We start from the raw sequence: 460,832 nt of genomic DNA on the forward strand, positions 1-460,832 counted from the left end.
ATATACACCTGTGGGCCCACCTGAGAATCTAACCATTTATACTACTGCCTCTATGGGAAAATGTTTGCAGGTTTCAAACAACCCAATCACAGTCCCCTGAACTCAACCACCAAGTAGGGTTGAACTGTTTTACGTAGTAGATGCCACTGAAAGAGACACACCTTTACTTCAAAGCAAAGGAAACAGATTTCAGAATCAATGTTTTCTTTACTGTACCTCACCTTTTGGCAGACCAGTGTACCAAGGGCACACCTCAGTGATTAAAATAGTTAAATGCCATATATAGCAGGAAGGCATGTGTTTCGATTTGGACCAACTCACTTCCCAGGCCACAAGCTATACTGGACATCTGAAGGACTTTATGTAGGCCTGCCGAGTAAGGGAGGAAGGAACCAGAAACTGAGAACCGTCATGGTTAATCTTGTCATTTGCTCACACCATTTGAATGTACTCTTTTTTTTTTAATGTTTATTTATATATATTTTTTTAATTTTTTTTTAACGTTTATTTATTTTTGAGACAGAGAGAGACAAAGCATGAACGGGGGAGGGTCAGAGAGAGGGAGACACAGAATCCAAAACAGGCTCCAGGCTCTGAGCTGTCAGCACAGACAGCTCGAACTCACAGACAGCGAGATCATGACGTGAGCTGAAGTCGGCCGCCCAACAGACTGAGCCACCCAGGTGCCCCTGTTTATTTATATTTTTGAGAGAGAGAGACAGAGTGCAAGCAGGGGAGGGGCAGAGAGAGAGGGAGACACAGAATCCAAAGCAGGCTCCAGGCTCTGAGCTGTCAGCACAGAGCCCGTCGCGGGGCTCGAACTCACGAGCGGTGAGATCATGACCTGAGCCGAAATCAGACGCTTAACTAACTGAGCCACCCTGGCCCTTGCTTACACCATTTGAAAGCATCCGGTTTCCTAGTAGAACAGTATTTAGAAGCTTCTTAAAATAAACATAAAAGGGATTTACCCTTTCAAAGACTTTTCTCAAAAGTTAGTCTCGTTAGTTTTAAACATGTCCAGAATCCAACACCTTCTCCCCGCTAGAAATACACCCTGCCTACAAATGATGCCTAAAGAACAGCTCATTCAAATACTCCCTATCTCACTTACTCACCCATTCAGATGTATCAGAAAAACACAGTTGGTGTGGCTCCACATTCCGGTTATTAATGCCCCCTTCCCAATTTCTGATCAGGAAGGTACCCAGGATGAAGTGAAGAAGGAAAGGATTTAAGTGTAATTCAAGGTCCCTTAAGGGACCTTACTCCTTCTGAACGCCCACAGAAATTTTTTCTTATAATGCAGTTATTCTTGAGTTTGCCTTCCCACATCCTCACCAGGTTCCCTGTGGCTGGTGGTCTCCACGTGTAGGTCGGGGCACATTGTGGGGTCTGAACCGTGAAGCTAAGTAAGCATAACCCAGAGAACTCAAGCAGGCTATTCATATGCACATGCACGCGGCGGGGTGCGAGTCCACGGGTGACCACACAGGGCCCGTGCAGTCGCCAGTGTGCCCTGTATTCCCAACGTGCCAGTAAATACAAGCATACTGTAAGCATTTAAAAGTTCTGCTCAGCAACGCGGTCAAGGTTTATAACCCTGGACTGCTTTTTCTTAGTATTTTTAAGGGCATTTTACTCCAGTATCATTAACATATGCATAATTTCCTAGCAATTTCATGATTTCAAAACTGTTACACAAGAAAAGGAAATAATTTTGAACCTGTTTACTGCACACAGAGGAAGCGTGCCTCCTAAGTTCCTTATATGAATTTCCACCTACAACCAGATACATTGCTCTGACAATTGCATTGACTCTCTTAAGGGGAAAAAAAATTTTTTTTTAAGTGAAGCGGGTCTCCGGTTAGAGCTGCTCCGCTTAAAAAACCTAAAGCAAACGGTAACACGCGTCTGTCTCGAGACTGCACGGAAACTCCAGTGTCCCAAGGGCGTCCGCGGCTGCAGCGGTGGGGGAGCAGTAGGCACACCCCCAGGCGCGCCGGGCACCCCAGCGACAGCCGAGCGCCGCGACCGCTGGCCTCCCGGGTCCCGAGTGGGCGGCGGCGAGGCGATGCGCCCTCACCTCCCCGCTCGGCCGCCGCCGGCTAGACACACTTCCTGTGCCTATCACTACCCGCATCAGACCGCAGCCGAGGGGAGGCTGGTGACATCACCCAGCTCCCGAGGCTTCTCCAAAGCAGTCCCGAGGCCAGCGAGGCACCCCGACGAGGACGCAGAGCTCCGATTCCTCCGGGTGCCCGTTGCGGGCACGGCTGCCTGGGCCGCGGACGGCGACACCGCCTGCCTCCCCACCCCCCTCGCGAAAGTGTGGTCGCCCGGTCCCCGGTCCCTGCGCGCGCGGCACGAACCGCCCAGGTGCAGTCGCGCAGCGGCAGCCGCTCACCTTCTCCTGGGTCCAGTCTGCGGCGCCTCGGCTGACCCCCCGGGCAGCCAGGGGCAGGGCAGCCGCCAGCAGCAGCAGGTGGAGGGTGCCCACGGCGCGCCGGTCCCCGCCGCCTGCCATCTCCGAGGCTGTCTAGGCGCCGGCTCCCTGGGCCACCGGCGGTCACGAGCCCGGGAACGCGCGTCCTTCGCCGTCCCCCTTCTCCACCCTTGGGTCGACTGCGCCCGCCTCCCCATCGCCTCCCTGCCGCCTCCCCACTGCGCGGCGCAGGCCGGAGACGCAGCTCTCCTCCCCCCACCCCCAACCCCCGACCTTAGCACCCCGGGGGATGGGCTGTCCTGGGAGGCGAAACCTTCCGAAACAAGGGAAGGGAGCCGGCCACTTCCTTGTCTTGGAGAGGAAGGAAGAAAGGAAGAGACAGGGAAGAGGCGTTTTTATGATCTCCAGTCCCATAACTGGGAATAGAAAGGGGAGGGACAGTTCATCACACCCTATGAGGTTATGGAGTGTTTTCCCACAGCTCTGCAGGAAGGGATGGACAGGGAATCCACATTTACTGTACCAGGCACTGTCCTAGGTGCCTGGCTCTTCCCATGTCCCCTTATGTGATCTTCATAACCAACGAGGTAGGTATTAACCCCACTTTACAGATGAGAAAACCGAGACTCAAACCATGTACAAAGCCTGAACTAGAACCCTCAAAGTATTTCCTTTACAATAGCCCATTATATCTTTTGTCTTTTCTCACAGGTAGTTGCCTTGCCTTATAGGAAACAGATCATCATACTCACAAACTGAGTATGGTTGAGTGAATCTCCATAATAAATGAGATCGAAAATGTTCACAGTGGCTCTTTACATAGTCATCTTCCCCAGTGCATGCTCCCAAAAGGAATACCTAAATATAATTGTATTTACTTTGTAATATCAGAGATCACTGTTATCAAGATAATCTTAGGGAAAAGAAAAACAAAATAATATTTCAATTTTGTCTGTAGGTATGTAGTCTATGTTGTCAGGACAATTATGTCACCATTCTCTTTTTCCACAGTGAGGATCAGGGTGTAACCTGCCTGAGTCATCTCCCAGTAACCTATAGATCCCAGAAAAATCAGGACAAGGACACTGAAATAGATATATTTCCCAGAAATCAAAGGTCTGAAGGTAAAGGAGGCAGTCAGAAGACTCACCTGCTCTGTCTCCTAAACTCTTTTCTTTTTTTAATGTTTATTAATTTTTTTAGAGAGAGAGAGAGAGCGAGCGGGGAAGGGGCAGAGAGAGAGGTAGACACAGAATCCGAAACAGGCTCCAGACTCTGAGCTCTCAGCACAGAGCCCCACACGGGGCTCCAACCCAAAGCCAGGAACCATGAGATCATGACCTGAGCCCAGGTCAGACGCTTACCCTACTGAGCCACTCAGGCGCCCCCCTGTCTCCTAAACTCGTGAGTTCAAAATGCCTGGGAATCCACTGTTCTGCCCTCATCTGGAGCTGTAGGAGAAGACAGGATGGTACCTACTTTCCTGTTTGTGTTTAAAATTACTAATCCTCTTCAGGTCTGAGACTTCTAAGTGAGCGTCGAAATCTTTAGGCTTAAAATTAAATACCTTCTTTATTATGTTCAGGGACAGTGCTTCCAATAATCAGACCACTTCATAACTTTCTGTTAGTCTAATGTTCAGAACAAAACCACTGTCACATTTCCCAACATGTTTCCTCACTTGCTGCTTAGGCCAGCCTTGAAATCATGGATTTCCTGAGTGGTCGGGGAAGAAACCACCTAACTGTTTTTCTTACTCTGTTACCTTTTTATCTTTCCACAGTATGATTCCTGTACAAAAGGGGAAGTAGACATAGCAAACTGATAGGAAACAAAGTGTTAAAGTCACGCTCAGCGTAAGCAATTTAAAGTGAAAAACAAGTGAACCCTTGAGTTAAACGTTAACACATAATTTTATGATGATTTTCCATCCCCAAGCGTTCTCCAGTTTTCTTCAATTTTGCTTATATTTTAGTCAGTAGATGCTGGTGTAGTTTGGGATCTGCTGGAAGCTGACCCTGAGACAGAGTTTAGCATTCAGGATGTGCCCTTGGGACAAACCCCTGAGGCAGGGAGAAGGAGAGATAGGACTGGGCACGAGGGAAAAGTTAGCAGAGAAGGGGGTCCCCGCTCCACAGCCTCAGCCAACCCCACGGGGAGCCCTGGAGCTGAAAGCCGGGTCTGAGCGGTGAGCCAAACGTCTAGGGCTTTCTCCCCCCACCTCAGTGGAGTGACTTCCTGAAATCAGCTCTCTGCTGCCAAAGGAGCTGACAGCTAGAGGCCGTCTGCCAACAGCACTCCCAACAGCTGGAGCAGAGTCCTTCCCTGAAGGGGCATCCGAGCAGTGCCTCTCTGTATCCACCACAGATGCAGCCATGTGATGTATCTCGTACCAATAAGTGAAGCTGATTTTAGCAAACCGTTTCTTACACATGTAGGCTTTTCTGACAACTCTCCAGAAGACTGCAAGCCTCTATCTGTGTATTCCTACCTTCGTTATTCGTATCTTTTCTTGTGCCTTAGACACTAACTGTAAAGGGACTTTACATAAAGACACTAAATATAAAGGGACTCCTTCGCTTTTCCTTCACTCATTCTTCTTTTCTCCCTTCTTTCATTCTAGAAACTGTCAGAAATCTCTCGTACCTACTATATGTTTCCCTGTTGCAGCCTTTCCTTTCTTCACACTCTTCCTATGGAAGAAAGCCTGTGACTATTATATCCAATAAAACCATTTCAGGCCCTGTTTTTCGTCATGGAAAATAATCAGTTGCGTACGCAGTGATAGTACTAATCACAAGTGGGATGGTTATCATCTTTATTATAGTCTAGATTCTGTACTGTGATTTGAACATATTAAGGTACCAACTGCTATAAAAGATCATATCTGTGCAGTTGCCATGGTAGGATTTTCATATTGCTATAGTCCCATCATTGGACTAATGCAGCCATAACCACAAAGTTTTGTTAAAGCAAGAGTTCTTGGGTGCCTGGGTGGCTCAGTCTTAGGTTAAGCGTCCGACTCTTGGTTTCAGCTCAGGTCATGATCTCACCGTTTTGTGAGTTCGAGCCCCACATTGGGCCTTGTGCTGGCAGTGTGGAGCCGGCTTGAGATTCTCTCTCCTCTGTCTGCCCCTCCCCTGCTTGTGCTGTCTCTGTCTCTCTCAAATAAATAAACGTAAAAACATATATTTTTAAAAAATAAAAATAAATAGTTCTCAAAATGTGATTCATGGACCCCTAGGGATTCTCCAAGACCCTTTGAATATCTGCATGATTGAATCAATATTTGTAATAATACTAAAGCAAAATTAGTCTATTTTATTATATTAACTCTACACTGATGATGCAAAACTGCTGGTAGCTTAGCATTTATCAAGAGAGGACACAAAACTGTACTATTAAAAACAACTGTTTACTTAGAAGTATTATTCACTGCTGCACAATAAAAAAAAAAAAAAAGGAAAAGGAAAAGAACAGACAAAAGAAAGCAAAAGAGCCAATCTCACTTAAGAATATCACAATGAAGGGGCACGTGGGTGGCTCAGTAGGTTAAGCATCCAACTTCAGCTCAGGTCATCATCTCACAATTCACAAGTTCGAGCCCCAAGTGGGCTCTGTGCTGACAGCTCAGAGGCTGGAGCTGCTTCGGATTCTGTCTCCCTTTCTCTGCCCCTCCCCCACTCAAGCTGTGTGTGTGTTTGTGTGTGTGTGTGTGTGTGTGCGCGCTCGCGCGCGTGAGTGTCTCAAAAATATTTATTTTTTTTTTAACCTTTTTATTTATTTTTGAGACAGAGAGAGACACAGCATGAACAGGGAAGGGGCAGAGAGAGAGGGAGACACAGAATCGGAAGCAGGCTCCAGGCTCTGAGCCATCAGCCCAGAGCCCGACGCGGGGCTCGAACTCGCAGATCGCGAGATCGTGACCTGAGCTGAAGTCGACGCTTAACCGACTGAGCCACCCAGGCGCCCCTGAGTGTCTCAAAAATAAATTAACATTAAAAAAATAAAAAATAAAAAGAATATCACAGTGAAGCCATACAAATTGTGGTTATTATGAAATCTCAACCCTTGAGTACCGGTCATTTTTTTAAACAGCTTTATTGAGATATAATTAAAATACATTAAATTATACAAACTTAAAGTACATAATCTGATGAGTTTTAACATAAGTTTACACCATGAAACAATCACCATCATCAAGAAAATGAAAATATCCATCTTTTACCCATTGGTTATTTAAATTGTGTTATTTAGTTTCCAAATACTTGAGGATTTCCCCGATATCTTTTTGTTATTGATTTCAAACTTAATTCCATCATGGTCAGGGAACAGACTTGATATGGATGAATCTTTTAACATGTTTTGAGAATTGTTTTATAGCCCAGAATATGATCCGTCTTGGCAAATGTTCCTTCTGCACATGAAAAGAATGTGTATTCTGCTGTTATTGGGTAGAATGTTCTATAAACATCAACTAGATAAGGCAGTTGATAATGTTCTCTGAATCTTCCAATTAATAACTGGTTTTCTTCTACTTGTTCTATTGATTACTGAGGGGCTGCAGCTTAAATCTCTGAGTATAATTGTTGATTTGCCTATTTCTTTTAGTTCTATTAATTTTTATATCATGTATTTCTAAGCTTTCTTATTGAGTGCATACATATTTAGGATTGCAGTGTCCTTTTGACAAATTGAACCCTTTATCATCATGGGATGACCCTTTTTATACTTGGTAATATTCTTTGCTCTGAAATCTACTTTTTTCCTAATATTAATGTAGCCACTCCAACTTTCTTTTGATTAGTGTTAGCATGGTATATCTTTCCCCATCCTTTTTACTTTTAAACTATTTCTCTTATTTACATATAAAGTGGGTTTCTTGTAGGCAGCATATAGTAAGCGAGGTCTCACCTTTTTTAGCCAATTGGACAATCTCTGGCTTTTAAATGGGGTATTTAGATTGTGTATATTTAATGTGATTATCGATATGGTCAAATTTCAATGTACCACTATATTATTTTTTCATTTGTTCCATCTGTTCTTTGTTCATCTTTTACCACTTTTTCTGTTTATCTTGACTAACTTATTTTTTATTATTTCATTTATCTCCTTTGTTAGCTTGTCAGCATAACTTTTTAGTGGTTGTTTTGGATTCATAATATATATCTTTAACGTATTACTGTCTACCATCAAGAATTATTATATCACATAATGTACAGTATGAGAATCTTAAAATAGCATACCTCTATTTCCCTTCTTAGTCTTTGTGCTCTTGTTGTCAGATATTTTACTTCTAAATATTAACCTCACGATACACTGCAATTATCTTTGCATTAAACAATTACCTTTCAAAGAAATTGTTAAAATGAGGTTTTTAAAAGTGCTTTTCATTGACCCACATATTTGCCATTTCTGATACTCTTCCTTCCTCTGTGTAGATACATATATCCATCTGGTATCATTTCCCTTCTGCCTAAAGGATGTCCTTGAACATTTCTTGTACTGCAGTTATAGTGGCAATTTTTGTATGCTGAAAAAAAAAATTTATTTTGCCTTCATTTTTGAAAGACATTTTCACTGAGTGTAGAATATTATGGTGACTTTTTCTTTTCTTTCAGTACTTTTAAGACATTGCTTCAATGTCTTCTTGCTTGCTTTGTTTCCGATGAGAAACCGTCATCCTAATCTTTGTTTTTCTGTATGTAATGTGCATCAGTCTGCCTTAAGATTTCCCCTTCATCACAAGTTTTAAGCAATTTGATTATGATATTCTTTAGTGGAATTTGTGTTCTCATGCTTGGGGTTCACAGACTTTCTTGGATCAGTGGGTTTTAAGTTTTCCTCAAATTTGGAAAATGTTTACTATTGTTTCTTCAAGTACTTTTATCTGCCTCCTCCATTGGGGACTCCAATTATACACATATTAAATTGTTTCAAGTTTTCCCACAGTTCACCAGTGATCTGACAATTTTTTTGTCTGGTTCATTTGTATATATAGTTTCTATTTCTATATCTTCAAGTCCACTTCTTTTTTTTTTTTTTTCAGTGCTTAACCTGTTATTAGTTATCCCAGACATTGCTGTTTTCCTTCTCTGGAGGTTTGATTTAGATTTTCTTTATACCATCCATGCCTCTCCTTAATGTGTTCAACCTTTCCTCTACCTTCTTGAACATATAGAACATAGTTATATTAAGACAACCGGTTTTAATATCCTTATCTGCTAATTTATCATCTGTGTCATTTCTGTGTCTGTTTCTATTGATTGATTTTTTTTTTTTAATGTTTATTTATTTTTGAGACAGAGAGAGACAGAGCATGAATGGGGGAGGGTCAGAGAGAGAGGGAGACACAGAATCTGAAACAGCCTCCAGGCTCTGAGCCATCAGCCCAGAGCCCAATGCGGGGCTCGAACTCACGGACCGTGAGATCATGACCTGAGCCGAAGTCAGATGCTTAACCGACTGAGCCACCCAGGAGCCCCACTATTGATTGATTTTTGTCTTCATTATGGGTTGTATGTTGCTACTTCTTTGCATGCTTGGTAATTTTTTATTAGATATCAGATGCTGTGAATTTTACCTTTTTTGGCGCTGAGCATATTTGTTTTCCTTTAAATAATCTTGGTATATGAAACACAGTCGAGTTGGAAATAGTTTGATCCTTTGGAGGCTTGCTCTTAAATTTTGTTAGGCTGGAGCAGAGCAGCTCATAATCCAGGTATAATTTGGCCCCCAGCTGAAACAATACTCTCTGGGCATTTACTTTTGCCCCTTGTATGTTGGGGTTTTTCCACTTTGACTGGTGGAAACATAAAATATTCCTGACCCCATCTGTGTCCTGGGGCTTATTTTGCCTGCTCCTTTTTGTTAGCTCTTTCCTCCACCTTGAGTAGTTTCCTCACCTGCAGTTGCTGCCCTGTACTCAGGTGAAGACTTATGGAGAAACCTTAAATGATCTCTGAAGTACTCTCTCTCTCTCCTCCACTCTGTACTGCAAATTCTAGCCACTTTCCCATGTTCTCAACCCCGGTTATTTCATCTCACAGAGACCACTTGGTTCTGTTGGGATTCCTCCTACCGACACTGCATCCTGGAAGCTCCTTAAGGTGGAAAGTGGGGAAAGCGCCCAGCTCATTTCACTTCCTTTCCTTCTGCCATCACTCTTCTGTGATATTTGCTTCCCAACATTGGAACAACGTTGTTTGATTTTTGTTTTTTTCAAGATGGGGTGATAAATCAAGTCTCTTTTACTCCACTTTGACTGGAAGCATAAGTTCAGAGTATGAATATTTTTCTGTTCTACATGACAAAACGGGAGGTGCAAATAAAGTACTCCTACCGCATACTGAAGGACAATTGTTGTCTCAAGGAGAAGCACTTGTACAATTGCTTGAGATGCATAGTGAACTATCTGCTTTTTCAGAAAATTCTACTTTTTCTGGTAGAATGTTAAGTTACTAATAACCTATGATTATTTAGATTTGGATATTTGGCAGACATTTGTTTAAAAATGAATAAAGTATAGGGGCACCTAGGTGGCTCAGTCAGTTGAGCATCCAACTTTGGCTTAGGTCATGATCTCATGGTTCGTGGGTTTGTGTCAGGCTCTGTGCTGACAGCTCAGAGCCTGGAGCCTGCTTCAGTTCTGTATCTCCTCTCTCCCTGGCCCTCCCCCTCTCGCTCCCTCTCTCTCTCTCTCTCTCAAAAATAAACATTTTTAAAAAATGAATAAAGTGTGCTTATGCCTTCAAGGAAACTAACTGGCAGTTTTTATCACCAATGAAAAAACTAGATCTTCCAAATAAACACTCGAATTTTGGAAAACTTGTATATGTTCCCATAAGCCTGACAGTTTCCTTATATGTGACAACTTTTCTGACCAAGTCAGTTATTTTAACAAATGTAATTTTTAAATAATACATAATTAAATTTCAACATTTGGAATATCTGTATAACTTAGTGAACCAATATTTTCCAAATGCTCAGTGCCTAATCACAGAGAGAAGATCGATTCAAAGTATAAGAGTGACTAACAGATTTTATTTATTTTAGAGTTGCTTTTACACCTTTATTCTTCATTTCAAATATAAAAATGTTAGAAATAGCATACAGTGCTCAGAATATTATATGTGTTAGAAGGATATTTTAACCTTAAATCAGTCTTACTTAACTAAGATAATCAAGATCAACAGATTTTAATGTAATGAAGTAAAAAATGTTTATTTATATGGTCTTAGATTCCACTTTGTGACTAACTTTTACAACATCACCTTCTATCATATTTTGATTGAATAACAAAGATTACCCATAATTATCTAAAGAAGCTATTACAATACTTCTTTCTTTTCCGACTACATGTCAGCATGAGGCCAAATTTTCTTCATATCCTTCAACCAAAATAACGTATTACAGCAGATTGAATGCATAAATAAATCCAGTTATTTTCTAATAGGTCAGACATTCAAGAAAATTGTTAAATATTCAAGAATGTCCATTTTTTCACAAAATTATTTTTGTTTTTAAAAACAGCAAGTTTTCCATAAAAAATGTGTTACTTAACATTCAGTGTTTTTGTTATTTTTTTTATTTTTATTTAAAAAAATTTTTTTTTAACGTTTATTCATTTTTTTGAGAGACAGAGAGAGACAAAGTATGAGCAGGGAAGGGGTAGAGAGAGAGGGAGACACAGAATCTGAAGCAGGCTCCAGGCTCTGAGCTGTCAGCAGAGAGCCCGACACGGGGCTCGAACTCACAAACTGTGAAATCATGACCTGAGCCGAAGTCGGACGCTCAACCGACTGAGCCACCCAGGCGCCCCTCGTTATTTTTAAATAACTCATGATTAAATATTTATAAAATGCCTGTTTTAATTTTCAATACAAGAGCTATTGATAGGCATAATTCACACAAGCAAAAGTTATTTTTGGTCTTCAATAATTGTTACTAAGGCACAGGAGTCCTGAGACCAAAATATTTGGGAGCTGCTGTATTTAAGCTATTTCACCTGGGAAAGATAATACATTAAGCCAATGGTTTAATGGTTTTAACTTGAGCTACATAGTGAAATCATGTAGAAAGCTTTTTTTTTTTTTTTTTTAAATAATGCTTGAGTGCCACCCCCTGAAGGTTTTGATATGATTAGTCTGGTGTGTGGCCTGGGCATCAGGTCTCTTCAAAACTTCCCAAATGATTCTAGCAGGCTAAGAACCATTGCAGTAATCCCATGCTCCGAGAAATACATTACCAAAAATCATATAATCAGATTAATGATAACATTAATCATCATGTTGTGAAAGCTCTGAGGGAAATGGTAGTGAAAAGAAAAAAAAAAGAACTTGGTAAAATGGGACAATCCTAGACAAATTATGAAGTAGACAAGTTTATAATTTTTTTTTTAAATTATTTTAGAGAGAGAGAAGGCACGAGTATGGGAGAGGGGCAAAGAGAATCTTAAAGAGGCTCCACACTCAGCACGGAGGAGCCCAATGCGGGGCTCCATCCCACAACTCTAGGATCATGACCTGAGCCGAAATCAAGAGTCAGATGTCAACCTACTGAGTCACCCACGTGCTCCTGAAGTAGACAAGTTTGGATCCAAACCTCCCACCCTTCCCCTCACTTTTTGCCCGTGCACAAGCCTCGCGCTAAAACACCTTGCCCTTTTTTCCTTGAATAGCCACAGCGACTATAAAGACGCCCACGTTATATTCCTGCCCAAATCTGCCCACCACAGCTTTTAATAATGGAATGAAAAATTAGAATGTTTGCTTCCTCAGTACAGAGTCAGACCTTTGCTGTTCCTCAGAAATCTCAGGAATCCAGATTTCCTGTAAATCTTCCCAGCTCCCTTCACCTTATCAGAGGTCAAGTCAAGGTGGCAATAAAAGTTAGGAAAAAAAATCCCCTTTCCTCTGGTTTTCTGGCCCTCTCTCTTCCCAGCCGTTTAGAATAACAACTCACTCTCCTCTCAAAGAAGGGGAGGAGAACATTCCCCTTGACCCCTGATTCCTTTCACTGACACCCATCTTGCTCCCAAACAAAATTCCTCTTACTCCTTTTTTAATTTTATCCTGCTTTTTTAAATCAATTTTTCTCTGCAAGCTCTAAAAACCAAAAGCCTTTAAGATCCAAAGAAATGAATTTCCAGTAAGGAATTTTAATCTCCTCACAGAGATGAGGGCAGAGAGAATCAAAAGATGAAAAACCAAAAAAAAAGTTCATCTCTTTACTGCTCACAGAATAGACAGCTCTGATCTGCACGCCCAAATTGACTGTGGTTTCAATTAACCGATTGTTATGAAGAGTATGTGTTCATATAGTGTATGTTTGCGTATCCATTAATTTTTTTTCTTTTTTTGCAGTTTAAGAATTAAGTAGGTGACGAGGCACCAATTTCTCGAGAATATTAATGCTACTATGTGAATGACAAAAAGCTGTTAGTGCACAAACTTATTTGCATCCAAAATTACTAGCTAAATTTTTTGATGCAAGTTAAAACTATGATCAAAGGTGTTAGGCATGTCAATGATATATTTTTAAAGATCCTCTAATTCTATATATGAGTATGATGAAAACCATTATTATTATCCTTGTTGTGAATGATAAGAAAATAAAAGCACAAGGAGGTCAAGTAACCTGCCCCCGGTGCATACAAAGCCAACTCAACTGTAGGTAGTGTACTTTTGCTGTAGTCCATAGGCTTTTCCAGTTTCAAAGGAGAAAATTTAAGTAGTTATAAAATCTAGTTTTTAATATGCTAAGGTAAGCTTGTCCTGAATGTAAACCCAGACACCTTTGAAATTATTTTATTTCCAAGTGTTAAGCAGAGTACTCATTTTGTATTGCTTTCTCTCCTTTCATCAGATGTCTAATACCATACCTATTAATTAGAAGGGGAAATGCTAATTTTTTTCTAAAAAAAAAAAATGAAATACTACAATGTAAGTTAATACACTCTAAACCCAGGCACCCCTGAAGTAGACAAGTTTAGACCCAACCTCCCACCCTTCCCCTCACTTTTTGCCCGTGCACAAGCCTCACGCTAAAACACCTTGCCCTTTGTTCCTTGAATAGCCACAGAGACTACAGACGCCCACATTATGTCCCTGCCCGAATCCATCCACCCCAGCTTTTAATGATGGAACGAAAAATTAGAATGTTTGCTTCCGCGGTACAGAGTCAGACCTTTGCAAAGACTAAAGCACTGGTTATCTTTTCCTTTGGGGTCATTTATGGATTTTCTAAGGTTTTATATTCAATTTATTTATGTTCTAATGATAGGAAATTGTGAGAATTCTCTACTGATGAAGCTACACTGTCTGTAATCAGAGTTAATTGTAAGAGCACTTCTTTCAGTTTTGTAATCCGGCAGCGGTATTAATTGGGGCTGTTAATTAAGCCCTTCAAAAGAACAACAATTCCAAGAGTAATTTTCAAGTCAGAAACAAACAAACAAACAAAGAAAAATTGTTTTTCAGATTCAGGTTAGGCCCAGCGGCGTCAAATAAAGTAGGAAGAAAGGCTCTAAAATCTCTTTTTGCAGGATTCAAAAATAAAATGTTAAGAAAGCAAGTAAATATGATACAAATATACAGAAACTGGCAACAGTCATTAAACAAAAGAGTCAAGTGGACAATGCCACCATAGCTATTAATAATAATGATAGAAAGTTGCAACACGATACCATAACCCAAATTCTGCCTTAAACCACATATGTTCCTAATATATCTTCATTTTTGCTTAAATTTAGGATGAATTCATTGTTTTATTTACATGTCTGAAGACATTAGCAAAGTATTTCAAGTGTTTTAATAATTTTAAAACAGCATGGACTGTGGTCATAAAAAAATCCTTTCAACCCTACGATTTACATATACAACATTGTTCAGACCATAATAAATTAGATGAGCTAATCCACCTTCAATTTTAATGTTTGAAAACGCATTTCAAGAGAGCGGCCATTGGCACGAGGCCAAGAGTATACCTGACTTTCCCTTTAAAAGAAGCTTAAATTACGGAGCATACAGTTTTAGTAAGACTAATCCCCTTCTGTCACTCGCCAAACCTTGATTTTTTGTGTGTGTGGTTCTCACTGGGTGAAGTCCCATGCCTATTATGGGGAACGCTAACGTTTGAATTCAGAGATCTGTGAGAAAGTAGAAGAGATTGAATAATTGCCTTTCATAATACATGTGTTTAGTCTTTCAAGAAAATCGTTCCAACAGTCTAGGGTTGAATCTGTCTTACAAATTAGGAACAAGCAAAGTTGTAACTTTGGAAAGCAGGCTGGGAGGAAATTTTGCAAGCAAAGGAAGTGACCAGAGAAGAAGGGTGCATCATCATTTCACTCTGAAGTAAGATGGTCTTCTTTCAACTCTCCTCTTACATTAGAGAAAAGGAACACCAATGAGAAAACAAGCTAGTGGCTGAGACAGGAACTACATGACATTCAGGCCATGCTGTACGCATAGGATACGGTAAAAATTATTACAGGGTTTTTAGAGACGAAAGATATAAAGGAAACATGGGATGGTGGCTAGGTAATAGCTTATTCCATGCATCTCTGTGTGACAGTGTTTCACATATTCACCTTTATTATATTCTGCAGCTAGTTATATAATACTATTATTTTACAGTACACACATATCTTTAGCATATGCTTTACATGTGTAGAAGGCTTGATAACATAATCCTTACAAAAACAGGGACCTGGATGCATACTAAATTCTCACTAATTCTCAGTAAAATATTGAATGTCTGAAAACAAATACCTTATGATTATTCAGAGTGGTACCTTCTAAAACATATGAGGAAATATTTGACTTGTCATAGTGCCTAAAAACACAGCCCAACCAATCACAACAGGCAATGACCTACCTTCTTTAATTATTGCCCTCTTTCCTTTAGCTTCCATTTTTTATGTAATGAACACCATTAGTTCCCAAATGCCGGTCCCATGTTAACACTTGTCCATGACTCTCCTTAATGAGAAAATTAAGAAAAATGTTTTGTCAATAAGGTAACTGTATTTAATAGTTATTATTACATTCTTCCTTCATATTTGATGCTAAATATTTTTAAATTAATGCAACAGTTGGTGTAAGTTCCTGAGTTAGTTTTGCTCTGTTATTGTTGTTGTTTTTAACTGTGGCAAAATATACATAACATAAAATTTGCTGTCCTCACCAATTTTAAGAGTGCAGTTTAGCATTAAGTACATTCACACTGTTGTGCAACCATCACCACTATCTATCTCCAGAACTCTTGTCATCTGGCAGAACTGAATCTCTGAATCCGTTAAATAATAATTCTCCATTCGCTCCTCCCTCCAGTCCTTGGCAACCACTATTCCATTTTCCTGTCTCTATGAATTTGACTACTCTAGGTACCTCACATAAGTGGGTATTTATATTTTTGTGACTGGCTTCTTTCACTTAGTATGATGTCCTCAAGGTTCATCCATGTTGTAGCACGTGTTAGACTTCCCTTCTGTTTCGAGATCGAATAATATTCCATTACATATAACCACATTTTGCTTTTCCATTCATCTGTCATTGGTTATTCAGGTTGCTTATGCTGCTATGAACATGGGTGTACAAATATCTCTTCAAGACTTTCATTTCTTTTGTATGTATACCCAGAAGCGGAGTTGCTGGGTCATATGGTAACTCTATTTTTAATTTTTTGAGAAACTGCTATACTGTTTTCCGTAGCAGCTGCACCATTTTGTATTTCCGTCAACAGCACCTGAGGGTTCCAGTTTCTCCACATCCTTGTCAACATTTGTTATTTTCTGTTTTTTGACAGTAGCCATCCTGATGGGTGTGATGTAGTATCTCATTATGATTTCGATTTGCGTTTCCCTAATAATTAGTGATATTGCAATCTTGCCTTATTTTAATGTTCTTAGTTGGTAAAACAAGAAGTTGGCAACTCGGCAAGGCTCTCCAGTTTTTCTTGTAAATGTCTTGGTCCTTGAAATCTGAACATCTGAGAGCCATCAGTGTCCTCTCTGTCTTCTCATCTTCCATTTACCTCCTCAATTCATTACAGTACGGCTTTGGCCCCAATCTTCTCCTGCCACCTCTGTCCTCAGAGTCAACACATGATGAACTTATCATTGCCAAATAGAATGGATCTTCTTCAGTCCTATTATAATTGGTGAAAAGCATAGAACTCTGGAGTCAAACCTTAGGATCCTGTCTCCTTCAACATAGTAGGACCCCAATAAATGTAATTTCCACTCCTGGTCTTCCTGCAGGATAATTTCATCCCTTCCCATAGTTTCATTCTCCATCCTATGCACTGACTCCCAAATCTCAGGGGAGTACTAAAAGTGGGCAAAGCATACTGCAAAGAAGATAGGGATGAGTTATGTGGTCCCTGCTTTTCAGCAGCTTACAGGTGTTTGTTTGTTTGCTGAGAGACAGAAAGAGAGAAAGAGAGAGAGAGCGCACACAAGCAGGGGAGGGGCACAGGGAGAAGGAGAGAGAGAATCTCAAGCAGGTTCCAAGCCCAGTGCAGAGCCCGATGCTGGCCTTGAAATCACAACCCTGAGATCATGACCTGAGCTGAAATCAAGAGTCAGATATGGGACACCTAGGTGGCTTAGTCGGCTGAGCGTCTGACTTCAGCTCAGGTCATGATCTCACGGTTCGTGGGTTCGAGCCCCATGTCGGGCTCTGTGCTGACAGCTCAGAGCCTGGAGCCTGTTTCAGATTCTGTATCTCCCTCTCTCTGCCCCTTCCCCACTCATGCCCTGTCTCTCTCTGTCCCAAAAATAAATAAACATTGTTTAAAAAAAAAAGTCAGATGCTTAACCAACTGAGCCACCCAGGCACCCCAGGATCTTACAGTTTAGTGAGAGAGTTGTGTGATAAAATGTCACAGGTGCTATGGAAGCAGCACGTCTGGACCACAAGGAAAGGCATGGTGATTCCCAGTCTGTCTGAATCAGATAGGAAAGACCTCATAGAAGGAGCTGGAACTGAAATAAGTTTCCAAGTGGAAACGGGGGAGACAAGTATCACATTAGCAAAAATACAGTGGGAAACTGTCAGTAGTTCACCACTGCTTGAGGTGGTAGGTATGTCAGGAATTGGGGGTAAAGCAGGAAGAGGCACATTAGGCACCATGCTAAAATGTTTGCATAATGAAGGCATTGGTTAGCTCCTGAAGGACTTTAGCCACAAGGAATCATATTCTGCATTTTAGAACTATTACTCTGGTGGCAGAGTGGAGAGTGGGCTAAAGAAAAGATTCAATCAAGGGGGGAAATGTTTTAGAAATCTCTTAGATGGCTAGTGAATCAGGTGAAAGCTAATGGAGGCCTGAGTTAAGACAGTCATAGTGAAAAAGGAGAAGAAGAATACAACACTAGAAATAGGACGGTCTGAAATTGACAGGACTTGGTCGCTAATTGGGTTTGAGAACAAGGAAAAAGAAGTCTAGGCTAACCAAGAAGTTTCTGTCTTAGATGACTAAATAGATGGTAGTACTGTGAACTAAGATTGGAAATATAGGAAGAAGAAAAGGTTTTGAGGAAAAGGTGAGTTTAGTTAGGCACACTTTGAATTTGTGATCTTTCTATGGAACATTGAGGTGGTTATATAAAGGGATCAAGGCTATGGATAAAGATTTGTAAGTCTGTGATTGAAGCCATGTGAGGCGAATACAGCAGGTGTCCTGCCAATATCCACCCCGCCCCCACCATTCCCCCACCTGTCCACTTAAGGGCTTCCAACTGCAAGCACCTGTGACTCCATTGGGAGCCTCCTGGGAGGTCCAGCCACCTCTGGGGGTCATGGGCAGTGACTGCTAATGGATATGGAGTTTCTTTTGGGGGTGATGAAAATATTCTGAAATTAGATAGTGGCAATATTGCATACCTTTGTGAGTTAACTCAGAACCACTTTAAAAAGGTGAACTTTTATAGTTTGTGAATTATATCTCAATTTTTAAATGACTGTGTGAGGACTGGTCCTATGGCTCAGCCTAACAAAACTATTTGGTCCACAACTGTGCGCCATGTTTCATACCTCTGTGCCTTTGCTCACTGTTGCTTCCACTTGGAATTTTCTTTTTTTTCCCTCATTTCCCTCCCCCATATTTTCCAATTCTACTCCTTCAAAGCTCAGCTAAAATCCTCTTTGTCCATATGTTTAGCCTTCCCAGGTCAGACATATGTCTTGTACTTCTTTGCCACCTTCTAACCTTTTATTTTGCTTCCTATTTCTTTTTTACTCTTTTCTCTGTACGATAGATTTGACATACCTTATTAATAAAGGTTAGTCCCCCAAGATCAGTAACTGTTTCACCTATAGGTCCTGTCTAATGCCTTGCACATGGCAGCCTCTCAAAAAATGTTTATTGAATAGAGGCACCTGGGTGGCTCAGTCGGTTGAGCGACCGACTTCGGCTCAGGTCATGATCTCACGGTCTGTGGGTTATAGCCCTGCGTGGGGCTCTGTGCTGACAGCTCCGAGCCTGGAGCCTGCTTTGGATTCTGTGTCTCCCTCTCTCTCTGCCCCTGCGCTGCTCTCTCTCTCTCTCAAAAATAAATGTTAAAAAAATGTTTATTGAATCAATATATCAAGGACTGTAAAGTCTTTTTTTTTATTTAAAAAAATTTTTTTTAACGTTTATTTATTTTTGAGACAGAGAGAGACAGAGCATGAACACGGTAGGGTCAGAGAGAGGGAGACACAGAATCTGAAACAGGCTCCAGGCTCTGAGCTGTCAGCACAGAGCCCAATGCTGGGCTCGAACTCACAGACCACGAAATCATGACCTGAGCCAAAGTCGGCTGCTTAACCGACTGAGCCACCCGGGCACCCCAAGGACTGTAAAGTCTTAAGGGGGAGCTAGGAAAAAAGGCATGTAAGTCAAATTAACCTCAACTAGACTTCAGCTGCACACTTCATCATCATTTAAGGAACTATGAGTTTAAAGTCTAGGGTTATATAGTCAGAATTCTTTCTGGAGGTATCTGAGATTGTGAAATTTGAGATATATGATCAGAGTACAAATTATAGTAAAATGTTCATCTCAGTAGAGTCTGATTAACTTTATTAAAAACAAAACCAGGGGGCCTGAGTGGCCCAGTCAGTTAAGCATCCGACTTGGGCTTGGGTCATGATCTCCTGGTTCGTGAGTTCAAACCCCACATCAGGCTCTCTGCCTTCAGCACAGAACCTGCTTAAAATTGTCTGTCTCCCCCTCTCTCTGCCCCACCCCTGTTCTTTCTCTTTCTCTCTCAAAATAAATAAGCTTAAATAAATAAATAAATAAATAAATAAATAAATAAATAAATAAAACCAACAAACAAAACCATGTAGTGATTTTATCCTGGACAGGACACCTGAAGCTATTAGTGGAGAAAGTGATGGTTTCTGGTCAACTGAGCACCAGTGCAGTAGGATATTCCCTTGATGAAGTGAAAAGGACTTTACTCCATGGTCACAGGGATTCCTGTGTCATTTAAACTCTTCGCTATTATTTTAAATTTCCCTTCACAGACTCAAGCTTATTAACTTTTCCCCTCTGTGCTTCCAGGAGGAGCTGTGGCACTCTGAAAAGCTCCACCTCTTAAATGTAATAGCTAACATTTATTGAGCATTCACTGTGTGAATTCTTAAAAGCGTCTTCCATTTGTTATGTCATTTAGGTCTTGCACAGCTCATGGGATAAGGACCGTTATCATCCAAGTTAACTGAGGCTGAGAAGGAAGCTCACTGATGTTGGCATGCCCATGACCGCAAAGCTGTTCAGTGGCAGAACCGTGATGCGTACCTGGGCAGACTACCTCCGATGCTCATTGCATGTGTGGTACACTCAAGGCATCTCTTCATTCTCACGACCCCATGGTGTACATAATTATCTCCCCTCATTTCACAGGTAAGAACACCAATTCTTAGTGAGATTGAGCGGCATGCACCCGTGACATGGCAGGGACTAGGTTGGATTCTGTCTTCTAAGTCCCATCCCAACCCTCTTCTAACTGGCTCTTTAGGGCTGGTGCGGTTTCCAGACTGTGAGTGAGGGAGCCCACTTGTCTAATTCCTTTGCTCTGACCAGTGTTGGTACAAGAGTTAATTTTAATACTGGCTCCTTATCCAGGTCTGTAGCACTTGTGTTCTCTTTCTCAGTTGACTTTCAAGATATATTATGGCCAGTTTACAGTATTTCAAAAGCAAGGTTTATAGTGAATATTTAATTAAAATGAAATCCAAAGGCACATTTATGCATTATTTTGTCCTTGGAGAAACGTATTTTACAACCACAAAGATAAACAGGAATTACTGGGGATGAGCAAGGTAATTGGTTTTTGATTACAAATTACCTGACTATTAAATTTTAGGGACACCATATGAAATCCTGGGTGGAGTATATGCAGTAGCTTCTCCTTATAGTTACTTGGTTTTTCTAATCCTCCTTTTAGTTGGACAATCCTTTCCGCGATTCTTTGCTTATATACTATGTTCTACATATATTTGTAGATATAAACATGAATATATTTGCAGTTTATTTCTACAAATATATGTAGAACATAGTATGTAATCAAACAGTAAATTATATAAAGTTAAATATAAGTGCATATAAAGAAAAGGGAGGTGTTATGTGTAATATACAGAAAAAGTGATATAAAAATGGATGAATGTGACTGGCCCGGAGCTGATGTTCAATAAATGATAAATATTGCTCGCCTTTATATCCATGATCTTCTACAAGTTCAGTAGGGGGAAAGACACATTCCTATGAAGGGGGAATCCAGGTAGATCTGATATATACTCAGTTAAAGAAATTGTAGTTTCTGTCAAGCAAAAAATTGCAGCTACAAAGATAGTCTTATGCTAGAATGCATTGTTGAAAGATTCATCTAAAGTGGAGGAGACAATTTAGTTTTTAAAAAGAGAAGCAGAACAGTGGAAATGAAATGAATACTCTCTCTCTCTCTCTCTCACACACACACACACACACACACACACACACACACACCCTTAAATCTCTATATAATACCAGGTTGATTCGTTTAGAAAAGTTACTTCTAGGAAGAGTAACTTCTGTCCCTTTAAGGACCACGAGAGAACATGGAAGTCACTAGTGACATGGGAATGGCTGTAAACTGCTCCAATGAGGTCCTGGGAATCTTGCTGAGAGAGAGTATTTGGGGCTGGACTAAAACGTCTGTTGGGAAGTGGAAGGAAGAAAAAGGCAAAGTTAGGTAAGAGTGTTCTTTAAAAAGAATGTAAACTTGAGTGGAGTTACTTTCAATTTTAAAATAAAACAAGAGCAGAAAATAAGACTAAATATAAAATATTAGATCGAATTAGGTAGATACTACTGGATATGGGATATGGGACATTTAGCAGCTTCCAATTCCTGAGAATGTTTCAGAAAGGCCTTTTCTAAAAAACAGCTTCAGAGTACATTAGAATTATACACAAGCTTACTTGTCCCATCTTTAATATAATTTTTTTTTAATTCCCATTTCTTAAGTTTAAATACCGGGACATCCATTAAGATTGACAATTTAGTGTAAAAAGAAAGGACCCACTTAACTTTCTTTTCTTTCTATTCTCAAAAGCTGCTTGGGAGCGTCGCCTGAGGATGGATGGATTGTTGACAGTAGCCTATCTAGCTTGTTACAAGATATTTTACTTAAGTATTTTTGAGACAAAATCTTGAGAGAAGGAGAACTAGGTCGTTTCTGGGACAACTGTCGGCTGCTCAGGGTTTTCTCTCACATTAAAGTTGTAATTTACCACATAGTGTATTTTCCCTCTAGATCCTCATCCCGACACCCACCCCTCCCTCTGCCCCTCCCCAGGCATTGTCACTCTCTTTCCCCTGGGGGTGGAAGCCGAGGTTTGTGATGCTTGACTGCACTTCACTTTGATGGTAGGGGACCCCGTGGAGTTCCATGATGGACAGAGAGGAAACACAAAACACATGGAAAGTAGCCACTTCGATTTACTCTGTTTAGATGGAGGGCTCTTGATGTTTCTGCCTCCGGGGCGGGATGTCCGGGGCCCCGGCGCCAGGCGGCCACCTGGAAGGCAGGCCCGAGGGAGGGAAAGGCGGGGAGCAGGGAGAAGAGCTCTCAGGGGGGTAGCTGTTCTCTGCTGTGGACCTCTTGCAAGCCTCCCGCCCAACTTGCCACCTCTTGGTTCCTTGCCCCCGTCGCCTCCGTCAGAGCGGACGACAAAAGAGCAAGAGGCAATGATGGGTATCAAGCGCCGTGTGTAACTGGTTCAAATACCCGGTGGCGCCCCGCTGCCGCGCGCCCACGGAGACACAGGGATCCCCGAGCGCGCAGGGCCAGCCCGAAAGGACCCAGCGCTCGCGCTGCCCCTGCACCGCGCGCAGGCATAGCGTGACTGACATCCCCGCGCGGAAACTACAGCTCCCGGCAGGCCCCGCGCCGGCCGCGCGCCCCCGCCCCGCACGCCCCCGCCCCCCGCCCCCGGGCCTCAGGACGGGACAGGGAGGAGGGCGGGAGGGAGAGGGAGGAAGGGGCGCCAGCGGCGGGCGGGATCGTGCGAGGCGCGTGAAGCCTCGCTGGCGCCTCGTCCGGGACCCAGACGCTGGCGGCCGTGGAGTTTCTCACGACCGGCGGAGCTCTCCGTCTGTAAGTCGTCGCCTCGGGGAGCGCGGATCAGACACCGAAAAAGTTAGCGCCGCGGCGGCCGCCGCTTTGTTCTCGCGGCCCGTCGGGTGAGGCGGCGGCGGCCCCTCCCCCACCCGCACGCGGCGGCGGCGGGACTCCGGGCCCCGCGCGGGGCTGGGCGGCGACCGCCCGGGGCCAGGCGGGAAGTTGGCGGAGCGCTGGGCGGGAGGCGCGGGCGGGGGTGGGGGTGGGGGCGCCGCGGCGGGCCGGGGGCGCCGGCGCGGCCGCCAGATGGGGCCAAGTTCCGGCGTGGGCGCGGAGGCCAACTTGGGTCCGCGCTCCGCGGGCGACCACCGCGCGTGCGGCCGCCTCGGGAGCGGTCTGTTTCGGGGTCCCTCCAGCTGGCTCCCGACGCCGGACCCGCGACAGTCAAGCTGCCGAATTTGGGATGAGCCTTTTTTTCTTTTTCATTTCATCACTTCGAGTTGCAGCCGTCTCAGAGCGGGGAGTAAATGGTGCTTAGAGCATGGGAGCCCCCACCCCAGTTTCCTGACTGTGCTTAGTTTTGCAAGTTGCAGCCTTGCTCGGAGTTGTTCTTAACCCCGGGAGGTTTTTCTTGAGATGAAACGCTGAGGAGTGCGACTGTTTCTTTGAGCAGCAACCATAACCGCGTACTACTCGATTGCCTGTTGGATATTTTATTTGAAGTCATCGCAGGCAGAAGCATAGGCCTTGCCGACTGCAGGCACGAATATAAATTCCAGGGACAGGCGTAAAACCTGCAGACTTTTCCATACACAGATTGATGGCTTGGACATAACTGTCTCTTCGACCACACCCATCCCCACAGGAAATAAGATATCGGTGTCATCTTTGATTAGGAAGAATAAGTTCCACCCTGAACTACAATTTTGTACTACCCAGCCTTCATAAGCTGTAGCCGCAAATGAAACAAAAAGTTTTCGAATGCCTTAATCTGTACCCTAGAAAATGCTATATTGTGTTACTCTTACAACTGCTTCTACTTAGTACTTAACGCTGCAGTTCTTTCCTACGTTTTTAGCGACTATGATTTTGCTTAGATCAAGCTTACTTACTTACCAACTTCTCATGCCTTGAAGGCTGGGAATACCCCTGGATTTGCTGCCGAAGACGTCCATATAAAGTACCCCGATCTAGGTCTAGACTAGTTTAATTTTATCAAGGAACCTTTTCTTCCTCCCCTGTTAGGATCTGAATTGAGAGCAAGCATGAAATTCAGCTAAAAAAGAAGTTACAAGTTTTAGTAAAAGTATTTTAAACATGTCACTTAAAGCCTTCACCTTACGTTTTGCTTTTTAGCAGTTAATATACATGTGGTAGACCTGATCAGATGAGTTTGGAGTATTTGACAAGCCAGTTTCCATACAATAATTTGGTGGCTAGCATTTCACTTTTTAGGATGATTCACATTCAAGATATCTGGAGTAGTTTTTTAAGCATCTCAGATAGTAGTGAGTCTTTTAGATATACAAATTTTATAAGCTTTCAGTGTCATCAGACGACCCCTTTAAAAGAGAAATTTCTCTTGTGGGTTGTTTTTAATTTAACACTGGCATATGCAAAAAAAAAAAGGCTTTAATAAATCAAGTTTTGGGACAGTAAATTTAAAAAATTAAATTAGAATTGAAAAAACCTCATAGAGAAAAAACGAACTGATCATTTAAATGCACTTTTAAGGGACATTTTCTCATTTAAAAAAAGACATTTTAAAAGTGATGAAAATATTACCATATTGAAGTGAATTGCTCATTTTTAAAAGAAATTACTCTTACAGGCCTGGATATATGAGGAAATTATTTGCTAGTACAGATTTTAACTTGATTTAATAATCGTTCTTATGGTTCACAATTTTCTGTTAGTACTTTGAGTCTCTGATTATGTAATTTAAATTGAACTTGTATGTGCCCTCTTTGGAGCAGTTGTCCTGTTCGTCAAAAAATTTGAGATGATACACTTAGGAAATGTTTTTGTTTTAATTTCATTGCAGAAAAGTTTTCTCCACTTGTGTGGTTAGTTTACAGTGACATTGTGTGAGAAATTGCTCATTGGCTGTTAGCCAGTCAGATTTCTCAGATACCACTGGGGCGAAGAGAGGCGATGAAGGCCCATCAAGCCCAGCATAGATTCCTACAGCACTGCCAGATTGGCAGTCTGTAATCTTATTACCGGATAAACTTTTCAGTGGCTGAGCAGAGAGCAGACATAGTATGCTCTGTGTCCTCTCTCTGAGAGTAGAAGGACTGAGATTCAAATGTCACTGATCCAGATAAACAGAATTTTAGCAGCAACAATTTAGTTGAATGCTGATCTCTTAGGAAAAGTATTATATTAACCTAAGGTAATAGTTTTTGAAATTGTATTTGCTGCAAACTGTGATTTTAAAAAACCGAAAAGTTATTTGACTTTAATGCGATATACAGTATAAACGCAACACTAGGATTATTAAGCCAGATCAAGCCTGTTATTAAAGCAAAATGACCTCAGGACACTGGTCAGTATTGCACTGAAAAAGGGCACATGCTTTTTTACGTGCTAAAAGAATACGTCTACATATTAGCAGGAGGGACAAAAAAAATAGCATTCCTAGCACACAAAACTAAATTGAACAAGGACAACCCATTACTAGTAGGAGTCATGGTAAATATTACGCTGTTCTGAATAAGAAAAGCATTTTACCTCATCACTTTAGCCCTGGTTACAAAAAGGACACTGGCTACACTAAATAATGAGCTTCCTTTTGAAGTACTGTATGTAAGAATTGGATTTGTTTTGTCTTCCTGGAATCCTCCCTTCTCTGCTTCCCTGACTCCTACTTATCCTTTAGGTCTTAGCTTAAGCACTACTTCCTTAAAGTCACCTTGCCTGAGACCCCAGTTAAAATTAGGTCCTTTTGGTATACTCGGTCATTTCACTTTCCATAATTTGTAGTTCCCTTGCTGTTTATGTGAATGGTGTTTGTTTAATGTGTGTGCCCCACATCACACTGTAAGCTCCAGAAAGAACAGTAGCCATATCTGTATTGGTTACTGCTATATAAGCGCAGCGACTGTAGTAACAGTCTGGCAAATAATAGGCACTCAGTAAATATTTGTTGAATGAAAATGCTGTTGTTAGAGCTTGTAATTAGAGGCTTTGCCAAGATATGAGATATGTACGTTCAGGGGGGAGGTAAGGGAGTGGGAGAGAAAGGTAGATCAACTTGTGATGTTACTATGAAGTCCTAGGCCTTTGTTTTACCTTGTCTGTAGTAATATGGCAGGTTGGGCTCACGATTCCTTTCATATTTCATCTTTTGATTCCATTCCGCAGTGGTGATGGATCCTGTAAGCTCATTTGAATGGGATATGCGACAAATTAACTCCCCCCAAAGAATATTTGAGATGTTCCAAGTAAACGTATTAGAAATGCTTGCCAATCCATAGCTGTTAGAAGTAAAGATATCTAATTGATACATAGCTTATAAATTAGTAATTGTCTTTTGTCTCCGTTTTCTAATTGAAACGTAAAGACAAAGTAAATTACACTTCTTGGATTTTTTTGATGTTTAGTGTTAATATTTTGAATCCTACGTCTTGCATCTTACAGAGAAAATCAGGGTTCCATAAAATAAAAGGAGAGAGAAAACAGTTGGGATGAATGGGCAGAAGCTTAAAGACAGCTCACTTAGTTTCTTCTATTTGTTTTCATGCTGAAACTGTAAAAAATATTTTTATACAAAACTATAACATTTATATAGTTTATTAAGTTATCAATAGTTCTGATAAATTGGTTGATTGTATTACTAGACAGTTATAATAAAATGGAAATTTAGTGGGAAGACATCCATTGAAAATAAATTATTATTGAACACAGCAGTATCTTGTATTTTGAAGTATTTGACCTGAATACAGTATTATTGGTAGATATTTTGCTACCTTTTTCATGACAGTTGTTCAGCTTTTGAAACTACTTGTAAGTGACTGACTACTTCAGGAGAAAACCTGGTGGGTAGTTAGGCTGTTGGAGGTGGAATGCAACAGAAAGAACACGGGCTTTGGAGTCTGGCAAACTTTTGTTTGAATCCCAGTTCTATCTCACATTAGCTGTGTAGTTGTGAGCAAGCAACTATAAACTTTGGTTCCTTTTCAGTAAAACAGAGTGGAACAAATCTAGAGTGGTCTTGAGAATGTAATGAAGTATCATATATCAATTGCTGCGGTTAGCATAAAGTAGGACCTTCCTTCTTAATTTCCTCATGGAATCACTGTAAAAATCGTTAAAACTTACTGAGCACTGAACTGTAAGCCGGGTACTGTTGAAAGTACTTTACATGCAGTAGCTCCGTGCTCTTGACCTCCTGTGAGGTAAGCAAGTAGTGCGGTTATCTTCATTTTACTTCTCTGCAGTGATACTGAATAAAGCCGATTATTCTCTTAACACCTTTTCAAATGTTTGAACACCATTATTCTGTTTGGCTTTGTTAAGCATGTATTTGTCCCATGACATTGTTTTCACCTTTATCTAGATGCATGCTGTTACTACTATTTTTTAATCAATATGGCTCTTAAAAATGTGGACTGTAGAAATGAATACAGTGGTAAGGTAGGCTGACTGGCAACAGAGTTTACAGGTTGGTGCTGATGTGTTCTCAGTGTCCTGGGGGGTTAGATTTGCATTAGTTCTTTTAGTTACAGATTAGCAGCTCTCGTTAAACTCTTAGGTGGCTGACTCCCCTTCTGAATACCTTCTAAATCAGCACTTCTCCATTTCTTCTCCATTAACTTTTTGAAACCAAATGTAAAGCTTTACACTCACTGTTGTTACATTTCACTTTAATTTTAGTTTATTTCTCCCGGATCGTACACTCTGAGGATTTTATAAGCATGTTTTCTGTGTCTTTATCTTATGAATAATCAAAAACAATATAGGGCCGAGGACAGAGTTCTGAGGCACTCCCCTAAAGACTTCTTTCATCTAGGCTGATCTAGAGTAGTGAATTTACCCAACTACACTAACATCCAACTCACACTCAAACAACATATTTGCAAAAATAGTGTGAAAAACCATCTTGAATACTGTTTTGGCCAGAATACACTTTTTTCTCCCTGGCTTTGCTAATTGTGTGATCTTGGGCAAGTACTTTGATTTCTAAGCGTGTTTTTTCCACTATACAATGGGTTGTTGCAGAGGATTAAATGAGGTAATGCATATAAAGTGCTTAGACAGTGTCTGGCAGATAGTTGGAGCTCAATGACTATAAGTTATTATTTTTTTCCCTTGCATCTGAGAAGTCTAGTAATCCTTCTTTTCCAAGATGTAAATGCAGTTGATTTGGCATTATTTGTTCTGTTTTAATTCATGCTGACATCTAGTGATTATTATATTCTTTTCTAAATATTCAGAAACCATTTCCTTTCATAATCTATTCTCAGATTTGACTAAAAATTAAGTTTACATGTCTGTGATTTCTGAAATCTACTTCCCTACTCCTCCAGCTCCAAAATTCGAAGCAACCCTGACCCATCTCCAGGCCCTGATTATTTTTTTCTGAGCTCTTTCTCTAAGATTTTAGGAGTCAGCTTTGTGATTACACTTGCTAATTGCTTTTGCAGTGTGGAATGAATTGCATCTGGAACCCAAGACTTACTACATAAAGTTGTTTTAGTCTCTCTCATTCACCAGACTGGGGTTTCGGTTCTCATTGCCCTTCTACAACTTTAGTTTAAAAACTGAGAGAAGATCAGCAAAATACAAGTTGAGCAATTCTGCCTTCTGTACGTGCTCAACCTTAACAACATCCTCTCTGAGCAGTGATTCTCTCAGTTCCTTGTTCTCTTTGAAAAATAATATGTTATTTTATGGAGATAGCACTTAGTAAGAAAGTATGAAACTTGGGTCCTGATTCCCACTCTGCCTCTTAATTACCTGCGTGATGCTGGGCACGTTGCTTTATCTGCTTGTGCTTCTATTTTCTCATCTGCAAAAGTCATATTTGTCTCCAAAGAGGTGTGCACGAGGTAAAGTATGTAAAGCATTTATGAGATGTTAAGTGCTGTACTGTATAAGGTGGGTTAATATTTATTTGAATGTAGCTATAAAAGCTTTTGTTATCTTTAAGTAATTTTTTCTAAGCCTTAGTTTTCCCTGAGCTTTCTAATTCCTGATACTACATCTGTATGTTTTTGCTCTTCTGTTGTGTTCATCCTGATTTATTTAGCCCCATTAACTGCTGTCCGGAGAGTCATTCTGCAAGCACATTGGATGCTTCACTCTTTTTCATCATTGGAATTGTTTACAGTTATATATGGAAAATTTAGAAAGATTTCTTGTGAGCCATTTCACTTAGGCCATGGGGGTCACGCCTTTTGTTTTGTTTTTGAAATGCCCTGTTGTAAACTGTGATACATACATAACTGAGTCTAGTGCTGTCTCTCTTTTTACTTACAGAAACCCTTTATGATAAGGTCACTTTCTCCTATGTTCCTGTCTTAAGTATGTTGTTCACATTATAACTGTGCATAGTATGTCCCCTTCTGCTTTCTTGGCCTTATGGAAGAAATCTGTCAAAAAGCAAGTCAGCAATCATATTTTGGTAGAATTAGACTTTTAATATAAAAAAGAATACTCTTAACATGTCTTTATTAGGACAGTGTTCTACTTTGGTATGGCTGAGTGGTACGTGCTTTACTTCTATGACGATATCAGTTTTAACCTTTTTTTAGTCCCTTCTGTTTTTCTCTGTTTTTGTCTTAATTCAGTTGTGTATTGTGGAATAAAAGTGTTTGATCTTCAGATTTTGGGTGTTAGTGAGGGGTGCCATGGGCTTGGTGGTGGTGGTGGTAGTGGTGAGCAGAAGGCTCTCCCTAAAATTATATCTACAGTAAAAAAAAAAGAAAAAGAAAAAAGACTCTGATAACTAGACCTCCAGAACAACTACCTGTTAGGATTTATTGGTGAATTGTAAACATGCAACCAAAACTTCTCATTTAAAAAAATTAAAGGGATTCTTGGCATTCGGAAAATAATGTCAAATGAGTATAAAATATTAAGAGTGTTTTTAAAATTCCTTCCAGGCTGACTACATTTCAGAAAACATCAACTCTTCTCAGCGGACCAATTCTTCAAGTGAAATATACCTGTAGTGTTTTAAAAAGCTTTGTGCTTCATCATGGAAAAATTTACCCCCCCCAAAAATGAAAATGAAGACATTTGAGAAGGTGATTTAAGGTGTGGATATTTGAGAAAGTATCCCATCAAATCATTGAACCTAACGATAAGGATTAAATAGATTAATCCTAAACACTTCTCTTTTAAACCAGGAGGATTTCATCTTAACAGAAAAACAACTTTTATTCAATATGTATTTTCTGAAATTAAAAGAGAGAGACAAAAGTAGACTTAAAAGAAAATAGATGAAGATGGTTAGTAAATAAGCAGTGTCAACTCTTTTCTGATGAGGATAATTCAGTGATGTTAAATCCTTTCCAAATCCCTGGTTGTGGTCCTGAAGACAAGACTGTTTTTTGATGGGACATCTGATACTAGGGGAAGTGGGACCTTCTGTGTATTCAGCTCACAGTTGTAGAAGATGCAGTCATTGGCATGAGTGGCTTAAAAGAGGAAATACAGCAGTTTTCAATTAAATCCAAAAGTACAGTCATTTTTTTACTCCTGTGATTGTAAAAGCCTCTTCATAACCACTGAAAAAGAATTGACAACTATTTTAAAAGATTAAAGAAAGGCAGATGTCTGCAAACAATTCCCCTCCATCAGCCCAGAAGTCTGTATTACCTGCAACTCTTCCTGCTGTGCTTCCCACTCCTTCTCCGTGTTCAAGTCCTAAAACAGGACTCTCTGCCCGGCTCTCTAATGGAAGCTTCAGTGCACCATCACTCACCAACTCCAGAGGCTCAGAGCATACAATTTCATTTCTGCTGCAAATTGGCCTTACACGGGAGAGTGTTACCATTGAAGCCCAGGAACTATCTTTATCTGCTGTCAAGGATCTTGTGTGCTCCATTGTTTATCAAAAGGTACTGTGCATACTATTTATGTCCATACTTTTTCTAATTAACGTTGTTCCTAATGCTTTTCTATAAATTATACATGCAACAATGAGTTAACACGTGAGTCAATTGATTATGTCTTAATTTTGATCATTTTGGGAAAAGTGCTAATAGGCTAGAAGCCTAAGGTCTGAAATTTCAGGTCCTAACAACTGGAGCCTATATCCTAACTTTAAAATACTGCCTATTCAATTTTCCTTTTTAAGAGCATGAAAATCCATATAGAATCAAGAGGACTTAAGAAATCTCCTTTGTTTTTAGAGAAAACAGGAGTTAGAGGGTGCAAGCCATCCAGATGGCTTCCCTAAAGGATAAGACCCAGCTGTGGCTGAGTCCCAGGTGCATACGTGTTCTTCCTAGGTGTGCTGTATTCCGCCCTCTTTTTTATACTCTCTTCTTTCCCTTTTGGTCTTAATTTCACCTAAACTGCCATCTGATATGAGAAGACCACTCTCTCTTGCTTAAAAAATAGGTAAATGAGTTTTGAATATATGACAATACATAAAAATTGGAAATTGAGGGTAGTTTTTGTTTCCTCTCTACCTGTCTCCTGTCCTGTCCTGTACTATACCAATTTTGTTTTTGAGAGAGAGAGAGCGCGCGCACAAGCAAGCATGAGAGTGCTAATGGGAGAAGAGCGGAAGCAGAGGGAGAAGGAGAGAGAGAACCTCAATTAGGCTCCATGCCCAGATCCAAGCCCGACACAGGGCTGGATCTCACAAGTGTGAGATCGTGATCTCAGCTGAAACCAAGAGTCAGACGCTTAACCAACTGAGCCACCCAGGCACCCCTATACTATACTATTTTTTAAGGAACCTTAGCTAAATGTCTTTAATAATCTTGATTTGGTGGATAAGCAGGGACGTTCTCTATTTTATCATGAAACTGTATATTTACATAGTGTGAATCGGGTACATTTTATTTTTGATGGACTGAGCATATGGTTCAAACAAATTAGTATATTTTTTATTTTAAAAATCATTGCACAAGATTAATATATTTGGATTCATGCTCTTTATCTTCCTGTTTTTGTTTTAATTTCTTTAAAAATTAAAAAAAAATTTTAATGTTTATTTTTGAGAGAGACAAAGCACAAATGGGGGAGGAGCAGAGAGAGAGAGAGAGCAAGCCGGACATGGGCTTGAACTCACAAACCATGAGATCATGACCTGAGCTGAAGTCGGATGCTTAACTGACTGAGCCACCTGGGTGCCCCCCAAAGTATTTTTTTAATGTTTATTTATTTTGAGAGAGAGAGAGAGAGAGAGAGAGAGACCAAGCATGAGTGGGGGAGGGGCAGACAGAGAGGGAGACACAGAGTGTGAAGCAGGCTCCAGGCTCTGAGCTGTCAGCACAGAGCCTGATGCGGGGCTCAAACCCACGAACCTGAGCCAGGATCATGACCTGAGCTGAAGTTGGACGCTCAACCAATGGAGCCACCCAGGCACCCGCCCCTGTTTTTCTTTTAATTTCTTATCTTTTTTTGTTATTATCTTCTGATGTAGATGCATTTAATAGTCTAAAACATGTGATGTGGTTTGTAAAAATAATCTGTGCCTGTGTGTCAACAATAACTTGTCTGTTGAAATGTGGCCTAAAGATTCACTTTCCTTTTGTAGATCTGTAGAACCGTCTGCGTGCCTTTAAGTATTTTTGCTTTTATTTTCCCTTTCATTAAATGTTATAGAGGTTTTTCACAAATATTTTTGCGAAAAGGTTTTTAATGTAAAGGTAAGCTTTTAACTTAACTATAGTTTGTAACTTTAATGTTTCTTTTTTATTTGAGTGCATAGAAATTCTCAAAAATGTTTGTTTATTTTGTGAAAGAGTGTGCCAACAGGGGAGGGGGAGAGAGAGAGAGGGAGAAAGAAAGAAAGAGAACCCCACACAGGCTCCACACTCAGTGCAGAGTCTGACACAGGGCTCCATCACACAACCCTGGGATCATGACCCAAGTCGAAATTAAGAGTTGAACACTTAACCAACTGAGCCACCCAGGCACCCCAAACCTATAGAAATTTATAACCAATGTTTTGGCAGAGTCTGTATTTATTGTTTTCAATCTTCTAAAATTTCACTTTGTTCTTACATTTATACAGAGGCATGCTGATTTCCTACAGGATTATTTTAGAATTCATGTTACTTCATCTTTAATATAGATGTGAGAAGTGGGTCAGATGGGTTAAACTCTTAGAAAACTTGATTAAAAATCATAATCCATGAAAAATTACAGTGATACCAAGGAAATAAACAGGATAGAGCCGAAGGAAAAAAAAGATAACTTAGGGTGAACTTTATATAGAATTATTGATTCTAGAAATATCATAGTGAACTGAATTTGAATCAGTATTATAGTGATATGGGGATGTATCTGGCAAAAATATGTAGCATATATAGGGCATAAACATACTACACATTTCTAAGAGTTTTGAGCTTGAAACTAGGTCAGCTGTATTGCTTATTTACTGTTTAACTTTGCACAAGTGATTTGACTTCTCGGGATTACAATTTCCAGATCTATCAATGACTGAGTTGGGATGATTTCTAGTGTGTAATTACAGTGGTGAGATTATGAAACATTTAATCAAAATTGGGTCTTCACTGCTAGAGACAGTTTAAGGAAAAAGGAGTTTCAGGGGATGACCTACTCCAGATCCTAACCAGAGAAAAATCTTAAGGCAACTAGCTCAGATTCTGAGATTTTATAGAGACATCTCATGGATCCCTAACTCATTTGGAGGATGGAAAAATCACGTCAGAAGTTCTTTTGTTTTTTCCTTCCCTTTTGGGTACTTGCTCATTAGTCATCCATTTTCATTACCTACATCTCTACAGCTCCAGGTTAGCTGCCAGGGCTCTGAGGGTCACATACCTGCTTTTCTTATATCTATTCTTAGTAAATGCATTTACCTGAACCTTTTAAAAGATGGGGTACTGGTTAAATTTTAGGTTGGGAAGATTAACCATATATCCCTTCTCTCAAAAAGCTTACAGTCTACTGAAGGAAACAGAGTAAAACATGAAAAGTAGAAAGTGAGGTTAAGGTAGAGAGTGCTCTTCTCAGGTTAATAAAGGATGTGGAAGACTTCATACAGAAAGTAGCATTTTATTTGACATTTAAAGAATGAGCAAGATTTCAATAATATAGGAGGTGAGGAATAGATTCCAGGTAAAAGAATTAAGATGATTGAAGATACAGAAGGGGACAAGAGGAAGATTATAATAACATTTACTGAGTGCCTATTCTATGTTGGGAGCTTTACACACATTTTCTAGTTAATCCTCACAATAGTTTGTGGTGCATCTCAAATTTTAATGTATATGCCAGTTATCTAGTGATTCTTCTAAAATGTAGCTTTTGAATCAGTAGGTTTGGGGTGGGTCTAAGCATTTGTAATATGGTCTTAGGGGAGGTTGATGCTCCTTCTCCAAGGACCTCACTGAGTGGGAAGAGTGTGGGTGATATAATTGCTGTTGAATAAAGGAGGAACTGAATTTCAGAGACATTTAATTACTTGCTGAAAGTTGGAATTCAAACACAGGTCTTTTTTAAACTCCAAAACCTGTATACTCTTTTCAGTGCACCACACTGCCTTCTTCATGCAAAGGAAATTTTTGCACTTGATTCCTGTAAGAGCAGAGATTTAACTAAGGTCTGCGTGCAGCAAAGCAACATGATCAGATTTGTGTTTGGGAAAGCTTAAATGTGTAACTCAGTGTGACATAAAATAAGGAGATCAGGTAAGAAGCCACTGTAATGAATATCTGAACTGAGATGGTTGGGAAGTGAATATATTTGAAGAGCGTTGGGCAAGTAGTGTTGGTAAAACTTGACAGCCTATTGAAGAAGACGGGAGCGCGGGTGGCTGGATGGGTGGTGATGCTGGTAACCAAGTTAGAAAATTCAGAAAGAAAAGTAAGGTTTTTACTGGGGGGAGAGAATTCTCTCTCTGGGGGGAGAGAATAGGACTGATTTTTATCAAACTTTAATAAGATAGAGTTCCCATGTTCTAGAAATTTTTAAGGATTTGGGCCCTAGTGTTCTGCTGTGACTCTTGAAATAGAATCATGATTCCTTGAGAAGAACCTTCCCAACTTTCTTTCTGTAGAGAAACCAACAAGGCAGAAAAGTGATGAAAAGAGCTCTTACTTTGAAGGACCAGAGGAAAGGTCTCTAAAAGTTAGTGAAATAAGCCTGGAGGGCAATCCTCCTTTTGAATTAGTAGAGGAGGACTGCCTGAGATATGATTTCATGTTAATGATATTTTAGATTTTTTAAAATATTTTTAATCTAGTCATAATACCAAATGTGTATTCCATCTATTTTAAATTTTTGCCATCCAGTGTTAACAGTATATTAGTAATAATCGACCTCAGATATAAGGAATAGGAATTTGACCTTAGGTACAAGAATGGAGTTTATTAATTTGTAAGGCTTTTTAAAGTACCCCTGCAGTGATCCAAAGTGTAGTTTGTGGGATTCCATAAAAGTTTTTGCAGCTATTAAAAAAGGAAACATTTTGTGTGGACATGGTTGGGGGAGGGAGAGATCTGCAAAGTATATAGGACATACAGATAACATAATAAGTGTAGAACAGGGCATGCTGTGCTATCATTTTGTACTACATACACTTACACATACATATGTACATGTATATATGATCGCTTGATTGCTTTTTGATTACCTTGGAAGGAGAGAGAGATTTCTTCCAGGAGGGGACTGGTGACTGGGAAACAAGAGTGAAAGGGAGATTTACTTTTCATTGTATACCCTTGTGTACCTTTTAGATTTTGTGTCTTCTGCATGTATTCCATATTCAGAAATAATATTTCAATATTTTTTTCAAATAACAGCACAGTGATCTAAACGGAATGACCATTACATTTTTAAATTAATTTATTGGCTAAGATTGGATTTTATATTGCTTTATTTTCTAGTACCTCTCAGGCATTAAATAGAAGTATGCCATACATGTAGTTTTTTTCCCTTTAATAGCTATTTTAATAAGGTGTTTACTTTTTTAAAAATCAGACGTAATATATATAATTTACCTGTAATAAAATCCATTGATATTCACGAGTTTGGGGAGTTTTAACAATTGTAGGAAGTTTGTGCAACTATCACCCATTCAAGATACAGAGCATCTTCATTACCCCCTAAGTTCCCTCTTGCACTTTTGCAGTCTCCTTTCCTCGTCCTGGTCCTGGGCTACCGCTGCACTACACTCTGTTACTATAGTTTGACTTTTTCTAGATTTTCATATAAATGAAGTCATATAGTGTGTAGTCTATTGTTCTGCTGTCTTTCACATACTTTGTTTTTAATTCATCCATGCTGTTACGTATGGTAGTTCTTTTTTGTTGCTGAGTACTGTTCCATTGTGTGCATATACCATAATTTGTTTATTCATCAGTTGATTGATACTAGAGTTGTTTCCAATTTGGGGGAATTTTGAATAAAGTTGCTGTTAACATTCTCATACAAATCTTGATTGTAGATATGTGTTTTCATTTCCTTGGGGTAAATATTCGGGTGTATAATGGCCATATCCTTGCCAGCACTTGGTATTTCCAGTCTTTTTAATTGAACCATTCTGGTTGATGTGTAATGCTATCTCCTTGTGACTTTGATTTGCATTTCCCTAATGACTAACGAGATTGGTTATCTGTGCATGGGTTTATTCACTTATTTTCTTTGGTTAAATTCCATACAGATTGTTTATGTTATTGAAGTATAAAAGTTTTTTAACATCTTAGATACAAGTTCTTTTTTTTTTTTTTTAAATTTTTTTAACGTTTATTTTTGAGACAGAGAAAGACAGAGCATGAACAGGGGAGGGGCAGAGAGAGAGGGAGACACAGAATCTGAAACGGGCTCCAGGCTCTGAGCTGTCAGCACAGAGCCCGACGCGGGGCTCGAACTCACGGACCGCGAGATCATGACCTGAGCCGAAGTCGGACACTTAACCGACTGAGCCACCCAGGCGCCCCTACAAGTTCTTATCAGATATGAAATGCAGATATTTTCTTCCAGTCTGTGGCAGCTTTTCATTTTTTTCTCTCTCTTTTTAATCTAAGTAATAGTGTAAATAATCATCATTTTAAAGGCTTCAGTTATATTGATGCATAGTAGTTTACAACCAGTTTCTTATTTTAGTCGTTTATGTTGCTTCTCATTTTTTCCAGTTTTATGGAGATATAATTGATATATTTGTATTAGTTTTTTAAAAATGTTTATTTATTTATTTTGAGAGAGAGAATGTGAGCATGAGCAGGGGAGGAGCGGAGAGAGAGAGAGAGAGAGAGAGAGAGAGAGAGAGAGACAGACAGTCCTAAGCAAGCTATGCACTGTCATTGCTGAGCCCAAGATGGGGCTCAGTCTCATGAACCATGAGATCATGACCTGAGCTGCAATCAAGAGTTGGACGCTTAACCTACCAAGCCACCCAGGCATCCCTAAATTTGGATTAGTTTAAGGTATACAACATAATGATTTGATATATGTATATTTTGCAAAATGATGACCACAATAAACTTAGATAACATACATCACCTTCCATAGTTAAATTTTTTTCTTGTGATGAGAATTTCTAAGGTCTGTTCTCTTAGCAGCTTTTAAGTATACAATAAAGAATGGTTAACTATAGGGGCGCCTGGGTGACTCAGTCGGTTGAGTGTCCGACTTCAGCTCAGGTCACGATCTTATGATCCATGAGTTCGAGCCCCGCGTCGGGCTTTGTGCTGACAGCTTGGAGCCTGGAGCCTGCTTTGGATTCTGTGTCTCCTCTGCACCTCCCCTGCTCACACTCTGTCTCCCTCTTAAAAATAAATAACCATTCTTTTTTTTTTTTTTAATTAAAAAAAAAAATGTTTAACTGTAGTCACCGTGCTGTACATTACATTGCCAGAACTTATTTATCTTATAACTGGAAGTTTGTACCCTTTGACCACCTTCACTCATTTTCCCCAACTCCTGTCCTCTGCCTCTGGTAACCACCAATCTGCTCTCTGTTTCTGTGAGTTAAGTTATATGAGACTCCATATAGGTGAGATCACATGGTAGTTGTCTTTCTCTGCTTGACTTATTTCATTTAGCATAAAGTCCTCAAGGTCCATCCATGCTGTGGCAAATGGTAGGATTTCTTTATTTTATGGCTGAATAATATTCCATTGTATATATACCACAACTTCTTCATTCATTCATCCATGGATGGACATTTAGGTTGTTTCCATGTCTTAGCTATTATAATGATGCATTGACATGGAGTGCAGATTATTAAAGGTAGTGTTTTAATTTTCTTCAGATATATGCCCAGAAATGGAGTTGGTGTGTCATATGGTAGTTCTATTTTTAATTTTTCAAGGAATGTCCATACTGTTTTCCATAGTGGCTGCACAAATTTAGATTCCCACCAGCAGTGCACAGGGGTTCCCTTTTCTCCACATTCTTACCAACACTTGTTATCTCTTGTTGATGATAGCCATAAAGTGATATCTCCTTGTGGTTTGAATTTGCATTTTCCTGATGGTTAGTGATAATGAGGACCTTTTCATGTACCTGTTGGCCACTTGTATGTCTTCTTTGGGAGAATGTCTATTCAGTTCTTCTGACCATTTTTAAATTGGATTGTTTGTTCTTGTTGTTTTGCCATTGAGTTATATGAGTTCTTTATATATTTTGGGTATTAAACCCTTATCAGATATATGATTTGCAAATACTTTTTCCCCCTTCTGTAGGTTGCCTTTTCATTTGGTCAATGTTTTCCTTTGCTGAGAAGAAGGTTTTTAATTTGATGTAGCCCTTGTTTATTTTTGCTTTGGTTGCCTTTGCTTTTGGTGTCAAATCTAAAAATCATTGCCAAGAATGATGTCAAGGAGCTTATCCCCTATTTTTTCTTCTAGGAGTTTTATGGTTTCAGGTCCATTTTGAGTTGATTTTTGTGTATGGTGTAAAATAGGGGTTCAGTTTCATTCTTTTGCATGTGGCTGTCCCAGTTCTACCAGCACTATTTGTTTAATTATTTAGATCGCACAAGTGTGGAAGAGGGCAGAGGGAGAGAAAGAGAATTTTAAGCGGGCTCCATGGTGGTCTAACATGGTCTGTCCTAGAGAATGTTCCATGTTTGCTTGAGAAGAATATGTATTCTGCTGCTTTTAGATGGAATGTTCTGTAAATGCCTGTTAAGTGTCTGATCTAATGTGTAGTTTAACTCCAATGTTCCCTTTTGATTTTTTGTCTGGATGATCTGTCCATTGTTGAAAGTGGGGTATTAAAGTCCCTGGTTATTATTGCATAGCTGTCTATTTCTTCTTTTGGGTCTATTAATATTAACTTTATAGATTTTATGTATTTAGGTGCCTCTATGTTTGGTGCATAAATATTTACAAATATTATATCCACTTGAAGGATTGACTGCTTTATCATTATATAATGATCGTTGTCTCTTTACAGTCTTTGGCTTAAAGTCTATTTTGTCTGATCTAAATTAGTTTGTATACTTTTCATTATAATACACTATATATGCTCTTTTCATTCTCTTAGTATCATCTGGAGAACCAAAATTTCTAATTTTGATGAAGTACAATTAATTTTTTCCTTTGTAGATAGTGTTTTTGTTTCACGTCTAACACGTATTTGCCTAAATGAAGATAACAGATTTTTTTGTCCCATGTTTTCTTCGGGAAGTTTCATAGTTTTAGCTTTTCCTTTATGTTTATGATATGTATGTTAGTTCTTGGGGCTACCACAGCTTCATGACTTAACAGAAATTTTTCTGACAGTTCTTGAGGCTGGCTGTCTATAATTAAGGTATCAGTAGGGTTTGTTCCTTCTGAGGGCTACAAGAATCTGTTTCATGCCTCTCTTTCAGCTTCTAACGGTCTCAGGCATTCTTTGGTTTGTAGATGGTATTCTCGTGTCTTCATATTGTTTTCCTTCTATAAATATTTGTGTTTATAAATTTCACCTTTTTATAAGGACACAGTCATATGGGATTAGGGCTCAGCTTAATGACCTCATCCTAACTTGATCATCTGTGTATAAAAACCCTATTTCCAAAGATTACATTCCCAGGTACTGGGGGTTAGGACTTTGCATCTTTTGGAGGAACACTGTTTAACTCATTACAATCCATTTCAAAACAAAAATTTGTATATGGTGTGAAATAAAGGTTGAGCTTCATTTCTTTGCATCAGACATCAAATTTTTCCAGGACCATTTGTCGAAAAGACTGTTCTTCCCTCATTGAATTACTTTAGTACCTTTATCGTAAATCAGTTGACCACATATGTTTTGGTCTATTTCTGAACATTGTTTTGCTTTATTGACCTACATGTGTACCCTTAAACTAATTTCACATTGTCTTGAATTCAGTTTTATAAAGACATGAAATCAGGTGCATTAAGTCCTCCAACTTTGTTCTTTTTCAAAATGATTTTTACCAATCTGTATCCTTTGCATTTCCATTATAATAAAATCAGCTTGACAATTTCTACCAAAAATGTCTATTGCAATTATGTACATCATTTGTTGTCTGTGTTTCATATTTTTGATACAATTATAAATGGGGTTCTAAAAAATCTCTTTTTCATTTTATTATATAGAAACACTATGATTTTTGTACAATGTTATTGTGTCCTGCAACCTTGCTAAACTCATTTATCACTTCTAGTAACTTCAAAAAATTCTGTACAGTTCTGTACATAGATGATCTTGTCTTTTGTAAATAAAGATAGTTATATGCCTTGTCTGCTAATATTTCTTTTTCTTGTTTTGTAATGGAGGCTAAGCCTGTATTGTACTATATTGCATAGAAGTGATAAGAATGGACATTTGTACCTTGTTATCAGTCTTAAAAGGAAAAGCATTTGGTCTTTCACCATTAAATTTGATGTAATTTTTTAGATGTTCTTCATCAAGTTGAGGAAATTCCTGTCTGTACATAGTAGACTGAGATTTACTATCTTGAATGATTGTAAATTATATACTTTTTCTGTGTCTATGTGTTTTTATCTTTTAGTCTGTTAATATGATGAAGTATGTTGGCTTATACTTTTTTTTCCATTCCTTTATTATTTATTTTTATTTTTTTATTTTTATTTATTTTTTTAACTTTTTTATTAAAAAAAATTTTTTTTAATGTTTATTTATTTTTGACAGAGAGAGAGACAGAGCATGAGTAGGGGAGGGGCAGAGAGAGAGAGGGAGACACAGAATTGGAAGCAGACCTCAGGCCCTGAGCTTGTCAGCACAGAGCCCAATGTGGGGCTCGAACCCACAGACTGTGAGATCATGACCTGGGCCGAAGTTGGACGGTCAACTGACTGAGCCACCCAAGCGCCCCAACTTTATTTTTTATTTTTTAAAATTTACGTCCAAATTAGTATATAGTGAAGCAATGATTTCAGTAGATTCCTTAGTGCTCCTTACCCATTTAGCCCATCCCCCCTCCCACAACCCTTCCAGTAACCCTGTTTGTTCTCCATATTTATGAGTCTCTTTTATTTTGTCCCCCTCCTTGTTTTTATATTATTTTTGTTTCCCTTCCCTTATGTTCATTGGTTTTGTCTCTTTAAGTCCTCATATGAGTGAAGTCATATGATTTTTATCTTTCTCTGATTGACTAATTTCACTTAGCATAATACCCTCCAGTTCCATCCACGTAGTTGTAAATGGCAAGAGTTCATTCTTTTTGATTGCCGAGTAATACTCCATGGTATATATATACCACATTTTCTTTATCCATTCATCCATCGATGGGCATTTGGGCTCTTTCCATACTTTGGCTATTGTTGATAGTGCTACTATAAACATGGGGGTGCTGGTGTCCCTTTGCAACAGCACATCTGTGTCCCTTGGATATATGCCTAGTAGTGCAATTGCTGGGTTGTAGGATAGTTCTATTTTTAGTTTTTTGAGAAACCTCCTTACTGTTTTCCAGAGTGGCTGCACCAGCTTGCATTCTCACCAATAATGCAGAAGAGATCCTCTTTCTCTGCATCCTTGCCAACATCTGTTGTTGCCTGAGTTGTTAATGTTAGCCATTCTGACAGGTGTAAGGTGGTATCTCATTGTGGTTTTGATTTGTATTTCCCAGATGATGAGTGATGTTGAGCATTTTTTTCATGTGTTGGTTGGCCACCTGGATGTCTTCTTTGGAGAAGTGTCTATTCATGTCTTTTGCCCATTTCTTCACTGGATTATTTGATTTTTGGGTGTTGAATTTGATAAGTTCTTTGTAGATTTTGGATACTAACCCTTTATTTGATATGTCATTTGCAAATATCTTCTTCCATTCTGTTGGTTGCCTTTCAGTTTTGGTGATTGTTTCCTTCGCTGTGCAGAAGCTTTTTATTTTGATGAGGTCCCAATAGTTCATTTTTGCTTTTGTTTCCCTTCCCTCAGGAGATGTGTTTAGTGAGAAATTGTTGCGGGCAAGATCAAAGAGGTTTTTGCCTGCTTTCTCCTCAAGGATTTTGATGGCTTCCTGTCTTACATTGAGGTCTTTCATCCACTTTGAGTTTATTTTTGTGTATAGTGTAAGAAAGTGGTCCAGGTTCATGTTTCTGCATGTTGCTGTCCAGTTTTCCCAACACCACTTGCTGAAGAGACGGTCTTTATTCCATTGGATATTCTTTCCTGTTTTGTCAAAGATTAGTTGCCCATACGTTTGTGGGTCCATTTCTGGGTTCTCTGTTCTATTCCATTGATCTGAGTGTCTATTCTTGTGCCAGTACCATACTGTCTTGATGATTACAGCTTTGTAGTATAGCTTGAAGTCTGGGATTGTGATGCTTCCTGCTTTGGTTTTCTTTTTCAAGATTGCTTTGGCTATTCGGGGTCTTTTCTGGTTCCATACACATTTTAGGATTATTTGTTCTAGCTCTGTGAAGAATGCTGGTGTTACTTTGATAGGGATCGTGTTGACTATGTAGGTTGCTTTGGGTAGTATTGACATTTTAACAATATTTGTTCTTCCTATCCAGGAGCATGGACTCTTTTTCCATTTCTTTGTGTCTTCTTCAATTTCTTTCATCAGCTTTCTATAGTTTTCAGTGTATAGATTTTTCACTTCTTTGGTTAGATTTATTCCTAGGTATTTTATGGTTTTTGGTGTGGCTTATACTTTAAATGTTACCACCCTTGCATTCCTGGGCATCATATATTCCTTTTTATGCTTTCCTTGGTTCAATATATCTCTGTTTTCTTAATATTTTTCTAAGATAATGGGAAATGTATTGGCCTATATTTTTTCCTTCTATTATCTTTGTGTGGTTTTGGCATCAAGGTAATGTTGGCCTCGCAAAATGAGTTTGGAGGTATTTTCTTCCTGTCTTCTGAATAAATTTGTATAAAATTGATATTATTTCTTCCTTAAATATTTGATAGAATTCACCAATGAAGCCCACTGTGCCTGGAATTTTTTTATGAGAACATTTTTAAATCGCTTTCTATTTCTTTAATGAACATAGAGCTGTTCAGGTTATTTATTTCTTTGTGAGTGCAGTTTTTATTTTGTGTCTTTAAAGGAAAATTTTCATTTCATCTAAGTTGGCAAATCTATTGCCAAAAATCGTGCTTTATGTTGTTTTATTATCCTTTAAAGTGATTATTGTCTGTTTTCTATTTTTTTAATTTTCTTTTTTTCTATCTTCTTTATGCATAACTTTATTTTTTCAGTTTCTTAAGGTAGAACATCGGATCATTGATTTGAGTCTTGTCTTTTCTGATATGTGTCTAGCGCTGTAAGTTTTCCTCTAATCACTACTTAAGCTGTATGCCACAAACTTTGATATGTTGTATTTTCATCTACATTTTGTTTAAATTATTTCCTAATTACTTTTGTGATTTCATCTGCAGTCCAAGGATTGTTTAATTTGGAAACATTTGAAAGTTTTCCAGATATTTTTCTGTTATATTGATTTCTAGTTTTATTTCAATTTTGGTCCAAGAATATACTTTAATTTCAATCTGTTTAATTTGAGGGTTTTGTTTTTTTTTTCATAGTGTAAGATTCTGTCTTACACTACATTCTGAATGTTACATATGCAAATTTTTTTTTTTTAAGTTTTTTTTTTTTTTAACGTTTTATTTATTTTTGGGACAGAGAGAGACAGAGCATGAATGGGGGAGGGGCAGAGAGAGAGGGAGACACAGAATCGGAAGCAGGCTCCAGGCTCCGAGCCATCAGCCCAGAGCCCGACGTGGGGCTTGAACTCAGGGACCGCGAGATCGTGACCTGAGCCGAAGTCGGACGCTTAACCGACTGAGCCACACAGGCACCCCAGTTTTTTTTTTTTTTTAAGTGGAGTTTTCTATAAAAGTTAGGTTAAGTTGGTTGATAGTGTTTTCTGTATCTTTATGGATTTCTTTTTATTTGTTCTATTATTTATTGAAAAAGGAGTATTGAAATCTTTGTAATTTTAGATTTGCCTATTAGTCCTTTCAGTTTCAATTAATTTTTGTTTTATTTTTGAAACTATTATTTACAGACACATTTAGGATTTTTACAGCCTTTGATATATTGATTTATTTTTCAGTGTAACTTTTCTTCTTTATTTTTGGTAATGTACTTTGTTCTGAAGTCATCTTTGTGTGATATTAATATAACCATTCCTACTTTTTCTAAAAAATTGTTTGCATTGTGGTATGTTTTTACCACATTTATGTTTTTGCTTATAACCTCTCATATGTGAAGTGGGGTTTTTTTTTGTAGACTACATATGCTTGGGTCATTCTTTTTGAATTCACTGTGACAACTCTGCTTTTTAAAGGTTTAGACCATTTATATTTAATATGATGTTTAGTATAGATGCATTTAAACATACTGTTTTCTGTTTGTCCCTTCTGGTCTTGGGTCATTTTCTCTCTTCTTTGGAATTGAGTATTTTCTGTAATCCCTTTTTATCTCTACTATACCCTTCAAAAAGTTTTTTCAGCAATTGCTCTAGTGCCAGGGTCAGTAGACTACATCTGTGGGCCAAATCTGACCTACCTCCTCTTTTTGTGAATAGAGTTTTATTGGGACATAGCAGGTTCATTCATTTGTATCTTGCCTGTGGCTGCCTGTATGCTACAGTAGCAAAATTAAGTAGCTATGACGGAGACCATGTGGTATACCAAGCCTAAAATATTAGTATCTGCTTTCTACAGAAAATTTTTGCCAACGCTTCCTCTAGTTTATGTGCATCTGTAACTCATCAGAGATGTCTTCAAACAGTATCGTACTACTCTGTGTATGATGTAATATATACCTTAGAATAGTATATTTCTATTTTCTTTCTGTTGTCACTTGTACTACTGTTGTCATACATTTTATTTCTGTAGACAGTTGATTCTCATTATTTGTGATAGTTATGTTCTATAAAATGACCTCAAACATTGAATTAGTGAATGCTGAACAACTGCTCCTAGGGGAAATACAGGGTTAGATTCCTGTGAGCATCTCGTCAGAAAACTTTTGTTAACTAGTAAATACGTAACCTTGTTTTATGCATGTACTTAAAAGACGTTTAAAGACACCGTACTTAATATATATTGTTGATGCATTGATATTGCTCTCATGGCCAACAGTACTGTAACTCATGCCTGAATGAAGCTTATCTAACACATGTATTTTCTCCATAAGGCATATCATAGGCTACTTGCTCTTAGGAACATTGAATAGCACTTCAGCATGATGCTTGGGGGTCATTTTAAATAGAAAAGTCACCATTGAAACCCCCAAATTCAGAACACATGACACTAAATAAATAGCCCATGAAAAGGACATGCGTTTTTGTACTATGATAGTTGAGACAAGAAGTCAGAGCATCACTTTGTTTGACTTCAGTTGGGAACGTGCACAGTGACAGATTTTTTTGTCTTCTGTCCGTGTCTGCAAATGACTACAAAAGCACAAAATATTGATTTTTGGTTACAAATAAATTTTAGCAAGTTCATAGATACAGAATCTGTGAATGATGAGGATCAACTGTTGCCACAGATCCCACAACACATTGTTATTCTTGCTTTTAACAGTAAACTATGTTTTAAAAAAATTAAAAGCGAGAAAAATGACCTTTTATCACATATTTAGCATTTGTATTACTTTGTGTTAGATCCAAAGTGTATGCAATATCTTCTTTTCTCTGCTTCATTTACAGTTTTTCTCTTCTTGGTTTTCAGCAATTTGAATATGATATGCCTTGTGGTTTTCTGTTTTTGTTGCTGGGGTTGTTGAAGGTTATAGTTTCCTCAACTTGGGAGACTTTTTGTATTCATTAAAGCTTCCTTGAGTCTTTTCCTGTGTCCCATTTTTACTACCCTTACAAATTTTCCTGAACATGTTCTTGTTTGCTTTCCTCCTTACGTTCTTTCTAATACAGGCTTTCACTTGAAATACACAGTGTAATGGAAAAGCTGTATTTGAATTACTTCTGGGTTGTGCCATGACCACATCTGAATGAATGCATTATTTTAAAACATTTTTCATTCCCAGCCTACTGTTGGAAATAGATTGAAGAGGTGTGAACCAAGCTCCTTGTTAAAGTTTTCCACGATTCAGTAATTTTTGGTAAGATAGTAAATTGTTGTAACCAGTTTACTTATCTTGATTCATTCAATCAAATGAACAAGCTCTAATACGTGTACTTTGATAAATGTACTTTATTTCAACGTGTGTGCCTATTTTTTTAACCTATAAAATCTTATATACTATCTACTTTTAAAACCCCCCACAAGATATTTTGATTACTCTGACAGTGAGCATTTTCTGATAACCAGCTTTTTAAATTTTTAATTAGGAGCAAAATTTTCAAGCTTTGTTTTGTCATATGTGTATGCAAAAGTGGCTACACTTCTAAAAATCTTTTGTCACAGGCCACATGTTGTGAAAGATCAAGATTCTTAAAATGTTTACAAACTCCATGTATGTGGTTTCAAGGTTTTGTGCAACTTTGTAACAGTGATTTTCAATTCTGGCTGCCCCTGAGAACAACCAGGAAACTTAACAGACCCTTTCCCAGACCAGTTGAGTCAGGCTGTCTGGGCATGGAGAGTCTAACAGCTCTGTCTGTGGTTCTAAGAAGTATCCAGAGTTGAGAACCTCAAGTATAATGAAAATCAATAAACTTAAAGCATGGAGAGTCTAACAGCTCTGTCTGTGGTTCTAAGAAGTATCCAGAGTTGAGAACCTCAAGTATAATGAAAATCAATAAACTTAAAGGGCCAGATAAGTAAATAATCTGAAGATTTTTTTCCAAATACTTAAATTGTATATTTTGTTATGAGTTTACCATTATATAAAATAAAATTATATATTTGTTGAATCTTGCATGCAAATTCAAAAATTCAGTGAGGTCTGCATCTGATTATAGGTTAATATGATAGTTGAAAATTTTAGATAGAAGAATAAGTACTAGTGATTTTGTTTCTTTTACTTGGCAGTTTGCAGAGAGCTAAATAGTGTAGTACAGTGACCCCTTACCTAGGTGCCGTTATCTGTTATGGCTTCATGCAATTGAACAAATATTTGTGGTGCACTTACTCTGTTCAGTCACTGTGCTAGAGAGACTGTGGAGTTACCAAGATGAAAGATAAATTTCCTGCCCCAGCGATTTATGCTTTGGAAAAAGAGAAGTTGAGTGAATGTAAAATTACTTTAGATCATGGTAAGACCTGAGGTAAAAGTACAAAATGGTAAATGACTCAAGGAAGAACTACCATCTCATTCAGGAGTTATGAAAACTTGTTTTAACCTTACTTTTTGCTTGTATTATCACCAACTATAGCCCTTCGCCTGGGGAAATAAACCTTAGCAGCTGGTACAATACCCTGCTACTACTTTGATAGCTTGTGGCATGGATAAAGCAAGATGCCTTTAACATCCTCAGTAGTCAGAAACCTGTGTATTTATGTACATGTGGACCTTTTTTTTTTTTCATGGTTAAATGAATAAATCTGTATGATTGTGCTTCCTTGTGCTCTAAATTTTAGGTGAGTTAGACCTAATTATTTAAGAAATTCATGGTGATTTCTGTTCTGTTCGTGGTAATCCCTTTACAATCCCCCCCATCATTTTTCTTATAGTACATTAAACCATCAGTTGCCTTTTATGGAGATTATGAGAATAGTAAAACATAACATTTTTTGTATATCCATTTAATTACCGTGTGCTATGCTCTTTACTCCTGGACAACTTATGTTTAAAGTTTTGTTGTATTGATTGTGATTGTTCTTTTACTTGAATGTAAAAATCGTAAGCTCTGTAAGGTCAGACATTGTGTCCACAATAGATGTTCAACAAATGTTTTTTGGTTGAATAAACAAAATAAATTCATATGAAACAGTATAGTATGGTTGTTAAAAAAAAATACGAGCTTCAAGGGGCACCTGGGTGGCTCAGTCGGTTAAGCGTCCAGCGTCGGCTCAGGTCATGATCTCGCAGTTCGTGAGATTGAGCCCTGCGTCAGGCTGACAGCTCGGAGCCTGGAGCCCGCTTCGGATTCTGTGTCTCCCTCTGTCTCTGCTCTTCCCCCGCTAACCCTCTGTCTCTCTCTCAAAAAATAAACTTCTTTTTAATAGGAGCTTTGGGGTCAAATTTGGGTTTTATCTCTACCACTTACTAGTTGTGTAACCTTGGTTTCTTATCTAAAAAATGAGGTTTAAAAGTGCTCATTTCATGGCTTTGTGTGTGTGTATGTATACCAAATGGTACATTTATAAAACACTTAGCCCCGCACCTAGCATAGCAATTTCATTGTTAGTTCGTCAATAATATTATTAATCTGATCTTAGTGGTTTCTAAAGTGAAAAAACTTTAGTCACACATACTTTGGGAACGCTTTTCTGTGAGTTTATTGGAAATTAGTAGTGGTCCAGAAATGAGTGAAAACTACTAGTAGTTGAGTTTATGTTTTGCTTTTGTGCTTTACAGAATATACACGTGTCATAAACTGTTTTCTGCTGTGTAGATGGCAACTGAGTTTTTCTTAATCTGTATAGGTAAATTATTCACAATTTTCTGTTCACTCTGCAAATGCTCCTTTTAAAGGTACAGAAAATTGGAGGTTAATGGTATATCAGTTCTGTGGTTTATTTAATCACCTATTCTTGGGCTGTTAGTGTCTATTTCACGTGCATTCTTTAGCTCCTGAAAACCTGTGTTTTTGTCTTAGAATATTGTACTATATTCCTCAGGGGATGAAGTAGTTCTGTGATTCTTTAGATTAATGGTGATTACAGATGTGACTTCAGAATAATAATTGTGAGTTCAACTGATTTAACTAGTTAATTACTATTATTGAGCAGTGAGTAAACATGCCTGTCGGTGTTTCTATACCCTTAGACTGTTGTATCTAATATAATGGAATTAGGATATTCCTGTACAGTATGCACATTCTCAAGAATTAAACTGGCAGAAGGAGCCTATAGAGCTACTTTAAAGGCATAGGGATAGTTAATTGAAACTTTTGATATCAAAAGAAGGACATGTGGGGTGGTTCAGTCAGTTAAGCATCCGACTTCAGCTCAGGTCATGATCTCATGTTTCGGTTTGTGAGTTTGAACCCTGTGGTGGGCTTTGTGCTGACAGCTTGGAGCCTGGAGACTTGCTTCCGATTCTGTGTCTCCTTCTCTCTCTGCCCCTCCCCCACTCACATGCTCTCTCTGTCTCTCAAAAATGAATAAATGTTAAAAAAAATTAAAGAAAAAAGAAGGACATGGAAACTAACCAAGAATACTATCTCCATTAGGGAAAAAAAAAATGATCAAAATATTTATTGATAACTGTCTTAAGAATGGATGAAGCCAAATGTAAATAAAATTTAAAAATTTTGTGAAATAGTTAATAAAAGACTTTGTGAAATAAATGTATACTCATATTCCTGAAAAAGGAAGACTAATCATATATAATTTCTACTTCCCGAATTAAATTAAATTTTCCATTCAAGATTTTATTGGGATTCTTTTTACCATGACAGTATTTTTCTAAACTTTATTTAGGATAAAAAGTAATTGAAAGCATTAAGTTAAAAGTCTGAAAAAGAAGAGAAAGAGAGAAAAAAAAAGCTACAGTAATGGAAACTATATACTACTTAAACAGTAACAGAACCACAGTACTTTATGTGGTTAAGGAAATGAGGAATAAAGGAGAATCATTTTTCAGAAATGGAGTTTAGAAGAGATGCCTGGTTGGCTCAGTCAGTTAAGCATCCAACTATTGATTTTGGCTTAGGTCATGATCTCATGGTTGTGAGACTGAGCTCCTTGTCAGACTCCTTGTTGGGCTGGGTTCTGTGCTGGGCATAGAGAGCCTGCTTAAGATTCTCTCTTCCTCTCTCAGATCCCCTCCCCTGCTCATGCTTGCATGCACTTTCTCTCTCTCTCAAAAAAAGTGTTTAGAAAACAAGTTAAGCAGTGAAAGGGGCATTAACATAGACCTGGCACTTAATATCTGGTACCAGGATAAATTTCAGAGGAATTAAAGGTTAAGTATGAGATTCAAATAAAAGGAAAATTAGAATAAAATGGAATTGAATATTCATCATACTTACAGATATCTCACTTTCAGATCAGGAAAAGGAAACACAAGGAAAAAGAACCATTTATGCATCAGGCTCTGTGCTGACAGCTCAGAGCCTGGAGCCTGCTTCGGATTCTGTGTCTCCCTCTCTCTCTGCCCCGCCCCTGCTCACACTCTGTCTCTCTCTGTCTCAAAAATAAATAAAAACATTTAAAAAAAAAATTTGTTTTAAAGAACCGTTTATAGATTTGAGTTGAAAATTAAAATATTTACATATGTTAAAACAATATAAACAAAAATAAGATTGGGTAAATACTACACAAGTATTCTATAGGTTAATATCTTTATTCTGCAAAGAGTTCATGTATTGGCAAGAAAAACACTGATCTCTAAATATTTAGTCAAATGATATAAAAATAAACTTCACAAAAATTTTAAATTAGTAAACAGGCATGCGGGGAAATGTTCAAAATGTAGTAATAAATACAGGTTAGTTATGTTGTTCAATCGGGAAAAATGAAATTGGTATTTCCAATATAGATGAGGGTGTGGTAAAACTTCATAGAAATAGAGAACAATCAGTGATTTCAGGCTTATAATTAGAAATGGGATTGAATTGTAACTAACACAGATAATACATATACACCAAAGTTTTTTTTTGTTTGTTTGTTTCCAAGAAAATATCTAACAGATCATTTATAGTTGAACTTTGCTTAAAACTTGGATGTGACCGAAAGTGGTCACTCTTTGAATTCAGTCCAATTTCATGACACATCCAGAGGGTGGAGTGGGTGGAGTTTCTTTTGTTGTTGTTGTTGTCTTTAACATAAGCCAAAAATTCAGCTTCCTTTCCTTGAAGATTTGAAATGCGTCCAACATTTGTATTACATTGAGATTGGTTCTGTTTTATTCACCTTTCTGTCCCCGCAAATGCCTTAGTCTCAGTAGACATTTTTTAAAGGACACATTGTACTTTTACTGCTGAAAACAATACTGTAGATAATCTATAGTGGTAGTTCCCTCTAGTGATGAAATGACTTCTAGAAAGAAATAAGCAGATAAGCACCAATATTCTTTTCTGATCCATTTCGTGTATCAGTTCCTTAGTTGTGTCCAATCTGCTCTGACTAGTTTAGATTTTCAGATATTTAGTTCAAAGAACTCTTTCTTCCTGGGATTGTGCAAAAGGCCAGCTTCTTGAAATACTTGAAATTCTCAAAGTTATTCACTCTGAGGACATCAGTGAACTTTTTCCTTTTTCCTTGTAAGAATGTAGATTAGCATGATTTAAATAGCAGATATTATAGCTCCAATATCTAATTTTAATGTATAAGATTAAATTAAACCAGTGATTTTGATCCCTGACAACCTTTAGCAATGTCTGGAGACTTTTTTTGGTTGTCACTAATGGGGAGAGAGGGAGTGCTACTGGCATCTGAAGGGTAGAGGGCAGGGATGTTACTCTGATGTACCAGGAAGCCCCCCACAGCAGAGAATCATCTGGCCCCAACTGCTAGTAGTGCTGAAGTTGAAAAACCCTGAGTTAAACTATGTAGAAATAGAATTTCTGAGCTTTGGAGAAATAAAAAAAACTTCTGTTACTATTGTAGGGTCACATTAGGGGTGCCTGGGTAGCACAGCCTGTTGAGCCTAGGACTTCAGCTCAGGTCATGATCTCACGGTTCCTGTATTTGAGCCCCGAATCAGGCTCTCTGCTATCAGCACTGAGCCTACTTCAGATCCTCTGTCCCCCTCTCTCTCTGCCCCTCCCCCACTCACACACTCTCTCAAAAATAAATAAACATTAAAAAAATTGAATAAGTTGTGAATATGAATATCTTGATGTGAATTGTAGCTTGAGAGCTTTCAGGTAGGATTTCTAGTTTGGCTTGGGTGTGTTTAAGTATAGTATACAGTTTCTGTTGTGAGCATGGAAATAATTATACAATGTAAATCTTAATTTTTATTGAAATCTAGTTGACATGCAATTTATATTAGTTTTAGGAATGAACATAAATTTTTAGACTTACACATTAGATTCGTCTATCTACATAGGAGCTTATAAAGCAGACTTAGCAACAGACAGTATCTCTGCCCTCTAGGAGTTTATCCACTGAAGAGAATTCTTAAACTGGTGAAACTCAGAGGGCTAGTGAGAGTGGCTATCAGGAGAACTGAGAAGGCAGACAGATCTGACCAGGAGGTAGAGTTGGGGTTGAGCCAAGCAGAAACCGGACCTCTGCTAGGAGGTCACTATCAAAGAATCAAATTACAATGAATGAGCAAATCAAAACGGAGGGAACAGGTCAAAAGCTTTGCCCATCTTACAGTGATTGTGCATGGATTCTCAATGTCAAAATTACATTAGTGTTTAAACCTGTACTGTTATTTTTTGTTATTGGCATATGTTTAAAAAAATAATCCAAGAAAGAGGTAGCACTGTTCTAAAGCCAAAGAGACAGACTCAGTTGGAGATTTTGAATTCTTTCACTTTCTTGCTTTATGATTATAGACTCTTTTCAGGTCACTTACTTCAGATTTTTGTGTGTGTGTGTGTGTGTGTGTGTGTGTGTGTGTGTGTGTGTGTGTGTGTGTTTTATTTTGGGGGAGGGAACGGCAGAGAGAAAGGGAGAGAGAGAACCTTAAGCAGGCTTCACACTGTCAGCACAGAGCCCAACACGGGGCTCGATCCTATGAACTGTGAGATCTTGATCTGAGCTGAAATCAAGAGTTAAACACTTAACCAACTGAGCCACCCAGGTGCCCCTTCAGATCTTGATCTGCAAAATTGGGATCATGATTCCTTCCTTCATTAAAAAGTTATGGTGATAAATGTAAAGCCCTTAATTCAGTGTCTGGCATATAATTAGTACCCTCAAAACAGTAATACTCAGTTTTAAAATTTCTCTAATCTGGGAAGATCATCGATACTGTAGTGTTCTTAAATTTTTAGTAAATACCAAAACATGTATAGCATTCTTTCAATACACTGACATTGCTTTACTTATGCTTTTTGATTTTAGTATTTAGCATATGACAAACTATAAAAAATAGAGATTAAGTGTTTATTAGAGGACTGGGATTACTCATTTTAGGAGTTTTGAGGAAATTAAATGAGATAGCCTGTGTTGAGTGCTTTACATGATGCCTGGTGCATAGTAACTACTCTCAGTGAGTGTTAGTTCCCCACCTTCTTGATTTCATATTGCCAAGAAGCTTAGAAAATAGCACTGTGATGCTACTGCTATTGTGTTAATTTGTTGAATGAATAGATGTAATAGGAGTAGGAAAGGAAATTGGCCAACAGCAATTCGTTTTAAGCTGTGATGGTGTTTACTGAAATTGAAATGAATCTTACTAGAGCAGACTCTGCTTTTAGCTGATTTAAAACATTTGTTTTTAGTTTTGACCATTTACATGACACTAGACCTAAAGAGTCTTTGGTTATGTATCCTAGTTTAGGAGTGATTTTGGTCTACTCGCCAACTGAATACATTGTTTCTGCAGACATAGATTAGGTATAATTTTCAGGTCCTGCCAAAGTAGAGCGAAAACCCCAGCTGTATCTTTTGTTTTCTGGAAACCAGTTGTCATTATGTGTTGGGTTTTTTTTTTTTCCTGCTCTATTCTTTCTACTACAGCTGTGTTGCAGTGGCTAGGTGACATCTAGCCTGCATTTTTGTCTTGGCAAAATAGTGCCAGGCAACCATTACTAATCTGGAGGCTCAAACCGGAAGAAAGATTTTTTTTTTTTTAATTCTTCTGGATACTCAGGTTAAGATGTTGGATAGACTAGAAAGTTCCAGGAAGTTTGAATGAAAGATAATCAGAACTAATAGCAAAACAAGGAAAAAAGGTAATGGAAAAAGATCACTCTGGTTTGTGTCAAAGAGAAATGGTGTTAAATGAAGCAGCTCCTCTACTGTGTCATATCCAGAAAATCCTGGGTTGGAGATTAATAATGAAAGTGAAGAATAAGTTCAGAGTACGGGCACCTGGGTGGCTCAGTCGGTTAAGCGTCTGACTTGTGCTCAGGTCATGATCTTGGGGTTTGTGAGTTCGAGCCCTGTGTTGGTCACTGTGTTGACAGCTCAGAGCCTGGAGCCTGCTTCAGATTCTGTTTCCTTCTCTCTCTGCTTCTCCCCGCTGGAGCGCACTCTCTCTCTCTTAAAAACAAATACACATTAAAAAAAAATTTTTTTAAGAATAAATTCAGAGTAAACATTGAATAATTTTCTCATTGACTCATCTAGACCCTAGTGCCTACTATCTGTATATAAAAATAATCATTGGGAGCCCCTGGGTGGCTCAGTCAATTAAGTGTCCTACTCTTGATCTCGGCTCAGGTCATGATGTCAGGGTTTGTGAGTTCAAGCCCCGCATTGGGCTCTGTGCTGACAGTGCAGAGCCTGCTTGGGATTCTCCCTCCCTTTCTCTCTGCCCCTTCGCTGCTTGTACTCTCTATCTCAAAAATAAATAAATAAACAAAATACATGAATAAAAGAAATAGTCTTTGAAATTCTTCTCTTCAACTACATACTTTCCCTAAAAATGATGTTAAATAGTATATTTGTTTCTGGGAATTATATTAGTGTGAAACTCGTTACCTTTGCTCTGTAATCAACAGTTGTTTTTTGTTTTTGTTTTTGTTTTTTCCCAGTAAGTTAAATACCAAGTTCTAGGTACTGGATGTCCAGTAGGGAGCATGAAAAGAGAATGCCCTTGCCCTTGTGGAGCTTATTTACTATGACCTGGTTTATTACTAGACTTTCTATGATTTACTTGACATCAGATTTAAAAATTACCTTAGTATTCAGCTTCTCAAATTAAGTGAATACAGATAAACCTGTGGCACTGAGAATGTTCTATATCTTGAGCTGGGTGGTAGTTACGTGTGTGTGTGTGTGTGTGTGTGTGTGTGTGTGTGTAGCTATCTATTTTAATTAAGATTATTGCATTTTACTCATTATGTTTCGATGTAAACTGTTTTTATTAAAATTAGATGTCCATTGAAACACTCCAGTGGTTTCCCTTTGCACCTAGAAAATCCCATAGTCCTTTAAAAAGGTGTACAGTAATAATTTTTTGTTCAGATAATGTTAAATTCTGAAGCTTGTTAACGTGTAAAAATTGTATTTGACCAAGTAGAATTAAAAACTTATAAACTTCTACCTCATCTAACATTTTACTGATAGAATTTTATGACATGACATGAATTTTATGACATGAACTTTAAACTGTTCACATTAAATATCTCTCAAGTTATAGTATTGCTTGAAGGAGTTTTATTTGCAAGTATTGGGAACTTTTAATTACAAACAAATTAATACTATCAAAAGTAGCTTCCATAAAATGGCTATCGAAAGATAAGATCTGTTTTTTATTATTGAAGTTGTCTTTACTGCAAAAGTAAAGATGTACAGAATGTGAAGTGGGCAAAGAGAGCAGTGCATAAGGAGTGAGAATTTCACTTACAATGAAATTCCATTACTCTCCCATATGGACTGGGAAAAGACTTCATTTGGCACAATCTGTAGAAAGCAAGTGTAGAAATGCCTGGGGCAATTTGGAATGAAGTCAAATTAAAGGCCTATTTTGCGCTACCTTGCTAGCTCTTTTGCTGTTTCTTTCATTTCCTCTTTTCTTCTCTTAATCAAGGCTGAGGTAGGCTAGGGAAGGAAATATGGGCATGTCTAGTTTTCAGAACTTTGTTAACTTCCTTCCACATTTTCCAGTCTCTCAATATTCTTGACCCCTTTGTTGCCCAGAGCAGGGTTTCTCAGTTTCAGCACTATCAACATTTTGGGATGGATAATTCTTTGTTCTCTGAAGTGTCCTGTGCCTCAGAGGATGTTTAGCCACACCCCTGGTTTCTACCCCCTTGATGCCAGTACATCACATTGTAACAACCCAAGTGTCTCAAGACATCACCACATACTTTCTGGGGGAAAAAACTGCCCTGATTGAGAACCTTAGTTTAGGATATTCAATAGCCCTTGACAGTAACTGACAGTTACTAAGCGTGTTACCACCTCTGCTCCTCTTCTAATCTTGTTCCCTATTGCAGATTGCTTTCTTCCCTATGAAAGTAGAATGCTTAGAAAGCATTATACCATTTTATTAGCTAAGACTTGCATTCTGGATGATAAAGAGAAAGCCCAGTGAAAACAGTGGATTCATAAATATAATCAAGAACTGATTTTCATTAGTTTGCTAGAATATTTCTTCCTCTTAAAATTATACAACTTTGAAAGGGAAAAAAAGTTCTCTTTTGTTCTTTATTCTGCTGGAGTCTGGCTTAGGTAAACACGCTGTTGCTTTGGTAAAACTCCCTTTTTCTGTATAGGATGTTTTATTGCATCAGATCATTTGAGAAATTCAACATATATACTGTTAAATAAACAGGGTGTTTTTTGTGTGTGTGTTCGATATGTTGTCCAGGACTTATTAAGTATCTCCCACATAATGAGATGCATTTTGAAGAATGGTTGGATTTGGAGTTTTAAAGATCTGTCAATCCATTAGAAATGGGCAAAGAATATGAATAACCAGTGTAGAGAAAAGGAAATACAGATGTCCCTTAAACATGTAAAAAATGTTCAACTTCTTGGGGCACCTGAGTAGCTCAGTCATTTAAGCACCTGACTTCAGCTCAGGTTGTGATCTCATGGTTCCATGAGTTCCGACCCTGCGTCAAGGCCCCACATCAACAGTGGGAAGCTCTCTGTGTCTCCTAAGAGTGAAGAGCCTGCTTCAGATCCTATGTCTTCTTCTCTCTCTGCCCCCTCTTGCTCGTGTGCATGCACTCTCTCTCAAAAATAAGCAAACATTTAAAATGTTCAACTTCTCATGATTAAAACTATACTGAAATACCATGTTTTACCTAATATTAACAGATTTGCTAAGGATTAAATTGTGTCTCTCCACCCCAACCCCCTACATCCATATGTTGAAACCCTAACCTTCACCTAGTGTGACTTTGGAGATAGGACTTTTAGGAAGTAATTAAAGTTAAATGAAGTCATAGGGTTGTAGTTCGATAGGATTGGTGGCTTTATAAGAAGAGGAAGAGAGAAAGAGGTTTGTCTCTCTCTCTCCCCATGTGCATTTTGGAAGGAGAGCTCATCTGAGCACTTAGCGAAGAAAGCTGCTGTCTACAAGTCAGGAAGAGGCCTCTCACTAGAACTTGACCATGCTAGTACCCTGGTCTCAGGACTCTAGCTCCCAGCAATTTGAGAAAATAAGTTTGTGTTGTTTAAGCTACTCAGTCTATATTTTGTTATGCGGCCTAAGCTAATACAACACTATAAACTAGAATGTGGAAAAAACAAGCACTCAGTTTATTACTTATGGAAATATAACTTGGTATGACCTCTTTAAAGAGAATTTTGGCAATATCTAAAAATGTCAAATGTGGATGTTCTTAGACCTAGCAAATCTACTTTTAGGAAGTAGTCCTAATCATATACTCAAAAAGTAGAAAAAGGTAAGTATGTAAGATTATATATTGGGTGTTGTTTGTAATAAAGGATTTGAGGGACACCTGGGTGGCTGTCGGTTAAACCTCTGACTCTTGATTTTAGCTCAGGTCATGATCTCACAGTTGGTGGTTTTGAGCCTCACATTGGGCTCCACTCTGAGTGTGTAGCCTACTTGGGATTCTTTCTCCCCCTAGCTCTCTGCCCCTCCCCTGCTCGTGTGTGCACATGCACCCACACACACTCTCTCTCAAAATAAATAAACTTAAAAAAAAGATTTGAAACAGTAGCTAAGATTTATAGAGTGCCCAAAATGGATCAGGAGTTCTAACTTTTTATGTGTATTCATTCATTAATTCTGATGACAGCCTTATGAAGTGGGTACTATTTTACAGATAGAGAAACTGAGGTTAAGTAAGTTAGCCACAGTTAAATAGTAAGTGAAATGATCAGGATTTGAACTCAGGAGTTTGGGCTTAGTTTTATTCCTTGATCCATATCCCATCAGTGGGAAACTGGTAAAATAAAACTATGCAATTGTAAAAATAAATTAAAAAATAGAATAGAATAGGAAAGAAAGGAAGAAAGGAGAGAAAGAAGGAAAGAAAAAGGGAAGAGGGATGGCTGGGTGGCTCAGTTGGTTAAGTGTCCAACTTTGGCTCATGTCATGATTTAGTGGTTCGTGAGCTGGAGCCCCACATTGGGCCCTCTGCTGTCAGTGCAGAGCCTGCTTTGGATCCTCTGCCTCCCTCTTTCTTTCTGCCCCTCTCCTACATGCGTGCCATGCACTCTCTCTCAAAAATAAATTTAAAAAAGAATAAGAACATTTTATGCATAAAATATCTTCAGAAGGATGCTAGGGGAAACTGGCAACAGTGTTGACTATGGCAGGGATAACTGGACAACTCAGGCATAGATTTTGCACTCTACTCTTCTGTACTGTAAAAATTTTGAACCATGTGAAAAAATTGCCTATTAAAAAATAAATAAAATTCTATTTTTAAAGAGTGTATATTGTATCCCAAAGTATTAGTAAATATCTGTGAGGCCGTGTGTGTGTGTGTGTGTGTTTAAAAATGATTAGATGAATAAATAAATGGGGAAAATAGATAAATCTCACATGTAGAAGAACTCCCAATAATTTATATAGATACTCTGCCTTCAAGGAGAAGGAATGTAACCTTCCATTCCTTAAGGGTGGACTGCACACGGCGACTTCCTTCCAAAGAGCACAGTATTAGGGGTTCAGAGGAAACAGCTTTTCAGTGAAGAAACTTGACAAATACTACCTTAGCCAGATAATCAAGGTCTACATCAGTAGCAATAAATCATGTTGGTAGTAGGTACACTTGATATGATGTGAGGAGAATGGCACTTTACCTTTGTGGTCTTTTTCCCCAAAACTCATAATTCCATTTTAATTATGAGAAAAACGTCAGATATATTCTAATGGTGGCATCCTCACACAATACAGCAAAGTTTGAGAAAGCATTGTCACAGCCAAAAGTGGCCTAAGAAGACATCACAGTGAAAGATAATGTGGTATCCTTTGTAGGATCCTGGGACGTAAAAAGGAAATTGAGTAAAAACTCAGGAAACTTGAATAAAGTATGGACTTTAGTTAATGAGAATGTATCAATATTAGTTCATTAAGTTGTAATTAATGTACCATACTAATATAAGATGTTGATAACAGGGGAAACTAGGTGTGGGGTATATGAGATCTCTATGTATTATCCCAGTTTTTCTGTAACTAAAACTGTTCTTAAAAACAAAATCTGTTTTTTAAAAAGAGTATACATAACAAATGTATTGAATAATGTAAAAGTAAACTTGAAATTCAGATGTCCATGACTCATTCCACAGAACTTAACCATAAACTTGGGAAGGGAGCCTTAGCATATTTCATTTTAAGGTCCACTGGTGATTCTAGTGTATGGTTAGAATTGAGACATGGCTTAAGAATTTACTCTTGCTTGAAAATCTTATTTCTGGGGATGCCTGGGTGGCTCAGTTGGTTAAGCCTCTGACTCTTGATTTTGGTTCATGATCTCACGGTGGGATTGAGCCCCATGTTGGGCTGTGCACTGACAGCTTGGAGCCTGATTCTCTCTCTCCCTCTCTCTGCACTGCCCCTGCTCACTCATTCACACACACACACACACACACGCACACACACACTCTCTCTCTCTCTCTCTCTCTGTCTCTCTCTCTAAAAATAAACATTTAAAAAAATCTTATTTCTGAATTTTTAAAAATGATGAATAGTCAATACCTGTACATTCAAATCATTTGGTTTTGGGGTTCTTATGGGGGCATTTTCTCAGTATAATCTTTTTTAGATCTTTTAAACTGTGTGCTCATGGTTTATTTCCCTGTTTCTTCTTTTTAGATGTTTATCTTTAGTGTACACATGCCTTAAGACTTCAAAATGTTTTTAAAGCTTGGGTACATTGTTTCTCTGATGGTCAGTATTTAATATTCTCTTGCTTTTTTTCAGGCCCTACTTTCTGTTACTTCATTTTGTGCTGACTCTTCACTTTCAGATGATTCCTAAATATTCCACGAAACACACCTATAAGTCATAATTGGTGAATAGCAGAAATCTATTTTTTACAAGCTGTTTAATACACTTTCCTCTCTTGCAACTCTGTAATTTCTCAAACATATAGATGAAGAAAGTATGTAAACATTTGCTAGTCCAGAAAATTACTTCATTCTTTATCATTGAGGGCTTTCCAACCTGGTACACAAATGCTTATTTCAAGTAAATATTCTTAATACTCCCTATCATTTTTTTTATTTGCTCTTCAGTTTCTTAATGCCAGTATGGATTCACTAGGTCATGTGTTTATCAAGATTATTTTATACACATTTTTTTTTCTCAGCCACACATTTTTAAACGTTTTTCTTCTGTCATTAATGTGTTTATTTAGCTCTTTAGTTATTGGGACTTCTGGGCTGGTCAAAACAATGCTAATGATCCCTGTAATTTGCCAAAGATAGATTTTAGAAGTGTTCTTTCTTGTCTTGCTTTCCGTCTTACTGAATAGTCCAGACCCTGATGCCTCTTTCCTGACCCATGGCTTCAGCCTTCTTTAGGAGCTTGCTCTGGTCTCATCCTGTTTAAAATCCTTTTAAGATACAGATTTTATCATGTCACTGCCTTGTTCTGGTATTCTTTCTCTCTCCTCCCCACCCCCTAACGTATGGGATATGAGCCCCTAGTATTTACCGATCATGGTACTATTTTATAACATCAAGTAATTTAATTTTAACAAGAATCCTATAAAGCCAGTACCCTTTTTATTCCAAATTTATAGACAAGAAGCTGAGCATAGGGAGGTTAAGTAGCTTATCTAAGGTTCTATAGTTAGTAGGTGGCAAAGCCTGAACCCCATTCTGTTGACTCCCAAGTTTCTTTAAGTATAGCCCCCTTGGAGCTCCTGTGTGCATTTTTGCCCTCTTTCTGCACAGCCGTCCCCTCATTCTTCAGTCATAGGGGTCCACTTACTTTGTCCCATTTACCTTGTATTTTCTCAGCTATGACCCTTGTACTTTCACTTTCACTTTCTGCCCATAGAAACCCTGCTTTTCTTTTTATGATTCTCTTCAAATATCACTGTTAAAGTGACATTCCACCTTCCCAGTTAAAGTTTTTTTATTCCCTCTTCTAGAATTTTTTTCATTTTTCATTTTCGACATTTCCATTATCAGGTTATATATTTGTTTTATTTCCATCTTCCTACTAGATTGTAAGTTTCTGGGAGGGGAGGGGCTGTCTTACCTTTAGAAACCATGGGGCCAATGCCTTGCACATAGAGGACATGCAGAAATGTGAATTTTTAAAAGGAATTTTATTCATACAAATATTTTGTTAGATATTTTATAAGGATAGAAAGTGGAATCTTTTTTGTTAATACTTAAGAATTGTTGCAACTAATTTATGGAGATTTTCTAATTTGATGATACTTCATAAAATTTTAATTTCAAGTTTTAATATTAAATAAAACTCCATTTTTGATTCTGTACTTTTCTTTTAAGTTTGTTTATTTTGAGAAGGGGAGTGGGGAACAGAGGATCCAAAGTGGGCTCTGTGCTGACAGCAGAGAGCCTGATGCGGGGCTTGATCCCACCAACCGTGAGATCATGACCTGAGCTGAAGTTGGGCACTCAACAAACTGAGCCACCCAGGCACCCCTACTTTTATATTTTCAGTTGAAAATTATGTACTGTTAGGTATATGTTTAAAGCATATTATAAAGTTTTGGAAGTATTATTGGTAACTCAGATAATTGAAAGGAGAACTAATATAAAGATTCTGAATATTTCTGTACTTTTTCATTATTTACTCAGGTTTAAAAAAATTCAAATCAACTCAAATTTCTAATTAAGTCATTATTTTCAATTTTTTTAATTTAATATTTTCCAATAAAATTTAGACCTTTTTAGAGAAATATACAAGAATTTTTAATGGGAAAATTAAATTCAGAAGATAAGGAGAAGGTATCTCCACCTAAAACACATGCCTAAGATCCTAGACTCACGCTAGAAATGAACTACATATTTGACTTTGCTTTTTCCAGTGGGCAAAGTAAACATGATTAGTTACATGATCAAATTGTTCATATTCTAAAACCAACCAGATAAGTGTCTTTTATGAGTCCTCACAAAGAAGGGCTACCATATGAAGTAGGTCCGTATCCTCAGCAACATCCCTGCAATAGATACATTTATGGTTTAGTATGACATACATATCAGACCATTCAGTGCAGGCCAGTGACATACCATATAGTCCATCAAAGGATACTCTATGAGGAGCCAAAATAAGTCAATGAGAGTATACAATCCTGAGATAAACTAAAGAAATTTGAAATACTTTGAGCAGCATTTCCCAAGACACTGATATTTTAGAAGATGGTCTTGATTTTGATTTAGAAATTAAACAGTTATTTTGTGAGGCAAAGACAAGTTTCCCTTACATAACTTTATTAACTATAAAAACTTTTAGAGCTCATACCTTCATATTTTTAGTCCTTGGTATGCCAGTCCCCAAAGTGTCAGCTCTGTAGTCACAAACTGTAGAAGCCTTGAAATAATATACATAGGGTATATACGAACAGATCTGCAAGTCTCCTGCTCTGGCCAAAGGTTTTTTAAGAGGAAAGTATTAGGTAAATGCTGGAGGCTGTAGGTGCATTTGTCAAAAATGTTGGAATTGATACTCTTGTGACTATAGTTTGGGAATTGCTAACCTTCTACCAGCACTATTCAGTAGAGTTTCCTGTGATGGTGAAAGTGTTCTATATCTGCACATTCCAAAATGGTAGCCAAGCCAGTAGCCAAGGTGGTGATTGAGCACATGTAATGTAGCTAGAGTGACTGAGGAACTGAACTTTTAATTTTGTTTAATTTTAATTAAAATAACTGCATGTGGCTAGTAGCTAGAGAGGAAGCTCGGTTCTAGAGGACAGGAAAGAATGCTGATCTCTCAGGCTGTGTGAGATAGAGTAGCAGCTAAGTTCAAGATTATATTCTTCATCAATAACTGAATAAAGAAATCTTGTGTTTTTAAGAGACATGAGCTTTTACTAAAGATAATGATTATATTTAAGTTTGCTGTTTTGTTTTTGAGCTTGACAATTAACCAAGGATGCTTGAGTCCATGGTTGATCTTTTAGATATTAATACAATTGTTTTCAGACCGTGTTAGGCTAAAAACTACACTTAAAATTATTTCATAAGATTGAGACATTTACTTATAAAACTGGAAACCTGTGGGTATACTGATATAAGACTGTTTTCTTGTAGTTTCCAGAGTGTGGATTCTTTGGCATGTATGACAAAATTCTTCTCTTTCGCCATGACATGAATTCAGAAAATATTTTGCAGCTGATTACCTCAGCAGATGAAATACATGAAGGAGACCTAGTAGAAGTTGTTCTTTCAGGTAAGTAGCTTCTTTTATTTTGTTGCCTTTTTTTTTTTCCCAACAAGCATTATTTTTTGTGCTAAATGCTGTGTTCTGTTATAGTCTTTATACTATAGTTGCTTAACTTCTTTCATCTATTGTAATGGCTACCAGGTGATTTTTACTTTCGGGAAGGTTATATCACAGATGACACAGTAGGAAAATAAGCCCTGAATTGTTTATTTGAGTGTTACTAAGCTAAGGGAATTATCATTTGAACTGGCAGAAGAATATATACTCTTTGAAATAAATTGAAATAAAACAATTATACTAAAATTCAGTTTGCTTATCCCCATTTCTATGAAGAGCATGGAAGAGAATTGAGGCTCAAAAAAGAAAATCAGGAAAAAAGGAGAAGTAATGAAGATGTGGAAGAGAAAACTGCAGTGCTGATCATTCTCATGATTTAAATAATGCTCCTTCCCTATGTGTTCTCAGTGGACATTTTCTTACCTCCCTCCTTCCCCCCCCCCCCACCCGTTCTTGCCACCTGTTGTTCCTTAGCTCCTTCTGTTTCTGATCTCATCCAATGGCAGGTGGGCAGGATTTAGTGAGGAATGTAAAGGAACAGCAGCTAGTAGGCCTGCAGAATTTCTTGTTTGACAGGAAAGGAGGGAGGGGGAGAGAGAAGGGTGTGAGAGGAAGGAAGAGAAGGAAAAGGAAAGCCAGCCAAGAGTTCAGAGTCCTGCCACCAATTTTTCCTCTTTTCAGACTCATCTTTGTCACCTGTTCTTGAGATCCTCTCTCCCCTCACCTTTCCTTATTAGTCCTCGATCCTTCCCATTTGATAGCTGCTGTTTTTTAGAGTCTCTTTTTCTTAACTACCAGGACTATGGAGAACAGACTCTGGAAAGAGCTTATACTGAGATCCTGTTAGAACTCAGAGTGTTTACCATTGAGGTTAAGTTCCACAGTTTTATGGGTTTTTTTGTTTGTTTGTTTTTTGTTTGTTTGTTTTTACTTTAGTGTTCTATTTCCCAGTGTGTTATAAGTTAAACAGTTTTAGACCTAACAACTATTTGTGATCTTGTCACTATGAGAATATTCTTTTGGAGATTGAAATATCTACCCACAGACCTCCTTTTGGAGCTCAAATTATTTGGACCTGAGGAACTTCCTAAAATAGTTTGAAACCCACAATAGTAAATGCCGAGAATAGTTTATGATGAATGAAACTTACAAAGAAAGAAAGATTCCACATGCTTTGACATAAATGAGTATGGTCAACATTCTTAATATTATTGTAATTGCAGATATACGTTTTATTTTGGTACTTGTCTTTTTTAAAAGCTTTGGCCACAGTAGAAGACTTCCAGATTCGTCCACATACTCTCTATGTACATTCTTACAAAGCTCCTACTTTTTGTGATTATTGTGGTGAAATGCTCTGGGGATTGGTACGTCAAGGACTGAAATGTGAAGGTATGTGTTCTGAGTTTTGGTGTCTTTTGAAAGGGGATTTTGCATTTGCATTCTCTAATCGTTAATGAAAGAATAAGATCATTGGTTAGTGACTAGGTAGTAACCAGTGTTTAGAACTGGACAGATCTAGTTTTTCTGCATTAGAATTGCTAAGGGGTAGGAGGCAGGTGCACATTTCTGATTAGTCTTCTGAGTACTCTAAGGTGGAGGGTCAATAAAGTTTTTCTGCAGAGGGCCAGAGAGCAAATTTTTAAGTATTATTGGTTAATAGTCTCTGTCACAGCTACTTAAATCTGCTTTGGGCCAGGGAAGCTATAAACAAGATGTAGAGAAATGAACAACATGCTGTGTTTTAATAAAATTAATTATGAACACTGAAATTTGGATTTCATACAATTTTTACATATCATGGGAGGAATTTGGTACACAGTCTACAGTTTGCTGAAGTGCTTTAAGCTAATTGTTCTCAAACTTTACCATGTATCAGAATCACCTTGAGGACTTGTTAAACATACTTTGCTAGGACCTACCCCCAGAATTTCTGATTCAGTCGGTCTGGGGTGGAGCCCAATAATTTACACTGAATTTTTTGGCTTCTGCTTAGTTTGTCATTCAGGTTCTTAATTAGGATAACTATTGCTGCCAGAGAAAGTAAATTAAATAAAAGAAGCGTCTATTTTTTATGTAACATACTTACGTATTTAAGTTTCTTTAATCTATTTTTTTACCTTTTAAAATATATTTAGGCTGTGGATTAAATTATCATAAACGATGTGCCTTCAAGATTCCAAATAACTGTAGTGGAGTAAGAAAGAGACGTCTATCAAATGTATCTCTGCCAGGACCTGGCCTCTCGGTTCCAAGACTCCTACAGACTGAATATGTACCCCTTCCCACAGAGGAGGTATGTATTTTAAGGCAATAAGAGGGCATTTTAGTACTTGTTCCTTATGTTTCTACGAGGTATATGACATCATCCTAGGACATAAATTATACACTAAAGACTACAAACATTCCTACACTTAAGAAAATTAAAATATATTACTGGAGACAGAGGTTACCAGTAGTAATGAGTTGCGTATTATCTTCTTTGGGACCACATTATCACTTGGACCACTGTGTTAACCTCCTAACCAGTATCCTGGTTCCCATACTTCACCTCATCTTTTACACTACAGTCAGATCATCTTATTTCACTAGAGCTTAATACACAACTCTGATTATATCACTCCCCACTAGGAAACCTTTATATATTCTCTTTCCAACAATCTGTTCTATTTAGCATTCCCTGAACACCCGATTGTTCCCTCTACCTTTGCTCTTATTGGTGTCCCTCCTCCATGCTTTTTTCAGACCTAGCTCAACAGCTGCCTTTCCTGAATTTTCCTCTTACCCAGAAGTTATTTTATTGGTCGAATGCCAAACCACTTTTCAGACCTGTCTAATGGTGTGTATATCATTCTACCTTAATATCATGGTGTCCTCAAGGAATTCATGATCTGTTTAGAGAAGACAATGCCCATGGTCTTTTGTGTGCCCTACCATGCCCAGCACAATATGTTATACTCTGTATATGTTATACTCACTGAATATGTTATATTCAGTGATGTAAGAATGAGTGAATGAATGAACCCAGTGATTATCACAATATTCCAGTGAGATATTTTAGTAGATCTGTACATAATGAGATAGTTGAGACTTATAATGGTTAAGTAGTAACTTGACTCAAGTCACCGAGCAAATTCGTAAGCAACATTAGAATTAAATCCAGATTTAATTATTTTTAGATCAGGGATTTTTCCTAATATATTGTACCCGTGAAGAGTAAAATAGTAGATCAAGAGAGAAAGAAATAACTTCCTTGTTCTTTTGATAGTACTTAAAGTGACCTCCATCCATAGATTGCAATCTTATCATTTAGTTGTTTCTGTAACCCCTTTGGTCTTCCATAAATTAATGGCAGAACCAAGCCTTTGGGCTATTGGCTTGATATCCTGGTCACAAGATTTTGCTATACTGAGGCACCTTAGAATAAAAGCTTCTGAAGTTCTTTCACAAAAATCCCATATTTCCCTGTTGCTTAGCACTAATGTGAGATGTTTAACTTAGAAAAAAAGAGTGCTGTGGCATAAGAACTGAGAGCAAAGAGTTATTAGAAACATATACAAGAGCTTGGGAAAAGACTGGTGATTGAAAAGTGAGTGTATTTTATACATGAACTACACAGGAAACTTAGGTCGCAATGGGGTCTGTAGGATAGAGGCGTGTTGTTTTAAGAGCCCCACAACTGATGCTGGGATGCCAGCTCCCCCTAGATGAGGAGTACTAGATTAGGAAATAGGCAGGACAGAGCAGATGAATCAGGTTAAATTTAATTCATTAGTTTCTGTTTTATCCTGAAGATGAAAATTCCTTGGGGAAGTGTATGAAGTAGAGTGACATGTTTGAATTGGTTAGATCGTGCAGAGGATTGTAGAATGAGTAGAAATTGTAGAGTGGAATGTGTGAAAAAAGGCTGCTTCTATCAGTCCACGCATGCAGTCTCAAAAAGGAAAAAGGTACAGTAAGAGAAGAGCTCATGGAGGAAAATGAGAGGGAAGTGTGGGAAAAGAGGACACACTAAAGGAATATAGGACATACCAATGAGGAGATGAGTGCAGCCTTGAATCTGAACGAAGGTTAGAGAAGAGCTGACTCCAAATGGCTGCCCGGTGAGAGCCTCCTAAGTTCCACGTGCCAGGCTTCATGATGAATGCTTTACTCGTCTTTTCTCATGTAATCCTCACCACAGTCCTGGAAGGCATAGCAGCTCTCATCCTGATTTCTTAGATAAGATGTGAGGAAGAAAAGTTTCTGAGTAGTCAAGATACTAAACTTCACTGACCACTGAGATAAGCTGGAAAAAAGGCCAGGCGGGGATAGAAACTTCTGAATCTGACTCTGGGGTTGTCATTGTTTACATGTAAGAAGGCAGTTTCTGTTGCAGTGTCTGAAGTCATTGTAAGGGAAGTGAGTAAAGAGACAGAGGAGCAGAAGCTAGTCTTTGGGACTAGAAGATGGTCACTGAATTTGGTTACAACAGGACCACTAAGACTAGAGAGACCAGACTTGAATGATGGCTCTTTGGAGATGAGAAGGAGGAATATTCCTTGCAGTACATTTGGGCAGAGGCCTGAGGGGCCAGGACAGGACAGAATCAAGGTAGAAACTGTTGGAACTAAGCGTATGCATAAAAGTGGAGGCATTTTTTTACTGAATAATATTCCAAAGTCAAATATGTATAATTAGGGAATTTCCCCCCTTTGAATGCTTTTATTGCTTTTATTATTACATCTGATTGAGAGTTGGCAACATGTTATAAAGTTTTTGTAGGCAAATGTTCACTTTAGACATTAGTTGAAACCCATGCCATGGAACTAATCGGATTACTTTTAGAGAATTTCTGGCTTCTCATTAATAAAGAAGTAAGAATTTTAGTAGTTTGTAAAGAGGGGCCATTAAATCAAGGTAAGAGAAGAACTTTCACTCTAGTTACTCTAGTCTTAGTGGTCCCATTTTCACCAAATGTTCCACAGGTAATTTTACCAGTATCCTCCTTCCTCCAAATTCTGGTTCAGTCTTCCATACCTTTCCTGCCTTCCTCACTCAAGAGAATGGGAAACCATGGTCCCTGATGAGATTGTAGCCTATGCTCAGGTGTGTTTGAGATGGGAAAAAGATGGGACTGGACTTTCATGGAGAAGACCTGGGGCTAAGGGCATCTGCCTAGGTGGCAGGGGGTGCGGGCAGTTAAGCGTCCAACTCTTGATTTTGTTTACATCATGATCTCACAGTCATAAGATCAAGTCCCGTGTCAGGCTCCATGCAGTGCATGGACCCTACTTGAAATTCATTCTTTCTCTCTCTCTCTCTCTCTGTCTCCCTATCATGTACATGTTCTCTCTCTCTCAAAAAAAAAAAAAACAAAAAAAAAAAACCCCAAAAAACCCACAGACAGAAGACCTAGGGCTAAATCTTGATTATAATGCTTGCACTTAAGTAATATTAATCCCTTTGAGCCTATTTTTTCATATTTAAGTAACTTTGTACTAAACATGAAAAATTAGGTGGCTGCTGTAGCCCAGTCTCCTGAGTAGCTCCTTGCACACATGCTTTGTACCATGTCCCTAATACCCAGTCCCAGGAGGGCCTGACCAAAGGCAGTCAGTCACTAGCTGGCCACTGGCATATGAAGGGATTTGTTATGACAGTTCTTCCTTACAGGGGTGTCCTACATATTTGATGATGGCTGGCAAAATCGATCTTCTTCCATCTTGTGTGCTTTAAACTTGAGACAAACCGAAAGTGGTAGAGGCAGGAGCAAGAGGAGCAGAGTGTTGAATCACCACTAGAATAGGGAGCCAGGGGTGAACAAAAGCCTACAACATCTGTTTCTCGTTCCCGCTGGCTTCCATTACTAGCTTTGCAGGATCGCTGCGGTGCTCAGTACCCAGCGTCACGGTGGAAGAAAAGGGCCAGGCTAGAGCGGGAGATCCTGAGAGCTGAAGCAAGTTTGGTTTGGGTTTTAACATTGTTTTTGTAACTTTTCTTAAATTAAACTGCTTCCTAATATGCTTTGGGACATTTGTGGCTACATAGCAGGGAAAAACTATCCATCAGAGACCATTTTTGTGTTCTTTTTATAATGTTCTTCTCCATTTGAATGTCCTTTTCTGTTTCTTCTTAACCTTCTTCCTGCTTTCTTCCAGTCTTTTTTTTTCTTCCTCCCTTCATTTATTTCATACAGTTCTCTAATATATTTCATACATTATACATACATGAAATATTTATTTCATACAGTTTCTTCTGGCTTCTTTTGCTTTTATGGGTTGACTCAACTTCTCTGAGTTAGATATTACAAGTTATGGAAGGCACATGAAAGGCCTCAGGACTTCAGTTCTGGCAGTGAAGATACAAGCAGCTACAACAAAATCTATAATATGTCTAGATGATAGGTGTTTTGTGCTTGAGAATGTGGACTATACTGTATTCATTTTTGTTTCTGCAATACACAGCAGAGGGTCTGGTCTGTAGTATAATAATCAGTGAATGCTGAATGAATGGGATGAGCCATATTGAACTGGCCTATAATTTAACTTGATTATTTTCTTTGTACATATAGAAAGTATCATAGTTAGAAAAATCTAGTTATCTCTCAGGTTACACAAAAATTTTTAATCAACATCTTTAATTTTCCTCTTTGCTCCTCTGGGGGAGTAAAGCCCAAATAACTAGAAAATACTTAAAATATCAAGGGACTTCCTAAAACATCAGTACTGAGGGGTAAAGTTGTTTTAGCTAATTTTGTATCTGCCATTTTTTATGTCATCATCATTAGACTTAAGTTTTGTTGTTTTTTTTTTTAATTTTTTTTTTTTAACGTTTATTTTTGAGACAGAGAGAGACAGAGCATGAACAGGGAGGGGCAGAGAGAGAGGGAGACACAGAATCCGAAATAGGCTCCAGGCTTTGAGCTGTCAGCACAGAGCCCGACGCGGGGCTCGAACTCACGGACTGTGAGATCATGACCTGAGCCGAAGTCGGACACTTAACCGACCAAGCCACCCAGGCGCCCCTAGACTTAAGTTTTTAACAAACATATTTTAGTATTTGTAAAAATACATTTGAAAAACCAAGACTTATTTCAAAATATTTTTAGATATCATGTTCAGTAATTCAACATGAACAACAATAAACTTTCTGAATTTATTATTATTCAGAAAGGTTCGTGATTATGATTCGTTTCTTGGTAAGGTTTTTCAAGGGATTTAAACATGTCATAAATTCATTTTAAGGCTTTTGTTTTTTATTTGTAAAACGCTATATATGTCTGGCAAATAGTTCATCAATGAATATACGTATGTGAGGATGAAAAATTTTTTTTTTTTTTTATAAATAATAGCAAAAAAATCTGCACTGTTCACATTCAAATGATGGTAAGTTAAGCTTCCAGAGGAAACTGCTGAGATGCACATTTTTAGATTTTTGGCTTTAGTGTTCAAAATAAATGACTTTGATCTCAAGTCCTGCTCTTAATACTTTGTTTTTAATATACTTAATACTTATGGAAATTACTTATGTTTTAGTCACATGTTCACCAAGAACCAAGTAAGAGAATTCCTTCTTGGAGTGGTCGCCCAATCTGGATGGAAAAGATGGTAATGTGCAGAGTAAAAGTTCCACACACATTTGCTGTTCACTCTTACACCCGCCCCACAATATGTCAGTACTGCAAGCGGTTACTGAAAGGCCTCTTTCGCCAAGGAATGCAGTGTAAAGGTAGGATTGGATGTTCTTCTGAAATAAAATTCATAGGTTTTTGTTAGGAAATTTGTTTCAAAATATTTATATTTCAGAAGCATAGGCAAAGAAATTGGGTTCATAGTTGTTAATTTAAAAAAAGAAAAAAATGCATGCATGCACACACATTCATATTTATCAACAACTATTGCTCTCTGTAGTATATGTACTATGTACCAGGACCTACAATACAGAAAAGCTAGAATTTGGATCTGTAAGGTATGGCTGCTCTACACCTATCCGTATGGGGCAGTTAGTAAGCAGGTGAGCAGATATTTGAGCTTAAGTCTTTCTGATTCCAGAGCCAAATGCTACCCAAAATATAAAATAATGCTTTCCTCTTTCCCTTAAACATTCACACACACACACACACACACACACACACACACACACACACACACATATTACAAGAGTTTTCTTGTTTTTATTTATAATTATGTAGCTAGGAAAGCTGTACCAAAACTGTTATTCCAGAGACTAATCATACTGAAATAGGAAGAATATAAGTAGAAGCCACTGGAAATGTGATAGGGATTATCCATATTCGGGTACTAACCCAAAACACTATCATCGTATTCTAAAAACATCTCTCATTGAACCAGGCTTTTAATAGAATAATGGAATATTTTTTCCTACAGTTGTGTTATTTTTTATGTTTTTAAAGATGATTTTAACTTTTGTTTCATATCTCCTTCACAACACTCCTGAACAATATAGTGAAAACCAAAACAGTTTAAAATGTGTTATTAATTATTGAGCCAGGATGGGGTGTAAGTAGCCTGTCTATAATTTTATGTACTTATTTTTATGTGATTATTTTAATGGTTCTTGGTAACATACTTTTTATATAATAGAAGTGATGTGGAATTGAATTCTCTAGTTTTATATAAATAAAACATTAGAATTGAGGTCTTTGCAACAATAAATCCTATTTACAATACAGAATAAAATAATTGTACATAAATTTGACTTAAGTATATGAGAAAACTTTTCTTGGCAGTATATGGCAACATGGGAGAACATCAGATAGAGGACAGGTTGTGCGTTTGTTGCCAGGTAGTTAATAACTATCAGGCAGGCATAATTAAATGTTGAAATTTTATTTCAACAGCTTACTTTTAAATATGAGTTAATATATAAATTAATACTTTAAAATATCAACACTAAAGTATATTGGCAAGCAGCCACTAAGGAATGTTTTGGGAAAGAACATCAATAACAGATGTACAAATTCTAGCCAACAGATAATCTTAGAAAAGGTTGTAGGTAGTGCTGCTCTGCTGAACAGAACAGAAACATTCTAAAACCATATGCAGAGCAGTACGATAGTTTGTAGAGGACCTAACATAAATATGTAGATTGATGAATTTTGAAATAAAACCAGTTAACTCTGCTACTGGGTTATTGATTTAATTTCTTAGCTCTAAAAAAATAATGTTTCATGCTTGTATTGGTTCAGAAATATATATGTATTTCTGTATAACTAAGCTATTTTAATTATCAGTCAGAAACATTCACTTATTTCAGTGACTTTTGTTTTTTTAGTTTTTTTAATATTTATTTATTTTTGAGAGAGACGGAGTGTGAGCAGAGAGTACTTATTTTTATGTGATTATTTTAACGGTTTAACGGGGCAGAGAGAGAGGGAGACACAGAATCCGAAGCAGTTTCCAGGCTCTGAGCTGTCCACACAGAGCCCAATGTGGAACTCGAACTCATGAACCTGAGCCAAAGTCAAACTCTTAACTGACTAACCACCCAGGCACCCCAGTGATTTCTATATTTTTAAGATATGAATTAGGATATTAAAAAGTAAAACAGTCATTTTCATTCACTTGTCAAGCTAAGAAAGAAAACAGTAATTTAGTTAAAACAGTTACACTGGATCATTTGAGAAGATACACAGTTCCAAGAGTAGCTACTCATTCAATCACCTGTTTTTTTGTTTAAAAAAATTTTTTTTAAGTTTATTTATTTATTTTGAGAGAGAGAGAGAGCGGGGAAGGGGCAGAGAGAGAGAATCCCAAGCAGGCTCCATACTGCCAGTGCAAAGCCCAATGTAGGGGCTTGAACCCACAAACTGTGAGATCATGACCTGAGCTGAAGTTGGACACTTAACTGACTGAGCCACTCATGTGCCTCATCACCTGCTTATTTTCTACTTTGTAATATTAAAACTTCAAGACAGCTTGAAAGCATACATAAAATATAAGAAAATATGAACAAGTTAATAAGAACATGAGTAAGAGTACAGAGAAATAAAAATGTCTGCCATTAGAACCTACCTACTTGCTGCCGACAGGCCACAAATTTGGCTCTACATTTTCAAAGCGAAAATGGAAATCTTGTTGTTGTTACGGTTTGCATACCTCATGAGATAAAAAGCAAATCAATTAAGATAAATGGAAGATGTTAATATTAATATCATATATGAATTTTTCTAGGGCCTTTCATTTAAAAAGACAGTGTTATTTAATACAAGTTGGGTCACCCACCAAATTGTTAATCATGGGGCTTTTTCTTATAATAACCTTTACCTTATGCCATTGGTGTGATACCCAGAACTTTCTTGAATCACAAGGGCTACAAAATCATTCTAAGTCAGGACTTGAAATTATTTTCTTCCCGATATTGCTGGAAGATGGAATTCCAAGGTGGAAGGGCGTAGTAGACAGTAGTAATAGCAGAGGGTCTCAATTTTGGTATCACCTAAAAAACACTTTTAAAACACATTTCTCAGCCCCACTCCCAGAGCTGCTGACATAATAGGTTTGGAGTAGCGCCCAGAAATTTGCATTTCTAACAAGTTCTTTGTAATGCTGATTATGCTGGTCTGGGAACCAGAGTTTGAGAACCACTGAGTTACTTGTAGTATTGAATAGCTTGTACCTGACATTCATCTGCAGTGCTATCAACTCGGATGTTCTTGCAGGCTGAAGAGAACTATATATAAAGGTGGGAGACGTTGTGCATGAGAAGCTCATGCCTTCCCTTACAAGGCTGTATAGGAAAGCCCTTACTAATTCCTAATGAAAGCTTGTAGAATCTCAGTCTCTCTTCTGCATATGCACCAGGTCCTAATAATTAGGAACTGAAAGTAAGTGCTTGACATATATTGGAAAGTAGTCAGCCTGAGAAACTGTCAAGGGGAACATGGAAAGATGAGTATGAGTTAATGGAGCTGCCAGCAACATTTTGGCAATTACAGATAAAGAAACTGAGCCCTAGAAGAATTGGGGAAGATGGCAGCAAAGTAGGAGGAACCTAGGTTCGCTCATCCCACAGATACAACTAGATAATTATCAAAGCATCCTAAATGTCCCAGAAATCTACCTGAAGACTGGCAGAACAAACTCTACAACTAAAGGTAGAAAAGAAGCCACAATGAAGAAGGATGGAAGTGTGGGATGTGGTTTAGGGAAGAAATGGATCTTGGCTGCTGTGGAAGACAGGGAGCCATGGTCATGAGAAGGATGAGAGAGAATGCACAAGGGAATGCACAAGGAGAATGTTTCCTCATCCATTGGCTTGGAAAGCAAGAGGGGCTGAATTACTTGAGTTCTGGCAGTCAGCAGAGATTAAAGCCTGAAGTTTTAAGCATCAGCGGACTGGAATCTGGGAGTCTAGAGGTATTGGGGCTGCCTTCAGAGACAAGACAGGCAAACAACCTAGGGGCAGACAGTGTGGAAGCAACAATCTGAAGAATGCCTGGGGCACACAGTGAGGAGATTATTTGCTCTTCTTGGAGCATGCCCCTGAGAAGCAGAGTTCACAAAGAGCCCTTTCTGGGAACAAAGGAGCTGGTGCCATTTTTTTCTCCTGCCAATTAGTGGTCATAGATCAGTGGAATAGAATGGAAAACCCTGAAATGAACCCACAACTGTATGATCAGTTAATCTTGGACAAAGTAGGAAAGAATATCCAGTGGGAAAAAGACAATCTTTTTAACAAATGGTGTTGGGAAAACTGGACAGCAACATGCAAAAGAATGAAACTGGACCACTCTCTTTTACCATACACAAAAATAAACTGAAAGTGGATTAAAGACCTAAGTGTGAGAACTGAAATCATAAAAGTCCTTGAAGAAAGCACAGCAATAATTTCTTTGATATGAGCCATAGCAACTTTTTTCTAGATAGGTCTCCTGACCCAAGGGAAACAGAAGCAAAAATAAACTGTTGGGACCACATCAAAATAAAAAGCTGCTGCACAGCAAAGGAAACAATCATCAAAACTAAAAGGCAGCAATCTATGGAATGGGAGAAGATATTTAAAAATGACCTATCCCATAAAGGGTCAGTACCCAAGATACATAAAAAACTTATACAACTTAACAGCCAAAAAATGAGTAAGCCAATTAGAAATGGGCAGAAGACATGAATAGACATTTTTCCAAAGAAGACATACAGATGGCCAATAGGCACATGAAAAGATGCTCAACATCACTTATCATCGGGGAAACACAAATCAAAACTACAGTGATATATCACCTCACACCTGTCGGAATGGCTAAAATCAACAACACAAGAAACAAGTTTTCGTGAGGATGTGGTGAAAGGGGTACCCTTTTGCACTTTTGGTGGGAATACAAACTGGTACAGCCTCTCTGGAGAACAGTATGGAAATACCTCAGAAAGTTAAAAATAGGGGCACCTGGGTGGCTCAGTTGGTTAAGCGTCCAACTTTTGATTTCAGCTCAGGTCATGATCCTACAAACTGAGATTGAGTCCCATGTTGGGCTCTGTGCTGACGGTGTTGGAGTTTGCTTGGGATTCTCTCTCTTCCTCTCTCTGCCCCTTTCCCACTCATGCTCTCTTTCTCTCTCAAAAATAAATAGACTTAAAAAAAACAAAGTTAAAAATAGAACTACCCTATGATCCAGCAATCCCACCAGAAGTATTTACCCACAGAATACGAAAGCACTAATTCAGAGAGGTAACATGTACTCTTATGTTTATAATAGCGTTGTCTACAATAGCTAAATTATGGAAACAGCCATTATCAACAGATTGATGAATGGATAAAGAAGATGCGGCATACATATACAGTGGAACATTAATCAGCCATAAGAAAGAATGAAATCTTGCCACTTGGTAGATGGGGCTAGAGAGAATTATGCTAAGCAAAATAAGTCAGAGAAAGACAAATACCATATGATTTCACTCATATGTGGAATTTAAAAAACAAAACAAACGAGCAAAGGGGAAAAATAGAAACAAACCAAGAAACAGACTCTTAGCTATAGAGTTAAACATCTTAACTGATGGTTACCAGAGGGGAGGTTGGTAGGGGAAGTGTTAGAAAGGTTATAGGGATTAAGGAGTGCATTGTGATGAGCACTGGGTGATGTATGGAAGTGTTGAATCACTATATTACATACCTGAAACTAATATTACATCATGTTAACTAGCTGGAATTTACATTAAAACTTAAAACAAATAAATTAAAAAAAAAGAAATGGAACCCTGAGGAGTTGAATACCTGTTAAGAGGTGGCATCAGAATTTGAAACCAGACCTTTATTCCAAGACCTGAGTTCTTAGTAAAGGAAAACTTTAAAAAGTCTCTAAGCATATCTGATACTGCCTGACTTTTTACATACATTAATAAACCAAATATTTTATTTCAGATTGTAAATTCAACTGCCATAAACGCTGTGCATCAAAAGTACCAAGAGACTGTCTTGGAGAAGTCACTTTCAATGGAGGTAAAATTCTTTTTCTTAATTTGCCTAAACGATCAGAAAAGGTCACAGTTCTTTTGTGTATTATCTTTGTATAAGGCTATATTTGCATGTTTTATTTTGTTTACTTTGTTTCTTAAACTTTGGCTTTTTAAATTTAATAATCAAGGAAAATACAGATAATCAGTAAAAGTACACTTACTGTATTGTATTGTATCTTATTTTATTTATGGCTTCCCATTTTTCCTATAGCCACCTACCATTTGTAGTCTAATGTTGCCAGTGGTGTTGCATATTTTCTTCCATCCTTAGACATAAAATACTTCTTTTTACACCCTGCTGTTGTCCCTAGAGGTGTTCATAGTTCTAATACTTACTGACTGCTTCTGTGTGCCAGGCACAGTTCTATACTCTTTACATACATTGATATTTAAACCTAAGAACAGCCCTTTGAGTTAAGTATTTACAGATGAGTAAACTTGGGCACAAAGACATTGAATAACTTGCCCAAGAAATATAGCCAACAGTTTATAGAGTTGGGATTTGAACCCATATGATCTGGCTTCTTAGTCCATAGTCATTAGAACACATTGTGCTGCCTCACTGTCTCTTTCTCCATCAAATAATCATTTGCTAAACATATTCCCTCATATGCCTTTTTCTTTTCTTTTTTCAAGATTATATATTAATTATGTTTTTGGAGGGAAGGAATAATGATTCCAAGCATAATTTTTTTTTATTGTTTGCCTGTAATATATATATATTTTTCAATATATGAAGTTTATTGTCAAATTGGTTTCCATACAACACCAGTGCTCATCCCAAAAGGTGCCCTCCTCAATACCCATCATCCAAGCATAATTTTTATTTAGCATTTACAGGACTGGTAAAAATTAAATGTAAGTAGTTCTGTAGGATGAAAAGTATAAGGAATGGAAATTGAATTTCTTAAGATTTTAATGTTTTCTTTTATGGCATTTTTTTTTTTTAAGTTTATTTATTTTGAGAGAGACAGTGCGAGGCGGGGTGCAGAGAGAGAGGGAGATAGAGAATCACAACCTGGCTCTACGCTGTCAGTGCAGAGCCCAACTTTGGGCTCAAACTCACAAACTATGAGATTATGACTTGAGCCAAAACCAAGAGTCGGTTGCTCAACTGACTGGGCCACGCAGGCGCCCCTGTGGCATGTTTTTTATGGTTGCTATTTAACACCATTGACAGATCGTGATTGGTTTTCTCATTTGGGTTACTCTGAATTAATGCAGCTTTGCTATAGACTAAAGTTTCCTCCAGATTTATGGTTCATGTATTTTTGTACTTTACTGCTGTTTGACAGATGGATATGAAATACTATTTATATTGGTTTTAATGTATACTAAGTAGTTTGAACATCTTTCAAATGGTTACTGGTTCTTAAGGGTTTTTTTTTCCCCTATAAATTATCTGTTCACATGTTTTGTCCATTTTTCTGTTTATTTGTTATTGATTTGTAGGGAGTTGTTGATAATTCTACCTAATAGTTCTTTGTCAGTTATACTTGATGTAAATACCTTCTCTGAGTTCTGGATTATCATTTTTTTAAGCAGTGTTATTGAGAAACTTTGCATACTTGGCACATTTAGTTTATTCACAAAGTTAGGCATGTATCAGTGCAGTCCAGTGTTAGGACATTTTTCATTACCCTGAAAAGAAACTCCATACACATTAGCAGTCACTCGTCGCTCTTCCCCACTAGGCCATGGCAACCACTAATCAACTTTCTACTGCTGTGGGTTTGTCTATTCTAAACTTTGCATACAGATGAAATCATAATATGTAGTCTTTTGTGACTGGTTTCTTGGACCTAGCTTAATGTTTTCAGGGCTCCTCCATGTTGTAACATGTATCGGTACTCGTTCTGCTTTGTTGATGAATAGCATTCCTCTGCATGAAGATACCACGTTTTATGTATCTGTTCACCAGCCAGTTGATGGACATTTGAGCTGTATCCACTTTGGGGCTATTACGAATAATGCTGCTATGAACATTTTGAGTACAATTTCTGTGGACATATGTTTTCATTTCACTTGGGTAGATACCTAGTTGTGGAATTGTTGAGTCATGTGGTAACTCCGTGTTTTAAAATTTTGAGGACTGCCAAACTGTTTTCCAAAGCAGCTGCACTATTTTACACTCACTTTACCAGCAGTGTATGAGGATTCTAGTTTTTCTGAAAGGTCACCACCGCTTGTTATTATCTGTCATTTGGATTGTTGCCATCCTACTGAGTATGAAGTAATACTTCCTTGTGTTTTTGATTTGCATTCGTGGATGGCTAATTGATATGCACATCTTTTCACATACCTGTTGGTCATTTTTACATCTGCTTTGGGAAATATCTATTACTCTGGTCCTTTGCCCATTCAACTGGTTATTTATTTTTTTATTATCGAGTCTTAAGAGTTCTTTAAACATTTGAGATACAAGTCCCTTATTTGATATATGATATGTAAATACTTTTTTCCCTTCTGTTGGACAGACTTTTTGCTTTTTTGAGGTATCATTTGAAGCACAAAAGTTTTTAATTATAATCAAGTCCACTTTAATTTTTCTTCTGTAACTTACATTTTTGGTATTTTGTCTGGAAGGCTTTGCATAACCCAAGGTCACAAAGATTTACTCCTGTGTTTTCTTCTAAGAGTTTCATAGATTAACTCTTACATTTAGATCTGTGATCCACTTTAAGTTAATTTTTGTATTTGGTTTACAAAAGAGGTCGAGTTTCACCTTTTTGCATGTAGATAATCCAGTTCTACCAGCACCATTTTTGGAACAGACTATTTATCTTTCCCCAACAAATTGCCCTGGACCAGTTAACCCAACATACAATAGTGGTGGCTAATTTTTTGCTTTGCTTCTAGTATATTTTGTCATACAGAAATTTAAGTTCTAATTATTAAAAAATTTTTTTTAAATGTTTTTATTTATTTTTGAGAGAGAGACAGAGCAAGCGGAGTAGGAGCAGAGAGAGAGAGGGAGACACAGAATCTGAAGCAAGCTCCAGGCTCTGAGCTGTCAGCACAGAGCCTGATGCGGGGCTCGAACTCACGAGTCGTGAGATCATGACCTGAGCCAAAGTCAGACACTCAACTGACTGAGCCGCCCAGGCGCCCCTAAGTTCTGTTTAAGCAAATTAATTAATTGTCTGCCTTAGGGTGTGTGCATTTTATATCTTCCTTAATTAAATACCTCTTTATCCATAAAGATATTTTCCTATTTTCATTAAGAGTTTTAAAACCTTTTTTTTTTTTCACATTTAATATACTTTTTCTATTTACATGTATTGCTCTCCCATTAATTTGAAACTCTGAATTCATTTAAAACTTTGCCAGAACCTTCCAGTCTGGGAACAGATACAGATATACCAATGGATATTGACAGTAGTGACATGAACAGTGATGGTAGCCGGGGCTTGGATGACATTGAAGAACCATCTCCTCCAGAAGATAAAATGTTCTTCTTGGATCCGTCTGATCTTGATGTGGAAAGAGATGAGGAAGCTGTGAAAACCATCAGGTAATGCACGTGTGTGTATTGCAAGCTACTTCCAAATGCAGGATTAGTCCAGGTGCTTCATTAAGAAAGAAAAAGCCACATTTCTTTCAATGGAACCTAGAATGTAATTTACAATCCAGTTAAAGTATTGCTAATTCCTTTACATGCACCACAGTATTTCTGAAATAAATTATACACTCTTGCCATCTACTCAAGATGGGAAAGTATGAGAATCCTTGTTAAAGAGAAAAATGCTTTATTTAAATGTAGTCTAGATATTATATCTGGCTGTGGAACAGCCACCACAAGGTGCCGGAATTAAACTATCAATTAAAGCAACCAGCTTCTTCATTTAGGCAAATTATCAGATGTTAGAAACACCAGTGAGAATATATACCTGCCGAATGTTGCACAGAGATGATGGTGACAAATTTGGGGGCAGTTTTCATTTTACCACAATTAGACTGTTAGCACTTTGTAAAATGCTATTGGATTATAAAACTTATAAATATCCCCTTATGTTTGTAGAAATTCAGTTTTTTGTGTATACAGCTTTGTAGGATACACTACTTTGTAATAAAATGTGAATATTTTGGCAGGTTTTGTTCTTCACTGGCAACAAAGAAGTATTTAGAGAAAATGGATCATTTATCAGTCTCACATAACTGAGTGGTCATTTATTCATTTTGGCTTGTCATTAGATTACAGCTATTATCATTATCATTATGAACTAAAACTTACTGTTTACCCAGTTTGGAGACTGTGAAGAGAACTTAGCTAGCTTCCTAATCATGAATATTTCATAATTTAAGAGAAAATATTTAACTGAGATTCAAATTGAAAAACCATATATTTTTCACACATATCCCATCAAATTGTTCTTTTACTTCCAGCTGTGCTGTTTCTGACCCACGTTTCAATATTACCTGATTTGACGCAGTACTTTATTTTTTCTTAATTGGTAGCTATAAATCATTTTATTAGTATCTATTAGAAATACTTCTTGTTAACAACATGAAAAATGGAATTTGGCATTTGAACCATGTGATTTTGTGAATAGGTATACTTGCTTTTTACCTTGTTACGAATTTACTAATTAATCATGCTGCTTAGGGCAAAAGAAGCTTTCTCAACAGCAGTCCCAAATGAGACCCTCTTCCAGGCTCCAGATCTTCCAGTTGGGGAAGATTCTTTCTGCTCTGTTCATTGTTTTGTGTTGGGACCTTCCAAAAAATATTGATGACACATAATGAGGACTTTCAGGATTGTCTTAGTCTTTTATAAATCAACTGTGTATCATCATGAAAGGATTAAGTTCTTTTTCTTAACCTATTTCTGTAAGATATTTTGAAAAAATTTAGCTCAGTTATCTTTAAAAAGGCCAGTGAGCTTACAGTATTCATAGGATTTTTTAAAAATTCAAATTATCAATATTTTATCATAAATGTTAAATGTTTTGTAGTCCGTCAACAAGCAGTAATATTCCGCTGATGAGGGTTGTACAGTCCATCAAGCACACAAAGAGGAAGAGCAGCACGATGGTGAAGGAAGGGTGGATGGTCCATTACACCAGCAGGGACACCCTGGTCAGTAGTCACAGATATTTTAATATGGTAGTGAAAGTTTGTTACGTACTTTATTTTGTGCATTTTTAAAATCAAAATGAGGATGTAATATGTATTAAGACATAGTATATTGGAACTGTAGTTACATTTGTAAAGAGTTCTTAAAAGGCAGAACATTGAAATATCTTTACAAACCAGTAGAGCAGTAGAGATTCAGAAGAGGTCTGGGGATATAACATCAAATACAAAATCCATGAAAGAAATAATAAGAGGGACTTCATTATAATTATAAACTCCTGCTCTGCAAAAGACAGTATCAAGAGAATAAGACAACCACTGGCTAGGAGGAAGTATTTACAAAAGAGACATCTGATGAAAGACTTCTCTAAAATATACAAAGAACGCTTAAAACTCAACAGTAAGAAAACAAACAACCCAATTAAAAAATGAGTCAAAGACCTTAACATATACCTCACCAAAGAAGATCTGTACAGATGGCAAACAGGCATATGATGAAGATGTTCCACATCATATGTTGTCAGGGAGATGCAAATTAAAACAACAGTGAGATACCACTACACGCTTATTGGAATGACCAAAATCTGGAACACTGTCGACACCAAACGCTGGCAAGGATGTAGGGCAACACAAACTTTCATTCATTGCTGATGGGGATGCAGTGGTGTAGATACTTTGGAAGACTGGTGGTTTCTTACAAATTATGGGCTTTGTGATTATGATGTGTCAGTGTAGGTTCATCAGTTGTAATGAATGTACCACTCAGAAGGATGTAGGTCACAGGAATGCTCTGCATGTGTGGGCACAGGGGATATATGAGAAATCTTCTGTACCTTCCCTTTAATTAGGCTATGAACTTAAAATGGCCAAAATCTTCATTTTACAAAATTATTTTAAGAAACATGAAAAAAAAAAGCCACGTGTCAAAAAAAGCAAAGACAAATGACAAACTGAAAAAAGTATTCTGAAGTCATGTTCTAGACAAGGATTCATTTCATGATGTGTAAAGGATACCAACAAATTGATTCAAAAAAAATACAAACAAAGAATGGGCAAATATTATCTACAGAGTTCACAGGCAGGAAAATATAAATGACTTTTAAAGATGAGCGCTTGATCTCATATTTAATAAAAAAGTACAATTTAAAATTTCACTGAATTACCTTTTTTTTATCAGTATAGCAAAGATCAAAAAGTTTAGTGACATACTAGATTCACTAGACTTTAGTGAAGGTTTGAGTAAATAGGTACTCATGTTGCCGATAAAACTATAAATTGGATCAAATCATATGTAGGATAATTAATACTGTCAAGGAGAATTACATGTGTACATATCTTTTGACCTGGCAAGCCAATAGGTAAATTAGAAATGTAGCCTACAGATGAATTACATATCAGTGCATGTATACCACACGTGTATTTGCATGTGCTCACATAAAGTTCTCTAAAAGGATTCCCAGAAACCTACTACCGTTGCTTACGTGGGGTAGGGTGGACTCGAGTATGCTTATGACTACGTATCCTTTTTCTGTTCGCAGAATTTTGACCCCCGTGAATTTTAAACCTATTCAGACATACAAACTTATGAGTAGAAATGAAAGGAAAAGGAAAGAAAGGCACAGGTACTTTGGAAGAATCGTTATTTTTATACCTAACAGTTGTATGCCCTTTATTTTATAGAGAAAGAGGCATTATTGGAGACTGGACAGCAAATGTCTCACATTATTTCAAAATGAATCTGGATCAAAGTATTATAAGGTAAAGATTCCACATTTAAAAAAATAACATACATTAAAATATCGTATGTTTTCCAGATAAAGTAATATTTGTTAGTTATTATATTGGCATATACTGTGTATTATGACTCTGCCTAATATCGCTTATAAGTCACTCTCGAGTTCCTTGTTGAAACAGTTTTCCCCCACCCTCCATTTCACCCCCCACAGCAGCCCTGCTACCAAAGGATGTTTTTTGTTGTGTGTTCCTTTGGTCTTGGCCTGCCTGTCAGGTTGCTGCTGATTTCCTTCTGGACACCATGATTTAGATTGGGCTGTTCGTGATCATTGCCTGTCCAGAAGAGGCCGGTGTGGTATCCATGTTCTCCCTGCTCCATTTGATCTTAGGCCCCGATTCCCACATGCTGCTGCTTCGCTTTTGTATAGTCTTCTTTGCCTGGCTTGTTCCACACTTGGCCATGTCACAGACCGACACCAAACAAAATTGTAAGTGGAGCGATTGTATCCTTAAGAGAGAGATCAGAAACTGATGACTTTGAGCTGGTTGGGTTCTTTTAAATAGGGGTTTTTTTTGTTTTTGTTTTTTTTGCCTCAGGGAGTAGACTACACATACAGAGTTGTTACAGTTGTGGGCAGAACCAGAATGGAGTGTGTGAACAACCTGTGCTAGCGTTCTCCTTTTGCTGTTGTTTTTGCTTTGTTTTCCTTTGAGGGCTGCATCTTGCAGACAGCAGCTGGCAGAGAAGTAATTGTTGAGTTGATTTAATGACAGTTGGAAAGGGACAAGTGTTGGATACGGTGGCGGTTAACTCTCCCCAGTCCTCTCCTTCCTTGCATTCTAACAACCTGCTATAGGCTGGAACACTGGGTTAGTACGCTCCAGGCTCTGCCTTTGGCAGATCACTGATGGCAGACACTACTGTAAAACTTGACTGCGTGCTCCGTGTACCACATACTTGTGTTCATCTTAGTGCATTCGCTAGAAATGTGTGTCTTTGATCGTTTAGCGTATTTGAAAATAAAAACAAAGATGTATTTATATTTTTTAATGCTTAATTTTTTACTGCAGGAAATTCCACTTTCAGAAATTCTCCGCATATCTTCGCCACAAGATTTCACAAACATTTCACAAGGCAGCAACCCACACTGTTTTGAAATCATCACTGACACTATGGTATACTTTGTTGGGGAGAACAATGGGGACAGTTCCCACAATCCTGTTCTTGCTGCCACTGGAATTGGAGTCGATGTAGCACAGAGCTGGGAAAAAGCAATTCGCCAAGCTCTCATGCCTGTTACCCCTCAAGCAAGTGTTTGCACTTCTCCGGGGCAAGGGAAAGATCACAGTAAGCAATAAGCTTGTTGATGGCTTTTTTCCCCCCTTTGGTTCTTAAGCGTTTTGTGGGTGTGGTTGTGTTTATGTATTTCTAACGCTCATTTTAAGCTTCATCGTTAGTAACCAATACTGCGGGTTAATTCCTTTATACAATTCACGTTGGTTATAGTGTATACATACAACCCCCAGAGCTAGATTCCAGAGTCAGTCTCCCTCTCCAGGCTGTGCCAACCTATTAGGTGATCTTAGGCAAAACTTCACCTCTCTGTGATAGTACCTACTTTGTGGGGTTGTCAGCATTCGAGGAAAGAGAACCAGTAAGGAATAGAACAGTCTTTAGTTTCCATGAACTCTCAGTGGATTAAAGTAAATTGCTAGTATTAGTATTTTGCTTCATGGTGGGATATAAACAGGTGATCAAGAATTACGGTTCACGTCATACTTGTGAAATCTATGAAGCCAGAAATGCTGTTTTTCTTTTAACTGAATTAAGACATTCAGAAATACTAAAAAAAATTGTTGAAACACATGTTCTTTGCACCAACAAAACTTATAAAATAAAAGCTAAATTTTGTAAAGGATCAAATGAAAGCCATAATATAATGTCACTTTTACGCCATTGGTATTATGTTATTTCTGGGGAAACACCATTTATTAGATATATTTAAATTGAAATAGGTATCAACCAGTTCCTACATGTACTTTATTTCTGTTCAACTGTATTATTTTGTGCACCTATTCTTGGCATTATGTTACACTCTGAGCTAGAGTATGAAAGAAACACAGAAATTAAGGGAGATAGGACACACATACATAAGAAAGTGTTACGTAGCAGCATAAAGCAGTAGTGCGCAAAAACGAGTAATGCATTACTTGGAGGATGCGGATATGGATAGAAGGAGTAAGCAGAGACTTCATGATTTGGATCTTGACCTTGGATCCCAAGTAGGTTAGGATAGGAAAAGCTAAAAGAGAAGGGTAGAGAGCTAGTGTTATTCTAGTTAAGGAGACAGGTGTGATCAATGGGATGAAGATAATGACCATGACCATGTTTGGTGTTTAATATTGATTCTAAGAGGATGAATTAATGGATATCTACAGTGCTGCTAAAGTTTTGGGGGATTTTAGACAGAACTCTGATAACCTAACTAAAGCCATGGACCTATTCCCCCAGAAAATAATACAGGAGCATACATACAAATTTTATGTATAACTGGATGTGGGAACCTCCTCTAGCCCATCATCCATGGACCTCCTCCCTCGGGTTGAGAATCTCGAAAAGCGGAAGGGTTGCGTGAGAGTGCTAGAGAATGACGCGCAGTCGTGCCGCTTACTGTCTGTGTGACCTTGGTCTCTACAGTCTCTCATCTAAAGTGTGAATCATAATAAATGCATACAATGCACAGTTCCTGATGCACTGGTAATACTGTTATTGTTGTTGCTGCTGCTTTTTGTGGTGTAAAGTTCTGGGAAGCAATGGAAATTAAAACTGGGTGGAGCTGGACAGTGGAGGCCTTTGAAACAATCTGCGTTGACACTAGGAAACCGGAACAATTGGAAAGCACAGTGTTAGATACTTCTGTATCGTTGATGCTGTGCCTTTTTTTGTTTCATTGATATTTAATGTTTTAATTATTTAAAATATTTTAAGATTGATTTAATATTTTTAAATGCAGGCTTTGACAGTCATTTTTTGATGCATAGTTTTTGATGCATAGTTTGCTTACATTTTGTTAATTTTTGTATTTGGGATTGTAAAGGAAATTTCATATTGTCTTTGAGTTGTCTCCAAGATTCTAGATGTTTGAGACCTAACCTCTTACTCACTTCCCATGCTGCCCTTTTCTCTTGTCAGTTACTTCTGTTGTGTACCAAAATAATACAAACATTTGAATTTTACAGCATTATGGAATATAAGATGAAGAAGTCCTTCCTATACACTTGTAACGCCCCCCCCTTATTCCTGATCCTATACCTCCTCCTTCAGAAGACCATTATGAACAATTTGGTGTATATTTCTTGCTTTGGGGAGAAGGGAAGCTTATGCTATCTGTGCTGTATTGTTATATTTTATTTTTGTAGAAAAGTGTGGTCATACTCTGTGTTCTTTTTGGAACTGGCTTTTATCCACTATTTAATATATATCAGATATATTTCAATGCTAGTATATGTAGATTTGTCTAATTTTTAATTTTAATTATTTTTTAATTTTTAAAAAAGTTTTTGTAATGTTTGTTTTTGAGAGAGAGACAGAGACAGAGCATGATGGGAGGGGGCAGAAAGAGAGGGAGACAGAATCTGAAGCAGGCTGTCAGCCCAGAGCCTGACACAGGGCTTGAACTCATGAACCACGAGATCATGACCTGAGCCAAAGTCAGACATTTAACCGACTGAAGCACCCAGGCACCCCAAATTTTCTTATTACTAAAGTAATGCATGCTTTTTATGTTTTAGAAAATGAAGGCAGTATAGAAGTGTATAAAGAGCAGGCTTTGTTCCCCAACCCTACTTCTCTCACTCATCGGAAGTATCATTTTCTTCATTAAATGCTGCTACTACCTTACAACTTGCCTTTCTAACTTAATATGCTGTGGATAGCATTCTAACTCAGTATTATAGCTGTACACCATTAAATGTTTAGATAGGATTTCTTTGTGTGGATGTTTCATGTTTTGTTTAACCAGTTTCCTGTTACTGGGTTAGTATTGTGTGTGTGGATAAATTTTTTTAAGGAACATAATTAGCCAATTTTTAATTCAGCCAGTTTATAAAACTTAATGTACTGTGGGCACTTGCATGTCAGCAGATGTTAATATTATTAAGTCCTATAACAATTTTGTTCTTTGCTCATACATCGTTCTTCTGTTTTACAGAAGATTTATCTACTAGTATCTCTGTATCTAACTGTCAGATCCAGGAAAATGTGGTAAGTAAAAATTGAAAATTATAGCTAAGATATGCAAATTGGATAATTAAAATAGGTAAATGAAGATGTGAAAATCAGTGCAAGAGATAAAAAACAAACTCTTAAACACAGCAAACTGGTGGTTGCCAGAGAGGAAGTGAATGGGGGGGTGGGGAAATAGAGGGGATTAAGAATGCATTTATCCTGATGAGCACTGAGAAACATATAGAACTGTTGAAACTAACACTGTATGCTAATTATACTTGAATTAAAAAGAAAAATATGGGGCGCCTGGGTGGCTCAGTCGGTTAAGCATCCAACTTCGGCTCGGGCCATGATCTCGCGGTTTGTGGGTTCGAGCCCCACGTTGGGCTCTGTGCTGGCAGCTGGAGCCGGGAGCCTGCTTTGGATTCTGTGTCTCCCTGTGTCTTGGCCCCTCCCCCGTTCATGCTCTGTCTCTCTCTGTCTCTCAATAATAAATAAACGTTAAAGAAAATTCAAAAAAATAATTCTTAGGCCAAAGTATTGACCAGTTGGCCTAAAGACACCAGGCAGGCTAGACTTCAGGGCTGATAACTTCTTTAAGGAATTCTGCCTTATGAAGGAAAGTGTGGCAGATTTTTTTAACTGTGAAAATAAAGTTAACTTTTTCATAAGTGTTAGTAGACTATTACATAGTGACAGACTAGTTCAAAGAGAAGGGAGAGACCACTTCTTGCTGGGTCAGCAGAGAAAGCTTCCTACAAGAAGTGAATCCTGAGTTGTGCCCAAGTGGATGGAAAGGGATTTTGACTCAAGGGCTGAGAGGGTGAGGGCAGGGAATACTACTTCATACAAGACAGGGACCAGGATGGCACATAGAGAGAAGCAGGACATACAGGACTTGTAAGGAATAGTGAATAGGTTCAGTTTGGCTGGTATATATATGTAGGTATGTGCTGAGGATTGTAACAGGGGTCAGCAAACTTTTTTTTTTTTTTTAAACATTTATTTATTTTTGAGACAGAGAGCATGAACAGGGGAGGGTCAGAGAAAGAGGGAGACACAGAATCTGAAACAGGCTCCAGGCTCTGAGCTGTCAGCACAGAGCCCGACGCGGGGCTCGAACCCACAGACCGCGAGATAGTGACCTGAGGCGAAGTCGGACGCTTAACCGACTGAGCCACCCAGGCGCCCCAGCAAACTTTCTATAAAGGGATAGATAGTAAATATCTTAGGCTTTGTGGACCACACCCAATTACTTGATTCTGCCATGGTAGTGAGAAAGCAGCCTTAGTACAGAAAGGAATGAGCATGGCTGCGTTCCAATAAACCTGCATTTATGGACCCTTGATTTTGAACTTTATGTCACTTTCATGTGTCGAAAGATACCATTATTTTCTCTTTTTAAAAAAATGTAAAATCTGTTCTTTGATCAGGAGTCTGTACAAAAAGACCCAGCAGACCTACCAACTAGTTTGCCAACCATGGATTAGAAAGAAAAAAGGCTAGAAAAAGAAGTCATAAAATATTTCGTTGACTATATATAAATTTCTCTGATAAAAATCTCTCACCATCTTCCACCTGGGGCATCCAGCTGTTCTAGCTCTTAGCATATAAATGTTGCCTATTCTAGGATTGCGGTGAAGACACGTTATCCGTTGGCGCTATGGGAAATAGAGGGTCTCAAGGAGATGTAATCTGTGTATGTATCTCTTGTGGTAGTGGCAGGTACGAGAGATACCAGATTCTCGGGGAGGGAAGGAGGAGTAACAAGAACGTGAGGTCACTAACTTTGAAGGAGCTTGAGGGACATGCACATTCATAGCTGAAAGGGGGAAAGGTTTAGAGCTGATCTTTGTGAAAAAACCTTTTCTGGCAGCTATTATTTGAATAGCACATGTCCCCTCATCTAATTTGATTAGAACCAAAATTTGGTTGGTTAAACAAAAAGTTGATTAAAGTTAGGAAGCATATAAAAATGATTCTTACAAACCTTAAAATTTTCATGGTAACTTAAAACATACCTATGCACATTCATTTGCTGTTGTCAGAGGACTGAGATTCTTATGGGTCTGCTAAGCAGACTTGCACTTTGTCTTTCTTGTGTCAGTCACATCTATAATGCAGTTCCAATGCTAACCACCCAGATTTCGTGCAGACTTCACAGACTAAGGGTACAGTTCCCAAAAGGCTGCCCGCACTTGAGACACCAGCCACAAGTGCAGGGGTCTCCAGGTCACCCGTACTTCTGACCAACTGGCTACAAATCCAAAGGATTCCCACGAACCCACACTGAGGTTCAATAATTCACTAGAATGACTCTGAGAGCGCAGGAAAACTCTGGACTTCTGATTACAGCTTAAGTATAAAAATCGGGACCAGGCAACTAAAGACACCTAGGGTGCGGTTTGGGAGGGTTCTGAATGTAGAGCTTCTGCGTTCTCTTGCTGAAGTCCGGGTATGCAACCCTTCCAGCACATAGATGTGTCACCAGCCCCGAGCGTTACCTGGATTGTGGTGTCCAAAGGTTTTTTTTGAGTTTCATTAAGTATGATTGACTGAATCGTTGGCTACATGATTGAACTCAATCTCCTGCCCCCTCGTGTCCTCCCCTGAGTTTGGACTGTTCAAAGCCCCAACCCTCTAATCACGTGGTTAGTCTTTCCAGTGATATTTCCTCATCCTAAGTCATCTTGTTAGCTTAACACAGGTGTGATCCAAAGGGCTCATGTATTACATGAATGAGATATTCCTGTGACTTGGGAAATTCCCAGGATTTAAGAGTCTTTCTCTGAGAAACCAGGGAAAGAGGCCAAATTCTTATTATACAACACCCATAATATCTATAATTTCCTATTTTTGTTTCTTTAAAGTAGAGCCAGGGATACTTGTGAAATATTCTGAGAACAGAATCCGCACTCCCCCAATCTGGAGTTTGTAAAACTCCTTAGTTTTCATAGAAATCTTGTGTGTTTCATTGACTTATCAAATATATTTATATTTAATTTTGTGTAATCTATAACAAGTACATTTGGCAAAATGGTTTGGGGAATAAATTCAGTTTTAAGAGCTACTCATTGGGATACCGGCCACAAGCATTTTGTTAGGCTGTGGTAGACATCAGTCAATATATGCTTTTCAGAGGGAATGGAGAGTGTAGGTTATTCTGGTGAGTTAGTAAAAGAAAAGGTGTTAGGATAGCCTCTAATGTAGTACTTATTTGACCCTGATATGGCCTGAATTCCTTATCTTTTTAATAGATTTTTCTGCTTCCCAAATACATCATAAGGCCCTTAACCAGGTCTCTTCCACAAATTAGCTACCTTTTGCAGAGCCCTGTGTACAGTTAGGGTTCAATAAATGTTGATGATAATCATAAAATCATAGGCATTTTTTAAATTAGGAGGAACCTAGGGATGTAGACCAATACTTTTTTTTACAGATGAGAAAATGTCCCAGGGGAGTCAACAATTTAAGATTATCTAATTAAAACAAATTAGGAAATCAGATTTATGGAATTAGTGATTTTTATATGCTAAGCACTGGACTTGACACTTTGTAGATATCTTTATTTAATTTGCTTAAAAATCCAGTGAAATAGGTGTTACTATATTCCCTTTACCAATTGAGAAAATTGAGGCCTATGTGATTCTATTTGAGTTACTACCGTGAGACAGGCACTGGCTGGGAATGTAAGAGCCACAGAGATCGAGCCCCTGAGTTCATGCAGACTGGCACAGACTCCAAACAAAAGGGAGACCGGGATCGAAGAGCTGTGGAGAGGACCGGGGATTGCCCTCCCAAGAATATTCCGACAGCAGCAACCACCACCAAGAGAGAGCGAGGCAGGGGAGAAGATTGGGGAGTGGGTCTCACTGACAGACTTTCTCACACATACGCTGTCACCAGCCTTTCAAAGTTAGCCTAATTTCGATAATATGAACCTTGTGAGTTTTTCTCTCAAATCAAAGATAGCAAATTTCTTTGATGGTGAAATAAGTAAAATACTGTTCTTAATTTTTTATGTTAATTTACTGTTTATAGATGATTACTTAATAAATGCATGATTTCTTTTATTCAAGGCATTTCCCCCCCAAAGATCTTGCTGAATATATTATACTTGCATATTAAGAGTCATAGTATTAAAACTGGGCTTTTCTAGGACATGGGAAGTCTATATTCATAAAATGTTTGCTATGAAAATTAGCTGCCTCATAAAAATAAAAATGTGTTTAAGTGTTAGAATGAAGAGTTAGAGATGCTGACCATGTTTCATAGGGCAAATAATGCTGCTTACTCCTTCCCAAATAGGACATTAGTACTGTTTACCAGATCTTTGCCGATGAGGTGCTTGGTTCAGGCCAGTTTGGCATCGTCTATGGAGGTGAGTGACTGCAGCCTGCTGCATATTATACGTACTCCAGAAAATTGTGAAATTTGAAAACCTCTGCTAGCTGTTACGTCTTGTCACAATTTTGTCCAGTGGCTTGTTTCTGCAGGGTTGACTTGCATTCTTTCAGCTAAGCCCTTTTCACTGTAACTGAGTATTCATTCTTCATTTCAACCGCAGACTTTACAAAGTAACAAAGAATCAGGAAATTAGTTCCACAGTAGTCTTACTTTATCTCTTGTAGCATAAAGATGTTTGTGAGGGAAAAATCAATGGCTCAGAGGTTTGTTGGGCGGCGTGTGAGCTTGTTTATTGGAGGTTATGCCCTACTGGATGTCCAACACAAATGGCCCCGTTCATCTGCTGTTGGCATGAATGTTATATCACGTCTGAGGACCTGAGATCTCACTGTGACTTATGATATCGGCAGAGTCATTTAAGCTCACCGTGCCTTTGTATCTTCATCTGTTGAATGGAGTTAATAAACCTTTACCTGCATAGTTCACAGGGTTGTTAATTAAACCTAATTGTACATAAAAGTACTTTTATGAGCTATGATCCGAGGTATAGAAGGAAGGTAATGTTAAATCCTAGTCCTCACTTGCTGGCACTGTTTAAGTAGTCTCCTCCTCGGCCTTTCTGCCTCCAGGCTTGCTCTCAAGTGTGGTTAAATAACTTTGTGCTGACTCAGTGAACCTAGTAAAATTAATTCATTGATACAGTGTTTCTATCTTGACAGTCTCTGAAGACTAAGAGTAGTTAACTAATAAGGTAGATTATTTTTCAGCACCCAAGTTCATTCAAATTTCCTGCTGTTTTGAGTAATGAAGCTGTCATTAGGGACAGCTACTATTAAGGGAAAACAATTTACTTCTTAAAATTAAAGGTGAGTGAAGGAGAACAAAATCAGCCAAAGAAAAGAAATATAAGAGTAAATACATATCAGTTTTGGTCTGTGGACAACTTCCTGATAAAGCTTTTATGTTGTAGATGAGCTGACAGTTTGCTGCTTCTTACTTTTCTATACTTTTTTTTTTTTTTTTTTTAAATAGGAAAACACAGAAAGACTGGAAGGGATGTGGCTATTAAAGTAATTGATAAGATGAGATTCCCCACAAAACAGGAAAGTCAACTCCGTAATGAAGTGGCTATTTTACAGGTAAAGAACAAAAAACCAAGTTGCTTTGTATTGGTTTTAATTTTGATTTATGAGTTTTTAAATACAGGTCTGTTTACTGTGCTGATAAGAATAAGGCTTGTTTTCTGTTTTGTTTTCATATTATGCCCTTTTGGCTTAGTGAGAGGTTGGTGGACATCTGCATTAAATCCTTAAGCCTTTTTTTTTTATTTTTTTTTTTTAAAGGAAAAATTAAGTTACAGTAACCTAGGAGTTACAAGAACTGCCGTTATGGTAGTAGGTTTGTTTAGAACACATTTTCATAAGTAAAATCTTAACAACAAAACTCTTAATTCGTCTCTCCAGAAGCTCAAAACACTTGATAGTTCTGTATCACCACATTTGATTAGGAGATCAGTGCTATACCCGTTCAGTTCTCACAGATGATCTGCTTGATGATTATAGCAATTGCTATAAAAAAAAAAAAAAAAGTCTGCTTAAAAATTGTGGACTTTTTAACAGTAGCATTTGCTATTTTATTAATTCACAACTCCAAAGATTTAATTTTATAATGGTTTAGTCCATTAAGGTGTATTTTTAAAGATATACTGACAATGACTTAACTCCCATAAAATAAATTACTGTCTTCTTATTTTCATGTAATATTTTTACCTCTTTTGGGGGTCATCTAGAAGACTAAAATGTAGCTTTATCTTTATTTTTATGAATATCCTAAATCATTTATAATATGCAAATATCTATTTACTGTGTAGCTTTTGCATAATATTTAAGAAATCATGGTGATACAATAGTTAATGCTGTCAGAGCCCCCATTTGCTTGTGGGTGAAGTTCAAGAAGATAGTCTACTGAACTTAGGCTTCCTTGAAGAAGCAGGTAAGAAATGTATAAACAAAGGATTAATTTTACATGTATTACATTATCAATTACTAGCAGTAATGTTTGCCTCACTTCTTTTTCAGAGGCGTGATAATCAAAAGATTATGATCAACAAGCTACCTGTGGTCCTTTCAAGTTGCTTCCTCCTATTAAAACTACCTTCATACAGAATATTAATAGCATTCAGACTATATTAGGATATGGTTAGAAATCTTTTTCACATCTAATTTTGGAATCTTGCTCATTGTCCAACTAGTATGCAAAAAAAAAAAAAAAAAAACCATTAAGGATATATATTTTTTAAGGTTTTTTTTTTTTAATGTTTATTTACTTTTGAGAGAGACAGAGACAGAGCGTGAGCAGGGGAGGGGCACAGAGCGAGGGAGACCCAGAATCTGAAGCAGGCTTCAGGCTCTGAGCTGTCAGCACAGAGCCTGACGTGGGACTTGAACTCACGGACAGTGAGATCATGACCTGAGTTGGACACCCAACTGACTGAGCCACCCAGGTGCTCCAAGGATATATTCTTAAGACTTGATTCATCCTTGTCGCTTTGATCACGAACACATCTTTGAATTAAACACTGAAGCTTTTTTTCGCCATGTTATGAACTGTGGCTCATAATAGCTAAATTTCGGGGTTTCCAGGTAATGCACAGTGCAAAAGCTGTATTCTGTCCTTCTGGGTTTTTTCATTGATATTGCCCTATGGGGAATACAGTTAAGTGATTATAGTATGTCTCCAAATATACTATTTTCATCTTAAATTTAATACCATATTCTTTGTTATAGATTCTGTTCAAATCGTATGTCGTGAATGGCTTACTTTGTGCCAGAAACTAAACTTAATTAACATCACCCAGCAGGAAGAAGACAGGTTCAGAGTGTGAATCTAAGTCTGTCTCCACACCACATGCTCTTTCTTCTCTGCCACATTGGATCTCCTGTGTGTGTGTGTGTGTGTGTGCGTGTGTGTGTGTGTGTGTGTGTGTGTGTAAAATTGTGACTTCAGTTTCTTTGCAGTGTGTAAGTTCAGCGAATGTTGAGTGTGAGGACCAGCTTTAGGCTACTTTATATTTGAATTACAGTTCTCTTAGAACAATGTGAATATGGTAAATACATTTTTTTAAAGCAGACTTCTTTCAGAGAGTAACTCATTTGCTGAAATTCATTCCACAAGATTTGGTTGTATGAGCATTTCAGCGAGACCCTTCCACACGGGTCACGAGGCACTTACTGTACTCGGTCACTCGCTCCACCCTTTGGTTCCCGCCTCCCCTGGCAGCCCGGTCATCCTTACTTTCCAGTCACGGCCCCTGATTCTTCTTGTATGTAGTCCTCCTTAAACAAATCTAAAGGTCTGGGTGAACGCAGCCTGGTAGTTGATCCTGGTACTGTAAGTCCCCTGCAGCTCCACTGACAGCCGTAGTTTTTCTTCCCCATGTCCTCATCTTTTTTTCTTTTTTATGAATTTTTTTTAATGTTTTTATTTATTTTTGGGACAGAGACAGCATGAGCAGGGGAGGGGGCAGAGAGAGAGGGAGACACAGAATCTGAAGCAGGCTCCAGGCTCTGAGCTGTAAGCACAGAGCCCAACGTGGGGCTCAAACTCACAGACTGTGAGATCGTGACCTGAGCTGAAGTTGGACACTTAACCGACTGAGCCGCCCAGGCGCCCACCGTGTCCTCATCTTTATAAAGAGAGGATGGGGTGAAGACCAGGCATATTATTGAGACCATACTTTTGGCCTTTCCAATGGCAGAGAGAGACAATTATAGAATCATTGACTTAGGAGTGACCTTACAGTTTACCCAGGAACATCCAGCCTCTCTCTTGAGTGCCTGGTGATAAGCTCTGTATTTCTATCAATTTAATAGAAATGAGAACGTGACATTTTTGGACATCTGCACATATTCTATTCAGCTAAATCAAAATCTCTTTAAAAAGGTTCCATCATAGACACCACACTCAACACATTGAGTCTCTTTTCCAGATGGTGACCACACTGTCTTTCTGTTCCTCAAACTTGCCAGATATGGTCCTGCCTCAAGGACTTTGCTTAAGCTATTCCCTGTGCCTAGAATGCTGGCACGCCCCATATCTGCATGGCATATTCCTTTATCTCCTTCAAGACTTTGCCCAGATGTTATTTCCTCGTGAGGCCCTTGCATTCCGTTCAGCATTATCCACCCATCTACCCCCAGCGCCCCTTCCTCTTCTTTCCATAGCATTTACCACCTTCACACTGGGTCATTTACTAGTTTATTACCTAGTGTCTACCCAACCTTGCTAGAATTAATAAGCTCAGTGAGATGAGACATATTTGTCAATTTTGTGTACTCATGAATCCAGACTACCAGCATAGTCCTGGCACATAGCAAATACTCATTTAATATTTATTGAATAAATGTGTTTATGTGGGGAATTAACCCATAACACATTGTTAAAATTTTGAATGGAAGCGTGGAATGGTTTCACTTGTATAGTTCCTTAAGGTAATGTGTTACTTTGTAGATGGGTACAAGTGGTTATGCAGAGAAAAGGTCCATACCTACGTAAACTGTTAACACGGCCACATCTGGGGAGCGTGTTGTGGGGCAGGAAGGAAACGGAGGATTTTTACCTTTGTTTCATGGGGATAAGGTAATATAAAATGTCTTTTGCCCCTGCCTGAAGAGGGTAGGTATAGAGTAGTAATGGGGGAAAATGTGTGGCACTCTCACGGCTACTGTGTTAATGGGAAAATGTCATCAGAAACTTCAGAGAGAAATTTCTGGTTATACGCTGTGGTATAAATTCAGCATTTCCCCCACCTCTTCTTGGAAATTACCCAAAAGCTACAAGAAAAATGATAAACAGAAATGTATACTGTGTCTTTAATAAAAATAGAAGAGAGTTCAGACCTACAAAATAGGTAGGAGTTTTCCAGAAACACTGCAGGGGGAGCCAGGGGTGCGTGCAGGAAGAGGGGCCGCAGTCAGAGCAGGTTTTGCTGGCTCTTTCTGACCTCTCCAGTCGTGATATCCTCTCCAGGTCCCTCCTCAAATAGAAGGCCAAGGGGGTCATGATCTGGTAAGATTTAATTCAAGGGAAAACAGTAAGTGAACTGAAGAAGGGCACTTTGACAGTGGAAGAATGCAGATCACAGCAGATTAACAGTGGCAAGATTTATAAAAGGAAACTAGAGCCAGGGAGGAACTGGCAAGCACTTAGTGGTCCTGGCAGATGAAGTAGCCAAAACTAACAACGTAGAAGGCCTAAACAGTAGAAGCTAATCTAACCACTTGATACTGACATCTGTGTCCCAAAAACAGGGAACAAAGAATACCTCATTAATTCAAAAAAGCCATAGGATAGTGTTCTTTGATCCTAATGCAATAAAACTAGAAATAAATTACAAAATCAGAAAACAAAAAGCTCCCACCTCCTGAATTTTTTTTTCTTAAGTAGGCTCCACGGCCTGCGCAAAGCCCAGTGTGGGCCCGAACTCCCAACCCTGAGGTGATGACCTGAGCTGAGATCAAGAGTCAGCCGCTCAACTGACTGAGCCACCCAGGTGCCCTCTGAAACAAATTTTTTAATATCTTAATTCTTAAAGAGCAAAGTCAAGATGTCAGAGTATTTAGACAATAATCATGAAAATACTGTATATCAGCTTTTAGACTATTGCTCAGAAAAAAAAAAAACTATAAGCTCAAGTATTTACACAAGAAAGAATGAAAATAAATGAATTAAGAATCCAACTTGAGAAGTTAGAGAATGACGGGGGCCTGGCTGGCTCAAGTGGGAGAGTGTGCGACTGACTCTTGATCTCGGGGTCGTGAGTTGAAGCCCCACATTGGGTGTAGAGATTACTTTAAAAAAAAAAAAAAGTTAAAGAATGAACAATAAACTTAAGGAAAGCCAAAAATAAGAAATATGACCACAAATACTGAAAAAAATGTAAACGCATTTTGAGATTTTAAGATGCTGCCGTGACCAACTTGATCAGATAAATTTGAAAACCTGGAGAAAATGATTCTCTATGAAAGTATAACTTCCCAAAACAGACTCCAGAGGAAATAGGACATCTAAACAAATAGAAGTTAAGAGACAATAATGTTACAGCGTACTTCTGGTTTTGTATGTGTATACATATGGCTTTACAGGAGAGTGGGAGACAGACAACTACAGCATGGGGACAGCCAGCCACACTACCAACCCTTAAGTTGATCAGAGTTGTGATATTCTGTCTTCCCCTTGCTTACCGCTATTATCACACGCATTTCACTTTTGTTTATTTATAAAGCTGTGACGCTTTATATTTTGCTACTTGGAATACCACCTCATTAAGCTGTTTTAAACTGATTAGTCAACAGTATTTATTTCGTGCTTGCTAGTCATTTTTTAAAACACCAACCATGATTCAGACATTGACCTAAAATGACTAAGACAGAGTCTCTGCTCCCAGGGAACTTCCTAGGCTACAGAGTAAGATACACATGACATAGTAGCATGGGGTAAGTATTGCTACATGGATAGACGGTGTTTGCTGGAAACTACTGCAGTCGTCCCAAAGAGAGGTGACGTGAGCTGAAATTAAAGCAGTTACAGTGGGAATTGAGAGATGGCGGCAGGTTCAAAAAACATAGAGATGGCACTCAGCCTCACATAAGCCAAAAAGAAGTTTGCCCTCTTGGCATAATTAGGTACCCATAATAAGGAAAACAGCGTAAGAAAAATAGATTTCTATAAATAAAGAATAAAAGTGAAATCACTTGGACCAATAGAGCATATTTAAAATTGAATAGGGCGAATGAAGCCATGTTATTGAAGATGTGAAAATACAAGCCGAGGAATAGATTTATGTCCAGAATAAAAAGCCATTGAATGTTTTTGAGCATGACTGACTTCTCAAATTTACTTTTGAGGAAAGTTTTTTGGGTTTTTGGCTTTTTTTTTAAACCGGTAAGATAGATTGCTTTTTTTTATTAGCAGAAACCGTATCACATTCAACTTTCTATTTCACTAGCCCTGGTAACGTAGTGGTGCTCAAGAAACCTGAGGGGATGGAGGTAGAGATGCTGAGCCCGAAAGAGGGAAGACCAAATCGAGGCGTGATTGAAGATCCGGGCTTAGACAAAAAACTACCTTAAAAACAGAACCATTTCTTGAGCAGAGATACAGCCCCAAAGAGCCACAGCTCTGCGTAATTGACCATAAAGTTTGATTGGCAGTTGGTGCCTACTCGTGGACAACATAAACGTAGAGTAGAGGCAGAAGACAAAAGATGAGAAGGCAAAGGAGTAGTAATGGACAAGGGCAATTATGTAATCAGTTAGGAGGACCTTCCTTCCCCTCAGGGCATCCACTCTCCACTCTCCACCACAGATCTTGGCAAATCAGAATCTGTGATGCTGTTTGTTTGCTTTTAGTGCCTGTTGCCCTGAGCTGGTTTTCTTCCCATACCATGTGTTGCATACAGTTAATCGTAGCACATTGCTAGATATTTGCATAGTAAAACCATTTCTCTACTTAAGTCGGTCATATAAACATCCTGCAACTCTTCAGAATTTGCACCATCCTGGGATTGTAAACCTGGAATGCATGTTTGAAACTCCGGAACGAGTTTTTGTAGTAATGGAAAAGCTGCATGGCGATATGTTGGAAATGATTCTGTCCAGTGAGAAAAGTCGACTTCCAGAACGAATTACTAAATTCATGGTGACACAGGTATTTTAACTCTTTTTTGAAACGAGAATACTTTAAAATGAAGAGAATTAAATAGCAGTGCTTTTTACATAAAGGGATATGGTGGGAATTATTAACCGTGGAGAACAAGTGACTAACACTTCGGTTAAATCTTGACGAACTGTGGTGGACTTCTCCAATTATGCCATTCGAGAGGTCAGGTGGGGGTGAACTATGATTTTTTCCAGGCACTGAAAAAACTGTTTTCTTCAATAACAGATCCTTGTTGCCTTGAGGAATCTACATTTTAAAAATATTGTGCACTGTGATTTAAAGCCAGAAAATGTGCTGCTCGCATCAGCAGAGCCATTTCCTCAGGTGAGATACTCTCCGGAACCTTGAGCGTCTGACGTTACAAAGCACCCGTATAATGAAAGGCGGTGGTGTCGGTTCGGATACATAAACATATTGACAGAAGTAATTAGCCTGTAACTGCCAGTGAGGATTAATCCTTGAATAATTTGAACTCAGAACTTACTCATATTGTTTATTTTCATGAAGACTTTTTAGACTTCAGCAGACCTTAAGGAGTATCTTTTTTGCATGTAGACTGTTTGCAGGTCACTTCTTCTCGTGGGCAGGGAATGAAGTTAGGAGAGGCCACCTTGGTTGGTGCCTGGTGCTCAGGACAAACTCCCCATAAAATGAGGCAGAGGGGTGACCCTACGTTGGGGGGCATAGATTTTGAGGCAGGCAGCCAGCTCCTCTTCCTCTTTAGGGTACTTTATTTCAAACATTTTCACCAAAACCTATGTCAGAATTACCTTTCCCATCACTGCCATCACTCACATGCGTATCCCCTTTGTGTGTGTGTGTCCTGTGTGTGATGCACTGATTGTCTTACTTGGTGAAATTTCATTTCACTGAAGAGTGTTGACCTTGATCCAAAATCATTTAATAACCTACAAAATGGTTCATAAACCCAAAGTTTGAAATATTTTCCTGTGGAATATGTGTTGGCAGTGCCCATAACTATCAGCTAGACTCTCTCCTTCAAACTATTGTTTATGTAGATTTGAAACACGCACAATTAGTTGGCTACACTAAGGACAAGTAGCTGTTTCACTTGAGTCAAATACAACTCAGATCGTCTTTCAAAGAAAAAGACGTATTTTTAAAAATTACTCAACTCTTTTAAGGAGGTAATCCTATTCTTTTACAATGCCTCTGTGCTTAAAAGTGATTCCCTATCATTGTGAGGCCAAAAAAGGTTCCCTGATAGTTGGCGTGATGTTTTAAATAAAGTGCTTCCATACGTCATTACCTCATTTGATCTTCAGAATAGTTTGGGCAAAGGACGCACACCCCTACAGTGAGGCTAAAACTCCGTCCCTCTTACCTCTGTTAGGAACAAAGGGAAAATCACATCATTTACTTGATGTGCCTTTTTGCCTAAGTGCTAGCCATGGCCACACTTTATTCAGTTGCCAAACTGCCAAGGCAACTTTTCTTTATCAAGATGTTAGCTGAAATTCGACATCTAACAACAGAAGAGTTCATATGTCTTCGTGGTCGATAATCCTATTCTTCCAATACTCAAAGGGAATCACATTCAATAATGGCACGGAACAGTTACCATAAAAATGTGCGTGAGGGTCCATGTCCTAGAAAGCCAGCAGCATTTGAATACACCTTCATCATACACTCTCCAGGCAATGTTGGTACCGTTGGTTTGTAGAGGCCAAATCTCTTTTTTCTCAATGTATCATAATGCTTGTTGAGAAGACAGTTTATGAGGCAGGGCATTTCCTCCGGAAAGTACTTGGCATTTGCTTGTTCGGCATGGATGCATCATTAATCACCAAAATCTGAACATCACTGGAAGATGGGCAGCAGAAGTGCTCTGAGCTCTGCCAAGCTCATCACACTTCCAGAACTTTCTTCCCAAAAGGACATTGTAGTAACCGTGACTACCTTCAGACAGAACTTTTTTCAAATCTAAACATCTCACTAGTAATAATTTATTCCACAGTCACAGGAAACACCTTTGCTCCTCTTTCAAGCAGGCTCGTAGTTCTTTACTACACTCAAGTTATTTGCCAATTGACAGTATCCTTGGGAATATAGGTTCTAGGATTAAACAAAATAAAGGGTAAGTTTTAAAATATCAACTTATTTTTCATTCAGCAAACATTTACTGAGGGCCTTTATGTTTTCAGGCGCTGTGAAGTCACTGAGGATTTAAAAATGAAACCTATAATTCCTTTTCACAGAAAATTATCTCCTTTAAAGTCAGATGCTGAAAGATCAACACCCTCCATTTCATCAAAAAACTTTGTGACCAGGGGCGCCTGGGTGGCTCAGTCGGTTAAGCAGCCGACTTTGGCTCGGGTCATGATCTCACCGTTTGTGAGTTCGAGCCCCGCATCCGGCTCTGTGCTGACAGCTCAGAGCCTGGAGCCTGCTTGGCATTCTGTGTCTCCCCCTCTCTTTACCCTTCCCCTGCTCATGCTCTGTGTCTGTCTCCCAATAGTAAATAAATGTTAAAAACAGACGAACAAAACTTTGTGACCACTTACAGCACCCAGCTGGTGTTTGACATTGTGGAATCTAAAACTTCAAAGTGGTTTTTTGAAATAGGCACTAGGGAAGTTTGTCATACCATGTTGGCAGAAGATCACAGGATCATAAATGTATCTGCCTTTTGGGAAAAGCATATTTTACAATTTCCCTATCGACAATCATTTGACATTTGTGATCTGTACAGTTGGCAAGTGTGTTGAAATGATACGTATCGGGGAGCTTGGGTGGCTCAGTTGGTTAAGGGTCCAACTCTTGATTTTGGCTCAGGTTATGAGCTCACTGTTTGTGGGATCGAGCCCCACCTAGGGCTCTGCACTGACAGCGCAGAGCCTGCTTGGGATTCTCTCCCTCTCTCTGCCCTCCCCTGCTTGCTCGCTCTCTCTCAAAATAAAAAAACGTAACTTTTAAAAATGAAATGATACAGTATCATTTAGGGACAAGCATAATAGATTGACACATAGATAATAACACAAAACTAACATTTTTTTAATTTGCAGGTGAAGCTATGTGACTTTGGTTTTGCACGCATCATTGGTGAAAAGTCATTCAGGAGGTCTGTGGTGGGGACTCCAGCATACTTAGCCCCTGAAGTGCTCAGGAGCAAAGGTTACAACCGTTCTCTAGATATGTGGTCAGTGGGAGTTATCGTCTATGTGAGCCTCAGTGGCACATTTCCTTTTAATGAAGATGAAGATATAAATGACCAAATCCAAAATGCTGCGTTTATGTACCCACCAAATCCGTGGAGAGAAATTTCTGGTGAAGGTAAAAAAAAAAAAAAAAAAAAAAAAAAAAAATTATAGCTCTGTGCCCTTTAGTCTAAAAATCTTTGTGATCCCAAATCAGCCTATTTCTTCTGACTTCTCTTTTTAATTTCTCATACTCCTCTTCCAAATTCAACCAGTTACCAGTTCGTGAGCACTCTTCCTCCTGACGGTCTTGTCTCTAACTTCCTTAAAGTTCCCACGCCTAGCACTAACCCAGGACCCAATTTCCTCCCTTTGAAACTACTAAAATACCTAGGGTTCTACCCGTTAGACTCTTTGACGGTGCTTCCCAGTCACCACTGCTGCCAGATCGGTCTTCAGGAAACCCTCCTTCCATCTTAACTGTGCCCTTACATCTTGGCCTCCCTTTAACCACATTGCATCTGTAGGTCTCTCAGAGATAGCCCAAGTTCACCTTCTGCCCTCCCCTCCACTGTTCCCGATCTAAAACCTAGCTGCTGACTCTTCTCAGCTGCTTTCTGCATTTTGCTTAGACCTTTCCTGCCTTCAGTCCCTCCTCACTATTGAAATCCTTCCAGTCCTTCAGGGACCCCTTAGCCTGTGGCTCATCTGTGAAGTCTTCCCGGAGCCCCTCCTCTGAACTGTGTAAGATCTACTTAGGCTACTAGGAGGAGATATTCTCCCTGAAGTATTCTTTCTTTTCATAATTACTTATTTTCAGAGACCTGTATTTCAGGTTCTTTATACATACAATGAATGATATAGACATTCTTCAATTTTCAGCTCCCCTGTGGACCAATCCTAGGAGGCATGGTAACATTTGTTTTCCCTGCCTGGTGAAGGTTTTTGAGCTTGCGGGCCCTGGTTCTGTACCCATCAAGAATGCCCTGGTTGGGTCTCTGTAGTTTACGGACACTGACAGGAAAGGCACACACTTCTTTGACAGCCCCGTACTGAATAGAACCCTACTGGGGAATGCCCCCACCTGGATTTAGCCAGCCTTTGGAACACGGGCCTTTTTTGTTTTCCAAAAGTACCAGACCTAATCTTGGGGATTTGACAGTCCATTAAACTGGGAAGGTTTGAGGAACAACATGTAAAGGCAGTAGCAGGCTTTCTTTGTAATGAATACCTAATTGAAGAATATAGGAGGGTCTGGGTGTTCCAGAATCCTCTTAGAGTTCCTGGGGCAGTGTGGTCTGTAGACTTCAGACTAATCAATTGGTGAGCGTACTAAAGCAAAAACCTGTGGCTAGATCTCAGAGATTCCAGTTCACCAGTTGGAATGACACCCAGGAATGCATTTTAATGAACACCCCAAATGACTCTGATGCACATGGTGGACAACCATTTAAGGAACAATGGATAAAAGTTTGAAGTACTGAACCCAGGGAAGTTCATACTTAAATACTGTGGTGTGTGGAAGAGAAACAGAACTGGTATAATGGGACTCTTCCCCTTGGTTCAGCCCTGGGTCCAGGCCTTAGTGTCGGTATTTCACGCGTATCGCCATACAGGTGGAAGTCAGTATGTAGCTACATGGTGGTTTTGGTTTTGTGGTATTCCGTTTCTTCAAATAAGTGGGCAAAATAAGTATGCCAAGATCTCCCCACTCACACCAAAACACCATGAACATATTTGTATAAAACCTGTTAAGTATGCACTTTTGATGAGAAGTGATCGTGCAAGTCCGGCCACATCTGTAGAGGCAAGGCAGTGGCTTTGGCTCCCTTGCAGACCAAGCCGGGGACTAGAGAACGGTGTCACTGGAGGACAGCAACAACACGTCAGTCTGTAATCAGTTTTTTAATTCATTTGGAAATAATACTAACACTTACGTGCTAAGTAAGCACCGTCCTAAGCCCTTTATGTGTGTTATTTCATCTTCTCAATAACCTCATGTTACAGAAGAGGAAAGTGACCCTCTGGCACACGCAGTAAGTCTACGCTGTTAACCTGTACTCGACACCGCCTCTGTAACAAAACAGGCACACTTCATAAAATAGGTGCTCTAAGTTCAGTGAACGTTTACAGGCCACTAACGTGTCAGCGGGAAGGCCATGTTCTTGAGAAAAGTCGCCCACCCTGTATTTCTGTGGCTTGAATGCCTTCCAGGCAGAGTCACGGTATGTGTGGGTGCCCCATACACCCAGTTCACCGGTTGGATTTTCTCTCCTCTTAGCAATTGACTTGATAAACAACCTCCTTCAAGTGAAGATGAGAAAGCGCTACAGTGTGGACAAATCTCTCAGCCATCCCTGGCTGCAGGTAAAAAAACAAATCTCTCTCTGGTGATCCCCATTGGAGCCATTCATTGTAATGTGTCTCACCTAATCAAACTACTCTAAGATCAACAGATTCTACACGTTTTAGAATATTGTAAGTGTTCTTCAGTGATTACTTTGTACTATGGCTGAATCTCTGGAAGGTTTGCTGTATACCATTCACATGCAGAACTGATAGGCAGTTCAACTCCCATAAACTGAAAGCAATGATTTAGCCTTTATATAGGGCCTTTTATGCTTCATTTCCCCTTTCTGTAAAATAAGCATGTTATTTTGTCAAATAGATTTTGCTTTTAAGATGCCCACTTAAAAGATTCATATTTGCATTAATGACAGATGAAATGCCATTTAAAATGTTTGGCTCAGGGGTGCCTGGGTGGCTCAGTCAGTTGAGCATCCGACTTCGGCTCAGGTCATGATCTTGCAGTCTGTGAGTTCAAGCCCCACGTCGGGTTCTGTGCTGACAGCTCAGAGCCTGGAGCCTGCTTCGGATTCTGTGTCTCCCTCTCTCTCTCTGCCCCTCCCCCACTCATGCTCTGTCTCTCTCTCTGTCAAAAATAAATAAACATTTAAAAAAATAAAGTAAAAATGTTTGTCTTAATTCCCCCAAAAGCTATTGCATAGATTTCTTAAAAGGAACCCCCGAGCTTCAGAGTAAAGAGAAGCTTTAGAACTACTCTAAAGGGGACTGGGGTGGAGGTTGGCAGGTAGAATTAACTTCACAACAAATGCACAGTTGCAGTGATTATTAAATTATCCTGATAGTAGATTCTAAGTACTTTCCCCTATTTTGAGGAGTAAGGTGGGGCATAAGGTCAGAATTTAGAACAGAATGTTTTAGTGATTATTATTAGCCATCTCAGAAGCCTCAGGCAGTTTTTAGTTTTAGAAACTAGTTACTTCCTTCATTAGAGACTCTAAATTTGAAAAAGTATCTTAACATTGCTAATTTAAAATATTACGAATGGAACTTACTGTATAGCAAGTACTGATAGTAGAGACTGTCAATTTTGCAGCTATGGGGTTAGGAAAAAAAAGTTCAACGTATTTTATTTCTTTTATAGTTTATAATTCCATTTTTTTCTAGGACTATCAGACTTGGCTTGACCTTAGAGAATTTGAAACTCGCATTGGTGAACGTTACATTACGCACGAAAGTGACGATGCCCGCTGGGAAATACATGCATACACCCACAATCTTGTGTACCCAAAGCACTTCATTATGGCTCCCAATCCAGATGATATGGAAGAAGATCCTTAGTTGTCAATGAGCTAACGTCAGTAAGGAAGGATTTCACGTTATGGACTGATACTTTGCCGCACAACTGTTGTTCTTTGTAGGTTATCTGCAAGGATGCGAAGATACGGGGAAATGTGATAAGGAATCCGTGACACCAATACTGTAGTTCATCGTGAGAAGGTACAAGAGGGGAAACTGAGTAATAAGAACACATAACGGAACCAAGATGAAGCTTTTCATAAATTTTTATAGCATAAGCAATGACTGGTTTTTATATTTTTTTCCTAATCCTTCACTTTAATACTATAGTGGCATTTAATTTATCTTCCCTTTCCTGTTACATTATTTTTTAAAAAGGAGAAAAAGGCAGGCTTAGAGTCCAGCCATTGTATAGCTTGACCAAATCACACAAGAGTTTTAAAGTTGATTACTAAATAGGTTTGCATTTAAAGAGAGAACTGAGGAAGGGCTCCCAGCATGCGATTTCCTGTGAGAACTCTAAATATTTGACCACAGAGGCATTGAGGGGGTTTTCCTGCATGCCTAGAAGAGGAGCTCTAGACTCTTGTACCTTTTTCTTTTTCTTTAGGTCAGTCGACTCCAAAACAGTGATCCCTAACATTTTGGAGTTGAAATTCTTAACGTGCTCTCTACAAGATAGAAATTAAGTTGTCACCTTTTGTGAGTATATTGGAAGGCCCTCTAAGATAATTTTGGGGTCAAATGATACTACAAACCTGGGGGGAGAACCCACTGGTCTAAGTGCGGAGGTAGTAAGTATGTCTTTTCGGAGCCCAGCCCCCCTGTTGCGTACTCGAACTCCCATGTCTGTGACCCACAGCTCTGTGACACCGTGGTTGGTTTCTGACATTCAGTAGGTTTAGGTGCGAACTTTCATTACACAGTTTATCTTTACACGGAGTTGAGTAATTTGAGGAAGAAAATTACTAAAAGTAAGGCCAGTGCAGGATCAGTTAATGCTGCAGGAAACAGCAAAGAGCGTATCCAGTTTTTCTTCCCTTAGCTTATTGGAAGGTTTTACAGATATCCAGAATGTCTGTAAATCAATCATCTCAAGCAGTTTGGGACAGTGGGTGGGGTAGAGCATGAAACACTTATTCTTTCATCTGTTCTGCTGATCACGTAGCCCTGCCCTTATAAATTGGGGCGGGGGGGGGGGTTGTTTTGTTTTTTTACATTTCAGCACTGGCAACCAGCTAACGAAATGTTTTTCTACTCAGATACAATGTTTAAGAGGTTAGATTTTTCCATAGCTTTTAACAAGTTACTAATAGTTCCCCCCACCCCCGCAAAAAAGTTTAAGATCTAGCACCACCCACTTATTAAAAAACTAGCGGCTTTTTGTTTTTTCACTCCTCAGTAATCACTGTAAGTTTTTTTCCTACAAAAAGAGCAACAAAAGATTGGGAGTCAGAAAATCCAGTCTTTTACGTCTTGGCTCCAATCTGCCTAAGCCTCAAGTTCCTCATCAGTCTAAAAAACGAAGATTGTAACCCTTGCCTCTATTTTCCTCACAGTGTTGTGATGATCAGATATATAAGAACATACCCATATTCAATAAACTAAAAACCATAAAAGCGTTAACTATCACTGCCCACTGAATTTGAGGTGGCAAAGGAAAAGAATGTCCCTGTATACAGTGTAAGAGAGGGTCTTAAGAGATCCCTGAAGCTACTCCCGTATCTAGGACTGAAATTACTGTGGAGATCGTAGCAAACGTGGTTCCCATGCTTTCGACTCTGCATGTCTTTCGTTCCCCTCCTGACAGCCACGAGGGGGAGTACGTTACGGACTCCATCTCACAGATGAGGAAACTGAGGCACAGGAAAATTAAGGACCTAGATGCTGGAGGTCACAGTTGGTATGTGGATTTGAACTCAGGCAGTGTGGCTCTAGTCCCTTTCCTCCCTCCTAACCAGGTTGCTGCACTGCCTCCCATAAACCTCTCCAGGAAACATTCCAGTGTCTCCTGGTATTTTCTTCTCCTACAGGAGTTTAAAAAATTAATCCAAATTAATTTCACAAAACCTTTTAGAACTATAATTTCCCTGTGGGAAAGGATGGCTTCCCAAATGTGTCCAAACTGACTCTGTTTATCTCAATGTGCTAAAATGGAGTAGTTCTAAGTCACTAGGCACCCTGTTGTGGTTTTACTACAGAAGGTGAAAATTAACTGGAATGGTTTGCTCTACTTATGTAATCAAACTACAAGCCATGAAATTAATTGCACTCTTTGTGTCTGTGTTGTTGAATGCCTAAGAAGTTTTCTTAAAAAATTTGTAAAGGCACTGTCAGATAATTTGGAGTAATTTACTCCAGATACTGTATAACCTGCATAACCTTTTTGTCTTGAAGTTGTTTTTGTATAAGAAATAATTGTTAGAAACATTTGGTGATGTACAAAGTAGTCTATAATGACACTGTTCAGTACATTTTTATATTTTTTGTTACATCCCACTTTTGTAAATATCCTCAAAGAAACCTGATAATAAAATGTATTTCCATATCACCATACTTTTCTATGTGAAAACCTGAGCTTATCTCTAGTAGAGGTATCCAAAGAAAATTTTATTAGATTGTGTTGTTTTCCCAGGCCTTGGTAAAAGAACTATTTTGGAAATAGTATTTGTAAATGGAACTAATGCTATATTTAAAACACTGATTTTTTTTTTTTTAACTACCTAAAATAAAAAACTCATTATTTCAATTTATATGAAATCTGAGGTAATTATCTGGAGGTCTCATTTCTTGGAATGAAAGTTTAGAGTAATTACAACTACAGATTTTTCGGGAACTCTCATCAAATATTCAACTACTGCCACTGCTAGAAGACTTACCATTCAAAGTAAATGTTCTAAGTTTTAAGATACAAGGCATTGCCTGATTCTTCCCATTAAATGTAAAACTACTAGATAATTGAGAGGGGCCAATATGAGGCATTTTCACCTTCCAAATTCTCCCAACCAAGTTTTTGAGAAAAGAAAATGCGGGGGAAAAAAAAAATAAGGGTGGCTATGAATGGCCCAAGGCTGGGCAGCACGTGAAAAATAAGTCCTCTCCATCTTCATTTTAAGAGTGAAATTCAGGGGCGCCTGGGTGGCGCAGTCAGTTAAGCGTCCGACTTCAGCCAGGTCACGATCTCGCGGTCCGTGAGTTCGAGCCCCGCGTCAGGCTCTGGGCTGATGGCTCCGAGCCTGGAGCCTGTTTCCGATTCTGTGTCTCCCTCTCTCTCTGCCCCTCCCCCGTTCATGCTCTGTCTCTCTCTGTCCCAAAAATAAATAAAAAAACGTTGAAAAAAAAAAAAACAAAAACAAGTTGGCTTGAGATTATAAAAAAAAAAAAAAAAGAGTGAGATTCAGAATGTTAGTCCTGTTCTGAGGGAAGCCAGAGAAGCAATAAAAAACCAAGAGTTGATCACTCCGCCAGCAAACTTCGAATACAGTTAAGCTGTACGTTCAAAACATGGCTGGTATTCTTTTCCTTTAATCTCATAGGGTAAAAAATTTTAAATACCACAAAGGAGAATGAATTTCTACCCCTCAAACCCACTTCCATGTTGGGTTTTTTGTTTTTGTTTTGAGTGAGCGAGCACGTGTGCACATACAGCAGAGGAGGGGCAGGGGGATGGAGAGAAACTTAAGCAGGCACCATTCTCGGCGCAGAGCCTGACGTTGAGTTCTGGCTCACCACCGTGCGAGCACGACTTGAGCCAAAATCAAGAGCCAGAGAGGCTACGTTGGAATATTTAATAGTAATTACTGGCATCCTTTCCTCACTTTTTATATATAAGTAACTATCACAGAAAACCACCAGTCTGCATTATTAATTTCTATGAAATTAAGCATTTCTTTAAATGCAGCTTTCCCCCAACAAAAACGGAATCATAACTATAAAACATTTTTACTTGACTACATTTTTCATTTACTACCTTCTTAGAGGTAAGGACATACTCTACCTCTTTTTTTAAAAATACTTTATGGATAGTTCTATTTAACCCATCCCCTGTGAAAGGCCACTTAGATTTCCAGTTTTTATTAAACCAATCAGCGTTCATGTTTACTTTTTAAAATAAAAATACAGCAACTAGCCTTATTAATTAAAGGATATTCATTTCAAGGTGCCTGAGTGGCTCAGTTGGTTAAGTGTCCAACTCTTGATACAGCTCAGATCACGATCTCACAGTTGTGGGATCGAGCCCTGCATCAGGCTCTGTCTGCACTGATGGCATGAAGGCCGCTTGGGATCCTGTCTCTCCGCCCCTCCCCAGTATGTTCACATGTACGCTCTCTTCCACAAAATAAACTTTAAAAAAATTAAGGATACTCTGTTTCATGGTAACTTGTTTCATTAAGCTGAAAGCACACAATTGTGCCAAAAGCCACACACAACCTTAAAAGATCAATGTTTAGTTGTACTGTATATAAAATGGGCTATTTTTATTGGCTGTGAGACATAAAATACTGCGATATGGATTTTACCTGTGATATATGTGAATGGGTTCCCTTTATTTTGCTTTCTTAGGCAGACTTAGGGGTAAAACGTCCACACTGAGATATCACCTCCAGGCAAGTTCACCAAACCCAGCCACAGGTGACGGAGAAGGTTTTGACTGACATGCATTCATCGGATGGCTTCCACCATGAAGTCTCTGATGAGGTAGCAAGGCAAAAAAGTGAAATCTTTCTCCCATCTTCTTAGGATTCATCAACATATCATACCCCTGAAGTAACTGCTGCCTGGATGGCTCATCTGATTTGTCTGCAAGAACCTGAAAGGAAAAACTTCTTAGAAGAAATAACCAGAAGAATTCCTAGTTACATGCAGCAACACTCATGACTGTTAGCCACTCAGTAAAGCACTACTTAAGATGGGATTTCTGATCACCTGCCTCAAGAGTCATGGGGTGCTCACTAAAAGCCTAGGTTGCTGGGGCGCCGGGGTGGCTCAGTCGGTTAAGCGTCCAACTTTCGATTTTGGCTCAGGTCATGAGATTGAGTCCCGTGTCAGACTCTACACTGAGCATGGAGCCTAGGATTTTCTCTTCCTCTCCCTCTACTCTCTCATAATAAAATAAAAAATAAAAATTACTGGGGGGGCGGGGGGAACGTAGGTTGCCAAGACCCAAACCTGTGGATTTGTAGGTTTAGCAAATATTCCCAGGTGGTTTGATCTACCGATAAACACAGTCAAGTTTTCTTAACAAACACGAACACCATTTCGAAGTCTTAAATCTACCTCACACAGAGACGCAGGAACTTACAAGGCTCCCCCGCCACAACAGGCGATCTGGTTCCACCATGCCCTACGATAGCAATACCAAGCATCTGGCTAACAATAGGAGCACTGAGGCCAGACGTACTTATTATTTTAAAGGTTTTTTGAAATACTACAAAATTTTTTGTTTCAAGTTTTTATTTGAATCCCAGTTAGTTAACACATAGTGTAACATTAGAAATACTACAAAATTGAAATATTTAAGATGGTGAAATAAATCATTACCTTCAGCCGGACATCAATGCCCATGTTTTTTAAAAACGTCTGTTGTTTTATTGGACCCAGAGAAGCTACTTTTCCCTCTGCCATTCTGCGCAAATAACTGAAGTCCACATCAGCTGTTAGGTCTGCAGTTCCCGGGGCGATAAGGACATCATGAAGCTTATGGCCACAAAATCCCTTGAAAATAATTTTAAAATGATGAATTTTTGTCCTTTTGTGGTTATCAAGATTAAGGAAATGCTATCATTTTAGTACATTTTACATAACAGCTGTTAAAAAAAAACGTAGCCTGAATCAGTGGTTTCCAAACTCTTAAAACAGCACCCTTTCTTCAAATGACATGCTATGTGGAAAACCCAATATAAAGTGCTGCCTGGAGTGCCTGAAGATGCTGCCCACAGTGATGGAATAGAGAAGGACAATTATAATACTATAAATGAATATTCATGACAAAATAATGTGATATTACAATGCTAGCCACTGTAGAAGCCAAAGATAAAGATCTTCAATGAGTTTCAAACCTAAAAACTTAATAGAGCACGCCCATTAACTTTTGAGAAGTCATCTTGCTGAATTATACGTACTCTGAAGGTGTCTGTCTTAGTCCCATCATGACCATAATCGGCAATCAGCGCAGCCCCTCCAGTCAGCGCAATGCGTTGAGAAAGTTCCTGAATAATTACACCAGCTTCAGGACACACTTCCACGTGATCCCTCGTTTCATCACTCTGGTAAAGGAACAGCTGCATCAAAATGCATCACTGAAAAGAACGGTTTCCTTAGGGTTTTTCTATAATGAGCATTTCTTGGTTACAATACACTCCTTCTCAATACGCATTATGTTGTCCACACTCAACTTTCCACATGACGTCCTCTTTATTATATGGAACTCCCTAGTGCTTTGATGCCGTCCACTAAGTTTACAAAGATATTTTAATTTTAATCCCTCTTATAAAAAGGCATATGCCTCCCAAACCCCTAGATGGCTGGTTCATTATAGTTTTATTTATGGTGATATTATGCTCGTAATTCATATAAATATATTCCCCTGGGCTGAATGCATGGGAAAGGAATTTTTGTCTGCCTAGAATAGTGCCTGGCAAATAACATGCTCTAAAATTTGTGCTGAAAGAACAAATGATATAAATCCAGTATAACAAGATAGACCCTAGCAAGTATGTTTTGATACCTTCTTTTAGGGCAAAAGATACTCCAATGATATGCCCTCTGTCTAGAAACCTCAGCTCATGACCTTGTACCTGAGGCCGCAATTTCCCAAGATATTCAACTATTTACTAAGGGTCCTTAATAAGTGCCTAATAGTCTAGATGATTCTTTTGATGTTTATTTATTTTAGTGCCCATTAGTCTAAAAAGTGAAATGACAGTATTAGAACTTGTCAACTTGACTAGTATATATGACATTACACTAACTCCTGAGAAAATGGGAAAAAGCGTTGGTCTTTATTATGAAAACCTGTATTAACTTTTGCTCCTTCGTAATATACTCTTAAAAATGAAGTTTTGGGGTGCCTGGGTGGCTCGGTCAGGCCCACGTCATGATCCTGCACTTCTTGGGTTTGAGCCCCACGTTGGGCTCTGTGCTGACAGCTCAGAGCCTGGAGCCTGCTTCAGATTCTGTGTCTCCCTCTCCCTCTGCCTCTGCCCCTCCCCTGCTTGTACTCTGTCTCCCAAAAATAAATAAATATTAAAAAAAAAAAAAAATGAAGTACTGACCTGCCCTGATCTTGCCTCTAATGGCACAGAGCTAACAGGTATGGAGTCACACACACTTAGCAATTGAGTCTCTGCTCTTCGTACTGCTTACTAGAAACAAGTTACTTCAACTTGGAGTGCTTCCTCATCATGTACACACAAGGCTTATTGTGAGGCTTAAATCAAACAATAAAGCACTTAGCCCTCAGCTTTATTATTATTTTTTTAATGTTTATTTTTGAGAGAGAGAGAGAGAGAGCACGTGCCCACGCACGAGTCGGGGAGGGGCAGAGAGAGAGGGAGACACAGAATCGGAAGCAGGCTCCAGGCTCTGAGCTGTCAGCACAGAACCCAACGCGGGGCTTGAACTCATGAAGTGCAAGATCATGACCTGAACTGAAGTTGGACACTTGACCAACTGAGCCACCCAGGTGCCCCATCCCCCAGCTTTATAAAATACATTACTGTGGTTGAACTGTAGCCCCATGAGATTAGCCACTTCAGGCATAAACTGACACCTCGGGGTGCTGTGGTGACATACCTACCATCTTCGACCACTCTTCAAGATGGCAGATTCTGTCACCATTTGCCCCATTCAGATGAGAGGGAAAGTCATCGCTCCCTCTCTCGTGAGTACCACTCACTCAAGTCAAGAACTGAAAACAATTGTATCTCCCAGGAGCAGGGGGTTAGCTCTTGGTAGCTATGAATTTGCTTCTCACTCAGGTAAAAGTGGGCAGCTAGAATATGGAAAAACAGAAATGCCCCCAAGCACTCAGGTTGCTATTTGAATTTAATTATGCTCTGGAAAAAAAAAAAAAAACAACTTAATTGATAGGTTCATGTTTAAAAGCTCCTGTGATTTTGAAACAAGTAACTTCTGAGGAAAAAGTACTTAGTTATGGCCCAAAAAGTAGACCTTTTTACAACATGCAATCCAAAACCTAAACATTCCTCACAAGTATAGGGTTTTTTGAACCCTAAACACAAGAATGGCTCTTGTGATTACTCCTCGAGGGCAAAAGCAGCAGCAGCACATGAACCATTTTGGAAGTGTAGAATGAAGCTTACATAATCGTCTGAGAATTAAATGAGAAAATACAGAGTCACATATACAAAGTACTCATTAAACAGTTGTTGCATTACTGTACCGTCAGGTAGGCAATACTATCACCGCGTGGTAGGGAAGTGAGTGAAGGGAGAAGGTGAAGAACTTGCAGAGTAAGCGCTTACTAACTTCCCTGTTACGTTAAGGTCACGCACCCAAGAAAGGATTTTACCCCAGGCTCCTGACTCCTTACCTCTGCACTTCCCACTCATAAAATGCACCGCATATGTTATGAGCAAATCTCTCCTGGCCCCTGTAAAACAGTAACTCAGAAAACAAGACTATGAAGATTCGCTTGGTATTCCTACTTGTATGAAGACTTCCGCTGGGGTGACACAAGGCGCCAAAACAAACCGCAGTTTATCAGAAGCTTGGGGATCAACATCGATGAATACTTCTCGCCATCCTTGCGGAGTTTTCTAAACACAAAATAACACATAAAAACTAATTCTTACAAGTTTTTTCCTCAAAACCGCCTCCCAAAAATAACTATTAATTTTCTCCTGCCATATACAAGATAGATGACTAACATTTACAAAGGATTTTACCACTTAAAATCACTTGAAGGCATTATTTCAATTCCTTCAAACAGTAAGACGGACAGATGAAAACTACTAGTATTGGTTAGATAAGTGATGGAGCTGAAGACAAACTAGGCAGCATGGAAAGTGCCCCCTAACATGGAAAACAGACTCTGAAGGACTAATCAAAAGCTTTTGCTAACAAATCAACGCATGCTCTTAGCCTTAAAAATTACCAGGACACATACATTACCACCAAATCTTAAGTCTGCTCACTTCAGTTTCAATGAGGAAAAATTTTAATCTTTGGATATCAAAACTATTGGCTAAAATGTAATCCTTCCTTGCAATAAAGCCATTTACCATGTTATATTCTCACATATCTTTGTCCTTGGAAAAATAAGCTTTTTTATTGAAATTCAAATTAGTTAACATACGGTGTAATCTTGACTTCAGGAGTAGATTCCAGTGATTCATCTCTTACCTATGACACCCAGTGCTCATCCCAAAAGGTGCCCTCCTTACTGCCCATCCCCGATTTAACCCATCCCCCCCACCTCCCCTCCAGCAACCCTCCATTTGTTCTCTGTGTTTAAGAGTCTCTTATGGGAAATAAACATTCTTAATAGTTATCCGAAGACAATTAAGATTCTACTTAACCTTTTACTTTTGCTTTTCAATTATTTATATTCATCAGAATTCCAAACAGAGTTAACTTTAACAGTAATCAAATACCATTCACGTTTATTCTTCCAACATAAGGTCCTTTGTTATTCAATTATAAATATGACTTTATCCCGTCAATACCTGAAACTTATGCACAGGAAGAACATCGAAAAATTCATGCGCAAGATAAAAGCTGTACCCTATTTAAAAACAGAAGGAAAAAATAGTTTCAGCATTAAGGCAATATCTAATCGTTCTTTTGAACAGCAACAAAAGAAAGCGCCTAGCGGATCGAGCAGGAACCTGAGGTGGCTTCCACAACCATCGCTACCAGAGAATCATCCACCTCAGGCACTGCTTTGCCTACTCGGAGAACACGCTCAAGAACAATTACTACCGTCCTCATTTTCCACATATCCGGACCCGACGGCCAAAACATCCCAATTATAAATTTAACCCTTTATTCATCACAGGGCATGAAAGAAATTAGAACCCAAATTTGTTAGCTAAAAGAGGCTTTGGACTTCCTAAAATCATCTGAGACAGCTGAGCCCAGGACTCGCCGAGGTGGCTTGCCAAGGTCAGAACACCACTTTAGGTGGGAGCAGAGGTCCATCAACATAGTGGATGGTCCCTGCCGAGTGCAGGAATTTTCCCACCTCTCTGAAGGTAAGCAAGGATGTTCAAAAGATGAGACAGTTAAACTCAAACCACCTAACTCTGCTTCCATCAGTCCCCACCGCCTTGGACTGCTTCAGCGTCAGTGCTATCTTAGGGGTCAGGAAAAACTTAAAGGTACAATAGGGATCTATCTACATTTTTGTGTAAAACCATATGAAAGGCATTTCTCCTTATTGTTAGGCATGTTATTTTTTTAATACAATGCTACTTTCTAGAAACAAATTTGCTATTCCCTATGAGTAAGGGTCCTGGTGGCATCACGTCAACGTACTATAGTGCTCTACACGTTTGTGGTCGCCTATCATCGCTGGGATGGGTGGTAATCAAAATTAGCTCATCACGCAGTGTAAACTAATTACCTTTTGGAACATCTTGCAGATGTCGGTACCAGGAAATTGGAATCCCAGATTTAGTAACACCTTTCATATATGCGGGGGATCCAGGATTTCGCTCTAGAGGGACCTTCTCTTCAGTCAGTGTTAATGCTTGAATCTCACTCAGTTTTTCGCTCACCTCTACCAGATGTATTGAAATGTCACAGTTTTTCAGCACAGATCCCAGCTGACTGAACACCTAAATACAAAAAGAAAGAAAAAAATGGCAAAATACAATGTGTTGAGTAGATTTTAGGTTTTCTAACCATTTCCCTTAACACTTTGCTCATGTCACAGAAGTAAAATTTGGTTTCAGAGGAACTTCACACAAGCCACTCTCCAGCAGTCCGTGAGATTCATAAGCTATCAGTTATTACAGTCTACGTGAAAGACGAACAATGCACAATTTGGTTTCCTAATGAGAAAAATTAGAATTAAGACTAACAAACATTAAAGATTTAGCATCCAGTAAATAATCAGACTAGGGAGTCTAAAGAGAACAAAAACATGAAATGTATATATCCCCCTGATTTTATGAAGCTGCTATGTCTATGAAATAATCTCATCTTTGAGATGTTTCAACTGTGTTCTCAGGAAATCAAATTCGAAGGGCACTAAAAACTTGACAGTTTAACTTCGCAGTTCTTTCAATTTTTAATTTTTTTTAGCCACACACATTTATAACTGTTGTAAACATGAACAAAAAAGGAGTACACTGATATTTTATCAATATCTCAATGCTAAAAATTCAATGCCAAGGCATAAAGTACACCAATAGTATTTTTCATTTGAATGTAATTTTCACTGCTGATTTGCCTCCTATTTTTGAGATCTGAATAAGCAGGTATAGGCTAATAATAAGACAATTTTTCCAAATTTCGTTTGGAAATGAAACTACAAATGGAAAACTTCCCAAGAGAAAAATCCTTCAGAAATTATGATCAAAAAATGAAAACAAGTCTGTAATTATGTCTTTGTCCATTTTCTTAACATTCTTTTAAATTCTTTAGCTTTTTAAAGTTCTTAGGACTTGATCTAAAGAAGCATCCTGTATGCATTTTAAGAGCTGTGGGCTTGATTTTTATTGTACCTGAAACAAGACAATATTATTTGAGAACCTTATTAAGCATTTTGTATTCAAATGACTTTGCCAATTTAAAGCGATAAAATAGAACACTGGAAACCTAAAACAGTGGTTCATTTCTTTTACCCCCAAATATGATATAATCAGGATTATCTGTCAGATGTTATACGTTTTTTAAAATCCTTTGATTCCAAATTTCAAGCAAAAATCATACTGCATCAAGACATTCAAATGTATACTGAATATGTGTTTTTGTTTTTAAAAGCCTAATGGATTCCAAAACAGTGTAACTACAAAAGTTTAACACACACAATTACTTACCATGTACTATAAACAATATTCCTCCTCTTTAGTGTTTTTACAAAACATTAGGTAGAGTGCTAGAAACAACAATACATGGAAAGATACCGCATCTTTGGTTAAAGTGGCACGACCCTTCCCTTCGAAAACGTGTCCTCCCTCACCCTCAGATGCCACCACCATCATTTCCTGCTTTTTCTTTATAAATGTTCCTAATTGCATTTGTATCACCAAACACAAATTGTTGAATGTTGACATTTGGGGATTTTATATAGATACAATCATATGATCCGGATTCTTTTACAAATTGTTATTTTCACTCACAAGACACTGAGGTCCATCTGAGTGTTGTGCATTCTGCTGTGATTTCATGCAGTTTCACAACCCTTGATGTTCCACTGTATGTCTGACTGTACCACAATTTATTGATCTATTTTCCCATTGATAGGCATCTGGGTTGTTTCCATTTTTTTTGCTCTTCTAAACAATGCTGCTGTCTTCTTGACCATGTTTCCTGGTACACATCTGCACTAGCTCCTGTAGGGCACACGTCTAGCAGTACAAGTGCTGCTGGCTCATACAGTATAAGTTACTGTGACGTTAGCAGACGATGCCCACTAAGCACATCTCAAAGTGCTTACCCCAAATTACACTCTTACAAACAGTGTCTGCGAGTCCCCATTGCTCCCCATCTCTCCATCTTCAACAACCCTTGGTGATGCCAAATGTGCTAATCTTGGACACGGTGGTATCTCACTCTGATTTAACTTTCATTTCCTTGACTACCAATCAGTCTGAACATCTTTTTGTTTTTACTGCCCGTGAGGACTTCCTCTTTCATGAAAGGCCTGTTCACATCTTTAGCCTGACTTTTCTATTGAGTTATCTGTCACCTTCTTAATGATTGAAAGGAATTCTTCATGTATGCTAACTACCAGTTCTTTATGTGTTGCAAATAACTCCTCCCAGTTTGCAGCTTGTCTTATCACTCTCTTTATGTGTCTTTTGAAAATTTTTTTTAATGCTTGTTTATTTTTGAGAGAGAACCAGAGCATGAGCGGGCGAGGGGCAGACAAAGAGGGCTCCAGGCTCTGAGCTGTCAACACAGAACCTGACGCGGGGCTGGAACTCACAGAGCATGAGATCATGACCTGAGCTGAAGTCGGACGCTAAACCAACTGAGCCACCCAGGCGCCCCTACAGTGTCTTTGAAGAATAAAAAATTCCTAATTTCTTTAAAGAACAATAATTTCTTAAATTTAATGTAGTGGAAATTATCCCTCTATTCATCTTTACCTTTATGGCTTCTACCCTTTATATAATTCACAAATTCTTTTCCCACCTAGAAGACAAATAGATTCTCCCATGATGTCTTCTAAAGGTTTTAAACTTTTCCCTTTCACATTCTCCCCTACCCTCACTTTTTAGATTACAAACAGACAACAATAAGTAATGATTCATTATATCATTCTGACATTGTATTTTAGCGGAGAAAGAGGAGGTAAGGAGGGAGGACCGAAAGCCACTGAAGTCAATGAAGTTTGCAAACAAATCAAAAGAACAAAGGTTCAGGCAAGTACACGAGACTCTGAAGACGTTCCTTTTATTACTTACCCTCAAAATATCTCCCGAGAGGGTACCCCTGCCTGGGCCCAGTTCCACCAGTTGGAAAGCTGCATTTTTTCCAGTGGCCATCCATTCACTAATGAACCATATGCCTAGCAGCTGCGACAAGGAAAAAAAAAACTATACTGAAATATTATAGCATAAAAGTATATAAAACTCCAAGGAAATATGCCAGAAAGCAAAATATTTGCCAACGACCACATGTCATTTACTATGTACATATATGTATGCACACCCAGAAGCCTCATGGAGGCGGCATTACAAAAGACACCACTTAGGAAGCCTAGTAACAGAGCACCATTAAAAGGCAGCCCCACTGTAAGAGGTCCCCTGACACAAGGAAGAGGCTAGCACTTCCAGAAAGGTGCTGCTGTTGGGACAGCAGACAGACATATGAAATAAGATGATGCCATTTCTTTACATTCATATGACTGATACGATTACATGGCTTTTTAGGCACAATTACCATTTTTAATACCTGGATTCCACTTCCTTTTGTGTACTACTTCTATTTCTAAATTCATCGGGGGTTTTTATGTGGAAATCAATGAACTGGAACTCCTGAAGAGAATTGAAAATTTGTGAGGGGGGTTTCCACTGGAACTACGGTACAACCACAGCAGGGTGGGGCCTGAGAGCACATCTCGCCCCACGAACTCCTCAGGGTTTTGCAACTTTTCTCCCTTCACTTTTCTCTCTCTCTTTTCTCTATTATTCTGTATTCCTCCAGCATACAAATGATTAAAAATTAAAACTTTTGATGAATCACAAAAGCAAAGGTGTAAAACACTACTTATTACAGAAGAATACAACAACCTGATCTGCTCTCAAGTGTTTGTGATACTAGCTTTTTTAATTAATGTTTGTTTTGAGAGAGAGAGAGAGAGAGAGAGAGGCGTGCAAAGACAGAGGGACAGAGAATCCCAAGCAGGCTTTTTTTGCACCTTTAGCACACAGCCCAACACAGGGCTCGAGCTCATGAACTGTTAGATCATAACCTGAGCCAAAATCAAGAGTCAGACACTCAACCAACTGAGCCACCTAGGCGCCCAGATATTAGCTTCTTTCATAGTTGAAATTGACGATTACCTCCCCAAAGATCTGACTTATTTCCGGTGAAGTAATGAAATCTCCTTTTTCTCCTAGCATGTCACGATACACGTAATATCCCTGAGTAAAAAGAGAAAGTGGAGAAAACGGATTAACTTTCAAGTAAGTTTTGTAAAACACGCCTCCAGAATCTTACATAACGTATACAATAACATAATCATTTGGTAAGAAAGTTCCGTCTTCTAAATAAACATGATAAGCACAGTGACTTGATTTAAACTTTACACAGCACCAATCACATTGCAGAACTATACTATCCCAACATGACCCCTCCTTGACCATCAAGGCAGAAGCCAGCCACACAAGGGATATCCCTGGAGCATCTGGTTCTGGTGACCAGGGGAGACCGCACATAAGGTACCACAAGACCTGTTTTACACAAGGCCACTACTTTCAAGACCAAAAGATGTAGCTGGTTTAACAAATACATATATACAAACACAGAAAGTGAAACAAAATGAGGGGACAGAGGACTATGTCCCAAATGAAAGAACAAGGCAAAATCACAGAAAAAACAGCTAAATGAAACTCAGATAAGCAATAACCCTAATAATAAAGAGTTCAAAGTAATGGCCATAAAGAAACTCAGCAGGCTTAAGAGTGAATGAATGCAGTGAGAACTTCAAAAGAAGATAGAAAATATTCAAAAAGAACCAGTCAGAGCTGAAGAATATAATAACTAAAATGAAAAATATCCTAGAGGGACTCAACAGCAGATTAGAGGATGCAGGACAGATTAGTAATCCAAAAGGGTAATGAAAAGCAAACAAACTGAAGACCAAAAAGAAAAAGAATTTAGGGGTGCCTGGGTGGTTCAGTTGGTTGAGCATCCAACTTAGGTTCAGGTCATGATCTCACAGCTCGTAGGTTTGAGCCCCACATCGGGCTCTGTGCTGACAGCTCAGAGTCTGAAGCCTGTTTAGATTCTGTGTCTCCCTCTCTCTCTCTTTCTGCCCCTCCCCTGCTCGTGCTCTGTCTCTCTCTCTTTCAAAATAAATAAACCTTTAAAAAAAAATTTTAAAAATGAGAGTAAGTTAAAGGAATTCTGCAACATCTTCAGGCATAATAGCATTCACATTATTAGGAATCCCAGAAGGATGAGAGAGAGAGGTTGGCGAAAATCTTATTTCAAGAAATAATAGTTGAAAACTTCCCTAATCTGAGGAAGAAAGCAGACATCCAGGAAGCACACAGAACACCTAACAAGACAAACCAGGGAGGTACACAACAAGACACATAATAATTAAAACCGCATAAAGTAATGATAAAGACAGTCTTTTCTTTCTTCATTTTTTTAAAATCTTTATTTTTGAGAGAGAGAGAGACAGAGTGAGAGCAGGGGAGGAACAGAGAGAGAGGGAGGTGCAGAATTCGGAGCAGGCTCCAGGCTCCAAGCTGTCAGCACAGAGCCCAATGTGGGGCTTGAACCCATGAACCATGAGATCATGACCTAAGCTGAAGTCAGACACTTAACCGACTGAGCTACCCAGGTGCCCCGATAGAGACAGTCTTCAAAGCAGCAAGAGGGGCCCCTGGGTGACTCAGTCAGTTAACCATTCGACTTTGGCTCAGGTCACGATCTTGCATTTCATGACTTTGAGCCCTGTATTGGGCTCTGTGCTGACACTTCAGAGCCTGAAGTCTGCTTTGGATTCTGTGTCTCCCTCTCTCTGCTCCTACCCAGCTCATTCTCTCTTAAAACTAAACAAACATTTAAAAAAAAATTTTTTTTTTAAAGAAGCAAGAGAAAACTGTAACATACAAGGGAAACCTCATAAGGCTATGAGCTGATTTTTCAGCAGAAACTTTACAGGGAACAAAGGAGTGCTATATTAAAAGCACTGAAAAGAAAAGACCTACAACCAAGAATACTCTACCATGCAAGATTAAAATTCAGAATAGAAGGAGAGACAAAGAATTTCCAAAACAAGATAAAGGAGATCATCATTACCAAACCGGCCTGACAAGAAATGTTAAAGAGAGGGGAGGAGCCAAGATGGCGGAAGTGCATGGAAGCTTTTTGCGTGTCCCGTGTCCACGAAATACAGCCAGACCAACACTAAACCATTCTACACACCTAGAAAACTGATTGGATTAACACAACAATCTGCACAGCCTGAACCACAGAATTCAGCAGGCACACGGTGTGGAGAGCTGAACTTGGGAAGCGAGAAGCCGCGAAAGGTAGGGAACCACTTTTGCGGGTGGAGAGAGGACGGAGACCGGGGGCGGGGGGGGGGGGGGGGGGGGAGATACGGGAAAAGTATCTAAAAGCAGCTAGAGGAAAAAGTGAAAAATTGGAAACAGCCGCAGGGACTAAATTAAAAAGGGAGAAAGGAGAGGGTTTAAATTCCATTAAGACTGTAAACAAGGGGAGCACAAAGGCTGCAACTCAGCCGCTCAATACCTGGCGGTGCTCTGGTGGGAAGGACCCCGGGAACAGAGTGGGGTCCAGGAGGTTCTCGGGCCACACAGGGAAAAGTGGTTCCACTGATGAAAGGACATTTGGTAGAGACTGTTGAAGCCACCTGGTCCCAGTAGACCCCAGAAGGCAGCCACATTCGCTGGTGCTGGGGCAAGGCCATTGAGAGTGAAGCCTGGTGCCAGATGTGTGTTGTGATTTTCCATAATCCCTGAAATGCTGCTGCTACACTGTCTTGCGACCATGTTCTGGGACGGGCTTGCACCTGGCTGCAGCCTCAGGACATCGGCAGCAGCAGGGTACAGCAGGCATTCCTGGGTGCAGATGACGTTCGGCCATTGCTCATTCGGCTATTGCTTGGTGAGACCATCCCGCAGAGGGGCAGAATGGGTCAAAGCCACAGTCCTTCAGAAGTAAGGGGCCAGGGAAAACAGCTGCATCTGAGACAAAACTTGGGAGAGAGGTACTGCCTAGGGCCTGATCATGGAGAGTGAAAAAGCGGGGAGTGGACAAGAGCTGAAGACAGAGGATGGGTGTGCAATTGCTGATCCGGGAGAACAGACTGGGTAGCTGGGAGGCACCATTTTCTCCACTCCCGCGCATGCGCATATGCACCTGCAAGTGCCGCAACAATCCACCCCAGTATGCTAGCAGCGCCATCTAGTGGAGAGCAGAGCTGTTACACTGAGCCCCACCCAACTGGGCCAACCTTGCTCTTCAAGAACACAAGTCTCACCACCGGCTTAATTTATGGACTATAAAGAGCTACATAGACTGACTTCTAGGGGAAAATGAAACAATTTCAGTCCTATTTCAATCTGTTAGCAGGTTCATCTATTCAATTTTCTTTCTTTTTCTTTTTCTCTTTTACAATTCTTTTTCTTGAATACAGAAAGAGAAAAAACTCATTTTTATTTTCAATTCTTATTAAAAATATCTTTCTTTAATTTTTATTACTATATTTTTTACTTTTGTGTAAATTTTTTCAAATTCTATTTTACTTCCGTCATTTTAGTCTACTTCAGTGTATTCATACAATCTTTCAAATTTTTATACAATCTTTTTTCTTTCTTTTTCTCTTTTCCATTTCTTTTCTTTTTCTTGAATGCAGAAAAACTTCATTTTTACTTTCAATTTCTATTAAAAATTTTCTTATTTAATTTTCATTACTATATTTTTGGCTTTTATGTAAATTTTTTCAAATTCTATTTTACTTCCACCATTTTATTTTAGTCTACTACAGTGTATTCACTTTTTCAAATTTTCAAACGATTTTTATTTTTTCTTTTTCATTTCTTTTTTCTTAAATACAGAAAATGAAAAAAATTCATATTTATTTTTAACTTTTATTAAAAATATTTTAATTTTTTTTCCTATATTCTTGATTTTTGTGCATATTATTTCAAATTCTATTTTACCCCCATCATCTCATTTTAGTCTACTTCAGTGTATTCATTTTTTCAAATTCTCAAACGATTTCCACCCCCCCCCCCTTTTTTTTCTCTAATCTGTCAAACCACTTTCAACACCCAGACCAAAACACACCTAGGATCTAGCATCATCTATTTGATTTGTGTGTATGTGTGTGTTTTTAATGTTTAACTTCAATATTTTTTTAATTTTAATTTTTTTAATTTCAATTTTTCTACCTCATTAATTCCTTTTCTCCCTTCAAAATGACAAAACAAAGGAATTCACCCCAAAAGAAAGAGCACGAAGAAACACCAGCCAGGGATTCAACCAACACAGATACAAGCAAGATGTCTGAACCAGAATTTAGAATCATGATAATAAGAATACTAGCTGGAGTCGAAAATAGATTAGAATCCCTTTCTGCAGAGATAAATGAAGTAAAAAAATAGCCAGAATGAAATTAAAAATGCTTTAACTGAGCCGCAATCATGGATAGATGCAGCGGCGGCAAGGATGGACAAGGCAGAACAGAGAATCAGCAATATAGAGGTCAAACTTATAGAGAATAACGAAGCAGAAAAAAAGAGGGAGATTAAGGCAAAAGAGCATGATTTAAGAATTAGAGAAATCAGTGACTCATTAAAAAGGAACAACATCAGAATCATAGGGGTCCCAGAAAAGGAAGAGAGAGAAACAGGGGTAGAAGTGTTATGTGAGCAAATAATAGTGCAAAACTTTCCTAACCTGGGGAAAGACACAGACATCAAAATCCAGGAAGCACAGAGGACTCCCATTAGATTCAACAAAAACTGGCCATCAATAAGGCATATATATCATAGTCAAATTCACAAAATACTCAGGGAAGGAGAGAATCATGAAAGCAGCAAGGGAAAAAAAGTCCCTAACATACAAGGGAAGACAGATCAGGTTTGCAGCAGACCTATTCACAGAAACTTGGCAGGCCAGAAAGGAGTGGCGGGATATATTCAGTGTGCTGAATCAGAAAAATATGCAGCCAAGAATTCTTTATCCAGCAAGGCTGTCATTCAGAATAGAAAGAGAGATAAAAAGTTTCCCAGACAAACAAAAATTAAAGGAGTTTGTGACCATTAAACTAGCCCTGCAAGAAATTTTAAGGGGGACTTTCTGAGGAGAGAAAAGACGAAAAAAAAAAAAAAAAAAAAAAATATATATATACACACACACACACACACACACACACATACACATACACACACCAAAAACAACAAAAGATTAGAAAGGACCACAGAACACCACCAGAAACTCCAACTCTACAAGCATCAAAATGGCAATAAATTCATATCTTTCAGTACTCACTCTAAATGTAATGGACTCAATGCTCCAATCAAAATACATAGGGTAACAGAATGGATAAGAAAACAAGACCCATCTATATGCTGTTTACAAGAGACCCACTTTAGACCTAAAGACACCTACAGATTGAAAATAAGGGGATGGAGAACCATCTACAATGCTAATGGTCAACAAAAGAAAGCTGGAGTAGCCATACTTATATCAGACAAGCTAAACTTTAAAATAAAGACTGTATCAAGAGATGCAGAAGGGCATTATATCATAATCAAGGGGTCTACAGAGCAAGAAGACCTAACAATTGTAAACAGTTATCTGCCAAATGTGGAAGCACCCAAATATGTAAATCAATTAATCACAGACATAAAGAAACTCATTGATAGTAATACCATAATAGTAGGAGACTTCAGCACCCCACTCACAACATTGGACAGATCACCTAATCAAAAAATCAACAAGGAGGGGTGCCTGGGTGGCTCAGTCGGTTGAGCGTCTGACTTCAGCTCAGGTCATGATCTCGCAGTTCATGAGTTTGAGCCCCGCATCGGACTCTGTGCTGACAGCTCAGAGCCTGGAGCCTGCTTCGGATTCTGTGTCTCCCTCTCTCTGCCCCTTCCCCACTCATGCTCTGTCTCTGTCTCCCAAAAATGAATAAATGTTAAAAAAAATTTTTTTTAAAAATCATCAAGGAAACAATGGCTTTGAATGACACATTGGACCAGATGGACTTAACAGATATATTCCGAACATTTCATCCTAAACCAGTAGAATATACATTCTTCTCCAGTGTACATGGAATGTTCTCCAGAATAGACCATATACTGGGACACAAATCAGCCCTAAGTACAAAAAGATCGAGATCATACCGTGCATATTTTCAGACCACAATGCTATGAAACTCAAAATCAACCACAAGAAAAAATTTGGAAAGGTAACAAATACTTGGAGACTGAAGAACATCCTACTAAAGAATGAATGGGCTAACTAAGCAGTTAAAGAGGAAATTAAAAAGTATATGGAAGTCAATGAAAATGATAGCACCACAACCCAAAACCTCTGGGATGCAGCAAAGGCGGTCATAAGAGGAAAGTATATAGCAATCCAGGCCTTCCTAAAGAAGGAAGAAAGATCTTAGATACACAACCTAACCTTATGCCTTAAGGAGCTGGAAAAAGAACAGCAAATAAAACCCCAAACCAGCAGAAGACAAGAAATAATAAAAATTAGAGCCAAAATTAATGCTATCGAAACCAAAAAAACAGTAGAACAGATCGATGAAACCAGAACTAACAAAATTTGATTAACAAAATTCTTTGAAAGAATTAACAAAATTGATAAGCCACTAGCCAGTCTGATCAAGAAGAAAAAGGACCCAAATAAATAAAATCAAGAATGAAAGAGGAGAGATCACAATCAACACAACAGAAATAAAAACAATAATAAGAGAATATTATGAGCAATTATATGCCAATCAAATGGGTAATCTGGAAGAAATGGACAAATTCCTAGAAACATATACACTACCAAAACTGAAACAGGAAGAAATAGAAAATTTGAACAGACCCTTAACCAGTAAGGAAATCGAATTAGTAATCAAAAATCTGTCTAAAAACAAGAGTCCAGGGCCAGATGGCTTTCCAGGGGAATTCTACCAAGCATTTAAGGAAGAGTTAACACCTATTCTCTTGAAGCTTTTCCAAAAAATAGAAATGGAAGGAAAACTTCCAAACTCTTCCTATGATGCCAGCATTACCTTGATTCCAAAACCAGACAGAGACCCCACTAAAAAGGAGAACTATAGACCAATTTCCCTGATGAATATGGATGCAAAAATCCTCAACAAGATATTAGCCAACCGGATCCAACAATACGTTAAAAAAATTATTCACTACAACCAAGTGGGATTTATACCTGGGACGCAGAGCTGGTTCAATATCCACAAAACAACATGATTCATCACATCAATAAAAGAAAGGATAAGAACCTTTCAATAGATGCAGAGAAAGCACTTGACAAAACACAGCATCTTTTCTTGATAAAAACCCTCAAGAAAGTAGGGATAGAAGGATCATACCTCAAGATCATAAAAGCCATATATGAACGACCCAATGCTAATATCATCCTCAATGGGGAAAAACTGAGAGCTTTCCCCCCAAGGTCAGGAACAAAACAGGGATATCCACTCTCACCGGTGTTGTTCAACACAGTATTGGAAGTCTTAGCCTCTGCAATCAGACAACACAAAGAAATAAAAGGCATCCAGATCAGCCAGGAAGAGGTCAAACTTTCACTCTTTGCAGATGGCATCATAGTCTATATGGAAAACCCAAAAGATTCCACCAGAAAACTGCTAGAACTGATTCATGAATTCAGCAAAGTTGCAAGATATAAAATCAATGCACAGAAATCAGTTGCATTCCTATACACCAACAATGAAGCAACAGAAAATCAAGGAATCGATCCCATTTACAGTTGCACAAAAAAACCACAAAATACCTAGGAATAAATCTCACCAAAGAGGTGAAAACTATAGAAAGCTTATGAAAGAAATTGAAGAACACACAAAGAAATGTAAAAAGATTCCATGCTCCTGGATAGGAAGAACAAATATTGTTAAAATGTCGATACTATGCAAAGCAATCTACATATTCAATGCAATCCCTATCAAAACAACACCAGCATTCTTCACAGAGCTAGGGCAAACAATCCTAACATTTGTATGGAACCAGAAAAGACCCCGAGTAGCCAAAGCAATCTTGAAAAGAAAACCAAAGCAGGAGGCATCACAATCCCAGACTTCAAGCTATACTACAAAACTGTAATCATCAAGACAGTATGGTACTGGCACAAGAACAGACACTCAGATCAATGGAACAGAATAGAGAACCCAGACATGGACCCACAAACGTATGGGCAATTAATCTTTGACAAAGCAGGAAAGAATATCCAATGGAATAAAGACAGTCTCTCCAGCAAGTGGTGCTGGGAAAACTGGACAGTGACATGCAGAAGGATGAACATGGACCACTTTCTTACACCATACACAAAAATAAACTCAAAGTGGATGAAAGACCTCAATGTAAGACAGGAAGCCATCAAAATCCTCGAGGAGAAAGCAGGCAAAAACCTCTTTAATCTTGGCCGTAGCAACTTCTTACTCAACACGTCTCCAGAGGCAAGGGAAACAAAAGCAAAAGTGAACTACTGGGACCTCATTAAAATAAAAAGCTTCTGCACAGCAAAGGAAACAATCACCAAAACTGAAAGGCAACCGACAGAATGGGAGAAGATATTTGCAAATGACATATCAGATAAAGGGTTAGTATCCAAAATCTACAAAGAACTTATCAAACTCAACACCCAAGAAACAAGTAAGTCAGTGAAGAAATGGGCAAAAGACATGAATAGAAGCTTCTCCAAGGAAGACATCCAGATGGCCAACCGACACATGAAAAAATGCTCCACATCACTCATCATCAGGGAAATATAAATCAAAACCACAATGAGATACCACATTACACCTGTCAGAATGGCTAACATTAACAACTCAGGCAACAACAGATGTTGGCGAGGATGTGGAGAAAGAGGATCTCTTTTGCATTGTTGGTGGCAATGCAAGCTGGTGCAGCCACTCTGGAAAACAGTATGGAGGTTCCTCAAAAAAACTAAAAACAGAACTACCCATGACCCAGCAATTGCACTACTAGGCATTTATCCACGGGATACAGGTGTGCTGTTTCAAAGGGACACATGCAACCTCATGTTTATAGCAGCACTATCAATAGCCAAAGTATGGAAAGAGCCCAAATGTCCATCAAAGGATGAATGGATAAAGAAGATGTGGTAAAAAAAAAAAAAAAAAAAAAAAAAAAAATGTGGTATATGTATTCAATGGAGTATTACTTGGCAATCAAAAGAATGAAATCTTGCCATTTACAACTACATGGATGGAACTGGAGGGTACTATGCTAAGTGAAATTAGTCAGAGAAAGACAAAAATCATAGGACCTCACTCACATAAGGAATTTAAGAGACAAAACAGATGAACATAAGGGAAGGGAAACAAAAATAATTTAAAATAGGGAGGGGGACAAAACAGAAGAGACTCATAAATATGGAGAACAAATTGAGGGTTGCTGGAGGGGTTGTGGGAGGGGGGATGGGCTAAATGGGTAAGGGGCACTAAGGAATCTACTGAAATCATTGTTTCACTATATGCTAACTAGTTTGGATGTAAATTTTAAAAAACAAAAAATTAAATTAAAAAAAAAAGAAAGTAAATCCTAGGAGTTCTCATTACAAGAAAAAAATTTTTCTCCCTTTTTGTTTCCTTTCTTCTTAATGTATCTACATAAGGTGGATATTAACTGAATTCACTGTGGTAATGTCACAACGTGCAAATCAAGCCATCATGCTGTACCCCTTAAGCTTATACAGTGACGTACATCAATTATTTCTCAGTAAAAATGGGGGGGAAAAAAGAAGCTAATGCAAATGGTGTAATTTTTATTCCCATCCAAGGTCACAGCCCCCTGTTTCTATTCAAGGATCCCTAGGTTAAGAAACTCTACTTTCAAATGGTAGCTACATTTGTGGTGAGCATAGTATAAGGTACAGTCATCGAAATCACCATGTTGTACACCTGAAACTACTGTGACATTGTATCAACTATGCTCCAATTAAAAAAAAAGGTTTAACAAATTTTAAATAAAAATTAAGGCTGATTTAAAAAAAAAAAAAAGCCTCTACTCTAAATTCAAAGAGTTTCCTTAAGGCTTAATCCAGGGTAACCTTCGGTTCTCTAAATATATTATTTCAGATTCCTTGGATTTTAACACCATCCATACGCTGGTGAACAAATTAATATATGCATATCCAATCTTTCTCAAGAACTCTAGACCCTTACAGCCAGCTGCTCACTTGCTGTCTCCGCCTGGATGTCATCACCAATATGCATCAAATGCACCTCCTGATGTTCTCCCCTTGCACTAACACAAAAGTCTAAATTCCAGGAAAGCCTTGAATGAACTGGCTCCTCCCTCAAACTCATCTACTTTCCTCACCATTACCTGCCACCCCCAGTCACCACCCACCAGCCATACTGGTGCCTTTTTTTTTCTCTGTGAATGCCAAGACATTGGCCAGCTCCAAAACTTTGTACTTCCCCTTCCTCCATCGGGGACTCACTCCCAGTTCTTTGCCAGGCTGGCCCATCTCAACCATCTGGCCTTTCCTGGCCACCTACCTACCAAGGGAACTTTTACAACCCCTACTCCCACTGCACCACTTATTTTCAACCCCACCAACCTGTTGAGGTTTTTTTTTTTTCTTCTTTTCCTTGCCTTCAGAAGCACTTGCAACAATTTATAATTATCTTGTTTCCTTATTTATAGATCATTTCCTCACTAGAACATAAGTGCCATGTTCCACTGTCCACTGCAGTATTCCCAGTGCCTAAGATAGTGCCTGGCCCTTTTGGAGCCTGAATCAATGATGAATGAACCCTCACTCTAACACACAGAATGTTTGTTCTAAAGTTTCTCCCTATGTGAACTGTTGGTATGTGGTAGCACTGAGTACAGGTATGAAAGGATCCCTGCCTTCACCACATCCAACAGCAATAGGCCAAACAAACCCCAGAAGTCCAGATTTCGTATTTCGATCCACCAACAGGTAAAACATTCTAAACCAAAAGGACCCCAGCTTTCACCAAGTGGCTTTGTTGAGCAGAGAAGGAAATCCAGGACAGAGAGCAGGGGTAGTGCTTAATCCTTGAAGCGTAAAGACCTAGACCTTCCATTCCCAAAAAGGAAACCCAGAATATGCTTCCAATGCCTGCTAATGCCATCCCAACACAGACAATACTCCAGGACTAAATTCGTAATTCCAGATGCCTATTGTAGATTTCCACTTAAGTCCCGTCTGCACTTCAGGTTCATATATTGGATTGAATTCTGTCCTTTCTCTCCCTCTTAAAGAGGCTACTGCTCTTTCTCCTTCTACATTCCCTTCTCCCAGAGAAATGATACCACCAGCTACCATCAATCAGCCCAGGTAGGAAAGACGTCCTCATTTCCTAAATTCAGTGGGTTACACTGCCTCCTGAACAGCTTTGGAATTCGTTCTCCCTTCTTTATGGCACTGCCACTGACTTGTTCCATCCCTAACCACCTGACACTAATTCTCCATCTCCAGGTCTGTGGGAGTGGCTCTTCCCCTGCAGAAGGCACCACCGCTGCCTGGACTTGGGGCTTCCCTGTGCACACCCCTCCTAGCTCACACCTCAAGGCCGCTAGAGCAGGGCCTGGTCCTCGGGCTCCCCGACTGGTACCTTGGCGGGGTTGGTCAAGACCTCCTTCATGTACTCAGCCACAGTGATGGGGCCAGTTGCTTTGATTTTGTACACAAGATGCCGCAGCATTGGTGTCACCTGGTTTTCTGCCGGCTCTCTCCCGGAACTGAAGTATTTCCCTCTCCAAAAACAGGGAATGACTGCGAAAAACAGTTAAACGGGACCATGAAAAAAATCTTAGTTTCTCTGCAAGTGCAAGCAGCCTGAGTGCTTCCGAAGCAGCTGCGTTAACTCTTAACCTCGCACGAAGCAAGCCCACCAGGCGCCGGCAGGAACGCACAGTGCCCGCGACCAGCCATTTGGGGTCTGAGGCTGGACTCGTCTGCACCTCAAAACCCCCAAGAGGCGTCCTGCACCCCAGGAGCGCCCAACTGAGGAAAGCACCCCAGACAGTCTCTACCGCAACCGGGGCTCCGGCGAGGCGAACGCTTACCCGCGCGAGCCGCGGAGCACAGCGGCCCCACGCCTACCCTTGCAAGGACTCTCATGCCGAACTTCGCAGGCTGCAGCGCGCAGTCCCAGGGTGTGGAGTAAAGCCATTTCCGGGAGAGGGCCCGCCCCTGAAGGAAGTACGTCACTCAGGCAAACGAAAGGAGGCTCTGGGCTGTTTGCGCGTGCAATGCTGGTAATGGCGGCCGCCAGGAAGCCTTTGGAGTTCCATGCCAAGCGGCCCTGGGGCGGAGAGGAGGCAGTAGAAGATCCGGACGAGGACAGCGAAGAGGATAACGATGAAGCCGAAAATGGGTTCTCTCTGGAGGAAGTGTTACGGCTTGGAGGCACCAAGGTAATGGCCTCGGACTCAGACAAGGGGACAGAGGCGCCCGGGGTGGTCTCGCAAGTGATCCGGCGAGTGGCGTGGGAGGGTGTCCTGAACCCCGATTCCAGCTTCGAAACTGTGTTGTGCCCTTCCTGTACTTCTTTTCCACTGCTCTCTACGAGAGAAGAGTGCTTTAGAATTGAACGTGTTTACGCTGTGGCCTTTCTTAGGATGTAGGTCACTCATTTTCACTGAGTGAAACTCCTCACGGAGTACATGCACGTGTTTACTGTGCGCTCTAGAAGCCTTCTGCGCTCTTGGAATTTACACCCTAATTAAGGAAAAGAAACAGTAACCAACTTTTGAATGCATAGAACGTCGGATGCTGAGTAGTGCCACGGAGAAAAAGAAAACCAGAAAAGAAAATCAGAAAAGGGTAAAGAGTGGGAAGGGCGTAACAGTTTCACATGAGGTGATCGGGAACTCATCACGGAGATGTTTAGGCATAAAACTAGGAAAGAAAGGAGTGAGCCATGCTGCTCTCTCAACAACAAAAATGTCAAGTGTAGCTGAGGCCCAGTGAGGTAAGGAGAGAGTGTAAGAAATGAAGTAAAAGAGGTAAGAATGTAGGCCTGTCTCTGGGTTTGATGGAAAACCTTAAAAGGTTTGGAGCAAATACCTGGCAGAATTTAGCTTATGTTTTTAGTAGATGTTTGAGACTATAGCTTGGGGAGGGGGAGACATGGGGGCAGGAGAAATGCAATTTACAGGGGCAGATTGACAATTTTCCCTGTACTTGGGTTGTATTTAATTTTTGAATATATAATATTTCCGATGTTACAAAAAGGTTCTCTTAAAAAGGAGGAGTACACGGTAAAAAGTCGTCTTTCCCACTTTTATGTCCAGCCATGCAATTTCCTTTCCATTATTTTTATGTGTCTTGGATATCTTCCAAGCAAACACACAACACAGGTTCTTTTTTACACAAAAGATACCATATTGTATAATATTTTGTGTGTCTTTTTTTTCTTGCTGTCTTGAAGATTTTTCCCTATCAGTATATGCAGTTGTGTCACTGGTTTTATTGGTTTTATGCCTGCATAAATCGTTGTTTAATCTGTCTAACCAGCCATTTATTGTGGGTTGTCAACTTTTTGCTATCTTAAATAATGCTTCAGTGAATACCTTGAAAATAAATCCTTTCCCACATTGTAAGTGTTATGTATAACCTAAATTGATAGAAATGGAACTGCTGGATCGAAGGAAGTGTGTCTTGTATTTTGATTTGAAGGTAGCAAATTGCCCTCTATAGAGGTTGTGCTAGTTTGCATTTCCATCAACCATGTAGGAAAATGCCTGTTCCTCACACTCTCCCCAGCACCAGCTGTCATAATTTTATCTTTGCTCATCTGACACATTAGAAAATCGTGGTGGTTTTAAATCCTATTTTTCTTTTAATGTTTTATTCATTTTGGGGAGAGAGTGCACACAAGCAGGGTAGAGGCAGAGAGGGAGACAGGATCTGAAGCAGGCTGTGTGCTGACAGTACAGATTCATTTGACGTGGGGCTCGAATCCATGAACCGTGAAACCATGACCTGAGCCAAAGCCAGATACCCAACAAACTGAGCCACCCAGGCGCCCCATAATTTGGATTTTTCTTAATGTCAGTGAGGTTGAGCATCCTTTCATATTTTGAAAAAAATACATTTTTCTCTGTGAACCATTTGTTTATATCCTTTGCAAATCTTTCTTTTTGGTTGTCACTTCCTTAATTGACACGTAGGAACTTTTGTATTAAATATTAAGCCCAATTACTTTGATGTCAGTTGCCATTACTTTTTTCCCCATATTTGTGTTTTGACTTTTGCATGTTTTCTATGAATGACAATCATACCCATCTTTGCCTTTAAAGGCCTGCAGTTTACGTCAGATTTGGAAAGATTTTCTCTACTCTGAAATTATTTGAATTACAGTGTGCATCCTCCTATTTATGGTTTTATTTTTCACATAAATCTTTAATTCATCAAGTATTTATTTGGTTGTGGGGTGGGAGCCCAGGCAATACCATGGTAATTGAATTTAATTGCTTTTGAAGATACAGATTTCAAATTAACTTTTGAAACTTACCTAAACTGTTGGATTTGTAATTTAAACTTTCTTATGTTTTAATGCAGCAAGATTACCTTATGCTGGCTACCTTGGATGAAAATGAGGAAGTGGTGGATGGAGGCAAAAAAGGAGCAATTGATGACCTTCAGCAAGGTGAATTAGAAGCATTTATTCAAAATCTTAGTTTGGCCAAGTATGCAAAAGCTTTCTTAGTTGAAGAAGATGAACCAGCTAAAAAAGAAAATGCAAGCGAATCTAAAGTAGATAAAAAAAAGCAAAACGCAGCAGAAAGTGAAAGGACATCACTCGGTAAGGTGAAGAATAAGAAGAGGCCAGAACAGCATTCTGGTGAGAACAACAGTGCCACACCAAAAGTTAAGAAAGATAAACAACAGGACGTCTTTGAATTTTGTGAGAGACAGACATTGTTGCTCAAGCCTGGAGGCAAATGGTATGATCTAGAATACAGCAACGAGTATTCTTTGGAACCCCAGCCTCGGGATGTTGTGTCTCAGTACAAAACCTTAGCTCAGAAATTGTATGAGCATGAAATCAACTTATTCAAAAATAAGACAAATAATCAAAAGGGAGCTGCTTCTACCTGGATGAAGGCAATTGTGTCATCAGGGACGCTAGGTGACAGGATGGCAGCCATGATTCTTCTTATTCAGGATGATGCTATTCACACACTGCAGTTTGTAGAAACTCTTGTGAGCCTTGTTAAAAAGAAGGGTAGCAAACAGCAGTGCCTCATGGCTTTGGATACTTTCAAAGAGTTACTGATTACAGACCTTTTGCCAGACAGTCGGAAACTACGGATTTTCAGCCAGCATCCTTTCAACAAACTGGAACAGTTGTCCAGTGGCAATAAGGACTCAAGAGATAGAAGGCTGATATTATGGTATTTTGAACACCAGCTGAAACATTTAGTGGCTGAATTTGTGCAGGTCTTAGAAACTTTAAGTCATGATTCATTAGTGGCCACTAAAACTCGAGCCCTTGTGGTAGCTCATGAACTTCTTTGCAACAAACCAGAGGAAGAAAAGGCTCTTCTTGTGCAGGTGGTAAATAAACTGGGAGATCCTCAGAACAGAATAGCCACAAAAGCCTCCCATCTGTTAGAGACCTTGCTTTCTAAACATCCAAATATGAAAGGAGTTGTATGTGGCGAAGTAGAAAGACTGCTCTTTCGCTCAAATATCAGCTCCAAAGCACAATATTATGCAATTTGCTTTTTAAATCAAATGGTCCTTTCCCATGAAGAAAGTGAATTAGCTAATAAATTAATTACTCTTTATTTTTGTTTTTTTCGGACTTGTATCAAGAAAAAAGATATTGAATCAAAAATGCTTAGTGCCCTTTTAACAGGAGTAAATAGAGCATACCCTTATGCCCAGACTGGTGATGACAAAGTGAGGGAGCAGGTTGACACGCTCTTTAAAGTGCTACATGTTGTGAATTTTAATACCAGCGTCCAGGCTTTAATGTTGCTTTTTCAAGTAATGAATTCTCAGCAGACAATATCAGATCGATATTATGCAGCATTATATAGGTAAGTACATACCATTAATGACATGATTTAGTAATAACGTGATTTAATATACAGCACCTGTGCCCCACTTTGGGGAAAAAGACTTAGAAAACTTGATTTTAGGCCACCCTCCTCAGCAACTTGCTAATCACCGACTTTGAGTAAGTCACTTAATCTTTGTTTCCTTCTTGGAAAACTTAAATGTTTTGCATACATTACTTTTTGTTTTAAGAAGTTGTTAAAATTCATAAGAATACCCTCCCCAAAGAAAGCATCCATATCCTACCACCTAATATTTCATCTTTAACATTTTGCTATATTTGTTTTAAATCTTTCAAATATTAAAAACTTAGAACTGCTGGGGCACCTGAGTAGCTCAGTCCGTTAAGTATCCTGCTCTTGGTTTGGCTCAGGTCATGATCTTGTGGTTCATTGAGATCAAGCCCCATGTCAGGCTCTGTGCTGACAGCGAGGAACCTGCTTGGGATTCTCTCTGCCCCTCCCCAGTTCACATGCATACCCTCTCTGTCTCAAAAATAAACTTTAAAAAGTAAAGGAAATTTAAAAAATTAGAACTGCAGTTAAAATTTCCCGCCACTCCCATCCTCAGCCCTATATTTCTTCCCCCTGCCCTTCACACAGCCATTTAGTAATTCATTCAACAGGAATTTTTTTTTTTTGAGTGCCATCTATATGCTGGACACATAATGTTATAAGTGCTCCAGCTATAGCACTGAACAAAATTCCTACTCCTAGAGGTGCTTACGTTTATAATGGGGAAGACAGATGCTACATAAGAAAGTCTGTTAGGAAAAAAAAAAAAGAGAAAGTCTCTTAGGAAGGGTTAGGGTTGCATTTTGGGAATTTTTTAGTTATTAGAATTAAGATTTTGTTTACTGAATTTTGCAGTTGTCCTGACACCTATTGAGGGGTGGTATTTTGAACAGTGTATAAACAAACACTTTGGAACTGTTCAAGTATACCAACAAGCTATATGTTCCTTTTTTTTTTTTTTTTTTCTTTTTAGAGAAAAAGCGTGAGTGGGGGAGCAAGGCAGAGAGAAGGAGAGACAGAAACTTAAGGAGGCTCCACACCCAGCAGGGAGCCTGACGCATGGCTCAGTCCTGGGACCCTGGGATTAGGACCTGAGCTGAAATCAAGAGTCGGACACTTAACCGACTGAGCCATCCAGGCACCCCTATGTTCCTTTCTAATTCATTTTACTAATTTTACATACATGTATTTTATAAGAAATACAATGTGCTAATTAGTATTTTGAACTTAAGACCCAGTGCCTGGCTTTGAGTCCCAGCCATTAGTTTTCTGTATAACTTTGGACAAATTACTTAATCCTCTTTAAAACCCTGTTGGTAAACATGATTGATCCCATTTTACTGTGGCCCAGTTTGTCTGTAAAATGGAAAGGAGTGCCCCTATCCTGTAGGATTAATTGTTCTAAAACTTCCCAAGGTTACATAGCTAAAAAATGACAGAACTGGGGCTTTATTGAGTCCATGTATATGTTAACCCATGTAATCTTCACATGTATGTTAAGTGTTTAATAATGCCTCATATACAATAAGTGCTCTGCAAGTGTTGGTTGCTATTGTTATTAGTGTTACTCACATGAATTTCTTCCTCTTTAACACCTCTCCAGTCTGTGAGGTACAGTGATTTGTGCAAAATCACACAGACATGACAAGGCCAATTGAGATGGCAAATCCTGGTCTGCGAGCTCTGGGAATTCATAATGTTGCATGGTATTGACTGCATTGGTAAACTAAAGAAAATCTAAGAGTCCTTTCCATAACTCCTAAGAGTCTACAATTTTTTTAAGTAATAAAAACTTCTTTACTTTGGAAAGAGTTCCAGGACTGAAAATGTAGAGGTTTCAGGGTCCTAGGGGTTTTTTTTGTAACTTTTGATGGTCACAAGAACCTTTTGGACAACGTTTAGAGTCTATTGGAAACATATTTTTCTAATATCCATTTACTATCTGTTTAACACAACAGTCTAATATCTGAGGAGTACATTCTTAAATTCTTTAAATTATTGCTTGCCAGGAGCTCTCACAGATGGATCTCCTCAAAGGGCATCTAAGCCTTCTTATAGTATTTTATTTAAGCAGAATTCCCTATAAACAAAAATTCCCTAATATTATTTGAAGGATAAAGGAAACAGATGATTTCGTTTACAAAAATACGATTTATCAAAAACTTGCAGAGCATGTTCTCTGCCAAATGGTGGGGACACACCCATCTAAACTCTCAAGTGTTTTAAAAAATGAGTCATAAAACAGATGGAAATACTGAAAATTTTAAATATGAAGAGAGAAAATTGAGTATCAAAGATTAGATAATATAGGAGATCTCAGAATATCACCAGAATTACAGAACTGACAAATGGGGAAAACTGGGTATGCAGAGCAATATGAAAATGTTTCACAAGATCAGATATTTCCATTTCTAGTATTAACGGGAAAAAGTTAATAGAAGTGCTTAGAATAAGAAGTAATACTGCACATGAGCATATACCAAGGATTGTGTTAATTCTGGATATCCTAATGTCTGGAGGACAAGAACAGTTGAAGCATCTCTAGGATTCAGCAACTAGGATAAAGAGAGAATTATAAAAGTATCATGTTCGGTTTTCTACTCTACATGTATGTTTTTCATTAGAAATATGTCGAGGCTGCCTCTGGTCCGCAGGTAGGAGGTAGTACTACAAGGATAGGAAGAGCCCTGGTCTAGTCTACTGCTTTCATAAGTCAGTTTTCATTATTTGGTTTTGGATTAGCCTTTCATGTACAGTTTTGTATCTATATAAAAATTAGGCTGTTATCCTAGAGAATGGAGAAACACTTGGAAAAGAAACCCACAAAAAGTCTTTCTCCTGTGACAACTCCCGCACCCCCCCCCCCCCGACACCCCCAAGATCATCATTCTTTCTGTTTTGGTCATTGACTTCCATTTTACCAGAAATGGTCTCTTGTTGTAAAATAAACAGGAAGGTTATCCCTAACTAAGATGAGGTTAGCAGCTGCCTCTGCTGCTGGTTGTGGAGGTATTTTATGAATAAATATTTGATCTTGTTTTTGTTTTATAGGAAGATGTTGGATCCAGGGTTGATGTTGTGTTCTAAGCAAGCCATGTTTCTTAATCTTGTCTACAAGTCTCTGAAAGCGGACATCGTGTTGCGCAGGGTCAAGGCTTTTGTGAAGAGGTTACTCCAAGTTACTTGCGAACAGATGCCACCATTCATATGTGGAGCTTTATATCTTGTGTCGGAGATCCTTAAAGCAAAACCAGGTTTAAGAAGCCAACTAGATGATCATCCGGTATATTTCACAACTGCTTTTTAAATCGAGTGGGTTCTGAAATATATTGGTATTTTCTTCTTTGCTTCAATAACTTAGTTCTCTGGAGCATGAACAAGTGTGAGTCCTGGATTTGGACAGACCTAGATTTTAATCCCAGGTGTACAGTTTACTAGGTGGGCATGTTGCTTGATCCTTTACTCATAATAAACTGTACTAAACTAAAATTATGTGAGGTGGTTATAGATAGTTACAGAGCTAGTAGATCTCTTAAACCTGTTTCCTTGGTTGTGAAATAGACATATCAGCACCTACTTCATAGGGTTATTTATAACACGTCAGAAATTTGAGGGTTGAATGTTTTCATGTAAAAAAAAACAAAAAAAAAAATCCCCAAAGTCTTCAGGGAATTGAAAACTTAATTCCTTTTACATTTAGGAAAAAGAACATGGAATCCTCTCATTATCAATTTGATTGATGGAACTTTCATGTTTCACCATTATTGCAATAAGTAGATCTTCTTCAGAACTCCCTCACTTAACTAAATACAGACTTTCAGCTGATTAATGTACATTTATTAAAACATTGTTTTAGGAGTCTGATGAAGAGAAATTTATTGACATAGGAGATGATGAAGACACAGAACAATTCACTGATGCAGATAAAGAAACAGATATAGTAAAAAAAGCTGAGACAGAAGAAACTGTGTCTGACGGTCCTGTGGGGACAAAAAAATCAGAGTCTGCTTCTTGGGTGCACTTTGATAATTTGAAAGGTGAGTTTCTTAATCTTCAAATTTTTCTCTTGAACTTTTAAACCAGGGAATTGGATTCCCCTTTGATCTTAATAGAAATTAATAGTATACCATTTTAGAAGACCTCAGTATTTCTTTTTTTAAAGTAGAGCTTTTATAACCAGATATATTCAGGAACTTAGAACTAAATTTTTAATATAGTGAATCACTGATACGTTTATTAATAATAGTATAGATAATAGCACATTTTAAAGTAATTTAGATCTTAAAAATTAAAGCAAATACCTTTTGGAAATGCCGCCTCTTCATTTGAGGCTCTAAAAGAAAAGCACACTAACCTTGGAGATTAAGAAATGGGCCAGATCCATTTCTTCAAACTTGTCGTGGGACTCTTAGTCAAATTATTTCATCTCCCCAGACTTCAGTTTGCCTGTGAAATGTAAAAGAGAAGTATGATAGCAAGCAGGAAAGTTTTTAAAAGAATCCATCAGAAAGATGATGAGCATGTACATTGTGAAGTAGAGACATTGTGATGTGTTCTGAAAGTTCTCTTACATTTTTGATCCTGAGTTTCTGCAAGCATGAAGATAATGTAAAACTTGTTCAGAGTGAGAATTATTTTTGCACATAATTTAATAACAAATATTCAGTGCTCTTAAAGTTCTGAAAGAATTTAGACGTATTTCATCGTCAGGTTATTTGCCATTTTAACACTAATGACCTAATTGACCCAGATTTGGGTACCTTTTGCTGCCTGGTTTATTCAGTTTGCTGTTTCAAGGTAGCAAATGCTATTTTGGGTACCATAACTAATTCTCGTTGGGGCTTAGAATTTTTAATCTAGGTAGATACCTGGCTAACTAAGAATGTTGAAAATTGCAGTTACATATACACATACATATTATAGTAATTGGAGACAACATTAATGGTGATAGCTTTTAGTGAATTCTTGGGCTGGGAATAAAGCATTTGAGAAATAGTATTTTTTTGTTCTCAGGTGGCAAAAAGTTAAAGACCTATGATCCATTCAGTAGAAACCCTTTGTTCTGTGGAGCTGAAAACACAAGTCTTTGGGAACTCAAAAAGGTTAAGTAATTTTAAATTGTCTTTTAATTCAGTAGTGCTTTCTATTTGCCCTCATGGATTTAACACTTTGGAAGTTTCCATTTTTCTTGTAAATGATAGTGTTTACTTACTTAATTAGTTAATTGGCATAAGGAAGCAATTTGAAGTATGTCACCCAGCTGTAATGCTTTATAACTCATACTTCTGTGGCCTCTGCTAAACATTAAATTTACACATTTATTTATTTGTTTGTTTTAAGTTTATTTAAGAGAGCGTGCATGTGCGCACGGGAGGGGCATAGAGAGGGGAGAGAGAGAATCCCAAGCAGGCTCTGCACTGTCCGCGCAGAGCCCACTGCAGGGCTGAAACTCATGAACTGTGAGATCATGACCTAAGCTGCAATGAAGAGCCGGACGCTTAACCAACTGAGCCATCCAGGCACCCCTAAATTTACGCATTTATACGTTTCTACATTCACATGTAGAAAATCTTAAATAATGCGCATGCAAAATTAATAAATAATAAATATAACATCTTAATAATATTAATAAAAGAAATTGTGTTTTTAGCAGATTATTGCATATAAGGACTCTATATAAAGGGTGGATTTTGCTTTATGCATTAGATCTTCCTGAGAAGTTTTGTGTAGATAGAACTATTTACAAATATAGTTACTTTTTAAGTGCATTAGAGAAGGGGCACCTGGGTGGCTCCATCCATTAAGTGTCCAACTTCGGCTCAGGTCATGATCTCACAGTTTTTGAGTTCAAGCCCCGTGTCCGGCTCTGTGCTGACAGCTCAGACCCTGGAGTGTGCTTCAGATTATGTTTCCATCTCTCTCTGCCCCTCCCCTGCTCACACACTCTCTCTCTCAAAAATAAATAAATGTTAAAAAAAAGTTTTTTTAAATAAATGCGTTAGAGGAATTAATATATCCGATAAACTTTCTGTGATACCTTTGGTTAAACAAGTGCTTCATTATAGACTCCTGTGTGTCCTTCACACCTTTTCAATGAGTCTACAAGGTTACAGCTACTTTCATAGTGATACCAAGGCACATTATTTGCCTTTGTAACTGTGTTGACCATGGTACTGATATTAAAATGGATAAAACTGTTTGTGCCTTAGCACACATAGAGACAGTAGCACCATACTGCATTCATGGCCATTATATTCTTCATTACCACTTACTTTCCAAAACAAACCAAAAAAAGCCAGTATCACATAGGAATGATGAAACAGGAAAAATTAGTGATGATCTTTACCCTAGAGTACATGTCTTTTTATGTTTTCTGTGTGCATATACAGCAAGAATCCATAACACACTTGTGCATACCTAAGTAAGTATGAAGGTTTTCTCGTGTCTTAGGAAAAGTACATGTGTAGTTTGTTGTAAGCTCAACTAGTTGCTTTTTTCATGAAAGACTAGCTGACTGATAAACCGGTTATTCAGATTTGGGTATTTGGGAGACATTTTCTTGAAAGTGAATGAAGTGAATCTCTTATTTCAAGTGAAACAGCTGACAGTATTTACGTTCAGTGATAAAATTCAAGCTTTTTTTTTTTTTTTTAATGTTTATTCACTTTTGAGAGAGAGATAGTGCAGGCGGGGAGGGGCAGAGAGAGAAGGAGACACAGAAACCGAAGCAGTTTCCAGGCTCTGAGCTGTCAGCACAGAGCCCAGTGTGGGTCTGAAACTCATGAACCGCAAGATCATGACCTGAGCTGAAGTCGGACGCTTAGCTGACTGAGCCACCCAGGCACCCTAAAATTCAAGCCTTTAAGCAAAGACTAAAAGTTTAGAAATCTTGTAACCACCACCTTGAACTAGACATTTTCTCAATATGTAAAAACTTTTCTGATAAAATCAGTGGGATACCACCAGTGTAATTTTTGTGATAATGTAACCAGCATTTGGAAGAACTACATAACTCAATCAGTATTTTCCAAATGACTGATGCACAGTGTTACAAAGTCATGAATAAGAGATCTATTCAAAGTAGACTAAGTTTAAGCAGCAAGTACGAAAAGCTGATTGATAATGGTTTCAGATTCCATATTGCAACTAATCTTCAGTTTGGGTGTAGTAGCAAAGAAGAAAATCCACAATTATGTGAAAGACTATTAGTTAACCCTCCTATTTCCAACTGTGTATCTGTGTGAGGAAAGACCGTTCATATACTTCCAACTAAAAATAACATGGACTACAGAAGCATGTATGCGAATCCACTGTCTTCTATTAAGCCAGCCATTGAATAGTTTTACAAAACTGTGAAATAATTCTGCTCTTCTAATAGTTACTTATCCTGAAAAACTTACTTTTGATAAACTGTGTTATTTACGTTAATGTATAATAGGCTCATTGTTATTTTAAGTTGACTGTAAACAGTTGTTTAAAATTTTTCTGTTGTGGGGCACCTGGCTGGCTCAGTCAGAAGAGCGTGTGACTCTTGATCTCCGGGTCGAGTTTGAGCCCCCCTTTGGCTGTACAGATTATTTAAGTAAATAAAAACTTAAAATTCTTTTGCCGGTGGCTGGGTGGCTCAGTTGGTTAAGCATCTGACTCTTGGTTTCAGCTCAGGTCATGATCTCACAGTTCCAATCCCGTATCTGGCTTTCTATTAAAATTAATAAATAAACTTTAAAAAATGTTTTCTGTTGTAGTTTCTAATTAGGTAAATAACAGTAGATATATCCCACTTAAATTAAGGAAGCTCTTGAGGTCCCTGACTTTTAAATGTATAAAGTACTCCTGAGACCAAAATTTTGAGAATCATTGTTCTCTAATGTATTGGCTCAAGTTTCAGTTTTTTGGATTTACTGTAGTAAAAGTTGACTTTGCTCACATTTTTCTTTTTAGCTATCTGAGCATTTTCATCCCTCTGTGGCCCTTTTTGCAAAGACTATCCTTCAGGTAAGTCTAAAATACTACAAAGATAAGAAATAAGAATAAATAATCTACTTTTAGATAATCAATAATTGGCCATACACTGTTTTCTGTCTACCACATAGAATCATAAACATTTTCTGCTGTTGTAAAGGAGCAGTGGCTTGTCTAATACAGTGCAGCAGATAAGTCTTCCCACTCTGAGGTGAATGGAAGGAAATACAGGATATTAGAAAACTTCAGCCATTACTTAACTACATTCTGGCTTGTCTCCTGAGGAAAGAGTGCCCATTCCTTTCCCATTTGCTGTGTTTGCCACGTCAGTGTTTGGTTCCTGGTTAATAGTTAGATGACCTATAGTATTAATATCATTGGCCTATTGATAAAGTCAGCAGTGCATCATAAAGTACATATGTGTATGTATGAGTGTGTGTGTAATTCTTCAAGTAAAGAGAGATGAGACGGATATTTGAACCATCATTTATGGCATATTTGTGCCTTTGTGCATTGTGTTTTTCCTTTTTTTTTTTTTATCTGGATGCATCTATATAACTTGAGTTAAGCTCTTAATCCTCCCACCCTCTCCGCCTTTCAGGGAAATCATATTCAGTATTCAGGGGACCCACTCCAGGATTTTACATTAATGAGATTCTTAGATCGATTTGTATACCGAAATCCAAAGCCACATAAAGGCAAAGGTATGCTTCTATTTAATTATTTGGTTTTCAGTGTTGATATTTAATAAATAAAATGAGCATACAACTAGGTTTTACATTGCACTGTCTTGATTTTACATTTCAGAAAACACAGATAGTGTTGTGATGCAGCCAAAAAGAAAACAGTTTATGAAGGATGTTCGTAGTCTTGCTGGTAAGCATCAAGCCTGGACAGTTGAAGTGAACAAGTCAATAATACATAAGTTGTGTTATTGTTTCCTCCACTTCACCAGAATAAAACTGAGCACCAGAGACATTATCCATCTCTTATTCCCAAAAATGTGTATGCATTCGCGAGTTTACCACGTCTGACTGGGCTTTTTCTTTTCTTTTTTCTTTTTTTTTTTTTTTACATTACAGAAAGTTTCAAACATATCCAGAGTAAATACACATATCGTATAATGAACCCCCTATAACTGTCACCAGCTTGAACAGTTATCAATATTTTGCCATTTCTGTATCATCTATAGCTTTATTGGTGATGACCCCCCACACACACACATATATAACTATCTTTCATAGTTAGATACCATCTTAAGCTCTCTAATACGGGTTCAGCAGAAAACCCACAACTGCTTTTGTCACAAAGCATCATTTTTTTTAATAGGTTTCTCCCCTTTTTTTAATGTTTATTATTTTGAAAGAGAGTGAGCATGTGCGCACGCATGCAAGAGTAGGGGAGGGAAGGGGCAGAGAGAGAATCCCCAAGCAGCAGAGCCCAACGTGGGGCTCGATCCCACAAACTGAGATCATGACCTAAGCTGAGATCAAGAGTCAGATGTTTAACCAAGTGAGCCACCCTGGCGCCCCACAAAGCATCATTTTAAACTAGTTGATAACCTTCTGTGGGTTTTGAGTACCCATCTTCTGGACCTGATTCTGTTTCTGTATTCAGATATTTCTTTATATAATAAGTCACAGCTTTTTGTTCAGAGACTAGGGTTAATTTGCACCTTATAAATCATTTAATTCCCAACTGATTTCACAAAGACCCAGAGATGTAAATGGACTTGCCCAAAGTTAATAGTTAGAATTCACCCAAATCTGCTTTTAATCAAGAGGAGTTAGAAAATTTTATTGTGAAGAGGGAAAACTAATATTCCTATAGTGCCTTGTTCTTGTTCCTTAGTTTCCGTCTTAGTATTATGTAAAATTGTGGATAATTCTGTTTACGTTTACTTCCTGTTCCAGAATGGCAGGCATTATTGTCTTTTTTCTGAGATGAAAATGTCAAGTTTAAAGTGATTAAGAGAACTCTAATTTTCTCTTGAAATTGGGATCCTAGATGCAGTTGGAGGACAATGAGAGAACCATGTTCTTTCTCTGTGATGCACTGGTGGCTGCATACTTCATTGTAGCTGACAAATAGTTTCAAATGTTGGGTCTTCTGCACTCAGACTTTTCCAGAGATTGTCCTATGCACTAGAAGATGCCTTCTGTCCATCTTCCTTAACATTTTGAGACTTTAGAGTTATAGGTATGCTGTATGTAGTCTTAAGAGCTTGAATAACATAAAAAAGGATTACTTTAATAAAATTTTTGTCTTAATCTGTTTTCGTAGTGAACAGTAAGGAATTCCTTGCAAAAGAAGAAAGCCAAATACCAGTGGATGAACTATTTTTCTACAGGTAATATACTTAATACAGTTTCATTTGGGGTACTATTAAAATTGAAATTTTTAGATTCCATAAAATGTTTCATTAACATAGGTGTGTCTTGAAAAGATTAGAAGGTAGGTTTTTTGTTGTTTTGCAAAGGGAATTTATAAATCATTCAGTTGCTAATCTTAAGATATCTAAGTGAAATCTGGGACACCTGTGTGTCTCAGTTGGCTGAACGTCTGACTCTTGATTTTGTCTTAAGCCTTGCCTCGGGCTCTGCTGATTGTCAAGTCTACTTGGGATTCTCTCCCTCTGCCCCTTTCCCCAGCTTGTGTGCATTCTGTCTCACTTGCTTTTTCTCTCTCTCAAATTAAAAAAAAAAGATACGTAAGTGAAACTTAAGAGCAAGTAAATTTGGGGGAATTTTTTATGACTCTTGACTTTATGAAACTTTTCTTATTTTTTTAATATAGTAATTGTCTTATAGGCTTTAAACCATTACCAGTCTAACATAATAAGCAACTCAGGAGTAAGTTGTCTAAAACATGGTTCTAAGCAGAATTAGCAAAATTCACTGTGCTGCTATAGAGAGAAGTCCTAAACCTACTAGTACTGTTATCATTATCTGATTGGTTAATTCCATTTGATTTGATTTTTAAAAAACATTTTGTGTGAAGAATTTTGAGGGTATGATCCCATTTGCAGAATGCCATGTTTCACTGTACCCTTGTAAGAGGATGCGTCTGACATAAAATATTGTGATTAGATATTCTCTAGAGTCACAGTTGGTCTTATTCTAACACTTAGATCATTAGTGTTGATGCTAAAACAACTTTTTACTATGCCGTTTAATTAAGATGAAGTGTTTTTATGAAATCTTTGAAATGTATTATACTTCACATCCAGAGGCTTCTATTTTAATTCAAAACTTTTTCTACAATAAATGCAAATTTTAGTCATTTATATCCAGCTGAGTTAAGTTTTTACACTTGTTTGTGTCACTGGTCATAGGTGCTTTAATTATAGTTAAATGGGCTCTTTCATAAAATTATCAAATATATAACATCTATTTTATTTTAGATACTATAAAAAGGTTGCTATTGTTAAGGAGAAACAAAAACGGAATGCAGATGAAGAAAGTATAGAAGATGTGGACGATGAGGAATTTGAAAAGATGATTGGTAATTTGTTTTTGTCAGCTCTTCAATTTGTAAGATAATCTATTTCTATTTCCTTTTAGAATATTGGAATATTAGTTGTAGTAATAATCTTAGTTTTAGATAAATCATTTAGCTAAGAATGCCATGAAAATGACAACAGAGGATTGAGAAGTACCTTGGTGGCATATGGTAGTTCACCTACACTTGCTCCAGAGAAATGTATGGGATTGTGCATGGACTGTTAATGGGAAAAATAAGTTTGTATTTACATGGTATGTATTCCTTCTTAAGGCCTAATCTCTTATAAAAGAGAAGCCATTGTTACTCTTACTAATAATCTCCTTGCACTATTCGTAGCAATAGTCTGCTGTTTCATCTGTTTTACCTTTGTGATCCACAGAACTAGAAAAATTTTAATCTATATTTAGGCTAAAACAAAAAATGGGAAATTAGAAAAGCTTACATTGAGTTTGTTTTTCTTGTGCATCGTATAGATAGAATACCATAAGCACTTAAAAACAACCACTTAAAAGGACTACAAATTGCTAAGTATTTTGATATTTACCCTCTTTCCATAAAAGAGTTGTAGAAAGAAGTTGAAATTAACTGGAATCCACTTTAGTTTGGGGATTTAATTAATTAATTAAGGTCAGTATTTAATTAAGGTCATAGGTTTATGTAGATTAATCAAACACACCAGCAGTAATCAGATTTATATCGTTTTGGTGTTTACTTGTCACAACTAACTAGCACAGTCATGACTGTGTTAATTGATTCAAATAGAAGACATAGGTCAACTTTGTTATTCCTTGCTATATCTGACAATTTGTATATTGTTCTCTGACAGACACATTTGAAGATGATAATTGTTTCACCTCTGGAAAGGATGACCTTGATTTTGCTGGGTAAAATACTTCAATTTTTTTGGTCTTTTCTTAACTTTGTTGTTTTCTCAGCATTTCCCAAATTGTCCTCAGAACAGTAAAGTACAGGACTATGATGTGTAGGAGAAGTTTATTGAAATAAGTTTGGGAAATGGATTTGTACTTTCATTTTAGACCTTTATAATACGAATTAGTGTATTAAATAGAGATTCTGTGCTTATTAGCCTAGTACCCTCTGGTCACCAAAAAACACTTAGGAAAACAATGTTCTCCATTACAAGTTTTTGGTTTTCTTCAGCAACATGAAAAAGAAAAAAAAAGGTGCTAAGGAAGACCCAGAAGATGAAGATTCAGAAGGCAGTGATGATGACCTATTTGATAACTTAGATGATGATGAAGTTTCTTTAGGAAGTCTGAATGAAGAATTTACTGAAATTGATGAAGATGGAGGAACATTCATGGATGTGTCAGATGATGAAAGTAAGGGCATTTTTTAAATATGGGCCAAAAAAAATATCTTCCTTTATTCCTCAGTGTAAGCTAGTTTTTCTACTACAGTGTTCTTTTTTTTTTTTTTACATATTATCCTGTATTCAAATTAATAATGAGATCGGCCAAAAATTTAAATAGGATATATATATATATCCTATATATATCCTATATATATGCATATATATATGCATATATATATTATTTTATTTTAAGGAGCATGAGCTGGGGAAGGGGCAGAAGGGGAGAGAGAGAGAGAAAGAAATACGAATCCCAACCAAGCTCCATGCTCAGCGCAGAGCCCGATGCAGAGCTTGATCCCACCACCCTGGGATCATGACCTGTGCCAGAATCAGGAATTAGACACCCAACCTACTGAGTCACCCAGGTGTTTGGGCTTTTATTTTAATCAGCACTTAAGCTGTCTCTTCAATACCTGTTGAGCTGTTACGTTCCCCCTTTTAAATTTTAGAGTAGTAATTATTTCTAAAAGTCAAAATAATCATTTTTCTTAGCCCAGTGGCAGTTCTGTTTTTTAAATTGCTTAATAGCATGGTGTTGTTTTTTGTTTTGGGTTTTTTGAAATAGAAGTTGATGACGTCAGCTCCAAAATCAATACAAAGAGAAGCAAAAGGAAAGGTGCAAATGATTTGGACTTTGCTGGATCATTTCAAGGTAAGGAATGCATTTACTCTCTTTTAAACCTAAACAGTGGTTATGGGAAAGTTACCACTCATTATTATTTTGGGAAACTTCTTAATTGGTTAGTACAATGTAGTTTTTGTTTTTATAATGGATAATAACAGTTTTCTCTATTTTTAATATGTGAAAGTTGTTTGCCACATATGCCTTCAGTTTTTTCTTCATAACTTTTTTCTTATTTAAATCTCTCGATCATCTATAAAGTATATCATAACAGATTATGCCTTTTAATGTTAACACTTGTAAAGTGGTAGTAAGAGAAAAAGGTACTGTATCAGGTGACAAGTTTAACTTTTTAATAAACATATAGAAAGCAAGGGGCTCCTGGGTGGCTCAGTGGGTTAAGCATCTGACTTCAGCTCAGGTCATGATCTCACAGTTTGTGTGTTCAAGCCCCACATCAGGCTCTGTGCTGACAGCTCAGAGCCTGGAGCCCATTTCACATTCTGTGTCTCCTCTCTGCCCCTCCCCTGCTTGTGCGCTCTCACTCTCTCTCTCTCTCAAAACTAAATAAGCATTAAAAAATTTTTTGTAATGTAGAAAGCATTATATTTTATTCCTGAGATCTGTGATAAATTCATAGGCTTACTTTTTTTCTATGCTTTGCTTCTAATGTCTCGTTTCTGCTGACTAATAAATACTGATAACGAATAAAAATAGATTTGCAAAGTTAAAAATAATTAAAATGCTTGGCAACATTTCTTTTAAAATGAAATGTTAAAATATTTTGGACATTAAATATTTTTGCTAATAAGTATCAAAAATAATAACTATATTTTGGTAGTAGTCTCTCAGACATTTATACCTGCAAAACTTTTATAAGCCCTTTCAAGTACTGACAACCATAGTCCTCTTAATTAGATTGACTTACCTGATATGTAAATGATAACATTATCTTTCAGATTTTGTCATCGCTGAGTGATATAAGGTCACAATTTAATACTAGCCTGTGCTCAAATATAAGACAGCTTTCCCCAAAATCATCTCCAAAAAGAAACGTTGGGGCTCCTGGCTGTCTCAGTCAGCAGAGCATGCAACTTGGAGTTCTAAATTTAAGCCCCATGTTGGGTGTACAGATTACTTAAAATTACGAAAACGGCACCTGGGTGGCTCAGTCGGCTAAGCATGCAACTGTTTTGGCTTAGGTCATCATCTCACAGCATTCCTGAGTTCAAGCTCCATGTCAGGCTCTGCACTGAGTACAGAGCATGCTTGGGATCTCTCTCTCTCTCTCCACCCCTCCCCCATGTGCTCTCTCAAATAAGTAAACTTAAAAATGTTGCTTTATCTTAAGTCCTACTGAGACTTTCATTAAAAGATGCTCTCTCAGTGACCTTACTATTATTTCTGAAGACCAGAGCCTGAAAGATGTTAGATCTCAGCTGACAATAGTTTTGAATTAAAAGATACCTGACATAATTGATTAAAACAAAAGAAGGCAAAGGAATTTCAAACATTGATAAATTGCAGAGGGAGAGGTGGGTGGTATTCACCCTATATTTGCAAATGTTGGATATCCTTAAGGATAAACAAACCTTAAGGCAACTTTAAGAGGGCAGTAACAGGGCTCACCAGTTGAAGTTATAGATATATACATATAAGGTGAGTGAAAACCAAAAACGCGTTTCCAGGTGCTATACACAAATGGGAATTTTAGCTAAAGAGAAAATACTCAATAACAGTATCCCATTTAAGGATACACAAAATTTGAGATGAAATGCTGTAGAAGCTATTTTATCAAAAGTGGCTTTGGTATCAATGCACAGATTTCACATGATTGTTAGTAGCACCATTATTATTAACTGCCAAAAAGTGGGAACAGTTTAAATGTCTGTTGACTAAAGAATAGATAATGGAATATTATTCAGCAATAAAATGGTATTAAGTACTGATCTGTTACATGTTATAACATGGATGAGCTTCAGAAATACTACGCTAAGTGAAAGTAGCCAAATAGAGAATACCACATAATGATCCCACTTACATGAAATAACCAGAAAAGGCAAAAGCCTTCTTGGGAAGAGGGCACATGACTGCAGATGGGCACCAGGATCTTCTGGAGTTGATGGAGTTGTCCTAAAATTGCATTGTGATGACGTTGAACAACTCTGTAAATTTACTAAAACATACTGATTTACACACTTAAAAACAGCTGAGTTTTATTATGAATTTTATTCCCTAATAAAGCTATTTTAAAAACTGGCCCACTATGGGGTGTCTGACTCTTGATTTTGCCTCAGGTCATGATCTCATGGTACATGGGATCAAGCCCCATGTCAGGTTCTGCGCTGACAGTGTGGAGCCTAATTGGGATTCTCTCTCTCTCCTCTCTCTCTGCCCCTCCCCCACTCACACATGCATATTCTCTCTCAAGAAATAAAAGTAAATAAAAATCAAAAAAAGGTTTTTTTAATGTTTGTTTATTTTTGAGAGGGAGAGAGAGACAGAATGTGAATGGGGGAGGGGCAGAGAGAGGGAGACAGGATCTGAAGCAGACTCCAGGCTCTGAGCTGTCAGCACAGACCCTGACCTGGGGCTTGAACTCACGAACTGAGATCATGACCTGAGCCAAAGTTGGATGCTTAGCCAACTGAGTCACCCAGGTGCCCCATAGTGAATAAAAATTTTTAAAAAATGGCTCTACTAGATGCAAAGAATTTAAGTAATATTGTTTCAGAAAAAGTGAAAATGGATAAAAACAGTATTTCTAGTTAAAATCACATTATCTAAAATATATTAACTAGAAACACTGTTTTTATCCATTTTCACTTTTTCTGAAACAATATTACTCAAATTCTTTGCATCTAGTAGAGCCGTTTTTTAAAAATTTTTATTAGTGTATGAATTAAAATTTAATGAATATTAGAAATAGATGTTCTAGTTTTTTATTTTGAAAAGTTTATGTTCAGAACCTGGGTGGCTCAGTCAGTTAAGCGTCCAATTCTTGATTTCAGCCTAGGTCATGATCTCGCATTCATGAGTTCAAGTCCTGCGTCATGCTCTGTGCTGGTAACGCAGAGCCTGCTTGGGATTCTCTGTGCCCCTCCCCCTCTCTTGCCCAATGTCTCTCAAAATAAATAAACAAACTTAAAAAAAAGTTTATATTCACAATTATAAGTTGAGTGTTATTTTTTCTAAGGAGAACCATTTTGAGAAGTGTAAACAAAAATTTCATTTATAACATAATATACCTTCCATCACTTTCTTCACTGTTAGTCCAAAGAATAAAACCTCTGACTTAATGAGAATTTACAGTTTGCCTTAAATATTCCAAAATTCATCCATGTCACCCTTAGAATTAATCTTGCCTGATACTATGAAATTAGGTAAACCTTGATCAGTGGCCAAATAGGAAAGGCAGTCAAGACACTATTTGTCATCTAAACAATTTTATTAGGATACGATTTTAAAAGTACTATATACTAACTCTTAAATAAAATATATTTATTTTAAAATGCTAGCTACTTAATGGTGCTATGAGGAAACTAATTCTGTATTTTAACCCAAATACAACTTTTTTACAACAAAACTATGTTGAAAGATTGTTGAATCACTGTTGTATACTTGAAATTAATGTAACGTGTGCCCACTATACTTCAATTTAAAAATGTTGTATTTTTCCAAAATTAATGGATTTACAATTTAATAGTCTACACTTACACTTTTTTTAGGACCAAGGAAAAAAAAGAAAGGAAATTTCAATGACTCCAGCCTATTTGTATCAGCTGAAGAGGTAAGGTTAAAATACTGCTTCAGGATGTTAGCTACTCTGGGGGTAACTAGCTGGCTCAGTTGGTAGAGTACAGGACTCTTGATCTAAGGGTTGTGAGTTCAAGCCCCACGTTGGGTGGAGAGATTAAAAAATAAGATCTTTAAAAAAAAAGCTAGCTATTCTACACTGCTTTGAGTTTTCTAATAAATGTATCTCTTTTTAAGTTTGGCCACCTACTGGATGAAAATATGGGATCCAAGTTTGATAACATTGGCATGAATGCCATGGCTAACAAAGACAATGCAAGTAAGTAACTTGAATTTTTATGGAGGTTTTTAAGTAGCCTTAACTTACAACTTCCGAAGACGTAAGTATTTTTAGACAACCTTTTTTAGTAAGGATAAATAAAATGGTTCCTTACAACCCTGAAGGAATGGCTTTTTTCATCAGTGTCTGGGGAGCATGTAGGATTAAAAAGCATTTAGACTACAGCAGTAAAGATTGTAGTTACGTTTGGGTCGCCTGGGTGGTGCAGTCAGTTAGGCATCCAACTCTTCATTTCGGCTCAGGTCATGATCCCATGATTTGTGGTCATGATCCCATGGTTTGTGGGATCAGGCTCTGCACTGACAGTGCGGAGCCTGCTTGGGATTCTGTCTCTCCTTCTCTCTGCCCCTCCCCCACTTGTGTAATCTGTCTCCCTCTCTCTCTCAAAATAAATATAAAAAACATTTTTTAATAAAGACTGTAGTTACTTTAAACTGTTTAATTCTTTTAGAGAGGCAGTTTTTATATATTGTGAGTATGCTTAGTAGCTTTATTAAGTACTTTATAGACATTATTTCTGATATTGTTACTGGCTTCTGTTCTTTTGCCAATAAAAGCGTTCAGGGGAAATAAAATCTTTAGGGTATTTGTTCCTTTGTTGACCTAGTCTTTTATTTGTTAAACAGTAATCTTTAACAATAAATGCAGAAGGAAAGCAACAAACAAGAGCAGGGGATTTGCATAGTGGATGGGAAATGACTAAGCCATAGCAGACCAGAAGTTCCTGTTTTGTTCTGTGGGGCCAGGAGTCTACAACATGGTGTGTTCATCTTTCTTCTTTCCCACAAAGGTCTCAAACAGCTTAGATGGGAGGCTGAACGTGATGACTGGCTACACAACAGAGATGTAAAAAGTATCATCAAGAAAAAGAAAAATTTCAAAAAGAAGAGGCCAAAAACCACTCAGAAAATTAAAAAGCAAAGAAATTGTTTTCTAAATAAACTATAAGTTAAAATTGTACTTACTCTTAATTTTTGCTATTCAGCCATTTTTCTTGATCTTGCTCTCTGACTCCATACATTCCAGACTGTTCAATAGATTTGTAATAAACTATAAATAAAGACAGCTGTCATTTATAAAATCATGTAAAAGTGTCAAAATTAAACTATATTGAAAGAAATCAAACCTCTTTTCCTTATTTCTTAATAGTAAAGTAAAAAAGACAGTAGGATACGTATTTCACTTACAAGCCCTCTAGCATCTGTACTGTTATAATAAGCACTATTTATTAAGCATTACTTTATAGCAGATACTGCGCTAAGTGATTACACAATGTCATCTTGTTTAATCCTTACAACAGTTCATAAAGATGGCCATTATTATCACTAATGTATGGAGAAACAGCTCCCAAGAAATTAGCAAACCAGAGGTCACTCAAGTTTTAGGTAGTGATTTGATTACATCACCACCTCAGATAGGTTTCATTCCAAAGTCTACATTTTTAACCACTGGCTAACTACTGTCATCTCCAAATGAGAATTTTCTCCGCCCTGTGTTCTCAGAGGAGCTAAAATAGGGATAGGCAGTAATTCTTGGAAATTGACACCACAAAATTAAAGTCTTAACCATTAATTGGTCATTTAAAAAATTACTTAAAGGGTACCTGAAAAAGTTTTTGTATACTCTTAAAACATACCTTCCAAGATGAAGGGGAATTTTTTGCTCATTGTTTGCCTGAAATCTGATGGAGAAAAAGTGTTAAATATTAAAGCATAGAGTCCATAATTAGTGCTAGCTTTAGGGTTTATGAGATAATCTGTGTTAAGGTCCTTCTGGCAATCAGGAACTATATCCTTTTGGACAGGGTGTAAGTTGTACTTGCCTTACATGTTGCCTCCCATAGTTCCTTTTGGAGTTTTTCAAATTTGGCTTGTATACATGATGTAATTTATTTAGAAAAGGGACAAAAAGCAACTTTTCAATGTTAATGTGTAGCTATGACGTTTGAGATAAAAAACTGAGTAGACATATTTCTAATTCCATAGTAAGGCAAAATGGAATCCATAAAAACAATTCATTGTTCGATGGATTCTATTTTACCCTCTTAATATAATTAGAAACTTTAATTTGCTCTTAAATTCCATGTCGATGTTTTCTTTTACACCCTTACTTGAAAAGTGTAGAGATCGAATAGCATCCAGAACACAGTGTTGCACTAAAACACTTTAAGAAGACACATGATAAGTTTCAAAGATGGCCACCACCCAGGACTACTATTATCTGCTTTAGGAAAAGACAGCACCACTTAATAATTCAAAAAGTTGAGGACTCTACAATTTCCCCCCACAAAATGTCAAGCACTTGCAGTGATAGCCGGTGGCATGGGAAAGGTTTTTAGTGTCCAATATTGACACACAGGAAGAACTCAGATATGATAGCCTTTGAGAGTGGTTATTTGATGATTCAGCTATGCCACCACTACTCTACCAGATGATGAGGTATAATTGGCAGGCTGAATTTCTTCCACCCATGTTCCCAAACTAAGCCAGACCAAAAATACTTGCTCTATGCCCCCGACTAGTAAAATCCATAGAAGTGTGAAACATTCTCTTTCATCTACAAACAACATTTAGGAAGAAGAGTCATTAGGTCCATAATTAACACCAAGTTTTCCTCTTATACCCAAAAAAATGCCCAATACCTGGAAGAAGCAATTTCTCTAAAACTGTTTAGCACCTAAATGCATTAATAGACTGTACACCCCTCTAGAAAACATTAACTTCTGAATTAGAATTACCTTGACTTGTGTTCATCTTATTAAACAAAAAATACGCTCCAAAAACGCCCACAAGTTCAACTACTAAAACTCCTTTAAAGATCTTCTTTGCCAGTGGTTCCATAGTGCGGGCCATCCTAAGTTTAACAATAACAACATGTAAACCTGAGTGAACACATACAAACTTAATACCACTTCCATAAAAATAATTCATTCCCAGTTTGAATGATGTATACTGTATACTTATTTGTATTAGATGTCCCACATTCCTAGTTTTCAATCTCCACCCCTAAGGGGCACAATGAACCAAAGATACCATTGGATAAAGCACGGGCAGGAGATAAAACTGAAAAAAGCACTGTAAAAAGAACTAACAGATTTATGGAACTAAGATTTTTAATTACCTAAGAATATAGAATGTTGAGAGAGAGGGTAAATCCTTTCTTTTTAACCAAAAAAATATTAAGATGATCTAAATGGGCAGCATATGTGAAAGCCCTTTGTAAGTACCCTACAAAAGTAAGGCTATTCTGTAAGTGGTTGTACATGTTTCATAGCTGGAGGTTTTCATTTATTTATACAGCATATAGTGAACTAGGTGCCACAGCCCAAGCATTTCAAAGTTGAGCAACAAATCAACTTGTTCTGGGGAGGTGCTATTCTAACAGTACTTTCAAACTAAGTACATCACCCACAAGGCTTCTTAAAAATGCACATTCCTGGGCCTCACCCTGCAGTTCCCGAGTTCCCAGCTTTCTGATTCAGCAAGTTGAGGGTTAGCATCCCAGTAAGGTGCCTATGTGCATGCAACTCCAATGACTTGTATACAAGAGGCCCCTGTACCACATTAGGAAAACTGATCACCACCATCCAGTAAGTGGCAACCTAGACTTCAGATCTTGATTCACTTCAATTAAAATAAAAGCCAATCAAAAAGGGTTTGAGTCTTCATTCTCTTTCTCTAATGTAAAAGCTAAACAAGGGAAAGGGGCTATATAAGTCAAGAAAATAACATATGACTCTTACTGAGTGTATGAAACATAAACTCAAGTTATTACTCTGCCTCCCTAGAACCCCAACAACAGGAGAAACCAGTCGTTTTTAATCTTAGGATTTTGATATCGTCAATGTATGCTGTGTCATACTGTTTGTTCTCTAACATCCGTGCAGAGATGGTAAGCTCTGTGATACTCTACAGTCCCAGCTCTCTGCTCACGGTCATGCGTTTGCACCATTTCCTTTTGACTCCTTTTTATAATGCCTGAGACGGGGTAATTAACTACCCTACTTTGGGGGATTATCCGATTAATCTCTTTACCAGGTGTCCCTTCCCTCCAAAATTCCTTTCCCTCATTTTGATAATATGATCACCCTGGGGACTAAAAGATTAAAACTATTGTTCGTATCTTTAAAAACCGAAGCAGAGGAAGTTAATAAAGAACTTGCATGTAACCAACAGGCAGCTGAGTGGGTGGGAATGGAGAACTGTTTTGTTTACAATGCTGTACCTGACACCAAGTAAGTCATGACTGGTACAGGGACCTCTCGTGGGATAAATTTTAATGTTCAACGGGTGAAAAAAAAAATAATTCTTTTAACTTAAAAATAAAGCCTGACTGCAGCCATAACCACAGTGTAAGGAATCCAAATAAAATCTGGTTTTGTTCTGTTGGGAGGTGAGGTTAAGGGTTCAAAACATAAAGTACAAGTAACACTGTATAATTCAGTGTTTACCTTTTTGAAAAATATATACACACATTTTACATTACAAGTCCCTCGACTTCAGTAAAGGTGTTTATAACGACTGATAAAGCCTAGTTGACAAAGACCACCAAAGGCATACCTGTCCACGACGAAGTTAGGTTACTAACTAGCAGAGGAGGAACAAGATTAGACAAGATTTTGGAGAAGGACAGAACTTAGGCGAAGTTTAAAAGAAAGCAGTCCCCGAATGGGCTCGAAGGAAAGCAGGGCTGTGCGTCATGGGGGTTCACAAAGCACCGGGCTGAGAAGCTGATTCAGGGTGCACAAGCTTAAACGTGCAAATGTTGCGTCTGAAAACGCCTCATCCGTCCACTACAGCTGGAAACCGACACGGCTCAGCATCTGCAGGCAACACGATTTATCACACAGCAAGGTCTCTCACACGCACGCTAGATGTTGGAGAGCAAGGTTTCTCAGCTACGTCCCTGGGTTTGATTAGCTAAAGCACTTTGTCCAGATTCCCACGGTCAAGAACCAAGGAACCAGCGAGGCCTCCGGGAGCTGCCTCAGGCTGGCTACCCACGATCCTCAGGCCCTCGCGCGGCCCCCAGGCCCCCGGGTCTCCGGTGTATCTCGGCGGCCCCCCGCGCTCTCCCGCCTGCCCGGGCTCCCCGGACGCTCCCGCCCGGCCCGCAGCCGACTCCCGCGGGCATCATCGCAGGCTGCACTGCCCGGTCAAGGGGCCAAGGTCGCCGAGCGACCCGGAAACGCTCGGTCCTCTCCCGCGACTCTCCCGCTGAATGGATGGATATAGCGACACCCAACTTTCCTCAGTATGAACCCAGAACTTTAGCGCGCACCCACCCCCACCTCCTACCCCCGCCAAAGAAAACCTGCCCGGCTCAGCGTTCCGAGGATCAAGAGTCAGGACTCTCAACTAGAGTCAGCTCTCGCTCTTACCTGAGGCGCTTACTGCGGACTGCGCATGCGCGAGTGTTGCCAAAGCCCCGCCCCTCCCGGCGTTGGCCCCGCCCCGCCCCGTGATTACTTTTTATTGCGCTCCTTTAAAAAAAAAATTTTTTTTTTTACATTTATTTATTTTTAAGAAACAGAGTGAGACAAAGCGTGAGCGGGGGAGGGGCAGAGAGAGAAGGAGACACAGAATCCGAAGCAGGCTCCAGGCTCTGAGCAAGCGGTCAGCACAGAGCCTGATGCGGGCCTCAAACACACGAACTGTGAGACTGTGACCTGAGCCCAAGTCGGACGCTCAACCGACTGAGCCACCCAGGCGCCCCTATTGTGCTCCTTTTATTTTATTTTTTTAAGTTTTATTTATTTCAATAATTTCTACACTCCATGTGGAGCTGGAACTCACGCCCCCTAGATCAAGGAACGCATGTTCTTCCGACGGACCCAGCCAAGTGCCCCGTTGTTGTGCTTTCCTTACAGAAAGTAGATCTTGACTGCCGCCTATGTACGTTAATTTATTTAATCCTCAGAAAAACCCTATGTCATACTAGGTGGTATGAGTATCTCATTTTACAGAGAAGGCGGGAGTTTTACCCTGCCCACAAGCACAGAGTTAACAAGAGTTAAAATTGGATTTGAACTCGGGGCACTGGAAAACCTGTGCTCAATTATTTTTCTACACTCTGCAACCCAAAGTGTGATAGAATCAGCAACCTGGGAGCTTCTTAGAAATGCAGACCTAGGGGGGCACCTCGCTGGCACAGTCCGGTAGAGCAAGCAACTCAGAGACATGAGCTTGAGCCCCATGCTGGTCATGGAGGCTACTTAAAAAACAAAACAAAGTTGTAGGAAATGCAGACCTACTGAATCAGAATCTGCATTTTAGCCAGATCCCTAGACAATTCGCTTGTAAATTGAATTTTGAGATGCACTGCCTATACTACCCAAAAGGAAGAGAAGGAGAAGCAGAAGGGGAGAAGGAGGAAGAGGAGAAAAGGAATATAAAGGTCTATTATGGTACTATGTACAAGACGAAGCCTGGGCTAGCCAAAATAGTTACACAGATCTACCTTCATTGAGGTTATAGTCTAGTGGGGGGAAAATACATTCACAAATAGCCAATGAAAAGTACACAGCGATTAGGGTCTTGCTTCTGACTGAGCCAGCCAGGAGCCCCTAGGGTCTTGGTACTAATCTGAAGGACCCCTGAGGTTTTAGAGAAGGGATGAGTTGTCTTTGGCAAGCTAGTTGGAGCTGTCTTTGTCAAAGCCAGGTAAAGGAAGTGCCTCTGAGGAGCTCTTTGTGATGTCCCCAGTTTTCCTGTACAACCCCCACAGTGCCGCATACATGGTTCATTTACACAACTAAACCATCATAAGTTGTGAGAAATGTGGATCTGCAAACTACTAATTTAAAGCATGTCATTAGTCAAGATCACTTAGGTCCCTACAGATCCAGATCCCCAACTTCCACAACACGGCTTTATCAGTATCCGCTTAATGTCTGGGCTTTGTATAGTCTCTATCTCTTCTATCTGCTCTATAGTAACTATCTCTGGCTTGAACCCCCATTCTATTAATATTATATACCTGACTTTCTCTCCATTTTTTCTCCCAAGATCTCTCTCTTTTTTTTTTTTGTCAGTTATTGTTTTTGCTGTCATGATCTGTTTTTCTCAAAACTTTTCAGAACTCCACCCCCAGCTATTACCTACTCTGTTAATGTTCTTCTTTTTCCTCCAGCCGAGACATGTGCAGTCTTTAGAGATTCATTTCTATTCAAAGATTCACCCAGGATAAATATTTCCCATTTCAAAAGCAGCCCCAATGACTTCCAGGAATTTGTTTAATATATATTGTATTTAATACACAATATGATATAATATATAATTTATATTTATATTTGTTATATACATACATAGATATATGAACCAGGGTGACAAAACAAGACGAAAAGGTAAATTGGAATGGTTCAGATTGAGAAAAGAAAAGAAGGGCGCCTGGGCATCTCAGTTGGTTGAGCATCTGGCCCTTGATTTTGGCTCAGGTCATGATCCTAGGGTCGTGGGATTAAGCCCAGAGTTGGGCTCTGTGCTAAGCATGGAGCCTGCTTAAGATTCCCTCTCTCTCTCTCTCTCTCTCTCTCTCTCTCTCTCTCTCTCTCTCAAATTAAAAAAAAAAAAGAAAAGAAAAAACTTGATAACAAAGGCTGAAATAATTGCACAGAGACACAATCACTTCCACTGAGAGTGTATATAAACTAATTAAAGGAGGCTGTCCATTGGAGTGGGAGTTTCCTGGTATTACACAAAACTTATATGGCATCCTCATATTCATTTTTTACACATCCTGGACTCCATCATAGATTTCACAAACATGTTTGCAGGTAAGGACCATTTGCCCACAAGGTTTAGAACAGGAGAAATATAGACTTCAATGGAGACTTGTGTTAAGTTAATACAATCAGTGAATTGGGGTAGAGGGCAGAGGGTATTGGGGGTGGTGGGAAAGACTCTGATGGCAGATTTTCAAAGTGGCACCGATTCCCACCAGTGTCAATTGGAAAGACTCACAAGTAGCAGGTGTAAGGCAGCAGGGATCTCTTCACTAATAAATGCGTAGGAGGTTTGCTGACCATTCTCCCATGCTTATCTCAGAGAAAGAGCAGCTACCCAACCTGTCTGGGATCCTCCAAATAAAGCTCTTTCAATTAACTGGCATGAGGTTACAGAGATTAGATGACCCATGGCCACTGGTGCCCAAAGGCACCTACTGGAAAAGAGAGGCCCAGGATCTTGGTGACAACCCAGCCTTCCCTTAGGAGGGCCACAGAACACAGAACAGCGGGTGACTGAGCCTCTGGTGGCACTGTCCCTGAAACACGGGCAGTGGAGACAGGACCTTGCCAGCTGCCCAGGGCTGGAGTTGAGTGGTTCTTCATTGTCCCCATTCTAGGATGTCAAAGTGTCACCAGATAAACCATCCTGGATCCTGAATGTTTTCAGCATCCACTAACTCATACACATCATCCCTGACTTTCTGGTGTTCAAGTTCTAAAGAGGGAAGCCAATTTTTAATAAACTCCCCCAAATACCAAGAGGCTATGCCCTCTCCCTGCATGTAGGATTCCAAAGTAAATTTCAATCCTGTACTACACTAGCAAGTAGGACTTCTCTTGCTAAAGAAGACAAAAAAAGCACAATTTAATCCTGAAGGGGCATCCCACTCCATAAAGGGAGGGATGGCACAGGAGGGGCCGATTTACCTGCCCCTAAAAATCAGCCTGCGGCCAATGGGCACATATGCTTCTTGATCCTCACTTGCTTGCTTTACTAACCAGACTTGAGTTCAATCACCCTAGACATTTTTTGTCACCTGTTTTCTCAATCTCTCTTTCCAGAATTCTGTCTCTCTCTGTCATCTGGCATAAGTCCATAGCCTAGAGAAAAAAATAAAAAGAAAAGAAGTTAAGAGGGAACAATGTCTCGGGGCACCTGGGTGGCTCAGTCAGTTACGTATCCAACTTCCGCTCAGGTCATGATCTTGTGGTTTGTGAGTTTGAGCCATGTGTCAGGCTCTGTGCTGACAGCTCAGACAGAGCCTGGAGTCTGCTTCAGATTCTGTGTCTCCCTCTCTCTCTGCCCCTCCCCTGCTCACAATCTGTCTCTCTCTCTCTCTCTCAAAAATAAATAAACATTAAAAAATTTTTTTTTTTTTTTAAAGAGGGAGCAATGTGTGTAATCTCAAGAAAAGGAGCTTTGAACAAACCTTCTGTGCTGCTCCCACCAAGGAGCGTGAACCAAGCCTGGGCAGTGCCGTCTGAGAGGTCCCCCACCACTTATCTCCAGCCTAGGTGGATCCAGGAGCTAAATGGAAGCTGGGGTTGCACAGAACCTGGGGCCTACCCGCACTCAAAAGCACACCAGTGCACACGAGCATATAATCTAGGTTATTTTACAATCATTCATGCTGTTTCCCTGCATCATGCATGTAGACACTTAAGAGTCAAGTAGGGGGGCACCTGGCGGGCTCAGTCAATGGAGCATGCGACTCTTGATCTTGGAGTTGTGAGTTCAAGCCCCACATTGGGTGTAGAGAATACTTTAAAAAATAAAATCTTGCAGATAAAACAGAGTCAAGGAGGTAGAACTGTAAGACTGACCATTTGCCCTGAGCCTAGGGAGACTAAGAAGAATCAGAGCTCACATTACGAAGTCCAAACAGTCCTCCAAATCCTCCTATAATTACAGGCATTAGTGTCAAAACAGGATCCAGGCATATTGTCTTTTTTTAACATTTTACTCACTAAGAAGCAAGCTAAGGACAACAGCAGTATTTGAATTAATACCTTAAATTCTACCTTCCCCAGGTAAACAAAGACTCTTTATAAGGTAAGGGACAATCCCACTAAGCAGCTTGGCAGGGAGTCCAGTCTTACCTCCCTTTTTGGCGGGGAGGGGGTGGGGAGGGAGATTCTGAAATACACCACCTTCCCACCTACAGTGAATAGCATCCCATTGTTACATAAAGAAATACAAAAATAGTGAGACAGTTGGACATTCCAATTCTACCTTTTTACCAACATTTTAAAAAGACATTATTATAAATAACGTGAAACCCAGAACCCTATCCAACTGGGAACCCTCTTTGGTCAGCTCTTTTTTCCCTCTGTAAAACGGAGATTGAAAGTTGCTCCCCTACGTGTACTACCTGCCTCAGTAAGATATGTTCTGCTGACTTCTAAAATTTCCTCAATTCGGTGATGGAAAATTGTATGTCTGATTCAATTGAAGAACTATTTGCTAGATAGTTATTATCTATTATCGTCTGATCGGAGATTCCACTCTTCCTTTCCTTGGGAGGATTGTCCATAATGGTAATATAATCAACCCCTGGGGTAATACTCCCTGATCCTCAGCCTGTTTTTGCACCTGTGGTTTGCCTTTTGTCAGAGGTGGGCGTGCAAACAGGCAGGTGGGGGGAGGAAGGGGTGAGAATGAAATGACTTGTTTCTCATGTGAATGGGAGGAGTCCTTTATTCCACCTCCTGAAAAACTCCTTTAAAAGCGATGGCTGCCGCCGGACAACCACAGAACAGGTTCATTAGCAGAGAGCCAGCATGGCCAACAAGTCGAAATTTATTGACTACATTGATGAAGCTCTGGAAAAATCAAAAGAAACTGCACTTTCTCGCTTGTTTTTCACCCACCAGGGGATTCCGTACCCCATCACCATGTGCACTTCAGAAACTTTCCAGGCCTTGGACACCTTTGAAGCCAGAAGCGATGACATAGTGCTTGCATCTTATCCAAAGTGTGGTAAATAACAAGTCATTTTCTACAAGGGCGCTTTTTCATAAGGAGTAGGTTGGGCAGGGTGCAAGGCAAAGGTGGGAGGAAGGCGGTTCCTCTCCGCATGAAGCTGGCCAGAAGTCAGGGAGGAGGACGACCAAGATGGTTAAGAACATAGCTTGTGAAATCAATAACCAGAACTGCTAGATTTAGAAATCCTGGGGTCTGAGGGAAGGATGATGGATGCAGAAAGGGAGGCATGGTGGGGCTAGCAACCAGAAAGAGAAATGCAAGAAAGTCCATTTGCCATCGGCCACTGAGAGCAGGAAAGATATTCATCTTGGTTTTTGACTGAGGAGCATGGCCATGTCTATAATGTATATGATGATTTCCACGTAATTATTTTTCAGGATCAAACATCATCAATCCTCCAGCTTCTCAAACCAGTGTTACAATGGTCATTCATCAATGGAGGATAAATTAAGAATCTGTGGGGCACCGGGGTGACATAGTCAGGCATCTGACTCTTGATTTCAGATCAGGTCATGATCTCGTGGTTCGTGGGGTCGAGCCCTGCATGGGGCTCAGCGCTGTCAGCACAGAGCCTGCTTGGGATTCTTTCTCTCCCTTTCTCTCTGCCCCTCCCCCATGAGCGCTCTCTCTCTCTCTCTCTCTCTCTCCCCCTCTCTTTTCCTCTCAAAATAAATAAATACATTTAAAAAAAAACAGAATCTAAATCCCTATTTTACACAATCTGATTTTTTAAACTGTTATTTCATCTCTAAGTGTTTACTAAAGTCATCTTTATTTGATATTTTTCTTTCTATTATTTGATGCTGAGTTTTTATAAATTCAAAATTATATATACTTTTTTAGAAAATATTCACTGGGGCACCTGGGTGGCTCAGTCAGTTAAGCATCTGACTTTGACTCAGGTCATGATCTTACGGTTCGTGGGTTCAAGCCCCGCATTGGGGCTCTGCACTGACAGCTCAGAACCTGGAGCCTGCTTCATATTCTGTGTCTCCCACTCTCTCTGCCCCCCTGCCCCCTGCTTAGGCTCTGTCTGTCTGTCTCTCTCTCAAAAATAAACATTAAAAAATTTTTTCAAAGAAAATATTTACTAATGCAAGGTACAATAATATGTGATATATAATAAACAATCATTTCTATAACATAACATTGTTCTATAAGGAACATATTGTAGATTTAAGAAGAATTGCCTCTTGTTAAAAGAGAAATCTGAAAAATAAGGTAACCTGAATTTATATTAATGTAAGTACGTTCTATTTTCCACAAAACTCTATTTCTTTCCATAGCCCAGTTTATTTCAAATGCAGAAGAACCAATTGTACACACCACAGAGTGGCTATAGATTTTAATTTTTATGATGTATATGCACAAGTAACATGCGTTTGCTATACCAAGATTCTTTTAATGAGCTTTGATTCTCTGATTTTTCTTATAGGTTCAAATTGGATTCTACATATCATTAGTGAGTTAATATTTGCTGAATCTAACAAAAAGTATGAATATCCAGAATTTCCAATTCTTGAATGTGGGGACCCAGAAAAATATCAGGTTAGTACAAAACAGCCTTTAAACTTATAGTAAATTATCATAGAAAGACTTCTTCCATTTGGGGGATTTTTTTAGTTTTGGGTTCAGAAAGTACTAACACTAATAATCATTGCAACTTATTTTGTGCGTACCATCTAAGCCCAGCACCTTTCAAGGATTGTCTCATTTCAGGGCAAAAAAACCTCATCACCGTTTCTCAAAAGATCAAACCGTCAAAGACTTGCCCAAGGTCAAGGGGCTTATAAATGTCAGGGCCAAGATTTGAACCCAAATTGTCCAATTTGAGCTTCTTAACCTCTGCACAATATAGACAGCCTACTTATTAAAGAGAACTAGGAGGGAAAGTAAGCCGAGAAACCTGAAGAAAAAAATTAAAATGAGGGGCACCTGGCTGGCTTAGTCAGTAAAGCATGCTACTCTTGATCTTAGGTTTGTACGATCAAGCCCCATGTTGGGTGTAGAGATTACTTAAAAAATAAGATCTCTTCAAAAAAATTAAAACCATAAAAACTTTCTCTCTGAAGACAGAAACTTGGTGGGATGGCAAGAGAAGGGTTCCTCTAAAGCCTGGATCATTCTGCTTTCAGTTTATGTCAGCACCCCCCAGTCTTTTCCTAATAAGACACTATCTTTGGTGTCCCTGTATCAGTGATGTCTCTGGTGTGTGGGGGGATGGGAAAGGGTAGTAGCTGAGAGAGTAAGCCACTGATATGCATAAAGGTTCTTTTTTTTTTTAATTTTTATTTTTGAGAGAGACAGAGAGGGACAGAGTGCAAGCAGGGGAGGTGCAGAGTGAGAGAGGGAGACAGAATCCGAAGCAGGCTCCAGGCTCTGAGCTGTCAGCACAGAGCCTGACGCGGGGCTAGAACTCACGAGCTATGAGATCATGACCTGAGCCGAAGTCAGATGCTTAACCGACTGAGCCACCCAGGCACCCTAAGGTTCTTTTTTTTTTTTTTTTTTAATGTTTATTTATTTATTTTCAGGGAGAGAGAGAGAGAGAGAGAGCATGCATGAGCAAGGAAAGGCCAGAGAGAAATAGAGAACACCAAGCAGGCTCCATGCTATCACCACAGAGCCCGATGCAGGGCTCGATCTCACAAACTGTGAGATCATGACCTGACCCAAAATGAAGAGTTGGACACTTAACCGATTGAGCCACCCAGGCACCCCCTTACCTGTTCTAATTCACTTTACTACACATTATTGCTCCCACTACCAATATAACCAGGTGAGGCTTGGGTGTGAGACAGAAAGTTCTGTTCCCAGGCAGGAAAGGCAAGGACAGGGAGGGAGGAAGGATCTGCCTCAAGACTTCAGTGCCTGGACAGGACAGGTGGGAGGAGGGCCAGCCCCAGCCCTGCCAGAAACGCATTTGGTGGGGAGGCGGACTACAGTCTCAGCAAAACTTCCAGAGATGCTTACTGCCAGGACTCCCAACAAGCAGACAGAAGAACTCAGTTACTGAGAATTAAGTCACTGGATCGGGACTGACGAAGGGGTTTCTGGAAAACGACAGAGACACATGGCATGATGACAAATACAAACTGAAAAGTTGGATCCTAGGGGGAAGGAAGCCCATTTCCATGGATTGGGTTAAAGTAACGGAAAAACACAGGCAGGTAAGGTATTCAGGGACTTGGGGCTGGGCTGGAGTGGGGAGCTAAGCGTGCATCCTGGATCTGGTGGGTTGCAACATCAGGAGGAAGCAGAGGCCTAGCAGCCACAGCAGGGCCCAGAGGTGGGAGGTCAGGACCAGCTCAGGACGTGGGGACAGGAGTTTTAAGAAACTTTCCTAGGTAGAGATGAACGGGCTAATGAAAAGCCCCATTGATTTCTCCTTTCCGGGCCACTGCATAACCTTTTTTCTAAAGAGGGTGTGTATCATCACTTTTAAAATTTATGCTAACATTTCTCTAGCTTTCCAACTTTTTTTAAAACGTAATTTTTATTAAAAAAATTTTTTTTTCAACGTTTTTTATTTATTTTTGGGACAGAGAGAGACAGAGCATGAACGGGGGAGGGGCAGAGAGAGAGGGAGACACAGAATCGGAAACAGGCTCCAGGCTCCGAGCCATCAGCCCAGAGCCTGACGCGGGGCTCGAACTCACGGACCGCGAGATCGTGACCTGGCTGAAGTCGGACGCTTAACCGACTGCGCCACCCAGGCGCCCCAAGTAATTTTTATTTAAAATTTCATTTTTGAGAGACAGAATGAGACGCAGCATAAGCGGGGGAGGGGCAGAGAGAGAGAGAGGGAGACACAGAATCCGAAGCAGGCTCCAGGCTCCGAGCTGTCAGCACAGAGCCCGATGCAGGGCTTGAACTCACGAATTCGAACTCGTGAGATCATGACCTGAGCCGAAGTCAGACACTTAACCAGCTGAGCCACCCAGGTGCCCCTCCAATTTTTTCTAAAGTAAACTCTACATCCGAATTGGGACTCAGATTCACGATCTGGAGATGAAGAGTTGCATGCTCTGACTGAGCCAGCCAGGCTCCCCTCCAACTCCCCTTTTATTTATAATTTTTAAAATTTATTTATTTACTTTGAGAGAGAGAGGGAGAGTGCATGAGCAGGGGAGGGGAAGAGAGAGGGAGACGGAGAATCCCAGGCAGGCTCCGTGCCTCAGCACAGAGCCCAATGAGGGGCTCAGACCCACAAACTGTGAGATCTTGACCTGAGCCAAAACCAAGAGTCGGATGCTCAACAGACTGAGCTACCCAGGTGCCCCATGTGAGCTCTTGATCTCCGGGTTGTGGGTTTGAGCCCCACATTGGGCATAGAGATTACTTACAAAAATAAATAAAATTAAATACATGTATTTTCTTAAAATATGTCTATATCCAGTCTTTACATTGCTTATAGTTTGGCCCCATCACACATTTTCGTTGACACATCAGTTTTGTTACAGTTATTTCCCGTTTTCTCCCTGGATATTTCTTTAATCCTATTAGGAACTTTACCATTTCTCATATGTCTTTTTGTGATTTTTGGCCATGCAGTGCAGTGGAAACTGCATTCTATAACTTAATCTGAAAATTACCATCTGTGCGATTTTGCACAAAGCCCTTAAAACCTCAAAGTCATTTGTTAATCTCTAAAATGGGGGTTATAATATCCACCTGAGGGGATTGCTGTGAACGAATGTAAAAGTGATGTTCAAAACTAAAAATTAGGGAAATTTGATGTAAATCAAGTATTACGACTACTCTATTCTCTTCTTTTTTAATGTTTATTTATTTTTGAGAGAGAGTGCAAGCAAGGGAGAGGCAGAGAGAGGACACAGAGGATCCAAAGCAGGCTCTAGTCTCTGAGCTGTCAGCCCAGAGCCAGATGCAGGGCTCAAACTCACAAACTGTGAGATCATGATCTGAGCTTAACCGACTGAGCCACCCAGATGCCCCTCAAGTATTATGACTATTAATTGCCACTGGAACCCATATCATTGACTTAAATTGGTTTTTTATTTTTAAAATCTCAGGTGTTTTTTTTTCCTTTTTTTTTTTTTTTTGGCTCTTGCTTGAGTTGAGATGTCCACTAAGTTTCTTTCTTTTTTTCAAAAATTTTTATGTTGATTTTATTTTTGAGAGAGAGAGAGAGAGCGCACAGGGGAGGGGTAGAGAGAGAGGGGGAGACACAGAATCTGAAGCAGGCTCCAGGCTCTGAGCTGTCAGCACAGAACCCAAGGCGGGGCTCCAACTCATGGACTGCAAGATCATGACATGAGCTGGTGTCTGATGTCCACTAAGTTTCTACAGAAACATTGGCTATAAACGTCTAAATATCATTTTACCACTTGAAATAATGTGCCCCAGCTGCGAGTGACCTCTACAAGTGTGGAAATGAAACTCGAGGCTTTAGCCCATATAACGTACTAAAACCCTTAACGCTGGCAGATTAAACAGGTAACTTCATTTTTTAAATTATCAGTAGAAGCAGACACACACACACACACACACACACACACACACACACACACAAAGAATCAATCACTGAGTCTTACATTGACAAGAATTTTTCTAGTAAAATATTTCTCAGATATTCAAGTGACTGTGCACTTCCAGGTTCTGTTAGGATATTTGATTGCATGGAATTTTGTTGGCAAAAAAAAAGTCTAGATATTAAAAGTGGGTTTGGGAGACCTATGGAAAAACTTGAATATTTCTGGTAAAGACCTTGACTATAGAAGAGAGCCAAATGAAGACAGAATAGATCACAAATTATGAGCTGCAAAGAGTCAATTCTAAAAAGAATTTAGTGTGATTGTAGAAGAGGTAAAATTTTCAAAAAAAAGACCCCTCCAAAATGGTAAGCCAAACCCTATAAGGCGGTCCAGAAGGATGATTTAAATTATTTATGACTTTCTCCATTCCTCATCCCCACAAATTAAGAAAACAGAAATAAATTTTTAAAAACTAGAGGGGGAAATAGAAAAGGCACAGTAGTGATACTTGGAACTACCATTCAGATACTACACTTAAGAGCAATTCACCATAAGACATACATGCTTTTACTTTACCATGTCTGTTTTTAAGAGAATGAAACAGTTTCCATCCCCAAGGATTCTGGCAACTCATCTCCATTATGACAAATTACCTGGGTCCATCTTCAAGAATAAAGCCAAGGTGAGTGTCCCTCCCTACTCGTATTTCAGTTTGAAGTTTTTAATGTCTAGATATTGCCTTTCTGAGCTATGTGATGAAGTCTGCATCTTATCATAGAATTTTGAGAAATGAAACGTGTGATTTAGCATTTCTTCTGTTCTTTCTTCAAATATATTTGCTATTGTGCTCAAAGTGAATGCATTTTCAGCTAGGATATAAAACATATACCTAGAATTGAACATATTTTAAAATCTGTTTTATAGTGAATAGATTCCAGAATCCCACTAAGATATTTAGAGAGTTTAACAAAAGAATGCGATAGGAAAATGAGAAGTTGTGTTTTTTTGTTCTTTCTGGTGAGCATTATTTATGTGAGGTCTGAAGCAATTTTATTTCTGAATTTCACGTATAATAGCAAACTTCATGTCCTGCAAACATAACTATAGGTGCTTTGGCTCCTCTTATCATTGTTTGATCTTCGCTGACCAAACTCTGAACATTATTTTCATTGTCCTTAATATTACTTTTTCTTTAATATTATTTTGCAATTTTTACTTTGTGGTTTACCCTTCCAGATCATGCCCTTATGACTATTCTAATGAGCTTGCCCTTTTTTCCTTTTTGGTATCTTCTTTTTTTTTTTTTTTTAACGTTTATTTATTTATTTTGAGAAAGAGAGAGAGTGTGTGCACTGCTCACGCATGAACACATGCTAGCTGGGGGAGGGGCAGAGAGAGAGAGAGAGAGAGAGAGAGAGAGAGAGAATCTCAAGCCGGCTCTGCACTGTCAGTGCAGAACCTGGCTTGGGGCTCGATCCCACAAACCATGAGATTGTGACCTAAGCCGAACTCAAGAGTCAGACACTTAACCGACTAAGCCACCCAGGCACCTTGCTTTTTTCATATCTTCTACACATGCCTTCTTAATGTCTAAGTTCATTAGCAAAAGTTCTCTGCTACAACATCAGTCTGCTTTTTCTTCTTTTCTCTTCCCTCTCCCCAGACTTCCCCATCTGCCACCCCCGCTTCTTCAATTTCTCTGTATGTTAACAAAATTATGTCGTATACAAGATTACACAATAATATTGTTCACCCCTTCACTTTTCCAAAGTTCAAAATATAGACCTGAATTAATTAACTTAATTTTCTCTTTCTAGATATTGGTGATATTTCGAAACCCTAAAGATACAGCAGTATCTTTTTTCCATTTCCACAACAATGTCCCTGATATTCCAAGCTATGGCTCCTGGGATGAATTCTTCAGACAGTTCATGAAAGGCCAAGGTATGGCTGTTGGTGAAGGAATTCTTACTTTGACAGATGACCACAAAAGTACAAAAAATCAAATGTATTTTAAGGTAAAGAAAGAAGACTAGGGAGGATCCAGGAACCAAAAAGTTGCTTTTATTTAAAATTTTTTTTAACGTTTATTTATTTTTGAGACAGAGAGAGACAGAGCATGAACGGGGGAGGGTCAGAGAGAGGGAGACACAGAATCTGAAGCAGGCTCCAGGCTCTGAGCTGTCAGCACAGAGCCTGAAGCGGGGCTCAAGCTCACGGACCGCGAGATCGTGACCTGAGCCGAAGTCGTTCGCTCAACCGACTGAGCCACCCAGGCGCCCGCCAAAAAGTTGCTTTTAATGAAACTTTAATGAAGTTTTATAGCACCACTAGTTCTGCACATCAAACAATAATACATTACTGTTTTTAAAAATAATTTGGGCAATTTACATGTTGCCTATAAGTATGAGGTGGCCATAGAACAGACATAGGACCAAGAGGCCTATACGGAGTCATGTAGAAAAGCATCTCTGGTTAATTTCCCCTAAGTCTCTATATAACACAATGATAAAAAAAAAAAAAAAGAGAGAGAGAGAGAGAGAGAGAGATAAAACCATGACATTGAGCAAACACATCTAAGATATTTGTTTGCCAGAAAAGAAAAGGCTTTGTTAGACCATGTTGATGTTTTACCTCTGGTAATTGATAACTGCAATTTTGTAGGTGCCTACTGAGGCTTCGGGCTGGCTCAGTCAGTAGAGCACGCAACCCTTGATCTTGGGGTTGTGAGTTCGAGCCCCACATTGGGTGTAGAGATTACTTAAAAAAAAACTCTTGTAAGTGCCTACTGATGCTCCAATGTACTAAAGGAGGTGTTGTATGTGCGTGATTTCATTTAAGACTATAACAAACTATGAATAAAGTATTTCCAGCCCCTTGCACAGATGAGAAAACCAGTCCAAAAAGTTAAAACACTTGCCAGTGGTCCCACTGCTTGTAAGTCCCAGTGACTCTACTTCCATGGGTATAATGGCCAGAGATTAAAGATGCCTCCTTTAGTTGGTGACTCTTTTCAGTCTTGGCAGTGTCATAGAAGGCAGAGTTAATGCCACATGATCCTTGAGAAGTTGTTGACAGGTCACTCTAAGAGAACCACTTTTATTTTATTTTATTGGCTAACAAACAGCGTGTACAGTCTGCTCTTGGTTCTGGGGGTAGATTCCCATGGTTCATCGCTTACATACAACACCCAGTGCTCATCCTAACATGTTTTTTTAAAGTTTTATTTATTTGTTTATTTATTTATTTATTTATTTATTTATTTGCTCATGGACTTATTTATTATTTTGAGAGAGACAGAGCAGCGCAAGTGTGGGAGGGGCAGAGAGAGAGGGAGAATCCCAAGCAGGCTCTGCACTGTCAATGCAGAGACCGATGTGGGACTTAAACACATGAAACTGTGAGATCATGACCTGAGCTGAAATCGAGAGTGGGATGTTTAACCGACTGAGACACCCAGGCGCCCAAAGAGGACCACTTCTAAGGGTGACCAGCACAGCAACGCCACGCCCCACATGCATGGCCACTGGGTACAGTATTGGCTCCTAAGCACAGATTAAGTACTGGGATGGGGGGGGGGAGTGTACAGAAGGTGCTTATGAAGCACCACGATCAAAGTTTTGTTTGTCTGGAAACCACTCACTAAGTGGTACAAAGTTTCTGCTTTGCACGCTTTGTTACGTTCAAGTTATAAAGGAAGCTCAATGTACTGGAAAACATGCAGGATTTGCAATGAGAGGACTGGATTGGCTTCATCACTTATTATTATATATTAGTAATTAATATTAGATAGAATAGTTACCACTTACTGAGCAATTACTACATGCCAGGCACTATATACTATCTCTCACGTACATTTTAACATTTCATTTTTTTTTTTTAAGTTTATTTATTTTGAGAGACAGAGAGCAGAGGAGGGGCAGAGAGAGATGGAGAGAAAGAATCCCAGGCAGGCTCTGTGCTGTCAGCGTGGAGCCCGATGAGGGACTCGAATACACGAACCATGAAATCATGACCTGAACCGAAACCAAGAGTTGGACGCTTAACCGACTAAGCCACCCAGATGCTCCCCAAAATTTCCATTTCTCTTAAGAACCCCATGGGGACAAATACTATACTTGTCCCCTTTTGTAAAGATGGAAATAGAGGCATAAAAAGCTCACACAGCCACTAAGTAGCAGAGCTTGAATTTAAATTCAGGTTCAAATCACTCACACTGGGGTGATGTTGAGCAAGACATATGATTTTTTAAATTTTTTTTTAATGTTTATTTATTTTTGAGACAGAGAGAGACAGAGCATGAACGGGGGAGGGTCAGAGAGAGAGGGAGACACAGAATCTGAAGCAGGCTCCAGGCTCTGAGCTGTCAGCACAGAGCCCGACGCGGGGCTCGAACTCATGGACCGTGAGATCGTGACCTGAGCCGAAGTCAGACGCTTAACCGACCAAGCCACCCAGGCGCCCCTCTTTTTGCTTTTCTTAATGTGGTTATTGGAATATTTAAAATTACAGATGTGGTGGGGGGATGCTGGGGTGGTTCAGTCAGTTAAGCTCTGACTCTGGCTCAGGTCATGATCTTTCGGTTCATGAGTTCGAGCCGCAAACCAGGCTCTGTGCTCTCAGCACAGATCCTGCTTTGGATCCTGTCTCCCTTTATCTCTGTCCCTCCCTTGCTTCTGCTTTCTCTCTCTCTCAAAAATAAATAAAAAAGCATTTTTTAAAATTTACAGATGTGGCTTTCATTAAATTTCTATTGGACAATGCTGATTGAGAAAACATCTGTCTCATCATTTCTTTTCTTTCTGGTACTATCTGTCGTTTTTCGTGTACCTTTCACTATTTCTGAATCATTTTATTCACCTAAATATTCATGAATGTCTGGTAGTTTTTATCAAACCACGTTTGCAACTTGCTTAGTTATTATTTATGAAAATAATAAAATGAATAGAAATCTGACACAGGAATGGCCGTATGCCAGTTCTTCTGGAGCAGGGATTTATAATGACATACAAACATCTTGTCTGAGCATATACACACACACATATATAGTTTATATTTTAAAGCATAAATTAACCATCTATAATTTTAACCTCAATTATTTGAAATTCCCTAAGAATTTTTTCCTTATATTTTTAGTTTCCTGGGGAAGCTATTTTGATTTTGCCATTAACTGGAACAAACATCTTGATGATGAAAATGTTAAGTTCATATTATATGAAGACCTGAAAAAGGTAAGATTTTGATTATTGACATTCTATAGCAAGATTTATTATAAAATATCACATAGAGAACCTACTTTTAATGTCTGGTTGTGTGAACAAATATTGTATTCAATTAAAAAAATAAATATTCCAGATTTGTGGTACAATGCTAGGGAAAAAAAAAACAAAAAACAATGCATAGGGGCTTAGGTTGTTTATTTAACAGAAATAAAATAATGCTTAGCAACTTATTACTAACAGTGGCTGCTTTATTTTCCTTCTGTGATAGATAGTCCAACTTAAGAATGGCAGAAATAATAAGTAGGTTTCAACTGAGATGGAAATGAACATGCATTTGGCTATGAATTGATTTTTCCATATAATGTTATTTTTTAAATTGGTATTCATGAACATTTATTTATTTTTTTAATATATGAAATTTATTGTCAAATTGGTTTCCATACAACACCCAGTGCTCATCCCAAAAGATGCCCTCAATACCCGTCACCTACCCTCCCCTCCCTCCCACCCCCATCAACCCTCAGTTTGCTCGCAGTTTTTAAGAGTCTCTTATGCTTTGGCTGTCTCCCACTCTAACCTCTTTTTTTTTTCTTCCCCTCCCCCATTCATGAACATTTAGTGCTGCCCAGCATTGTTCTAGGCCCTTGTGATACATCAGTGAACAGACAAGACAAAATTCACTGCCCTGGAGAAGCTTACCTTCTAGCTGGAAGAGGCAGGGAGAGAGAAAAAACAATAAATATAACATTTTAAAAATGTTTATAATATGTGAGAAAAAAGAAATGGTATAATTGATTAAGGAAAACTGGAAATGTCTGGGGTAGGGAATTGGGATGTTGGACAAATCCCCATATAAGATAGCTGGTAGAAACCTCATGGAATGGATGTGATTTGAGCAAAGATCTAAAGAAGATGAGAGAGTAAGCAGAGTAGGTAACTGGAATAAGAATTTTCCAGGCATACAGAACCAACTGGAGCAAACGCCCTGAGGTAGGAGTGTTCCTGGTATGGTTAAGTGATATGAAGGAGGCGGATGTGGCTGGGTCAGTAGGGGTGAACCAGGGGAGATTAACCAATGAGAACAGAGGCAAGGGAGTGGGGTAGAGAGGAGTGAGGGGAATAATGTGGCCAGCCATTGAAATTACTTTGGCCTTCACTCTGAGTGAAATAGAAAACCATTATGGGATTCGAGCAGAAAAGTGATAGGAGTTGTGTTTTTAACAGGTTCATTCTGGTTGGTGTATGAAAACGTACTAGAGAGAAGAAAAGATTGTGTAGAGAAACCCATGAGGAGCGTACTATAGTAGTCCAGGCAAAGGAAGATTGTGGCTTAGACCAGAAGTGGCAATGGAAGTAATAAGTAGTTAAATTCTGAATATTTGTTGAAGAAGAGCTATTAGGATTTGCTGCTGGATTGGATGGGAGAAAGAGCAGTGAGAGAAAAATGAAGTCAAATAAGACTCCAATATCATTGGCCTGACCAACTGAGAGGACTGAATTGTCGTCCCTTGAGTACGAGATGCCAGCAGGTGAAGTGAGATTGTGGGAAAGATCAGGGGTTTGGCTTTGCACATGCTTAGTCTGAGATGTTTATTAGTCATCCAAATGGAGAGGTCAAGTTGACTATAAACGTGTTGAATGGAGAGAGTGCTGGGCTGTATATATAAATTTGGCACATAGATGGCATTTAAAGCTATGAGATTATATACTTACATGTACGTAAGTATATACATAGGGAAGAGAAGGAGACCAAGAACTGAGCCCTAGAGTCCCCCATATAGACTGTTTGGGAAACAGGAGGAACCAGCAAAGGAGGTGGAGGAGGGGCTAATGAGGCAGGAGGGAAGCCAGAGTCCTGGACTCCAGTAGAGAAAGTATGTTAAAAAGGGAGCGTGCCAAATGCTTTCTAGAGGAATTGGGTTATTAACACCAGTCTCCTCTGACATTCTTATCAAAGGGAAGTATGAATGAATCCATCCCTTCTGTTTCTCAAGTGCATTTATGTAACATGAGAGAACATACTAATTTAGTCTTTTATCCTTCTAGTCTACAATGATGTTTCTGAAACTTGTGTTCCATGGAATGCCATGTTGCCCAGATGTTAATAATTCTTGCTTGGAGGTTGCCTATTCAAACTGATTTGGGGACTGTGGGTCTTTTGGGACATTCACATTGCAAGCTGACATACTCAAGAGTGAGAAATCCTGTAGGAAAAACAAAACAAACTTCTCTTTATTTAACCAAAAGGATTCCAAACTTACTTGACCTCACCCTTCACTCTCCTTTTCTTTTCTTTTTTTTTTCTTTTTTCACAAAACATCTATAGCCACCTTGAAGTAAATTAGTGTTTTGTAGAATACAGTTTAAGAAACTGTTCTAGAAGATTATGAATCTTCATTGGTAGGGATACTGGTTACAAGGGTATTTAGACAAGATTAATTTCAAGATTCCTTCTAGTTTTCAGGATTCTAAAAATTAGACTTTCTGGATAGAATTAAACATTAGCTATAAATAGGATTCAGAAGAAAAGAGAATTGGAATGGGCATGTACAAATACATTGATTTCCTCAGCTCATTTAGACTGGTGCTTTTTTTTATTATTTCTTTTAATGTTTATTTTTGAGAGAGAGACAGCAAGAGTCAGGGAGAAGCAGAGAGAGAGAGGGGTAGATACAGATTCTGAAACAAGCTCCAGGCTCTGAGCTGTCAGCACACAGCCCGATGCAAGCCTTGCTCACAAACTGGGAGATCATAACCTGAGCCAAAGTCGGATGCTTAATCGACTGAGCCACCCAGGTGCCCCTAGACTGGTGCTTTTTAATAAAATGAGTATCATCTTAGATAAGACCTACTACTTAATGCTTGCTATCATTATTTGTATCCTGAGGAGTTTAGTAAGAGTCACCCATTGAAACTACAAAGTAAAAACAATACAGAATATTTTGTAGGGCTATCTGAAATATTGATACAGAAGTATCAAAGAAAGTCTAAAGAGAGAGATGAAAAGGTGAGTTGGAGAGGTAGGCTTAGTAAATCCATTCTGGCTAAGAAACCTGTCTTTGCTCGGGCACAATTCCCATAGAAAGAAGTTTATCCTTGAAAATGTTGTTTTCAGAACCTGACCGCTGGAATAAAACAAACTGCTGAGTTCTTTGGATTCTCTTTAACCGGCGAGCAGATCCAAACCATCTCAGCCCAGAGTACCTTCCAAGCAATGCGAGCAAAGTCCCAGGAAACACACGGTGCCGTTGGGCCCTTCCTGTTCCGCAAAGGTAAAGTCGCATTTGTTTCTGGGACATCCATTGGTTTGCATGTAACAGGCAATCCAAATACTTTATTTTTATAATTTTTTTAATGTATATTTATTTTTGAGAGACAAGAGAGACGGACAGAGCACCAGCAGGGGAGGGGCAGAGAGAGCGGGAGACCCCAAATCCAAAGCAGGCTCCAGGCTCTGAGCTGTCAGCACTAAGCCAGATGTGGGGCTTGAACCCACGAACCATGAGATCATGATCTAAGCGGAAGGCAGACACTTAACCAACTGAGCCACACAGGTGCCCCAATCCAAATACTTTTATCTTCAGTTAAGACAGGATTTTCTTGTTTCTCCCTTAATAAGTTTGGACACAGTGAGTTCAAAGTAGACTGAGTTCCACTGAGTAGTATACTTCTACTGTGTACTAATTCCACAGAAGTAGACTGAGTGAGTTCCACAATATCTAAAGTATCTTTTAGAGTACTAAGTTCCTTGTACCTTTCTGCTTGCCAGTATGTGATGGCAGGACAACAGCCAGAGCTCCACCATTACATTAAAACTAAAGGATTCTATATTTTTAAAATAAACAGGGAATAGCAAGATACAGAATCGCATGTTAGCTGAGTGAGGCCCCTTTAAAGAACTTTGTGGGAAGCCTCATCAGTGACTTCTTTATACCTCATTGGCCACCTCTTACTGCCCTGTTGGTTGAAAACTGTGATTTTTTTAAAGGCAATCTAACTTCTTATGACAGTTTATGATAATATAGGTTAGGTATTACCAGTTTTTTTAAATTATATATATATAATATATATATAATTTATAAAATTATATATATATAATTTATAAAATTATATATATATAATTTTTTAAATTATATATATATATATATTATATATATATATAGTATAACATGATTTAGAGGCAGCACTATGTGTTAGACCTTTTCCTAGGCATAAATTTTACAGCAAAAAAATTCATGAATTCCTTAATTTTATAAATGTGGGCACCAAAGCTCAGGGAAATTAATTTGTCCATTGCCACAAAGCTAATGATCGATGGAGTCAGGATTTGAACGTAGGTTTACTTGAGTCTACTCCACTTTACTTTATCAAATGAAGACCCATCTAAAATACCCACTGTGGGGGCGCCTGGGTGGCTCAGTCGGTTGAGCGTCCGACTTCGGCTCAGGTCACGATCTCGCGGTCCGTGAGTTCGAGCCCCGCATCGGGCTCTGGGCTGATGGCTCAGAGCCTGGAGCCTACTTCCGATTCTGTGTCTCCCTCTCTCTCTGCCCCTCCCCCGTTCATGCTCTGTCTCTCTCTGTCTCAAAAATAAATAAATGTTAAAAAATAAAATAAAATAAAATAAAATAAAATACCCACTGTGAATGGAACATTGAATGTAAATCTAGCTTGGGCTTGATTCCTGACTTTACCCCTGATTTTTATGCCTTGCTTGATTAGCTTTAAAGGAGGGGGAAGAAAATAGAACTTCTCTTTATATTGCTTTTTAAAAATTTTTTTTTAATGTTTATTTTTGAGAGAGAGAGAGAGAGAGAGAGAGCGAGCAGGGGAGGGGCAGAGAAAGAGGGAGACATAGAATCCCAAGCAGGCCCCAGGCTCTGAGCTGCCAGCATGGAGCCCAACACAGGGCTCAAACTCACAAACCTGCAAGATCATGACCTGAACCAAAGTCGGACGCTCAACCAACTGAAACACCCAGGCGTTAATCACTCACTATTCAGAACAGAAAAATTCTAAAATAAAGCGGTAACTTAAGTATTTTACAATATTCTTTGCAAAAATTCAGAAGGCACAGGTAAATGTGCAAGAGCGTTAAAAATTATTCACATTTCTCCCACCAGAGGCAAGTTTAACTTTTTGGCATATTTCTTCCAGCCTCATTCTGTGATGTTTTTTATAGTGGATGACATTTGTAAACAGCATTGTGTTTTATGTTATTCCCTTCATACATCCAAGCACTTCCTTGTCATTTTCCTTCTTTATAAACATACATTTCAATGGCTATGCAACAAGGAACTTGCAACTTCAACCCAAATCACCAAAAGATTCTAAAGAAAGAAGCAACTTCCTTTGTTTTTAAAAGGAATAAGAAAAACATATCCTAATCTTAGGCAAAGTAGTAACTTTTTACAAAATTACCAGCATCTGAGGTCTTAACCAAAACCTGTTGTAAAATGATAACTTCTCAAGGGGTAAGGTATTTAAAAGACTTTACAGAGGGGGAAAAAAGAATGACTCTCAGATAGTGGCATTTTAGGTCTCAAGTGTTGAGACAGGGGTGGGGCTAGGAGATGACTGAGGCCAACAGTCCCTTCGGTGATATAAAGAAAGCACATCACCTACTATGCCACAGATGGGGAGGCCCCAATGGATACCATTAACTTTACAGGAGCAATTAGATTCATTTTTAAGACTGCTTAATTTTCTTCATGTCTCCATTTCACATTTCAAAGTGAAATGCTGCACTGAAAAAATGGTAAAATCAAGAAGAAATAGGGGGATGGGTAAAATGGGTGAAGGGAAGTAGGAGGTACAGGCTTCCAGTTAAGTAAGGAACAAGTCATGGGACTAAAAGGCACAGCACAGGTAACGGTATTATAAATGGCATTGTATGGTGACAGATGGCAGCTATACTTGTAAGCACAGCATAGTGTGTCTAGTTGTCGAACCACTATGTGATACCCCTGAAACGAATGTAACACTGTGTGCCAACCATACTCAAATAAAAATAAAAATAAAATGTAATAAATAGCTAAAAAAAAAAAATGAGGAAACTATCTTCTAACAGGTGTCCGGGTCTGTTATTTTTGTGTGTATTGTAGGTGAAGTTGGTGATTGGAAAAATTTGTTCAGTGAAACTCAGAACCAGGAAATGGATGAAAAATTCAAACAGTGCTTGGCAGGCACTTCCCTAGGAGCAAAGTTGAAGTATGAATCCTACTGCCACCCTTGAAGTAGGAATCCTACTGCCATCCGATTGCCAATTCAGCAGGCATGGGTATTTTCTTTTCCTGAATGATTATTAAATAATGAAATAAGTTGATCAAATAATCAACTAATGATAATTAAACAACGTTTAGATATACATAATATGAATTTAATAATAATGATAACATTGGGGCATCTGGGTGGCTCAGTCGGTTGGGCATCTGACTTCGGTTCAGGTCATGATCTCGCGGTCTGTGAGTTCTAGCCCCGCGTCGGGCTCTGTGCTGACAGCTCAGAGCTTGGAGCCTGCTTCGGATTCTGTGTCCTCTTCTCACTCTCTCTGCCCGTCCCCTGCTCATGCTCTGTCTCTCTCTGTCTCAAAAATAAATAAAACATTAATAATAATGATAACATTGAAGTTTTTGAGTGCAGAGTTGTTTGTTCACTTTCTTTTTAACTTTTTTTTTTAATGTTTATTTTTGAGGGAGAGAGAGACAGAGCATGAGTGGGCAAGGGGCAGAGAGAGAGAGGGAGACACAGAATCTGAAGCAGACTCCAGCCTCCGCACTGTCAGCACAGAGCCTGATGCGGGGCTCGAACCCACAGACCACAAGACCATGACCAGAGCTGAAGTCAGATGTCCAACCGACTGAGCCACCTAGGTGCCCCTTTAAACTTTTTTTAATGTTTATTATTTATTTTTGAGAGAGAGAGAAAGCACGAGCGGGGGAGGGGGAGAGAGAGAGCGAGACACAGAATCCGAAGCAGGCTCCAGGCTCTGAGCTGTCAGCACAGAACCCGATGCGGGGCTCAAACCCACAAACTGTGAGATCATGACCTGAGCCGAAGTCGGATGCTTAACCGACTGAGCCACCCAGGCACCCATTTGCTTTTTGAGGAAAGACCATTTAGCTGTCTAAAGGGGATACTCTTGCTAATGTGGCATGTTGGGGTTGTAACTTCTTTCATGCTCTGGGTTCACATAAGAGCATAAGCAGATACTATCAGAGACACACGTAAATTGGTGTCTGAATGGTGTGTAGATGAGACAGGCCTCCCAGTGATGCACAATTTTTTGTCCTCCCAGAATAATTCCTCTGTCCCTCACTACAGACCAAAGCACTTGTGGTTATCTCAGACTTACTGTTGGGGGGAATTTAATTCCAACTCTGCACTGAATTAAGATGAATAAATCCTATCCTCATATAATTCAAGGAAAATGCATTCACTGCTCATCTACTCTGTGTATGTCCCTGCAGTGAGCCCCGTGGAGGCCCCACTCTCAAGGGGCATCATATGTCTATTTAACACAACCTTTAATTCAAAGCTAAATATTAGAGATTGTGTCATTCTGGCATAAAGGCTTTTCGACCACAGAACCCTAGGTAGTAAGGTGGAACTTACGAGAGAAGGTAAAGAAAGTTTTGGACGAACCCTCTCAACAGTCCCTAATCTTTACACCATAGCTAGTCACAGTGAAGAATAGAAGGGTTCATAGAAAAGTTAAATAAAATTGCTTTGAGAGGGGTGCCTAGATGGCTCAGTCAGTTAAGCATTTGACTTCGGCTCAGGTCATGATCTCATGGTCTGTGAGTTTGAGTCCTGCATCAGGCTCTGTGCCGACAGCTCGGAGCGTGGAGCCTGCTTCGGATTCTGTGTCTCCCTCTCTCTCTCTGCACCTCCCCCACTTGCACTCTGTCTCTCTCTCTCTCCCTCTCTCAAAAATAAATAAATATTAAATTTTTTTTAAAAAAAATCTGCATTGAGAAAGACTGCAGGACTACTATTTCTGGTAGTATGGTGGATTACATAACCTGAAAACCCTTCCCTCAGAACACCAAGAAAGTCTGGATAAAAATTCTTAAAAATTCTTTTAGTTGAATTTCTCAGCCCCCAGTAGAGTAAGTGGACTCATCAGGGCCCAAAACCACAGATGGAACAGAGAAGGAGACCAAGTAATAATCAGAGATGACATTAAGCCACCATTTACTGAGAGACTTGTCAGCAACAGAGGCTTGGGTTTTAATGCCCAGACCCCCATGACTGGTGCAGGAGTAGACAAATAGAGCAAAACAGAGCTGTTGAACTGACCCATAGAGGACAGGGCTGCCATTGCATATCTAGGAAGAAATTACACTCTTCCATATTTGCTACTAAGACAATTGGTTATGATACAGAAGAAGTAAAATCAGATTCTCACATTCTATCACTCACAAAAATGAATTTCTTGCAAATTAAACAACCATATGTTTAAAAAAGATGTTAAAGCTTTAGTTTTTTGGAAGCAAATACAAGATAATATTTTTATAACTAGAGTGAGATTTCTTAAAGAAGGAACAGAAAGCACAAAGGGGACACAATTTATGTTTTTGGCTACATTAAAATCTAAACATCTTTGTGGGGTGTCTGGCTGGCTCAGTCCTGACTCTTGATCTCAGAGTTGTCAATTCTAGCCCCAGGTTGGATGTAGTTTAAAAAGTAAAAAAAAAAAAAAAAAAAATCTTAAAAAGTAAAACTGTGTCATTAAGAAAGTGAAACCCAAAAATGTAAAATGGCAGGGCAGAGACTTGAAGAAGTTACTAAATAAAAGGCAACTATTTAGAGTATATAAAGAACAACCGAGAGGTGCTTGGGTGGCTCAGTCAGTTAAGCGTCCAACTACGGCTCAGGTCACAATCTCATGGTTCGTGAGTTTGAGCCCCGCCTCAGGCTTTCTGCTGTCAGCACAAAGCCCGCTTTGGATCCTCTGTCCCCCTCTCTCTCTGACCCTCCTCCACTCATTCTCTCTCTTTCTCACCAAATAAATAAATAAACTTAAAAAAAAAAACTCAAAGGGTACCTGGGTGGCTCAGTTGGTTGAGCGTTGAACTTCGGCTCAGGTCATGGTCTCACAGTTCGTGGGTTTGAGCCCCACATCGGGCTCTGGAGCCCACTTCGGATTCTGTGTCTCCCTCTCACTCTGCCCCTCCCTGCTCACTCTCTCTCAAAAATAAATAAACATTAAAAAACTTTTTTAAAAACTTAAAAAAATAAAGATCAACTGAATGGCTGCTTCCTTTCTATCTTTTTGAAACTAATTTCTATATAAACACTTAAGGACATAATGTCATCATCGTGTATCCAGTACAATGCTGCACATAGTAGGCACTCAGTAAATATTTATTGAATAAATTAATGAACGAAGGGACTTTTTTTTAAAAAACCAAGAAGTGTTACTTAGAATATAAATCAGTCAGGATCCTTTTGATGTAATAAACAGAAAATCAAACACATACTGGTTTATAGTAGAAAGAAGAGGAGGGGAGAAGTCTTACAACTGACTGGCCTAGGATGGGTCTGGTTCAGATTAGTCTTGATCCAGAGCTCAAAAAAGGGCCTGATTCTCAACCTTCACTTCTCAACTCTACCCCCTCAGTGTAGCCTCCATTTTGGGGGAGATTTCTCTTTGGGAAGTACTGGAAACAGAAACCACTATAAGTATGTCAAGCATAAGGATTCAGTGGTAAATGAATGCATATATGTCGGAAAGGTTGGCAGAATGAAAACCAGGAGACTTCCACTGCACCTGCCATCCAGAGCTCAGGACCTTGTCACTGACACTGCTTCTACCACGGCTGCCGCCACGGATGCACCATACCCTTGGAGAACTGACAAGGGCACCTGGAGTCATGAGCACAGAAGTTTGCTCATCAGCTCATTCTATCACATGACGATGGCCTTCTCCTTCCTTCCATCTTCCAAATCTTGCACCACGGCTCATCAGTCATTAGCAGAACTCCAGAATTTTAATTCCATAAAAATCTGGACAATGTGATTTTAACTTTCCATACTTTATAATCCAGGAGACAGGGAGACATAGAAAGGAGTGAGATTGGAAGCTAAATAAAAATGAACAATATCGTGCAGTCCACTGCTTGCACTAATAATCTTTCAAGCAGACAACAGAACTATGTTCCCACCTAATGCACCCATTCCCTTCTTCAAATGAAAACATGCTTATCCGAGCCCCTAGTCTTTATACCCATGGCTATGTGATATTCCTCCCTCTTCTCTTTTAGTCACAAATTCTACCGTAAGACACTCTAACCAGAAGACTATCTTATAAAATTAACCACTACCAGCAAATCTCATAGAAAAGGAAAGGGAAAAGCAATGAAAAGAAGTTTACTAATACAAAAACAAAGCAAGGAAGAAAAATGCAACAGGTCATGAAACTGTAGTTGGTGTTTATTACTTCCTTATTCCTTATTCCTTATTCCTTATTCTCTTTGCCCTCAGAAATTTTCCCAGCCAGTAGGGTGACATAAACCTTCAATCCTGAAGGATCTGAGCCCTAAACAGTCCTGTCTTGTTGAACAGCTGTAGATTTCTACTAACATGTATCATTGAACAGGGAGTTACTAGAAGGAACTCAAGAGGAACTCCTGAGTTAAAGACATGCTTGTCTCTAACTCCGTTGTGTGGCTACATCACTATTTTCCCATAAATCAGCCCAGCTGGTTTGGTAACTTCCTTATTTCCTTGATGGCCTGATGGCATCATGAACCTGAAATGTCCAGATGCAGTTTCAAATTTCTATTCAAGGAACTATGTGTCTCCTACTGGAAACACAGCCCAATGCCATAGGAACAGGAAGCACTATTTTGCAAGGGCATGACTAGGTTTCATTGTGGAACACAACCCTCTCACTTCTACTGTTTCCTGAGTTCAGGTGTACTGGCCATGAAAGAAACAGCAATCTGGTTTAGAACATCCACTGCCCATGAAGGACAGTACACTCAGCTGAGTATACACTCAGTATACTCCTGCTTGGGGCTGCACCTGAGCCTTCAATACTCCACCCTACTGCCCTGTACAGCCAGCTGCTTTGGGGTGACGAGGTTCATAATAAAACTACTGAATTCTACAGCAGTCAGTATACTGCCTCATTTTTCTGTAAAACGGGTTTCTTAGCAAGACAGGCCGTGATGGTGAGCAAGTATACAGAAAATCCAACAATGATGATGCTGGCAGAAGCACTGCAGGAAGGAAATGCAAATCCGTACCTGAAATAAATGCTCACTCCCCACAGGGCAAATCCCTGTGCACTCCAGATGGAAGGGCTCCTGTGTAACCTGTCTGCCACCAAGTGGCCGCTTGGTCTACCTTGGGGTATGGTACTCGACACTGGGCCTCAGAGTTGGTCCCTGATGGGAGACTGCTGGGTGCTCAGCAGCCAGATGAGCCTTGATGAGAATTTCGCGTCGATGAACTCACACATTCCATACCCTGCTACTGCTGTCGTCTCCTTATTCATCGTGAACAAGCACTGGGTGTGCTGGGGAAAAGCTGACTGACCTCTACAGAAGTCTTCCTGGCCACCTGCTCCTCAAAAGCCTCCTCAGAAGTAGTAGATGCCTTTGATGAACATTCACTATATGCTCATAGTGTCCAAGGGGTTCACCCACACCATTTTCCTCAGACCGCTTATGACCAACCCTCTGATCTTCTTCCTTCCAAATCTCTGCATCTCCAGCTAGCCTGCAAGACACTGGGTGTGTTCAAGCCACTGGCTTGCTCTCTTTCCAAGTGACAATGAAATGTACTGCTCAAAGTTCTGCCTGCTGGATTTCCTTTCTCCCAATACCCTTTAGGGCCACCTTCCAGAGGGGCTGTTTTAATACATCAATCCACTTCTGATTAACGCCAGTATACTGTGCTTCATTTGATTTTTTCTTTCTCAGTCATCTGGTCACAGGGAACTCTCCATGAGCTCAGTGCTGTGGGTTGACAGAGCAGGGGTGAGTGCCATGGGGGTCTTAGATACCTGCCATAATCCCCACTGAAATTAGGGAGCTTTTCCAATGGCAGCACCTCCCACTGACATTCTCTAAACCTACAGTGGTCAGGCATTACAGAGTTTTTCAAGGATACATCAAGGATACATCACTCCAATGGATCCTCACTCCAATATTTTCCTCAATGCCTGAGGAAGAAGGGTCCTTTGGATCTTCTTGGGGAGCATGGCTAGGGAGTGAATGAATGCCATCATTCTACTCCAATATTCCTGACTCCCTGAGTATTTTTGATTTATCTGTATTAGTTGGCATCACAATTTCATTTGATGGGGGCCACCCCTGAGCCCAGGTTGCAGTAACATTTCTAATGAGCCATTTCCAGCTGCTGGAGCCAGCACACTGAGTGCATAATCTGAATTACATTCATTTCTAAATGCCACCTTTCGAATCATTTCCATGCATATTTCCTGGGTTTCTGCTGATAAAAATTAGTGGGAGTTTGCAAATCTTTTGTTCCATAAACTATCTCCTCTGGATCAGATCTTGTCCGTATCCTCCTGGGGCATGCTAGCATCTGATTCTAGTTCTAGGAGTGAAAGTATGACGTAGGGATGGGGCATTTGGAGAATCAGCACCTCCCTGCAAGGTGATTACTTTATAATCTTCAAACCAGGCTGTACCACTCTTACCAAACATGGGCAGAGGACTGTTGAAGGCTCAGCAGTATTTGGGAGGGCAGTAGTACTTGGATTCACTCAAATCCCCCCAAATTCCCAGGGCCTCATTCTTTCCCAATCAATGCCCTCAATGTTCATAAAAGAGACCTGGAGAGGCTGCAAATTAAATTTGTATTGCAAAATTCTGTTACCTGCAGCTGCAGACTCTGCACCTAATTTCTGCAACATCAGCCCTGAGTCTACATGAAATAAGAGGTCCTTCTGGGCATTTATTAAAGCTTGTATCCTCTGACCACGCTTGAGATTGTCATTTCCTGCCTTTAAACTCTCTTGGGCAGTTCAGGGCCTTCAGAAAACCTGTCACTGCTACTGCTGTTGCTGCTGTCACAGACACCACGCACCCACAAACCTGGTAAATGGTCTCATGCAAATCCCTGCTATTTCTGGAGCTTTCCGTCATCTGGAAATCCCACAGAAAGATGGCTCTGTCTCCTATCTATCTTTCAAACTTTCCACCAGTACTTCATATTTGCATAATTTAAATCCTCTGCCCAGGACCTGGGCTCTAAAGAAAATATAGCGTTTAACCACCGAAAATTTAGCCATTCAGTTTAGCCACTGAAACTCCGGAGGGATGGAGAAGAGGAGTGGGCAATGACTCCTAGAGCCAATGCCCAGTACCAATAGTATATCGGAGGTCCATCTTGGGACCACCTCACTCCCTCACTCTAGCTCAGATGTTGAGGGTACAGACTTGTAATTCTAATTCTAGCTCTCCGGCTTACTTAACTTCTGTGTCACTGAACTTCTCTGTGCCTCAGACCTCAGTTTTCTTATCTGTTGAATGGGTACAGTAATGGGTACCTACTTTGCCGTATCGTAAGTCCTCAGGACTCCTCAATCGCTGTGTCAGTTTCTTATAAATCGAGGACTACCCGTAGGGGCTTCGGGAGCAAAACTCCACGAGGTCCCACAGGGAGCAGGTAGCTCTCCTAATGGCTGGACCTGCGGCCGGTGTTTAGAACAGCGCTGGCAAGAACCTGTTGAATGAATAGACAAATGGGTGGAAACTGACCGAAGGAAGGCTAGGCCTTCAGGTCTCTTCATCCCCAGCCTCGTGAAAGTGAGGAGGCAGAAGGGAACGGGGACGGAGTACTTCGGTGTTTACAGGCCTGACCCTGAGTTGACTGCTGATTTTGCCACTTATCAGCAGCAGGGCTCTGGACGAGTTAATTTACTCAGTTTCTTCGATCCTGAAATGGGGCGAATAATACCCACCCCGGCACGCCACGGGCGCTTGGACACCTCTCTGTCCTCCCTTCCTCCCGGAGGACCCTTCCGGCCGCAAACACACCTGGAAGCCGGAGGGCTTGGAGCGGGGGGTGCAGCATGAGGGTCCCCGCGCGCCCCGCGGGCAGCGGGCGGCACGTGGGCGGCAGCGCGCGCGGCGCGGACTCGGAAGGAGACTCGAGTTTCCCGCGATCCCGAGTCGGTGCGGGAGGGGCCGCGCGCGGTCATAGAAGGCGGAGCCGGCGGGGAAAAGGAAAGCGAGAGCGAGCCGCCCGGACCCGGCAGGCGGGCAGCGGCAGCGGCAGCGGCAGCGGCAGCGGCGGTGCACGGTGAGCAGCGGGGCTCCGGGCGCGCGGCGAGCGCGCGGGGCGGTGCTGGGCGCGGCGAGGGGCGCGGCCCCGGCCCGGGAAGTGGCGGCGGAGGTAGAGGCCGCCGACCCCCGGCCTGGCAGCGCGGAAGCGCTGTCCGAGGCCCGCAGCTGGGGAGGGGATCCCTTAGCGCGCTGGCGACTGAGAGCTGTTTTTTTTCCGCGAAGAATTTCGGTCAGAGCAAGTAACGAATTTCCCAGGCAGGGGTGGCGGGGTGGTGGGGTGGGGGTGCGGGGGCGGGGGGATCTAGTGGAAAACAGATACGTGGGGAATGTGACAGACAGATCGGAAATACGGAGGCCTGGACTTCTCATAGATTGGCTAAATAGGCCCTGGCTAAAAATCTCTTGCCTAGACAGTTCTAATTGTTTCCCAATTGCTTGGCCTTAGCCCTCCCCCCCCCTCTTCCCCCCTCCCCTTCCTCTTCCCCCCTCCCCCCCCCCCGCCCCGTCCCCTCCTCTCCTCTTCCCCCGCCCCCATCCCTTCCTCCTTTCCCTGCCCCAACTTCGTACCACCCTTTCCCCCTTGTCTTTTTTCAACACTGCCGCTGCCCCAGGGGTCCTTTTAATCAGAACAGGACACTCCTTTGCTCGGATCATCCCAATGGCTTACCATCTCATCAGAATTCCGTAAATGGCACAGACAAGGCCCCTTGCTCTCTCCACTCAGGCCATGCAGGCCCCATTGCTGTTCTTGGGATACAGCCAAGCATATGCTTGCCTCTGGGCCTTTGCACTGCCTGTTTACCCTTCCTGGAAAGCTCTTCCCCCCATACCTTCTTGGGCCGTTCTTTTACCTTACCCTGCACTTCTTCTTTTTTAGTGTATTTGTTTTTGAGAGAGAGAGAACGAGAACAAGTTAGGGAGGGGCAGAGAGCGAGGGAGAGAGAGAGAATCCCAAGCAGGCTCCCCACTATCAGCATAGAGCCTGATGCGGGGCTCCAACCCAGCCACAGTGAGATCATGACCTATGTATGAGATTATGACCTGAGCCGAAGTTGGACCCCCACCCCGCTGAGCCACCCAGACTCCCCTGTTTTACCCTGTGCTTCCTGCAATGTCACTTATATCAGAGTAGCTTTCCCTGAATACTGTCTATTATTAACAAACAAAACACCTCCCTTCCCTGGCAGTCCCCCCTTACTCTGGTTCAGTTTTCAACATGGTAGTTTTCAGCCTGTGACATTTTTTATGGATTTGTCTGAGTTCCTCCGTTAGTAAGTTCACAAGACTATTGTTCACTGGTACTGCCTGGGCACCTAGTACATAATAGGTTCTCATTAAATATCTGTTTAATGAATGGCGATTCATAAATTCTCTTTTGAATTACAGAATAACGAGACTTCCTATTGCCTGTGGTTTTTTTTAAATTTATTTTTAAAATTTACATCCAAGTTAATTAGCATATAGTGCAACAATGATTTCAGGAGTAGATTCCTTAATACCCCTTACCCATTTAGCCCATCCTCCCCCCACAACCCCTCCAGCAACCCTGTTTGTTCTCCATATTTAAGAGTCTCTTATGTTTTGTCCCCCTCCATGTTTTTATATTATTTTTGCTTCCCTTCCCTTATGTTCATCTATTTTGTATCTTAAAGTCCTCATATGAGTGAAGTCATATGATATTTGTCCTTCTCTGACTAACTTCACTTAGCATAATACCCTCCAGTTCCATCCACGTAGTTGCAAATGACAAGATTTTCTTCTTTTTGATTGCCGAGTAATACTCCATTGTATATATACCACATCTTCTTTATCCAGTCATCCATCGATGGACATTTGGGCTCTTTCCATACTTTGGCTATTGTTGATAGTGCTGCTATAAACATGGGGGTACATGTGCCCCTTTGAAACAGCATACCCATATCCCGTGGATAAATACCTAGTAGTGCAATTGCTGGGTCATAGGGTAGTTCTATTTTTAATTTTTTGAGGAACCTCCATACTGTTTTCTAGAGTGGCTGCACCAGTTTGCATTCCCAGCCTGTGATTTCTTAAGCACTAAAAATGTCTTGCTGAAGGAGGGCTGAAAGATAGACTTTGTTGTCACTTAGGAGTTTTGAATTTGGGGCAGATTATGCTCTTCTTCCATTTGCTTATTTGACCCTGAGGATCCATAACCCTGGACCTATAGTTTACTCATTTCATTAGTCAGATACTAGATGATACATGTTGTGCGGCAAGCATTGTGGAGGCCCAGGAGGGGGCTGGGCCCACAAGGAGCTAACAGTCTGCCAGAAGGGGCAAAGGCACAGTCATAGTGACTTCCGGGCATGAGTAAGATGGATACATAACACTCGTCAGTGATTTAGGTGGGGATTTCTTTTAGGAAAATGATAACATAGATTTAAAACAAGATTAATTTACAGTAGTTGGAAAAGAAACCTGCTGCTTCTTTTTTCCAGGCTTGTAAGTACTTTTGCAAACATGTTAATTCAGCACTTTCTTAGGTTGCACATATATTTCACTTAAATTCTGATGATGGGCAGTTACTTAAAATTAAGAGTACAGAGGATTTAGAGCATTTGAGAGAACTTACGGTCTCTTCCATAACTGCTATTTTGAAGTCTGTGATCCCCTCCCAATCTGACATATGGTCTCATAGTTGTGACCAAAGTAAATGACACTGTTCTGTTCCTAAGGTACGTCTACAGATCCTTATCAAAAACCCTTGGGCCTCGGGGCGCCTGCGTGGCTCAGTCGGTTAAGCGGCCGACTTCGGCTCAGATCATGATCTCGCGGTCCGTGAGTTCGAGCCCCGCGTCGGGCTCTGTGCTGACAGCTCAGAGCCTGGAGCCTGTTTCAGATTCTGTGTCTCCCTCTCTCTGACCCTCCCCCGTTCATGCTCTGTCTCTCTGTCTCAAAAATAAATAAACGTTAAAAAAACAAAATTAAAAAAAAAAAACAAACACCCTTGGGCCAGATGTGTTCTGGTATTCAGAGGTTTTTGGATTTTAGAAAGGTAAGGCAGCATATATCCTGTCTATTATACCATGCTCTCAGCGGGATTTGGGGGCAGCACTCTCTAATAAAACAGTTTCTGTAGTGAACTGTATAAGTGGACAACAAAGTATCATAAAACTAGCTCGTGTCATTTCAGGTCTAGACAGAGGGCTACACACCTATCAAAAACAAAACAAACAAATGAAAACAAAATAAACCTCAATTTTCAGTGCCTTTTGGATTTTGGAATTGCAGACCAGGAGCACCATTGATTGAAGGTTAATGGTGTGGGAAGAACTCTGCTGGATGCTTTTCATCTGATTTATTCCCTACAACGTTGAACTCAGGTGCTTTTATTCCTGTCTTCAAGTCATAAATAAAAGGTTCAGAGAGGGTGTAGCCCAGATCTGTGTGGCTGTAAAGCCTGTCTCTACGACACTAAGCAGTCATGTGAGGGCTTTACCTTTGCTCGGGCTCCAGGCACTGGGAGCCACCAGCACCGCTCGCCCAAACCACTGCAGCCGCCTCTATTTGGTCTCCTTACTTCTGCACGTGCTCTGCTTCCCTTTCCACACCTGTCCTTGCCCCCATACCTTGTTCCTTACCTAGTATCAGAGTAATCCTGTAAAACGTAAATCCAATCACATCCCCCCACTACTTAGAGAACCTTCTGTAACTAACTTCCTATTGCAATTGTAGTAACATCCACCAGTTCTGACGGTGAACCACAAGGTCTATGTGGGTGGCACTGGCCCACTTCTCTGTCTCACTTCCTACTCTTTACCCCTCATTCAATGTGCAGCAGTCCCCTTGATCTTTTTGTTATCCCTTCAAAGGCCATGCTGGTTCCTGAGATACTCTTCCCCCATATCTTAATATGATGGACTTTCTCATTGCTCAGTCTTCATTTAAATATTGCCTCCTAAGAAAGGTCTTTCCTGACCGCTGTGTCTACAACCACCTCCCTCTGTCCCCGCCAACAGAGCTCATCCTCTATGCCGCACCCCTATTTAATTTCACTGTGGCACTTTCAGCCATCTGATCGTCATATTATCCATTGCTTTTATTTGTTTCTGTACATGATCATTTTCTGTCTTCCCTCAGTGGAATGCAGGTAGGGTTATAATCTGTCCTGTGCACATCTGTATATACTCATGGTCAGAACAGTGCCTGACACTTGATAAACATTTACTGAATAAATGAAGAAAGGATACACAGAAAACAGCAGATGAAGAAAAAGGAGAAGACAAGGGGATTGAACGTGGAGTATTTAATTTTAATGAGTCATTCTTTCATTCTCCTGCATACCGTTCAACTGTTCAGCACTTACCACTGCCCACTGGGTGTTGATATACAAAGATGAGTAAGACATAGAACCTACTTCCCAAAGAACTCACTGGGCTGTTATCAGAGCTGGGCAAAGTGGAGCAGCCGGGCCTTGGAGGAATACTAGTGGGCCCTCCAACATCAAAGAAGACTTGTGGAGCCTCACAGATGAGTGGGAGTTGCCTGGTAGACAGAGGGCTCACATATTGCATTCACAGCAAAGAGAAAAGCATGTGACAAGTCATGGCGGGGGAGGTCTGGGTGGGGGGGGAGGTCTGTAGATACTTGGGCATCCAGTCATTGATTATTGAGCCACTACTATAACAGCCTGCTCCCTTCCCTTTTACAGCTTGTGAACTCTTTTGGCGCACAGTTATATAAGCAATTGCAGCAAAGGGGACAAGAGCTGTGATAGAGCACCAAACCAGGTAGAGCACCAAACCAGGACCTCTTCAAGGGTGTCTGGGAAGTGACATTTGAGCTGAGATCTATAGGAAATAGGAGTTGACCAGGCAAAGGCAGTGGAAGGGGTAGAGCCAAGAACATTTCAGGAGGCGGCGTGTTGGACAGAAGGAGTTAGGAGTCAGGAGGGAGGGGTAGAGGTGTTCTTTTGCACACCACCATTGTGTAGGTGGAATTTAAAGCCATAATTCTAGAGGTGATCACCAGGGGAGTGAGTGTTAGAAGAGAGAGGAGATCCAAGGACTGGACCCTGGGGTACTAGAATATTTACAAGCAATGTCTGTTCAAGTCCTTTGCCAGTTTTTAATTAGGTTGTCTTTTTGTTGTTGGGTTGTAAAAGTTCTTTATATATTCTGGATATTAGACCCTTATCAGCATATGATTTATAGATATCCCATTCTGTACATTCATTTTCTTCATAGTGGCCTGTGTCACACAAATGATTTTACTTTTGATAAAACCCAGTCTATCTGTGTTTTCTTTTGCTGCTTGTGCTTTTGCTGTGATAACAAAGATTCCATTGCCAAATCCAAGATCATGAAGATTTACCCTTATGTCTTTTTCTTCTAAAAGTTTTATAGTTTGAGCTTCTGTATTTAGGTTCTATATATTTTTTAGATTTTCCTTATGATTTAAGTCATTACTACTCTCTTGGTCCAATGAGACCCATAAACTGGGGTCATAATTTACCCAGGTAAATTTACCTAAAATTGACTTTTCAAAGAAAGATTTTGGAGATTTCATATGGAAGTCTATTTCTGTATTGCAAAGTCTTTAATGATTTCATAAACTTCACTTTATATATGTACTCTCAACCTTTTTCTTCTCAGCATGAAGAATTCTGATTCTACTCCTGTAACCTTTTTACCTTCCCAGCCAGGTAGATAAACTTGTACCTGACATTCACTAGAAACAGAGAGTGGAGTGGAAGAGAGAGATCCCTTTCCTTTTTTGGCTAGTTGAGTTATGAAAGTAGAAAGTTTTGGTATGCAGTTCATGAGAGAAAAAGATTTTTTAACAAAGTCTTCTCTGTATTTATGTGGGGCTGAAATGAGTCTCTTTTTTAATGTTTATTTATTTTTGAGAGAGAGAGAGAGCATGTGCATGTGAGTGGGGGAGGAGCAGAGAGAGAGGGAGACACAGAATCAGAAGCAGGCTCCAGGCTCTGAGCTGTCAGCACAGAACCCAACGCGGGGCTTGAACTCATGAGGTGCAAGATCATGACCTGAGCTGAAGTTGGACACTTAACCAACTGAGCCACCCAGGTGCCCAGAGATGAGTCTTCGAAAGAAGATTCTTCTTACCCTGTTTTGTCTCCTAAACTGGACTGGGAAAATCAGATTAAATATGTTCTGTGTTACTTTTTTCAAACATCTCTTCTGTTCTAGGTTACTAGAAGAAATGGCCAATCATCGTCCACCAAGTTTTTTTATAGAAGAACTTAATGTATACTGTCAGAAGCACAACATGGTACTTAAGTATCAGGAACTGTCTAAGACAGGACCTCCACATAACTTAAGGTACATTGCTTTTTTCTTTTTTAAGATTGTATTTCTTTAGTAATTTCTGTATCCAATGTGGGGCTCAAATTTACAACCTTGAGATCAAGAGTCGCATGCTCGACTGACTGGGCCAACTAGGTCTTTCAAATTGCTGTTTTTTTGTTTGTTTGTTTTGTTTTTTTTAACATTTATTTATTTTTGATAGCCACACAGCACAAGTGGGGGAGGGGCACAGAGAGACAGGGAGACACAGAATCTGAAGCAGGCTCCCGGCTCTGTACTATCAGCACGGAGCCCGACGCGGGGCTCAAACTCACAAACCTCGAGATCATGACCTGAGCCAAAGTCAGATGCTTAACCGACTGAGCCACCCAATCACATCTGATTGCTGGGGTTTTTAAAAGGTATATCTCCATAAAATATGAACTGGGAAAATGGCCACTCTGGCATAATTTTGAAGTCAATAATTTAGCTATGGGGGCACCTGGGCGGCTCAGTCGGTTGAGCATCCAACTCTTGATTCCTGCTCAGGTCACGATCTCACAGATTGTGAGTTCAAGCCCCATGTTCAAGAATGGGGAAAGGAAACAGTGTGAAATGAGCCAACAGGTCCTGGCAGGTCCTTGGGATTCTCTCTCTTTCTTTCTCTCTCTCTCTGCCAACAGGTCCTGGCAGGTCCTTGGGATTCTCTCTCTTTCTTTCTCTCTCTCTCTGCCAACAGGTCCTGGCAGGTCCTTGGGATTCTCTCTCTTTCTTTCTCTCTCTCTCTGCCAACAGGTCCTGGCAGGTCCTTGGGATTCTCTCTCTTTCTTTCTCTCTCTCTCTGCCCCTTGCCTGTTGTCTCTCTGTCTCTGTCTCAAAATAAATAAGTAAATTTAAAAGAAAGAAAAAATAATAATTTAGCTTTAGAACAAAGATGATGTGCTGTTTGGTGTTTGGGGGTGACTGTTTAAATTCTATGTGGAATGGGTTAAAACCTTCAGGGTAGTCACAGGAGGCAGTGTAATTAGAACACTTGTCTTTAGATAATGTATGAATTTTATAATATTTTATGAATATTGTCTTTGTAATCAGGTTTAAATACCAAGTTATCATAGATGAGAGAGAATATCCAGAAGCTGAAGGTAAATCGAAGAAGGAGGCCAGAAATGCTGCAGCCAAATTGGCGATTGAAATACTTAATAAAGAAAACAAGGTGAGTAAATGCCCTTTTTAACTTTTCTCTGTGAGAAAATACCCTTACAGAGTAAAGCCATTCACAAGTTCTTTTTTTTTTAATTAATTAATTAATTAATTTTTTAGTTTTTAAAACAAAAATTTGTTTTTAATATTTATTTATTATTGACAGACAGAGAGACACAGAGCATGAGCAGGGAAGGGGCAGAGAGAAGGGGAGACACAGAATCTGAAGTAGGCTCCAGGCTCTGAGCTGTCAGCACAGAGCCCGACATGGGGCTCAAACTCACGAACTGTGAGATCATGACCTGAGCAGAAGTCGGATGCTTAACTGACTGAGCCACCCAGGCGCCCCTATTTTTTAAAGTTTTAAAAAATGTTTTATTTATTTTTGAAAGAGAGAGAGAGACAGAGTGCAAGCGGGGGAGGGGCAGAGAGACAGGGAGACACAGAATCGAAGCAGGCTCCAGGTTCCGCGCTGTCAGCACAGAGCCTGATGCGGGGCTTGAACTCACGAACCGTGAGATCATGACCTGAGCCGAAGTCGGATGCTTAACTGACTGAGCCACCCAGGCACCCCATCTTTTTCTTTTTTTAAGTTTATTTATTTATTTTGAGAGAGAGAGGGAGGGCAAGTGGGGGAGGAGCTTAGGAAGAAGGAGCGAGAGAATCCCAAGCCGGCCCCACGCTATCAGCACAGAGTCTGATAAGGGGCTCAGTCTCACAACTGAGAGATCACTACCTTAGCTGATATCAAGAGTCGGTCTCTTCACCAACTGAGCCACTCAGGTGCTCCCACAAGTTCTTTTACATTCAGAAGTTCCGCGCCCCCCCCCCCTCCCCCCCGTCTCCATTTCTGTAAAGCCCTGAATGAAAGATATATCTAGGAGATAGTGGGCAAAGCTTGGCCATACCTATTTAGAATGCTAATGGTAGTGGTAGCCTCTGAAGTTAGAAGAATGGGGAAAGGAAACAGTGTGAAATGAGCCAACAGGTCCTGGCAGGACCCTTCCTCCTAAGTGAGCAGTGCAGTGGGAAAGGACAAAGAGGTGGAGGGACTATGAGGAGGGTGATGTATCAGAAGGGCAGATGATCGAGAGCCTAATCAAGAGCTCTGTTCTAGGTGAGAACAGAGTAAAGAGTACAGAAAAAGCTGTCTGAAGAGATTCCAGTTGAAAATGTTTCTGAAATAAAGGAAGACCTGCATCCAGATTAAAACAACAGATCATAGAAAAATACGGAGCCACCAAGAACAAGATCGATCAATCATTGGGAAAGTCCTGAGCTCTAGGCGTGATGACAAAATCCTGCAAGCATCTAGGCAGAAAAGAAATTTTTTTTTTAATTTTAAAAAAATTTTTATTTAAAAAAAATTTTTTTTTCAAAATTTCTTTTAATGTTTATTCATTTTTTGAGAGAGAGAGAGAAAGACAGATCATGAGCAGGGGAGGGCCAGAGAGAGACAGATACACAGAATCTGAAGCAGGTTCCAGGCTCCGAGCTGTCAGCACAGAGCCTAATGCGGGGCTCGAACTCACGAACCTCGAGATCATGACCTGAGCCAAAGCTGGACACTTAACCGACTGAGCCATCCAGGCACCCCCAAAAGTAAATTATTTAAAATGTAAAAACGGGGGCACCTGGGTTGCTCAGTCAGTTAAGCGTCCGACTTCGGCTTGGCTCATGGTCTCACAGTTCGTGAGCTCGAGCCCCGCGTAGGGCTCTGTGCTGACAGCTTGGAGCCTGGAGCCTGCTTCAGATTCTGTGTCTCCCCCTCTCTCTGCTCCTCCCTGCTCACACTCTGTCTCTCTCGGTCTCAAAAATAAATAAGCATTAAAAACAATTTTTTTTTAATGTAAAAATGAAGGGGTGCCTGGGTGGCTTAGTTGGTTAGCTATCCCACTTCAGCTTCATGAGTTTGAGCCCTACATCAAACTCTGTGCTGTCAGTGTGGAGCCTGCTTCGGATCCTCTTGTGTCCTTTACTCTATGCCCCTCCCCTGATTGTGCTCTCTCTTTCTCAAAGATAAATAAATACTTTAAAAGTATATAAAAATGAAAAAAAATCATACTGTCCATAGAAACATTAAAAGCCAAGGGATAGTCGAGAAATGGCTGTAACATGAGACAAGAGCTCGTTTATATGTGGGACAAGAGAGGATCATTCTCACATATTGAACATTTGAAAACATTGACTTTCAAGATACTTTCCTGAAAAATCTTACTCGATGATGTCTCCCTGGTAACTCAAATTGGGAAAAGTAAATCAGGCAAAATTGTAAACTCATGAATTGTTAATGAGCCAGAAAATCGAATCAAGAAGTTAGAAAAAGAACAATAGAATGCCTTCCCCTAATGAAGCAGAAGAAAATAATAACAAGGTCAGACGTTAATGTACAAGAAAACAAAGAAATAATAAAGATGGTCAATAAAACCAAAAGTTAGTTCTCTGACAAGATTAATTACATAGAAAAACTTTGGACAAGCTTTCGTCAGATTAAAAAAAGTACATTCCATTCTTATAATGGAAGGAATGTGCTATTATATTCATCTTTCCCACTAAGGTGTGATCCAGGATATGGCTTTACTTCAATTTTGGTTGTCTTCATTTTTGAGATTTACAAAGGGTGAGTGAGACAGTGTTATAGTATTTTGTGTGGATAAACAAGAAAGTTAACTACTTTGTTTTTCTTTAGGAAACTATCAAAGGAAAATGGTGGCTCCTATGGTTAACACCCTTGTGGATTTTTTCTGGTAGAAAAAGATACATACTTAGACTTGTACTCAAGGTAGTAGAGTAGGACAACACATAAGATCTAAGTTGTCTTTCAAATTATTCTTCTAGTAATCTTATTAAATTTTATTAAATAAACTAAATTTTATTTAGTATTTATCAAAATAGTTCAACTTCTGTTTTCATGTATATTAAGCAAGATTTTTCTTTCTTTGTAGGCAGTTAGTTCTGTATCACTGCCAACAACACATTCATCAGAAGGATTAGGATTAGGATCCACTGGGAATTTCATAGGCCGTATCAATAGGCTTGCCCAGAAGGAACAACTGTCTGTAAATTATGAACAATGTGAATTGAAAGAACCTGGGCCTGAAAGGTGAGACGCAATTCAGCTTTTCCTTCTGTTTCATTGTCTCTAAGCAATATAACAGCAATAGAACGGGCTTGTTTCATGTCTAATTTTCCAGAAATATTTGTCTTCCTTTTTTGTATATTCTGCAGGGAAGGTTTTATAGAACTCATACGCAATTGGACATCTTTGTAATTGAAATATTAAAATGCTTACTTGCTGAAGACTTGGGACCCATGTACCATAATAGATCAAATCTGGGGAATCCTTTGTTTCTGAGATATATCTGGATGGTTTAGTCTGCAGGAGACCTATGAGAGTGTGAGGTGCCCCTGCTCGGGAGTGTGGGGGTGCAGAGATATTTCCATCCCAGGGGTCACAGCGGGAGTGGCTAGATGAAAATGGCTGTGCCACACGTGTAGGCAAAATGACTCTCCTTCTACCATCATCAGATTAGAGAGCTGTTTGTCCAGGTGTTTGTCCTACAAATTCAGTTAAATGGTGTCACTCCCTAGACAAATACCAGGTATTAAAAGAAATGGGTTTTAGTCGTAGACTGTGAGGAGACCACGATTTTAGGAATATGATTTGAGGGATGGAGTAGAGCTTCAGAGCTGCCAAGACTTTGGAAGTAAGGATAAAGAATAGATAAGAACTAGGAAAAGCAGAAAGCAAATGAGTCTGAAGGGGATTGTTTCTTGGCTACAACCAACCAGGTAAATGAGAGAAAAAAAATCTGACTGACAAATAACCCAAATAACTACCTTAGGATACTGTCCTCTGAATTTTTTTTTAATGTTTGTTTATTTTGGGGAGACAGACAGAGTGCAAGCAGGGGAGGGGCAGAGACAGAGGGTGACACAGAATCTGAAGCAGGCTCCAGGGTCTGAGCTGTCAGCACAGAGACCGATGGGGGGCTTGAACCCACAAAGCACGGGATCATGACTTGGGCAGAGGTCGGACGCTCAACCTACTGAGCCACCCACGTGCCCCACTGTCCTCTGAATTGACTCAGCTATTGACTATTTTACTTTGATGGCTTTTAGGCCAGAACCAGGATGAGAAAAGCAGGATAGTATTCATTGGCATGAAATAGTGAAGTGTGTGGGTCAATCTCAATAAAGAGAGGCCATTTTATTTTTTCATAGCTCACCTGTTTGGTTCCTTTGGCTTAAGTGTTCTAATGTCAGTTCCCTAAAAGAGAGAAGTCTAGTTAGAGGTGCCTGAGAGAATAAGAGCCATAGAAACCCTCCAGTCATTCAACCTAATTCTGCTTTCAGGGCCCAGCAGCAAAGACTCAGCCTGGTTGGATGTATTTGCCTCTATGGCAAATAATACTAGAATAATTTTGCGGTAATATATAGTAACTCGATGATACTTACCATGTCCATTGCTTTGCTACCTTAAATATAGTTCTCATGTAATCGTCCAAGTATCCTTGCCTAACCACAAATATTCTTACATATAATATGAGGGGTGTGTGGACTTCAGCATGGGGCTTTTGTCTTTTGTACTGTGGAGATTTTCTTAGGTTTGGGGGCACATGAGCAGGGGACAGAAAATGCTGAAGTTAGAACAAATCTATGATTTGCCCATTCCCTACAAAACACTATAACCTTATTGTTTCTACTGTAGATGTCCTACTTTCCCTACTCAGGCTTTTTCTTTCCATTTGACCATCTCTGAAAAATTTACCAGATCTCTCTCGTCCTTCTTTTCCTCCATATCTTTTGATCTTTGAGGAATTAAAAAAAATGTTTTTAATGTTTATTTATTTTTGAAAGAGAGTGAGAGCACAGGGGAGGTGCAGACAGAAAGAGGGACAAAGGATCTGAAGCGGGCTCTGCATTGACAGCAGAGAGCCCGATGTGGGGCTTGAACTCACGAATGCTGAGATCATGACCTGGGCTGAAGTCAGAAGCTTAACCAACTGAGCCACCCAGGTGCCCCAAGAAATTTTTTTACAGTTTTTTAAAAAAATTGTATCTATTTATTTTGAGAAAGAAAGAGAACATGAGGGGGGGAGGGGCAAAGAGAGAGGGAGAAAGAGAGAATCCCAGACAGGCTCCACACTGTCAGCACGGAGTCTGATGCAGGGCTAAAACTCACATGACCTGAGCTGAAGTCAAGAGCTGGATGCTTAATAAACTGAGCCACTCAGGTGCCCCAACCTTTGCAGAATTTCAGTGAAGCAACAAAGAGAAGTTGGCTGGAAAATGCAAGCTAGGATGTCAACCAATCCTGGTTATTCTGGGAAACTGGTCAGCCAGTTTTGAAGATTTATATCATACAAGCTACCAACTGTAACTCTACCTATCACATCATATTAAGGTCTTTGTTAATATATGTTTGTTTCCACATCATAAATTAGATTCACTGTTTTTTGGTATTTGGGTTACATATTCTCCATCATTTCTCCTAGATTTCATTATAGATGCAAAATTGGACAGAAAGAATACGGTATTGGTGTAGGTAGTACTAAGCAAGAAGCCAAACAGTCAGCCGCTAAGCTTGCATATGAGCAGATACTTTCAGAGAAAACCTCAATGGTACGTACTGCCTTTGGATTTAACTTTTAAATTTTAAAATTCCCTTTGAAGAGTGCAAGTTTGACTTCCTCCTTGCCGATTTGGATGGCTTTTATTCCTTTGTGTTGCCTGATTGCTGAGGCTAGGACTTCCAATACTATGTTGAATAACAGAGGTGAGAGTGGACATCCCTATCATGTTCCTGACCTTAGGGGGAAAGTTCTCAGCTTTTCCCCATTGAGGATGATATTAGCGATGGGTCTTTTATATATGGCTTTTATGATCCTGAGGTATGATCCTTCTATTTCTACTTTCTTGAGGGTTTTTATCAAGAAAGGATGCTGTATTTTGTCAAATGCTTTCTCTGCATCTATTGAGAGGATCATATGGGTCTTGTCCTTTCTTTTATTGATGTGACATAGCACATTGATTGTTTTGTGGATATTGAATCAGCCCTGCATCCCAGGTATAAATCCCACTTGGTTGTGGTGAATAATTCTTTTAATGTATTGTTGGATCTGGTTGGCTAATATCTTGAGGGTTTTTTGCATCCATGTTCATCAGAGAAATTGGTCTATTCTTTTTAGTGGGGTCTTTGGTTTTGGAATCGAGGTAATGCTGGTTTCATAGAATGAGTTTGGAAGTTTTCTTTCCATTTATATTTTTGGAAGAGCTTCAAAAGAATAGGTGTTAACTCTTCTTTAAGTGTTTGGTAGAATTCCCCTGGAAAGGTTAGACTGTGTTTAGATGATGCCAGGACAGCCAGTAACATAGCAAAAGGATTCCTCCATTCTGTGTTTCACCAATGAGCCATGAGCCATGAGCCGTGGGGCCATGAGGCCCCAGAGATCAAAGTTCTGTTGGCAGTTCAGGGTTTGTTTGTTTGTTTGAATATTTATTTATTTATTTTGGGAGAGAGGGAGAACACGTGCATGAGCGGGGGAAGGGCAGAGAGAGGGAGAGAGAATGAGTCTCAAGCAGGCTCTGCACTCGTAGCACAGCCTGATGCAGGGCTGGAACTCACAAACTGTGAGATCATGACCTGACTGGAAATCAAGAGTTGGTCATCCAACCAACTGAGCCACCCAGGCGCCCCCCTCAGGGTTGTTTTGTAAATCCAGATCAAGCATTCATAAATAAATGTGGTAGTTAGCACACAGAGACTGAGTCAGTATGGAGCAATAATTTAATTGCTCTTCAAACTCCTAAGGGGTACTCTTTCTTTCAGAAAGCTGACTCGGTATTAGCTGGTTCTTTGATTACTTCGCCTGGTGACTCTGGAAGCAACACTTTGGTGAAAAGCATATCGTAAGTATGAGCAAACAGCTGTGATATTTAACAAATTAAGATTGCTGCCTGAAAGTGCACATTTTATGAAAATGTTGAAGGAGAATTTAGAGAAAGAAATTACTGATCAACAAAAAATAGGCAGAATTCACAAATTAACAATTATTCCCCTTTCTTCCAGCGCTTCTGAATCACCATCTGAAAATGATTTCTTGGAAAATTCATCAGGAGGAAGTTGTGACAGGGGCCGTGTAAACAATTCTTCATCTCCTATGGTATAGTATTAGCCTCTAGCTTCCTAATTAGTTTCCTTATTTTCTTTGTATTTCCTCATTTAAAAATTATCTCCCGTACCCAACCGTAATTTTTCTATTATCTGGTGCACTCTTATTTCATATTGATATGTGGCAGCATTTGACTTCCTCCTTTATTAACTCCCATTCCTCACATGCAAAATTCCTCCACTATTCACTCTCATCTTCTCCCTACTCACCTTCATGTTTTCATATATTCCTATGATCATGCTTATCTTCTATCAATTAGTACTTGAAAGGTCCATTAATATAATTCTGCTCCTGTTTTATTTTCAAGAGAGAGAGAGAACACGAACATGTGTGGGGGAGATGGGCAGAGGGAGAGAGACAGAAATCTTTTTTTTTTTTTAATATGAAATTTATTGTCAAATTGGTTTCCATACAATACCCAGTGCTCATCCCAACAGGTGCCCTCCTCAATGCCCATCACTCAACCCCCCTCCCTCCCACCCCCCATCAACCCTCAGTTTATTCTCAGTTTTTAAGAGTCTCTTACGGTTTGGCTTGAGAGAGAGAAATCTTAAGCAACCTCCACACTCAGCACGGAGCTTAACACAGGGCTCAATCCCAAGACCCTAGGATCATGACTTGAGCTGAAATTAAGAGTCAGATGCTTAACTGACTGAGCCACCCAGGCGCCCCAGTTCTGCTCTTGTTTTAAAAAATCAGAACTAATGTTAAAAATCAGATAATTTGGGGGGCGTCTGGATGGCTTAGTCGGTTAAGAATCTGACTTCAGCTCAGGTCATGATACCACAGTTCACAAGTTCAAGCCCTGTATGGGGCTCTGTGCTGACAGCTCAGAGCCTGGAGCCTGCTTCAGATTCTGTGTCTCACTCACTCTCTGCCCCTCCCCCCTCATGCTCTGTCTCTCTCTCTGTCTCTCTCTCTCTCAAAAGTAAATTAAAAAATCAGATAATTTTTGTGGTGATGATTAGTGTTATAAAAGTGTCCTGTTTATAACGAGCGATGAACAAATCAATAAGAAAAAGAAAAGTGGCTCAGTATAAAGATGTGCAAAATATCTGAACAAACGGGTCAGAGAAGAGATACCCAAATAGGCCCCAACATATGAAAAGATGCTTCACTGCATAGTAATCGTGAACATGCAAATCAAAACACAGTTAGGTATCATTTTAAGCCCATTACCATGGCAAAATTTGAGTCTGGCAGTACTAAACATTGGCACAGCTGTGTTCCAGTTATGACCGCTATACGCTGCTGCTGGTGGAAGCGTAAGTTGGTGCAGTCATTGTGGAGAACGGTCTGGCGACACGTAGTGAAGTGGAGGGTGTGTGTGCCATGCCTTCAGGCAGTTCCCTTCCTGGGGAATATGTACTAGAGAAACACTCATACGTATGTACAGAGACATTGGATAAGCACGTTCTTTGCAACAGCATTGGTAACAGGAGGAGATTAGAAAAAAAACATTGTCCATTAACAGAATGGCTAAGTTAACCATAGCTTAGTCATCACACAATACTGAGGCTGGTAGGTGCTATGAGCTCAAAAGTTCTTAGTTCGATGCTCCCCACTCTGTGTCAACATACTCAACTTGGTAAAACTACAAAGTTACCAAACCTACCAGAATAAAAGTGAATATGAATAAAGAATAGCTATGTGAAATTAGTTTTTGAGATATATCCAGGACTTCTCTTTTTTTCTTAACTATTAAAATTAAATTGTTGGGGCGCCTGGGTGGCTCAGTCAGTTGAGCGGCCGGCTTCGGCTCAGGTCATGATCTCGCGGTCCGTGAGTTCGAGCCTGTGCTGACAGCTCAGAGCCTGGAGCCTGTTTCAGATTCTGTGTCTCCCTCTCTCTGACCCTCCCCCGTTCATGCTCTGTCTCTCTCTGTCTCAAAAATAAATAAACGTTAAAAAAATTTTTTTAATTAAATTGTTAATTTTTGCTAAAAATGAATATTTCAGCATTGCCATTTTTTAAAACAGTTTGGATTTTTTAAAAATTTTATTTATTTTTGAGAGAGAGAGAACAAGCAGGGGAGGGGCAGAGAGAGAGGGAGACAGAGGAGCCCTAGCAGGCACTGCACTGCGAGCCCAGAGCCCGATGCCGGGCTCAAACCCACGATCTGCAAGATCGTGACCTGAGCTGAAGTCAGACGCTTAACCGACTGAGCCACCCAGGCGCCCCAGCATTGCCATTTTTAACTGATCAGATCAGAAACACTTGGGGAATTACTTTAAACTAGTCCCTGAGCTCTATTTCTTCTTCATTAGCACTGTGGATGACTTGGTGAGACCCACCGTCCCGGGGCATCGCCAGGGAGGCCACGTTCTGTACCAGGGGAATCTGTGCTTCTGCTGAACATGCCCTAGGACTACCTTTTTGCCCTTCCCACCATGTCTATTTGGTTGCTATTATAGATGAGAACACTGATGTAGCCAACCTGAGAAGCAGGGCGTGACGAGAGTACACAAGTTGACGCTGTTCATCTAAGGGACCAAAAAAATGTCACAGAACCATCTAGAAGTACAGCAGGAAGAAGAGCAAGTTCAAGCAAGAGAATTGATTTAATCATCTGAAACTATTTTTCATTTTCTTTTATTATAGGACAATGTCAGAAATAGTGAAAAGAAGGTGAAAAGGTGAGTATCATTATGCAGTGACTGTATTTTGAAACGAAGTTTTATTTCAGACTTCGTTTGTTAGCCTTATTTACTAAGTCTTTAGTATTTGTAGAATACTATACATCGTCATTTGTGTGGAGTTTCAGAGGTGGGGAAGCATGGTTGAGGATCACAGAAAGCTTGACATCTACAAACAAATAATTGTAAATATGTAGAGAAATCTTTGAATGGATGTACATACTGCACTGTGGACATAAAGCCTGTAGGGGGTCACTAAAGTCATTGGTTAAGGGCATTATTTTGGATGAGGCTGACAGATGTGGGCTTAGGGAAGTACTCTCCAGTGAAGTGTGTTATTTTACAGACAGCCAGGTAGGGTAGAGATGGTGTAATGACTTGGGCAAGAAAAGAAAAAGACCAAATGTTACATAAATGGTGGTGGATTGGTTTCTTTCTTCTTCTTCTTCTTTTTTTTTTTTTTTTGATGTTTATTTTTGACACAGAGATGGAATGTGAGCAGGGGAGGGGCAGAGAGAGGGAGACATAGAATCTGAAACAGGCTCCAGGCTCTGAGCTGTCAGCACAGAGCCCGACATGGGGCTTGAACTCATGTACTGTGAGATCATGACCTGAGTCGAAGTTGGACACTTAACCAACTGAGCCACCCAGGCGCCCCACGTGGATTGTTTTTTTGACCTGAAGAGAAAAACGAGGACGTAATTATAAGTCAGCCGTGAGGGTGAGGTGGCAGTAGGAGCCATTATGAGCCACCGATATATTCTGAAGAGTAGGAGGTGTGTCAAGGAAAGACGATTCCTGATGTGGGTGTTTGGGTGGAGAGAAGAGAGATGTACATGTGAGGTGATCCAGACATCAGCCATTGGTTATCGTGGCAGTGAGGAGGGTGAGGAGAATCTGCAAGACAGACCATACGAGAAGAGTGGGCAGGGTTTGAGGGAGTATGGTTCCAGTAACTGGGGGAAGAAGCAATGGAGAAAGGATTTTAAGACTATTCCTTGTGGGTGAGATGTAGATGGGAATCAGGCATCATGGCTGATGGCCTAACAGCTGATGGTGTTAGGAACCTGAGGGCTTAAAGGGAAGATAGCAATTTGAAGAGGTTTAGTTTTAAGTGGGGTTTGAACTTCCAAAAGCAGGTGTCATGGCCAGTAAGGAATAAAGTACAAAGGGTAAAATGACCGGAATGACAGTGCAAGCAGATAGAAGTCCTTTGGTTCTGAGTCTGGAGGGAGAAAAAGGGAGGCTGGGGCACACCAGCAATAAATGTGTTCAGGCAAAAATAATAAATAAATAAATAAATAAATAAATAAATAAATAAATAAATAAATAAGGAATCAGAAAAGGAATGAAAAATCATTAGTTGACAGAGGAGAACTGTTAAGTTTATTGTTTTATAAAGGAAAAGGTGAATGCTTTCAACCCTGTAATTCTAATAGTTGACTGAATATATTAAAAAAACTAGTGTGTGACATAAAACCTCTTCTAACGTTATATTTGATTTCAGTTTTATTTGAGTTTCATATTCTTGTCTTAAATCTTAGAAGTTTGGCACCTACATTTAACTCTCCTGTGACAAAAGACAGCAGGTGTTCTGTGGAACTCAGGTAAGAGGGAAAGCTGTGACAAAGAATCTGATTACAGATATGTTCGCCCCTTCGACAAAAGTTTCTTAAGGGACTGTTGTTCGTCAGCCAGGCTAAATTATATTTCTACCTGAACAGTTTAATTTTTTAGTACACTCAGATCCGCAAAGGATCATTGTCTCCTGGAGACGGAAAGTTTAGATGAATCCAGATGGAATGTGGTGATTGTAGATCTACTGGGTAGTTATGTGAATTTTTCTGACATCCATGGACGTTTTTAATATCGAAGGTAAATATTTCTATAAACCAATGATTTCTTAGAAAAGACTCTTGCAGGAATCTGAACAGCTCCACTTGAATATGTTTTCCACTTTCCAGCTCCATTCCAGATTTCACTTTGGAAAAAGGTTCCCCTTGTGGTAGATTGCATGTTTGGGTTTGAATAAAGTACCTAAAAAAATGAAGCCTATTTGCAATAGGAGGACACTGAATACAAGTTTAAAAGAATCCGCAAACATTTCATAAGTCCCTAATACACACCTGGCACACTTTTGGGCATTGGATTTAGAGTGGAACAAATAGAAACATCTTCCGCCCTCACAGTTTTGTGGGGAGAATAATTCCATGAAAAATCTGTAATTACCACGCATGGTCTTAGAAGCAATGACATGGTAAGAAGTGGAAATAGGAACCTTGGGTTTAGTGTGAGGGGTGAAGCAAGGCTTCCTGTGGGGTCACTGGTGTGGGGGCGCCTGGAGGATGAGTTAGGACAGGGAGGTGGAGAAGCTCTGTGGCTCTGCAAAAGAGCCACATGTGGAAAAGTAAAGGTAGGAAAGGTAGGTGAGTGTTCAAGGAGCAGAGGCTGTGTGCTTGGAGTGCAGGGAACAAGGACACGGTGCCATGAGACAGGCTGGGCAGGGAAGTAGGAGACTCCTTATGGGCCATCTAAGGACTTTCTGGCTTTGGCTTAATGAAAAGGAGGCTATTGGAGAATTTAGGCAATAGAGAGACATGATCATACTCCATTTTTTCACACTGGTTGCTGTGTGGCTCATGAAGGAGCCTGATAGAAGGTTGGACTAGTGTATAGCTGTTGGAGATGAGGAAAGTGGGTGCATACCAGTGATAGGTTTTGGAAGTAGAATTGGCAGGGCTTAATGATGGAATGCAGGACAGGAGAGAGAGGGGAACCCCAGGTAGTTACAGACCTAGGCAGGCTCAGAGAACATGCTCATTTCTCTTATGACAGCTTGGTGATAGCTGTGGAACATAATACAACACTTCTCTCTATTTTTTTTATTAAAAAAATTTTTTTTAATCTTTATTTATTTTTAGGGAGAGAGACAGAGACAGAGCTCAAGCAGGGGAAGGGCAGAGAAAGAGAGAGACACAGAATCCAAAGCAGGCTCCAGGCTCTGAGCTGTCAGCACAGAGCCCGACGCGGGGCTTGAACTCACGAACCGTGAGATGATGACCTGAGCTGAAGTCAGACACTTAACACACTGAGCCACCCAGGCGCCCCATGGCACTTCTTTCTAAAGTTTTATACTTGAGATAAAATTATCATGGCTTTTGTACCAGCCAGAAGTTGAACGTAATTACCAGAGGTGGTCTGTTATTTTGGGAGCAGGAGCAGGAGTAGCTATCCTTTGTGATTCAAGAGTTTCTGTGGAGTAGACTCTTCTCATTTAGAAGGAGAGAGCCATGTTTCTTGTAGAGTCCATTTTGCCAGTGACATTAAGGGAAAGTGGAAGGGTTGGGAGGCTGGGTGGGCAGTGACCATTGAACCTCAGAATAACCATGTATTTTTATCTTTTAAGGTTTACCAGCGATTTTACAGAAATAGAACCGATTGGCTCAGGTGGATATGGCCAAGTTTTCAAAGCAAAACACAGAATTGATAGGAAGACTTACGTTGTTAAACGTGTTAAATATGATAGCGAGTAAGTAGTAAATGTTTTATTTCTTTGAATGAGGTGTGTGAACCTGCACTATTCTTTTTTTTTTTTTTATGTTTCCCTCTTCTTCCTTAGCATATTATTTAGTTTTTTCTAGTCTTCCTTAAAAATGTTGCTCTATCATCAGGGGCTTGGCTTACTGTGAAATGACCTCACTTTACTGTGGTTATTAAAAAAAAAAAAAGAATATACCATTGATCATTCTTTTGAGCTTGTCTTGGTGAAAACGGAAGTAATAGAATCATCTGGCTCACAGTGACCTTTGAGATTTTCTGGTCTCCTCTCTTTGTTGGAAGGACTAGGAGACTGAGACCCAAAGCTGGGAACTGATTTGTCAATAGGTGACTGTTTGTCTATTATTGCATCATACACCACTCCAAAATGTAGTGGCTTAAAAATAACAGGTATTATTATCTCTCATGGTTCTCTGAGTTGGCTGTGGCCATCTGGGCCATCCTCACACGGGGTCTCTCATGCATTTGCTGTCAGAAGTCATCTGAAAGCTTGGCTAGTGATGGCTGTCGCACATGGCTAGCAGTTGATGCTGGCTGTGGGCTGGAATTTCAGCTGTTAACCAGAGCGCCTCTACGTGGCCTCTTTATGTCACCTGGGCTTCTCACAACCTAGTCGCTGCATTCCAAGAAGGATTGTCCTCAGAGAAAGTCATCCCAAGAGGGAACAGCAAAGGCTGCTTTTGACCTAGTCTTGGAAGTTCCACATAATATTGGTTAAACAACATCACTAAGGCCAGCTCAGACTCAGGTAGAGGGCAAATAGACTCTACCTCTTAATCTGAGGAGTGGATGTATGTATGGGGAGGACACGAATTGATGACCATCTTTGGTTGCTACCTACTATGGTAACAAGGTGGAGATTTAGAACTTGTTTTCTGGAATGCTGATCCATTGTGTTCCCACTATAACCCCTTGCTCCCCATGTTTGTTTCATGTATTATCTGCACCCACTTACTCCCACCCTTCCCACTTACTGGATAGAACTCCTTCAGAAAAGAGAACATGTGGGAAGGAAGTATTAAATCACAAGCTCACCGGTTCACCAATCTTGCTAGTTGGTTTCTGACAGTTGGACTATGTATAACTTGGTAGACCTATCCCTCAAGGACTAGGGAAGGATATGGGGAACAGATATGAGCTATGGAAAATGACATGAGTAAAGGAGAAGCAGGCGTGGAGTCCTGGCCATTCCTCATCTCAGCCAGACACACCTACTTCCCTTCTCACGGACAATGCCTTGCCTTGTCCACCTGGCATCAAAACAAGCCTTTTTTTTCCGTTACATTATTTTGCTTAACATGAATGAAGTGTTGTTCTTTCCATTCAGCAGCATTTTTCTTAATGGTAATATGTAATGATGATAAGAGTACAGTATGTTGGACATTTTTAGTAGCTTCATAAATTGGTATAACACAGTTAGAAATATACGTGGAGGGGCACCTGGGTGGCTCAGTCGATTAAGCATCCAACTTCAGCTCAGGTCACGATCTCGTGGTTCGTGAGTTCAAGCCCCACAACAGGCTCTGTGCTGACACCTCGAGCCTGGAGACTGCTTCAGATTCTGTGTCTCCCTCTCTGTTTGCCCCTCTCCATGCTTGCGTTCTCTGTCTCTCAGAAATAATTATTAAATTAAAAAAAATATACTTGGAATATTTATACACCTTGACCTGTGGATTTCCCATCTGGGAACCTATTCTAAGGATATTATCCAAATTGTGGAAAAAGTTATACAAGAAGATGTAAATCACTGTGTCATTATAACAGTGAAAAATTAGAACAAACTAAAGGTCCAGCAACGAAGAAATGATTACGTATGTTTTGTTCTCTCCCCTGTTCGATGGCTAAGCTTACATACGGAAAATATTCAGACATGAAATGATATGATGCTGGAATTTGCTTCAGAATAATCCAGGGAAGATGAGGGAGTGGGTGAGAGTACAGATGAAACGAGATTGGCCAGGAGTTAATAACAGTTTCATTTGGGTAATGGCTAGTTCATGAATCTGTTTGCTCTACTTTTTTGTACTTTAGAAATCTTACATTAAAAAGTTTACATGATGGTTATACAAATTGTGTAACAAGGAAAATGGTAAATATAACCTGTTATGTGGAGAAATAGGATAAAAACTATATACTATAATTACAAGTATATAAAAATGTATAGGAAGAAAGACAATAAGAAACAATCCAAAACAGTAACTGATTGTGTTAGGGCTGTTGATGCATGAGTACTTTTTTTCCCTTTATTTTTATAAATGTTACGTCATGTAGTTATGGAACTTTGCAAATTAGAAAATGGAATTGTAAAATGTTTGCTTATCTTTTCTCCTCATTGAAATCTCAAATTTATTTATTCCATGTAGCATAGCATTTTCTCAGCTCTTGACTCCAGATCACTATAAAGCTCCCACACATACAGTGAAGTCTTGCTTTCTCTGCGTAGATATCTCCTTTGTGTATTTCTGTTATACATTTAAAATTTTGAGTTAGGTTCATCACGTTGCCTATGTTGCCCTTGCTGCCCTATTAGGGTTTGCTTATGAAATCCAAAGTGATTTCAACACAAGGCTAAACAAAATATGATGTATGAATTAGCAACCAAAAATTGCTTGACTGGCATTTCAAAGATGACTACAAATGGCTTTTAAAATGTCTGATGCTTGAACTTGATTAAGTCACTGCTTTTTCTCATGTTGAGAGTGAGGACAGCCATGTTTTTTCTGTGTGTTCAGTTTTTCCTTTCGAGTACTCCTGGCCTCCATTCTAAAAACTCAGTGTGTGGGAACCACGGCAACTGTTTCATAAGGGAGCATAGGTAGTTGTCTTCTGTCACCTGACTTGTAGTTCATAGCAGGGATGATGCTGACACTTTTATGTTCCCTGTTTCTTTAAAGCAGGAAGGCAGAGCGTGAAGTAAAAGCTTTGGCAGCTCTCGATCACCCAAATATCGTTCACTACTACAGCTGCTGGTTTGGCGATGATTACCATTCTGTGGACAGCATTAACACTTCAAGGTAACTAAAAAGAATTCTCATAGCCCTAACAGGTTGGAAGAAACTGTTATTTACTAGGTGTAGGCCAGAAGATAAGGCCATTAGTTATTACATTTAATAATCACCAACCACGCGGGGCGCCTGGGTGGCTCAGTCAGTTAAGCGTCCGACTTCAGCTCAGGTCACGATCTCGCGGTCTGTGAGTTCGAGCCCCGCGTCGGGCTCTGGGCTGATGGCCTAGGGCCTGGAGCCTGCTTCCGGTTCTGTGTCTCCCTCTCTCTCTGCCCCTCCCCCGTTCATGCTCTGTCTCTCTCTGTCTCAAAAATAAATAAACGTTAAAAAAAAAAATTTTTTTTTTTAAATAATCACCAACCACAAACACCGTTTGAGACAATAATCTTGTCCTTGCTTCTATCCCTTGCTCCACACTTGCTTAAAAAAATTTTTTTATTGTCCTCAACTGTTTTATTTTTTTAAATGTATACCTTTTTTTTTTTTAGTTTATTTATTATTTTTAGTAACCTCTACACCCAGTGTGGGGCTCGAACTCACAACCCCAAGATCAGGAGTTGCATGCTTTTCTGACTGAGCCAGCCAGGTATCCCTGTCCTCATCTGTTTTGAAAATCTCAGGTTTAGCTTTTTGTCTCCATTGTTTAATTTGTAGGCTTGCTCACTTACCCCGGCTTCAGGCTAGGCTGTACATGCAGTCTTAGGAAGAAGGTTTGAACACATTATGGATGCTACAGCTGGAAACCCCTCCTCAGCTGCCAACACTTTTATGTCCCTCTCAGAGACTCCTGATTGTTGGGGTGCAGTTAAGTGGTCTGTCTCTCTCTGTCTCTCTCTCTTTTTTAATATTTTAAGTTGGCTCCATGTCCAACGTGGGGCTTGAACCCATGGCCCTGAGGTCAAAAGTTACATGCTCTACCAACTGAGCCAGGCAGACACCCCAAGGGGTCCCTTTTGAATACAACCACACCACTTACAGTGGAGTGGTGGGCATTGAAAATAATTTAAGACCAAGGAGGTACCCCACCTTGCATCACTCATGCTTTGTCTCAGGTAAGACCCTGACAAAGGACTGGAGGGCTCTAAAGACCTGGCATCTGCTTCTGAAAAGTCAGCCAGTGTTTCTTGGGGACTGTCCTCACTGAAATCCTGAGGACAATGAGGGTCTGTTCATTCATCGACTCCCACCCCCAGCACCAGCTCCATCCACCCCAAGTGACTGAGAGCTTTATCATTAGTTTCAGGACTCATCCACCATCAGCATACAGACAGGACTTCTTCAGCTTTCAGCAGATTTTTGGCTTTCTTTTCCTATTTTCTAACCAACATAAGTTTGAAGAAAATAAATTAATATTGAAGCCAACTTAGTTTATAAAGCAAGATAAAAACATGGTTAGCAAAATTAGTCCTCGCAAGTATATGTCAGAGCAATTTGTTGGCATTTCTCTTTGAGAAACGATCCTTACACTATTGTTTTCGATTTGTTTTTCCTGTATTTCTCTCTCCTTAAACTAATAACCCCCATGACAGCAAGGATAGTATCTAATTTGTTTTCTCATCTGTAGGTGACTGTTCTGGGCCTTTCACAAAACAGATGCTCAGTAGGCCAATAGTGAATTAAAATGTTCCAGAATTACTTTATGTAGTAATGCAATTTGGTTTTCCTTAATTCCATTGTATTGGTGTTCCTATTCCTTTCTACTAGCAAAGGTGATCAAGGACCCTTACCATTAGAGAATGGGCAGTGTCATACTTTGTAAATTACTTAACAAATAAAGCTCTGGACATTTGGGAACTTACAATTTAAATCAAAAATGATTTATTTTATTTTGATTCAAGTTTATTACATTTAGATTTTCATGTTTTTTTAAGTTTATTTACTTATTTTGAGAAAGAGAGAGCATGTGTGTGCACATATGTGAGCAAGGGAGGGGCAGCGAAAGAGGCGAGAGAGAATCCTAACCAGTCTCTGTGCTGACAGCTCAGAGCCAGATGCTAGCAAGATCTCATGAACTGTGAGATCATGACCTGAGCCAAAATCAAGAGTCAGACACTTAACCGACTGAGCCACCCAGGCACCCCTAGATTTCTGCTTTCAGACATGTTTTGGGATTCTTAAGAAGATGAAGTATAATTTTAAAAAGAAATGTTATTTTTTTATAAATTTCTTTTTATTGCTATTTGTAATATACTGTGAATTTTATATCCAGACCAAAGACTAAGTGCCTTTTCATCCAAATGGAATTCTGTGGTAAAGGGACATTGGAGCAATGGATTGACAGCAGAAGAGGCCAGACACCAGACAAACATTTGGCTTTGGAATTGTATGAACAGATAACAGCAGGTGTGGATTATATACATTGCCAACAGTTAATCCATAGAGACCTTAAGGTAAATGAAAATGTACTTTGTTAGGAATTGATAAATATGATTTAGTAATTTTATTTTTTTTAAATTTTTTTAATGTCTGTTTTATTCTTGAGAGAGAGAGAGAGAGAGAGACGGAGTGCTAGCGGGGGATGGGCAGAGAGAGAGGGAGCACAGAATCTGAAGCAGGCTCCAGGCTCTGAGCTGTCAGCCCAGAGCCCGACACGGGGCTCGAACTCACGGACCGCGAGATCATGACCTGAGCTGATGTCAGATGCTCAACCGACTGAGCCACCCAGGCACCCCTATGGTTTAGTCATTCTAAAAAGTATCTTCTGTAGTTTTAGAATTGATTAACAGTCCTGAGGAAATAATATCTCTGATCCTCTGAAGTTAGAATGGATCTAGATCTTGCCCCAAATACCATTCCCATAGGACCATTCAGAGGATCTTCAGGACAAATCAATTTATTGAGACAGTGAGCCTATATATACTCAGGCTTGTTTGAGAAGCAGAAGGGACTCTGATGACTGGCTTTGGGAACATGATTCTCCCAATTTCTCAGTCATTACTCTTTTTTTTAATATTTATTTTTGAGAGAGAGAGAGAAAGTGGGGGAGGGGCTGACAGGAGGGGGCCAGGAGATCCAAAGCAGGCTCCGTGGTGACCGCAGAGAACCCAATGTGGGGCTTGAGATCATGACCTGAGATGCAGTTGGATGCTTAACCAAAGGAGCCACCCAGGCGCCCCTATCAGTCATTATTCATGACGGCAATCATAGCTACTGGGTCCAGAGTCTAGAACTTTCCTGGCATTTGGTTAGACATTTCTACCCCGTGATTGGAAAATTGTAATCCAAAACTTGTAACACACAGCATACCTTTGTATTTTTATTTTCTGCTGGCTTTCTAGCTTCTTTCATGGTTGAGATGAGCTGTTTTCCCATTTTACCTCCTCATCAAAATCAAAGAAGACAGAACAGCTTTTCACAGCCTCCCTCACTCTCTCTTCCCTGTGATTGGCCTCCTTCCATCACACTTTGGCCATGCTGAATCCTATCACGGAGGCTTTGCTCCTCTTCTTCTTGCATGGAACATTCTCCTGCTTGTCTTCTTTGGTCTCAGGCTCTTCAGGTAGCCTTTCCTGATGACTCTGGATCCAGGAGAAGCACCTTTTCTGTGTAGATCTTGGCTGTTTGCTTACCCCACCCATCTAAAACAGTCAAGAATAAGGATGAAACAAAAGAGTTTCTTGAGTAAAAGAAGGACGCGTAGTTGTAGTTGTTGGGCCTACATAGGAATAATTGGCCCATAAAAGATATTGTGTCTTTGGTCTTCCCAGGAGCTGGATGGCCAAGGCCTTTGTGTTGGAGTCCACCTACTTTCATCTGCTTTAATATCTGAAGGTGCTCTTTGAAGTTGGAATGTCGTAAGAACTGTGTTCAGAAAAATACATTTCGATTGGCTATGCCTTCACCTTGGAATAGGTGATATATATATATATATAGTTAAATAACAAATTAAGCACATTTATTTACTTGTAAAGTAACCTGCAAATAAATGCAGAAGTTTGGGTATTAACTCCCAGGCTCCCCTGCTCTGGATGAATTCTCGAAACTGATGGGTGCTGACTGGATGTTCCTTTCTCTAGCACGTCTCTTGCCCGTTCTCTCCTGTACCCCATACTTCCTGTTGCCCTGTGTCACAGTGTTCTTTTCTTGTGTCTGTTTGCAGACGATGTTTGCTCCGTGTCTGTAGTTGCTCAGAGATCAGACCTTAATTCTCCTGAGCCTTCTTTCCATCTTCCAACTTTTCTAGCTTCTCTACTACGGTTGCTGCATGCGCTATCTTACAACATTATTGACAAGAGACTCATTCTGAGAATCTCAAACTTAGAAGAGATCTTAAAGGTGTCGACTTCAATCCCCAACAGATCCTGGACTCATACTTGCAACATTTCTAACAAGTGGGTGTCCAGCCCCACCTTGAATACTCTCTGACATGGGGACTCTCAAAGTCCCATTCCTTGGACCACACTGTTAGTTTATTAGGATATATTAAAGCAAACCTTTGGGTTTTTTCTTCCCACCAGTCCTGGATCCATCCCTTTGCACCGTACAGAGTGAATCTACCTCACATTAAACATGTCTTCAGAGATTTGAAGGCAGCAATGCCCAAAGCCTTCTCTTAGAGAAATCCTTACTTCTTCAACTGGCATTTTAAAGACGTGTGATATTAAATACCCTGTTTGGGGCTACCTGTGTAAGGGTAAATGTCTTATAAGGAAATATAAAAATAGCCCTTGTTAAATGTGATTTGGATATGTGTTAACAGTCTGTCAAATTGGTGCTTATAAATTCAATATTGGGTTTTTTTCTTTTTTTTGTAGCCAGGTAACGTGTTTTTGGTAGATACAAAACAAGTAAAGATAGGAGACTTTGGACTTGTGACATCCCTGAAAAATTACGCAAATCGGACAAGGAATACAGGAACTCTTCGATACATGAGCCCAGAACAGGTGAGGTCCCTTTCCTTTCTGTCTATATAGTTTTCATTTCTTTTGTATTTTTAATTAGAAAGATAACAGACACCTCTTATAAAATTAAAACATCCACAGAAGAAAGTGAAAAATTCCCTTTAACCCAACTTTCTATTCCTACTCTTCTCATAGAGTCGTTGTTTATCCTTTTGGATCATTTTCTGTGAGTTATAGTCATTTATAAACACACATTTGTATATATATGCAGACTTTTTGCACAAAAATATAAAGAGATGTTTCTATAACTGACTGTACTGTTATTTTGTGGCTTTTTTTTTCACTCAACAATGTATCATAATCTTTCCGTACCAGCACAGACGGATCTGACATCCATTTTAGCAACTATATTGTATACTGAAGTATAGCTATACCATCATTTATTTAACTGTTTCCTTATTGATGAGTGTTTATTTAGGCTGTTACCAACTTTTTACGTGTTTTCTGCTTATCTTTGACTCTAAAAACACATATTTCTTTTTTTTTTTAAGTTTATTTATTTATTTTGAGAGAGAGTGTGCTAGTGAGCAGGAAGAGGGGCAGAGAGAGAGAGGGAGAGAGAGAGAGAGAGAGTGAGAGAATCCCAAGCAGGCTCTGTGCTCAGTGTGGAGCCCGACACGGGGCTCGATCCCACAATCATGAGATCATGACCTGAGGCAAAATCAAGAGTCCACCAGTTAACCAACTGAGTCACCCAGGTGCCCCTAAAAATGAGTATTTCCATGATAATCTGTAATAGATTCCTTTAAGTGAAATTACTGAGTAGGCTGACAGGTGCATTTCAAATTTGGTAAATACTGTGAAATTGTCATTCAGAAAAAAGTGATTCTATTATGCCCTCCTCCCAAAGTGTAGGAGAATGCTGCTTTCTCCTTCACACTCCCAACCAGACTAGGGTGCTAGCAGACTGCATTTTGGCCTCAGTGATGAATGAGGAGTATCCTGATGTTTTAGTTTGCATTTTTCAGATTTTTAGTAAGGTAGGCCATCTATATATGTATGTACTTACCACTTTTCTGCAGATTTTCTATTCATGTGCTCTCCTCATTTTTCTTAATTAGGTTATCTGTTCCTAATTTCTTTGTAAGGAATATTTATATATTTTGGATATTGATTCTGTATCTGTTAACCATATTACAGAAATGTTCTTGTATGACAACTTAAAATCTTCTATGCTACATTTTAAACAAAGAAATAACAAGAAACCATCATCAAGGAAAACATTTGAATGTTTGTCTTATGTGTAGTTTCATTACTCTAATAGTCTCCATTTTTGGTTGATAGCTTGTTGTCTGTTTTCATCTTTTTGATGTTTGAGAGCCTAGGGTAGAGAGGAAATCCACCTTTTCCCCTTGGGGACCATGTGGCATAAAAACATAATTTTTTTTTGTGGAATAGGAAAGTGGAAGACAAACTTTAACTCCTGCACCCTGTATTGTCACCCTAAAATATTTTTGAAAAAATCATTCCTCATTGTGCTTTTCATTTACTTAGTGGTTTTTAAACTGAAAAACATTTTATTGAGAAATAATTTATACATCATGAAGTGTATGTATTTTAAAGGTACATTTGTCATTTGACAAAGGCATCTATACCTGGGAAACCCATACACTTGCGAAAATGTAGGACATCTCCCTCGCCTGTGAAAATTCCCTCAGGCCCTTTCCAGTCCCTCCCTCCTTCCCAGAGGCGGCCGGTGCTCTGATTTCTGTCACCACAGATTAGTTTTCCCTGTCTTGAGCTTCATATGAGTGGAATCATATTTTATGTATGATTTTTTTATTGTATTTGATTACTTCAGTCAAGCTAATGTCTGCTGGAGAACCTCTGGTGGTTGTTTATACCAGCAGATTATTCCTTTTCATTACTGAGTACTATTCCATTGCCTGAATATACCACAGTGTGCTTCTCTATTCTTCTGATGGTCATTTGGATTGCTTCCAGTTATAGAACATTATGAATACATACGAACATTTGCATGAAAGCCACTTACTGGGAACTCTTAACTGTTTCGCCTCCTGCATCTTATTGAACACTACTGTCAAGTTCTGAGGCTGAAATTTTTGTTATCCCCATTTTATGGCTGAGATTATTCCACCATTGATGGTTAATTTACATGAGTGATGCAGCCAGTTGGTGACACATTTGAACCAGGGCAGTGAGACTCCACAGATCTTGCTAATAAACACGCATTGTTACATGATATAAGATAGTTTGGTCAAATAGCTGTTTTGGTTTCAGAAGCCATGGATGTTTATATCAGGTATCAGTAACAAATATATCAGTAACAAATATAAACATATTTTGGTCTCTTTAGATTTCTTTACAAGAATATGGAAACGAAGTGGACATCTTTGCTTTGGGGCTAATTCTCGCGGAACTCCTTTACATATGTCCCACTGTTTCAGAAACATTACAGGTAAATAATATCACAAAAAAGAATTAAGCAACAAAAATTATTAGCAGTCATCTCCAAAGTGCTGCTACAGTAACTGCCCTTATGTGAGGATAGACTTGAATATATTAGTATTGACTGGGAAGGAAATATGGATTTAATCTTTCACACAGTTGGGCAACCAAAACTTTTTGCTTCAGACCAGAAACTTTGGTCTTCTTTTGAAGGTGTGTACATCTCACAAAACTAAAGCTGTTTCTTATTTGAGTCAGTCAGTAAAATTTTATTGATTGCCTGCTTTGCCTAAGACACTGTGCTAAGTGCTACAGGGTTTTAAATGTGAATAAGCCTCGTTCTCATGGAGCTTTTATTTTAGAAGGGAAGATACTATAAGAGAATGCTCTACATGTTTTTGGGAAAAGACACGAAGTCTTGGGGAAACAGGACAGAGATCTTTCTAGCTGTAGGGATTTAGGTTTCATGGGGTATTTAAGTTGGGCTTTGAAGGATTGGTTGGCTTCTAATAGTCCAAAATAGAAGAAAGATCATTCCAGCCTTCCTTGTGCAGAGGGTGGGACTAGCAGACAGAATCATTTTTCTTGGAGTAGTAAGTGACAAGGAAGGGATGGTTGGCCCACTGGAGAGATGTGTTGGGACTAAATTAAGGCGAGATTATGGACTTTCTTATGGGGGCAGTGGGGAACTGCTAAACGTATTAGGCAACCGGAGGGATATCTTGGTCTGAAGCTCAGTAAAGGGACTTGCTGGAGCCAACAGCCTTCCCTGGACAGCAGGGATAATGAAAACACCTAGCACGTAGGATGCCAAAAAGGATGAAGGGAAGTAATGCAGATGACGCTCTTAGCACTTCAACATGTTGATGTTAAGGATGGGGAAAGGTGGGAGAGGAGAGTCCTGCTTGCCTCTGGGCCAAGAAGCAATTTGGTTTTCCTCCTGAGTGAATAACTTCCTCATGAATATATATATATATATATAATATATATATATATGTGTGTGTGTGTGTGTGTGTTTTATTTTCAGATTTTTAAAGAGCTAAGGGACGGCAAGTTCTCAGATGTATTTGATGGCAGAGAAGTAAGTACTTGAAAATAATCAGACTTTTATTCATTTCAGTGTTCTATTTATTAGTATTGACTCACTATCATTACAGAAAATTCTTCTGCAAAAATTACTGTCACCCGAACCCGCGAAACGGCCTCATGCATCTGAAATACTGGAGACTTTGAAGGAGTGGAGGAATGTAAAAGAGAATAAGAAACGAAGCACATGTTAGAGCTCTTCTAAAAAAAGTATCCTGCCTTGGATATTCAAATTTTCTATAACTGTCTAAAATCTTCTAGGGACACCTATTGGGTATTTACCTTCTATTTTTATTTTCCTCTTAATTTTTCACTAAATTTTAAGAAGGTTTGAATCTTTTTTTTTTTTTTTTTTTTACTTCAAAAACATTCAGACACTTTTCTTTTCCTGAGCTTATCTTCTTATTATAAACATAGGGGAGAATATCTCTCAAATTTTTAAAATATTAGCAAATCAATTAATATTCATTAAATGTCAACTGTTTCTAGGCCAAAAATATATGAGATATCTCACTGTTTGAAATAGCTAATTTAGAGAAATATGGTACTCATAAGAAGATAAGTGATATACAATCACTTTGGAAAACAATTTGGTATGATCTGGTAAAGTTGAAGGTGTATATACCCTCAAAGCCATCAATTTGGTTCCTACATGCTTGCCTACCAGAATGTTCATAGAAACCTTGTTCATAACAGCCAAAAGAACAAAAAACAATGTGCATCACAAGAAGAATGGATAAACTGTATTTTTCCATACACTGTAATACTATATAGCAGTGAAAATGAACGAATTATATAGCTAAGTGCAGTAACATGATACATCTCTGAGGAACATAATGTTAAGCCAACAAAGCCAGTTACAGAAAACATATACAGAATGATTCTATTTACATAAAGTTGCAGACCCCGCTAAATGAAATACTTTGTTTAGAAATCCAAACAAATGTGGTAAAACAATAAAGGGAAAGAAAAGAATAAGAAATTCTACATTTTGATGGTGGTTTTCTGAGGAGGGATGGAAGTGGTGTGATAGGGGAAGTAAACTTCAAAGATAACAGTTCACTTTGTTTTAAGTTTATTTATTTATTTACTTTGGAGAGAGAGAGAGGAGAGAGAGAATTCCAAGCAGGCTCTACACTTACAGCACGGAGCCAGATGTGGGGCTCGAACTCTTGAGACACGAGATCATGACCTGAGCCAAAGTCAAGAGTTGGATGCTTAAGCATCATGACTGAGTCACCCAGGCACTCCTCACTTTTTTTGTCTTAAACCAGATGTTGCATTCACTACTGTTTACTGTGTACTCTTTTTATCTTAAATACATTTTGTATCTATTAGAACAAACACTTTAAAGAGATAACTGTGCTAGAAGGCAGTAGGTAAGCACAGAGAAGAATCGGTCTGGAGAAGTTTCCAGGAGATCACTTTCTACTGAGGTATCATGGCATACGGCTTAGAAGTGGCATTCCAGTGAGACTTCTAAGTAGGCTAGGGATTTAGACAAGTAGTGAGGAGCAAATATGGGCAGGAGTCTGGACAAGAGCCATGGCTTGAGTTCTGGAAAAGATATACCTAAGAATGTTGGGTATACTTTGTTTCCCTGAATTGCTGGAGAGAATACCAGAAGATAATTTGGGTGACATCTTGGGAAAAAACCTGAGGGAAAAGACCTGTCATATAATTTTACAGTTTTTAAAGTGAGCCAAGTTTAGGCTAGGCAGAAAAGTCACAGAGAAAGGCTTTTACAAAGGCTATAGCTATTTCTAAAAAGTTATTGAAAGCAGTTAATATGGTTTTCAACTCTCAATGCAGTATTTGATCAAGGCAAGGTTTATCAATGGAGGGTAAAACCATTGGTTGAAAAGGTGTTGGGGAACAAGATCTTCAAAGGATTTAAATATAATCCCACAGATGATATATCAGTTACAAGGGGGAAAGGGAAATGTACCTTTACAATGGAAAGACCTCCTGGTCTCCTTAATAACCATGTGATTAAATCAACATCACTGAAGGTGGGACTGACTACCTAATATTATGCCTCTCCTGATGTAAGAGTTATGTACTATCACCTATTTAGTTTTCTTGCCAAAGCATTTAACTGGAACTCAATCATAAAGAAATTATTAGACAAATCCTGAATTAAGTCATTCTATAAGATAATTACCTTGGGCTTCTCAGAAAGTCAATATCACACAAAAAAAAAGTAGAGGAAGTATTCTAAATAGAGACTAGAGAGGTATAACGACCAAATGTGATACTTGAACCTTGATTGTATCTTGGATGTTAAAAAAAAAAAAAAAAAAAGAGAGATTAAAAAAAAAAAAAAGCCTGGAGCGCCTGGGTGGCTCAGTGGGTTGCGCGTCTGACTTTGGCTCAGGTCATGTTCTCATGGTCCATGAGTTCAAGCCCTGCATCGGGCTCTGTGCTGACAGCTCAGAGCCTGGACCCTGCTTCAGATTCTGTGTCTCCCTCTCTCTCTGTCCCTCCCCCACTCACACTCCCTCTCTGTCTCTCAAAAATAAATAAACATTAAAAAAAAAAAAACCCATCAAATTATAAAAGACGTTTTGGGGACAGTTAACATTTGGGTATGGACTGCATATTAGATGGCATTATAGAATAATTTTTAACTTTCTTAGGTGTGATAATGATATTGCAGTCATGCAGGAAGAGGTCTTATTCTTAGGCAGTGCATGAGGAAATATTTAGGGGTGAAGTGGCATGATAGGGACAACTTTCAAATGTTTAGTGAAAATCACTATGTATGTGAAGGGAGAAAAAGCAAATGGGGCAAAATGTTAACAACTGAATCACTGATAAATCCAGGAGGAAGATAAAGTTATTTATGCACATATGTGATTTAGCTTTTATATATACACATATACATAGATAAGTGTGTGTGTATGGGCAGCTACATAATTTGGGACCCAGTGAAATGAACACATGGGGACTTTGTTCAGTAATTAAGCATGGGTCACTTCTTGAATATGGAGCTTTGTACAGCTGCACAGTTTCCACAGCCGTAAAGCCAGACATGTGTGAAGATATATATGTATACACACATATATACGTGCACGTGCATATGTATCTGAGATGAAATGTTTGTAAGTCTAAATACCAGCTTCTCCAAGACTCAAATTATCCAGGACCCTCACTAGAAACAAACTCACAACATCCATTCCCTACTGGAGTGTCCACCATAACGTGAGGTTCCTGGCATGTTAACTTTTCATTATGGAATATTGGAATTCATTGTGGAATATTTCATTATGGGATATTATGGAATATTGAATGATTCTAATATTATTCACATTTAATTTAATAAATTTTGTGTTAAAGCATACACAAAAACAGAATAATGAAACTCTATGTTTCATTCATTCATTCAAATATCAACATTATGCCTTCTTTGTTATATATACCTCCTTCCTTTTTTTTTAATGTTTAATCATTTATTTTGAAAGAGAGAATGAGCTAGCTTGTACAAGCAGGGCAGGGGCAAAGAGAAAGGTAGCGAGAGACTCCCAAGCAGCTGTGCACTGTCAGTGCAGAGCCAGACATGGGGCTCGATCTCATGAACTGTGAGGTGACCTGAACCAAAATCAAGAGTCAGATGCTTAACCGACTGAGCCACACAGGTGTCCCAACCCCCCTTCCTTTTTTAAATTTTCTTCTACTGGAGTATTTTAAAGCAAATCTCAGTCCTTGTATCATTTCACTTGTAAATACTTAAAAATGTATTTCTGACATAAGATCTTTTGAATTTTAACAAAGCCATGATACACTGTCATTCAACAAAATTAATATTTCCTTGATGGTTGTATAGTAACCAGTCTGTATTCAGTTTTCTTCACAAAAATATATTTTGGCCAGTTGTTTAAATCAGGATCCAACATTGCATTTAGCTGATGTCTCTTTTGCTTTGTAACATTTACCCCTGTTTTAAATTTCTTTCCTCTTGCCATTTATTTGAGGAAGGAACTAGATCATATATCCTGTGGAATTTCCTTCATTCAGGACTTGACTGATGGTATCCCCATGGTGTCTAGTTAGGACTAGAAGCTTGACTTGATTCTGGTTCAAGTTTTTTCCCCCAAGAATACTGCATAGATGATGCTGTATACTTGCCTTGACATCTCTTCAGGAGTAACATAATGTTTGGTTGTTTCATTTTCAGTGATCTTAAGATTGATCCGTGGGTTCTGGTGGTGTAATCTACTATAAAGTTTCTTTCCAATCTTCCACCTAATGGTTGGAGATTGTTGTTTGGATCCATTATTTCATTAGGGGTTGCAAAACAGAGATTTTTGGATTCTGTAATCTTTATCATCTGTGGTTATTCTATAAAGAACTTTCTTTAAAGCAGAATGGAATAGATGGAATAAATATTTTAGAATGAGTTGGTGCCCTGGTAACCCCCAAAGGCAACAAATAAGGCTTTCATTTTTTGAGCAGCGGTATGACCCAGCCAGCTCTTTGAAACAGTTGTGTTTAGAATGGGTTGGAGCAGGAGGAGACTGTATTTGAAAGACCAGAAGGCTGAGAGGCTAAGACGGCCTGAAAGATACTGGGGACAGAACCAAGAGGAGTCAGTGACTAGTTGTGAGGATTAAGGAGAAAGTACCGCCAGAGATTACCTCCAGGTTTGTTTGAAGGTGAGTAGCCGGATTAGGATGTAGGCTTCAATCGGATTAACCCCCAAAGAGCCACACATATTTGAGAGATATTTTGTCTCACACTTTTATCTATTATACAATTTTTCGTTAGGATTTAAGCCAATAGGAAGGCCACCGCACATCTGTCCACGTGATGAGGGCAGCACGTATGGGGTGTAAAATGTTAGCTCTCACTTGGAGATGCTGTTTGTGTTGCTGCCAGAATATTGAGGTGAGGAGGTCGAGCAGACCGTAGAAAACACATGAGAGAAAGGATGGATTCATACACAGAGTGATGTGTATGTTATCTGGAAGTAACCCCTGAGGCTCAACTTTGAATCCAGGGGAGATTATGCAGAGGAAGGCAGACTAAGGAACAAAGTATGGCAAACACTCCATTTAGGTATTTACTCTTTATATCTAAATGTCAACCCTGTCCTTGACATCTGTGTGATTCTCTATCTGTAACTATGGCCTGTCCCAATCCTGCATGTCCTCAGAACAGTCTCAGATGAAGGGACTACAGTTGATAGATGTACAGTGTTCTCACTATTGGTTTAAACTCTGACTAAAAACAGTAGAAGAGATAAAACTGTGAGGCAAATACCTCTCAAATATGTGTGACTCTTCAGGGGTTGAGGCCTGTATTAGTTTTCTATGGCTGCTTTGAAAAACTACCACACACTTGGGGGCTCAAAACAACACTCATTTATTCTCTTACACTTCTGGAGGCCAGAAGCCTGAAGTGAGTTTCACTGGGCTAAAGTCGAGGTGTTGGCAGGGCCACGTTCCTCTGGAGGTTCCCACTCCATGACCCATGTTCACTGACTTACTTGACTAAGCTCCTGCCACACAGGTCAGCTGTGTTACCTGAATAAGGTTTTGCACTCAATGGCTCTCAACTATGGTTTCTACCTAAAATCTCCTTCTTTTTTTAATAACAATTTTACTGAGATGGAATACATACCATACATTTCACCCATTTAAACTATACATTTCAGTGACGTCATGTATGTTGAGAGTGCAACCATCACCACGACGTTATCTTTTTAATCTTTAAATTTTTTTTCTTTTTTTTTAGAAGGAGAGAGAGTGCACAGAGGAGGGCAGAGACAGAGAGAGAGAGAGAGAATCCCAAAGAGATTTTTTGCCCAATCTGGACTTTCATTTAAATGGAATCATACAATATGTGGTCTTTTCCATTTAGCAGAATGGTTTTGAGGTTCATCCACGTTGTGGCATGGATCAGGACCTCCTTCCTTTTTATGGCCAACTAATAATCAATTCTATGGCTCTATCACAATTTATTTATCCATTCATCAGTTGATGGACATTTGGGTTGTTTCCACTTTCCTGCTATTATGAACAATGCTACTATGAATATTCATGTGCAAGTTTTATGTGGATGTATGTTTTCATTTCTCTTGGGTAAATACTGGGAGTGAAAGTGCTGGGTTATATTGTAACCCTTTCCTCATAACTTCACGTATTGAAATGACACTCAGAATCAAATTCAGTGTGACTTCATCGTGTTCCACTGTCCCCCACCCAGAATGGAACTGTTTCCTAGTTCTGCTCTTGTCCAGTGCCTCAGTATTATGCTTACCAATTTGCCTTGGGAGCTCAGTTTTTCTTGTGTGGCTCTTTCGATGAATTTAAAGCAGGGACAGGCTCTCTCATTTTTGTTTACCCCAAGGCAGTGAGCCTACTGACCTGCATAAAGCAGGAACTCTGTAAGTGCTTTTGAATCGGTGGGAAATAAAAGTATTAAGGATTTCATACGCTTGATCCTACAAAATGTGTCTAATACTAAATAATAATGTTCACTTTCAAATTTCAACAGTTAAATGGCAAATAACACTAAAAAAAGGTATTTAAGGGAAACAAATTTTGTATATTAAAGTCTATTCATTTTGAATTGTAGAAGCTCCAGTATTTTGGATTTATATTTTAGGAAAATGAAAGACTTTAGAAATTATAGATTGGACTTTGAAAATAAACAAAGCACTCAAAAAAAAAAAAAAAGAAAGAAAAGGAAACAAAGCACAATATAAATAAATGACAACACGACATATTATGTTTCAAATTTTACATAAATTTCACTGAAGCAAATTCAAATTCCCTAAAGCAAATTTAAAAATTCTAATGTTTTGCTTACCTTGGTTTTCATTATTGTCTAGTTTTGAAATCAGTAAAGGCTTATGTTAATAAAAATAATTTTTTACTCATATTGGAAGCCTGTATTTTTTTTTTAAAGTTTATTATGTATTTTTGAGAGGAAAAGAAAGTACAAGCAGGGGAGGAACAGAGAGAGAGGGAGAGAGAATCCCAAGCAGGCTCTGTGATGTCAGTGCAGAGCCAGATGCAGGGCTCCATTTCATGATGACCTGAGCCAAAATCAATAGTTGGACGCTTAACTGACTGAGCCACGCAGGCGCCCTGGAAGCCTGTATTTTTAATTGTCAATGGATAAGAATAAGGAATGTTTCCCACTCTCCAAGGTAAGCCTAGTTTTAAGCCTTGACCTGGAAATGTGAACCACAAATCTGGTGGAGTCATGGATTCTATCAAAGTTATTCCCGTATTCTGAGCATGAACGTATTAAAAATATTCTTGGCCATTAGGCAGGTGGATGGTTGTCCCCACAGTAGTAGAAAAGGAAGCTGGTGACTAACTCCATTCCATCTGAAACAACCCACATGGCTTTGGGAATGACTGCATGGATGTCAGTATACTGGCTGAAATGACGGGAGAGTATCTGACTGTAATTCCCAGGAAAGATGAACTCCTTTGTTTCAGCTACTAATACAATTTTATTGTTAAGTGAAAAAGTAAATATTTAATACTATTATACAACAGTATAAGCTCTAGTATTTTATATGTGTGTTTATATTCATAAAAATAATGCTTCATTTTCTGGATGAAATGAAGAAGAACTGAGGCCCACCCAGAAGTTAACTAGTGTAGTGATTCTCAAGTTTTGCTGCATCTCAGAGTCAAAGGTGGTCACGCTCAGGCCACGGTGACCAATTACATCAGAACCTCTGCCGATGGGAAACTGTCAGCGCAGAGCCTGATGTGGGGCTTCAACTCACGAAATTGTGATGATGAAGAGTCAAACACTTAACCGACTGAGCCACCCAGGCACCCCTTGTATTATCATTTTTAAAGCTCCCCAAGCTAAACTTGAGAACAAATGAATTAGGTTATATTAGGGCAAAGGCTGATACAAGTTGTGCTATTGATTATCTTAACTTATGCAAATACAGGTTATGCTTTTGCTCTGTTCTTGTGTATACTGTTTCTAATAAAAGAGGCTGATCTCTTGCTCAGTGGTACTGAGAGAGAGGTTAGCTATAAAACTGGATCCCCAAGAATGTAACAGTGCTCTGTATTTAACCTGTAGCACTAGTCCTAACGCACAGGTGCTTATCAGATGTATTCTTAGCACTTTATACAAATACAGATATCTAGAAACTACCCTAGACTAGCCGAATCAAAATCACTAGGGGTGGTACCTGAGCTTGTGAACTTTAAAAAAAGTTCATGATTTTTGATGCCCAATTTTGTCTGAAGATATCTAGAGGTGTGCTACATGGTATGTCCTTAGCTATATGTGGTGACATTATAGAGAAGCAGATTTTAGAAAAATAACTTTAAAAATCACTTATAGCTACCCAGCAATGGAACAATCCATTTTAAGGCAGTGAGCTCTCTGTGGCTGGAGAAATAAAGGCAGAGGTTAGATTGCAAACTGCTGGGAATGTTGTCCAAGGGCTCCCAAATTTAGGAAGTACTTGGATAACCTGATAGTTAAGATTACTTCCAATTCTAAAGTTTCTTTAGCTAAAATTTGCAATCTTCACTTATAGTGGATATACACACTGTCATGAAAACTCATGATTTTCCCACAAGTATCATAATTATTTTGTTTCTGAAATTGGCTAGAATGAAGTAGTGTTAATGGAACATTGCCTGACATCAGTCGTATTGAGGGGGATGCTTTTCCTTCCTCCTATCTGCATGGAGGGAAGGAACTTTTTCTTGCGCCTTGGGAGAGAGAAGTATGGGAGCAAGCTCTGTGAACCGTCGCTCATTCCCTCTCAACAGAGAAGTGTCTTATCTGAGATGTGATTTTGGGAGAAGGAACTTAGCATGTGTGGCCCCGCCCCTGGTGGGTCCTCTCTCCTTGAAAGCTAAATGCTCTCAGAAGGCAAAGGTAGGCTCCATCCCCGGCAAGGCAGAGGTCTGTAGTTGTGTCCAGTCAGGGAGATATTTTAGGGAGCCTAATAGGAGAACAAGTCAACCTTGCTCTCTATCTCAACGTCACTGATAATAAAGCTGACATGTTAATCTCTCTCTGACTCCCATGTCTTACTTCTCACTTTGTTCCAAAGTGAAGAGAGGAATGAGGGAGTTACCTGTTGGTGTCCTTGAGCCCCATAGCATCACAACAGAGTCACAAATTGTGTTTGCCCATGTCTATAACACTTGCGTTCTGAAACAGCATTGTTATTTTTTTTTTTTTGAAATCAATGAACAACTATAAAGTACAAAGTGCTTCTAAAATCACAAAAAGAACAAAACATATAAAAAGGCCCTCTTTCTTTAACTGGCATAATTTGGGAATTCTAACTGCTCAATTGTTTATTTTTAGAAAACAGTAACATTTTCCAAGTTTCTACTTTATTGAGAATAATCTTAGTCATGATCTGCAGAAGTTGGTCCTGGGCAATTTGAAGAGAGGTCTTCTTTATCTGTAATTTATGTGAGGAAAATAAAAGATTAATACTAGTATAGTAAACTACTCTAGAAAATTAGTTCAACATAACATGTTTTGTAGCTGTGTTTGCTACTTAACTGAGCTAAACTGGGAAAAGATACAACCATAACCAACAATTCTTTACTGCCAAGTGTAAAGTCCTCAAATTCAAGTTAACAGGGCCAACTTGGGGAGAATGTGTTAGAAGGGAAAGTGCTTGACCCTATAAGGTATCTGGCAAATTTTAAACCCATTTCTTTCCTTATAATAAAAAAAAAAAAATGGAGTGGATTTCAGTATTCTGAAACAATATTCTATCTACATAAAAGCTAATTCTAAAAATCTGAAATATCTTACAAGTTAATGCAGCTGAAGAAAGAATCTTTAAAAATAAAGCATGAAAAAAAATTCATCCTCAAGTAACTAAAAAATTCTTCCTTTTGAAATAGAGAACTGAAAAATTCCCTTCTGCACATTTAGTTTCTGAAAAGGCCTCGATTATTTCTATATGTACCACTGCTTTAAGACATTGACCCCACACTGCCATTTGGATGGAATAAGAAATTTCCATTGTCTATGGGAGATGTGACTTACACACACGTACACACGCCACACACACACACACACACAAAATCAAAGTTAAAAAATCAAAGAGCATTTGTATTCAATATTTTTAAAAAGTGCAAAGTATCCTCTTACCTTCATAGGCTGTTCCACACCAAATGCAATACAGATGTTCTTCTCTTAAATAACCAGTCAATATTTGTAATTTTTCCAGTACCTACATGTAGGACACAGGCACATTAATAGTTCAAATTGAACATAATCTTGGTATTCTGGTCTCTTGGATCCTGCCAAATTAGCCCAAGGCTATAAATCTTCTGCTACTCTCTTAACCATGTAGGATAGGTATCAAGGGAAGAATATATTAGAACATGTCCCAGTTTACCAGCCACCCTGATATTTTCACATGTTTGACAGACACAAAGAGACCACTTGTTAACATTTGGAAAATACATTTGGGCTGGCTCTTATTTTAATCAGGATCCTTTAAAAACCTCCCTCTACTTCAAAGAACCTACCTCCCCAGATGGAATGAGAGTGAACACTGCCTCCCTTTGTCATTAAAGTTCTCATCAATGGTCTCCCAGTTAAGTGGAACACTGGTTTTTCAAATTGCAAATGCTTCCTATAAAATTCTTATACACAAAAAAACACAGAAATGGGATTCCTTTCTTGAATAATTTCCACTTCCTTTGAGCTGTGTTTTTTTGCTTTGTTTATGGGTGCAGGAGAGGGGTATTCATTAGAATCACTTCCTGAGGTTTAACAGGCAACAAAGTAGAAATTAAGATAATTTATATTTGTGGCTCATCTGTCATCCAAACTGAAGCTGAGAGTGTACACCGAAGCTAAAGGAAGAAATTATATAACGGTTTGGGGTCAATAAAATAACCCTATGATATAGTAGTTCTCAACTAGAGGTGATTTTTCCCCTCGGGGAAATTTAGCAATGTCTGGAGATATTTTTGGTTGTCACAAGGGGGAAGTGCAACAGGCACCTGGTGGGTGGAGGCCAGGGATGCTGTTAGAACAGTGTGCCCCAACAAATAATTAGCCGGCTCAAAATGTGAATGGTACCAAGGCATACACTTAAGACACCCTGCTCGAGGAACTGGTACCGAAACATACACTCAAGTCTTCACTCTTATATTCATCTTCATCGTGTTCTTTTTCTTCCTCTTCCTCTTCCTCGGTTTCCTCTTCAAGCCCCAACCAGTACCATGATTCCCTAGGAACCTGAATATTCTGAAAATAAAGAATTATTCCCAATTAAACACAGCTAACCAGAAGACTATCACAAGTACGTTCATATCGACATGGATTATTTCTTTCAATGAAATATTTACTGATTGCTGCTTCAAGAGTAAAGCCCTGGGCTGTATGAACCATAGGGATGAAGACTCAGTTCAAGTATTGTCCCCCAGTGGCTGCCAGTCTATTAGGGAAATAAGCCATGGGTATACATATCTTAAAGGGAATAAAATAACACACATAAGAGGGATGTAGGTGAGGGGATGGGCATGAAGGAGGGCACTTGCTGGGATGAGCACTGGGTGTCATATGTAAGAGATGAATCATTGGGTTCTACTCCTGAAGCCAAGACTACACTGTATGTTAATTAACTTGAATTAAAAAAAAAAAAATCTCATGAGATTTGGTTTTAGATCTCGCGAGATTTACTTGTAGAGCACACACACACACACAAAGTACACATCAGCTAGGAAAGTGTCATGACAGACGCAAAATAAAGTGCTATGGGAATACAGAAAAGTGAGAGATTGCTTCCAGAGATCTATTTACATACAAGGGAAATGTTTTAGAGACTTTAATTGAAGTCATTTTATTCTAATGGAAAGATCAAAATAAAAAAATTGAAAATGAAATAAAAATAAAACCAAAAACAGAATTTTAAAAACAGCCAAAATATATAGTAATCTACCATGACTTTGCTAGTTAGGGACACAAGAGGTACTGAAGATGGACTAAAAATAGGTATTCATCAAATATTCTGGTGGACAGAATTTCCACACACACTAGCTCTGAGTCTCCAATATCCAAATAAGCAGAGAACGATTAAATATAAAAATGTTATTTGAGCCTTATTGGGTGATTCAGACTACTCCAGTTCCTGCAGCGACCAAGTCATCGTCATGAGTGTCAACCATCAAAGATCAGCCCTGCATGTTAAATGAAAGCTTTAACAGGTAGCGGGCTAGATACCACAGGCCTGGAGTTTCTTTTCTTTCTTTTTTCCTAATTACATGGCAAATCACACTGGGCACCGAAAAACCTCTCCAAACGGAACACAGGTGAAAGGCTTGCCTTCTGAGTATCCAACTGCTGGCAGGCTCGCTGGCTTCTTCTAAGGTCCCCTTCCAGCTTCACTTCATCCTGCTTATGTTTCAATCGCAGTCTAATCGAAAGAAAACAATAGTCTACCGAGAGTCTGCCCTCCCTTTATCCATTTAAATGCCCAACTACCAGAAAACATCACAATAAACACGGGGTAAAACCCAAAATAGCTCAAATACCAAGTGTTACCGAAACTGCTCTGCGGCTTTTTCTTCGGCTTGGGTTTTCACGTGGATCTTTCTTCTATAGTTTTCTAGTTTTTCCTCTGCTTTCCGCTTCAGTAATGCCTCATGACCGATGCCACTTTTCCCTGTTCAAACAGCAAACTGCTTTAGAACCTGATGACTTCACACTTCAAAACATGACCTCTAACCAGGTGCAAATTACACACAATTCTGATTTGAGTACAATCACTCGAAATCATTTGACATGAAAACACTGGAGATTTTTTTTTTCCTAAACCCAAACACACAATTTGAGTTTTACAAAGATCATTAGTCTGATTTAATGAAATAGTCACACAATACAAAATTCCTTAAATTGGGAAAACAGTATCAACTATCATACTTCCATATAAATATAATAACCAAATAAAATATGTATTTTTCTCCTTAATTCATCCAAAGTCTTAAGAAAAACATTGAATGGATAAGTCTGTCTCAGAATACTTTCAGTACATTCCTTTTTTTTTTTTTTTTTAAATGTTTATTTATTTAGAGACATAGCACAAGCAGGGAAGAGAGGAAGAGAGAAAGAATCCTAGGCAGACTCTGCACTGTTAGTGGGAAGCCTGACATGGGGCTCAAACTCACAACCTGTGAGATCATGACCTGAGTTGAAATCAAGACTCAAACGCTAAACTGACTGAGCCACCAAGGCACCCCTTAGCACATTTCAATGGGCAAAAAATAGCTTTGCATTTTTAATGGTTATGATTTCCCCCCATATTTTTAGGATTTAAATTTTATTTTATACTCAAACTGTTACTTTTAGTTTAAAATATTGAGAAGTTTAACTAAGAAATATTTTACTGGGGGCTTCCTAGGATAAGAACTGTAACAGTGCTACCACAAAAAAACCCATTTAGTATGCAAGTTTATGTGCTAGATCTAAGCATAAGTTATTATTACTGGTAAATATGCTCAGAAATAATTATATACCTGTTTTGACGTTGAGAGGAATTGGTTCAACAATACCACCTCCTAAGAAAAGAGAACAAAACACACACATGACTTTAGAACTTCTTCTTCAAACTACAGGTGAGCGTAGTACACAGCTTTGCAATGTTCTATACATATCCCTTCCAGTTTCGATGCCACTTGAAATTGAAATCTGAACATGAATACTCTATAATCAACCACCTCCCTTGCCTTCAAATATCTACTCCTCAGTAAGACTGACCCACAGCCTCCTATGCCATCTGAAGTTAGGGTTTCAGGAAGGGAAAACACTGATGTATGTCCAAGAAAGTGGCAGCTTCCAGAGAAAGCAAAGCCTTGCTCGGTGAAGATCAAAGCAATTATAATAAGGAAGAAAAGAAAAATGGCTTACAGAATCTACTATGAATATATGGCCTCTACACCTTCCTAAATAGGGAGGCGAGAATGGAGCTTCTCCAACCACATGCTCACTGGGGTACCTGGCACAGGTACAGAGCGAGCAGGGCGGTGTCCTGCCATCATCCTCAATGTTGCTTCACTGTCCTTTGGCTGTTGTACTTCTCAACCCTTCTCTTATCACCATTGTTAGCTGCTGCCTCCGTTGTAAGCCTCGTCCATCCCCGCTGTTGGTGCCTTGAAGGCGAAGTGGGGCTGGTAAGTAGCTCTTGATGACACACACTTGTCTAAAGTGGTGTAGGAAGACACCGTTCTCTATATGCTTGTTTCACCTAGTAGCTATGTTGCTTTACTTTCTGTGTAGATGGATAAGGAGTCCTCTCTGGCACTCATCAATAGAGCACCATTTGGTGGTTAGGAATACCTGCTTATGTCCAGATGGAACTTACCACTTTTGCCAAGGGCCTGACCACTTTTATATCCCATCTTTTGGAGCAAAGCAAACCCTTTGTTTTCACAGCCTAGTGCATTCTTCAATCCAATGTCACGTCTTTCTTGTTCTTCTTCTTTTAAACTCTTCTGTCTGTTTTTCAAATTAGCTTCCTGTTGCTTTTCTTCTTTTCGACGAGCTTCTCGGATTTGCCTCAGCATTGGCAATCCTGGTCTGATGTCTTGTCTGAAGAATAATGGAGAAGGTTATTTTAGACGAGGACATGCAGTTTTCTCGTAACTTTGCTACTTACTTACCTGACGCTACTTAATATTTCAGCACCACCACGATGACCACCTTTGTTTTCATTGATCTTAGAACATAATCAGTGACCTCTGAGAATGGCTATTTTAGTAAAAATAATGAAAGCTGGTGCCAGATTGTAGGAAGCTGAAGAAAATAGAGAGTTGAAGAAACAGTAATTTTAGACTAATTTTTCTAGGAGGTTGGAAATAATAAAGAGCAAAGCTGAATACGAGCTAGAAGAGACAGTAAGATGAAATAAAGCAAAAGTGTAAACTTGCTTGGAAGAGGAAAATAACAAGAATCAAGGGCAGAAGTCAAATGTTTAGCATTAAAAGGGAAGAAAAGGCTCCTGGTATCTTTGTACAGAAATGTAGGAGGTGTTTCCACAAAGCAACAAAACTGACTTTTCAACTCACATTTAAAATCAATGTCATCACTTACGAGTCTACATTAATGTCTTATATATATCACTACATGAGGTGTGCAAATTTACTTACTGGACATTAATGAAGGAATCAGACATATAGTCCTCTTCTTCCGCCATGTTCAACTTCATATGGCAAAAGTATCTACAAATCAAAGAGGATAAAGTAACAGCACCTTTTTTTGTTGTTGTTTGGTCGACAATGGAAATAAACCTTTCTCTGGAGCTCTACCACACATTCAAGTGCCTTCTGACATCTTTCTGTGGGAAGCTCTCCAACGACTCGTTCTCTTCCATTCCAAACCTCCATTATCCCCTAATTTTTTCAAATAAATGTCGCTACAATCTCCCCATTCCTGACCTCGTATAGCCCTCTGCCAATTCTTCCTCTACAATATCCTTCAAAAGCTTTTTTCCTATAGTTGTGACCATTGCTTCAGTTCAGGCATTTCTTTCTCACCCGAACTATTACAACAACTTCCTAATTAGTTTCATTGTGTGTGGCCTCTCCTCTTCCAGTGCATCCCCTACACCCTCTGCAGTGTTTTTTTTTTTTTTTAAAGACAACTTTTTTTTTTTTTTTTAAGTTTATTTGGGGCTCCTGGGTGGCTCAGTTGGTTACTCATCCAATTTTGGCTCAGGTCATGATCTCATGGTTCCTGAGTTCTCCTTCAGATCCTCTGTCTCCCTCTCTCTGCCCCTCCCCAACTTGCGCTCTCTCTCTCTCTCTCAAAAATAAAATAAACATTAAAAAAAGTTTAAAGTTTATTTTTTTTTAGTAATCTTTACACCCAAAGTGGGGCTCAAACTCACAACCCTGAGATCAAGTGTTGCATGCTCTTCCTGTTGAGCCAGCCTCTCCAGAGTGGTTTTATAAAAAACATAAGTCAGGTCATTTAATCTGTCTATTTCAATCCCTCAATAAACTTTACTCTGCAGGCCCTGGAGGACTAGTCACTCTAACACTGTAGCAGGAGGATCCTTCAAAATCTCACCCCTGACGCTCCTTTAGGGTTCCATATTCAAGTCACATGGGCTTCTCATTGTTCTCTGAACATACACAGACATTTCCTTCCTCCTTGGCCTAAGCTCCCCTCCTTCACGAAACCCATCCTAACCATTCCAGGCCTCTCTCTACAGCACTCCATGTTCAAGCTGTCCACTTGGAACTTGGTATACTTAACATCTCACTTATATGGAGACATTTTTGAGGAGAGTTTCCATCCAAAATAGTTAAAATCATGTAATTATTTTCTCTTACAGGGATAAAATAGTTATCCAAAAAAGCACACCTCAAACTTTATTATGTATATGAATTGCTTCAGGATCTTCTTAAAATCCAGAGTCTGATTCTGAGCTAGAGCTTGAAGTTTTGTATTTCTAATAGGCTCCCAGATGATATCAATGCTTCTGGTCCAGAAGCCAGTTACAGAGGGCAGTCATTTGCTGCAGTACACACAGGCTGTTTTGGCCCACCCACCATCCTTTTCTTTGGGAACCCAACCCTCTGCCCTCCACTGGGTTCTAGTGGAGGGTGGCAAGCTCTGTCTTCTATACTTCCCTGGGCACAAGATGGCCAATTATAGTTTACTATGTCCCAGCAACAGAGGAGGTGATGACTTAACCAGGTCAGATAAGCATGTCTTATGGGGGAAAAGAGATCTCTTCACTGGGGTTTCTGAACAGAGAGTATGTGAAGGTGGGCTCCAAAGGGCCATCTTCCTGGCCATATGAAGAGATCCCACTTGCAGAATGAAGCCAGATAGAAAAAATGGGCAAAGATAGGCCTGACACCTTGCTTAGCCACACCCCCACAGGACACAGCAGCGATAAAAATTAAGCCATGAATGAAAGTTCAGCTAAGCCATATTAAATTAGGGTTGGTAAATTTCATGCCAGCCACTGCGGTCATACAATTAACACGAATTAATAGACCCACAGCATAAAGCGTGTTATAGAGGAACCCCTCCCCACCCTGCGCTAAAGTTAAATTTTAACTCAGCTGTAAAAAGCTACAGTTAACATAAAAATATGGCACGAAAGTAACTTAACACCTCTGACCACACGATAGCTAAGACCCAAACTGGGATTAGATACCCCACTACCCTTAACCCTAAACTTAGATAGCTAACTAAACAAATCTGTCTGCCAGAGAACTAGCGACAGCTTAAAACTCAAAGGACTTTGCAGTGCTTTATTTTATATCCCTCTAGAGGAGCCTGTTCTATAATCGATGAATCCCAATATACCTCACCACCCCTTGCTAATCCAATACCGCCATCTTCAGCAAACCCTAAAAAGGAAGAAAAGTAAGCACAAGTATCTTAACATAAAAAAGTTAGGTCAAGCTGTAACCTATGAGGTGGGAAGTAATGGGCTACATTTTCTATCCTAGAACACTTTTCCACGAAAAGTCCTTATGAAATTAAGAACCAAAGGAGGATTTAGTAGTAAATTGAGAAGAGAGAGCTCAATTGAATTGGGCCACGAAGCACGCACACACTACCTGTCACCCTCCTCAAGTGACAAAACCCAAAGACAATCTATTCAAACTATAAAAAACACAAGAGGAGACAAGTCATAACAAGGTAAGCATACTGGAAAGTGTGCTTGGATAAAACGAGATGCAGCTTAAACAAAGCATCTGGCTTACACCCAGAAGATTTCATATCAAACTGGCCATCTTGAGCCAAAACTAGCCCAAATAACCATAAATTCAACTAACGTAAAACAATAAATCAAAACATTTAGTTAATTCTTAGAAGTATAGGACCATATAGCCCTAATTATTGTCGCAGTTCTTATCCAAACACCATGAAGCTATTTAGGAGCAACAGCCCTAATAATTGCCCACCGATTAACATCATCAATACTATTCTGTCTTGCAAACTCAAACTATGAACGAGTACAGAGCCAAACAATAATCCTAGCATGAGGTCTGCAAACACTCTTCCCCTTAATAGCCACCTGATGACTACTAGCCAGCCTTGCAAATCTAGCCCTACCCCCTACAATTAATCTAGTTGGAGAACTATCTGTAGTAATAGCCTCATTCTCATGATCCAATATTACTATTATCCTCGTAGGCACACACATTATTATTACAGCCCTATATTCCCTTTATATACTAATCACAACCCAACGGGGCAAATACACACACCATATCAGAAGCACTAAACCATCATTTACATGAGAAAATGCCCTAATAACTCTCCACCTACTCCCGCTCCTACTTCTATCACTAAATTCCAAAATCGTTCTAGGTCCTATTTACTGTAAATATAGTTTAATAAAAACATTAGATTGTTAATCTAATAATAGAAGTTTGAATCTTCCTATTTACTGAAAAGGTATGCAAGAACTGCTAATTCATGTCTCCATGCATAAAAGCATGGCTTTTTCAACTTTTATAGGACAGAAGTAATCCATTGGTCTTAGGAATGGGGCGGGGGTGGGGGGTGCCTAAGGGGTTCCAGGTTCTTTTTAAAACCCCCCCTTTGTGGGTACGATACACTTCAGCATCATCCATTCGCATCAAGCATAAGGATAAACTTTGTAAAGCCACCATGACGGTGGCTTGGACCACCAGTGGAAGTGGACCACCGGCAGTGGAAGTGGTGAGAAGCGGTCGGATTCTGCGTATATTAAAATTTTTTTTTTAAGTTTGTTCATTTTCGAGAGAAAGAGACAGGCAAAGAGAGAGCAGGGCAGGGGCAGAGAGAGAAGGAGACACAGAATCTGAAGCAGGCTCCAGGCTTTGAGCTGTCAGCACAGAGCCCGACATGGGGCTCGAACCCACGAACCACGAGATCATGACCTGAGCTGAAGTCGGACGTTTAACCAACTGAGCCACCCAGGCGCCCCTGAGCGTATTTTAAAGGTAGAGCTAAGGAGACTGGCTGATGGATGGGAGGCGGTGTGTGAAAGAGCGATGTCAACGATTATGTTAAGGCTTTTGGCCTGAAAACCTGGAAGAATGGAGTTACCAGTTGAGAGTGGTTAGACTGTAGTAGTTTTGGTTCGGGTGACGTCTTTTGTTTGTTTGTTTTTTTTTTTACATAGAGCAGGCAGAGGCAGTGGCAACAAGAACGCTGCTTCAGACACACGGAGAATCCCATTATACATCCAAGTGGAGAGAAGGGCTAATTAGCTGGACATACAGTAGAAAGGTAACCAAAAAGCTTCAGTCCCCAAACCCCCCCTTAGGGACGGCTGATTTCTCCCTTCTCGTGTCCCGCCCAGCTGCAAGCGTCACAGGCAGGAATGTGGGTGATGGTGTGATAGGTCAGTCACGACCAGCGCACAGACCACCGCCCTTTACATTCTATCAGGTGTCCCCATCCCCTTACCTGGTAGCTCTACTCGCCCCGGGTCGGCTTGTGAGAGCGCGCGCTGCGCATGCGCCCACCCACCTGCACAGGACTTCTGAGCCTCAGCTCCCACCCGAGCTTCTTAGCGAGCAATCGATTGGAAACCTGCGGCGGGAGGAGCCAGGAGGATGTAGTTAGTGCGCTTGCGCAACACGAGCCTTCCGCGCACGCGCTCTCCTCTCGTTTCCTGCTGGCAGGCGTGCGGGAGGCGGGGCATCCGGGTCGTTTGGCAGCTGCTTCTGGCCCCGGAACTCAGCTGTTCAGCCCCTGCCAGACTAGCAGGTGAGGCCATCCCCGTTGCGGCCAAAGCACGCACGGTGACACGCACACACACCCCTGTCCCCCCCGTATGTTTTCAGAGGACTGGGGAGGAAAATCGAATTCGTAGGGAACATTTTTCTTTCTCAGGCTCCGGGCTTGGTTCCGAGTCACCGCCTCCTGTAGTTGACAGCCCTAAGTGGCTCCTGCGAGGCCTGCGGCGGCCTCTTAACATTTCCCCCCAGGCCGGGCGCTGCGCTACGGCGGTCCTCGGAGTAGCCGGGCTAACCCAGACCCGCAGCGCGCGCAGCCTTTGTGGGCTGCATTTCCCCGACCGCCCGGGGTTGTCACTAAATCTTCGGCCACGGGGATCTGGCCTTCCCCATCCCGTCACCGTAGGAAGACTCTTGTTGGAGACTTCCAGTGTGAAATCTTTATTCTGGGAGTTTTGACGTCGTCCTGCGCCAGGGGAGGGTAAGGGTGCTGTGCACTGAGCCGTGGGCGAGAAAAGAGGAGGGTGGATTGTCAGGCCCAACCGGTGTATGATCTTGGTGCCGTGGTTTTCCCATTCGTGGAATGGGTTAATGACATATGTTTTGCTAGGCATATTTCTTTTGGAATAACGTCTTCTTTGCAATATTTTTTTTAAAAAGCTATCTCTATGCCCAACGTGGCGTTCAAACCCAGGACCCCGAGTTCAACAGTCGCATGCTGTGCTGGCTGAGCCAGGCAGACGCCCTGTTATTTGCAGTATTGATTTAAATTTTCCTTTTTTCATTCTTCTTCACCAAGCATGACTCATTTATGTTTGTTTTTGTTTTACCCTTGTTCTTTAGAATTAGGTTCTTGGGTTTTGCCTCAAAGAAGTAATGTAAATTTCCCGCAAATGAAATGAGAAGTAAAACCACACTTTTCAATTCCTGTGGTTGCATTCACTAAGCTTTGACTTTTAACATTAAAAAAAAATCCTTACAAGTATTTCTTGATTTGTTAAGGTGTGACTTTTAAACTTCAGTAATGGAGCTGGCCCACAGTTTATTGCTAAATGAAGAAGCTTTGGCTCAAATCACTGAAGCAAAGAGACCAGTTTTTATATTTGAATGGTTGAGATTTCTTGATAAAGTATTGGTCGCTGCCAACAAGGTATAGTATTGCTTTTTTTCCCAGCTGGGTTTACATAATGAAGAGTATTATATGTTCATGCTTTGTAAGGGAGCACGCATTATGTTTTGGAAAGGTTGTGGGTCACTTATGGAATTGAGAATATAACACAGTAATAGAAATTTTTGTCTGGTCTTTTTCTATTTTGTGGCAAAACCAGAATCTCATTTGAACCTAGCTCTTTGCCTACTTCATGTCTCTACCCGAACAACTGAATGTGACTGGAGAAAAATATGATTATATGACTTTTAAATTCACTCATCTCCACCTTGCAAATGGTCCCTCCGCGCTGTCTAGCAATCCCAATATCTTCACTTATCTCTCTGAGGAGTTATAATGGGGTGGCTTTTTTTCTGTTTTCTTCTTCCTACGTAGTCTGTTTTAGCCTTCTTGCTTTTCATTATGTGTTTTGTTTTCTGTCTTTAAAATTAGATACTTTCCTCAAATATCTGATAATGTTTGGCTGTCTGCTCAAATTTAAGAATGAGTAGTACGTTTCCTGGGCAGGGTGAAGTTTGTTAACTGTGCTTCACTGTAGGCCAGTCCTGTGGTTTGAAGAACCCCTGGCATTGGCATCATAGATTTCCCTTGGCTAGTCATTCCCAGGAAGAGACTTTTCTACTCTAGTGTCCTAGGGCATATCACTAGCTGCCTAGATTCTAGGAATTTGGGGAGAAGGCTCCAGGCTTCAACATCCAGTATGAAAACTTCCGTTTAATCCCCTGTTTTCAGTACAGTTTTTCCAGCCCACAGCTGTGCTGGAGCTTCCTAAGTCCCGAATGGAGGAGAGAGGTATGAGAGTCTTACAACTTCTAGACTCTCAACCATTTCCTCCAGTTCCAGGCATAATTCACTCCCTCCTCCATAAGCACCTGGAGCTTCAAACAACAACAGCAAAACAGACATGAGCTTCATGGGATTCTGTGTTGTAAGTTGCGTCTCTTCTCAGCTTTGCCCATTGGGGGTACCTGGCTTCTGTATATTCTGTTGATTTTTTTCCTGTTTTCTTTGCTCTTGTGGATTTGTGCATTTGTGTGTGTGTGTGTGTGTGTGTGTGTGTGTGTGTGTGTGTGTGTGGTTGCCCTTTAATATAGTTTTACTAGTATTTCTGGAAAGACAAAGTTAATGCATGGATTCACTTATGGCCCTTAGCTAGAAGTCTCTATTTTCTCTTAAACCCCTTCCAACTGAGTATTTGCTGCATCCATTTCACTGAAATGGCTCTTGTCCAGTCATCAGTGATCTCACATTGTTCCAGCCAATGGTCAGTATTCCATCTTAGTTGACCATCAGCAGCTTTTGACATAGTTGATCTTCTCTCTTGAAACACTTAATAGGTATTTTATTTTGTTGTGAAGAGTATATACAAATATTTATTCCCGCAATAATATCATCTAATTTCATGATTTTTGCTACCATCTATACAGTAATGACTTGCAGATCTCCAACTACCTCTTTCTCTTTTAAATAGCATTCCAAAATTAACATATACGAAGTTAAATTCTTGATTTCTCCGTTCCAAACCTGTCCTTTCCTCAGTGGTCACCATCTCAGGAAACAACCATTTCTTCCTTCCAGTTGCTCAGGTCATAAACCTTAGAGTCATTCTTCTTTCTTTTGGAAATTTCGCATCATATTTATCAGCAAATCCTAAGGGTTCTATCCACTAAACGTGTCCAGAATTGAATTATTTGTTATCATTTCCATTGTTCCCACCCTCCTCTCTCATCTGGATCATTGCAACACCTTCTTAAATGCTCACTATGCTTCTGACCATGGACCTTGTGGAGTATTTTTCACTCAGTAGTCAGAATGTGCCTGTTAAAACATTTTGATCATGTACCTCTTATGCTTCAGATTCTCAGGATGAAATAGAAAATTCTTACAATGGTGTATAAGGGGCTATACAATCTGGTCCTTTCTATTCTTCTGACTTCATCTCTCATTACTTCCTCTCTCTGACTCTCTGCCAGCCAGACTGGCCTTCTTGCTGTCCTCGCCCAATCAAGTTCCCACCTCAAGGCCTTTGCCCTTGTTTCTCCTGCTTGGAATATTTTTCTCTCAATATCTGCATAGCTCACACCTTCGCTTCTTTTTAGAGAGGCCTTTTCTTACTAATCTGAACAAAACAGTAAGAACTCACACTATTCATTTGTTTATTCGGTAAACTTTGCCTCTCCCCACTAGAATATAAACTCACAAGGGCAGAGACTTTGTTGTGTTCACTGTTTCATCCCAGTGCCTAGAATAGTGCTTGGCATATAATAAGTGCACAATAAGCATTTCTTGAATGAATGAATGAATGAACTCTCAGTATTGACTATGAGTCTATTTGAATATCTTTTTTTACTGCCTAGGGCTCCTAGAGTTTCTTTTGGTTTCCTTCACGGACCTGTGTCTTATGAACTGCTGACTTGGCTTTTACAGGGCAGCCTAGCTAGGTTCTAAGATGTCAGTTGTCCACGTACCCAATATTTTACATCCTTTGACTGTTGGTTTCTTAGTAAGTTGGTGTGGAAACTTTTTCATCTAGAGCAGTCACTTGTATTAGCAGCTAAATTTTTGGTATTGGAGGGGAACGAAGGATAACATTTAGGAAAGAATGGTTCATTTATTCTTTTTAAGACTTTATTTTTAAGTAATGTCTATACCCAGTGTGGGGCTTGAACTTACAACCCCAAGATCAAAGGTTGCATGCCCGACGGACTAAGCCAGCCAGGTGCCCCAAGAATGGTTCATTTCTTACCAAACTTTTCTTTATCTTGAACATTTTCATTTATGGTTTTATGCCTAATGTAATATAGATTTTAACTTTTGAGTATTTTTTATTTTGATTGAAAGGTAATGAAAGCACACATAAGAAAAAAGCTGATAATGTTCTTTATTTTTTATAACAGACTGACGTAAAGGAAAAACAGAAAAAACTTGTTGAACAATTAACTGGATTAATAAGTAGTTCACCTGGACCACCTACACGAAAATTGTTAGCTAAAAATCTGGCAGCCCTTTATAGCATTGGGGATACTTTTACTGTTTTTCAAACACTTGATAAATGTAATGATATTATCAGAAATAAAGATGACACTGCAGCCTACTTACCAACAAAACTGTAAGTACTTAATTTGACGTTTTGGTTTTTTTAGAGTAACTTATCTTAATAAGGGACTACTGATCATAAAGACCCCAAGGTCAATGGAACCTGAGGCATGCTGCTTGACAATGAAAGCTCTAAGTAGGTCTGGGGAAGGGTTTCTTTTTCAATATGTGTTTCATCGCCCCTGGGACTTTTCAGTAAACTACAGAGAATTGGTGTGGTGTCCGCAATTTGCACAGAGATCTCTTGGTAAATTTGGATGGAGAGAATATAAGAATATTCTGAGATAGAAAAGTCAAGAATTTCTAAGTGATGGGATTAAGGCAGGAATGGGCAAACTAGCCCACAGGCCGAATCCAGCCTGCTGCCTATTTTGTAAATAAAGTTTTATTGGAATACAGATATATTCATTCGGGTGGTAGCTGCTCTCATGTTATAATGGCAGAATTGAATAGCTGAGACAGAGACCATTTTGCCTGCAAATATGATGACCTCTAAATTAAGGGCTTACCCAACTCGTGGCTCGAACTTGTGGTTTGGGTCAAAGACAGACATTTTCAGAGCAAGCCTTAAGAATAATGGCAGTGGGGTACGTCCTATGAAAGGGTCAAATAAGAAAATCAGCAGTTAGAGTACAGTGAGGAGTGTTGTCCAGGGTGGGGTGGGGAGGGGAAATGACACCTAAATAAGCTTAGCTGCGGTGTGAGCGGAGAGCAGTGTCAGGAAGGCTTCTCAACAAAGCATCGGCCAAAGAAGATCAACAACAGGGAAGGACACATGGAAATAGTCAAGTAAGTGGTTAGATGGGAAGAAGGGAAGGTGGATGTGATAGGCCAGGGATTGACAGACTTCATGAAAAAGAGCCAGGTAATAACTATTTTTGGCTTATAGGACCATATATACATTTCTGTTGCAACTACTCGCCTCTGCCCAAGACTGTATGTAAATAAATGAACATAGCTGTGTTCCATTGAAACTTTATTTACAAAACCAGGTGGCAGGCTGGATAATGGGTCAGATTCGGCCTGCAGGCAGTAGTTTGCCAACCTGTTTTCTAGGCAAAGGAAACTTCTCATTGGAAACAGAAGTAGGTTCTTTATACTTTACAGAGCTTTTCAGAAAGATGCAAAGTAGAGGAGGGAACAAGTCATGAGGGGAAGATGAGAAGTTCAGTTCTGGGTGTGCTGACTTGCAGGACAGGAGGCAATATCCAAGGGACAGTGTGTATAGTCGGTAGTTGGAAGTCGTGGTCTGGATATCAGAGCCCTGAGTTGAGAATGTAGCTTTTGGCAAGTAGAACTCTTTGGTATGGATAGTTACCTAGAAAGAGTTACTGTTTGAGAACACAGACTGGCCAGAGATACATCTCTAGAACACCATGCAAGGGGCCTGGGCCAGTTTAATAGCTTACAGAGGAAACAGGGACATTATTCTGAACCTGGACACTGATTTTTAAGTCTGTTTTCAACTGCATAGGTATGTTGTGATTAGATTCTGTGTTGTTTAGGATAGATGTAGATCTCAAAAGTTTTGGAAGAGATTAGAGAGCACCAGTGCTTTCCAGTTTAATTTGGAATTTGAAACTAAACTTTGATGGTTTAGTTCTCCACCACTTAGCAAATCCACACATGGTTTTCTAGTTCTGCTTAAGTAGAATTTATTACATATTGCATATTATTCATATGTATTTCCAGTGGATTCATGGATTCTGTGTAGGAATTCCCTGAATATTCTGGCATGTGACCTCAGTCATTTTTAGTTTTGTTATCAGCCTGGAGAGTATTGAAAAATGCACAGGATTTAGAGTCAAACAGATGAAGGTTGATTCCATGATTCTGTTATTTATTACATATATGATAGTGAAGTGAGCATATTTAATGTTGCTGCCTCAGTAACTTGCTCAGGACCCATAGCTATTAGGTGGCGGGTCCTAGGATTTAGACATAGATCTGCCAGACTTCAAAGCTTATGCTTGTCACATAAATGGTCAAGTCACAACACAGTAAATAACATAATTTTGTGAAAATGAATAGTTGACATGGAGTGTTATATATAATGAGAGAAGAGAAGGAATCGTTGTGGATTGACATAATTTGGGAAGTTTTCATGAAAGGAAAACTTCGTTTTTTTTTCCAAAGGATGGGTAGGATTTCTTACATAAATATATTTCTTCTCTTGTATTCCTAACAGTACAGTTCGATTAATGGTAGTATTTGTTGTGATCGTAATGAATAGGTAGGTAAACAAGGTGTTTTTGAAAGCTGAAAATTAAGGATTTGTAGCCAAAAGTGTCCTGCACAAATACAAATTGATTTCTGAAAATGAGAAAGGTATCATGAAAATTGTTTTATTAACCTGAACAGTGACCAGTGAAAGCATCACTTCTTCCAGGGCTGCAGTGGCTTGTGTTGGAGCATTTTATGAAAAAATGGGGAGAATGTTAGGAAGTGCATTTCCAGAAACAGTGAATAATCTTTTGAAATCTCTGAAAAGTGCAGAGGTAAGTTTTACAACGAATATTATTTAAATGTTTTGCTTTTGGCAGGAGTTAGATGTCAGTTAAAAATATGTTTGCCTTTTTTTCCTGTCACTGTGGTACTCCTAGTACTTAGCAAGAAGGTAATTTAAGATTATTACTTGCAAAAAAATACATCGCTTGCCCCTTCTTTAATGTATATTACCTTATATTTCAGTGCGAAGGAAAAGAATGCTTTTCCTTGGCACCTGGGCAAAAATAGGTTTACTTATTATTTTTTATTTAGCCCTATGGATATTTTTGCATTGCCATTTTATTTGTCATAATTAATGTATTAGGCTCCAAGAGTTGCCCAGGGTAATGAATGACCATGGGGACTTAAAACAACAGAAATTTGTTGTCTCACAGTTCTGGAAGCTAAGATCCCAAATCAATGTGTTTGGCAAGGCCATGCTTCTTCTGAAGACTTGTGAAGAATCCTTGCTTGCTTTCTTCCAGTGGTTGCTGGCAGTCCCTTGTTGTTCCTTGGTATTCCTTGATTTATAGACACATTTCTAATTTCTACTTCTGTTGTCACATAGTGTTCTCCCTCCGTACCTGTGTTCTGCATCCAAATTCTTCTTTTCTTATGAGGATGCCAATTATTGGAGTAGGGCCACTTCAATAGAGTATGACCTTGTTTTTATTTCATCCGCAAAGTCCTTATTTCCACATCAAGTCGTCTGCACAGGTAATGGGGCTTAACACTTGAACTAATCTTTTCGGAGGACACTATTCAACCCACAGCAGCTGCTGTTTAGTAAAAGTAGTTCTATTTTGTGATGTCAATTTCGTGTTACTTCTGAAAGTTCCTTATCAACTTGGTGTTGACTAAAACTGGACCAAGCCCTGGACTCTCACAGTCTAATTCCTTCATCTCGGAAAAGTAAAGGTTTCTTGGACAACCCTTCTTCTGGGAATCATTTGTCCATTCATTTATTAAACAATGATTGAGGACATACTGTCAGGTAGTAAGCACATAAAGATGAACAAGATGTGGTCCCTGACGTCATCAAGTCTAGTGGAAGAGATCTGTGTTTGAATAAGTGTAAGAGTATGAAAACAGGAACAACAAAAAGGTGAAGGTTTAGCATATCTCTGTGACACATTTTTTAAATGTGTTGGATGGTTCTTCTCTTAGAATGCCTATATTACTTAACTACTGTTTTGCTTAACCATTCACATTCTGAGGTTTTGGATCCTTGAGATACACTTATAGTGAAGTTTTTGAATTTGTTTTCATGTTCTCATTAAGCTGCACTTCAACATATTGTGGAAACATTAGAATATGTTTTCTAGTTGTAACCTAATTTCTCAGAAAGGTATTACTTAATTGAAATTAATAACTACTCTTACCTTTCAGATACTTTCTAGGATACTTTATTTTATTTTGCTTTTCATTACTTACTGTTTACAATTTAAAGGTAAGACTATGAGACCAGGAAGCCCAGAAAACTGTTGTGTTTTGGTATGTTCTTGTTTAAACATGGAATTTGTTTTGCAACAAAGTTTTCAGTTTTATTTATGTTCACTTCTAGTCTCAAGGGCGAAGTGAAATCCTAATGAGTCTACAGAAAGTTCTGAACGGACTGGGAGGTGCGGCAGCTTCCTCTCATCGTGATATTTACAAGAATGCCAGATCCCTCTTGACTGACCGGTCAATGGCTGTTCGGTGTGCAGTTGCCAAGGTTAGTGCTTGGCCACTTTATAATGCTGTTCCTTCTCCTGCTTGCTCTTTTTTTTTTTTTTTTTTTAAGTTTTAAAATATGATAGTATGCTTATTGTCCCCATGGGTTAGTTTCATTTTATAAAATTATGTATAAATGGAATCATGTGGTATGTGCTCTCTCTCTCTCTCTCTCTCTTTTTTTGGGGGGAGGGGTCTGCCTTCTTTCACTCAATGTAATTATTTTAAGATTCGTCTATATTGTTACACATGTGTCAGTAGTTCATTTTCTTTTCATTGCTGAGTAGTATTTCATTGTGTGGATGTACTACAGTTGGTTTATTCCTTTACCGGTTAGGGACATTTGAGTTGCTTCCAGTGTAGACTATTACAAAAAAAGCTATGAACATCTGTGTACAAATTTTTGTGTGGACATATGCATTCATTTTACCTGGGTAAATACCCAGGAGTAGAATAACTGGATCCTATGATAGATTTGTGTTTCATGTTTTAAAAAATTGCCAAACGGTTTTCCAAAGTAATCATACCATTTTACATTTCCACCAGCAATGTATGAGATTTCTAATTCCTCCACATCCTCACCAACATTTGGTTAGTCATGCTTGTTCATTTTAGCCATTCTTGTATATATGTACACACATCTCATTGTGGCTTTAATTTCTATTTCCCTAATGACTAATGATGAGCATATTTTTTATTTATTTATTTATTTATTTATTTATTTATTTATTTATTTATTTATTTTTACATGAAATTTATTGTCAAATTGGTTTCCATACAACACCCAGTGCTCATCCCAACAAGTGCCCTCCTCAACGCCCATCACCCACTTTCCCCTCTCTCCCACCCCCCCTCAACCCTCAGTTTATTCTCAGTTTTCAAGAGTCTCTTACGGTTTGGCTCCCTCCTCTCTAACTTTTTTTTTTCCTTCCCCTCCGCCATGGTCTTCTGTTAAGTTTCTCAGGATCCACATAAGAGTGAAAACATATGGTATCTGTCTTTCTCTGTATGACTTATTTCACTTAGCATAACACTCTCCAGTTCCATCCACGTTGCTACAAAAGGCCATATTTCATTCTTTCTCATTGCCAAGTAGCATTCCATTGTGTATGTAAACCACAATTTCTTTATCCATTCATCAGTTGATGGACATTTAGGCTCTTTCCATAATTTGGCTATTGTTGAGAGTGCTGCTATAAACATTGGAGTACAAGTGCCCCTATGCATCAGCACTCTTGCATCCCTTGGGTAAATTTCCTTTCCCCCTGAGATCAGGAACACGACAGGGATGGCCACTCTCACTGCTGTTGTTTAACATAGTGTTGGAAGTTCTAGCATCAGCAATCAGACAACAAGAGAAAAACAAAGGCATCAAAATTGGCAAAGATGAAGTCAAGCTTTCACTTTTTGCAGATGACATGATACCATACATGGAAGACCTGATAGACTTCACCAAAAGTCTGCTAGAACTGATACATGAATTCAGCAAAGTTGCAGGATACAAAATCAATGTACAGAAATCAGTTGCATTCTTATACACTAATAATGAAGCAACAGAAAGACAAATAAAGAAACTGATCCCATTCACAATTTCACCAAGAATCATAAAATACCTAGGAATAAACCTAACCAAAGATGTAAAAGATCTGTATGCTGAAAACTATAGAAAGCTTATGAAGGAAATTGAAGAAGATACAAAGAAATGGAAAAGCCATCCGTGCTCATGGATTGGAAGAAATATTGTTAAAATATCAATACTACCCAAAGCAATCTACACATTCAGTGCAATCCCAATCAAAATTGCACCAGCATTCTTCTCAAAGCTAGATCAAGCAATCCTAAAATTTGTATGGAACCACAAAAGACCCCGAATAGCCAAAGTAATATTGAAGAAGAAGACCAAAGTGGGAGGCATCACAATCCCAGACTTTAGCCTCTACTACAAAGCTGTAATCATCAAGACAGCATGGTATTGGCACAAAGACAGACACATATTTTGATGTGCTTATTGCCATCCATACCTTCTTTGGTGAAGAATCTCTTCAAATCCTTTGCCCATTGTTTTATGGAGTTTTCTTATTATTGAGTTTTGATAGTACTTTATCGTTTTTTTATGTATTCCTTTATCAGATACATGATTTGTAAATATTTTTTTCTCAGCTGTGGACTGTCTTTTCATTCTCTAAATAGTGCTTTTCTAAGAAGAGAAGTTTTGAATTTCGTCCAAGTCCAATTTACCAATTTTTCTTATATAGACCATACTGCTGGTTTTGTATCTTAAGAAAATTTCCTAACTGAAAGTTTCTCTTATGTTTCCTTCTAGAAGTTTAGTAGTTTTATACTTAGATATACACTCCATTTTGAGTTAATTTTTTAATATAGTGGAAGGTATGAATCGAAGTTCTTTCTTTTATGATCCATTTTGAGTTATTTTTTTAATATGGTACAAGGTATGAATCAAAGTTCTTTTTTTCGTTTTTTTCTTTTTTGCACACGTATATTCACTTGTTCCACTACCATGTTGAAAACACTATGCTTTCTTCACCTAACTTGCATTTGAACCTTTGTTGAAAGTTGATTGTCCATATATGTATGGGTCTATTTTTGGGCTCTTATGTTCTATTGATCTATTTTGATGTCAATAACACTATCGTAATTACTGTACCTTCATAAGTCTTGAAACTAGGTAGTGTTAACCTTCCAACTGTGTTCTTTTTCAAAATAGTATTCTAGGCTCTTTGCATTTCCATATGAATTTTAGAATTTATCAGTTTGTAGAAAAATAACATGCTAGGATTCTGATTCATGCTGGTATTTTGCAATGAATCTATAGATCAATTTAGGAAGAGTTGATATCTTTTTTCCTTTTTTTTTTTCGTTTTCACATTTTTATTTAAATTCTGGTTAGTTAACATATAGTGTAATATTGGTTTCAGGAGTAGAATTTAGTGATTCATCACTTATATATAACACCCAGTGCTCATCACAAGTACCCTCCTTAATACCCATTAGCCATTTAGTCCATTCCCCCCCCCCACCTCCCTCCATCAACCCTGTTTGTTCTCTATCACTGAGTCTCTTATGGTTTGCTTCCCTCTCTCTCCCCCCCTTCCCCTTTGTTCCTATGTTTTGTTTCTAAAATTCCACATATGAGTAAAATAATATGGTATTTGTCTTTCTTTGACTTATTTCACTTAGCATAATATGCTCTAGCTCTATCCATGTGATTGCAAATGACAAGATTTCATTTTTTTTGGCTGAGTAATATTCCACATATATATGTATATATGTATATGTATATGTATATGTATATGTATATGTATATGTATATATACACATATATATATACATATGTGTATATAACCACATCTTCTTTATCCATGGAAGAGTTGACATCTTAACAATATTAAATCTTCTAACCCTTGAATATGATATATTTCTCCATTTATTTAGGTCTTTGTTTTCTCTTAACAACACTTTGTGGAGTCTAGGTGTAGGTCGTGTACATCTTTTATCAGATTTATTCTTAAGCATTTTATATTTTTGATGCTATTTTAAATGGTATTAATTTTTAAAATTTTAATTTCTAATTGTTCATTGCTAACACAGAAATACAATTGGTTTTTATATATTGACCTTGTATCTGTCAGTGTTGCTAAGTGACTTATAAGTTCTGTCAGCTCTTTTAATGGATTCTGTCAGATATTCTACATAGACAATCATGTTGTCTAAGAATAAAGGCAGTTTTATTTGTTTTCCAACATGGGTGTCTCTTGCTCTGGCTAAATCCTTCAGTACAATGTTGAATTAAAAACATGAGAGCAAAGGGGCGCCTGGATGGCTCAGTTGGTTAAGTGTCTGACTTTGGCTCGGGTCGTGATCTCATGGTTCGTGAGTTTGAGCCCCACGTTGGTCTCCGTGCTGACAGCTCAGAGCCTGGAGCCTGCTTAGGATTCTGTGTCTCCCTCAATCTCTGCCCCTCCCCTGCTCGCTCTCTCTCTCTCTCTCTCTGTCTCAAAAATAAATAAAACATTAAAAACAAAAACAAAAACATGAGAGCAAAGATCCATGTCTTATTCCAGATCCTTAAGGAGAAAATATTCAGTACTTTGCCATTTAGTGTTAAGTGTTGGTTTTTCTTGATGACTTTTACCAAATTGAGGAAGTGCCCCCATATTCCTAGCTTGCTAAAAGGTTTTAGCAGGAACGGATGTTGGATTTTGTCAAATGCCTTTTGTTTTATACTTGATTTCTTGTGTTGTTTTTGTTGTTGCTGTTTTTGAGTTAAACTTCTTACTTTAAGATAATTGTAGATTTACATGCAATTATAAGAAGTAATATAGAGAAGTCTTTATAAACTTTTAACCAGTTCCCTCCAATGGTAATATCTTGCAAAAATATAGTACAATATTACAACTAGTTTAATACAGTGTTGACATTGACACAATCCATTGATCTTGTTTAGTTTTCCCAGTTTTACTTGTATACAAATTCAATTTTAAAAATCAATATTGGGCTATTTAGGTTATATATTTCTTCTTCAGTGAGTTATCTATCTCATTTAAGTTGTCAAATTTATTGGCATCAAATTGTTTATAATATTCTATTTGTTCTTTTAATATATATTGAATCTGTAATGATGTGACCTTTTTCATTCCTGATTCTGGTGATTTGTGTCTTCTCCCTTTTTCCTTCATTTGTCTGGCTAGAGATTTGTCAAATTGATTGGTCATCACAAATAAGCAGCTTTTGGTTTTATTTCTGTTTTTCTTTTCAGTTTTCTACTTTGGCTCCTTTATCTTTATTATTCTCTTTTTTTCCCTGCTTACTTTGTGCTAAATTTGCTCTGCATCATCTAGTTTCTTAAGGGGAAGCTGAGGCTATTGATTTAAGACTTTTCTTCTTTCTAATATAAGAGTTACTGTTAAATATGTTCTCCAAAGTACTGAAAACTCAAGGCAGTAAGCTGGGACAATTATAGGGTTAACTTTATTTTCCATCTCCTAAGGCTCACTGTGCTTCATTGCCTGATGTCCAGTGTCTTGAAAACTATTGTTTCATATATTTTAATTTAATTTTTTTAGTTATTTCAGGAGAAAGAGTAAATCTGATTCTTATTATATTTATGGAAGTGGAAGTTCTAGGATGTACTTTATTTTTTTTTTCTCTTTTCTTTTTTTTTTAATTCCAGTGTCTACTAGAACTACAGAATGAAGCTGTGTTCATGTGGACTGCTGAACTGGAAAATATTGCCACTCTCTGCTTTAAGGCTTTGGAAAACTCAAATTATGGGGTTCGAGTGGCAGTGTCTAAACTCTTAGGAACAGTCATGGCTACAGCATTGATGCCAAAACAGGCAACAGGTATTGTTTGCCAGCCCCTAATGTACATTATAACAGATACTTGAAGGTATATGGAATTCATCTGAGAGAGTTCTTTCTTAGGGGCAAGCCACTTTAAAGTTTTAAATTGTTGAGTATCTTTGTCTACTACCCAAATGGAATTTTTCTTAATATAGGCATTTTTTATGGTTTTAACATACAAGATAATATATATCAAGTATACTGGATATATAAGCAAGTAAGATTTATGAAATGGTATTGTGTAATCGTCAAGGGACCAGAGTCTGGCACTTTATATGCTTTCTTTCAATCTCTGTGAGTAGACCCTTCTTATAGTACAGTATTTGTTTTTTTTTTTTGTTTTTTTGTTTTTGATGACTATTTTAAGCAGAATCAGAGGCATCATTGATTTGTCATGTGATTTGTGCTGTGCCTCACAGTTCCGCAGAGATGCCTCAGTGAGGGAGGATTGTGAGTAGATGCTCTGAACCACCGTTTGCTACTGTCCCCACCCCTACTTCACCTCTATATAGTAGAAGGAGAATCAGATGTCATAGATTCAAGTCCAGGCTCTTATGTTAATTAGCCGTGAAGCCCTCTGAGCTGTAGTCTCTTTATCTTCAGTTATTTCAATCTGTGCAATTAGATGATGATGACAGGTAACATTTACCAAGCTCTCTGTGCCAGGCACTGAATTAAGCGTATAACAAAATTGTTTTATTTAATCCTCACAAAAGCTCTGTGAATTATAAGTACTATTATTTATTTATTTACTTTTAAATGTTTATTTTTGAGAGAGAGGGTGTGCGCACATGCGGGCACATGGGAGGGGTAGGGGAGGGGGACAGAGGATATGAAACGGTCTCTGTGCTGACAGCAGAGAGCCCGATGCGGAGCTCCAACTCATGAACCTTGAACTCATGAATTGTGAGATCATGACCTGAGCCAAAACCAAAGTCGGATGCAACCACCTGGGCCACCTAGGCAGCCCTATAAGTACTGTTATTTTATAAACAAGGAAGTCGAGCGATTGTATTAATTTATATTCTGTTAAGTGTCAGAACTGAAATTCAAACCCAGGCAGCCAAATTCCAAAGTTAACATACTTAATCATGAGCTTTATACCTCTCCTACAGACTTTTTGTGAGGATTATGTTTGTAGCTGTTTGTGAAAGGACTTTGTAAAATAAGAAGCTCTGTATAAGGGAGGGCAAGTCAGCGGCAGTCCAGTGACATTTTAATTTATTGCTAACCATTGTGTAAAGAGCATGTACTTGACAAAGTTCCTCTGAGTCCACCTCAGCTGGGAATGAGGGCTGTGATCAATGAGGGCTGTGGGTGTGCTTTGTCCTCGTGTTACATATATCAAGGTTAACAGTATTATTAAGCTATTTTTGACATCAATTTATTGAATTACCTTTAATATCTAGCTCATTCCGTTTCCTAGCATTTAGCTTCAAAGTTGAATTTATTTTTACAAGTACATTGTAAATGTAAAGACTGTAAGAGAACAAAAGGACCCTATCTCCTTTGTAGTAAAGAATCCTTGAAAATAATTCCTTGAATTTTAAGCTAGATTTGTAAGTGTTACTCAACTAATAGCAAGATATATTGCTTATGAATTTATTTTTCTTCCTGAAAGTAATGCGGCAGAATGTGAAGCGAGCGACATTTGATGAAGTCTTAGAACTCATGGCCACAGGATTTCTACGTGGAGGGTCAGGTTTTCTAAAGAGTGGTGGAGAAATGTTAAAAGTCGGAGGGTCTGTTAATCGTGAAGTGAGAGTTGGAGTCACACAGGTTTGTAATGTATACATATAAAAGAATTCTGTTTGCATCGCTTATGAAATCTCATGGAACATTCTTACTAAGTAACAGTACACCCAAGTTTTTAACCTTGTCTGGTTTCTTTCAAAACATTTATTTTACCAAATGAATGAATTACATTCAGATTCCAAATTACACACTTATATGGAAAGATAGATTCTTAATGATGTGTAAATAAGCCTTTGTCTACTATATTTATATAAGTATCCAATAACATTTTCCCAAATTTTACTTGGCAGAAAATCAGATGTAAAATAATTTAGTTTTATTTGAAATTATATTCAAATAGCTTTAGGCATTTAGATGTTAATGTACTCCAGCTACCCTGTAGCCAACCATATTGGTTAATACTTTGATTGGATTATCATTAATGATTAATCACCAGTGTAATTATGAAATGAATCCTGACTTGGAATTATAATTTCAAAATAATAATTAACCAAATAAGGTATTATGGGTAATGATCCAAGAATAATTAATACATTATAAGATAAAATGTTTCTTTGTGATCTTAGTCAAAATCACTCCAGCTATACATTGTTCCTAAAACAAGTGTAAAATAATAGTAAGCCATTTTTATCTTACTATCATAAGCAACTATTTTCCAGGTCCATGTTTGTTTAGGATGTGCGAGTTTTCTTAGTCCTATAACCTTTTACCTTCCTCAGTATTAGGGTGAATTCAGCTTTCCCTCCCCATTCTCTTTTTGTGTTTTTTCATGAAGCTATTATCTTAAGGACAGTTTTTAATCCACCAGGTCTCAAGTTTTCAATTTTCTCAACTTTCATCTCAAATATAAGTTATTTTTTTTTTATTTTTTTTTATTTTTTAATATATGAAATTTACTGTCAAATTGGTTTCCATACAACACCCAGTGCTCATCCCAAAAGGTGCCCTCCTCAATACCCATCACCCACCCTGCCCTCCCTCCCACCCCCCATCAACCCTCAGTTTGTTCTCAGTTTTTAACAGTCTCTTATGCTCAAATATAAGTTATTTTGCGTGCTGTCATCATGTATTTCTGTGTTTGCTTTATCTGTAATTTCGGTTCATTTATATAATTTATCTGAAGTTGTATCTTTATTTATAGGCATATGTCGTTTTTGTGACTACGTTGGGTGGTCAGTGGTTGGAGCGTAGCTTTGCTACATTCTTGTCTCACGTACTTGATCTGGTCTCCCATCCTCGGGCAACACAAACTCACGTAGAGGCTGTGTACTCAAGACGATGTGTCTCCTTTATCCTAAGAGCTACCGTGGGCAGTTTGCTAGGTGAAAAAGCCCAGATTGCAGCTGCCAAAGAAATATGCCAAGCTATTGGGAAACAGATGAAAGCAGTAGGTAAGAATTGATATCTTGATGTGTCTGGTTGATTAGTCATTTAGTTTTGTATTATTATTCTTGATAAATATAATAGATCTGATTCATTCGTGTCACTTTCTGGACTGTGTTTAATAGTTTTATTGAGGACTCTTATTTTGTTATTCAAACAACATCATTACAGTGAAATAGAATTTTTACAGATTTTGGTAGCGTGTTTGAAAGGTTAGGTTTTCTGTTTTATTTCCAGTACCTATACTGGTGTTAGAGCTCTCCTGGTAAGCTCTATTGTGCTTTGCTGTCTTTTTTTTTTTTTTTTTTTTTTTAACATTTATTTATTTTTGAGACAGAGAGAGACAGAGCATGAATGGGGGAGGGGCAGAGAGAGAGGGAGACACAGAATCGGAAGCAGGCTCCAGGCTCTGAGCCATCAGCTCAGAGCCTGACGCGGGGCTCGAACTCACAGACCACGAGATCGTGACCTGAGCTGAAGTCGGACGCTCAACCGACTGAGCCACCCAGGTGCCCCTGTGCTTTGCTGTCTTTAAGGAACAGTCTATTGTAATTTTTCTGCTTGGACCCTTTTTTTTTATAAACACAAGTTTGTTTGTTTGTTTTCCCTCCATTACTAGGCTTACTGTGAAGATGTGGTTATTAGCCCACCAGAGGATACACTGTGAAACCTCAGTAATTCATAATTAAAAGAAATCCTTTTCAAAGAAATGTCCATTTATAAAATTTTCAGTTAACAAATATTGAGTATCTGAGATTTGCAAAGCAGTAATTCAGGGTTTGAATAATGAGTGACATAAAAGTTTCTTGCAATCCAGTTGGCTTGCAATCCAGTTAGGGAACTATATAAGGTAAAACATAAATTCTGGACAGTTCAGTTTTATTAATTCTAATCATGCAAATTATATTGCCTACTAGTGCTCTTTAGAAATAAGAATTTCATGAATAGAGAATACTCGGTAACTTACATTTAGAGAATATATATTAAACATTTTCTAAAATCCATAAAAGTAAATTCACAAATAGTTATAGTTTTGATTGTTTTTTTCTTTAAGTTTTTAAAAATATTTATTTTTTTAGGAAAAGAAAGAGACAGAGCATGAGTGAGGGAGGGGGAGAGAGAGAGAGGGAGAGAGAGAATCTGAAGCAGGCTTCAGGCTCTGAGCTGTCACCACAGAGCCCAATATGGGGCTCGAACTCACAGTCCCTGAGATCATGACACGAGCCGAAGTCGGACGCTTAACCAACTGAGCCACCCAGGCACCCCTAGCTTTCATTGTTTATAATAGCTTACTTAGCAAACCATTTTTAAATGTATAGGGTTAACTAAAAGTTATGAATTGTGAATTAAAGGGTGTTTAAATGAATGAGGCATCATTCTTTAGTTATCTTAAAATAGTAGTCCTAGTTTCACAACTTGACAAATACTTGTACATTGATGTGTGGAAGAAATGTTTGAGTGCCAGAAACACTGCCAGGTTGTGGGAATAAAATAGCAAACCAGATATAGATAGTACCTGGTCAAGGGGCTTATGGTTTAGTAATCAAAAGGTGGAGTTAATGCATTTCCAAGTCCAGAAATAGGTAAAAATAAAGAGGTCCATAATGAAAATTACAGTCTGTAGTGTATTAATCTATTCTCTTCCATAATTAGGTATTATATATTTTTATAGTCTGTCAATACACAATGAATGCAATAAAGGTAAGGAAGTTTTACAGTCACATAAGGGTCTTAATCTTAAGGCAACAGACTAGCCATTTGATTTTTTAAAAAATCTTACAAGGCGTGCAGATGGCGTCACTTGGAGCTTCAGTTGCTGCACAGGGTTATCGAAGACAATGGCCAAGAGCAAACTAAGAGGGCAAAGGTCCAGGAATGGATTTCATATAGCCAGCCAAAAAATTTTAAGACTAAAAACAAAGCAAAACCAGTTACCACTAATCTTAAGAAGATAAACATTGTGAATGATGGAAAAGTTAACAGAGTGAATAAAGTTTTTGTAGATATACAAAAGGAACTTGCATGTTTCTCCAAAGGACTTTCCCTTGAACCTCTGCAGAAATAGTTGATTCCTCAGCAGTGTCATGAAAACGAGCCAGTTAATGTTGATGAAGCGACAAGATTAGTGGCTCAGTTGTAAGACACTGGTGATACATCAAATACCCCAAAAAGACCAATAAATTAAATGTTTTGTATACAGTTTTAGTTTAAAAATAAGTAAATAATAAATAAATAAAAATTTAAACAATCTTTTTTTTTATTTTTTTTAAAAATTTTTTTTTTTTTTTTTTAACGTTTATTTATTTTTGAGACAGAGAGAGACAGAGCATGAACGGGGGAGGGTCAGAGAGAGGGAGACACAGAATCCGAAACAGGCTCCAGGCTCTGAGCTGTCAGCACAGAGCCCGACGCGGGGCTGGAACTCCCGGACCGCGAGATCGTGACCTGAGCCGAAGTCGGCCGCTTAACCGACTGAGCCACCCAGGCGCCCCAAAAATTTAAACAATCTTAAAAGCAGAATTGAATGTAATGCTATATGTCTGGGATTTATGGGCCAGAATATATTCTCAATTAATTTGACAAAGAATCTTCAGTTGTCTTTATGTTAAATACATTTTAATTGTAATGAAGGGTCAGGGAAGGGGGCACCAAAGCTAAAGGAGCTTTGAGGAACATCTCAGTAAGAAGTTCTAAAGCCAGTTTCCTTATAGATCTACTTCCTTTCTAGTCAGAAATTTGACAGTGTTGCAGCACTTGAGATAGCAATAATAATAAAGTGACAGTAATGGCTGCTGACATTTGCTGAACATGTATTGCGGGCAGCATTGTGCTGTCTTCTTTAATCACCACAGTACCCGTTGAGATAGGCCCTTAACCCTCTCAGCAGATGAGGAATTTAAGACTCGGGTCAGCGGAGTATCTTGCCCAGAGTCACATAGCTGACGTGACTGGTGGAGATGGGACAGGAACCCAGGTTTCCTTTCTCCAGAGCCAGTGCTTTGTACAATGTGATTTGCTACTGCTTACTAGAGCTAGGTGTATTCCTGAAAGCAGACAAGATATCCCAGTATGTATTGAAGTACTGTCATGATGTCATTAATCAGTGTTTTTAAGTCACTTCATCATTTAGTTACACAAGTGTTCTGCTAAGAAATAATTACAGAGTTTTTAGCATGCAGACATCAACTGGCATAAATGTTGATACAAAAATACCAATTGTAGGGGGCGCCTGGGTGGCTCAGTCGGTTAAGCATCCGACTCTTGGTTTCGGCTCAGGTCACGATCTCAGAACTTCATGGGTTCGAGCCCCGCCTGGGCTCTGTGCTGGCAGTGCAGAACCCGCTTGGGATTCTCACTCTCTCCTTCTCTCTCTGCCCCTTCCCCACTCGCCCTATCTCTGTCTCTCTCAAAATAAATAAATAAACTTAAAATAAGTATCAGTTGTATAAATCAAAAACATTATGTCACAATTTAACTCACCCACATCAAACACGTGATTGTGTGTTTCCAGAAGCAGTCGTGAATGATACTAGTGCTGAAAACAAATCTGGAGCGGCAGACATTGCAGCAAGCCAGCATGTGATGGTCTGTGCCCTCCAGGAGCTCGGGAGCCTGGTGCAGAGCCTGAATGCTACCGCCTCTCCTCTTATTCAGGAAGCATCTATAGGTATGAGAATTCATTTACTTGCTGGGATTCTTTTCACTATTTAAAAAAGAAAGTCAGAAGTGTGACTGATACTTAACTCCTGATTAGTTGCTTGTCATCATAATTAGCAGTTTTTAGATCATTTAGATCAGTTGGGTTTTATTTGAGTTAAGATTCACTGTAATTGTAAATGTTGAATAAATAGTGAAAGAAAGTTTGGGGAGACAAAGACGTCATGGTAGTTTGTAATAATTGGCTAACGTTTGTTAAATATTCATTTAATTTTTACATCATTTGTATTTTATTAGATGTAATTATACTCTCTTTTGTAGAAAATGTCTCTTTGAAGTTCTCTGCTGTTTCTGAGATGATACGTGTTTTGTGGCAAAGTTCTGAATGTATGTGACTAAAACCATAATGATTATGATTTTAATCATTGTGTTACACGTAGTCTTCTAGTTCATGGAATCATTGGACTTCGTTAAAGAGTAATATTTTGAGTATTTCTTTTTAGGACTTTTGGAGACTGTGACTTCCGTGCTTCTTCATCCGAGTATGGCTGCTCGGCTTGCTGCCGCATGGTGTTTGCGCTGTGTGGCTGTGGCATTACCTTTCCAGTTGACACCCTTTCTAGACAGGTGTGCAGAACGGCTCAACAACTTGAAAACGTCACCGGAAGCCGTTAGTGGATACAGCTTTGCAATGGCTGCTCTGTTAGGTGGAGTTCATCAGTGTCCATTGGGCATTCCTCATGCCAAGGGAAAGGTACGACGGAATTATGAGTGCTGTCACGTGGGCTTTAGTCTTTATTGGAACACCTTCTATGTTTAATGCTGAGCTGGGTGATCAAACAATTTTACTGTAATAGTATAAAATATAGTGTTATGCTAATAGGGAGTTGACAGACCCTAATTCATATTTGATATTTAATTCTTTAATTCTGCTGTCTGGGTGTAGTATCATTTTATTTTAGAGAAAAAAAAAAAAAACCCAAACCCTTAACAGTTATTATGTAGAAATCAGAGCTATTCTTTCAGCTTTTAGAGATAAAAATTCACGTTGCTCTATTCAAAGATATCAGGAGAATATGCTATTGCATTTAGCATTTTGGTAATGATAATCAGTAGTTATTATGAGTCAGTTTTTTTCTTTTTCTTTCCACTATACCTACTAATACTATTATGGGTTTTTTTCTCAAGAATATTAAACATTTATGTAAATACTGTCTGCAACTTTACATATGTAGATTGGGGCTAGGTTTTTAACTTCTTACTCTTTCTGGGACATTAGGCCCAGATCCATTCACTCTTACGAGCTCCATAGCTACCACTCGAGTGTTGGCTTCCATCTCCCTTTGTCCTTCAACTGCCTCCTCTCTGATTATCCTGCCTGCAGTCTTTCTCCCGTCTCCCCACACCACTTGCATTTTTCACATTAGCTCTGAGACCCTTAGGGACTACCCGGTGCTCAGAGAGTAAATAGAATCCCCTCGGTCTGGTAAACCGGCACCTCCACAATTTGCTGTCATTCTACCCATTCATTCTGCGTTCCCACTGCTCTACTTAGACTAGTCGTCTTGCTCTCTTTCCATGCCTTTTGCAGCCTTCATGCCTGTGTTCACACAATAGCATCTCATCCCCCTTCTTGGTCACATGAACCAAACGTATCTGTTTGTTTAGAGGCCCAATTCAAGTTCCATCTCTTTTATGAAATTTCTTCAGAGCTACTCTGTCTGCGATAACCTTTGCCCTTGTGGACCACTACTACATCTGCTTACTCTTTTGTCATTCATGTGCTGCTTGTTACTTCCCATTTCCCTGTGACTTCTTGAAGACTGTAAGTGCTGTAAGATTATTTTAATGGCAGAAACATGTTAGGAGTTCAACAAATCATTTAATATAGGATAATGGTGCTACCAATAATAGCATTTATTAAGTGGTTTCATGGACCAGCAACTGTTCTGAGTGCTTTGCTGTATTAACTTATTTAATCCTTGCTGGAGTGAGGTTGGCATTCCTATTATTCCTATTTCCCCAGTGAGGGAACTGAGGCAGGGAGGTTAAGGTGTCCCAGATCAGAAAGCCGGGAAATGACAAAGCTGGGCTGTGAACCCAGGCAGTCTGGCTCTAGAGCTCTCTCAACCACTGTGCTGTTCAGAGTCTCCTCACAGACGACAGTGTGATCGAGATGAAGTAGGTCTTGATGTTGGATCTTTTAAAACATGTTAACAGGAACAACAAAAAAGAACAACTTCCTTTTTTAATAAGGCGCACTAGCTATGTATTTTCTTACTTGGTTTTTTTAACTTGTTTCAGTTAAAATCCAATTCTGAACTTCTCTTGCAGATGGTAGTTAGTATCGCTGAAGATCTCTTACGAACCGCTGCTCAAAATAGCAGGCTGTCTTTACAGCGCACCCAAGCTGGATGGCTTTTACTTGGAGCACTTATGACTTTAGGTATAGTTATATCTGAGTAGGATGTCGTCTTACTCTGTAAGTGTCAGTAGATTATAAATAAAGTGTAATTTAAAAGTATTAAACTTCACATTCTAGACTTTGAATGACATGGTAAAATGGTGAAGGTGTTTTTCCTCTCATTTGGGAGTAGATTTCTATTTCTGGTAACTTCTGCTTAAGTACATTTAAGGAGAAAATGGTTAACAAAGTTTCACCTTAAAAAATAACAAAGTGTCACCAGAATAGCCCTGGTCTAACTAACTGGCTTAGTGTTAACCAAATGAGATAAGAGTATGGGGCCCATTCCATCCCCAAAGTGACGTGAGTGACATGATTTTAGTGGGGTGATAAAGTCACATTCCAGTGGTCTTGTTGGTGCGGCTTTTCTGGAGTTCCCCTTCTCCCCTTCACTTTCCCAAGTGCTATGACAAACCTGACATGCAGGCAAAGTCCAGCACTGTACATAGAACAGAACTGTTGTCATGGTGATGGCGTGTGTCTTCTTTTTAGTTCACATGTCCAACTTCCAACTTTAGTAGTAGATATGTGTTTTACTTACTGAATAAGAAGCACTTTGAGTTAGGGAGGAAGTGGGGGAAGGTGATCAAAAAGTAGAGACTTGCAGTTCTGAGATGAGTAAATACCAGAGATGCGATGTCCAGCATGCAGATATACTGCTGTGTGACAGACAGGAAAGCTGTCAAGAGAGTAGTAAATCCTGAGGCTTCCCATCACAGGGAGAACATTTTTTTAATCTTTTTCTTTCCTTTCCTTTTCTTTCCTTTCCTTTTCTTTTCTTTTCTTTTCTTTTCTCTTTTCTCTTTCTCTCTCTCTCTCTCTCTCTCTCTCTCTTTCTCTCTTTCATTTTATTGTATCTATATGAGATGATGAATGTTGGCCAGACCTGCTGTGGTGCTCATTTCACACTATTTGTAACCCAAACCTTCACCTGATACAGTGACATATGCCACTTATTTCTCAATCACACTGGAAAATAAAAGAAACATTTTGAAACTATTACTGTCACAGATGAAGGTAGAGTGAAATGATATTAAAGCTTGTGTGGGGCTCTTTGACTTTTGTTAGTAATGTTTGTTTTATGTATGTATGGTTTCGTGTTCTCCTTTTCTCCATTAGGACCATCTGTAGTTCGATACCATCTGCCCAAGATGTTGTTATTGTGGCGAAATGTTTTCCCTCGTTCTCTAAAAGAATTGGAGGCTGAGAAGGCCCGAGGCGATTCTTTTACCTGGCAGGTAACATTGGAAGGTCGTGCTGGAGCTTTATGTGGTAAGAACTGAAAGGGGTGTGCTCCCAGAATATAATTTTATTACGAAAATATTTGTGAGGTTAAGGAGAATCACTATTTCAGATTTTTGTGTTAATGTGTAGTGATGAACTCATAGACTTGTAGATTTAGAAAGAAACTTTGTAAACTAATTTATTTATTTTGGGGGGTGGGGAGAGAGAAAGAGAGCCTGCGTGCACGTGTGCATGAGTAGGGGAGGGACAGACAGAGAGGGAGGGAGAGAATCCTAAGAAGCCTCTGCCTGTCAGCACTGAGCTCAAACTCACAAACCGTGAGATTATGACCTGAGCCAAAACCAAGAGTCTGACGCTTAACTGACCGAGCCACCCAGGCATCCCATAAATAACCTAATTTTGAGATGGAAATGAAGCAGTGACTTGAAAGAGGAGGTTAGCATCAGTGGTCAGACAAGACTTAGAACCCAGGCCTCTTGAGTCCAGTTATTGCAGTCTTCTACCTGTCAAAGAGGCACTGTCACCACATAGAAAACCCAGTAGGTATTTAAAGGAAGAAGACACTCAGGATCTCCCAGGTCACTGAGTTGACAGTGAGTCTTTTCATGATGGACAAACAGCTGTTCCCTCCAGCATTATCAAATCTGCAAATGTTGAGATGCATTTTTTTAGACATCCACGTTACAAAAATTATGAATAAAATTGTTTTTGTTTAGAAGTCAGCAACTTACAGGAAAGGCTCCAGTTTTGTTTGTTTCAACTGGGAACTAGAATTACCCTGGGTGACTCTGTTCTTTTTTGGTTGGAAAGTGCTTCTTTTTCCAAACCGTGGGAAACAGATATATGCTTAAAGCATAAGGGTGGCAGGGCAAGGTGTCAGTTTTGTTCCCAAACATCTGAGAGCTCTTTTTGTCTTAGTTCTATTGCTAAAGAGGCAACAAAGATATTCCTTCTCACTGAGCCACTTTGTCCACCCTTGGTTCTGTCTTGCTTTCTTTGAGGTTATCTGAATTCAGTGATGTTAACAGACCTTTGAATTCCCACTCACAGAAATCTCCCTAACAGATATCTTCCCTCCCTCCACCTTTCTTCTAGCCTTTTCTAATGATGTTTCTCTGTAGTTGCAGTTAGTTCTTCATTTGATTTGACCTGATTTCAGAACCTTATATTTCATAATAATTAAGAATTAAAAATTTTATCTAGCAATGAGGAGTTTTGTCGCACATTGCCCTGAGCTCCTGACTGAAGATGTGATTAGAAAATTGATGACCCCAATTGAATGTGCCATGACCATGATGTCACAGTAAGTAAGCGATTATAACAAGTTAATGTTCAGTTTTACATATTTATAAATAATCATGTTTTGCATTCCCCTCTAATGTTATACAGGAAACATGTAAAACTTTACTTTTTTAAAATGAACTTAAAAACTATAGTCATGGAATGAATTGAAATAAAATTGTATTTTATACTGTTCCAATAAAGGTCACAGTACAAACTAAGGTGAAAATATTATACTTGCCAATGTATTTTGACAATACATCGATACATTGCTGACGATGTCTATAACACTTATTCTACTAAGCTGACACCAACTGTACTTTTGATATTTTAGCATTCCGTCTGTAATTAAAGCCCATGGAGCTCATCTGAAAGCTAGTGCGGCAATGGTCCGTTTAAGACTTTATGATATCTTGGCTTTGTTACCTCCAAAGACTTATGAAGGTAAATGAAATTTGCATTATCTAATAAAAATTCTTCAGTGTATCTTTCTAGTTCTTCACAACATTACAGAGTTCTGACCAAGGCTGTCCCCTGACCGTACAAAGGAAGACAACCATTTTACTTTTATTCATGTAGAGTAGCTAACTCTCGTTGAGCACTTACTGTGTTCCAGGTTTGTGCTAATCCCTTTACGTGTATTATCTCTTTGGACTCTAACCACAACTTTATGAGGTAATTCACCTATATTTTATAGATGAAGAACCTCCGGTACAGAGAGGTGATGTAACTTACCTAAGTCTGAGATCTAGTAAGTGGCAGAGCTTGGATTCAGACCCAACTGGTTCAACTTCATAGTCTCTGCTTTGAGTGGCTAAAATGAACAAATCAGGAGACTACAGATGCTGGTGAGGATGTGGAGAAACGGGAACCCTCTTGCACTGTTGGTGGGAATGCAAACTGGTGTAGCCAACTCTGGAAAACAGTGTGGAGGTTCCTCAAAAAATTAAACATAGACCTACCCTATGACCCAGCAATAGCACTGCTAGGAATTTACCCAAGGGATACAGGAGTGCTGATGCATAGGGGCACTTGTACTCCAATGTTTATAGCAGCACTTTCAACAATAGCCAAATTATGGAAAGAGCCTAAATGTCCATCAACTGAAGAATGGATAAAGAAATTGTGGTTTATATATACAACGGAATACTACTTGGCAATGAGAAAGAATGAAATATGGCCTTTTGTAGCAACATGAATGGAAGTGGAGAGTGTGATGCTAAGTGAAATAAGTCATACAGAGAAAGAACAGATACCATATGTTTTCACTCTTATGTGGATCCTGAGAAACTTAACAGAAGGCCACGGGGGAGGGGAAGGGGAAAAAAAAAGTTAGAGAGGAGGGAGCCAAACCATAAGAGACTCTTGAAAACTGAGAATAAACTGAGGGTTGATGGGGGGTGGGAGAGAGGGGAAAGTGGGTGATGGGCATTGAGGAGGGCACCTGTTGGGATGAGCACTGGGTGTTGTATGGAAACCAATTTGACAATAAATTTCATAGTAAAAAAAAACAACAGAGGCGCCTGGGTGGCTCAGTCGGTTAAGCGTCCGACTTCGGCTCAGGTCATGATCTCACGGTTCGTGCATTCGAGCCCCGCGTCGGGCTCTGTGCTGACAGCTCGGAGCCCGGAGCCCGGAGCCCGCTTCAGATTCTATGTCTCCCTCTCTCTCTGCTCCTCCCCCGCTCACGCTCTGTCTCTCTCTCTCAAGAATAAATAAACACTAAAAAACAACAACAACAACAAAGTCTCTGCTTTTAATTACTGTCTGAAACTGCTTCATATATATTATAATATAGCCAATAATTTAGGAATCTTGAAAGAGAATAATAATGTACTCTATAGATATCAAATATTATGTAAAATGTTAATATTAAAATAAGCCATTGATTTGTCTTCACTTCAGCCATGTCCAAGAATTCTGATGTGCTCGGCTTCAGTGTCTGCACATCACTGGGTAATTAATAATAAGTAATCGTGTCATATTTAGTATATTTAAATAAATATTTAAAGCATGAAAAATTTTAATATATTAAATTTAAATGTTTTCAATTTAAATAGGAAATGTAATAGTTATTGTAAATATTTTCTCTAAGTTTTTTGTTCCTTTAAATAACTTGGGCTAAAACGCATAATACAATAATAAAAAAGAAAGTACCATTATTGTATTTTAAAACAGCATTAAAGTATTTGATACAGATTTTTTAAAAAAGAGAACAGGGGGTACTTAATTATTTCACTTGATCTTAGCCAAGAGGCTGAGAAGCGATGGGACTTAATTATTTTATCCCTGTTGAACATGGTGCTTCTTTTTGTGGGCAATGATTGCAGTTTTCATAAAAGCTATTCTTTCATGTCTGATCTGAAGTTCTGTTTTTTTAGGATCTTTCAACGCACTTCTTAGAGAACTGGTAGCAGAATTCACTTTGACTGACAATTCAGCCAACACAACCACTTCCCTCCTCAGATCCCTCTGCCATTATGATGACAGTGTTCTTCTTGGTTCCTGGCTTCAAGAAACTGATCATAAATCAATTGAAGACCAGGTAGCAAACTACACAGGGAATGAAATACTACGTCATCAAAAGCAATGGGGCTATTACAGATTGTTATTTAAAAAGGAAATATTTCAGACTAAAGTTTAATTTTATTTTAGCTTTCTTAGACATTTAAAGATCGCTTCCTGGTGGTAGAAAAAAATAGTGAAAAATGGTGAATTTCTTACGTTCTTTTAAAAAAAGACTTACTAATGCCTCTTTTAGTGAGTTTTCGTGAGTTGAAGTTATTCCTGATATTGTTTTGCTTACACATTGTAAGGTGGTCAACATACAAATGTTAAAATGAATAAGTATTTTCTTAAAATTATACAAGGTGTTACTGATGGCTTTTTTTAGTGGCCAAATAATATTTTTATCTATTTAAAATTTTTCAGATTCAATCATTTTTGTTTTTTTCTTTTTTTTCAAATTCAATCATTCTTGGTTTTTCTGTTTTTCACGCCTAACTAATAATTAGTGAGTTTCTTAAAGTAGATTTTGAATGATTTTTATGTCCTTCTTTTTGTAGCTCCAGCCAAACAGTGCATCTGGAAGTGGGGCTCTAGAGCACGACCCATCCTCCATTTACTTACGAATCCCTGCTGGAGAAGCTGTGCCTGGTCCTCTCCCTCTTGGGGTTTCAGTCATTGATGCTTCCGTGGCTCTTTTTGGCGTAGTGTTTCCTCATGTTTCTTACAAACACCGGTTAGTATAAAATCAATCAAATAATTTTAGTTTAATATAAACTATACCAGAGAGGAGGTGGGTGGGGGGATGGTTTAAGTGGGTGATGGAGATTAAGGAGGGCTTTTATTGTGAGGAGCCCTGGGTATTGTATGGAAGTGTTGAATAACTATATTGCACACCTGAAACTAACGATTACACTATGGTAGCTAGCTGCAATTTAAATGAAAACTTTTTAAAAATAAAAATAAAAAAATAAAATAAAAAATAACACTTTTTAAGTATTTAACATAATAAAGCTGTCAGGAAAAACATATATATAAATTATATTTAAGCAATAGATTTTCCCATCTCAGTTACCTGCAATAAGGTAAACTACTACTTAAATAATAGGCTTATAAATTTAATAATGTAAGTGACACATACATGATGAAAAAAATTGCTTGAAAATTCCACATAATTGAAACGTTTTAAGATTTGGCTCTGTGAACTGGCCTCTGACATCCATTGTCTTGTGGACTGTCTTAAAACAGCAAGATTTTCATTTCAATAATTCGTTTGCGAGTTTTTAAGTAGGTTTTCCATATCTTTAATTAGAGACATCACTTTGCTAACTCTTTTTTTTTATTACTGAAGAAGTTAATGAATGTGAAGTCCATTCTCTAATAGTGTTTGTCTGTCATATGGTTTAGTCTGGGACTTAGGAAACTAAAGTAACAGGTTGTTTTTCTAATAGGAGCATTTTGGTTTGCTGTATTCTGTGTCCACAGACACTATCCCTAATTTTTGTAGGCATTTTATCTATTTATGGTGGTTTTCTCAAGAGGAAGAGTGAAAATGAATTAGTGTAAGACACTCATAGGTAACTTGTTTAACAAAATATGCTTTTAGGGGTGCCTGACTGGTTCATTCGGTGGAGCATGTGACTCTTGATCTCGGGCTTGTGAGTTCAAGCTCCACGTTGGATATAGAGACTACTTAAAAATAAAAAATCTTTTTAAACAATGCTTTTGAAACATTGTTAGGTTTGTGTATAAAGGTAACATAAATATAAAAAATAATGTAAATATTATCTTTAAAAAATGCATAGGTTACTTGGTTAATTGCTTTTTAATTTGAGGAGAAAAATTTCCATGTAAAATTTCACTTTACCCAGGTATCTTTAAGAACATTTGGTTGTCACATAAATGAAGAATATGAAAGGGGAAAGAATCTCATAAAGCATCTACTTTAATATCCTTGTTTTAAATCAGGAAATCTAGGTCTAAGAGTTTGTGGTTTGCCCAAAGTTACACAGCTAGTTATGAGAGCTGTAAGTAGAGTCCAGGGTTATTTTGACTATATTAACTCACTTTTGTAGAACAATTAAATAAATTACATTAACAATTAATAACTTAAATATCCAGTGATAGAGGAATGAGTCAATCAATTATGGAAGGTCAATAGGTTAGAATGTTTTTTTACATGGATAATGTTTTGATATGCTCCTTATACAATGTTAAATGATAAAAGTAAAATAAAAGGCAAGAAGTGATCCCAGTCCTGTATTTTAAAGAAAAGACCTGAGAGGAGCCTGGGTGGCTCAGTCGGGTAGGAGTCCGACTTTGGCTCAGGTTGTGATCTCACAGTTTGTGAGTTCGAGCCCTGCATTGAGCTCTCTGCTGTCAGCAAAGAGCCCACTTCAGATCCTCTGCCTCCTTCTCCCTCTGTCCCTCCCCACCTCAAAAATAAATAAACATTAAAAATAATGATAAAAAAAAGACCTGAAAGAAAATGTATCTGAGGGTAAGAGTAGTTATTTCTGGATGTAATTTTTTGTTACTAATCTTCAAATTAAGTGAAACAAATATTTTATAAAAAAGAAAAAACATTTTTTAAATTAAGGTTTTTAGGGGCGCCTGGGTGGCTCAGTCGGTTGAGCGTCCGACTTTGGCTCAGGTCACGATCTCGCGGTCCATGAGTTCGAGCCCCGCGTTGGGCTCTGGGCTGACGGCTCGGAGCCTGGATCCTGCTTCCGATTCTGTGTCTCCCTCTCTCTCTGCCCCTCCCCCGTTCATGCTCTGTCTCTCTCTGTCTCAAAAATAAATAAACGTAAAAAAAAAAAATTTTTTTAAAAATAAAAAAAAAAATAAAGTAAGGTTTTTAAAAAGGTTATGTATTTGAGATCAGTCATAGGTAAATCATGCTTCCGGTAGTGTTGGAGACCCTGTGTGTCTTCTTATGTGTATGCTTGAAAGCAATGCCCAGTTTCCTCATCCTTAGAAGATGTGGATCTATGTCAGAGCAAGTACTAAGTAGTCAATCTTAGCCCCCAGTAACTCTCAGTGGAGTTTTACTGAAGGATTAGATGATTTCTTCCTATGTGATATTTGAAGAATACTTTGACCTGAGACCTATGGCCTATTGTAAATTGAGCTTAAATCCTTATAGTGACCTTAGGGAGATCCTGATTTCCTACTTTAGATCATAGTTATTTTGGTACTGAATCCAACATCCCGGATTCCTTCGCCCATCTGATTTATTTTTAGAAGAATCTGAAATCTCATTCTCTTTTATCGGAATAGTCTCAAATGGCTGTGATTTTTTTCTTTTTTCTGACTGTCTCATTTAAAAAATTTGAAATAAAAAAAAATTCACTTCTGATTTTTTACATTAAAAGAAAAAAAAGACCAAAGCTAAATCCCTTCAAAAAACCTCCCAGTTGGGGCGCCTGGGTGGCTCAGTCGGTTGAGCGTCCGGCTTCATCTCAGGTCATGATCTCACGGTTCGTGAGTTCAAGCCCCATGTCGGGTTCTGCACTGACAGCTCAGAGCCTGGAGCCTGTTTCAGATTCTGTCTCCCTCTCGCTCTGCCCTGACCCTGCTTTGCTCTGTCTCTCTGTCTCTAAAATAAATAAACATTAAAAATTTTTTTTTTTAAATTAAAATAAAAAAATAAAATAAAAACCTCCCAGTTAGCTTCTGAGAATAGGACATGAGGTACAGTTTTCTTCCATGTGAGTGTATTTTGAAAAGAAGAAAAAAATTATGCCTCATTTAAAAATTTCCAACTGAATCTTCTACACAGATGCAAAATTAATGATTGCTAATTCTGTTCAAGAAACCTTGAGCACCTACTGTATACCAGGCACTTTGTTAGATTCTGGCGTTAATGTTAACACTGAAATTATGACCTTATTTTGTTCATTGAAACTTAATATTTAGTCTCTTGCCTTGTTCCACTTAAAAACCGCATGCCCCTATATCAATTCAGGAGGAGCTCCGGTTTGAACCAGCTGCAGGAATGAAATAAAAATGAGACAGCGTGGGGCATTATTTGTTACCAATTAGCTTATACTCTTTTTATGTATCTTTTTTGAGCCATATTTGAATAAAAAGTATTGCTAATGTGATCTTTATTCTATTATCATAGATTACAGATGTTGGACCACTTTGCTGAATGCGTTAAACAAGCCAAAGGCGTCCGACAGCAGGCTGTGCAGCTTAATATTTTTACTGCTGTTCTTAGTGCACTAAAGGTATTTACTTTTAAAACATAAGTATTCTGGGGGCAACTGGGTGGCTCATTTGGCTGAGCATCTCTTAATTTTGGCTCAGGTCATGATCCCACCATTGTGGGAATAGCTCCGAGACGGGCTCTACACTGCATGTGGAGGCTGCTTAAGATTCACTCTCTTTCTGTCTTTGTCTCTCTGTCTCTCTCTCCCCACCCCCCTTCCCCCTCTCTCTCCCTCTCCCTTTCACCCTCTCTCTCCCTCTCCCTTTCACCCTCTCTCTGTCTCTCTCCCTTCGTTGGCCCCTCTCCCCCACTTGAACAAGTGTGTATGTTCTCTCTTTCAAATAAAATAAATAAAAATTAAAAAAAAAATAAGTATTCTGAACTAAGATTTCAATTAATGCCTTTAATTAGGCAGGTATATCTAGACCATTATGATGATTATATGTATATCACTGGAAAACTGTGTTTTTATATTAGTTTAACTAAATTATTAGAAACTATTTATTAGACTTATTGCAATTAAATAAGTGTTTTATAGTTTAATAATGTTAAAGTTCATTTTTTGATCTGATCTTTCAGATTTTATAAGTTCTAGTAAGTTCTCTTGGAATTTTCAAAGATGTCTGACTAATAAAATCTTGTATTCTACTTGAGGTTAACTAGATAAAGTTTGAGTTCCATTTGTGGTTTAGACCATAAATCAGGAGAGACTATGTTGTACAGCTGAAAAAAGGCTACATTTAGAGACTGTGTTCTGGTTTAGATCTCATAGGTTTATGTCTTAAGCAGTTCCTTAACCTTTTGAACCTCGGTTTCTGTATGTTTGAAGTGAAATAACCAATATTTTGCCTATCTCTCAGAGTTCATGCACTGTTCTATGCAGCCTATAGCCTCTCGTGACATATTTGAAAACTTTTTTATATTATTCAGCACTAAGCTTGTTATAAGGTTTACTGTTAAAATGGCAGCAAATACAAGTGTTTAAATGGGCGTGAATTAAATTGTGTTTTGTAAACATCAGGGCAAAGGGACATAGGCATTGAATACAGAAATAGAAGTTTGTGTCATTTATATAACTATTAGTATATGCCCTATTTAGAGACCATCAGCTAATACGAACATCTGAGTTTTTTAAAAAAGAATTGAGTAGTCAGCCTTCCTTAGTGGTTGGAAGATGAATGAACCAACTGTAATATTGCTCTACAGTATACTTTTCTTCATAGATTTGCTTGCTAATGCCCCTGCTATGGCTAACATTTTCTCCAGGCACCATGAGTTGGATTTTTGGTCTCATGTAAGCTAAGTTCCATGTTCTAGGTGTACTTAGAACAGAGATATTAACATTTAATATGATGAACAAAGTGTGTTGATATTCAGTTACTGATTATTTTTACCTTATTTTATCTTTTTATATATATTGAATGTACTCTTGATGACATAATTATCTTCTCTGGAATTTTTATAGAAACATGTCAAATTTTCATACTCCTCAGCCTTTTTCCTTACCTAAAGTTCTAATGGTAAATGTCAATTAGTTGAATACCAGTTGACTTAATAGTATAGCATCCTTTATACATAAAAGCAATACTTTTATATAAAAAGCATTAGTCTTTGGATAAAGACACGTCCAGGGATTGTTCATCTTAGGGCTGATTGACTATAACCTTGTTATATATCATGTTGTGAATCATGTTTAGGAAAGTGATTAGTTTAACGGGTATTGATTCTAGGCATAATATATGCATATGAAAGATGGCTGAAGAAGGGGAGCAGGTAGGTGAATGGGTAACATAGGTGAAGGGGACTAAGAGGTACAAACTTTCAGTTACAAATAGGTCATAGGAATACAGCATGGGAAATATAGTTAATAATAGTGTAATAATATTGTACATTGTACATTGACCGATGGTGACTACACTTATCATGATGAGCATAGCTTAATGCGTAGAATTGTCTAATCATGATGTTGTACACCTAAAACTAGGTTTGTACAGTATGTCAACTGTACTTCAATTAAAACAAAAAGATGGTTGATACATAGTACCCCTATTTTATAGCAGCATTATTTACAATAGCCAAGATATGGAAGCAGCCCAGGTGCCCATCAACTGGTGAATGGATAAAGAAGATGTGGTATATATACACAATGGAATGTTACTCAGCCATCAAAAATAATGAAGTCTTGTCATTTGCAGTGACATAGATGGAGCTAGAGAGTATAATGCTAAGTAAAATAAGTCAGAGAAAGACAAATACCATATGATTTCACTCATGTGGAATTTAAGAAACAAAACAAGCAAAGGGAAAAAGAGAGAGAGAGAGAAACTACTCTTAACTATAGAGAGCAAACTGGTTACCAGAGGGGAGGTGGGTGGGCAGACGGGTGAAATAGGTGATGGGGATTAAGGAGTGCACTTGTCATGGTGAGCACTGGGTGATTAAAATAAAAACTTTAGGGGCGCCTGGGTGGCTCAGTCGGTTAAGCGTCCGACTTCGGCTCAGGTCATGATCTCACGGTCCGTGAGTTCGAGCCCCGCATCGGGCTCTGTGCTGACAGCTCAGAGCCTGGAGCCTGTTTCAGTCTGTGTCTCCCTCTCTCTCTGACCCTCCCCCGTTCATGCTCTGTCTCTCCCTGTCTCAAAAATAAAATGTTAAAATAAAAACTTTAAAAAATTAAAAAATAAAAGATGGTTGAAAAAAAGTGGGTGGAAATACATGTATATTTACAAAGATTGCAGCACATCTTTTTCTTTTATGTACTGTGAATTTTGAATTTGCCCCCTTCCCCCACCCCCTTTTTTGTTTTTAACAACCATAGGGCCTGGCTGAAAACAAAAGTACTTTAGGACCTGAGGAAGTTCGTAAATCTGCTCTGACTCTGGTTATGGGCGCTCTTGACAACCCAAACCCCATCTTAAGATGTGCAGCAGGGGAAGCTCTTGGAAGAATGGCTCAGGTGGTTGGGGAAGCAACCTTCATTGCTAGAATGGCCCAGTATAGCTTTGACAAGTAAGTGGGTCTTTTTACTGACAAGTAAGTTTCTCATAGAGACAAAGATGTCTTTTTAGTAGTCAATAATTATATTAACTGGGTGATATGCTTTCCACATGGTATAGCATATGACAAAATTTTGTGTGTTTTTTTATAATGATTTTAATTTTCAATGCAGTAATTGTTTAAACTCCAGAACCTGGGAAAGTTGTAATATTATAGGTACTTTTAAGGTGGTCAGGTTTCAGCCTTTGAATATTACATAATGGAATCAAGCAGATTGTTAATACGACCTCTCTTAGTTAGTTATATGTACTCTGCTCTGAAGACGTGTTCTGGAAGTCCCTTTCTCTTATCTCTGCTCCTTACATTACTCTTTTTGTTAATTATTCATTTTTTGGAATAAGCCATTCTTTTTATAACTGCCAGCAAGTTTATCATCTTTTAAATTATCCCTGAAATGGGAAAAGTTGGTGTTAGGTTTTAAGGATTTCTTTTTATATTAATTAAAAAGAGTGATCTCAGAGTTCCAAATAAGTATGATTAAGATGATGCCCTTATTAGTGACTCTTGGTTGGTTGTTAATCAGGTACTTAAAGTAGACAAGTTGAAAATCAAGTGTGGTCAAGAACTGATACTTGAGTTATGTAAATTAACCACTGTATATTTTGAGTACTAATTATACCAAACTAGGCCATAATCTTTAACGAGAGAGGTGGGGGGGAAGCAATGGTTGTGAAGCAGTAGTTCTGAATAAAAAGTATTTTCTGAATTCTTGGTTATATGAGAATGGCTTTTCCCTGTCTTCAGACATGAGCAACAATTTGATTATAGGGTAATGCCCCAGTGTGTTGTTTGAATCACTAAGGATAATATGAGCAAGCAGAAGATAAAATAGTCCCTGACACTTGATCTTCTGTAGGATGACTTTTACCATTTTCTAACAATAGATCAGTTTTGCTTTTCCAAGTATGTCATTGATTCTGAAATCCAACTTCCACTAAAGATTTTTTAAAATATACAACCAGTCTTACCTGTTTAATGATTTGTGCTCTGTTAATAATAGGTAAAATAGAAGTTTTACACATCCAATAACTTCAACAAACCCTAGGTGGAATAAAGACAAAAGAAAAGCATAGCATAATCAAATTTCATAAAGGCAGTGATAAAGAGAATGTCATAAAAGCAGCCAGTTGGGGGAAGACATCACGCAGAGGAACAAAGATAACAATTTCAGCAGGCTTCTGATTATAAACTATGCAAGCAAAAGGCAGTAGAGTGACCTAGAACTTTATAGCCAGTGAAAATACCTTTTTAAAACTGAAGTTTTAATAAAGACTTTAAGACTGTGAAAAGTTGGAAAATTCATTGCTTACACGGTGCACCATAAGACGTGTTAAAAGAAGCTTTTTGGAAAAAAAAAAAAAGATGATAGTAGATGAAACTTTGAATGTAACATACAGAAATGAAGAGTGCCAAGAGTGGTAGGTATGTAGATAAATATAAAGACTTACTCTTTATATGTCTGTTTTAAAATGACCTATTATTTTATTCTCATTTATTTTTTATTATATTTTACTTTTGGTTATCGTTTAGTTTTTATTTCATAATCATAAATTTAACTCTGCAATCCAGCTAAACTTGGAGGGGAATAAGGAAATTATGGAACCCACAGAACTGCAGCGAGATACAAAGATTACAGCGAGAGCAGACAAGGGCAAAGCACTGCTCTCTTGAGCTACAGCAGGAATGGTCTGGTAGTTAAGATAAAACACAAGTCAAATTTAATAGATTTGTCCACAGTCAGCAATGGTGATCTTCTTTCTAGTCTTGCCATTCCTGGACCCAAAGCGCTCTGTGGCTTCCACAATATTCATGTCCTCTTTCACTTGCCAGAGACCACATACTTGCCATCCAACCACTTACTCTTGGCAATGCGGATGAAAAAACTGTGAACTGTTGTGTTGGGTCCAGCATTTGCCATGGACAAGATTCCAGGATCCCTATGCTTCAGGATAAAATACTCATCATCAAATTTCTCCCCATTGATGGACTTGCCACCAGTGCCATTATGGTATGCCAAGTCACTGCCCTGACACATAAATCCCAGAATAATCCCATGAAAGCAGGAACTTGTATAACCAAATCTTTTCTCCCCAGTGCTCAGAGCATAAAAATTTTCTACTGTTTTTCAAACTTTGTCTGCAGACAGCTCCAAGGTGACACAGCCCAGGGGCTTACCATCCATGGTGATGCTGAAGAACATGGTGGAGTTGACCATGGCTGAGTGGCACAGGCAGCTCCTGGGCAACAGAGTTTGCAAGCTATTTTTAGTCGCATTTTTTAAATGCCTTGGGAAGATAATTGACCCTTTCATGTAAAAATGATAATGTATGGTAGGATTTTAATAGAGAGAGAAGTAAAAATACATGACAGCAGTGCAAAGAATGGGAAGAGGAAATGGTGGCATACTCTGTGTACAATATACATGAAAAAATATAATATTCTTTGAAGGTATATCATAATGGGTTAGAAATGTATAATGTAAACTCCAGAGATCCTACTAAAAAACAAAAATGTATAACTAATAAACCAATAGTGGAGATAAAATGGTTTATTAGTTATACATTTTTGTTTTTTAGTAGGATCTCTGGAGTTTACATTATACATTTCTAACCCATTATGATATACCTTCAAAGAATATTATATTTTTTCATGTATATTGTACACAGAGTAATAAACCAATAGTGGAGATAAAATGGAATAATAAAAAATACTAAATCCAAAAGAAGATGGAAAGAAGGAAAAAGAAACAAACTGATGTGACAGAGCACGAATAGCAATATGGGAGACTTAAACCCAACCTGCTGATAATTACATTAAATATAAATGGTCTAAACATTACAAGTAAAAGTTAAAATTTGTCATATTGGATAAAAAGCAAAATCTAACTGAATGCTATCTACAAGAAACCCCTTTAACTCTAAAGAAAGAAATAGGTTAAAAGTAAAAGGATAGGGATAATATACCAGGAAAACACTAACTCAAAGGAAGCTAGAGTGGCTCTGTTATTATCAGAAAAAGTAGATTTTGTAACAAAAATTGTTACCAGAATAAATGAGTGCTTTCATAATGATAAGAGGACCAATTCCCCCCAAGAATACATAGCAATTCTCAATGTATATGTATCTTATGATATAGTTTTAAAATACATGGAACAAAACCTAATAGAAGTGAAAGTAAAATAGACAAGTCTAAAATTATATTTGGTGATCTCAGCATTCCTGTCTCAGTAACTAATAGAACAGACACTCCGATTATTAAAAATGTAGATTTTACCAACGCTGTCATCTAGCTTGGCCTACTGACATTTGTAGAATACTTTACAAAAGAAGCAATATACATTCTGCCTTTCTCTCTCTCTCTCTCTCTCTCTCTCTCTCTCTCTCTCTCTCTCTCTCCTTATTCTCCTTATTCTCCTTATTCTCATAATTCTTTTTTAAAAAATCAGGTTTGTATTTCATAGAGTTTTTCTATTGTCTCTCCATTTTCTCTTCCACTGATTTCTGCTTTATTTTTATAACTTGCTTCATTATGCTTACTTTCAGTTCAGTTTACTTTTCTCTTTCTAGATTCTGAAGGTGGAGGTTTAGATAATTCATTTAAAACCTTTCTTCTTTTCTAATACAAGGATTTTGATGCTATAAATTCACCTTGATACACACTTTAGCTGCATACCATAAATTCTGATACGTTTTATTTCCTTATTGGCTCAATTAATTATCTATCTTGGTAAATGTTCTATGGATACTTGAAAAGAATTACCATTGGTGAATTTTATTTTATATAAATATATCCCAATAAAGCTTATTTTTTAAGTAATCTGCAATATCTTCTTTTTATATTTTTTAATTCATTAGATATATTTCACAAAGAAAAAGACTGATGCATGTTAAAGAGGTTCAGATCATAATTATAGAGAATTTCTTCAGTTAACATTTTCTGTAATTTTGTAATTTCTGTAATCTAAATTTTTAGATTTTTAAAACCAGTTATAAAAGCAATTCGTGTTTATTTAAAACACCCATAATAAAAATATGTTTCAAATGATTCTTAACTTTTCAAGGAATAATAAATGTTAAAAACTGAGAAGTGGTGATTCTTCTTTCAGATTTTCTCTAAACTTAAAATGAAATATGTGACTTTAGCCAACCATTTTAAATTAATCTCTGACTCTTGGTAGGGAGTGGAGAAAGAAGTAATCATGATTGTAGTCTTTTCTGATTTCCACAATAAATCCTGTTTGTGGTGTGACTCATAAGCTTGTTATTGTCATAGGGAAATAGAAAGGCCAGTTCCTGAAGCATATAATTATTTTCCCAGGTTGAAATCAGCCCGAGATGTTGTATCCAGAACTGGGCACTCATTGGCCCTGGGTTGCTTGCATCGTTATGTTGGTGGTATCGGCTCAGGACAACATCTGAAAACCAGTGTCAGCATTTTATTGGCTCTAGCACAAGATGGAACATCCTCGGAAGTCCAGGTATAATGCTGATTTTGTTTTTATTTATGACATTTTTATGACATTTTTAAATAATATTTTTAGGACTGTCATTTGTTTTATAAAATAGTAATGATTCTTATAATTTGTTTGGAAAAATGTTACTAGGGTCTTTGTTTTATGAGTTTGATTTGTAAAACTGTAGAACAGGAATTTGTATTTTAACCTAGTCTTAAATCTGTCTTATTCTGGGAATTTAACCCATTCACATATATTTCTCGAAATATAGTTTCTTTTTATTAATTTACTATCTTTTGTACTTGTTTCCTTTTTTTTTGCATTTCCTTACATTTGCTAAGTTTTTGTTGTTGTTGTTGTTGTTGTTGTTTTTGAGAGAGAGCAAGAGCAGGGGAAGGGCAGGGAGAGAGGGAGACACAGAATCCAAAGCAGGCTCCAGGCTCCAAGCTGTCAGCACAGAGCCCAACGCAGGGCTCGAACCCACAAACTGAGATCATGACCTGAAGTCAGACGCTTAACCAAATGAGCCACCCAGGCGCTCCACATTTGCTGAGTTGATCAAGTTTGTTTTAATGGCTATCCTGTCTCTCTTCCCACTCAGACACCAGTCCAAGTCTGGGTTCTTTGGTTGAATTTTTAAGTGTTCTCCTGGAATTTTTGTTTGTTTATGCTCGAACATTTTATATACAAATAAATACAACCACAACGAAAGGCAAGAGCTTCACATGTCTGAAAACATACTACACTAAGGATTTGCCACCATGCACTGATGCACCTAAAAATATTACGAGTATATGACTATAGTAGCATTCAGCTTGCCAGCTTCATACTGGGACTGTAAGTTGGGAGAAGAAACAATTCAGTTGCCATTACTACATACCATTAGTTTGTTGATAAATTAATTCCTTCACAGTTAGACAAGAAGCAGTAAATCCGGCAGAGGCTTCCAGTCTACAGGCTTAGTTTGCCTTTGACTTCTTGGTAAAAGTTTCCAGCTATGTAAAGCAGCCCAAAATTCCCAAAAAGGTTAGAAACAAAAGTTAAGTAAGCTTATTACTTGTTAGGCGCTACACTTTTTTTAAAAAAAAAATTCTGTTTTCACAGTAGACTGCGAGATGAACTGCGAGATCATGACCTGAGCTGAAATCAAGAGGTGGAGGCTTAACCAGCTGAGCCATCCAGGCACCCCTACATGATTCTTTTTATATGAGAGGACATTTTACTATAATTTGTATCAATTGCATTCCCTCAGCACTACTGTATGTCTGCACAAGAAGACTACAGTAGATATTCTTAAGTTTTCCCTAATTTGTCTTCTGTTTTAAGAATCCTAACTCAAGGAGCATCTGCGTAGTTCAGTCAGTTAAATGTCCCAACTTTTGATTTTAGCTCAGGTCATAATCTTACGGTTCACAGGATCGAGCCCTGTGTCGGCCTCTGCACTGCACGGATCCTGCTTGAGACTCTCACTCTCTCTCTCTCTCTCTCTCTCTCTCTCTCTCTCTCTCTCTGCCCCTACCCCATTTGCATGTGCACGCTCTCAAAACAAATAAATAAACTTTTAAAAAAGTAAGATGTTAGTAGTTACTAAAATTTAAGTTAAAAAAATCAGCTCAGTATACTCTAATTATTCCTTACAACTAAATGAAATTATATTTCATTCCAGACATGGTCTCTTCATTCACTTGCTCTTATAGTGGATTCTAGTGGCCCAATGTATCGTGGATATGTGGAGCCAACATTATCTCTAGTTCTTACCTTGCTGTTGACTGTTCCACCTTCACATACAGAAGTTCATCAATGTTTGGGTAGATGTTTGGGTGCCATAATAACTACGGTTGGCCCTGAGCTACAAGGTGAGTGAATTCATCTTAAATGAAAGGAACTACATTTTGCTGTCTTTCAGTTTCCTGCATGTCACTATCATGTTGCTAAATGAAAACTTATAATAATAATAATAATAATTACTATGTACTGAATGCTTGTTATTTACCAAAGACCTATGACTCTTCTTTTTACATATGGTATTTAATCTAATGCGTACACCATACCTATAACTGACTGTTATTTGAAGTTTTGAGCAGAGACAGCCTTTCCAAATTATATTTTACCTGGATCCCCATGAAGACAAGATGAAAGTGGAGTCCCTGTGTCCCGGAGTGCCATCCACTTGTCTTCATGGACTTTTGCTTCACTGTTTTCTTTGAACTCTAAAGCTCAGGATCAAAGTTTGAAAACCCACTGCAATAAAGGGGATAATATTATGTAATTTCTCTGTGAGGAAGCAAACTCAGAGAAGATAGGTATGATCCTAAGGCCCGCATTCTAACCACACAATTCCACCGACATAACTTTACTAAAGGTTGAATGAAACATACAAGGCAGAAAATTACTGTGAATTTATCCTGAATGTACCAGCCATTTTCAAAATTTTCACTTTTTTCCCATCATTCAGTAAATGCTTTAAGTGGGTCAAGATGTTTATACACATTATCTCATTTAACTTTGACAACATCCTGAGATAGGTATATCACTCCATTTTATAGATGGAACTCTAAGGCTGGGAGAGGTTAAGAACTTTTCCAAGTTTTGTATAGCCAGCAAGTGGTTGGAGCCAGAGGTGAAGCCCAGATCAGTTTCCTTTGCATGCATTCTTAACCACTCTGCTGTCTGTGTTGCCTCCATCCAGACAGATATTTTAAAAAAAGAAGCCGTGGGGCGCCTGGGTGGCTCAGTCGGTTAAGCGGCCGACTTCGGCTCAGGTCATGATCTCGCGGTCCATGAGTTTGAGCCCCACGTCGGGCTCTGTGCTGATGGCTCAGAGCCTGGAGCCTGTTTCAGATACTGTGTCTCCCTCTCTCTGACCCTCCCTCGTTCATGCTTTGTCTCTCTCTGTCTCAAAAATAAATAAACGTTAAAAAAAAAAAAAAATTTTTTTTAAATAAAAAAAATAAAAAAAAGAAGCCGAAATAAAAAGATCTTAATGAAGAATGCTAGAAAGTGGAAAATACATGATTTAGACATGTCTTTTTTCTTGGACTCAGTGTCCTCTTTGAGAAAGTTGATAATACTTTCTTTCAGTGTTATCATAAGGATATACACAGGATAAATATACAACTTTGATTAAACATAGGTGTTTACCAAGTGCTTTCTAATGCAGTGATAAGGAGGCAATGTGTATTTCAAATTAGAAGTGACCCTATGATTTCCTTATGTCTATAAAATTATTTTTTATTTTACATTGGCAAAAGTTTGAAATCACTTATATTAGGCAATTAAGCCATTTTTTTTAAGGTTTATTCATTTTTTTTTTAAGAGACAGAGACAGAGATGGGGCGCCTGGGTGGCTCAGTCGGTTGGGCGTCCAACTTCGGCTCAGGTCATGATCTCGCGGTCTGTGAGTTCAAGCCCCATGTCGGGCCCTGGGCTGATGGCTCAGAGCCTGGAGCCTGCTTCCGATTCTGTGTCTCCCTCTCTCTCTGCCCCTCCCCCGTTCATGCTCTGTCTCTCTCTGTCTCAAAATAAATAAAACGTTAAAAAAAAAAAGAGAGACAGAGACAGAGCATGAGTGGGGGAGGGGTAGAGAGAGAGGGAGACACAGAATCCGAAACAGGCTCCAGGTTCTGAGCTGTCAGCACAGAGCCCGATGTGGGGCTTGAACCATGAACTGTGAGATCATGACCTGAGCTCAACCAGCTGAGCCACCCAGGCGCCCTGGCAATTAAGCCATTTTTATACAGATAGTATATAATACTACAATTATTTTTCCTATCTCTGTAAAAATTTCCATTAATCTTCTTAGGAAAATATAATTTAAAGTTATTAAATACTGTCGTGATAATATTGGTTGAACAGAGAAACAGAATGAGGAATTTTCTGTCTCTTTCAAATAAAACAATGATGGATTTAAAAGACAACATAGTTTCCTAGGGAGTATATGTAAACCTAGCTAAACCTGGAGGGATATATTGTTGTCATCGATAGACAATCATGTTTTGAAATCATTTCTATGGACTTCGTAGACTTTTTGTCTTCAAAACTGTCTGTACAGTAATCAGAAAGAGAGGTTATTTAGAAGACAGTTGTTTTCTAGGAATATTTTTGGTAATACTAATAATTGTGTTTTGCATTTTCTTGTATTTTTCGATTAGGGAACGGAGCAACAATTTCCACCATTCGTTCTTCTTGTTTGGTGGGTTGTGCCATAACCCAGGACCATTCAGATTCCCTTGTTCAGGCTGCTGCCATTTCTTGCCTTCAGCAGCTTCACATGTTTGCACCACGACATGTCAACCTATCTAGTCTTGTTCCTAGCCTGTGTGTAAGTATAAAGCTGCTTCGTTTATATATTTATTTATTTAATATTTTCAAAGTTTATTTATTTTGAGAGGGACAGAGACAGCACAAGCGGCTGGTGGGGGGAGGGGGTGCGGTTGGCAGAGAGAGAGAGAGAGAGACAGAGAGAGACAGAGAGAATCCCAAGCAGGCTGTCAGCACCAAGCCAAACGTGGAGCTCGAAATCCCAAACCGTGAGATCATGACCTGAGCCGAAACCAAAAGTCAGATGCTCAACTGAATGAGCCACCCAGGCACCCCTCATTCATGGATTTATTTAGAGAGCCCCAGATTTGTTTCCCAAAAGATTAAATTAGACCCAAAACAAAAAATGGAAGTTTCCTAGATTGTGAATCTTAGAGATTCAGCTTCAGTAGTCATTTTATGACTGTTCGTTTTATTTACTGGTTTCCTTTTTCACCTTTTAAGAAATATTTTGATGAGCTGTTTATGTCTTGGCTAAGGATGTATCATATTTTTAGCTTTTCCCATTCAGAATTTTGTCTCCTGAAGTTTGATTGATAACTTCTGAGGGGCAATTGCTGTCATCACAGTCATTAATCTGTTCACTTAATAAATACTTATTGAGAAACTGCCATATGTCATGTACTATGCAAAGTACTGGGAATATATTTTATAGATGAGACAAGATGAAGTTTCTGTCATATAAAATTTATAGTTTACAAGGGAACATGGCCAATAATAATTTACCAATATGACAATTGCTAGAAAGGGCTATAGGAAAACATGTAACAGGGAGCCTGTCAGAATCCAGGCATTCAGAAAAGATTTCCCTGAAAAAATGATATTCAAGGTGTGATAAATAAGAGTTAGTTTGAGAGAAAGCATGGTATTGGTATAGACAGCATTTATTTTTAGGGAGAGAGAAAAATGTGAAAGGCCCCAAGATGGGAAGGAGTGTGATACATTCAAGAAACTGTTTAGTCAGTGTGGTTAGGCTGAGAGAGAAGGGGTGGATAGGGCCCAGGCACAGGATGAAGCTGGACAGTTAGCCAGGTGAGAGATCATGCAGACTTTCTAGATGTAGTAAAACTTTGGACTTTTTTGGCTTTGAGAATTACGGTGGGGCGCCTGGTGGCTCAGTTGGTTAAGCATCCAACTTCAGCTCCAGTCATGATCTCATGGTCCATGAGTTCCAGCCCCATGTCAAGCTCCGTGCTGATAGCTCGAAGCCTGGAGCCTGCTCTGAATTCTGTGTCTCCCTCTCTGTCTGCCACTTCCCCACTCACACTCTGTCCCCCTTTCAAAAATAAGTAAACATTAAAAAAATTTTTTTTAAAAAGAGAGAGAAATACGGTGGTCTAGGAGAGAGATGGTAATGACTTGCTCCCTATTAGTAGCAATGAGAATGCAGAAAAATAAATGGATTTGAGTGATGTTTAAGAGAAAGAATCAGTGCAATTCGCTGATTAATGGGCTGTAAGGAAAAAGGAGAAGGATATAATCCAAGTTCCTGACTTGCACATAGTAATGTAATTTTCTGAGATTGGTAACACCAGAATAGGAGAAGGTTGGGAAAGGTGGATGTATGAATTCAGTTTTAGACATTTAGTTAGTTTCATGAGCTAGAGCTCAGAAAAGAGAAGTCTGGTTGGAAAGGTAAATTTGGGAGGCATAAGCATTTAGATGGGCAATAAATACAGAAGTAGATAAGATCACCAGGGAGAGTGCTGCATGAGGAACCCAGCATATAACATTTAGGGAAAGAAAAAGAATCAGGAAAAATATGAAGCAATCTGAGTGGTTAAAGGAAAAATAGAGTTTGTAGTGTTCACGGAAGCCAAGTGGATTAGAGGAGTGGGCTGCTATAACATATTGTTAAGAGATAAGAATGAGAGCTATAATGTGTCCTTTGACTTTTGTCACATGATGGCTTTAGCAAGAGCTCATCTTGCAGAGTGGTACCAGTGGAAGCCCAAATACATTGGGCTAATGGTGGGATATGAATAGAAACTTCTTTCCAGAAGTTCACTTTGTAGGAGAGGACTGAGGACAGTAGGTCAAGGGGGAGATGGACTTTTTCTCCTATGGTAGTGAGATGTGAGGGTTTAAATGCTGAGGGGATGGAACCAGTAGGGTGGGAGAGTTTAAGGTGTGGGGCGGAGAGTGGAGAGATAATTAATCACCCAAGGTTTCTAATGGGATAAACTTCTCAGGGCACAAGGAAGAGAATCTCTCTCCCGGTACAGCATGAAGAAAGGGGGAGAGGATGAGTGTACATCCAGATGAGTTTATGGATTTGGTGGCTTGAAGTTGGGGGGTTATCATCCAATGACTTTTACTTTCACGTAAAAGGGAAGATAAGTTTTATGAACAAAAGAGCAAAGAAGAGGGCCAGAAATTTGACAGGAGTAGGATGTGGGAGATTGAACTAACTGGAGACATAGGAGTTTCTGTGGTAGGACTAAGGCTTCAGCGGAGAATAGTGACCCTTTTGGCTCCAGTGTGTGATTTGTAATGGTAGCAGTTCACCTTGTAGGATTTTTCTCCAAAACCTGTAATCAACTGAGCTCAGTCACTGAGCAGCCAGATAGATGCTTTGGTACGTTCATGGTTGGACTTTGGCCAAGTAGGTTCAGTTAAATGACAGCAGGATGAAAGAAATAAGGATACTAACAAGATAGTGCTGAGATTATGAGCTCTCATTTCAGTAAAGGAGGAAGGAAAAGACAGTATGAGGCTGATATACAAGGAGAAAGAAAGGCGCTACAGATGTAACCATGGGAGGATATTGCTGAGAAAAAGGGAGGAGGTTACCCAGAATGAGGTGAAGGGACTGAAAGGCCAACATATTAGTTGTTAGATCTGATGTGGTATATTTAACGGACGCAATAAGGTTTGCTCTTGTTTCACCGTAGACCAGGGGAATGTGAATCCGTCCTAGACCATCCCAGAATCTGAGAGTGCTGCAGGGCAGAAACCAGATGCACGTGAAATGTGTACAAAAAACATCCGCAAAGAAAATAGTCGATTAATAGTTCATGTCTGATTGCATTCTGCAACAAGATACGTAGCATCCTGCCAAAAACCATGGTTTAATGCCTAAGCTCCGAGGGCATTGATGGCATCTCTTGAGCAAGGTGACTCTGTTACGTGATACAGCTTAGGTTACTGACAAACGTAGGTTACTGACAAAACACAGACATGTATTCTTTAGGTTGTCTGATTCCTCTCTCCATTTTTTTCTCCTTAAATATAATTATACTATGGCATTGACCTTATGAAATAGAGCACATTTAAGAGGATCTGGTAAAGTAATAACATGAGTTTCTTTATCTCAGTGGAGGTTATCAATAAGCCACAGGCTGTGCAATGAGCCTCAAAACTGATTCCCTTGGCAGAACACCAAGGGTTTTATTACAAGGTGTGTTGGAGCACTTTCCTGAACCTCTTCCAAGAGGCTAAGTAGTGAGATTTCAGGTAGTTGGTTGGAAGGAGGTGGCTTGGCAGGGTAGCGATGAGAAAAGGGGCCATGCAAGGGGTTGTCTTGTTTCCACATTGCCAAAAGCCCCTGTGCTGTCTCCATACCAGGTCTTTCAACACTGAAAATTAGTCCACACGTGGGTTCATCCAAATTAGTGAAATCGGTTCAGATTTTTACAAATTTCATGTTTATTCCTACTCAATCATTGCCATCAGAAATGGCAATATTATGTGATACCATGTGTAATACCTCACACAAATGAAATGTGATTTATTTTTTCAGCAAATGTATTGAGAGGTGAGTTTCACCATAGTAATCTTTAAGTGACATAAAAGTGTTAAAATTTGTGTGATGTTAGAACTATTCAAAATGTGTCTTTGAAAGAACAACCACCACTCTGAAGCATTGTTATTTCCCTCTTGGCAAGCAACTGCTTTTCTACCAGGCGACCACAGTTACTCACTCTCCCGTCCTGACAGAAGTATTCCACACATAGGCATTGATGTCATCTGGGGTAGTTGTAGGAAATGTCAGTGAGAAAAAGACTTGAACTGAATGCCCAGGTCATCAGTGTCAGAGCAGGGACGTCCAGTTGTCCAGGATGTATATGCGGTGGGTGCAACAAGAGATAGTAAGATGATGTAAAGTATAAAATAACAGGCATTTTTATAGAAAGGTGGAGGTCTACTGTAGGAGTAAGCAACACAATGTTCCTGAAGTTTGTGAAATATAAGACAAAAAAGTTTCTTTGGAAAACAATTAGGCATAATGTAAACTAGTTTAATATATGCATATGCTATGACCCAGAAACTTCACTCTTTTTTTTATAGGCTTTTTTTTTTTTTTTTACATTTATTTATTTTGAGAGAAAGAGAGTGTGTGAGCGGGGAGGGGCAGAGAGAGAGGGAGAGAGAGTATACCAAGCAGACTCCGTGCTGTCTACGCAGAGCCTGATGCGGTCTCAATCTCAGGAACTGTGAGATCATGACCTGAGCTAAAATCAAGAGTAGGCCGCTTGGGGCACCTGGGTGGCTCAGTCAGTTGAGTGTCTGACTTCAGCTCAGGTCATGATCTCACGGTTCTTGAGTTCGAGCCCCATATTGGGCTTGCTGCTGTCAACACAGAGCCTGCTTCAGATCCTCTGTCCCTCTCTCTGCCCCTGCTCCACTCATGCATGCGTGCGCGCCCTCTTGCGCTGTCTCTCTCTCAAAAATAAACATTAAAAAAAAAAAAAAGAGTAGACACTTAACCAACTGAGCCATCCAGGTGCCCCCAGCAACTTCAGTCTTAAGTAAATAGCTGAAAGAAATACATGCAGATGTGTGCCAAAATACATGTGCAGGAATGTTCATTGATTGGTTATTCAGAATAGCCAAAACCCAGAAATGACCTATATGTCTACCAGTGAGCAGTGGATAAATAGTGATATAATATTCAACAGAACACTACACAGCAATAAAAACAAACTGAAATGTAGTTACTTGGATGAATCTCACAGATAAATTTCTGAGAAGTCGGACATAAGAGCACATTACATAGTTCCATTTATATAAAGTTCAAGAGCAGGCTAAATGAAACTATAATGATGGAAGTCACTATAGATTCTCATTATCTCTAAGGAGCTAGGGAGGGACATTAGGAAGCCACATATTTTTAGCAAATATTGATTCAAACAAATATGTCTTTATTTTACCTGATTTACAGTGACTGTAAGACACCATCGATTGTAATTTGCATCTCTAATACTAGAGATGTTAAAATGGAAAAAAAATATATATGCCTCAGAATCACTAAAATGGAGTATTAAAAGTACTTTGAAAACAAAAGTGTTCTATTTTTTTCTCTTCAGCTCTCCCAATCAACATTTGTTGAATGTATTTTCTTAGCTACAATTCTTTTTTTTTTAATATTAAAAAAATTTTTTTTACGTAAACTCTGTGCCCAACATGGGGCTTGAACTCACGACCCCAAGATAAAGAGTTGCATGGTGTATAGACTGAGCCAGCAAGGCACCCCTCTTAGCTACAATTCTATTTAGTTGCAACTAAATTAAATTTTTATGATGTTTTGTTTATATATATTTAATCATATGATTCTTACCACAATCATGTAAGATAGGGTGGGTATTGTCCCCAATGTACACATGAAAAGGCAGAAACTCTGAGAGACTAAGTGACTTGTTCTTCGCATCTCATGTGACCATGCTTAAGCTTTCTAATTAGAGGATATTTGAAAGTTCCAAAATGTCTTAATTTTAAGGAAATGGAGTGAATAAAACATTTTATTGAAAAAAATCTGTCAGGTTTTCTCTCCTCAGTTATATATATATATATACACACATATATATATATATATACACACACATATATATATATATACACATATATATATATATGTACACACACATATATATATATATACACATATATATATATGTGTGTATATATATATATATCTTAAATACTTGGTATAAGTTTCACGGGCTATGAATTTTATGCAAATATATCTGGAATTAAAAATGCTATATTGGTAGTATAAAAATATACTATCTAGCATTGTGAAGGGGTGGTGTATTCCATATAATTATTCCCCCTTTCGCTATTTCTGGATGAGATTTTTTTCTAACATATATTACTTACATTTCTTATCTCCTTGCTTAAGAAGTAGCTCATGGGACCTAATTTAATATTTTCTTGGTGAATCAGCTTTATAGTAATAATAACTAATCTGTATTAAGTATGTCAATCATTGTTCTAAGCAAAATACTTGCATTAACTTATTTTATTTTCACTATATTCCTGCAAAGAATTACTCTCCACATTTTGCATATGGACAAACAAGGCACAGAGAGGTTAAGTAACTAGTCGAAGGTCACACAGAAGTAAATGACAACCAAGATTCAAACCCAATCTAGCAATCAGAGCACAAGCAATCAGAGCACAAGCTCTTAATCATCATGTTATGCTGTGTCTTATACTTCATGTATTAAAGTGTGCTGCATTGATTCTTTCAATGTCTTTCAGGATCTTTTGAGATGAAAAACAATTCTTTTCCAAAAGGACCCATTTTGGAATTTTTTCCAGGTGTAAATATTGGCTTGATTTTTTTAATTTTAATAAACAACCCTTCTTTGCTTTCATTCCTTGCTAACTTTTCATTGACTGCATATAATCTTTATGCACTTAACAATTTTTAAATTTTTTTTATGTTTATTTATTTTTGAGACAGAGGGAGACAGAGCGTGAGTGGGGGAGGGGCATAGAGAGAGGGAGACTCAGAATCTGAAACAGGCTCTGGGCTCTGAGCTGTCAGCACAGAGCCCAATGCGGGGCTCGAACCCACGAACCATGAGATCATGACCTGAGCCGAAGTCGGATGCTTAACCGACTGAGCTACTCAGGCACCCCTGCAGTTAAAAATTTTGGATGACAACATTTAGTAGGACCGTGTGTAAAACAAGATGTGCAAGAGATCCATCTGGATTTTTATGTAAGTGTATTGTATGGTCTTTAGTGACCAGGTCTTGGGACAGTTGTTTTGGCCACTAAAATATTCCTTATATGCTTTATTGGTATTATTATTTTTCCAAAAGGCCATTTATTTGGCTATATATTTAACAACTGATGTTGTTCAATGAAGAGCCTCTTCCCAAGTAAAGTGTTAATATATATTCATTAGGTAAATGAGATCACAGTGTTTTTAAAAAAATTGTCTAATATGTTATGGTTTACAGGTTCACTTATGTAGTTCCCATTTGCTGCTTCGACGCGCAGCCGTGGCTTGTCTCCGGCAGCTCGCCCAAAGAGAAGCTGCGGAAGTGTGTGAATATGCCATGAGCCTAGCCAAAAATGCAGGTGACAAGGAGAACAGTGGTACTAGTAAGTTACCTTATCGGTCATTATTCTTTTTGTTTAAATACTTAACCATTTCACAGGAGTATTGCTCTTTAAGTAACATTTTTGCTTTCAAGGATAGTCATTCTTCCTGTCCTTTTAAATAAAATAAAACCATTATCACTTAGAAAACACCTCCAGTGTAGTTTTTAGAAAGATTTTTTTAATGCTTATTTATTTATTTATAATTTTTTAATGTTTTTATTTATTTTTTAGAGAGAGAGAGCAAGTGGGAGAGGGGCAGAAAGAGAGAGAGGGAGACATAGAATCTGAAGCAGGCTCCAGGCTGCGAGCTGTCAGCGCAGAGGCTGATGCAGGGCTCGAACCCATAAGCCGTGAGATCATGACCTGAGCCAAAGTCAGACGCTCAACTGACTGAGCCACCCAGGCGCCCCATAAATGTTTATTGATTTTTTTGAGAGAGAGAGAGAGAGAGAGAGAGAGAGAGACAGCATGAGCAGGGGAGGGGCAGAGAGAGAAGAGAGAGAATCCCAAGCAGGCTCCACGCTCAGCACTGAGCCCGACATGGGGCTTGATCCCACAACTCTGAGATCATGACCGAGCTGAAATCAAGAATCAGATGCTTAACTGACAGAGCCACCCACACGCCCCAAAAAATTCCAGTATGGTTTTCTTGGTAATTTTACACTTTTACCTTTTTTAAGGTTTGGAGCTAAACAGCATTTAATATCAAGATACTTGTGCCATGCCTTGAGGATGATTTAGCTATATATAAAGGATAACTAACTCTAAGGATGTTGCTCAGTATCACTGATAGACTTCTGGAAAGAGCAGTGATCTATTTGGGGGGTACCTGAAAGCTTTGGTCCCTTTTGAAAAGTGATGCAACTTTTCCTCAAGAAGGTAAAGCTAGAGTGACCAATAAAACAAGAAATGTCAGTATATGTTTGGGTAGCAAAGGTAGATCTTTGCTTTCTTCAATTCTTTCTGTTTTTTGGGGGGTTTTATGTATAACTTGAATTTCATACTTGGTCTTCTGGTCCCTAGCGATTGGTTGCTTGGGAACTTTTTCAGAGCTTAATTGACAGATATTTCCCTATTGTGAGAGAAAAATTTTTACTTACAAGAGCTTTCAAATGCATAGAAGTTGCTTGGGTACTAAGAAGCAAGATACTAAAATATCTTCAATTTTGGCATAGTGTAGGAGCTCTGTTAACAAATATACTGTATTGTAGAAATGTGAAAGAAGCTATACAATAAACATTATTGCTTTTAAGAGAGAAAACATAGAACCAAAAGTAATTACAGAATATTCCTGAATAAGATATAAAATTTTATTTTAATTTTTTTATTTTTATCTTTTTTAAAAATTGAGGAGTTTATTAGAGAAATATGAGAGGTAAAGACACCCCAAGTGACAGAAAGAAAATTATGAAAATGTCCCTTCAAGCCAAGTGGGCGCCTGGCCTTGACCTCCCCAAAAGGACAAGAAACTGGTGGGTTACCAACAACATTCTCTGGTGGCCACCTTGCCAGGGCATAAGTGTTCTCAGCCAGCACCGCTCCACTCCACTCCCCGCCCCTCCAAAGGTGGAAAGGAGACAAAGACTGTTTATAGAACCAATGCAGAGGCAATGGGAGCTATGAGGAAAGTCTGAGAGAGAGAGAGAGAGAGAGAGAGAAAAGGAGGTGGGGAGGACCTTAACAAAGAGTCCCGGCGGCGTTTGGCTCTGCACGCCTCAAATACATTGACAAACAGTTCTACAAAATAGTTACTTAAAAGGTAAAATGCCTGGGGGGCCTGGGTGGCTCAGTCGGTTAAGTGGCTGACTTCAGCTCAGGTCATGATCTCGCGGTCCGTGAGTTCGAGCCCCGCGTCGGGCTCTGTGCTGACAGCTCAGAGCCTGGAGCCTGTTTCAGATTCTGTGTCTCCCTCTCTCTGACCCTCCCCCGTTCATGCTCTGTCTCTCTCTGTCTCAAAAATAAATAAACGTTAAAAAAAAATAAAAAATAAAAATAAAAGGTAAAATGCCTAATGTTGTTTCTGAGAGTGCCCCTGGACTTCTTCCCACATGCCACATCACACACCAATGTATGTGGCAGGGCCCAAAGGCCATGCTTTGGAAAAAAGTAAAACAAGAATAAGCCCTGTTGCTCTTTAAGGAGAGAGGAAGGAGCGGAGGCTGCTGGGGCCTTTCCCATGTACGCCTCCCAGCAGCAGCATGGCACGGTGCTAGGTCTCACCTTTTGTCACCTGTGCTTCAGTGTACTCTAGTCTCTGTTCAAAGGCTGTCAGTTTCTCGTTTAGTGTTGCAAGTCTTGACCAACAAGATGTATCGAATGAGTTGAGAAAGTCCACAATTTGTTGATGTTGCTGATGATGACCTCAGTATACTCCCAGTTCGCTCAGTCCTGCTGAACCTCCCATAGTACCGACCCTCTTGACCCACGATGGCTGCCCAAGATATAAAATTTTAAAACGTTTACATTCAGCCACCATCATTGTAGTTGAAAGACAAACTAAGAGGGGGAAATATTTGCAAAATATATTTATTGCTTTATTTATTGAAGTGTGTATATTTATGTTTTAATATTTTTAATTTTTTTAATGTTTATTTTTGAGAGAGAGAGAGAGGCAGAGCATGAGCAGGGGAGGGGAAGAGAGAGGGAGACACAGAACAATAAGCAGGCTCCAGGCTCCTAGCTGTCAGCATAGAGTCCGACGCAGGGCTCGAACTCACGGACCGTGAGATCATGTCCTGGGCTGAAGCCAGACACTCAACCAACTGAGCCACCCAGGCACCCCTGTTTTAATATTTTTAAAGCTTAAAAGCTTAGTGTGTTGGGGGTCCTAAGACCACCCCATGTTTGATGATGCAGTAGGAGGAGTTAGCATATAGTCATGCTTATGGCTATGGTTTATTACAGCAACTGGATACAAAGCAAAATTTGCAGAGGGAAAAGGTACTTGGGGTGAAGTCTGGAGCAAACCAGGCTCAGGTTTCCAAGCGCCCATGCCCCATGAAGTCACACAGGAGCTGCTTGACTCCCCAACAATCTGTTTTGACAACACACATGAAATGTCTACCAGGGAATCTTCTCAGAGACTCAGTCCCCAAGGTTTTTATTGGGCCCTGATTGACGGGGTATGTCTGCCTAGCATGTTTCAAAAGCCCAGATGTTCAAAAGTCAGGCGGATGTTTGGCATAAACCATACTATTTGTACAAACAGGTTAGGCATAGTGAGCCACTTTTACCAGGAAATGGTGGGAACCCTCCTGAAACCCAGTTCTCTCAGATGCTAACAGAGGGCTAACCTGAATATCAGGCCTTACTAAGTATTCTCAGGCCTGCTATGTTAACTGTCTTTTGCATCTACAGAAATCATGAGAGCATAAGAAACATGTTTTATCAAAGAACAAGTATCAACATAGGAAATATTTTCAACCTCCAAGGATTAAATAATAATTAAATTATAAGTCAGTGCAATAATAAGATAGCATTTTTCTTTTATGAAACTGACCAGATTAAAAATAATGATTATAACTAGCGTTGGGAGAGGTATGAATAGAAGACAAATGTCTTACACTGCAGATAGGAAGAAATGTAAAGTCATACACATTTTTTGGATTTGTCAGTATTTTTTGTCAGCTTACCCTTTGACCTAGCAATTCCCCTTTTAGGAATTCATCCTCAATGAGTTAATCAATGTTCTCTTAATTCAGTGGTTTGCTATGTAGCTGTGAAAATTCATGTTATAGAAGTATAATTCCTGATATGGGAACATATTACCTGCTGCTAAGTGAAAATTAAGCTTCTGTGTCTAATTTCTCACTAATGTTCTCTTTCCTTGGAACCTTTTCTTTTGACTTTTCCTACTGTCTGAATTCCTTTCATTGTGGCTGTTTTCTGCAGACACCCCTCATTTGTCTTTGGAGTGACTCAACTAAAAGAGTCACTTTTCAGTTTCCATCCATCTGTCTCACTCTCTTCAAGGTTCAGAGGACCTTGACTTCGGAGACTTCGGAGCTCGCAGTATTCATTATTATTATTTTTTTTAATGTTTATTTATTCTTGAGATAGAGACAGAATATGAGCAGGGGAGGGGCAGAGAGAGAGAGGGAGACACAATCCCAAGCAGGCTCCAGGCTCCGAGCTGTGAGCACAGAGCCTGATGCAGGGCTTGAACTCACAGACCATGGCATCATGACCTGAGCCAAAGTCAGATGCTTAACCGACTGAGCCACCTGGGTTCCCCCACGGTGTTCATTCTTAAGGCTACCTTTTGTACAAGTTTTGCTGTTTATAAGAACAAAAAGATTTTCAGATAAAGCAAGACATTTACTATCTTATAACAATATTGTTTTTTTTTTTTTTTTAACGTTTATTTTTTTTGAGACAGAGAGAGACAGAGCATGAACGGGGGAGGGGCAGAGAGAGAGGGAGACACAGAATCAGAAGCAGGCTCCAGGCTCTGAGCCATCAGCCCAGAGCCCGACTCGGGGCTCGAACTCACGGACCGTGAGATCGTGACCTGAGCTGAAGTCGGACGCTTAACCGACTGAGCCACCCAGGCGCCCCTCACTATTGCTTTTAGTTGAAGTATAGGTAACATACAATGTTATGTTAGTTTCAGGGATACAACATAGAGATCCACAATTCTGTACATGATGAAGTGCTCACCATGATAAGTGTAGTCGCCATCTGTCATCATACGACATTATTACAATATTGTTGACTGTATTCCTTATTTGTACTTTTCATCCCTGTGACTTACTTTATAGCTTGAAGTTTGTGCCTCCTAATCCCCTTCACCTATTTTATCCATCTCGTCATTCAGTATTACTTTTGGATTGTATGTTTCTTGGAAAGGACTTTCCCAGTTTTTAAGTGTTTGTATAGTTTATAATCCATTTATGATTTGTGTTCTGGCTTTATAGATTTTTAAAAATCTGAACTATAAGACTGAATGAATTTCAATTTGTTCTTCCAACAAATATAGCAGTAATTATTTTTTAGGCCATTAAATTCAATCTCTAGAAATATATCTCTTTCCCACACTTTTTCTTTTTTACAATGAAATATATATCTATTTAGCATTCCCTAGAGATTTGTTTAAACTACCTCAGAATAATCAGTCTTAAAGATCAGATTTATTGTCAGATTAAATTCTAAACCTAAGGATATGTATGTAAACTGGAGAACATAAATTGTATGTGTAGCTAGCTTGTTTTGTTGTAATCCTGAATTTACATGTAAGCGTTGGTATTTAATGTAATTGTTACCTCTAGTGTGCAACAAAATCCTGTACAAGTTCATTTATAAAATTTGCTTTTCAGATGTCAGTCCTTTTGCACCTGGAGTTAGTTCTCGAAGTGATATCCATTGCCGGCACCAAGGTGTTAATATAACAGAAACTGGTCTTGAAGGGCTTCTTTTTGGAATGCTAGACCGGGAGACAGATAGAAAATTATGTTCTGATATTCACGATACTTTGGGGCATATGCTGTCATCACTGGCTGTAGAAAAACTTTCGCATTGGCTAATGCTTTGTAAAGATGTCCTGGCAGCTTCTAGTGGTATGTATTCAATATATAAAATATGTTCTTAAAATAGTGAATATTTTCCCTCTCGTATACTTTTGTATATGTAAATATATGGATACAAATACATAAAAAGATATATAGATACATAGATTTAAATTTGAGCTTGTATTTAAAAATACTAATACATTTTAATCTATAAATCCCTATATAAATGTTGAAGGTTAAATTACATTACAAAGTAATATGCTTTCTTTGATTTGGGGGAAACAGCTAAATTCAAATTAAATTTTCATGTATGAAAACCCCCAGTTACTCCGTAGTTCAACATAGTATGTAAAACCAGTGAAATATGTAAAAGGTTTTTATGTTACCCTTTGCTTGGTTTCTGATTGTTTTTTTTTTTTAACTTACCAATTCTACTGTTTTCAAAGGAATGAGAATTTAGTCCTTTTTTATTAGCAATCTTCTAACATGAATGCAAGTTCTAGAACATCATTTTTGCTATATGGAAATTTGTCATAATATGCTGTTTTTTTGTTACAGATATGAGCACTGCAACTCCCTTAAGTAGTGGAAAAGATGAGGAATCTGAGAAGAAAGATGAAATGGATGATGATACCATGTTCACCACACTAGGCGAAGAAGATAAATCAAAGCCCTTCGTGGCACCTCGCTGGGCCACTCGGGTGTTCGCTGCCGATTGCCTGTGCCGAATCATCAATTTGTGTGAGAATGCAGACCAGGCCCACTTTGATCTTGCGATGGCACGTTCTGCTAAACTACGAAACCCTACAAGTAAATTTAAAATCAGTACTTCTTCTATAGGTTTGAGATATTTTGCTGCTAGGTAACATGCTTTAGATTCTGCCTTTCATGTCTTGCATTCATGTGCCTTTTACCTTTGTTTTCTGTCCCCTAAACATACTACCCATCTTCTGCTTTGTATTGGGAAGATAAGTTGAAGAAAGTGGTTCAAAGGTATATGTCTACGTATCTTAAGGTAGATGTATCTTAATCATGTCCCCTCAGGATAATAATGACAGTAACTTACATATCCTTTGTACTTTGTCCTAGTTTTAGCACTTCAATGTAAAAGAGCAACGCTTTAAGGTGCATAAGCAAAGTGAATTTTGCAGTCCCCAGCCATGGAGAATGTCAGAATTCATGAATGCTATCATTCAATTCAACTCAAACTCTCAGATTTCAGAAATGCTGCTAGGTAGTTTGAAAAAAGTGAAAATTGTTGGTTACTGAAACCTGTCACTTTTTTATATTTTATGAGCTTTTTATATTCCATAATTCCCTGGATCCGATATTATAGGGAGTTTGCAAAGAAATCATCGCATCCAATATCCTCATTTTACAAATGAGAATCAGAGAAGCCGAGGGCAGTAAGAGAGTAATAGACTCTGTCTAGTAATTTGTTGTCTCTTCATTGCCCTGTCATTTTCTTACATATGTAAAGACAAACTGTATATGTTAGTAGTGTTGAAGTCTGTACATTAAAATGCCTTCCAGTTTGTTTTGTTACTAAATGCCTTTCAGTTTACTAGAGCTCACAAATGGATTAAAAAACAAAAGGTAAAACAGTACTCCCATGTATAGAATGTCAATCTGAAGGTACAGTTATCAGGAAAGCACAATTATCACGAGCACAGTGTCTTTATTCATGTCATTATTTATCAAATATTTACCAAATCCTGTTCTTTGCTACACATTGGGGATACAAAGAAAAAGAAAACAGAGTCCATATCCTTGAAGAATTTCTAGTCTAGAAGGCAAAAAGCCTTGTCTCAAACAATTACATGTCCCATAGTGGTATGACGGAGTATTTGGGGAACATAAAAAAAGTAGTGTTCATTTCCTGAAGAGCCAGGGAAGATCTCACAGAAAAGGTGATTTTGAAACTGGATTTTAAAGACAGAGAAAAGATTTTGCAGGTAGAAGAAGCTGGTTGCATTAGTGTTCTATTGCCGCTGTAAGAAAAGACCGCAAATTCAGTGGCCCAGATTATTTTATCCTATAGTTCTGTAGGTCAGAAAGTCCAACATGAGTCTCCCTGGCCTAAAATCAAGGTCCCAGCAGGGCTGCATCCCTTTCTGGAAGCTCTAGAGGAGTCTATTTTCTTCATAGCTTCTGTCAGCTGCCTGTATTCCTCGACTGGTGGCCCCCTCTCTCTGTCTTCGAAGCCAGCAACATTGACTGTCTCAGTGATCCACCTTTAGTTGTCACACTTCTCTCTGACTACAGCCAGAAGAGGTGCTCTGCTTTTAAGGCACATGTGATTAGATTGGGCCCACCTGTTAAATTTGGGATAATCTCCATGTACAAAGTCCCTTTAACATTCACAGCTCGTAGGGATTAGGGTGTAGAAATATTTGAGCACCATTATTCCGCCTACCGCACTGGTTTATTATAAGCAGAGAAAGTAAGAGAATTTGTAAAGGCACAGAAGTATGCATATTACATTTAAGGAAAGGTGAAGATCCTTAAGTTGGCTTTCCTTTCTTTGTGTTTAATTGTTTTTTCTCTCATTATTTGTATCTTGTCTTTTTCCCTGCATTCTCAGAGATCCTCACAAGGCTTCCCTTTATGTCATGGATATAATGTTTTACTGTTTTCTGCCCCCCATAGCGGATCTTAAGTCTTCTTTTATGTTTTTAGTTTTCGTTTAATTGTTTTGTCTTCTTCCTTCATCGTATCATATCATTTGGGCTCCTTATGATTTTCTGTTCTTATTCTATAGCAACCGTGACTTTGTGCATCCTGTCGAGATGCCAAGTGATTTTCTGTATTTTATTCTGATTTTTATAGAACATTATTTTTTAGGTGCATTTTATTTATTTTGAGAGAAAGAGTCCGCACATGTGAACGTACATGAATGGGGGAGGGGCAGAGAGAATCTCAAGCAGGCTCTGCGCAATCAGCAGGGAGCCTGATGTGGGGCTTGATCTCACGAACCATGAGATGATGATCTGAGTCTAAATCAAGAGTTGGACACTTAAGCGACTGAGCCACCCAGGTGTCCCCAGAAAATTATTTTTGAGATTAGTTCTTTCGGAATCTTCATAATCTTTCTTTTGCCTGGGTATATTTTTTTTCCACAGGCTTATTTGTTTATATATCCTTGAAAGGGTAGAGTGCGTATTTGGAATTTGCTCACATTGTGTGTGGGTGGATTGCCCGTATTCTCTGTCTTTGTTAACTGGGTGCTTCACATTGGTAGCTGGATGGTGAGCTGATATAACAGCTCTCCAACCTAGATTTCAGTATCTGACATGCTTTGTTCTGCTGGACTGAAAGAGGATCCTTTCTAGTTCCCATTGCCTGCCGTCCTGAACAGTAATGTCAGTGTGTATGAAAAGTTACAGATCAAATAAATGTGCTATCCAGGCTCTTCCTGTATCATCCTTATCTCCCTTTGCATGCACTGTGCTTTTGTTGTACGGAACTACCAGTCCCAGAATATAATAAACCTCTAACCGTGACTTTGTGCATCCTGTTGAGATGCCAAGTGATTTTCTGTATTTTATTCTGATTTTTATAGAACATTATTTTTTAGGTGCATTTTATTTATTTTGAGAGAAAGAGTCCACACGTGAACGCACATGAATGGGGGAGGGGCAGAGAGAATCTCAAGCAGGCTCTGCACTTGAGAGGCTCTAACAGTCCCCTAATTCCCCATTTTAGAATTTCTGCCCCATGTCCCTTCCCACTCCCCTGCTTTAGGAGTTCATCTCCTAGGATTTGGAAAAAAGAGGTCTTGATTTAAGAAAAGTTGGAGGTAGAGAATTGTGTAGAGAAGCGATAGCACTTTCATTTAGGAATTATTGCCTACTTTTTCGTTGTGAGAGTGCTGTCATTCTAGACCTTTTTAATTAGGTGGCAGAGAGTAACAGAGGAGTAATGGGCCTTTTAATTTACTTCTGGGTTGGCATAATATGAATAGGCCCATTTTAAGCGAGTTCCATCTACCTTGGAAATTTCCTCCCAACTTCTGGCAGCATTTCATTATTCCTGATTTTTATTGGTGGAATGTTTTTGTTTCCCTGAGGTGAGGAAGCACTGTGGGCTTCTGACTAAATGTTCTTTTTCTCTCTCCTCTGTTCCTCTTCCCCAAACCAATAGATATTCTTTTTTAAACTTAAGATTCTGAAATAAGAATTTTAGGTAGGCACAGGAAAAAATTAGAAGAACTTGTCTTACAACCTTCACAATAAGAATAACAGCAAAAACCTGTTTAAATAGGAGCTGTTTGGGAATCAGGCTGAAACACAGACTTGCCACTTCTTCAAAAAGACTTTGAGAGTCTTGCAGCAGCCTGAAGAACTTTAGAGTACTTGAGCTTGATAAATTATTTAGATAATTTTAGTTGCTATGTCTTTAAGATCACCAATCTTTTCCTCTTTGGCACTAATCCCTAATAATCTTATCCAATTTATCTTTCATTTCCAATATATATATTTTCTAATTTTTACAAGTCCCATTTGTGGTTTTCTCTTTTATTTCTGTCTTCATTATGCTCGGGCTTTCCTTTTCTTTCTTGAATATAGGCAACATGTTTATAATAAACTTGTTTTAGGCTGCCTGTCTGTTAATTTCATCACCCTTTCATTTCTGAATCTGTTTCTATTCACTGAATTTTTTCCCTTGTTATGAAATATATTTTCCTGCTTCTTTGCATCCCTGGTAATTTTTTTTATTACATGCCAGATATTGCAAATTTTATGGTAGTAGTGCTGGATTTTGTTGTATTCCTTTAAATAGTATTACACTTTGTTCTGGGATATAGTTAAATTACCTGCTATCTTTTGAATACTTTGAGACTTGCATTTAAGCTTTGTTTGGGCAGATCTGGAGCAGCCTTTATTCTAAAAGGAAAAAGTCTTCTCCTTCCTACGTCTTACCTTGCAAAAGTCTTTTCCATAAAGTAGAAGTTGAGAAACTACTGCCTACAGTCTAAATCCAGCCCATAACCTTTTTTTTTAAATGAAGTTTTATTGGAACACAGCACGCCCATTTATATACACATGGACTGTGACTACTTTCATTCTGCAACACCAGAGTTGAGTAGTTGTGTTAGAAATTATATGGCCATGGATGCTTGGGTGGCTCAGCAGGTTAAGCGTACGACTTCGGCTCAGGTCATGATCTCGCACTTCGTGGGTTTGAGCCCCGCGTCAGGCTCTGTGCTGACAGCTCAGAGCCTGGAGCCTGCTTCGGATTCTGTGTCTCCCTCTCTTTCTGTTCCTCCCCTGCTCACGCTCTGTCTCTCTCTCAAAAATAAATAAAGATTAAAAAAATAAAAAATAAAAAATAAAAAGAAATTATATGGCCAGGAAAGCCAAAACTATTTACTATCTAGTTCTTTACAGAAAAAAAAAAAAAATCTGCCGACCCCATTCTAAAGAATTATAAACTCCTTTGGGGAAAGTTAGGATAATCAGTTACTTTGCTTCAAATGTTGTCGTATAATAATGTCATCTATTTTACCATACTGTGTAAAAGGTTTACCAATGTTCTTGAGAAATTATGATAGATAAGCTTTCTTGAAAGTGTATCTTTGTTATTTTTAAACACAGTGAAATGTATGGAATGTAAGTGCTTTTTTATTTTTTTATTTTTTATTTATTTTTTAATTTTTTAAACATTTATTTATTATTGAGAGACAGAGAGACACAGAGAATGAGCAGGGGAGGGGTAGAGAGAGGGGGAGACACAGAATCCGAAGCAGGCTCCAGGCTCTGAGCTGTCAGCACAGAGCCTGATGCGGGGCTCGAACTCACAGACTGTGAGATCATGACCTGAGTCGAAGTCGGTCACCCAACCGACTGAGCCACCCAGGCGCCCCCATAAGTGCTTTTTTAAAGAAGTTTATTTCATTTCATATTAAACCTATTTGGGCAGAAATTTTCCTTTTTGCCGTCTATTTTATTTTTAGATGACCTGTTGGTACTTCATCTCTCTGACCTGATTCGCATGGCCTTCATGGCTGCAACAGATCATAGTAACCAGCTGCGGATGGCTGGGCTCCAAGCACTTGAAGACATTATCAAGAAGTTTGCATCTGTGCCTGAGCCAGAATTTCCAGGCCAAGTGATTCTGGAGCAGTATCAAGCTAATGTGAGTGAGATACTCTGTTTACTTAAAAACTTAAAATTGATTCTTTGTGTGGTGAGTAAGGGGACAAGGATTCCCTGGAGAAATGTCTTTGGAGCTTCAACTATATGTCTTTATTCCCATTGTCTGTTGCATAGTTGAATCCCACAGTTGAAGAAACCATAGGATAAAACTATTTTTAAGTTATGATAGCGTATTCATGATAAAACTAGAATAGAAATCGCAGGCTAGCTTTTCAGTCTTGTGTTTAGATGTTTAGCCATGCCATTTAAAAGATAAAAGGACATTCAAAGAGTGTTGTGGATTTGCTGACATTACTTTTATATGTCAAGACTTGATAAGCATTTTTAAAAATACAAAGGGCAACTTTGTACGCTGAAGGATAACTTTTAATAATAGCAGTTAAAAATATTACTGAAAGAATTATATACCTTCAAAAATATTTTTATTTTGTTCTAAACAGAGATACTTTTCTCTCCTGAGATTTATAACTTTGTTTTCTTCGCCTGAGGCACAATAGATATAATCCTGGTAATGATGGGTTATATGAAGACAAAGTTAGCAAGGAAAGAATACACATTTTTTTTTTTTACTGTGATCAAAATCTTAGCTTCAGATACACAACACCTTATCTAAAAGCTATACTCAAACATACATAAAATTAAAAAGTACGAATAATTTTTAATCCATTGTTTTTCCATCATAAGTACTGGTGAGGAAGTTATAGCTTCTAGCCCAGCTGGCTATAGAAAATCCATATTCAACTATTTACTCCCAAATACCCAACCTATCAAAATGAAGGTTTGTTGTTCTGTTTTGCTTTATTTTGACTTTTTATTTAGAAATAATTTTAAACGTACAGAAAAATTATAAGAATAGTACAAAAAACTGTCTTATGCCCTTTACTCATATTTACCAATGGTTATTTTTGCCTCATTTGCTTTAGCATTGATTTTATATTTCTCTCTCTTTATACACACATTTTTTTTTTTCTAAACCATTTACAGATAAATTATTTAAATCATGTACCTTTACCTTTGAATACTTCAGTCTGTATTTCCAAAGGACAGGAACATTGTCTAACATAGCCACAGAACAGTTCTCAACTTCAGGAAATTCAACATTGATATATTACTTCTATATAGTCTGTCATATTCCACTTTTATCAGTCAAGCCGGTAATCTCTTTTATAGTATATTCTCTTCTACCTTCAGTACAGGATCCAGCACCAGCTCTGTGATTAGTTGATGATTGTACCACCAATACTGCAATTAGTTGCCATGTGTGTTTAGTCACAGAGAGGGACTCAATCCATTTCCAAATGGCTACTGATAATATCTTAGTGACTGACTCTTGTGTAAGGGAAGATGTCTCAAATTAGGAGTTGAATATATCTAATTCCTTGTTCAGTTCATGCACATTAAATTTAGTATATCTAAAAATCAATGACTGGGTTGGCTTATTAAAACTAAAGTTCATGGGGTACCCAGGTGGCTCAGTTGGTTAAGTGGCTGACTCTTGATTTCAGGTCAGGTCATAATCTCACAGTTGGTGAGTTTGAACCCCACATTGGGCTCTGTGTTTATGCTTCAGATCCTGTCTCCCTCTCTCTGCCCCTCCCCTGCTCGTACTCACTCTCTCTCTCAAAAATAAATAAATGTAAAAAAAAAAATATTTTTGAAAGCTAAAGCTAATATTCCTTTACTTATTACTGTAACAATGGTACACAAATGAATATTTCTTGAGAATCCTTCTCTGAAAGCACCTCTTTTTGAGGTAAAATGGCTTCTAAGGTCTTTAAATGACTATGTGAATTTTTAGTATTACTCAGTTATTTAAAGGAGTTGATCCAGTTATATGAGATTCACCCATGAGGTAAATACTGTTAGAAATACATTCAGGAGGGGCGCCTGGGTGGCTCAGTCGGTTGGGCGTCCAGCTTGGACTCAGGTCATGGATCTTACACTCACAGGTTCAAGCCCTGCATCAGGCTTTGTGCTGACAGCTCAGAGCCTGGAGCCTTGCTTCAGATTCAGTGTCTCCCTCTCTCTCTGCCCCTCCCCCACTCGCACTCTGTCTCTTTCTTTCAAAATAAATAAACATAATAAAAAAAATTTTTTTAAAGAAATACATTCAGGAAAATATAGACAGAATAAAAAAGAATAGCAGTTTTCTGTTATCTCTAGGAGCCTGTGGCTTTGTCAGAAAATCTTGTTTACTATTAAACAAAAACAAAGGAAAAAGAAACAAGATTAATTGCCTCTTTGGTATAGCATTCATACAGATTTGATAATGATTATAACCTCCTGGAAAGCAAAAGAAAAACGGTATGTTTGAGTTTATTGTAACTGAGAAGAGAGATAAGGGAGATGTGATAAAAAGGAAAGTAACAATGATGTATTTTGTGTGTTTTCATCTCCAAGGACACAAGAGGCTTTATGTTTACCACGTATCTTTAAAACAAAACGCTCATATTCATTTTTTTTTTTTTTTTTTAGGTGGGAGCTGCTCTAAGACCAGCCTTTTCACAAGATACCCCATCAGACATAATAGCAAAAGCTTGCCAGGTAAGAAGAAAAATAGGGTTTTCTATAGTTACCTTCTTTTTTTTTTAAATTTTTTTAATTTTTTTATTTTTTTTAACGTTTATTTATTTTTGAAACAGACAGACACAGCACGAACAGGGGAGGGTCAGAGAGAGGGAGACACAGAATCGGAAACAGGCTTCAGGCTCTGAGCTGTCAGCACAGAGCCCGACGCGGGGCTCAAACACACAGACTGCGAGATCATGACCTGAGCCGAAGTTGGACACGTAACTGACTGAACCACCCAGGCGCTCCTATAGTTACCTTCTTTAAGTTAATAGATGCCTTAGAATTTCACCTCCAAGAAAGAAGAGGGAAAAATCAAATAATATTTGTTTTTTATCTTGAAAACACAATAGTGACAGTTTCCTTTTTTATTCTGTATCAAATGATGAAGTAGTAACTTAGTCGCATCCCTTTTTTTGTCATAGCTGAGGAGATGACTTTGGGATACATAGCTTTTATATTATCCAGAAGTAAACAGAGGTATGAAAATCATAAAAACAACTAAAAACTAAAGTAAGATTACAAAATAATTAAATAATGTATTATTAATGATAATTAGGTAATAGAAAATTGTTGGGGGGCATCAGGGTGGCTCAGTCGGTTAGGCATCTGACTCTTGATTTCAGCTCAGGCCATGATATTATGGTTAGAGAGATTAGACCCCATGTTAGGCTCTGGGCTGAGAGTGGGCAGAGACTGATTGGGAGCCCCTCTCCTCTCTTCCCCTCCCCCATGCTCTATCTCAAAAATAAATAAACTTAAAAAATAAACATAAAAGAAGATTTTTTTTTAATTAAAAAAACTTTTTTAATGTTTATTTTTAAGAGTGAGAGACCGAGCACAAGCTGGGGAGGGACAGAGAGAAAGCACGAACCCACAAACCGGGAGATCATGACCTGAGCTGAAGTCGGAAGCTTAACCGACTGAACCACCCAGGCACCCCCAAAAAAGACTTTTTTCATCACAAGTTTTGAAAAATTTACAAGTTTCTGGGAATCACTTATCCTAAAGAGAATTTAACAATATGGAAATTTAACTGTAAAATTAATTGCAGGGGAATTGTTCTAACATTATTACATTTGAAAAGAGTCACAAAAGCAAGCACTTATATTCCTACACTTTTAATAAATTCCTCTTTTTCATGCCTCATTCTGAAAAACGATTCATGCACTAAACTCCCGTGTTTCAGGAAATCCAATTCTTTTTTTTTTTTAATGTTTATTATTTCTTTTTGAGGGAGCCAGACCGACAGCCGAGTTGGGGAGGGGCAGAGAGAGAGGGAGACAGAATCCGAAGCAGGCTTCAGGCTCTGAGCTGTCAGCACAGAGCCCAATATGGGACTCGAACCCACAAACTGTAAAATCATGACCTGAACCGAAGTTGGATGCTCAACCAACTGAGCCACCCAGGAGCCCCCGGGAAATCAGAGTCTTTATCTGCTTTCCTAAAGATAGAAGAGAGGCAACCCTCTCCTTCCCAGTTTTCTGGAGTATGGGTTTGGGTCCATCATTATTGCTTAGAATCCATAATCAAGCTGTGACCTCTAGAAAGAGAATGTTCTGCTGTTTGCAATGGTAAGTGTGAAGTTCTTACTGTGTTCTCTCTGTGGCTGAATGGGTTTGCCTCTAGAGCCTGGAGCCTGCTTCAGATTCTGTGTCTTTCTGTCTCTCTGCCCCTCCCCTACTCACTCACTCTCTGCCTCTCAAAAAAAATGAATAAACATTAAAAAAATTTTAAAAAGAAAAGAGAAGTCTGTGGATCATGATACAAACCTCAGAGTTAGAGGAGGCCGTTTTGTTTGGGATACCAACAGACAATCAGAAATCATAGTTATGTATAAATAAATGTATCATGGTGATGTTTTAAAGCATAGTATTTAAGCAGAAGAATCATACAAAGCTCCTGTTCATAGAAAAGCAAAGGCTATTCAGATTTCATCTTGTGGATGAGTACTATGAAAATTTCCTCTTACTGAATTTGCCTTCAACGTCTTATTCTTTATGTGGCTGTAGCTGCTTTTTCTATAAGAAGTTTCTCCTTATCTAGAGGCAGGCTTAAGTTTTGACCTCCTATCCGTCTGTTTCTTGAAGGAAACCTGGTTTTGAAACAAATGGAACAGTGGGTTGCAAATTCCTTTTCCTTAAAGAAAAGTAAGGAGTTGGCTTTGGACAGGTCATGAAACATTGCATCCCACCTTATTTACTGGAATAGATGTTATGTTAAACCTGAAAATCAGGATAATTTTTTATTACAGGAAGACTCAAGTGGAACACACATGTGGACAAGTAATCAATGGCTTAATAAAAAAATCATTTAAATCAGCCTAGCAATCTTAAACATAATATATACTTTATCTTATTTCAGATTAAAATTTATAAATGTACATTCACGCACCCCTCCTTTGATGTAAGGCCAAGGTCTTTTCTCTGAAAATGATTTTGCTGATTCAGTGCTGCTCTGCCTTTCTTGATAAACCAAACCTATAATGCAGTACCTGCAATATCTAGTTTCATCTTCTTTAAAGTGGAAGAGATAATCAATGTTTTTACAAATTAAACTTTGTGCCAAATCCTCAGTGTTTAGTTTCCCCCAACTTTTAGTTGTATTTCTACCTCAAGAGAAATGTGTATCAGATCTCTTCAATATGTTGCTCAGTTTCCTAAAGAATAGCAACTCTATTTTCATAATCATATTTAAAATCTTTCTACTCCAAGTTTCATTATATTTCCAACAATATTTTGACTGGCATTTTATTTTGCCATCAATATGTTCATAATTAATAACAATCAATTTTAAAATGTCGTTTTTAATTTTTATTAAACTTAGTTCTGAATTCTGGGAGGATAAGATTATAAGAGAATAAAATGATTTACATAAATATTTATTCTCAGCTTAAAAAAATTTTAAATATAGAAACATAATCCATTAATTATGATTTAATATCCAAACGCTCTGAAAAACAAAAGCTTTTTCATTATTTATTTGCTGGTGAAACCTGAGCTGACTGTCCTCATTTGTCTTGATGTGAAGCTGAGTGGGGCTAGAGTATTGATCCGTCCCTCTTACTGTGATTCGTACTGCATTTCACGACAGAAGTGTCCTTCTGTTAATTGGGGGGGTGCTGCCACACGTCTTGCTTGACGTATTTCTTAGTGAGGTTCACTGGCCGTACTACCTTTCATCAAAAAGTTGTGAATTGTGACCCACATCTTGACCCAAAGATTTCAGGTAATCAGAACGTGAGGACTTGTAATTGTGGAGTAAAGGTGGCACTACCAGGCCACCCCTTACTTCTTGACATTCTTCCCTTGGCTCCAGTGTGACCGCACTTGCCTGGTTTTTCTTTTGTTTTTCTGGAATTGTCTTTTCAATTTCTTTCATTGTTTATTCTTACTCCACTTGTCCCTTAAGTATAAATATTTGCCCTGTGTTCTGCCCTTAACACCTTTTTTTTGTACCTCAGTCCTTGAACAAATTTACCTGGTAACATTGCTATTATTACTAAATAATAACCAGTGTTAACTACAGTGTTATATTAGTTTAGGTGTACAATATTAGCGACTCAACAATTCTGTTGTTCACTCTGTGCTCATCGTATTAGCGTACTCTTAATCTCCTTCACCCTAGCTCCACCCACCTCCCCTCTGGTAACTATCAGTTGTTGCTCTATAGTTAAGAGTCTATTTTTTGGTTTGTGTCTCTTTTTTTTTTCTTTTGTTCATTTATTTTGTTTCTTAAATTCCACATATGAATGAAATCATATTGTATTTGTCTTAGTCTTATTCATTTAGCATAGGCTTATTTCATTTAGCATAATACTCTCTAGATCTATCGATGTTGTTGCAAATGGCAAGATTTCATTCTTTTTATGGGTGAATAATATTCAATCATATATACATATATATAATGTGTATATATGTAATATATATAATGTGTATATATGTAATATATATAATGTATATATATGTAACATATATAACATATATGATATGTGTGTATATATGTGTGTGTGTGTATACACACACATGCATATACACCACATCTTTATCCATTCATTTGGACATTTTGGACACTTAGGTTGCTTCCATAATTTGGCTATTATAAATGATGCTGCAGTAAACCTAGGAGTGCATGTATCCCTTTGAATTGTTTTCGTATTCTTTGGGTAGATACCTAGTAGTGCAGTTACTGGATCATAAGTTATCTCTATTTTTAACTTTTTGAGGAACCTCCATACTGTTTTCCATAGTAGCTGCACCAGTTTGCATTCCCACCAACAGGGCAATAGGGTTCCTTTTTCTCCACATCCTCACCAACATCTGTTGTTTCTGGCGTTTTTTATTTTAGTCATTCTGACAGGTGTGAGGTGATATCTCATTGTGGTTTTGATTTGCACTTCCCTGATGGTGACTGATATTGAGCATATACTTCGTTATTTTTTACCTTCCTCCTGAAATCCAGAACCAAGGTTCCACCTGTCTGCTGAATATCTTCCCACAGGTCCCCTACTAGTACTTTGAACTCAGCATGTTAAACTGTGCAAGGTTAAAAATGCTCACTAACTTCTCATCTCCCCCAACCTTTCCTTTTTTCTTTCTTGTCTCTTAAGCAGTGGCCTCACTTTCCTCACTTTCATCCAAGTTAGAAGCTTTGGCAATCTTTGAGTCCTCACACTTTTTCTAAGGCCCCGCCCCCTCCCCCTAAAAATATTTAATTGGTTTCCAGATCCTGTGATTTCTACCTCCAAATCTCTCTCAGATGACTCTCCCTTTTTATTCCATTCCCAGTTTCATCTATATTCTCTGTCCCACAATATTATAATAGTCACTTTACTGAACACATGGCTAACCATCTAAACACCCTCTTTGCTGGCATAAATGCCGGAGCAATCTTCCTAAAGCATAATTCTAATTGTAATCTCCCTGCCCAGAGGCCTTGGAAACTTATGATTGCCCATAGAACAAAGTCAGTATTCAGTTCTCCTGGAATTTAAATTGCACCATAATCTGATCCCACTTAACTTTGCTAATCTCATCACTTTTCCCTTGTAACTCCTCTGTATCTATACACACAGACCTTCCTGATCTCTAAACATTCCCATTTCTCCTCCTGGAAGTGATGTCTCCCTTCTCTGTTTTTAAGTGTAGTATTGCAATCCTAAAATGGTCGTGTGTGTTCACTCAATCTACGTTCTCTTCCTTGAGAACAGGGACCAGATTTTAACCCTTTATTTATTTTTTAATCTCTTCCATAGCGCTCAGAATAACGTTTTATCTGTGGTAAGCAGAAATGTTGTTGAATTGAAGGATTATTCACAACTGATTCTGAACTGATATAGGCAGAAAATTTTTTCTATGAAAATTTTTGTCAAATTAGAAAATGGAAGCATAAGTAAATCACCGTTCATTTTCCACATAAAAGTACAATAAATCCTACTCTTGCTATTGATTTCTGATTCAAAATAATACTGAAGCACAGCATTGGGGTTTTTTTGTTTTGTTTTCTTCATTGGTTTTATTTTATGTTTGTTCCCCAAGGAAAAAAATCATATTTATACTCTTATATGTTTTGTGTTAATTTTTTTATACAGCATTAACAATGCTTTCCTTTGGCCAGGTGTGTAGTACGTGGATCGGAAGTGGAGTTGTCAGTGATCTCAATGACCTCCGTCGAGTGCACAATCTGCTTGTTTCTTCTCTGGACAAAGTGCAGGCTGGAAAAGGATCTTCTAGCCAACTGTACCGAGAGAGTGCCACAACCATGGAAAAACTGGCTGTTCTCAAAGCGTGGGCAGAGGTAACCACAGCCTATTGTTTTTGAACCATTTCCCCATCCATGAGAAAATGTTCCCCTACTCCTCCTGTAGGTAAAAAAAAAATTTATTTGGTTATTGTTCTTTTAAAACTGATCTTTGGTATGGAATGCTTTTTGAAAATCTATTATTTGCTCCTTCTCGCTGAAATACGTATATGTTTATGTCTCAAAAGAGCTCTTATGAAGCCTTTGAAAATTACAGTTTTTAATCAGTTTTTTCAAAATTTCGATATTGAGAAATTGATCCCTTAACTAATTATGTGGAAATTAGGCAGAGAAAACTACAAATATAAGTAATATAAAATATTTTATGCCAAGAATCTTTTATTTGACAGTTACCTGGCTGGCTCAGTTGGTGGAGCATGCGACTCTTGATCTTAGGGTTGTGAGTTCAAGCCCCACGTTGGGTGTAGAATTTACTTAAAAAAAAAAGTCTTTTATCTGATTAAATTTCAAGAGACTTGCCACTGCTCATTGATACCAAGATTGCAGTTTTCTGTTTGTGTGTTTTGTTTTGTTTTGTTTTGTTTTGTTTTGTTTTGTTTCTATAGCTGGCTTTACCTTTTTCATTCCACAGCCATTTTTTAAAAAATTGTGATATTGCTTTAAATTCACTTTTCCAAATTCCTTCTGCCATTTGCTTTCAAATTCTTATTATCTGACCTACAGTATTTCAAGTAACCCTCCCTCTGCCAACCAGTACCTGACTTCTCTATTTCTCTAGTATCAGTGGCTGATGACTACCCAGTAGACACTTGCTGACTCAGAGCATGCAGCATCCACGTGATATAGTTCAGATAAAGGACCTCTGAATTTTTGCTGTGCTTTTTTCCCCCACAAAAATAAAAATGGAAAAATATAGAGCTCAATAAGATATGGAAATTAGTTTTCTCTGATTTTTAGACTGTAGATCAAGCTATCCTTCAAGTAGATTATCCATGAAGGTTCCCTTATTTTTCCCTGCTGCCATTTTTGGCTTAGAAAGCAAAATAATATTTTTTGTTTGATTGATAAAATGATTGCTCTTATTGATAAAAATTTAGTTTTTTTTTCCAAATCAATGCAAACCTTTTTAGATGGAAAGTAGTATAAGAAAAAGTTACTATAATATGACTTATCTCTGTTTTCTCACTTTGAAAATGATAAAAATTCTTTGTTAATTTTCATGTATCTGAGTTTTTATCTAAAACTGCTACTTTTCTTGTCTGTAGAAATTACATTGCAGTTGATGTATTGATTTTTATCTGAAAATCCGCATTGTTCTGAACTCTCCAACCCCATTCACTCATTTCCCCAAATGTAGAGACCACTGTGGGGTCTGAAGTTCAGCACATTGGTTGCCAGTCAGCTAATTCTTTGCTGACCTGCATTAATATGCTTGATTCACCTACTAGGAAGCCTGGCATAGTTTAGTATAAAAAGCATTAAATATTGACTCAGAGGCCCTAGAACAAATTCTGTCTCTGGCATTTACCATCTTTGTGATTTTGGTCAAGTGATTCGACCTCTTAGAGCCTTTGTTTTTTCATTAGAACATGGAGATAATATCTTGTAAAGCAATGTATATAAAAGGACCAACCACTGGGACTGGGACTGAATGGAAAACAGATCATTACTTTTAAAAAGTTAGATCAGAACCTCACATAATTTTTTTTTAATTTTTTTTTTAACGTTTATTTATTTTTGAGCCAGAGAGAGACAGAGCATGAATGGGGGAGGGGCAGAGAGAGAGGGAGACACAGAATCGGAAGCAGGCTCCAGGCTCCGAGCCATCAGCCCAGAGCCCGACACGGGGCTTGAACTCATGGACCGTGAGATCGTGACCTGAGTCGAAGTCGGACGCTTAACCGACTGAGACATCCAGGTGCCCCAGAACCTCACATAATTAAATTAACAATGTACATTTGTATTTGACACATTTTTCTTTTGGGGGTAACTTGTGCTATAATTTAATGATTTGCACCTCACGCCTCGGCCTTCAATGCTGTCTAGCAATTCTTTCCCTGCTTATCTTCCTTTCCTTTATCATTCTCTTCAAATGGCCAGCATATTCTAGATTTCTCTCCTCAAGACCTTTCTTTGGTTATACTTTTTCACTCAGAAAGCTGAGGATTTCCGTTGTCCGTCTCCTCAGATTGTTTCCTTGAAATCTTTAGATTTACATGGTTTGGGAACTTTCCCGTTAGGCATGAGTAGGAAGGGGAGACTGTTTCCAGCTCAGTGCCATCAGTCCTGCCCACCTGTGTATCTTCAGCCTCTCCCTCTACATGCTTGGTCTTCTTACCTGCTTTCCTCCCCAACTCCGCATTCTCTTTTACTCACTGCTTTCTGTCTCTCCTCATCACATGTCAGTTCACTGAAATTTTAGTATCTCCACTTCCTAAGCTCTTGGCCACCCACTTCTCAGTCCCCCACAATCTGGGGTCTTCACTGATGCAGGCTAGCTGGGTCCGAGGACCCCGAGGGGGCCCTACAGGACCAACCAGGAGGGTCTTTGGCTTTGCTCAGGATAGAAATCAAACATGAGCTGAGAGGAAGTGGGAGCAGAGTTTACTGAAGATATAGAGAAAGCAGATACAGATACCAAGTCTCTGGGAGACTTGGAAAGGAAAGGAGAGTGAGTCTCATCTTTGCTTGGGGTCTGGGGTTTTTACTGAGGACAGTGGTCTGGTGTACATGTATTCTCAGGCATCCACGGACTGGTCAAAACAAGAACAAGTGCTCAGACATGCTCCGTGAGTCACTTGTGCCCTGGAGCCTGAGGTCTCAGTGTCAAGGTGTCTGGAGTCAGTGGTCTTGGAAAACTGATGACCCTATCTGATCACTCCTTAGATATTATCTGTTGTGCTAGAAGAATCCAAGTATTGTTTAAAAGACTATGAATATGTATATACAACTTATCTGGAATGTTAACGATATTTTCTTATTTTCTTCATTTTATGCTTCTCATTTTTCTGTTTTTCTTGTGTGATATCTAATAAGAAAAATAAGCCAAAATTTGTTAAAAAAAATAATTCTAAAAAATATATTCTCCTGTATTGCAAGTAGCAATATAAATTATAGAACCCTTTTGGAAAGGTTTTGACAGTGTCTATTCACAGCCATAAAAAGATTTATAATCAGTAATGCAGTAATTCTGTTTCTGAGACTTTAGGGAAGAATATCCAAAGTGTAGGAAGGAAGTGTTTACAAAAAAGGTTTACTTGGAACATTATTTATAATGTGAAGAACTGAACACCTTTTGTCTTTGAAAACTATACGTAGTCTTTTTTAAGATTCTGAAGGCTGACTAGAGAATCAGAAGTAAATATAAAATTTCAACGATGGGGAAATTGTTAGACCTATTATGGCTCACCCCCTGCAGCCATGAAGAGTTATGGTTATGAAGACTAGGATTCCATGGGAAAACCTTATGATATGTTGGAGGATAAAATTAAACCCAAAGTTCTCTGTACAACAGCATTCCAGCTTACAAAGACAGAATATGATAACCTGGAAATTGGAATTATAGTAATTTTAAAAACCCATTTCCAAGACTTTTTATAGTATAACTTTTTAAATAACATCAAAAGTTAAGGGAAGATACATAACATCTGGTCTATAAATCCTGTAGTGACCTCTTCTCTTCCCCACTGCATATAGAGTAAAACCTTCACCTACTTTTGCCTCCTAGTCTCTGCTCGGTCTGTACCACTTGCCAAAGCCTAAATGCATGTACAAAAACAAACGTGTATAACTGTAACAAAGAAGAATCTTTAAAATTATGATTTAGGAGGGCCGCCTGGGTGGCTCAGTCAGTTAAGCATCCGACTTCAGCTCAGGTCATGATCTCACGGTTCATGAGTTTGAGCCCCGCGTCGGGCTCTGTGCTGACAGCTCAGAGCCTGGAGCCTGCTTTGGATTCCATGTCTCTCTCTATCTCTATCTCTATCTCTATCTTTATCTCTATCTCTATCTCTATCTCTATCTCTATCTCTATCTCTATCTCTCTCTTCCCTCCCCTGCTCACGCTGTGTGTGTCTCTCTCAAAAATGAATAAACTTAAAACAATTTTTTTTAAATTATGATTTAGGAAGTTGCTATTATACATCCTTTTGGTTTACCAACTGGAGAGAAAGGATATGGATAATATATATGTAAGCAGTAAATTATATGCTCATCTCTCTGTTATAAAGACTAGATTGCTAACTATCACTTAAGGGGTTAGAAGGATATTTATGGAAATCCTTTCTGTGGCCCTTCCCCCATGCCCCAGCCTTTTTCTTTGAATGCTGTCCAATTGTGTCTAATAAGTCTGTGAAAGTAGAGACAGTAAACAGGAAGTTATACCCTATGACGAAAAGAAAAAGTTAAAAAAAGACACACATAAAAGGGGGCTTTGTAAAGTATAGCAAGAGAAACCAGAAGAAATTCAGAGAACCCTACTCAAAGAATATTTTATGAGAGGAATAGTCAGAAGTCAGAGCAATAAAAACAAGTTACCTCCAAAGCAGGTGGAGTTATTCTTTGGAGGCTCTCAGGAACTCATGAGGCTGTATCCTCTCCAGTGTCTGTACTCAGCTACTTTTGGTAATTCAATTGTATAATCATAGCAACTTAGATCATGTCATTTCTTAGTATTATGCCTTGTTATTTTCTCCTCCTGAATACCGCACTAGGTATATGTGGTTGCTATGAATATTAAGAAGGAAGCGGAGTCAAAACCAAAAAGAGCAATTAAAAGCACTGATGATGATGATGATGATTTTGGTACCATAGATGAACTACCGCCAGATAGTTTAATCACACTTGTGCAACCCGAGCTGCCAACACTCAGCCGCCTGTGGTTGGCGGCACTAAAAGACTACGCGCTTTTGACTTTACCAGCCGAATTTGCTAGTCAGCTCCCCGCAGATGGTAAGTACTGCGTTCAGAGTTTGGCCTTTATGGAGTTCAGAGTAGTAATGAAACAAAATGTAATGGGTGGAAGCTAGCGACAATCACTAATAATATTATGATATAACTTCTACATCTTAAATTTATAAAGATAGTATAACATCTTAAATTTAAATTTTTAATTATTGATAATTTAATAAAGTGATTTAAGATGTAGCAACAACATTTTCAATTTCTGTGGACTTAAACTTGGCATTCTCTCACTTGGAGCCTGTTCTCCATATTGAATTTCTGAATTCAAATACAGCCTTAAGCTTATTTGTTAACCCAAGCAAACATGTTCTCCCTGTTATGATAATAACTTTATGAGCTAACATACTCTAAATAACTATGCATAACAAGTCATTACGCATAACTATAATGAAGTTTATTGCTGTGCTGGTCAGTGAATGCAAGGACAGATGGGGGAAATCTTCAGTTTGGCAGTGTAAACAGGAAATGAGGGAGAATGGCAGGGGGGAGTTGAAAGAAAGAGAAATAAGGGACAGAGTTCCCTGTCTCTGCCACAGAGAGAAAGGCAGAAAGGCGACAGAAAGAGTGATGGAAAGCGAAGGCGACCAGGGCTTTAGGGAGTGTCTGGCAGCAGTGGAGAGGAAGCCTGTGGCCACAAGGTAGAGAAAGGTACTGGGTTCCCAGCAGCATCCACAGTTGCAGAGGAAAGACTGGAAACCCTAGCATTGGTGAGGAAAACACAGGCACTCCAGTTCAGCAGTGGCAGGAAAGACGTTAGTTTTGGTGGCTTGGTAATGAAGAGAATCTCAATTGGTCAGATTGCTCTTTTGTATGTGCTGTGTCTGAATTGTGTGTGTCCCCTCAAAATTCACGTGTTGAAACCTAATCCCCATGGTGATGGTATCAGAAAGTGAGGTCTTTGGGAAGTGCTTAGGTCATGAAGCGGAGCCCTTCTGAATGGGATTGGTACCCTTGTAGAAGAGACCCCACATGGAGTCAGAGAGATGGCCCTTAACCGAGCATGCTGGCACGTGATCTCAGACTTCCTGCCTCCAGAACTGTGAGAAATAAATTCTGTTGTTTATAAGCCACCCAGTCTGTGGTGTTTTGTTATAGCAGCCCAAATGGACTAACACAGTAAGTGATGAGTATTTTTAAGTTAGCTGTTGATAAATGGTTAAACACTTACAATAAAAAGTAATGGCTTTGATTGGCTTGATTATTTTACAGGCGGAGCATTTTATACTCCTGAGACTATTGATACAGCTAGACTTCACTACCGGAATTCCTGGGCCCCGATTCTCCACGCAGTGGCACTTTGGTTAAATAGCACAGGATTCACGTGTTCAGAGTCTGCAGAAGCAGCAGCGATACCTGGCTTACAAAAACGTTCTACACCCGTCAATTTAAACCAGGCATCAGGAGCAACACCTAGTGCTAAATCTTTGCCAGAAATTAACAAAGATAGAATGCATCTGATTTTAGGTAGGTGTGTCATGTTACTGTATTTCGAGATGTGTCCTTTCTGAAAATTCATATCTGTAGGGAAGAAAAAAATCTCTTTTCTATCTTCTTAGGTTCTGTGGCTGGCCTAAGAATTAAATTGATATGAGACAGATTAACAAGAGAAGAGCACACAGATTTTTTTAATATTTTCAACCTGAAGTAGCCATTAGGCCCAAAAACTTACATGCCGTTCTGCACAAAGAACAGTAAATGATAGGGATGTGACAAGAAAGGGCTTTGGGCCAGGGGCAGTAAACTGTGGGACAGGGCTAGGAAATATGTGCGGGAAACTGGTTTTAGTAGGTTTGTTTGTACAGGTCTATTTCAGCATTGACTCCCAGTCTGGTCTTCCTGATACAGGGAGGGCACCTTTCTCATGAGAAATTTTATGACCTGCTTGTAGGTAGAAAGGGGTCTGCTGTTCATCAAGTACCTTCAGCTCAAAATAACCAATATGCCAGAGAGGCATATTTTGGTGTGGCATGTTCTGAACTCCTCCATCTTTCATTTTAATGCCATAGAAAAGTTTTATGTATCGCAGTTCAGAGAGGGAATAATAAAAGAATTTTTAAGTACATTTTCTAAATTACTAACTGAATTTTTAATATAAAAATTTAATTATTAAAAATATTCTGGGGCGCCAGGGTGGCTCAGTCGGCTAAGCATCTGACTCTTGATTTTGGCTCAGGTCATGATCCCAGGGTTGTGGAATTGAGCCCTGTGTTGAGCTCTGTGCTAAGTGTGGAGCCTGCTTGGGATTGTCTCTCTCTCTGTCTCTGTCTCTGTCTTTCTCTCTCTCTCTCTCTCTCTCTCTCTCTCTCTTCTCCTGCCCTTCTCCCCTGCTCACATGCTCTCTCTCTAAAAAAAAACCAAACAAACAAAACTACTCTAAAAATTTTACCTGTCGTGTCTACTCACAGAGCAGTACTGAATAATTTTCAAGAAAAAAAAGCTACATTTTTCTTTTTCAACAACAGATTTTATTTTTAGTTGGCACTTAACAAATTGTCCCATGAGGAAATAACAAATGCAAAGTTAAAGCAAATTTGAATAAATTTCAACTTATAATTGCTTTATAGGTGTTCTTTTAACATTAAGATATTATAGATTCTAATGAGGCTCTTAAGTGGTCTTATCTTTTCCGGGAGGGGAAAGGAACACAGTGGTAAAATGAAATTATAGAACTCGTCAGTAAATCTTATACATGAAAATATGAGAGACTTCTAGAACTATGACCTTACCCTTATGCAAATTAAAAACAATTGTTACCTGGAGCTCCTTGGTGGTTCAGTCAGTTGGGTGACTCATTCTTGGTTTCAGCTCAGATCACCATCTCACAGTTCATGAGTTCAGGCTCTGCGTTGGGCTCCACAGCTGGTAGTGTGGAGCCTGCTTGGGATTCTCTCTCTCTCTCTGCCTTTCTCTCTGCCCCTCTCCTGCTCACGCTGTCTCTCTCAAAATAAATAGATTAAAAAAAAAAAAATTGTTACCCAAGATATCCGTTGTGCATCTGTAGCCTGCCACTAAAAAAACTTTGTAGATATGAAAATTGTCTGGCAACCATTTAATGAGAGTTAATTGTATAACTTTCATAAGTTTATTTTTAAAAGTCCTAGAAAGAAAAAATTGAATATCTTCTTAATCAACTTGATGACTGTGGAACTGCCTCCCTCCCCCAACCTCCAATTTCATTGGAGGCTACAATCTGTAGTTACAAATCTGTATTCTAAAAAGCTAGAATCTGTATTCTAAAGTTTGGCTGCTGCTTTTGGTAACCATTTGGAAGTCTACTTCAAGGTAGCATTAAATATATGCTAAAGCATCTGACAAAGAAATAGGAAAAATAGAGAAAAAAAATTGATGCGGAAGCAACGAAGTATGTGATGGTGACAAATGTGTATCTTTATTATGTACATCGCAGGTGTGAGTATACAGTTCCTTTGTTCCCCTAGACCCGAGGAGCCTATTGAACACGTCACAGCATGTCTACAGGCCTTACACACCTTGTTAGATTCTCCTTATGCCCGAGTCCATATCGCAGAAGATCAGGTACAGTGTATTTCTATAACAGTTTCTATAAATCGTATGCTTTGTTTTCGTCATATTTATCTTAAGATAATTTTCTCCCTTACGAGATAAATCTTATGTAGTAACTATTCAGGATTTTGGCTTTATCTAAGACATTATACTGAATGTTGGATGACCAGGCACAGCCCGCGTAGAGATTGGTCAGTATATCTTCGGAGATGTGTTCATCGGCAGTCAAGTACAACTAAAAATTAAGGGATGCCTTCCATCCCAGTTAATGATTCTACTAAAAAGGGGCTGAAGTAATTTATAAGGCTATTAAGTAAATTATACCACTTTTAAATGTTTGATAAAGTTTTATCTCTCATTTAATGAGATTGTTTTTTGTACTGCTCAAGTACTCCTCTAAACAGTTTAATGAATTGCTTTTTCTAATTTCTGTGTGGATTATTTAGAGGCCTTTATTCATGTTCCAGAAGCAAGCTACCAGCGGATTTGTTACTCTTCTTTTTAATTCGAAATTCTTTCCCTGGGGGCACCTGGGTGGCTCAGTCTGTTAAGCGTCTGACTTCAGCTCAGGTCATGATCTCATGGTTGATAGGTTTGAGCCCCGCATCAGGCTCTGTGCTGACAACTGGAGCCTGGAGCCTGCTTCGGATTCTGTGTCTCCCTCTCTCTCTCTCTCTGCCCCTCCCCTGCTCGTGCTCTGTCTGTCTGTCTGTCTGTCTGTCTCTCTCTCAAAAATAAAATAAAAACATGAAAAAAATTTATGTTCTTTTCATAAGAAACATCTTTTTGGTTGCCATCACTACCATGTGGGGTAATTTTCTACAAACCACAAACTAACAGATAAAAAACAAAGTTGCTGTCATTTCATTATATATTCATTGCACCCAAGCCTTGCATCCTGAAGCTATTCCTCAGCTGTACTACAGATTACTGCAAGAAACTTCAGGGTTGTCTTCAAATAGTCACACATATAAAATTCAATCTGTGAATGAAAAGGGAATACTATATTTACACTCAGTAATTTGGGTGTTAACATAATTTGTCCCACACCTAACTACCTAGCTATTTTTTGCACATAATAGTGTTTTGTTTATGCAAGCACTGCTTTACACTTGGATGGGTTTTGTTTTTTTTTTCTCCTGAGTTGGTTCCTGTGATTTCAATATCATCAGAGTACATTGACTCAAAAATTGTATTCATTCACCCAACAACTTTTACTCTGTGCCTGTCCTGGCATCAGACACATTTTGAGGCTATGGGTATCAAAAATGGTTTCACTGCACCTGGATTAGGAGACCAGTACAATATGATAAGTGCTGAGCTAGCGGATGTAACGGTCTGAGGAGGACAGAGGGGAGGAGTGCTGACATTATCAAGGAAAATAAAGATTGGGTTGTCAAAGGAGATGATGGTTGGATTACATCTTAAAAGAGTTATGAGTGAGGCAGCACAAGAGGAATGGGTTTTCGTCTCCAAGAGAGAAGCAGATACAAAGACAAGAAGGTATGAAGAACAGGACCAGTTCAAGGACACTACTATCATTTACTATGGCCAAGGCAAAAGGAGCATGTGGGGGTTGTTAGATGAGGCTGGACAATGGGGAAAAGGCCAGCTTATGAAGATTCCTTTATGGCATGTTAAAGCGTTTAAAATCTATCTTGAAAGTGGTAAGGAATCATTAAAAATGTTAAAATAGGGGCACCTGGGTGGCTCAATCGGTTAAGCATCCGACTTCCGCTCGGAGCATGATCTTGCAGTTCATGGGTTTGAGCCCCATGTTCGGCTCTGTGCTGACAGCTTGGAGGGAGCCTGCTTCAGATTCTGTGGCTTCCTCTCTCTCTCTGCCCCTCCTCTGCTCATGCTTGCTCTCCCCTCTCTGTCTCTGTCTCTCTTTCAAAAATAAATATAAAAAAAAAATTAATGTTAAAATAGAGGAATGACCTGATTAAACTTATATTTAAGAATATGGTAGATATAGATTTGATCACTTTAATCAGTCTTGTAGAGATTGGTCTGTAAGAGATGATAAGGGAGGCAGGGTGACCAAATTAAGAGGCTCTTTTCATAATTCCAAAGAAGTGATGAGTTACACTGGCCTAGGAAACTGAACAAAGGAAGAAGAAAAGAGGGCCAAGACTGGAGCCTGAGGGATAAATAGCAAATAAGGATGGAGATGAGGGAAGTAAGTCAACAGTGGAGATCACTAGAGTGGTAGGAGGAGAACTAAGAACAGAGTTACTAGGGCAAGAGAGAGTTTCAGAGATAGACAAGTCTCAGAAGAAACAGGATCCAGTATATAAGGACATAAGAGAGTCCCAAGGAGGTTACTGGTGACTTTGGGCAGAGCCAGACAGTGGAAGAGTGAGGAGTAAATGAGAGGGTGAAGGAAGTGGAAGCATCTATCTAGGCTGGGAACAGAGGAAGAGATAGAAAGGACATAGAGGCAAGAGAGAAGGATCTGACTGGGTTCGGGGGAGGAGGGCGAATTAGACAGGAAAGACTTGAGTGTTTTCCTTATACTGGGGAGAAGAGCCTAAGCAGAGGGAGAGAGGTTGATGATATATGAAGTACAATCAAGGTCCTTGAAGAACCCTTGGGAGGTCAAATAGGATAGGATAGGAAGCAAATGAGGAAAGATGAACCAGCCTTGGGTAGAGCCTGGATACTTAGTCTTAAGGAAAAAGGCAAAGGTGGCTTTGGTTATAGTTAAGTGTTTTTTTTCCCCTTTGAAATCTGAGGCAGGGTCATTGGATGGGTTTGATGTGGAAGATTGTAAGAAGCTTAAAATGAGTGGTGAAAGTTTGTAATAATTGCTGAGATGAATTGGACAGGGACTTACTAGAAGGGCTTAGAATCCCTGGTAGACAACTCCTGGTGCTCAGCTAGGATTGGAAATCATACATTTAGTGGCATTGTACTTTAGCAATGCCATTTAGTTCAAATGGAGGAAAGAAATAGGAGAATGATCATTTTTTAATATAAAAATTATTCAAACGCAAAAATAATTTGTTGACTGAAAAGGTGTTGACCATTTTCCAAGATTTCTCCATTTCTTGACCATTTCTCAAGATTGTTATAATTTTCTTATTTGTTACGTAGTCATAAATGTTAACTTTAGTTACCAACTTTATTTTTACACGCATATTTTCTTAGATTTTAATAACCTAAATTTATCCTTTGAAATTAAGATAAATTAATTTTACCTGAATTAATTTATAATAGCTGATTGGCGTAGAGTTGCTGAGTGTTTTGCACCGCCTCCTGCTGACCTGGAACCCCCCATCTGTCCAACTGCTGGTTACTGGAGTTGTACAACAGATAGTAAGAGCTGCTCAGGATTATTTGCAAGAAAAAAGAAACACTCTAAGTAAGTACTAGAAATTATGCTAACTTTGAAATAGATCTTATTTGTACTCTGACATTTTAAGTATCAATGCCAGCAAGTTTTTAATAAAAATTTTAATCAAAAAATTTAACCATATATATAGAAGATTTGCAGTTGATTTTGCTTTAATTAGAAAGAGACAAATGAGGGGCACCTGAGTGGCTCACTCAGTTGAGCATCTGACTCTTGGTTTCAGCTCGGTTATGATCCCAGGGTTGTGGCATTGAGCCCTGTCGGGCTCCGTGCTGAGTGTGGAGCCTGTTTAAGAGTCTCTCTCTCCCGCTCCCTCTGCCCTGCTTGTGCTCGCTCTCTAAAAAAACTAAACAGGGGCGCCTGGGTGGCTCAGTCGGTTGGGCGTCCGACTTCGGCTCAGGTCATGATCTCGTGGTCTGTGAGTTCAAGCCCCACATCAGGCTCTGGGCTGACAGCTCAGAGCCTGGAGCCTGTTTCGGATTCTGTGTCTCCCTCTCTCTCTGACTCTCCCCTGCTCATGCTCTGACTCTCTCTGTCTCAAAAATAAATAAATGTTAAAATAAATAAATAATTAATTAATTAAAAAAACTAAACAAACAAAAAACCCAAAGGAAATTGCTGATAGCTATTTCTCACCTTCAAAAGTGTCAAGTTGATATGGTTCAATCTAGCATGTGTGTTACTCGTAATATGAAATACATTCCAAATAAATTGTCCTTTACCTTTTGAAAAAAATTTTTAACGTTTTTTTATTTATTTTTGAGACAGAGAGAGACAGACCATGAACGGGGGAGGGGCAGAGAGAGAGGGAGACACAGAATCAGAAGCAGGCTCCAGGCTCTGAGCCATCAGCCCAGACAGAGCCCGACGCGGGGCTCGAACTCACGGACTCCAAGATCGTGACCTGAGCTGAAGTCGGACGCTTAACCGACTGAGCCACCCAGGCACCCCTGAATTGTCCTTTACCTTAAGGAGACGTCAATAAACAGAATTATAGGAAGGCAGAGAATTATTCTGAAAGACATGTGCTATCAGTTAGACATTCAGTTATAAATTCTTTTGAAAGAATTTCTCAAATATACTTATTGTGTAGTTTTATCTACTCTGTGCTATTTTTTTTTTTTTTGCTGGAAATTTTACCCATTTTTTCCCCCCAAGATGAAGATGATATGGAAAAAGAACCCTGTCCTGTAGTAGGAGAAGGAGGTGACAGCGGTGGTCTTGTTCCTGGAAAATCTCTTGTGTTTGCAACTATGGAGCTGTTGATGTTCATTTTAGTGCGACATATGCCACATCTCAGTACCAAGATGTCCGACTCCCCCAGTCACGTAGCCACTAAAACTCGACTGTCAGAAGAAAGTGCTCGTCTGGTGGCAGCCACAGTTACCATACTCTCTGACTTACCGTCCCTTTGCTCGCCTGCTGGTACAGTATTGAACACTATTTGCAAATGCATTATATTGCAGTAGACAAAGATGAGCCTTCCTTTGTTTTTAAGTGCTGTTATGACTTATTTTCCCTCTTAAATCTCAAGTATGAAAGAAGTCAGTCTTTTATGACGTTTACCTTTTGGAGCCTATAAAGGTTAAGGACTTAAAAAACCAAAAACTCAAGATGCTCTTCAGATATATTTCAGACAAACCAGCAAAGAGATAGAAGCACAGCTTGAAGCAAGACACTGAATGTTAGTGGATAGACATAAGGCGGGACGACTAAACCTGTTAGTTTCTGGTCTAGTTGCCACTTTTGAGTAACACTGACAAACTAATAAACATCAGATGACTGTGACAACCAACTGTAAGGAATAACTAGAGAAATTATAGCTGCACAGATTATAGCTGTCTGCAGATACCTGAAAAATACCAGATGGAAACTTAGACTTTCCCTCTACTTATCTAGGAGGAGAAATAGGAGAAATAGTATCAGGAGATATAGAGGCAAATTTCAGCTCAATGCAAGCCTGTGGATGTAAAAATAATGAATTCTCTATTGCTGGGGCTTTGCAGGCCAGCTACGATGGCTGCATGGAAATGTGGTGAGGGCCATCTTCCCTGAGGTGGGGGTTTGAATTCAATGACCTTCGAGTTCTTTTAGCTAGAAATTCTGGAATTTTTTTCATTTCTTCTTTGCTTACCCATATAGTCTTTTCATCATTTTTCCCAGCATGGGAAAATGGTTAAGGCTGACTTGAATACACTGGAGATTGATTACATGTCTTAGAATTGTTACATGATTCAATAAGTTACTCAGATGCTTCTCAAAGGATATGGTAGTGCTTCCCTTCTGGTTCTCTATCTTGCTTTCTCATTTTCATTTTGAAGGGTATGATTAGATGAAATACTGGAAATAATAAAAATAAGGCTAGCCAGAATAAGAAAGAAAATATTGTCTTCTTTGAAATAACTTGCCACTTTCTCATTTTCTTTTTTAACATTGAATTAAGTAATAGGAATGCAGTACATTTTGTAAAACAACAAGGAAAAAAATAATATTAAACCACAATCAAATGTGAAAACAATTGGAAGAACTGTAATATGAGAACTGAGTAGTTATGAGGTAATCTGATTTGTTTTCAATTCAGGATGTATGACAATCCTGCCCACAATTCTGTTTTTAATTGCAAGAATATTGAAAGACACAGCAATAAAATCGGCAGATAATCAGGTTCCTCCACCAGTCAGTGCAGCTCTTCAAGGGATTAAAAGCATCGTGACACTCTCGATGGCCAAGACGGAGGACACTCAGAAACAGTGGACAGCTCTAATTCGCAGCACTCTTGCATGCATCCTGGAATATTCTCAGCCAGGTAACCTAAACAGGGCTTAAAATCCATAATGTATTGGGATATCTGTATGCCAATAAGTAGTTGAATGAGCTTATCAGAAAAGTGCTATAGAACACTGAAGCAACTCAGAGATGTCTTGTAGTCATGTTAGATAGGAATGTTAGTACCCCTTTCTGGATATTTGGATATTGACTGTAAATGTCCTTGTCGTAGCACTTAAATACATGTTGGAGGTTCCCCAGGCCAAAAAGGACAGAAAATTTCAGAAAACATACTCAGAATCAAATTGATATGTGTTAAAATATTTTTTTGCTTCCATTTTTTAAAATAAATATAATAAAATAGAGAAAGTTGAAGTATCTGTCACTCACCAAGCTTATCCTCAAATGAAACCACAGTCTTGATTTAGATATATTTCATTCCAGAAATATTTTTATATGTAAATAAATATACTTTTTGTATTAATAAATATATGTCCTTATTAATAAATAATAAAAATAAATGTATATATTAATAAATGTATACATGGGTTATATATAAAATGAGGTAAATAACCATGCGCAATATATAGTATTTTTGTGTTTTAAAAATTTTTTAATGTTTTTATTTATTTTTGAGATAGAGACAGAGCATGAGCAGGGGAGGGGCAGAGAGAGAGGGAGACACAGAATCTGAAGCAGGCTCCAGGCTCTGAGCTGTCAGCACAGAGCCCGACTCACGGGGTGTGAGATCATGACCTGAGCTGAAGTCGGACGCCCAACCGACTTGAGCCATCCAGGCGCCCCTCTTTTGTGTTTTTCAATCGACATAAGTAATGTCACAGCATATCATTCTGCCATTACGTTCTCACTCAAGAGTAAGGTTTTTTGGAGCTATTAATGTGTACATATAAAACTCTCATTTATTCCTTCTATATAACTTCTATATAGTTTCCATCACATGAATTTTTCAGTTATTATTCATTCCCTGTCAATTGATATTTCTGCTGTCTCAGATTTTTCCCCATTATAAAAATTGCTGCCATGAACATCTTTATAAATTGTTCACACACTTGTGCTATGTGATTTTCTGGGGTACACCGCTAGAGATGGAATTGATGACATATTTTAACTTTAATTTTATCAGACCTGGCCAAATTGCTCTCCAAAGTAACCATGTGAATTTAAACACCCACCAGCAGTGGATGATAATCTCTGTTTCTCCATGTCCTCACCAAGACTTGGTATTTCAGAGTTTTAAATTTTGCTCTCTGATGGGTAAAATGTACTGTCTCGTTGTTTTAATGTGCATTTCTCATTTTCCTAGTGAGTATAATAAGCATTCTTTTAATTTTGAGGGAAATGCTTATTTGCACTTTTGTTCATTTCTAGTCTGTGTTTGACTTTTTCTTTCATTTTATTTCTGTTGTAAAGACAGAAACAAAGACTGAAGACAAAGAATAATAAAGATTTGCCATGTCACGTTTCACCTATTAAAATTTGCCATGTCACCTTTCACACATTTCCACACTAAAACTGTGGAGCAGGCCCATGAATTAACAGACAGGACAACGAAACACACAAATTGCTTTAAAACAGACATTTATCCACATGAGAATATAATACATGATAAAGACCATTCATTATCCTTCAAATGGTTTGTGTCAGGTAGCTGTTTGAGATATCAGTTCCAGTTAGGCCCTCACCTTAGATCATGACTCAAAATAAATACCAGATAAATTAAAATGATAATATAACATTTTAAAAATAGTTACAGAAAATACATGTACAACTTTTATGTAAGGATGGCAACAGAGTGTGTAAGAACGGAAAATATCACAGAGGTAAATATCAACATACTAGGCTATAGAGTAATTAACTTCTACCTGTCAAAACCTCTTACATTAAAAGGTAGCTGAAAAAAAAGACAGCTGAAAAACTGACAACAATATTTATGTTAGTGTTAATATCATTAATATGCAAAGAAGTCTTGTAAGATAAACATTTAACACCCAATAGAAGGGGAAAGAACACACATTAGTAAAAAGTAGAGATGACCACCAAGCATATAAAAAAAAAAATCAACCACATTAATAAGCAAAGAAATACGAACAAAAATGAAGTAATATCAAATTTTTCTTGTAAAGTTGATTTTTTTTTAAATGTGATTGTACAGTTGGCATTGGTACCTGTAGAACATTTTCATACTTTGCTGAAGGGAGTTTAAAATGGTTTAAACTTTTAGGGAATCAATTCTATAGAATGTGCAAAGCGTTTTCAAGGATTCATTATGTTCAAGGTTATTTATCACAGTCTGTTTTACAATAGTGAAAATATGTGATAAATATAATTACCTGGCAGTGGGAAAAATTATAAAATACATGATTATATATTAATTTGGATTATATATCCATTATATCTATTAAAATCATATTTATAAATACATACAAAAAGAACGCAGACCAGAAGGATTTAAAACAGTACCTAGAAATTAAACTGTCACTTGATGGTAGAATTACTTTTATTTCCTTCCCTAGATCATTTTTATATGTTAAACAATGACCTTGTGTTATTTTTATTATCTGAATTTTTAAAAATTTATTTGGAAAGGAAAACTTCAATTAGTTTTATTAGTGCTACTGGAACTATTTTAGCTGTATCCTGAGTGAATGTTTATAACCAACTAAAGAAATGTTAAATGCCATATTTATATATGTATGTGTATGTATATATGTGTAAGTACATAAATAGATATGAGTAACAAGATAAATAGTTAAGAATTTGTTTAAAAATCTAAATATTGTTTTAATTTTCACGGGGCAGTTCCGTAGTCAATAATCATGTTTTTTAAATTGTCAGTTATAAGGGAAGGTTTTGATATTTTATCAGTCTAGTAATATTAAATTAATTCAAAAGTATGATAAAAGAATGAACTTGCCTAAGATATTCTGTCCAGAACTGAACTCTTAGGAGATGGTCAATATGAAAATGGGATCAAGGCCGCAAGTACCATTGTGTATAATATATGCATAGTATATGTAAGCAAGGCAAGCAGAATCCCTTGCTTTACAAGAAAAGTTTTGTAATTGAGAATTTTTATTATGGAAATCATATTTCCTAGTATAAAATCTGAGACTTCCACTTAGAAAAAATGTACATATGTATGTATGTGAACACATACACCTACGAATAGAAATCTCCTTGGATGTAGTGTATACTCTTAATATTGCTGCAGTTTTTTTTTTTCATTTCTAAAAACTTCAATGTTGAATAGATTTCAAACTTTTTAAAAGTTACAAGAATAACATAGTTAACTACAGTATACTCTTCTCCTCAATTCACCAGCTGTTAACATTTTGCCACGTATCTTATTACTCTATAATCCACATGTTATTGTTAATATTATCGTTGTTAATTATGCTGAGCCATTTGAGAATACACTGAAGTCATCATGACTCTTTACTACTAAATGCTTTATGGCTATTCTAAGAACAAGAACATTTTCTTACATAACCACAGAAGAATTATCACATGTAAGCAATTTAACACTGATATAATGCTATTGTTATTCATATTCAAATTTACCAGTTGTCCTAATAATGACTTGAATAGAAGTTTTTTCTTTTTCTTTTTGATACAGTCCAAGATCACGCATTGTACTTGTCTTAATGCTTTAGTCTTCTTTAATCTGAGGCAGTGTCTCTCAGCTTTTCTTTATCTTTCATGATATTGTCCTTTAAAAGTGCAGACCATCTATTTTATAGATTGTTTTTCAGTTTGGAATTTTGTGTGTGTGTGTGTGTGTTTTTCTTGTGCTTAGATTCAGGTTATGCTTTTTTGGCAGGAATACTGTATGATTTTGTTAGGTCTTTCTCAGTGCATCGTGTAAAGAGGCATATAATGGTGTTTCGTCTCATTATTAGGAGTCTTTTTTTTAATGTTTATTTTTGAGAGAGCGAGAGACAGAGAATGAGCATGAGTGGGGGAGACGCAGAGAGAGAAAGAGATGGAGACACAGAATCCGAAGCAGGCTTCAGGCGCTGAGCTGTCAGCACAGAGCCCCATGCAGGGCTTGAACTCACGAACCATGAGATCATGACCTGAGCCAAAGTCAGATGCTTAATTGACTGAGCCACCCAGGCACCCCCCCCCCATTATTAGGAGTCCTAACTTTAATAACTTGATTAAGATGCTGTCTGCCATATTTCTCCACCATAAAGTTTACATTTTTCCCTTTTACAATTAGTAAGGAATTTGTAGGGAGATACTTTGAAACTATGTCAATTATCTGTTTCCCATCAAGCTTTTACCCAATGGTTTTTGTTTTTGTTTTTGTTTTTGTTTATTAAGTAAGTCCTACCCCCAGTGTGGACGTTGAATTCATGACCCTGAGATCAAGGGTCACATGCTCCACCAACCCAGCCAGCCAGGCGTGCCATACCCAGTCATTTTAATATCTGTTATACCTGAACCAGTTCTTACTGTGATGATGTCAAAATGATAATTTTCTAACTTCTTCATTAGTTTTCTTCCTTTTGCATTTATTAGCTGGCATTTCTCTGAAAGGAAGAGCTTTTTCTTTGCCTTCATTTGTTATTTTTTATATGGTTATTGTTTATTACTATCAGTACAGACTTATGATTCTTTTTTTAGTTCAGTGGGTCCATTAATGTCATTTTGACATATCTCCATTATTTCCTGAGCACATTTTTACTTTCTGGCACCAAGATGTGGCAGACTTACCTTATGTTTTCCCTATTACTGTTCTGGAATTAGTCACTTCTCTAAAAAAGCCCTGGTTTCTTTTAGTAGGAAATGGTATTTAGATAGCAGATCTTAAAGTCGCAATTTTAAAATAAAGTGTTAATTTTCCAACAAAAAATTGCTTGCAGTGTCACAAACTCTGAGTTAGAGATTGTTCAATAATATTCCTACTACAATAATACAGTAATATTCCTATGATGGAGTTCTCAGGTTTTTAACATCTGTGACTTAGGTTATTATAGATTGGCTAAATCCTTCAGATTTTACATCTCTTCCTTTTCTTCAAGTTAGTGGGCTTCTTCTCAACTATTTTTGTAGCACATTCTATTTTATGCTGGTACCGTAATTAGGAGATAGTGTTAGCATATTAAATATATTCATAATCCTGATAAATTACTGATTATAGAGTATTTGCAATTTCCAAATTAGTCCAAATTCATATGTAAAGAATGTTAGTAAGTTCAGCTGTGGAAGAAATGATAATGACAAAATAGTTGAGGTCTCTTCTTTTATGTTTTTTTTTTCTTATTTTATATGTTTAATAGTACTTTTCTTCAGAAAAAAATGTATATATTTCCTGTGTTTCTAATAACATACTGTATTTCCATTAGGTTAAAGTCATATCTATTCCCAAATAAATGGTTGCAATAGCAAGAAGTTCTTTAACATTATGAGAATACTGCCTTCAGGAAATTGTACGAGATTTTTTTGATTATGGTTGTGTAGAACTTACAGGTTTCATATTTACTGAATATAAAGGTGATATCACTAACAAAGAACACTCTGGATTTTTAAACTACTTAGAATATCTTATAATCTCCTGGCTTTGTTGAAGGAATAGCTGTATTTGGAAATTGTTGATCAGTCTAAACTACAAGGAAGTTACGTAACTTTTAAGTAATTTTACATTACAGTGTTATCTTTCCTATTCCAATTTGCTTTCCCTTGTAGAGTTCTTACTAGGATTTATGCCTGAATTTTTTTCAGTTAATATTGTATCATCCAGAAAAACAAGGAAAAAAACCTTAAATACAGGAAGTATCCCTGTTTCCTTAGTAGTAGACGAGTTCTATCCATAAAGTTGTTTATGGACTGCATTAGATTGAGGCACATGCTGCTGTAAATGTCTTTTAGGGGAGAGAAGGTTATTGTTCATGTTTGGAATTCCAAAGCATGTTGGAAACAAGACATTGCTTTCATTTTTCACGTATTTTAATATTATTCATATATTTCAGAAGATTCCATGCCTATGCCTGATGAAGTAAGCATGCTAACAGCGATTGCGCTCTTCCTGTGGTCTGCTAGTAGTGAAATAATAGGAGTCCAGTCATTACAGAATGGCTGCATGAACAGATTTAAGAATGCATTGAATTCATGTGACCCATGGGTAAGTTACACTTAAACATAGAGGTAAACATTCCCCTTTATCAATAATATTTCAGATTGGTTCACTAAAAGGGGTAATACATCAAATGAGAACCTAAATATTTGCTATGTGGTTTTTAAATAGAAAAGCTGGAAAAGATCACAGGGTTTAAGCACTAGGAGACACGTTATGTGTATGTTTATTCTCCAATGTCTAAAATATTTTATTAACTCTGACTTATATTGGTAGAAATTTTACATGAGTCTGCGATTATATTTTTCACTGTTTACTTAATGGCACCAAGAACATTAAAAAATAAATTTGTATTATTACATGTTTTGATGAACCTATTGGAAACTAGTTTTTCTAGAAAATAAATTTTTTTGGCTTCACAGTGTCAAAGTCTGAACTAATGATTCTCAAACCTGCTTCGTATCAGAAAAAAAAAAAAAATCAGTTTAGTAACATGATTCCTAGAACTCTGCTATGGTCTTCCTGAATCATAAATCTGTATTTTAAAAATATTGCCCAAGTATTTATGTCCAGCAAGGTCTGGTAACTTCTTTTCTACCAAAGTGCTGAAACAGCTTTATTCCACTATTTGTCCCATATGGTGATGGACCTTCCTTTGATCCTTCCTTCCTTCCTTCCTTCCTTTTTTTTTTTTTAAATGGTAATATGAAGTATTTCTAAGCTAAAGTGGAGTCAATGAGATTTTACTTTCTAGAGACCTAAAAACTTAAGTTGCCATAAGCAGTTATTTCCAGGGAATTCAAATGAATGTGAGGTGTCTTACCAGTGTATTTTTATAGCATTGTTTGACATCAGTTAGATATTCGCCTTCCTTACTAAATATGTTAGGTTAAAGTGGAAGGGACAATTGTCGAGTAAAGAAAAAATTAAAAACAGAAATTGGAATTCCTGGTTTCTAGCGTCTTCCACACTATCGAAATATACAAATTATATAGGTTTGGTAATTTGGCAGTTACCATATAAGGAATGTTTTTTTGATTAATTTCTTTTAAGTTAGTTTTTTTTTAGTTAGCTTATTGGCAATTTTGTTATTTTAGCTTCATTTCTATAAATAGAAAAGGGCATTAATTCATCCTACATTTTAATTTTCATCCTATAGTGTCGTATCTTTTCTTCCTCTATTAAGTTGCAGTGTGAGTGTACACAAACAAGAACTATTGCACATGTTAATTAATGAAATTACTTTCTTCTATAGGTTCAAGCCAAGTGTTACCAGCTTCTCTTGTCAGTCTTCCAACATTCCAATCGTGCCCTTTCAACTCCTTACATCCATTCCTTAGCTCCAATAGTAGTTGAAAAGCTGAAAGCTGTTGAAAGAAACAGACCAGCCAGTAGCACAGAACTTTTAGCTGTTCAAGAAGGAATCAAAGTTCTTGAAACGTTAGTTGCTCTTGGGGAAGAACAGAACAGTAAGTATTTGTATAAAAATCCAAGTCTCAAATGAAGAACTGTATTTTATATATATATATATATATACACATATATATGTGTGTGTGTGTGTGTGTGTGTATATATATATATATATATATATATATAATTTGATATTGGACACAGGCCATTGCAATAGTAAGTTTACTAGGAGTGGTTACTATCGGAAAGCTTAATATTTTTCTTAGGGTGCTAATAATATAGTGTATTGAGTTGATTTATATTCATTTTTTTATGAGCAAGAGGTTAAAATAAATTACTGATGGCATTATAGCACATTGATGTTTTTTCCTAGGAATGTACTCTTTAAGAACTAGGGGAAAAAAAAAAAGAACTAGGAAAACTATGGATGTTTAATAGATTTATAAAAATAATTTATTGTTGTGTTTATAATAGAAGTACAAAAGCTTTATAACAAACATGATGAGATTAGTATTAATACCACACATCATTACTAAAATCCTTCCAGTTTTGAAATTTAAAAATTATTTTTATTTAATGAAAAGCTACCACATACATACATCAATTTAATCACAGACTTAGCTTAATACCTGCTCTTTATTCCCTTGATTTCATCACAATCTAAAATTTGTCTTTAGAAATATGACTTTTAATTATTGCAGAAAGACTATACCTTTTAAACTAGTACCTTATGATTGAACATTAAGCTAGTTCCAATTTTTCAAAATCATAAATAATTGAGCTAAGTATCCTTGTACACATTTGGGATTCTTTGTATCTTTCTTTGGGATTCTAAGTATCTTTGTACAGATTTTTTATTCTGTTTCTCAGACAAATTCCTTAAAGTGAAATGACTGGGTTGAAGGAAATGTACATTTTTAAGGCTTTTAATATATATTGCTGGTTTATACTCCAGATAACAATTATATCCATTTTTTCCATCATAAGTTTTTTCTTCTTCCCTTGAAAAAAAATTTTACAGGAAATTGGGAAGATAGGAGAGATTTTGAAAAAGCTATTGTAATAGTTTCCCTATAAAGTAATGATCCAGGGGTACCTGGAACCAGGGGCTCAGTCGGTTAAGCATCTGACTTCAGCTCAGGTCATGATCTCACACCCCGTGAGTCGGGCTCTGTGCTGACAGCTCAGAGCCTGGAGCCTGCTTCAGATTCTGTGTCTCCCTCTCTCTCTGACCCTCCCCCTCTCGCACTCTGTCTCTCTCTCTCTCTCAAAAATAAATAAACACTAAAAAAATTTTTTCTAAATAATAATCCAAAACTATGATAGTGAAAAAGGATAAACGTAAAGGTGATTATGAAGAAAAAGGTTTTTTTTTAATTTTATTTATTTATTTATTTTAAGAGACAGAGACTGAGTAAGTGGGGGAGGGACAGAGAGAGAGAGAGAGAGAGAGAGGGAGAGAGAATCCCAAGCAGGCTCCAAATTGCCAGTGCAGAGCCCAGTTAGGGGCTCGAACTCACAAACTGTGAGATCATGACCTGAGTGGAAATCAAGAGTTGGATGCTTAACCGACTGAGCCACCCAGGTGCCTCTGAAAAAAGAAATTGATCTGACTTATACACCAGTCTTATTGCACGTCTTAAAAGTCTTGGTATAGGGGTGCCTGGATGGCTTGGTCAGTTAAGCATCTGACTTCAGCTCATGATCTCACGGTTTGTGAGTTCGAGCTCAGAGCCTGGAGCCTACTTCAGATTTTGTGTCTCCCTCTTTCTCTCCCCCTTCCACCTCTCGTGCTCTGTCTCTGTCTCTCTCTCTCTCAAAAATAAATAAACATTAAAAAAAATTTTTTTTAAGTCTTGATGTAGTACACAGCATCTGTTATCTGAGTGAAGCAATTTTAAAAAATGAAGAAACTATGATAATACTTATTGTTGATGATATTTCACTAATATTTAATATGAGAATATATAGCAATTTACATATATAATATATAGTATAAAGTTATACTTAATACTACAATACATAGTTATAGAAAATACAGTACTATAAAACCCAAAGTGTAAATTTTCAGCTTTTAAATTTGCTTTATCAGTGTTTTTCACATCAGTTCCAAATGCTAATTTTTGTTTTTAACTTGATAGTATCCATTACAGAAATAGACAATGAAGTTTTTTCACTCGACATGACCAGGGTTACAAGCTAAAGACATTGGATTTATATTTGAGTCTTAATTTTTATTCATCTTTATCCAATCTGTTACTCAAAACTTATCCTATCTTTTTTTGAAACTTCTCTAGGATTCAAGAGACTCTGACTTCCTATTCTTGTATCTAATCATCTCATAACTAGATAACTATAATAATTTCCTAAGAGTATTCCCCATCAATTTTACCTAGAACAATTTTACCTCTTCTTTGTTTAAGAACTGTGAGTAGTTTCCTCTTGCATTACTGCCTCAAGTCTGAATATCCTTGCTCAGTTCTCAAAACTTTATTCTACTCCCTAATGTGTACCCACTAACCTGACCAGTCCAGTTTTCTCCTTCAGCTTATTTTAATCTCTATACAGTCTGCATTCTGTTTTCACTTTTCTTGGGTGTGTTTCTTCCCCCTCTTTCTCCTTATACAAACAGATTCAACCTATGTCAGATCTCATTTCTTTAGGGAAATGTTGCCTGATTACTCAGCCCACTCTGACCTCTCCCTTCATACAATTTCTTTGGCAGTTATGATCAACCGTATTCTATGGCCCTGAGATTTTAAGATAATCACTAAAAGTATAAAATCCTAAAGTATTCCTCAGCTGTGTGAGTTTTTTGAGGAATTCTATCTCAGATGCCAACCACAGATTTTTAGCACTTAGTTCTATAATTGTTTGGTGTACTGTATACTCATTTTTTTTTTAAGTTTATTTGTTTAATTTGAAAGCGGGGGTGAGTGCCAGCAGGGGAGGGACAGAAAGAGAGGAAGAGAGAATCCCAAGCAGGCTCCATGCTGTCAGCCCAGAGCCCTATGCAGGGCTCAAACTCAGGAACTGTGAGATCATGACCTGAACTAAAGTCCAGAATCAGACGCTCAACCGGCTGATCCACCCAGGCACCCTGTGCTGTATAGTCTTTTCAGCTAGGTAATAACAGTTTTAAGTATAGATGAATTATTACATATTTCCTAGAATGCTTAGCACATTTCTAGATACTTGATGGGTACTTAAATAATTTATAATAGATTTTTTCCAGTTAATTAAGTGTTAAAACCAAACCTTGCTTTTCAACGTAATGGTGGAAAGCTTTGTCTGTTCTAGTATGCACAGTGTACTGAAGATAATTTCATATTTATTTGATAATTTACTATTATATGTTCATTATGAAAGTTCTTATTAAACAGTAATGTTATAATTCTGTGTGAGGAACATTCAACTAACTACCTTATTTGAGGATTCTTGGGACTTTTAAAATATCAGCTTGTTGTCTTCTTTCTTCTGAAATTTTATCATGGAAAAATCCAATTGATAAGAACCTCTGAGTGGTTTTCAAGAGAAAGGGTGTTTATGTGTTTGCTCATGCATTCAACAAATAGTTACTGAATGCCTGCTATGCACCAGGTGTGTTCTAGTCATGAAGTAAACACACAAAGATCCTTGCTCTTTAGCCCTAAATTCTTGGTTTTTAACCCTAAATTCTATATATTCCATTATTTTTGTGAGATTCTTGTCCCTCACTTACTGTGCGTTTGGGGAGATAATGAAATGGGAGAGAGTTATATTTCCATTTTAAAAAGAAAGAAATACTTAGTTTTAGTTAAATGTTAGTAATTGGATGCTGTTCAGATATCTGTTTCCTACTCGAACCTCCCTATTCTGGAATACCCTTAAAGATGTCATAATCTTACTAGCCGAATACATTCCACCAGATGGCAGTTGTAAAATGCTTGTTCCTTTTTCACCTTTTTAGGCAGTAATTTTTTTAATAGAACAAATTAATATAAACCTAAGATTTACAGTGTAACATATCTGGTCTCAGCCAGATAGCTTAGCATTAAGTAAATATTTGATATTAATTATGAGTTATTGTTGAGTCTAAAACAGATTGTGTATGTGTATTTGCTTATGTTGTATTATGATTGAGACCACCATGGTAATTGCATAATTTTAAAATTAAAGTTTATTGTAATTGACAGACCCGGGATGATCTTCAGACTTTACCTTTGTTATTTACAGGAGTCCAGTTACTTGCCCTTTTAGTTCCCACTTTGATCTCCTACCTGCTGGATGAAAATTCCTTTGCCTCAGCAAGCACGGTTTCCAAAGATCTTCATGAGTTTGCACTCCAGAATTTAATGCATATTGGACCTCTGTATCCACATGCTTTCAAGACAGTAATGGGAGCAGCGCCTGAGTTGAAAGTGCGTTTGGAAACTGCTGTTCGGGCAAGCCAAGCCAGCAAAGCTAAAGCAGCTACCAGGCAGCCAGCCCCGACCGTACATTCTGCACCAACGATTAAGCTAAAAACAAGTTTTTTTTAACTTGATATTCCATTTGTTTTTATTTATACTACCTAGTGGCACCTAATTAGCGATAGCAACTGTATCATTCCGAGCTATAGGTTCTGCGTCATTTGAATTGTATGCCTCAGATAAGCAGGACAAGTAAAATAACGCTCATGCCGCCGCTTTCTGATTTTGAAGGAGTGATTGTTTTTATCCATGTGGTAGGTGTGCTTTCATTTTTCTCCTAATAATGTTTTGTTTTTGTTAATTAATTTATTTTTAAACACTGAGCCATAGGCTCTTAAATTTAAATGCTAAAAACAATTATATCATGTAGTTGGGCAGCCTATTGATATTGTCAGGAAAAAACAGGTCAGTATTCAGCATCTGTCATGAAAAAATTTAATTGAAAAACGTGCAGAATTTAAATTCTGAAGTAACCAGAATAACGGAAACTATCTGTTTTGCGGTGTATATATAATATGAATAAAATCCCATTTTCTTAGCATTTCTCAGAATGTCCTTACCTTTCTGATAGATCTTTTTACTTTCATATTAGATTACTAAATTATGCTTTGTGTGTAGTTTAATTGTTAACTGAATTAAAACTCGCATTTAAAGATCCATTAAAATGTTTCAAATGTGGAATAATGTTCTGTGTGTTGTTTTTTTTTTTTGATGGCTAAAACTTTGGCCTTGGTTGTGTTTTATAATTACAGTGGAGAGTCTTGAGCCCTGACTATGATGGTTACTCTTGTTCATCAAATATTTATTGAGTGCCTGCTGCATATAAGGCCTCAAGCTGAGTGCTGCAGGGTATACAAAAATGAATTAGTCCTAATTATGATTATGCCAGTCTTTTGTGCAATGGGAATTTTACCACATCAAATAGATAATTGATGAAACGAACATTTGCACAGTGTTGAGCAAATATTAAACACCAAGTTTTACCAGACGGTGTTACGTAGACCACAGGTGTCAATAGACTGCAGGTGTCTCATGGACTGCAGGTGTTGCATAGACTGCAGGTGTCACATAGACTGCAGGTGTCACATAGATTGCAGGTGTCACATAGATTGCAGGTGTCACATAGATTGCAGGTGTCACATAGACTGCAGGTGTCTCATGGACTGCAGGTGTCGCATAGACTGCAGGTGTCACATAGACTGCAGGTGTCACATAGACTGCAGGTGTCACATAGACTGCAGGTGTCTCATGGACTGCAGGTGTTGCATAGACTGCAGGTGTCACATAGACTGCAGTAGCAACAGCAAGTCACCTTTTTGAATATTCCAGATGCACACCTGTTTCTCATCGCCTGGCCTTCTATTGGCTTGCATACCCTCACCAGCTGGCAGCTCCCATCTCCTTGCTGGCTTTCCTTATTCAGTCTGTTAGGCCTCTCAGAGGGGGCTTTCATTTGCCCATTTCTTACTTTCTTTTATGGCTACAGGGTTGTTGTTTCATCTCAAACTTGCTTTTCCAAAGTTATTCTTGTTTCAGGGGAGATATTTTTGGTAACGGTTTTATTGAGATGTAATTCAGACACCATATAATTCACCATTTAAAAGGTATAATTGAGGCGCGCCTGGGTGGCTCAGTCGGTTAAAGCGTCTGACTTTGGCTCAGGTCATGATCTCACAGCTCTTAAGTTCGAGCCCAACGTCGGGCTCTGTGCTGACAGCTCGGAGCCTGGAACCTGCTTCAGATTCTGGGTCTCCCTCTCTGTCTACCCCTCCCCAACTCATGCTCATGCTCTCTCTCTCTCTCTCTCTCTCTCTCTCTCTCCTTCAAAAATAAACAAACTTTAGGGACGCCTGGGTGGCTCAGTCGGTTGAGTGTCCGACTTCGGCTCAGGAAATGATCTCGCGGTCCGTGAGTTCGAGCCCCGCGTCAGGCTCTGTGCCAACAGCTCAGAGCCTGAAGCCTGTTTCAGATTCTGTGTCTCCCTCTCTCTCTGACCCTCCCTCGTTCATGCTCTGTCTCTCTCTGTCTCAAAAATAAGTAAATGTTTAAAAAAAAAAACTTTAAATAAATAAATAAACTTTAAAAAATAAAAATAAAAAATAAAAGGTATAATTCAATGGTGTTTAATATTTTCAGAGTAGTGCAACAACCATCCCTACAATCAATTATGAACATTTTCATTACTCCAAATAGAAGCCTCATGCCCTTTAGCAATCACCCTACAATCCTTCCATTTCTCCCTAGCCTGTCACTACAACAAATTTACTTTCAGTCTCCATCAATTCTCCTATTATGAACATCTCATATAAATGAAATCATAGAATGGGGTCTTTTGTGACTGGCTTCTTGACTTAATGGTTGTTTCTTTCTTTGTTGGTTTTGGTGGGGGTTTATTAGCCTTCAAAAAACTTTACTGGGGGATAAGCCTAGCTCTAGTGGAAAAAGCCCACCTATGAAAGAAGACTGATTATTTAAGTTGGTCTGATGTACATCTATGAATTATACATTCATGGCTCAAAATAAAGACCCTCAGGGTGCCTGGGTGGCTCAGTTAAGCGTCTGACTCTTAGTTTTGGCTCAGGTCATGATCTCATGGTTCATGAGTTCAAGCCCCACATCGGACCCTGCGCTGACGGTACAGAGCCTGCTTGGGATTCTCTCTCTCTCTCTCTCTCTCTCTCTCTCTCTGCCCCTCCCCAGCTCACACTGCCTCTGTCACTCTCAAAATAAATAATCTTTTTTAAAAAGGGGGGCGCCTGGGTGCCTTAGTTAAGCTTCCGACTTCTGTTCAGGTCATGATCTCATCTCAAGCCCCACATTGGGCTCTGTGCTGACAGCTCAGAGCCTGGAACCTGCTTTGGATTCTGTGTCTCCCTCTCTCTCTCTGCCCCTCCCCTGCTAATGCTCTGTCCCTCTCTCAACAGTAAACATTAAAACAAAAATTTTTTAGAAGGACCCTCAAATACAAATGATTCTAAAGCCATTACAACCCATGTGATTCACTTATATTGGCTCCTAAAATACGACCTATGTACAGAGGAGCTATACCTTCCTCACAATTAACTGAAGCATGGGGCCATTAAAGGGAGGGAGGGCAAAAATGACAAATAGAGTATTAGGTCCTCCTCTCTACACTATCCAATAAACATATATCCAGAATGAGAATGAAATGGAATCAATGCCCAGGTGCCTCTCAAAGAGAGCAAGTCCTTGTGGCGCATGGGGTTTGGAACTTTTCTAGCATAATACATCCCAACTACTCTGGGTACACACAGTTTGCACCTAGCCCCTGTGCAAGGTGTAGCTCCACTATAGTTTTGATCACTTCCCTTAGGGAACAACCTTTATGCCTTATTAACACCAATCCGTGGCCCTCACTGACTCCGTGGTGCTTTTTTTGTTTGTTTTTTGGTTTTGTTTGTTTTTGTTTTTGTTTTTATAAAAACAACCAAAGAGGTGGCAAATGGTTGCAACAGACATCAGGTTACAGCAATTGCAAAAGCTGAAAAAGCTCTCCATCCACTGGTCCAATCTTCTCCCCTATTGTTACTAGTTTTGCCACCAAAGGGGGAAAGATGGTGGACAACTACTTTGCAACCAGTCCTTGGCAAAAGTCCATAAATAAGAAAGCTTGTCAAAGGCAGAACCATTATATGGGCTACCTCCTCTAGCTGCAAATTTGGGGCTTGGGAAAAGAAGGAGCCAGGCGTGTGTGCAAGAAAGAGGTAAGAGTCCCTTTGTCAAGGGTTTGGTGACCCATCCCCAGATGCCCATCTTGGTGCCCACAGACCAGGGCCCACCAAAGCCCATTATTCAGATGGAAAAGGAAGCAAAACACACACACACACACACACACACACACACACACACAGAGTCCAGAAATTTGCACAAGTGATACTTGTTCCTAACAGTAAGGACTTGAATGAGAATCCGGAAACTTGAAGAACACACATTTGTCTTCAGGATTTAAAAAAATTTCTCCTGTACTGAAAGATTACTTCAGCGTGGGTCAGGTCCAACAGCGTTTGCTAGAACTCAGTTGTTAAGCACACCCAGCACTGGGAGGAAAACTTCATCTGAGCCAGTGGCTGGTGGACTGGCCAGAAGCCACTCTTTCATAGGTCCCCAAACCCTGTCCCCAATTGTGTCTCCCGCCTCCACTGTTCTGATCAGCAGCTCGCCTCATGCTAGCAGGGGGCACGCCAAATTCACACCCCTCCCCTCCTGTGGCCAGCGAGCGGTGCCAAGTGGGCGGGCTGATGGGACTGAGTTTGCCCACCAAGGGCATCGTGACAGTGGCGACGAACCAGTCCCAATGCCCGACATCTTTGCCTTGGAGATGGCCAGGATGCGCAAAGCCGCCTGACTCCAGGTCCCAGGCCCCTCATGACATGGCCCCCTCTGCAACTGGCAGGTACGAGGACGCAGGAGCCGCAGCTAAGGAGCCGCAGGCGGAGATACCCAGATGTGGCGCCTCCCTTGACTTCATGTTTTTAAGCTTCCTCCACGTGGTAGCACACATCAGTTCTTCATCCCTCTTTATGGCTGGATAACACTCCGTTACACGTAGACCACATTTTGTTTATCCATTCGTCAGTTGATGGGCACTTGGGCTGTTGCCACCTTTTGCCTATTGTAAATAATACTGTTGTGAGCAACTGTGTGCAAGTTTTTGAATGAACATATGTGTTTTCATTTCTCTTGGCTATATACCTAGAAGTGGAATTGGTAGCTCTTCAACTTTTTTTTTTTTAATTTTTTTTTAATGTTTATTTATTTTTGAGACAGAGAGAGACAGAGCATGAACAGGGGAGGGTCAGAGAGAGAGGGAGACACAGAATCCGAAGCAGGCTCCAGGTTCCGAGCTGTCAGCACAGAGCCGGATGTGGGGCTTGAACTCATGGACCAAGAGATCATGACCTGAGTTGAAGTCCAACGCTCAACCGACTGAGCCACCCAGGCGCCCCGCTCTTCAACTTTTTAAGGAACTGCCAGACTGTTCTTCAATCCCTTGTTTGTGGCGCACATAACCCCTTTTCACTCACCTATGTGTAGAGAATAAAGTTTATTTCAGCCTTGGCTGTTTTCTTCTGTTCTTGGTACCTCCCAGACTTTTCCCATCATTTCCTACTTTGAGGTAGGCTGCATCATGCATTGGCAATGATTCTTTTTTCCCTCCCTCTCTCCCTCAGTATCTTCCTTCCTTCCCCCTCTCCCCAGTTCTTCTTTAATACTTTCCCTAAACTCTTCTGAGCCACTTACAACCTAACGTCTAGGTTTCTGTGATAATATTTATAAAAGAAGCTCTGTTTGGTTTGAAGAATTATATTTATTAATTTGTTTCACTGCCCAATCCATGAGCTTCTTCTCAACCTGAATAATTGTATCTATTTGCTTACAAACATCCAGTATCAAGAAGCTAAAAGGAGAAGCATCGTGGTAGCCAATGGATTCTTTCTGAAGCGTAGTTTGAGCACTGTTAACATTAAAAGAAATAAAGTATTTTCTATTTCCTTTCCAGGTTCTTGTTAATATTGTCCATTTGGATTCTGAATCTAATGAGAGAGAACAAAACTTTGAAGTCAGGTTTCCCTTTTCCAAATAGGTTCTGCCATCAACTAGGGATAGAACTTTGGACAACCTAACCTCTTGGGGGCTTCAGTTCCCTCCTCTAGAAAATGAGAGGAAAATTTACTGGGTATTCTCTGTATGATCTTTTGCACATCTAAAAAGTACGTATGTCTGTATATTTATCCTGCTTATTTTTATCAAGAGAGGGAATCTTTGGCTGATCCTTTAATATTAGCGCATAATATTGTTTCATCTGATAAGTAGTTGTTAAGTGGATATAAAATAGCTATCATGGTAAGACAGTATAAAATACATTAAATCCAGAGAGCAGTTAAATATTGTAGATTATCACTATCAAGAAGAGTTGCCATTCCCATTGTGTGCCAGGCACGGTGCTAGGCACTTTTATATCCATTATTTCCTTCTACGCAAACAATGCTGAATGAGGTATGCAATTAGCACAATTTTCAAAAACACCTTTACTTGTATGAATCACTATACCTCACATTTTCTTCCTTCTTAATTGGAATTTTTAGGTCCATGCCAGAAGTGGCTAGAGTCCAGCTATAAATAAATGTCTTGCCTTAATGCTTTCCATCACATGGATTATTTCAAAAACCTAATTTAATCATCACAAATCTATTTCTACTTGTAAAAACGTATGAAATTATTATTGACAGACTTCACAAAATTTTACCTAAAAATTTCATGTCTTAATCACAATTTAGAAAAATTATCCTGAGCTAAGTTCTTGGTGCTGTCACTAAACAAACATGTGAGGACCATGCATGCACAAGTAACAGTACAGCTGTTTTTTCTTTTGTTTCCAGAGCATTTGTTTACAGCCTTGGGCCCCTATTCACAACTCCCTGTCTCTTTTTACCATTAGAAATCAGGGTTTCCATTTCAGGCATCGTTTTTCTCATACTCATATGCCCTGTTTGCCCTCCCCCCCCCACCCCCCCAACTTTCAATGCAAGTCAAAATAATACATGAAGGGGCACCTGGGGGGCTCAGTCAGTTGAGCGGCCCACCAGCTCTTGATTTGGTTCAGGTCGGGATCTCATCGTTGGTGGGATCAAGCCCTGCCTCTGGCTCTGCGTTGACAATGTGGAGCCAGCTTGGGATTCTCTCTCTCTCTCTCTCTCTCTCTCTCTCTCTCTCTGTCCCTCCCCAGCTAGTGCATGTGCGTGCACTCCTTTCTCAAAATAAATAAATCAACATTAAGAAAAAGAATACATGAAAATTTAAGTGAGTTTGTTTGGCTTTTCCAACTTCTAACTTTGATTATTCATTCTTTCTTTAAACCTCTTCCTTCTTTCCAACTTATTTCCATTTGTATAGGAAAATACCTCTCTTATTTGTGAAGAAAATGGAGGGGGGAGGTGGGTGGGACTTTAACCTTGTCTAATGAGCATAAAAGTAGACTCAAGAGGAAAAAGGAAAATAATTTTATATGTTATTCTAAATTGATTTTAATTTAAAAATGTGCATTCATTAAATTTTGGGGAAAACTTATCACAATTCACCACACAGAGACAATACTGTTGATATTTTAATCTATTTCCTTCTACATTTGTAATCATCCTGAAGTGGAATGCTGTATCCTGCTTTTGCCAACTTATTTTATAAGCATTTCCCCTTGGAATCACTCTAATAATAAAATGAGATAGATTTACTTAATGGTGGCTGTACCACTACTGACCTATGCTGGGTACTAGTTTTTACATTTTTATAAATAATGCTGCATTTGACTTTTAAAAAATGTAACTACATAGATTATTTCCTTGGGATAGATTGCTTTTTAAAGGGGTTATAAAAAGATGACAGATTTTAAGTTTTGATACACATTGCTGAATCTTAGAAAGTGATGCTTTTTGAAATAACAGATGTGAAAATGAAACTGGGCCATTGTTTTCCAAAGTCAAGAATATACCTAGGAGTATCATTAAATCACAAATATTTGGTTATACTTAACATTTTTTAAAATGTTTATTTTATTTGTTTTGAGAGAGAGGGAGACAGGGAGGGGCAGAGAGAGAAGGAGAGAGAATCCCAAGCTCAGCTGACAGCACAGAGCCTGACGTGGGGCTCGATCCCACAAACTTCAAGGTCGTGACCTGAGCCGTAAGCCCAAATCAAGAGTCAGATGCTCAACCAACTGAACCACCCAGTTGCCTCCCTAGACATTGTTTAAAAATGGCATCCTAGTTGACTGTAAATCATTATGAAGCTAGCAGAAACACTTAATAGAGTTTGGCTGTTTTTAGTCAAAATATGCTAGCTGAAACAAGAAAGGTGACAGTCCTGCTCTATACCCTGAAGGACCCAGCGTGTATGTGGGAGGCCTGGGCTTGGGGTTAGAGGATCAGCTTCAGATGCCACGTATCAAGAGCAAAGACAGACTAAGGTGTATCCAAGCCACGTGATAAAGAGGAACTGAGAAAAAAATGGGCAATTTGGTCATTAGTCTTCAGATAACAGGACCAGATAGTGGATTGCACCAACAGGTCAATGTTTCAAATAAGTGTGTGCAATTGAATATAAAATGAGAATTTCTGAAGAGAGCCGTTAAAAATGATTGCCTTATCATAGTGTGTTCCTTGACACTGGACATGTACAAGGAGAACTTGAATTCCTGTTGGTCAAAGATTTTGTGATATGGTTGTCTGATGCTGTCTCATTCGCTCATTGGGCAATTATTTATGGCACACCTATATTCCAGGCATTGGGAAGAAAATAGCGAAGAGTCAAGCAAAGAATCTGCCATGATATGTTTACATGAGGGATATGAAATCGTCACAGGTTGTGAGAAGTAGTTGGAGGGAATGGTATGGAGTATGGTTTGAGAAAGAACAGGCGGGGATTTCTATGTAGAATTGTTCAGAACTCCAGACTCTCATCTACTCTTCATACCTTAAATGTGACTACCCACCCTTGGTTGTCTCAGAGATTCCTCAAACCCAATTAATTTTAAATTGAATTCTTCACCTGTATCTAAAACCAACTTCTGCACTTGTGATCTCCCAGTAAATAATACAATTATTATGCCCTGTCGTGTAAAATATAGATTGTGATGTCATCCCTGACACTTTCCACCTTCTCCCTCACTATGCTTAGTTCATCAAGTTTCCTAAATATCTTGTCAAATCCCTTCACATGTCTTTATTGCCATTATTGCCGTCTTAGTCCCAATCACAACATCTGGTTGCAGTATACCAAAGTGGCTGGTGTGGACTGTAGTGTCAGCTTTCCTGGGTTGGAATCTGGCTCTATTATTCACAAACTGTGCAACCAGGGGTAAGTCACTTGTTCTGTCCGTGCCTCAGTTTCCACTTTTGCAAAATGAAAATAACAATACCCGTTTTATAGAGCAGCTGTGGATTAAATGAGTTAAGACTTGCAAATGTCCTGAAAACAGTGCCTGACTCTTAGAAAACAATTTAGAAGTGTTAACTAATACTATGTGTTCCACAGAGAAACTGAAGTGATCTTTATAAATTCAAATCTGATACCTTGCTGAAAAGTCTCCAGTTGCTTACCTTAGCTAAAGACCAATTCTTTAAGGGGACTCGAGTAATCTGGCCCCTGCCTACTTCACCTACTCATTTCCTCCTGGTCTTACGGCCATATAGTAGTGTCCCTATCTGTTAAGTGAAAATGATGTTAGTACTTACCCATTAAGGACATTGTAAGGATCAAGTTAATGCATAGAAAACGCATAATTTTTTTTTTTTTTTTTTTTAGTAAGCGGTGAATAAAAGTAATAATTGTTATTACTTTCCTCTTGCTCTTTATGTCAGGTATATCGGACTTCTTTCAAATGCATGATGTACTTTTCTTCCTCAGGTGTTTGAATTTGGCCGAAAAAGCTCCATTCCACCCCGAGCTAGCTAATTTATACTCTTCCTTCATGTTTTAATCTGGTGTATTCTCATAAAAATGTTGCAGCATTAATTTGATTATTGCAATATCCTAAAAATGGTATTTTTAAATGATCTTTTTCTCCTCTAATGAAAATGTATGTGTTGGCTCCTTCAGCTTGAATACAATCAGCTCACAGGCGGTAATGTTGCACATTATGATTTCGTGTGAAAGTGTGTTTGAGCTGGTTCAAACCCCTCCTCCTCTCGTTACTTCATGTCCTGCAGCTGGGGGGAAATCTGGGCAAGGAGATAACATAGATAATGGGTAGAATTTTCCATTACAGAGAACAACTCCAAGTGCTAAAATTAATACCGACTGGATAGCAGTAGCGAATTGAGGGCCTGCAGGGGAGAGGGAGGGAGACACACTCCGTGTATCTTGTTTGGAAAAAGTTAAGAAAACAGGGGTCTTCAAACCCTAAAACAAAAACGTATCAGACTTTAACCTCACTCATTTTTCTTATTTTTCTGGCACAATATCCAGATTTCCCATCACGTTTACAAATAATAATACTGATGATGCACCACATTTAAATTCTTTTGAGAACTGACTTAGTTTATATTTAAGGACTATCAGATAGGAGTTTGGGGAGGGGAAGCTGCTGTTCTGAGCAATTCAAATCTAAATGAAGGTTGGGTGTCTTCTTCTGAGCAAAGGCTCCACCTGGAAATCAGTATATCTCTGTTTCATGGCTGGCAAGGAGAGTCAGCTTATAAAAAGGTCCTCTCCCCACCTCAAGCCTCACAACGGTTATTTTTACGTAACGAAGTTATGTGAATTGTAACGAAGTTCTGTGAATTGTTTAAAGTTCAATTCCTGCTTTAGAAATAAGGGCACCATAGTTATTAAGGAGAAAAAGAGGAGGAAGGCAAGAACCAGTTGAGTAGAGCTTTCTTTCACTGGAAATATTAAAAGAGACAAGGATAGAGAAGCAAGGCATGGAGTTGATGGAGAGGATGAAAAAGAATGTTCAAAAACCAGTTGATCTTTGCTGAGAGGAACAGAATCTTAAGTTGGTCACCACTGATATTCTGAGAGAAGTCTTGCTACAGCTTCAGAGCTGTATTATCATTTTAGCCTCCTGCAGTGTTAGCTATTTAGATCAGTGAAAGCAATCCTGATTTTAGGTTTTAAGTATCTATTCCTCCATATATCAGCCACTACAAAATTAAAATTAATTTTAATTTCAAAAAGAAATTTTATTTAATAGTTGAATTTACTAAAATGTGTTAGTAACATAAAATTTCTTTAAAAAAATTTTTTTTTAAATGTTTATTTATTCCTGAGAGAGACAGGGTGAGCTGGAGAGGGGCAGACAGAGAGGGAGACAGAATCTGAAACAGGCTCCAGGCTCCGAGCTGTCAGCACAGAGCCTGACGTGGGGCTCAAACTCACCAACTGTGAGATCATGACCTGAGCCGAAGTTGGATGCTCAACCAACTGAGCCATCCAGGCGCCCCGGCAACTCTCTAATTTCAACCACACTCTTCCAAAAGAAAATAATAGTAGTAATAATAAATAATAGTAGAGGCGATTTTCCCCATCCTATCATGTGACTGTGAGGTAGATTTAATTCTTGGACTCCAAGAACATTTTCAAATAACGGAGTTCCTTTACTACCCAATTTTTTATTGGCTGTTCTCCCAACCCAGTCATTTTCAGACTTCCAATCTAAGAGGGAGCTTGGAAGCTGAGGAAAGGTAGAAGCAGGGTAGGCAGAAAGGAGAGGTGAGGGAAATTAGGTAGTGGCCAGATAGTACAGAGGCTGGCAAACAGTGAGCTATTGAACATGTCTGTTCCCCAAAGTTCTCTTCATGCTAGTGGAAGCCTATCTCTACTCAAGTGGTCCACTCTATTCTCTGCCCAGAATCCTGAAAAAGCCATGAAGCTCAATTTGAAGACTCTTCTTGGAGCAGTTAAAAAATCAGAGACCCAAGTGACTTATCATTTATTTATTTATTTTATTAAAAATTTTTTTTTGAGTAAACTCTACACTCAACATGGGACTCAAACGAGATCAAGAGTCACATGTTCTACCACGGAACCAGTCAGTCTCCTGCACAGTTTTTTTAAAAATACCCACTCATTTTAATGAAAAATACAAAAAAAAAAAAAAAAAAAAAGAGCAGATGACTTATTCGTTGTTTTGTGTTCCTATAATCCCTATCCCATATAACATACACATTGAAATAAAAAAAGCCAACACTCTAATTATCTAAATAAACATTTAGCATTTCACAATTTTTCACTTTATACTGGTTATACTGATGCATGAAACAACATTTTGACAGCTCTCTCTGTGCTTGGAAATGAGACTTTATTTTTTGTGTCATAGGTTTTATCAGTTATAAAATGAAATGATCAGGTAATCAGTACCACCTTAAGGTCTGAGGCTTAAGGGTAAGGCATAGACATTAATATTTTTTAAAGATTATTTTAACTCTGCTGAATTGAATTTCTATATAGGGGATTAGAAAGAAAAAAGAACAATTATTTTCCCCCCAGTATTTATCGTCTTTATATGTTACTCAGTCTTGTGAACTCTGTTATAATAATAGCTATCGTTATTTGGTATATGCTATTGGTCAAGCACTATGCTAGGGGCTTTACATTTTTTCTCTTGTCTAATCTTTGTGGTAACTTAAAAGCTGAATATTATTCTCATATTAAAAGTGACAGAATAGTGAATCAAAAAAGTTAAACCATTTGTCCAAGATTTCCAGATTTAGATAATTGTAGAGTGAGGAATAAAATTGAGGTTCTTCTTTCTCAAGATTGCTTTGGCTATTTGGGGTCTTTTATTGTTCCATACAAATTTTAGGATTAATTGTTCTATTTCTGGGAAGAGTGCCTTTAGAATTTTGATAAGGATTGCATTGAATCTGTAGATTGCTTTGAGTAGTATGGAGATTTAACAAATATTAATTCTTCCAATCCATAAGCATGGAATATCTTCCCATTTTTTTATGTCTTTTTCAACTTCCTAATATCTGGTAGTTTTCAGTATACAGGTTTTTCACCTCATTGGTCAAGTTTATTCCTAGGTATTTTATTTTTTTGGATGCACTTATAAATGAGATCTTGTTCATAATTTCTCTTTCTGATAGTTCATTGTTAGTGTGTAGAAATGCAACATGTCTTAGTGTATTGACTGCATTCTGCAACTTTACTGGATTCATTTATTCTAACAGTTTTTTGATGGAGTATTTAGGGTTTTCTATATATAATGTCATGTATATAGTGACAGTTTTACCTCTTCCTTTCCAATTTGGATGACTTTTATTTCTCTTTCTTGCCTAATTGCTCTGTTTAGGGCTTCCAGTGCTGGGTTGAATACAGGTGTTGAGAGTAGACATCCTTGTCTGTTCCTGATCCTAGAGGAAAAGCTTTCATTTTTTAAAAAAACTTTTTAAGTGTTTATTTATTTTTGAAAGCAAGAGAGACAGAGCATGAGCGGGGGAGGAGCAGAGAGAGAGGGAGACACAGAATCCAAAGCAGGCTCCAGGCTCCAAGCTATCAGCACAGAGCTGGATGCAGGGCTTGAACTCACAAACCACGAGATCATGACCTGAGCTGAAGCCAGACGCTCAACCGACTGAGCCACCTAAGCGCCCCAAAGCTTTCATCTTTTCATCATTGAGTATATGATGTTAGCTGTGGGTTTGTCATAGGTAACCTTTATTATGTTGAGGTACACTCCCTCTGTACCTGCCTTGTTGAGTGTTAACATGATGTATCACACTTATTGATTTGCAGATGTTGAACTATCCTTGCATCCCTAGCATAAATGTCACTTGACCATGGTGTATGATCCTTTTAATGTCTTGTTAAATTTGGTTTGCTAATATTTTGTCAATGATTTTTGCATCTATGCTCATCAGGGATATTGGCCTATAATTTCTTTTATTAAGAATTGTTTTAATGCTTATTTATTCTTGAGAGAGAGAGAGAGAGAGAGAGAGAGAGAGGCAGAGCGTGAGCAGAGGAGGGGCATAGAGAGAGGGAGAGACAGAATCTGAAGCAGGCTTCAGGCTCCAAGCTGTCAGCACAGAGCCTTACATGGGGCTCGAACCCACAAACCACGAGATCATGACCTGAGCCGTAGTCAGGCACTTAACTGACTGAGCCACCCAAGTGCCCCTATAATTTTCTCTTTTTTTCGTGGCATACTTGTGTGGTTTTGGTATCAGGGTAACGCTGGCCCCATAAAACGAGTTTGGGAAAATTCTCCCCTTTTCTGTTTGGTTTTTGTTTTTTTTTTTGGAAGAGTTTGAAGATTGGTATTAATCTTTCTTTGAATGTTTGATAGAAATCACCAGTGCAGCCATCTGGTCCTAGACTTTTGTTTGTTGGAATGTTTTTGATTACTGCTTCCCCTTACTGTAATCAGTCTATTCAGACTTTCTGTTTTTTCACAATTCAGTCTTGATAGGTTGTAGTTTTCTAGGAATCTATTCATTTCTTCTAGGTTATAGAATTGTTTATAGCAGTCTCCTATGACCCTTTGTATTTCTTTTTTTTTTCTTTTTTTTTTTAACGTTTATTTATTTTTGAGACAGAGAGAGAGCATGAAGAGGGGAGGGCCAGAGAGAGAGGGAGACACAGAATCTGAAACAGGCTCCAGGCTCTGAGCTGTCAGCACAGAATCCGACGCGGGGCTCGAACTCACAGACTGTGAGATCATGACCTGAGCCGAAGTCGGATGCTTAACCGACCAAGCCACCCAGGCACCCCTGACCCTTTGTATTTCTATGGTATCAGTTGTAATATCTCCTCTTTCATTTCTGACTTTATTTATTTGAGTCCTCTCCCTTTTTCTTGATAGTCTAGCTAAAGGACTTATGGGTTCTTAAACAGCTACCATTAAATGTAATTGTTTTATAGTGTGTTATGAATTTATTTCAGGGAATTGTCAGCCATGTCTTCTATTAGAGGAAAAAAATAACCACTTTCTAACATTTTAAACTTGTAAGAGTACTTAAATCTTCCAGATGAGAAAATATGCCATAGTGGCATTATTGTCCCTTCCACATTCTGGTAGGTCTGATAAGAGGAGGCAACGTGTTAATGGAAAGATCAATGAACTAGCAGTCAGGAATTCTAGTTTCTCATTTGGACTGTGCCACTCACTCAAAGCCTCATTGTGGACAAGTTTCAACTTCTTTGGACTTAAGTTTCTTGAGCTGTAAAATGAGAGGATTGGGCAGTGTCTCAAAGGACACTTAACAGCCAAACTAATTTATGACACAGGGAATTTGGCCAAGCCTGGATCACACTTTTATTATAATAAAGAATGAATTCATGAAGCAGAAACATCCAATAAATGAGAAAAGAGAGCTTGCCATCTTTATTTGCAACCAGGGCAGATACAGTGTGTTTCCTGTCTTTTCCACAAGCAGCCATGGGAAGGGAAGGGTTGGGGGAGGACAGGAACAGGATGTCCTTCCCTGACATGTCACCAGGCAGCTTAAATCTTTACATTTTTTTTCATGGCCATCAGGTCTGATATCCCAGAAATCCATCCCACAAAAGAAAAGAATTACAGATAACTTGTTATGGGGACAAGATAAGTGCTTCATTTCATTTTCATTTGTTAAATTTTTTTCAGGCGCCATCCTTTCATTATTGTTGTAGTGTGACTTTATAGTGACATATTTTCAGGGACTTCGGAGGATAAGATTTGGAGAAACACTTGAGAGGACTTTGATGTGCTTTTGAAGGCTAATTACTGCTGCGGGTTTGCAGGTGAACCGTGGAAGAAACTGGGACCAGGACAAGTGAAAAGGGAGAAGTGCCTGGATACCTAAGACAGTTCTAGGGAAGAGAAAGGGACTTTGTTCCTTCAGGTGGTGTTGATTTAAGGCACTGTGAGAATTGATTATATACTTGCCAATCTCCCTTTGATGACAGGAACTGTGTCATTTATCTTTATGTCCCCAGCGACAGAAATAACTGACAATCAAATATTTGTTGAGTTGAACTGAGTAAAAACTGCGCGGGAAAAGGTAGAAAAAAAGGACACCGAAATAACACCCTTGGATATCTGAAACGTCTACAGGACTTACTACTGCAAGATTTACTGCAGGAGAAAGAGACTTCAGCGGAGCAGTGTTTCAGATGAAGTGCCAACAATCCAGAATGTAGAAGCTGAAAAGGGCTGGTCCAGGAGAGAGAGGTGATCAGAGTTCCTTATAAGTGAAAACTGATCAGGCAACAGGTTTGAATCCGTAAGAGAGAGAGAGAGAAAAAAAAAAGGGAGGAGCGATAGCGATAAGCAGATTGCCAGAACTTGAGAGGAGTGTCTGGGGCCAGAGAAACACTTAAGTTGGAGCCAAAGGGAGAGGGTTAGATCCAACTAGCTGGAGCCGTCCAGGAGCCGGACCTCCGAACCTCGCTTTGAGCTTGTTTCTTAGCACAACCACCAGGAAGCCCTGAAAGATGTGCTGCTCGGACTGGTATCTTGGCGCGATAACTTCCGTGTGTGTGTATGTGTGTGTGTATGCAACAGGGCGCGCCGCCCGAGAACTTCCGCGTGCGAGGGGTGCACTGGCGCGCAGCCCGCTCGCGCCCGACCGGCGGGTGAGGAAACCCGCGCTCCCGGCCCGGTCGGCCCCCACCGCCGCGGGCAGGGGCGGGCAGGGGCGGGCAGGGGCGGGCCGGGGGCGGAGCTGCGGCCGCGCCCGAGTCTCTCGCAGCCCCACAGGCCGCCGCGACCGCGCTTGCCGCCGCCCCGCCCCGCGACTACAACTCCCAGCAAGCCCTGGGCCGCCCGCGCGCCGCAGTTGACCCATTTCCCGGCCCGTCCCGGGCTCGGCCGGCCCCCGCGCCCAGGCGGCTGCTCCCTGCTGACTGGGGTGTGGGCGGGGAGCGGCGGAGGCAGGAGGAGGCGCTGCTGGCCGCCGCCGTTGCCTCCGCTGCTGGGCTCCTGGGCAGCTCCCGGGGTTTCTGCGGCCGCCATGGACGAGCAGGCGGGTCCCGGCGTCTTCTTCAGCAACAACCACCCGGGCGCCGGCGGTGCCAAGGGTCTCGGGCCTCTGGCGGAGGCTGCCGCGGCCGGCGACGGGGCGGCTGCGGCGGGGGCGGCGCGAGCCCAATACAGCCTCCCTGGGATCCTGCACTTCCTGCAGCACGAGTGGGCCCGCTTCGAGGTGGAGAGAGCCCAGTGGGAGGTGGAGCGGGCGGAGCTGCAGGTAAAGACCCTCCCGGCCTGGCCCTCTTCATCCCGCCTCTTCGCTCCCTTCCGCCCCGCCCAGGACCCTTCCCCCCTCTCCCCCTTCGGCCCCCCTCGTCCCCTCCCCCTTTGCTCCCGCCCATCCCACCCAGAAACCGCATCTCTTTCCCCCCTTCACCTTTGCCTTTCCCTGACCCCGCTGCCTTGACCTAGGTTCCCACTCCAGCCCCTGATGCGTTGTTTACCCTCCCCGTTCCTTTTCGTCTGCTCCTTCACACTCTTAACTCAGTCTCATTTCAACTCTCTTGCCGTCCCACATTTTAGGTCGTCCCTTTCAGTTAACTAACTGGGCTGACAGTAGTTTTGAGAGACGTCTAGCAAATCATCCTCTGCCCTAGTGAGTCCCATCCTAGGTCTAGAGATGTTCCCTGCGAAAGGTATTGGTAGTTGGCTCCTGTCTCTCTGAAAGGGAGGTGACCAAAGCAGACAACCGAAGTTGTGTGCGTGGGGCCTTGACTTTAGGCAAGAAGCTGATGTTGGGCTAAAGTATTAAGAGGGATATCAGCTCCTTTTTGATGTATGTAAATGTTTCTTCTCTTTTCCTCTTCCTCCACCCCCCCCCCCCAACCCCCCACCTCCGCGTTTCTTTTAGGTATTTCAGATCATGAAGAACCTAGATGATCACCGTCAGGTGATGGTTCGGAGATGGTTTCCTATTCTCAGAATCTGAAACTTCCCAAGGGTTAATTTTATGCCCAGGGTTTTGTGAGATTGCCTTGTACTTTGAAAGGAACTAAAAGGGACTTTAAAGTTGGTTACATTTCCTTGCATAATCTGCAAGATAAAGCATATCCAGGAAGGAGCTGTTGTGGGCTCTTAGAAGAAAGTGAGGCTGATACTTTACAGGCCATTCTGAATTGCTAAGTGTGTTTCCGAAGCTGATGTTAAAACTTCCAAGGCACACACCAATTTCACAAGGAACTCGAAGAACTGAGTGGCTGTGCCTTTCTGTTTTACTGGCTAATCTTGTACACTTCTGAAATCTGAGTATAGTTTTGGTTGGTGAAACACTTGAAGTTAAAATGCTACCCAGCGTGTCACTTTTTTTGGTAACGGGTATTTTCTTTGGCACTTCAAAAAAGAAAAGAAGGAATCTGTTAACTAGAAAATCATGTGCTGGAGCAGGGTGCTTTGGCCTAGTGGAAGTGGCTATGGAAAGAGGGAGTAGACAGCGTTTTAGTACCAGCTGTGCTTACTGCTGGCTGTGACCTTGAGGAAATCCTTTAACCTCTGTGAACTTCAGGTTCCTCATTTATTTATTCAGTACTTTATTGAGTGCCAGCTGTGTGCCTCGAGGGCCTGGGATGAACACAACTGACAGAGCTTCGGTCCTCATAGAGCTTACGTTTTAGTCGGCAGGCAAACAAGCAGCAAATGTAAGTACATAATATACCGAACCATAATGGCACCTTGGATGAGGAAAATAAATCAGGTACGGAAATAGAATGTGATAGGGACAGCTATTTTATTTGTTTATTTTTTTATTAAGGTTGTTTACTTATTTTGAGAGAGCGAGTGAGCAGGGGAGGGGCAGAGAGAGAGAGAGAGAATCCCGTCAGCGCGGAGCCCGATCTGGGGTTCGAACTCACAAACTGTGAGATCGTGAGAATCCCAAGTCAGCACTGAGCCCCATCTGGGGTTCGAACTCACAGACTGTGAGATCATGACCTGAGCTGAAGCCAAGAGTCAGATGCTTAACTGATTGAGCACCCAGGCTCCCGGCGGCTTTTTTATTTTAGATGGGGTGGGTGAGGAAGGCCTCTGGGAGGAGTTGAGTGAAGCGAGGCAGTGACCCATAGTTTCTAAAATTTCTTCTCATTCTTTATTTCCACAGTTCTATGTTTGTATTCTTTGGCAACTTTTTTTACGTCTGCCATTATGTACTTTAGTATCTAGTCTGTTGGTATTTGTAACTTTTCTCAAAATGAATCTGACCATGTCTGTATAGTGATAAGCAGACTTGAATGCTTCATTTAAATTTATTAGTAATTCACTTTATTAAACAGTGCATTCCATAAATGAAATTGCGGATTTCAGACTTCAAGGAAGTGTTAAAGGCAGGCTTTAGCGTTAACGTTGTTCGGGTGTGGAGAATGATTTTTTTATGTGGCTGCTTAAATTTTAATTTCCAGTTTAGGGAAGGTGAGTCACACTAATTTGGTCAAAAACAAACAAGATAATAACTCTTCCCTTTTTACTTGTGGAGGTTCGGGAGTTTGCAGCTCATCTTACCCTTGTCCTGTCTCCCAGTTCTCCCCTTCCACCCCTCCATTTCAACTTTTCAATTTACCTATAATTGTAGTCACTCTTCAGTTTTACACACACATGCACACACGTGCTATTTCTGGGATTTTTAATGGCAAACGTTAAAGCTCAGGTAGGTTTCCAATTGGTGCTCCTCACACTGAAAGCACTGCATTTTTACAGTATCTTTTCGTTTGTGCTTACACTAAATTAAGCATCCAGGGAGGAACTTTAAACATGTGTCATATTTTCCAAACAGAACAAATAACATACTTTTTGGGAAGAGAGTTTGCGGGAGTCTCACAACTGAAAACATATTTTTAAAATAATTTCTTTTTATCAACATCATTAAATGTGAACATACCCCTTCATTTTTCTTTTGCCATTTAAATTTTTCTAGAAGAAATCGGAAGTCAGAGAATGAGTGGTGATGAAATTTGGATTAATTGATGTCCTCTCTTTGGTTTTTAAATCTCTTCTCAAGTCATTAACACCGAAGTCAACAAAAATACCTTTAAGATTAAGTCTAATTTGTCCCTTCAGGAACCTGTTAGTCTTGCTCTTTCAGATTGTCAGGACAGAGTTGTGCAAGGCAATCCAAGCTGTCACCTACCTGGTCTGCCTTTACCACTTCCTCCCTTCTTCAGGTCTTGGGAGGAAGGAACCAGTTATACTGTGCTGTAAACTTATCATTTTCCCCTCCTTGCCCATCTCAGTTAATGTAGAATTCTCTCTCTTTTTAAAAAAATTTTTTTAATGTTTATTTATTTTTGAGAGAGAGAGACAGAACGGGAGCAGGGGAGAGGCAGAGAGAGAGGGAGACACAGAATCTGAAGCAGGCTCCCCAGGCTCTGTCAGCACAGTGTGCGACGTGGGGCTTGAACCCACGGACCATGAGATCATGACCTGAGCCGAAGTCAGATGCTCAACCAACCGAGCCACCCAGGTATCCCTAGAATTCTCTTTATTTTTGACAATCCCCCTCCTGCCTCACTACCACCATTCAGATGAGAATAGGCAGTTCATGGGAAAAGAATGGTTAGGGTTATTACTGAGCTTTATATTTGTCAAAGGAATTGGAGTTGGAATACTAATCGTAACAATCGAGGGAAATTTCTTTTATGCGAGACATTGAGCTAGATGACCTTCAAGAAGTATGCAGTCTAGTTGGAGTGATAGACAAGCAAGATGTAGGAAAATCAGAGTGTTTATCATTGTGGGGGCTTAGATTTTCTTAGAATAGCACAAAAGAGAGCTAGCAGTGAATGGGGAGAATAGCAAGAAGAAAGAACTTAATGAAGTAATGAGAACCTATTTGAAAATTACTGACTTAATAGAAAGCAGGCATGTAAATACAAAACAAAAACTATTGGCCCTAGATTTTGGGGGGTGTGTGTAGTAGGGAAGGCTCTGTTATTTACCTGGAAATGTTAGAATTGTATGAAAAAGGTGATATGATTGAGTAGCTTAGGGCATGTGGCATAGAGACTGGAGTATTTATTAATCTGGATTTTGGCATTATTGATTCATATTTTCAGTCAACAAATGTTATTCACCCATTTTATGCCAGCTCCTGTCCTAGGCACTGGAGAAACAAGATGGTTAAAATAGATCCTACAGGCAGACAATAATGAATACTTACATACATAAAATGTTAGGTGGTAGTAAGCATCACAGTAATGTGGTTGGTATAAGGGGGATATGGAGTGCTTGGTGGGGTGGACTGGGGAAGAAAGGCTTACCTGATGAGATGCCATTTGAGCAAGACCTGAAAAGGTGAAATTAAGGAGGGGGTGTTCTGGGAGGGCAGAGAGAACAGTAGGGGGGAAAGGAGCATGCTTGGAATGTTTGAGGAATAATGAGGCACATGTGGCTAGAGTAGAGGAGAAGAATGGAAGAAATGCCATACTGGGTCTTGCCCATTGTAAGGATTTTAGATTGTACCTCAGCCAGATGGGTGACAGTTGAAATGTTTTGAGTAAAGAAACAGCATCGCAAGGGTTTAGAATGCACTTGGAGGGAAGCAATGGTAAGAGAGTCATGGAGTCTAGTTAATAATCCAGGCTGGAGATGAACTAAGCTGGTAGTGATGAGATATGTGAATGTCTATTTTGATACGTATTCAAAATCTAATGGATTCTGAATGCATTTTTGAAGGTAGAACCAACAAGGTGTGCTGAAGGATAGGATGTGACGTTTGAGGAAAAGAGGAGTCAAGTGTGACTCAAAATTATTTTTTGTCACTTTAGTTCAGTATTTCTTAGCTTTAGCTCAACCTTAGAATAATCTGGGGGAACTTTTAAAAATCTTCATTTCCTGTGCTCTACCCCAGACCAGTTTAATCAGAATTTTAGGATTTAGTGCCCCTGGTATTAGTGTTTTTTTGAGCTCCCTCAAGGGAGCACGGATTGAGAACCACTGCTTTAGTTGTTTGTTTCTGATTTTACATGTATTGTTTGGACACATCTGTTAGTATTCCAGATATGGATGGCTTTTTATAGAATTGGGATATAATTTTTGTTACGTTTCTATTATTCTTTCTGATGATAGGTAGCGTTTTATTTTTAGCCAGTAGAATATTATAATTTGATTCACCTCCCTCTGACTGAGAGAGATAATGATAGAGTAATTTCTGAGCTGGAATGAACTTTGGAAAAAATCAGCTGCAACCTTCTTCCGCAGGTAAAGTGAGGCCCACAGAGAGGTTGAATGACCGAGAATGAAACAGGTTTTTGTACAGACTGTCACTTAAGTCTCCAGATACCTGTATAGTTTTTTCCAAGCCCTTAAATTCATTATCTTGCTTGATCCTTAGACCCTTCTGAGATAATCAGTCACACTAATGCTTACTTATCATTTTTCTTTTTATTTAAAACAACAGACCTGGAGATTTTACTCTGTTCCACTGTTTACTAGCTTATTTTATTGTCTACATTTAATATTTTTTTCTGGACTTTGTGTTCTGAGTTTCGTTATGATGTTTCAGGGTATATATTTCTTTTTATTTTATTTGTGACTTTGTTAGGCTCTTTGAAAAATCTACATGATCCTCAATCATTATCTCTTTAGATTTCTGCAAAATCATCAGTCACTATCTCTTTATATTTCTGCTTTATCCCATTCTCTTTTCTTTAATCTTTAGGTCTCTGATTACATGTATTTTAGACCTTCTTTATCTGTTTATTCTGACTTATTTGCAGTCCATTAATTTTCTTTTCAGTTGAATTTAATCTTTTAAAGCCATCTGATAAGTTTCTAATTTTAATTATTACTGAAGTTCCTTTTGGTTGCATTTTAAATTTGCTGGATTTTTTCTTAATAGTTTCCTGTTCCCTGAAGATATCTTCAAGTTTCTTTTTCTTTAAACCTAGTGAGTATAGTTGTTTTATAGTTGGTATATCTGTACTTCCTCTGCATGAAGTCTTGGAGATCTCTTTCTGTGGTCTCTTGTTTTTGCCGGTCCTTGTTCATGGTGACTTATTTCTTTGTATGCATAGTTATTTTTGTGTGCTGCTCACTGTCCTTGGAAAGGTGTTAAGACTAATCTGAGGTCTCAAATAAAGGTGTCTTCTTTAGAAGGTCTTTGCATTTGCTCTGATGGGTTTTTGGAGGCATTAGCAATCCAGAACCATTTTAAAACCAATTCATTGCTTGAGGTTTTGGACCACCCAGCTGATGCAAATTTTGGCCACAAATACATTTGAGGACCAGCATCCTTCACCTTTGCCTTGAAGGAATATGCTACAGGGTCTTAGCTAAATGTGGGACATATCACCTGTTAGACTTTTTACTCCGGATGGTTCTGGTCTTTAGTTTTTGCTCTTTGGGTCCTATAAGGCTGTCCAAACTTAAGGTTCAGATTTGTTCTGATTGGCTAGTACCTCTAGAGCAAAAGTGGCTTTTGTTCTCTTACCTTACTAGGTTCCCATTTTCCTTTCAATTTTGGCCAAATAATTCCTTACTTCTTATCAGCTTTGCCTTTTAAATATGTAAAAATATTTTGTCCAGAATATTTAACTGTTTTCAGTAGAAGAGTTAATTTGAGGCACTATTACTGAAAACTGAATTATCTTACTTTCAAAAATTGACAAATAAGAATGGCCCAGTAATTATCTGTAGAGAAATATAATTGATACTTTTTCTCTATTAAGAGATATCCTTATTTGACCCTAAACTTTATTTACTATCTAAGTTTACTTTTCTTTGAGTCCCAGTGGTGGGGGGGAGACTACAACTTCTCTCCAAAATCTTGGTAAAATTAAAGCAGAATTTAAAACAAACAAACCAACCCCTTTATTAATCAGTCCTTGATTGGTATTTGAAAGTCCAAATAATCTGGACTGATTTCCCTTTGTCAGCTTACTCTCTACTTGATGTCAGGCTTATTTTATTTTATTTTGTTTTATTTTATTTTAATTATTTTTATTTAAAAATTTTTTCAAAAATTTTTAATGTTTATTTTTTTAGAGAGAGAGACAGAGCGTGAGTGGGAGAGGTGCAGAGAGAGAGAGAGGGAGACACAGAGTTTGAGGCAGACTCCAGGCTCTGAGCTGTCAGCACAAAGCCCAACGTGGGGCTCAAACCCACAAACCATGAGATCATGACCTCAGCCGAAGTCGGATGCTTAACCGACTGAGCCACCCAGGTGCCCCAGCATACTTTTTGATTTATGAATGTTATTAATGGATTCCAGGTTTCAATTCTGGGCCATTAGAAATAAACTTGCCCTTGGGATCTTTGGAGTTTCTTGCTTTAGTGGTCAATTTGACACAACAGTCTATTGTCATTGTCTCTCGCAGTGTGGCTGTGGAAAGTATGGGCCTTAGTTCCATCATTTCCAGTATATAATTTTTCTGGGCCCCATCTTTGTAAATATAGCCACCAAACAGAGTAGTTGTAATTTTAAAAAGATAGAGTATGCAAAGTTTGTGACCTATAATAAATGTCCAATAAGTGGTTTGCTTTTGCTGGTTGAGATTTCTGTGGAGAGAATGCTTGTAACGGTTTTATTTATTTATTTATTTATTTACTTATTTGGTATTATTTAAATTAAACTTTAGGAGCCAAGAACTAGTTTAAGTGATGCATTTGGCATAGTGGCTACTTATGCCACTGTTAATAGTGATGATAAAACTGACAGTTTAATAATACTGACAATAAACCGACAGTATCGAAGTAAGGAGCAGGCTAGAGATGTAGTAGTAGATGGTAATAGCTGGAAAGCATTGAGGACTGGAGATAGGAACAGAGGAACTTTGCAGTTCAGGAGAGAAACCTGAGGCAGGAGAAGAAGCTAAGAAAGGGGGTAGAAGAAAAGAAGAGACAGAGAGGGAAGAGAGATGGGGAGAGCAGAGACAGACAGGAGGAAGAAACTGTACACATGAACCTGTTGTTAATTCCTACAGTATGTATTGTCTGTAGTCTTCATCTTAGCACATGTAACTGTAGAATTCTAGGGCTGACAGGGATGCACGTGCGCACGTCCCCTCTCTTTGCCCTGCATAGCTCTACTCCCAATTTTGTATTCCCTTCATTAGACTAAGAATATTTTACCTCCTGTGGGACCTTAGAACTTGCGTAGTCTCATCCCTTGTTTAGTTTTTTTTTTTTGGTGTGGTTTACAAAAGTGTTGTTTATTTTTTTTCTACTTAATTTTATTTATTTTTTAAAATTTGCATCCAAATTAGTTAGCATATAGTGCAACAATGATTTCAGGAGTAGATTCCTTAGTGCCCCTTACCCATTTAGCCCATCCCCCCCTCCCACAACCCCTCCCGTAACCCTCAGTTTGTTCTCCATATTTATGAGTCTCTTCTGTTTTGTCCCCCTCCCTGTTTTTATATTATTTTTGTTTCCCTTCCCTTATGTTCATCTGTTTTGTCTCTTAAAGTCCTCATATGAGTGAAGTCATATGATTTTTGTCTTTCTCTGATGGACTAATTTCACTTAGCATAATAGCCTCCAGTTCCATCCACGTAGTTGCAAATGGCAAGATTTCATTCTTTTTGATTGCCGAGTGATACTCCATTGAATATATATACCACATCTTCTTTATCCATTCATCCATCGATGGACATTTGGGCTCTTTCCATACTTTGGGTATTGTTGATAGTGCTGCTAAAAACATGGGGGTGCATGTATCCCTTCGAAACAGCACACCTGTATCCCATGGGTAAATGCCTAGTAGTGCAATTGCTGGGTTGTAGGGTAGTTCTATTTTTAGTTTTTTGAGGACCCTCCATACTGTTTTCCAGAGTGGCTGCACCAGCTTGCATTCCCATCTCATCTCTTGTTGTATCAGTTAGGGCCACAGAGAGAATAAGTAAATGGTCCTTGATCACTCTGAATTGGTGGGGATTGACTTTAGAACCCACGAGTCCTACTACCCAAGCCCAGGCATTGTTCTCCATACATCATCTCCTTTTATTGGTCCCTTACCCTGTGTAGCTGCTTCTGATCTGAAGTAGCCAAGTGAATTACAATATTTAGATGATTAAGTATGCTTTGAGTAGCTGTCATAATGTAAATTCTTATATATTTCAAACTTCAAGCAGAACAACTTAGTGAAATGATTGCATTTTAAGGGGCTCAGGAAAGTTTTCAATGATTTGTGTTCCTCAAAGGTGTTTAACAATATGTCACTCTAGTTTCTTCGAATCGTTTTATTTTTGTGTAGAGAATACTGATGTAAAATGTTTATTTCTTTAAAAAAATCTGCAAATTCGGATCTTTTCCAGCTTGTTCTGAGGGTAGCCTAATTATGTTGTGTGTGTGTCTGTGTGTGTGTATGTGTATATCTATATATACATACATATATATACTAACTATGCTATATACACGCACGTATATGTATATACTAACTACATATGCTATACTATATATACTAAACATATTAAAATATATATACATGTATATTTTATACATATTTTATACATATATATATGTATATTTTAATATAGTTAGTGTTTATTGATCGTATATCACCTTTTGTGTAGTACTTTGGTTATTAGGTTATTCTCAGCCCATCTGTTTTACATATGCTGTTTGAACAGAATAATAATGTCAACCATGTACTTGCTGTTATGCATTAAGGTATTTAAAGAAATAAAATCACTTTCTTTGGCAGACAGTGCTATTTAACTTTTATAACAAAAGTACCTTATCTAAATAAGATGATGGAATATTAGAAAATACTGATATGCAAGAAGGAAATTTTACTGTAGACTGGCTTAGAAGCAGTATGGCTCAAGGAAAAATGAGTAGTGTTCTGTTTTTTTTTTTTTTTAATTTTTTTTTAACGTTTTATTTATTTTTGAGACAGGGAGAGACAGAGCATGAACGGGGGAGGGTCAGAGAGGGAGACACAGAATCTGAAACAGGCTCCAGGTTCTGAGCAGTCAGCACAGAGCCCGACACGGGGCTCGAACTCACGGACCGCGAGATCATGACCTGAGCCGAAGTCGGACGCTTAACCGACTGAGCCACCCAGGCGCCCCTGTTTTGTTTTGTTTTAGGTAAGAACAGGAGAAGAATAAGGAGTAGAAGCCCTGAAATTAAGGGGAGCTCTGGGAAATGTTGAAGAAGGTTGGGTGGAATAGGTATTTTGGGTGTGGTGAATAGGTTCTTGGCATGACTGCACTACAGAGATCCAAGGAAAGGGCCGGGGGAGTGTTACACACAGGCTTCATTAGCACTCATTTACATATGACAGAAATTGGATCCAATACCAGCATATCTAGTTAGGAGAAATAAATAAGATGTCAGATTCCATAAGGGTGATACCAATTTCACCTGATGGAAAATTACAGCCCAGTCTGGGACTTACTCTCAGTTTTTTTGTTTGTATTTCCTAAATGAGAAGGTTCAGCAGTAAGCAAAGCCTAAATTATATGCACAACCAAAACCTGCTCCTGAGGAATGTGGATTCATGTAAAGCTAAAAGGGAACAAGGAGGAGCCTGGAGATCTGGGTCAGCACACTTATTGAACTTCAAAGAGTCCTTACTTGGGGAAGATGGTACCATGGTCCCAGTACTTTAGCTTTTGTTTCCTCTTCTTTCCCCTCCAAAAATAATAACAGTTTTTATTGTTGTTGTTGATCCCTTACCATGTGCTGGGTACAGTGTAGAGCACTTTACACGTGTGATCGATTTTAATCTTTACAAAGCTCTTTGTGGTAGGTAATAATTATTCCCTAACTCATAGAAAAGATAAATAATTTGCCGTAAGAAAAGTTTGAGTGGTGGGACTGGGCATGGTAAATGGAAGGAAAAATATTTTGACACTTTTCTTGTTCTCATGCTTTTGAGTCAATGTATAGGGTTGGGATATTTTCGCTCCCTTGTCTGCCTGGTGAATTTCTAATCCTCTTCCAAGTTTCATTTTACTGTCTTTGGGAAACCTCCAGACACAGTGAAGTTTCATGCTCCCCTAAGAGCTTGTATAAATAACAGAAACACCATCCTGATCAGTGGTTGGGCAGTTAATCTGGTTGAAATGATACCAAGTCATTTAAGTTAAAAATAATATAAATGCATAGTCATTTGTCACCGTAAGACCAAGCCCACCTGCCCTTCACTTTTTTTTTTAAGAACCTGATTGGAGTTGTGTGTTGTCTTTCTTGAAAAAGCTACAATTACAATACATTGGTTATGATTTCTGGTTTTGGTTTTCCTTGAGTAAAGTGTACAGTACGGAATCCTCGATTTTTATGACTTTTCCCTTAGTCTTTCACAGTTGTGTCACCCACATTTAAATTTTTTTTTTTTTTCAACGTTTTTTATTTATTTTTGGGACAGAGAGAGACAGAGCATGAACGGGGGAGGGGCAGAGAGAGAGGGAGACACAGAATCGGAAGCAGGCTCCAGGCTCCGAGCCATCAGCCCAGAGCCTGACGCGGGGCTCGAACTCACAGACCGCGAGATCGTGACCTGGCTGAAGTCGGACGCTTAACCGACTGCGCCACCCAGGCGCCCCTGTGTCACCCACATTTAATTTGATAGCAGGTCTCCTGCTTAGTAGGTCTCCTTTGTTGTGTTGTCTTCCCAAAGCATTCAACTTACTTTTTCTTTTCATACGTATGTTTTATTGGTTTATGTAATGTTTAATTGAATTATGTAATCAAAGCAACAAAGTGCAATTGGCATAAACAGGTTTGGGAGGAAACCAGATTGACTCTTGGTGAGCTTATACAACTTGACTGAAAACGCAGTGTATGGGTGAATTATAAAGAATAGCATACTCTAGCTGTGAATACTTAATGTGCCCTGGGCGTTGGGCAGTGTTTTACCAAGGGACTGAAGAATACTGGTTAATCCAGAGGTTTGGTTAAGAGAGGATTAGTGTTGAGAACTTCTGTGTCTCAGTTATACCACCTGTCTTCTGCTTTGTGTGTTTGTTTCCTCACTAGGTTTTGAGTCACTTAAGGGTGTTTTAAGGTCTAGCAGTTACCGGCACATAGTAGCTGCTTACTAAATGAACGAATCATATATTAGGCTACACTGTTACTGAATATGTATTAAATATATGTGTCTAAATATGTATATTATGTCTCTCAGCTAAATTGTCATAAGGGCAGGTCCTGTGACTCAGACATCTTTGATATTTACAGCATTTGGCAATTTTGTGAGTGTATAATATATGTTGGTGTATATGGGAGCAGAGGGTCTGTCCCTCTTTCTGCTAGCTAGTTCTGTCTTATGACTTCCCTTGGAAAGGGCCTTTTAGAGCAAGTAGTGTCTGTATTCTGTTGTGTAGAGCATTGCCTGGGCCCTGCCAAGTCATTCTGACCGAGCTCATTTTTAGGGATGCCACTGGCTTCATAATTGCAGGTTGATGTTAGCTGCAGCAAATGGTGCTTGGGTTTTGGTAGTTGTGAGTGTAGGTTTGTTTTCTTTTCCCTTTGTGTGTTAAACACTGACTGCCAGGAAGTGTCTTTGGCATGGTGTCCTGAAAAGTCTTTACAATCAGCAGGGTCACGTAACATTTTTTTCTTTTCTAAAATCCATGCGTTCAAATTTTATACACGTTCCTTATTCCTTCTAAATAGATAACGAATTATTTTTTCCTGTGAAGATGAATCTTGCTTTAAATAAAATATGTAGTTTTCATTACTTTGTATTCTACTTTTCCAATTGTATTTATAGTTGCATTATTAATATACTGTGATTTTAAACTTTTTTGAACTCTGCTACTTTAATAAAATAGAAAAGCCCCAGTTATCCATAATTTAGAATTGAAATTCGGACTTTTTTTTTTTTTTTTAACCCCTAAGCCTGCTTCTTTTCATCAAAGATGAACGTTTGGTTTTCCAGATCCTTATAGCTAGCCAAGTGAGAATGAACACAAAAAAGCTGAAGTATGGAAATACCAAAGTTGCCAAAGCTTCATAGAAAAATACGTTGTAGTTTAACAGTGGAAAACAAGCAGATATAGTTCCAGCTCCCGTAGAGCTTATCATCAAGTGATGATTCTTAACTTTAGATAGACCTGAATCCATTATGCCAGTGGTAGTATCCACTGTGGCAAGGCCATTTTAGTTTTTCCCATTTAAAAACCAACCAAGCTGATAGGGATAATAAAAGAAACCCCTTTGTCAGCAGTCTTACCCATTAGTAGACTATCTTGTTCTTTCATTTCGATAGGATGTTCTCAACATCCTATCTTGTTCTCTTTCATTTCGCTGTTAATTTCTCTGTACAGACCACATTTAGGACCTTTGGTTTTCTACTAGTCTCATTTTCCTCCCTCTCAGTTTCTTTGTTCTCTTTCTCTCTCTTGGGTTATTTATTCCTCAGTCTCTTATGATCTTGCTTTCAGGCCACTGCTCAGATACTTGTTTGCCAGATTATACTGTTTGTTTTTTTGTTTGTTTGTTTTTTGTCCCCCACCCCACCCCCCCAGCTGTTTCTCTTTGATTTGAATCTTCCCACTCCAATTGATTGCTTTTATATAGATAGATGTCTTATAAAATTATATCTCTAGGGGCGCCTAGGTGGCTGGCTCAGTTGGTTAAGCATCCGACGACTTTGGCTCAGGTTATGATCTCGTGGTTTGTGGGTTTGAGCCCTGCACCGGGCTCTGTGCTGACAACTCGGAGCCTAGAGCCTTCTTCGGAGTTGGTGTCTCCCTCTCTCTCAAAATAAATAAACATTAAAAAAAAGGTACTCTTTTTTCTTTTTGTCTATAGTAGCTTTCAAGTCTCTTCCATGATTAGACTGTTTATATTTCCTACCTATTAGGGTACTGTTCCTAAACCAACATAGTTTAATCTTGCTTTGCACATAAGCCACGTCTACTTTTTTTTTTTTTTTTTTAATCATTGCTCAAAAAGTTTCATCATTCTGGAATGTCCTTCCACCACCTCATAGTTTGTATTATTCTTTCAGATTTATATATTTCTTTATTCAGATTGAGCTTAATCTCATTTCCAACATGAAAAGTTTTTGGTTTTGGTTTTGATTGTTCCTTTTTTTTAATACTTGCTTTGTCATTTGGCACTTAGGATGTGCTATCTTTTACTGTTTACTTTTTATGAATCTGTTTGATTAATTTAACAAATGTTTATTGGGCATCTTCCACATGCAAGTGATTGTTGTAGGCATTGGGAATATAGCAATCACTTGCACAGTCTGTGCCCTCTTGGAGCTTTAGCAGCTTCCTTTGTACCATATTTTTTTTTTTTTTTAATTTACTTCTAATACCTAGTGCAGTATGTATTAACATTATGTGTTAATAGTGATAATATTACAGTTGAGTTCAGTTTTGCAAAACGGAGCCCAATTAATAAAACAGAAAAAAACCCTGCCTTGCTGCCAACCAAAACCACTGATAACTATAGAAAAATCGATAATTTTTCTGGAGAGTGAGGATATCTTTTGGAAGGTGGCTGTTGTCTTTGAATTCAGTTATAAGTTTTTTTAAAAATTAGCCAAAGTAATACTGCCTTTGAAGATATTAATTCAACTGTATATTATTAGTCCCCCATAAAAATAAACAGAATGCAAACAGAAATAGAAAAAAATACTCATTGTCTTGGAATCAGGACTTAACTCACATATCATTTTGTTTTCCACATATCACCTTCAGTTCCATATAATCACAGAGTGTTAAACTGTTTCCTTGTATAGTTAAGGAAACTGAGGCTCAGAAAAGTTTAATAAGATCATACAGATTAGTGAGAGAACCAGGAGTAGGAATTTCCCAATTCCCATATCAAAGAACATTGAAGTTTTGTATAGTATATTTTAATAATTGTTGTGCGTAGTTCTGGTCCTGAGTTACCAAGGAAAATTATGTTCCCTGGCTTTTTTTTTCCCCCAAAACAAAAGCAGGAATTTGTTGATCTTTAAGATTCAGTGTACATCAAAGCTTAAGTTTATCTCAGGTATTTTTTATGTGTGTCTAGTAAGTCTTTACTATTTTCCCTACTTTGTGTTCTCTTGGTTTCTTGTTTGAATAAAAACGGTTACTGATATTTTGACCTTATTTTATATATACATTTTTTAAATCAGGAAATGAGTGTTTTATGAAAATCAGGTAGTTGTGAATAAAAGCTTGTTTTTAATAAACTTGACTTCCCTAGTTAAGGAGTCTATGCTGATTTTTAAAAATGTTTTTGTAAGTTTGCTATATTGTGAATTAGAGATTTAGAGCATGAATCACTGACTAAAAACCACCAATTTTTCTATAAAAAAAGTTTTAAGTTTTTAATTTTTATTAATTTTTTTAATGTTTATTTATTTTTGAGAGAGAGAGAGGGTGGGGCAGGGGCAGAGAGTGAGGGAGACATAGAATCCAAAGGAGGCTCCAGGCTCTGAGCTGACAGCACAGAGCCCGACATGGGTCTCGAATTCTTGACTGTGAGATCATGATTTGAGCAAAAGTCGGATGTTTAACTGACTGAGCCACCCAGGCACCCCAAGAAAGTTGTTTTTTTTTTTTTAAGTTTATTTATTTTGAGAAAGAGAGAGAGTGGGAGGGGAGAGGCAGAGAGAGAATCCCAAGCAGGCTCCACACCATCAATGTAAAGTCCGACGTTGAGCTCAAACCCACAAACTGTAAGATCATGACCTGAGCCCAAATCAAGACTTCGACACTTTTAACCAACTGAGGCACCCAGGTGCCCCCCAAAAAGAGAGTTTTAAACTTTATTTAGAATTCAGAGTTAAACTTAGACTTTATTTTTAGAAACTGTCTAAATTTTACATGTGGCAATACTAAAAAAAATCAAGAGCTGGACAGTGGTTAAGGTGGTAAAAGCAGATTTTAATCAGAGACTGTTGCAATAGGGGGAAAGAGATCTCAATGGGCCCAATTCTGAATACAACAAGGAAAATTGGGAATTTATAGCCAGGGCCAGGATGGTGGTGGTGGTCTCAGTGGATGTAAATTATGAAGAGTAAACATCAGAGGTAGGGGGATTCTGGCTAAACTGACAGAATCTGACAGGATTCTTGCTGAATCCAGGCCAGAGTGACCAAATGTCACCTGGGGTACTGGGGGGGTTGAGGAATTTGATCAGATATATTGAGGGTGAGGAGATATTGAAGGTGAGGGATTCTTGCCAAAATGACTTACAGTGAGATTGTTGCAAAAATTGGGGGATGTGAAGGTGGACGTGGAAGTCTAAAGATCTGGCCTCATGGAGCAGAGGGCTCACAGGAGCCTGACTGAAGTTTGGTCGAGGAGAGACTCTTTGTCAGAAGAAATGATTTCTTTCTTTCTTTTTTTTTTTTTAATTTTTTTTTTTAACGTTTATTTATTTTTGAGACAGAGAGAGACAGAGCATGAACGGGGGAAGGTCAGAGAGAGGGAGACACAGAATCTGAAACAGGCTCCAGGCTCTGAGCTGTCAGCACAGAGCCCGATGCAGAGCTCGAACTCACGGACCGTGAGATCATGACCTGAGCCGAAGTCGGCCGCTTTACCGACTGAGCCACCCAGGCGCCCCAAGAAATGATTTCTTTAAAATAAGAATAGGTGTACATATGAAATACAAGATACTCAGCCATATCTCTGGTATCTCCCTTGTTCTAGTCCTTGTCACAAACGTACTCTTTAGAGGTAAATTCTACTAACAATTTAGTTTGTGTCCCTACAGAATTTTATATGTATGCACACATAAACACACACTTGGGCTTTTCATTGAACTTGCATTTACTTGGCAATGATCATTTATTGCCTTTCTTGTTTAATCTATTTTTATCTCCATTCTCATATTCTCCTTTCATTTTTCTTTATCTTTGTAAAATATTTTTTCTGTACATGTGCTTTTTATTTACAAAAATCAAATTATGTCATTTTTCCCTCTTTTTAGAAATAGCCATTTGTGATATTTTGTATACATTAACTGTGTTACTTTGAACTGTTTGAGAATTTCTTTAACATAGTAATGGTTTGTTGGGCATGCATAAACCTAATTTGGCTAAGTTGCCGATTGCTTTTGAGAATGACTGCCCTTTCTACATTACCTACCAGAGCATGATCACATATAGCTTGGCATTATCTACAATTCTACTTTTTGCTAATCTCATAAATATAAAGTTATATCTCCTATTTATATTAGCTTGCATTTTTCTGGTTATCACCAAGATCAGGCATCTTTTTCTGAGCTTGTTAGCCTTTTGGGTTTCCTCTTCTCTAAATTGCTTATTCATATCCTTTATGAGAGCATGGAATATCTATTTCTTGAGATCATCTTCTGTCTATATTAAAAGTAGGATTAGTTTTTCTTCTTTTTCTATAATTTTGGTAATTTTTCAGGTTAGTGTTACAGTTTTAGCAGGAAACAGAATGGTAGTTCTATTTATTAAAGTTAAGTAAATCTAATACTTGTAGAGTAGGTTAAGATAAAGTCATTGGGATTTGTATTTATATTAGGAATATTACTTAAAATAATAGGCATTGTTTTATGTAATGGATTTAATTCTAAAAAGGCATGTTTTCTGGATCTTATTCTCTTACAAATTAAAGAAAATATATATAAACACACTCATAGAGGTATCTACATACATATATCTGTAGACACACACATACTTGTAGCTACTTTAGCTGATTTGGGACATGTCATAGGTTTATGTATATGAAGATCAAGATTACCAAAATATATTTCTAGTCTGAAAGCTTCGTCCTGCCTTGCCTACTGCCTGTAGGGCGTGACCACCTTAATAATAAAATCAGCAACATATAAATTTACATTTCAGTCTTACCCTACTTCACTACAAGGTCTTTAAATTTAACTCTCTAGCATCTGTGTTTTCTTCAGATCTCTGTTAGTGTACACATTTATGTTTTAAACATGATTGGTTTGGGGGCACCTGGGTGGCTCAGTTGGTTAAGTATCCAATTTCAGCTCAAGTTATGATCTCATGGTCTGTAAGTTTGAGCCCCACATCAGGCTCTGTGCTGATAGCTCAGAGCCTGGAGTCTGCTTCGGCTTCTGTGTCTCCCTCTCTCTCTGCCGCTCCCCTGCTCACACTGTATCTCTTTCTCTTTCAAAAATAAATAAACATTAAAAGAAGAAATCTTTTTAATGATTGGTTTGTACATAACTATTTGGTGTCTTTTTTTTGTTTGTGTAACAATGAAATGAGCTAATAAAACACTCAGAAAAATATAACAGAGGAAGAACTCAATAAAAAATAGCTTTCGTTAATTTTATGTATTCATATGTATATATGAATACATAAAATTAATATATGTATATACATATATACGTACATATATGTACATATATGTATATACATATATGTACATATATATGTGTGTAAATATATATGTGTGTGTATATATGTGTGTGTATATGTACATATATATGTGTGTAAATATATATGTGTGTGTATATATATATATAAACACACATATATATAGTTGTAGTTCCTGTACTTACTTTTAGTAATTATGTAACCAAAACAGATGTCATTTTTGCTTATCTTTCTATCTCTGGAAAGTTCAGAAGAGAATTCAGCAAACTGTTCACATTGATGATCTCTAGGTAGTGGAATGGGGGTAAAGGAATGGATTTGCTGGTTTTGCCTTTATATGTTCATATAAAGTTTGAATATTTTCCCCCAGTTTTTGGTATTTTTAATGAGGAAGAAGAATTTTTTTTAAAGCTATCAAAATATAGCTTATTGAACTACTCTCTTAATGAGTACTTGGATGGTTCTGTTATAGGACAATAGTCAACATATGGCAAAATAGTCAATATTAATAATTGCCATCAAAGAAGTACTCATTAAAGCAATGAGATACTTCTTTCTATCTATGAATTTTTAAAAATCAGTGACAGCACCCAATGCTCGGGGGAGATGTGTTAAACTTTACTTTCATACATTGTTTTTGTTATTATCAACAGTATCTATCTGGTCAGTATCTATTAGGAAACATACTTTGACCTAGTAATTCAGTTGGTTGTGGTCTATCCCAGAGAAATAAATAATTCCCTTAAAAGTCTATAAGCATGAAAGGCAGCCTACTGAATTGGAGAGGATATTTGCAAATGGCATATCTAATAAAGGGTTAATGTCCAGAATATATAAAGAACTTATGCAATTAAACATTCAAAAAACAAATAATCTAATTAAAAATAGGCACAAGACATGAACAGATGTTTCTCCAAAGATGTACAGATGGCCAATGGACACATGAAAAGATGCTTAACATCACTCATCATCAGGGAAGTGCAAATCAAAACCACAATGAGATATCACCTCACACCTGTCAGAATGACTAAAATCAAAAATACAGGAAACAACAGATGTTGGCAAGGATGTGGAGAAAAAGGAACCCTCTTGGACTGTTGGTGGGAATGCAGACCGGTATGGCCACCGTGGAAAACAGTGTGGAGATTTCTCAAAAAGTTAAAAATAGAACTATCTTATGATCCACTAATCGCACTGCTAGGCATATACCCCCCAAAATACAAAAACTAATTCAAAGGGATACATGCACTCCTATGTTTATTGTAGCATTGTCTATTCCATAATAGCCAAATTATGGAAGCAGCCCAAGTGTGCATCAGTAGATGAATGGATAAAGAAGATGTGTTTATATGTAAACACAGTGGAATATTTTCAACCATAAAAAAGAATGAAATCTGCAACAACATAGATGGAGTTAAGTGAAAAAAGAGTATAAAGTTAAGTGAAAAAAGTCGGAGAAAGACAAATACCATATGATTTCACTTATATGTGGAATTTAAGAAACAAAACAAAATGAGCAAAGCAAAGAAAAAGAGACAAACCAAGAAACAGGCTCTTTATAAGAGAACAAACTGATGGTTACCAGAGGGAGGTATGTGGGGATGGGTGAATAGATGATAGGGATTAAAGAGTACACTTATCATAGTGAGCACTGAGTATTATGTAGAACTGTTAAATCACTATATTGTACACCTGAAACTAATAGAACACTATGTTAACTACACTGGAATTAAAATTAAAAGCTTAAAAAAAGTCTATATGCATGAAGAACATCATTAGCAATTTATTTTGTAATAGTGAAAAGTTACAGTCTGAATGTCCAACTATAGTGAAATGAGTATTAGGAAGTAAACCCTGTTAACAGTGACCTAACAAAGGTCGTATTTTTCTCACAGTCTGGTGGTGGGTAGTCTTTTTCTCTGACATAAGCAGGTGAAGTTATTCAGTGATGACGTAAAGAAACTAGGCTTTTTTCTGTTATTCTCTTCTGCCATCCTTCACCCCCAGTGTGTTGGCTTATTGTCTTCCTTGTTGCATTATGGTTATAAAATTGCAGTAGTTACAGACATCAAGTGAAAAGTAGCAAAAAGGTTTGCTTGGGTGTTTTTTGTTGTGTCTCCTTTATCAGTGAATGATAAACTTCCCCATAAGTGCCATTCCCATGCCCAGCAGGTATCCATATATATCTCATTGGTTACATAGCCATGTTTGGCCACAACAGAATCTAAGAAAGCATGACTTTTGCTTTCTAGACTCTAGTGGGAAGTTACAAGGTAGAAAGGGGTTGGAAATGTGTATTTTGAGTAGCCAGTCCAGAAGATCTGTTGCAATGGTTAAGTAAGTATGGTAACTTGAAGGTCTGTAATAAACTCCATGAAAATGATGGTATAAAAACAGTAATAACACAGAAAATTAGATTAGTTACATACTGTGTTTAGCAGAATGCCTGGTTCTCAAAAACCCTTATTTTCTTGCCTCCTGACTGAACATTAATTTAAGTGCCATAAAGTAGTAAAACAGTATTTACATACAGAGGAGTTTTTCTTTAATAGAAAATAATAAGTACTCTTGGGCTTCAGAGAAGGGAGAGATTACTTTGAGCTAAATAGGCCAAGACTTGGCATTGGTAGAATTTGAAATTTCAGAAGAGCGTTTGGGGAGGTAGTGGGGATGAAGAGAGGAACATTAGCCAAAGTGTGGGACTGGGAGAGTTCAGGCCATATTTGAAGACTAAAATACTGTCCCCTTTGATTGGAACACAGGATGTGTTCAGGAGAAGGGAATGTGGAAGACAAAGCTTCCAGGTGAGGTGGGAACAGATTGTAGATAGCCTTAAATTCCATTGGGAAGATTTTGGGCTTTAGTTACATAGCATTGTAGATTTATAGGTCCACAATGTAGACATAATGAATGAATGTTTTAAATATGAAAAGTGTTGCCTCTTGAAGACTGTTTCTTTAGAGATTATATATCAATCGAAAGGGAATTAGATTGGTGTAAAACATGTTCAGAACTGCTTTGAAGTTTTCTGACCATAAAGAAAATGATACATTGTAGAAAACTTTTCATATGCAAGGAATACTTTCTGAGACTTTTTGTGAATCCTCAGGTTTTAAAATTCAGACCTCTTTGTGTGGGATCCTTGCTTCCTCTGAATTTTATTTCCTTTGAGAGTCACGTTTCATATGTATATATGAATTCCTGTTAAGTTAATAGTCTTCTCAGTGTTAATGAAAGTTTTATTTCTTTTGATGAATCGATTTTGCTCAGGTTGGAACACTTGCTGAGTCAGTTTAATGATTTTTTTTTTTTTTTTTTTTTTTTTTTTTTTTTGTATAGAACAGTTGGTGGACTTGTTCACATTCATACTTACAAGCTGTTACCAAATTTGACATTTTCTGACTAAGAGCTGTCACTTTCTTAGTACTTATGTTTTTCTTCACTTCCAACACCACTGCTAGCCGTTTGGCTTTCTTTGGGGTTGGGAGGAGACATTTTTGATAAAGAAGCTTAGTTTTTAAAAAATTATTTTAGAGTTATTGCTTTCGACCTTTGAGATGTGAATGCTTGTTTAGGCTAGCATTTACTCTGGATCTGGCCTCTAGCCTCACATCGTCTTAATGGAATGTTTTCTGGGTGGTTCTCAAACAGTGATAACTGTGAATATTACATCTTTGAATGTCAAGTTTATTATACTGCATATTCACAGATCTATCCCTTGACTGATATCTTATTCTCTCACTTCACTCTGTGTATGTATATGAATATGTACATATTTTTCTTTTTCCTTTTTCCAGCTTTATTGAGATATAATTGACACATAACATTGTGCAAGTTATAGTGCACAATATGTTGATCTAATACACTTGTATATTACATATACATGTATGTGTGTCTACACATGTAATATACACACATAGGTATATATACACACGTACATATGTATATGAAGTTTCCATTTATTTGCGCAAACGTTAGAAACATTTGTAAAGATTTGAGATATAGGAGGACATGCTGTGAGAATTGATTGGTTGAGGGATAGAGGAACCTTTATAAGGAGTCAAGAAACCTGATGTACGATTATTTATATTTTGCCGTCACCTGATAATGTGTATGTAATTAATTTAGTGTTTTAAATGTGAATTTGACCAGTGGAGAGTTTCTTGTGTAGGGCAGTTTATATTTGTAATCATGTATTTAGGGATGGTGGGATTGCTGTGAAAGAATACACCCCTGTCTCTTGTAGAACTTCAGACATAATCTGTCTCTTAAAAAAAATTCCTCATCTTTTCTGGAAAGGAATACTAGATAAATAAAAATAATAGCATGGAGCTTTTATGAGGAAAATTTCAGGAAACTCATCCATTTGTTAAAAGATAAAGCTAGCTGTAAAGTTACTACTAGATTAAAATACAGTTTCTGAGATGAACATCAGTTTTGTACTTGACCCCAGAATTGAATAGGCATCCCACTGTATTTTGTGTTTATTTTTTATATTCAATGCTTTTGCCTATAATTGTGTTTCTGGTTGTAGTTACATACAACATATGCTACTGGTCCATCTGTGTTGTATTCGGCATACAATGGTTCTTCTACTAGACTTGTTTTGTTTTGTTTTGTTACTATCATAGCCCTAGTGTCAATAACTGTGCCTGGTGCAAGGTAGGTGCTCAGTTAATATTGTTAAATGAATAAATGTGAATATTTTACTAAATTTACTACTCAAATCCTCAGTTACTAGGAGACCTCATTTTCTGGTCTTAGCTTTTTTCTTTAAAAATTTTTTTTAAATGTTTATTTACTTTTGAGATAGAGAGGGCACAAGCAGGGGAGGGGCAGAGAGGGAGGGAGACACAGCATCCGAAGCAGGCTCCAGGCTCTGAGCTGTCAGCACAGAGCCTGATGCAGGTCTTAAACTCACAAACTGTGAGATCATGACCTGAACCAAAGTCGGATGCCCAACTGACTGAGCCACCCAGGTGCCCCTTAGCTTTTTTCTATACATACGTGTTCTGGTCTTGCACCATCACTAGATTGGAAGCGCACTGTGAGTAGGAACCTGGTTTTATTTGTTTTTCCTTTTATCTTTACAATAATTTGGACTGTGGTGGGTAATAGGTATTCTCTAAAGATGTGATTTTAACTGAATGAAAAATGATCAATTTTATTTTTTTTTATCACGAGACTACTAAAAATACAGTCATAAACAAGAAATTTGGCAGAGAAAACAGCTAATGTGTCTTTGTCTGTCAGCTTGAGGGCCTATATAACACTTTGTACTTCTGTGGCATAGAGAGCTGGGGTTCTGGGACAGCTCTGTTTCTTGCTCTTTAACGGCCTATTTGCTTTATTTTTGGCTTTCTAACTATGTCACAGATGGTGTAGGTCAGTGGTTCTCCAAGTGTTGTCCCAGAATAGCAGCATTAGCATCACCTGGGTACTTGCTAGAAATGCAAATTCTCAGGCCCATTCCAGACCGAGGGTGGAGCCTGGCCCGAGCAATGTGTGTTATAGCAAGTCCTCTCTTTGATTCCTTTACAGTACAGTCTGATGATGTCTCTGAGTGGTCACACTGTCTTTAGGAGAGAGGGCTGCTAGAGGCAACAGTTGTGTGCCAAAGAAAACCAGCTTGCAGCCAGAATTTAAGAGAGCAATGTAATCCAAAGTTTTTCAGAGGGAACAAGTGTAGTTTATAAAGGTGTTAGGATATAAAGCAAATTATTGAAACTTCATTGTATGCTATTACTTAGCTTAAGTAAAGTGTATTATTCACTTTTATTTTTCAAGGATTTCTCTTGTTATTTGTGAGTTTATGCTCAAATGGAAAATGAGAAGCTTAAATTGGTCAAGTTTTCTCATACTTCAGATTTTTGCAAAAGTGAGTGCTCTGCCCATTGCAGATGAGCAAGAAACAACTGAAAAGTGTCCAACCCAAGCTAATATTTTGCGTATTTTTCTTTTTTGAAAATGCTTTACAGTGATTTCAGTTTTGAATTTGAAACCTTTTAAGATTTAGAGTACAAGATAGTTTAAATGGTTTCAATAAATTAAATGGTACATTTAAAATAATTTGTTTTTAGATATTCCTGTGTGTGCAGATAAACCTTAGATATAGCAGGTTTATATTCCTTATATATGTCCTCTTGACAAATTGGAATTGGAAAGTAATACAGAAATTAATTTTTGTTTACCATGTAGACTTAGGTTGTAAAATATCCAGTTATTGCTGTTTTTATGTTTTTTTATTTCTAATGGTTAGGAAATGAAGACCTAATTTTAGGTAAATAATGTAAAATCTTAATAAGGCTTGTATGCATTCTAACTTTTATTTTCCTTGAAGGTAATTCCAAAGTTTTCTTTTCAAAAATATGTGCCATTACCGTTAGGTTTCCCTGTACACATAAATGGATGTATGATGATTTACAATTTAAAAAATATTCTATCTGTAATACTTGAAAGCTATTTTCATACTTTATCTACTTGATCATATTGAATTTACTTCATTTTTCTACTTTTTTTCTTAAGATTTCAATTGCATGTCATAATCTTTTGTTCCTGGAACTCTGGAAAGTTCAGAAGAGTTCACTCCAAGAATGTTGAGGTGACATTAGTGAAGGCAGAAGTGAGAGTTTTAGAAAGTAGGCAAGTTGTAGCTTACGTAGTTCAGAGGGAAGTGAGCCTATGCGATGAAAAATTCAATTACTGAATGCATCACTTCCATATTACTGGACAGTATCGGAATATATTTGCTCCCTAGAAATCTGTCTCTCTTAGTTTAGAAGGAATTCTGCTATAGTGGTGTGCAGGGAGAACTTTTAAGGGGCCCTTTGGACAATGTATTGTCTGTCATATCCTTGTAATACTCCCACTATGTTGCATGTGTGCCTTGAGTTTTCCAGGTGGTGATTCATTTATGGTCTTGGACTGTCATCTTAGTTCATTTGTGAGAATGCTGTGCTCTTTAGGGGCATAAACTCAATCTCTTGGTGCTTTTTTTTTTTTTTTCTCTTTTATAAAAATAATGTATTTGGATTGAAACATCCAAGACCAAGTCTACAAACTGGTGGCTTGTGGAGCCAGATCTAGTGACTTAATTTGGCTGTAATCGTTTTTAAGTTTTTCAGTTAAGGGACTTATATAGTATAGTAACATGCCTATAGGACAGCATTCAGAAGGCATAAGGAGGGACATGTACATTTAAAGGTAGTTTTAACTCTGTTCTTCTTTCTCTCAGCCACCTGGTTGTTTTCTTTGAGGACATTCAGAATGGATACATATTTGTGAATCATTCCAGGGTTATTACTTATACAGAGAAGCATAATAGTATATTTACCTTTTTTTTTTTTTAAACCAAATGGTTGCAAACTACATACGTTGTTCTGTGTTTTGCTTTTATTTTCATTTAATCTATCTTGGAATTCATTCTATATCAATATAATAAGAACTGTCTTCTTTGTAACAAATGGGTAGCTTTCCTTTGTATAGATGTAGCCCACTTTTTTTCCTATTTTCTTTGTTTTTTCCTTTCTTCCTTCCCTTACATTCTTTCTTTCAGTCTTTTCTTCCCTTCAGTCTCCATCTTCCTCCTGCCTTTTTCAGTTAAATAATCCAATTCAAACAATAGTATCTTACCATATTAGAAAAACCTTTACCTGGGATTTACCTATTATTTTGAAAGGGTAGAATTTATGCCAGTTGTTATGTTTTAGACTCAGGTGATTTTTATAGAGAAAATTAGTCTGTCAGAACATATGTTTTCAGATCTTTTGTTTCTAACTTTCTGAGTAGAGTTTTCCAGAGGGAAAAAAATTTAAGACATCAGCTTTTTCTTCCTCTTTTTTTTTTTTTAAAAGATATTAGTTGAGGACCTGATTTTCTATTAGTTTTATTCATAATTAATGTAACCAGTTCCCTGTAGATGGACATTTGGATTATGCATACATTTTTGGGTGTAATTTTTCAATATATCATTTCACACATGTGCAAATATATTTGAAGGGTAATGATCTAGAATTAGAATTGCTGAGTAAAGAGTGTGTGCATTTGCAGAGTGGATGGATGTTACCAAATTGTCCACTGTAGTGAAACTGACAAATGCCTTTTTCCCCTGACATATTGTTTTATTACATTATTGAAGTTAGTCTGATAGAAAAGGGGAAATCTGATTATAATTTCAGTTGGTATTCTCTTACATGTGACGTTAAACATCTTTTTAATAAGTTTGAGCTTTTTGTATTTCCTTTCTATCAACATGTCCTTTGTATGTTTTTCTGTTGAGTCCTTGGAGTCCTTGATTTTTATCTTATTGCTAGGTGCTCTTACTATATTAAGAAAAGCAAACTCTCGTGATTTGTGATATGACTACATTTTCTATTTTGTTTTGACATTTGTCAAAAAAAGAATTATCTTATTTCTCATAATAGTTTTTCAGTAACTTTTTAATTGCTATATGTGTAAATATTTTTTGAGATAAAATTTATTAGTCTTTTATGGCTTTGGGTTTTGTCTTATCCTCAGAAAGGCATTCCTAACCCTGAGATTATTAAAACAAAAGCAAACCCTACCTTTTTTTCAAATACTTCGGGGTTCTTTGAAAAATTTTTAATATTTGTTTTGATGTGAGAAATATTTTCCAGATAGCTGCCCATCAACATTTATTGAATAATCCATGTTTCCCCCAGTGATCTGAAGTGTCCCCTTTAGCTTATACCAAATTCCTCTATATATTAGCTTGTTTTTTTTTTTTTTTTTTTTGATTGCCCATACCATAGCTCTCTGTTCATGCATCAGTACCACCATTTAAGTGACTATAGAAATATGTTTTAAAATATTTCAGGAATTTTAAATAATTTGTTTATTTTGCTTATTTAGTTTTCCACTTATACTTTAGAATCATTGTGTGCTGTATTCTTTGCATGGCTTTTATTTTTTTATTGAAAGATTTATTCTAATCAGCTTTTTTTTGTTATTATAAACAGGATTGCTTTCTATAATTATGTTAACTTTTTATAGAAGCTCATTCGTTTTAATTTTTTTAAACTCTTTTAAAGTTTATTTATTTATTTTGAGAGAGAGAGAGAGAGCATGTGCATGCATGCACAAGCAGGGGAGGGCTAGAGAGAGGGAGAGACAGAATCCCAAGCAGGTTCTGTACTCTGAGTGCAGAGTTCAATCAATGCAGGGCTCGAACTCATGAACCAGTGAGATCATGACCTGCAAGAGTTGGATGCTTTACCGACCGAGCCACCCAGGTGCCCCTTGTGGGTTTTAATTTATTTTAATATGTAGCCAATTTACTAAAATTCCTCTATTTTCTTAAATACGTTTGTAGTCAGTTTCCTTGGATTTTCCTTGGATTTTCCATGTATCCACTTGTATCGTTTGCAAATAATGATGATTTTATTTCCTCTTTTCTGTTTTTAAACATTTCTTTCTTGACTAATGGCATTGGCCACCACCTCCAGAATATGGTTAAATATTTGTGATGAAAAATGGACATCCTTGTTTTGTTCCTGATTGTCAGTACCTCTTGGGTTTTTCCATTATGCATGATGCTAACTTTGAATTGAACTTGTATCTTATCATATTAAGGAAGTTGGTACAGTGTTTCAAAATTAAGAAGAAAATTTAGATCTTGTATTGACAGAACTGTCGCAAGGGTAATACACAGAATTTAAAAAAAAAAAAATTTTTAACATTTATTTATTTTTGAGAGACAGTAAGAGCGTAAGCGCGAGAGAGGGGCAGAGTGAGAGGGAGACATAGAATCCAAAGCAGGCCACAGGCTCTGAGTTGTCAGCACAGAGCCCGATGTGGGGCTCGAACTCACAAACTGTGAGATCATGACCTGAGCTGAAGTCGGACACTTAACCAACTGAGCCACCCAGACGCCCCCACAGAAACCATTTGACGACAAGTTGTCAGCTAATCTGATAGCCTGTTGTTTCCCACCAAATACTTTAAAAGTGTTTATTTCCTATAAATAAGTACTATCTTATGTAACAACATATAACCATCAAAATCAGGAAGTTAACACTGGATATATTACTACCATCTAATCCTCAGACCCCAGTCATGTTTCATCACTTGTCCTAATAATGTCCTTTTGTACCCAAATCCAGTTTAGAATCATACATTATACTTGGTTTTCATGCCTTTTTAGTCTCCTTCAATCTAAAACAGTCTTTCCTTGACTTTTATGACCTGACACTTTTGAACATTACAAGAAACCTAATGTAAAATGTCCCTCAAGTTGAGTTTGCCTGTTTCCTTATGATGCATTTCGGGTTATGCATCTTCGGCAGAAATACCACAGAGGTGTTCTGTGATCATCAAGAAATAACACAGATATTCCTGTTAATCTTTTTTGTTTTTCTTTCCAGGTAACTCTATCTTCTCTGCAATCTTTCTCTTTAACAGTTCTGGGTCTTTTATTTTTGTTAAATATTTAATCCAATATGTGAATTGACAGGAAGATGGAGAAGCAAGTGTACTGGGAACGCAAGGAGTGGTTGGTGGGTTCAGAAATGAGTCACAGTAAAGACTTTTCCAGTATTATGGACTGAAGTTTGAGAAGCATCCAGGGACCACGATGGAGACAGAAATATAAAACTCGAAGGATATATAGTGGAAGACATTGATCGTTGATGTTATTATTACTTTGATTACATAAGTATGCTGATTAGATTATTATTTTTATTAAAGCCATTTTGAAGAGTATAAAGAATTCTATGCCAAAGCACTGTTTGGTCAAACCAGTTGGACTATCATATCCTTTTGTCAGGACTTCCATTTTTGTCAGCTTTAAATGAAATTATTATTATGCTTACATAAAATAATGATTGCCTTGTAGAGTACATAATTTCAAAAGGTTTTATGATCATTAAGTGTAGGTAGTGTAGATATTTGATGCCTCTTCCTTGTGTATACAATTGTTTTTGGACGATTTTTAATTCAATAAGATGGAAATAATCCTTTTAATTGCAATGTAACTTTTTAAAAAATATAATTTATTGTTAAATTGGCTTTCATGCAACACCCAGTGCTCATCCTAACAAGTGCCCTCCTCAATGCCCATCACCCACTTTCTCCTCTTCCCCACCCCCATCAACCCTCAGTTTGCTCTCTGTATTTAAGTCTCTTATGGTTTGCCTCCCTCCCTCTCTGTTTGTCACTCCTCGCCTCCCCCCCCCCCCCCACTTCCCTTCCCACATGGTCTTCTGTTAAGTTTCTCAAGTACTACATATGAGTGAAAACATATGGTGTCTTTCTCTGACTGACTTATTTCACTTAGCATAATACTCTCCAGTTCCATCCACGTTACTGCAAATGGCAGGATTTCATTCTTTCTCATTGCCAAGTAGTATTCTGTGGTATATATAAACCACATCTTCTTTATCCATTCATCAGTTGATGGACATTTAGGTTCTGTAACTTTTAAGAGCTTACTGAAACGAGAGCAAAAACAGCACTACCTTCATTTTTAAAGTTATAAGATGCTTGGTGAATTGGACTTTATGTTCATTATGGCATTGAAAAAACAGAAAGGAATGTTATTCAAATGGAGTAGAAGTAAGTTTAGTGGCTCACTCACTAAACCTTGGTTGGACAATCCACAATTTCTTAGGGATGTGGTAAGGTCATCATTAAATACAAGTTATTGCTTGTTAAAGCACTGTGGAAATATAAATAACATTGTCATCTGGGTTAATGTAATAGAAATGGGAGGGGAAAACATGAGAACAGTGAAATTGATATAGCAATCTTTGAGGCCCCTTAAATGCCCTATGTATTACTTTAACTAGTTAGTGTTTGCAACACAGTTTCAGTTCCTTAAGTGGAAGTTACTATTTCAATTCTACATGTCTTTTTAGATATTCTGGAGAGCCACTTTGCCCAAGCTGTGTTTCTGAAGACATGAGTTTTACAGTTTGTTTACATATTAAACCGTAGGGTTTGTTTTTGTTTTTGTTTTTTTGTCTTTATTCCTTGGAGGGGCTAGGAACCTCTGGAGGGCCATTGTCTCTGATTTTCCTTTTTTGAACTTTCACTTTTTTCCCTGCATGTTAAATCTCCTAAAAGGAGGTGGGGTGAAAGGTAGGGATTGAGAAAAGGCAGCTACTTTTCATTTGTAGGGGAGGTCCAGAATAAAGTCTTTCAAGACAATCTCAAATCCATCATAAGATTTAAATATGTAGTGAAGCTCTGAGAACTGTTACTTTGCGATGATATTATAAGAACTCATTTTATTTTCCCCCTTTCCCCATCTTCATTTTTTATAAAAGAGAAATCCCCTTAATGCCACAACATTTGAGCAAACTATACTGTATTCTTTGCATATGTCTGCATTTATATTGATTGTTTTAGATTATAGACTCTTAGAGGATATACATTACCTGTTTTAACATCCCTAGTCTGAAGTAAAATGTGTATTAAAAAAAAAGTTTTTTCCCCCTTGCAATCAGTGCCTTTCTATATGCTTACATATTTTGTGACATATATGTAAAGGAAGCATATTTGCATCTAAGTGCCCTATCTTCCAAGGGTTCTTTCTTCAGCTGAGTTAAAAACTTTTTTTGTTTGGTCCAAACTGAGTTTTGTCTTCTTCTTCTTTTTTTCTCTACTCAGGCCCAGATTGCCTTCCTTCAGGGGGAAAGAAAAGGTCAAGAAAATTTGAAGAAAGATCTTGTGAGGAGGATCAAAATGCTGGAGTATGCTCTTAAACAGGAAAGGTAATTCAGTGGGATGGAAGGCTGTGTTCTCTTTAAAGACTGGACTAATTTTTGTTATTCCTAAAACAAATCCAAATGTTAATACTTTATACTTTTGAATTACAAAAATAGTACCTGTAATGCACATTTACAAATGGTTGTAATATTGAATGTTATCGTGACTGTTTAATGGTCATGAACAATAAACCGATTTGTATGATTTTTTTAAAAGTTTAGCAACATTTTCCCCCTGCCCTGTCCTTTCTAAGGAAATTTATGTGCTTCCTGAGCTGTCATAATCCATTTCTTTATGGGATTGAACTCGTTTTTGAGTTGTAAAGGAAATTTCTCTAATGCCTTTTCCTCATCATCTGGTATTCAGTTTGGTGTATTTTCTTTGGGGAAAAAGCAGACTGGATTGAGATCTTTTTCTAGACTTTTTTGGTATTTTGTTCCTTTGCTATGAGCTATTCATATCTCTCCAGAAGTGAATCTTCTCTTTCTGTGTTGCTAGTGTCTAACCTCGGTTCACAGGGAAAGGACAATAGGTCATAGATGAGAGTTTAGGAAATTTTTGTATGAATTAAAAGTGTATATGTTTTAACAGGTGGTCTTTGGAATTTTTTGTCAGCAACATGAGACAGTTTTTTTGTTTTAGGTAATTGAGTACTTGATAGGCGATACTGAAATTCTCTATTTTGCTTGTTTTGATCACATGCTTTTCTCACTTTTTTTTAAGTTGATGAATGGGCTGTTTGCAAAACTGTCATAAAAAAGCATTTAACAGATAATATTTATGGATATCAAGAAATAGATTAAACTTTATTAGAACTCATTTTCACCTTTACGTGAGATCTTTAAATGGCACAAGAAATTGAAAACACGTTGACCTCTTGGTAAAAAAGAGATGATTCTTTTTTATTCCTTGAGAGTTTGATTGAAAGCTGTATTGGAGAGATGGTGTGGGTGAGGAACTACTTTTAAAAGTGTGCAATTTGGGAATATTTGAGATTTTAAGCAATGTAAATTACAGGTGTCATCAAAGAGAAAGAATAATAACATTAATGGCGACTTTATTAAGTACTGTGCACCAGGCCCTGAGGTTTAAAAACTAAGTAACTTGAGTAAGTAGAGTTGCAAAGTTGTAGTACCGCTGTGGTTCAGATCCTGCAGGTCTGTCTGATTCTGAAGTCTGTACTCTTTACCATCTATCATCATACAGTAGAATTAAAATATACAGGTACTCAAGTAACCAAGGATATTGCATGCGCGCGGCGTGTGTGTGTGTGTGTGTGTGTGTGTGTGTGTGTGTGTGAATGAGAGAGAGAGAGAGAGAGAGAGAGAGAGAGAGAGGCAGAGAGAGGCCCTCCTCATTAAATATAGTCATTGCTGTATCCATCCAACTTAAGCACTGTGCTGGAGCTGAGTATAAACAAGGTCATTGTCCTTGTCCTTAAGGGCTCAGAGTAGCGGGAAACAGACTTGTAAACCACAAAAATGCAGTGCAGTATCATGAGTGCTATGGAAGATGTCTGTACAGGGTACAGTGGGGTCACAAAGAAGGGAGTGGTTATTGGGATCTGGAAGGTAGAAGTAAGTAGAAGTGAGGATGTAACAAGAGGAGGTGAGACTTGAACAGCATCATAAAAAATCAGGTGTTTGCCAGATAAGCAAGGTTCAGGAAGTAGAGAGTGTATGTTTGGCAGGGAACAAAGCAGTTTGGTGCGTTCAGAAATTTACAGTCACGGTGTATGGAGGAGGGTAAGATGTTAGTTGTGATTTGATAAGTGATAATGATAGATGTGGGCAAGAACCAGATCATGGAGAGGCTAAGGAGTTCAAAATTTTATCTTACATATAATAGGAAACTTTGAAGGTTTTTCAGAACCTTTTATTATAAAATTTCTCAAGCTTATAGAAGTTCAAGAACTACATGCCCTTTACCCAGACTCACCAGTTGACATTTTGCTATATTTACTGGTATGCTCATTGTGTAGACATACTGCTTTTTTCCTGGATCATTTGCTACTTAGATGAAGACATTATACCCCTTATGCCTCTAAATACCTCCGTATATATCTTCTGTGAACAGGGACAGGGACATTCCCTTATATAATTACAACTCATTATCAAAATTAAGGAAACTTAGTGTTGATAGAGTTCTATTGTTTAATATAGCCCATATTCATATGTTCTGGTGATGATCTTTATAGCATTTTTTTCCACCAAATACCCCAGTAATGATTTTTATAGTATTTTTTTTCCTGGTCTAGGAATGCATATTGCATTTAGTTGTGCAGTTGAAAGGAGCATGGACTAGTGTGAAGTAGATTTTAGAAAGATCACCCTGACCTCAGTATGGGGATGGACTGGAAAGATCTGTTAGTAGAACCAGGAAGATTCTAATAGTCTAGGATGAGAGATTATAACATAGTAGCTGCTAGAATAGAAGAGGCATCAGCTATGAAACATTTTAAGTAGAATCCATAAAAATTGGAGATGACTGGATATAGGGGATGAGGAAGAAAGATCATTCAAGAATGATTCCCAGGTTCCTGGCTTGAGTGAAAGTTTTGTTAAATTATCAAATGAATTAAAGATTAAGAAATGAGGGTTGAGGGGCGCCTGGGTGGCTCAGTCGGTTGAGCATCTGACTTCGGCTCAGGTCGTGATCTCACAGTTTGTGGGTTTGAGCCCCGCATCAGGCTCTGTGCTGACAGCTCAGAGCCTGGAGCCTGCTTTGGATTCTGTACCTCCCTCCCCTGCCCCTCCCCTGCTTGTGCTCTGTCTCTTTCTTTCTCTCTCAAAAATAAATAAACATTAAAAAAAAAAGAAAAAAGAAGGGTTGAAAAGCAGATATGAGAGTAAGGCTCATGACTAGAGATGTATACTTGGGGCTCATTAATACTGTGGATAAAGTTGTAGGAGTAGTTGAAACAAGCAGTTGAACAAGTTCAACAAGTAGTTGAAACAAGTGTTGTGGGAAGAGAAGAATCAGCCAGAGCCACAGGAAATGGAAAAATTTGAGGAAGAGGGAGAGGAAGAAGAACCAGCAAAGGAACAGTCGGAGAAGGAAGGAGAGAGCAGTATATTGCAAGCAAGCTAAAGAAAGTGGGAGTTTGACAATTGTAGATGCCACACCGCCTCTAAGTAAGCTGTAACCTGAAAGTAGTCATCCAGATTTGCCAGATCAGAGCTTGTAAATGGCCTTGCCAGAAGAGCTTCAGGGAGGTAGCAGGAACACAAACCAGATCACAGGGGTTTGAGGGGTGAGAAGGTCAGATAAAGTGGAGACAGATATAGTCGCTTATTTTTTCAAGTAGTTTGACTTTGAAGAACAGAAGAGATAAAGAACTGGCTGGGTCTAGGGAAGACATTTTGTTTTCTTTCAACTAATGGAGTTCTCCTGGAAAAGATTTTGTATCTTCTGAGATTTATGGAATGATTTGAGATTATTCCTGATACTATGGCACTATTTAAGTGTAATAAATTAAGGAGTAACAAAGCATTTCTTTGTGGATTAGAGTCTTAAACATTTCAGTTCTTTAACTCTGAAATTATTTTTCTAATGCCCTAACGCCAGGAAGTTTTACAGATTTTGGAGTTGTAGAACATTTCAGTTCTTTTGATTCTGAAATTATTTTTCTAATGCTTTAAGCAAAGAATTTTTAAGAAGTTTTTTTTTGAGGAAAATTTGAAACATAAATGTAAAGAGAGTAATATCTTCTATATACACCTCCAAGCCTTAGCAGTTAATGTTCCTGTCAGTCTTGCTTCATCCTGATCTATTTTAGAACAGCAAATTCTAGACGTCTTGTCATTTAACCTGACACACCTAAGTGTAAGGATCATAATTTAGAATTGCTGTGTTATTGATTTTCTAAGTAGTCCCATTTAAAAAGATCCAAAATTAAGTGAAACTGAATCTTTAACATTAGAGAAAGATTACTCACCTAGCAATGAATTTATTTAAGGCATTCCCTAAAGTATAATAGAATATGCAAAATGAGCAAATGTATATCTAATTTTTCAAGAGTACACAGTGTGTAATTCAAGATTTACTCAGGAACTTCTATACTGAAAAACCTTAAATACTATATAAAAGACAATTCTGAAACATTCCATTTTTCCCTGTTTCTCTCTTACATCTGCACTACTGTAAAAACCCATATGTCCTCTTTGCCTGTAATAATTCCATATTCTAATTCATCTTCCACGTTCACAGGATTCACTTTTTGAAATACAGATTGTTCTATCCCTGCTTTAAAATATCTAGCTAATTTCCAAGTTCTTTTTTTTTTTTATTTTTTTATTTTTTTTATTTGGGACTTCAAGTTCCAGATTGAATTTTGTTTTTTCCTTCCCAAGTTCTTAGTAGAACCTTTTACAGCCAGGCCCCTTTCTAGTCCTGTACACACACACACACACACACACACACAGATTTTTTTTGACCCATTGTGTATTTTTCCCCCACTTTTTCTTCTGACAGAAATACTCTTCATCAATTTATTTGTCTGACTAAAAACCACTGGTTTTTTAAGGTTTAGCTAAAATCTCGTATGTTACCTTCTTTTTGGTAGCTCTCCTTGACACCACCTTTGACAGAATTAGATAATCCCTTTTCCGAATTCCTATAACATTTGATGTAACGCATAACTCTTTTTTTAAAAATGTTTATTTAGTTTTGAGAGAGAGAGAGAGCGCAAGCGGGGGAGGGGCAGAGAGAGAGGGAGACTCAGAATCTGAAGCAGGCCCCAGGCTCTGAGCTGTCAGCACAGAGCCCCATGCGGGGCTTGAACTCACTAAGAATGAGATCATGACGTGAGCCGAAGTCAGACGATTAACTGCTGAGCCACCCAGGCGCCCCTGATATGACTCCTAACTCTTAACACAATGTGCTGTAGTTATTTTAATCTCTGTCTCTTAGGCATCTCCTTGCTCCGCCCTAAACTGACTGTGAACTGCAGGTCTTTCCCATCAGCCAGCACAGCACCGGACCTGTCACGAGAATTCAGAACCTGTCCGTTGATTTAATCAAGTTATTCTGAGCATGAACATTTAAAATGTGATTTGGATGCTATGTCATATTCCTAGCACATTATAATAGACTTTGAAACAAAAGTATAATGGGACTTCTTTAATTATTATACAATTTTTATGCTTTTTTAACCCAATAAAGGCCAGTTGGAAGGCCTAGCCACATATCGTACATAGAGTTCTTAGATAGGAGATCTGCTATTTATTTACAATCTGATTTAGACAAAAAGATTAGGGAACAAGAGGATTGGTAGGTAACACAGATCAAGTATTAAAACTGTAGGAAACAATATGAGTGAATTTAGCATATTGGCTTCAAAAGGAATGTTACTAAGTTGAGAAGAGTTCTGGGAGTAAATTATTTTTCAGTGACTTTAACAGTTCAGTAGAGAGACCCTGCTTTAAGGGAACGCAGCCTGTGGTAAATGCAACAGTTCTTTATTTATTTTGTCTAATTTTTTATGAAATGTCAGTTTATAATATGTTGTTTTTGTTACGTATATTGTAAAGAATATTTTCTATTCCCTTTTTTACATAAACTGTTGCAGTTTTTCCTAAGACCACTAGAATGCACTATAGTGTAGTATTTTGTGTTTGAAATGTTTTTCTATATATGTATATAAATGTACTCCGTAATATTTTGTTGATGCTTTTATTCTGCCCTCAGACCAGATACTTTCAATTGCTATTTGGCTTCTAGGAGGTATTGTTATTTTGTTTCATTGTAGATGAAAAATCTGAAACTCGACAGTTACATTAAGAACCTTATTTACTTTCTGGTAACTGTAAGTAAAGTGGCTTTAAATATCACTGTCTAATAATCAACATTATTACAAATACATTGAAATAGACTAGGAAATGTTTAATCTGGTGATGAAATCTTTGTGACTCACAGAAGCATTAGGAATAGAGAAAAACATACTCTAGTTAATTTGGAACAAAAATATTTACTAAAATTAAAAAAAAGAAATATATGCATGTTGTTAATTAAGCAAATAATACAATTTGGTCTCCTTTATGTATCAGTTCATTGATTTCCTTTCCAAAAGGAAATCTTAGTAACTAATGGCTTATGTATTATGTATCCTTCCAGAACTCTTCTATGCATATTAAATATATATAATATACATATATAAAGCAAATATCCTTTTTTTATTTCTAATGGGTATATATTATCACAAAACATTTTATACATATGTAAAACATATAAAGACTATTATAAAATCTATTCATATACCCACCACCTACCTTATATAGAACATCAGCTGTTGTAATTTTCATGTTTTCTTAAGATTCCCCTCTATATAAACTTTGATTTTTCTGTTGTAACTGCAAATGAATATGAATCCAGTACTTTGCACATTTGAGCAAATAATTTTCCTTTATATCATTTTTGAAATGATACTGAAATATTGAAACTTTAAATATTAAATATTGAAACTTTACATTTAAATATTGAAATATTGAAACTTCTTTATGTTAAGTACTCAATTAGTTTTATAAAAAAGTTAACTTTCAATTTGGCTATATTATCCCTTCATTCCTTCTTCATTACTTTGGTTTTTCAAATTATTGTGTAACCTTTTTACATTGAATATTACAAATGGCCTCAATATTTTGGGGAAGCAAACCAATCAAAACATAGAAGTACACGAAGTAAGTATGGACATTTTTGTTGACCTTTACAATTTTTACCTTATCTGCATTATTTTTCTGATCTCAGATTTAATCATCTGAGATTTCACTAACTGATTTCGCTAACCTAATAGTGAAATCAGGTTAGCCATAAATAATTACATTTAGCTAGCTTTTAAAGGGAAATAGATAAGAATTTCTGTTTATAATTCTTCCTGATTGCTTCCTGAAAAGGCAAAGGATATCTTGACTATTAAAAAAAAATTTATTCATTCCTACTGAAATAGCTTATTCAACATGAGTGATTTGGGCTGGTTCCCCCTCCCTCCTTTGGATTGTTTACTATAATGCCTTCTTGGCAAATCATAATTGCCTGACAAGGCAAGGGGTATTACAGATGATTTAAAACACTTTTTGGGTATAGTTGATACACAATGGTACATTAGTTTCAGGTGTACAATATAGTAATTCACCATCTCTATATGTTATGCTATGTTCACTACATTTGTAGCTACCATGTGTCACCATACAATGGTGTTACAATATCATTGACTATATTCCCTGTGGTGTGCCTTTTATTCCTGTGACTTATTCATTCCATAACTGGAAGCCTGTATCTCCTACTCCCCTTCACTCATTTTGCCCATGCCTCCAGCCCCCTTTCCTCTGATAATCCTCAATTTGTTCTCTGTATTTATAGGTCTGAGTCTGCTTTTTGTTGTTTACTCATTTGTTTTTTAAATTTCACATATGAGTGAAACCATATTTGTCTTTCTCAGTCTGATTTATTTCACTTAGCATAATACCCTCTAGGGTCCATCCATGTTGTTGCAAATGGCAATATCCCATCCTTTTTTATGGCCACATAATATTCCATTGTATATACATACCACTAGATGACTTTTCTTTTTAAATATGTAAATTTTGAGAAAGGTTAGTCTTCTATAGGCTTATTTCACAATCCAAACTTATCTACTGCTTTTATAGAATTGTACTTTGGCGATCATCAAGAAAATTTGAATACTATAGAAATTAGAATGTTATATCGTTCATTTGTAATTATACAAAGATTTGTGGTTCTCAATGTTATTCTATTTGTTATGATGATGGCACTTGATGGTATGACAACAATAAAATAATAATAATGACAAGCACTTTTTATTACTACTTTGACACCATGGAAGGCTATGATGACTATTCCTATTACATATCCTAAAGTTAATTTAAATATATTTTAAGATGGTTTGTATTTTCTTATTTCTTTGTTAGAGCCAAATACCACAAGTTGAAATATGGGACAGAATTGAATCAGGGAGATATGAAGCCTCCAAGCTATGATTCTGGTAAGCTAATTTTAAAGGAAGTTTAAGTGATTAAAAAGAAGTTGATACCTAGTTTTTTTGTAGCAATAATACTTATGATGGCAAGTTAATTTCTAATTATTTGCATATTAGTTATTTTTTCTGACCTCCTCATTTTTGGCACCAAACATTTAGTGTCATTTAGATTATTTTCCAACACCTTCCTTCCTTTTCCCTCTTCCCCTTTCTTCCTCCTCGTCGTCCCATTTTCTCCTTTGTTCTCCACTTACTGGAAGGACCAGAATTCATGGAGTAATGCACTGACATAACTGTGTCTTGTTGGGTTTCCCCGATGTTAATGGGAACTTTGAGATGTGCTTTTTAAAGTACATCATGCCCTTGAAATCCTGAGAGAAAGAGAAGGGATGATGGAGTTCAGAGACTTCTCAAATACAGAGAATTCCTAATCTCCTCAACCTCATCCCTCAGCTGCAGGTGCAATATTGTTTTTGGACTCTCTCACCCATGGGAGTTTTCTGCAGCCAGACCCATCTTTTAACAGCTAAAACTTTTATTATCTTTTTGTGTTATTTCTTCTTTTTTCTTTTCCTGTCTTTTCATCCCTACAAAAATAGCACTTTGTAAACAATCAGATATTAAGGAATATAGATGTAAATGACACATTAGTAGGTATAAGGGATAGTAAGAAAAGTTGTTCAAAAGTTACCATGTTTCAAATGAGAATGTTTTGACATAATTTCAGATTAAATTTCAAGATCAAATATCTGAAGATCTCAATTATTGTTTATATCATTTGCTGAAATACATGCCTTGGGCTTAGGTGCTTTGTGTATATTAGCTTCAAATAGTTACTCATAAAATAGTTACTCTTAAAGATGACATTGCTCTAATTTTACCTAAGTGAAATTTGAACCCCGAGAAGTGGAGAAACTTGTACAAGGTCACACAACTATTAAGTGATGGGAATATGGATCTGAGCCCTGGTCTGTTGACTCGAAAATTCACATATATATTTTTTAAGTTTATTTATTTAATGTATGTAATCTCTATACCCAGCATGGGGCTTGAACTCATGACCTCAAGATCAAGAGTTGCATGTTTTTTCCACTGAGACAGCCAGGTGCCCCATATGTATAGAATCCAAAATTCATATTATTCCTATTTTACCACACTGCTTTTTGTTTGTTTGTTTGTTTATTTTGAGAGAGAGAGAGAGAGAGAGAGAAAGAGAGAGCGAGCATGAGCAGGGGAGGGACAAAGAGAGAGAGAATCCCAAGCAGGCTCTGCACTGTCAGCGCAGAGGTCGATGTGGGGCTTGAACTCACGAACCGTTTGATCACGACCTGAGTCGAAATCAAGAGTCTGATGCTTAACCACTGAGCCACCCAGGCGCCCCAACCACAGTGCTTGTATATTTGACAATGTATGAAAAAAAATTTACAAAGTAAGTTCTGAACGTGCCGCTGATTTTATAATTGAATTCAGTGTACACATTTCCACAGCTGAATATTGAGTCCTTGAGATTTAGAGTGGTACCAGTTGATCATTGGCATAGTTTTTTTGCTTTGTTTTTTTAAATTGTTCTGTCTTACTCCGGTGTCTCTTCTTTTGACTTGAGACACACTTAAATTAATTTTGTTTCCTTTTTTTAAATGTAGGCTATTTGTTAAAGCCTGTCCTAAAAGTTACCTTGTCTGATTCACAGAAGGGATACAATCAGTACTTTTATATAAAGTAGTTTATTTCCTAAGTTTTCAATACTAATTTAGGAGTAAACTTTTAATTTAGTTAATGTTTTCAATATTAATTTAGGAGTAAACTTGCACCTAGTAAAGGTCTAGTTGCAATATATACAACATGTTTATAAGTAAACAAGTGGCTCTAGAAGAAGTTTGACTTTTATGCGTGTAAGTTCTTAACTCTGCCCTGACACTTTAAATACCTGTGGTATTAATCTTTCTGAGATTGTTCTGTTCCTTATCTGAAACTGGGAAAAATAGAGGAAATAATTCCTACTTTCAGGTTTATTTTCTTAGTATACAACACATAGTACCAAGGGTGATTTCATCTACTGATCTTTCAAACTATTTATTTACAAGTATTAAATATGTAGTGCTTGTCAGACCTAGCACCAGATTCAGTGAATGAGATAACAGTGCCTTACTGGATTTTTACAGGGGAGATAAGAAAAAATTGATTACAATAAAATGACCTGTATAATGGGGAAGGTAATAGGTGTTAAGAAGCACAATAGCAGGGGAACCAAGTCTAGGCTTAAGCAGTCAAGAAAGGCTTTTTTGCAGGAAATGAACAGTTAGCGTCTGAAGGACAAGTAAGAACTGGCCAGGGAAAGTGAACTTACTAAATTATTGTTGAATGAGAGGTAAGGAGAAAGACAGAGGGAAGATATATGGCACATTTGAGAAATAAAATAACTGGCTAGTAGAGGAAGGCCGGGGAAGGAGTGTTTCTAGATGCAGCTAGAGAGTTAACCAGAGGGGCAGATGGTAAAGTATGTTACACGTGTCTCGTAAAATATGTTAAGGATTCTCATTTTATCCTAAGAGTTTTGAGAAGGCATTTGAAGGATCTTAACTCTCACGATCAGATTTGCTTTTATACCCCACGGGCGGCAGGTGTGGCAGGCATATGAGAGAGGATCTGGATGGGTGATGGGACACACCTGGCTGAGTGTGGAAAGCTGCCTTCGCAGGGCACTGACACTGGAGATGAAGAGGGTGGGTGTGTTCAGGAAGTACTTAGGAAGTAAAATCTGCAGGAATTCGTTCTTGTTTCTACGTAAGGGATGAAAAACAGGGACACTCAGAACTCAAAGATGGCCCCCACACTGCCAGTTTTGCAAACTAGTTCAGATGTAGATTTGGAAAATGATGGGTTCACTCTTGGATTTATTTGTCAGGCAGTCAAGTGAAGCTGGCTGTGTGGGTCTGAAGCTCCAACCAGAGGTCTGGGTTGGATATGTAGATTTGAGAGGCCTCAGCATGTAGTACCGAGGGCACTCAGGTCGCTGGAGAGGAAGAACTCACCCAGGGACTTAATGCACAGTAAGAGGAGGACCAGGATCTCTAATACAAAACTGGTAGAAGAGTAGAAAGCTGGAAAGGAAACTGATAAGAATTATCTTAATGGTGGGAAGGAAACCAGGAGAAGGGAGGGATTCCACAGGAAAGGACTCTACAGCACTGTGAGTAATGGCCAGAGGTTCTGAAGAGTAGCCTTAAGATTTAGTGATACATGGGTCATTATTTTGGGCAGTTTTAGGAGAAGGGTGAGGGCAGAAACAAAGACATGAATGGAAAATGAAGACTCCGTTTAGTCATCTTTCAGGAAGTTTAGATTGTGAAGGTGAAGAACAGGGACAGCTGAAAGGATCCATGGGGTCAAGGAAAGTTGTGTGTGTGTGTGTGTGTGTGTGTGTGTGTACATGCGTGCAAGGGTTTCTTAGAAGAGGAGCAAATAAAAAGGAAAGAGAAGAGGTATTTAAAATAGGAAGGTATCTGAAGAAGTGATAGGGACTGGATTCTGAATTAGCTGGACAATGCTGGGAGGAGTATGTCTTTTATTGTTCCCAAGAACGAATGTAGAAGTTAGGTGTTGGGTTTGTGAGTTTGGGTTTCAGTTTGGTGGTGGGTATTTAATATGATAGTTTTATGTGTAAGACTGGATTATCTGCTAAGAGTGTATGACAGGTTTAAGAAAAGTAGAGAAGGTTTAACATAATGAGCAGGAGGACAAACTGATAACAAATAGTAGGATTGAGAAAAGCTAAGGGTCCAGTCAAGGTGTGTGATCATGAGTTTATATAGAAGCATTGGTTTACACCCTTGACAGCTTGGGTGGAAGTTAAGTAGGATGAAAATAGTTAATAATGGAATTCATTGAATTTATGGAGAGACAAAAGGAAGGAGTAACTTGAGGATATTGGCTAACGAACAGTTGCAGTGATAGACCGTGAACTAAAACTAGGGAGGGAAGGAAGTGAAGACAAAAAGGAGGCTAATGGGTAAAAGTAAGGGGATGGGCTGTTGTCTGGAGCAGGCCAGCACACTGGTGTCCCGTAAAGGGCCAAGTAGTAATGTTTGGGCTTTTTAGGCCATATGTTACCTGTTGCAGCTACTGAGCTCTGACATCCTAACATGAAAGTAGCCACAACACAGAAATGAATGAGTGCAGCGGGCCACGTTTGACCTGCAGGCTGTAATTTGCTGGCCCCTGATCTGAGGTCCCAGCTAAATGAAAGAACTAGTGAGGTGGGAGTATGAGCCTGAAGGATATGCTCAGAGAGTGAGTTTGCATCTGTGTCTGTTCTTCATAATGACAGGATCTGAGGTCTGACAGCTAGAGAGGGTGGTGGTTGTGGGGAGGCTAAGGTGGATCACCCACACGAATGTTAACTGCTCAAGATGATGTAAGCATTTGGTTGCAGAGGAAGCATGTAAGCCTGGTTCTGAGCGTTATCGAGGGATTCGTAGGTGACAGTGATGAGGACAGTGATGAGGAGAGGGTCGAAGGTGGTGTGTTCACCACAGGGTAAACTTTAAAGAAGGAGGAATTTTCCTAGTGCTTGATCTTTTATCCATTTATACTACTTTTGTTTAAACTGATAATCCAGACATTTTCTGAAACATTTTTCACTGTAAAATTCGTTTCCTTTCTGCCTTTTTTTTTTTTTTTTTCCCCCTGTTTTGTTCTATTTCCAAACCTTCACATTTCTGTTTTAGGAGAATATTACCCCAGATTATGTTAATCTTATTTATCTTTCCATAGTTCAGTTTCTTCTATTTAATATTAGAAGGCAGGTACTTATTAAAAATAGAATATTTTTATCCAGAGTGACAGATTCTACCTTTTCATCACGATGTTTAAGACCATTTACATTTCACGTGACTATCGATATGGTTAGATTTAAAGTTCCCACCTTGGCTGTTTGTTTTGTTTGTTCAGTCTGTTCTTTGCTCCCTTTTCCTTTTAGATTTCTTTTGGATTCATCTAGTTTTTGTTTTTTTTTTACGGTTCTATTTTCTCTCTTGCTCACTTATTAGCTATAACTCTTTGCTGGTTTGGTGGTTGCTTCAGGGTTAATAGTATACTTCTTTTTTTTTTTTTTTTTTTTTTAAACCGCCATCTATCTTTGAGTGGCAGTATACCACTTCTGTTGTAGCACGAGAACCCACGTATTTCCATTTCTCTCTTTGGTAGTTGTTCTCACATATTTTCTTGTATTATATTATAAGTCACACACTACATTCATTATTTGTTGAAACAATCAATTCTCTTTTAAAGGGATTTAAATAATACAAAAAGTATACATTTCCAGTGCTCCTCATTCCTTTGTGGGGATCCATATTTTCTGGCATCATATTCCATCTGCCTCAAGGGCTTTTATGTATCCTGTAGTATGGGCTGTTGCCGATGACTTCTTTCAGCCTTTGTGTGTCTGAAACATCTTTATTTTGCTTGCTTGCATTGTTTCTGATGAGATACCTTCTATCAAACTTATCTTTATTCCTCTGTATGTAGAATGTGACCTTTTTCTCTGGCTGCTTTGAAGAGTTTTCATTTGATCATTGGTTTTAAGCAATTTCATTATGATGTGCTATGGTATAGTTCCCAGGTTCTCTCCCCGTCCCCCCCCGCCCCCCCCCATTATATTTCTTGTGCTTGGGATTTGTGGAGTCTCTTGGATCTGTGGGTTTATAGTTTTCATGAAACTTGGAACTTTTCAGCCATCATTTCTTCAGATACTGTTTTTTGTTCTCCCTCCCTATGCTGTGATCTAGAAACGCTGTCCAGGCAGTGAGCGGGAATAATCACAGGGCTCACCGTGCTTCTCTTCTCTCAGGGATCATCTTCCTCTGTTGCCTGATGTCCAGTGTCTTAACCATGATTTCATCTATTTTGTTTTGTACTTGTTACAAGCAGGAGGGTAAATTGGGTCCCTCTTCTCCAACTGCACTGGAAGTACCACTCAAGTACTTTTAATATTACCAAGCAATTCAACTCTTACCACTTTAAATAAAATCCTCACTTTTTTTGATGTCATTTTTTTTTAAACTTGGTAAGGTAAGAGTGAATCTGATAGTTGATTGAGAGAACTGTGAGTTTTAACTTGGATAAAGAACGGTGGGGAAAATTAGGTTCTCATGTACAGAAGTTTTTTTGTTAATCCAAGACTTTAAAAAAAAATACGTTACCCAGGGAGTCAGATTTTATATCAGTATACAAATACACTTTATTTTTTAAAGAGGGTGAAGATGCATTCTTATTTGATTTGGCTTAATTTATTTTTTATTAAGATATAATTTACATAAGCAAAATTTACCTTTTTTAGTGTTTTCACAAACATATATGGTCTTGTTCCTACTACCCTTCTTCCCCACTCTAATCCCTGAGCAGCCGCTAATCTGTTTTATGTTCCTGTAGTTTTGCCTTTTCCAGAAACTCATATGAATTCCAGGATCATACAGAATAAATATAGCCTTTTGATTCTAGCTTTTCTCACTTAGCACAATGCATTTGAGATTCATTCGTGTTGGTGTGTTCATTCCTTGTTGAGTAGTATTCCACTGAGTGCGTGTGTCACACTTTGGTAATAACATCATGAGCTGCCAAAGTAGGCAAAGACAGTTGAGTGTATCTGAGGATAGTATAGAAAGAATTCGGGCCATTACTGATGGGAAGTTAAATGATCTCAAAAGTTCTTTCACATCTGAAATTTTTAGTCTTTTGAAATGCCAATGCACATGTTCTCACTTGGCAGGTATAGGTTACTTACTTCACTTAAAAAGGGGATAGATATATTTAGAACATACCATAGTGTATTCCTGAATTTGTGGAACAATTTGTGAACCATAGTTCCTGAATTTGTGGGTCAATGGAAGCAGATGTGTTGTTTTTCCTTAATATTGGGACATCATTTTGCCCTCTTTTTTTTTTTTTTTTTTTTTTTTAAAGTATACCCTCTGAAGTCGTCCTATCCCAAAGTACTCTTATCTTTTTAAGTTATCTTAACCCCTCCCACCCCCCACTGTACTGCTATTTCTTTGGTATATCACAGAGCTTGGCCTAACTATTTTAGGAGAAAAACGAAAATGGAAGACCAAATTCTCATTTACTTATTTCTTTAATTTCTTCTCACTGTAGTGAGAGCATGTAGAGGGAAACAGAACTCTGGAGTCACATGTGATTTCAGCACTTACAACTGTGTTTCTAACTTGGGAATCTTACAATTAACTTGTAAAACTCATCTTGCTCATCTTTAAAATGGGGATTTGGGGTTGTAAAGATTAAAAAAGATAACATATGTGTTTTTAACATAGCATCTGGAACATAGTAAATGCTTAACATCAAAATCATAAAACAAATTTTCCCAATCTCTCTTATATCTCCACTTGAATAAAACCCTGTAAGAGATCACAGTTTCTTGCAGTTCAATCAAGGGCTGATGAAAAGTGTGAACTTTTTGTTTTTGTTTTTGTTTTTGTTTTTTGTATTTTTAAAGTTGAGTCAGAGTATAGTTTGGAAATTCTGTAGTCCAGATTTATCACAGAGAGGGCTCTTTTCATTTTACTATCTTAAAAGGGTTCAGCGTCTACCAAATGATGAATTAAAGTTTTACAGGGCTTAGGTGGTTTTCATTCAAGGAATGTCTTCAAAAGAATACTTGAGGTTTTTACTTAATAACTAGTGAAGGAAATAGATGTGGATTGAAATTATTTCTTACCTAGATCTACTCTTTACCAGACTGGCTTTTCTGTCATCATTCCTGAGTACTTTGTTCTAGTTCTGATGTGGTGCTCCATAACACTTTCATTGGACTCCTATTGTATGACTTGATTTGAGTCAGTCTTTGTCCTGGAGGAAAATTCTTAGGCTACTAGAGATTGGGAAAATGTCGTTATTTTAGTTCTGCTACTCTCAGGGGAATCTAGTAGCTATAATGAATTTATATTTTGTTATGGAAATTAGATTTAAAAAACAGAATTTACATTGTCCTAAAACATACCTTACAGTGTAGTTTTGCATATTCTGATCTAATAAATTTTTATTGGACATATTTTATGAATTGAGATACTCTCTAATGTACAAAGCAAGGCATTTTTATTATGATTTAATGTTTTCCAGATGAAGGTAATGAAACAGAGGTACAGCCACAACAAAACAGCCAGTTAATGTGGAAACAAGGTCGACAACTACTCAGACAGTAAGTATCCTGTGGTTAAACAAAGAGAAGTATATTTCATCAGGGTACATATCTATATATATATATCTATAGATATATCTCTATATAGATATATCTATAGATATATACATATATATTTTTTTTGCATTTGCAACTCAGTACAATAATATTATCTCTTTTATTGTTAGACTGCTGGTATGAAAAAACTTAATTGAATTACTGTTCCTTTTTCATATTACACATTTTCCCCCCTGTGGTAGAATTCATTTTTTATTAAATATTAACAAGAATTACCAAGAATAAATTCTTTTATTTTACAATTTTAGCTTTATCAAAGAGTATATATAATAAGTGCTTATTTATTTATTTTGAGGGGGGTGGGGGAGGGGCAGAGAGAGAGGGAAAATCCCAAGCAGGCTCCACACTGGGAGCAGAGCCTGACCTGGGGCTCAATTCCACAAACCGTGAGATCATGACCTGAGCCAAAATCGAGTTGGATGCTTAACCGAGTGAGCCACCCAGGCATCCCTCAGAGATTAATTTTAAGCTTCTAAATTTTAATATATGCTTATGTTTACATTTTAAAGAATTCTGTATTCCTAAAGTTATTTTTGCATCTTTTGTACATGAATATACGTGTGTCCTAATAGAGGTCTAATCAATATTAAGATGTGAAATTTTGGGTTATGTTTTTTAAACTTTCTATTTTAAATAAATTGAAGAGCTTCTTTAATTTTCCCAATTTGCAGATATTGCACTAACATGTACTTTCTCCTATAAAATGTGTTTTGAGACTATAAAGAGGAAACAAAGCTGGAATGAGGTTCAGATGTCAGGTGGTAGGTTATAACCCACTTTACCAGCTCACTGCCTGGCTCTTGCATATCACATTTGAAATTGGTATTCTAATTTGTGCTTCAGTAAAATGAAATTTACTACCTGTTTTGTATTTTGGGGTTTCCTGTGAATAGTCTACATCTATGGTTTCCAGAGTGGATTTGTGCCGGCCATTCCTTTTGACTAATGGCAGACAGAATATTAAAATGTGTCCTTTTATGTATTTGTTATCTATTCAAAGTTAAAGAAAATGAGAATTCACTAATATTTAATAAGTGGTTTTCACTGGTGCCCTCACTTTGGTCTTAAATATGATTATGAATTTTTCTTTTTATAAATGAGTGTTCTTAAAGTGATGATTTTTAAAATGAGAAGTGGTTATCATAGTGAGCAATCTGAGAGAGAATTTTCAAAAACTTTTAAAAGATTCACAGTCTGCCCCCTCAAAGAAAAGGTGACATTCTATCAATGAATAAGGAGGTTTTCTTTAGTAAAGCCAACTTACCTATGGAAAGAGCAGTTTTTAAAACCGTTACTTGTAATGTGATTTTGTTGACAGAGATAGGTATGTATCAAATGTTAAAAACAGAAAAATATAACACCTTTGTATTGGTTTGTAAGAACAACTAATTAAATTCAGGAAAGTTAAACATTTATTCAGATTTTAATCAAAACCTTTTTTTTTTTTAAGTTTATTTTATTTTAAAAGAAGAGAGCAAGAGTGTGCATGTGCACATACAGGAAAAGAGCAGAAAGGGAGGGAGAGACAGAATCCCAAGCAGGCTCTGTGCCGCCAACATGGAGCCTGATGCGGGGCTTGATCTCACTAACCGTGACATCATTGCCTAAACTGACACCGAGAGTCAGACGCTTAACCTACTGAGCCACCTGAGTGCCCCTCATCAAAACCTTTCTATAAATATTGGATAGTATTGAAAAATGAGTGTCTTGATTTGGTAAGATACACTTAACTCCATTTCAGTCACACATCTTTGTGAAATATCTCTTTGAGCTGTAATCTGTTAATACCTGATCTTGAAATAAACTGACCTGAAACTAATTATCTTGTCTACCTTTGTTTTCTCTTTCATTTCATAGACTTGATGCTTACTTATAGGTTCATGCCTAATAATTGTCTGTCACATTTGTTAATGACAGTATTTTGGCATGACGTTTGCCTTTTTCATGTTTTTGCTGCTGCTGTTTTTGGTCTTTTTTGATCGATCTTTGCTGTTAAAGGATAACGAATGCCTTCTGTATGCCACCCAATGTATTAGATGTGTCACTCTTAGGAGGGAAGAAAGCTGAAGTTCAGGAGAATTAAAGTTACACAGGAAGAAAGTGGCAGAAATGGGCTTTAGAACCAGGTCTAGCTCTCAGTACAAACCTATTTTTTCCGTGCCGCTGGCTTTCAGTATCACACACACCCACGTGAACACACGCATCCCACATCCACAATTGAATTGTGGGCTATTTTTACTTTAGAGTTGGCTTAGGATAACAGCTTCCTTTCTGTAGAAATGACTCTTTGGAATGTACTCTTCTTGTATGTCTTGGAGGAAAGCAGATATTCTAGAAATATTCTCTCTAGCTCTCAGACAGTTGATCCAAAAACACTTTATAGCAGAAATGTAAAAAGAGTACTGGTTATAATAATTACTGTTATAAAATAGTAATTTATTAAGGATCTGAGAGTGAGTTTGCTCCAATCCTGCCTAGAAGAAAGAATGTGCTATTAGGTATATTAAGGAACAGCTTCTTCTTATGATAAATGTAATGAATAGTGTATTGTATAGTTCTTTGATTTTTTTCAGTGACCGTAGAGGCTGGTACTGCAAGAGACATCTCCATCTGGCAGCTGGAAGATTATTTATTAGCCAGTCTTACCAGCATAGTACTGTACTGTTAAGTCTTCTGCAGGCAATGAATTTAAAGAAATACTTTTATTTACATGTTAAGTTATAGAATACTGATTCCAAAATGACTGGATTGTAAGGATCCTCTTCGCACACAGGTATCTACAGGAGGTGGGTTACACGGATACTATTCTAGATGTGAAATCTAAACGAGTACGAGCTCTCTTGGGCTTTTCAAGTGACGTCACGGACAGGGAAGATGACAGAAATCAGGACTCAGTTATAAATGGCACAGAGGCTGAAGTTAAAGAGACAGCAATGATTGGGTAAGTATTTTGTCTGGGTTACTAAATAATTTTGGTTTATGGGTGACACTTGTGATACTTGCAATTTTAGATACTGTTACAGGAATAATTTTTTATAAAGTTTAATTAAAAAATGGAAATTTCATTTGGTAGAAGATAACCTATAGGGATTAGAGTTATTTGTGATTATTATAATATTTTTTGTTTAAGATATTTTTATTTGCTTGAAATTTATAGATTTAATACAGATTTTAATATCTTGAAGCTCAGTCACTTACTATTAGAACTTCACAAAAGATCGTCTTTCAAAGTTCAGTTCAAATCTGTAAAAATGAAATTTCATTCCTGGTGACCTAGAACTCCTATAAATTCCTCAAATTTTTTAGAAGTAAAACTTTTCTTAACCATGTTTGTGTATTTAATAATACTGTAACCCCTCTTTCTTTTGAAGATTATCTATTTTAAGTTTATGTTTTTAATTGATAGAATCAGTGTGAGAAATTCAATAGCTATTTGAAATATTTTGTTTTGCATTTTGGATCATATGTCATACAATTACATGTAATTTTGTTTAAAATGAACATGAACAGTTAAATAAGGAGATTCTTTATTGAAAAAAATGTTGGCATGATTCTTAAATAAAAAGCCAAAGATTCTATGAAAGTCTAAATATTATGTTACTTCATTTTAATGCATGTTAAAGCCATAAGAATGGTTTAAATTGAACTCTATACATTTTCTAGTAGGAACATCGTTTCTGTTAGTTGGAACGTTAAAATTATGGGATATGGGTAAAGGCTCAAAAATAGGACTTATAAGTTCTCTAAACAAATGTCATTGGAGCCTTCTTAAATGTATTCAGTAATAACTAAGACTACATTAACTTGTTTTTATAAATGTAAGATTAGATTGTTTCTTTGTGAAGATACAAACAATGCAGACCTTATTCCTGATTATAGTTTTACCTAAAGGATTATTGTAAGTCATTGTAAAGATGTTCAGAAAAGACCACTCTAATTGTCTTGTGTTTTGTCCTTGACCTGTGTTTTGAAACTGAAAAGGGTATTATTCTGAATCTGTCTGATTTATGTAGGGATAGAGAATAGGGTGGAAAAAACCCAAAAACAAAGCTCTCAACAGATTTGAAATTTGAGATGTATCTGTTTTGAAAATTTTGTCCGTAGTTGTGGTTAATTTTTTTTTTTTTTTTTTTTTTTTTTAAGAAAATGCCTTTATCTAAAACATTTCCTAATGAACTGGAGAGAAATCATTCTATTCTGGCTATTAGGAAATTATTTACTAGATTTATTTTGAGGGACTAAATTAAAATTGTATATGTTTGAAAAGTCACTCATTTTGAAAATGAATGGTTTATTCATTAACACGATCAAGTTTTGTAGTAATATTAGTTTGACTAATAAGTTATTTCATGTGCACATTTACTTTTTTCAGCTCCTTAGCTGTTCAGCAGAAATGTAAGATTGCATCAGAGAAAATTGACCTACTAGTTATTTTTTTAGTTATAGAAATTTATATTGTTGGAGGAAGAGTTGCAGAGAGTAAAAGAATAGAGAAAAATAGAAAATATTTTTAAATGTTTAAAAAGAAAAATATTTTTAAAAAGAAATACATTAAGTTTGACTTAAGGATCAAAAGAATACTGAATCAGGAGGGGCCATTAGTCTGAATAGTTATGATTGTAAAGTACTTTAAGAGTAACCACTTCCTATAGTGCTTTTCCAATTAAAATCCATGGAAATGTAATGGATAAGAATCAGTGTCATTCATAACATGATTTGAGGGGTCATAGTTATAATATAGACAAGTTAATGCAGCATATCATGGATTAATTCTTATGTTAAGTTTAAAAAATGAACTGAGCAAGATGTACATGTTTTAAACCAGAAAATCCGAGTTAACAGATTCTGCCTCTGTGCTGGATAATTTCAAATTCCTTGAAAGTGCAGCTGCAGATTTCAGTGATGAAGATGAAGATGATGACATTGATGGAAGAGAAAAAAGCATCATTGATACTTCAACGGTGAGTTGGTTACTCAGATATTAATATTTTTAGGGATCATGATGTGTACTTTAAAAATAATCTGTGTTCTTCAACCTAAACTCTTAACTTTTTGTGTGTGTGTGAATTTGGGGATATTTAATCTAAGAGGTTTTAGTATTGAGTTAAAATTCAAGAATATTTTTAGGATTGCAGCTTTCTCTTAAAGGTCCTCACTCTTTGGGGCACCTGGCTGGCTCAGTTAGTAGTACATGTGACTCTTGATCTCAGGGTTGTGAGTTTGAGCCCCATGTTGGGTGGAGAGATTACTTAAAATATAAAAAAAAAATCTTGAAAGGTCCTTACTCTTTGACTTGTTAGCTCATTAAACATTTCAGTATTTCTGCAGAGCTGGTGAATGTGGTAAAAATGTGTGTGTTGTACCAATGAAGCGTTATTGGTGCTATAAGACAATAGAACTGACAGACCCATTATGGTGCCTGATGGCGACTGGCATCACCTCTAATTGATGAGGTTTTTGTGACTTTTGCCTGGGTTGCTTTGGTAGACAAATGTTAGAGACTCTCAGAACTCTTCCATTAGATTTCTTCAAACAGATTTAAAGTTATTCTGCAGTTTTGTTTAGATCTTCATAAATTTATTGACTTTCCTATGGTAGTTTCCTGGAATAAGAAGTGTCTCTTGCTTCTTCTCCCTTCTCTTCCCTTCTCCGTTCTGTCACCTTCAGCCCCTCTTGTTATTTTCCCTCTCTTCTTTTTTCCTCCCTTCTTTTTCCTCCTCCTCCTCTCTTCTCTCTCTTCGTCTTCCCATCCTTCTCCTCTTTTAAGTAATAGATGAGGTCATGCTTTGTTTAGAAAAATGTTTACATTTCCTCTTCCATGTGTATTTAAGAAGAGTAAGGTAGAAAGCAAGGTAGGGAAGCTGACTGGACCTAGAGTTGAAAGCCTTGGGGTTAAGTCCCATTTCTGTTACTAGTTACCTGTGCTTCTTATCCTTCAGGCTTAGTTTTATACTTTGTAAAACAGAGGTTATAATACCCATCTTATCCTCAGAGGATTTTGTGAGGAATAAATGAGATGTTGTATATGAAAATGATATATACGCTTTCTGGGTGTAACTCCTCTGTTCTTGATGCTGTTTGCTTCCATCAGAGACTCTCAAATTATTACTTCCAGATTCTTATTTCCCTGAGCCACTGTTCAGTAGCATTCTGCTGGTACAGGCTTGTCATGGGCATTATTTGAACTTCAAGTAGTCACCCCCAATTTTTCGTATGCAAATACGTAGTAATAGCATGTGTTTTAATTTCCTATATGAAAAGAAAATGCCTAAACTTGTATGATCCCTTTTCTCTGTCCTAGTCATTTGGAAATTTTCTACTGCCTTGTGATTTTTATGGGCTGATTGCATTGAGATCATATTTTCCCATCAAAATACTTTATTCGTAACTCAGTGGTAAATGATCGCTGATTATGATGCTTTACATTACTTGTTAGCCATTATATTGATTTAAATATTAAGAAAATCTGTAAGTTGATTATTCTAAGTATTAAGTATGGTCTTCCTAGAAATTCCTAACCGTAAACTGGTTTCAAGAATTTTTAAGTAATCAAATTCATAAAGATCTCCTATCTTCCAGTTAGTGCAGATTGTAGCAATTCTGTGACCAAGCAGTGAAGGCACAGCTAATATAAAATACTTAACCCCATTTAAGCACTGGATTCAAAAATCCTTTTAGCTTTTCAGGAAAAAATATCTCTAAACAAATAATTTCTTTGTAAAGCTTTGCTAATTTTTAGGATACTGTACACTCATTTTCATGGCTGCAGGTTAATAGCCACATACCAAAAGGACTTTCAAAGTCTAACTCTGTGTAGCAATGAATAAGCATGACTTAGAAAACGTATCATGAAGCTATATAGAGAATGGCTGAAAATTATTCTATTAAAATGTTTCATGAACAAACAGGTTTTTAAACTGTTATTTCTTTAATCAAAATCGTTTAATAGATTCAACTACGAAAATATAGGAACAAAGCCATTAGTAACTTTTATTTGTGTGTAGGCTATAAAATAGTATTGTGGTATCTTCAAAAAACTGCTGTGTTCTCTTATCTTGCTCTTTACCCTCTATTACAGTTTGATTGTTCTTTGAGTTACATTCTGGATCATTTCCTCCTCTTTCCTTCTTCTTCCTCATGATCAACCTCTTCATCTTATTTTTCTTTACCATCATGGTCTTCATTCTTATCATAGTACCATTAGTTATGTGTAATAATGATCTTGAAATTATACATGTATATATAAAGTGATTATCTTTAAAATTTTGAAGGGTAACTTCACCAGCAAGATTTAGTCTTCACATTCAGATACTTAGGAAGAAAAGTAATGGGATTAAGAATCATTAACTGTTGTGTTAGTCACAGTCTTATCCCTATTTATGTTATATTTCTTCTAATGATTTGAAAAGGGACCTTCTATCCCTTTTTCTAATCTTTGTGGCACCCTGTACAACTCCTAACTTTTTTGTATCTGCCTTAATTTCTTAAGCTGATTTGTAAACTCACTGAAGGTAAGAGTGGAGTGGAACCTTAGATGTAAGGAAAAGTAATACGTGCTTATTACAACAAACCCCACCCCTTCCCATTTACTAATCCTACTCTTTGTTGGTAACCATACTTTTCTTGTATGCCTAACCATTAAAAACACAGGAGTTTTGGGGTGCCTGGGTGGCTCATTTGGTTGAGCATCCGACTTCGGCTCAGGTCATGATCTCGCAGTTCGTGAGTTCGAGCCCCTCGTCGGGCTCTGTGTTGACAGTGCAGAGCCTGAAGCCTGCTTCTGATTCTGTGTCTCCCTCTCTCTCTGCCCCTCCCCCGCTCACACTCTTGTTTCTCTCCCTCTCAAAAATAAATAAACATTAAAAAAAAAGAACAAAAAAAAAAAACCCACAGGAGTTTTAATTTATTTAGGTTGGGGAGACTTGATAGACAGTGATCTGCAGGTTGCCATATTTTCATTCATAAGGTTATGTGGAGGAGATGAAACCTAGAACAGATTAGGAGTTAATTTTGTGACTTAATACCATATTTAGTAATGAGAATGTTGAAAATACATTCAGAATTTCTATGTAAGTCTGTATTTTCTCTGCCCTTTTTGTCAAGCATCGAGAACAAGAATTCTCTATCTACAAGATGTTGGTGATGGCCTATCTAATTTATACCTGGTGTCCCATCAGGGTCAAGGAAAGAGAGGGATCAAGCCTCTAGGGTAAAAGAAGAGGGATTAGGCAGTGTGTTTGTGGAGCAATGAAGGTTAGCATCTTCTCTTGGCATAACTCTTGAGAGATACTTTTTGACCTTGGTCTGGCCGCCCAGGGAAAATTAGAACAAATTATTGGCATGTGGTTACAAAAGAATTCACCTTCCGCATGGTTTTTCTGTACCACAGTATGTCAAACTGGTCTTGCTTTTTTTGTTTGTTTAATAGATTCGTAGATGGGAGATTGGAATATGCTGTAAACATAAAAGTATGTCTTGATTTTAGGGAAATATTCTGAATAGTTAAACCAGTTATTCTAGCAGCATTAAAGAATCCTTGATTTCTCCTATTCAGTTTTTACACACACACACACACACACACACACACACACACACACACACACACACACACCAGGACAGTTAAGGCAGATAAGGTTTCATTCATTGCACCAGCTTTCTTCTTCTGATAGTGGCTTCCTGGAGTGCTGCACTGAGAAGGATTTTTGAGACTGTATCTGATCTTAGATGAAAAGCACTATGATTGGTAAGTGATACCAGGAATGAGCAGGAGAACAGGGTAATACAAGTCAGGTATTTGTTATCTCTTAGAGTCTGTTTCTAGACTCTAGTCTGTCCTATTGATGAGTCTGTTGAACCCTTAAAATTTTAAACCACTCACAATAACCCACTGATACAGTTTGATCATCTCATGCTATTTCCATTTTGCATGAAATGAAGAAGCTGAGGTCTGGAGAAGTTGAGATACTGAGTCCATTGTAGCAAAAGAAACTGCAAACCAGTCATCCTAATTTCTTTGGGCTCTTAGTGGTGCAGGTGACTAAAAAGAAGATGATTCATAACGAGTATTGGCATATAGATCTCAAAAATTACCACTGCATGCCTTAAGCCTAAATTTTAATCCTTCAACTGGATTTGTGATTCCAGAGACATTCCTAAATAGATAGAATGAGACATAACAGCCCTTGCCAGATTTTCTAGTAAATCTAAGTTAAGTCACACTCTGAAAGATCAAGGTTTTAGAAAAAGTTTAAATATGTAGAGAGTTATTGGAGAAAACTGATGCCAGGTTGGAACAGTAGAAATAGTAATGGGAACCTTTTTTCCCCCTCTAACCGAATACTTTCTAAGTCTTAAGGCATGCATTTTGGGATTTTAGATTTTTAAGGGAATGATGTAGTAGAGTTAACCTTTATCATGGTTATATTCTGTAAAACCTTTGCACTGTTGTGTGACACGTTTCTCATTTTGGTTAGAATAGAATGTCTACACGTTACACAGGCTGCCTCCAAGAAATGTAAGAGATGGTTGTGGTTCTCCTAGTACTGTAGTATGTCAGGGACATTTTTCATCGACTATAACAATGTTTTCAATATCTGATTTCATTCGTTTATTTAAAACAGGCCATCATTGAACAAAGTTTAAATGGTTACTTTAAAATGTGTAATGTGTATCTTTTCAAAATGACCCCTGTTTTCCATTGATTTGGTTAGGTATTACAGCTATTTAACATAACGAAGATCTACTTTCTGAAGAAACCAATAGTTGGGTTTTCTCATTCGATGAGAAAGGGATACTGTTTTTCTTTATTTAAATTAATTCCAGGGGCACCTCGGCGGCTCAGTCGGTTAAGCGGCTGACTTCAGCTCAGGTCATGATCTCGCGGTCAGTGAGTTCAAGCCCCGCGTCGGGCTCTGTGCTGACAGCTCAGAGCCTGGAGCCTGTTTCAGATTCTGTGTCTCCCTCTCTCTGACCCTCCCCCGTTCATGCTCTGTTTCTCTCTGTCTCAAAAATAAATAAACGTTAAAAAAAATAAAGAAAGAAATTCCATAATATATCCTAAAATTTTAATTTAGCATGTTTTTTCGTTAGATCGTTAGGAAAAAAGCATTGCCTGATAGCAGTGAAGATCGAGATACAAAAGAAGCCCTAAAGGAGTTTGACTTCTTGGTTACGTCAGAGGAAGGAGACAGTGAGTCTAGAAGTGCAGGCGATGGAACGGAATGGGGTAAGGAAGCATACGGATCCCACCAGAGACGTTAAGTAAAAGAAACCAGTATTTTACCAGCAGGGCAACATCTTGAAGAACACTGTAAATTTCTCATAATGTTGAAATGTTGAACATCCTATGAACTTTTTACTATTGTCACCTTTTATCTGGTGTATATATCTGTGTGTGTGTGTGTGTGCATGTGTGTGTCTGTTTAAAGAAAGTTGTATTGGTTATCTTATTTTTTTTTTTTAAATATAAGCAATATCCATGAAAATAATTTGAATCCGTATGCAGACAGTTCTGCGTTTTCTGCCTAGAGAGTAGAACTTGTAAATCTAGATTTTGTAGAAATTGTTGAGTATGAGAATGTAATAGAGGGTTTTAGAGACTCATCTCTGGCATCTTCTGTGCAAAAAGAAGTACAGATTTAAAAAATTGTAGTTACTCATTCTAGGCAGATTTCATCAGTTTGTACAAGGCATAGAAACCAATTGTATGGAAACCAATTTGACAATAAATTTCATATATTAAAAAAAAAAAGAATTTTGTTAGTTTCTGGCAAGTAATAGATTTCACCACACATCTTCTGTGACCTTCCATTACTATTGTTGTGAGTCTAGTGAAGATAACAATAAGGTTTAACTTTTAATTAAAAAAAAAATGGAAGACACTCTAGGATCCAAAAGCTACCCAGTTTAATTTATTACTAAGAGCTGATTGATGAAATATTAACATTTTTTTTAATGTTTCTTTTGAGACAGAGGGAGACAGAGCTGGAGTGGGGGAGGGGCAGATAGAGAGGGAGACACAGAATCTGAAACAGGCTCCAGGCTCTGAGCTGTCAGCACAGAGCCTGATGCGGGGCTCAAACCCACGAACCGTGAGATCATGACCTGAGCCGAAGTCGGATGCCCAACCGACTGAGCCACCCAGGCGCCCCGAAATAGTAACATTTTAAATTGTTAGATCTTTCTGGAAAAATAGAGTATTTTTATTATTGATAGATTATAGTTAGAGCTATAAAAATGTTGAGAGTTTTAAAATTTATTATGTTTAGTATATTCAGAGGCCCAATAAAGTTTTTAAAACTGTAGATTGAAATTTAAACTTGTTAAAAATAGATTCCTGTTTGTTCTGATTCATTTAGATTTATTCCAGTCATCCAACAAATATTGATAAAGTGCCTTCTATGTGCCAAGTCATTTGGTGAAGATCCTTACCCCTGTGGTCCATATAGTCTACTAAGGGAATATAACCAGTAAGCAATAAACATAAATGATAGAGCATGTCAGAAGGTGATAAATGTTATGGGAAATAGAAAAAGTAGAACAGAGTAAAGGAGATAGGGAGTGCTGGGCTCAGGGTGGCCTGGAGGAGACAGATTACAATTTAAAATTGTAATGGGGTAGGCCCCATTGAGGGGTAACATCTGGACAAAAGACTTGAAGTGGATTGATGGGTTGACAGTAAGATATCTAGGGGAGGAATATTCAGGAAAAAAAAAAGCTACAGCAAATGCCCCAGGATAGCAGTAGCCCTCATATGCTTGAGGAATTCTGGGACACCAGAATGACTGACGCAGAGTGATTCTAAGGGGAATATGAATATGGTAACAAATGATCAAATCGTGTAGGGCCGTAGACCACTGGTGACATGGGGAACCACAGGGGAATTTGAGCAGAAGGGTGACATGGTCTGACTTTTAAAGCATCATTCTGGCTGCTGTATTGAGAAAGACTACCTATAGTAGCCATTGTTGGTAATAATCTTGATGTTAGGGGAAAGGAGGCAATTATTGTAGTAATTCTAGCAAGAGACAGAGTGATTAGAAAAGTAGTGTATGTGCTAAGTAGTCAGATTCTGGATGTGTTTGGAAGGTAGAAAAAACAGTATTTCCTGAAATATTTGATGTGAGGTGTGGAAGAAAGGGAGTTTTTTGGTCTGAGCAAATGGCAGGATGAAACATTGGATTTGGAAAAGGGGGGAATTTGATTTTATATGTTTAGTTGGAGATATCTTTTAGAATTTCTCGTGGAAATGTAGAGTGGGCAGTTGGATATGAGTCTTGAGTTCAAGCAAGAGTTCTGAGCTAACACATAATGTTATATAGCATATAAATTTATACTAAGTATAAAATATTTAACATATTTACTCCTTAAATTTTCTTCTCTTGAAATAGTGAAAATTAATGATTGAATTTCTTATCTGCTAGAAGCTCAGTTTCCTGTTTAAGAACTTATAGGCTAACAAATCACTTAAATTGCTTTAAATTTTGAATGAAGGTTGATTGATAAGTTTACAAAGTGCTGTTTATAAGGCCTGTAAAAAAAATGATTAGTTGATGAACACATGCCAAAAATATAAAATTTTTGAAATGAAAAGATCATTGAAGACTGTTTTGTATAATCTCTTAATAATAATCTTCTCTCATTACATAAATTAATAAGTGTTTTTTTTGTGAGTCAGTCATAACTGAATTCAGAAAATGGAATGAAAATGAGGGCTTCTCATTATAGAGTTGTGGGGCTTAATTTAATAAAAGTCACTCAAATCTTCTAGTGTTTTTTTCTGTTTCTTTCAAGAGAAATTTAATATTATTACCTAGGAAATTGAATTGTCGTTTCTTAGATATTACATTTTGTATGACTTATATATCTAAAGAATAAGCAATAACTTTAAAATTAGTGTTACATTGAAGAAAATGGTTGTTGTCATTCAGTGACACAACAGTGAATTGACTTATAGTGTTCAATATTTAATTTAAAAAGGCTATTTCATTTGTTTCACTCTATTTAGAAAAGGAAGACCAGTGTCTCATGCCTGAAGCCTGGAATGTGGACCAGGGAGTAATTACCAAACTCAAGGAACAATACAAAAAGGAGAGAAAGGGGAAAAAGGGGGTGAAGAGTAAGTGGAAAACATTGTATCTGTAAACCATAAATCTTTCCTTTTTTATATCCCCCAATTTTTTTCCCCAATGTTTTCCTAAAACCACTTACTCTTTTTCTTTTCTGCTCCTGGTCTCTTTCGTTTTCATCTGCTCTCAGGGGTTGAAATTAAGTGGTTAGTTATTTGATTGTGACCTTAAAAAAATAAAAACAACCATGCTTCTGATTATGGAATCATAATATATCCCAATAATAAATCTAGAGCCTTGTGAGAATATGGAACTATATATTCAAAACATAGTGATAATTTCATTTTTAAAGTATATGTGCTTAATTAATTACCACAATGATTTTTCACTGTTGACAGTTTTAAATCTCATCTAGTTTGACCCTCTGGCAATCCACCAAAATTACTGCAAATAATTTTAGACCTTGGAGACAGAAAGTTAATTTCTACCCCTGAATATTCTGTGTGTTCATAACACACAGTTCATTTGCTCTCACTACTATATGCTATACAGGGCAGAGAGTCAAATACACAACTTTTAAAAGTATTTATTTTCTAATTTAAGAATTTTGGCCAATTTCATTTATAATAATATTGCCAATTAGCTTTTTTCTTTTTAATAAGATGTCTGCCATATAAAAACTGGAAGCTAAAATGAAATTGCTAGCCTTGTGAACCATATATAACCATATATATATATATATATATATATTTATGCAAATTATTAGGTTTAGCAATAGATCTAATTAAGTATGTAAAGTAGAAACCTTGAAGAAGCTTTCAAGCATCCCTGAAAACCATCTAAAACACCTTTTTAGGACAGCAAAGCTAAACTACCTCCTGTGCTTCCACTCCCGTTGACCATATGCACATGGGTCTCCCTTTTATGGCAAAAGGAATTGCATCCTTTGAGATATTAAAGTAGTGTAAAGTGGGATTAAAATCCAGTTTAGTGAAACATGTATTTAAAAGTTGGAAAAAGCGTAGTTGTTATTAATAAACAATTCAAATCTTTATTTAAAATATGCTAGGAGTTACAAGTATTTAACTTGAATGGATTAAAAAGTCAGTGGCTATTTTTGATGTTATACTTGTACCAATGATTACATAACTAAGAGCTATTATTTGATGCCTTCTCAATATAAATTAAATTATAATGAGAAATATTAATATTAAAACATTAAGAGCATTTTGTACTTTTTATCCAAATGTATGGATAATAAATGTGATCTTAAACAGTAATGAGACATGATTTACTAGGGCTTTTCAGAGCCATGGCAAAACCAGTTACACTGAAATTTTAATGCAAATGTCATAAATGAGAAAGGAGAATATTTTAATTTTCAGGTTGACATAAGTTGATATTTCTTTAAGTCATTATGCTACAATAATGTTTTGAAATGTAAAAAATCTCTCATTTGGAAGGGTATCCAGGATTTACGTAGAATCCACCTACTATTATACTGGTTATTCAGTTCTTGTCAAATATCAAGGCATTGCTATAGTTGGCATTTAGCACTTATGATCTAAAATGGCACCATTTGACTGGAACCGTATTCCTACTAATGGAAGCTATTGGCTTTCCTGAATCTGGAGATTATGATCAGCAAGCAGGTATATAGCACATAGTTTTTTTGTATGACAAAGAAAAATGACTACAGGGGGAGAAATTTTAATATCTTAGGGTAGAGGGACTGCAGGGTGAGGCTCCACACATTTTGTTTATCATCATCAGTTCACACTGTTTTCATAAAATGGTGATCTGGGAACAAGTGAAGACATGGTAAAAACAGAACTGAAGCAAAACTTTGACCTGGTATGAAGCAGAAATTTACAAACCCCCACAAATATTTTTTTTTAATTGAACGTTTACTGTTGGAAAAATTTGATTCCTATTGATACGGCCCAGTAGAAATATTTCCAGTCAAATCGTGTACTCCAATCATACGGTCTTGAAATATATTTCTAGGTAGTAGTTAAAATTGCTTAAAAATAGTTGTATTCTTTGCTGGTATAGGAAAAAAAACCATAATGGACTATGGGTAAGATTTTCCCATTCTTAATTAAACTTGTAACAGGAAAAACTACCGAAGATCTGTTTCAGCCTCTATCCTATATAAAACAGTCAAAACAGGGATGTGGGAGAATGAAGAATCAAAGTTCAGGTAAGTAATCAGTAGGGCATGAGACTTCACCTTGGGTACCATAGCTTCAGGATGTAAGGCAGTGAATGCAACTTCACATAAATGGACAAAAAGGAATGTTGCCGTTTAACTCAGTACACAGTAGCTTCACAATCCCTGGTATCTGTCGTCATTTAGAGCAATATATAAGGATTAAAAGAATGCTGTTATTTTTAATGGTCCAAATTGCATATGAACATGATTTTTTATTGAAATAGCGATATTATTCCATTAGCTTAATTTTTAAAATATATGTAAAGCATAATTCTTCTCAAGAAATAAACTTTTAAAGTAATTTGAAAACTTGGAAAGTAATTACTTTTTAATATAGTAGGGTAGTTTTAAAGGTGAATGTAAGCAAATGTGAATAAGGTTTATGGCACCATTTTGATGCAGTTGGATAATTCCATTCTTTTTTGTTCTCTTCCTCCCTGTTTCTGGGCTAGGGCCCAATAGGTCAAAACTACAAGATATGCTTGCTAACTTGAGAGATGTTGATGAACTTCCCTCGTTACAGCCATCTGTGGGTTCACCTTCCAGACCCACCAGCTCCAGGCTTCCAGAACACGAAATAAATAGGGCAGATGAAGGTAAGTATATGACACTCCCGAGCGCGCGCGTGCGCGCACACACACACGCGCACACACACACACACACACACACACACACACACACACTACTGGGAAATGCATATCTAAATTCAGTTATTAGAAAGGACTTTCCTAAGAAAATAACTTTATTTTACGTATGTTTGATTGACACGGTGTTCCCCAAATGTAGGCTTTCTTACATTCAAGGGGTTTGATTCCCCCTTCAATCTGTTAGACTTGAAAAGGGTGCATAAACAGCAAGTCCAACTCCAGATTCTAGTCCACCTCCCTAGAAGCCGTGTATTTGGTATGTACAGGCTGTTTTATTCACCCTACTGCAACAAGAAGAAAATTAAGTCTATATGATAGGTAGTAAATGTTTACTTTGAGATTCACATAAATATTTTCAGATGTTTTCTTTAAAGTTTGTCATTGATAAGTGAAAACCAGGGGGGGGGGGGTGGGGGGGGGGGTGGGGAGGACACCTGAAAGTCTACTCACACTTGCAACTGTGTTTCTTTGTTCCCTTTCAGTCCTTGTCTGTGTGTATTTTTTTTTACAAAGTTACAGTCACCACGTAGAGTAATTCTATCTTGTTTTATTTATGTAACATAAAGTCCCAAAACAACTTTCATAATTATAATTTTGAGATTACACATTATATTTTAGACTTGATACTTCACCATATCCTTTTTGGATATTTAGGTTCCCAGTTTTTTACAGTACCGTCTTACGGTGTTTAAATACAATTCTGCCTGTTTTCTAGACATAAGTTCTGACTTATCTATTTATAAATAGATAAAATGCTTATATGTAGAAATTGATCTAAACTTTTTTTTAATGTTTATTTATTTGAGAGAGAGAGAGAGAGAGAGAGAAAGTGTATGTGCAAGTGGGGGGAGGGGCAGAGAGAATTCCAAGCAGGCTCTGCATGCTGTCAACACAAAGCATGATGTGGGGGCTTGAACCCACGAACCATGAGATCATGACCTGACCCGAAATCAAGAGTCAGATGCTTAACTGACTGAGCCACCCAGGCACCCCTAGAAATTGATTTTAAAGTATGTATTTACATTAGCTGAAAATCCAGTATGATGTAAAAGGAACCTTGATGATTAATAAATATTTTTCAATATTTATTTTTTAGAATTGCCTTGAATTTAAATACTGTAATTGTTTGCAGTGAATATGCTTCTTCAAATTACTATTTATTGAATAAAACAGACTGGGAAAAAGCCACAGAAAAATCATAAGTGTTTTTCTTTCTTGGGTTTTAAATTCAGTTACATTTTAGAGAGACATAAACTGATAGAACCTTGATGGACAGATTTTCATGGTCGGAGTACTTTTTAAATGAAACTTTTGACCATCACATGGTTAGTTATTTATTAGAGTTAATTTTATACATAGTATACTTGGAATTTATTACTCATACATTAAATAACGAAGACTTGTACATTACACCTTTATAGTCTAAATACACAATTTCTTTGATATAGAGACGTCTTTTGAATTAAAGATGTGAAGTCATGGACCTCATTAGGTGTGTTTGTTGTCCTCTAGGAGATACATTCACTTGACACTATCCATGTGAGAATTTTAATCAGTTTGTTATTCTAAGATCAAGTCTAGATAAGAAGTTCATTTTTCTTTTGTTCTAGTAACTCCTAAAGAGTTTTATCAGAGATTTCATCTTGCAGCATTCTAATAACAGAGGCAGAATAAGTACTATATACTAAATGACAAATGTATAGAAGCATTACATAAGCCACAGAAAGTGCCCTTCATGGAAAAAAATATTGAAGAACCTTAAAACTGAAGCGTTGAATATCTAACTTACTGTCTCTAACATGGGTCCTATAAGCTTTCTTCCTCAGTGAAAGGTTTTCAAAAATATAAAAAGTATGTAAGAAATACACGGTGTATTTACTTGCCCATGAATGATGCCTCTTGGTCTCCAGTTTAGTTTCAGAAAAAGTGTCCGTAGCCTGTGTGTGCTATAAATGTTTATCACTTTATTTTTGTTTTAATGGTTTTGTTTTAATTATTTAACTGTAAATAGTAAAGAGGCACAGTTAAATAATTTTGTAAAAGCTGAAGAAATGTGGCCTATCGTCTCAAGTTGTAAGGAGTCTTAGAGTTCTGCCCATGGTCGTTCCCTCTGGCCCTCGGGTCTGCTGGCTTAGCCAGGGAGTGTGCTGGAAGGAGCTCTGCCTTTGTTTCAAGGTTTTACATGGTCATTTTTAGAGCATTGTTTAAATTAGCCCAAACAGAGTATATGCTCAAATCCCATGAATCTTAGTCTTGTTTTTAAGAGTCCTTTTTATTTCACACCTGAACAAAGTTGTCTGGATACAGTAGAAATGAAAACAAACAAAACACCTGGCTGAAGACCCAGTCTCATAGTCTCCTGTGAGTCATTTGATTGAAATTTGGCATGAAAATTGCTATTCTAACCTAAACAGTCTCCACCCTGCAGTAGTTAATGTGAGAGCTGCTCGAACTCCTCAGAGGATATGTGGTATGTTTGGGTAAAACCCATTTTTATTATTGCTGCTTTATTGCATGGTGGTTTTAATTGCATAAGGTCTTAATTTATGTTCTCCTTTGTTCTTATAAGGGTTTTAAGACATAACTCTTAGGTCTTCTATTTTTAAGACATAACTATTCTTTCATTTCTTCAACAAATACTTATGATTGAATCTAAACTTACATAATTTAAAGCTGAAAAACACCTTTAAATCCAGTTTTCTACATATACTAATTAATATATTGACTTGTTTCTTTTAAGGAAACAAAACATTTTTTAGCAGCCAGAGTTTAAACTGTTAAATTCGTCTTATCAACTTATAAATGTTTGCTATTAGTAAAGTAACCACCTCTAGAAAACTACTCAAAGACTATCTTTGACAGTTTGCCAGCATAATTGCATTTATAAAAATCAACAATCTACTATTGACCAAATTAGGTAAAACTCCTGTTTTACTTTGGCATTTTGCTTTTAACTGATTCTTCTGTGATGGTGATTGGAGGAATTGGATTGGTATGTTCAGTGTCATCTATTACAAAGAAGATAGGGCATCAGCTCGCGGCTAATGAAACTGTTCAAATGGACACTTCGATAAAAAAAGTCTTTGAAATAAAAATCCACTTATAGTGAAAAGAAAATGTCTTTGAAACAGACATTTTTAACTGAACTATGCCTGTAGAAAACTGTAGAAGTGGTAAGGGAGCAGGTCAGTGAATTATCACAAAGTGAACCCAGCTGTGTTACCACTGCCTCGGTCAGAATCCGAACATGTACCAGGGTCTTGAAGGGCTGCTTGGGCTTCAAGTTACTGCTTCTCCCCTTCTCTCCAGACACAGTCCTGAGTTCTAACACCAACATTAAGTTTGCCTCATATAGGCATATTTTATAGTTGTAACTATTTTACTTCTTTCTTTTTTTTTTTTAATGTTGATTTATTTTGAGAGAGAGAGAGAGAGAGAGAATGCACCATGAGCAGGGGAGAGGCAGAGAGAAAGGGAGAGAGAGAATCCCAAGCAGACTCTGTGCTGTCAGCATGGAGCCTAATGTGGGGCTCAAATTCACGAACTGTGAGATCATGACCTGAGCCGAAATCAAGAGTCAGACGCTTAACTGAGCCACCCACGCACCCCAGTTGTAATAACCATTTTCGTTTGAAATTTTCTGTATTCTTCCGAGTTATAGAATTAAGCAATTTTATTTTGAATGAGACCAGGAATGTTCAGATCACTTGTTACTTATGTTTAATATTTGATAGAAGTAATTTGAGTAATTAACATGAAATAGCAAACGAGGAAAGCCTACTTTGCTTTAGTCGTATTATTTTTTTGTATAGTGAAAAAGAAGGGACAATGGTCTATTGAATTTGTTTCCTGTTGTACTTTTCTTTTTTCTCTTTCTTTGTTTTAATGTTTATTTATTTTTGAGAGAGAGGAGAGAGGGAGCCAGAGGATCCAATGTGGGATCTACAGGGGCTGCGGAGAGCCCAATGTGGGGCTCGAACCCACAAACAGCGAGATCATGATCTGAACCAAAGTCAGACACTTAACCGACTGAGCCACCCACAGACCCCTCGTGTTGTACTTTTCAAATTAGATGATACCTTTGCCTTTGGTTAAGATACGGAAAAAGCAACCAGTTCTTGAGGATTTTCTGCTCACTGAATTTTACTGTGTTTGAATGCATTTAAAAATAATCAAATATAGACATGCCCTTAAGAGACTGTTTACACTTTAGAAGTTTTTTTATGTGTCTGCTGTCTTCCCCCTTCAGTGGAAGCATTGACCTTTCCTCCTTCTTCTGGGAAGTCCTTCATCATGGGAGCAGATGAAGCCCTTGAAAGTGAACTGGGACTTGGAGAATTGGCTGGACTTACAGTGGCCAATGAAGCAGATTCACTAACTTATGATGTGAGTCATGGTTTTATTTTTGTTGTTTTTTCATTTCTTAGAAATAAAAAGTTAACCTAATAGAAAAAGATAACAGTGGTAAAATTTCTTTACAGGTATAGAATTTGGTTCTGTTTTAATTGCAAACTTTGAAAATACAGTATTTTTCACATTGTGTAGAGATTAAAATTATGGTCTTTGCCTAAATCCGTAAGTTTTTATATCTTGTTTATTGGTTTTAGATTAAGGGAAAGAATTCCCTTTCTGTTACCAAGTTTGGATTTTATGTTTTAAGGCACCAGAGATCACTTGAAATTCATGCCTCCCTAATGGCAACATTTGAGTTTCTTCTTCCGTACATTATCAGTGAATACTTGGTCTACAGGAGATTTTAGTTATTGTTAGGCAGGGATGTCTACAGGGTGTCTTGCAGATGTTAAGGCTGACCCATCAGTGATTTAGACCAAAACTGAAATCGTCATACCTTTACACATGCATGCATTTACTTAATCCCAAACACAATTGTTTTATAACTACATTTAAATTGTCAGAAAAACAGTTGCCTGTTTTATAAAGTATTTACAACCTGTCTTGTCTTGATGAAAATGGTCTCACTTTGATACCTCATTATCCTTGTTGGAGAACACAGTATAGCTCCTACCACATGGGGGCTGTAAAGATGGATGCTTAAGCAAACCATGGATATGAGAAGGATGTGCTCCAAAGAGGAACCTCACCACTCACTCTTCTTCCTACAAATCAAAATTCTCACTCTTTGCTAAGTCCATTAGTAAGTCTTTTGGGTTCTTCCTCCAAAAATACCTAAAACCGTTAGCTGTTTTTTACTTTTCATCCTACTCCATTGTTTTCTTCACCTGGAACTACTACAATAACCTCATCTAAATGGGCTCTTGGTTCCCCATTCTCTGCATATATGGTACAGGTTTTTAAAAAATATTTGTTTCTAGTAGTTTTGTATCCTTATATTCTACATCTGTTGTGTATAAAAGCACAATTTAGTTGACTTTTGTTTTTTCATCTAATATTTGACAATCTTTTTATTTTTTTAATTTTATTTAATTTTTATGTATGTATGTACTTATTTTTGAGAGGGTGCAAATGAGCGAGGGGCAGAGAGAGAGAGAGAGAGAGAGACAGAATCCCATGAGGGGCAGAGAGCGAGGGAGGGAGGGAGAGAGAGAGAGAGAGAGACAGAGAAGCGGGGCTCACGTTCGCCCCATAAGGGGCTGGAACTCCTGAATCACAAGATCATGATCTGAGCAGACGTCGGATGCTTAACCAGCTGAGCCACCCAGGTGCCCCTGACAACGTTTTTAATTGGAGCATTGAGTCCATTTCTTTTTAAAGTAATTACTGATATATTTGGATTTAAGCCCACTGTTTATTTGTGCTACCTGTTCTGTGTTCTTTTTTCTCCTATTTTTAGCTATATTGGGATTCTTTTTTATAAGTCACCCCCACTCCATTATTTGGAGATTATACAGTCTTTCATTACTCTTTCTGTTGTTACCCTAGAGATTACCACACATATCCTTATCAAAATTTTAATGCACAGACCTTTAGAACAATTTTAACTATACTTAAAAAATTCCTACCGTACATATATGTTACTCTTACTATATATTTTGTCTCGACATTTATCTCCTACAAGATAATGTTTTATACACTCAACATTCAGTTAGGGTTACCCATTTTACATGATTCATTTTGCTTTATTCTGTTCTTCCCTGTGCATCTGACTGTCCATCTGGAACACTTTTCTTTTACTCTAAGAACAGTTAATATTTCTCTTTGGTGAAGGTCTACTGGTATCCAATTCCCTCAGTTTCTGGTTTTATTAAATTGTTTATTTCACCTGAGTGGGTTAACTTTTATCTCTGGTATTGAGTTCCAGTTGGCAAGGTTTTTGTTTTGTTTTATTTTGTTTTGTATTTAGTTTCACTTTAAACATTCTAAATATATTATTTCATTTTCTTCCTTCGTTTTCTGCTAAAGTCAGCTGTCATTTCTTTTATTGGTCGTTCAATGTTAGTCTGATTTTTTTTTCTTCTATGACCCATAATCTTCCTATGTCTTGACTGTTAGCCAAGGTTTAGTTTTCTTTTTATTTAACCTTCATGAAGTTCTTAGACCTTCTTGGCTTAGTATGTTTTTCTCAGTTTTATATAAAGTTCTCAGCTATTTATCTTCAAATACTGCTTTTACACTTCTCTCTTTCTTCTCCTTCTGGAACTCTAGTTATATTGTTAGAACTCTCTACATCCTCTGTCTCCTGCTCCCTTTGTTATGTATTTTCCATCTTTTGTCTCTATACTTCACTCTAGATGTTTTTATGACCCATCTTCTGGTTAACTAATTCTTTCTTCAGTTATGTGTAATGTGTAATTAAACCTATCTACTTAGATCTTACATTGTTTGCTTCTAGAATTCTTTTTCTATAGATTTATTCCAAAATTTACAATGTTGTCTTTTATCTTCTTGAACACAGTAAGCATGATTATGTTCCCAGTTGTTTTCATTAAGCTGTATAATCTTGTGTGGGGATGGTTATTTTTTATTGTGTCCAAATAGCCATACTTGAAAAAATGTCTATAGAAATAACTTCAGGCCTAGGATGATATCTTCCCCCAGGAAGTATATTTTAATTTGCTTCTCTCAGATGTCTGTAGCCAGTAGAAATCTGGATCACCTCATTTCAGTTTCAGTTTTTCAGATGATTTAAAGCTGATCTGCAGTCTGTGCAAGGGCTTTTGTTCTAGTTCACGCTTCTGTCTAGGATGCAACCCTTTGGACTCAAAACCCAAAGCACAGTGGTTCACTAAGCCCCACCTTCTTGGCAGGCCCTGGACACCAGTCTGTATCTCCTTGCACTGCCCAAGCGTCAAAAGCACAGCCTGACCTCTCAACCATCCCCTCTGGAATCAGTAAATACCCTCTGGGGAGAAACAACTCCAAATATCAGGCTCACCTTTTTAGATTTCTGTCTTCCCCTAAATCCTGGCCTCCTTTTTCTTCACTATTTTTCTGGTTCTCCATTTAAAAATTATTAGCTCTGCTTTTCTACTTGTCCTCAGTACAGACTTGATCCTAGTGGTCTAGTCTACATCATGGCTAAAAGCAGAAGTTCCCATGAGATACTTTTGTCCTCTCTAAACGTACCCCACAAAGATTTTGTCCCATATGTTACAGAATTCAGTCATGTCTCTAGACAAATGTCATTCTTTTTTTTTTTTTTTTAAGCTGTTGTTAAAAACTTAGTGTTATGTCTGTGTTTCTAAAAGAAGTCTCTAGTTCTAATAAATATATTAGTAACCTCCCGCTGTGTAACAAATTGCACACGACACAGCTTAAAACAACATTTGTTATAGTTTCTGGAGGCCAGCAATCTGGGGCAGCATAGCTGTGTGGTTCTGGTCTGTCATGTGGTTATAGTAAGCATGTAGCAGGGGTTGCAGTCTTAAATGAAGACTTGGGAAGATCTCCTTCCAGGCTCACTCATGCAGTTGTTCAAAAGCCTTGGTTCCTTGCTGGCTGTTGGCTGGGGACTAGTTTCTCACCCAGGAGCCTCTGTGTGGCGTTCTCGGTGGAGCAGCTGGCTTCTCCCAGTGTGGGTGTACTTGAAAAGAGAGTGAGCAAGAACACCCAAGATGCAAGGTTTTATGACCTGATTTTGGAAGTAATTTGCCACCACTTTTGCTATATGTTACTGGTCACACAGAGCAACCCTGTATTGTGGCAGGGGGCTTCACAAGGTGTAAATATGAGGACGTAGGGCTGATCAGGAACCATCTTAGTGGCTGTCTACCACATTAAGACATTCAGAAGGAATCTAATTGCTTTTGTATATGAAAATCTTTCAGCTCTTCAATAAGAGCAGACAAGAGTCAACTTAGTTGTTCTGCTTCTCCCCCTGCTCCACGCACCCCCAACCCCCCTGCAAAGATAACCAGCCCCAGATCTTATAGTAGTTCCTTGCATCGTGTGTTCTGTCTTCTTACTGCTCCAATTGTGACCTGCTCTATCCAAATTTTTCTGCAGACTTTTAAACTTCTGGGTCCTAAGTTATAGTTTGTATGACGAGTGTAGCCTCTTAAGTCAGGCTATTTGGTTTTGAATCCGGAGTCTTCCACTTACTAGAGGGAACTCATTCAGCTTCTCTTTTCTTTACATGTCTGGTCCTTAAAGTGGGGATAATGTTGATTCCTTCATAGAGCTGTTGTGACACTTAAGTGAGTTAATGCGTGTTAAGTTTTTGAAAAATGTATAAAGTAATGGATAATGCTCAAAATAGCAGTTATTATCAGTATTGGTTTTTTTTGTCATTGTAAGTATGGCAATATTTCTTCAGTGTGTTAACCAATACGTGCCCTACTCGTGCTTAAATCTAGAATGCTTGTTAGTCATGGAGTGTAAAGTAATATGTGACAGGATATGTGGTGCTAGTGTAAAGTTAAACATGAACCTCTTTGGCTTTGCTGTTAGTTGGAAATGAAAAAAAAAAGTTGGAATATTCTTGGAATGAAAAAATGCATTTTTTAAGTTGTTGAGATGGAGTCTGTGTGGAGAAAAGCAAGATAATGTTGTGTTTTGCAAATGGAATTTATTGTTTTGTAACATCTGATTGTCTCTTCCAGGGTTAACATTTTATGTTTCCAGTTTATAAACGTTGTTACCAATTTGACAAAGAAAATTTAGCTTTTCATAGAAACTATTGAAAATCTAGAAGTAGGATCATATACTATAATGTTAATAAGTTATTAAAGGTAACTTAGTTTTCAGGTTTTATCCCAAATTAGTTTCTATACTATAATTTAGGTTGAAATTACTTGTCTGTTGTTTTTTTAAGTCATCCTAGTAAAGACCCATTCTTGTTATTTAGTCTTCTTTCAATTTTGAATTATGTTACTTGTTTTTTTGTTGTGTATTCATTCATATTTCTTCAAAGAAAACCACTGTTGACGTACTGTTAATTTTGCCTTTTGATTTGATTATTTGCATTTAGAAATTACATTGTTTTGACAATTGCACAATGTGATGATTTAATGACAAATCAGCAAGAATTAATGTTGAAATATAATTTTTTTCATGTCCTGAACCAGATGTCCGGGTATCTTTCTTTTGTTTCCTTAATAGATAGCGAACAATAAAGATGCATTGAGGAAGACATGGAACCCTAAGTTTACATTACGAAGTCACTTCGATGGCATTCGAGCCCTTGCTTTCCACCCCACTGAGCCCGTTTTGATAACAGCATCAGAGGATCACACATTAAAAATGTGGAATTTGCAGAAAACAGCCCCAGCCAAAAAGTGAGAATATTCTACTTTAACTGTATTTGAAGGTTTTTTTTTTTTTTCAGTTTATTTATTTATTTTGAGAGAGAGAGAGCGTTCATGGGAGGGGCAGAGAGAGAGAGGGAGAGAGAGAATCCCTAGTAGGCTCCACACTGTCAGCACAGAGCCCAACACAGGGCTCGAACCCACAAAAGGTGAGATCATGATCTGAGCCGAAATCAAGAGGCAGATGCTCAACCAGCTGAGCCACCCAGACGCCCTGTATTTGAGTATTTTAATTATCAGTTTTCAGCAGAAAAGTACTTAATTATTTGCTATTAAATTTCTCAAGTATACCTTCCAGCTTTTTCTTCTTTACCATGTCACATAATTAGAATTTTTCCCTTCTTAATCACAATCTGATATTAGGTTGAAAAACTGACACTGAGGGAGAAATAGTATTATCTGATAGTTTCCCAGAGCTTGTGAGTGCTGTTTACAATCCTTACACAGTATTTTAAAAGGTTGTCATATTTGTGGATTCCCTTGTCTATATTGAAGGTTTCTCCTGTTGTTGTAAAGAGGTGTAGGCATGTCATCATTCCCTAGCACAACCTTGCCATATTATTTATTAGGTTTGGACTTAATGATGTGGAAGGGAGGCTGATTGAGGGGTGAAGGACTGTTCTTTGGTATTGTCTTTTGGCCTTGACCTTTTAGGTACTTTCCATACCTACCAACATGTATAGACTGAAAGGCATTGTTATTCCTGTCACTTAACTGCTATTTCTTCCCTCAGCCCCTCGGTTCCTTTCTTAAGCATGAACAGACATGAGTTGTTATAATCTCCTTTATCAGTGACCAAGCTAGTCCAGGTCCCACTTGGTAGTGTACTTACTGGAGGTCGCTCCCCTGTGTCCTTGAATCAGATGGTCCAAACCTAGCATGTGCCAGTAATGGCCCTTCTCTGGTGTCAGGCACTTCTGTTATTGGAAGGAGAAATAAACATGAACTGGCAAAGATTATAGAAGTTTTACTACTGATAGAGGATATCTGTTGCCAAGTTTAAAAGAGATCAGTGAACATTCCTGCTGTGAGTCCTACATAAACTTGATAAAATACTTGATTTATCAGTCTTCATCAACCAGTTCAACCAGATCTTGCTAAAACCAAGTGACTTCTCATAAGGATCAGGTATCTTCAGCAGAGAGTAATTATTTCTTTGTTATAAATCGTGCCTTTTGTCTTTTTAGTTCTCTGGCCACAATGGGTATCTCATTAGACCAAAGAATGTCAATGTCTCATATATTCTTGACTAAAACTTAGAAAAATATTGAAACAAGTTTCTTAGCTGGTGATAGCTTAGGAACAATATCTCCACATGTAAATAACAGTGACCTGTTTACCTTTGAGCATAAAATTTTGGAAATGCTTGAGGAGAGAATTATATAAAAAACTGTAATACAATATAAGAAACGGTAAGTAATTGACTTTACATCCAGTTTCCATTAACAGTCATGGCCAGTATTAGCGTAGAGTATCTATACATTCAGTGTTCTGATTAATGAATAAACTGATGACTTGGACACCTTTTACAAGTATCGAGGACAGATATCTTAACCTTTATGGAAATGCAAAGAAATTCAAGTGCCATGTGCTGAAATCCTGCTAATGCCTGGTTCTAGCCTAGTCTGTTTTACATGTAGACTTTTATTTAATCCTGTGAGTATTTGGTATTATCCTGATTTTTCAGTTTTGTTTTAAATATGTAGAGGAATCTGAAGTTCCAAAAGAATAAATAATTTGCCTGAAGTTAGCCACCTAATTGAATCCGGAAATTTATCTCCTCAAAGCCTATGATGCTCTTTGAGTGGGACTCTCTCTTCCTTTAGTCAAATAGACTATGATAATGCTGAGAACACTACAATCAGGTATTATTACTAAACTACTACTAAACAAGTGTTTCTTGAGGCCACAAAAATATGTGATTGATATCAGATAAGCTGTCTTAGGTGTCCTAGGTTGAGAATGGTATATTACCACAGTGTTGGTATTTCTAAAGGCAATTTTGTGGCATATATTCAGGGCTACTGTTTACTACTGAAACTTAGAGTGGTAAAAGTCCTCTCTCTCTTGGATTTAGGAGTACATCTCTTGATGTGGAGCCTATCTATACATTCAGGGCTCATAAGTAAGTATGTGCTTTTTCTTTGTTTTAAGTCAGCATCACTGTACATCAGCCTGATTAGAGTATTTTATTTTCTTTCCCTTAAATATTTGTGTTATATATTTTTTGTATTTAGTAGCTTTTTTCTTTTGTAAATGTAAAAGAAACTGGCAGATAATACAGTGTTAAAAACAAGTTTATCACTACCAGAGATCCTTGCTAAAATTAGATTTTATTTGGATAATGTTTAAATATGATATCTCTCTTGCTTAAAATAAGTTGATGCAGTAAGGGTTAAATATTATCAATCCTGACCTTTGTTTTCCTTAAAGATAATATAGATTAAAAAAACCCAAGAATTTTAAAATTATGAACACATATTGCATGCTGCTCATATTTCCACATAAGCTTAAGGGTTATACTTATTCACTTGATCTAACACAGAGATTGGCATTTTTTATAGAAAGGGTCGGACAGTAAATACTTTTTCAGCTTTGTAGGCCATATATTTTCTGTTGTATATTTTTGTTTTTAGTTCAGTTTGTTTTACAACCCTTTAAAAAAAATGTAAAAACCATTTTTAGCTTGAGGACTGTACAAAAACAGACCACTGGCTGGATTTGGCCCACAGGCCATAGTTTGCCAGCCTCTGGTTTAGCAGCAGAAGAGAGATGTGCGATGCTTCCATAGTATTTTTATTCATCGTAAAAAGCTGAAACATAGAAACCATATGAATAATTAAGCACTCTTATTTCTAACAAGTCCTATTATCAGATTGATTTGGGGGAATAGAAATTGCTTTTTATCTCCCAGAGGACCAGTGCTCTGTGTGGTGCTGAGCAGCAGTGGCGAGCAGTGCTACAGTGGGGGTGCCGACGGACTGATCCAAGGCTGGAATACCACCAACCCCAACGTCGATCCCTATGACTCCTACGGTAGGTGTTTCCCCCAGGATATGCAAGAATAACTTGTCTTCCTTTTACACATTTTACATAGCATATATAAGGATAAAATGAAATATGTTAATAAATTGGTAAAAGACAACAAGGTCTTTATATGGTTGAAAAGGACTCTTGTATTTAGGAATCAGTTTGATATATGATGTTAAAAGAAAAAAGAAACAAAATGGATTATTCCTGCAAAAAACAGTTCCCACCCTCCCAGAGTTTTGTTGATTGGAAATGGTGGCTATGACTGACCATCGTTTTCTTCATTTTGGGCATCTGTACATTACTTGAGACATTATTACACATTTCATTACTGTTCTTGACAAACAGCCTAAGGAAAATTAATGTTGGCATCATCTTCTTGATCAGTTACTGGAGTGTGTAGAGGGTAATGACTTTTAAGCTCCATGACACCAAAATACTTGAAAGGCCTTAAAAATTAAGAAGTGCCTTTAGTCTTGGGAACAGTACTGTGAAACATAAATCCACATGATAATCTATCACTAGATTTTACCATAAATTCTTTTGCAAAAACTGTTTAGGAATTGACTCTTTTGGTTTCCTCTTATATTCTCAGATTTTAGAATGGTATGAAGTGTCATATTTGTCCTAAGACCATATTTTCCTCTTCACTTTAGATTAATTTTACCACCAAACCTAAGTAAAGATAAATTCGATAAACAAAAAATTTTCCCAACATATATTTAATAAACATTTAACATGTATTTTGTGAAAGGTAAACCCCCTCTCTCTCCCCAGGTCTCTTACAAATTTATCTGTTCCATATTTTTCCTTACTTCCTTTATCTCTCTATTAGAGGATCAGTTGTTCTGTCCCAAGGCAACCAGCCCTTCTCCTTTGGCTCTTGACCTCATTCTCTCTTGTTTCTTTTGAGACTGCACTTGATTCGTTCTTGCTGTCTCTCTTGCTCTCATCTTAAGCCTTGCCCTCTTTTCTCTCTTTCCACCCCCTCCACATATAAGTAAATCCAGGTAGCTCCTCTCCTGGGCAAGGGGAAGCCTTTTCTTGACTCCATTTCCCTCCCTGGCTTCTGTTTAGTCTCTGTTTCCCTCATCATCTGTGTGTGTGTCTCTTTGGTGGTTGTGACTAGAATACACAATTTGGAGTTACTAATTCCATGTCCTTTCCCCGGGCATCATCCCTCTGCAGTCTGTCTTCTGGTCATTCCCCTTAAATATACCAAGATTATCAGTGACTGTCTGATTGGCTGATCCAAGGGGTATTTTCCAGTCCTTGTTTCTCTAGACGTATTGGCTATCTGAAACTGTAGAACATTCCATCCTTGTTGAAATTTGTCCACTATTGGCTTCTGTGACAATTTGTTTCCTATCCTTCATAAACTTTTATTTTTCTCACCTTAGATACTGGCATTTATCAAGGCCCACACCCTATTCATTCCTTGTTTTGTATGCATATTCTTTGGTAGACTGAATCCACCTCTACGGTTTTATATGCTGTTGACTCATAAATATCTTCTGTAAGCCTCAGACTGCCTACAGAACATTTCAAAGTCACCATCTCATTGTCCATAAATCCCCGCAAGTGCTGTGTTTCTTCTCCCATATATTCTTTATGAGACGGTGGCACCACCACAGTTGCCCAAGCTAGAAACCTAACAGTTATCCTTGTTGCCTTGTTCTGTTTGCTATCTGTACCTTATTAATTTCCTAGTAATTAATATTTACCTAATATTAATTACCTAAATATTCCTTGAATATAGCCCTTCTGCTTTGCCCCCTTTCCCACTGCCCTCCCCTAGGTGTTCATCATCACCCCCCCCAGACTGCTGGAACAGTCCCCTTGCCGTCATCTGGATTCTGTCCAGTCTGTCTTCTGCACTACAGTGAAGGCTACCTTATTAAATACCTACTTCACCCTACTGCTCCTGGAAAACCCCGTAGTGGTTCATTTTGCTTTCAGAATAACTCCCAACTACCTTGATATGCTGTAGAAATCCCACCTTAAAGTAGCCACTCTCCTCTCATCTTTCTGTCTCCAACTTCACACTTCAGTGGTGCTGAATTGCTTGTAAATTTCCTCACATGTCATGCTTTCCTTCCTTTGTGATTTTGCAGGTGCCGCCTCCTTTGCCAGCAGTGGCTTCCCTCTAGTTTTGACTGGCCAGCCCCCGTATACTCTAGGTGTCATTCTCTCCAGGAAGCTTTCACTCAACCCTGTTACTCTCCATGGTTACGATGTCAGTCACTGTTATTGTACTTATCACAACATCTTTTGAGACCAGGATAGCACTGTGTCTTAATTATCTGTGTGGCCCCAGCATCTAGCATAGTGCCTAACACACCGTGTCTTCAGTAAATATTTTATGATATGAGAGAGAGTAGAGGACAGATAACATTGACATTTTAAACTTAACATGTGTGAGCCATCTTGAAAGTACTGCTTCATAGAGTCACTGTGAGGATTGATAATTACAGTTTCCAGTTTGACTTTTGTCACGAAACCGTGCTAAGTGAGCCTCCTTCCCTTCATGCACATCATTCACATGTCGGTTAGTGCTGTTAGAGGGGAATACCTGTAGGTCTCAGTTCATGTCCACCGTGAATTCCAGGGACCTGTTGCTCCCAGGAATAACTGCCATTCGTAGTGCGGAGGTACAGGAGGCTGGTCTGAAGAAGCATGTCCAAAGTGCTGACAGAGCTCAACGAGGAAAGGATCTCTGTTCATTTCCTCGAGGAATAGTTGTGACTTCTCTGAACACAGATTAAATTCAAATGATGTGTGTTAACGTGCTTTTTAAAAAATCTAGACAAATGGAAAGAAGGGAAGGAGAAGGAAATACCTGATTTTTTTAAGGAGAGAAATATGTACTTTAAAATTTTAATTTATAAGTCCTAGACTCTGCATGTGCGTATTTCCAAGCCTGTTTTTAGTTACTGCAACATTTCAGAAGAATAATAGAAACTAGGAAGCATATTTTGTGCTGTTATTAGACGCTTTTGTTTGTATTTCCTTTCTCTGGAATCTGAGTTACCTTTATGATTTGTTTTTTTTCTCCTGATTTTGCATTCTTGCTATTTTGTGTAGATCCTTCTGTTTTAAGGGGCCCTCTGCTGGGCCACACCGATGCTGTCTGGGGCTTGGCTTACAGTGCTGCCCATCAGCGCCTGTTGTCCTGTTCAGCAGATGGCACTCTCCGATTATGGAATACAGCCGAGGCTGCTCCAGCCCTAAGTGTATTTAATGATAATCAAGGTATATGCTTTTTTTTTTTTTTTACCATTCAACTGAATCTTTTATAAAGTGTCTAATTCTAACAACAAGCAAATAAATAAGTAAACGATTCTATAAACTCTTAGAGTTTAAATTTAATTTGAAGGGTTTTTTTTTTAAAGTAATGAAAGCATATTTGTTTGAATTTCCAACTTATGATTTTTAAAAGCATAGTATTCAGTGAAAGAACACACATTAAAAATTTTTTTAAATCAAAATATAACATCTACAGTAAAAATGGATATTGAAGATATGTCTTACTGGGTTTGACAAATATATAACTCTTATACCTCTCAAGATCTAGAACCTTTCCTTCACCTCTTCAAAGTGTGTTTGGGTCCTTCCCAGCCCCTCTTCCCATTTCCAACCAGCGGTGTGATTTCTTTCATTACAAATAAGTTTTATCTGTTCTAAAATTTCATAGAAGTGAAATCATATAATATGTACTCTTTTTGTATCTGGCTTTTTACTCTCTAATGTTTTTGTGATTCATCCATGTTCTACATATCAACTTATTTATTTTTATATTTAATAGTATTTCATTAAACCAGTGTGTTTATTTATTTACCTTTTGATGGACATGTGGGTTGTTTCCAGTTTTTGAGTATTATGAACAAAACTACTATGAACATTTATTTTTTATTTATTTATTTATGTATTGAGCTAGTAAAGAGCTAGAAGTAGAATTGCTGGGAGTTAGAAGTGGTTTTGTGTGTTCAACTTTATGTGAAATTGCCAAACTTATCCAGAGTGGTTGTGCCATGTTATACCACTGACAGCATGTATGAGAATTCCAGCTGCGCTTCATTCTTAATTAATTAGCATTTGGTGTTATCAGTTCATTTAGTTTTAGACACTCTGGCGGGTGTGTAGCAGTGTTTCATTGTGGTTTTAATTTGCATCGCTTTGGTGGCTAATTATTATGAGCACTTTTGTGTGTGTGTGTGCTTATTAGCTATTAACGTATCTTCTTCTATAATATACAGATTTTTTAACTGCTTGCTTGCTTTAGATTTTGAACCATATAAAAAAATCAGATTATATTCATGTATATGTATACATGCTATGTATACATATCATTCTATTCTTTTATGTTTGTAAGCACACTATAAGTTTAACCAAGTTTTATCCTATTCTAGATGATAAATAAAGTACCTTCTTTATTCTTGAGCTGTTTTAACTTGTGTCTGGGTTTTGATGAGTTGCCTGCATTTGATATTTGCATGACTCTACCAGTAAATAATAATTTGAAATTTTATTTTTTTAATTCCGTATTTCGATGAGTTAGAATTCCTCATAAGAGATGGTCTCTTAAAGAATTCCCACAATGCCACTCTAAGCCTCAGGTAAAAGTGGAAGCAACAAAACTTGTAGTCCAGAAATGTTTTCCATTTGTTTTCTGAGTAAAGGCCTGCATTCTGTGAATATATTAGCTGAGTAACAGGTAGAAGACTTGCTGAACAGGTAAAGATAATAAAATAGGCTAGGGCTAACAGTAACAAAAGAAATAATCTCTATTGAATGGTTAATGAGCTAATTTTTATTCTAATGTTGAGCCTTCTTTACTTCTTAAGGAAATCTTGTGACTATTTGTTTTGCTATATTATAAGGACATTTTCAACTAGACCCTCTGATCGCCATTCTCTGAATATGTTCTGACTCTCTTAGAATTGGGAATCCCTGCGTCTGTGGATCTAGTGAGCAGTGACCCGAGCCATATGGTAGCATCGTTCAGCAAAGGATATACAAGCATCTTTAACATGGAAACGCAACAGCGCATTCTCACTTTAGAATCCAACCTAGATACAAGTATGTATACCAATTTTAAGTAGTCTTTGTTTGGGTCAAATTTTTAAACTTTCTCAAAATTATAATTACTAGAGTCAACTACAAAAAAAACCTGTTATTATAAAGAGTTCTGCCTTTTAAATCACAGAACAGTTACTTGGATAAAATGATTTACAATTGATTTTAAGACTTTAAATTTATGCACATTTGTAACTATACTATTTGGAATAGCATTTGAGCTATTCCAAAGAGGAGTCAAGTCACATCCCCAAAGGCAAAGGAATTAAAAGCAAAAATGAACTGTTGGGACCTCATGAAGATAAAAAGCTTCTGCACTGCAAAGGAAACAATCAACAAAACTAAAAGGCAACCGACAGGATGGCAAAAGATATTTGCAAATGACATACTGGACAAAGGGCTAGTATCCAAAATCTATAAAGAACTCACGAAACTCCACACCTGAAAAACAAATAATCCAGTGAAGAAATGGGCAGAAACATGAATAGACACTTCTCTAAAGAAGACATCCAGATGGCCAACAGGCACATGAAAAGATGCTCATCAGGGAAATACAAATCAAAACCACACTCAGATATCACCTCACACCAGTCAGAGTGGCCAAAATGAACAAATCAGGAGACTATAGATGCTGGAGAGGATGTGGAGAAACGGGAACCCTCTTGCACTGTTGGTGGGAATGCAAACTAGTGCAGCCGCTCTGGAAAACAGTGTGGAGGTTCCTCAAAAAATTAAAAGTAGACCTACCCTATGACCCAGCAATAGCACTGCTAGGAATTTACCCAAGGGATATAGGAGTACTGATGCATAGGGGCACTTGTACCCCAATGTTTATAGCGGCACTCTCAACAATAGCCAAATTGTGGGAAAAGCCTAAATTTCCATCAACTGATGAATGGATAAAGAAATTGTGGTTTATATACACAATGGAGTACTATGTGGCAATGAGAAAGAATGAAATATGGCCCTTTGTAGCAACGTGGATGGAACTGGAGAGTGTGATGCTAAGTGAAATAAGCCATACAGAGAAAGACAGATACCGTATGTTTTCACTCTTATGTGGATCCTGAGAAACTTAACAGAAGACCAAAGGGGGAGGGGAGGAAGAAAAAAAAGGTTAGAGGGGGAGGGAGCCAAAACATAAGAGACTCTTAAAAACTGAGAATAAACTGAGGGTTGATGGGGGGGTGGAAGGGCAGGGAGGGATGAGCACTGGGTGTTGTATGGTAACCAATTTGATAATAAATTTCATATTAAAAAAAAATATGGGGGGGGCGCCTCGGTGGCTTGGTCGGTTAAGCAGCCGACTTCGGCTCAGGTCATGATCTCACGGTCCATGAGTTCGAGCCCCGCGTCGGGCTCTGTGCTGACAGCTCAGAGCCTGGAGCCTGTTTCAGATTCTGTGTCTCCCTCTCTCTCTGCTCCTCCCCTGTTCATGCTCTGTCTCTCTCTGTCTCAAAATAAATAAACGTTAAAAAAAAAAAAAAATTAAAAAAAAATATGGGGATAAAAAAACAAAGAGGAGTCAAGTTTTATACCAAATGATTAGTTTTCAATTCTGTTTGAAGAAAGTAATATTTATTCTGAATATAAAATAAATCTGTTTTTCATTTCTCATAATTTCATTTTTTAAATCAATTTAGTTTTGTATTAATAATATTTGACACAGCTCACTACTGATTAGACTGTAAATCAAGTTGTGTCTCTTAAAATCTCAAATATGAAGCTTCTCATTGGATACAGAAAGTCAGGAAATAATTTCTCAGATTGTGAAAAAGATACTATAGAATCTTTTTGATTTTTGGCTTTTTAACCATTGCTTTCTGTCTTTAGGCTTAATCCAGACAATTACATTTTAGGTTGCAGTTGACAAAGGAGCTGTGTACATATGTATTGTTGTTTTAATCTGAGAACTAGCTTTAAAAATAATTACCATGGTGTGTTTGTGTGTGTGTGTGTGTGTGTGTGTGTGTGTGTGTGTGTGTGTGTGTCTGTCTGTCTGTCTGTCTGTCTCTCCCTCTCCCTCTCCCTCCCTCCCTCCCCCCACTCTTTTCCTTGCAAAAATTTCCTTCATTCCATTTTGGCTTTCTTCATTTTCTCTTCCCAATCTGTTGGCCTTTGTTTTTTTCTGAGGTCTTAGGAGAATTGTTTGGGGAAATACACACGAATAGAGTTTTGAACTATTTGGATGTAAAAGAGAGGGGTGAAAAAACAAAAGCTGATATTATGGAATAAGAAAAGGAGAAACTTTTTTTCTCAAGAAATAATAGGTTTTAGACTCTCAATAAATTTAAAATCAATTTAAACATATGACTTAAAGCTACAGTAGTAAAATACAGATAACAATATGAAACTAAGAAGGATGTGAACATTTTTGGAATGTAGTCAATTCTTAGAATGTCCTGAGTGGTAAATACTGACTTTAATGACTGCTACAAATTAATAAGATGTCAAGTCTGGTGGATGAGATGGATGAACTAAACTCGGCAATCCCAATTTTCTCTTTAAGTGTGTGACAATAAAGTCATGTGACTTTTTGCCTGATACTAGAAACATTTTCTGAAGAAAACTGCCAAAAATGTTTTGAACAAAGGCAACATTATTGGAATAAGTGATAATTACTTTGAGTTATAATAATAATATGTCCTGACATTTTCTTTTTTAAATATATCCTTTTTTTTTTTTTTAATGTTTATTTACTTTTGAGAGAGAGCGAGTGAGTGTGAGAACACAGGCAGGGGAGGGGCAGAGAGAGATGAGAGAGAGACACACACAGAATCCGAAGCAGGCTCCAGGCTCCGAGCTGTCAGCACAAATCCCGACATGGGGCTCGAATCCACGAACCGCAAGATCATGACCTGAGCCTAAGTCGGACGCTTAACTGACTGAGCCACCCCAGGCGTCCCTGTCCTGACATTTCCTAAATTATCAGTTTGATTACTTTAGAGTTGTATAAATTATCAGTTTTATTACTTCAGAGCTGTACTTTTATTCTTTTCTACTGTGACTACCCCTGCTTGTTTATTTTTTTTACTACATTGTTCTTTTCTGTAATTTAGCAGATTTTTAAAAAATTAAAGTTCAGACCAAAAACATGTTTCAAGGTAAAAGTAAATTTCTTATAGAATTAAAAAGGATGGAGGTTTTTGTTTTAAAAATCAGAATAGACTCACTTTCTGTTCATTAATGTCAATTATGGTGATTTGTGATAAAGTCAAAGGTATTTGAAGCAGGTAATTGAGGTCTTGTCAGTCCAGTGAAAAGTAAGCCATTTCTACATTACAAGCTGAATACAAATACTTGCAGGAGTTTTTTAGATTCATTGTTCAATTTATTCCTAGTGTTCTTTGCATTTTGCTTACATGTCTGATTTACCATTAAGTGGAGAAACTTCCTTAAAAGTATTACTAAGTAAAAACTCTTTTGCTTCCTTCCATCATTTGATTTCTATCATAATTATTTTCTAGATCTCAGCATAATTGAAGCTATTCTCAGAAACCTCTCTCTCAGAATACATGGGATATTTTACTTAAAGTATTTCTTTTCTTTTGTTACTCTCCTGCTAGATCCTACAGAGGATAATGCTCAGTGGTATGTTATCTCTGGAGGAAAGAAAAAAAAAAAAACAACTACAGGCTGAGCTTTGAAACTAAAGTCTTTGTTAAGGACCATTTAAATTGAGTATAACTGAGCTTACTCCACGTGGTCAAGTGACTTTGTTTTATTCTTAGATAACAGGCCATTAGTACTGGAAAAAGATTACCTTCAGTTTTTAAGATGTCATATTTTTAGGGACCACAAGAAAATCCAACAGAGTACCCTAATATTACCATTATTTTTATCTATATTTAGCTATATTTTCTATTATGTGAATGTAAGTTCATAATAACTTTACTAAGATTTAAAAAAGTTTAACTCTTTTTGAAATAATTTTAAATATGCAGAGTTTCAAAAATAGTACAAGAACTAGTTACATTTCACACGGATTCATCAGTTTCTACCATGAAACAGTTCATGTATTGTGATACAGGCCTAATGACATGTGGCCTGCTTCTCTCATTGTGCGTATAATTGAAATTCTTTGAAAGTTACTGTATAGGGCACAAAAAATAGTGTTAGGATGCTGACTATTTGAAGATTCCAAACACAGTAGACTGTCAAATGATAACCATTTCTATTATGATGAGAAAGAGAAGATTATACATTTCAGAAGCTCTCTTTGTCATATTTGTCTTCAGATGATAACCATGTGATAAAGAATATCTAGAAAGAGTGGAGATTTAAATTTGGTTATCATCTACTTGTAAGTAACGATGGAACTTTATTAAAGCTGCAGAATATCATAGATCATCAGAGAATGAGAAATGTCTGTGGCCCCACGCTCAGCGCTAGGTGGCACCCATTGATGGCAGGTGGTGGAAAGAAAATTCTCATTTGTAAGTACCTCTACATTTGTCAGTATGGTATTGTTCAGGCACTTCTTTCCTAACATTGATGTTGAGAATACAGTCACAGAATAAATTAACTAAAGACAAATTAAAGTAACAAAGTCTCAGGTGAGCATTCAGTCCTCTTATATGAAGAAATAGTAGCATTAACTTTGTTGCTCTTTTTTTTTTCTTTTTCGCAGCCACCTCTTCGTGTCAAATAAATAGAGTCATCAGCCATCCTACTCTTCCCATCAGCATCACTGCTCATGAAGACAGGCACATCAAATTCTATGATAACAACACAGGTAAGTGTTTATTACAGAGTGATCAGTGTTAAAACAAAATAAATAAATAAAACCCACTGTAAGTAGGCTGACTTGGGTGTCTGTTAGTGGCTATATAGTCTAGGAATAAGCATGGAAACAAATACTCTTCCAGCTCAGTTTCTGTTCATTCTGTCCAAATCTGCTAAGAACTAGTCTTCATGATAGCATATAAAATCATCTTAGGTTATTTAAGTCATTTACTTAATGTTTTATTTATTTTTGAGAGACAGAGTACAAACGGGGGAGGGGCAGAGAGAGAGGGAGACACAGAATCCAAAGAAGGCTCCAGGCTCTGAGCTGTCAGCACAGAGCCCGACGTAGGGCTTGAACCCACGAACAGTGAGATTCACGACCTGAGCCAAAGTTGGATGCTTAACCAACTGAGCCATCCAGGCGCCCCTCATCTTAGTTTATTTAATAATAAGTAGATACTATGTTTTGGCCCTAGCACCAAGGTTATCACTAGGGACACAACTGAAAAGGTCATTCAAATACCAATAAAATTGATCTCTTGCTGTGAATATGTTGGGGAAAAGTAGAAACATGTTAGAAGTAAGAGGCATATGATCATTATATTTTGTTTAAAATTGTTCAAGTTTGGGGTGCCTGGGTGGCTCAGTCAGTTAAGCATCTGACTCTTGATTTCAGCTCTGGTCATGATTTCACAGTTCTTGAGTTTGAACCTCGGTTCATGAGTTTGAGCCCCATGTCAGGCTCCACACTGACACTGCGGAGCCTGCTTGGGATCCTCACTCTCTCCCTCCCTCCCTCTCTCTCTCTCTTTCTCTCTGCCCCTCCCCAGCTCACAGTTTCTCTGTAAATAAATAAACTTTAAAATTGTCCAATGTTGGAGAGCCTTAGTGTTGGAGGTAGAAACCCCTAAGTCATTTGTTTTTTTGATTCAGTTTTCCATAGACTACTCTTTTCTGTATTATAATATTGACTATCTGGTCCTGATTGATTTGAATTACTATATGTAAGGTGGGGAGGATATGTGGGCTTTCCCATTTTTTATTAGCTTTCATTCACTAGTCAGAAGGAAATTCCTGAAGAGCTGTGTTCGGAAGAAAACACTCCATATTGGCAGCCATATTTACCTGAGTATCTGCTATTAGCTTTGTAGATATATTAACTTTTGCTGACTTTGCTTAGCTGTGAGTAATGAGTAATTTAATATTTTAATCCCTTTCTGTATGTTGTTTCCACCAGTATTGTGGCCAGGTTTTCCCTCCGTTCCTTTGTCTTTCCGTCTCTTCTGTTCTCACAACCCATATAATTTGCCTGTAGCTAAAGGATGCAAAGTAGGTGATTCATGTCTTAGTCTTAGTTAATGAACATGGCTTAAGGGAATATTTGTGTATAAATGACTGACTTTTATATTGCTATTTGAAAGACAGAAGTATAGGGGCGCCTGGGTGGCTCAGTCGGTTAAGCAGCGGACTTCGGCTCAGGTCATGATCTCGCGGTCCGTGAGTTCGAGCCCCGCATCCGGCTCTGTGCTGACAGCTCAGAGCCTGGAGCCCGCTTCAGATTCTGTGTCTCCCTCTCTCTGACCCTCCCCCGTTCATGCTTTGTCTCTCTCTGTCTCAAAAATAAACGTTTAAAAAAAAAAAAAAAAAAAAAAAAAAAGACAGAAGTATAATCTGAAATTTAAGCTTTTGTTTCTCATTACCATGGCTAGAGCAGGAGGGAGACACATTGTTTTAGCTGTGATGGAAAAAGCTATTGATGCGGTAAGTACACAGAGAGGGGTGACTGGAGAAATCAGTGTAACATGGTAACTGGTGTATGTTCAGGATGAGGAAAGCTGTTAATAAAGAGTAACAATCTCTTTTTCCCAAAGGCAAACTCATCCACTCCATGGTAGCCCATCTAGAAGCTGTTACAAGTTTAGCAGTTGATCCCAATGGCCTGTACTTGATGTCTGGGAGTAAGTACATCAACTATGGATTATTTATTTATCCTATTTTCATGTTAATGTAATTTTTCTTTTCAATTTCTTTTTCTTTTCTTCTTTTTTTTTTCTTTTCTTTTGATACAGGTCATGACTGTTCAATACGTTTATGGAACCTAGAAAGTAAGACGTGTATCCAAGAGTTTACAGCTCATCGGAAAAAGTTTGAAGAATCAATTCACGATGTAGCTTTCCACCCATCCAAATGCTATATAGCCAGTGCTGGGGCTGATGCACTGGCCAAAGTCTTTGTATGACACAATGCATCATCTTCACCTTCTAGCTCTTTATAAATAATCAACTGCACAAAAGAGATACAGAAGACCAGGGCAAGAATCAACCTGTCCTGCCCTTTTGTTCTGCCGAAGGAGCACAGAGAACATTTGTTAAAGTATAGTTTTGCAATTCGTATACTGTTTTCTAAAACTAAGGTTTGTTCTGGTTGCTGCAAGCTCAGCTGAATCTGTGAGCCTGAAAACTGTTTCAAAATTTCCCCCAATAGGAGCTATTATTTCTGAGGTTGTTCTAATTCGCTAGGCAGGCCTGAGCGAACATAGGTTTAGCCTGTCCCTATTGAGTAAATAGGGCATGCTATAAGGGATAATTAAAAAACTTGATGACTGGGAATGATAGAGGAAGAACAGAAATTTAGACCCAGTTCTCCCCTGAGAAATCTTGTTAACCACATTAGGTAGTCAAAACAGTAATCTTTACCATATCTGCTGTACTAACCCCGATGTGCATAATGAGCAGGCAGTGTTCAAATGAGTTTTTAATTTAGCTCTCCTTTCATCTGTGCACATAAAAGCACCTGGCAAAGCATTTTACCATTAGGGGGAAAAAAAAATGCAATAATATGTTAAATATATTATTATTCAAAAATGCTAAACAAATATTTAGTTTGTAAGCAGATTTCTATATTGTATTACCTTTTTGAAAATAGATTTGGTACCATTGTAAAGTTAAGCTGTCAAAAACAGTCACCATTATCAATAGTAGAGTCTGCTTTTACTAAAGAATTTAACTTATTCAGGTTCAAGATTCTGTTTATTTTTAAGGGCAAGCAGGGCATATCTTGATAATTTCTATTAATTTTAAAATTCACTTTATTCATGTGATATTTCTAGTACCAGAGTGGTTATCTCATATTGATGAAATCTTACCTTTTAGTGGTTGAAAAGACGGAAGTTATCTGTGAGTACTTGTTTTTCAAAATCCACATAACCATGCTTCGGATGACCTCTTGCTTTTTCTTTGTCTCTCATATTCAAATTATCTGACACCTACCAAAAACAGTTTATAATTATGTTTTGACAGCCCAAAGGGTATGGTTAATGTCAGGCAGCTGCTTTTGCAGTACTAAATAAAGCACCTGGTTTGTGCCCCAGAAGTCTTCCATTAATCTATCCAAGAAGAAGAGCCCACTGGAAATCTGGATGGAAGAGTTCAGTGCATCCCTTGGTTAAAGAGTTTTCTCTTTCCCTTCCCCTACCCCTCCATTCTTTAATTGGAGTACACAGCGTGTTTTAATAGGCAGTGTGTCAGTATTGTTTCTGTGGAAAACTGTCATAAAGGACCAGGGTTCCTTGAGCTCACCTAGGTTCCTTGAGCTCACCTAGCCTGTGACCCACATGTGGCCAGCTCTTAAGATTCCCATGACCCCACTCTTTGGACCTAGTGTCTTCACATTCTTTTGTTTGCCCCAAATGTCAGAGACCAGTGTAGAAATTAGGAATAAATTATTAATGCCCAACTTTTCAGCAAAATGTATATATAGTAGTTTTCATACATAAAATCCATATCCATAAATGTTTTAATCTTTTAATATAATTCCTACATTCCTCTCCCAACATATTCCATTGTCGTAACAATGACACTTCTGATGATATGTATATTTACTCTGAAAAAGTATTCTGGTGGTGATATGGATAGTAATTGACAATTTTTCTTTAAAATTTCTGCTTTTCTGCCTCTAGAGTTTTGCAGCATACAAGCTAGATTTGCCTGATTGATAGACAGATATACTTTAATATTTTGACACAGCTACCTTGTCATTTCATCTGTGCTTTGGTTCACAGTGGGCTCAAGGGACTCCTTTCTATAATCGAATGAATTGACCTGGACTTGAACTCCCAGGTGAATGTTTATATTCCCATGCAGATATAGAAGTCCACATTGTGTTTGGTTCATTCCTCTTTTTGGTTCTTCAGTGAGTAAAAAAAAATGGTGTTGCTAACCTAACATTTATATAAGTATACTGGAAAATCCAGTCGGGTGCCCTTACTTGGCATGTTTAGGATGGACTAAGCTATTGTTTTACCACTTACTGCTTAAATTACCTCGCAAGGTCTCCAGTGCCTGCTTTACTTACATCACTGAAATTCTCAAAACCAAGAAAGTCTCTTCCCTTACGTTTTATACCTCCTGGTTGAAATTTCTCTCTTCGTGAGTGGAAAATGACCATGAGATAGGTAAACTGTGGTGCAGATGATGGAGCTTTGAAAGTTCTTTAGCCAGCCAGTGCCGGGCCATTGGAGACCCTAGACAGAAACAGATTCCTCTCCACTAGCACTGTGTAGATCACAGCCTAGAAATGAGCCAAAGCTGTCTTCCAGCCAGAGAGAAGCATAGACATGTATCTGCTTTCCCCGCCAGCCTATCAGAAATTTAATCCCCCAAATGAACAAATTCAAGATTCACACAGTCATTGAAATGCTTTCATAGTGCTTGGTTTGTAAATATTTTGGGTGAAATGTATTGGGAGAGTATGAAAATCAGCAGGAGACATGGTCCCTGCCTTATTTTCATATGCTATGAATACATCTCTGGGACTTGCAGCACCCTTCTCAAAACCCAGATGTCATATGGAGCTCATTTGCTACTCGAACCCTAGACAGGTATTTAACATAAGTGATATAATGACCTTCAGTATTTTTCTATTGAACAAGTTTAGCGATTTTTGCCATTAAACAGATAATTAGTTATGCAAAGTATTTAGCTTTTATAATCATTTTAGTTATGACTAAAAGGGGGGAAATTATGCTGCATCACTGATAATGAACTTTGTGAAAAATTTTTGTTTATCTGACTTTCATTCCTTCAGTATTCTTGCTATAAATTTCTTTTGGAGATAATGATAAAGATTTATTTGAAAATGTCTAAAATGTATGTATATTTTATAAATATATATTATATATATTGTAGGAATATATATAATATATATAGACTATATATATTATATATATATATTATATATATATATATATATATAAACCATAGGTGCATTTTACTGTTTTGTATTTTCATTCTTAGAGGTCGTGTACACCACAGGTAATGATGAGTATGATGAGTGTTGTGCTGTTTGCTTTTGCAGTATAATATATAGTTCTAAATGTTTCAATTACTGTATATACTATATTCATTATAGGCTAGCATGCTTGTTTTAAAGACTGTCATTCTAGTTTATTAAAATCTGAATGTAAGAAAACCTGGCTATTCAAATGTGAATTGAAAAATATTCCATTCTCAGTACTGAACTATTTCCATTGAACATTCAGGATTTTTTTTAACAAAACAGATATCATCAAGAAGGCAATAGCTAGAGAATGAGAGGTGCCTTTAAAATAAAATACAAATGCAGCCTTACAGTGAGGATGAGGATTGAGCTGGGGTGGGGTGGGGGGCTATGGCAGAGAGAGATTGAGAGACAGAGAGAGAGTGAATGTGTGCGCGCGCGTGTGCGTGTGTGTTTGCCAGTCTGTGAAGATCCTGATTTGTGACCATCAATGTCTTTTCAGTGTATCTGCTCAACTTCTAGGATTTCAAGGGACATTTCATGCACTGTCTTCGTGCTCTTCTGAGCACCACATGTACTTTCCAAGGATTTTGAATGTGAATTCCTAGAAATTTCAGTAGACAGGAAAATAACTATTCTTCATGATAGTTAAGTTCAGGTAAAAGGAGAAATTATCGATTCACCAAAATTATGGGATCTTCTAATGTTGGCTAGGTAATTTTTTAAAAATGTAATTTTTAAAGGCTTACTTTTTTAGTACTTCATATATTTCCCTCTTACACAAGAGCATGCCATGAAATTCTTCTGTGATGAAGATCCAACTAGTAAAAATTATTTTTAGATTAAACACCTGAACTAGTTAAAATACCACCTAAGAATAGTGTTTAAATGGCATCTTTCATATCTACCTCGTTGTCATTGCTGCCATTTTAATGAAAGCAAATCTTTATGACATCAGAAATGACTGGATGCAATTTCTCTGTTGGTGCTTTTCTCAGGCTTTGTCATTTAAGTTATATTGAACTAAGATGTCACAAATCAGATTGAAAGACTCAGTTTTGGTTTTCTTTTGAAAGAACTGCTTAAAATTTATCATCAGTGTTGATAGTGAGTGGATATAGTTCAACTCTGGTTAGTATACGTCTGTGATATTTTCAACCAAGAGCCAAACTGTTACTGAATTTACATGGAAAAAGAGCTCTAAGTACAGTTTTCTTCAGCTTACTTTATTCTTTGAAAGCTATTTCAAGGCTATTAAGTACATAATCATTAATTTTATGTACTCAGAAGTTGCCTTTGTTACTGTTACTTGTCTAGTTATTTATATAATTGCAGTACTTTATGTGTTTGACACTGGGATTCAGGTTGTATAAAAGTAGTAGCTGACTGAAAATTATATGTGTATTTTTGTGAAATGTGTCAATTCCAGAAGTTCCTTTTAAGGGAAGGTCCAGAAAACATGTCCATCTTTAAAAACAAAGGACAGGTCATTGGTAAATGATTTGAATCATTTTTACTTTCAGCACTGAAAGCTTTTTAATTGGCCGTATCCATCATCTAGCTGGACCTCCATGTCAGTGTAAGGGACACCAGATTGACAAAGTATTTAGCAGATTGCATCAGTTTTGTTTTTGTTTTTCTGTTTTCGTTTTTTTTCTTAATCGGAGAAAAAAAAAAAAACACAAAAAAACAAAAACCAAAAAACTAATCTAGGCCAAACAGAGATCCCTAGATTCCACTTATTTATTCTAGCAGTATTCCTGAAGTGGTGCTTAGGGGTCAGAATTTTCTGGATCTTTGCTAGTTAAGCTTTAGATTTGATTTAACTGGGACCACATGGTTGCCATCCCTGTGATGCAAATTAGAAAGTTCATTTTAATTTAGATTAACTTTAATGTCTGCCTGGATTTTTAACAGGCTGTGAACCAGTGAGTGCCTTGTTAATGTAGAATGATTTTCCCTGGTTGTTAGCTCCTTTCTGAAAATGTCTCAGAGAATGGTATTTTAGTTGACTTGTACAGATCTGCTAAATTCGGTATTATCAGCAGTCAGAAAGCCTTCAGTCTACCATGTACCTCCCTCCCTACTTTCTTCTCATTGTTTGGCTGAAGTTTGCCTCTTGTGAGAAACAAATTCGACCCCCCTCTCCACACACTTTTTTCAATCCAGATTAAGAGGTATTCCCTACATGCATTCCAACTGTATGATCTAATATCTGTTTTTAGGAGGAACCACTTCTTTGTAATCCTGAAATCTACTGGTTACTTTACGTCCTTCTTAACTTCAGTTTACTAGAGCTGACTCCAGGGCATCATCAGTTTAGATTCCTACTAATTTCTTTTCTCCACTCCCCCCACCCTCACCCCCTCCCCGCAACTGGTGGGCCCTGGACCAGATTGTTTGATCTTCAGGTATTTTTAAATTTAGTTATAATATCAATTAATGTAAATTAATCCAAATGCTAATTTTTGTGGTGCAAGAAGTTTCTTTTGTAAATTCAGGGTATGGATAAGCTAATTAAGATATCTTTATTTGGTGGCTCTAAGTGTATTATTTGTTTTTAAATAAAGTGTACAAATATAGATAATGTGCTATAGGTGTCTGATGAATTGAAATATTTTGAAATCTAGTGGATTTGCAGTTTATTATAAAATACTTTAATACAACTTGATTTTGTTTTTTCCAGTGGGGGTGGGGCAGAAGAGGCATGCAGAGGAATGAAGGAGTGTTAGACAAAGTAGATGTGAGTCCAAAATAATAAGCCAGTCTTAATTATTGATTGTGAGGAAGATAGAGAAATTTATCATTATAGAGTGTGAACCTTTGGAAAGCCAGTAAAATTAAAATACCCCATGAGATTGGATAATTGATACTTTCAGGGACACACATATATTTTTCAAGTGTTTAGTTATATATTTTTAAAAAATTATACACACATATATAAATTTAATGTGTTTTTATTTTTATTTAATTTTTTGTTTGGCTACTTAACAGACATAAGCCCTCCCCTCCCCCTTGCCTTTTCAGATCAACATTAGTTTTCAAGAGCTGTCTCTGCCCACAGCTCACAGTCTCTTTGTTCCAATCTGAAGCCACCATACTATGTGGAATCTGAAAGTGTCCTTGAAACTATCTGCCGTTCTCTGATGTTTTTGTATTCTGCTGTAGCGATAAGTTTATATCCTTTAGCACGTACACATTCTTCAGCAGTGTCAGAAATACCCCTTTTTGTGCCTTTTAATGAGAACTGAGACATTGCTGGAGTAATTTTTGAGTAATCTAGTACAGAAGGCTAGGAAGAAGCCAAAGTTTTTTCATGGATTAATGGGCCCTCTGGGGTGCCCCAGAGTGTTCCTCTGACCTGCATTGGGTTCCCCGAGACCATCACCGAGGTTTTGAGGGGCCCCAGAGATGTTCTGGCACTTAGGATAGTCCCCAGGAACACCTAGGAATCTGGCAGCGCCACGTAACTCAAACACTGTGGCTGTGAAGTGCCCCTCCATTTGTTCCTTATTAGTTCACACCTGTTGCTTACAGTGATCGGGATAACTCTGATTTTATGGGGAATCACTGGTATGCACCTCTAAAAATTGGAAACCCTGTCTTCTGGAACACTAACTTAGTATAGTTTGTATACTTTCAAAACCACAGAATTCAAAATTCACCAACCACAAAATGACTCACTTTGCATTTCACTTAGATCCTACAACCGTCCTTTCTCCATCCTAGTGGTTTAATTAAGGGTAATGGTGGTTTTAGTCAGACTTGAAGAAGGATCTATTTGAGTGAACAAAATCTGCAATATCCTGCTAACAGGAAGGGCCTATTTTGTAGAAAATTCCCTTGTCCTCGATGATTTAGCCATTCACCTTACATTGCAGGCTGGTCCAGATGCTAACTCCGCATTGACTTTCCCTGTGTGCCTCTTTAAAGATATAATTAATCCAGTAATGTAAAGGAGAACCCACCATAAAACATCTGTTAAATAGCACTTGGAGCACTGGAATGAGTATGGCTAATTCATGTGCCAAAGTTTTCTGTGCTCTCATAAACTGCAGTATATATACCAGGTTCCCAATCTCTAACCTCAAACCACAGATATTTTTGAATTACCTCATATAATAGCATCACCAAGTTAAGGGTAATGGTAAGGGAAACCCATCATTTACAAATGAAATTTCCCAAACTGAAAAACTTTTTTTAATTAAACACTGCATGGAATGCAAAAATTTTATGTTTAGTATGAGTTGTAAAAACAAGGAGTTTGTGACTTGCGTAAGATGTGCTGAAATGTTAAAGTACACTGACATCTAGCTGTTTTCTGAGTGAAATGGACCAAGGCAGTAGTTTTTCATAAGTAAGATTAACTTACTTAGAGCAAAAGAAATCTCATCAGAAAGTTTACTTCGGGTGCTGGCTAACTTGGGTGAGAGTGTGGGGAAAAACTACCGTACCAAGAAGGAAAAGCCACCAGCCATTGGCTCCCTTTTTTCTTTAAATGACTTGGAACGATGACCTCTGAGATCTTTTGACCTCTAAAAGTGAATGGTTCCAATTCTGCCTTGTCATTGCTCCCTGTTACCTAAATGAAAGATTTTTAGGAAGTACATCAAAAGTATTCTAGAGCTCTCAGGTAAAGTGTCAGCATAGCTTTTATTATATTTTAGGAAGCCATATTAACATAGACCCAAGTATGTTGTGCCACTTGTATATGTCAGAATGATGACCAGAAATGTAAAAATGTTCTCATGAGGCCAAGTGATAATCCCATGAAAAGATCAGAAAGTCATTTGTGTAGGATGAGTTGTTTTGAGTGATTTTACTATGCTTTCAAAACCATTTAAAAATATATTTGCATATTTCTCTACAGACTTTTGAGCCCATATATTTCAGAATATCCTGTTGGTGGAATAATTTTATTCAGTGTGTATTTTAGAAAAAGAATTCAGTGGTCTCACATCTTTTGACAGTTATTAATGATCAAACTCCTGACACTCCCTCCCCTTTTCCTCCCCTCCCCGCTGGAACTCATTGGTATGTAGACCAGTAGCATATGTCTCCATGTTTTGGCTGCCTGGAAAAACAGCATGTTTGTATAGTTTGCAGATAAACATGGAGCCTTGTGTATTTGATACATGTCAAAATGATTGTGAATATCGTGTAAATAATGTTAATTAGCAGTGTCCCCTCAGCTAACAACATTAAGGTTAGATTCTGCCAATTACCATTCAGGAGTTTTGAAAGTATGCACATTGAGCTAAAATACCACTTAATTCATTTAAATGGAAACTTTATTTTTCAGTGAAACAGTACGTGTTCAGTTTCCTTGTAGATCTCAGGGTCAGAAGAAATCAGGCTTTCTCCCAACTCTAAAACATTCAGGCTTTCTTTTATTCATTTTGGTCAGCCTTTTAAATTAAATAAGCAAGACAATAAACTCCTATTTCTCATATCCTACTATACTTGGGAATACACATCTAATGATTCCAATTAAGAAAAAATAAACCCTGCAAGCAGGCTTCCCCCCCCCCCCCCCCCCCCGTCTTTAGGAACATCATTGCTTTCTGGAGGAGAAATTATTTTACTTCAGAAAATGAAGGTGAGAGATCCATGCAGTTTTGTCTCCTTGATATATGCAAGTTATGTACAGCTTGCCTCTGCAGAAAAACACATTTTATTTTGTAGGATTTTTAAAAGTTATTTTGGAAGTACAAAAATCAGCAAGGAAGATGTGATAAGTTTATTTTATATACTGTCTTTCAAAATCTTAGATTTTTTGTGTTGCATGGGAAGCATGTAGTGATGAATTTTATTATGCCTTGTTTCTACCCCATCCTCAACTCACATTTTACATATTATGTATTGCTCAGTGTCACCTAACTAAAACAGGTAAATGATTGCTTCAGTCTCTATAAGCTCATTTGTTTTTCTTATATTCTGCTTAGCACCTCTCCTGGTGCCTTCCCATATAAAAAGTACTCAAATACTATCTGTGGGTTGAGAAATTAGCACATTTTCAAAACTCTAAATCTATCCAGATCTTCAAAGACAAAAAAATCATCCCTGCAGGTTCCTAGCTGATCGCAGATATATTTAGATCTGTGAGGCTGATCCTAAGATTGAGGTCTGTACCCTAACTGAGGAGGAATTTGGATCTCACCTGGAAGGTGGCAGCAGAATGGCCAAGATACCACCCTCCTGCACACTTCCAGTCCTGCCTACGTGGGAATTAAGCAGAGCATGTGGGGGACAAGGACATGTGTCTGAACACTGTTAATGGTGCATCTTCTTTCCCTGACCTCTCTAGCACCAACCCACTGGCCTTTGATCTCTTGTGGGGCAGCTCCTCCAGTCTGGAACTTAAACCTGCCGGGACTGTCTTGGGCCCAGGCCAGATCCACCACCCTTTCCTTGCAACCCTCAGACGGTCCAGCTGTTCCTAACTGGCTGTTTTTTTCCCAAAGAAGTAGGAAATCCCTCCCAGTAGAAGATTGTCAAGAAAGGCATTCCTCTGGGGGAACTTGCCTTGGATTTGAAGAATCTAGGACAAATCCCTCAGGATGTTTTCAGGGCTGCTTTTTGCCTAGAAGATTTGATGGTAATTATCTAAACGTTTATTAACTCTCCTGGGACCGAGCTCTGTGTTGTCTTGCTTTGCAGCTACCATTCCACCAAGGCCCAAGTGGCTTGCAGCCTTGAGCTGAAAAGCTGAATTGCTTCAGGAGCAAAATAGTCAACAAGTTAGAGACAGACTGTATTTTAACAATCAAATGACTTTTAAATCATTAAGAGAATCATCAGAAGAGTAGTGAATTGAATTTTTCACATTTCCATTTCTAAAGGCTTATTATAAATAAAATTGAGTGTGAAATGTTCAATTAAATCTCAAAATAATGTTAAACCTATATATTATGTAAGAACTATTAGCTCTTCAAATTACTAAAAGAGGATTATTTTAAGATCAATCCAGGACAAAGGAAAGAACAGGATTTTGACCTGGACACAGGACATTGTCGGTGAAACTTTAGTGAGACTAACTCTTATGAATTGGGTTTCTCATCTATGAAAAGGGGATTATACATCTGCCTGATAGATTGGTTTGAGAAAAGAGATAAAAACACCTGATAAAATGTTGGGCAGTCTTAATAAGCATCCAACAAATAATTATTCACACCCTGAGTTCAGACTTCTTGTCCATGTAATTCTGTCACACTCCTGGTAACTTCTAGAATATCAGAGTTTTAGGAGAAATGAGGTTAAAATGAACATCAAGAGTAGCCCTAAAGAAGAAGTTACTCCTAAAATATTACTTTCCTCAATATTTGAGTGCCTGCTGTATGTCAGTCAGTTCGAGGTGCTGACATTCAGCAGTAGACAAAGTCCTTTACCTGATACAGCTTATGTTCCAGTTGGGAGGAACAAATAATATCAATAAAAAATATCGAATATTGGTGATAAGTGCTAAAGGAAAGGAGATGGGTGTTTCACAGATGTAAATAGGGGTACAATTTAAATTACTGCAATTAACTAAAAGAGAAACACAAGGGGCACGTGGCTGGCTCAGTTGGAAGAGCATGCGACTCTTGATCTCGAGGTCATGAGTTCGAGCCCCATGTTGGCTGTAGAGATTACTTAATTAAAAAAAAGAAAAAGCAACAAGTGAAGTAATGAAGAGACATAATGGCAGAACTCCTATCCCACCATACCATTCCACTCCCGCCCCGTCTTGTAACAGCCCGGTCTATGTATCCCTATTTTCGTTCATCCAGATAGGTGCACACAAATACTACACAGGGTTTTGTCTTACTCTACATGTTCTCTGCAACTTGCTTTTAAAATTTAATGTGTATTTTGAGCACCTTCAAGTCCATACATAGACTTCTTTTAAATTCCTTAATCTACACACACACTCTCGTGTAAATGAAATGAGATTTTTTGGTGCGTCTGTTTGCTGTAAATAAGGGGGATAACACATACCCTCTGCATCTTTTCTCATCCAAAAATGTGTGATGGAAATCCCTCCAAGTCTGTCTCATAGCCGTCATTTCATTCTTCCGAATGCTGTATAATACTCTGTGATGATGACTTAAACTTCTTCTCTAATTAATGGACATTTACTTTGCTACCGGATTTTCACTATTATGGTAACTGTGCCTGTGCACATACTCATGACCATGATGGTGTCACTTCTGTGGAGTAGATTGCCTGCAGTAGGATTGCTGGTTGACAGCTACGTAGATTTAAATTTTTTTAATAACTATTGACAGATTATTTCCCAAAAAGGCTGGAGCAATTTATATCTTCATCAGTAAATGTACAGTATAAAAAGTACCCATACCCTTCATCCCCACTAGGGATGTTGTATCATTTTAAAAAAATAGAAGAAAAAAAAAGACTGGTGGTGTGTATAATGATTTCTCAGTATTACTTTATTTGCATTTTACCTAATTATTGTAAATCTGCATAACTTTTCATATGTTCTTTGGTTATTTGGGTTTCACTCATAATTAAATTACCTTTTGTATTTTCTATTGCTGTATAACCGATTAGCACCAATTTAGCAGCTTAAAGTGACACCCGTTTATTATCTCACAGTTATATGGGTTAGAACTTCAAGCAGGCTTGACTGGGCTCTTTGTTCACTGTCTGATAAGGCTGAAATGAAGGTGGGTGCCAGTCTGGGCTCTTAACTGAAGGATCTGGGGAAGAATTCACTTCCAAGCTCATTCATGTTGTTGGCAGAATCTGAATCCTTAAAACTGTAGGACGGTTGTAGATGGAGAGCTCTGTTTTCTCGCAGGCTGTCAGCCAGAGGTTGATCTCAGCTTTTAGAAGTTACTCTCCAGTCCTTGTACATGACCCCTCCCATCTTCCAAGTTAGCAAGGATTCATCAAGATCCTTCTCATGCTTGACTTTCTCTGTTTTTTCTTCTGCTGCAGGCCAGAGAAAACTCTGCTTTTAAAGGACTTATGTGCCTAGGGTGAACCCACCCAGATAATTTCTGTATGTTAAGGTCTACTGGTTAGTAACCTTAATTAAGTCTACAGACTCCCTTTGCTCTGTAAATGTAGCATTATCATGGGAGGAACATCAGGGTGAAAGATTATGGGGGCCATCTTAGAATTCTGCCCTACCACAAATCTTCATATTTTTATTTATATCTTTATATTTGTGTCCATGTTTCTATTGTGTTTGCCTTTTTATTTAGTTTGTAGGAGGTTTTTTATATTACATATATTAAGCCTTCCTACTCTTGGTTGCAAATAGTTTTACCAACTCATTTATAAGTTGTCTATTGACCACTAATATTATTAAGTACTTTTTCCATAGAAAACTTAGCATTTGGATTTCCCTCTTAAGGTGACTTGCATATTTGTATTTTTTAATTCACATTTAAAATTTTTACTCATTTTTTCATTTACTTGATTTTTTATTAACATTTTGCCCATATGTGCATTGTCTTTTAAAAAAATTTTAAACACTCTTTCAATTGTTATATGTAAATGCTTCATCATATTATTTGCAAATTTTCTCCAAATCTGTCGTCATTTACCATATTTATAATACATTTTCCCATTAAAAACTTTATATTAGTATATACTCAAGTATATTAATTTACGAAATGTGAACACTTGTAAATATATAAAAATTTCAAAGTATTCTGTATTGATTAAGGCCTTCACTTCTGTAGTCTCCTAGAATGTCTTCTACATTTTGTTTTTGTTGTTAGTGTTTTTTCACATTGTTTTTACTCCATTTGGAATTTGGTTTTGTATAGAACGCCAGCTATGGACCCAACTCTCCTTTCTTCCACGTGGGTTGCCAGTTGTTCCAGCACTTTTTATTAAATTATCCTTTAACAATGAAATGAAATACCAACTTTGTCATATATTAAATTTTCATATATAATGAGATTTCTCAATATACTGTACTGTTTCACTTATAGTACTCTTTGTATGTGGCAATATCACACTGATTTAATTACAGTGGCTTTATGTATAGTCATACAGTGGCTTTATAAAATGGTCAGGCAGAACTTTTTCCCACCCCATGGTCCTGCATACTGTTCTTTTTACTACCTTTCTTGGCTATTATCAGGCATTTCAAGTTTGTGATCATTTTATCCAATTAGGGGTTGAAATTCCATTTAATTTAAAAATTAATTTGGGGAAATTTGACATGATATTGTCTTCTTTTTTTATTTTTATTTTTAAATTTAATTTATTTTTGATAGAGACAGAGCACAAGTGGGGGAGGGGCAGAGAGAGAAGGAGACACAGAATCCAAAGCAGGCTCCAGGCTCCGAGCTGTCAGCACAGAGCCTGATGCGGGGCCAGAACCCACAAATTGTGATATCATGACCTGAGCCAAAGTCGGATGCTCAGCCGACTGAGCCACCCAGGCTCCCCGCCATATGATATTGTCTTCTAAGAACTAACAAAATTATATCATTTTCTGTTTGCTCAGATCTTGTCTATATCATTAGTATGATTAAGTTTTGAGAGTTTTCTTCACTTAAGTCCTGTGTCTTTTTTTGACTAAATGTAGTCTGTTCCTTAGTTTTTTGGTAATAAGAACAAATTTTTTTTTCCCATTTTCATTTCTAAAGGCTTATTACAAATAAAAAGCCTATTTTTTTTTCTGTGTGCTTAAACCTTATATGTAACAAATTTATTATATATACTTACTAAATTTTCTCATGAAGTTTTCACTAGTCTCTTGGGACTTTTAGAAATATAATGATGATACAAATACTATGATACACGAAATCACAAAAATAACTCTTTTTTTTTTTAAGTATTTGAAATATTCTTTTCCTCTCTAGATTCTTTATTGTCTGGAAACTCTATTATAGTGTTGAATGGTAATGGTGATAGCCAGCACCTCTGTCACAGATTTTAATTGAAGTAGTTTATTGAGCTGTTTCGAATATTCATGTTGCTATTTGGTAAATAATCTTATCTAAACAAATTCTTGTTTTACCAAGACATTTTATCAGAAAATGCTGCTGAATTTTGTCAAATGCCTTTTCAGCCTTTTTTGATGTGGTTTTGTGTTAGTCTTCTTTAATCTGTTGACTACTTAGATTACATTGGAGCTGCTGATATTAAGCCACTCTTGTCTCCTTGGAATAAAACCTACTTGATCATAATGTGTTATTCTTTTTTTTTTTTTTTTTATAAATCAGTATTCCAGTTGCTAATATTTTATTTAGAATTTCAGCATGCATATTCATACATGAGATTAGTCTATAGGTTTCTTTAGTAGTCTTTTTTTATTAGGTATAAAAAGTTATGCAGGTTGACAAAATGTGGGACTAATCAGAAGGCTCACCCACTGTGGGTGAGAATGCAAATTTATTCAAATGTGTTAGAAAACCACTTGGCTGAATCTACTAACGTGAAAATATAAAATCTAGTAATTCTGCTTCTGGGCAAACACCCAATAAAATGCATACATATGTTTACCAAAAGACATGTTCTAGAATGTTTATAGCAACATTATTAGCAATAGCTTCAAACCAGGAACTACCTAAAAGTCCATCTACTATAGCATGGATAAATACATTTTTGTGTTCATACAGTGGAATATTATACAGCAACAAGAATGAACAGTTTATAAGCACATGCAATATATGGATGAATCTCAGAAATGTTATGTCGAGCCTTAAAAGGCAGATATAAAAAGAATACTGTGTGCTTGCCTTTTTATAAGTGCAAAAACAGGCAAAACTAATCTGTTAACTGTTAGAAGACAGGAATGTGGTTATCTTCAGTGAGAGATAAGTAGAGGGGGAGGTAGTGTCTGAAAGAGTTTGAGGGGGATTCTGCAGTGCTGGTAACATTTTGTGTCTTTGTCTAGGTGCCTGTTTATGTTCGATTGTTTAGGTCGCGGAAACTCATCTACTTTACACTTAACATGTACACTTTTCTGTATGTATTTTATACTTGAATAAAATGTTTTTAGAAAGCAATACTTGTT

At 38.2% G+C, this 460,832-nt stretch overlaps 10 protein-coding genes, 1 long non-coding RNA gene and 2 pseudogenes across 32 annotated transcripts in view; 7 read left to right on the top strand and 6 right to left on the bottom strand.

Annotated features, from left to right (window-relative positions):
* Window positions 1-2,711, bottom strand: part of QPCT (glutaminyl-peptide cyclotransferase) — a 24,647-nt gene extending 21,936 nt beyond the window's left edge. The window contains exon 1 of one of the 2 annotated variants that reach the window (XM_019447358.2): window positions 2,408-2,711. In XM_019447358.2, the coding sequence (XP_019302903.1) occupies window positions 2,408-2,527 (120 nt within the window). In that variant the 5' untranslated portion in view covers window positions 2,528-2,711. The remainder of the gene's footprint in view (window positions 1-2,407) is intronic. The other variant, XM_019447348.2, reaches the window with a different exon arrangement.
* Window positions 2,712-22,923: 20,212 nt separating this feature from the next.
* Window positions 22,924-110,060, top strand: PRKD3 (protein kinase D3). 2 transcript variants are annotated; one of them, XM_053891000.1, is made up of 19 exons: window positions 22,924-23,078; window positions 30,152-31,111; window positions 63,936-64,074; window positions 65,386-65,517; window positions 66,264-66,421; window positions 71,643-71,835; window positions 77,485-77,562; window positions 80,910-81,093; window positions 82,535-82,658; window positions 84,336-84,413; window positions 85,461-85,737; window positions 88,601-88,653; window positions 92,926-92,998; window positions 94,057-94,163; window positions 100,570-100,731; window positions 100,969-101,067; window positions 103,770-104,037; window positions 106,183-106,268; window positions 107,373-110,060. In XM_053891000.1, exons 2-19 carry the CDS (start codon window positions 30,824-30,826, stop codon window positions 107,544-107,546), a joined length of 2,673 nt encoding a protein of 890 aa, XP_053746975.1. In that variant the 5' UTR covers window positions 22,924-23,078; window positions 30,152-30,823; the 3' UTR covers window positions 107,547-110,060. The 2 variants fall into 2 exon arrangements, with proteins under 2 accessions (XP_053746975.1, XP_053746976.1); XM_053891001.1 differs by lacking the exon at window positions 22,924-23,078 and adding an exon at window positions 28,985-29,095.
* A 1,954-nt stretch (window positions 110,061-112,014) lies between these two features.
* On the bottom strand, window positions 112,015-134,314 carry NDUFAF7 (NADH:ubiquinone oxidoreductase complex assembly factor 7). 2 transcript variants are annotated; one of them, XM_019447403.2, is made up of 10 exons: window positions 134,217-134,314; window positions 133,726-133,886; window positions 122,207-122,287; window positions 121,106-121,216; window positions 118,093-118,306; window positions 117,194-117,252; window positions 116,174-116,284; window positions 113,627-113,770; window positions 113,046-113,219; window positions 112,015-112,314 (listed from the first exon to the last, which is right to left on the bottom strand). In XM_019447403.2, exons 1-10 carry the CDS (start codon window positions 134,284-134,286, stop codon window positions 112,102-112,104), a joined length of 1,338 nt encoding a protein of 445 aa, XP_019302948.2. In that variant the 5' UTR covers window positions 134,287-134,314; the 3' UTR covers window positions 112,015-112,101. The 2 variants fall into 2 exon arrangements, with proteins under 2 accessions (XP_019302948.2, XP_019302959.2); XM_019447414.2 differs by having other exon boundaries at window positions 134,180-134,296.
* Window positions 134,315-134,365: 51 nt separating this feature from the next.
* On the top strand, window positions 134,366-156,883 carry CEBPZ (CCAAT enhancer binding protein zeta). The gene is made up of 16 exons (XM_019447376.2): window positions 134,366-134,530; window positions 136,680-138,166; window positions 141,251-141,482; window positions 142,056-142,236; window positions 143,213-143,301; window positions 146,141-146,194; window positions 146,763-146,865; window positions 146,969-147,037; window positions 148,445-148,511; window positions 149,565-149,665; window positions 150,492-150,549; window positions 150,827-151,008; window positions 151,606-151,692; window positions 155,391-155,452; window positions 155,656-155,737; window positions 156,549-156,883. Exons 1-16 carry the CDS (start codon window positions 134,366-134,368, stop codon window positions 156,704-156,706), a joined length of 3,177 nt encoding a protein of 1,058 aa, XP_019302921.2. The 3' UTR covers window positions 156,707-156,883.
* LOC128773666 (uncharacterized) lies at window positions 142,015-143,790 on the bottom strand. The gene is made up of 2 exons (XR_008418043.1): window positions 142,554-143,790; window positions 142,015-142,179 (listed from the first exon to the last, which is right to left on the bottom strand). It is a non-coding gene; the product is annotated as an uncharacterized LOC128773666 (long non-coding RNA).
* Window positions 155,092-191,329, bottom strand: CEBPZOS (CEBPZ opposite strand). 10 transcript variants are annotated; one of them, XM_053891004.1, is made up of 8 exons: window positions 191,130-191,329; window positions 190,720-190,891; window positions 169,444-169,523; window positions 164,522-164,585; window positions 158,496-158,611; window positions 157,395-157,439; window positions 156,724-156,808; window positions 155,092-156,589 (listed from the first exon to the last, which is right to left on the bottom strand). In XM_053891004.1, exons 5-7 carry the CDS (start codon window positions 158,608-158,610, stop codon window positions 156,726-156,728), a joined length of 243 nt encoding a protein of 80 aa, XP_053746979.1. In that variant the 5' UTR covers window position 158,611; window positions 164,522-164,585; window positions 169,444-169,523; window positions 190,720-190,891; window positions 191,130-191,329; the 3' UTR covers window positions 155,092-156,589; window positions 156,724-156,725. The 10 variants fall into 10 exon arrangements, with proteins under 10 accessions (XP_053746979.1, XP_019303011.1, XP_053746980.1 ...); XM_019447466.2 differs by lacking the exon at window positions 169,444-169,523; XM_053891005.1 differs by lacking the exons at window positions 164,522-164,585; window positions 169,444-169,523.
* SULT6B1 (sulfotransferase family 6B member 1) lies at window positions 166,113-183,422 on the top strand. The gene is made up of 7 exons (XM_019447548.2): window positions 166,113-166,464; window positions 167,906-168,018; window positions 172,558-172,647; window positions 173,783-173,909; window positions 177,102-177,196; window positions 180,303-180,459; window positions 183,292-183,422. Exons 1-7 carry the CDS (start codon window positions 166,266-166,268, stop codon window positions 183,420-183,422), a joined length of 912 nt encoding a protein of 303 aa, XP_019303093.2. The 5' UTR covers window positions 166,113-166,265.
* A 24-nt stretch (window positions 191,330-191,353) lies between the features above and the next one.
* Window positions 191,354-230,578, top strand: EIF2AK2 (eukaryotic translation initiation factor 2 alpha kinase 2). 4 transcript variants are annotated; one of them, XM_019447383.2, is made up of 16 exons: window positions 191,354-191,470; window positions 197,628-197,759; window positions 198,816-198,936; window positions 201,869-202,026; window positions 204,422-204,548; window positions 205,756-205,835; window positions 205,996-206,089; window positions 208,700-208,734; window positions 210,279-210,341; window positions 212,141-212,263; window positions 215,190-215,306; window positions 217,507-217,687; window positions 220,052-220,180; window positions 222,516-222,617; window positions 223,635-223,688; window positions 223,765-230,578. In XM_019447383.2, the coding sequence occupies exons 2-16, from the start codon at window positions 197,641-197,643 to the stop codon at window positions 223,885-223,887; spliced, it is 1,626 nt and encodes a 541-aa protein (XP_019302928.2). In that variant the 5' UTR covers window positions 191,354-191,470; window positions 197,628-197,640; the 3' UTR covers window positions 223,888-230,578. The 4 variants fall into 4 exon arrangements, with proteins under 4 accessions (XP_019302928.2, XP_019302937.2, XP_019302925.2 ...); XM_019447380.2 differs by having other exon boundaries at window positions 191,356-191,470; window positions 215,187-215,306; XM_019447381.2 differs by lacking the exon at window positions 191,354-191,470 and adding an exon at window positions 191,534-191,683 and having other exon boundaries at window positions 215,187-215,306.
* Window positions 230,579-232,814: 2,236 nt separating this feature from the next.
* GPATCH11 (G-patch domain containing 11) lies at window positions 232,815-243,261 on the bottom strand. 2 transcript variants are annotated; one of them, XM_019447435.2, is made up of 9 exons: window positions 243,155-243,261; window positions 238,816-238,887; window positions 238,032-238,258; window positions 237,187-237,228; window positions 236,216-236,336; window positions 235,997-236,087; window positions 234,803-234,919; window positions 233,810-233,891; window positions 232,815-233,105 (listed from the first exon to the last, which is right to left on the bottom strand). In XM_019447435.2, exons 2-9 carry the CDS (start codon window positions 238,872-238,874, stop codon window positions 233,050-233,052), a joined length of 795 nt encoding a protein of 264 aa, XP_019302980.2. In that variant the 5' UTR covers window positions 238,875-238,887; window positions 243,155-243,261; the 3' UTR covers window positions 232,815-233,049. The 2 variants fall into 2 exon arrangements, with proteins under 2 accessions (XP_019302980.2, XP_019302974.2); XM_019447429.2 differs by having other exon boundaries at window positions 243,092-243,216.
* Window positions 243,262-243,293: 32 nt separating this feature from the next.
* HEATR5B (HEAT repeat containing 5B) lies at window positions 243,294-342,107 on the top strand. Of its 3 annotated transcripts, none has more exons than XM_019447361.2 (36): window positions 243,294-243,394; window positions 244,366-244,513; window positions 247,429-247,640; window positions 250,017-250,125; window positions 251,679-251,828; window positions 257,019-257,190; window positions 258,812-258,969; window positions 260,087-260,336; window positions 263,840-263,995; window positions 264,489-264,739; window positions 266,320-266,431; window positions 267,569-267,721; window positions 268,898-268,997; window positions 269,310-269,419; window positions 271,357-271,520; window positions 272,041-272,216; window positions 275,607-275,712; window positions 278,512-278,702; window positions 283,068-283,227; window positions 284,870-285,059; window positions 287,355-287,524; window positions 294,717-294,861; window positions 300,177-300,416; window positions 300,927-301,178; window positions 306,325-306,506; window positions 309,002-309,070; window positions 314,711-314,890; window positions 319,567-319,804; window positions 321,026-321,280; window positions 323,223-323,350; window positions 326,561-326,705; window positions 327,855-328,121; window positions 329,278-329,502; window positions 335,459-335,610; window positions 336,818-337,031; window positions 341,188-342,107. In XM_019447361.2, the coding sequence occupies exons 2-36, from the start codon at window positions 244,388-244,390 to the stop codon at window positions 341,490-341,492; spliced, it is 6,213 nt and encodes a 2,070-aa protein (XP_019302906.1). In that variant the 5' UTR covers window positions 243,294-243,394; window positions 244,366-244,387; the 3' UTR covers window positions 341,493-342,107. The 3 variants fall into 3 exon arrangements, with proteins under 3 accessions (XP_019302906.1, XP_053746977.1, XP_019302912.1); XM_019447367.2 differs by lacking the exon at window positions 243,294-243,394 and adding an exon at window positions 243,827-243,844; XM_053891002.1 differs by lacking the exons at window positions 327,855-328,121; window positions 329,278-329,502; window positions 335,459-335,610; window positions 336,818-337,031; window positions 341,188-342,107 and having other exon boundaries at window positions 323,254-323,350; window positions 326,561-326,673.
* On the top strand, window positions 261,440-262,514 carry LOC109265920 (ribosomal biogenesis factor-like; annotated as a pseudogene).
* Window positions 280,418-280,965, bottom strand: LOC109265910 (peptidyl-prolyl cis-trans isomerase A-like; annotated as a pseudogene).
* Window positions 342,108-357,760: 15,653 nt separating the features above from the next.
* Window positions 357,761-451,443, top strand: STRN (striatin). 4 transcript variants are annotated; one of them, XM_019447564.2, is made up of 19 exons: window positions 357,761-358,111; window positions 388,727-388,830; window positions 396,751-396,824; window positions 404,949-405,027; window positions 407,858-408,025; window positions 409,910-410,045; window positions 415,174-415,309; window positions 418,091-418,201; window positions 420,268-420,354; window positions 420,819-420,962; window positions 425,263-425,399; window positions 430,533-430,708; window positions 432,816-432,863; window positions 433,632-433,774; window positions 436,853-437,020; window positions 438,707-438,847; window positions 443,475-443,579; window positions 445,444-445,530; window positions 445,642-451,443. In XM_019447564.2, the coding sequence occupies exons 1-19, from the start codon at window positions 357,878-357,880 to the stop codon at window positions 445,809-445,811; spliced, it is 2,448 nt and encodes an 815-aa protein (XP_019303109.1). In that variant the 5' UTR covers window positions 357,761-357,877; the 3' UTR covers window positions 445,812-451,443. The 4 variants fall into 4 exon arrangements, with proteins under 4 accessions (XP_019303109.1, XP_019303118.1, XP_019303129.1 ...); XM_019447573.2 differs by having other exon boundaries at window positions 357,762-358,111; window positions 433,653-433,774; XM_019447584.2 differs by lacking the exon at window positions 420,268-420,354 and having other exon boundaries at window positions 357,762-358,111.
* Window positions 451,444-460,832: the final 9,389 nt, after the last annotated feature.

Source organism: Panthera pardus, unplaced genomic scaffold, assembly GCF_024362965.1.
Source record: "Panthera pardus isolate Hobbes unplaced genomic scaffold, ASM2436296v1 HiC_scaffold_26, whole genome shotgun sequence".
NCBI classification, from domain to species: domain Eukaryota; kingdom Metazoa; phylum Chordata; class Mammalia; order Carnivora; family Felidae; genus Panthera; species Panthera pardus.

Coding starts and splice junctions, on each gene's coding strand:
- PRKD3 (XM_053891000.1), top strand. CDS start 30,824: ATGTCTGCAAACAATTCCCCTCCATCAGCCCAGAAGTCTGTATTACCT. Junction 81,094..82,534: donor GAAGCTGTGAAAACCATCAG/GTAATGCACGTG, acceptor AATGTTTTGTAG/TCCGTCAACAAGCAGTAATA. Junction 101,068..103,769: donor CAGCAGAGCCATTTCCTCAG/GTGAGATACTCT, acceptor TTTAATTTGCAG/GTGAAGCTATGTGACTTTGG.
- HEATR5B (XM_019447361.2), top strand. CDS start 244,388: ATGGAGCTGGCCCACAGTTTATTGCTAAATGAAGAAGCTTTGGCTCAA. Junction 263,996..264,488: donor TATTCAGGAAGCATCTATAG/GTATGAGAATTC, acceptor ATTTCTTTTTAG/GACTTTTGGAGACTGTGACT. Junction 268,998..269,309: donor GCCATGACCATGATGTCACA/GTAAGTAAGCGA, acceptor TTGATATTTTAG/CATTCCGTCTGTAATTAAAG.
- GPATCH11 (XM_019447435.2), bottom strand. CDS start 238,874: ATGAAGTTGAACATGGCGGAAGAAGAGGACTATATGTCTGATTCCTTC. Junction 236,088..236,215: donor AAAGCCGCAGAGCAGTTTCG/GTAACACTTGGT, acceptor TCTTTCGATTAG/ACTGCGATTGAAACATAAGC. Junction 233,106..233,809: donor GTGTGGAACAGCCTATGAAG/GTAAGAGGATAC, acceptor CATAAATTACAG/ATAAAGAAGACCTCTCTTCA.
- EIF2AK2 (XM_019447380.2), top strand. CDS start 197,641: ATGGCCAATCATCGTCCACCAAGTTTTTTTATAGAAGAACTTAATGTA. Junction 210,342..212,140: donor AGGTGTTCTGTGGAACTCAG/GTAAGAGGGAAA, acceptor TTATCTTTTAAG/GTTTACCAGCGATTTTACAG. Junction 215,307..217,506: donor GACAGCATTAACACTTCAAG/GTAACTAAAAAG, acceptor TTTTATATCCAG/ACCAAAGACTAAGTGCCTTT.
- CEBPZ (XM_019447376.2), top strand. CDS start 134,366: ATGCTGGTAATGGCGGCCGCCAGGAAGCCTTTGGAGTTCCATGCCAAG. Junction 146,866..146,968: donor AAAGCCACATAAAGGCAAAG/GTATGCTTCTAT, acceptor TTTACATTTCAG/AAAACACAGATAGTGTTGTG. Junction 151,693..155,390: donor CTTTGCTGGATCATTTCAAG/GTAAGGAATGCA, acceptor CACTTTTTTTAG/GACCAAGGAAAAAAAAGAAA.
- NDUFAF7 (XM_019447403.2), bottom strand. CDS start 134,286: ATGGCTTTACTCCACACCCTGGGACTGCGCGCTGCAGCCTGCGAAGTT. Junction 121,217..122,206: donor TAAGTCAGATCTTTGGGGAG/GTAATCGTCAAT, acceptor TCCTTGTCGCAG/CTGCTAGGCATATGGTTCAT. Junction 113,220..113,626: donor CTAAGACAGACACCTTCAGA/GTACGTATAATT, acceptor ATTATTTTCAAG/GGATTTTGTGGCCATAAGCT.
- CEBPZOS (XM_053891005.1), bottom strand. CDS start 158,610: ATGGCCCGCACTATGGAACCACTGGCAAAGAAGATCTTTAAAGGAGTT. Junction 157,440..158,495: donor TAAGATGAACACAAGTCAAG/GTAATTCTAATT, acceptor TTTCTCCATCAG/ATTTCAGGCAAACAATGAGC. Junction 156,809..157,394: donor ATTCCCCTTCATCTTGGAAG/GTATGTTTTAAG, acceptor CTTTATTTATAG/TTTATTACAAATCTATTGAA.
- STRN (XM_019447564.2), top strand. CDS start 357,878: ATGGACGAGCAGGCGGGTCCCGGCGTCTTCTTCAGCAACAACCACCCG. Junction 418,202..420,267: donor GGGGAAAAAGGGGGTGAAGA/GTAAGTGGAAAA, acceptor AACTTGTAACAG/GAAAAACTACCGAAGATCTG. Junction 430,709..432,815: donor AAAACAGCCCCAGCCAAAAA/GTGAGAATATTC, acceptor TCTTGGATTTAG/GAGTACATCTCTTGATGTGG.
- SULT6B1 (XM_019447548.2), top strand. CDS start 166,266: ATGGCCAACAAGTCGAAATTTATTGACTACATTGATGAAGCTCTGGAA. Junction 173,910..177,101: donor ACAGTTCATGAAAGGCCAAG/GTATGGCTGTTG, acceptor TTATATTTTTAG/TTTCCTGGGGAAGCTATTTT. Junction 180,460..183,291: donor GCCCTTCCTGTTCCGCAAAG/GTAAAGTCGCAT, acceptor TGTGTATTGTAG/GTGAAGTTGGTGATTGGAAA.